The 564,364-nt window shown below is 42.4% G+C and overlaps 3 protein-coding genes across 4 annotated transcripts; 2 read left to right on the top strand and 1 right to left on the bottom strand.

Annotated features, from left to right (window-relative positions):
- Positions 1-113,699: 113,699 nt before the first annotated feature.
- Positions 113,700-400,122, top strand: COL16A1 (collagen type XVI alpha 1 chain). Its single transcript, XM_070949755.1, has 71 exons — positions 113,700-113,727; positions 130,000-130,114; positions 157,117-157,191; positions 161,268-161,385; positions 190,661-190,784; positions 193,145-193,420; positions 202,316-202,396; positions 204,376-204,510; positions 223,409-223,459; positions 233,707-233,742; positions 251,643-251,669; positions 252,746-252,808; positions 255,438-255,479; positions 255,585-255,629; positions 260,693-260,728; positions 261,443-261,505; positions 263,506-263,550; positions 263,687-263,782; positions 266,083-266,121; positions 266,256-266,300; positions 270,442-270,477; positions 271,525-271,635; positions 271,790-271,825; positions 306,736-306,771; positions 308,413-308,502; positions 309,759-309,803; positions 310,478-310,513; positions 311,692-311,745; positions 311,832-311,951; positions 314,484-314,519; positions 320,266-320,373; positions 321,287-321,406; positions 324,707-324,760; positions 325,107-325,148; positions 325,241-325,276; positions 326,496-326,549; positions 329,793-329,861; positions 331,221-331,274; positions 336,915-336,941; positions 337,160-337,222; positions 337,406-337,459; positions 337,591-337,644; positions 342,869-342,922; positions 343,231-343,266; positions 344,890-344,994; positions 347,880-347,915; positions 352,547-352,621; positions 352,709-352,753; positions 353,214-353,258; positions 356,984-357,037; positions 358,751-358,804; positions 360,412-360,465; positions 362,987-363,031; positions 364,127-364,180; positions 367,565-367,600; positions 370,085-370,147; positions 374,628-374,699; positions 377,460-377,513; positions 379,383-379,427; positions 380,491-380,535; positions 382,789-382,842; positions 385,259-385,312; positions 387,008-387,058; positions 388,747-388,836; positions 389,603-389,638; positions 391,591-391,635; positions 392,109-392,297; positions 393,391-393,457; positions 396,855-397,034; positions 397,530-397,607; positions 398,836-400,122. The coding sequence occupies exons 2-71, from the start codon at positions 130,027-130,029 to the stop codon at positions 399,036-399,038; spliced, it is 4,839 nt and encodes a 1,612-aa protein (XP_070805856.1). The 5' UTR covers positions 113,700-113,727; positions 130,000-130,026; the 3' UTR covers positions 399,039-400,122.
- A 17,618-nt stretch (positions 400,123-417,740) lies between these two features.
- PEF1 (penta-EF-hand domain containing 1) lies at positions 417,741-432,434 on the top strand. The gene is made up of 5 exons (XM_070949451.1): positions 417,741-417,788; positions 421,866-422,175; positions 424,515-424,670; positions 427,349-427,492; positions 430,972-432,434. Exons 1-5 carry the CDS (start codon positions 417,762-417,764, stop codon positions 431,199-431,201), a joined length of 867 nt encoding a protein of 288 aa, XP_070805552.1. The 5' UTR covers positions 417,741-417,761; the 3' UTR covers positions 431,202-432,434.
- A 41,844-nt stretch (positions 432,435-474,278) lies between these two features.
- Positions 474,279-530,055, bottom strand: TINAGL1 (tubulointerstitial nephritis antigen like 1). Of its 2 annotated transcripts, none has more exons than XM_070949729.1 (12): positions 530,022-530,055; positions 523,031-523,363; positions 519,045-519,108; positions 508,054-508,146; positions 507,047-507,161; positions 504,442-504,565; positions 501,378-501,528; positions 500,320-500,509; positions 492,453-492,498; positions 489,106-489,229; positions 481,053-481,098; positions 474,279-478,021 (listed from the first exon to the last, which is right to left on the bottom strand). In XM_070949729.1, exons 2-12 carry the CDS (start codon positions 523,329-523,331, stop codon positions 477,878-477,880), a joined length of 1,398 nt encoding a protein of 465 aa, XP_070805830.1. In that variant the 5' UTR covers positions 523,332-523,363; positions 530,022-530,055; the 3' UTR covers positions 474,279-477,877. The 2 variants fall into 2 exon arrangements, with proteins under 2 accessions (XP_070805830.1, XP_070805831.1); XM_070949730.1 differs by lacking the exon at positions 530,022-530,055 and adding an exon at positions 527,120-527,381.
- Between the last annotated feature and the right edge of the window lie 34,309 nt (positions 530,056-564,364).

The raw sequence follows: 564,364 nt of genomic DNA, 5'->3' as shown, positions 1-564,364 counted from the left end.
GAGCCGCATGTGGCTCTTTCATCCCTCTGCTGCAGCTCCCTGTCGCCAGTCGGCTCCACAATTGATAGGGCTTTCGGTTAGGACAGGTAGAGGAAAAAGGACGCCGTGCTAGGCGGAGACTTTATGGTGGGGGAACCAAACTTCCAGTTGGCTCCAGAATTGAATGGGCGTGGGGGTGGGGGTGGGGGGGCTTCCGGTTAGGACCTTTCTGGCTCTTTAAGCGTTTAAGGTTGCCAATCCCTGCTCTAGTAGAATGAAACCAATAAATTACTTAAAATTAACACAGGGATATAAGGCTTGCAACATTCTCAGGGTGTGAGAGACCACAAAGGCACGACTTGAAAGATTCATAGGCAAAGGCAAAGCTCTAATTTATTTTATTTATTTATTTATTTTATTTCAAATTTATATACCGCACCTTCTCCCAAGGGACTCAGGGCGGTGTACAGCCAGATAAAAACATACAATACAAACATTAAGAACAATTAAAAGAATATATATTAATTTGTTTAAAATGACAAACCAATTAAAAATTAAAAATTTTAAAATATGTTAAGCCAGCCCGGCTTGATGAAAAAAGAAAGTTTTAAGGGCACGGCGGAAGGCACCAAGGTCTTGGATTCTCTTTATCTCAGGGGGCAGCTGGTTCCATAGGGTAGGTGCCCCCACAGAGAAGGCCCTCCCCCTGGGGGTCATCAGCCTACATTGTTTGGCTGATGGCACCCCAAGGAGGCCCTCTCTGTGGGAGCACACGGGTCGATGGGAGGTTGTCAGTAGCAGCAGGCGGTCTCGAAGATAACTAGGTCCTATGCCATGGTGCACTTTAAAGGTGGTAACCAACACCTTGAAGCGCACCCGGAAGACCACTGGGAGCCAGTGCAGCTCGCGCAGGAGCGGTGTTATGTGGGAGCGACATGCAGCTCCCGTAATTACCTGCGCGGCCGCATTCTGGACTAGTTGGAGCCTCCGGGTGCTCTTCAAGGGGAGCCCCATGTAGAGAGCATTGCAGCGAGAGGTCCAGGCGAGAGGTGACGAGGGCATGAGTGACTGTGCACATGGAATCCTGATCAAGAAAGGGTCGCAACTGGTGAATCAGGCGAACCTGACAAAAGGTCCCCCTGGCTACAGCTGTCAGATGTTCCTCCAAGGACAGCTGCGTATCCAGGAGGACTCCCAGATTGCGCGCCCTCTCTGAGGGGGCCAAAGACTCGCCCCTAATAGTCAGCAATGGAGTCAGCTGACTATATCGGGATGCCGGGAACCACAGCCACTCAATCTTGGAAGGGTTGAGCCTGAGCCTGTTCCTCCCCATCCAGATCCGCACAGCCTCCAGGCACTGAGACATCACTTCAAGGGCATCGTTGGGGTGGCCTGGGGTGGAGATGTACAGCTGGGTGTCATCAGCGTACTGGTGGTACTTCACCCCAAAGCCATGGATGATCTCACCCAGCGGCTTCACATAAATGTTGAACAAAAGGGGCGAGAGGACCGACCCCTGAGGCACTCCACAAATGAGAGGCCTCGAGGTCGACCTCTGCCCCCCTGCCAACACAAACTGTGACCGGTCAGAGAGAAAGGAGGAGAACCACCGTAACACGGTGCCCCCCATCCCCAACTCTTCCAACCGGTGCAGCATGATACCATGGTCGATAGTATCAAAAGCCGCTGAGAGGTCTAACAGGGCTAGAACAGAGGAGCAACTCCTGTCCCGAGCCCTCCAGAGATCATCTACCAACACGACCAATGCCATTTCCGTGCTGTGCCCAGGCCTGAAACCCGACTGGAATGGATCTAGATAGGACGTTTCCTCCAGGAATTGTGGAAACTGTTGCGCGACCACACTCTCAACAACCTTCACCACGAAGCGAAGGTTGGAGACAGGACGGTAGTTGGCCAATACTGCTGGGTCCAGGGAGGGCTTCTCTAATTGTATTTTGGTCAATCTGTAAACTGCCTCCTTAGCCCCAGGTGCAGAAGGAAAAAAGACGGAGCCAACACATCTGTTCACAAGACCTCATGAGTCTTCATGGACATCAAACTAGATTATATACATTCTGAAGATATGTCACAACAACTTTAGGTATATAGTCTCCTGCAATTATATTTGATTAGGGATTCAATGAAAAGCAAGCATCTTGACCTAGTAAGGAGAAAATATAAAGCACACTAAATATGCAATCAAATGACAGCAAATACTAGAGGGATGTGGATCAAAAAGTCATGAAAGATATATGAGAGAATATTTTCTGATAGAGGCTCTGCTAATTAAGATTGTAAACAACTCTAAATAGGTAGAAAGTATAAAACGGTCTAATCTTCAAGCTGCAATTTCTACTTCTTCCCCAATTTCATTATATTTAAGGATGTTTTTAGATTAGAGTTCCTAGGTTTCGTTGGATACTTTGAACTTGCTTAGGTCAAAAATGGGCTTGTATTATGTTTGTGGCATCCTAGCTAAAATATGAATAGATAAACCAATGTTGTCTTTACCAGTAGATAAAGCTGCATGTGGTAGAACAGGAAGAACAGCTGGTGGAACTGGGAATGTTAGTCTACAATGAGAAGGACTAGGGATGAAATGATAGCAGTGTTCCAATATCTGAGGGGGCTGCCACAAAGAAGGGGGGTCAACCTATTCTCCAAAACACCTGAAGCAGGACATGAAACCATGGATGGAAACTAATCAAGGAGAAACCAACCTAGAACTAAAGAGAAATTTCTTGACAGTTAGAACCAATAATCACTGGAGTGACTTGCCTCCAGAATTTGTGGATTCTCCATCACTGGAGGCTTTAAAGAAGGGACTGGACAGCCATTTGTCTGGAATGGTATCAGGTTTCCTGCCTGAGCAGGGGGTTGGATCAGGAGACCTCCAAGGTCCCTTCCAATTCTGTTATTCTGTTAAATGATAACTGTGATGTGGCATGGATTTGATTGATCTAAATGTATCTCCACCATCTTATTCATAAGTATTATGGGAAAGCTCCATTTGACCAAAACACAATCAATGTTGGTAATCAGTATCAAAAAATCCAACTCTTCCATGTGGAATTCAGTGCCTTGTGCCTTTAAAAACCTATGAAGGGCCACCATTCTTGCTCTTCGGCCGACAATATTTATTCTGTAGCATGTGCTTCATATTTTGGGGTTAATAGTAATTCACAGAAAATCTCTCTATAGGGAACCACCCATCAGCACATATGGAACCAGTCATTGGTAGTCAGCCAGAGGAACTAGGAAGTGATGGAAAGGGTTTTTTGCTTTGGGTGTCTTTTATGAAAAAAGAAGGAGGAGGAGAAGAAAAATGCAGACAAGTGATAAATGTGGGAGGGGAAAAAAAAAGAAATGGCTAAAAAAGCCAAAACCACTGAATACTAAATGGGTTCCTACTTCAGTCGAAAACACACAGTTCTCTTCATGCTTCCCTCCGCAAGAGCAACAGCAGCAGCAATTCTTGAAAAAAAAAAGGAAGCCTTCTCTAACAGCTGGACCGGTCTGCTGCTCAGTATCATTTGATATAAATTGCGAAGGAGACCTCCTATGACGATCACAGTATTACAGTAGATTGTGACTTGGAATGCTAGAAGAAATGGATGGATGGATGTGGGGGTGAATGAGTGAATAAAAATATGTGTGTGTATACAAGGCTAACAAAAGGTGAAAGGACATAATTAAGAGTTGATGAAGAGAGAAAAAGGTGTAGGTTTAATTGTGAATAAAAGAGCTGAAATGTGTGAATAGAGTGAAGAATGAATGGATGCCAAATGAATGTAAACTGAAACAAAAAGTCAGTGACTAAGCTAAAAGAAATCCTTTCATTATATCAAGGGAATGAAAGAGGATTGAACTGCAAAATAAATATACATTTAGGGGTCTTTGGTGCTTTTTTTTTTTTAATTTGATTTATATGCCGCCCTTCTCCGAAGACTCAGGGCGGCTTACAATGCGTTAAGCAATAGCCTTCATACTTTTGTATATTTATACAAAGTCAGCTTATTGCCCCCACAAACTAGGTCCTCATTTAACCTACCTTAGAAAGGATGGAAGGCTGAGTCAACCTTGAGCCTGGTAAGATTCGAACCTGCAGAAATTGCAGGCAGCTGTGTTAATAACAGGGTGCATTAAACCACTGTGCTACCAAGGCTCTTTTGGTGCTTGGTTTTTTTTTTTTTTTTGTTTTTTTTTTGTAGATGTTTCATTATCCAAACTAGGTAACATCATCAGTGCATCAATGTTGGGTAATGAAATTTCTGCAAGTAAAAAAACCAAACTCAGAGAGCACCAAGGACCTCTCATTTCAACTCTGAGCTACATATATTCTCCTTTATTGGTAAACACTGTACGAGACGTAGTTGCATAGTGGTTAGAATGCAATATTGGAGGCTAATTCAACACACTGCCAGGAATTTCTCACTGGCTCAAGGTTGACTCAGCCTTCCATCCTTCCGATGTCGGTAAAATGAGGACTCAGATTGTTGGGGGCAATACGTTGACTCTGTAAACTGCTTGTAAAGCAATATGAAGTGGTATATAAGTCTAAGTTCTATTTCTCTGCCTCCCAAGTCCCAGCTGATCGGGAGGAAATGGGGATTTGGAGTAACCTTCCCCTGGATTGGGGTGGGAATGGAGATTTTACTGTATCCTTCCCCTGCCAGGCCCACCCAGCTATGCCAACCAAGCCATGCCACACCCACCAAGCCACACCCACAGAACCAGTAGTAAAAATTTTTGAAACCCACCACTGATTACTACCTGATATGTAAGGTAGACTGAATTGGTGGAGCAATAAGAGAAGATCAGGAAAGTCACGGTTGGAATGGAGTTAATGAGTTCCTCAATGGAGGAGAGGTGAGAAGTTTGAAAACTAGAGGTGATGTATGAACCAACGGATGGACACCTAGAATAAGGATGGTTTGCAAGGATAGAACTGTATGGAGAAATTCTGGGAGTTGGAGCCCACAAATATTAAAAATAGTCAAGTTTGAGAAACATTACCTTTTACACTGATTAACCACCCTTGTCGTTGCTGGCAGGGAAATTCTGGGAATTGACTCCCTTAAGGTAGTCAAGGTTGAGAAACATTGTCTTACACTGAAAGTACACTGAAAGTGTGTAAGTGTCAGTGTTCCAGAAAACCCCCCAACTCCAAATAAAAACTCTGAAGTAAGCATTTTTCAAAGTACTATTTACTAGAATAGGTAAACTGGCACATCTGGGAAAACCCAAATCTGAGAGGTCCGGGTTTTCCCTCAGTAAATCAAAACCTCAAAAACCATCCCCTCAGTCCTCAGTCGATCACATGCTCCAATCACCATCCGTCCCATCTCGAGACAGCACTCCAACCACACTTTCTCCAGATGTAGGATCAGCCTGACCTTGACCGACAGGAAGAATGCTATTATGTCTAAAGATAATCCCTCTACTAAATTCCCCCCTCCTACTTTCTCACACATGAGAAGGTGGCAGCATGGAAGCTTCCGGTCTAATATGGCTTCCAAAGTTGACAGCTGAGGCAAAGCAAATTGAGATCACCTTACTACACTCAGATTACTTTCTCCAACTTCAACTCCAGAAAAACAATCTTTTCTCCTCCAACCCTTCTTTTTCACTCTGGATCAAAAGACTTCTGAGCTTTCCTTGTTTTTGAGAGATTGAATCTGTTGTAGGGATTGAGCCAAGAAACAAGTCAGAGCTCAGGGGCAGCCATTCATCAATTGGGTGCAGCCAGGCACACACAGTGTACATTTTTTCATCTTTTTTGGAAGCAGGAACAGAAAACAGAAGCCTGGTTGGCCACAGTCTGTGTGAAAAAATAGAGGCCATCAATCTCATTCCAGAATTGTTCTGGAATTCTAACTCCTTTTTGATTCTACGCCAGTTAGACACCCAGATTTTGGAACAGCTGTGGATCACTTGATGCTGAACTTTCACCATTCCTCATTGGTACTTTTGAACAACATTTATTTGCTTTCTCTGGCTTTTTTCCCTGATTTCCTCCAGTTGTTTCATTTCCTCTGCAGAGTTGCTCAACTCCTTCTCCTTTAGAGTTTTCATTTGAACAGAGAGACATTCCAAAATGGATTCTGGAACTCAAATTGCGACAGATTGTTGTAAAATTACATTTGTATCTACAAAAAAAAAAAAAAAAAGGTCATTTCTTTCTGGGATAAGGATAACATGAAGACACCTAAAGGAGTCATAATCATAATCATAAGTTTATTTGTCAAGCATATATAAGATAACAGGTAAAAGTATAAACATAATTTGAATACATGAAAAGAGTAAGTGAAAAGGAATATTAGGACAGGGACGGTAGGCTCGCTGGTGTTCTTATGCATGCCCCTTACAGACCTCTTAGGAATGGGGTGAGGTCAACAGTAGACAGTCTAAGGTTAAAGTTTTGGGGGTTTAGGGAAGAAACCACAGAGTCAGGTAGTGCATTCCAGGTGTTGACAACTCTGTTACTGAAGTCATATTTTCTGCAATCGAGTTTGGAGCGGTTTACCTTGAGTTTGTATCTATTATTTGCTCGTGTATTGTTGGGTTGAAGTAGTCACTGACAGGAAGGACATTGTGGCAGATAATTTTATGTACTACGCTTAGGTCAGACAGAAGTCCACATAGTTCTAAGTTGTCTAAGCCCAAAATTTGGAGTCTGGTGGCATAAGGTATTTTATTGTGGTTAGAGGAATGGAGGACTCTTCTCGTAAAATATCTCTGGACTCTTTCAATTGTACTTATGTCCAATATGCAGTGCAGGTTCCAGACAGATGAGCTGTATTCAAGAATTGAATACAGTCCAGCAAATGGTTTGTATGCTCTAGTCTGTACATTATTTTTTAGGTGGGATGTCTTAGTTGAAAATTTTGAGGTGTTGTAACCCACTCCCTCAACCCCCATAGCTAAGAGGTCAGGGAGAGTTTCCTCATAGACACAAAATTGTGTTTCCTTAGTGAAAATAATTTTTTTCCTGAAGTGAACAACTCCTCCTCCTCCCTCTCTTCCCTCCCCTCTCCTCCTCTTGTGATACGATTATAGTGACAAAACCAGAGCTTCCAATCTAATAAGCCAAATAAAGCCAAATAAACTAAAGAACTGGTGCCTATACTGAACAATGGATCATTGCAGCATTTAACTTTACCTAGCTGTCAATATTTTATGTAGAAAAGTCTCCAAGTTGATTGCAGCTCCTGGTGACTTCATGGACTCCATGATGCAATTTTCTTGACTGCAAGATAAAATCTGCTGGGATAATTTTTCAACTTCCAAATTTAGTCTCCTGTTGCAGTTATCTAGGTGACTAGTTCCACACTTCTTAAAGTTGCCCAGGTTGGGAATCCCTCATCTAGAAGTTTTCTTCTCCTCCAAGTACAAACTGGGACCATGCCTGTTTAGCATTTTTTGACATCATCCAAAGTCAGTGAGATGCTGCCAACTATCGGGGGTTCTCCATCAAAGGGATTTACTTAACAGTAACAGAGTTGGAAGGGACCTTGGAGGTAATCTAGTCCAACCACTTGCTCACGCAGGAGACCTATACTAGGGATTTGAACCACCGGCATTTCTGATCGACAAGCTCAGCGTCTTAGCCACTGAGCCACCTAGCCAGAGTCAATATGATCACTGACTAGAATTCTGTGAGCTAACAAATAATTAAAACAATCAAACAATTTCTATTTTGAATAAAAGAAAAACAATAGAAAACTACCATTAGTTCACTGAGGCAACTAGGGTCTGCCTCAATTGAATGACAAAGTAAACAAAATTTAGCTACATTCAGGGAAATGAAATCATGTTGTGATAAAAGAAACCATTCATAAATCAGAATTTTCTGAGTATTTTGCTAAATGGGGAGTTATTAAAAGAGAATTTGTACAATATATAGGTAGTTTTGACATGTCTCTTAAAAACCATTTGAAGTTATGATGGACTTCAAAAAAGCTACTTATGACTTGTGGTTGTAATTTGAGATTTGTTGATAATTTCCAGTGAGGGGTTTTGGGGTTTTTTTGCTTCAGAAGAATGGATTTGCTTAACAACCATGTGACTTGCTTAACAACCACTGTGACTCTCTTAATGACCATTGTAAAAACAATTGTAAAATTGTGTCTGGTCATGTTCTGGCTTAACTTTCAACTACACCAATTTATGACTCCGTTATGGTCATAAGTCAAGGACTACTGTAAAAGGATGTGAGCTATGAATTTAATAGGTCCTTCTCCACCATTAGCTCATAAGAGTCTCTCTTGATTCATGATGACCACATGGACATATCTGTGCAGTTATCTTGGCCACAATATCCTGACTTGGATATTTGCTGAACTTTCCAGTCTATCTTACCATTCTTGAATTTTTGGTGAACTCCTCCAAGTCCAGATATGACACAGTTAACTTTTTGAAATAACCTGCTGGTCATTGACTATGTTCTATTCATATATTTTTTTAAAAATAAAATCTGTTGCATGTTCTACATAAGTGAAAGCAAGTTAGTGAGAGGCACACTACAAATCAAAAGCCCAGGACACACAAACACTCTCACCCTTGAATTATGCCTAGTAGTATTTATTCTTCATGATTTTCTCTTAGAATTTTGTGACGTAATTCTCTGAACAGAATCGAATGCTCAACCGCTGGATTAAGGAGCAACAGTGTATAAAAAGTAATAAATAAAGTGTAAGACAGCAAAAAATATGGATCTTGGGCAAGAAATTCATATACAAGCTTCTATCAGGAAAAAAATTAGCACACAAAATTGAAATGGTTTTCCCCTCCCAAAGCATTTTTTTTTTTTTAAAATCCTACATTTGAAGCATGCCCAAAATAATGCATTCCCATACTTCATATTGCTTCATGGTGGTCTCTGCAAAAATTTTCAAGCAGGGTCACCACCAATACAACCTAAGGCCACCGTGAGAAGTTCAAACCCAGAAAAAGTCAATATCTAATTTCTGCAGCATATGAAAACTCATTGATCCATGCATTGGTTAGCATACTAGAGCCTTGGTAGTACAAGGGTTTAAGGCACCCTGTTATTAAGCTGCTTAAGACCAGCTGCCTGCAATTACTGCAGGGTTCGAATCTCTCCAAGGCTCAAGGTTGACTCAGCCTTCCATCCTTTCTAAGGTAGGTGAAATGAGGACCCGGATTGTGGGGGCAATAAGCTGACTTTGTATAAATATACAAAAGGATGAAGGCTATTGCTGAGCACATTGTAAGCCGCCCTGAGTCTTCGGAGAAGGGCGGCATATAAATCAAATTAAAAATAAAATAAAATAAATAAAAATAAAAAATAGTGAGCGGGATAGGGTGGCCACCATTTTTTCTGGCAAAGCTTGACAGAGTCAGGAAGATAGACAGAACTCAAATTAAACTGAGCAGCCACTGCTAAGTGGTGGGGCAAAGGTGGAAAAAAAATTAAACCAGGTTTAGGACAGCTTGACACTTACGAATACGAGTTAGATTTCTGTTCCTAAGAAATGCAAACTATTCAATCAAGTCCTATACTCATGTGCGTGCATACGCAGGAAGACACAGGTGTGTTTTTTTCATTATGCAAGTTGCATTGTTGGCATCTGCGCACTTCATATGCAGACATTTTCCTAGGCAGTGGCTTAATTGACACACACACACACACACACACACTAATCCATGCCATGCCTTTTGTGGCTTTTAATTATAACAGGCAGAGGCAGGACTGAAAATGTCTTGGCCTGGAAGCCATTCCTTCAGCAATTGTGAAGTGTATGTGTGTGTGAGAGAGAGGGAGGGAGGGAGGGAAGGAGAAAGAGAGGGAGAGGTAAACATTTTAATGAAAGGACAAGACAGAAGTTCAGCCCCTTTATTTGTAAAATGAATGATTTTCAGGGACGTGAAATATTTCTTGAAACAAACACTGTAGTTTAATAGAGGCGATGGGGGGAGGGGAGAGATTAACAGAGATGGATGGATGGACAGAAATTTTATTTGTTATTTATTTATATGCCGCCCACCTCACTATCAAGCAATGATAATGGCTGGCTGGAGAAGAGAGATAGATAGATATAAATAGAAAGGCAGATGAGAGATGAGAGAGAGGGAGGGAAGGAGAGGGGAGGGAGAGAAAGAGAGAGGGAGAGGGAAAGGGAGAGAGAGAGAGAGAGGGAGAGGAATGATAGATTTTAATTTGAAAATTCACACAAATCCATCTTTCTAGATATGACAATTTGAATCTGAAATGGATAGATTAGCTCATCTCTAGTTTGCAGTTTTATCTGTCAAATGTTCAGCTGTCATTCAGCTGAATGACATTCAAAGATTCACCTGTTTGGATGAATCTCAAAAGGGACATTTTCCCAGGTATCCCATAAATGGGTGTGAGAATCCACATAAATACCTTCTTTGTTATTGTCCACATTAGTGTTCTTGACTTCTACTATTGTATTTCAATGCTTTCCTTTTTAAAAAAATCTGTAACAAAATCCCCTACTGATATATCATTAGCTACTTTTTCTAATACATGGAGATTTTCTAGGCAAGTTGCTTGAATCTTGTTTTCAGTATCAGTGTCATCAATACCATTTTCTTAAAATCAGGCATTCCCCCAGGGCAGCCTTTTGAAACATTTTTCTAGATGTGTATTTTTCTCATTTGAATTTCTCCAGTGAATTTTTATAGATTGCAAATATTTTTCCATTAATGGATATGGCCAGAATATATATTTTCTACTCTGTGTTGCAAGTATATTCTCATTTTCAGAAGTCTTTTTGAAAAATATTATTTTATGCAATGGAGTCCATGTTGGCAGATTGTACCCAGTGGCTCCTGTAAAATCCTATATTTGAATTCCTAATCCTACGGAAAGACAACATCAGAATCTGTCCTGTTACCAAAAGCAAACTAACCTGCCTTGGATCCACTATTTCACCCTGGTTTCATGACAAGCTTTCAAATCATTGCCTTGCAGCTCAAAAACTGCTGGAATTTCCCATCGTGCCTTTCGCCTTCTGTCATTTAAATTTCCATGATATCCTTCAACTAGAATCTTGGTATTTTGGGCATTTGTAAAAACTGAACAACCTCAGCAGCCAACTCTTGCTCCAAGAGGTCCCCTCAAAATTGATCACCCTGAATTTATTATTTGCTCAGAAAAGCACCCAGAATAGCATTGTCTTCTCCTGTCAGGCTGGCCTATTAAAATGCATATTTTACCTCTCTAGGTGTGATTTAACCACCTTAAATTACTATAATCTAAAATCATACCTGGGTTTAAGTATCATAACAAAGTTATGAATAAGGCAGAGTATTTGAAAGACTCTTCCTCCATTGTCTCTTCCTGCCTGTAATGGCAAAGCAGAAGATAATAGAATAGAATAGAATAGAATAGAATAGAATAGAATAGAATAGAATAGAATGGAATGGAATGGAATGGAATGGAATGGAATGGAATGGAAGGGAAGGGAAGGGAAGGGAAGGGAAGGGAAGGGAAGGGAACGGAAGGAAACGGAACAGAACAGAACAGAACAGAACAGAACAGAACAGAATAGAATTTTTTATGGGCCAAGTGTGATTGGCCACACAAGGAATTTGTCCTGGTGCATATACCCTCGGTGTACATAAAAGAAAATAGACATTCGTCAAGAATCATAAGATACATGACATGAAAGAAGATTTGGAATTAAAAGATATTTGGAGAATTTATAACCCAAAAGAATTGGACTATACTTTTTTCTCTGATAGACATAGATCTTTTTCCAGGATTGTTTTTATCTTGTTATCAGATGATTTACTTGTTAAAACAAAAAGAACAAAGATATTTCCAAGAAATTTAACCGATCATAGTTCTGTATGGATAGAAATTGAGATGGGAAGGACTGAGAGAAGGTCATGGAGACTAAATGAAAATTTGTTTAGATATGAAAAAAATATAACAGAACTTAAAAAACAGATGAAAGAATTTTTTGAGATGAACTTGAATAAGGGTACCCCAATTGAAATTGTATGGGATGCGAGTAAAGCGTATATGAGAGGGGTACTCATCTATATGAATTCTAAACACAAACAGAATCGACAAAAGAAAAGATCCGAATTGGAAGTAGAAATAAAGAATAAGGAACAGCTACTCATTAAAAACCCAACAGATGAAAGAATATCTGGTGCCATAAAACTTTTGAAAGATCAATTTCAAATGCTCTTGGCGGAGCAAGCTGCAACAAATTTACAATATGCGAAACATAATACGTTTTGTAATGCTAATAAACCGGGAAGATGGTTGGCCTACACTTTAAGAAAGAAGCAGAGCTTGCGGACTATTGAGAGTATTGATATTGGAGGGAAAGAAATTTCTCAACAAAAATTGATTAAAGAAGTTTTTGTAGACTATTATACTAAATTATATGCTAAAGATGATATACAGAATGGACTTATAGAAAAATATCTAGAAGAGAAAAGAGTTTCAAAAATTACTAGCCAACAAAAAGAAAGATTGAACTATCCTATAACTGTTGAGGAAATAATCGCAGCAATTAAACAACTGAAAACAGCTAAAGCTCCTGGAACAGATGGATTGACTGCAGTATATTATAAAACTTTACAAGCAGAAATGGTGGAACAACTTAGAGATTTATTTTGCAATATACAACAAGGGGGTAAAATACCCCCATCATGGAAATCAGCATATATCACTTTGATACCAAAAGAACAAGTAGGTCCTAAAAAACCGGAAAATTATAGACCAATATCTCTTTTAAATAATGACTATAAAATTTATGCAAAAGTATTAGCCAACAGACTGATGCCAGTAATCCAAGAGGTGATTCACGATGACCAAGCGGGATTTATAGAAGGCAGATACATGAAGGATAATGTAAGGCAAGTTATAGACTTATTGGAATATCTTGAGAAGAATAAACAGATCTCTGCAGTGCTGGTTTTTTTGGATGCGGAGAAGGCCTTTGATAGAGTGGACTGGAATTTTCTACTAAAGACTTTAAGAAAAATGGGATTTGGAGACCAATTTATACAGGCGGTCTCAGCAATTTACCAAGAACAAAAGGCACAGATTATTATTAATGGAAGTTTGACATCAGAGTTTAATATTGAAAAAGGGACCAGACAAGGCTGTCCGTTATCCCCATTGTTATTTATTTTAGCATTAGAAGTCTTGTTGAACACAATACGGGATTCGAATAACTTGAAAGGTATAGTGATAAGGCAAGAGGATTACAGAATAAGGGCATTTGCAGATGATCTGGTTGTTACCCTAACACAGCCGATGGAATCAATAATCCAGATGAAAGACATTATACAAGATTATGGTATAGTATCAGGTTTTAGATTGAATCAGAAAAAAACTAAGATGATAGTTAAAAATATGACACAAGATCGACGACATGAACTTCAAAATAAGGCAGGTTTTGAGATTGTACCAAAGATTAAATATCTAGGAGTTCAGGTTGCAGAATCAAATATTAAATTGTTTCAAAATAACTATGAAGTACTGTGGCGAGTTGTACAGAAAGATATGGAGATGTGGAAAAAACTGCAGCTGTCTTTACTTGGGAGAATAGCAGCAGTTAAGATGAACGTTTTGCCAAGATTTCTTTTTTTGTTTCAAATGATTCCGGTGCTTAAAAGTGATAAACAATTGAAAGCTTGGCAAACTGGAGTGAATAAGTTTGTTTGGAACGAGAAAAAACCGAGAGTGAAATTGAAAATTATGCAAGATGTTCCAGAAAGGGGAGGTCTTAAACTTCCAAACCTACAGTTATATTATGAAGCAGCAGCTTTAACCTCAGCAAGTGACTGGTTTGGAAGGAAAAAGACTGGAATACTGAATATAGAAAGTTTTGACCTTGAATTTGGATGGCATGCTTATTTATTCTATGACAACAAAGTGGATAAAGTATTCAAAAGCCATATACTTAGAGATTCTTTGATGAGAGTTTGGAAGAAGCACCGATTCAAATGGGATTATAAAATACCGCTATGGCTGGATCTTGGTCATATTATGTGGAATATAAATATAATGTCACTCGGGGGGGTTTTATACAAAGAGGTTCTTTTTACAGATGCGGGCAGATGGCAGCTGAAGACTTTACAGACACTGTTGGACGAAGGGATTAATTTAACTTGGTTTCAATATAATCAACTACAATTGAGATGGAAAGAGGACCAAAAAATTGGTATTATGTTGCATGAAGAAGAGCTGGTTAGACATATAAAAGAGAAAGGTCCAATGCATATTAAAAGACTTTATAATGTTTTGTTAGAAAGGGACTCAGAAACTGAACTAGTTAAAGACTGTATGATTAAGTGGGCACAAAATTTTGAAGAACCAGTGATGTTGGAAACATGGGAGAAAATTTGGGTTCAGAATGTTAAATTTACACAGTCGCAGAATTTGAGGGAAAATTTTTACAAAATGTTTTATAGATGGCATTTAGATCCTAAGAAATTGTCGTGTATGTACCCTAATGTTCAGCCAAAATGTTGGAGGTGTGATTGTACAGATGCTACATATTATCATATTTGGTGGACCTGTAAGAAAGTTAAGGCTTTTTGGATAAAAATCTGGTGGGTCATGCAGAATGTTTTGAAGAAAAAAATTCAATTTTCTCCACAATTGTTTCTTTTGGGTATAGTTAAGGGTTTTACAGTGGATGAAACAAAATTGATTTTGTATATGATTACAGCAGCGAGATTGTTGATAGGTAAATATTGGAAAAATGAAGCTTTGCCTACTGTTCAAGAATGGACTTTGAAGATGGCCAGTTTTGCTGAGATGGCGAAGATTTCAGCATATTTAAAAGACCGCTCGCAAGAGACTTATGAATGTGAATGGAAAAAGTGGATAGATTATGTGCAGAACAAATATCAAACTAGGAAGTATCAAATAGCTTTTCACTGAAAGTAGTATTATATTAAGATAGTATTATATTATATTATATTATATTAAGATAGAAATATTTGAACTATCTGAAGATGAAAAATGATATGGGGGTTGGGGGGGGGGTTTAGAGTTCAAGGCTTTTTTTATATAAAGGGGATAATGATGGGGTACATTCTATGGAAGTCCGGGGGGGAGGGGAGGGTTAGGGGGGGCTAGGGAGGGGGGGTTTGGGGAGGTTGGGGTGGGTTAGGGGGGTGAAAATGGGGTGAAAATGTAATGGTAAAACTTTTACAATAAAAAAAAAAAAGAATCATAAGATACAACACTTAATGATAGTCATAGGGTACAAATAAGCAATCAAATCATACTAGGAAACAGTCAATATAAATCGTAAGGATACCAGCAACAAGATTACAGTCATACAATCATAAGTGGGAGGAGATGGGTGATAGGGACGATGAGATTATTAATAGTAATGCAGACTTAATAACTAGTTTGACAGTGTTGAGGGAATTATTTGTTTAGCAGAGTGATGGCGTTTCGGAAAAAACAGTCCTTGTGTCTAGTTGTTCTGGTGTGCAGTGCTCTTTAGCGTTGTTTTGAGGGTGGGAGTTGAAACCGTTTATGTCCAGGATGCGAGGGGTCTGTAGATATTTCCACAGCCCTCTTTTTGACTTGTGCAGTATACAGGTCCTCAATGGAAGGCAGGTGGTAGCCATTGTTTTTTCTGCAGTTCTAATGATCCTCTGAAGTCTGTATCTGTCTTGTTGGGTTGCGGAACCAAACCAGACAGTTATAGAGGTGCAGATGACAGACTCAATAATTCCTCTGTAGAACCGGATCAGCAGCTCCTTAGGCAGATCATTATTATTATAAGGAATTAGTGATATATTTTGACTTTTCCTTCATATTAAGAAAAGTCTAGAAGTTTAGACTGCATTGTGAGCTACCCTGCTTGTTTTTCTCTCTTGCTTACTGAACAAAGGAGAAGGGGGGGGTTGTCTTTATATACTGTAGCTTCAAAGCTGCGAAAATCTTAGACTTTTGATTCCAATCCTGGAGTTATGTGCCAGCCAGTCAGTTTCATGACCCTAAAAGCGAGAAGTCATGGAGCCAGGTTTTCATAAAAGCCTTGAGGTTGTGTTGTTTGTTGGGAGCTTCTGTACGGAACCTAGCATTAGGTACTGTGGAAATTGGCTGCCCGGGGGGTATCTCTGCTATTTTATTAAGGAGCTTCTGACAGCCTGTACAAGATTTGGGTATTATCTTGCTTGGGTATGTATGCTTTTTATGTTATGCTTTTGACTCTGCTTGAGCTAATAATAAAGCTTAAAATCCCTTTATTTGTGCTTATTGTCCCTGGATCCAAAAGAACCAATTTCTTGAGCATCTGATCACTGTTCTGACACTTGGCAAAACACTGTCTATTTAGGCCTGGCAGGAGGGGCATCTTCCAGATTCCATCTATTAAGGAGTGGCACCTGGTGGACCCAGGAAGTGGGCCTCTTCTGTGTTGCTTGCCCTCTGGAAATCCATTCCCCCTGGGATTAGGTTGACCCTGATTCCTCTGGTCTTTCAGAAGGCCATTAGGACTTCTGACTGTTCTTCCGTGGCAGTGGGGACATTAGGTGAGTCTGTGAGCTACTGTTGTTAGCGTTGATGGTCTTGGCCTCCATGTTCTATTCATTTTTATTTTTGCTGCCACTGTTATATTATTGATGAATGGCCCAGTGGCCTAGTGCTGAAGACACTCACCCACCCCTTGGAAGGTTCAAGAGTTCAATTCTAGGTAGCAGCAGATGTTTCTCTCCCAGGGTGCAAAGAAAACCTATCTGCCGCGAAATCCATGTGGCGTCAGGCAGTGGATCCAGCCAGTAATTGTTCAGCTTCATCCAGTCACCCTGACTCTACCCAAAAGAAAGAGATTACAGGGTTGTAAAAAAGGAAGATTTGTTGTATATTATTGATGCCTTCATCTCTGGTCACTACCCAGAGTCACTTGTATAAGATGATAGACACACAAATGAATGAATGAATGAATGAATGAATGAATGAATACATAAGGTTTGTTTTAACCCTAAATTGTAAAGAATTTAGCTACAATTTACAATATACAATGGTTGGGTTTATTTGATACTATGTTCAGGCTACATGGAACAGCAGAAGTGATCAAATATGATGGTGTATAATTAAAGAATTAATCAGGCACATGGAAAACAGTGGAAGGGGAGGGGAGGGAAGGAGGGAGGGAGGGAGGGAGGGAGGGAAGAAGGAAGGAAGGAAGGAAGGAAGGAAGGAAGGAAGGAAGGAAGGAAGGAAGGAAGGAAGGAAGGAAGGAAGGAAGGAAAAAGATTATCCCCCTTCTTCTATCACAGAGAACAAAGTTCTCTTAAATTTTTCCTAGGCCAGATTAGGGAAGATTAATGGATATGTTCAGATTTTATCAGTTTTTCCCCATGGCATTAAGTGGTTTGAAAATAATTTGCTGCTCTGGGGAATGGATTGGGAGGGGGAAAACAGCTGAATGGCTATATTCCAGCCCCATTCTGCATTCAATTGAGTGTATCTTTCTCTTTCTCCCTTGCCTTTTGCTTCCTTTCTTTCCTCAGCTATTTGCAAAGCTTCCTCAGACAGCCATTTTGCTTTCTTGCATTTCTTTTTCTTTGGGATGGTTTTAGTTGCTACCTCTTGTACAATGTGGCAAACCTCCATCCATAGTTCTTCAGACACTATCAGATCTAATTCCTTAAATCTATTTGTTACCTCTACTGTATATTCATCAGGGATATAATTTAGTTCATACATGAGTGGCCTAGTGCTTTTCCCTACTTTCTTCAATTTAAGCCTAAATTTTGCAACGAGAAGCTCATGATCTGAGCCACAGTCAGCTCCTGGTCTTGTTTTTACTGACAGTATAGAGCTTCTCCATCTTTGGCTGCCAAGCACATAATCTGATTTCTGTTTTGACCATCTGGTGATGTCCATGTGTAGAGTCATCTCTTGGGTTGTTGGAAAAGAGTGTTTGCTATGACCATCGTATTCTCTTGACAAAATTCTATCAGCCTTGCCCTGCTTCATTTTGTACTCCAAAGCCAAACTTGCCTGCTATTCCGGTTATCTTTTGGCTTCCTACTTTAGCATTCCAATCCCCCATGATGATAAGGACATCATTTTTTGGTGTTAGTTCTATAAGGTGCTGTAGGGCTTCATAGAACTGGTCAATTTCAGCCTCTTCAGCACCAGTGGTTGGGGCATAGACTTGGACTACTGTGATATTGAATGGTTTGCCTTGGATTCGAACTGAGATAACTCTGTCATTTTGGGGATTGTATCACAGAAGGATTCTTGCCCGCAGTAGTATACCTGATGGTCATCTGAGTTAAATTCACCCATTCCTGTCCATTTTAGTTCGCTGATTCCTAAGATGTCAATGTTCAGTCTTGTCATCTCTTGTTTGACCATGTCCAGCTTGCCTTGATTCATGGGTCTTACATTCCAGGTTCCTATGGAGAAAAAAATCTTTACAGCATCGGGCTTTCCTTTCACCACCAGATGCATCCACAACTGAGAGTCCTTTTGGCTTTGGCCCAGTTGCTTCACTCGTTCTGGGACTACTAGTACTAGCCCTCTGCTCTTCCCCAGTAGCATGTTGGACACCTTCTGATCTGAGGGGCTCATCTCTCAGTGTCATATCTTTTTTCCTTTTGGTACTGTCCATGGGGTTTTCATGGCAAAGATACTGGAGTGGGTTGCCATTTCCTTCTCCAGTGGATCACGTTTTGTCAGAGCTCTCTGCTATGACCTGTCCATCTTGGGTGGCCCTGCACAGCATAGCTCATAGCTTCCTTGAGCTACGCAAGCCCCTTCACCACGACAAGGCAGTAATCCATGAAGGGGCTTGACATACATGCACAGATCTAAAGTATGGTTTTGCCTTAAGCACTCTACAGCCCTGTTTGAAAATAATTTTGTGCAAATGTTTTTACCAATGCTCAGAAACAGATGTTTCTCTCAATCAAACCCCATGAACAACAAATATTGATAAAAACTGTATGGGAAAGAAAAAGCAAACAAATTTGTTGCAACGTTGATGTACATAGGAACAGAAATGTAACGAAGAGTCAGGTACATAGCAAAAAGAGTGCAACTAAAACCTGGCTTGGGAGATGCTCTCCCAATCTGTACATGCTCCAGTTCCAGAATTAATTTTAGAAGCTCTATCTGGAGAGCAATTAGAAGAAGTGAGACACTGGAAAGAGCAAACACTCAGAATAACGCTTAAAAAAATGGAACAGGAAACATCTTTTCATCCCTAAGTGCACCGTTTTATGATGTTTAATTCCTAAAGGAGTTAGGGCAATTAAAACAAGAGCATTTAAAGTTAACAATAGCCTTCAATTCACCTCAAATTAATGGTACAATAAGAAAGAGCGGATTACACGGAACTACTTAAAAGCTGATAGAAATAGACAAATTGTCAGATTGAATTTTGCTCATTTCCTCATTTTTGCTACCTTACGTTTGTTCTGTTCTTCTTTGATAACATGCTTGCTGCTGCAAACATCTCACACATCTGGATGGCACCAGGTTGGGAATGCAGACACTCCCGATTTGGTGTGTGGAAATTAGATAAGCTTACATAAAATGATAAATTATACAGAATTAGAGCTGGGCACTTCTGATTTAATTTGCGTAATGAGAATTTGCTGCAGTAATGTTTTGTTTTTTTTCCAAAGGTGAAAAGAAAAAACAGAAGTCACATTTTTTAATTAACTTCTACTTTTCTTTCTCTAATTGCTTTTTGCAATTTTTCCTTCATCTTCTTTCTATCTTTTCTTTATATATTTAATATCATTCTCTATATAAACATCTTCCATAAAAAGTATGTATATTGAAAACTAAAAAATAAAGATGAAGAGAATTTCATGAAAATGTCCAAGGTAGTATGGTTTAAGATGTTTGTGTGTGAATATCCGGAATTGCACCAAAAAAAGTCCAGAATCCAAAATTCATCTCAGCAGTAGTACCCTGGAGAGGCTGTGTTGTCATCTAAGAATGAGGAAGGGATTTACTGACTCCATATTTGTTTATTAGAGAAATTGGAGTGGCGCAGTGGCCTAGAGGTGAAGATGCTTGCCTCCCACTTGGAAGGTTGAGAGTTCAATCCTAGACAGTGCCAGATGTTTCTCTATCAGGGCGCTAAGAGAAATTATATACTATGAACTCTGTGTGACGTCAGGAAGGGCATCCGACCAGTAAATGCTGAGCTCCACTCAGTTGCCCCAACTCCTGAAACAAGGGATTACAGTGTCATAAAAAGAAGGTTTATTAGAGAAATCAAAGGAATGCATCATTTCTGGAGAAATTGTCTGTAAAAATGTGGGCATTGGAAACACTGGGGTATGGGGGTGCATACTTTAGGGCAATGTGCACACAAGCACACCCACACAGAGAGAAACACATAGAGAGAGCAGTGGTGAAATCCATTTTTTTTTACTACCGGTTCTGTGGGCGTGGCTTGGTGGGCATGGTGTTGCTTGGTGGGCATGGCAGGGGAAGGATACTGCAAAATCTCCATTCCCACCTCGCTCCAGGGGAAGGATACTGCAAAATCCCTATTCCCTCCCTACTCCTGGGGCAAGGATATTGCAAAATCTCCATTCCTTCCCCACTCTGGGGCCAGCCAAAGGTGGCATTTGCCGGTTCTCCGAACTACTCAAAATTTCCGCTACCGGTTCTCCAGAACCTGTCAGAACCTGCTGGATTTCACTCCTGAGAGAGAGGAATGTTCCAGTGATATGAAAAAGCAAAAAACCCATGACTTAACTTTTTGAAAAATAGCAAAATGGAAGAAAGCAGAATTGGTCAAGTCATTCTTCTCCATTTCTGAGAATATCGATGTGATAGCAGAAGGAATTTAAAAGGGCCTCATTGTATCTTGGGCTAGTGCTTTGCAATGGTCCAAAATGGCACTGGGTTATGCTCTATCATCGAGGAAAATAAGTAAATAACCCAGAATAATTTTTGCACTTACCCCGGAATCAATTACCCCGGAGAAGATTCTGCCTTAGTTAGTGGATATGCAGCACCACTTTTATTAATGTTTTATTAATATTTCAAGATTGGGCTGGGAGTCCAAGCCACTTTCTGTAATAACGTTTTAGAATGTATTTGCCATACATCACCGCCTGACTGCTCCTTGGCAGACTGGCTTTGCTTATGGCTAATCAGCTATTGACAAGGTTTTAACAATTTATGGAGAGTTGTGTGGGCTTAATAAAGAAGTTCAGTTCTGGACAAATGGCTACCCTTTGCCCTTGCCCCCAAACCCTGGCATGCCCAGACTTGATGTGTATGCAGGGGAATTCAGTAGAAGCCTTGATCTCCAGATCTCTTCCAATCTCCTGGAATGCAGAGTTATTGGTGTTTTCTACATCTAATTGCTTTCAAATCCTGCTTTTCTTCAAGCTGCATTTCTAGGTCTCAAAAGAAACTCTGACCTAATCCAGGGACAAGGTACATTTGAGAACTAGATGATTACCTTGCAAGTCAACATATTCTTGTTCACATAGACTAGACTAGACTAGACTAGACTAGACTAGACTAGACTAGACTAGAATAGAATAGAATAGAATAGAATAGAATAGAATAGAATAGAATAGAATAGAATAGAATAGAATTCTTCATTGGCCAAGTGTGATTGGACACACAAGGAATTTGTCTTTGGTGCATATGCTTTCAGTGTACATAAAAAGACAAGATACATTCGTCAAGAATCATAAGGTACAACACTTAATGATAGTCATAGGGAAACAGTCAATATAAATCTTAAGGATACATCACATCAACTTGGAGGTATAGACAAGATACCTCCCTACACACACACACTAAGAACACCTAAGTAACAAGAGAAACATAAAAGTTAAAAATCAGTAAAAAAAAAAAAAAAGATAATTTCATGGATGGAAATCCTAGAGGGGAAAAAACAGTTCAGGATCCATGGAAACTCTGAAAAATGAGATGATAATAAAGGCCCAAACAAAAATAATAACACAGAGAAAGAAAAACAAGAGACGCTAAATGAGACCAGCATGGTCGCACAAAGAGCTCTCTGACAAATGGAGAGACAAAAAGGACAAGTATTAAAAATGGAAAGAAGGACATATCACCAAAGCATAATACCAGGAAATAGCCCAAATCTGCAAGGAGTCAGGGAGGCTAAGGCTCAGAATGAATTAAGATTTGCAACAAATGCCAGAAATAACAAACAAGCAAAAATAAATAAATAAAAAATAAAAGTAAAAATAAAAGTAACATGAGAAACATAAAAGTTACAAATCAGATGCAATCTGGTAGCAGCTTTGGATTAAGGAATTTTATTTAAAGGCATTAGCTTTTTTTGAACTGCAGCTCACTTGATCTGATGCGTGGGTTGGCTAAAATTAAAATAGAATTCAAAAAGAGGACAAGGCAAGGGAGATGGGAAAGAAAGGTATAAATGCAGGTTACATGTAAAATAGATTACAAGTTCCTCAGCAGTTAACAATGATATTTAAAAAACCCTCTATCTGTGTAAAGGCCTTCTGTGACAGCCTAAAACCGTGATGGTGAACCTATGGCATGCGTGCCACAGGTGGCACGTGGAGCCATATCTGTGGGCACACGAGCGTTGCCCTAGCACAGCTCCAGCAAACATACGCGCGCTGGCCATCTGATTTTTGGGCCTTCTGGGCCCACCAGAAGTTGGGAAACAGGCTGTTTCTGGCCTCCGGGGGCCTCCGGGGGGGTGGGGAAGGCCATTTTTGCCCCCCAGGTTCCTAGAAAGCCTTTGGAGCCTGGGGAGAGCGAAAAACGGGCCTTCCAGTCCCACTGGAAGTGGAGAAATGGGTTGTTTCCGGCCTCCGGAGGACCAGAAGTCCGTTTTCACCCTCCCCAGGCTTCAAGAAAGTCTCTGGAGCTTGGGGAGGGCAAAAAATGGCCCTACAGGGCCTACTGGGCCAAAAGTGGGGGGAGTGCGGGGAGGTCATGCATGGGGGGGGGGGAGCGGAGCATATTGAATTATGGGTGTGGGCACGCACATACATGACACTCCCCCACACAACCCCCGATTTTGGCATGCAATGGCAAAAAGGTTAGCCATCACTATCCTAAAACATGTTGATGTATGTACGTGACTTCTGCAGTCTCTTGTTCTATGACACCAGTTTAGTTCCAGTGTTCTAAGATGGAAACTTGAAATCTGCAGTTGAGACTCTTGGGAGTTTAAAATGCTCCCTTACTTTTTTTGACCTTGTTTTTTGAAGTCCTGCTGCCCAATTTAAATCCTTTAATTCTTCTCCAGAAAGTGTGGCCTGTTTGTTTAACAAACAGGGATATTGATGGCAGGTGATGGCCCTTTGGAGAATGAGCATGTGATTTTGGAGTGCCATAGAGTAACACAGCTCTCCTTCTACAATGTCTACAGAAAAGTAAGTTGAAAGCAGAGGGGAGAGGTTAATAAGAAGTATGCCAACAAGCAGGGAGGAGAAGATCAAGAATGAATGGATGGCAACTGAATACAGGTCAAATACAACAGTAGGTGACCAGCAGGAAAGAAATAGGTTAAGACAGTTCAGTCATATAGAAATAATGGAGAGGATTAAACCCCACAAAAATATAGAAAGGGAAAGGGAATGTGTTGAAGGGAAAGGAAAGTTTGAGAAAGTCATGATGGGAAGTGGCTAATGAAATCTTCAGAAAGGGAGAAGCTAAGAAGTTTAAAGGATGAAATAGAAGATTTGAAGCATGACTGGGCAAGGTAGAAGCTAGAATGGAAAGTTAGAAAGCCAAAGGGATGTATAGCGAATGGTATGAGTGTAAACTATCTTTAGCTGGGTTTTTTTTTCCCCTTTTCTATTTTTTATCTCATGACTTTAACTTCCTTAGCTTTCTCTTTCATTTGCTGGACTCTCCACAACCCTTATGTCCCAAGGATATCACAGGATCAGGGGTGAAATGCTCCTGGTTTGGCCCGGTTCGGCTGAATTGGTAGTGATGACGGCCAGTGGTTCGGAGAACCGGTAGCGATGGCAGCTCGAGGCTCCACCCACCTGTCCAGTCGTCGTTACTTCCTGGTTTTAACCAGGAAGTAACCTGTTTTTTACCCTCTGTGCATGCACAGAAGGGTTTGCGCATGTGCAGAGGGTCGGCACACAGCACGTGCACTTCTGAACTGGTAGGGAAGATAAGTAGATTTCACCCCTGCCTGTGATGGCATAGAGGTGGTACAATTAAGGCTTAAGGGAAGGTGGGCTGGTTAGAAGGTGTCAGTCCCCAGTGTATCAACAGGTATTAATGGGGGGGTTTGTAGGATGTGGACAAAAATGTCAAGGATGGTGGCCACAACAATCCAATCAATGCTCTGCCTATTTTTCATGTGTGTCAGATATGCCTCATGGACCTCCTTGGTTGTTGAAATGATGTCAGCGATGGGCTGGCATCACAATGTTCCATTTTAATCTTCTCAACTAAATTCACCTTGTTTGTGAGTATAGAGCACTTTGCCTAATTATGGCATAACTGTCAAGTATTTGCAAGCCATTGACACATATATCATACAGACACTAGTGGAGGCAGGAAGTGCCCCCACCCCTATGTGGAGAGGAGGGGCTTACACTGAGTATAAAACCCCCTCTAACCTTTCCACCATGCTCTCTTTTACGTTTGTTCTCCATGAGACATGATCGTTGATAGGGGTAGTCACACACGCTGTGTGCCCCCTACCCTAATGGATATTAAGACAGCCTTTGTATATAGTTAATATGTTTTGTTATATGAATAAATACATTTATCACATTTATTCATGCATCTGCCTTTGGACTCTTCTATGCTCCTGGGTGTTTTCTACGATCCCAATTTCCACAGAATGGTAGCAGAGGGAATGGTAGCAGAACTCCATTCCAGGAGCTGTTGAAAAGGCGAGATGCCCTCCAAAATAACCTGTGAGAGAAGCTCCCCTGTTGTGACCAGAGGCCTTCAACGGAGGAGAACTTCACAGCAGCCCCAGACTGAATCAACGATGGAAAACATTGAAGGGGGTTTCCATCCAGCTACACCCTGGCAGCCAGAGGCCACCCAGATGCAGCAAGAGATCCCAGGGGCCGAGCCAAGCGATGCTGGAGAAGGCTTCTTCAGCACTGACGAAGAGGGGGCAGAAGGACCAGATGAAAGCCTGGACAGGCAAGTGGCTGAGATGTCAGAAGAGGAGTGCAGAGCAGCGCTCGCCTGCCTCCTGAAGACAAGGGCAGCAGCCAGAAAGAGGCCTGAGGAGGCAGCACCAGAGATGCCTGCCATCCCGGTAAGGACTCCCCTGCCTGATCTCTCCAAGATGGCGCCTGCCGCCAGAGAGACTGCCCCCCCACCCAGTTTCCCGCCAAACAAAATGGCCGCAAGGCCACTTCCGGAGGCAACTTCCTCCAAGATGGCTGCTCCCCTGGGCACTTTGCCAGAACCACGAGCCAGGCCCTCCCCAGCTCCACAGCCCAGGCCTACAACGCCAGCCAGTCAGTTCAGCCTTCCAGCGGCCCAGAGGACCACTCCGAGCCCACAAGGCCCTTGCCAGGCCCCGCCTGCCATGGCAAACATCAAAGAGGCCATAGAGGCCCTGGTCGCTGCCCTGCAACTAATGGAGCAACCACCCACTGGCCCCCCCGAGGCCCCAGACCCAGCTGCCCACTCAAGGAGGGCCCCAAACCCAACCTCCCACCCCCGGAGGAACCCAGATGGACCTGCAGCCTCCCACCCCCCACTGCAGAGGCGCTCACCATTCACTGAATGCTCCAGGGAGGCCCAGGCTGAGGCCTCCACACCTTTCCGGCCCTGCTGGGATGACCCGGAGCTGCAATCCTGCTCCTCTGATGGAGAAGAGGAGATCCAGAGACATTTCCAGGCCTACCCAGCCCATGGACCTCATCTGATGGGCCTCCAGTCTCCAGGGGGATCTCCAGGCCTTCTTCCCACTCCTCCAAGGCTTCCCCACCACATCGCTGATGTCCGGGCCTATTCTGAGGCTCCAGCCAGACCTGACTTCAGAGCTCAGAGAGGGAGATCGGAGCTCCAACAAGAAAAGGCTTTGGAGCATGCTCCATTTCCTGCACGTGCCCAGTTGCTTCAAACTACAGAAGGACTACAAAAAGGAGCCAGACCTAAGCAATCGATCCCAGGCTTAGGGATCCCAATGCCATTCACATCAGGATCTTTTCAGCCATTTGAACAACTCCCCATGCAGTTTAATGGCAATAATTTTGTAACTTTGCCAAATAATTTTGAAAAATTACATTTAAGTGGTCAGAATTTTAAAAAATGGTGTAAAGAGATTCAGATAATTCTCTTAAGAGAAAATACTCTGGACATGATCAAAAGACCACCCCCTTTACCTTGGAGCCCTGAAATTGAGTTCCTGCATAAAAGAGCTTACACAACCCTGTTAAGTTCTATAGACACAGCTCTGTATGCCAGTCTTTCAGATGGCCTCACAGCTCAGGAAGTTTGGACTGCCCTATATAATTTGTTCCATAGTGACAATATGGCTGCAACCAGCAGATTGTCAAGAATGTTCCACAACTATAAACTCAGACCTGGTGTCAAAATGGGGGAACATTTGGCAACGCTTAAAGCCATGAGGGATGAGCTTATACAGAGGGGGGAGCCTGTTTCTGAATCCACTTTAATTAGTGTGATGTTGAACTCCCTAGACAAATCCTGGAGTCCCTTTATTATTTCTCTAGAAGGGGTTTCTAGGGAACAAAGAAATATAGAATACTTTTCTGGCCGCTTTATTGAGGAAGATTTAAGACGCAGAGATGAGGAACAACAAGAAATGAAGGAGGCATATCACAGGCCTAGGCCTCAGAGGAGGCGCCAGGACACAAGTGAAAGGATTAATACCCTTCCCACCTGCTTTGACTGTGGCATACAAGGTCACTTTAAAAGGGAGTGCCCTCGCTCTAGGGCCAACACGGCTGGACTTAAGCACAGTAAAAATAAAAGAGGCCGTGGAAGAGGGGGAGGTGGTCATAAAGGATACCAATTCTGTAGTGTCACTAGTGACAATCACACCTCCCAGGTAAAGGATGCTGAGGGGCTGTGGCTTCTTGATTCAGGTGCATCAACGCATATAGCCAACACGAAGCAACGATTTAAGGTTTTACACCCACTCAAATCCTCAGTAAAAGTTGCCACTGGGGACAAGGCAGAGGTAACTGGGGAAGGCGTGATCAATGTGCCTGGTATAGGAGATGTCACAGAGGCACTGTATGTTCCCTCAATCAAGAACAACCTTTTAAGCATCTTAAAATTGACTGAGGATAAAAATGTAAAACTGGTTTTTGAGAAGGGTGGAGGTTATGTTTCCGAAAATGGGAGTGTTGTTGGCGATATTGTAAAAATCAACAATTTGCCTTATTTTTCCCCAAAAGCACAGGTCAAAAGGCACAAGAAACCTAACAAGAGGGCTCAGGGAGCTAACGCCCAGATAGAGCAGAAAGCTTCTGTGCCAGCCCCCAGGTTGTCCAAACTCAAGGACCCTGGACCTAAAACCAATGAAGCTTTTAAACCAGCTCCTAGGACATCCAAAGCCATTAAGGCTGAGCCCATTAAGGTCACAACTCCTCAGCCAATCCTGAGGAACTCTAAGGTGACCATTAATCCAGTGCCTACTCTCATTACTGAACAGACCAAGGCTTGTAATGGTAAGATACATAAGGTTGACAAAGTATGTATGGGTAAACCTTTACATTTGGATTGTGCTCATATATTACACCGCAGGCTAGGCCATGCCAGCTTCCCGGTTATTAAGAAAATGCAAGATTTTTCTGATGGGCTTAAGATAAAGAATTGTAATACCTATTTGGAATGTGCCATCTGTAAAGCAGCAAAATCTAAAACTGCTGCTATACCTAAGGTCTCTTCCCGTCGTGCAAGGTACCCTTATCAGCTGGTACACATGGATTTGGTTGGTCCTTTTAGACCCTCCCTTGGTAGGGGGCGTTATTTTTTAACAGTAGTAGATGATTACTCTCGTTATGGCCATGTATTTATTTTAAAGGACAAAACTGAAGTCTTTACCAACTTCAAATATCTTTACAACCAGATCCAAACGCAACACAAGGTGTGCATCGCTCAGGTGCAGAGTGATAGGGGGACTGAGTTTACATCCAAGATTTTTGAAAAGTGGATGAAGGAGAGAGGCATCCTCCATTTTAAATCATCCCCTCGAACTCCGTCCGAGAATGGTATTTCAGAAAGGAGAAATGGAGTGCTGCAGAATGTCATGAACTGCCTACTTGCAGATGCTGACATGAGCCAAGGTTTTTGGGCAGAAGCGGTCAAAATGGCTAATTATCTAGTCAACAGGACGTGGAGTAGTGCCATTAACCAAACCCCATACTTCCTGGTCCATGGAAGGAAACCTAGCCTCTCACACCTGAGAATTTTTTGGTTCCTATGCCTGGGTCCATATTCCCAAGCACCTCAGAAGAAAGGGGGGCAAGGCATCAAGGAGGCTCAGATTTATAGGTTATGCAACCGGCAGCAAGGCCTCTAGGTTTGTAGACAAAAATAACCTTGTCATTGTCTCTAGATCAGCTTCCTTTGAGGAGGGGTCAAATTGGTCAAAAATTCATTCCAATGAACCCGGTTATTCCCCTATTAGAAGCGACACTGAACAAGCAGCACCACCTGAAGAGGATGAACCAACAAACTCCAAACAACTGACCAGCGAAGATCCGGATGGTGATGAATCCCTACCTGACTCTGACGATTCAGACAAGGAATCTCTGGGTGACTTCACACCTCCTGCCTCACCTAAACGACCATATCTTCGCAGCGCCTGGGACAGAGGCCCGCCCCATTTTGATTGGAAAGATACTTCCGGCAGCTCCAATTCTGACACTGATGCTCCGGATGACAATGATGATGGTGAGTGGCAATTTCCCAGACGGTCAAAACGCTCCAATAAAGGGGTGCCACCCAAAAGGTTGGACATTGGCTGTGTTGCCTCGGTCAACAGCGTTACCATGGCCCCTAAAACGTACTCAGATGTCCTTCAGCTTCCCGAGGAAGAACAGCGCAGGTGGAGGGTGGCAATGGAGCGGGAAATGGACAGTCTCAAAAAATTGAAAGTCTTCATCCCCATGGAAGTCCCCAAAAAGAGGAAAGCAATTGGCACCCGTTGGGTCTACAAGGTCAAGCCAATGCCCAACAACAAACTCCTCTATAAGGCCCGGCTGGTAGCACAAGGCTACGCACAGCGCTACTTGCAGGACTTTGATGAAACATACTCCCCCACCGTGAGAGCGGAAAGTGTGAGGGCTGCTTTGGTCACCGCAGCAGCACATGGGAAACACATTTTTCAATTTGATGTGCAAACTGCTTATTTACACGCACATCTAAAACAAGAAATTTACGTCAGAGGTGCCCCTGGATTTCAACGGCAGGAAGGCCACACCTGGCTTCTGAAGAAAAGTTTATATGGCCTCAAGCAATCAGGCAGACTGTGGTACAAATGCCTGACTAAAACTCTCAAATCACTGGGTTTCCATCCATCTCCAGCTGATAAATGTACCTTCACAAGGGATACCAAAGGGGGGCTGGAGAAAGTCCTAGTGTATGTCGATGATCTTTTATATATAGGGCCTGACAAGGGGGGAAGTATTATATTTGCCAGGACCCTACAAAAAAAGTTCACTCTAAAGTCTTTAGGATATGTGGACAAGTACCTAGGCGTACAAATCATCACTACACCAAAAGGTTTTGCTCTCTCACAAAAGGAAAAGATAGAGGAACTCTTGGTGAAATGTAAAATGGAAGATAGCAAGCCAACGGCTATCCCAATGCAGACCGACTATTATGGATTGGCACACAAGGATAGCCCAGAGTTCCAGAATAATACTCTATTTAGGTCAGTGATTGGCTCATTACTATATATAAGTAACTGGAGCCGTCCAGATATTGCCCTGGCCATAAACCTGCTATCTAGACAAGTGGAACATCCTACCCAGTTCCACTGGTTAGCCATTAAAAAGCTATTAAGGTATCTCAAGACCACAGCAGATTACGTGCTTCGCTTGGAACCTGAGAATAGAGACAAGGCCCAATTAAAATGCTTCGCAGATGCGGACTGGGCCGGAGATACCAAGACACGTAGGAGTACTTCAGGCTTCTTGGTACTATTAAATGAGGCACCCATCCATTGGCATGTGGGGCAACAGAAATTTGTTTCGTGCTCCACCGCTGAGGCCGAATATGCATGCTTATCAGAGGCAGGGAACGATCTGATATGGTTTGATGCCTTAATTTCTAGCATCTGGACACCACCGACTTTGCCCATCCAAATTATAGAAGACAACACCGGGGCCATAGGCATTGCCAAAGCCTATGCGGTGGGAAAAAGGTCCAGACATATCGATATCCGCTATCAAAATGTTAGGCAACTAGTAGAGATGGGATTTATATCTTTATCACATTGTCAGACCAAATATCAAACAGCTGATATTTTCACAAAACCTCTACCAGCAGATAGGCACAAAGATCTGTGTAAAAAGTTATGTCTCACAGGGTAAAATCTGTTGTGCATTGCATTTGTGTGTTTGCATGTCATTGGCTCGCAAGGAGGGGAACTGTCAAGTATTTGCAAGCCATTGACACATATATCATACAGACACTAGTGGAGGCAGGAAGTGCCCCCACCCCTATGTGGAGAGGAGGGGCTTACACTGAGTATAAAACCCCCTCTAACCTTTCCACCATGCTCTCTTTTACGTTTGTTCTCCATGAGACATGATCGTTGATAGGGGTAGTCACACACGCTGTGTGCCCCCTACCCTAATGGATATTAAGACAGCCTTTGTATATAGTTAATATGTTTTGTTATATGAATAAATACATTTATCACATTTATTCATGCATCTGCCTTTGGACTCTTCTATGCTCCTGGGTGTTTTCTACGATCCCAATTTCCACAATTGCTGTTCTTTCAACAGCCCTCTAAATTATGCTGAGAACCTTAAGCTCGTCTTACAGGATGGAATGTCCATGGAGATTCCCAGTCATCCAGGTCAGTGGTGAAATCCAATTTTTTTTACTACAGGTTCTGTGGGCATGGCTTGGTGGGCGTGGCTTGGTGGGCATGGCAGGGGAAGGATACTGCAAAATCTCCATTCCCATCCCACTCTAGGGCCAGCCAGAGGTGGTATTTGCCAATTCTCCGAACTACTACCGGTTCTCCGAACTGCTCAAAATTTCTGCTACTGGTTCTCCAGAACCTGTCAGAACCTGCTGGATTTCATTCCTGATCCAGGTTATGATTTCTCAAAGGTGCTTTTTCAAGAGGTTTCATTTACGGGACCGCCTACTACCACAAACAGCCTCCCACCGGCCGGTACGCTCTCACCTGGAGGAGCCGTCAGCCAAACAATGTTGACTGGCGGCCCCTAGTGGGAGGGCCTTCTCTGTGGGGGCACCTACTATCTGGAACAAGCTCCCCCCGGAGATACGGAGGATCCCGGATCTGCGCACTTTCCGCCGTGCTTTGAAGACACTCCTGTTCCAGCAGGCCGGCCTGGCCTAATTTTCTCCCTTTCTTTTAAATTTTTAAATTGAAATTTTAATTTGTTTTAAATTATTGGGAATTTTAATTGTCTCGGGAAAAAATTATTTAATTTGGTTTTAATTATGTTTTTTAACTTTTGTATTCATGTGTTTTATTTTGTGCCTGTTCGCCGCCCTGAGTCCTTCGGGAGTAGGGCGGTATATAAATTTAATAAAATGAAAATGAAAATGAAAGAGGCAACTGGACTTTCTTTGTTTTTCTTGAAGAACTTTCACTTCTCATCCAAGAAGCTTCTTCAGTTCTTCAAAAGCTTCTTGGGTGAGAAGCAAAATGTCTTCAAGGAAAAACAAAAATAGTCCCCGTTGCCTCTTGCAAAAGCATTTTTGGGGTCTACAGGATGGAAATGAGCCTGAGACAGAACTGGTTGCCTAAAACAACCTTGTGATTTTCTGGTAGTATCCAGGTTAGCATCAGGCATAGGATGCCTTTCAAAAGGTGGGGTGGAGGCTTCAGGCTTTGATCATAGAGTGGCCCTGCCATCTGGTCTTTTTTTCATCACTTCCCTCCACCCCTTTACAGGTATAGCTTTGAGGGATTTCATGGTAAAAACTAAATCAGTAAGAATGCTTGCAAATCAGACAGATTTCCATTCGGATTTTTGATTCAGTTCAGATTTGCAGTCTAATTCAACGTGAACTTTCCATTCCAGTGGGACCCCTGTATACAATTATTCAATAGCATCAATGGTGGGTTTCAAATTTTTTTACTACCGGTTCTGTGGGTGTAGCTTGGTGGGCATGGCAGAGGAAGGATACTGTAAAATCTCCATTACTTCCCCACTCCAGGGGAAGGTTACTGCAAAATCCCCATTTCCTCCCAGTCAGCTGGGACTCAGGAGGCAGAAATGGGGGCAGGGCCAGTCAGAATTTTTACTACCGGTTCTCCAAACTACTCAAAATTTCCACTACCGGTTCTCCAGAACTGGTCAGAACCTGCTGAAACCCAACTCTGAATAGCATCAATTTTATTTGGACATAGATAAAAAGGTAAAGGTTCCCCTTGCACATATGTGCTAGTCGTTCCTGACTCTAGGGGACCGTGCTCATCTCCATTTCAAAGCCGAAGAGCCAGCGCTGTCCGAAGACGTCTCCATGGTCATGTGGCCAGCATGACTCAATGCCAAAGGCACACGGAATGCTGTTACCTTCCCACGAAAGGTGGTCCCTATTTTTCTACTTGCATTTTTTACATGCTTTCGAACTGCTAGGTTGGCAGAAGCTGGAACAAGTAACAGGAGCTCACCCCATTACGCGGCACTAGGGATTCGAACCGCTGAACTGCCGACCTTTCTATCAACAAGCCACTGAGCCACCACCATGTCTCTTCTTTGGACATAGATATCCAACTGAAAAAAAGATTCTGACTACATAAAGAAGTTGTCCTGCTTTGCACACCTTTCTGGCTTCCTGCCTTTCATAACAGAGGAAGTGAATCTTTAGTGCCAGGGCGTTTCATGCCAGAGTAAAAGTTGCAATTTCCCACTTTTCCTCCCTATCCGTGGGTTTAACCTGGTCGCCAAAAACTGAGCTAGATCCATCCTGACTAACTCTCTTTTTTCACTAGCTTTCCATTCTCTGCCTTGCAGCTCTTTGATTCAGCGACAAACATACAAAAATCATCAGACACAATATCCTCTCTTAGATCGGGACATGAAATAAAATAAACTGGTAAGAGATCTGAGTACTGTCTGATGGCATGCCAGTTCTTTATATTGTATGGGATCGATGCAGAAAACTCAATCAAGTTTTGTCATTTGAACATATTGCTTTCTATCTGGTTCATTTCCAGGCTGGGGGGTGGTGGGGTGATGGTTGCTGATTGGAAATAACACATCCCCTCAGGCTACGTGTATCAGTCAGAGAGTTCCGAGTTGGTGTGCAGTCTCTCTGTTTCAAGAGAATATGGGAGAAGGAGAAAGGCAAAGAGAATATAGGAAGATATCTGGCTGATTTCTTTTATTTTTTATTTTTGTCAAGCATGTATTTTATGACAGATACAAGTGTAAACATAATTATAAATACATGAAAAAGGATACGAATAAAAGAAAACATTAGGACAGGGACGGTAGACACACTGGTGCGCTTATGCCCCCACCCCTTACAGACCTCTTAGGAATGGGGTGAGGTCTACAGTAGACAGTCTAAGGTTAAAGTTTTGGGGATTTGGGCAAGAAATCACAGAGTCAGGTAGTGCATTCCAGGTGTTGACAACTCTGTTACTGAAGTCGTATTTTCTGCGGTCTAGTTTGGATCAGTTTACCATGAGTTTTTATCTATTGTGTGCTCTTGTATTGTTTTGGTTGAAGCTGAAGTATTCATTGGCTGGTAGGACATTGTAGCAGATGATTTTATGTACTATGCTTAGGTCAGACCGAAGACGGCAAAGTTCTAAGTTGTCTAAGCCCAAAAGTTCGAGTCTGGTGGCATAAGGTATTTTGTTGCGAGCAGAGGAGTGGAGGACTCTTCTTGTGAAATATCTCTGGACTTGTTCGATTGTATTCATGTCTGATATGCAGTGCGGGTTCCAGACTGATGAGCTGTATTCAAGAATTGGTCTGGCAAAAATTTTGCATGCCTAGTTTGCAGTTCAATATTACCGGAGAAGAAGCTACGCAAGATTAGGTTAACAACTCTTAATGCCTTTTTGGCAATGCTGTTACAGTGAGCTCTAGCACTTAGATCATTTGAGATGAGTACACCAAGGTCCTTGACAGAGTAAGGGTTGTCTGTTATGTTGTATCTGTCCAGCTTGTATTTTGTGTTCTGACTTTTTTTGCCAATGTGTAAGGCAGAGCATTTGTTGGTTGAGATTTGAGATTTTGATGGATGGGATGCCATCAGGGGTATCTTCAGGACACAGGTTGAATGAATGGTTGATTTACAACCATTTATTTAGCGACCATTCAAATTTACAGTGGCACTGAAAAAAGTGACTTACAGCTGATACTCACACTTACAACCATTACAACATCCTCCCAGTCATATGATCAAGATTCAGATCCTTGGTAATTGGCTTGTACCATATTCAAGATGATTGCCACATCACAGGGTCTCGTGGTCACCATTCATGACCTTCCCAACCAGCTTCTAGCAAGTCAATGGGGGAAGTTGGATTTGCTTAAGGACCATGTGATTCACTTAACAGAATGATTCACTTAACAACCATGGCCAAAAAGGTCATTAATGAAGCTATTGCTATAAATGCATTGTAAGCCGCCCTGAGTCTTCGGAGAAGGGCAGCATATAAATTGAACTAATAAATAAATAAATAAATCCTTGACCCAGTTGAGGTTGTAAGTCATCTACCTGAATGGTCAACACCCAAGATGGAAGCTGCGGTGGTGCAGTGGCTAGAATGCAGTACTGCAGGCTACTTTTGCTGCCTGCTGGCTGCCTGCAATTTGACAGTTCGAATCTCACCGGCTCAAGGCTGACTCAGCCTTCCATCTTTCCGAGGTCAGTAAAATGAGGAACTAGATTGTTGGGGGCAATCTGTTGACTCTGTAAACCACTTAGAGAGGGCTGTAAAGCACTGTGAAGTGGCATATAAGTCTAAGGGCTATCGCTAATGCTGAGTCAGGAGGGTGCAATCAAAGCTACATCCATTTTTAGGTGCTTAGACCAGAAGTGGGGAACTATGGTCCATTTATGACATGTGGGCTTCAATTCCCAGAATTCCTGAGCCAGCCATTCCAGGCACAGGAATTCTGGGAGCTGAAATCCATAAGTCATAAAGAGATCATAGTTCCCCACCCCTGGTTTAGACAGATAGCTGGCATCTTAACTTTGTGGACCACACCTGCAAACTGCATCCATTTCCATGAGCTTCTCTAACAGAATTAAGGTTCCTTATATTCAAGGAGACTTTCTTACTTGTAAGAAAGTACCTATCAGACTGCAATTGTAAATCTTTTTGGCTTCTCAAGACGTTCTTAACTGAACATCTAAAACCACAATAGAAAAGCTGTCTAAATAGATCAAGAAGAATGGGCATCTAAAGAGGCAGCACCAGCAACTGAAAACTGGCTGAAGCTCCTATTCAGCTGCATTTCTTACCTTGTAATAAAACAAACTGGTAGAGGAAGTTCTTGACTTATAACCACAATTGGGATCAGAGTTTGCACTGCTGGCCGAAGTGGTTGTTAAATCAGGTCCAATTTTACAACCTTTATTTGCCACTATTGTTAAGCAAATGACTGCAGTTGTTCAGTGAATCACACAGTTGTTAAGCAAATCCAGCTTCCCTTTTTGACTTTGCTTGTTAGAAGCCATCTGGGAAGGTTGCAAAGGGTAATACCCTTGACCCATTGTCAAGGGGCCAAATTTTGACTTATGTGGCTGCGGTGATGTTGCAATGACGTAAGTCCAAGGACTGATTGTAAGTCAATATTTCCAGGGCTGCTGTAATTGAATGCTTACTAAACAAATGGTTGTTAGGCCAAGGACTACCTGTGAGCTCAACACCGAAATGTTTGTTGTTTTAAAAGAAGAAAGGAAAATAATGTCAGTGGAGGCTTGTTTACTTCAGCTGTCATGTTTGGTGAGAAAAACTGCCGGAAGAAAGCGACTAGAGGGAAATTCTTCCCTTGTGTGCAAGATGGCTCTAATCCAGATCAGGGCTCCGGGCACTGATTTCAGACCCAAGGAAAACAAGAATGGCAGCTCCGTGTTCATTAATCATGGTTGTATGAATCTAGATCTAGATTGGAACATCTGATAGTTGCCCTCTTTGAAAGCCTGCCTGGATTCTGTGCACAAGATGGAGCTGCCACATTGCTTCCATTAGAATCTGCACATCCACAGTAATTGTGAGATCTCTGAATTGTTCCTTTATGAGACTGAGACAGGCTGAGCTCCAGTAGAACCTCAGAACTTCTGCACCTCTTAATAAAATCACCTTTTAGGGCCTATAAATGTTGGACTCCAGGAGATGTTTTTCATGCTCTTAAAAGAGAGCTGGATCCAAAGCCTTTAATAGCTTGATGTTTGATTGAAAAAGATGGTGCTGTCTCCTTCACTCTCAGAGCTGAGCATCAGCTTGACTTAAAATTTCAAAATGCTTTGATGTTTTACAGATACAAGCACCTGCCAATCTGTAGGGTGCCGAGAGAGAGAGGAAGAGGGGGAGAGAGAGAGGGAGGGAGATATGGAGGGAAGGAGGGAGGGAGAGAGGGGGGAGAGAAAGGGGGGAGAAAAGAGAGTGGGAGAGAGAAAAAGAGGGAGGGAGAGAGAGACGGAGAGAGGGGGGAGAGAGAGAGGGAGAGAGAGGGAGGGAGGGAGAGAGGGAGGAAGGGAGAGGGGGAGAAAAGAGGGGGAGAAAAGAGCCTTGATAGTACAGTGGTCTACGCACCCTGTTATTAACACAGCTGCCTGCAATTTCTGCTGGTTCGAATCTCTCCAAGGCTCAAGGTTGACTCAGCCTTCCATCCTTTCTAAGGTAGGTGAAATGAGGACCCAGTTTGTGGGGGCATAAGCTGACTTTGTATAAATATACAAAAGTATGAAGGCTATTGCTTAACGCATTGTAAGCCGCCCTGAGTCTCTGGAGAACGGCGGCATATAAATCAAATTAAAAAAAAAAGAGAGAAAGATTGAGAGAGAGAGGGAGGGAGAGAGAGGAATGGAGAGAGAGGAGAGAGGGAGGAAGGGAAAGGGAGAGAGGGGAGAGAGAGAGTGGGAGAGGGAGGGTGGGCGATAGAGAGAGGGAGGAAGGGAGAGAGGGAGAGAGAGGGGGAGAAAAGAGGGGGGAGTAAAGAGAGAGGGGGAGAGAGGGAGAGGGCGAGGGTGAGAGGGAGGGAGGGCGAGAGAGAGAGAGATGGAGATGGAGAGAGAGCGGGAGGGCGAGAGAGAGGAAGGGAGAGAGAGAGGGGAGGGAGAGAAAGAGGGAGAGAGAGGGAGAGAGAGGGAGAGAGGGGAGAGAGGGAGAGAGAGAGGGAGGGAGGGAGGGCGAGAGAGAGATGGAGATGGAGAGAGAGGGGAAGGGAGGGAGGGAGAGAGAGAGAAAGAGGGAGAGAGAGGGAGAGAGGGAGAGGGAAGGAGGGGGAGAGAGAGGGAGAGAGGGGGGAGAGAGAATATGAATATGGGGTTGTGGGTAGGGGATGGGTGACGAAATCTAATTTTATTTTTACTGTGGCTTCCTGGTTTGCGATAGGAGCTCTGCACATTTAGGTCAAAAGCTCCCATTTGTCTCCTTTCCAATCACAATGTAATTGATCAGGACAGCAGCCCTCAATTTTCTGGAAAGCTTTTCCACTAAAGATGGACACTGTATTTACCCTGGATGCTTAACTCAGCCACTGGCTTGAAGTGGGTTCAAGCCTAGTGGCCTCATTCCTATAACACGCTAAACTTGTTTAGTATTGAGGATAGTGAAGGGGAGTAGGCAAGGGGGCTTATTAAGATTTATGTCAGACTTAATGTGTTGCACTGGTGAGATCACACTTCGAATATTGCACCCAATTCTGGTCACCATGATAGTAAAGGGAAGCTAGAAAGAGTGCAGAGAGTAACAACAAAGATATAAAGGGTCAGGAGGCTAAACTGTAGGATGAACAATTGAGGGAACTATTCAGGGGTGAAATCCAGCAGGTTCTGACAGGTTCTGGAGAACCAGTAGCAGAAATTTTGAGTAGTTTGGAGAACCGGCCAATACCACCTCTGGCTGGCCCCAGAGTGGGGAGGGAATGGGGATTTTGCAGTATGCTTCCCCTGCCACGCCCACCATGCCACACCAAGCCCACCAAGCCACGCCCACAGAACCACTAGTAAAAAAAATTGGATTTCACCACTGGAACTACTTATGTCTAGTCCAGGGGTGGGCAACTGTGGCCCTTTTACAACCTGTGGACTTCAACTCCCAGAATTCCTGAGACAGCCAAGCTGGCTCAGGAATTCTGGGAGTTGAAGTCCACATGTCGTCAAGGGGCCATATTTGCCCATTCCTGGTCTAGTCTAACAAAGAGAGTGACTGGGGGTGATATGATAGCAATCTTCCAGTACTTGAAGGGCTCTCACCGAGAAGAAGGAGTGGATCTATTCTCCAAAGCACCCAAGGGCAGGATAAGAAGTAATGGATGGAAATGTGTCAGAGATCAAGGCTAGAACTAAGGAGGACTTTCCTGATGGTAAGAACAATTCATCAGTGGAACAGCTTGCCTCCAGAAATTGTGGGTGCTCCAACACTGGAAATTTTTAAGAGGATGTTGGATAACCATTTGTCTGAAGTGGCGTAGGGTTTCCTGCCTAAACAGGGGGTTGGACCAGAAGACCTCCAAGGTCCCTTCCAACTCTGTTATTCTGTTCTGTTCTGTTCTGTTCTGTTCTGTTCTGTTCTGTTCTGTTCTGTTCTGTTCTGTTCTAGTCTAAATACCTTATTCACTCACCTGTGCAGAATGGCTTCATCGGAACTCCATCCTGGAGAAATCTGGAGGTTTTCAAGAAGGGCTTGGGCAGTCATTTGCCTATAAAGGCATAGGGTGGAGCAGTGGATTGGATTAGAAGACCTCCAAAATCCCTTCCAACTCTGTTACTGTTAATATGTTCTATTTTGTTCATATTTCTCTGCAAACTCAGAAAATGGACTAATTTGGGCTAGGTTACATATTTTGCATGGTTTAATGATCTTTCTCGCTCTTTTCTCTCTAACCAGTGTCTACAATGGCCACATTCTTTCCCCTCCCTCTCCACTGCTATCTTTTCAGTCCTGATTCCCTCTCCCCCCTCCCTCCTTCACATCCCCCACTATTAAAAAAAAATCAACAAGTCCCTGCTGCCCCCTTGTGGCTCTAGGTAGCAATACCAGGAGAAGAACCAGAACTCAAGATTCCCCCTGGTGGGTTTTCACTTTGTCCTTTGCAACCTTGTCTTGACTCAGCTCAACCCAGGCACTGTTGCAACAAACTGTGACTTCCAGTTACATTGCTCAAATGTATGGGGCAAATAATCTCCCTCAAGTGTAAAAAAGAAAAAAAAATGAAACCAAAAGGAAAAGATTTAAGTCAGGGCTTACGTCCAAATTGCTTGGTATGTTTATGAGTGAGTGCATGAATGAAACGGGAGAATGGAGTGTCAGACAACCAGAATAAAGGGTTTTCAGGATTCTATGTGAGATGCAAATCTGGCTCACTTAAGGAATTCAGCCATGATAGTTTAATGTGTGGATTGCTGTCTTCCAGTGCTGTCATCTGCACCTCTATAACTGTTTGGTTTGGTTCTGGAACCCAACAGGACAGACACAGATGTCAGAGGATGATTAGAACTGCAGAAAAAACAATGGCTACCACCTGCCTTCCATTGAGGACCTGTATACTGCACGAGTCAAAAAGAGGGCTGTGAAAATATTTACAGACCCCTCGCATCCTGGACATAAACTGTTTCAACTCCTACCCTCAAAACGACACTATAGAGCACTGCACATCAGAACAACTAGACACAAGAACAGTTTTTTCCCCGAATGCCATCACTCTGCTAAACAAATAATTCCCTCAACACTGTCAAACTATTCATTAAGTCTGCATTACTATTACTATTAGTCTTCTCATCGTCCCTATCACCAATCTCCTTCCACTTATGACTGTATGACTGTAACTTTGTTGCTTGTATCCTTACGATTTATATTGACTGTTTCCTTGTATGATTTGATTGCTTATTTGTACCCTATGACATGTTGTACCTTATGATTCTTGATGAACGTATCTTTTCTTTTATGTACACTGAGAGCGTATGCACCAAGACAAATTCCTTGTGTGTCCAATCACACTTGGCCAATAAAGATTTCTATTCTATTCTATTCTATTCTATTCTATTCTATTCTATTCTATTCTATTCTATTCTATTCTATTCTAGAAGGTCTGTCACAAAGAAGTGAGGGTTGACTTACTCTCCAAAGCTCCTGAGGGTAGGTCAAGAAGCAATGGGTGGACGCTCATCAGAGGGAGATTTAACCTGGAACAATTATTATTGGAACAGCTTGCCTCCCAAAATTGTGGGCCGTCCATTGCTGGTGGTTTTCAAGAAAATATTGGACAACTATTTGTCCAGGAAGGTGTAAGGTCTCCTACCTTGAGTAAGGGGTTGGACTAGAAGATCTCCAAGTTCCCTTTCGGCCCTATTATTCTATTATTCTAAATTAATATCTGTCAGATGTTAATGTTTGACTCTATATACTTCTCCAGTTGTGCTGTGAAATGTGCTCTACTTGGAAGAGCAAAAAAGGGGCCCTGGGGTACATATGTAGCCCAGGTTTCATCCTGGTATGCATCATCCATAATCCTGGTCTGCACTTCAGCATTTTGTATGAACCCAGCCAGCTGCATTTTATTCAATAAACTGCATTTCAGCAAGTGATGACTTAGCTTTAAAGTGATGTGTGAACCACATTGCCTTGTTCTACACCAATCTTTGGATACTGTCAATGAGACCCTGGGCATGTGATTGAAATCTAGACGTTATCAACAAGGATAGAGGAGGACAACAGAGTGGGGCACAAAATGATTGGCTAATGACCCTTAATGGTCAGTTAATATCTTTTTTATGGGCATTGACTTTCAAAACTCATTTCCTAATGCACAGATCGTGCCTAGAAAAGAACAGCCATCTTCCCTGAGCTGATGTCTTACCCTCCCCCAAAACCATTTAAGACCAGGCATTGGATCTAAATGTGACAGACTGGAATTTTAGTACTTTTGGCACATTAGAGAGAATGATAAGGAGACAGAGAGGCAGAAAGAGAATCAAAAGGCATCTGGGAGTATAGTATTTCTTTCCAGCTGGCCAATTTGAGGCAAAAAGATGTGTAAGAAATCAATTTGGTTCATTTTTTCAAATATAGGCATTTACTTTAAATCTCAAATACCTTTATTAATGAAAGAAAGGATTTGAGATGGATTTTTTTTTTTAAAAAAAGGGAGGGAGGGGAAGGAAGGAAGGAGAAGGGGAAGGAGAGAGGAAGGAAGGGGAGGGAGGGGAAGGAGGAAAAGGGAGGGAGGAAAGAAAAGGGGAGGGAGGGCAGGGAGGGAGGGGAAGGAAGGAAAGAGAAGGAAGGAGGGAGGGAGGGAGGGAAGGAAGGAAGGGGAGGAAGGGGCAGGGAGAGAGGGGAAGGAAGGAAAGAGAAGGGAGGAAGAAAGGAATAAATATACAAAAGGATGAAGGCTATTGCTTAGCATATTGTAAGCCACCCTGAGTCTCCGGAGAAGGGCGGCATATAAATCAAATTAAAAAAAAAAGGAGGGAAGGAAGGAGAAGGAGGGAGGAAGGAGAGAAGGAAGGAGAAGGGGAGGGAGGAAGAGGAAGGAGGGGAGGGAGGGGAGGGAGGGAGGAGAAGGAGGAGGAGAAGGGAGGGAGAGGGTGGAGGGAGGAAGGGAAAGGAAGGAAGGAAGGAAGGAAGGAAGGAAGGAAGGAAGGAAGGAAGGAAGGAAGGAAGGAAGGAAGAAAAAAAACTGTAAGATTTGCCCATTCCTATATGGAAAGGCTATTTAAATCCATGCTTGCTTGTTTATTTAAATTTTTGTAAGCACAACACATGTCAATCATCTTAAGTAATCTCTTCTGCAGAAGGAAAGCAGATTCTGGGCATCCAGCTCTGGAAAACTCAAAGGGGTGAGTCAGAGTACAAATCCAGTAGCAGAATTTCACTAGTGGGTTTTGCACAGAGGCAGGGAACAGGGTGTTTAGAAAGAATCCCTGCCTATTTCAGCCTATGTGGCTGCTCCAGCGATGCCTTTCGAAAGCAGGCGAATTGTATTTGCCTGTGGTGTTACAGATGGTGCATGAAGACATTGCGAATGCTTTCTGGATAGGTGTCCAATTCTGGCATGCATGCAGCAGTCCAAAAGAATCTGCAGTGGCAAACACAAGAGGAATGCACACATAATCACAGAGACACGTGTTGAAATGGCTTCCCCCCCCCCATTCTTTTCATAGAGCCACTTGATGTCTGGAAAGGTTAGCAATTTTTATCAAGTGGCATGCCAAAATCAATTAATTATTATTTTTTTTAAAAAAAAGGAACAGAACAGAACTGAGCAAGGATCTATTTTAAATCTCCTGTAGTCATGAAATCTCACAATTGGTTGGCCCACTCACTCCAAAATCATGCTTGACCTCTTAAAACAGTGTTTCTCAACCTTGGTAGCTTGAAGATGGGTGGATTTCAACTCCCAGAATCCCCCAGCCAGCGCTGCTGGCTGGGGGATTCTGCGAGTTGAAGTCCACCCATCTTCAAGCTACCAAGGTTGAGAAACACTGTCTTAAAACCATGACAAAATATTTTGTGAGCGAACGCTATCATTTTCCAAGCTTCAGTGATTTCCCAAGAGTTTGTTTGTTATTGTAATTTTAAAAAGCCTATTAACCCCTTCTTTTTATTTAGCCATTGCTGGGATGGGGGGGGGAAGAGTATGTTGCCACGTGGCTGACAAAAGAGATGTAATTTAAATGAGACCATTTAGCTTATTTCTCAACTTTTCTCAGGAACGCATCTAAAATTAGTTGGTGTTTTTTTAAGTGTCAACCACTGTGAATCATTTAATTTTCTTGGTATATAAATGAAATTAGTTAAAGAATAAATGCTGTTGATTTTTCTCCTGGGAAATGGAGGTGCGTTACTGGATTTGTTTATTTTTTTTCCTGAAGAAATTGCAGCCAAAGAGATCTGGAAAAGCTATTTTGATAGTGGAATAGCAAGAATTAGCAAAAGTGAAATTCCATCTGGGTCTTATATTTGTTACAGTTGTAGCCAAAGGTGCACCTATCAGCTAAATTGCATCTCAAAAGATTTAGTCAAACCTATATAGAAAAATCTAGTCTATAGAGAATCTGTGTATATAAGTACAATGACAATAAACTGAAGTTCAGCAGTAATTTGGCACCAGATAAAGGATCAAAGAAGGGATGCGGTGGCTCAGTCGCTAAGACGCTGAGCTTGTCGATCGAAAGGTCGGCAGTTCAGCGGTTCGAATTCCTAGTGCCACAAAATGGTGAGTTCCCGTTACTTGTCCCAGCTTCTGCCAACCTTGTAAAAAATGCGAGTAGAAAAATAGGGTCCACCTTTGGTGGGAAGGTAACAGCATTCCATGCACCTTTGGCATCTAATCATGCCAGCCACATGACCATGGAGATGTCTTTGGACAACGCTGGCTCTTCGGCTTTGAAACGGAGATGAGCACCACCCCCTAGAGCAGGGGTGAAATGCTCCCGGTTTGGACCGAATTGCCCAATCCGGTAGCAATGGCGGCGGGTGGTTCCGAGAACTGGTAGCATAAATCCCTGCGCCCCCCCCCCATGCCCAGCTGAGCCGCACGATCATCAGAGGCTTTTTTTTTTTACTTTTAAAAGAATTTTTTCTACAACCTCTTCCGACGAAAAAATGCTTTTAAAAATAAAAAAAAAAGGCTCTGATGATCGCGTGGCTCAGCTGGGATCATCAGAGGCTTTTCAAAGCATTTATTTCTGCAACCTCTTGGCCAAAGAGGTGGTAAAAAAAAAATGCTTTGAAAAGTCTCTGACGATCTCAGCTGAGTTGCCTGATCAGCAGAGAGGCATTTTTTAAAAAGCCTCTCTGACCATCCCAGCTGAGTTGCCTGATCGGCAGAGGCTTTTCAAAGCATTAGAAAAAATGCTTTGAAAAGTTAAAAAAAAAAAAAAGTTGGCCACGCCCACCCAGTCACATTACCCCACCACCACCAAGCCACGGCCACAGAACGGTAGTAACAAATTTTACATTTCACCCCTGCCCTAGAGTCGGGAATGACTAGCGCATATGTGCGAGGGGAACCTTTACCTTTGCCTTAAAGGGTCAAAGGAACTCGGGTTGACTTGGTTTGTTTGTGGCAACAAGAGGATTCTAAGCTGATGACATATTTAACTCCGACCCTCCGAACTCTGCCTGCTCTTCTCCTACAGTACCTTGAGTCAAAATGCTTTCTTTGTTCTGTGACTAAAACTGTGACTTTAATCACTGGCACCGAATAACTCTCTTTCTGATCACGCTGATGACACACAGCCAAATTGCTCATATCTTGATTGGCACCAATTCTTTTGGCAGGAAAAAGGGATACACGTTTGAGATGATTTGCAAATATGCAATTTCTAGGAGCCAGAATTCTAATTCAGTCCTTAATTTGGGTTGTGCTCCCAAAAGGGAAAAAAAAACCTAAACAGGATATTGGTACTTAGTAAAGATGATGAAGAACATTGAAGAGAAATGATGCACTTCATTTATCATCCTCATCTTCATTCTAGCAGCCATTCTGGTTGGAGAACACTGATAAGGTTGCATGAGAGCCACGCAGATGGAAAAACAAGGTTTCCACAGTATTTTTTTTTTTTAAGGGAAAAAAAGGTGGGGAGTTTAATTTTGCCTGATGAGGCGAAAACTTTTTCCATGGATATTCCTATTTTTCTGCCATCTTCTTATTTTTGCTGGGCCTCATTTTTTGGGAGGGATGGGTCACGTGAAATTTGTATTTCATAGGAAGGGACCCCCAAAACCTGAAAAACTGCAGTTGTCAGAAGCTGAAAAGTTTAACAGCTAAATACAACTTCCTTTTTAAAAAGTATTCTCTTTGTCCCCTTTCTTTTACTACGAATAGTCCAGCTGAATCTGAAGTGAAAAACTGCCTCACTTTTAATTAAAATGAATCGCTCATTAAAGAACAGATGCTGGCCTAGATGAAACAAGTAACGGAACAAGTATCTTATTGGCCTTCAGATGTTTTCAGTCAACGTTCCTCTCGTCACTGGCCATTGGCTTTGCTGGGTGGAGATGGAGAGGGGTGTTGTTGATCAGGCACTGGAAAAGTTCCTGGTGGAGAAACAGTTGGACACATTCTTACTACATGCCATTTTTTTATTATTATTATAGTTCTCCTATGAGGATCAGATTCAGTGGTGAAATCCAATTTTTTTTACTGCCAGTTGTATGGGTGTGGCATAGTGGGCATGGTGTGGCTTGGTGGGTGTCAGAGGTGGGTTTCAACAGGTTCTGACCAGTTCTGGAGAACCGGTAGTGGAAATTTTGAGTAGTTCGGAGAACTGGTAGTAAAAATTCTGACTGGCCCCGCTCCCCTCTATTCTCTGCCTCCCAAGTCCCAGCTGATCAGGAGGGAATGGGGATTTTGCAGTATCCTTCCCCTGCCACGCCCACCAAGCCACACCCACAGAACCGGTAGTAAAAAAAATTGAAACCCACCACTGGTGGGTGTGGCTTGGTGGGCGTGGCAGGGGAAGGATACTGCAAAATCCCCATTCCCTCCCCACTCCAGGGAAAGGATATTGCAAAATCTCCATTCCTACCCCACTCCTGGGGGAAGGAAATTGCAAAATCTCCATTCCCGCCCCACTTGGGGGCCAGCCAGAGGTGTTATTTGTCAGTTCTCAGAACTAGTCAAAATTTCCACTACCGGTTCTCCAGAACCTGTCAAAACCTGCTGGATTTTACCCCTGATCAGATTCACAGATAGAAACAAGCTGTTGTATATAATAAATGGAAAATGAGTATTTTCAACAATAGTTTTGGGTGCCCAGAAGTATGTCATGCATTGTCCTCTGAGCTTTGGTTATTCTGAACCTTAGTTGTTAGTGCAGTATTATGTATAAATTATATGTGTGAGTGTATGGCTTTTGGTATTGTTCTTTTTTTGTGAACCACTATAAACATGCAATTAGATACTAGTCTGGTTCATGCCAAATAGACCTTAGTGGATCATGAATGGTGCTGCTGAGATAAGGAGGTTTAAGACAGTGTATAAACAGGGAAATGGAGTCAGCCCATGAATCTGAACAGGAATAGTTCAAAATCTGTTCAGAGTTAAACGAATTCTCTCCAATAAACCATGTTGATTAATTAAATCTTCCTCCATCTGCAGTGGAGATTTGCCATAGGAAGAAGGGCAGACAAGGGAACAGACCTGACCCTATCAGAGATGGCCCCAATTTGATTGTACCATCACATTTTTTCCCCCATGCCATTGGAGAAAAGGATTTTAAAAACAAGGGAATGGACAGGAAGTTAAATCTTCCCAGCTGGTATGGCAGATGGACAATTGATCCAGGCACTCTACCTTTGACCTAGCATATGGAAATGAGGGAGTAGGCCACGGGAGAAGAATTAATAGATTGGTCATGTTGTGTGAACAGGGTCATTCTTTTTCAAGTTGGACCAGATATCAATATATCATTATTTCAGGTAATTTCCTAATTGCAAACACAAGTTAAAATTACTTGTTTAGCCAGAAATAATTCTAAACGCTGAAAAGGAACGTGAAACATTCAGGCTTCTGGTTATGGGTGGTTTGAACTAATACTAATTTTGTATTAAATAGCCTCTCTCAAACTTTACATTGGGTTTAGCTGTAAATTTCAGCTCTCCAGACATTTGACATTCAGAATTTACTCGGAGCAACAAAAGAACTTGGGGTCTGTAGAGATTCTCAGTCATCCACTCAGTCATGGTTGTCCCAAAGGTGCTTTTTTTCAGAACCCAACTAAACTTTCATAGAATAGAATAGAATAGAATAGAATAGAATAGAATAGAATAGAATAGAATAGAATAGAATAGAATAGAATAATTCTTTATTGGCCAAGTGTGATTGGACACACAAGGAATTTGTCTTTGGTGCATACGCTCTCAGTGTACATAAAAAGAAAAGATACGTTCGTCAAGAATCATAAAGTACAACTCTTAACTTTCTAAACTTTCTTGTTTTTTCCTCGAAGACATTTCACTTCTCATCCAAGAAGCTTCTTCAGCTCTGACAGCAATTTTTCCTCTGGAAAATCCATTCCTACTCCCACATCATTTCAAGGATGCTCATTCCATTCAAAGGGTATTCATCACAGCTGTCTGCAAGGAATATAAATCTTTCCATTCCCCACTATCCTGTCAGAGCCGAAGAAGCTTCTTGGATGAGAAGCGAAATATCTTCAAAAACAACAACAACAACAAGAAAGTCCAGTTGCCTCCTGAAAAAAGCATCTTTGGGACAACCATGACCTGGATGACTGAGAATCTCTACAGACTTTTAGCTATACAATTTGGGATGAACACCCTTGGAATGGTATGGGAGTAGGAAGAGATTTCCAGAGAGAAAAATTGCAGACTACAGGAACCCTTTGCACTACTCAGGTGACCCTGAGGACACAGGTAAACCTCCAAGTGCTTCAATGACCTTCTAAAAGGATGCAAATAATAAAGTTATTATTATTATTATTATTATTATTATTATTATTATTATTATTATTATTATTATTAATAATAATAATTATTATTATTATTAATAATTATTATTATTATTTTATTTCTATACTGCCCTTCTCCTGAACGACTCAGGGTGGTGTACAGCCTGATTAAAAGCACAAAGACAAACAAAATTTAAAAATAATGAAAATTATTAAATAATTGGCTCAATTATAAAACCCCCAAGAGGTCGGACCCCACGGAGGTCGGAGATCTTACGTATTTCCGGGGGCAGTTCGTTCCACAGGGCAGGGGCTCCCACAGAGAAGGCCCTCCCCCTGGGTGTCGCTAGCCGACATAATTTGGCCGATGGCACCCTGAGGAGACCCTCTCTGTGGGAGCGGACTGGCCGGTGGGAGGTTACTGGTGGCAGAAGACGGTCTCGAAGGTACCCAGGTCCAATGCCATGGAGCGCTTTAAAGGTGGTAACCAACACCTTGAATCCCACCTGGAAGACCACTGGGAATGGAAAGATTTATATTCCTTGCAGACAGCTGTGATGAATACCCTTTGAATGGAATGAGCATCCTTGAAATGATGTGGGAGTAGGAATGGATTTTTCAGAGAAAAAATTGCTGTCAGAGCTGAAGAAGCTTCTTGGATGAGAAGTGAAATGTCTTCAAGGAAAAACAAGAAAGTTTAGAAAGTTAAGAGTTGTACTTTATGATTCTTGACGAACGTATCTTTTCTTTTTATGTACACTGAGAACATATGCACCAAAGACAAATTCCTTGTGTGTCCAATCACACTTGGCCAATAAAAAATTCTATTCTATTCTATTATTCTATTCTATTCTATTCTATTCTATTCTATTCTATTCTATTCTATTCTATTCTATTCTATTCTATGAAAGTTTAGTTGGGTTCTGAAAAAAAGCAGGAGGGGTGTCATGTGGGCACAAATGACCAGCTGTCTGCAAGGATTATAAATCCTTCCATTCCCCACTATCCTGTCAGAGCTGAAGAAGCTTCTTGGATGAGAAGCAAAACGTCTTCAAAGAAAAAACAAGAAAGTCCAGTTGCCTCCTGAAAAAAAGCACCTTTGGGAAAAGAACTTGGGCTAAATTAGTCTAGCTACTTACAAAAATAAAGCTAGTACGTACATTTTCATTCACATACATTTGTATATACATAGAAAATGTATCCCTAGAGATTGTCAATCGTCCAGGTCTTAGTTGTCCCAAAGGTGTGTTTTCCCCAAAGGCAACTGGATTTTCTTGGTTTTTTGTTTGAAAACATTTCACTTCTCATCCAAGAAGCTTCTTCTGTTCTTGGATGAGAAGTGAAACAATTTTAAATAAAAAAAAACCAAGAAAGCCGACTTTCATTTTGGAAAAAGTATCTTTGGGACATAGAAAATGGACAACTGTTTGACCAGGATGGTATAAGGCAGAGGTGGTAACTTTATGATTTGTGATCTTCATCTCCCAGAATTCCACCTGGCTGGCTACGGAATTCTGGGAGTTGAAGTCCATAAGTCTTAAAGTTGCTAAAGTTGGATACCCCTGGTATAAGATCTCTTGCTCTGAGCAGGGAGTTGGACTAGAAGACCTCTGAGATCCCTTCCAGCCTATGCTGTACATACTATGTATTTGCTGCAGTGTGTGTAATTCAGACTTCCAATATACCCGTAGGTCAGTGGTGGGATTCAAAATTTCTGACTACCAGTTCTGTGGGTGTGGCTTGGTGGGCGTGGCAGGGGAAGGTTACTGCAAAATCCCCTTTTCCTCCCGATCAGCTGGGACTTGGGAGGCAGAGAACAGATGGGAGCGGGGCCAGTCAGAGGTGGTATTTACCAGTTCTCTGAACTACTTAAAATTTCTGCTACCGGTTCTTCAGAACTGGTCAGAATCTGCTGAAACCCACCTCTGTGGTAGGTCCAGGGTTCAAATCTAACCTTTTCTGCCTTGCTTTCAAATTCAATAACTATTTGGCAATTCTCTTCATGGCATTGGAAGGCACTTGATCTATGATGACACAGGAGTTCTCTCTAGTTTGGTAACCAGTGGTTCCTCCCTTACCAGCCTGATTTCTTACAGTTTTCAGCCTACACCATAGCTGATCTGGGTAATGTACCATAACTAAGAGAAGGTACTGTATCTTGAATTCTTTTCCCGTATTAGGATCTGTGTGTTTGTGCAATTTTTGAGGCTTAAGAAGGTAAACAACTTTTGCTCTTCCAAGTACTCACTTTTTAACATCTCCTCATGATAACAACTAGAACGGGGCAAAAATGGTGTCAAACTCAAGGCCCGAGGACTGGATCTGAACTACAGGATGCTTAAATCTGGCCCATGGGGCTGCCCTGGAAAAAGTAAAGGACTGGCCCGCAGTGCTGCTGCCAGTGAAAATGGAGCCTGGGGAGGCCGCAAGAGCAAGGAAGGAAAAATAAGGATAGAGGGGAAGGAAGAAGAAGAGAAGAGAAGAGAAGAGAAGAGAAGAGAAGAGAAGAGAAGAGAAGAGAAGAGAAGAGAAAGGAAGGAGAGAGGGAAGGGAAGGGAGGGAGGGAAGAAGGAAGGCAGGAAGGAAGGAAGGAAGGAAGGAAGGAAGGAAGGAAGGAAGGAAGGAAGGAAGGAAGGAGAGAGGGGGTGGAAGATCTGAGGGAAGTCCTACCTTAGCACTTGGCCATCAAAGGTGCCCCCAACACGAGTGATGTCGAGCTGGCTACATCCACCCCAGCCACACCCACCCCGGCCCCCCAAACACAACCCTGATGCGACCCTCAATGAAAATTGAGTTTGGCACCCCTGATCTTAGGCCTTGAGATTTAATATTGAAAAGAGGGAAACTGGTCTAATTTTTTTTCTGCTGCCTTCACATTGTTGTAATAGGGAACATGGATCAGTGGTAGGATTCAATTTTTTTTACTACCGGTTCTGTGGGCTTGGCTTGATGGGCGTGGCTTGGTGGGCATGGCAGGGAAAGGTTATTGCAAAATCCCCATTTCCTCCTGATCAGCTGGGACTCGGGAGGCAGAGAATAGATGGGGGCGGTGCCAGTCAGAGGTAGCATTTACCGGTTTTCCGAACTACTCAAAATTTCCACTACTGGTTCTCCAGAACTGGTCAGAACCTGCTAAATGCCACCTCTGACATGGATCAGTTCCTTTTCGCAGTGGAGACTGTGATGGAATATAGTCTAGATTCTCAGGATGGGGGGGCTGCGTTTCAGAGGGCAAAGAGTCAGCGAAGCTTGGGTTGTTCGGTTGGGAGGAAGAGATCCTCCTTAGCAATTCTCAGAGTGTATCTGTAGAGTTGCAAATAAATTCTTTTAGTTTGGCAAGATTTCTGTCTCTAGGTGAGGAACAATAAAGGAAGTGGCTCAGAAGTAACTCCATGCGTCTTTCTTGGTCTTTGGGGCTTGAATGGAGACACGCAACCTGAGGGACACTGCACTGAGGAATGCCCAGGAATAATGGCTGATACTTCATGCTCAGTCATACATCTATAGAACACATTAAACCTATTGAAGCTTTATATTACAAGTTCCTGGCTCAAAAATGGTGGGAAACTATAATTCATCAATGCCCACTCAGGGGCAACCAAAACAACCAGTGGGTGGGTACAGAGGCTTTGGCAATGGGCTGTGAGCCGTCCAGCCCTACCATAAATCCCATTTCAGAACACTAAAGACTGGATTTGCTCATTGCACTAAGCCAAAACCAAACAATTCATTTTGGCTTAATTGCTAAGCAACCTAGCTCCTGAGGGGCCAATATCTCTTTACTGCAGAGACTTCTTCACGTCTGCATTGTTGACCCACTATGGAAAAATAGGAACTTGCCATTCCCTGCAAGCCAAAGAGAGTCTAAAGAGATAACATATTGTTGTGTGGCATTACAAGGATTTGTTTATGGAGACATGAACTTTTAGTACCATGAGTGGGAACTGAACGTCTTAGAGGTGAAAGAATCAGATTTCACCCAAATCTGTGCTTTGAGTTGTTCGTTTTTCATTATATGTATTTTACTATAAATGGATAGTCTTTTTTAGATCCTTCCTTTTAAATAAACGGAAGTACATTTATAAATGAACCAGTACAGGAAGTCCTCAACTTATAACCATAATTTGGCAGTTCGAATCACACCAGGCTCAAGGTTGACTCAGCCTTCCATCCTTCCAAGGTCGGTAAAATGAGGACCCGGATTGTTGGGGGCAAGAGGCTGACTCTGTAAACTGCTTAGAGAGGGCTGTGAAGCACTGTGAAGCGGTATATAAGTCTAAGTGCTAGTGCTATTCCTTCCTTCCTTCCTTCCTTCCTTCCTTCCTTCCTTCCTCTCTTAATTATCTTTCTCATTCTCCTTCCTGGTGGCGCAGTGGTTAGAATGCAGTATTGCAGGTTAAGTCTGCCCGCTGCCAGCAGTTCGATTCTGACCGGCTCAAGGTTGACTCAGCCTTCCATCCTTCCGAGGTCGGTAAAATGAGGACCCGGATTGTTGGGGGCAAAATGCTGACTCTGTAAACCATTTAGATAGGGCTGTGAAGCACTGTGAAGCGGTATATAAGTCTAAGTGCTAGTGCTATAACTGAGATTGGCTTTATGGTTGTAAATCAAGCCAGTCATTCAGCAGGTCATCATGTGACCAGCCCAATTTTATGACATTTTTTGGGAGCAGTTGTTAAGCAAACATGGTGGTCTTAAAGATGGTGTAGCAGTCATTCAGTAGACATGGTGGTCATTAAATGAATCAGTTGTTTGCGATGGACTTTTTTTTTTTTTTTTACAGGAAGCCAGAAGTAAACATTGGTTTCTGGCAAATGATGTAAATTGTTTTGTTTTTTTTGTTTTTGTTTTTTTTAAATTTTGATTTATATGCCACCCTTCTCTGGAGACTCAGGGCGGCTTACAATGCGCTAAGCAATAGCCTTCATTCTTTTGTATATTTATACAAAGTCAGCTTATTCCCCCCACAATCTGGGTCCTCAATTTACCTACCTTAGAAAGGATGGAAGCCTTGAGCCTTGGCGAGATTCGAACCTGCAGTAATTGCAGGCAGCTGTTCTTTATAACAGGGTGCTTTAGACCACTGTACTACCAAGGCTCTTGGTATCAAATTGTGGTCACATGACGAAGGGATGCTATAAGACAGAAGTAAATATGGGTTGATTGCTGAGCATCCAGAATGTGATCACATGAGCACAGGGCAGGGGTGGGTTCTAAATTTTTTTACTACTGGTTCTGTGGGCATGGCTTATTTTGTGGGCGTGGCTTGATGGTCATGTGACAATTCTTTAGGATTTAGCAGAGGTACTGGTCTACCAGGCTTTTAGCTGCTTGCAGAGCTGTACCGGTCTACTCATTTGTTTTTGGAGGCACTGGTCTACCCATTTATTTTTGCAGGCACTGGTGTACCCATTTATTTTTGCAGGCACTGGTCTACCCATTTATTTTTGCAGGCACTGGTCTATTCATTTGTTTTTGGAGGCACTGGTCTACCCATGTATTTTTGCAGGCACTGATCTACTCATTTATTTTTGGAGGCACTGGTCTACTCATTTGTTTTCTTTTAACACTGATCAGCTGTAGGGCAGCCCTTTGAAGCCCCATGGCAAGAGTTTAAACAGTTTTTTCCCCTCTAGCCAATCAGCTGGGATTCAGGAGGCAGCAATAGATTGGGGGTGGGGCCAAATAAAAGGTAAGAATAACGCGGGGGGTGGGGGAGCGGGGGGGAAGAACCGGTTTGGTGACATCATATCGTCACCGCTACCGGCTCGGCAGAACCGGGCGGAACCAGGAGGAACCCACCACTGGCACAGGGGGACAGACAATCCAGCTCATAAGTACTTTTTGGGGGGTCCATTCTAACTTCAAATGATTGTTACCAACTGGTTGTTAAATGAGGCTGACTTGTATCTCATTGATCAGATCTGTTTGACTTCTTCTTCTATATTGGACTTCAACTCCTATGAGCCCAGGAACCATGCAGAGATTTCAGTTGGAGCCGGTGACCTTAGACACACCCATCCATGGTGACTCTGAGAATTGAACTGGGCATCTGGTCAGAGTCTTCTCCTTCCGTTCCAGATCTGCATTTGATCCAAGATCCCTCCAAAACAGCATTTACAGGCTGAACAGAAAAGGATCAGGCAGCGTGAAGAAGGGCAAAGGAAGCTGCCTGGAGATGTTCATAGAGGCATCTGTTAGCAATTAGCATTTTGAATGCTTTACAAAGATGCCATATGTGGTGAGTGGATGGAGCCAGGGAGGGGGGGGACATTGAAGAGGCAAGGGGGAAAGAAAGAAGGATCCAGTGACTTATAACAAATTCTGCCCCCAGTTTTTGGAGAGATGGATGGAACATTAAATATAACCTCTGAAAGAGGGAATGTGGTAGCGTTGGAGGCATTTTTTTTTTTTAGAACCTTTCCAAATTAGCTTTTAAGCAAGAACCTTTTGGCTGATGTTCTCCTGCCTGTTTATAAGGAGTCCTTCAAGATTGAGATCCAAAAAAAAAAAAAAAAGCAGGATTGTTTTTTCCATGTTCAGGTATAACTTCCTCCCCAAGGATCTCCCCCTTATATTTGTCTAGGAAAAGCTTCCAGATCAAGTCAGCTTTGGTTCTTGTGAGGTGTTCTTTCCCAGCTTACAACTGGTTTGCAATCTACCTCTCGTCCCACATGTTCTTATATGAGGAAGAAGAAATTATTTGGCTTGCTTTTGAAGGCAAATATAACCCTCCCTTGGAGCTAATCCATGAACCCAAAGTCCGAATTTTGTATGAAATTTGCGTTTTCTCAAATGCTGCATTTTCCCAATTTTAAGAAGTATATTAGAGGAAAGATTTAGGCAACAGCACACATTATCCTGGAAAAAGGAAAAAGAAGCAGAGAAGGGAGATTAAAAGAACCTCAAGTTGAATTTCCTGGTGGCTCCAATGACAAAACCATGCAATTTTCTTGGCAGGAACATGGAAATAGCGTGCTATTGTCTTTCTTCTAGATAGTTTTAAAAAAAAAAATCTTAATGTAGCCTGCAGCTCCGCTATGCTGTTCTTATACTAGAATATAAACTGGGGAAAGTTGTTTAAAACATAGGATAAAGTCACACATGCAAATGTATAAAATGGGAGAAATACATGTGAAGAGATGCATTTAAATTTTAGTGCATTTTTTTAAAAAAGGCACATTTGAGAATCTGGGGGAAAAAATAGAAATAAGGAATGGAAAACACTGAAACTGCAGTATTTGTCCACTCCTAAGCTACTCCACTCCCTCCCTTAAGCTTGGTCACATAAACTTGACCCCCAATTGTCAGACTGTCACCCGGGGCAGGCAAATAAATCCCTTCCACATTTGACCCAGCCACAAAGAATTAAGGGCAAGACTTAGTTACTTTAATGCAGAGACCAAAAAAAAAATTCAATTGACGAAAATGATCAGGCTAGAATCTAGAATAGAACAGAGCTAGAAAATACCTTGGAGGTCTTCTAGTCCAGCCCCCTGTTCAAGCAGGAGGACCTATACCATCTCAGACAAGCCCAGTCTCTTCGTAAAAACCCCCAGTGATGGAGCACCCACCATTTCTGGAGGCAAGCTGTTCCACTGGTTAATTGTCCTCACTGTTAGGGAGTTTCTCCTTAATTCCAGGTTGCTTCTCTCTTTTAATTCTCCCCTTGAAGAACACTCAGAGGCTCCAACTGGTCCAGAATGAGGCTGCGCAGGTGGTTATGGGCGCAACTCATTGTGCCCATGTGAGACCCCTCCTGCGCAAGCTGCACTGGCTCCCAGTGGTCTTCCGGGTGCGATTCAAGGTGTTGGTCACCACCTTTAAAGCGCTCCATGGCATTGGACCCGGGTACCTTTGAGACCGTCTTCTGCCACCAATAGCCTCCCACCGGCCAATCCGCTCCCACAGAGAGGGTCTCCTCAGGGTGCCATCGGCCAAGTTATGTCAGCTGGAGACACCCAGGGGGAGGGCCTTCTCTGTGGGAGCCCCAGCCCTGTGGAATGAACTGCGCCCGGAAATACGTAAGATTTCTGATCTCCGTGTATTTCGCTGTGCCCTCAAGACCCTGCTGTTCCGCCAAGCCAGGCTATCAATGTAATGATTTTTAAATTGGGTTTTAAATTTTGGGGGTTTTAAATCTGAGCCAAAATTATTTAATAATTTTAATTATTTTTAAATTGATGTCTGTCTTTGTGCTTTTAATAGGCTGTACACTGCCCTGAGTTCTTCGGGAGAAGGGCGGTATAGAAATAAAATTATTTTTTATTTATTTATTTAATTAATTAATTAGTTTCCAATCATTGTTTCTTGTCCTGCCCTCCGCTGCTTTGGAGAATAATTCGAACCCTCTTCTTTGTGGCAGCCCCTGAAATACTGGAACACTGCTATCATGTCACTCCTAATTCTTCTTTTCCTTAGACTAGCCAGACCCAAAACTTTGCAGCCGGTCTTCCTATGGTTTAGTCTCCAGGCCTTTGATCATCTTAGTTGCTCTTCTCTGAACTTTTTCCAGTCTCAACATCTTTTTTTGTAGCATGGTGACCAAAATTGGTTGCAGTATTCCAGGTGTGGTCTTACTAGGGTTTTGTAAACTCATTTTGTAGACTCTGTAGAATCAAGTCCTGTCTGAGGCCCAGGTTAAAATTCCATGTTGATTTCTCCCACCATTACATAACATAGGTAGTCCTCGACTTATAACAGTTTGTTTAGTGATCATTCAAAGTTACAATGGCACTGAAAAGGTGACTGGTTCAGTCAACTGGTTCATACTTATGACGGTTGCTGTGTCCCAAGGTCATGTGATCAACTTTTGACAAGCAAATCAATGGGGATTCCCTTAACAACTTAACAATTTATCAACAGCAGTGATTCACTTAACAACTATGGCAAGAAAGGTCATAAAATGGGGGCAAAACTCACTTAACAAATGTTTCATTTAACAACAGAAATCTTCGGCTCAATTGTGGTCGTAAGTCAAGGACTACCTGTAATGGGCTTCTTGGTTTTCATCTCTCAATCTTGGATGTGGAAAGCATCTGCCGAGTGTTTGGTTAATGGCCCTGCCTGGTATCAGGTCCCATAGAAAGCTATTGGGATGCTGCCATTCCATTGGGAGGGTGGAGACTTGAGGGGGAATTTTTTGTGTGCTTTCACTTGCTTTGTATGGGACCTTAAGGGAAATAGGGAGGGGGACAGAATGTGCCTTAGGTCATCCTAGGGAGGAGGAATGGAATGGAGTTGGAGCCATCTGTGCTATCTTGGTGATGGAGAAAAGTTTAAACAAATTAACAGGGTTGGAAGGGACCTTATAGGTTATCTAGTCCAACCCCCTGCTCAAGCAGAGAGCTACACCATTTCTGACAAATGGCAGTCCAATCTTTTCTTGAAAGTGATGAAGCTCCCACAACTTTTTCCCACAAAAGAGCCTTGATAGTACAGGGGTTTAGTGCACCCTGTTATTAACACAGCTGCCTGCAATTTCTGCTGGTTCGAATCTCTCCAAGGCTCAAGGTTGACTCAGCCTTCCATCCTTTCTAAGGTAGGTGAAATGAGGACCCAGTTTGTGGGGGCAATAAGCTGACTTTGTATAAAATATACAAAAGAATGAAGGCTATTGCTTAACGCACTGTAAGCCGCCCTGAGTCTCCGGAGAAGGGCGGCATATAAATCAAATTAAAAAAAAAAAAAACAAACTGTTGAAGGCAACTTCTGTTCCATGGATTGATTGTTCTCACTGTCAGAAAGTGCCTCCTTATTTCCAGGTTGAATCTCTCCTTGGTCAGTTTCCATCCATTATTCCTTGTCTGGCCTTCAGGTGCTTTGGAAAACAGCTTGACCCCCTCCTCACTCTGGCTGCCCCTCCAATATTGGAAGACAGCTATCATGTCTCCCCTGGTCCTTCTCTTCACTAGACTAGCCATGCCCAGTTCCTGTAACTGTTCTTCATATGTTTTAGTCTCCAGTCCCCTAATCATCCTGGTTGCTCTCCTCTGCACTTTTTCTAGAGTCTCAACATCTTTTTTATAGTGTGGTGACCAAAGTGAAACTGAAGCAGCTGGGAGAATGACAGATATCACTTTCTGTGCCTGAGGTTCTCAAAACATCTTCGCTACTTGGGATTGGCTCGATGTTGGACTGGACATTGGATAGGGCTTTGCTTGCAGTAGTTTAATTTGCATTTTGAGCAGGAAACCTCAGATCCTGCCTAGATCTCCTTTGCTATCCCTGTCTTTCAATAAAAGTTCCTTTTGAAATGCTAAATGCTTCAAGAATTCTGCTTTCTTGAGAAGACCAGCAAGGTGGGACCTTACACCTGATCTCAAGTCAGTTTGAGGATGAGGGTGAGATTAATGTTTTTATGATTTGTATATTTGGTTTTTATTTTTGTAAGTTGTCTAGAGTCACTGAGAGGGACTCTAGGCTCACACCAGCCAATCATTATAGAATAGAATAGAATTCTTTATTGGCCAAGTGTGATTGGACACACAAGAAATTTGTCTTGGTTAAGGTGACCAGATTTTAACATTGGTAAAGAGGGACATTGTGGGCGTGGTTATTTTGTGGGCATGGCTAGCTGGTCATGTGACTGGGTGGGCGTGGCTAGCTGGTCATGTGACCGGGTGGCCATGGCTATGTGTATAGGGTAAGGTGAACAGATTTTAACATTGGTAAGAGGGACACCATTGTGGGCGTGGCTTATTGTGTGGGCGTGGCTTGGAGGCCATGTGACTGGGTGGGCGTGGCTAGCTGGTCATGTAACCGGGTGGCCATGGCTATGTGTATAGGGACTACTCAGAGGGCTGGAAAGTCATTTCTGACAGGTCCTCACACTTTTGACTGGTCCTCACACTTATGACCATCCTCACATTTATGCCCGTGCAGCATTCTTAACAACCATGTCACTCATTTCACAACCGCTTCTCTTCACCATGGTGACAAGATAGGGCAAAAAACGTAAAATGTGAGGACAGTCGTAAGTTCGAGGACTGGTCAAAAGTGTGAGGACCAGTCAAAAATAACTTTTTCAGCCCTCTGAGTAGTCCATATGCACAAAAGGACTAACCAGAGGGCTGAAAAAAGTCATTTCTGACAGGTCCTCGCACTTTTGACTGGTCCTCACACTTATGACCATCCTCATATTTATGCCCATGCAGCATTCTTAACAACCATGTCACTCATTTCACAACTGCTTCTCTTCACCATGATGACAAGATAGGGCAAAAATGTAAAATGTGAGGACAGTCGTAAGTTCGAGGACTGGTCAAAAGTGCGAGGACCAGTCAAAAATAACTTTTTCAGCCCTCTGAGTAGTCCATATGCACAAAAGGACTAACCAGAGGGCTGAAAAAAGTCATTTCTGACAGGTCCTTGCACTTTTGACTGGTCCTCACACTTATGACCATCCTCACATTTATGCCCGTGCAGCATTCTTAACAACCATGTCACCCATTTCACAACTGCTTCTCTTCACCATGGTGATAAGATAGGGAAAAAAACGTAAAATGTGAAGACAGTCGTAAGTTCGAGGACTGGTCAAAAGTGCGAGGACCAGTCAAAAACAACTTTTTCAGCCCTCTGAGTAGTCCATATGCACAAAAGGACTAACCAGAGGGCTGAAAAAAGTCATTTCTGACAGGTCCTCGCACTTTTGACTGGTCCTCACACTTATGACCATCCTCACATTTATGCCCGTGCAGCATTCTTAACAACCACGTCACTCATTTCACAACTGCTTCTCTTCACCATGATGACAAGATAGGGCAAAAATGTAAAATGTGAGGACAGTCGTAAGTTCGAGGACTGGTCAAAAGTGCGAGGACCAGTCAAAAATAACTTTTTCAGCCCTCTGAGTAGTCCATATGCATAAAAGGATACAGTAATTGAGAGGGATGAAGGAAGGGAAGGGAAATTAGAGTAGGAGTGACGGTTAAGAGAGGGAGGAAGAGAGGAGGAGAAGGAGAAAGGAAGAGGAAGTAGGGAGGAGAAGAAGTGGGGGGGAAGAGAAAGTAAGAAGGAAAGAAAAGAGAGGTGGTAGGTTTGAGGAGAAAGATTGCTGTACAATAAAAAAGATGAAAGGGAAGAAAGCCAACCCCAAACAAATATAAAGATATTAAGATAAAGAATGAATTGTTAAACTTTAAAGAATAAAAGAGAACAAATATGAATAAATAGCAATAATTAGAAACACACATACATACAATGTATTTTCTTTGAACAGAATATTTGGCTGGTTCACAAATTTAAACAGTGTTTAGTCATTTCAATTAAATTTACAATTTCTATATTTCCTTTTTGCCATATTTATTCCTCATCTATTTTTTAAAAAAAACAATATTACCCTTCATCCTCATCTCTAATCTTAATCAAATTCAATTTTTCCCTTCTATTCTATTTTATACCCCTTCCCATTGTCATCTATTTTTATATCCATCCTCACATTGGTTAATTATGTAATTATGTAATACAGTTGTTTAATACAAATTCAACATTTTAATATAAATCAATTAGTTATATAACTATCTTTTTTGTATATTAATCAATATGAACATGAATATTCCAATTATTTCCATGCAATCCAATTTCTTACAAATCAATTAATTATACTTACCAATAATAATAAACCAAATAATTTCCCCCATATATTCCTCCAAACCACAACTTAACCATTTCTGCTTTCAACACAGTATACAATTAATAATATCTCAATTATTACAATTCCCTAGTTAAAAAGAGCTTTTTTTTCTTTTGTGTTTTAAAATCTTGAACTCTCCTCTTTTGCCCTAAATAATTTTCCATTGTTTGCACCTACCTTTTTTGGTGAGGAAAAGGAAAATAAATCTGCTGCCTAATTTTCCAACGTTGCAAGCAAACCGCAAAGCCAACAGCCTGTTTTACTTTCATTTTCGTTTTGAGCTTGGTTTGCACAAAGAGGAAAAAAAAACTGAGCAATTTAGCAAGAGCAGAGCCCTGTGCAAATCAGCTGAGAGGGGGAAGCCGAGCTAATTAACGTAGGGCAGCCCTTTGAAGCCCCGCGGCAAGAGTTTAAAGAGTTTTTTTTCCCTCTAGCCATCAGCGGGGATTCAGGAGGCAGCCGGGAACCAGGAGGCAGAATGAAAAATCGGGACTTTTTTAAAACGCCGCGGGACGCGGGACAAATTGCTCAAAAGCGGGACTGTCCCGCCAAAAGCGGGACATCTGGTCACCTTAGTCTTGGTGCATACACTCTCAGTGTACATAAAAGAAAAGATAATTTCATCAAGAATCATAAGGTACAACATTTAATGATAGTCACAGGGAAACAGTCAATATAAATCTTAAGGATACCAGCAACAAGGTTACAGTCATACAGTCATAAGTGGGAGGAGATGGGTGGTGGGAACGATGAGAATATTAATAGTAGTGCAGACTTAGTGAATAGTTTGACAGTGTTGAGGGAATTATTTGTTTAGCAAAGTGATGGTGTTTGGGAAAAAACTGTTCTTGTGTCTAGTTGTTCTGGTGTGCAGTTCTCTATAGCGTCGTTTTGAGGGTAGGAGTTGAAATAGTTTATGTCCGGCAAATACCACCTCTGGCTGGCCCCAGGAGTGGGGAGGGAATGGAGATTTTGCAGTATCCTTCCCCTGCCACGCCCACAGAACTAGTAGTAAAAAAAAATGGATTTCACCACTGCCGTATTCTGTACATTCTTAATGGCTCCAAGGCTCAGTCATATGCCCAGGCAGACTGCCAAGTTAACAAGCAAACATGTGGGAGGATGAGATAAGGCCTGCCACCTAAAGTGGCATTTTGTGTAGGTGGTACATTCTGGCCCACCGATATGGAGTGGGTGAGAAATGCATTGAAATGACAGAGAACTTGCTTTTATTCCAGGACAGATTATAGCATATTTATTTAGCGTATGGCAAGATTGCAGGATAGGTCTGATAGTTGACACATATATTGGTGTATTTGTGTGTGTATAAATATGTGTTGGTATTTATAGGCATGGTAATTGTTTTGAGAACAGAAGAGGAGGTCAGCAATTAACTCTGGTTAAGTTGCATATCCAGAAGGCAGCAAAAGAGAAAAGAATTGGCCTTCTCAGGTAGAGGAACAAGAAACAAACAGAGGGATTAATTCAATTTTATCCCAAGGCTCCATTAACAGAAACTTCCAAGTTTGAAAGTACAGATCGCCTGCCATCTCTTTTTACAGCCTGATAAATTAACAGTAACAGAGTTGGAAGGGACCACTGGAGGTCATCTAGTCCAACCCCCTGCTCACACAGGAAACCTATAGAGGTTTCTTTCTGAGTTCTTACCTCTGACCATTGTGCAGCTGTGGACTCCCCTACTCTTCTCTGACCATTCCCTAAGCAGCACTTTTCCCCCAATCCCCCATCTCCCAAGGCCATTACCACATACTATTATAAAAGAGAAAGAGTTTACAATGGAAAGAGAAGAGCCTCTTGACTTCAGCATTCTTGTATCTCAGATTAGGAACAGATTTCTCCAGGATGGAGTTCCAATGAAGCCATTCTGCACAGGTGAGTGAATAAGGTATTTAGAACAGAACAGAACAGAACAGAACAGAACAGAACAGAACAGAACAGAACAGAACAGAACAGAACAGAACAGAACAGAACAGAACAGAATAACAGAGTTGGAAGGGACCTTGGAGGTCTTCTAGTCCAACCCCCTGCCCAGGCAGGAAACCTTACACCACTTCAGACAAATGGTTATCCATCCAACATCTTCTTAAAAACTTCCAGTGTTGGAGCATTCACAACTTCTGGAGGCAAGTTGTTCCACTGATTAATTGTTCTCAGGAAATTTCTCCTTAGTTCTAAATTGCTTCTCTCCTTGATTAATTTCCATCAGTTGCTTCTTGTCCTGCCCTCAGGTGCTTTGGAGAATAGCTTGACTCCCTCTTCTTTGTGGCAATCCCTGAGATATTGGAAGATTGCTGTCATGTCTCCCCTAGTCCTTCTTTTCTTTAAACTAGATATACCCAATTCCTGCAACCGTTCTTCTTATGTTTTAGCCTCCAGTCCCTAATCATCTTTGTTGCTCTTCTCTGCACTCTTTCTAGAGTCTCCACATCTTTTTTACATCGTGGCAACCAAAACTGGATGCAATATTCCAAGTATGGCCTTACCAAGGCATCATAAAGTGGTCTTAACACTTCACATGATCTTAATTCTATCCCTTTGTTTATGCAGCCCAGAACTGTGTTGGGAGTTCTGGGAGTTGAAGTCCACCCATCTTCAAGCTACCAAGGTTGAGAAAGGTTGTCTGCTCTAGTGTCTTTGAACTTGTCTTGGTAGGATGCTCACAGTTTTCCAATTGAACCTCTGTTTACTTCTGTCCATATGTTGTGCAATTAAGGAGTTTCCATCATGTCTTCAGATTGCTAGTTGGTGTTCCTGGATGCGTTCTGCTAGTCTTTCGCCTCTTTGTCCTACATAGTGGCTGTTAGTCCTTATACTGTACATTGTAGATGACTCTTGGATTTTTTTTCTGGGGCTGCTGGTGTCCCATTTGTCTTGCTTTGATCCAATATATGACAAGGTTTCTGGATGACTCTTTAGTTTCTCCAGTGGCCAAAGTTTGTAGGAGATGTCCAAACTAAACCTTGGTCTGACATCCTTCAGAAGTGATATTTAAAGTGATATTTTAGAAGAATCCCCAGCTTTACTTTGGTTTGACTTTAGGAACTGAAACCAGGAGACATAATTGGTTCACTATACTGAAATTACAAAATTTTCCAGCCTGAAAACTTGCCTTGATACAATCCAAATCTCTGTGTCAGACATTAGTTCAGAGTCACAGCCATTTTCATGGTCATTGTGGATAGAAACCTTTCTTTATACAAAAGCAATAGATAACAAATGTCAGTTTAAGAACTGCCAGTTCTTAAAACTCTGGTTGGTATTTTTTCATCTCCCAAGATTTCCAAGAAGAAAAATTAAACATTGTTGTGAGAAAGCAGAATCTTTTCTAAATTCTATCAAAGATTAATCTAGAAACTCCAAACACAACAGTTCTATCCTTCTTTTCCCACCAAGTTCTTTTTTTAAAAAAAGTTTTTATTTTTTTCCCCTTTACAACAAACATTTCATCTTTCATTAGTCAGTATGTCATCTGAGTACAATTTTTTTTGTGTCATAATAATTATAGCTTACCATCTAATTCTTTATATGCATCTATTCTTATTTTGAGATTACAAATTAACATATCTCCTAATATAACATATAACATGTCTGCCAGCATGGGTAGGATGGGCCAATCCCAGTAGACATAGTAGCCCTAAGATGACACAGTAAGACCCAAATTGAATCCAGATCTTTATTTCCTTATGCCTAATAGACAGAATCTTACCAGACTACAGCTATAACCTTCTAACCTAATAAGTATACTCTGAGAAATTGTAAAATGTGGCTACCCTGAACCTTTTCCGCTCCTCCTAGAGAGGCTCTGGAGGCTTGGGACAGCAAAAAAAGTCACTTCCTGTCCAACTGGAAGTTGGGAAATGGGCCATTTCAGGCCTCCGGAGGGCCTCCGAGGGAGTGGGAAAGGCTGTTTTCGCCCTCCCCAGATGCACAGAGAGGATCTGGAGCCAGGTGAGAAAGAAAAACGGGCCTACTGGGCCATCGCGTGCCAGGAGCGGTGGCAGGGAGAGGGGGGGTTGCACACACATGTGTAGGGCAGGGCGCATAGAATTATGGGTGTGGGCACGCACGTGCGCGAACCTACCCATCCCCCTTCCTGACACACGATGGCAAAAAGGTTAGCCATCACTGTTGTAGAACATCTAGTGGCCAGAACCTTGATTCCACAGCTGCTTCTTTTGTGGCAGCCCCCCTGCTCCCTCCCTCTCTTTTGCAATCATTTTATATACCTATTTGGGGAGCGGAAATTGTGCCTATAAATCCATCAGTAGAACATGATGAACCCGAGTGACTGCAGACTTCAGAATCAGCCAATTCACAGCATTTGCTACACAGAGGCCCAAGGCACCAGTACAGAAAAACACAGGGTCCATTTATTCTTTACAAATAGAGGTGTAGCAATTTCGAGAGAGACGTAACTACTATATTTGTACTGTAGAAAAGTAGAAACAATTGCATTCTCTTCTTCATTCCTCTTTCTGTCTTTCAATGTACATTGGTATGTTTGTTTCCTTTCTTTAGCTTTTTATATACAGTTTTGGTTGCATTGTTTTCACAGGTTCTGTTCCAGGGGTGAAATCTACTTACCTTCCCTACCGGATCGGAAATGCACGCGCCAAGCACACCACATGCATGCGTGGACCCTCTATGCATGCGCAAACCCTTCTGCGCCTGCACAGAGGGTAAAAAACAGGTTATTTCCTGGTTAAAACCAGGAAGTAACGACAACCGGGCGGGTGTGTGGAGCCTCACGCTGCCGTTGCTACCAGTTCTCCGAACCATCCGCCGCTATTGCTACCGATTCGGTTGAACCGGTCCAGTAACATTTCACTCCTGTTCTATTCTCATTCGAGTTTGTACTTTTACGAAAATGGATTGGACCACAGGTAGCCCTTAATTTACAGCCGTAACTGAACCCCGAATTCCTGTTGCTAAATGAGACAGAATTCTGCCCCATTTTACGATCATTCTTGCCACCATTGTTAAATGAATCACTGCAGTTGTTAAGTTAGTCATATGGTTGTTTAGTGAATATGGCTTCCCTGTTGACTTCGCTTGTCAGAATGTCACAAAAAGGGGATCGTGTGACCCCAGGAAACTGCAACCATCGTAAATATGAGTCATTTACTACCTCTCAGAATTTTGATCACATGACCATGGGGATGCTGAAAGGCCCTAAGTGTGAAAAATGGTCATAAATCACTTTTTTCAAGTGCCTTCAAACAGTCATTAAGTGAACTGCTCCTATATATGGACTAGCTGAATTTGTTTATGTATGTCCCACTTTTCTTATTTTTATAAATAACTCAAGATAGTAGACCTACCTAATACTCCTTTCTCTATTTTTCCCACAACAGCCACCATGTGAAGTGGATTGGGCTGAGGAAGAGTGACTGGACAAAAGTCACCCAGCCAGTTTTCATACCTAAGGCAGGACTAGAACTCACCATCTCCTAGTGCAGTGTTTCTCAAACTTGGTAGCTTGAAGATGGGTGGACTTCAACTCCCAGAATCCCCCAGCCAGCTGCTGGGGCCCAAAGTCACCCAGCTGACTGTCAAGCCTGAAGTCAGATTAGAATTCACAGTTACTACCCCAATTTCTAGCCTTGTGTCTTAACGACTAGACTAAACTTATTGTTTTCTTCTTGCTTCCCCCCTCCCCTTTAGTACATTTGCTTTTTTCCTTTAGCTTTTTATATACTGTTTTGATTATATTGTTTTCACAAGTTCTGTTTTGTTTTTATTCTCACTTGTAATTTCAAGAAAACTAATTAGATTATTATTTACAAAAGAGAGAGAGATGTGAGAATTGCAAGCGGGTAGTTTGCAGTGCATAATATCCAGAGCTTTGAAAAGAATTTAATAATGGTTGAGAAGAGATTGCAATCCAAACATACAGAAGACATTGAATGTGACAGGAGGATTTTGTATGATTTCTTTGTTCAGTTTTTAAAAAAGAATTTGCACAGATTCACCACTCCTTGACAATGCCATCCACAGGAGAGTCAAAACAGGCAACATGGATTTGATTTCTTAATAGCAGCTGCCCTACCGATTTTATGCATGCACACATGCACGCATGGAGGGAGGGGGGAGGGAGGGAGGGGGGAGAGAGAGAGAAAGAGAGAGAGAGAAATCCCTGAGAAAGAGTATTTTCAGCGGATCTCACCCTGACATACATACAGTACATCCATCCATCTGTTGTGGCCCCGCCCTCTGAGCCTATCTCATCGGAGGAAGAAAGCTCCGAACATGAGGTAGAGGAGTCAGCCAGGCCTCCCTCTCCAGGCCCCTCCCCTCTGGCACTGTCTCAGGTGCAGGCCGAGGGAGAGGAGATTAGCCAGGAGCCAGGTGTCTCAGATGAGAGCGAAGGAGAACCATCATTCCTGGACACACGCCAACGAAGGCATGATAAACGGTTGCAGCAGTTAAGGAGGCGTGCTAGGGATTAGAACTGAGTCACTGGACCACACCCCAGAGACTATATAAGAGAGGGTGGTGGCTGGTAAAACCCCGTGACGAACAAAAACGAACTTTGGCTAGTCACTTGAACAACGTCTGAAGCTGCCGAAAGGGATATTGTTTTTGCTGGACTATTTGCAATGCGTGTGTAATTTATGTTATCTGTTGCAGTAAAAGCTCTTGGCAGACGGTGATTATATTGCTGCCAAGTTTGAGATAACGACCTGTGTGCGTGCCAAGTACTTTCTTAACCCTCGGCTGGCTGTGTTTGTGTGTGTGTGTGGACGGGGACAGATCACCATCCATCTATCTATCTATCTATCTATCTATCTATCTATCTATCTATCTATCTATCAGCTAGTACAAGGAAACAAGAAACAAGTATAGACATAGACATGGACACATAAAAAGAATTTGGCACAAATAAAAGGATATAAACAGGCAAAACATAGCCATAAACACATAGAATGATGACATATAAATGGGGACAGTAGTACAGGTATGGTAGGCATGCTGGTACGCTTATGCATGCCCCCTTTATGGACCCCTTAAGAAACCTGAAAGGTCCATGGTAGACAGTTTAAGGTAAAAGGTATGGGAATTAGAGAGACTAACAACAGGAACAGGTAGAGTGTTCCAGTTTACTACTCTATTGCAGAAGTCATATTTCCTACAATCAAGATTAGAGTGATTTACATTGAGTTTGAATCTATTGATTCAACATTCCCACCAACATGGACAAGGCAAGCCACCAGTATAGGTCCGTCTTGTGCGCCAGTTGCGCCCGTTCCTAGACCGGGATGCCCTCGCCATGGTCACTCACGCCCTTGTTACCTCTAGGTTGGACTACTGTAACACCCTCTACATGGGGCTGCCCTTGGGATGTGTCTGGAGGCTTCAGCTAGTCCAAAATGCAGCTGCGTGGGTAGTTATGGGGGAGTCTAGATACTCCCGTGTAACACCTCTCCTGCGTGAGCTGCACTGGCTACCGGTGGCACTCCGGATACGTTTCAAGGTGCTGGTGCTCACCTATAAAGCCCTTCATGGCTTAGGCCCGGGGTACTTGCAGGACCATCTCCAGCCGTTCTCCCATCATCCTGTGCGCTCTCACAGAGTCGGCCTCCTCAGGGTGCCGTCGGCTAAACAATGTCGGCTGACGACCCCCAGGGGGAGGGCGTTCTCTGTGGGAGCCCCGACCCTCTGGAATGGATTGCCCACTGAGCTCAGGACAGCCCCCGACCTCCTTTCCTTCCGTCGCGAGCTGAAGACGTGGCTCTTCCGCCAATTAAACTGATCCGTTTGGGGGTACACTGGTGTAATTTTAAATCGTTTTTTAATTGGGTTACTGATTTTAATTTGGTATTGTATTGTGATTTGTATTGAAGTTGTCATTTTGTAAGCCGCCTTGAGTCCCTAGGGAGAAAGGCGGCATATAAATCGCAATAAATAAATAAATAAATGAATGAATAAATAAATAAATAAATAAATAAATAAATAAATAAATAAATAAATAAATAAATAAATATGAAAAGAGAGCAAACCCCATTCCCTTCTAGTATTGATGATGATGTTACCTAGTTGTGTAATGAAACTTATGCACGCCCCGTTAGGGACCTATTAAGAAAGTTTGAAAGTTTGAAAGTTTATTAGATTTCTATACCACCCTTCTCCCAGGGGACTCAGGGCGGTGTACAGCCATATTAAAACACATAAATTTATAAAATTTAAAACCAATTAAAATCAAATATATAAAATTTGGCCCTCAAATTAAAACACACATACGCCCATTTAAAATTCATATTAGGCCAGTCCGGCTTGCTGAAACAGAAGGGTCTTAAGGGCGTGGTGAAAAGTACGCAGGTCGGGGCTAAGACAAAGCTCTAGGGGCAGCTCATTCCAAAGGGCTGGTGCCCCCACAGAGAAGGCTCTCCCCCTGGGTGTTGCCAGTCGACATTGTTTGGCCGACGACACCCTGAGGAGCCCCTCTCTGTGGGAGCGTATTGGCCGGTGGGAGGTTGTTGATGGCAGAAGGCGGTCTCGTATGTACCCCGGTCCTAAGCCATGGAACGCTTTAAAGAAACATGAAAGGTCTTCTTTTTCCCCCCCAATTTTGTGCGTATGCTATATGGGCAGCTGTTATAAAGTATAAGATCAAATATTTTATTTCCTTGGTATATTTTTCCGTAAATATCCCTAATAAGAATGTCTCTGGTTTTCCGGGATCAGGTAGAGTGTTCCAGACATTTACTACTCTATTGCAGAAGTCATCTTTCCTACAATCAAGATTAGAACGAATTACATTGAGTTTGTATTTATTGATAGCCCTTGTGTTATTATGGTTGAAATTAAAGTATTTACAGGTAGGACTTTTTGGTAAATAATCTTATGAACTAAGCTTAGGTTGGAATGTAGAGGGCGCAGTTCGAGGCTATCCAGATCTAAAATTTCAAGCCTGGTGGTATAGGGAATTTTATTTCGAGCAGAAGATTTGAGTACTCTTCTAGTAAAATATCTCCAATAAACCTTGGTTCTTAACACCAACTAAAATTTTGATAGGAACTTGCTAACATTTGCATTAAGTGGACTGTGCTCGTGATCTAAACTCTGGGGTGGTAAAGAAAAAGAAACTGATATGGTGGTCCATCCGGAGAGCTTTAGCAGGCTGATATGTCATTTGCAACTTTCCAAATCAGATCACTGGTTCTAGGTGATTCATCAAATCCAATGCATGGGATCTATTCAATAATGTATGTACCAGGTTAGGTTTTGGATGCGCACATGTGTATTTTAGTAACCAAATCAAAGGGAATCAAATCACTCCAACTGAGATGACTCAATCTAACTTGAACTGGAGCACTAAATTATATCGATCTGGCTCAGCAAATCAAAAATTGCACCAACATCTGGGAATGGAACTCTCTGATTTTAATTTTGTTTTGGCACCAAATTAGATTTGCTACAGCTACTTTTTCCTTAGCTTTACCACCATCAGACAAATATTTGTTACTCTCTATGTCCTAGGAATAGCAGGATCTATTGAATTTGTCCAGTTCAATTCATGAGAATCAGGAGCCTTTTTTTAGAATACAGTAGTTCTCCAAAATGTGTGGGCATTTTCATAAACAGGAAGAATAAATGTTAAACAAAACTTTATCATAGAGGTATTTAGTTTTAGAACTCTTATTCCAAGCAGCTGGTTCTCTCCTCTTTAGTATTTAGGCAAATACAGGTAGTCCTCAACTTACAACAATTCATTTAGTGACCGTTCCAAGTTACAAGTGACTTATGATTGTTTTCACACAACCATTGGCAGCATCCCCATGGACCCATGATCAAAATTCAAATGCTTGGCAACTGACTCATATTTATGATGGTTGGAGTTTTCCTGGGGTCACGTGATGAGCTTTTGTGACCTTCTGATAGGCAAACTCAATGGGGAATCTGGATTTACTCAACAACCGTGTTACTAACTTAACAAATGGAATGATTTACTTAACAACTCTGGCAAGTAAAGTCGTAAAATGGGGCCAAACTCACTTAACTCACTACTATTAATCTTCTCATCGTTCCCATCACTCATCTCCTTCCACTAATGACTGTATGGCTGTAACTTTGTTGCTGGTATCCTTACGATTTATATTGACTGTTTCCTAGTATGATTTGATTGCTTATTTGTTCCCTATGACTATCATTAAGTGTTTGCACCTTATGATTCTTGACGAATGTATCTTTTCTTTAATGCACACTGAGAGCATATGCACCAAGACAAATTCCTTGTGTGTCCAATCACACTTGGCCAATAAAAAATTCTATTCTGTTCTGTTCTGTTCTGTTCTGTTCTGTTCTGTTCTGTTCTGTTCTGTTCTGTTCTATTCCGTTCCGTTCTGTTCTGTTCCACTCCATTCCATTCCATTCCATTCCATTCCATTCCATTCCACTCCACTCCACTCCACTCTACTCTACTCTATTCTATTATTAACAAATGTCTCTCTCAACAACAGAAATTTTGGGCTCCATTGTGATTGTAACTCGAGGACTACCGGTATAGATTGTCATCTCTTAGGATCGCTTCAATTGGCAGAGGATACGAATTGATTGCCTCAGATGCCTCTTCCTGTTCTGTAAGTTTAAATATAGACCCAAAACAGAAAACCAGGTAGATCAGACTAAGAAACAGACACCATGTAGACCTCAAGCTACTTTTATTATAACAGGTATAGTGGTCAACCTATTCTCCAAAGCACCTGAAGGCAGGACAAGAAGCAATGGATGAAAACTAATCAAGGAGAGAATCAATCTAGAACTATGGAGAAATTTCCTGATAGTGAGAACAATTAATCAGTGGAACAACTTGCCTCCAGAAGTTGTGAATGCTCCATCACTGGAAGTTTTGAAGAAGATGTTGGATAGCCATTTGTCTGAAATGTTATAGGGTTTCCTGCTTGAGCAGGGGGTTGGATTAGGAGACTCCAAGGTCCCCTCCAACTCTTTTGTTCTGTTATTTTGTTAAGTCTGAATGAGTTATCTGTCATCCCTTTTTTTATTTCCACAAAAATTGGGGAGGGCTATCAGAGTAGCATTTGCTTTCTTGGCCTGGGCTCAGATTTTCTTTCTTTCTTTTTTTTTTTTTATTGTAAAAGTTTTACCATTACATTTTCACCCCATTTTCACCCCCCTAACCCACCCCAAGCTCCCCAAACCCCCCCTCCCTAACCCCCCCTAACCCTCCCCTCCCCCCCGGACTTCCATAGAATGTACCCCATCATTATCCCCTTTATATAAAAAAAACCTTGAACTCTAAACCCCCCCAACCCCCATATCATTTTTCATCTTCACATAGTTCAAATATTTCTATCTTAGTATAATATAATATAATACTATCTTAATATAATACTACTTTCAGTGAAAAGCTATTTGATACTTCCTAGTTTGATATTTGTTCTGCACATAATCTATCCACTTTTTCCATTCACATTCATAAGTCTCTTGCGAGCGGTCTTTTAAATATGCTGAAATCTTCGCCATCTCAGCGAAACTGGCCATCTTCAAAGTCCATTCTTGAACAGTAGGCAAAGCTTCATTTTTCCAATATTTACCTATCAACAATCTCGCTGCTGTAATCATATACAAAATCAACTTTGTTTCGTCCACTGTAAAACCCTTAACTATACCCAAAAGAAACAATTGTGGAGAAAATTGAATTTTTTTCTTCAAAACATTCTGCATGACTCACCAAATTTTTATCCAAAAAGCCTTAACTTTCTTACAGGTCCACCAAATATGATAATATGTAGCATCTGTACAATCACACCTCCAACATTTTGGCTGAACATTAGGGTACATACACGACAATTTCTTAGGATCTAAATGCCATCTATAAAACATTTTGTAAAAATTTTCCCTCAAATTCTGCGACTGTGTAAATTTAACATTCTGAACCCAAATTTTTTCCCATGTTTCCAACATCACTGGTTCTTCAAAATTTTGTGCCCACTTAATCATACAGTCTTTGACTAGTTCAGTTTCTGAGTCCCTTTCTAACAAAACATTATAAAGTCTTTTAATATGCATTGGACCTTTCTCTTTTATATGTCTAACCAGCTCTTCCTCATGCAACATAATACCAATTTTTTGATCCTCTTTCCATCTCAATTGTAGTTGATTATATTGAAACCAAGTTAAATTAATCCCTTCGTCCAACAGTGTCTGTAAAGTCTTCAACTGCCATCTGCCCGCATCTGTAAAAAGAACCTCTTTGTATAAAACCCCCCCGAGTGACATTATATTTATATTCCACATAATATGACCAAGATCCAGCCATAGCGGTATTTTATAATCCCATTTGAATCGGTGCTTCTTCCAAACTCTCATCAAAGAATCTCTAAGTGTATGGCTTTTGAATACTTTATCCACTTTGTTGTCGTAGAATAAATAAGCATGCCATCCAAATTCAAGGTCAAAACTTTCTATATTCAATATTCCAGTCTTTTTCCTTCCAAACCAATCACTTGCTGAGGTTAAAGCTGCTGCTTCATAATATAACTGTAGGTTTGGAAGTTTAAGACCTCCCCTTTCTGGGACATCTTGCATAATTTTCAATTTCACTCTCGGTTTTTTCTCGTTCCAGACAAACTTATTCACTCCAGTTTGCCAAACTTTCAATTGTTTATCACTTTTAAGCACCGGAATCATTTGAAACAAAAAAAGAAATCTTGGCAAAACGTTCATCTTAACTGCTGCTATTCTCCCAAGTAAAGACAGCTGCAGTTTTTTCCACATCTCCATATCTTTCTGTACAACTCGCCACAGTACTTCATAGTTATTTTGAAACAATTTAATATTTGATTCTGCAACCTGAACTCCTAGATATTTTACCTTTGGTACAATCTCAAAACCTGCCCTCCTTTCAAGCTCGTATTTACGATCTTGTGTCATATTTTTAACTATCATCTTAGTTTTTTTCTGATTCAATCTAAAACCTGATACTATACCATAATCTTGTATAATGTCTTTCATCTGGATTATTGATTCCATTGGCTGTGTTAGGGTAACAACCAGATCATCTGCAAATGCCCTTATTCTGTAATCCTCTTGCCTTATCACTATACCTTTCAAGTTATTCGAATCCCGTATTGTGTTCAACAAGACTTCTAGTGTTAAAATAAATAACAATGGGGATAACGGACAGCCTTGTCTGGTCCCTTTTTCAATATTAAACTCTGATGTCAAACTTCCATTAATAATAATCTGTGCCTTTTGTTCTTGGTAAATTGCTGAGACCGCCTGTATAAATTGGTCTCCAAATCCCATTTTTCTTAAAGTCTTTAGTAGAAAATTCCAGTCCACTCTATCAAAGGCCTTCTCCGCATCCAAAAAAACCAGCACTGCAGAGATCTGTTTATTCTTCTCAAGATATTCCAATAAATCTATAACTTGCCTTACATTATCCTTCATGTATCTGCCTTCTATAAATCCCGCTTGGTCATCGTGAATCACCTCTTGGATTACTGGCATCAGTCTGTTGGCTAATACTTTTGCATAAATTTTATAGTCATTATTTAAAAGAGATATTGGTCTATAATTTTCCGGTTTTTTAGGACCTACTTGTTCTTTTGGTATCAAAGTGATATATGCTGATTTCCATGATGGGGGTATTTTACCCCCTTGTTGTATATTGCAAAATAAATCTCTAAGTTGTTCCACCATTTCTGCTTGTAAAGTTTTATAATACACTGCAGTCAATCCATCTGTTCCAGGAGCTTTAGCTGTTTTCAGTTGTTTAATTGCTGCGATTATTTCCTCAACAGTTATAGGATAGTTCAATCTTTCTTTTTGTTGGCTAGTAATTTTTGAAACTCTTTTCTCTTCTAGATATTTTTCTATAAGTCCATTCTGTATATCATCTTTAGCATATAATTTAGTATAATAGTCTACAAAAACTTCTTTAATCAATTTTTGTTGAGAAATTTCTTTCCCTCCAATATCAATACTCTCAATAGTCCGCAAGCTCTGCTTCTTCCTTAAAGTGTAGGCCAACCATCTTCCCGGTTTATTAGCATTACAAAACGTATTATGTTTCGCATATTGTAAATTTGTTGCAGCTTGCTCCGCCAAGAGCATTTGAAATTGATCTTTCAAAAGTTTTATAGCACCAGATATTCTTTCATCTGTTGGGTTTTTAATGAGTAGCTGTTCCTTATTCTTTATTTCTACTTCCAATTCGGATCTTTTCTTTTGTCGATTCTGTTTGTGTTTAAAGTTCATATAAATGAGTACCCCTCTCATATACGCTTTACTCGCATCCCATACAATTTCAATTGGGGTGCCCTTATTCAAGTTCATCTCAAAAAATTCTTTCATCTGTTTTTTAAGTTCTGTTATATTTTTTTCATATCTAAACAAATTTTCATTTAATCTCCATGACCTTCTCTCAGTCTTTCCCATCTCAATTTCTATCCATACAGAACTATGATCGGTTAAAGTTCTTGGAAATATCTTTGTTCTTTTTGTTTTAACAAGTAAATCGTCTGATAACAAGATAAAATCAATCCTGGAAAAAGATCTATGTCTATCAGAGAAAAAAGTATAGTCCAATTCTTTTGGGTTATAAATTCTCCAAATATCTTTTAATTCCAAATCTTCTTTCATATCAAAAAAAGTCTGTGGTAGTCTGATCCTTACTTTCGCCAAACTCTTTTTATCTAGTTTAGAATCGATTACTCCATTCCAGTCTCCCATTATTAAAATAGATCTGTAATCCCATTGCAATATTTTATTATGTAAAGTCTTATAAAAATGATCCTGTTGTTGGTTCGGAGCATAAATTCCAATCAAAAGAATTTGACCGCTTGCCGTATGCAATTCAATTGCGATAAACCTACCACCTTCATCTGCTTCTATAATTTTAGCAGACAATCTTTTATTTACATAAATAACCACACCGTTCTTTTTTTCCGAAGTTGAAGCTATAAAATGTGTTCCTAATTTAGAGTTTATCAAGTATTTATGATCTTGAGTTCGAATATGAGTTTCTTGTAGACAAATTATGTCATTATTAAATTGTCTCAGATATGTAAATAACTTCTGCCTTTTTTGTGGTGAATTTAATCCGTTAACATTCCAAGATAAAAGCCTAATTGTCATCTTGACCTTTCTGAAGCGATGAGCTGCCTTGCCTCGCTTCTTCTGAGGTCTTCGGCCTCGCTCCCCCCATGGCTTCACTTTGTGTGGTGCTTTTAGCTCCCCTTTTATGTTGACTTTCTTGTTGTTGTTTTTCTTTTATTTGCTTAGAAATTGCACGAGTTATGCGCTGGTCCTTAACTTCAGGGATCCGAGCTAGATCCAAAGCGGCATCTCTTGTTGACAAAATTGGTGAAGATTCTAACAGGGATTCCTCCATAAAACCTCCTCCTCCAACAGCTCCCTGCATTTCCACTAATTCCATCTGCTTGGACTGTTGTTCCCTCTCATGCTGAGGTTGCTTTTCCTTGTCACTTTTTGTCTCCAACATTGTAGATGTACGTGGGGATGACACAGCTCGTTAACACTGGAATGGCGCCATTTTTTCAAGCCGTTTCCGCTCGCTCTAACTTTTCCCAAATCAGAAGTTCAAAAGCAAAGAAATACTTGCAGTTTCTTGGTTTAGGGGTTGAGGTTGTATTATAGCAAAATTATTTTTTAAATGTTTGCTGCAGCCGGCTTGCTCTGACAGGCAGAGTCGTCCCACGCCGTCCGGAGTCTCCGCAAGTTAAAAGGGAGCCGCGCCCGTTTCCTCCCCAGTAGCAGACTTCTGGGGGTTCACGGGGGCTCAACCTGCCTCTTGCTTCCCTCTTCTCCTCAAATCCTCAGGATTTTGGAGTTTTCAAGCCGCTCCCCTCACTCGGAGCAGCTCTACAGGTGGCGGGGCTGGCGGTCCTTCAGAAGCGACCGTCTTCGCCGGTGGCAGACAAACCCGGAAGTGCGCTCAGATTTTCTTTCAATCTGATCATTGCTTTGGCAGTGGATCAGGGGTGGGTTCTAAATTTTTTTACTACCGGTTCTGTGGGTGTGGCTTATTTTGTGGGCGTGGCTTGATGGGCATGTGACAATTATTTAGGATTTAGCAGAGGTACTGGTCTACCAGGCTTTTAGTTGCTTGCAGAGCTGTACCGATCTACCTATTTATTTTTGCAGGCACTGATCTACTCATGTATTTTTTCAGGCACTGATCTACTCATGTATTTTTGCAGGCACTGGTCTACTCATTTGTTTTCTTTTAACATTGCTCAGCTGTAGGCGGCCCTTTGAAGCCCCACGGCAAGAGTTTAAACAGTTTTTTTTCCCTCTAGCCGATCAGCTGGGACCCAGGAGGCAGCAATAGATTGGGGGTGGGGCCAAATAAAAGATAAGAATAACGCGGAGGGTGGGGGGAGCGGGGAGGGCAGAACCAGTTTGGTGACATCATATCGTCACCGCTACCGGCTCAGCGGAACCGGGCAGAACCGGGAGGAACCCACCACTGCAGTGGATCTTCCCTCTGGCCTTCAAGGCCACTATTTTTATCCGCTACATCCCCAATGAAAAGGAGAGCTGGTCACCCTGGCCAGGAATCCATGTTTGACACATTATACCTGTGATGGCGAACCGATGGCACACATGCCAGAACTGGCATGCAGCGCCCTGTTTGATGTCATGCGAGCTGTAACCCCAGTTCAGCTCTGCTATGCATGCGTGCGCGCCTCCCGCCGGCCAGCTGGTCTTTGCGTCTCTGCCAGGCATGCTCAGGGGGTGGGGGGCATGCAGGGGGCAGGGCGGGGGTGGGGGGCAGGGCACGCATACAGGGGGTGGGGTGCATGCAGGGAGCCACACACGCATGCGCGGGGGTCATACGCATATTTCATTTTGGGTGTGTGCTTTGGGCACTCTGTCCGGAAAAGGTTAGCCGTAATACCATTAGGAGAACCCACCATCCATAAATGTCCATAGAGGGAAACTAATATCATATGCATCATTTCTTCATACAAAGAGCCTAATTATGTCACTTTTGTGTTAACTTGAAGAGACACATGACATCATTTTGACATTGTAAATTCTGGCTAAAGCAGGGGTGTCAAACTCATGGCTCACGGGCCGATGCGTCATGCGCTGGCCACGCCCACCCCCAGTTTAGCGAAGGGAAAAAAATCACGATACGTCACATGACGACAACATGACGACGTGGGTTTGACACCCCTGGGCTAAAACATATGCCACCAGCATCTGATCAGAATCCTTTCCTAGTTCATTCCGTCCCTCTTTTTTGTGTACGATTCCAGCTACTCATTGTAGGTTGCAATTGAATCACTACAACCAGGTGTACAGGTTGATCTGATTAATATTCTCATTAAATGCTGAAGGTGGCTTGTCCCTGTCCTTTAATCTGATTGTTTTGTCGTTTCCTCAGCTGACAGGAAGCACAGCACAGATATAACAGAGACACACTCCACTTCATCAGTTGCCTTCTGGAAATATGGATCAAGCACAAACTGGCTTATGTAGAATAAAAGGGAAGTATGGCTTCCTGATATTGCAACCCAAAATAGAATTTGCTTTTTTGCAGCCAGATGCTCCTGGCTGAGGTTCAGTTTCTGGCTCAGGGGCCTAGATGTTTTCCACCTTTCCTGCTGCCAAGCCAGCTATCCCACCCCCCAAATTATGCATCATTGCTCTGGATGATTTTGACTGGAATAGAAAAAACTGACATTTTGTTGTGTTGGTTTTCATCTTACTGGCTTCAGCCCAGTTTTCTAACCTGTCAAGATATTTTAAAATTTTGATGTTATCCTCTCTGATGTCAGCCACCCCTTGTAGCTTTTTAAGTCTGATACACTATCTTCACCTCTCTGGTTCATTAGGAGCTAGTACAATATTTTGGATTTGAAGGCAAAAAGCTGATCTGCAGCCCATGGAGTTGCTCAAGTTACACTCTCTGCAACTCCTTAAATTACCTGTACTTATTCTTGGCATTGTGCAGTTGTCCTCTGTACTGCAATACAACCCTGGGAAATTCTGTATTTGGTTAAGCTTGTCCACATGCATTCTGAAGCACCTTTCCTCTTCAAAATTCAACTGCTGTCCACCCTTATAATTTATATATTGTTCAGACATGAACTACCCAAGACTCCAATCAGAATCCTGTGGCCTTTCGGTTGAGATATATCTCATAAGGTAAAGGTAAAGGTTCCCCTCACACATATGTGCTAGTTGTTCCCAACTCTAGGGGGCGGTGCTCATCTCCATTTCAAAGCCGAAGAGCCAGCACTGTCCGAAGACGTCTCTGTGGTCATGTGGCCAGCATGACTAAACTCCAAGGGCTCAAGAAACTCTGTTCCCTTCCCACCAAAGGTGGTCCCTATTTTTCTACTTGCATTTTTTACATGCTTTCGAACTGCTAGGTTGGCAGAAGCTGGGACAAGTAACGGGAACTCACGCCGTTATGCGGCACTAGGGATTTGAACCGCTGAACTACCGACCTTTCGATCGACAAGTTCAGCATCTTAGCCACTGAGCCACCGTGTCCCAAACCTATCTCATACTTAATACTATCTCATACCTAATGCAAAACACTGAGAATTCATCTCACAGCCCCATTGTCCTTCTCTCACCTTGCCTTAGTCTTCACTGGATTTTGTTTGGAAACTTTGCACAGTATATAAGAAGTAAATTGAACTTTCTCCCATTGTTACCGGCCTTTTAATTAAAAATAATTTCCATTTTCTCTGAGGGGAAGAAGGAGGATTGACGCTATTCAACATGGTCTACCTCCTTCCCTATGCATCTAAGATGAAAAATGAAGACTAGTCAAAAGGTCAGTGCTTGGCTCATGCATTAAATATTATTCCATCAGATGAAATCAGCAGTGAGATAGATGGAGCTTTGGGGGGATATCATATTTAGTTGCAAAAATTCAAGTAACCACCAGAAGGCAGCAAAGATAAGTTATTTTGCTGCCATCTGGTGGTTATCTGGATATCTATAGCCCCAGGTACCATAATCCTAGTCTGATTTCCAGAACACAACTGTTCTTCCTTCCTAAAAATACTCTTTTATTAGACAGAAATTATTTATGAAGTTCCATGTTCAGTGCAGGCTCTGCGGAAAATCTGCACTGACTGCCACGTAAGATAAGAAATGGCCTTATGTTTTCACTCCCTCCCATCCATCTTCTTCCTTTCCAGCTGCTCCTCCTCACCGATCTTTGCTTGTGGGTTCTCCCCACCAGTAACTAATTATTTGTAACTGAAGCAGCTCTTTTGGGATTCTTCCAAGGGGCACCAGATGGAACATTAACCCTCAAAACAGCCCTGGCAAACACACACACCCTCCAACAAATCGACTTTTTACTAGAGTGGGAAGAGGGAAGGCAGAAAAGGAACAACAGAGATAAATGAGACCACATAAATTGCTTTTAAGTGACACTCAGGCTCCAAGATGAGGAGACTAGAAAAATTCAATGACTGCATCTTTTAAAGAGTCAACTTTCCTGCTTCCTTCTTAAAGGTAAAGGTTCCCCTTGCACATATGTGCTAGTCGTTCCCGACTCTAGAGGGTGGTGCTCATCTCTGTTTCAAAGCCGAAGAGCCAGCGCTGTCCGAAGACGTCTCTGTGGTCATGTGGCCGGCATGACTAAACGCCAAAGGCGCACAGAACGCTGTTCCCTTCCCACCAAAGGTGGACCCTATTTTTCTATTTGCACTTTTTACCTGCTTTCGAACTGCTAGGTTGGCAGAAGCTGGGACAAGTCACGGGAGCTCACCCCATTACGCAGCACTCAGGATTCGAACCGCTGAACTGCTGACCTTTTGATCGACAAGCTCAGCGTCTTAGCCACTGAGCCACCGCTTAACTAACAAATCTTACTCTGCAAGACTGCATTGAAAGACTGAAACTGTCCCACCCCTTCGCTCAGCTTTTGGTTATTTTTATCTCGGTTGTTCCAAACGTCTGGGGTTTCCTTAATCTTGGCTGGCCTAAAAGATTACATGAAGATGAATGTTTTCACTTTGGCGATGGAAGATCTTTCAGTGTTTTGTCAAAACGGGATTTGAATTGAATTAGGCCAGCAGCCAAAGAGTTGATTCCCGTTTCTCATCTGCATAACCTAGGACACGGGTGGGCAACTGTGGCTCTTTTACAACCTATGGACTTCAACTCCCAGAATTCCTGAGACAGCCAAGCTGTCTCAGGAATTCTGGGAGTTGAAGTCCACAGGTTGTAAAAGAGCCACAATTGCCCACCCCTGACCTAGGACATGTCATACACACAACACACAAAAGCAGTGCAATCCACCTTCTTGGACATTTTCTAATTGCATCAGCCTCTGGACAAGGCACTGAATGTTCATGTAGATTTCCCTGTTGGTTTATGACTGTTTTTGCCAATTTTGACCAGTGGTGGGTTGCTCTCGGTTCTGTCCGGTTCTATAGAACCGGTAGTAAAACTGGCGGAAGGCTCCACCTACCTGCCACGACGTCATCATGGGTGATCTGAGCAGACATAGGAGCTTCCCGTTGTGAACTGGTAGTAAAGGTAAGTAGAACCCACCCCTGATTTTGACCCTTGGATGGGAGGAGACAATTGATATGGACCATCTATAGGCAGTCCTTGACTTATGACCACAATTGGTACAGGAAAACTCATTGTGAAGCAGTATGGTCATTAAGTGAGACATCAGGCCATTGCACCCAATTTTACAACCTTTTTTTCCCTGTGGTTCTTAAGTGAAAGATCACATGACCATGGCTTGTGACTTTTCCTGTCAGCTTCCCCATTGAAGTTGCTTGTCAGAAGCCAGGCGTCAAACTTCCAAAACACAATCACAAGACTGCTGAGATCCTGTGGTGGTCATGAGTGTGAGGACTGGTTATAAGTTATAACTTATATATATATAAGTTATATATATATCCCTCTCTCTCCCTCCCTCTCTCTCTCCCTCTGTCTCCCTCTCTCTCTGTCTCTCTCTGGCTCCCTCTTCCTCTCTCTCCCTCTCTCTTTCTCCCTCTTTCTCTCTCCCCCTCTCTCCCCCTCCCTCCCTCTCTCTCTCCCTCTCTCTCACTCCCTCTTCCTCCCTCTCCCTCTCTCTTTCCCTCTCTCCCTCTCTCTCTCCCTCTCCCTCTTTCTCTCTCCCCCTCCCTCCCCTCCCTCCCTCTCTCTCTTGCTCCCTCTTCCTCTCTCTCGCTCCCTCTTCCTCTCTTTCTCCCTCTTTCTCTCTCCCCCCCTCTCCCTCTCCCTCCCTCTCTCTCTCCCTCTCTCTCCCTCTCTCTCGCTCCCTCTTCCTCCCTTTCCCTCTCTCTTTCTTCCTCTTTCTCTCTCCCCCTCTCTCCCTCTCCCTCCCTCTCTCTCTCCCTCTCGCTCCCTCTCTCTCCCTCCCTCTTCCTCCCTCTCCCTCTCTCTTTCCCTCTCTCTCCCTCTCCCTCTCCCTCTCTCTTTCTCCCTCTTTCTCTCTCCCCCTCCCTCCCCTCCCTCCCTCTCTCTCTTGCTCCCTCTTCCTCCCTCTCCCTCTCTCTTTCTCCCTCTCTCTCTCCCTCCCTCCCTCTCCCTCCCTCTCCCTCCCTCCCTCTCCCTTTCTCTTTCTCCCTCCCTCTCTCCCTCCCTCTCTCTCTCTCTCTCTCTCTCTCTTGAAAACAAAAATTAAAACTAAATGGCTAGATTGCAGCATCCAGAAAATAAGCCTTTGGTGTTTAGTCATGCCGGCCACATGACCACAGAGACGACTTTGGACAGCGCTGGCTCTTCGGCTTTGAAATGGAGATGAGCCCCCCTAGAGTCGGGATCGACTAGCACATATGTGTGAAGTGAACCTTTACCTTTACCTTATAGAAAGAAAGACCAGGTGAGAAATGAGTAGAAAAGCAGTTACTGTTACCTATACTTGCCTGTACTGGCAAGCAAAAGAGCATAAAAAGGACATGTACAGGACTTTATGACAAGGTCACCTCAGAAACAACAGGCAGCTGAGTCATGGTGTGGAAAGAACTGGAAGATCTGTAGAAGAAGCTGAGAAGCTGTTTGGAGCTCTGTTTCTCAAGGTGTGAAATGGGGCAGGAGAAGAGGAGAAAAGTGGCTAAAAGATTCAGTGTGTGAAGCTAACAAAAACCAACCATCTACAGAAAGTATGAGCAGAGAACATTAGAGTAAGTGGTAGTTCATCATGGACTTCCTGTAAGTACTTTTTGATAAGCGGTTTTTGAGGATAATGAAAGAAAAAGTTTGGCAAGCTAGAGCATAGGAGTAGATCTAAGGTGCATTAAAGGCTTAAAATAGCAAAATGACTAAACTGTTAAATAAATACAATCCTACATGGCTTTATAACAGTCTACTTGGGATATTAAGATGCTAATTTAATATTAAGACAGTTAAGTAATAACCCTAAATAGGTATCGTGAAAGATGAAGGCGGACAAAAATAGTTAGAATTCTGCCAACATTGCCTTAAGGGTGGGAAGCTGAATTTTACAGGGATTACACAATTCCTGAGCATATGCAGTTGTCACTGTGTAAAATTACACGATGCTCATAAAGGTTGGAGTCGACAACTCTGCTGAAAGGGCTACAATCCCTCCTAACAGCAGGGTGGGGAATTGCCTCAATTCGTCAGCAGGTTAGAGAAAGAGGTAAAATTACCTGCAATTACTGCAAGTTCAAATCTCACCAGGCTCAAGGTTGACTCAGCCTTCCATCCTTCCAAGGTAAAATGAGGACCCGGATTGTGGGGGCAATAAGCTGACTTTGTATAAAAAGAACACTGCTTAGGGGAGCCCGAAAGCCCTACTAAGCAGGTATATACAAAAGTATGAAGGCTGTTGCCTAACGCATTGTAAGCCACCCTGAGTCTCCAGAGAAGGGCAGCATATAAATTGAACCAATAAATAAATAAATAAAATGGAGCCAAAGGTAACTTTTATGAGCACTATGTATCAGTGGTGAAATCCAATTTTTTTTTTACTACCAGTTCTGTGGGCGTAGCTTGGTGGGCGTGGTGTGGTGTGGTGTGGCTTGGTGGGCATGGCTTGGTGGGTGTGGCAGGAGGATATTGCAAAATCTCCATTCCCACCCCACTCTGGCGCCAGCCAGAGGTGGAACTTGCAGGTTCTCCAAACAACTCAAAATTTCCGCTACCGGTTCTCCGAACTACTCAAAATTTCCGCTACTGGTCTCCAGAACCTGCTGGATTTCACCCCTGCTATGTATAGATGTTGCTTTAGAGGTTACGCAAACTACAAGAATTTGCAAATTTGTTCATGTAGTCCTCGACTTACGACTGTAATGGAGCTTGCCCATTACAGTTGTAAATGACAACAGACCTTAAGTGGGTCATTCATGCTACCAAGCTAATTTTATGAACTTTTTTTTGCAGTGGTCATTAACCAAATCATCACAGTCGTTAAATAAATTCACAGTCATTAAATGAGCACAATGGTTGTTAAGCAAATGCATGGTTTGCAACGGGGCGTAACTCTGGTTTTCAGCAAAAAAATATTGTAAATCACAGTCAAATGACTGTGGGATGCTACAAACCCCCGTAAATTTAGTCCACTTGCCGATCACCCAGAATGTCATGTGACTGTGGGGGAGGAGTAACCATCAAAACTTTGGAACCAGGACATAAGTGTATTTTGGAGGATCTGTTGTAAGTGGTCATAATTTGGGGACTACCTGTATAACTCAGAATGGAACAAGAATAAGATGTTTCTTGTTCAAAGAGAGAACCCAAAGGAGCTTTTTCAAATGGCAACTGGGCTTCTTGGTTTTTCTTTGAAGATGTTTTGCTTCTCATCCAAGACACTTCTTCAGCTTCTTGGATGAGAAGCAAAACGCCTTCAAAGAAAAACTAGAAAATCCAGTTGTCTCTTGAAAAAGCACCTTTGGGACAGCTATGACCTGGATGACTGAGAATCTCCATAGACGTTCAAAGGGAGAACGTCACATTTAAACCTGATTTCACTAAAGTCTTTATTTTGTGTGCGTCTAAAGCCAGCTAAAGACCTAGAACAGCCAAGGGTAGTGAATTTGGGGGACAGAATGAAAACCCAGCCTTTCATTTTTCTGTGTGTGGCCATTCCTTGTAAGGCCGCCTGGTATCAAAGGAATCCTGGCTTCTGGTTTGAAGATGTTGTACTGCAACTAGATCCACATCAAAAGCAGTGAGGCCATTATCTTAATCAGATGCTGAAATCTGTCTCACAGATTCACAAAAGCCCCCTTCCCGTGTTTTGTTTTATTTTTTAAAGGAGCTTCTATGTGTCTACCATGATTTCCTTGCAATTTTGTTTGATGCTGTTCTTCAGATGGGACAGGGGACAAGTGCTGTTTCCTGGAACACACCTTCCCCTCTTCCTGGAGTCCTTCTGGCTGCCCATACTTCTCCGACTGAAGAAGCTCACAGAGCAAGTCCAGCCTGATATTAGCATTTTGGGTTTATTGGAAGTACGACAGAGGTGGGTTTCAGCAGGTTCTGGAGAACCAGTAGCAGAAATTTTGAGTAGTTCAGAGAAACGATAGTAAAAATTCTGACTGGCCCCACCCCCATCTACTCTCTGTCTCCCAAGTCCCAGCTGATCAGGAGGAAATGGGGATTTTACAGTAACCTTCCCCTGGATTGGGGAGGGAATGGAGATTTTGCAGCGTCCTTCCCCTGAAGTGGGGTGGGAATGGAGATTTTACAGGATCCTTCTCCTGCCACACCCACCAAGCCATGCCATGCCCACCAAGCCACACCCACAGAACCGGTAGTAAAAATTTTTGAAACCCACCACTGAAGTACGAGAAACCATGAGAGCTGCAGGGGAGAAAGACAGGATCATCTCACATAGTTTTTCACACCAAAGATGTTTCCGTAGAACAGGGGTCGGCAATCTTAAACACTCAAAGAGCCACAAAGGTCCTAACCGGAAGCCCCCCATTCAATTTTGGAGCCGACCGGAAGTCCAGTTCCCCCACCATAGAGTCTTCTCCTAGGACGGCGTCCTTTTTCCTCTACCTGTCCTAACCAAAGGCCCTATCAATTGTGGAGCCGACTGACGACAGGGAGCCACAGCAGAAGGATGAAAGAGCCACATGCGGCTCCAGAGCCACAGGTTACTGACCCCTGCCCTAGAATCAAATGAGTCTGTGTCACACATTTATTTTGAAGGTTGTGGCAACCTGTTGATGGTTAGTAGTGATCTGGCAGCCTTTTGCTGCCATATTTCAAATGTAGCAATGTAAATTTGGGGGAAAATCAAACTAAACCAAACCAAACTGGATCTAAATTTTGGATGGAAAATCACCAGCAGTTCCTGGGTTAGGGTTAGATCAGGGTTTCTCAACCTCAGCAATTTTAAGACCTGTGGACTTCAACTCCTAGAATTTCCTCAAATAAAGGGGAATTCTGGGAGTTGAAGCAGGGATGAAATCCAGCAGGTTCTGATAGGTTCTGGAGAACTGGTAGCGGAAATTTTCAGGAGAACTGGCAAATACCACCTCTGGCTGGCCCCCAAGTGGGGTGAGAATGGAGATTTTGCAGTATCCTTCCCCCAAGAATGGGGAGGGAATGGTAATTTTGCAGTATCCTTTCCCTGCCACGCCCACCAAGCCACCCCTCACCTACCAAGCCACGTCCACAGAACCGGTAGTAAAAAAATTTGAATTTCACCACTGAGTTGAAGTCCATGTGTGCTAAAGTTGAGGTTGAGAAACACTGGGCTAGATTGAGAAATTGAAAACAACATCCTAGATGAAAGTGTAGGAAGTTAGCATCCACCCCTCTCCTAGGAAAATGAGATATTTTAGGAAATATTAAAATAGGGCAGAATATTTCCCCTAAAAGGGAGGCAGAAACTCAGCCCCCCCACCTTTGTCAATGGGCCATTAAGGCCTGGGCCAGTCTATTCTACATAACAAAGGTCTACCTCCTTCAGGCAGAGTCATAGTAGGAATCGCCCAAAGCCCTTTCATTACATTATCACCCAGCAAGAGTCAACCAAGCCTGGGACTCAAAAGACAACCTACAAAGTTACCTCTGCATGGCCCCATGGGAGTCTGACAACCAACCAGAACACAAGCTCAAATTCAAAGCCCAACAGAGGGCAGAAAACCCAGGCACTCTCAGCATGTCTGCCAGGGGTGGGTTCTAAAATTTTTACTACCAGTTTTGTGGGTGTGGCTTATTTTGTGGGCATGGTTTGATGGTCATGTGACAAGCAATTCTTTAGGATTTAGCAGAGGTACTGGTCTACCAGGCTTTTAACTGCTTGCAGAGCCATACTGGTCTACCCATTTGTTTTTGGAGCACACTGGTCTACCACCACACTGCCTTTTACTGCTGATTAGCTGTACGGCGGCCCTTTGAAGTGCCACGGCAAGAGTTTAAACAGTTTTTTGCCGCTCTGCCACCACCGAAAGCATCAAAACCGCTTTCAGGCAGCTTGGCCTCAATTGCCAATCTACCACCACCAAGCGGTTTACAAGGAGTGGATCAGTTCTAGCCAATTAGTTGGGAGGCTTCTTGGCTTCTCAATTTAAAGCTACGGTGTCTTGGTTTTTTTTCCTCTTCTTTGTCAAGTGAGCCCTGATTTTTTCCTTCTAGCTGATCAGCTGGGACTCAGGAGGCAGTGAATAGATTGGGGGTGGGGCCAGGCAAAGGTGGTATTTACCGGTTCTCCAAACTACTCAAAATTTCCACTACCGGTTTGCAAGAACCGGGGAGAACCGGTAGCAACCCACCACTGATCCCTGCCCTTTTTTGCCCAGGATCTCAAGCCATGTGATCCTGTTCATCAATAAACCTTCTTTCCAAGCAAACTTCCATGAATCCAGTGTCTTTTTCCCCACTTGGAACTGAACCCAGATGGACATTTCTTCCAACAAAAGCAAAGCACTCCCATTTTGTTGACAACAAATGTGTATGAACATGTGCTTCAAGCCACCAGGTTCAGCTAAGTTTGACTTCTGCCTCTTATTCATTTATTTTGCAAAATTTATAGACTAACTTCCCCCTCCCAAATAATATCCAGGAACGTCACCTTAAAAACCATTTCCTGGCATCGTAAATACTATAAAACACATAAAAAATAGTAACCGCCAGCAAAAAAAAAAAAAAAAAACCACCAACATAAATATATATTTTCCAAAAATTGCTCAAATAGGTAAATGGGACTGGGGGGTGGGGGAAATCAAAGGCAGGGAAGAAATGCCTGTGGACTGGGTGAAGAAAAATATTCTTTGGCAGAGAGATCTATGCAAAATCTCAGTACCCCCATCTGTCTGCTTCAACAACAACAGTGTTTTACAGCTGCTATTTTGTCTCTAAAATAAGTTATGATGCAGCGGTGGTGGGGAGTGGAATTTGCCCAATAAAGAAAGAATTACTGAAACAAAGTGATAGTTCATAGCCAGCAGTTTTTATTACCTCCTAATTATAACCATGTAGGCAGCTATGGAATAAATTCCTGGTGGCCAAGTCTTTGGGGTTTGTCAGGAAACAAATATCCATGATTTGAACAGAGCGCTAGTAACTATTTTGCTGTAAAATCATTTGGGCCACTGGAGACACGTTTTTCTTTGTGTGTGGAGGGGTAAACCTCAGGTGTTAATTAGCTGCCTGCTTATTGAGACATATCTGTGCATATTTGTTAATGAAACAGTAACTAAGAGCAACAGAATCCCAGAAAATACATTCGTCACCATTAAGGGATGATGTTGCTGCAGAAATGTACCACCATTTAAAACATGCAAAGAGGCACCATTTAAACATGAAGTAATTTAAGGGCTTCCGGTAGATTGTCTTAGGCTTCCGAAAAGGGTTTTTCCCTTTAGGCCACACTAGTGAGGCTGCAGGTGAAATACAACATACAGTTCTAGTCACCACAAAAGGGGGAAAAAAGATGTTATACATGAAAAAGCAAGAATGCAGAGAAGAGCCATAAAGATGATGACAGATCTGGAGACTAAAATGTACGATGAACTGTTTAAGGGAACTAGGTATGTTTAGCTTATCAAAGAGAAGGATTAGGAATGACATGATAACTGTCTTCCAGTACTTGAGGGACTGACACAGAGAAGAAGGGATTGACTTATTCTCCAAAGGTCCTGAGAGTAGGACAAGAAGTAATGGGTGGAAGCTTGTTAAAGACACATCCAACCTAGAAGTAAGGAGAAAATTCCTGACTGTGAGAACAGTTAATGAAATAACTTGCCTCCTAGAGTGGTGGGTGCTCCATCACTGGAAGTTTTCAAAAATAGACCAGACAAGCATTCAACCAGGTTGATATAAGGTCTCCTGCCTTGAGCTGGAGGTTGGACTAGAAGACCTCCGAGATCCCTTCCAGCCTTCTGATCCTATTTTCTATGTTGGGATAAGGTATTGTTACCCTTTTAAAGTTGTCCAAATCTTGCAATACAAAGTATTATTTCCCTTCTCTCCTTTTAGTCTTCAGAAAAATTAGGGAGGGTCCTTTCTGAAATGCTTCCAATGTTTTTCCCCACATGTAGATTGAACTGTTGCTAATCAGATGATTGCCTAGGCTGCCGGTATTTTCCCTATCTCTCTCAAGGTCATTCCTACATATCATCACAGGGACCTTCAGCAATCCTCCATGAAAGTTTCATGAATTCCTTCAAGGACTTTGTTACAAAGCTGAGATGGAGAAAGTTCCAAGCTGTTCCAGGTTCCAAGACCATCACAAGAAATTCTCTAGGAGATGCTTGTATAGGGACCTGAACCAGCAGTAGGAGCTTTAAGGAGACACTGCCAAATGCAATTAATGCCTGCAAGGAAGTCTTCTTTGAGAACTATACATCTACTCACGAATAAAATAAATCCTTATACATAAGTTTGACTAGATGAGTCCCAAAGACCATTGTTGAGTTTGGGAATAAATACTGTATGTTCACTGGCCACAGTTAGAGCAAGCTCTGGATTTTTCCGGTGTTCATTTCTGAGGCTAGATTTCTACTGGATTGACCTTGAATTTATATTCTGCTTGATGGTTGCATTGAAAACCTTGTTTTAATTCTTTGAGTGACCTGGATCTCAATGTCTAGCTGTGACTGTGAGCTTTGTGGTGGTTTGTTGGCGCCTTGACTTCTGGTTTGTTGACTGAGGGTTCTTGCTAATAGTCTATATTGTATAAACAAATGGATTCTGCAATGGCTGAACTAATATTTAGGTCTTTAATAGGCAGCATTTTGCAAAATGACGGTGGGAAGCAAAGCAAAGCTTTCACATTGTTGCAGAAAGAACAGGCATAGTACCAGTAATGGTGCTAAATGTGCATTTCTGCTGTTAAAAAATGTTGGAGAACTCTGGAGAAATTTGATTGTGGTGAAGTTTAGAGCAGTGTTTTTCAACCTCAGCAATACTGCTTGGACAATATTGGGAGTTGAAGTCCACCCATTTTAAAGTTGTTGGGTTTGAGAAATACTGGTTTAGAGAGCTGAAAGGAGATGTCTAAAACAGTATTTGCCCTTTTTGTGCAGAGGACAGGGGTTTTCTCATTAACTGTTTCTCCAGAGAATATGGGTAGGGACTGAAATCTTGTTTCTCCAGTCCCCCACTGTGGAATCCATGTGAATGAATAAACATCAGATAACTTAGTGTTTTTCTATTTTGCCCAAGTCAGCTCAGCATTGGAACAAGAGTTGTGTATACGAGAGAGGGACAATGTGTATTTCTACCCAATCTGAAATGTAGCCTGAATTTTAATTTGCATATCTGTCAAGGAAGATCAGCACATCTTCTGATCTGAGCTAGAAGATCCTTTCCACTTCCTCAAGAGTCAGCTATCTAAATATATAATTATTTATTAAACTTTGATTTGGAAGAGGAAATCGTAAAGGGGCCAATGATAGCATGGGCTAAAAATGTGGGACATAATATTGAGTTAGAAGGTTGGGAAAAAATTTGGAAGAAAAATTATACATTAACAAAATCCACCGCATATAAAGAAAATCAGTATAAAATGTTCTATCGGTGGCATTTAGCCCCAACGAGACTTACATGTACCTCAATCTATTTTATTTTATTTTATTTTTATTTATTTATTTTATTTATTTCTTCAAGCATGTATTTTATGACAGATACAAGTGTAAACATAATTATAAATACAATTAAAAGGATACGAATAAAAGAAAACATTAGGACAGGGACAGTAGGCACGCTGGTGCGCTAAATAAATCCTAACTGCTGGAAATGTAAAAAAAAGCACAAAAAAGTACCCTTTTTCATGTATGGTGGCTTTGCCCTGAAATAAAAAAATACTGGTTTAAGATACAAAAATGATTATTGAAATAGTTATGAAATTACGCATTGTCAAATAGAATTGAAGCCTGAACTGTTTCTTCTGGGGATCATTAAAGGAAAATATCTTAAAAAGATTAAATATTTGATCATTCATATTACTACAGCAGTGAGAATTGTACTCGCACAAGCCTGGAAAATGTCCATCACACCGACAGATTGTGTAATAATCCGGAAAATTTTTGAGTGTGCAGAAATGGACAAACTAGAATTAAACTAGAATTAAATAATAAGGAAGACTCGGAATATTACTCAACTTGGGAAAATTGGTATCAATGGATAGAAAATAAAAACAGGAAATGTATAGATTAAAATAAGACATACAGTGTGTTTACATATATTTGATCAGGAAGTAATATCTGAGAATATATGAATAGAATTAAGATTTGTTTACTGTTAGAACGATGTTGAATTGTTACATCTATCATGGACGTATTTTCGTTACAGATGTATTTGTATTTTAATATTTTAAATTTTAATAAAGATTTTTTGAAAATTAAAAACAAAAAGAGTCAGCAGCTCAAACTTATCCCAGATCACACCACTAGATCAGGACTCAGGTTCTTCGGCCTGCCCTGCCCAATCAGAGTCCAAATCAGAGCAGTTCTTTTTTTTTTTAATTTTTATTGAAATTTATTATAATACAATTCAATACAATCAGTCAGACAGTGTCTATTTTTCAGGTTAGATTGATTCTTCTTTTACTTTTCATCATAATATAATGTCGTTTACCTATGCATCTTAAGATTTATATTAACTTTTATCTATTCTTTATTCTATTATCAATCCACCTGTACCAATCATCCCACACCGTATAATATTCGGAGTCCTCTTTCTCATTTAATTCTAACGTTAATTTGTTCATTTCGGCACATTCTAGAACCTTCTGAATTATATGTTCCTCTGGTGGTGTGTCCTTTCCTTTCCAATATTGCGCGTAAGCTATTCTTGCTGCAGTGAGTATATGTATGATTAGATATCTCCCCCCCCCCGATATTTTGTCTTTAGTATTCCCAGGAGAAATGTTTCAGTTCTAATTGACTTTATGGCTCCAGATAGCCTGAATAATTTTCACATTGGCCCAGGATGCTCTTCTCTACTCGTTAGGGACCAGGCCACTAACGGATGTAATAAAGGTGGAGAAATATTGATATTTTTCCACCCTTACCACCACAAAATCATCCCTAACATCGGTTCTTACCTGTGTCCCAGCAAACTGGATTTGAGTCTTCCTCCAACAGTGTTCCAGGTGCCTCTTCTGACACTTCGTCTCCATATGGAAGAAGGAATATAGATAGCCAATCGAGTCTTCATCATCTCCAAGAATAGTAGGACTGCAAAATATATTGACTTTGATCTTGCAGACCTGCTGGCAGGCATAGTAGTGAGGAAAAGCAGGCTGAACGCTAGCAGGGGTGAAGTCTGGTTGCTATTCATCTTCTCTTGAAGGAAGACCATCACATGGCCTCGTGGCCATTCCAGGAAGTTATTTAAAGAAACTGTCTCTGGAGAACAGTCTTGTGCTGTTCCAAGCACGTGGGAGATATTTACTATTCAAAGAAAGAACAAAGTCCAAAATGTCTTTAAAAAAAACATATCAATTTTCCCTAAATAATCCAGTTAATCATTCTATGGAATTTTTAGAAGTATTTGCTTAGATTATGAAATATGGGGATGGAGTGGAAACTTGGACTAAAACTTCTCTCTAGTATTTGGCCACCTAAAGTCCCCCTTTGAGGGTTATAACCTGCATAGCCATTAAATCAGTATTTCTCAATTTCAGCAAACTTAAGATGCGTGGACTTCATGAATGCACTACCAGACTCTGTGGTTTCATCCCCAAACCCCCAAAACTTTAACCTAAAACTGTCTACTGTTGACTTCACCCCATTCCTAAGAGGTCTGTAAGGGGCTTGCATAAGTGCACCAGCGTGCTTACTGTCCCTGTCCTAATGTTCCCTTTAATTGTATTCATTTTATGTATTCAATTCATGCTTATACTTATATTATCTAATATGTACTCAACAAAATAAATAAAATAAATAAATAAAGATTCCCAGAATTTTCCAGACATTCGTGCTGGCTGGGGGATTCTGGGAATTGAAGTCCATCTTAAGTAGCTGAGCTTGAAAAAACACTTCATTCATTATAATTTGGGCACTTGGTAACCAGCATGTATTTATGACAGCAACTTGAGGTCATGTAATCATCATTTGCGACCTTCCTAGCCATGTTCTAAGAAGCAAAATCAATGGGGGAAGCTAGATTTGCTTAACGACCACATGATAACTGCAGTGATCCACTTAAGAACTGTGGCAAATAATAAGTAGTACTTATTATTTTACTTAATAAATAGTAAACTTTGAAGATGATAGCACAAATGTTATACCCAGATGATACATGGATTGATTAAAAAATGAACAGGAATACTAGAGGAATAATAGTAAAGTAAAAAAATGAAATTGGAAATGAAGACGTTATACTGAATACCATCTCAGATTGAATTAAAAAAGGAAACAACAAAGGAATGGAAAAGAGGGGAGGAGTAGAGAGGGGAAAGAAAGGGAGTTGGGAGGTGAGAAGAAGAGAAAAAAAGAATGGGAAAAGGAGAGGAAGAAGGAAGGGGAAAGAAGAGTAGGAGAGAGGGTAAGAAGGGGAGGAAGAAGAGAGGAGAGGGGAAAGAAGAAAGGAAGTAGGAAAGAAGGAGAAAGAAGGGAAGGGAAAAAGGAAAGGTTGTAGTAAAACAAAAGAAGGAAATGGTAAAAAAACAGACCCGAACAAATAATTAATTAATTACCTAATGGAAGTTAAAGAAGAAGATGAACGAACAATATATAAGGATGGATAAAAGACTACATTTAAACATGTTGATGAAAAATAAAAATAAAAAACTTTTTTCAAAAAAAAACCCAACTGTGGCAAAAAAAGGTCATAAACCTAGGTGAAATTCAGTTAGCAACTGCCTTGCTCACCATTGGAATTTTTGGTTACAATTGTGTCATACTTCAAGGGCTACCTGTAGATCCCTAGATAAACTTAATATCCCAAATATGCAACCAGCATAAAGTGGACAAGCTTCTGGAAGGCAAGGCCCATCACCTACTACACGTAGTCCTTGACTTACGACCACAATTGAGCCCAAAATTTCTGTTGCTAAATGAAACATTTGTTCAGTGAATTTTGTCCCATTATACAGCCTTTATTGCGCAGTTAAGTGAATCGCTGCAGTTGTTACTAACATGGCTGTTAAGTGAATCTGACTTCCCCGTTGACTTTGCTTGTCAGAAAGTCACAAAAGGTGAATACATGACCAGTGGTGGGTTTCCAAAATTTTTACTACCGGTTCTGTGGGTGTGGCTTGGTGGGCGTGACTTGGTGGGCATGGCAGGGGAAGGTTACTGCAAAATCCCCATTTCCTCCCAATCAGCTGGGACTTGGGAGGCAGAGAATAGATGGGGGCCGGGCTGGTCAGAATTTTTACTACCGGTTCTCCGAACTACTCAAAATTTCCACTACCGGTTCTCCAGAACTGGTCAGAACCTGCTGAAACCCACCTCTGCACATGACTCCAGGACACTGCAACTGTCATAAATATGGGTCCGTTGCCAAGCGACTGAATGTTGATCTTGTGACCATGGGGATGCTGCAACGGTCGTTAAGTGGGATAAATGGTGAGAAGTCACTTTTTTCAGTGTTGCTGTAACTTTGGTCACTCTCAGTGAACTGTTGTAAGTCAAGGACTACCTGTGGAAAGTCTACTAGTAGACTTTCTGGAAATTTTGAGAGAAATTCTCGTCCTCCTTTGCATTGTTTGCTGCTTTTAAAGCATTTAACTCTTGGGAAATGGGTGGTGTTTTTTTTTTTTTTTTGGCCTCTCTTTGGCATCCTGAGCTATCAGAAATGCATCTTGGTCTAAGATCTAACAATGGGGATAGTGTCTCCTCTTGGCTGCAGCTTCGGGCTTCCATAGCTCTTAGCTCACCCGACGATGTGCGAGCCAGAGCTGCATCTCGCTCTTTTCCCCTTAACCGTGTTGGCTGGGTAAACCAACAGGAAAAACACAAACGTACACACACATTAATGACAGCTATTTTAGTCTCAAAACGTAGGCTGAAATTGGCTGCTCCAGAAGCCCCTGGCAAAATTTTCTGGAGGTTTTTATTCTCCTTCTCCTCCCCCTCCCTCCCTCCCTTCCCTCTCTCTCTCTCTCTCTCTCTCTTTCATTTTCCTGCATTTCAAGCTAGCAGCCTCTGCCCTTTCAAAAATCTGGTAATGGGCACTTTAGTGCTCCTTTATCACTGATGAAGGCCAGCAGAGACACAGGACACATTTTAGAAGCCTTCTAAGATGAGATGTGCAGGATTACACCAAAGGCTTAATCCTCACGGGAAGCAGGATATTTATTTATTGGTTCGATTTATATGCCGCCCTTCTCCGGAGACTCAGGGTGGCTTACAATGTGTTAAGCAATAGCCTTCATACTTTTGTATATACTGTACCTGCTTAGTAGGGCTTTCAGCCCCCCCCCAAGCGGTGTTCTTTTTTATACAAAGTCAGTTTATTGCCCCCACAAACCGGATCCTCATTTTACCTATCTCGAAAGGATGGAAGGCTGAGTTAACCTTGAGCCTGGTGAGATTTGAACTTGCAGTAATTGCAGGCAGATGGTGTTACTTAACAGTGCTTTAGTCTGCTGCACTACCAAGGCTCTTTCTAATAAGTCTCCCCTCACCCAGTTTTGTGTTTCTAAGCAAGGGCGCTTTAGGTCTGCCTCTGATTCCAGAAGCTGAATCAGTCCTCTGAAAAATGTCCTGCCTCCAACTGTCTCCAATTTCCATTTCTTAAAACTATTTGATTTGGCAGCCATTGGTGCATCTTTGGGTAGCGCATGCCAACGGCTGCTGGCCTGTGGATGAAGCCTCTCTTCCTAGATCTTCTGCAGTTTTTGATAAAATAAAAATTTGGTCCAATCGGAGCCACGTTTTCCAAAGGACACAGGGCAATTGCTTGAAGCAGAGGTGAAGTTTATATTTGAGAGCAGACAAGACAGAGAGTCTTTTATAGAGAGCTTTTGCTATTGTTCTTAGAAAGTATGAAAAGTCAGCCTGTCTTCTAGGGATTACTGGGAAGCAGAGCAGATTCCTTTAAAGAGGAAAAGATAGCTTGGCTCCCGGGAAGGTTTAGCAATCTTGATTTTTTTTGTCTGTGTGTGACAAGATTGTGATTTCAGGGTGAAGGTAGTGGTGAAATCCAAATTTTTTTTACTACCGGTTCTGTGGGCATGGCTTGGTGGGTGTGGTGTGGCTTGGTGGGCATGGCTTGGTGCGCATGGCAAGGGAAGGATACTGCAAAATCTCCATTTCCCACCCCACTACTGGGGGAAGGATATTGCAAAATCTCCATTCCCACCCTACTCTGGGACCAGCCAGAGGTGGCATTTGCCGGTTCTCCAAACTGCTCAAAATTTCCACTAACGGTTCTCCAGAACCTGCCAGAACCTGCTGGAATTCACCCCTGGGTGAGAGGTTTGTGTGAGGCGAATCTATTATTGAAATGAGGGACCAATAATATCTAGAGGGAATTTCCTTATTTAATTTACTAGCGTTTGGCAATTCCACTTAGGTAAATACAGGTAGTCCTCAGACTTACAACAGTTCATTTAGCAATCTTTCAAAATTACAATGGCACTGAAAAAAAGTGACTTATTACCATTTTTCACACTTATAAACCAGTGGTGGGTTGCCTCTGGTTCGGACCGGTTCGCAAGAACCTGTAGTAAAACTGGCAGGAGGCCTCGCCCACCGCCCCGGATGTCATCATCGGTGATTTGCGCATGCGCAGAAGCGCGTGCGATCCCATTGCGAGCCGGTAGTAAAGGTAAGTAGACCATTGCAGCATCGCAATGTTGAGATGGTCATGTGATTATAATTTGGACTTTTCACAATTGACTCATATTTATGACGGTTGCCATGTCCTGTGAACACCTTTTGAGACCTTGTTACCAGCAAAGTCAATGGGGAAGCCAGATTCCCTTAACAATCATGTTACTCAGCAATTGCAGTGATGACTGTGGCAAATAAGGTTATAAAACGGGGCAAAATTCACTTAGCAAATGCTTTGTTTAGCAACAGAAATTTTGGGCTTAATTGTAGTCATACGTCGAGGAGTGTCTGTAGTATCAGCTAAAAAGCAAAATGAAGATGATGTGTGGGTGTGAGTATTCTTCTCACACTTTCCACCTGGATGACCCCAGGTTCCAGAATAGAGGATGGAAAGAATTCCACTGCGAGTAATTTGCACAATCCAGTTTTCCTCAGACTTCATAGTGGAGTGTTTATTAGCATAAGACTGAGTCTGGTTACATAGCAGGACAAGAAGCAACAGATGGAAACTAGTCAAGGAGAGAAGCAACCTAGAACTGAGAAGAAATTTCCTGACAGAACAATTCATCAGTGGAATGACTTGCCTCCAGAAGTTCAACACTCGATGTTTTTATGAAGAGTTTGGACAACCATTTGTCTGAAATGCTATAGAGTTTCCTGCCTTGAGCAGGGAGGTGGTTGGACTAGAAGACCTCCAAGGTCCTTTCCAACTCTGTTATTCTATTCTGTTCTGTTCTGTTCCGTTCCGTTCCGTTCCGTTCCGTTCCATTCCATTCCATTCCATTCCATCCTTCTATATAATTCTAATTCTAATTCTATTCCATTCTTCTATTTAATTCTAATTCTAATTCTAATTCTAATTCTATTCTATTCTATTCTATTCTATTCTATTCTATTCTATTCTATTCTATTCTATTCTATTCTATCCTATTCCTATTCCTATTCCTATTCCTATTCCTATTCCTATTCCTATTCCTATTCCTATTCCTATTCTTGCATTACAACACATAATGGACCCCTGCCCATTTCGATCCTAAGACATGATGGTCATAAATTGGGCCACCCACATGACCAGCCTGATTTATGATCTTTTTTGTGACAGTCGTTAAATAAATTCCACAGTCATAAAGTGAATGTCACAATTGCTAAGTGAACGCCACAGTCGTTATGGTTCACTATAGGTCAAAAAAAACCCAAAACAGAAGTATATACAAGTTTTCAGCAAAATCATTATAAAACGTGGTCACATGACTGTGAGGTGCTGCAAACAGCCATAAATGAAGGCAGGTTGCCAAGCGTCCAAATTACAGTCACATGACTGTGAGGGAAGGGCAGCCGTGGGAATTTTGAATCCAGTTTGCAATTTTGTGGGGGGTCTGTTATAACTTCAAATGGTCTGCCCCAGTGGTGGGTTCCTCCTGGTTCATCCCGGTTCGGCCGATCCAGTAGCGGAGACGATATGACATCACCGAACCAGTTTTCTTTGTCCAGGAGGTGGGCCCTCCAGCCCGCCCCCGTGTTATTCCTACCTTTTATTTCTTCTTTTTTAGCCCAGCTGATAGGTGTGGCAGAGTGGATTGCCGTACCTCAGCTGGGCTAATTCCTAACGCACTTGCGCAGTGCAAGGTTGGCGATTGCGCGCAATTGCACGTGAAGTGCATGCATGAAGAGAACTGGTAGTAAAGCCAGTTAGAACCCACCACTGGTCTGCCCATATTTTTCTTTCTTTAGTGAAAATTCCAGGAAACCTATAGCAACAACCACAAAGAATGAAAAAGGTGCTCACTAAAAGTTGCTCGCAAAGAATGGAAGCTGAATTTAAAGGAAGAACTGTATTTTGCGACCTTCATTTGTACGAAATTTGTATTTTAAAATACATGTGAAAAATATGTCTTCAAGAGAGAAAAGATGGATAATTTGCCCAAAGGGATTTATGAAAAATTAAAATCTACGCAAGTTATTACATAAATTAAGGGGAAATGCGTAAAAAGCTTTCTATTTTATAAGAGGTTGGTGATGGCAGATCGTTACAAAACTGTATTTGTTCTTTTTTTATTCCTAGAAAAGAATTATTGGAATATTGGAATACTGCCTACTAATATGGACAGTTAAGCAGACTAGGTTTTTAGAGCTTTGTGTGTAGTTACTCAAGAAAATGTTTCTCTGTCCGTTTCTTCTTGCCATACATAATTTTATACATACAGTATTTCTACTTAGCATTTAGCCATTCCTTACAGAGAATCAGTCCAACCCACTGGATAATCTTGCTCGTGAAGAAGTGAAAAAATAATAATAGTAATGCTAAATTTAACAAAGGGAACAGTAGGTTTACATAGTGTCCAAAGCAATCCTGTAGATTTTTGCCTGGCATCAAATAGCATTTAATCCAAGCCACATGGTTCATAATCCATTGCTTGGCATTGCAAAATTAGATTAAAATTAAAGTGTTGGCCTAGAAATCAGGAGAGCCTGTGAGTGCTGGTCCTGCCTTAGGCATGAAAAACTGACTGGTGACTTTGGGCCAGCCTGTCTCTCTCAGCCAAACCCACCTCACAAGGTTATTCTTGTGGAGACAACAGAAGGAGGAGGAGGAAGGTGTATTAGGTATGTTTCAGTGGTGGGTTGCCCCCGGTTCAGACCGGTTCGCAAGAACCGGTAGTAAAACTGGTGGGAGACCCTGCCCACCACCTTGGATGTTGTCATCAGTGATCTGCGCATGCACAGAAGCAAGGCGTGAGTGAGTGAAGTGAATTCCCGTTGCAAACCTGTAGTAAAGGTAAGTAGAGCCCACCCCTGGTATGTTTGCCACCTTGAATTGTATATCAAATTGAAGGACAAGGTAAAACTCTAGAAAAACAGCTAAGCCATTATGGCTTAACTAACAAACCATAGTTAAAAATAATAACCTGGTAATAAAATAATTCTGGGTCAAGCTGGGCTTTCACTGAGAAAATGGTAAGATATTTCAAAACTATGGTCAGAAATAAGAAAAGAACTAGGTGTGTGTGTGTGTGTGTGTGTGTGTGTGTGTGTGTGTGTATGTGTGTGTGAAATCTGTAGCCTTAGTCTTTCCTTGCTGATAGAGCTGCTCAGGACTGGCTTACCAAGCCTGGAAGCTATGGGTAACACCCTCTGTCCCAAAAAGGTGGAGTAGGACTTTATACTGCAAGTTGATCAGTGCTTCTTGCTTACAGTCACTATTTACAAGACATGATTAATCATTTATGCAGGCAAGTTTTGTAGTGACCATTCTTAGGCTGTGTCAGAGATGCTAAAAATTTGCTCCTAATCATCTATTTTCCCTCCACTGATGAGATTTAGATTGGTTTCCAGGTAAATGTTGAATCCTAAATCATAGAACCGAGTTCATGGACTGATTTTTGTGTGACAGTCTTTTCTAGAAAATGATTTCACACCTCAGTTGTAAGCAAGCTGTGGCTGCCAAGTAGCCCATAATTGCAGTTCAGTCTAAGAATATCAGTCGTGCTTGTGTGGAGACCTGGATGGTCTGTATTAAAAGTGCATGCCTAAACCAAATGCATAGATAGAGAAGAGGTGGTACCTGGCTCAATAGTAGTAACTGCGAGAGGGATCTTGGAGTCTCAGTGGACAATCAATTAAATATTAGCCAGCAGTGTACAGAAACTGCCAAAAAATGCCAACTCAGTCCTAGGCTCCATTAACAGAGAAATTACGTGAAGCGTTAGGACCTCTTTATAATGCCTTGGTAAGGCCATGCTTGGAATATTGCATCCCATTTTGGTCACCATATTATAAAAAAGTGGTTGTGATCAGGGGTGGGTTCTAAATTTTTTACTACTGGTTCTGTGGGTGTGGCTTATTTTGTGGGCGTGGCTTGATGGTCATGTGACAATTATTTAGGATTTAGCACAGGTACTGGTCTACTAGGCTTTTAACTGCTTGCAGAGCTGTACCAATCTACCCACTTATTTTTAGCAGGCACTGGTCTACCGATTTATTTTTGCAGGCACTGATCTACTCATGTATTTTTGCAGGCACTGGTCTACTCATTTGTTTTTTTTTTAACACTGATCAGCTATAGGACGGCCCTTTGAAGCCCCGCGGCAAGAGTTTAAACAGATTTTTTCCCTCTAGCCGTCAGCTGGGACTCAGGAGGCAGCAATAGATTGGGGGTGGGGCCAAATAAAAGGTAAGAATAACGCAGGTGGGGGTGGGGGTGCAGGGGTGGCAGAACCGGTTCGGTGACATCATATCATCACTGCTACCGGCTCGGGAGAACCGGGCCGAACCAGAAGGAACCCACCACTGGTTGAGACTCTGGAAAGAGTGCAGAAAAGAGCAACAAAGATGATTAGGGGACTGGAGGCTAAAACATATGAAGAACGGTTGCAGAATTTTTTTTTTTATTATTTGATTTATATGCCGCCCTTCTCCGAAGACTCAGGGTGGCTTACAATGTGCTCAGCAATAGCCTTCATCCTTTTGTATATTTATACAAAGTCAGCTTATTGCCCCCACAAACTGGGTCCTCATTTCACCTACCTTAGAAAGATGGAAGGCTGAGTCAACCTTGAGCCTTGGCGAGATTCGAACCCTGCAGTAATTGCAGGCAGCTGGTCTTAATAAGCTTAATAACAGGGTGCCTTAAACCCCTGTACTACCAAGGCTCTATTGGTCATATCTTGTCTAAATTGGTCATATCTTGTCTAGTGAAAAGAAGGATTGGAGTGAATGATAGTGGTGCTGTAATATCTGAGGGCCTGCCACAAAGAAGAAGGAGTCAACCTATTCTCCAAAACACCTTAAGGCAGAACAAGAAGCAATGGATGGAAACTAATCAAGGAGAAAACCAACCTAGAATTAAGGAGAAATTTCCTGACAAATAGAATAAATAATCAATGGAACAACTTGCATCCAGAAGTTGTGGGTGATCCAACACTGGAAGTTTTCAAGAAGAGATTGAACCATTTGTTTGAAATGGATAGGGTCTCCTGCTTGAGCAAGGGGTTGGACTAGAACACCTCCAAGGTCCCTTCCAACTCTCTTAGTCTGTTCTTTGTGATCATGTTTTTTGGCTTCAGGTATTGTAATTTTTTTTAATGGAAATCCTGAACTTTCATCTGTCTCTAAGTCACACTTTCTGGAAAGGTTGACCTTTGGCTGGATCTAGAAGAAATCTTTGTAAATAAGTTAAACGAACATTTCTCATTGAAATCACTAGGTAGAGTGAATAAATACCTTGGTGTACAAATTAACAAAACTAAAAGGGGATTCAAACTTACTCAGAAAGATAAAATCATTGAACTCCTAAACAAATGTAACTTAAATAATGCCAAAACATGTGACACACCTATGCAAACTGATTTTCTTAGAAACACTGATGAATCTTCCCCTGAGTTTAAAGACAACACATTTTACAGATCAGTTATAGGTTCACTCCTTTATATATCTAATTGGACTAGGCCAGATATTGCATTACCCCTCAATTTATTGTCAAGATATGTTAGCAAACCAACCTTGTATCATTGGGAAGCTGTCAAAAGAATTTTAAGATATCTGAAAAGTACATTAGATTTTTGTTTAATATTGGAACCAAATAATGACAAAGAACCAAAAATTACTTGTTATGCTGATGCAGATTGGGCTGGTGATACATCATGTAGAAAGAGTACCTCTGGTTATGTTTTTCTATTGAACGATTGTCCAGTTTACTGGTATACTGGTAAACAAGAACTGGTAGCCACTTCTACCACAGAAGCGGAATATGTTTGCTTGTCTAAAGCTGCAAATAACCTTGTATGGTTCAATGATTTGATCACAGATGTTTGGAAGAAACCTACTTTACCATTTATTATGCATGAAGACAATAAAGCGGCCATTGAAATATCTAGATCCGATGCAATTGGACAAAGGTCCAGGCATATTGATATAAAATTTCCCTGCTCTCTTTATGCTTTCCAATATATAAAATATCATCCACATAAATTAATACAAATTCAATATGATCATTACTCTTTTTTACAAAGAAACAGTTATCAGCAGTGGTGGCGTTGAAATCCATGGTCTTAAGTACTTTTACCAAACAATCGTACCATCTTTTGCCAGATTGCTTCAATCCGTACAGACTCTTATTTAATAACCAAATTTCCACAAAAGAGCAGCTGAAATTAGGAGTTGAAGACTTAAATTAAGGAGATCAACTGAAGTCAAGAAGGCATCAGGCCATGTTGAAGTGAAAAAGAGATGTTGAAAAGTAAAAAAACAACAAAAAAAAAAACTTGCACAGGAGTGAAGTAGAATTGGAAAAAGAGTTTTCAATTCCAAATACAGGGATATGAGGAAGCCAAAATAGTATGATAAAAAACAGATTGATGATGAGTTCTTCATGCTGAGGGCATCTTGGCCAGGAATGTTTGTTACCAGGACTTCTGCAGTCACTTCTTTCCAGCTCGTTCTCTTTCCAAGAATTGTGTTAAAGTTTGCACTCTGCAAGCTATAGCAATTTTTTTTTTCACCCAGCCTCCAGAGTCAGAGGAAACCCAGAATTGTTCTCCAGATCAGGTTCAGGCTGGACAGAAGTGGAAAGTTCCTTCTCCAAAGGTACAGAATAGGTGGTATCTGGCTCAATAGTAGTAACTTGAGAAGGATCTTGGAGTCACAGTTGACAATATCTTAAAAATGAACCAGCAGTGTGTTGCAGCTGCCAAAAAAAGCCAACATAGTCCTAGGCTGCATCAACAGAGGGATAAAATCAAGATCACGTGAAGTGTTAATACCACTTTATAATGCCTTCGTAAGGCCACACTTGGAATACTGCATTCAATTTTGGTCACCATGGTATAAAAAGATGTTGAGAATCTAGAAAGAGTGCAGAGAAGAGATACAAAGAAGATTAGGGGACCCATGGCTAAAACACCAAGGACAGTTGCAGGAATTGGGTATGTCTAGTCTTATGAAAAGAAGGACCAGGGGAGAAATGATAGCAGTGTTCCAATAACTCAAGGGCTGCCACAAAGAAGAAAGGATCAACCTATTTTCCAAAGCACCTGAGGGCAGGACAAGAAGCAGTGGATGGAAATTAATCAAGAAGACAAGCAACCTAAAACCAAGGAGAAAATTCCTACCGTGTTTCCCCGAAAATAAGACCCTGTCTTATATTTTTTTGAACCCCAAAATAAGAGCTCGGCCTTATTTTTGGGGAGGTCTTATTATATTGGGGCACGTGGAGGAAGCCAGAGGAAATGATGCGGACCGGCTGCACATGTGTTTAAATATTTTCAGGGGGGCCTTATTTTAGCGCATGCACTCAAAAGCCCAATTGGGCTTATTATCAGGGGATGTCTTATTTTTGAAGAAACAGGGTAACACTGAGAACAATTAATCAGTGAAACAGCCTGCCTCTGGAATGAATGTGTGCTCTATTGCTGGAGGTTTTTAAAAAAACGATTGGACAGCCATTTACCTGAAATGGGATAGGATCTGCTGCTGGAGCTTTCCAACTTGAGTGTTATTCTGTTATTCTTCTGACCAGCAATCGCCTGACCAAACGATGGTACCTGCCAAGCTGGCAAATTTTCCTGGGAAAAGGACTGTTGAAAGGATCTGTGGGTGACAAATATTTACCAATTTGAAGCTGTCTTTCTCAGTCTAAGTCATATTAAATGCCTGGTTTAATTTGATATGTAGTTATTGAAGGTAGCTTTCTAGGTTTCAGACAGGGGTTTATCTAGGCCTAACTGGTGACCAAGAAAACCTCTTTGACCAGGGAAAGTGGCATGCAGCATGATGCAATAAATCAGAAATAACCAACAGGCAAAATTCTGAACACAAAACCTAATTCCATCATACAAGAACACTTTACCTGAAAAGAAGCCAATTGCTGAGCTTCTGGGCTCATGTTTAAAATGCCTATTGGAAGTTGGCTAACCTCAGAATATTTGTATTCATTGAGAATGAAAGCTCAAAATTCTCCTAAATCATATTTTTGGACTGTATCTCTTGTATGAGATTCCTTAGACAGTCAATGTCAACGGCTCTTGAAGTGGAGCTTCTAAGGAGCCGAGGAAAGTATTTATGATAACTTCACAACAACATCAGATTGGGTTAAGGGAGAGTGATAGGTACAGTACAGGTACTTGACTTACAGCCACTCATTTAGTGACCATCCAAAATTATGACAACACTGAAAAAAGTAATTTACAACTCACATTTACAGCTGTCACAGCATCCTCATGGTCACGTGACCAATATTTGAGAGCTTAGCAACTGACATGTATTTACGACAGTTGCAGCATCCTTCGGTCACATGATTGCCACAAGAGCCGCCGTGGTGCAGTGGTTAGAATGCAGTTATTGCAGGCTACTTCTGCTGATTGCCGGCTGCCAGCAGTTCACAGTTCGATTCTCACCAGCTTAAGCTTGACTCAGCCTTCCATCCTTCTGAGGTTGGTATAATGAGGACCCAGATTGTTGGGGGCAATACGCTGGCTCTGTAAACTGCTTAGAGTGGTCTGTAAAGCACTGTAAAGCAGTATATAAGTCTAAATGCTATTGCAATTTTCCCAGCCAGCTTTCAACAAGCAAAGTCAGGGGGGGGGCTGGATTCATTTAATGACTGCTTCATTTAACAACTACAGTGATTCCCTTAACAACCATGACAAAAAGTTGTAAATTTCCATGTGACTGCCTGGCTTAGCAATGGAAATCCTGGTCCCAACTATGGCTGTAAGTGGAGGACTATCTTTAGTGTGTGACTGTCTGAAGATTTGAACATAGAAGTGTACAACTTTACTGCAAGGAATAATGGATGGAAACGGAACAAGGAGAGATTCAACCTGGAAATAAGGAGAAATTTTCTGACAGCGAGAGCAATCAACCCATGGAACAGAAGTTCCCTTCAGAAGTTGTGGGAGCTTCATCACTGGAGGCTTTCAAGAAGAGACTGGACTACCATCTGCCAGAAATGGTGTAGGGCAGTGGTGGGATTCAAGTAATTTAACAACCAGTTCTCTGCCCTAATGATTTCTTCCAACAACCAGTTCGCCAAACTGCTCAGAAAGTTAACAACCAGTTCTCCCAAAGGGTGCGAACTGGCTGAATCCCACCACTGGTGTAGGGTCTCCTTCCTTGGGGTGGGGTGGGGGTTTGGATTAGATGATCTACAAGGTCCCTTCCAACTCTGTTAATTTATTTTGTTTGAAATATGCTTTACATCAGGGGTCTCCAACCTTGGCAACTTTAAGACTTGTCGACTTCAACTCCCAGAGTTCCTCAGCTGAGGAACTCTGGGAGTTGAAGTCGACAAGTCTTAAAGTTGCCAAGGTTGGAGACCCCTGCTTTACATTACAGTAGATTCTTTAAGAAATAATGCAACAGTCAACAATTAGATCTTTTGGAGTGAAAGTGGAAAAGGATATGCGTGTGTTTTAAATGAGAAACTGAGATGGGCCGAGGCCCCCATTCTGAACAGCAACTAAGCATCTTGTATTAAGTTGTCTTTACGGCCTGCCTCTCTCCTCCCCCTTCGTAAAGTTTTCCATGAAGAACAAATGTAAAGCTTTAGGTATTTTAGAACCCACAAATGAGCAGGGCTTATTGATGTGTCTCAGAAAGCAAACCACAGCCTCAAGTCTGGATGGGAAAACTGTACAGCGAGGCGCTTGGGGTTGGAAACCAAGTGCCTTTCCGAACAGAGTTCCTGCAGAGCAAGGCCGTTTCTCCTTCTCTGCCTATTCTTCACTGGGGGAAGGGGAGGGGGGGACACTGGGACAGGCTGTCGGTGCCCTAATTCCCATCTAAAGAACTGGGCCTCTTGTCATCTCCTGACAAGGCAACCATGGCTGCGTTTAGACTCCAGTGCCATTAGCTGCATTGATCTTTTTCCTGGGACTGAACAGCCCAAGTGGATGATTAACCAAATGAACACACTTGAAAATATCATTTTTTCTACAGTAGTTGATAGGTTATTTAAAACATTGTAAAGCTCGGCGTCTGCAGCTTGTGAAAAGGAGGTCCTTAGGATGCCCAGCCACATATTCACCTGCCTGCTGGTTGGGAATCAGTGTTTCCCTGCGCAGCTTTTCATAGAGGATTTACATAGTTTGCAGAATAAGCCACCTCTGAGATAGTTTCAAGGTGACTAATGAGCAGGCAGCTGGGTGTAGCGGTTAAAGCAACTAGAGTAGAAACCAGGAATTCCCAGGAAATGGGAATTCCTTAGGCCTGGAAATTAGCCGTTTTCTGGTGGTGTCAAGTAAAAACAAAAAATCTGACACAGTGAGCAGATCAGGGAAATATTTGTTATTGCTATTTGCAGATTTACAAGGATCTCACCAGACTTAGTGCACTCTCTTGAGATAAAACAGATAAGCACTCCAGGGATTTCGAGTGTGAGGGCTGTATCATGTCTCCATCACTTCCTCCCTTTCAAGGATTCCAAGCTAGGCAGCCTCTTAACTCTTCCCCTTAGTTCAACTGCAGTTTTTTACCCGAATGCCATCACTCTGCTGAACAAATAATTCCCTCAACACTGTCAAACTATTCACTAAGTCTGCATTACTATTACTATTCTATTCTCATCGTTCCCACCACCCATCTCCTCCCACTTATGACTGTATGACTGTAACTTTGTTGCTGGTATCCTTAAGATTTATATTGACTGTTTCCTAATAGGATTTGATTGCTTATTTGTTCCCTGTGACTATCATTAAGTGTTGTACCTTATGATTCTTGATGAACCTATCTTTTCTTTTATGTACTCCGAGAGCGTATGCACCAAGACAAATTCCTTGTGTGTCCAATCACACTTGGCCAATAAAGAATTCTATTCTATTCTATTCTATTCTATTCTATTCTATTCTATTCTATTCTATTCTATTCTATTCTATTCTATTCTATTCTATTCCATTCCATTCCATTCCATTCCATTCCATTCCATTCCATTCCATCCCATCCCATCCCATCCCATCCCATCCCATTCCATTCTATTTCATCACAGGTAGCCCTATGTGGATGACCAAACCCTCCTGGGCAGAGTGGTTCAGAGCTTTATCTATGCAGCAGGGGTGGGTTCTACTTACCTTTACTACCGGTTTGTAACAGGGCCACAACTCGCTTTTCTGCACAGAAGCTTCTGTGCATGTGCAGAAGCATTCTGATGACGTCGGGGTCGGTGGGTGGAGCCTCCCGCTGGTTCTATAGAACCGGTGCGAATCGGGGGCAACCCACCACTGCTATGCAGTTGCTGTGAGGAGTAAGATGGATAAACCTGCTCAGATTTGTGCTGGCTTGGACTCTGGCCTAGGAGCAGATTCTGTGAAGGTAACTGGGACTGCCTTGATTATCACCTTCTGAGCATAATTGAGCTTCACAATTATGGTTGTAAGCCATGACAGTTGTAAAGTGGGTTATCAAATGACCAGTCCCGATTTTACAGTCTGTTTTGCAGCAATTGTTACCCTGTTTCCCCAAAAATAAGACATCCTCTGATAATAAGCCCAATCGGGCTTTTGAGCGCATGTACTAAAATAAGCCCTCCCGGAACATATTTAAACGCAGAGCTGGAAATCAGGTAAGATTGCAAGAGGAGCCCCATCTTGCTCCATGTGCCCCAAAATAATAAGACCTCCCCAAAAATAAGGCCAAGCGCTTATTTCGGGGTTCAAAAAAAATATGAGACAGGATCTTATTTTCGGGAAAACATGGTATGCAAACATGATAGTTGTAAAGCAAACTTTGTGGTTGTTAAGCAAAGCTATTGTTCACTATGGGGCAAGTAAATGTCTGTTTCCAGAAAACAACACTGTAAATCATGGTCAAATGATCATAGAGTGCTGCAAACGCCTGTAAATGTCACAACTACTGAACCTGGTCATCAGTAGCTTTTCAGAGGTCTGTCGTAACTTTGAACAATCGCTAAGCAACCAGTTGTAAATCAAGGACTACCTGTATTTTGGAAATATTCTTTTTCATTCCCAGAATCGGAAAAATCCATCATCCCCTTTCTCTGTAGGGGCTGCCATAATCTGGTGCAGGATCACACCTTTCCATCCAGGTGGGGAGTTCTGAGATTTCATTTTTCGGCCTAACAGTAATGTCACCATTGTAAAAGATAGTCCACAAGTAGGTTTTCCTAGGAGTAATCTCAGCCCCTTTTCACCATGCCCTGCTCCTTTGTTAGCATCAGCAAAAACCCATCCTTGCAGAAGAAAAGTTCATCATTTGTGGGAAGGAGTCCAAAGTGTGTCATGTGTTGTTCTTTACCCTTCTACTCAATTTTACTGTTTGGCCATTGTTCCAATTCACAGATTAGTTATATTTCACCAAGAATATCACAACTGGGATGATTCTACAAATATTGCTGTACATTTAACTGAAAGGTGATGATGTTAGCAATCCAAGCTAGCATAATTTTCACATAAAAGTGGGGAAATAATAACAGCTCACCTGGAAAAGCAAAAGTCGGTGCCCTGTGGAGATACCAGCTTACCCCATTTCATGGTCCAGTTTGCAGTTTGGTTGGGGGGCGGGGGTGTTTGGTGCGAAGGACCTGTCCCACCAGCAGATTTCTGACCTTCATCCTTTCATTTTTAAGCCCGTGACAATAATGCCTTCCCCAAATTAGATGCCTACAGCTCTATCATCTCTATCATGCATGTTTTATAATAGCTCCATCATCTCTAACTAGCATCCCCCAAAGCCATAGTGGCAGTGAATGATGAATGTTGCCGTTTGTCACATTGGAAAAGTGCCAGGCTGACCAAGACTGTGTTACTTCATAACATATTAGTACTTTATGGAGTTGGGAGGGAAGGGGGAATAATACAATGATAACAAAATATACCACAGAGACTTTCTTCCTAGCTATCATGTCCTTCAAGTTTTGTCATGCTCAATCCAAGTCATTTTTTTTTTTTTGTTCTCATCTGTAATATTTTGATTTTAATCCGGATTGTTTAAAACAACATGGAGGATTGGGGTTTTTTTGGCAGGGTGAGAGACTAAAGCTTGAAAATCAGATGTCACATTTATTTCAGTCTTGTGACATGTGATGCTTCTGTCAAGGGACATCATTGTTGGGTGGAGTTAGGGTATCAATTGGCCTTAATCCAGCCTTGTCTGCTTCTCACCTGGATGATTTTTAGTGAAATGATTTAGTAAAGTTTTGTCTGTTGAACAAACAAAAGAATTTTTCCTTCTCTCTCCTTCTGCCTTGTTCTTCTGTTTCTTCCTGATGAAATTTGGATAGAAATGAGACTTTTCAATCTTGTATATTTCTTAATAAATCTCATTTTTTCCTTCAAACACAGTTGGGCTAAAATTATATTTTCATCCAAGACAATTATATCTTGAATATTTTTAACAGAAGATTCTGTTAATTTAATTATCAGGTTTTTTTTTCAGCACTCCTACTGAATTCAAATATATGGGCTAAACCCGTCCCCTGAAAAGGCAAATCAAGGGGATGTTTTTTGCCCTTTGTTTTGCTCCTGACCCTCAAATTGATCAATTACTCTTACAGGAGTGTTAGTTTAACCTTAAATGAAACACAGTAGGGAAAATGACATATCAAAGATGATAAAACAGCCAAGACGTAGACAAGGGATGAAATCTTCCTCTCCCTGATCCCTAGAAATAGAACTTTCCAGTCAAAACAGTCCTTATTAAACCAATTGTCTAAATTTGGAGTCAAGGAGTTCCTTGTATTCACATGAATGTAGAAAAAATAGGCTTCGGGGGAAACCAGCTTTCTAGTTTTGGCCTTTTCTTTCATGTTGATGATTCCTTAGCCAAGAAAAAAATTATTCCAGTATGGCAAAAAATCATTACTTTTTAAAACTTTCATAGAGTCCAAGTTCCAGTCAGCTGAATGTTAAGTCTGGACTCTAGAGAGTAATATCAACACATGTGCAAATTATATGTGTTCCGTTGGGCACTGCTGGGCTTCAGGCTTAGTGACCATGATTTAGACAAAAGGTTTCCTGATGTTTCACTAGCAATGGTGGCTTCAGAGGCAAGGTGGTCTGTTCAGGCAAAGAGCAGGGACTGACTGGGTTCCAGCCCAGGACTAAAGACTGCCAGATAAAGCAGGGATTGCCTAGTCTGTCTTTAGCCTATCCCTAGCTTTATAACCTGTCTAGACCAGGAGTCGGCAACCTTAAACACTCCAAGAGCCATTTGGACCCATTTCCCACAGAAAAGAAAACACCGGGAGCCACAAAACCCTTCCTGTGCCTGACTATTTCTTGAGCGGCCACAAAACTAGCAAATGTAGTTGAATTAAACATTCTGTTTTCTTCTGAAACTTTTCTTTTCTTGGATTTATCCATGGTTGGCCTACCAGGGGTTGAAAAGCTCAATAAATTGCATGCCGGCGGGTGTCACACATTGGTGGTTGTGATGCATATTTTGAGTGACAGGGAGCCACAGCAGAGGGATGAAAGAGCCACATGCAGCTCCAGAGCCACAGGTTGCTGACCCCTAGTCTAGACCATGGTCAATGAACCCTGAAGCTCAACGCAGGCCAACAGATATTGGCCATGAAAGCTGACATCAGTATATATGTATTCTCTTCTTTAATGTGTGATTCTAGTTTGCCTCCTTACAACAGGAATGATTGAATTGGTGGTCTCGTTGTAGATAAAATGTTGGGCAGAATTAGTGATGCCCAATTCAAATCCCTGCTTGTGTGACCTTGCTCAATCATTCTCTCTGCAGAGTCCTTGCTGCTCTCGTTTGCTTGCAGATGTTTCATTACCTAACTAGGTAACGTCAGAGCTCAGTGCTCGCAAATGGGTAAATGAGCACCGAAGATTCCACAGTTCAACCTTGAGTTGCATATATCCTCTTCCATTGGCGTTCTGGGTTAAGATTTAGGAAACCTTGCATTAGTGTCAGGTGTGAAACACCAGGTCCGCATGTGAAGGTTCAATTTAACTAATTTACTGCTAAAAATATATGCATCAGGAATCTTAACTAACAGTTAGCACCTGGTTAGAGTTAGATAAGGATCAATGGCAATTAAGATTCGTTTGTGACTATGTAATGATTCCACACTGATCCCTCTTTTCACACCTCCTCCTGGTTCTGCCTAGTCTTTCCTCTACAACTAGTCCTCCACTCTTACTTCCCCACATACCTGTTGTTTCAGTTAGGATGCAAAAAAACAAGGATTCTTTGGGTTGCATTTGCCTGAATTGCTTGTACAAATTAACACCAAGACAATAGCAAAAGTCCTTGGTTGTCATTTGGTTCTGGCACATGGCCAGTCCTTTGCAGCCATGCCAATTTCCTTGAGGGAAGAATGCAATTTCAACAAGAATCACAATGAAAGAAAGCTGCATCTCCTTTCTTTAGGCAGGGTCCCTTAGGAGTTTTGCATCTGAGTTTCCAAGTTTGGGGCTGTGGTTTTTTTTTGTTTTTGTTTTTGTTTCTAGGTGTCCTCTTTGGTCTTTCCCTACACATTTCTGGCACGTTTCTATGCTTAAGATTGGCAGGGCTGTTGCACGATGAGCTTTACAGGATAGTCTCTGCTTCTGTTTTTTTCCCCCTCCTCCAGGGCTACATGTGATGTTACAGACAGCTGAAACACATCTGTAGGGGTTCCCAGCAAGGCGGGATGTGGGGAAGGGGGAAGAGACACTCTGGCATTATGTAATTCTCCAGTGGAATCCCTTCTCAGCTGTGAACTCATTGGGTGGTCACTGGTAGTTGGCTGGCTGCAATTCATCAAGAGTCAATTTGTCTGTGAACTTGTGGCCCATTGCTCCATTCATTAATAGGAACAGGACTAAATTAAGCTCTGATCCATTTCCCACGTTGAGCCAGTTCTCGGCTCAGATACGTATCCTCAAAATCAATCACCATTAAGCAAAATGCATGACTTCAGGTGTATTTTGCATGAAGTATCTTCATTAGAAGGTGGAGACACAAGGTTAGGCACTACAACCATTTGCACATACAATGCTCCATCACGTCTATGGAGATTCTCAATCATCCAGTCATGGTTGTCCCAAGGGGGCTTTTCAAAAGGCAACTGGAATTTGCTAGCTTTTTTCCTTTTGCTTCTCATCCAAGAAGCTTCTGAACTTCTTCAGAACTGAAGAAGCTTCTTGGATGAGAAGCAAATCTTTTTCAAGGAAAAAAATCAAAGAAGTCCAGTTGAACATATTCAATTAATTTCTATGAGTTATAACAATAATAAGAAAGGTGTAGCCTCTCATTTCCAGACATTTTTTTCCTCCATTGTCTTTTATTTATTGAAGTCAATGGCCTGGTCAGCAGGATCTTAAGGAGAAATAATTGGGGTTAAATTTCATTTGACTAGTTTTCTTTTTACCACTAATGAATTGTTTGGGTCACAGAGATTGAGACAAACGTCTTCATTCCTGCCATCCCATCACCCCTTCTTGTTTGTTTTGCCTGCCAAATTTCTTGCTTCCATATCTGGTCTTCCCACAAAAGGACTGAGAAGTGATGACGGGAAGACCACTTATTCTCAAGACCCCCAGAGAACAACGACCAAATTAAGGAGAGCCCACAAGGCAAGATGGACCAATGGCTCCACTCAACAGGAGGAGACTTTCTGGACCCCTGTGATAACGAGAGTTGGACACATTGCGCAGGCTTGGCTCCTCTTTGTGGCAACTTCTGCGCCCGGCCAAATCTCATTAGGATGCATCGAACCTTCCGAAGGTTGAGAAACAGACTGAACTAGACATAGCAAAAAGTCGGGGAAGATCTGGCAGAGGTTCCCTTGCCTCTGGGCCTTTGTTCCCACCCCAGCTGGGCTTGATTAAGTTCTCTTGGCATTCCGGCACGTTTGTGAGCTGCTCGTTCCAGCTCGGGGGCCTGGCGCAACGGCAGCCCTTCATCACTGAGTCAGCCTGGAGTTGCAAGGGTGGGTGGGTGGGAATCTCTACTTTTCCACCTCTGGAGAGAAGAGCCCAGAGAGGGAAGGGGTGAAGGATCCGAAAGTCACTGTGAGCTGAGTTCTCCGGGAGGTATCTCCAATTCTAAGTTTGCTTTGCAAGAGAGATCGGAAGCAGCTTTTTTCTGTCTCTCCCAATTCCCTGCTTGCGGCTTCTTGGAAGATCAGAAAGAAAGAAAAGAAAGGGGGAGTTCTAAAGAACGTGAAAGTTGGAGCTGACAGTTGCCAGATCCAACAGTGACGTAAGCTGCAAGCTCAACTCGCTCGCTTGCTTGCTGGGGACAAAGTTTCTCTCACTCATCTTAGAAACATGGCCAGCTGTGTGTAGCACCTCCAGCAGGTAAGAGAAATGGCTCTCTCCCAGCATGGTTTGCAGTTAGCTTTCTAACGACTGTATTCTGGGCAGCAGGAAGTTTCCCTCTGCTTTGATCCTTGTGAAGTAGCAAGCGGGGGTTGCTAGAAGGCCCCTTTGGAGGGGCAGATTAGCAGCCCAGCAAAACAGATGAGCTCAGAAGTTGCAACTTTTCTTTCTTGATGTGCGTCTTGGACACTGGGTTATTAAGCTGCTCAAAAATCTTCCCTGCCTGGGAAATGGTTGACACACAGTTCTGCTTAAGGTTGGGACTGTGTGATGTGTGTATGTGTTGAGAGAGAGTGAGGGGTGGGGATTGTATTTAGTAGAGACACACAAGGGAGTCCAGGAAGATGTGGAAGAGAAAAGTCAAGCACTGCATCTTGGACTATTTCACAAATACTTCCAGATGTGTTTTACGCACAGTCTTATCTAAAGAGATTAACCGAGCAACTCTGCAAGAGAAATGAAATTTTTCAACCAGATGTTCTAGTAGTTGCATCATTCTAGAAATGTCCCTCTCGAAAGGGTCTGAAGAGGAAAAAAAATGTATATTTTGCAGGATGTAGACTTTACTACATGCTTTCATTGCACAGATTTCCAAGGACATTGTGGCAAAAGGTTTGTGGGACTCAGTTTAGGACTTTCTTTGTTGCCAAAGCTCATGTCTTTTCTTTTTCTTGGTCACTCTAATCCTCTGAAGTTTCTAGCCATAAGTCAAGCACGGCTTTTTTTTTAAAAAAAAAAAGGCTAAAACCATCTGGACGAGGCCTCCTACTGTAGTTTATGACTTGGCTAAGTTACTCAAGTTATTAGAGATGATCTTTCCTGTAGAAGTTAAGATCTACAAGCTATGGAATCATTTCGACCTGACATTTTAGACTTTGAGAGATTGTTACTCAAATTATTTCAAGTGCTGAATTATCCAGATGGTTCATAAATGGCTGGATAAACGCATGAGGGCAGGAGAACCTCACAACTTCTCATCTTACATTCATGCCACACAATAAGTATCTGTTTCTCCTCTAATAAGAGTCAGCAAAGCCCTTGTGGTCCTGAGATTGGAGCTGCATTGTGGAGTTCTTTTCTTTCCGTTTGGGCTCTAAGGGTTGCCACCACTATTTTAGTCTACTCTTTCCATCAGTATAGATAGCTCAAACCTAAATGTTTCTCCTCCTTCTTGGTGTAGCAAACCAGATCAATGCTAGCTCTTCCATCACTCTCAAGATATGTTGGGATACGGCTCCCCTCGTCTTCTCCCAACAAGGAGATGCCTGCTCAGTCTACTCTACACCAGTTCCAAGAGTAGATGGGACCACTTAATGAGGGAACAAGGAGGGAAAGAATAAGTGCAAGTGTCCTGGACTCCTTGCTTATCTGGAAACATGAACAAAATTTGTGTGACAGTGGAGAAAATTAGTCCACATCCCATTTGACTCCAAGACTGTTGGGACAACCATCTCATGATCTCATCAGAAGGATAGGAGTTGGAATTTTCCAGCCCAGTTTGCTTCCCACCCCCTCTTCTTAATGTATTGATTATGTCAAGTGTCAGTGCACCTATATTTCCCATCCGAAAATCACTTAGAATTTCTATTACTGTAATTCAAGTTTGAAACTGAATTTCACTGGTATAACCCTGGGGTGGGACCGTGTGAGGCACTAACCCTGATATTCCTGGACCAAGGAATATATGGAGGGTTTTCATTCTGTATAGGCTGTTCCTGCCTGATCCTATGTCTTTACAATTCATCCTCAGCATTCAACCATTTGTTTAGCGACCGTTTTAAGTTACATCGGTGCTAAAAAAAAAAAGTGACTAACAACCAGTCCTTGCATTTCAGTGTCCTAAGGTAACATGATCAAAATTCAGGCCTTTGGCAACTGGCAAGTAGTTAGGATAGTTGCAGCATCTCGGGAGGGAGTGCGGTGGCTCATATGGTTAAGACACTGGGTTGCCAATTTGCAAGCCTGCATTTGAAGCCTGAGTGCTGCTGTTGTGTCAGAGTGAGCTCCCATTCCTTGCTCCAGCTCCTGCCCACCTAGCAGTTTTTTTTTTTTTTAATTTGATTTATATGCCGCCCTTCTCTGAAGACTCAGGGCGGCTTACAATGTGCTCAGCAATAGCCTTCATCCTTTTGTATATTTATACAAAGTCAGCTTATTGCCCCCACAAACTGGGTCCTCATTTCACCTACCTTAGAAAGGATGGAAGGCTGAGTCAACCTTGAGCCTTGGCGAGATTCGAACCTGCAGTAATTGCAGGCAGCTGGTCTTAAGCAGCTTAATAACAGGGTGCCTTAAACCCTTGTACTACCAAGGCTCTTGTTTGAAAGCATGCAAACACAAGTGGATAAATAGGTACCACTTTGGCGGGCTCACTAACAGGGACATGAAAGGAGCCCCCAACTGAGCATTCCCTGAGCAATAAATGATGTCACCGGCTAATCCTTTCACCATGGAAGTGCCTTGGTGCTTCAGACATGAAAATAGTACCAGTAGTAGTAGGAAGTAGTAGTAGTAGTAGCATCCTGGGATCATGTGATTGCCATTTGCAACTTTCCCAGCCAGCTTCTGATAAGCAATGGGGGAAGGTAGATTTGCTTAACGACCATGTGATTCATTTAGCAATTGCAGTGGATCATTTTATAACAGTGGCAAAAAGGATGTAAAATTGGAAGTGAATCAAGTAACAATTGCCTTGTTTAGCAATAGAAATTCTGGTTCTAATTGTGATTGTTAGGACTACTTGGGTCCTGTTGGACATAAAATCAGGATGGAAGGCTGAACCTGTTCATTTCAACTTTATACCATTTTCATTGGCTGCCAGGTTTCCTTACTGAATTGCAAATATAATAATAATAATAATAATAATAATAATAATAATAATAATAATAATAATAATAACAACAACAACAACAACAACAACAACAACAACAACAACTTTATTGTAATTGTACGTGTATACACAGTATATCCATACAAAGAAATTCACTTAACACCCAAAGACCAGGTCCAACACATATAACAATCCCCAAACACACTCCCACCCACCACAATTCCCCGCCCCTAAACCACCCAAACAGCCACACAACAGACCAAGTAATGCTGTCCAACAGCTCACTGATGGTGGCCCTTTAGTTCATTGTTGGGTGCAATTATAGCTCTGGGATAAAAACTATTCAGAAGACGTGTGGTCCGAGTTTTAATTGTTCTGTATCTTCTGCCAGAAGGCAACAGTCCGAAAAGATTGTAAGCAGGATGGGAAGAGTCTCTGAGAATGTTATGCAACTTTCTCAAACAGAGAGATTCGAAGATGTTGTCCAGGGCTGGTAGCTGGAGCCCAATGATATTCTGTGTAGTTTTAATGATTCTCTGTAGAGCTTTTTTGTCTGCTACAGAGCTGCTCCCATACCATGCAAGAATGCCGTATGTCAGGACACTCTCAATGGTGCTGCGATAGTAGGACAGAAGTAGATGCTGAGATAGAGTTATCTTCCTGAGCATTCTCAGGAAGTACAGCCTATTCTGTGCCTTCTTCACAAGCATGTTAGCATTCATAGTCCATGAGAGGTCTTTCAAGATATCCTCTAATACAGTGTTTCTCAACCTTGGAAGCTTGAAGATGGGTGGACTTCAACTCCCAGAATCCTGGGGGATTCTGGGAGTTGAAGTCCACCCATCTTCAAGCTACCAAGGTTGAGAAACACTGCTCTAATATAGGCATGAAAAGTGGTGTGCATTTTTGTATCCATTACATGAATCACGTTTTTGTTCTCTTTTCTAACAGAGACACTTTTTGCATATACAGGTAGTCCTCGACTTACAACAGTTCATTTAATGACCGTTTGAAGTTACAATGGCACTGAAAAAAGTGACTTATGACCATTTTTCACACTTACATCTATTGCATCATCCCCATGATCTCGTGATTTACATTCATATGCTTGACAACTGATTCCCATTTATGACCGTTGCAGTGTCCTGGAGTTATGTGATTCCCTTTTGTGACGTTCTGACAAGCAAAGTCAATGGGGAAACCAGGTTCACTTAAATTGGGGTTACTAATTTAAGAATTGCAGGGATTCACTTAACAAATGTGGCGAGAAAAGTCGTAAAATGGGGCAAATTCACCTAACCAATTTCTTACTTAACAACATAAATTTTGGGCTCAATTGTGGTTGTAAGTTGAGAACAACCTATAATAGGATGTTATTTTATGAATCCTTTTTAATAAAATGTACTTTGGGGTTCCTAGATAGTTCTTGCACATGTGAACTCAGCAAGTTTATCTAGAAAGTGAAGTTAGTTCATTTCTCCAGGAACTGAATCCCAATTCGTAGAACAGTGGAATAAGAAGGGGCCACCAAGATCTTCTAATCTAACACTCAGCAATGTATGGTTAAATCGATTAAACCAGTATTTCTTAACCTTGGCAATTTTACAATGTGTGGACTTCAACTCCTAGAATTATTCTGGAATCTGAAGTTCACATGTCTTAAACTCGCTGAAGTTGATAAACACCAATTTAAGCCATCCATTAAAGGTGGATGACCAGCCTTTCTTTAAAAAGAATAGAAATTAAAAGCCACAGACCAGGGGTGAAATGTAAAATTTGTTACTACCGGTTCTGTGGGCATGGCTTGGGGGGGGGGGGGGGGAAGGATAATGTGACTGGATGGGTGTGGCCAACTTTTTTTTTTTTTAACTTTTCAAAGCATTTTTTCTAATGCTTTGAAAAGCCTCTGCCGATCAGGCAACTCAGCTGGGATCATCAGAGAAGCTTTTTAAAAAATGCTTTTAAAAGCTTCTCTGTTGATCAGGCAACTCAGCTGGGATTGTCAGAGACTTTTCAAAGCATTATTTTTACCACCTCTTCGGTTGCAGAAAAAAATGCTTTGAAAAACCTCTGATGATCCCAGCTGAGCCACGCAATCATCAGAGGCTTTTTTTTACTTTTAAAAGCATTTTTTCGTTGGAAGAGGTTGTAGAAAAAATGCTTTTAAAAGTTAAAAAAAAAGCCTCTGATGATCGTGCAGCTCAGCTGGGCATGTGGGGGGGGAGGGGCTGCAGGGATTTTTGCTACCGGTTCTCCGAACCACCCGCCTCCATCACTACCGGATCGGGCGATCCAGTCCAAACCGGGAGCATTTCACCCCTGCCACAGACCCCCTTAAATTGATTGTTCTTGCAGCTTTTATTTCTATATATATATATATATATATATATATATATATATATATATATATATATTAATGTGCTTTTATTTAAGATGCATAAGGTTCCCTGTACTCCCCTCGTTTTAGAACGGCAATATAGAACACAATTTTAAGTAAATAATTTGTCTTTGTTGAATATTTTACATGAGCCAGTTCTTCAAGTCTGTTGAAATGTTTGCTTCTAGTTGATTTTGACATGGGAATAATTTCTTCTGTCTTACCCAGAACGGAGTGTCTTTTTCAGAGATCAAGTTGTTCTTGTTAGTAGGAAAGCATGGAGGAGTTTTTCTTGGTTCTAACACCTCTTGAAAATATTATTAGCAGGTAGCAAAACATGTCTGGCTTTGAAGAAGTGTATCAAGATCCAGAAAATCAAGGCATTTTTGCCAGAAATCAGCACAAGTCTAAATTAGAGTTGCTGCTGAATTTGCTGCAAGAAAATTTAAGATAAATGTTTTCATTTCCAACAAAGTGTGTGCTGTCCAGCAGGAATTTTGATAATAGTCAAAAGAAAAGCCAAACATTTTCAAAAGGGGTTCCATTCATTTTCAAAACCAAATTTGACCAAAGTAAGACTAAACCAAACTGAAAATGTAAATAATTTTTTTGAAATAAAAATTTCCCCAAATTACAAAGGAATGTTACATTTAAAAGCATTCACAAATGTCTCTTGTTGCTCATTATAAGAAGGACAGACAGAGCCTAGTGGTGGGATTAAAGAGGAATCAGTCTGGAATCATTATGTTGCCACAAGAAGTCTAAGTCCAACCCCTCTTGAATTCCATTAATTCTTATCTAGCGCCAATTTAGTGCTGACTGTTAAATTAACTAGATTCTTGTGTATAGGCATGACCAGTAAATCACCTTAATTGGAACTTATAATGTGGTCCTGATTTTTTCGTGCCTGAGATTTGTTTACAGAATGTGGTCAAAAATATTGTGGTGTGCATCACAGAAAAAAAATAAAATAACAGAATAATAGAATAACAAGAGTTGGAAGGAACCTTGGAGGTCTTCTAATCCAATCCTTTGCTCAGGCAGGAGATCATTTCTGACAAGTGGTTGCCCAATCTGTTCTTGAAAGCCTCCAGTGATGGAGCACCCACAACTTCTGAAGGCAAGCTGGTCCACGGGTTGATTGTTCTCACCGTCAACCTTAGTTCTAAGTTGGCGCTCTCCTTGATTAGCTTCCATCCGTTGTTTCTTGTCCTGCCTTCAGGGGGTTTGGAGAATAGGTTGACGTTGCCCCCTCCCCTCTTTGTGGCAGCCCACAAATATTGGAAGGCGGCTATCATGTCACCCCAGTCCTTCTTTTCATTAGACTAGACATACCCAAAATTCCTGCAACCATTTTATGTTTTAGCCTCAAACAATTTCATGTTTTAGCCTCCAGTCCCCTAATCATCTTTGTTGCCCTTCTCTTCACTTGCCCTGTGATAGTTGCCATCTTGACCTTTTAAGCTACAGTCCATGGACGCTAGTTGCTATGTATGTAGCAATAGATGCAGGAGTATGAAGGAGGGAGTAGAGTTTGGTGAAAGACACCAAAGGAACATTAAACAGCACTGGTGAGGCAGGTAAAAGAGAAAGGGATAACTTGAACAGAGATGAACAATTCCTTCAACTCAGCTGAAGGAGTGGCAGCTCTGGGGAAATTGATGCCTTTTTTTATTTTATTTTTTTGTTTTTTGTAAAAACAGCAACATACCCTAAATTTTTTTTAAAAAAGCCCCTAATTCTGGACCCTGTGATATTGCAATGTTGCCTTCCAGAAGGCTGAAAATAGTTTTTTGAAAACCGGGTGTGAAAATTTAAAAATTGATGATCAGCTGTGTCGCGCGATCGTGGGAATCTTTTTTAAAAACTTTTTTAAAGGATTTTTTTACTACCGGTTCAGGCGAAGAGGTAGTAAAAAATTGCTTAAAAAAAAAAAGGTTCTGATGATCGTGTGACACAGCTGTGATCGTCGGAACCTCTTGTTTTTACTTTTTAAAGCATTTTTACTATCGGTTCGCCTGAACTGGTAGTTTTTATCACTATCGGTTCGCCCCAAACCGGAGCAAAATGGTAGCATTTCACCCCTGAGCTGCCTCCTCTTTTCATGGCCCACACCTAGATCTTTGCCTCATAGGCAGGAATCAGAGCATCCCCACAGAAGGGGTTCAAAATAGTTATGGTGGCCCCCTGTGACTACAGGACTGAAGCTCTGTCACTTTTCAATGTGCAGCTTGCCTTGAAAAACAATGGAGCTTCACTCACATGGTCACAATTACCATCTTAACTTTTTGATTTTTGATTTATTTATTTTATTTTGTCGAGTACACATTAGATAATATATATATAAGTATAAGCATGAATTGAATACATAAAATGAATACAATTAAAGGGAACATTAGGACAGGGACGGTAGGCATGCTGATGCTCTTATGCACGCCCCTTACAGACCTCTTAGGAATGGGGTGAGGTCAACAGTAGACAGTCTAAGGTTAAAGTTTTGGGGGTTTGGGGAAGAAACCACAGAGTCAGGTAGTGCATTCCAGGCATTGACCACTCTGTTGCTGAAGTCGTATTTTCTGCAATTGAATTCCTCCCCATGGACACTTCTGGTAGAAAGACAGCCCATTGGACAGCTGTTCTTTACAGTATCATGAACGATCCAGGGAAAATATGAGAGGGTTGTGATTTCACAAACAATGCAGAGGACTGAGAAAGGGAGCGGGGCTCTGCAGGAGAAGGTGGAATGAATGGGAGGAGTTGGCCGTGGCTGCTCTTCTCCCAAGAAGATAAGAAATCAAACACATGAACAGGACAAAAGCAGAAACTGTTCCCAGCACAGGAAATGTTATGAAAGGGGAAAAAAAATGAAAGTGGGAATGACTAAATTCATCCTAGGATGGATGAAACACCCTTTAGGAATGTTGTTGCTAACTTCTCCTGTTGCCATTCTGATAACTTCACAACATTCAAAGGCTTCAAAGACTTTCAGTAACACAACCATCCTTCTGGGATGGTTGAAGACTCTATTAGGTCTAGTTCTTGGTGCATGATGCAGGTAATCTTTGACTTACGACCACCATTGAGCCCATAATTTCTGTTGCTAAGTGAGACAGTGAATTTTGCCACATTTTACGACCTTTCTTGCCACAGTTGTTATGTGAGTCACTGCAGTTGTGAAGTTAGTAAATACGGTTGTTAAGTGAATCTGGCTTCCCCATTGACTTTGCTTATCAGAAGGCAGCAAAAGGGGATCCCATGACCCTGGGATGCTGCAACCGTCATAAATATGAACCAGTTGTCAAACATCTGAATTTTGACCATGGGGATGCTGCGGGGGTCGTAAGTGTGAAAAATGGTCATAAATCACTTTTACAGTTTGAACGGTCACTAAATGAACTGTTGTAAGTTGGGGACTGCTTTCTTTAACGCTCTTGATGTTGAAGCAAATGTTGCACTAAATCAATCATATTTCGTGTAAGTGGAAGTGAAGTGAAAAAGCCAGTAGGGTGTAATGGTTCAGAGGTCAAATCTGAGGCGACTTGGGCTAACCCAGGGGTCAGCAACCTGCGGCTCTGGAGCCGCATGTGGCTCTTTCATCCCTCTGCTGCGGCTCCCTGACACTCAAAATATGCGTCACAACCACCAATGTGCGACACCCTCCGGCATGCAATTTATGGAGCTTTTCAATCCCCGGTAGAGGCCAACCATGGATAAATCCAAGAAAAGAAAAGTTTCAGAAGAAAACAGAACATTTAATTCAACTACATATGCTAGTTTTGTGGCCGCTCACGAAATAGCCAGGCACAGGAAGGGTTTTGTGGCTCCCGGTGTTTTCTTTTCTGTGGGAAATGGGTCCAAATGGCTCTTGGAGGGTTTAAGGTTGCAGACCCCTGGGCTAGTCAGTATCTATCAGACCAATGAATGGTTGTTGTAGGAAAACCTGAGGAAAACATGCCATACAGCAAATTCTTGTTTAGTGACCACAATAGGAATCAGCAACTTGAGTGAAGCAGTTTCTAAATGAAACTGACTGAACCTATGCTCTGATCTCAGCTTTCCTTTGCTTTACAGACCCACAAAGGTCATAAATGGAAATACAGGTCACAAATTACTTTTTCATCTTCATTGCAACAGTGCACTGTTGCTGAATAAGGTAGTCACTAAACAAGGACCACCTCTATGTGCTACCTAGAGCTCTGAAAAGTAAGTGGGATATAAATCTAACTCTGCATGGTAGCCATACAGAAATATTTAAGCTGTTACTGCTTCTCAGAGAGCTAGGAATTAACTCTGATACCTTTATTGCAATATATTTAAAGATATGGCAGTAAATCCTCAAATCTGTCTTGGGTTCCTCCCTTGTCTCTGTTTTACTAGGATTGCATGAATTGGATCCATGTTGATTCCACTGCTTGGAACCATTCAGAAAAAAATCTTCAGCCAAGCTCAGTCTCCAGCTGCAAGCCTTTGGACTTAGACTTATTTGGCCCAATAAAATACAGATGCATGAAAGTACCCAAACTGATATAAATCAATTCAGAGACTTAAGCAGGCCTGCCCTGATCCTCCTGTAGATTGTACCACCTTATTCCCTTGCAATCGGAGATTCCTGCATCTCTGTGTCTATCTCTAGAGATTAAGAACTTTTATATAAAAATGGGGTTTCTAAGTACTCCTTAATAAAATACACTCAAATACAACCTTGCATCCAGCTAACTGAAAATATCCTCCATAAAAACTGAGCAAATCTATTTTGAAAAAAGCATCTGCAGGATGATGTCATAAAAATGATGTTTGTGTCTCTCAGCAATCCAGGGCGAGGGATAAAAACAATGCCAATTACATAAACTAGCAAACTTGATATTCCATAGATCCTAACCCCATCATCACATTCCACTTCTAATACATTTCTGTTGCATTTCCTACTCGCTGACACATACTTTTTGGAGGGGAACAACTGCACCTCGATTCTTTATGAGCTGTGTTCATACAACTTGGTCAGGTTGATTGGGCAATTCCCATTGTCTCGGTATCCATGATCCCGCCAGAGATTAGCCAGAATGAGTGAAGTTAAAATTAGCCAAGTTTAGCAGGCTTAGCAAGGTTTTAAGCGGCCTAGTTAAATTTAAATTTAAAGTGAGGACAATTCATCAATGGAATGGCTTCCCTCTGGAAGCTGTGAGTGCTCCATCACTGGAAGTTTTCGAGAAGGGATTGGACAGCCAGTTGTCCAGAACGGCATAGGATCTCCTGCTTGAGCGGGGGGTTGGACTAGAAGACTTCCAAAGTCCCATCCAGCCCTATGATTCTATGACCTACTTACTAAATCTATTGGGTGAACCTGTCCATTCCTTGTGAAACATCAACAGAGGCATAGATAGCTATCCCACATAGAAACATACACACATGCAGTCATAATATAGGCAGGGTTTGGTCTCTACCTTGCTATCTCTCTCTCTCTCTCTCTCTCTCTCTCTCTCTATCTATCTATCTATCTCTATCTCTATCTCTATCTCTCATTATCTATCTGTATCTCTCTCTCTCACACACACACATACACACAGAAACACAGACACACACACAATAGAAAGGGTTTGATCTCTAACTATTTTTATCTCTATCTCTCATTATCTCTCTATCTTTCTATCTAGCTCTCTATCTCTATGTCTCTCTCTCTCTCTCTCTCTCTCACACACACACACACACACACACACACACACACACACGCCAGGAGTGGGTTCCACTCAGTGGTGAAATCCAAATTTTTTGCTACCGGTTCTGTGGGCGTGGCTTGGTGGGCGTGGCAGGGGAAGGATACTGCAAAATCTCCATTCCCACCCCAGCCAGAGGGGGTATTTGCCAGTTCTCCAAACTACTCAAAATTTCCATTACCGGTTCTCCAGAACCTGTCAGAACCTGCTGGATTTCACCCCTGCTTCCACTTACCTTTACTACCGGTTTGCAGTGGGAGCGCATGCGCAGATCACCCCTGATGGCGTCATGGCGGGTGGGCAGAGCCTCCCACAGGTTTTACTACCGGTTCTATAGAACCGTACTGAACCGGGAGCAACCCACCACTGACACACACACATATAAACATACACACATGAACTCATAATATAGATAGGGTTTGATCTCTAACTATCTTACTATATCTCTCATTATCTCTATCTAACTATTTTTATATCTCTCTCATTCTCTCTCTCTCCCTCCCTCCCTCTCTCTCTCCCTCCCTCCCTCTCTCTCTCTTTCTCACATATAAACACACACACACATAATAGGCAGGGTTTGATTTCTGTGTTTTATGGTAGACAAATTTTCTACATAAATATAATTTCTCTCTTGCCTGCAAGGAGCAGCTTATCTGGTTATATCGAGTTTGTCAATCATCTGCTGATATTGAATGTGCGGCTGAGTTTCTCTTGCGAGAGAGATTTATTTCTCAGCCTGCAAGTTCTGATAGTGTGATAACAATTGTTCCAGAAATGAGATGGCATTTTAGATTGCCTGTTTCTTTGCTTTACTGTAATGCACTTTGTTTTAATTTGTTGCATCCATATACTTCAGCACTGTTGGTTTTATTGCGGTTTTATTTATGACTAAATGTAAAACAATAATAAAAATAATATCATTGATGACAATATGACTTTTTAATAGAAAATCTGAAGTGTGAAACTCATCCATAATGTGATGTCTTTAAGAAAGAGCATAATCCAAATAAGCATAGATAGCACTAGACAATGTGTTGGTTGCCAAAAGTTTGCCAAAGGAAGTGGTTCTTTATATAACTAGGAATAATATTCCGGCAATGTGTTAAATTCATCATATGAAAAATCTCTACGCGTTGAAAATGCCAAAGTGCTTCTGGATACCGTCAAAGAAAGTTAGAGCGGGTCAGACTACAGCTCATTTTGGACTATTTCCCTGATTCAAAGCAAATTTGAATCAACTGTGCTTCAAAAATATTGGAAATCAGTTTGAGATCACTTCCTCCAACTGCTAATTTGATATTTGAAACTCCATATCTGAACAAAAATGCAGCAAATCCTGAAGATTTCATTCAGTTTTGAAAAATAAAGAAGGAAGGAAAGAAAAAGAAGGAAGGGGGAGAAAGGGGGAGAGGGAGGGAGGGTGGGAGGAAGGAAGGGAGGGAGGGAGGGAGGGAGGGAGGGAGGAAGGAAGGAAGGTCGCAATTTTTCTTTTTGCAAATTTAAAATTGACCACTGTGCAAAACCCTTAGCTCCCTTTCTCCTCAAAGTTCACTCTACACATGCCACCAGAAAGATTGGCAAAAATGTTTAAAGATAAATCAGCTAAATGTTGGAAATGTCATCAGATACCGGGATCATATTATCATATGTGGTGGACATGTCCAGAAGCGAGAAACTATTGGGCAAAAATTAGAATATGGCTAGAGAAAATGACACAGCAACATATTGACTTAAAACCAGAATTGTTCCTGTTGGGTATTCTTTCAGAGAAGTACAGTAAAGAACACATATATTTGATAATACATGTAATAACGGCCTTGGGGTGCAGCGGACTAAAGTGCTGTTAAGTAGCCCTTAGCTGCCAGCTGCCTGCAATTACTGCGAGTTCAAATCTCACCAGGCTCAAGGTTGACTCAGCCTTCCATCCTTCCGAGGTAGGTAAAATGAGTACCCGGATTGTGGGGGCAATAAGCTGACTTTGTATAAAAAAGAACACCGCTAGGCGGGGCCCGAAAGCCCTACTAAACAGGTATATACAAAAGTATGAAGGCTATTGCTTAACGCATTGTAAGCCGCCCTGAGTCTCCAGAGAAGGGCGGCATATAAATCGAACTAATGAATAAATAAATAAATAAATAAATAAATAAATAAATAAATAAATATTTGCACAAAATTGGAAAGCAGAAAAATTCCTACAAAGGGAGAGGTAATTAAGAAAATATTGGAATGTGCAGAAATGAATAGGTTGACATTGGCAATTAAAGGGAAAGAAGAGTCAGAGTATTACAACATATGGGGAAAATTTTATCAATGGATAGAAAGTGAGTATAGACAATAAACATGGCAAAGATAAGAACTTTGGGATGAATAAGTTGTAGTATATTAAAATTAAATGAAAAAGGAAAGACAAATGTATGTATTAAGAAATGATGATAAATTATGAAGATGATGGCACAAAAATGTTATAAAATGTTATAAAAATGAGTGTAAGAAGAGATATAATTATAAAGCAAAAAAGAAATTTGAAATGAAGATATATGTGAATAGAAATCGGGGCTGCCCGAATACCATCTCGTGCTTAAGACTCTTCTATTTCATCAAGCCAGCCTGGCCTAAATCTTCCCCCTTTTACATGTGGAAATTTTAAATTTGTTTTAATTATAGGGTTATGGGTAAGGCGTTTTAAATTGGGGAGCCATTTTTGGATTTAATTTTCTTTTAATTGTATTTTAATGTTTATATTATGTGTTTTTTAATCTTGGCTGTTCACCGCCCCGAGTCCTTCGGGAGAGGGGGCGGTATAAAAATTTCATAAATAAATAAATAAATAAAAAATATCAGATTGAATTGAAAAAGGAAACAACACGGGAGTGGAAAAGGGGAGAGGAGTAGAGAGGGGGAAGGAGGGGAGTTGGGAGATGAGAAGAGAAGAGAAGAAAAGAAGAATGGGAAAAGGAGGGGAAGAAAGAAGGGGAAAAGAAGAGTGGGAGAAAGGGTAAGAAAGGGAGAAAGAAGAGAGGAGAGGGGAAAGAGGAGAGCAAATAGAAAAGGGAAGGAGAGGAGGAATGAGGAAAGTAGAAAGAGAGAGAAGAGGAGAGAGAAGGGAAGAAGAAAAGGAAAGGTTGTATTAAAATGAAGGAGATGGTAGAAGAGCAGACCCAAACAACTAATTAGCAAATGGAAGTTAAAGAATAAGATGAATGAATAATGATTAATGATGGACAAAAGACTGTACATTTAAATATGTTGATAAAAAATAAAAATAAAAAATTTTAATAAAAAAAGTTCACTCTGAAAACATCCAAATCTTTTCAATTTCAATTCAAATTCAATTTCAAGGAATTGATTTTCCTTAAATCAATTAATACCTATACATGCACATACATAAGCACACATACACATATATGATAAAAGTGAGTTGTTTTTCCTTGCATAGCAAATGGGGAAACCTAGGGAGAAGGGGATTCCCTGAAGTGAGATTACATAAAAGGGGCTCAATTTTGCAAAAAGGGGTGCAAACTAAATCATCACATATCCCATCACAGCAGGAGGAGCTTTTTAAGTCTCCAAGAAGGTGCTGCCAAATCGTTTCTTTAAACAACCCCATACATACATGCATATGTATAAACATTTCCATCTCATTATATCCTAGGTCGATGTAAACCTTTCTTTCAATTATTTTTCCTGTTCCAATAAACAATTTTACCACACCTGGGACCTTAGGAGAATTGATCCCAGATGTGCCTATGGGAGGGGGGGTGGGGAATGGGGGATGGGGAGATGTAAAAAAAAAGCCCCACCAAAATGACAGCCATAATCATGCGATCAAAGCCCCACACCCTTTTAACATGTGTTGTGTGTAAAAAAAAAAGGGAGGGGAAGAGCAGGTTCTGACAGGTTCTGGAGAACTGGTAGTGGAAATTTTGAACAGTTCGGAGAACCGGCAAATGGCACCTCTGTCTGGCCCCAGAGTGGGGTGGAAATGGAGATTTTGCAATATCCTTCCCCCAGGAGTGGGGAGGGAATGGGGATTTTGTAGTATTCTTCCCCTAGAGTAGGGTGGGAATGGAGATTTTGCAATATCCTTCCCCCAGGAGTGGGGAGGGATTGGGGATTTTGCAGTATCTGTCCCCTGGAGTGGGGAGGGAATGGAGATTTTGCAGCATCCTTCCCTTGCCACACTCACCAAGCCACATCATACCCACCAAGCCACGCCCACAGAACCGGTAGTAAAAAAAAATTTGAATTCCACCACTGGGGTAGGGGTTGATGTGCATGGCTATTGTGACATTTTTATTCCACCCTCACAATGTAGACGGTAAAAGGAATGGCTTTGAGGGACACCAGAACTACCGTGTTTCCCCAAAAATAAGACCCTGTCTTATATTTTTTTGAACCCTGAAATAAGCGCTTGGCCTTATTGCCAGATGCTCAAAAGCCCAATTAGGCTTATTATCAGGGGATGTCTTATTTTGGAGGAAACAGGGTATTACCAAGACAATGGTCAGATAAAGGAAATTTGAGTCTGGGCCAAAACTGTAACCTGAGAAAGCCTCTCAGACCTGACCCTCCCAACTTCTCATGAAGATAGGAAACACATCCAGACTTGCAAGACTCTCTTACTATAACCTTATAAGAAAGGATACATCACACTGGATTCCTACATGGCATTAGATTCTTAACCTTCATACTTTGGAGGGCACACACACGCACACAGAGTGAGAAGGCCGGTGCTCTGGATTGCCATAGCCTGTTAGTTGTTGTCTTCAGTTATTGTTTGGCTTGTATGATTTTTAGATTTTATTAACCCCATAAATTGATAAAACAATTCTTGTCTACTATCTGGAAGTTGAGTTATGGCAACTGGACTTATTTTCTAGTTGGTTTGAGATGTTCCACTGCTTATCCAAACAGCTTCTTCAGTCTGAAGCTTCTTCAGTCTGAGACCAAGTTGCTTAGGGGAAACTGAGTAAGCAGAGAGTCCTTGGAATGTGCCAACTCTTAACGTTAAGGGTATTCCTGCACCCATCTCAGGGTTTCTGTGCTGGGATCTCAATGAAGATTCTCACTCATCCAGGTACAATTGTCTGGAAATTGAGTCAGGGCGTTTCTGTTCAGTTAATTGTCTCTACTGTTCTGCCTTAAGAAAATTCCCTGGATTGATGCCTTGAATATCTGCTAAAGGTTGTTAGTCAATGTTGCTTACCTGGGTGGGGAAAGATCTGGGATAATTACATGCAAAAGGGGGATTATTGTTCTATTCATGAGATATCCTGATTCAGCTGTCCTGGTACATCGATCTTCTCAATGCAACAGAATCTCTGCTTCCTTAGGTACAAGATCACAGACTGTGACTCACAATGTGGAGGGCCCTGTTTTCCGCTTTGTACCTGCTGGGCGTTTTCCTTGAGAGCTGCAGAGGACGGAAGCTGCCAGCCTTTCAAGAAGGTAAGGGATTTACAATGGCAGTAGGGAGAGATCACGGACCTAGGGAGCCCATGTTTAACAGGCCAAAGATTGATTGCTCTGAGGGTGCTGTCCAGAGCAAATCAATGCTACTGTTGTGACCTAGGCCCAAGTAGTTATTACCAGGCACAATCAGTCCTAAACAAACATATTTTATTAGAATAGCTGAGAATTACTTCATTCTCAGCTTAGTCCAAATTAATTCTAAAACAAATCCTTCATAAACAGTCCTTCGGCCTTATCACAAACCTTTGTCTTTTCTTGACAAAACCCCACAACATCGACAAGAAACAAATGTAGCAACGTTGTTTTCCTACAAAGATCCCAAGAACTGTTGCTGCTCTTTTAAGCCTTATGGGAGGAGCCAATCATCTCCTGGCCTTACTCCCGAGTTGTCCCTTTTGCTTTAGCTGCTCTTGCCTTATGGCAGCTCTTAGCATGCGTGCACTAGGAGCAGGCTCCTCCTGTTCCTCTGCCTCTCTGCTGTCTGCTTCTGGAGGCTCCGGAGTCTGCGCATCGCTCCCAGATGGCCCTGGCCCCATCTCTGCCTCCGACGCAGAGCCCTCATCTGGGCCTTCTCCTGAGTCCAGGACTGGCCCATTGTCCTCCCCAGCCTCCTCACTGTCCGACTCCGCTGCCAGCTCTGCAGGCTGCTGGCGGACCACAACAGCTACTATTAATGAGTAAAATCAGTGTCAGTGCAGTTCAGATCCCTGATAAAGGCTGCTTTCTTGGCATTTGGTGGGTATTCGCCTTTGCACATCTTAAATGCAGCTTAAATTCAGATGGGTGTCTCTCTTATATTGCTGCAGGCCATTGTACCAGTTTATACATGAACATGCACACGTACACTTACAGGCAGATACAAAACTGAAGCCAGGAACTTCCTTGGAAAAATGTTTGGCTTTAAATGAATGAAAGCAGAGCTCTGCTATTTATTAAGATGCCAGCTGCACAAATGGAATGACGGGCAGCTGAAACATTTATCTAAACTCTCTGTATTTGCAAATTCCAAAATTGACTGGATGGGAATTTAGAAGGGAGAAAACTACAGGTAGTCCTTGACTTATGACCAATCATTTAATGACCATTCGGAATTAAAACAAATGTGCTCAGCAATGTGCTATTGCTGAGCACATTGTAAGCCGCCCTGAGTCTCCGGAGAAGGGCGGCATATAAATCAAATTAAACAAAAAACAAAAAAAACCAGCCTAGGCAGCCTTGGTTATACAGCCCATAAAGCACTTCCGGCTGTTGTAAAATGTGTTGCCCACTCCCTGTGGTCACAGGGCTGCATTTTGGGTGCTCAATAACCAGCTCACAATAACTTTTGGTTGCACCATAGTTGTCCCAGGCTGATAATTTGCAACATTTCTTGCTGGTTTCCTGTTTGGTTGTTTTTTGTTTTTTTGCCAATTTCTGGAAAAGCATTTGGGAGAATGAATTCAGACTTTTGGCAGCAGTCACTTTATGATGGCTATAAAAATGGTCATTAAAATCAGGTCCGGTCATGTAGGTGCCTTACTTATGAGCATCATGGGTTACATCTGCAATTCAGGTCCCAACTGTAGTCATAACTTGAGGGACTACCTGTAGGAGCCAGTTTCCTCTTGGCATCTCTGGGTCCAAATTCTGGACCTTCTGCCCTCTCTCATTAGCACCGGCTCTCTTTCTCCTCTCCTTTTGTTACAATAGCAGCATCTTTGCTGCTTTTTTGGGGGGGGGAGGAGCTTGTGGCTCTGGGCCCCAGTCCTTCCAAAGCTTCTGTCATTAAAAGAAGGTACCAGTAAAGGAATTCAGAATTTTGTGAAAGGGTGAGACAGACAGGTTTCCAAGATCCAGTTTAGATATCCTACAACAATAAAGTAACATTCATGGAATCCTTGCCATGACTATTTCTTAACTTTGTCAACTTTGAGAGGCTAATATTTTGCTCATTGGCACGATCAAGAATTATTGTGATGGTGTGGTTTCAATTAGGACCAGCAATAGACTCATTTTAGCAAGTACGATGAAGTGGAGTGGTCACTTAGCAGTGACTTATTTAATTGTCCTGATGCGGATATAGTCCAGAGTTGCAGGAAGAAGAGTGTAGGAGGAGAGTAGGCAGAGCTGGAGGGTGGAGTTAAGTACGTCATCAATTAATTAAGAACAATTAATCAGTGGAACAACTTGCCTGCAGAAGTTGTGAACTCTCCAACACTGGAAATTTTTAAGATGATGTTGGATAACTATTAATCTGAAGTGGTGTAGGGTTTTCTGCCTAAGCAGGGGTTGGACTAGAAGACCTCCAAGGTCCCTTCCAACTCTGCTATTCTATTCTATTCTATTCTATTCTATTCTATTCTATTCTATTCTAGTCCATTCCATTCCATTCCATTCCATTCCATTCCATTCCATTCCATTCCATTCCATTCCACTCCACTCCACTCCACTCCACTCTATTTGCATTGCCACAAGAGACCCAACCCCTCCTGAATGCCATTGACCCTTATCTGCCAGCAATTTAGTGTTGAACTTTATTTGTCCAGATTCTTGTGTATAGGCTTGAATAAATCTTCTATGCTACAACCTTATGAATGATCCTGATTCTTTATGCCTGACACAAGCGCTCCTTCCCAGGAGCAAAGAGACAAAGAAGTTTGGAAACTTTGATATGCAGGAAAAGGGCGAAGGTGAACCCCGGCCCTCCCCAGCAGTTTGCATGGTATATGTAGTAGTTGTACAGATAAGTACTTTAGTCTGGCAAGATTCTGTCTATAGGCAAGCAGAAATTAAAAAAAAAAACTAATTGGAAGTAACTCCTCATGTCATTGTTGCTTCCTTGGGCCTCAAACCTGCCCTTTAATGGTCTTGGGAAATCAAATCACACAGAAAGGGGGTCCACAAATCACCATAGCAGAAATCTGTTTAAAGAAAAGGAGCAGATGGGATCATGTACTTCAAGGACAGTTGCAGTAGGATTGACTACTTTTTTGGGTTCCACTAGGAATCCAGACTATAGAATAGATTGAAAGTAGAAAAAAATATTCTGGATTATGGCAGGGACAAACCTTTCCACTTGTTGCCCAAATTCCCTGCTGTAATTGTCTAGCAGTCAAGCTCAACTTGATGGAGACTAACGTTTTCTTAAAATCAAGGATTAAAAATGGTTTTCTTTCCTGCTCCCTCTAAAGAATGGGAATTGAGTTTCAGCCGCTTTGATTTTTTTTCCGAAGCATGTGGAATTGATGGACTAGGCCTAATTTAGGATAGAGCTCATCATGGCTTAATGACTGGATGCAATTATATAGAGCTCTTAGCACTCGTGGTGTTTTATAGAGTGCAAGCTGGTCATTGGCTATAAAATAAAAATACTGTTAAAAACTACAAATGGGAACAAGACGATCTTGCCCCAAGGAAGCACGGAATCTAAATGTGGACCCAATTGAAATAAGAAAGAAAGGGAGAGGAAGGTGCTGGAGGTCATTAAAGAAATATGTGAACCACGGAGCTCCATGCTCGAATCTACAAAGACAACCAAAGAGAAAATGCCACCGAGTATTTGAAAAGCACCTTTTCTTTACCACGGATAGTCAATCTTCTCAAATTGACCTTGGGGCCTAGATCTCCCTCTCTCTGCTCCTGTGCTCAGCTGACCAAAATGGAAAACCTGCAATGAATCATTCCAGCAAAAGAGAAATCCAGAGTTCCCATGAAGGTTGGTAGCCCAACCCTTGAACTGAACACTTCAACACTTGCGTGCCATGCATCTTCCAAAGAAGCTCAATTCCCCAAGAATATTCAGGCAATTTTCAAAGAGAACCCAAAGTAAATTGAAACCCAGCCTGGAATTAAGGAGAAATTATCTGATAGTAAGAACAATTAATCAGTGGACCGGCTTGCCTCCAAAAGTTGTGGGGAGGTTTTTAAGAAGAGATGGGACAACCATTTAAACCAAAGGGTAAATATCTCCTGCCAGGGGCATGGGGTTGGACTCAGTGGTGAAATCCAATTTTTTTTTTTTACTACCGGTTCTGTGGCATGGTTGTATAATATAAACCAGATGCAAACATGTGGATCACCCCAGAGCACTCAAGATTGTGTTATGAGGGAGCTGTGGCATAATAATGATTTTTCAGTGGTGTGACTCCAAACACCCCGCACTGCCACCCCCTATATTAAAATAAGGGCTCCTTTAAAACTTTATCAAACCCCAGATCTGCCCTGGAAATGAGCTGAATGTTTCAACTCCTGCCAGTTGGGTGACGTCGTTGCTGCAACCCTCAGAAGGAAAAAAAAATTAAGAACAAAACCCTCCAAACCACAAAATGATTCCCTGCCTCTGATGTAGACCTTGGCCAGCTGCTGAACTAATCTGTTGCCAGTTCTGATTGACAGGAAGAAGGCTCCTTGGAGCTGCTAGCTCAGCAGTCTTTCTCATTGACAGATAGCGGCCTGAACAGCTCCTGGCGGTTTGCTGCAGGCCACCGCGAGAGATGCTGGCAAACTGGCCAGGGGCTGCCGGCACCCCGCTTGGGCTCCAAAGTGTGGTGACCTCAGCTGTCAATTCCATCTGATCCTCAACTCCATTTCCTAACAAGGAGATGGTTCTATCAAGTCTAGAGCTGTCCCGTTATTGTTGGGAGGCCTCTGAGCGTGCAATTCTGCTCCTTCGGAATGGTACAGGGTCACATGGCAGGTGTTCATAACACAAGCAGTGAATTTGTGCTAGGGGCAATGTAAAAAAATCCAAAGGCTGTGGCAATATTAAAGAAGGATGATGTATCTTAACGGGGAAGGCTGCCTGCCTTGTGTTTTGCAACGAGAAAGGCTGAATTTGAGATTCAGACCTTGTAAATGTATAATGCAGTGTTTCTCAACCTTGGGGACTTTATGATGTGTGGACTTCAATTCCCAGAATTCCCCAGCCAGCATGAATATATATTAATATATTCATTTCATTTTCTTGTCCACAATGCTTAACAGGCTGGCAGTGGTTATTTACTACATTGCCTTTTGATCAGGGGTGAAATCCACTTACCTTCGCTACCAGTTCACAAATATGAGCACGCACACCGCCTCCATGCATGCACAGAGCCTTTTGCGCATGCACAGACGGTCAAAAACGGGACATGATGATGTCCGGGCGGGTGGGTGGAACCTCCCACTGCCGGTGCTACCAGTTTGCCCGAACCAGATAGAACTGGCTGAATTTCACCACTGCTTTTGATATCTCAGTTGAGTTTTCAGCCTTGCAATTCACTGGAAGCTACCCATCCAAGCATTGACCTGGCCTGACCCACTTAGCTTCCAAGCCCAAACTAGGTCAGAGAGATGTTCTCACCTGCAGCCACCAAAAAATAAACCCAGCAAATGAGTTCATGTACCAAGCTGATCTTCAGAAGCTAACCAACATTAATACTAAGGAGCCCTGGGTAGCGCAGCAGACTAAAGCACTGTTATTAACATCAGCTGCCTGCAATTACTACAAGTTCAAATCTCACCAGGCTCAAGGTTGACTCAGCCTTCCATCCTTTTTAAGGTGGGTAAAATGACGACCCAGATTGTGGGGGCAATAAACTGACTTTGTATAAATATACAAAAGGATGAAGGCTATTGCTTAACGCATTGTGAGCCTCCCTGAGTCTCCAGAGAAGGGTGGCATATAAATCAATTTTTTTAAAAAAATACTAGCCTAGTTTAGACATTAGTAAAAGCACCTGCCATGGTTTTACCTGTCACCCTGTGTAAATCCAGCTAGAGAGGGATACGTCAGTACAATACAAAAATAGATGCTATGTCTCTAAAAAGTGTGTAGGGAAGAGCAACCAAGATGATAAAAGGACTAGAGGCTAAATCATATGATGAATGATTGAGGGAGCCTATTGAGTCTAGCCTATTGAACAGAAGGATTAGAGATGACAAGTTAGTTGTCTTTAAGTACTTGAGGGGTTCTCACAGAGAAGAGAGGGTCAACTCATTCTTCAAAGCACCAGAGGGCAGGACAAGAAGTAATGGGTGGAAGCTTGTTAAGGACAAACCCAACCTAGAAGTAAGGAGAAATTTCCTGACTGTGAGAACAATTACGGTAATCAACGAAACCGCTTTCTTCCCAGAGTTGTAAGTGTTCCATCACTGGACACAGTTTTCAAAAATAGACAGGACAATCATTTGACCAAGATGTATCAAATTTCCTGCCTTGGACTAGAAGACCTCCAAGGTCTCTTCCAACCCTATGATTCCATGTTCTATATGTTTAGAAGACCCAATGTCTTCTACTCATACTACCTCCACCTCTTCTCTTTCTTTCCTTCTCTCTCTTCCTACATTTGAAATATTGAGCAAACTTTCATCATAACTTGAAGCTCCTCCAGAGTCACATGAAGTCATTTCAGGGAAAGTGCTAGTCTCCCAATTAATCAGCCCCTGAAGTGTGCTCAGAGTTCTAGGAATGCTCTTAATGTGCATAATGACCTTTGAAAACAATTTGCTCAGAGGCTCAGTGGGGGTGGGGTGGGGGTCTGGCCAGTCTCTCTATCGTTGTGGTTCCTTTTTGGTCTTCTGCCTGCCACCCAACACAATACCCAACGATGCCTTTGTCTGTATATGTCTTGGTGGAAGGCTCATAAACCATCTTCCTTTTCTTAAACTCTCAGAGCAGACAGGTAACAGAGGTTATCCCTATCAGGTCCACATTTTCGAGGTGTCACGTGCCTCCTGCTGGCCAAAATAAATAATAATGTCTTTCGAAGATCAGCTTCTCTTTTATACGCTCCAGACTCCTACTTTGGGGGGGGACACACCTCATCCCAACTGTGGTCAAATGTGTTGCCTCTTCCCAGGGTTAAGAAGTTAAGAAAAAGTGCGAGAAGAAGACAGTAGCAAGCCATTTCTATATTATTGACATGCCCATGAAGTACCAGAAACTGGGTTTGATTTAAGGAAGTCTATTTTAGACCAATTTGGTGGCAGAATCTTGCCTTCCCTCTCCCAGTTACAACTATTGAGTCAGATACTACCTATTCTGTACCCATGTGTTGTTGTTTTTTTCTTGCCTACAAGAAAATACAGAACCTTACTTTTCTCACCATTGAATTTTTAGATAAGGGACAGTCTGTTGAGATCCTTCTGTATCTTGAGCCTATCTTCTGGAGTGTTGGCTTTCAGATCTAATTATCAATAGTTCTCAAATACTCCTTGGCTTGGTAGCTTGGCATTTAGGGACATTGTGGGATAAAACACTGAAATTGTCAGGCCACACTTCTCACCTCCTCAGTTTGCAAATGTTTCATTGTATCCTAAAGGGTTTTCTGCATTGTAGTTCCACAGGAACACAGATGATTAGGGACTGGAGACTAAAACATATGAAGAATGGTTACAGGAACTGGGCATGGCCAGTCTAGTGAAGAGAAAGACTAGAGAAGACATGATAGCTGTCTTCCAATACTTGAGGGGTTGCCACAGAGAGGAGAGGGTCAAGCTGTTTTCCAAAGCACCTGAAGGCCAGACAAGAAATAATGGATGGAAACCAACCAGAGAGAGATTCAACCTAGAAACGAGGAGGAACTTTCCGACAGTGAGAACAATTAACCCATGGAACAGAAGTTGCCTTTGGAAGTTGTGGGAGCTTCATCCCTTGAGACTTTCAAGAAAAGATTGGACTGCCATTTGTCAGAAATGGTGTAGGATCTCCTGCTTGAGTGGGGGGTTGGACTAGATGACCTATAAGGTCCCTTCCAACTCTGTTAATCTGTCTGTCAAAGGTTTGGAAGTGTCAATTTTCCCAAAATGTCTGGGCAAATTCTCCACTGGGAGGGCACCTTAACAGAACCCTAATCTTAAGATCTTAATCTGCATTCTCCTGTGGTTATCCTCCATGCTACCATCACCACCACCACCCAAAAAAAACTTAACATCCTCTTCTGATCTCCTGCAGTTTTGCCCCCTGGCCTGAGCCAGACAGGCCCAGCAGAGCTGAGCTAGTATTAACAGGCCAGGCCCTCCGAAGGGGAGAGCAAGCAGAGATGAACTTGGAGGCAATCCGTTCTGCTTCCTTGCACATCGTTGCTCATTTGTGCATCTGTCTTTGCTCAGCAGCAGATGTACTTATTCCAAGCACATCCGTGGTTCCTGCAAGTCTTGAGATCGTCTCAATTGCTTCCCTGAGCTGGGGAGAATGGAACGGAGGACCTAATAGCTCCGCTTATAGCTTCAGATAGTGACTTTTGCTTTTATTTTGTTTTGCTTTGCCAGACTCTTTTAATTGGGTTGGCCATTTGCCACCTGGCCTCCCTCCCTCCCTCCTTACTGAATGTATCCAGATCTTTTCTCACATTCGTTCTTCCTGTCAGATCTGCAATACAATATCTGTACATTTCGTGGCAGCTCCATATTTTGCTGCTGAAAATCTGGCTGTGTTTTTGTGTGTGTGTGTGTCTAGGCCTTAAATCATAAAGGGATGCTTTATCTTCCCAATATTTATCCTGCCCTCCTCCATCTCACACAGTTTCCCATCCTCTCGCCTCCAAACGGTGAGAGTTATGAGCTAGAGTGCATCTATGCAACAACACACAAGCAAAATTGATAATACTGGAGCTGTGGGAGGAAGCAATGTCGGAAGGGGTGAAGCCCCAAGGAAAAAATGGCTAGCATCATTGACAAAGATCTCCTGTCTCCTGCTTCTCTATAAACTGAAGCTTTTAGGTTTTGTTTTGTTTTTAATGCAGACCAGTGTTTTTCACACTTGGCAATTTTCAGGTGGGTGGATTTCACATCCCCGCATGCTGGCCAGAGAATTCTGAGAGAAGATGTCCACCCATTTGAAAGTTGCCAAGTCTGGAAAAACGCTGATTTAGACTCTTTTCCTTTTCACTGGACTTTTTACTAGACTTTATTTCATTCTGATGAAAGAAAATCTGCGTTTTGGACATTTGATTTTGAGAAGGGGATTCTAGATAAATTTTCATGGATCAAATAGATCCACCAAATACGACCACAATTGAGCCCAACATTTCTGTTCCTACGTGAGACATTTGTAAGGTGAGTTTTGCCCCATTTTATGACCTTTCTTTCCACAGTTGTTAAGTGAATCGCTGCAGTTGATAAGTTAGTAACCCGGTTGTTAAGTGAATCTGGCTTCCCCATTGGCTTTGCTTGTCAGGAGGTGGCAAAAGGTGATCACATGACCCCCGGATGCAGCATTTGTCATAAATATCAGTCAGGTGCCAAGCATCTGAATTTCGATCACGCGACCATGGGGATGCTGCAACGGTCATTAAGTGTGAAAAATAGTTGTCAGTCACTTTTTTTCAGTGCTGTTGTAGTTTTGAACAGTCACTAAATGAACTGTTGTAAATTGAGGACTACCTGTACTTACCTGGCAGGGAAGATACTATGATCATGAAGGTGGTTTTCCCAGGTGAGGCTCATCCGTCACACTTCAGGGGTGCCGACCCCTGCAATTTTCTCAAATGCTCTAGGCATGGGTTTTAGTGCAGTTTTTAATAATACCTTAAGGTTGGTTCATTTTAATCTTTGTAACTATTTTTCACTTGTTTCTATAATTTGTAAGCTGCTCACCTTGTAGGGCAGTTGGTGGCATAGACATTTAATGCATGCGTGCGTGCGTACATACATACATACATGCAATGGAATCTTCTTGTACTGCTTTAACATCAAGGTAGCCAAGCAACATGTGTGAATGTCCTGTCTTTTACTACATCATGATCCGAGGGTCCCCAGCCCCCGGTCCCTGGACTGGCACCCGTCTACAGCATGCCAAAATCAGGCCACGCAAACAAGGAAAGCCCCATCTGTGGGATGCAGGCAGCATGTGAAATCACGCCCCTTGCGGTCCATGAAAAAGCCTCTCTCCATGAAACCAGCCCCTGATAGCCAAAAGGTGTGCAGGGGGAGGGGCACTGCCATGGTCCAGTGGTGAAATCCAAATTTGTTCACTACTGATTCTGTGGGCATGGCTTGGTGGGCGTGGCGTGGCTTGGTGGGCGTGAGAGGGGAAGAATACTGCAAAATCCCCATTTGCTCCGCACTCCAGGGGAAGGATACTGCAAAATCTCCATTCCCTCCCCATTCCTGGGGGAAGGATATTGCAAAATCCCCATTCCCTCCCCACTCCTGGGGGAAGGATATTGCAAAATCCCCATTCCCTCCCCACTCCTGGGGGAAGGGTATTGCAAAATCTCCATTCCCACCCCACTCTGGGGCCAGCCAGAGGTGTTATTTGCCGGTTCTCCAAACTACTCAAAATTTCCGCTACCGGTTCTCCAGAACCTGTCGGAACCTGCTGGATTTCTCTCCTGCCATGGTCTCTTAATTGGCCAGGGCCCTTCCATTCATTCCCCAAATAGGACAATGGGAGGGGGACTTCCTCTAAGATTCCCCAATCCATCACCACCAGCACCCCTCAGTGGCACTGCAACTGTCCTTGCTAAGCGGGATTCCTACGTTGGAGAAATTGTTGGAGAATTCCCCATCCTCTGAAAACAATGTGGAAAAAATTCAATCACCCCTTTTTCTCTGCCCGCAAAATTTGAAAGGCCAGTCGTGACTTGCTTCAATCTAAATGAATTATCCCCATTTAGATAAGAGGCAGGAGGAGGCATGCTAAAACAGGGACTGTGGGGTAGAGAAAACAGGTGTTATCTGGAGAGTTTGTGAAATTGCTGCAAAGGACCATCTGCCGTTGCATATTAAAAAGTCCATCTGGACCCTTTGCTGCACAGCAGAGATGGCCTTTTGAAGTTCTCCCCCAAATTTCCAGGCAGAGAAACGGAGTAGATAGTTGCTCTGAACTTCTCCAGGGGGAAAGAGATGTTCTTAACCTACTTTTCAAGGACACGACTCCCTGTGGAGTGTGGCACAAATACCACAAGAGGGATTTCCTCACAATATTATCCCTGGGGGCTTAATGGAAAAATGGACAGCCAAGGCAGCTGTGGAACATTTTGACGATTGCCTAGTGACAAAAGAGAACATTCAGATCTTCGCCTGGAATGCTTTAAATTAAATAGCTAGGTTACAACAATGTACTTAGTTTGGTTCTTGAATTAGCTCATTTCCTCTGCTCCTACGGCACACTGAACCGTAGATTAGACTGAATGGGCTTTTGATTCGAGCAGTCAAAGTTTAAACTAACTAAGAGTAAAGTCGCTACTTTCAGCCCTAACGGTTGAAAGAATAATGCAGAATTTAAAAAGGGGGTTCAAGCAGCTTCCCCAGATTTGAGGGAAAGGGAGAGACAGAGCAATAGCACCCTCCCTGCCTATTTGTCCTGCAAAGGATAGTTGCCCCCTTGGAGTGGACCAGATCAAACAACATTGTGATACATAATAACAGAATCTTGAAAGACTGTGGTTTACTTCAGAGGTGGGTTTCAGCAGGTTCGGACCAATTCTGGAGAACCGGTAGTGGAAATTTTGAGTAGTTCGGAGAACCGGTAGTAAAAATTCTGACTGGCCCCGCCCCCATCTATTCTCTGCCTCCCGACTTCCAGCTAATCGGGAAGAAATGGGGATTTTACAGTATCCTTCCCTTGCCATGCCCAAGCCACGCCCACCAAGCCACGCCCACAGAACTGGTAGTAAAAAATTTTGAAACCCACCACTGGTTTACTTCCCCTCCTTCTTATGCTCCAGTGAATCAGGTTTGTGTTTGCATGAGTCCATTCTGAATACAGGCAGTCCTCTACTTACGACCACAATTGTTGCCCAAAGTTTCTGTTGCTAAGTGAGACAGTTGTTAAGTGAATTTTGCCCCATTTTACGGCCTTTCTTGCCACAGTCGTTAAGTGAATCATTTCATTTATTAAAGTTAGTAAAACCGTTGTTAAGTGAATCTGACTTTGCTTGTCAGAAGGTCATAAAAAGTGATCATGTGATACCAGGACACTGCAACTATCGTAAATACTGCATTTTCTGGAAATGTAAAATCCACAGTGGAAGAAAACTTTTTCACATCTTGTGTCTTCTCAATAAATTTCCAAGTTTGTTCGAGGACACAGATGAAAGTTTTTTACTGTTAGAAATCTTGTCCAACTTTGTTCAATTTTGTGACTGAGTACTCTCACAGTCTGGTCAGACACAGAGACCACGTTTATCAGGACTCCAGTCAAGACCCGAAATTGATGGGTTGATAATGTCACATTCTGTAAAAGGCTAACTGAGCCCGCTACTCCCATTTCTGTTCCTTCTGAATTCTTCTTAGAGCGCTGTGCAGGATACTCATATTTCCAGAGATGAAGGTTGCCAGTTGCCAAGGGGTCAAATCAGGGGTGAAATGCTCCCAGTTTGGACCGGATCGCCTGATCCGGTAGTGATGGAGGCGGGTGGTTCAGAGAACCGGTAGCAAAAATCCCTGCCCCCCCCCCCATTGCCCAGCTGAGCTGCGCAATCATCAGAGGCTTTTTAAAAAAAATTTAAAAGCATTTTTTCTAAAACCTCTTTGGCTGAAAAAATGCTTTTAAAAGTAAAAAAAAAAAAGCTTCTGATGATTACACGGCTCAGCTGGGATCATCAGAGGCTTTAAAAAAAAAAAAAGCTTCTGTCGATCAGGCAACTCAGCTGGGATTGCCAGAAGCTTTTAAAAGCATTTTTGTTACAACATCTTCAGCTGAAGAGGTTGTAGAAAAAATGGTTTAAAAAGTAAAAAAAAAAAGTTGGCTACTCCCACTCAGTCATATTACCCCACACACACACCAAGCCACACCCACAGAACCAGTAGTAACAAATTTTACATTTACTGGTTCAAATTTTGATCATGTGACTATGGGGATGCTAAAGCAGTCATAAGTGAAAAAAATGGTCATAAGTCACGCTTTTCAGTGCCATTTAACTTTGAACGGTCACTAAATGAACTATTGTGAGTCAAGGACTAGCTGCTTTCCAGGAATTAAAGAATGGTCCAGCCCTCTTCGCTTATGTAAGGATTCTTGTCTATTTCCCTCAAGATCATCTCTCCGATTCTCTACAGCAGCATTAAATTTTTGCTTTCGAGACCCCTTTAACTTTGAAAAAAAAACAAAAACTTTTGTTGGTATGGGTTACATTGAATGCTTATTATTATGGTTCGTCGCACACTCTGCCAGAAGTTCAGGCTGGATTTGGCTTTTTTGTCCACCATCAAGTCCTTCCCAAGGACCTGGGATAGCCAGATGTGGATGTTTGACGGTGTTAGAGGTATTGTCGCAGGATGTAAGCTGTACCAAGTAAAGCTGCCTTTTGCAATTGACTTGATGATCATTTTGTCAATGCCGCTGATGTTCAAATGGTGCTCCAGTTGTTTTGGGATTGCACCCAAGGCACCTATTACTATTACTTTTGCTTTCTTTTGTCGTTCCGGTTGGAAGGTCCCTTCCCACTCTGTTATTTGGTATTCTTATTCCTCAAGGCTATTCTCATAGTCCATTATTCTTACCTTCTAAACTTATCTGATCACTACCACCTACAGTATCCTGGTGAGAAATTCCATTGGTTAATTAGACAGGACTTTCTATGTGTCTGAAACCTGGTCCTTGAGACTTTGGCGTCAAACATGGCTATAAAGTTTAGTTTAGTTTAGTTTAATGTGATTTATATGCCACCCTAACTCCAATGGACTCAGGGCGGCTCACAACAATAAAATGCACAATTGCACATTAAAACAATATAAAATTAAAAGTCCAAATTAAAACAATTTAAAATCAATTTAAAATCTATTAAGAAACCTCCCCCCATCAGTCCAGGCTACAAAATAACCAGGTCTTCAAATCACGGCGGAACGAGCGAAGGTCAGGGGCCATCCGGAGCTCCAAAGGAAGTTGGTTCCGAAGGGTGGGTGCGCCCACAGAGAAAGCACTCACCCTGGGGGTCGCCGGCCGACATTGTCTGGCCGACGGCACCCTGAGGAGGCCCTGTCTGTGGGAACACACCGGGTGATTGGAGATTGTTGCTGGCTGCAGGGAGTCCGACAAATATCCCAGGCCTAGGCTATGAAGGGCTTTATAGGTGATAACCTATAAAGTGGTGTAGTAGCTATCCCTGCCCTACCTGTTACTACAACTGATGTCCAAGGAGTCTGGTAATGTCTTTTCTGACTACTTCAGTTTATTAAAGCTTTTGTGAGCTACTACCCTTAATAGAATTAGGGATAAGGCTAGTTGGAAAAGGTGCTAGCAAACCCCTGATGTTTTAGCTGTCATGGACCAGGGGTGAAATTCAGCATATTCTGACAGGTTCTGGAGAACCGGTAGCGGAAATTTTGAGTAGTTCAAAGAACCGGCAAATACCACCTCTGGCTGGTCCCAGAGTGGGAAGGGAATGGGGATTTTGCAGTATCCTTCCCCTGGAATGGGGTGGAAATGGAGATTTTGCAGTATCCTTCCTCTGGAGTGTGGGGGTGAATGGGGATTTTGCAGTATCCTTCCCCTGCCATGCCCACAAAGCCACGCCCACAGAAACAGTAGTAAAAAAAAAATTGGATTTCACCACTGTCATGGACTAATAGGTCCCCTGTATTAGGACATAAGTTCTTGTGCTCCATTCAGTCCTCTGAAACTCTTCTTTGTTTGCTGGCAGACTATAAAACAGACATTCCATCCTTCATTGCTTACAGACCTGTTATTTTTTAATTGGCTAAAGATTGCTGTAAACAGCAGACGCCTCTTACTTGCTGCCCTGTTTGTGTTTTCTCCCCCTTAACTGCTTTGTGTTGCACCAGTGACTATTTTTAAAATAACAACAAGAAGAAAAAGAATAAGATCATCATCCTCAACAAGAGTCCAGGTGTTGCAATGCCTATGCTTGCTATAGGGAGAAAACACTGATGGACCGGGATCAAAGGAGCAAAGCAAAACTGCCCCTCCTCAATTTAATCAAGCATGAAAAGGGTCACTTTCCAAGACCTGACAGAGTTGGATATGTTTTGCTTTGTTGTTCTTTCAGCTACATCTTTATTGATTTTTATAATAAAGGTTTATTGTCCTTCCCTTTGCAGAGTCTTCTTTTTATTATTTACTTAAGAATCCATACCTTGGATGCAACAGATGAGAAAGTCAGTTATCTTTTGCTTGCATAAAATAAATGAGTGGAAATAAGTGAACATTGTGGAACAATTGTGTTGGTTATCTGTTCAGGTGTTCATGAAGGAAGTGTGGTAAAGGAGTTTTAGCGAGGAAGATATGACAGGGAGAAAGAAGCAAACATTGCCAGTCAGGCGAATCAATTGACATTTCGAAGCTCTGCTACAAATCTTCTCTTGTGACCTGATCACGTTACTTAAAATAATGTTTCTCAACCTTGGCAACTTTAAGACACCTTGTTCTGCCCCAGCTCCGGATTCCTGAGGATATTGACACACACGAACGGTCCTTACCAAATTTATTAAGTAGCAAGAATAAACCAAAGTCTGGCAAAGGTTGGCAACCAGCCCAGAAAACAAGATATGATAAACCAAAATACTCTGATAATAATACAAGTTATTTCCAGCAAGAACGCACTAGCTGAGTGTGACTTAAATAGGCTAAGGGAGTGGCCAATTATCCTCAAGCCCTACTCTCGAGTAGACCTCCTCCTCCTGAGTAGCCACTCCTGCCTTTTGGCAGCCCTGCGTGCTCAAGCATTGAGGAGAGGCTCCTCCACTTCGCTCTCTCCACTTGAAGGAGCCTCTGGAGGTTCTGAAGGCCCTGGCTGAGTCTCTGCCTCTGGCACCACATCCTCTTCAGCCTCCTCGCTGTCCAACGCGAGCGCCGGCTGTGCAGGCTGCTGGCTTGACACCACACCAGCCTCCTCATCATCGGGATCAACCATGATCTGCGCAGGCCGCTGCCGGGCCACAACACACCTGGACTTCAACTCCCAGAATCCCCCAGAATGGTACAGCTTACATGTTGGCTGCAGAATTTTAAGAGTTGAAGTCCACATGTATCTATACTGTGTCCCTTATTCAGATTATTTCTTGCTACTTTTCTGTGGTTGGGAGTTGCATTGAGGCTCTTCCTTATAATGATAACCCTCAGAACTCTGATCCGGCAAGATTTCCTCCATGGATCTCCTCGTCTTCCCTTCTGTTTCTAGGCTTTTTCTCCTCTATGTCCCAATCAGGATTTGGGTCAGAGAAGACAAGAGACAAGAGAAGTGACCCCAACTTTTTTCTCCTACTCTTCTCATACTTGTGGAGTTCCTTTTTAAAGTCCGGTCAAGAGATGTTATTGATCAGCGATGCTCACTGAAAATCATGCGCCTTTGCAGATGTTCCACATTACCATCACTGGAACCAGCCCTGCACAATAGCTTCCTATCTAGGCTTATTATATATCTAGCAATGTGTTTGCTTAATCATGAGCTGCTGGAAAATTCAAGGACGTCTTCCTAAAGACAAGAGACAAAAGGAAATAATTGCAATGAACTAGATGCTCCCAACCTTAAATTTTGCCTGTTGTTTTAAACCAGTCTCTGAATTTCAGGCATCACGCTTGCTGCCCTTCAGTTGTATGTAAGGCAGCAGTTGCTAGGGAGGAAGAAAAATCTGAAGAGAGCTGTATTCTTCCTGTCTAGTATGCAAACCTCCCAGATACATCTGGTAGGCCAGAATGCAGAAAACATTTTATTTGTTGAGAAATGATGCTCCTTTCCCATTCATCCTTGCTTTCAGAGTTACAGTCCCGCATTCTTACATTTCAATGCGGCTTTGTATTTTATAATGGAGAAAGCAGCTACCATATTTTTCAGAGTAGAAGACGCACCTTTTTCTCCCCTAAAAGGGGAGGAAATGTTGGTGCATCTTATACACCGAAAACAGGCATTTTTGGCCTCCCAAAGCCCTACCCTGCTCGTTCCATTTTTGTGAAAAACAGGCCCGTTTTTTACCAAAATGGGGGCATTTTTGCCCTCTCCCAGCCCCCGGGAGCACTCTGCAGGCCTCCCAAACCCTCTGTGTGCCTCATTTTTTGCAAAAACGGCTGAAAAATGGCCCATTTTTCACGCAGAGGGTTTGGGAGACCTGCAGAGTGTTCCTGAAGGCCAGGGAGGGCAAAAATGTTTTTTTTCTTACTTACCTCTTCAAAATCTTGGTGCGTCTTATACACCGGTGCGTCTTATAGTCTGAAAAATACGGTATGTCTTTTGTGATGTGATATTCCATCATTTTGTGTTTTTTTTTTTTCTCTGTCTACTTTAATTTACATCCCCTCCTCGCTCAGGACCCAAAACTGGCAGCATTTTGAATAGGCATGCATTAGTACCACAAGTTTGTCATTCTTCGTATTTCCCATAAAATTCTGGAACTTTATGGTTTTGCTGGACATGGAAATAGTCACCAAAGCAGCACGTGGATTCAGCTTGGTAGGAGATAAGATGGAAAAATTAAACAGGGGAGGAAGAGATGTCAGAAATTGCACCCCAGAAATAGCTATCCCAGAGATAAAAGCTACCCCATTAAAGCCAACTCCCATATGTCACTCTATGAAAGGGGCTCCCATTTTAATCCCTTTTAGTACAGCACATAACCCCTGCTTTAATAGAATAGGGACGCAAAATAAGATTGATGTAGTGGTTAAGTTGCTGGAGCAGAAACCAGGAAGTTGTGAGTTCTAGACCCACCTTAGACATGAAATCTGGCTGGGTGACTTTGGGCCAATTATCAAGAGGTGGTGAGTTCTAGTCCTTCCTTAGGCATGAAAGCCAGCTGGGGGACCTTGAGCCAGTCACTCACTCTCAGCCCAATCCATCTCACAGGGTGGTGGTTGTTGTGGGCTGTAGGAAGAAATATCCTCTGGGTTCAGCTCCAAGTGGGGAAAAAGACACTGGAAACATGGAGACTGCTTGGAAAGATGGTTTAATGGTGGACAGGATCACATGGTTTGAGTTCCTGAACAGAAAGGAGAGGAGATGCTGTGAGTCCCCGGGTTTTATGCCCTCTCTGGCTTTGAACTTCCTGGGGCCCCAAAAGAGTATCCTGATTGGTTGTCAGACTCCCAGGGGTGGGGGTCTTAGCTAGCTAGCCTTGCTGGCTGATGTAATCTTCCCAGGTGCCATGTGGTGAGTTTCTGTTGCTAGATGAGTCCTATTGTGTTGCAGATGATGGTCCATTGACAAAGATGGGAGGGAATTGAGTTTCTGCCCCTGGCCCATTGACAAAGGGTGTGGGGGACAAGAAGGTGGGAGCTGCTTCATTTTTAAAATATGCTTCTCCATTTCTCATCCACGGGAACATAATTTTCTGCCTTTTTAATATTTCCTAAAATATTTCATTCTTCTAGGAAAGGGGTGGGTGCTAACTTCCTACAGGGGAAAACAGGAGGAGGGAGGAGTATTAGGTAAGTGTTTGGGTTACTTATAAAATAATAAAGGCAAGATAAAAAAATCTACTAAATAAAATGAAGTGGTTGCTACAGAACAGCGTGTTCAGGTGACATCATAAAGTGGACAGCATTATATGCCAAACGGGGCAGAGTGCCACAGAACACTGACCTTAATTATCATTCCTGGCCCCAACACAGTTTCTCTTCTCATCTTTTTGGAAAAGTTCCAAAAAGTAAATGTACAGTAGTCCAAATGATGACAATAACCGTGCAAAGGATGGGGCTTTGATTGCATACTATGTGGACTTTTTTTGGAGCCCTCCTGATTTCCTGATCCTCCTCTATATATTTCTCCTGCTCAGAAATTCTTCCTGCTCTGAAATATTTTAAGGTTTTCTGGGAATTGCCGGAAACCTCATCTTAACACAACCCAAGACCTTTCTTTGTTCCTTGCAACAGCAATAACTTCAGGTCCTCCATGAGCAATGTGTTTACTCTGACAGTTTCTTGCATTGTTTTTTTTAATTTATTGAAAATGTGGTTATTTCCATGGGAACGTTGATGATCTCTAACAGCTTGCCTGTGTGTTTGTTTATTCATTTATTACGTTTTTGTCTTGTCTGGAGATGCATACATTTCTTCAACTATTTTGCATAAGGAGGAATCTTCAAATCCTTAGATGTTTGTTTCAGGCCAGCTTTTGATGGCAACATAATGCTCCTATCTGAAGCTGCTCAGTTTCTCCTGAAGTATACAAATAATTAACTGGTCTAGTCAAGAGAATCTCATAGCCTAGTGCAGGGGTCAGCAACCTGCAGCTCTGGAGCCACATGTGGCTCTTTCACCCCTCTGCTAAGGCTTCCTGTCACTCAAAATATGTGTCACAACCGCCAATGTGAGACACCCGCCGGCACATGATTTATTGAGCTTTTCAACCCTGGGTAGGCCAACCATGGTTAAATCCAAGAAAAGAAAACTTTCAGAAGAAAATAGAACGTTTAATTCAACTATGTATGCTAGTTTTGTGGCCACTCAAGAAATAGTCAGGCACAGGAAGGGTTTTGTGGCTCCTGGTGTTTTCTTTTCTGTGGGAAATGGGTCCAAATGGCTCTTTAAGGTTGCAGACACTTGGCCTAGTGCTTCTCAACCATGGCAATTTTAAGATGCATGGACTTCCACTCCCAGAATTCCCAGACCAGATGTTCAAAAGAAAAGGGGGAAAAAAAACCAGTTTATCAGCTGGGAAGTGATAACTTTTCCCAGTTAAGAAAAGAAAATGCAAACAAGAAAAGAAAATAAAGGCACTCAACCTATGGTTTGGTTCAGTCTTCTCCAACATAAAAAAGTATGGGTTCCTCCTGGAAACTGAAGAGTGGTATGAACAAGAAAGATTGAGGCTTGGGAGAAATGTATGCAGGGGAGAGCTGAATTGTGATTAAGTTTAAATCTCCTGGCCAGATTAATTGCATCCTAGAACACTGAAGGACTTTGTTTTGTTCAAATCTCTAGGACAGAGGTCTTCAAACTTGGCCGCTTTAAGACTTGTGGACTTCAACTCCCAGAATTCTCCAGCCAGCTATGCTGGCTGGAGAATTCTAGGAGTTGAAGTCCACAAGTCTTAAAGCGGCCAAGTTTGAAGACCTCTGCTCTAGAACAGTGTTTCTCAACCTTGGCAAGTTTAAGATATATGGACTTCAATTCCTAGATTTCCCCAGTCAAACATTGAAGTATACAATCCATTTACAAGATCCAAGTCTTCCTTACCTCCCCTTTTTAAAGAAAAATGAAAGTCATTTGCCCATCTCCATTTATCTGGCATCTTCTCTGGGACGTCTCAACCATAGTACCTGGAAGACTTTTCTCAACCTTGGCAATGTTAAGATGTGTGGACTTCAACTCCCCAATTGCCTGGGGAATTCTGGGAGTTGTCCACACATCTTAACACTGCCAAGGTTGAGCAACCCTGGGCTAGGCTAAGCTGACAACATCTCTGCCATGCCCCTCCTCAGCCTCATAATTGAAGCCTATTTGCTTTTTTTAATGGACTTGGCTGGAAGCGAAAGAGCTGGGGCTGCAGTCTTGGATGCCTCTAAAGGGCTCCCCGGGGACCATTTATCAGCAGCTGCAAGGTCCTTTGCAAAAATGTTCTGTGGCTGAACCATGATAGCAACTGGTCATAACTGGTAATTAGGAGGCACACTCTTGGGATCTTGTAGTCCACACATCCTTCCTTGGAGAAAACATCTATTTTTTTGTTTTGTTTTGTTTTCTTTTCTTTTAGAGCTTACAATGAGACACAGGAACATGAGCAAAGGCTTAATGATTCAAGCTGTATGTCATTTCCCCACCTCTCCCTCCCACTGAAAGACTTTATTTGAGAGAGATTTACAGTTAAAGCAGGAAATTGGGTTGTGTTCTGTGTCCCACAGCATCAACTTCGCTACCAAGTCATCATTAAGAACATTAGCAGTAGACCACGAGAACTCCATCAATAGTGGAGCTACCAGATCTGGCATGCAGCAAATGTTCCTTTTGCTGCATTTATTTTTCTAGCTCCTATATAGCAGTTCCAGTCAAGAGGCAAGCAAAAGAGAGCAAACCTAAGAAGCACAACAGTTTGTGAATAAAATATATATTTATGCTAAGGGCCTGTTGTTAAATCACAACTCTGCAAGGGATCCTGTGACATTCTGCACCCAAGCCTTGGATGGCATGCTATTTTATCAAGTTTAAGGGCAGTCACCAGGTTGATTCTTTTGGATCCAGACATAATCAACACTCTAGATAGTAAAAAGATTGTATGTGTAGTTGTTAGCTCAAGCAAACAGATTTAAAAGCAAAGATAAGCATACATACCAAGCAAGATGATACCCAAAGCTCTTACAAGTTGTCAGGAGCTCTTTAATAACAATAGCAGAAATGCCCCATTGGGTGGCCAATTTCCACAGTATCCAGCACTAGGGTCTATGCAGAAGCTCCCCAGAAACAACAATCATCGTGTTAGGAAATGAGTATTGTTGGGTTGGCAATATATAAACCATCAATATAGCTTTCAGACTGCTGTATTGCATCATACTGTGTCTTGATTGGTTAGCTCTGTAGCCAATCCCCTTAAGAGGGAGCTAGAAACATGGTTTGTTTCTCTTTGCTATCTGATATCTCTGTATGCTACTGTTTGCAAATTCGGAAGAACTGTTTACTGTGAATGACTACGACGACTGGTAAGAAGACTTTGTTATTGGATTATCCCTGGACTGTAATTTTGCTATCTCCTGCTTTATATGTGTATGACCTGGACTGTGCCTTACTATTTCCTGAAAGTAAACACAACTCAGTGTATCTGTGTGTTGACTGTGTTTATTCGTATATACTCTCAATCGCTTTCATGTGCACACCCTTGCTATTCAAGGGTTACTCTGCGAATTCCTTAACACACCGCAAAATTTGTATAAAAATCTGGTATCGTGACTTCATGGTCTTGCTATGGTCAGGAGACTGCAAGAGCTGATCTTGACTGGTGGCACATGACTCTGGAACGGGAATCAGACTTTCACAGAAGCAAAAGATTTGAAGCTACATAAAGATTCCCCTCTCCTTCTCCTTTATTCAATAAACAAGAGGGGGAGGGGAACCCCAAACAAACATATTAGTTCAGAATGAGCTTTCAACTTCTATAGATTTCGTAAAATGAAAGAGAAATCAAAATATGTCACTAAACCCCTCAAAATAACAATGGTATTCGGCATCACCATTTCACATGCTAAGAACCCAGAGCTGAAAAACATTCAGTTCAGCATTCCAAGTGTTGAAAGAAGAAGAAGCTCTTAATTTGCTGGTTTTGACATGAAATGCCTTTTTTGGTTTTGAGCAGAGAATAATAGAATAATCTTCTATTAATCTTCTCATCATTCCCACCACCCATCTCCTTCCACTTATGACTGTATGACTGTAACCTTGTTGCTGGTATCCTTACGATTTATATTGATATTGTTTCCTGATTGCTTATTTGTACCCTATGACTATCATTAAGTGTTGTACCTTATGATTCTTGATGAACGTATCTTTGCTTTTATGTACACTGAGAGCGTATGCACCAAGACAAATTCCTTGTGTGTCCAAACACACTTGGCCAATAAAAAAAATTCTATTCTATTCTATTCTATTGGCCAAGTGTGATTGGACACACAAGGAATTTTTCTTGGTGCATACGCTCTTGGTATACATAAAAGAAAAAGATACATTCGTCAAGAATCATAAAGTACAACACTTAATGATAGTCATAGGGAAACAGTCAACAGTCAAACAGTCAACCCTAAGGAACATCAGCATTGCCCTTGGGCACATTGTTTGCTTCCGAGCTATTTTATTTATTTATTTATTAAATGTATATTGCCACCTATTTGCCCATGGTGACTCAAGGTGGCTTACTGAATATCTAGGTAGTCCTCAAGCTATGACCATTCATTTAATGACTGTTCAAACTTACAATGTCATTTCAAAAAGGGACTTACGATTAGCCCTTTTACTTATGACCATCATAGCATCCCCGTAGTCACATGATTAAAAGTTGGGTTCTTGGCAACTGGCCTATATTTACAGCAGGTCGCAGTGACCCAGAATCCCATGATCATCAGTTGCAACCGTCCTAGGGTTCCAACGAACACAATGTCAAGGCAGAAGCCAGGTTTGCTTAATGACCATTTGATTTGCTTAACAACTGAGGCAAAAATATTGTAAAATCAATCACGACTTACTTAACAAGTTCATCACTTAGAGATGGAAGCTCCGGTTCCAATTGTGGTCATAAATTGAAGATTATCTGTAGGGCAGAATTGTCTTGCCTCTTACAATAATTGTGAAGTTTTGGGTGCAAATTGTTCCACCTTTGTGATCCTCATAAGCATATTCACAAAGGAGATAGATGATAGTTGTCTCATTTGGAAACTGGTGAGGGACCAACCTAGATTTTAACAAAATTGCACCTGTAAGTAACTGCCACAGAGCTATGTTTCTGCCAAATGAAATATCCTCCATTCTGTATTTTGTTCTTTGCCATTTGTAGCATTTCAATACTTTGATAAAATCTGAGTCTGAAATAGCTTTCCGTAAAAATGCAGAGACAAATAAGTGGAGAGTCAGAACTTTGAAAGGGTAGCAGAAATTGCTAAAAGAAGAAAAGGGCTGATCTACTGTTGCATCCATCTTATACCCATTATGGTAGTTCTTATATTTATTCCTCCAGAGACAGAGGTGAAAAATAGGGATTTCAACCCAGGAGGAGGAGTATGTTCTGGCTGTTAATTACTGTATTTTTCGGAATGTAAGACACTCTGGACTATAAGACGCACCTTCCTTTTTTGATGAGGAAAACAAGAAAAAGAAATCTGCCTCTGCCTCTCAGCAATTTAGCCTCATTGCAGCAAGCAGCAGAGGTCCATGCAAAACAGCTACAGCTGAGAGCAAAACAGCTGAGAGTCGGGAGGCCGATCCAATCAACTTGTGCTAATTAGGCTGTGCTGAAGCTGAAACAAGCTGTTTCTTCTTGCTGCTTGCTGCAAGGAGGTAAATTACTGGGAGGCAGAGGCCAAAGGGTGAGGCCAGCGGGTGGGCAGGACTACATTCAGTGTATAAGACGCACCTAAATTTTCACCCCCTTTTAGGGGGAAAAAAGGTATGTCTTGTACTCTGAAAAATACGGTATATGTGTTTTAGCTGATCAAGTGAAAGCACATAGGCTCTCTCTGCACTGCTCAAGTTACCCGCTCAAACATTGGTGTCCAGTCAGCAGAATGAACCACTCTGTTAATGTGAGCAAGCTAATTGATTCTGTTTCCTTTGAAAGAAACTTTGCTGCTGAGATGTTATTATTCCCCATTCCACAGGCAAAAATACCAGTGAGTTGGGTTTTTGTGTCTTTTCAGCTCAGCATCTCCCAATGCTCACCTTGTTCTGATAACGCTATTTCACAAACATTGCTTAATCTGATTATTGATTTTAATCATTTTCTGGGTTTATCCAAAACAACATTATAACAACATTGTACAACTCTGGTCTAACTAAATACAGGTAGCCTTCAACTAGAGATGGGTTTCAGCAGGTTCTGACCAGTTGGAGAACTGGTAGTAGAAATTCTGAGTAGTTCAGAGAACCAGTAGTAAAAATTCTCACTGGCCCCGCCCCCATCTATTCTCTGCCTCCCAAGTCCCAGCTGATTGGGAGGAAATGGAGATTTTACAGTATCCTTCCCCTGCCAAGCCCACCAAGCCCCGCCCACAGAACCGGTAGTAAAAAAAATTGAAACCCACCACTGCCTTCAACTTATAACAAAGTGACTGGTCCAAGTTACATTGGACCCCCTCAAAACCTACTTACAAACCTGTTTTGGAATTCTGAAGTTACCTCCCCTGCCCCATGATCATCTGACTGTTTTTTTTGTTTTGTTTTTTTTTTGGTTTGATTTATATGCCGCCCTTCTCCAGAGACTCAGGGCGGCTTACAATGTGTTAAGCAATAGCCTTCATACTTTTGTATATTTTATACAAAGTCAGCTTATTGCCCCCACAATCTGGGTCCTCATTTCACCCACCTTTGAAAGGATGGAAGGCTGAGTCAACCTTGAGCCTGGTGAGATTTGAACATGCAGTAATTGCAGGCAGCTGATGTTAATAACAGTGCTTTAGTCTGCTGCGCCACCAGCACTTGGCAACTGACCCACCCATTGATGGTGGTTTTCAGCACTGACTGTAATACACAGTGGTTTTGGTGGAGAATAGCATTTACTTCTGGTTTCTAGCAAAACTGGTCCATAGCAAAACAATGAGTTTGTTTAGTGATTGTAGCAGTTGCTTAACAACCATGGGCAGTTGCTTTTTGACCATGGTGGTTGCATAACAACCATTGCAAAACAAGTTGTAAAAGTTACCCATTCTATGATTCCCATGACTTACGACTGTAACTGCCAGGCTCAATTTTTTTTTTTTAATTTGATTTATATGCCGCCCTTCTCCGAAGACTCAGGGCGGCTTACAATGTGCTCAGCAATAGCCTTCATCCTTTTGTATATTTATACAAAGTCAGCTTATTGCCCCCACAAACTGGGTCCTCATTTCACCTACCTTAGAAAGGATGGAAGGCTGCGTCAACCTTGAGCCTTGGCGAGATTCGAACCCTGCAGTAATTGCAGGCAGCTGGTCTTAATAAGCTTAATAACAGGGTGCCTTAAACCCCTGTACTACCAAGGCTCTTTTTGCAGAATTGCAGTCATAAATCAAGGATTACCTGTAAAGTAGATACATACACTGTATTATGTTAAGGTACAAAATAACTAACCAAGGCTAGTTCTAAACACCCAAGTTGTGCGAATGCAGCCATTAATTCTTTCCTGACATAGTCACAAGAACCTGTTGCTAAGGTGATGACTTAGGACAGTGGTGGGTTTCAAAACTTTTTACTACCGGTTCTGTGGCTGTGGCTTGGTGGGCATGCAGGGGAAGGTTACTGCAAAATCCCCATTTCCCCCAACTCAGCTGGGATTCGGGAGGCAGAGAATAGATGGGGACGGGGCCAATCAGAATTTTTACTACCAGTTCTCCAGACTACTCAAAATTTCTGCTACCGGTTCTCCAGAACTGGTCACAACTTGCTGAAACCCACCTCTGACTTACGAACAGGAAGACTGAGAGTCAAATCCATCTACAACCACATAAATTCACTGGGTGCCTTTGAACCGCCTCACAGCCCAGCCCACATCAAGTGGATTGTTGTGAAAAAAAAAAAGCAGAAGGAAGAAGCACTACATGGACTGCTCTGGGCCCCTGAATGAAAGCTTGGAGGGAAATCAAACAGATCAATGGAAGCCAGTCAATAAATACAAAGGCTTCGTGTGCCACGTTGCGTGAATCCTGGCTGAGGATTTCTGGGCACTGCAACATAGCTGGTAGCAACACTGTTTTGCAGTCTTTTGTTAGCATCCATGCTAACTTTTATCCATAGGTTGGCTAGTGAGGAGAAGAGGGTGGGAGGATAAGAGAGAAAGAGAGAGAGAGAGAGAGGGAGGGAGGGAGGGAGGGAGGGAGGGGGAGGGGGAGGGAGAGAGAGCGAGAGAGGGAGAGGGAGAGAGAGAGAGAGAGAGAGAAACTCCAACAGAAAACAAATGCCAGGCCTGGTGAATGTCTGTCCAGCGATGAGTCATTTTTCTATTTTAGAACAGCTATCTTATTATTTATTTCTATCATTTCCAAAACAAAATCACATGGAAAAATTCTGAGAATGGTCCTGGCAAGGCAGGCCTGGCCTCTGAGTTGGAGTTAACCTCTCTGCCAGGGAAAAATCCCAAAGTTGCTTGAGCAACGTCCCCCCCAGTTGCGTAGCTAAATCCTGTCTTCATTCCGTACTGAATCCTGTGTCTCTTTGTACAGTTGAAACCAAGAATGTACGATGATATCTGGGGGCTTAACTCACATGTTAATGAATGTCGATGCTCCATGGTGATTGTTAGAAAGTGTCTTATCATCCAATCATCCAATCATAGGGTGGAAGGGACCTTGGAGGTCTCCAACTCCATGCCCAAGGCAGGAGTCCTTACACCTCCCGAACAAGTGGTCAATTGGTTGTTTGGTCTATTTTTGAAAACTTCCAGTGATGGAGCCCCCATAACTCCAGGAGGCGAAGTTCCCTTGATTCATTGTTCTTATTAATCATTCTCTTACAGGGGAGAAGTGTCCGCTACTGAAGAAAGAAAGTCTCCGGCTGGACCACAGCAGTGATGAATTCGTAAATATAACTGGTAAGTGGGCAGTCCAGATTCTCCTCCTTCTCTTTCCTCTAGATTCATGGGATTGAGGTAGCCCTGCTTGCTTGACCTGCCCCACCCATTGAGGCCTAGCTATTGTGCAGCCCTCTTGAGATGAAAACTTATTAAGCTGTTGTGACCTAGGCTCACTTAGTCATTATAAGACACAATTAGTCCCAAACAAAACTATTTTATTGTAACAGATAGGAATTCATTCCCAGCTTAGTCCAAATTAATTCCAAAACTAGTCCTTCAGAAAAATTCCTTCGGGCTTATCACACACCTTTAACTTCTTTGGCACCCTGCCAATGGCCTTTCTTGGCAAAGCCCCACGAAGTTCAGAAATAAGAGACGCTGACTGGAAACAGATTTAGCAATGTTGCTTTCCTACAAAGAGCCCAAGAGCCTTTGCTGCTCTTTTAAGCCTTGTGGGAGGGGCCAATCATCTCCTGGCCTTACTCCTGAGTTGTCCCTTTTGCTTTAGCTGTTCTTGCCTTCTGGCAGCTCTGTGCATGTGTGCACTAGGAACAGGCTCCTCCTGTTCCTCTGCCTCTCTGCTGTCCGACTCTGGGGGCTCCGGAGTCCACACATCACTCCCAGATGGCTCTGGCCCCATCTCTGCCTCTGATGCAGAGCCCTCGTCCGGGCCTTCCCCTGACTCCAGGACTGGCCAATATTCCTCCCCAGCCTCCTCACTGTCCGACTCCGCTGCCAGCTCCGCAGGCTGCTGGCAAACCACAACACTAAGCATCCAAAGAGCGTTTTCTTGGCATTGTCTTCCCCAGGTGCATATGGGGTAGGGTGGGATGTTACAGGAGGTGAGGCAGCTGTGGGATCACTGCCCAGATATCATCAAAGCCTTTCTTTTACCTTGCAGCCTGATCTGTAAGCTTGAAATTCATCCAAGGAACACAACCTTAGTCTGCCATTTTGTGACAGCAACCTAGATTGTCATTTTGCCACTTTTCCCAGGGCTGAGAAATGGAAGACAAGTAGTAAGAATGTGGGTGCCATGAAATGGGCTTGTTTGGAGAACAGGTCTATTACGGTCCAAATGACCCTGTTTCCCCCACTATCAGGGAGTACTACGATGAAGTCCATAGTGATTTCCTCCCATGGATGGGAGGGATTCGCCACTTGTTGGAGTAGCCCTGGGGGCCTCCCTGGTGTCATTTTCATGGCTGCGCAGGTGGCACAGCTTCTGACATAGTCTTCAATGCCTTTTTTCATCCTTGGCCACCAGATTTCCTTCTTGCCAGGTGTAGGGTCTTTAGATAGCTGAAGTGCCCCGCCTGCATGGAATCATGGCTCCTTTGGAGTACTTGGAGGTGCAGGCTGTTGGGGACGTAAGGTTTGGATCCTTTCCATGCTAGCCCATCTCTGAGGGTTAGGACCCCTGAGTTGTCTTTGTGCCAGAGATCGTTAGGCAGTTCGTTTTTTAACTTTTGTGTTAGAGCTTCTCTGTCTCCAGCCCTCTGCCATTGCGCTTGCCTTTGGGTGGTGACTTGAGAAGCTGGCTGGGAGATGGGGAAGCATGGCGTGAACCACTTCCTCCCATTTGCTGTTGTACTGGGGCTTTTGTGATAATGCATCTTCTAATAGATTCTTTCCCCTAGGGATATAGTTCATCGTGAAGTTGAAATGATCGAAATATTGTGCCCACCACTTTCTTTGGGTGTATTACTTGGAACGCTGACATCAGGGGTGAAAGGTAGACCCTTTGCTTTAAAAACCACTGCCAGCAACCTGACCTGGAGCTCAGAGGGAAGGAGACACCTGCTTTTCCATAAGGGGTATTACCGTATTTTTTGGAGTATAAGATGCACTGGAGTATAAGACGCACCTTAGTTTTTGGGGAGGAAAGTAAGAAAAAAGCTGATTTGTGGGTGGATCAGCCTCCCAGAATACCCCCAATCAGCTGTTCCCAGAGGTGAATTTTAGCAACAGGTTCCTTGGTTGTGAGCATTGTGCCTTTCTTTTTTCTTTTTTACTTTTTTTTCTGCCTCTGAAACTGTTTTTAAAAAAAAAAACCTTTTTTTTCTGCCTCTGAAACAGCTTCAGAAAAAAAGCCTCTGAAGCTCTGTTTGGGGGCTTCTTTTCTGAAGCTTCGTTTCTGAAGCTTTTTTCAGCCTCTGAAACCTCCGTTTGAGAAGTTGGACGGGGCTACATTTGGAGTATAAGACGCACCCAGATTTTCACCCTCTTTTTTTGGGGGAAAAAGGTGTGTCTTATACTCCAAAAAATATGGTATGTTAAGGCAGTGTTTGTCAATCCTCACAACTTTAACTTCAACTCCCAGAATTCCCCAGCCAGCAGGCTGAGCTGAGGTCTAACTATTTTAACTATGTTGCTTGGGAATATTCTGGGAGTTAAAGCCCACATATGTGAAAGTTGCTAAGGTTGAGAAACACTGCCTTAACTTAACACACTTTATGGAGATGTTGCTACAAAAGACAACCCTGCTAGACACAGGGGCACGTTAGCAAGCCAAAGTTGGTGCTGCAGGAGTTATGGGCAAGTTTAATTTCAGGTGTCTCCTTCTCTCTGTTGCTAAGGCTGAGAAACCCTCTTTTAAGGGATGTTTGTGATATGTTCCAAAAGATACTCCCAGCATCCTTTGCATTGGCACAGACAAAAGAGATGATGTGTTGAAATGGGGACAATAATTGAACATTTCGAATTTATTCCCCAATGTTTTTTTTTTCTGGAATGAGATCAGACAGAAAATGTTTTGATCTTAATGTACCAAAGGATAAAGCTAAATACCTCCCATCCCTACTATAACGATATTATGTACCTGCATTTTTACAATTCCCAATTCTTTTTATCCAGTCTTTGTGCCTTTGCCTAGAAGGGGATTTATGTTTAGGCCCCCTGTCCTGGGTGCTGTTGATGGGAAGATTTAATCATATCCACTATCAAAAGCATTCATTCAGATGTTTGGACACTGAAGGGGAAACAGCTGATTACGGACTCCTGAAGTGCCCTGTCTATCGTTCCCTGAGGACTGAGCTAATCTCATCACATATTGTTTGGAGAGCTTCCAACAGGCAATTGTACACTTCCTACGAGATGATCCGTACTGTAAAATCCCCTGAAAAGTCACCAAATAGTGTGTAATAGCAAGAGTTGCTAGATGAGATGGATCAAAATGTAATTTAAGTTTTGGATACGAATGGGGTATATCTGTGTGTCTGTGAAATGCTTTGTATTTTAACTGTGACTTTGGGACTATGACCTTAAACAAACAGACACTTAAATGATGGGTGGAAATAGACTCTGAAGCCTCAACATTTTGAAGTCCTTATTTTCCTGAAGGAAAAATGCTATGCCTTTTCTTAGTTTATACTGATTAAAGGAGTAGCCAATCTCAACAAGGACTAGAGATGCACCACACTCAAAGATGGACTTTCAGACATTCTGACTGAAACATATTTTTATCTATAAAAGACCCACATCTACCCTTTCTAATGCCCTAGGGCTTATTATCACCCTGTATTTTATATGTTCAGAGATTAGTCTTTATTATTCTGCAGGGTGAATAAGGAAGATATTATGAACCAATAGAGAAAGTTCAAAAGATAGATGGTGAAATTAGACTTCCCAACCTGGTGTTTCCCCTTCCCTGCATTGCATTAAGCTAAAGGTAAAGGTAAAGGTTCCCCTTGCACATATGTGCTAGTCGTTCCCGACTCTAGGGGGCAGTGCTCATCTCCGTTTCAAATCCGAAGAGCCAGCACTGTCCGAAGACGTCTCCGTGGTCATGTGGCCGGCATGACTAAACACCAAAGGCGCACGGAACACTGTTACCTTCCCACCAAAGGTGGTCCCTATTTTTCTACTTGCATTTTTTTACCTGCTTTCAAACTGCTAGGTTGGCAGAAGCTGGGACAAGTAACAGGAGCTCACCCTGTTACGCGGCACTAGGGATTCAAACCACTGAACTGGCGACCTTTCTGATCTACAAACTCAGCATTTTAGCCACTGAGCCACTGCGTCCCTTATGCATTGCATTATAACACCCCAAATTCGCAATAGACTCTCAGTTTATCTTCTTCTCTTTTTTCCAGGATTTAATCTAATCAAGAGGTTTGGTCTTCTGAAGACCTCATCGGTTAAGAAAATACGCAATCCCAAAGGTCCGATGATCCTCCGATTAGGCAACAGTTCCTTGGTTCATTCGGCGAAGTGAGTGTTCTCTGCTCTTGACTCTAAAAACTGCTACATGACTGTTGCTTATGGATAACCTGTTTTCTGTGCAAATTTATGCCATGCATCAATATCAGTTCTAATTCTTTGTTCCGACTGTCTGCTGGAGGAATTTGTTTTGAGGTGATAATATAGCAGTAAAACCTGTCTGCTGGGCCAGCGGCTGAGAAACTGACTAGATCCTAGCTCAGTGGTGGGATTCAAAAATTTTTACTACCGCTTCTGTGGGAGTTGTTTGGTGGGCGTGGCAGGGGAAGGATACTATAAAATATCCATTCCCACCCCACTCCAGGGGAAGGATACTGCAAAATCCCCATTTCCTCCCGATCAGCTGGGACTCGGGAGGCAGAGAATAGATGGGGGCAGGGCCAGCCAGAGGTGGTATTTACTGGTTCTCTGAACTACTCAAAATTTCTGCTACCGGTTCTCCAGAACTGGTCAGAACCTGCTGAAACCCACCTCTGTCTTAGCTGGTTTAGAAGCCTTCTTTCTCCTCATTTATCAATGGGAGCTGAAGGTCTATGAGGAAGGTGGACAAAAACAGCTGTAACCAACTGCGACGACCAGGATTTTCAGACATGATTGTTAAGGCAGATATAGATAGTCCTCAACTTAGAACCATTCATTTAGCGACCTTTCCAGTTTACAACGATGCTGATCTGGTCTGTATGCTTGCAACTGGCATAGCATCCCCATGCTCAGGTGATCAGAATTTGTTTATGATGGTTGCAGCATCCCCAGGTCATGGGATCACCATTTGCGACCTTCCCAGCTGGTTTCTGACAACAAATTTCAATGGAGGAAGCTAGATTTGTTTAATGACTGCATGATTCACTTAACAACTGCAGTTGTTTCACTTAACAACCATGGCAAAAAAGGTCATAAAGTCAGGCATGACACATTTAACAATATTCTTACTTAGCAACGGAAGTTCCAGTTGTGGCCCCAAGTTGAGGATTATTTATTTATTTATTTTATTATTCATATTTCTATGCCACCAACTCTCCGAGGATTCTGGGTGGCTTACACCAAAGACAGTATACTAAATAGCATATTGCCCCCAACAATCTGGGTCTTCATTTTACCCACCTCGGAAGGATGGAAGGCTGAGTCAACCTTGAGCCGGTGAGATTTGATCCACTGATCTGCTGAACTAGCAGTCAGCTGAAGTAGCTGCAGTACTGCACTCTAACCACTGTGCCACCTCGGCTCTTGCCGTGTTTCCCTGAAAATAAGACCCTGTCTTATATTTTTTTGAACCCCGAAATAAGTGCTTGGCCTTATTTTTGGGGATGTCTTATTATTTTGGGGCGTGTGGAACAAGATGGGGCTCCTCTTGGCATCTTACCTGATTTCCAGCTCTGTCTCCCTAACCCTAACCAGACCGGCTGCGCATGCATTGAAATATTTTCAGGGAGGGCTTATCTTCAGGAGGAGGCTTATTTTAGCACATGCGCTCAAAAGCCCAATGGGGCTTATTATCAGGGGAGGTCTTATTTTAGGGGAAACAGGGTACTTGTATTTAGGAAACAGTAGTGTGGGAAAGAAAGTACCTGGGAGTACAGGTGGGTATCAGTGGCCAATCTTGCTTCTGAAATGCCATCCACAACCCAGGGGGGGAAAGGATCCTCAGAGCTGCTGGATCCTCAGTTCTGGTGATTTAACTTCAGCTGAATCTCTCAATCCTGGAAAGTCAATCACTGCCCAAAAGCAACAGAGTCTTTGAGCCTTTTCCAGGCCCTTCGGCAATTCCTCCTGCTTGGCGGGTGTTTTCTTGCTCCAGCAAAACTTGGCATCCAGCCGGACAGGATTAGACTGATGGGCTGCAAATGCTGAAGCTGTTTACTAGCTGGTTTGGCCTGCCCTTTCCTGGGGCCTGGACAGAAAAGCCAGACGCAAGGTGGGTGGGGTGGTGGTGGTGGAAGGTCATTCAGATGTTCCCTCTTCTTCTGCTTATACACAGAAAGCAGCTTAGTTTCAAGCACAGCAGCCAAAATCTCACAAGATTACTCGTAACCTTGTGAGTCTTTGCTCCAAGTCTCTTATGCACTGGCTTGAGAGTTTAAGTGAAAATTGTGAAAACTCCAGAGGCTTCCATAGGTTTTTCATGCTTACCATCTCCCAAAGATGCTTTTCCAAAACGCAACTGGACTTTGTTTTTTTTTTTCTTCCTTGAAAATGTTTCACTTCTCATCCAAGAAGTTTCTTCAGTTCATGAAAATGCCTACATTTCCTTTCATATTCTTCAAATGACTTAAATTGGGGTGTCTATGGATGCTACCTAGTGATGTTGGGGAGACTGTTTTGTGGGAGGAGTCATCGCAGAGGGTACACTCGCCTTTTTAAGGAGGGATATCTGAGACCCTCCAGGCACTGATGGATAACATCTTCTTTCCAGTAATCATGCTTGTTTGGACCATTGGGATACAAAGTCCAGCAATGCAGCATCTGGAAGGTCCCAGACCCTCATTATTGTAATCTCTCCCTCCAGCCCCCTTCAGGACACTCCTGCTCAGGGGTCAAATCCAGCAGGTTCTGACAGGTTCTGGAGAACCGGTAGCGGAAATTTTGAGCAGTTCAGAGAACCAGCAAATACCACCTCTGGCTGGCCCCAGAGTGGGGTGGGAATGGAGATTTTGCAGTATCCTTCCCCTGCTATGCCCACCAAGCCACGCCCACAGAACCGGTAATAAAAAAAAATGGATTTCACCATTGCTCCTGCTACATCCCCCACCATTGCATCCAAGGCCTGTTTCCCTCTCAGTTCAGAACACAGGCAGTGCAGAAATGAACCTGTTGCAATATTTTTCAGGGTCAGACTCAATAAATTTAGTAAGAGTTAAAGGTTTAAATATATCTCCTTTTATTTACAATAGGCATTCTATATTCACTGAATATTCATAGGTAGAAGCAAGTAAATGGGGGCAAACAGCTCCTTATATATACAATGGGTGGAGCTAAATGTGGGAGTGGTGAATCATGAATACATTAAGAAGTGAAGAATAAGTTAACCCCTGATACCCCGTTCATATATTATTTACACATTATAGAATAAGGCATTTACATCTGACAAATCCCCCTCTAAATGCCGATTCGTTACACAACACCAATTACATTCAGATTCAGGACAGTACAAAACATACAATTTAGAAGTTAAGTATTTATGCTGCTTGGCAGGTAAAGGCTTTGTCAATATGTCAGCTAATTGTTCTGAAGTTTCACAATGCACAGCTTTAATAAATCCATCCTGAGATAATTGTCTCACATGTTTAAATTTTATATCTATGTGTCTGGACCTTTGTCCAATGGCGTCAGATCTGGATATTTCAATAGCTGCTTTATTATCTTCATGCATAATAAAAGGTAAAACAGGTTTTTTCCAAACATCTAAAATCAAATCATTAAACCATACAAGGTTATTTGCAGCTTTAGATAAACAAACATATTCTGCTTCTGTCGTTGAAGTGGCCACTAATTCTTGTTTACCAGTGTACCAGTAAACTGGACAGTCATTTAAGAGGAATATATAGCCAGATGTACTTTTTCTGCATGATGTGTCTCCAGCCCAGTCTGCATCTGCATAACATGTAAGCTTTGGTTCTTTATTATCGTTAGGTTCCAACATTAAACAAAAGTCTAGTGTACTTTTCAGATATCTTAATATTCTTTTAACAGCTTCCCAGTGGTACATTGTTGGCTTGCTGACATGTCTGGATAATAAATTGAGGGGTAAAGCGATATCTGGTCTTGTCCAATTAGATATATAAAGAAGTGAACCTATGACTGATCTATAAAATGTGTTATCTTTGAATTCAGGGGATGATTCATCAGTATTTCTTAGAAAGTCAGTTTGCATAGGAGTATCACAAGGTTTGGCATTACTTAGATTGCATTTATTTAAAAGCTCTATGATCTTATCTCTCTGAGTAAGTTTGAATCCTCTTTTTGTTTTATTAATTTGAACACCAAGATATTTGTTTACTTTGCCTAAAGATTTCAATGAGAAATGTTCATTTAGCTTAGTTACAAAGGTTTCTCTTCTCTCTTTATGTTTTCCTATGTATAAAATGTCATCCACATAGATCAATACAAATTCCATGTAATCATCACCCTTTTTAACGAAAAAACAGTTATCAGCAGTGGTGGCATTGAAGTCCATGGTTTTAAGTACTTTTACTAAGCAATCATACCATCGTTTACCAGATTGTTTTAACCCGTATAAACTCTTGTTTAACAACCAAGTCTCATTTCTGTTTGTGTATTGACTGTGGGGTGCTCTTACATATATTTCCTTATCTAGTTTTGCGTGTAGGTACGCTGTCTGTATGTCATATTGGAATACATCGAGATTAAGTGCTGATGCTACCACTAGAGCTGTTTTGACACTCTCGGTTCTTACTGTGGGGGAATACGTGTCAGTGTAATCCTCCGGATATTTCTGTGCATAACCTTGTGCAACTAGTCTAGCTTTGTATAGGGTATTGCCTCCCTCTAAGTTCTTAATTTTATATATCCACCTGGTACCAATAATTGTTTTATCCTTTGGTGCGATTGCAGGTGTAAATACATTTAGTCCTTGTAAGCTTTCCATTTCTTTTTTCATTGCTAATTCCCATTTTTCTTTTTCTTCACGAGGGAGTTTTAACACTTCCTCATATGTATTAGGTGTCTTTGGCTCATCATCCATATGCATTATATAGTCTTTATATTTATTTGGCATCTGATTTCTGGTGTTTCTAATTGTTTTTTCAGGTTTACTATTGTTATCATGCAAATATCTTGCTTCCTTTTTAGTTAGTGTGTCTGTCTTTATTTTGTGTTGGCTATTTGTCCATGTTTTGGTTTTGTTTTTATATTTGTTGATGTTTTGCTTTTCTATGGTCCCTTTCTCTTGAGATTTTGTATCTTTGTTGTCACTTGGAAATATTTCATTAAGATGTATTTTAGACCAGTTGGCCTGTTCATGGAATACAGCTGTTCTGGAGACTATAAATTTGTTATTACTATCAATGAATCTGTACCCTTTAGTACCTGTCTCATATCCCATAAATCTGAGTCTTCTGGACACGTTTTCTCCCTTTCTTCTCAGTTGCTTAGGTATGTGTACGTCTGCAGTGACCCCAAATATGTGCATGTGTGCCAATTTTGGTTTTCTATTATACATTACTTCATATGGTGTTTTATTTACAATGCTGGACCAGGTTCTATTCTGTGTGTAATTGGAATAATGTAAGGCTTCTGACCAGAATTGTTTGCTTAAGCCAGCATCTTCCAATGTGCATCTAATCATGGTTTGTAATGTTGAGTTCTTCCTCTCTACAATCCCGTTCTGGAACGCAGAAAATGGACTAGACGTGTAATGTAACATTCCTCTGTCCTTTAACCATTGGGAGAATTCTTTAGACATGAATTCACATCCCCTATCTGTCATAATTTGTTTTATTCTGATATTGTGTTGTGTTTCTATGCGTTTATAAAATTCTTTAAATTTTTGGAAGGTTTCGTCTTTGTGTTTTAATGTATAGACAAATCCATAATGGCTATAATCGTCTACTATGGTTAAGAAGTAACGTTTTCTATAAGTGATTGATGGAGTTAGTGGACCAACTAAGTCCATGTGTACTAAATCAAAAATTTGGTTGTTGATCTGGTGGATTTTCTTGGTCTGGGGCTAGTCTTTAGTTTTGTAGATTTACATACTGAGCATTCCAAATAGTTTTCACAATTTTTTATTTTGACACCTTCTGCGTGTTCAGTCATTTTTTGTACTACAGGAAAACTGGCATGTCCTAACTTCCTATGTAAGATGTGAGCACACTCATCATGAATTGGCTTACCTATTTTTGGTTTTTTTTCATTGTGTACATCTTTGTGATCATGAGATATTTTACATTCATCATTGTCACTGTTGCTAATGTTTTCATCATCTACTTCAATACAATCTTCCATATTTGAATCAATGTTGTGTAACCATTTTTCCTTTGTTATCAGATAAGGTAGGCCTCCTTTAATTATTACAGTGCCTATATCTATTTTATTTTTCTCTAAAGTCGCCTTTCCTTTAGAAAAAACTATGTTAATATCAGAATCTCTACTTAGTTTTATGGCACTTAGTATGTTATGAGGTATTTCAGGTATTAGCAATACCCCCTCTATTTTTCCTAGACCTGGCAGTATTACATTCCCTCTGCCTAATACTTGAACCTTTTCTTGGTTAGCTACCTTTATTACAAATTTATCTTCTACAAATGAAGACAATATATCTTTGTTATTAGTGGTGTGATTAGTTGCTCCAGAATCAATAAGCCAATTACTATTTTCATTCTGCTGTGTGTTAGTGTTGTCTTGTTTATTTAATCCATTCAATGAACCAGATTTTCTATCCTTTGAATTATCTCTGCCCCCTCTATTGTCTTTGTAATTTGGTGGGCTTCTGTATCTATGTCTATCCATGGAAGACTGTCTATAATTGTATTTGTTTCTATATTCTGACCTATGTCTTTCTTTTGAAATTTTGGGGCAATCCCTTCTATTGTGTTCCCTGGATCCACAGTTATGACATTTAAATGTTTCATTATATTTTTCTTGGAAAGCTACTTTCCTATATGTTTTGTGTTCTATGTGATTGTTAGAACGATTCCTTCTTGAATTGTCTTCTGCTATTAATTTATTGGATAGACTTTCTATGGATAAGTATCCTAGATTGATTGTGTCTAAATGTGACATATAATTGTCCCATGATGGATCAAGTGAGTTGATAATAACACTTTTCATTGTTTGATCTGAAATCACCTCCCCCCTTAAATGCAGCTCAGCTCTTATTTTGTTTAAAGATATTAAATGCTCACTTATGGAAACCTCTGGTTTTATCCTAGATGAAAAGAAATCTTTAGACATCCTTGTGGTGGTAGCTACACTGTCACTGTAAAACAAATTGAACATGCATTGAATAATTTCTGACACAGTCATATTTTGCTTAATGCTATGATACATTGCAGGAGACACGCTAGATATTAATAAGAAAAATGCTCTATGGTGTAAGCAGTCTATTTTTAGAGTCCAAGGTCTTTTTGGGGGACTAGTGATAAAAAACAGTAAGTTTTCCTTCATAAAGACAACCTGGAGCTGCTGATACCATTCTTGCAAATTAATGCCATCTACCCTTAGCTTTGGGAAGTCACTGGGTAAATTTCCGACATTATTAGGTCCATTACTTACAACCTGAGGTAGTCCGTGGTCTCGCAAATGCAGAAAGTTACAAAACGGCGTGGGGATGCTCGCAACGAGCCTGCACGGTCTCCTCGCCAGTTCATGTCTTCCCGGACCGTCTGCGTAGTCTTGCGCATGCGCGTTGTTCATTTCTTCCACGGAGTCGTCGTGAGAGGTTCTCCTCGTTGCGGCTCGCTCGTTCTGCTCCTCCTCAGACGAATTGGTCTCTGGCTCGATTTTGGGAGTCTTGACGATGGCGGCTGCTCTTCTTCTTCTTTTGACGGCGTTGGTGCTTGCTTCGGTCTGTGGCGTGGGGCGGTATCGGCAGGGCTCTCTGGGTTCGGGCGTCGTCGCTCTCGTAGTCAGAATGGGAGCGGGCAGGTCTTGAGGCATTGGCTTGACCGCTCGCTTCTTCGTCAGTTTTTTTGTTATTTTTAGTTTTGGTCCAAAGGCAGCAAAAAGCGTTTTCATTGCTGATTTTATTTGATTGTTTGTTGAATCCTCTTCACTTTCCGATTCTGATTCTTCAGAGGTGTTAGAGTCTTCTTTTTCATTTTCGTTGTCTGATGTTTTTTGCGCCAGAAATTTTGAATTGAGCTTTCTGATTGGCTCTGCTTCGCTCACCCTGGAGGTCTGTTGAAACCAAGATGGCTGCCATTCAAAATTTCGCGCGGGATCACCGGTTTTCTTCTTCACAACAATATTTTCTGTAGTCATATCACTCACTATTTTGGTGTCTTTTGATTTTTCATTAGTGATGTGCTTCTCTCTCGCTGCTCCGCTGTTCTTCAGCATATCTTGGAGGTTCGCGATGAGGCTTTCATCATTCTTCTGGCTTTTCAATAGTTTTAATATTTCTGACCTGAGTTCGTTATTCTCTATTTCGATTTCCTCCTCATCATCATTTTCATCTATTATTTCTTCGTCTTCAGTGGTGTATTCTTCAGATTCTCTCGAAATCGCATTTGTGGATTCGTTGATTATTTCTTGTTCTGTTTCTATTTCTTTGCTGTATGCCCTGGTGTTGGGCCTATCTTTCTTAGACATTTTTCATTTTTATTGAGTCAATTAACCATCCTCTGCTACCAGCTTGTTGCAATATTTTTCAGGGTCAGACTCAATAAATTTAGTAAGAGTTAAAGGTTTAAATATATCTCCTTTTATTTACAATAGGCATTCTATATTCACTGAATATTCATAGGTAGAAGCAAGTAAATGGGGGCAAACAGCTCCTTATATATACAATGGGTGGAGCTAAATGTGGGAGTGGTGAATCATGAATACATTAAGAAGTGAAGAATAAGTTAACCCCTGATACCCCGTTCATATATTATTTACACATTATAGAATAAGGCATTTACATCTGACAGAACCAGTTTGCACTGAGATGCTGGCGGTGACACCAGCATCCAAGAGAACTATTTTGAGATCATGAATCAATGTTTGCTTGGTGCTCAGCTGCAGGCTGGGAACTCTCTGATCAGGGCAAGAATCCAGGATAAAACATCCCAGACAGAGTGCTGTCCAGCCTTTGTTTAAATACGTCCATGGAGATTTGCTTATTGTCTCCCTTGGCAACAGGGTCAACTGCTCCACCATTCCTTCAACTCCTCCACCATTCCTCCACCATTCCTTCCTACCTTCCACCATTAGGAAGTTTTGCCTAATAGTCAACAGGAAGTGACCATCCTATAATTTAGAATAATAGAATCATAGGATTGGAAGAGGCTTTAGAAATATTCTAGTTCAACCTCCAACTCAAGGCAGGAGTCCTTATACCACCCCGGACAAATGGATGTCCAATCTTTTCTTGAAAACCATGAGTGATGGAGTACCCACAATCTCAGGAGGCAAGCTGTTCCATTTCTTAATTGTTCTCACTGTCAGGAAATTCCTCTTTTCCAAGTTGGATCTCCCTCTGATTAGCTTCCACCCATTGCTTCTTGTCCTGGCCTCAGGTGCTTTAGAGAATAAATTGACTCCTTCTTCCCTGTGACAGCCCTTCAAGTACTGGAAAAATAACTCCCTGATTCTCCATGTCTGTTATTTGGGATAAAAGAGCTTGACCTTCTTCTGGCTGACCCCCCCTCCCCATGAGTTATTTGAAATATGTCCCCTCTATTACTGTATTTTTTTCCCTCATTGCTATATATACACTTCTCTCTCAAGCTCTCCTCCCAAGACTTTATTTCTCAGTCTTGTCATCAACTTTGTTGACTTTCTCTGTCTCTCATCCAGCTTTTCTGACTCTTTCTTCAAATGTGTCCAGAATCGGACATAGTACTTGAGGTGGAATTTGACCAACACAAAATAAAATGGAATTATTACTTCCCCAAAACTTGAAACTGAACTTCTGTTGATGTAGCCTGAAACTGATTGGCCCCATCACACTGCTAGGTCATATTCAGTTTATAATCATTAATACATTTCTGAAAAATATTTCTACTCAGCCGGATATTCCAATACTATGTCTTTTCTTCCCTCCTGTGTGGAAAAGCATTTGTTTTGGACAAATTCTATTACACTAAGTCTATTTCTCTAACTTCCCAAGATCATCTTGAATTTCATCTGACTCCTGTTCTACTCAATTTTTGGTCATTGGGGGTTGACTAAGCATTCCCTTCATCTCTGAAAAGTTGAAGAGTGTGAAATTCAGGCCTGAACTTTGTGGCACTTTAATCCATGCTTCATTTCAGTTTGATGAGGAAGCATTAATGAGGGACCATTTTGAATACAATTTTTAAGTTGCCTGTGTATCCACTGTCAAGCCATCCAGCCCATGCTTAACAAGCTTGCTAATCAGAATTTCACAGAGAACAATGTCAAATGCTTTGCTGAAATAAAGACATATTATTTCACAACGTGGTGCGGAAATTATCCATTTCAAAAGAGGGAGAAGGTTAGCCTGGTGAGGCTCGTTCTGGAGACAGTAATGCTGACTGCTAATCATGGTGGCATTATTCCTAAAATGAGCATTGATTAATTGCTTTGTCACTTTCTCTCGAAACTTCACAGGTATTGAAGTCACGTTGGCTGGTCTGTGGTTCCTGGCTTTTCCTTTCCACTTTTTCACATGCCCATCTCCACTCATCTGGCATCTATTCTCCAGGATATCTCAACCATTGTACCTACAGCAGTGTTTTTCAATCTTGGCACTTTAAGGTATTTGGACTTCAACTCCCAGAATTCTGGGAGTTGCTGGCTGAGGACTTCTGGGAGTAGAAGTCCAAACACCTTAAAGTTGCCAAAGGCAAGAAACAGTGACCTCAACATTTGAACAAAGCATTAGCAAAGTCCTTAAGTGTTCTGGGTTGCAAGTTGTCTGTCCAAGAGATTTAAACTCATTCAGAATTCAGATATCTCCTGCACACATTTTTCCTAAATTTCAATCTTCCTTGTTCATACTACTCTTCAATTTCCAGTTGGAATTCATCCTTTTTTTTTTGTTGGAGAAGACTGAACCAAACTATGTTGAGTCCTCCTAGCTTTGCTTTCTTGTCATCATTGTCCTTTCTTGACTGGGAAGTTGATAGACTGGTTCTTTTCTTTTTCTTTTAAACATCTCAAGAAGAAATCCTTCACCTCATTCTGAACATTGAGTCTTCCATTCCATTTATTATTTTCTTTCTATTTTCTTTTTTAACATTCTGATTTAATGTTTTTAACCTTCTTTCTAATACATGTTCATTTTTAAAATTTTTCTACATGTTCATTTTTTTAAATTTTAGATGTTCACCAAATTTACCTATATCCACATTGCTTTAACAGATTAACAGAGTTGGAAGGGACCTTATAGGTCATCTAGTCCAACCCCCCCCCCAAACAGGAGACCCTACATCATTTCTGACAAATGGCAGTCCAATCTTTTCTTGAAAGCATCCAGTGATGAAGCTCCCACAACTTCTGAAGGCAACTTCTGTGCCATTGGTTGATTGTTCTCACTGTCAGAAAGTTTCTCCTCATTTCCAGGTTGAATCTCTCCTTGGTTAGTTTCCATCCATTATTCCTTGTCTGGCCTTCAGGTACTTTGGAAAACAGCTTGACCCCCTCCTCTCTGTGGCAGCCCCTCAAGTATTGAAAGACAGCTATCATGTCTTCCCTGGTCCTTCTCTTCACTAGACTAGCCGTGCCCAGTTCATGTAACTGTTCTTCATATGTTTTAGTCTCCAGTCCCCTAATCATTTTGGTTGCTCTCCTCTGCACTTTTTCTAGAGTCTCAACATCTTTTTTATAGTGTGGTGACCAAAACTGGATGCAGTACTCTAGGTGTGGTCTTCCTAGGGCTTTATAGAGTGGTATTAGGACCTCCCTTGATCTTGATTGTATCCCTCTGTTAATGCAATTTAGGATTGTGTTGGCTTTTTTAGCTGCCGCTGCACACAGCTGACTCATATTTAGCTGATTGTCCACTAAGACTCCACGATTCCTCTCACAGTCACTGCTATTAAGCCTGGTTCCCCCCAGTGTACATGTGTGCTTTTGGGTTTTCTTACCTAAGTGTAAGACTTTACTTTTCTCTACATTGAATTTCATTATTTTTTGTCATCATTGCAAATAGTATTTCTCAACCTTGGCAGCTTTAAGCCATGTGGACTTCAACTCCCAGAATTCCCCAGCCAACCTTGCTGCCAATTCTGATTGCAGCTGTTCTACTCTCAGTATCTTTTTAAAAAGAATTTCCATCTATCAGAATTTTTCTTTCTCATTAGCTTCTCTTACAATGGAATTCTTCTTATCACTGTGCTGAATTGCTTAAAATCCGGCTATTTGGACTGCAGGGTTCAGCTACTATCAATCAAAGTACTGGAAACAGCACAATCGTCATTGCAGTTTGACTTTAATTTATTCTGTGGCTATCTGCAAAAAGCTGTGTATTCCTCGCTTGATGAAGCTGCAGTTAATCCTTGGACCTTGGCATCTTTGCAAGACTGATTGCTTAGGATTACAGTACATCATGTTTTGCATCCTCCATCACCATCCTGGATCCTGTCCTGGTTATCTCAGAATAAAACTGGAAAAGTCTGATGTAGATGAATCAGTGGCAATATCATGGCTTGTGCTTCTCTTCCTCTCTCCTTTATCTTCATGTGAATTAGAGGGGACCTGTTTTACAAATTTTCATACATCTTTACTTCTGTATGAGTTTAATCCATATTTGTTTAATCCATGCCTTGTTAATGGATCTTATTTCTCCATCTTCTAAATTCACTACAAAGATATAAGTGTCTGCCAGAGACACAAAAGAGGAAGAGAGCATTGTTCTTACTGGAACACAAGCCAGACCTCCTTTGTACACCTGTGATGATGTTTCACATATATGTAAAAGAAGCAGAATTTTCAGCACAGTGGGACAAAACTGTTTTTACCATTTTTGACAAATACATTGCATCTTGTAGAGACCTCTAATTGCATTTGTTTTGGGAATGCTTCAGTGGTGGGTTCCTCCCGGTTCGGCCGGTTCAGCTGATCTGGTAGCAGTGACGATATGATGTCACCAAACCGGTTCTCTTTGTTCGGGAGCTGGGCCCTCCCACCACCACCACCACCACCCACCCCTGCATTATTCTTACCTTTTATTTGGCCCCACTCCCAATCTATTCGCTGCCTCCCGAGTCCCAGCTGATCAGCTAGAAGGAAAAAAACTGTTTAAACTCTTGCTGTGGGGCTTCAAAGAGCCCTCTACAGCTGATTAGTGTTAAAAGGCAGTGTGGTGGTAGTCCAGTGTGCTCGAAAAACAAATGGGTAGACCAGAATGCTCCCAAAACAAATGGGTAGACCGGTGCCTCCAAAAACAAATGAGTAGACCGATGCCTCCAAAAACAAATGAGTAGACCGATGCCTCCAAAAACAAATGGGTAGACCAGAACACTCCAAGAACAAATGGGTAGACCGGTACAGCTCTGCAAGCAGTTAAAAGCCTGGTAGACCAGTACCTCTGCTAAATCCTAAAGAATTGTCACATGACCATCAAACCATGCCCACAAAATAAGCCACGCCCACAGGACGGTAGTAAAAAAATTTAGAATCCACCCCTGGAGTGCTTGCTATCATTCCAATATCCTTCAGTATGTTGGATGATGGAAATGTTAATTCAACCCATCTAAAGCCAATGAGTTTTCAAACAGCTGTCTTTAATACAGAATAACAAATTGGGAAGGGACCTTGAAGGTCTTCTAGTCCAACCTCCTTCTCAAGCAGGAGACCCTTTACCATTATGGACAAATAACTGTCCATTCTCTTCTTAAACCCTCCAATGATGGAGCACTTACAACTTTTGGGGATATGCCATTCTCACTGGTTAATTGTTCTTACTGTCAGGAAGTTTTTCCTTAGTTCTAGGTTGCTTCTCTCCTTAGTTAGTTTCCATCTGTTGCTTCTTCTCCTGCCTTCAGTTGCTTTGGAGAATAGGTTGACCCCCTTTTTTTTTGTGGCAGCACTCATGTCACCTCTAGTCCTTCTCAGTTTAGTTGTTCCACTGATTAATTGGTTTTTACTTGGAGTTCGGGGGTTTTCTGGAACACTGACATTGTTCTCACTGTCAGGAAAGTCCTCCTTAGTTCTAGGTTAGATTTTGCCTTGATGTTTTTCCATCAGTTACTTCTTGTCCTGTGTTTGATGCATGGAGAGCAATCTGTGTTTCTGGTGATATGACATATCAGCTGCCTTCATTCAGGATTAACAGGTCAGCGTTGCAAACCATGCGGCTTCATTTGCCACAAAGTTAAGCCTGGTTGGTTAAAACTTCAGTTAGTTTCTTAGTGGCTTAATCTGTTGTGTTAATTCAGATCATATGGTCAGTTTATGGAACTGCTTATTGTGCAATTCTGGGGTATTGATTACTTCACCAATCAGATGAAGCATGTTGTATGACCTTAGACACTGATTCAGGCAGTCAGCTGAGCTTGGCTTCAGGACTTGACAGGATGCAAGGTCATGCAATGGAATGTAGTCCAGAGTTGCAGGAGGAAGGGGCTCTTTCCTAGAGGGCCCAGGGACAGTGGAGCTTGTGCAATGAGCAAGAAGAGAGCAAGGCTAGATACCCCTTAGCAATTCACAGAGTGTATCTATAGTTATGGCCGATAATTACTTTAGTCTGGCAAGATTCTGTTTGTAAGCACACAACAACAAAGGTACTACTCAGAAGTAGCTCCAAGTATTGCTCTTGATTCTTTGGACTTAACAAGTCATTCCTACTACCTATCTTGCTGCTTTTGGCTGCTTTGATGGGCAGTGACTCACTTAGTTTCAGTTGAAATCGGCCCTTCTGTTTTTATAGAATGGAATGGAATGGAATTCTTTATTGGCCAAGTGTGATTGGACACACAAGGAATTTGTCTTGGTGCATATGCTCTCAGAGTACATAAAAAGACAAGATACATTCATCAAGAATCATAAGGTACAACACTTAATGATAGTCATAGGGAACAAATAAGCAATCAAATCATACTAGGAAACAGTCAGTAGAAATCTTAAGGAGATTTCCAGCAACAAGGTTACAGTCATACAGTCATAAGTGGAAGGAGATGGGTGGTGGGAACGATGAGAAGATTAATAGTAGTGCAGACTTAGTAACTAGTTTGACAGTATTGAGGGAATTATTTGTTTAGCAGAGTGATGGCGTTCGGGAAAAACTGTCCTTGTGTCTAGTTGTTCTGGTGTGCAGTGCTCTATAGCGTCGTTTTGAGGGTAGGAGTTGAAACAGTTTATGTCCAGGATGAGAGGGGTCTGTAAATATTTTCATTTTATTATTATTATTGCATTTCCAAGCTATAAAATGTAGGATTTTCTTTCTTGCAAACTCATGCTCTCTATCATTGAGTAAGACACTATCTGCATCTACCATATATCACCATTCAAAATGCATTTCCAATGAAGTTGTGGACAGCACCATTGTAGCCTCAATATATCTTTCGTGCCTTGGGGACAGATGTTGTTCTAGGGGTCCTGCTAGCTGCTGACCTGTAATTAAAAAGGGTTTATTGGATATCTGGAACAATAGCTTGGAAAGTTCAGGTGCTTTTCTTGTTTTAGAAATGAAAAGCTGGCTCAAAAACCTTTGATTGCAACAACCTTTCCACCGGGAGCAAAATTTATATGCCGACATAAGGTGGCATATAAATACTTTAACAGGATCAGAATTATAAATATTGGTTTTGGACAGAAAAAGAGGAAACTGTAATCCCTGTTGCCATCTTGATTGGAAGACATTCAGAAACAAAGCAAAGAGACCTTCCCTTTACTTTATAAGTGGATCCTTGCCTGCTAAAAAAACGCAGCAACTTTTCTTTTTAAAAAACTTGGATCCCACTGCAAATTAACACCATCCTCTTTGAAGCTTTGTACAGAATCAGTCTAGATATGTAGGAATGAACAACATTTTGCACATGTCCAATGACCACATCACTTTTTATTATTCCACTACTTATTCCATCTGGATAATAGCCAATATTGAACTTGCATTTATTGGAAGTCTTCAGAATACAGTACATGGGTTAGCTTTGTAAATTTGAACTGTCTGTTGGTTGAGCTGTTAGTGTTTTGAGAGAGACCGAACCTGAGCAAATAGGCATTTGCTTAATGCAGTGTTTCTCAACTTAAAAATGTGTGGACGTCAACTCCCAGAAATCCCCAAGCAACTTTGAGATGTATGGATTTCAACTCCCGAAATTCCCAGTCAGCTTTAAAGTACGGAGACTTCAACTCCCAGAATTCCCCAGCCACATGCTGAGCTGAAACCCACACATTTCAAAGCTGGCTGGGGGATTCTGGGAGTTGAAATCCATACTCTTAAAGTTGATTGGGGAATTCTAGGAGTGGAAGTCCACATATCTTAAAGTTACTAAGGTTGAGAAACATTGTGGTAAGGGATGCTCATGATATGACCCAAAAGATACTCCAAGCACCTTTTTCAATAGCACAGACAAAGGGGCCAAGGGATGGGGACAATGATGGAGCGTTTAGGGCTTATCCTCCAATATCTTTTCTCTGTGGGACCTGGAAAGAGATCAGGCACAGCATTTGAGATTTTAATGTACCAAAGAACAACCCTCACCTCTAATAATGAGAGCATGCTCCTGTGTTTTTACCATACACACACACTGGCTAGGAAATTCTAGGAGTCAAATTCTATACACCTTACTGCTCCCAAGGTTGAGAAACGCTGGCTTAATGCATGTAGACTTTGTCAGCTCCATTGTTTTCCTTCCAATTCCGAGTGGGGGCCTGGGGGATGACATGGGGAGAAAGATTGAGGCAGAATCCCTGCTCAAATTAAGCTATGGGGCCAGTGGTGGGATTCAAATAATTTATCAAGCAGTTCTCTGCCCTAATGACTGGCTGGGTGGGTGTGGCCATGGTGGGCGTGGCCAGGGAGTGTGACAGGCAGCACTTGGCCTCATGCACCCCACTGGAAGCAAAAACGGGCCACAGTGGGGGGGGCACACTGCACCCCCCCGTGCCCCGTTTTGGGCCTAGTAGGCCTCCCTGCAGCCTCCTGGGAGCAAAAAAGGGGCACATGGAGACTTCTGGAAGGGGAGGGGAAGGGAGGGGAGGGGCCAGCCAGTAATTTAACAACCGGTTCGGCTGAAGTGGTGTGAACCGGTTGAATCCCACCACTGTATGGGGCTAATAGGAGGAGATCAGAAATATGAACACGAAGAACTCAATTTTTGTTTCCACTTTGTATTCCCCAAAATCTAAACATCCCTATCAAGTCCCTTAGAGTTTCCCTTTCTTTTGATTTCCTGGCCATTCTAAAATATGCTTATTTAATCGAGACCAGCGGCCCTTGGGAATTGGTAGGTGCACTTTTAGGCTTGGCTAATCTGGAGAATGCTTTTGCTCTGGCCAATCGATTCCTGTTTTGCTGGGGTGATTCATGAGCCCAGGAAACCAAAACAAGCACAAGTGGAAGGAAGACAGATGAGCCAGAGCAGATCTTTGAAAAGATAGCAATGAGATCAGTCTGCATCCAGATCCACAACAGTGCCCTAGGTGGAAGGGCCAAGAACTCTTTGTTCAGGTCTCCTTCATTAAGTGGCTAAGAAGGGGGTAAGTGGACAAGAGAAAAATATCCACCCACACACAGAGAGTAGCTGATGTGGAAACCATTTGAGCATGGATACCTTTTGCAAAGATTTATTGTTGTGTTTGTAGTCTGGGAAACACTTCTCCGAAGTTATTGCTGCAATCCAGCTGCAGAAAGAATCCTGGGCTTCCTTCTCCCGTGATGTGGGGAAACGCACGTGGGTGGCAAACACACAACTGGCCAAACCAAATGTGAGTCCAATTCCAAAGAGGGGACTCATTCTTCCAAGTGAGACTTGCAAAGCAGAAACCAGGTGGAAAGACCAAGTGGATCAGAGTTGGGTTTCAGCAGGTTCTGACCTGTTCTGGAGAACCGGTAGTGGACTTTTTTTTTTTTGGTAGTAAAGTTTTTTATTTTATTTTTAAACAGACAGACAAACATACAATACACCTTTTCTAGACAGAACATTGACCCAGTCATGAATTTGTACAAATTTGTGTCCATCTTTAAAACAATTTTGTACCTTCAATTTTTGGCATAACATTTATTTCTCCCTAATTTTAAAAAATCTGATGTTACCCTTCCTCTTAACTTAATTCAAATTTTTCTTTTTCCTTCCTAAATTTTGATCCCCTTAATTTGCATTGACACAACATAATATCATCTCCAATTATTTATCAAATATACCAAATAATAATGCCCACCAAGCCACGCCCACAGAACCAGTAGTAAAATTTTTTTGAAACCCACCACTGAATTGGATGTTTGGTGACTCTCTGCTAAAATTGCAGCCGCATCAGCCAACCTGGGTCGTTCAATAACCCTTCTTAACTCAGACAGTAAATTAACAGTCAGTAACAGCCTAATCAAGGATCCACCAAGGACACTCCCATTAACACTGACAGGGCAAGCCACCAGTATATATATATATATAAAAAAATCAAACCTCACTTCCTTCTAGCACTGATGCTGTTACCTAGTTGGGTAATGAAATGTCTGCAAGAAAACCAGAAAATGTCTGCAAGAAAACAATCAAGCTCAGAGCACACCAAGGACCTTTCTTAACTTTGATGCATTACAACTCCCATCATTCTCAGCCTGCTTAGCCAGAGGCTGAAACTAGCAGTCTGGGGAATTTGACTACACACACATCAGTGGTGGGTTTCAAAATTTTTTACTACCGGTTCTGTGGGTGTGGCTTGGTGGGCGTGGCAGGGGAAGGATACTGTAAAATCTCCATTCCCACCCTACTCTAGGGGAAGGATACTGCAAAATCCCCATTTCCTCCCAATCAGCTGGGACTTGGAGGCAGAGAATAATGGGGGCGGGGCCAGTCAGAATTTTTACTACCGGTTCTCTGAACTACTCAAAATTTCCACTACCAGTTCTCCAGAACTGGTCAGAACCTGCTGAAACCTACTTCTGACACACATCAAGGATTCCACATTCCACCCGGAGGGAATGCCTGAGCTTTTGCCTGTGTGATTTGTACATACAGGTAGTCCTTGACAAACAACCATTCATTTAATGACCATCCAAAGTTACAACCGCACTAAAATAGTCACTTTACAACCAGTCATTACACTTAGGACCTCTGCGGCATTCCCAAAATCACATGATCAAAATTTGGGCACTTGGCAATCACCGTCTATTTACTGTGGTTGCAGTGTCCTAGACCTGTGATGGCAAACCTATGGCACGGGTGCCACAGGTGGCACACAGAGCCATATCAGTGGGCACATGAACGTTGCTGTAGCTCAGCTCCAGCGCACATGCGTGCACCGGCCAGCTGATTTCTGGGCTTTCCGGTCCCACTGGAAGTTGGGAAATTGGCTGTTTCAATCCTCTGGAGGGCCTCGGGGGGGGGGGGTTGAGGAAGGCTGTTTTTGCCCTCCCCAGGCTTCTAGAAACCCTCTGGAGCCTGGGGTGGGGGAAAAACAGGCCTAGGAGACCCACTGTGCCATCATGTGCTAAAAGCAGGGGCTGGGCACATTGAATTATGGGTGTGGGCACGCAAATGGACAACCTCCACGTGCTCTCCCCACTTTTGGCACGTGACGGCAAAAAGGTTAGCCATCACTATCCTAGACATTGTGTTTTGTGACCTCCCAGGCAGCTTCTGACAAGCAAAGCCAATGGGGAAAGCTGCATTCACTTAATGAGCACATGGTTCGCTTAACAACTGCTGAGATTTGCTTAACGACTGTAGCAAAAAAGTCATAAAATACAGCACTGCTCACTTAACAACCACCTTGCTTAGCAATGGAATTTCTGGTTCCAATTGTGGTCGTAAGTTGAGGAAATACCCCTACTCTTTATTTTTTTGCCCCCCCCCTCCTCCTTCTCCTCCTCCTCGGTCACCATTTATATTCACAAGGTCTCTCCCAGCACACGGGGTTTATGAGTGCATCTTTCCCTAACAGGCGGAACTCCGGCAAGCTTTTTAAATGCAAATTCCCCCCAGCATCTGCTCTCTTTTTCAATGTGAGCGGTCGTGCTGGCTGCGTATAATTTTGCAGTTCTGCATCTTACTTCCCCAGATGGGGAGGATTTTTTTCCCACATGGATACTTGATAGGAGAAAGAAGGCTTTAGCGCCTGCTGCTCATCTATTTGCTAAGTCCGTGGAGGCAAGTTCCCGTCCAGTGGAATTTGCTGTGTAATTCTTGCATGTGGCACCCTCTGCCATTCCTGTGTGGCCGCAACTGAATAGTTCTGCGTCTGGCAAGTACCTGCTGTTCTCTCCCACCTTTTTTTTTTTTTTTCTCGCCCTCTTAGGCTGAAAGCAAAACAACCCTTTGGCGACTGGTTCAAATTCCCCATTCTTTTATTATCCCTCTGATTCACTGGACCTTGTTTTTTGTCATTCCTGCATTCCAATTTAACCAGGAGGACTTCTAAAATTAATTCCAGAAACTGGAGCATGTGCCATCTGACCTGGATTGCCATTGCTTCAGTTCATCACTGCCCACCCCACCCCCCTCCAAACCTCTCTTCCCTCTCTGTGTCGCTTGGTCCTTGGAGGAAGATGGATCGTGGAGAAAAGCAGCGAGCGGTTTGGTGATGGCTTTACCTTGGCTTTCTGTAGCCCTGTTATTCTCTGCAATTCATATCGCCTGAACGTCACATAAAAAGGCTTTGACAGAACAGTTTTTTCTACCTCCTCATCCCCTGAAGTGGCTTCTAGGACAGCTTGCAAACATCCGTCGTGAGGCCATTTGTGCACTCACAATCTGAGGCAGCAGGCATGAAAAGAGAAGGGTTTGGAAGGATTGGGTGGGTGGAGAGGAAGCAGGTTCAGGGCTAAATCTGTACCTGTGAAAGGGTACCTCTGAAGCTCTTTCTTGGCTTAAGTTGGGTAAGGTACCCAGTTGCCTATTAGGACCTCCTGGCAGAGGAGAGGCGCTGGTCCAGGAGTGGGTTCAGTGGTGGGTTGCCCCTGGTTCGGACCAGTTTGCAAGAACCGGTAGTAAAACTGGCAGGAGGCCCCGCCCACCACCCTGGATGTTGTCATCAGTGATCTGCTCCGCCCACCCACACCGACATCATCACTGACAATCTGCGCATGCACAGAAGGTTCTGTGCATGTGCGGAAGCGTGTGTGCGCGATCCCGTTGCGAACCAGTAGTAAAGATAAGTAGAATCTACCCCTGGGTGGGTTCTACTTACCTTTACTACTGGTTCACAATGGGAGTGTGTGCGCGTACTTCTACACATGCACAGAACCTTCTGCGCATATGCAGATCGTCAGTGATGATGTCGGTGTGGGTGGGCGGAGCCTCCCACTGCCATTACTACAGTTTGTAAGAACTGGACCGAACCGGGAGCAACCCACCACTGCACTGGTCCTATGATCAGAATGGAACCAGCAAATCTTGTCCTTTAGTTCTGTAATCTTGGATAATATCTTATCAGGAAATGAAGAAAAGGGAAAAAAGAAATGGAGCCTAATTGTGATGGGATGTAGTCTGGATTCCCAGGAAGGAGGGGCTGCATTCGAGAGGGCAAAAAGGCAATGAAGCTTAGATAGTTTGTCCAGGAGAAAGAGAGGTAAGAAGGCTCCTCCCTAGCGATTCTTAAAATACATCTCTGATAATGCCAATGATTGCTTTAGTTAGGTAAGGTTTCTGTCCATGGGTGAGGAATAATAAAGGAAGCTGCTCAGAAGGAATCCTGTATGTCTTTCTTAGTTCTTGGCACCTGACATTAATGGAAGTACCCACAATCATATCAAGATTGATAGTTTGCTGTGCTTTATTATGTGTAGGAGTCTAAACCTCTAACAAATTGAACCTACCTTGTGCTCATAGAAGATTAAGGGATTAAAAATAGAATCCTTGATGCATGGATTGTCCTTTGGAAGCTACAGATGGTCTTAAGTTGAGCTCAAACAACCAACTGACCTTCCATGCAGTTTTCTCAACCATAGTACAGAACTAGCTTCTCCCTGACTTCATCTTGGAAGGATTTTCATTCTAACTTACAACTTGGATATTTCCTACTTCTCTCCCGTGTCTACTGAGGAATTATTGCATCTGTCATCTGTACTTCTATAACTCTCTGGTTTGGTACAGACTCCAATGGATAGTTAAGACTGCAAAAAGAACAATTTCAACCATCCTGCCTTCTTCAGAAGACCTGTATATTGAGTGGGTCAGAAAGAGGGCTGAGAAAATACTTACAGACCCCTCACATCCTGGACATAAACATGTTTGAACTCATCCCCTCAGGATGCTGCTACAGGGCATTGCATGCTAAAACAATTAGAACCCATGGACAGTTTTTTCCTTCGTGCCATCAATCTGCTGAACACCTACCCTGTTTCCCCCAAAATAAGACATCCCCTGATAATAAGCCCAATCGGGCTTTTGAGCACATGGCAATAAGGCCAAGCACTTATTTCAGGGTTCAAAAAAATATAAGGCTGGGTCTTATTTTTGGGGAAACACGGTAATTCTCACAGTGCTGTCTAATATCTGTATATATTTACCCGTGTAGTATGGCCATATTTACCCTTCTTATTATCTTCTTTACTCTGCCTCCTCTTATTGGGATGATGATGATGATGATGATGATGATGATGATGATGATGATGATGATTCTGTTGCTTTGTATGTACATGGACAGCTATTGTACCAGAGACAAATTCCATGTGTGTATCTAATCATATTTAGCCAACCAAGTATTCCATTAATGTGACATAATCCCACTTAACTTTAGGATCAACTATGCTTGGCTAGGTGCTGACATCTTCTAAAATTGTAAAGTCTGAGTTGAACCTTTGTTAGAATAGCCAGGGAGTTTGCCACTGCCACCTTGCTCTATGTTATCTTGGCTATTTGGATTCCCAGTTGAATCTAACTGTGTTTCTTAACCTTGTCAGCTTGAAGATATGTGAACTTCAACTCACAAAATTTCCCAGCCCCGGAAGTCCACTCCACACATCTTCAAGTTGCCAAGATTGAGAAACACTGGTAATATTGGAATTCCATGGTGGTCAAATCCAGATAGGATTGGCTTGATGAGACTGTGTCTTCCCTGTCAAGGTCAGGTGGTGCTTGGGAATGTTTGTGGTGCAGAAGCTTGGAATAAATATCAGGTGCTGATTGTGTCCCAGGATGGATCATCGCTAATCGGCAATGTTGCAAGAGAAGGAAATGTTCCATGGAGGAAATTGATCCTTCTTCACTTTGGCTTCCAAATCTCCCAATTCTGTCTGGTTTTCGACGTATTTTGAATGTCTGGAGAAACAAACACAGATGTTAGTAGCTGCGGTAGCTGCTGGAGCAAAAAAACAATTGGATAGCTTTTTAGATTCTGAACTGCCATGACCTCATTATAATCATCTTTCAAAAATATTGTTTTTTAGATGGGAAGGGGGGGAAAGGGCTTCTAAATTGTTTTTGGTTACCAACCACAGAAGGGACTTTCATAATATCCTGGCATAACAACGCGGTGATGAGAAAGGAGTCTATTTCTCGCATTTATTTCTGAATGTGTCTTTCTACATATATCACTTTCCAGAGCTAACTCACATGAGGAATGAAAGCAAATACAAAATGCGGAATTATAATTCAATAGACATCAAAATCCAAACAGAAAGATAGACCTGAAGAGTGGAGAAAAACAAGGAAATCAGATATCCTGCCATTGCATGAGACTGGCCTGGGAAATGAGAAGACATCCTTGTCACCTTCTCAGATGTTGCTCCAGACCTCCTGAGAGCTTGGCTCTGACACCTTTCCAAGCTTAGAGAGAAAGAGAGAGAGAGAGAGAGAGAGAGAGAGAGAGAGAGAGAGAGAGGGGGGGGGGATTTGGTGTGGCAGAGTTGTCCACAGGCTGTCGTCAGAAAAGTCAGGAGAATAGCCAAGATGGAGCAATTGAAGATCTTTATGTGCATTGGTTGTGTGATGCACATAAAAAATGGGTGGAACCTTGATCACACTCTTGTGAGCATCATCTCAATTTTCCCGACCTCATCCACTGATGATATTTGTCCCAGGGCAGTTTAATGCACTTCCTTTATCCACCTCACATTTAGAGTGGATTCTTCTATTATCCTGGTAGTTGTTAAATAGAATTCCACTTCCTTTTCCTGATGTACTTATTGATGTACTTGTTAAATTTGCTTATTGCCCCTCTCAACTTTTCGCCTTTGGCTTTTCGGTTCTGTTGGCTCCTGGAACACATTGATCATGTTCAGTTGCAAAACTAACAGCATTTCCACCATGGACATAACTCACTTAGATTAAACCTTGGATGATAAGTAAAGGTTTTCCCATGTGATTCATACATCACTTTTGGTCGTTGCATAACTATGGAATTTTCAACATGTGCATGGCCTAGAAAAATAAAAGATAAAATGAAGCAGGACTCTTCTTCTGGGTCCCCACTCTGGACAATTCCATATTTAAGTATGAGCATTAGCCACACCATCTGCTAGTAGAGGTCAAAAGAAGCAAGATGGCAGATGTGCCTCATAATTCAAGTCTTGCCCTCTTGACATATGTACAAAGGGGGAAGGAAGACTTGCATCATAGCACCACATTTGCCAGATTGCATTTTTTGACCTTCTCTGTGGGCACCAGTGGCTATGGGTGTTAGTAAAGCCCCTTCCGAATGAATGAAATATCCCTGGAATTCAGGCTTAGAGGAAGACATGATTGGATGGCCAGATCAGAAGTACAGTAGTGGCCAAAATTGTGGAAACCTTTTGGGAAAAGTGTATTTTCTAAAACTAGTTAATAACACCACTTTTTTTGGGGGGGGGAGTAGTACCATAAAATTATATATCAATGGAAAGATAATTTAATCAAGAATGTAATGCAATACTTTCATGAAGGATTTGCTATTAGAATAGCAGTTACAGTATAAAGAAGAAAAGTGAAACACATAGAAAAAACAATATATACAAAAATTATCACCATAGAAAAAACAAGATATACAAAAACTATCACGTTGGTTGGGTAACTTTTAGCATGAATTATGGCTTTGCAACGTCTTCTCATGGAGTGAACCAAGTCTTTTAGTTCTGCAACTGTTATAATGTGAAACCAAGATTGAATGATGGCTTCTATTAACTGGGTTTTATTGCTGGGTTGCTTCTGACTAACAAGTTTCTTTAGTTGGCTCCATAGATTTGCAATTGGGTGAAGGTCTGGGCTATTCCCAGGCCATTCCAGCAGTGGAATAGGATTATCTAAAAAAAAAAAAGGGGGGGGTGTTATTAGCCATCAAACCTCAAAAATACACTTTTACCAAAAGGTTTCCACAATTTTGGCCACTATTGTATTTATTACAGGCCTGTGATGGAATGTAGTCTGGATTCCCAGGAGGGAGGGGCCACATTTCAGAGGAGCAAGAAGTTTGATTGGGCAAAAGAAGTTTAGGACAGCTCCTTTCTAGAAGCTCGCAGAATATATCTTTAATATGCAAGTAGTTGTATGTATGTATGTATGTATGTATGTATGTATGTATGTATATAAGTAAGTAAGTAAGTAAGTTGTATGTATGGGCAAGATGTCTGTCTATTGGTGAGGAACAATAAAAAAGAGACTGCTTAGAAGAAACTCAGCATGTCATTCCTGGATTTTGGAGCTTGACATGACTGGCTAATGAGATGGTACATGGTTGAATCAGCACCTATCTTTAAATACATTTGATCCATTTTATTTAAGGAAATTGGCATGTTATCTCAGGTGTCCCTTTTTTAAATCCTGAAGAAGAAGAAAGATGATTTGCCATTAAGCAATGAAAACCCAGTCTTGATTAAAAGAAGATCATTCCTATTAAATGTTGGATTTCTTCAGTTGCCAGAAGCAGAACAGTTATCAAAGAAATAAATGAGTGCAACCTTCATTCACAACCTTGACAGTTGAAAGGGCCTCCCAAAATAAACCTAGAGTGTTTCTGATTGATTTGACAACAATACTTTTTTTAATAAATTCCCCTCAAACAAGTGGACATCACAATAGACCAGTGTGCCTCTTTCCTTGCATCCAATATGGCTGATGTCCTTAAAATGGAAGATGTTTGTTTGGGGTTTGCTAGACAGAAGGTGACATTCAGTCAGGGGTGAGGGGAACGATGGCCCTTTTATGACTTGTGGACTTCAACTCCCAGAATTATCTAGGCTGGCTCAGGAATTCTGGGAGTTGAAGTTCACAAGTCATAAAAGGGCCATCGTTCCCCACCCCTAGGTTTAGTCATGGATAGAAGCAGAGAGACAAACTGCAATTTGTCACATGATCTTGGATTGTCCTTCTACTCATGCCTTCTCTCTGCTGTTTAGAAGACAGGAAAATTCCCTATTTGGAGAGACTATGTCCCTGTGACTCTGGACACACAGAAACAACATAGTATGCTTCTTTAGTATGAATTAGACATTCATACTAGCCTCATTTCACCAATACTATATAAATACTCAGGGTGCAACAAGTCAATTTTGTACCTCCCTGTTGCTTGCAGACACTAATCCTGCTATAACATACAATCATGCCAGGTTTTATGCAGCAGTGATTAAAATCTGCCAGATGATGACCTGTGCCTCAAACCAGCCTTAATGAGTATTTGACTTGCTTAGTTAAGAGTATTTTATATTCTGATAGATTTAGTTAGCCATGTATTAACTCTTATGGGGTCTTTTTATATTTAACAGAATAACAGAGTTGGAAGGGACCTTGGAGGTCTTCTAATCCAACCCTCCTGGATTAGCAGGAAACCCTATACCATTTCAGACAAATTACTGCCCAATCTTTTCTTAAAAACCTCCAGTGTTGGAGTCCCCATAATTTCTGAAGGCAAGCCATTCCACTGATTAATTGTTTTCACTGTCAGGAAATTTGTCCTTAGCTCTAGGTTGGATCTCTTCTTCATAAGTTTTCATCTGTTACTTCTTGTCCTGCCTTCAGAGGCTTCAGAAAATAGGTTGGCATCCTCTTCTTTGTGACAACCTCTTAAATATTGGAAGATTGCTAGCATGTCACCCTAGTCCTTCTCTTCATTAGCCATAGCAATAGCATTTAGACTTATATACCACTTCATAGTGTTTTACAGCCCTTTCTAAGTGGTTTATAGAGTCAGCATATTGTCCCCAACAATCTGGCTCCTCATTTTACTGACCTCGGAAGGATGGGAGGCTGAGTCAACCTTGAGCTGGTGAGGATCAAACTCCTGGCAGTGGGCTAAATTAGCCTGCAATACTGCATTCTAACCACTGCACCACCATGGCTCAGTTAGACTAGACATACCCAGTTCCTGCAACCGTTCTTTGTATGTTTCAGCCTCCAGTCCTCTCATCATCTTTTTTGCTCTTCTCTGCACTCTTTCTAGAGTCTCCACATCTTTTTTACATCGTGGCGACCAAAACTGGATGCAGTATTCCAAGTGTAATCTTACCAAAGAATTATTAAGCAGTACTACCACTTCACATGATCTGGATTCCATCTCTTTGTTGATGCAACCTAGGACTGTGTTTTGGGGCACCTGCAGCACACTGTTGGCTCATATTTAAGTGGTTGTCCACTAGGATTCCTAGATCCCTTTTATGGTTTACTGTTTGTTTGTTTGTTTGTTTGTTTGCTTGCTTGCTTGCTTGCTTGCTTGCTTACTTACTCACTCACTCATTCACTTACTTAATATTTTCACCCAGGGGTAAAATCCACTTATCTTTGCTACCAGTTCGCAAATGTGAGCGTGTACATCTCCTCCACGCATGCACAGAGCTTTCTGCACATGCGCAGAGGCCAAAAACAGGACGTGATGATGTCTGGGTGGGTGGGCAGGCGGAGCCTCCCACCGCTGGCGCTACCTGTTCGCCCGAGCTGGATAGAAGCGGCTGCATTTCACCACTGTTTTTATCCCATAATATAGCTTTTGTCTTTTTAATATATATTTATTAATTTTTTAAAAAGTTAAAAACCTTGTGCATTTTTAGTTTTTTATCATTTTTTATTTTATTTATCTTATTATTTTATAAATAATGCAATTTGGCAAACATAACTTAATGCTCCTTCCTCCTCCTAGTTCCCTTACAAAGACAGCCCTGTGACAAAGTCTGGGCAGAGAGAGAGAGTGAGTGACCCAACCACTTTTCATGCCTAAGGAGGAAATACAACTCAATGTCTCCTGGTGATGGCCGAAAGTCTGAGTTTTAGTCCCACTTTAGGCATAAAAGCCAGGTTGGTGGCTTTGGGTCAATCAATTTCTCTTAGCTGAACCCACCTGACAGGGTTGTTGTGGGGAAAATTGGAGGTGGGAGGAATATTAGATATGTTCGTCACTTTGACTTACTGGACTTCTAAAAATAATAAGGATGGAATACAAATAAATAAAATTTCAAAATGTGCACACATCCATCTGCAGGATTCTTCTCCCCTGATTCTTTTGTTTAAGTATGTTAGGCTATGAGGAAAGAGATCCCGATACTCCCATGTTACATCTCTCCTGCGCGACTTACATTGGTTGCCGGTTGCCCTCCAGGTGAGATTCAAGGTGCTGGTGATGACCTATAAAGCCCTACATGGCTTAGGCCCAGGATACTTGGCAGACTATCTGCAACCAGCAACAGCTTCCCATCGCCTGGTGCATTCCCAAAGGGAGGGCCTGCTCCGGGTACCGTCAGCTAGACAATGTCGGCTGGTGGCCCCAGCGGTAGAGCTTTCTCTGTGGGCGCACCCACCCTTTGGAATCAACTCCCTCTGTGGCACTGTGTCAGCCTCCGCTTTCACTGCTTCAGCTGCCATAAGAAACGGAGGGGGGGAACTAGTCAGGGGGGGCGAGGGGAGGGAAGAGCGCAGGAGGTGTCTTTCCAAGAAACGAAACTTATTCTCCAAAGGAGGCGTTAGACCAACCGTCACAAATTCCTGATGGATGATGTTGGCAGAGGCGATTCCACCTGACCTTTGGGAGACCTTTGGATTGGATGATGGATGATGAACACAGGGGGGGGGAATGCTATCTAGATGCTATTTCGCGCGTTTTGCTCACTTCCGGCTTTACCTGGGTTGCGATCATTTCATATTCAGTAAAAGTACTAATCTCTATAAAATATGGAGTTTGGGTCTTTCTTTCCTGGATTTTGAAGGAAGCATACCTGACATTCTGGCTGGCTCCTGACCTCCGCACCTTCCGCCGCAAATTAAAAACATGGCTGTTCGCGGTGCCTAGCCTGAACTGAGGGGGGTTTTGATTATTTTAATGGGTTTTAATATTTGTTTATGTCTGTATTTTATGTTTTTATTGGCTTGTTTTAATTGTTGTGAGCTGCCCTGAGTCCTATGGAGATAGGGCGGCATATAAGTTATATTAAATCAATCAATCAATCAATCAATCAATCAATCAATAAATCTTTTCTGAGACTCTGTAGAAAAATTTCTGGAGATATCAAAGGCTGATCTAATAGTTAGTGATTGGACTTGGTCAGCAACTCGGTTGTATCTTCTGAGTAACTCTTCTGATGAAATGTTCCAAAAGAGGAAGACTTGTCTACTCACATCTCTGTCCTTTTCTTTATTCCCAGACAGCTGTTCCCCCGGGGTTTGCCCGATGAATTCACTTTGATCATCACTCTACTCTTGAAGAAGCAGACTACCAAAGAGAACTGGTATCTCTTCCAGATCACTGACCCTCAGGGATACCCCCAGGTATAACCATCTAACTTGGTCTAGTCTTTCCATCGCCTCTCTGATCCATTGTTTTCCAGTTGTTTCCCCCTAGCTAACCTGTTAAACTTCCTTCCTTCCTTCCTTCCTTCCTTCCTTCCTTCCTTCCTTCCTTCCTTCCTTCCTTCCTTCCTTCCTTCCTTCCTTCCTTCCTTCCTTCCTTGAATTAGCCAAGGATTGATCTGCTTCGTCCCTTGCCCTTTCAGCTCTAATGGTGCCAATGGGATTGTGCTTGCATGTATAAACATATAGTTTATACATGCTTGAACTTGAGTTAATAATGTATGATTGTTGTGTTTATTCATTGTGCAATGGACCCAGAAAGAAAAGTTGTCACTGAGTGTGGTGACCCTGTTCACACTAATATAATGGCTGAGTTCCCACAAGGTGCTGAAACACAAATTGCAGAGTCCACCACAGCCTGTTCCATCAAAGCGAGAGATGGAACGATGTCCTGTCTTGACCTTCACAGGATGGAGAATTCACCAGTTATGTGATGCAGAAGGAATATTCTCGGTGTGGGGTGGAGAACTTAGCCCAGCTTGCTGTCTTCCAAATCAGTTAAGCATCAGGTAACCTTCAAATGTGTCAGGCATCAGTGTCCCAAAGGTGCTTTTTCAAGAGGCAACAGGAAAATCCAGTTGCCTCTTGAAAAAGCACATTTGGGACAACCATGACCTGGATGACCGAGAATCTCCGTAGACTGTCAGGCATCAAGTAACCTTTTCAGAATTTTACAAGGCAGGTTGAATACTAAGTTATGCATTAACATGCATTACATTAAGGAAAATGTGTATACGAAAGCATTATATAAAGGAAAAGAGCTGGTAAGCATGCATATATTAAAGAAAATTCACATAAATCAGTCATTTTTACATAGGTTAAAAAATGATGCAGAAACATAGAACAGTCATCTCTCCTTACCTGTTATTGCTATATATTTATGACCAGATATATAACATTTAGACAGATTAAACCAAGTTAATTTGCAAGAAAAGTGTTCAAAAAGGAACCTGATAAATTTCATCCAGGTAATATTGTCATCGGAACAAAACTCTCCCTGTTTTTCTAAGGATTTTTGTTATTAATTAAGATCTCATTTTAATTATAATTTAGGTTAAATTTCTTTTATAGCAAAATATCACTACAGGTAGTCCTTGGAGTTACAACTATAATGGGACCTGGCCATTACAGTTGTAAGTCGTAACTATTGTAAAACAAAAAAGTCATGTGACCGACATGATTTTATGATTTTTTTGTGATGATCGTTAAGCAAATGTAGTGGTCATATAATGATTGCCATGGTCATGGGCGTGGGTTTGCTGAAAGTGCCTGTTTTTAGCATAACAGTTGTAAAATATGACCACATGACCATGGGATGATGCAAATGGCTATAAATGCGGCCATGTTGCAGAATAGAATAGAATAGAATAGAATAGAATAGAATAGAATAGAATAGAATAGAATAGAATAGAATAGAATAGAGTAGAGTAGAGTAGGGTAGGGTAGGGTAGGGTAGGGTAGGGTAGGGTAGGGTAGGGTAGGGTAGGATAGGATAGGATAGGATAGGATGGAATAGGGTAGGGTAGGGTAGGGTAGGGTAGAATGGAATGGAATGGAATGGAATGGAATAGAAGGGACCTTGGAGGCCCCTGCTCAAGTAGCCAAAGGGGTGAGGTGGCAACCATTGGAACTTTGGATCAGGTCATCAGTCTTCTTTTTCAGCTAGGTGAAAAATTTGAACGGTCGTAAGTGATCGGTCAGAAGTCACTCTCACTGTCTCCTGGTTAAAATCCAGGCACCTGGGATGTATTTACAATGGCTGCAGCAAGGATGGTTCTCGCACTTACAACCATCTTAGCTTTATAGGATCAAAATTCAGCACTTGACATGTCATTACGATAGTTTCACCATCACATAATCAATCTTTTCAACCTTCACAGCTGGATTTGCTTAACAACTGCAGGTGATTCATTTAACAAACTTGGGGGGAAAAGTCATAAAAAGTGGGCACAACTCATTTAACAACCACCTTGTTTAGTAATGGAAAATCTGGTCCCAATGGTGATCATAAGCTGAAGATCACTTGCAAGTCTTCTGGATTTATCAGATCTCATAAAATTCTGTCCTTTTCTCTCCATTAAGAGGTCAGCCTTCCAGCTTCCTTTCTCCCCCTTCTCTCTCTCCCTCTCTCCCTCTCTCCCTCTCCCTCCCTCTCTCCCTCTCTCTCTCTCTCTCTCTCTCTCTCTCTCTCTCTCTCTTTCTCTCTCTCTCTCCCTCCCTCCCTCCCTCCCTCTCATCCTTCTATTCAGCACCCTCTCTTCTTCCTTTTATCTTTTCAGCTCTCCCTGGGGATCAACAGCAAAGAGCGGAGTCTGGAGTTCCAGGCCAAGGACCGTCACGGGGAAGCGATTGGCGTAGTCTTTGCTGGCAAAGGCATCACCTCCCTTTTTGACTTGAAGTGGCACAAAATGGCAGTCAGCATTCAAAGCCAGGTGATCTCGGTCCATGTCGACTGCAGTTACATCTCATCAAAGCCTCTGCAGCTGCGCCAGCGGTTGGTCAGCGAAGGCAACGCATTCGTGGGGCTGGAGGCAGTGCATGGGACTCCGGTGATGGTGAGTCACAGTGGCAGCAGTGATGGTGGTGGGCACATGTGAACATCCTGTGGCTAGGAGATACTGTACATCTCTAAGATGAGCTGACCATATTTTTTTCCAAACTGGGCAAGCTATTTTGCTTCCCCCTCCAAGAGAGAGGACAACTTGCAGTCACAAGGCTTCAATGTAGCTTCTCTGGTGCTAATGCTTAGCTGAAAAAAATTAAGCCAAAACAATTGAAGAGATTCAAATTGGTTTTCTTGATTTGCTAACAGAAATACAGTAATCATTAGGCTCCTAGCCAGCAAGAGCTAAGAGCCTGGATGCTAGAGTATTCAAGTCATATAAAGTGACAGAGTAATTGAATAATTAATTTACAACTACAGATAAAAGACACAGAGGCCTGAAAGAAGCTGGGGGCATCTAGTCTTATTTCTTGGCAGACCAATATTAGCTGTACAAAGACATAAACTCTATAGTTGTTGATACATTGCTTATACGGGTAGTCCTCAACTCACAATCATATGTTTAGCAGCCATATGTTCAGAGTTACAACGGCACTGGAAAAAAGTGACTTTTGATGGGTCCTCGCCGGTGGTGGGTTTCAAATTTTTTTTCTACCGGTTCTGTGGGTGTGGCTTGGTGGGCGTGGCATGGCTTGGTGGTCATGGCAGGGGAAGGATACTATAAAATCTCCATTCCCATCCCACTCCAGGGGAAGGATACTGCAAAATCCCCATTTCCTCCCGATCAGCTGGGACTTGGGAGGCAGAGAATAGATGGGGGCGGGGCCAGTCAGAATTTTCACTACCAGTTCTCTGAACTACTCAAAATTTCCACTACCGATTGTCCAGAACTGGTCAGCACCTGCTGAAACCCATCTCTGGTCCTTGCTCTTACAACTGTTGTAGCATCTCCAGTGGTGGGATTCAGCCAGTTCGCACCACTTCGGGAGAACCGGTTGTTAACTTTCTAAGCAGTTTGGCAAAGTGGTTGTTGGAAGAAATCATTAGGGCAGAGAACCGGTTGTTAAATTACTTGAATCCCACCACTGAGCATCTTCACAGTCACATGATCAAAATTTGGGTGCTTGGCATGTAAATTACGATGGTTTCAGCATCCTGGACCATTTGCAACCTTCCCAGCTGGCTTCTGGGAAGCTGATTTTGCTTAACAAGCGCATGATTCATTTAATAGCTGCTGTAAGTTGTTTAGCAATCATGGCAAAAAAAGTCATAAAATTGGGCACGATTCATTTAACAACCATCTTGCTTAGCAATGGAAATTCTGTTCTTAATTGTGGTTGTTTCCCCTTTGAAACAGTCATCAAAAATACCTGGAGACCCACAGATTTGCAAAATATTCCCATTTCCTTGAATGATTCTCCCCTTTTGTAAGTGAGGAAAAATCTTCAAAAACTTCTTGCGTCTTGCCATATAGCCCCAGAAAGTTTCAGGAGAGGTAGCATCTGCTGGAAACTGAAAAGTGTTTTCTTTAAGTTCTGGATTTGTATGGACATTTTCAAATCTGAGAAGGCAGCTCCAAATTTTCTCCAGTTTTGTTTGTTGTTGTTGTTTTTGTTTGTTCCTTTTTATGATGCATGAAATGTGGTGGCAACTTTTCTTGGGGCAGGATGAATTTCAAAAGGAATGTAGCTCTAGAGCAGTGTTTCTCAACTTGGAAGCTTGAAGATGGGTGGACTTCAACTCCCAGAATGGCGTTTGGGAAGAAACTGTTCTTGTGTCTAGTTGTTCTAGTGTGCAGTGCTCTATAGAGTCATTTAGAGGGTAGGAGTTGAAAAAGTTTATGTCCAGGATGCGAGGGGTCTGTAAATATTTTCACAGCCCTCTTTTTGACTCGTGCAGTATACAGGTCCTCAATGGAAGGCAGGTTGATAACAATTGTTTTTTCTGCAGTTCTGAAATTGACCAACTAAAGGAAGCTGCCCAGCATTTCAGTATTTTATCTGGAACATTAATCCATCTAGTCTAGCAACTAAGCAGGTGTCTTTTTGTCATGACTGATTTATTTTTACTTTACTATCATCTTAATTATGAGCCATTGAACTGGGCTTGATCGCTGGTGATTGTAAACGCCCAACATCTCAACTTGTCTCCAGTGACAACCAGTAAATTTGATCATTCCTGTCATTTTCTTTCTTCCATCCACCTAATCCTACCTCTTCATTATTTCCTTCACTCTCGCCAAGATATTTTTTTTTCCCTAGCTGGTTGTCTTCTTGCATCACATGCTCAAATATTTCTGCTTGTTGATCATCACTTTCCAGACACCATCAGTTTTACTGAGTCTGGAATTGATTGATTGATTCTTGCATTTTATGATACTTTTAATAATTGATTTCCTAATTCATAATTTGATGGTATTTAATATCATCATTTAATATACTGTCAATGCATTTCCCTTCTCATTCTTATGAGTGGTCTGTCTTCCTCAATTTTGGATCGTCCACCAGAGGCATGGGAGTTTGAGAGTTCTGTGCAGAAACTTAGCTGTTCCTAGCTAAGGTTTATTTTCCTAGCTTTTCTGGAAAAGACAGCTCTGATATTCTTCCTGGGATCTATTGGAGCCACTTTCCCATCTTAGGAATCACAGCCTCGAGTGGTCCTACTACAACTGAGACCTCTTTGGCCTTCACTTTCCACATCTTCTCCAGATCATTGTTCAGGCCTTGGTACTTCTCCAGATTCTCATACACCTTCTTCCTAATGTTGCTGTTTCTTGGCACATCCATCACCACCTCTATCTTCTGATCCTCTTCTGCTACCACAATATCTGGTTGATTGGCCAGTAGTTGCCTGTCCATTTGTTCTGCAACTCCCATAGGATCCTAGTCTTGTTAATTTCCATAATCTTTTGTGGAATGTCCCATCTGGGCTTGGGAGGCTCTACAGCAGGGTGTCAAACATGTGTCGTCATGGCAGCATCACATGACGTATCGGGACTTTTTTTCCCCTTTGCTAAACCAGGCGTGGGTGTGGCCAGTGCATGACGCATCCAGGAGTTTGACAACCTTGCTCTAGACCATTCGATAGATAGTCCTCAACTTACAGCCACAATTGAGGCCAAAATTTATGTTATGTGAGAAATTTGTGAAGTGAGCTGGCTCCACTTTATGACTTTTTCTCACCTCATTTGTTAAAGTGACTCACTGCAGTTCTTAAATTAGTAACATGGTTGTTAAGTGAATCTTGTTTCCCCATTGTCTTTGCTCATGAGAAGGTCGCAAAAGGAGATGACATGACTCTGGGACACTACAAGCATCATAAATGTGAGTCAGTTATCAATCATCTGAATGTAAATCACGTGACCCTGGGGATGCTGCAAAGGTCGTAAGTGTGACAAATGGTCATGTCACTTTTTTCAGTGCTGTTGTAACTTTGAAGGGTCACTAAATGAACTCTTGTAAATTGAGGACTACCTATATATGTACAATATGTACATGTACAGGACTACCTGTATATGCAGAAACCATGGACAAGTCCAAGACAGAATTAAGTGGAGGCAGAATCTTAAATGCTTTGAATGGTAGTAGTTAGACATCTATGAGAGCTAAATTTCATCAGGAATTGCCATCACATTTTGCTGAACATTTTAGAGAAATTTGGAGGTTTCTGTGCAGTGTGAGCTTCCCAAAGTACATACTAGCAATACTAATAAGGCCAAATATTAACAAAATTTAATCAATCCCGGGAATATATCTCAAAATCCCTATAATTTCTAATCCTTAAAGGTTTAAGTTCACACTATACTTTAACACACTATTAATATTAATAATACAATTAGATTACCTAATCCTAAACTTCCACCTACTAAATTTAGCTTATTTTTAATTCTAATAGATTCTATTATCTGTTAATATGTATGCTACTATTTTCCCTATTTGTATTTTCTATTTTTTCTTTTATTAATATATTTTATCATTATCTATCATCTCTTAACCTTTTTGGAGTGCCATCGTTTATTGAGTTTTTAATCACCCTTTTAGTTCTCTCTCTTGGAGTCTTATAACTCTTTTTGATATTTTTATATCTACTGAACATTCCCTTCAGGTTGCCCTTTGTCTCTTTTCTGCTGTATTATTCGAATACCCATCAATAAGACTTTCTTTCTTTTAAAGAGATTTTTCTTTTTTTTCCTCTGGTCTATTATTAGCTTTTAAGGAATTATCAATTGATTCCTACTTATTAATCCTTTATTATCTTTATCTTCTTGCATCTCGTTTTGGTTTTTTCCTTCCACTGCTTCTTCTAATTTCTCATCTATTTCCTGAATATCATGTTCATCTTTTTCCCCCAGTTGTTGAGTAGCTTCTACACTCATTTCTTTATCCCTTTGTCTCCTTATTGTTCTTTATATCTAAGCATCAAGTTTTTTTTCTCATTTGCCTCTATTTTCCCCTGTAGATCCATTTTGTGACAATTTAATAAAGATTACTTAGTGTACCTCTTTTGTTCCAAAGTTTCAATATTTAAAAACTCCTACATAATAAAATTCAATCAATCCCATAATTATACCTCCAAATCCCCTAAGTTTATCATCTTTAAAATTCTTTAGTACTTTACAGCCTTGTGATTTTCCAATTACATATCTTCCCAATCGTCCAAATTTTAAAACCTTATTTAGCTCTTCTTCTTTTCTCTTCTCTTCTATCACCTTTCTTCTTTTGCCTCGTAGAATGTTCTGTCAAGTAGCCTTAAAAATCCAAATCCAAATTAATCCACTAGGTTCCTCCAGTCTTTCAAATCCATAATCCAATAGCCAGTTTCAATAAAGATTAGTTATTTGCAATTTAATTCATATTAAAAGTCTTCAAGAGGTCCACAAAGGGCCTCTCCTTTCTTCACCACCCCTACAAGGTGGCTTTGACCCCGTAGGGTCTTCCGATAGCAATTACCAGCTGGATTTTGTGGGGCTCGGCGGAACTCGCTCTTTTCCAAGCCATTCTCGCCATGACATCAACCAGAAGTCCTTCTCTAAATCTTTTGAGGTTGTCCTAGAATCCTGCTTCAGCAGAAGTTTAGGTGAATCTATTTTGTTTCCTGAAGGAAAGCAAAGTATTTGAGGAATTTCAAGAAAAACTAAAACTGCTTAAATAATACTGATGAAATTCCTTCTAGGGCAATTCAAGCATTGCTAAAATGCACAAGACAGTAAAAATAATTGCAGGGAGTTGGTTCAAAGCTGCAGAAAAATTTAAAGAGTCAGGCAAGGGAATCTGCATAATTATAAAGAAAAAACAAATCCAATTGCGCTAACCGTGTGGTTCCAGGAAGCGATTGTGAAAGCATTTGAGCTGATCATCCAATGCATAATTAACGAGAAACTAAGCTATTTTGATGAGAGTGCATTCTGAGATAAATCAAGCAGCTTTCAGAAAGCTTGTACTAGGCCAGGTCTCTGACTTGGCACTATTGTATCACATCCTATTTCTGTAAGACCTTTCCAGCCCTGGACTAATGCTAATCTGGAAAACGGATGTATTGTGGTTAAGCATATTGTGTGGAAATAGCCTGACATTATTTACATGCAAAAATGTATGGATAGAGGTGATTGGGTCTCTGCATGTGTGCTTAGATTTTCGTATTGTTCATTTAGTTTAAATGGACTTGTCTACTTGGGCTACACCCATTTTAGGAGAGAACCAAGGGCAGCTCCTCAAGTCACCAACCTTTACACTAAACCCAAGAATGTTTGTGTAAGATGACCAGGCAGAGCTGTGAAGTGGAGTTAAATGTGTCATCAGTTTAGAATCCTTGCCGCCAGAGACCCAAGTCCAGCGCCTCTTGACTTCCATCGACCCTTATCTAGCACCAGTTTAGTGCTGACTGTTACTTAACCAGATCCTTACATGCAGATTTGAATAAATCATCCATGCTGCAATTGTAGAAATGATCCTGATTCTTTGCACCTAACATGATGACAGGGAACAACTCAGCCAGAGTTGAATTCTTTATTTGCTTACGTATGGCAGACCGAATCTTGCTAGACTAAACTTTTATTACTATTACTAAAGGCTATACCAGTGATGGCTAACCTTTTTGCCATTGCGTGCCAGAAGGGGGGGTCGTGGAGGGGTCGCACGTGTGCCTACACCCGTAATTCTATGTGCCCTGCCCCCACGGTGGGACCGGAAGTTGTTAAGCAAGCAGTTTTTGGCCTCCGGAGGACCTCCGGGGGGGGAGGCCGTTTTTGCCCTCCCCAGACTCCTAGAGAGGCCCTGGAGGCTGGGGACAGCAAAAACGGGCCTTCTGATCCTCCGGAAGTTGTTAAATGGCCTGTTTTTGGCCTCCAGAGGACCTCCAGGAGGGTGGGGAAGGCCGTTTTCACCCTCCCCAGACTCCTAGAAAGGCTCTGGAGCCAGGTGAGAAAGAAAAACAGGCCTCCCCCCCCCCCCCGGCCCTCTGGAGGCAGGAAACAGTGTGTTTCCCTACTTCTGGTGGGCCCAGAAGATTTGAAAATCAGCTGGCCGGTGCACGCATGCACGCTGCAGCGGAACTCGCATGCCCATTGATATGGCTATGCGTGACACACGCATGCCATCAGTTCGCCATCACAGGGCTATACCCTGGGAGATTCTAGACTAGAGAGTGGATTTTTAAAATCTCTTCTTCTGTTTCTGATCCATTTCTACACCTCTTGTCTCCTTCCTATCTCTGGACTGTGCTGCATCCTTCCTAAAAAACTACCATTTCACTGTAACCTATCCCCCACCCACTCATCCCCCCCCTCCCCTGTGGGCACCATCTCTCACATCAACATTAGGTACCTGTAGCTTATCCTAGGTGAACATGGAATTGCTAACACTATTTTAGCTTAACTTAGAATGTTGTTATAATCCAGCTAGTTTGGTTTAGTAGTTGAGACACCAGGCTAGAAAGTAGGTGAGTGTGAGTTCTATATAAAAATTTGCATCAGACTAATTAGCAGAAGATAAAAGTATACTTTGGCCTCCGGAGGACCTCCCGGGGGGGGAGGCTGTTTTTGCCCTCCCCAGACTCCTAGAGAGGCCCTAGCAGCGTAGCCTCAAAATTAATTGGGTGGATAATTAATTATTCTAATAATTAATTGAAACTCCTGCCTTGGACAGGGGGTTGGACTAAAAGACCTTCAAAGTCCCTTCCAGTCCTATGATTCTATTTATTTTTTTTAAATGGCTAATTACTGTATATGATAAATTGGTAACTCCAAAACATTTGAGGATAGTATTCGAAGGACATTTTCCTTGTCCCTTCATCCAAAAGGACCTAATCTTCATTTAAATATTGGTGAACAATATAATCCACTCTTACAAAGATTTCTCCTTCTAGGATTGTGTGCAGGGGTGAAATCCAGCAGGTTCTGAAAGGTTCTGACCAACCGGTAGTGGAAATTTTGAGTATTTCAGAGAACCAGCAAATACCACCTCTGGCTGGCCCAAGAGTGGAGTGGGAATAGAGATTTTGCAGTATCCTTCCCCCAGGAGTGGGGTGGGAATGGAGATTTTGCAGTATCCTTCCCCTGCCCACCAAGCCACACTATGCTCATCAAGCCACACCCACAGAACCGGTAGTAAAAAAATTTGGATTTCACCACTGATTGTATGATCATATCTTTAGCCAAGCCCCAAACAAACAATTATTGATATTTTAATAGATTCCAAATATTAGGTATACAGCCAAAAAGAACATACACAACCTTTCTGCAGCTTCTGTTAGGAGGGCTGATTAAAACCTGGGGTTGGCTCACCCATAATATTTATGGTGGTCAACTGGGCAGGAGGTCACAAATCCTGGATAGTGAACTCTGGAGTATGTTGGACAATTTCATGGTAATTTTCCCCCACCTGATGTCATTGCTACCTGTTGAGGGTGTAAGCGCAGCATCCTTTGCAGAATTCACAAGGCATCCTGTAGAAGAAGCCTACTACAAATGGTGGCTGAAGAACTATTATACAAACATTGTATAGGGAAGCAAGAATATGAAGAAATCTCTACCCTCAAGGAGATGCGTTGATTGTAGAAGGGAAATAGTTCAGTTGCTGGAATTCCTTCAGTCCCAACCTTTTCATCCCAGTAAATCTTGCTAAAGAGATTCAGTCGGATCATGCTGGGAAAAGACTTACTTTCAATTTTAGGCAGATCCTGAAGAGCCCAAAAGCAGCATGTAGTCCTGGCTTGTGGTGATGGATGGAAGAGAAGACAGCGATGGTGCCTACGATGCTGTCATTTTTGGCAGGCTGGTCCAGAAATCCCCTTGCCAGAACTTGTGCAGCTTATAATACGAGTGAAGTCATGGCGGGGGGGGGGGCTCATGACTCATAGGCTGCTGATCCGTATGAGACCACGCCTGATATCTAGGCAGCTTCCAAAGAGACGTGACTCAAGGGCTGAAAGAATTGAGAGATAAGAAACAACCAGGAGAAATTGGCCTGTTTTGTTTTTTCACTTTGGATCAGGGCCATGCTCCTTTCCCAGAGAGTCAAAAGGAAGGGATTTTGAAATCTAAGGGAACCGAGGGGCGGCAGGGGGGAAATGTACATATTTTTCATCAGGATCGGTGCTCTTCCTCTGATTCAAAATAGATGTCCAGCAAGCCTCCTGGAATCAATATTTCAAGATATCTGAGATTAGCTGATAGTCCTGAGATTGGAGCCGTTGGCCTGATGCCATGTCTGCAGCCCACAAAACCTAGGATTCAGGCTTAAGACTTTGCTCTCTATCCAAAACTTTGCAATTCTATCCAAAGACAGTGTGAAGTGCTGAGACATCTGTGGTGAAAAAGCCACTTGAGAAACTCAACATTTCTCACATACTCAGTGGTGAAAGGTGACTCGGGATTCTTCTCCAGGACCTGAAGGAGAAAATCTGGAATTTTTGATTTTGACCTAAAAGCATGCTTGTTTTTATTTCCTAGTTTGACATTCAGCAGCTGCACATCTACTGTGACCCAGCCATGGCAATGCATGAGGGATGTTGTGAGATCTCCGACAATGGGGTGAGTAATTGTTAAAGCTTTGCAAAAAAAAAAAAAAAATGACACTTTTAATTATGGATGACTTGGAAGGGTTGCGGAATGTCTTTTGGGAATGTTCTTGCCTCTTTCCATGTTACCCTAGAATCTTCAGATGCTTATCTGCAAACATAAATGGACAATCTTCCTAGAGTATTATGTCTGGATGTGCAAACATATCCACACCCACGCCCAAAAGTGTCTGAATGATTTGTCTAGGTTACACGTCTATTATTTACAGTATATTCCACGTCTATTATTTTTCAGAATAAAATAGCAGCATGCTATTTCATTCAACTATAAGGCATGGGGCTAGTTTTCCTGTAACTACTAGGTGCATGGGAGATCTGTCTTGATCTCTGGGCTTTCTACTGTAGAAGCTTCTAGTACAGAGTTTCTCAACCTCAATAGCTTGAAGATGGGTAGACTTCAACTCCCAGAATCCCCCAGCCAGTCCTCAATTTACGATCATAATTGAGCCCAAAATTTCTGTTGCTAAGAGAGACATTTGTTAAGTGAGTTTTGCCCCATTTTATGACCTTTCTTGCCACCGTTATTAAGTAAATCATTGCAGTTGCTAAGTTAGTAACAGGGTTGCTAAGTGAATCTGGCTTCCCCATTGATGTTGCTTGTCAAAAGGTTGCAAAAGGCGATCATATGACTCCAAGACACTGCAACCGTCATAAATATGAGTCAGTTGCCAACTGTCTAAATTTTGAATATGTGGCCATGGAGATGTTGCAATGGTCATATGAACAATGGTGTTGTGACTCCGGCTCCCGAGCCTGTCCTCACGGAGGAAGATGACTCTGAAAGTGATGGGGAGGAACTGACAAGGCCTCCCACTCCAGGACCCTCCTTTCTGGCAACACCTCAGGTTCCAGCTGAAGGCCAGGAGGAAAGCATGTCGGAGCACCCACTAATAGGGAGTGATGAAGATCAATCTTGGATTGATCCCAGGCAGCGTCGGAGGGAGAGGCGTGTGCAGCAAAGGAAGAGGTGGGGAAGGGCCAGAGATTGCTGAGTCACTGAGCCATGCCCCATTGGGGATAAAAGTGGGTGGGGTTGCTCTGCAGGCTCTGTGACAGACAAAAACTGCATATCGTGAGCTTCGGGTGGGATATCTTTCGGAATTAAAGCTTGGACTTTGTGAATGACTTCTGACTACTCTTTTGTGCCTTGTGAACTCTTGGTTGCCCCAGCAACAGACTACAGATATGCTGACTCCTGTTTCTAGAGGTGATAAGAAACTTGGCAGGCATTTGGAAAATAGCTGCCAGAGCTTTTATCTGCCAAAGGATTCAGGTCAGCTTGTAAAAATAAATTACTGGTAGACATCTTTTGCTCGTGTGTCTGCCTATGTGAGGTGGGGGGACAGAACAAATGGTCATAAATCACTTTTTTTTCAGTGCCATTGTAATTTCAAATGGTCACTAGATGTTGTAAGTCAAAGACTACCTATACAGCCAAGAATTTCAATTAAATGGGGATCTGACTTCATGGGCACACCATTGTATTCAATGTGGACTTTAACGTGGACCAATTTGTATTTTGAACTGCTGCCATTTTCAATGCTGCCATCTCTGGATATCTGCAAAACTGCTATTGGTCTTAGAGATGAATCAGAAGTAAGCACTGGTGAGTTTTGTCTATTAGTAGAAAATCAAGACAGTCATCACAATTCTACTCATCTTTATCCTTAAAATTTGTCATCGGTTTCTAACCCAGGACAGTAGCTGGGTTCATGGATCATATGGCTGCACCATAACAGGGTTTGTTTTCTCTTTGGTGGCTAAGAGTTATTAATAAACCAGACAACCAAGACAACTTCTTAAAAGTGTTGTGAATTAAAAATCCTGAATCCCAAAAATGTAGCCTCTCATTTCCAAACCCACTAAGAACATACCAACTTACAAATGCTTTCCGTCTCTGTATTATTTTGATTCTTGATTCCATTTCAACAGTGTTTTCCGGAAGCCTCCAAAACACGTCGGGATGTAGAAGTTATGGAGAACAATGAATTGATTGAGATCAATCCCCAAACAGAAGGCAAAGTTTACACACGCTGCTTCTGCCTAGAAGAACCTCAAAACAAGCAGGTTTGTCTTCACAAGCTGCTACTCTTCTAAGTGTTTTGATTTTTGTCTCTGGCCCACTTGGATGGGTGAACTGACTTTTATTCTTGGGTTTTATGCTTTTATGGATCCTTCTGTGCTGTGCCTCAAGGTAACAGTTATGAATATTATGAATTAAAATGGGCAAGAGAGCAAAAAACCATGGAAGCCCTTCACTTAAATCTTACCTCTGCCATGACACCAAGAGAGGTGATGATATAAACAGACTTATTTTACGTTGAAGACTACGACATAAAATGGGAGTGAGCGAAGTCATGCTCAAACTCCCACAATGCTGCTTAAGCATGTGACCCAAGGCCCTCCAGTTTTCTTTTAAATGAAACTTGCCATAACCTAACAAGAGATTCACTGTGAATGTGTCCTCAGCTTTCACGAAAAGTTGGCTGGTTTTGATTAGATGGATAAATAGATATAGTGATACCTCGGTACTGGTCATTGATTGATTCTGGGAGGCATGACGAGTACTAAAAACAATGAATGCCAAACAAACCACATGTCTTATCACATGACCCTTTGTTTTGGCTGGGAAGAACTTCTTGTCTGTCCCTTTTCTTATGTCAGTAACCTTCCCAACATGGTTGATTTCTTGTCTGTTTCGCTGTGGCTGTCTCCCTTTTCCTACTGCAGTGCAGTGAGTATCAAACAAACAATGAGTACCAGGGCAACATTTTTATATCAAAATGCATTGAGTACCAAATTCAACAAGTTTTGAAGCAGTGGAGTCAGGGGTGGGTTTCAGCAGGTTCTGACCAGTTCTGGAGAACCGGTAGCGGAAATTTTGAGTAGTTCAGAGAACCGGTAGTAAAAATGCTGACTGGCCCCACCCCCATCTATTCTCTGCCTCCCAGGTCCCAGCTGATTGGGAGGAAATGGGGATTTTGCAGTAACCTTCCCCTGGAGTGGGGAGGGAATGGAGGTTTTACAGTATCCTTCCCCTGCCACGCCCACCATGCCACGCCCACTAAGCAATGCCATGCCCACCAAGCCACGCCCACAGAACTGGTAGTAAAAAATGTTGAAACCGACCACTGAGTGGAGTACTGAGGTACTACTGTAAGTAGATTCCCACCACATGTGTGAAATGGCAGATATGGTGTTCACTAACCAGAAAGCTTCTGAGCCTGGCACAAAGTCCACAAACTGGGCTTCTGTAATAGTCATTGGGAATGACCTTGGAAGACAGGGAGGGAGAGAGAGAGACACACTCACAGACTGGAGAATATCTCCAAAATATATCTCAGCCCACAGAAGGAAGGAGGAGGTGTTTCAGAAGCGACCCTCCCTGGTTTTATGGAGGGTAAAAGGAAAGAAGGGAGAAAACGGTTAGATTATTGCAACACGCTCTACATGGGGCTACCCTTGAAAAGTGTTTGGAGACTACAGTTGGTCCAGAATGCAGCCGCATGAGCTGTCGTGGGTACACCTAAGTACACCCACATTACACCAATTCTCCGCGAGCTGCACTGGCTCCCTATTGGTCTCCAGTCACAATTTAAGGTGTTGGTTATTACCTTTAAAGTCCTACATGGCTCAGGGCCAGGTTATCTTCGAGACCTCCTTCTACCGCATAGCTCCCAGCAACTGGTAAGATCCCACAGAGTTGGTCTCCTCCAGGTCCCGTCAGCTAAACAATGCCAGCTGGCGGGCACACAGGGGAGGGCCTTCTCTGTGGCTGCCCCAGCTCTCTGGAACCAGTTACCTCCTGAGATCCGGACCATCCCCACCCTATTGGCCTTCCGAAAAGCGGTGAAGACCTGGCTTTTCCGGCAGGCCTGGGGCCGTTGATCTTGCTTTGCAATCTGACGAGATCCGGCCATGAATGGTGTGAATGGGTTTTAATGTCTTTAAGGTTTTTAATTTTTAAGTGTTTTTATAGTGATTTTTTGAGTGTATTGTGAGCCGCCCTGGGTCTTCGGAGAGGGGCAGCATATAAATTGAATAAAATAAATAAATAAAAACTTTCAGACATGCAAGAACTGTTAATGCAACTTTATAGTAAAAATAAAGCTGGCATTCTTTGTTGGGCTTCCTGTCTGGACTACCTCGCAGGTGAACAGCTCTGTTTGCTGGCTAGGGGAATTCTGGGAGTTGAAGTCCACATCTCTTCTGATTGGTTGAGGAAACGCTGCCCTGACAGCTGCTAGATAAAAAAAAAACCCATGTTGAGGTTCATTATTTGTTCTCGTGGAAATCCAGAGCCTTCGCTTTGTGCACCACAGAATGATTTTTTGGGATGTCTGCGCACAGAGAGCCAAGATGTCGCTTTGATTTATTTTGACAGTCATGAGGTTAAATCGGACCGAATTATATTGTATGGGAAACATTTGGTTATTTTGGCCTGACCAGCCCTGCTTTTCCATTCTCTAAATACTCAGCTTCTGTAGGATGATGGAAGCAGCGTTGGCACCCCTCTATGGAACTAAAGTGTCCCCTGTTGTTCCCAGCCTCATCTTCTCTGTGATTTTTATAATTAAACATGAAATATGTTCTATTTCCCTTTGAAGTCGCTTTCCATACATTTTGAAAAACCTGGGGGCATTGTAACAGTTCCACTATTGAAAGAGGGAAAGGCAGCAGGGCAATTTTGTGGCTGTTGGAGAGCTACAAAGGATAGGGTGCTGATGCGAGATAAACAAAGACAGATTGTGGGGTCCTTGGTGTTCTCTGAGCTTGGTTGTTTCCTTGTAGACGTTTCATTACCAAACTAGGTAGCATCATCATGAGCCCTGGTGGTGCTGTTGTGGTCCACCAGCAGCCTATGGAGCTGGTAGCGGAGTCGGACAATGAGGAGGCTGGGGAGCAGTGGTGGGTTCCTCTGGTTCGGCCGAGCCGGTAGCAGTGACGATATGAGGTCACCGAACCGGTTCTCCCCCCCGCCCTCCCACCCCCCCACCCCCCACGTTATTCTTACCTTTTATTTGGTCCCACCCCCAATCTATTGCTGCCTCCTGAGTCCCAGCTGATGACTAGAGGGAAAAAAACTGTTTATACTCTTGCCGAGGGGCTTCAAAGGGCCATCCTACAGCTGATCAGTGTTAAAAGCAAACAAATGAGTTGGGTCCTAAGTGCGAGGACTTGGTCATAAGTGCGAGGACCTTCCAGAAATAACTCTGACCAGCTAGCCACGCCCACCTAGTCACATGACCTCCAAGCCACACCCACAAAATAAGCCACGCCCACAGAACCGGTAGTAAAAAAAATTAGAACCCACCCCTGCTGGGGAGGAACATGGTTAGAATGCACTATTGCAGGCTTATTCTGCCCACAGTCTGGAGTTCGATCCAGTCTTCCAGATTGTTGATGCTGACATTGTAAACCACTCAGAGAGTGCTGAGAAAGCACTATAGGTAGTCTTCAACTTACGACCACAACTGGGCCCAAAATTTCTGACATTTGTTAAATGAGTTTTGCCCCATTTTATGACCTTTCTTGCCACAGTTGTTAAATGAATCACTGCAGTTGATAAGTTAGTAACCTAGCTGTTAAGTGAATCTGGCTTCCCCATTGACTTTGCTTGTTAGAAGGTTGCAAAAGGTGATCACATGACCTTGGGACACAACAACGGTCGTAAGTATGAAACAGTTGCCAAGCATCTGAATTTTGATCACATGATCATGGGGGTGCTTCAAAGATTGCAATTGTGAAAAACGGTCATAAGTCACTTTTCTTAGTGCTGTTGTAACTTTGAATGGTCACTAAATGAAGTGTTGTAAATCAAGGACTGCCTGCATAGGGGGTTATATAAGTGCTATTTGTATTGCCATCATTGGTGCTTGATAGTTCCTTGATTACTGTTGTTTAGTGTTAGCTTGTTTATCTGAATTGGCAGTTCCTTGACTGAAGTAATGAAATACCTTTAAACATACATCCAAGCTCAGGGAGCACCAAGGACCTCACAGTTCAACCTTGAGCTACAAGATCAAGTGAGGTACTAATACCCCTCTATAAAGCCCTAGTAAGACCACACCTAGAATACCACATCCAGTTTTGGTCACCACACTATAAAAAAGATGTTGAGACTCTAGAAAGAGTGCAGAGAAGAGCAACAAAGATGATGAGGGGACTGGAGGCTAAAAGATACGATAAATGGTTACACAAACTGGGCGTGGCTGGTCTAGCGAAGAGAAGGACCAGGGAAGACATGGTAGCAGTCTTCCAATATCTGAGGGGCTGCCACAGAGAGGAGGGGGTCAAGCTGTTTTCCAAAGCACCTGAAGGCCAGATAAGGAATAATGGATAGAAATTGAACAAGGAGAGATTCAACCTGAAATAAGGAGAAATTATCTGACAGTGAGAACAATCAACCCATGGAACAGAAATTGCCTTCGGAAGTTGTGAGAGCTTCATCAGTGGAAGCTTTCAAGAAGAGACTGGACTGCCATCTGTCAAAAATGGTGTAGGGTCTGCTTGGGGGGGTTGGACTAGATGACCTACAAGGTCCCTTCCAACTCTGTTAATCTGTTAAATATTATCTTCTAAAGTCAGGATTTCCTGGGTTCAGAGAAGTTCACAGGTTATGGTAAAAAAAAAAAAAGTCAAAATAGTGGCTCTGAGGCCATTGCATATTTTTAAAAAAACAGGCAACATTTTTACTGTATTCTTGTAGTTACATTTTCATCCACCCAAGGACCTAGGATAGGCAGGTGATGTTGTTTGAGGGTGCTAAAGGTATTGTCACTGAATGTAAGCTGTACCAAGTAAAACTGCCTTTTGCAATTGGCTGTTATTATTGTTATTGTTGTTTATAAATTTTATCTACAGTACTGTCAATCTCACTGATGTGAATCTGAGAAATTTACAAATGGTAAAAAAGATAAATATAAAACAATCTAAAATTAAACTGAAATTGAATTAAAAGGTTCAGTATAAATTTCAGATTGCTATGATTTCCCAGAGGGGTTAAATTCAGGCTTCAGCTGAAAGGAATTCAAGAGCTATCTAAATCCAACATTGATCTAAATCAGTGCCCAGTTACTGAAGGCAGGGGTTAACTTTACATCAAACAAATTGGACAATGTCCCTTTAATTACATCATCCCTGATTGGACAGGATCACTCCTATCACTAATTCATATCACTTTGGGGACAGGGGGAAAAAGGGTTCTTTTGTCCCCAGAGATGCAAGAACACTTACAGAGCCTTAACTACAAAATTATTTTATTATCACATCAGTACGTTTAGTTGACATGTTTCAGATGAGGAGGAGCCACAAAAGTTCATGTGATAATAAAAATAGTCTTTAAAGCAGTGTTTCTCAAGCTCAGCAACATTAAGATTTCATGCATTTCTGGATTTCATGCTGGTTGGGGAATTCTGGGAGTTGAAGAGCTCCTTTGAACTTGCAGCAAACTCCAGGACCTGAGCCCCACAACAGCTGCTGCTACATCCACTTTGGGATTAGAGAAAAGAAAGGGGGGGACATGATATCAGTCTTCCAGTATTTGAGGGGCTGCCCCAAAGAAGAGGGGGCCAAGCTATTCTCCAAAGCACCAGACAAGAAGCAACAGATGGCAACTAATCAAGAAAAGAAGCAACCTGGAATTAAGGAGAAAGTTCTTAACTATAAGGACAATTAACCAGTGGAACAGCTTGCCACCAGAGGTTATGGGTGCTCCTACACTGGAGTTTTTCAAGAAAAGACTGGACCTGTCTGAAATGGTATAGGGCCGTGATGGCGAACCTCTGGCACATGTGCCACAGGTGGCATGCAGAGCCATATCTGTGGGCACGCGAGCATTGCCCTAGCTCAGCTAGTGAGCATGTGCGTGCCAGCCAGCTGGTTTTCGGGCCTTCCGGTCCCACCAGAAGTCGGGAACGGGCCATTTCTAGCCCCGTGAGGGCCTCCAGAGGGGCAGGGAAGGCCATTTTCGTCCTCCCCAGGCTCCAAGAAAGCCTCTGGAGCCTGGGGAGGGTGAAAAACAGGCCTACCTGGCCCACCATACCATCGCGTGCCAAAAACAGGCGGAGCGGGGGGGTCATGAGTGCATGCATGTCAGGGCAGAGCACATTGAATTATGGGTGTGGCATGCACATGCATGATCCCCCCCACGCTCCCCAAGCTTTTGGCACGTGACGGCAAAAAGGTTAGCCATCACAGGTATAGGGTCTCCTATTTGAGCAGGGGGTTGGATTAGAAGACCTCCAAGGTGCCTTCCAGCTCTAGTCTGATTGGATTAGACATCTCAACCTCCAGCTGAGGTTGAGAAACCCTGCTTGAGAGTGATACAAAACTCTTGGTTGGTTTTGCGTTAAGAGACTCACATGGCCACCTCCTAGGAAAACAAGGGGAGTTATACTCTGGAGGTGTCCTGGCAAACACCCTAATAGAGAAACAATAAACATTTGCAGCAGGCCATTGCTTCATCAAAACAAGTTGTTTTGATTCAAAAATCTGAAACTGGTGTATATTTGGCATAAGTTTAACCCACTGCTGGGTACATTTTGACTTAATGGCTCTTTTGATAGAAATCTCATTTTTCAGCTCCCCCAACAGTTGGGTAAATAGGCTAATAGGGAGAAAGAGCAGGGTGGAATTAAATCACACTCAGCTGTGTGATTTTGTGGGGAGAACATTTGCGACCAATTTGGAGGTTTTATTTTTATGCTGTCAAATCTGACTGAGGAAAAAAATGTGCATTTTTTTTTTAAAGGGATGGAATGCAAGGAATTGGAAGCAGGGTAGAGCAAGGAATGTCAGCCCAGACCGAGCAGTCTGAGAACCTAATTCCACTAATATGACAGATGAAGGAAAGCTACCCAGTTGAAAGAACAGATTAAAAGCAGCAACGTAATATATGGATTTATTGCATTCGCAGCAGTTAATATCTCAGCATGCCATGCAGTTGGTGGAGGCAATGGGGTCATTTCGTGGCAACTTCACTTTCTGGCCAGCCTTTTTGGGAAGTCTACCTCCCATTTGTTGTTAGTTGCAAAGTTGTGTCCGACTCATCGCGACTCCATGGACAATGTTCCTCCAGGCCTTCTTGTCCTCTACCATCCTCTGGAGTCCATTTAAGCTCACGCCTACTGCTTCAGTGACTCCATCCAGCCACCTCCCATTAATGGGACTAAAAAGTATATAAAGCCTTTGGAAAGAAGACCTTGGGGTGGGGGTGGGGTGGAGAACAATGGAGGTTGCCATGTTAAATTTGGCTCTGTACAGGTAGCCCTCGACTTATGATCACACCTGAGCCCAACATTTTCTGTTACTAAATGAGACATTTGTTGTGTGAATTTTGTCCGATTTTGCGACCTTCTTGCTACAATTAAGTGAATTACTGCAGTTGCTAAATTAGTAGCAATAGCACTCAGACTAATATACCGCTTCACAGTGCTTTACAGTCCTCTCTAAGCGGCTTACAGAGTCAGCATTTTGCCTCCAACACTCTGGGTCCTCATTTGACCCACCTCAGAAGGATGGAAGGCTGAGTCAACCTTGACTCCCATCAGGATTGAACTCTGGATTGTACTATCACATGTGGTGGACATGTCCAGAAGTGAGAAATTATTGGGCAAAAATTCAAATTTGGTTAGAGAAAATGATACAGCAAAATATTGATCTTAAACCGGAGCTGTTCCTGTTGGATATCTTACCGGAGAAATTTAGTAAAGAAAATACATATTTGATTATACATGTAATAACGGCAGCAAGAATGGTATTTACACAAAATTGGAAAAGATTCCTACAAAGGGAGAGCTAATTAAGAAAATATTAGAATGTGCAGAAATGAGTAGATTAACATTAGCAATTAGGGGGAAGGAAGAATCGGATGGGGGCAATTTTATCAATGGATAGAGACTGAATATAGACAATAGGCAATGTAAAAATAAGAAACATGGGAAAATATGTTGTAATACATTAAATTTAAATGTAAGAAGAAAGATAAATATGTACTAAGAAAATGATAAATGTTGAATATGATGACACAAAAAAATTTGTACCCAGATATTACACTGATTAATGATCGGGGTGAAATCCAGCAGGTTCTGACAGGTTCTGGAGAACCGCTGGCGGAAATTTTGAGAAGTTTGGATAACCGGCAAATACCACCTCTGGCTGGCCCCAGAGTGGGATGGGAATGGAGATTTTGCAGTATCCTTCCCCTGGAGTGGGGTGGGAATGGAGATTTTGCAGTATCCTTCCCCTGCCATGCCCACCAAGCCACACTATGCCCACCAAGCCACGCCCACAGAACCGGTGGTAAAAAAAATTGGATTTAATGATGAATTGTTTGTTTAAAAATAAAAATAAAAAAACTTATTTAAAAAAAAAAAGGATTGAACTCCGGTCCATGGACAGAGTTTGCCTGCAATATTGCATTCTAACCACAGTGCCATCAGGCTTACCAAATTGACTTTGCAACCATCATAAATATGAACTAGTTGCTAAGTATCTGAATGTTGATGATGTGACTGTGGGGATGCTACAAACGTTCTAACTGTGAAAAATGGACATAAGTCACTTTTTTTCAGTGCTGTTGTAATGAATTGTGTAAGTCGAGGACTAGTTGTATGCAGAGCCCATGCTAAAGAATGTTTCACCCTTGTAAATGATATGGGGAATCTGTGCTTTCTACTCAAGGTTGAGCTGTTGAAAGAGAATGCCAAGATTTGCTTCAAAAGGTAGGGTTTGGCACCCCACTTCTGTTGACTAGCCTATTGACTTCAATGGGATACAGAATCAATGGAAGAAATAAAATGCCTATTGACTGGGAAGGTAGAAAGTCAGGACCTAAATTGGATAATCATCCTCAAATCTCAAGATTTGAAAATAACCTGTTGCAATGCTGAGCTCACTTCTGCTGCTGAGTGTCTTTCTAAGAGGGCCTTCAGGGAAGCAGCGTGCAACCATTTTCAATTTTGATTTGATCTTTGATGTTGAGTATTTTGACCCAGCAAAGAACTTTCAGAATTTTTATTTGGCCCAAACTCCCAAGCAAAGAATTCCATTACCAAAAATCTACTATTTTGCTTCCAGAGGCAAAAATGTGTATGGGCAGGATCCAGAGGATGCAAATGACAAAAGCAACCTGATGCCAAGGCAATGCAAGTTCTGCCACAGTTGTTCTTGAGTTGCGGCATCACACGTGTGTACAAAAAGGCAGAGCTTTTGGGGTTCTTGATGCTTTTCTGAGCTTCGTTGGTTTATTGCAGACATTTTATTACCAAACTCGATAATATCATCAGTGCTAGGAGGGAGTGGGGATTACTCTCTGTTTACATACAAGTGGCTTGGTTGTTGGTGGGAATGTTCTCGGTGGTTCTTGATTAGGCTGTTGGTTTTTGTTAGCTGTTGTCTGAGTTGGTAGCTCCTTGAATGGAGTATTGTTTATTTCTTGATTGTTGGTCTAATCTTGGTGTTTATCTGGGTATTGTTTGCTGGTGAGATGTTTCGGTCTTATTCTTTACTTTTTGGCTTTTTATTGTCTCTTTTGAATGGTGTATTGTTTATCTCTATGTGTCTGTTGATGGTTGATTTGTCTGAGTGTTCATCAGAGCTTGCATCATGGAGGTGTAACACTACTTTAACATTTTGAGAAATGCACTGAGCTCCGTGAATGTCTGAGGCTGGGGCCAGTAGGTGGTTTATGTGGTGCTTGTACTTGCTTTAGGCAGGTGTGCACACAACTGTAATTAGAGGAAACCAAGTCATTCCATTAAAGAGGCTAGTCACTGTTTGATAAAAATCTAGTGATGAAGGTGACAGTTTAGGCAGCGTAACTAGTATTATGAGATCAACCCAGGAGCAAAACACAGCACACAGAGCCTTTTAGATAAATAACAGTGGTTTTATCTACAGTTAAATATTTACAAACTTATACGTGGTTAAATACCCTTACAGCTATTGATACAACAAAGAGCAATGATACACACGACGAGAGAGAGAGAACAAGAAGTACAATGCACAAGGAGAAGGCTTGAGGAGAAGGGGAAACACCCTCTAATGGCTTCCCTTATATAGGCAGCTTCTGACCCAGTTTCTTAAAGTGGCAGTAACTCTGCTGCCTCACTCTATTGCATCAACTTCCTGCTGTCTCAGCTTACAGCTTCCCATCAGTTTACAGCTATTAACTCTTTACATCCTGACAGAAAGTCACGCGTACCTCTATCTGCAGGGATGTGAGATGAAGGCCAAGCCTCCTGAATTATTTCACACTGGCCAATTTTGGCTTGCTTTGAGGGCTGAACCAAAAAACTTGAGCACAAATGTCCTTTTGATTAGTGAGCAAGGGGACGTAAGGGGAGATTTCTTCAAATTTCTCCTGTGGGGGAAAATATCCTGAGACCATTTCTCAATGATAGGACTTTCCAGTTAGCAGGGAGGATGGGAGTTAGTCTTGGCCTCTATTTCATTTTTGTTTTGTTTTTTCATCCTTGCTGTGCATTTTTCCTCTTTCTCCATCAAGTTTTGAAACGTCTTATAAAAGCCCATTCGAAAATCTGTACGTGTTTTGTGTGCTCAGCTATTTTTGTGTACGTAGTTTTATATGTTCTTTTTCTAATATTATGCATCATTGAATAGTGTATTGTGGTTCAAGAAGTCACATTACCAAATTAAGGGGGGAAACTGTTGATTTGCAAGAAGCAGCTGAAGCAACTTCCTAACAAACTGCAAAGTGAATTAATTTTCTCTTTTACCTTTAAATGTTGTCTTTCATCTTTACAACTGCTGTCTTTATTCTAGAGTTTTATTAATGATTAAGAGCTAAAGGTGCAGTGTTGATTATTTGCTTGCTCATAACCACAATCCAATGCCATTTAAACTTGTCCGATTTCATTCCTTAAACAATCTCAAGATTTCAAGAGGGTTCTTCTTTAATAATCCATAGGTTGCCTAGTAATGCTGGATTGTTTGAAAAATTTTCAAGATTTGTTTGGTGAGTTTTTTTCAGGGGTGAAATCCAGCAGGTTCTGACAGGTTCTGGAGAACTGGTAGTGGAAATTTTGAGTAGTTCGGAGAACCGGCAAATACCACCTCTGGCTGGCCCCAGGAGTGGGGAGGGAATGGAGATTTTGCAATATCCTTCCCCTGGAGTGGGATGGGAATGGGGATTTTACAGTATCCTTTCCCTGGAGTGAGGAGGAAATGGTGATTTTCCCCTGCCACGCCCACCAAACCACACCCACAGAACCGGTAGTAAAAAAAATTGGATTTCACCACTGTTTTTTTTGCTCTTCTGTAGCCAAAAAAGCAAGACCTTTTCTTGGCTGTTCTCCATCACTCATGCATTAGAGCTGATATGAAAACATACTAAATCCACAGTGTGGCACAAAGGGCCTTTTAAAATCCTCCACCAAATTTTGGGATAGGGAAACCAGATGGGCTTCTAAATTTCTCTAAGAAAAAGAGAATAGTTCCATTAATCACACCAGGGAAAGATACCCACATGCATGCCCATGCACACACACCTAGTGGGATCAAGAATATCAGAATAGAAAAGTCTAGAGTTGAATATTTTTCCTTGCAATTTATTTGAAACAAGGGGAGCCAGATAGTCTGTAGCTTGTTGGAGAGAGCAGGGTACAAAGAAAGTGTGAGTGATTGGAAATAACATCAGAGTATCCATCCATCCATCCATCCATCCATCCATTCATCCATTAAAAGATCTCCAAAATTCTCTTTTGCCTTGTAAAAATTTTTAAAGCAAATTCTTTTTCAAAAATTAAATGTAAACAATAGTTTTCAATTGTTCCAATTTGATCAGTTAGGAAAGAAGGACTCCTGGCCCATGATTAGCCAAAAGTATAGTTTACTAAAGCCAAAGTGGTTACAGAAGAGGCAAAGCTAGATCTGAGATTCTTGCACGCAATCGGTCAATGTCCAATCAGGTGTTAACAAATTGTTTGGGAAATGATCTCTGTGTTTGTGGGCTCTCTGGCTCCACAGTCTTTTGGTGTAACCTTGAGACGGCTGGTGCTTCTCATAGGAAGGTATTGCTTGGTTTTGATTCCTCTGAATTCCCTCTCTGCGTCCCTACCCCCACTGCTCCTCCCCACATTACTGATGTCAGCTTGTCAGTTTGTGATACGTTAGCTTAGCAGAATGGCAGCTGTGAAAGTAGACCTTACCAGGAGTATCCATGGTAAGCAGGGAAGGTGGTATAAAATGATGTCAGGGCCATCCAAACATCAGATAGATATTGTTCCATAAAGCAGTTACCGTCACGGAGAAGGCCCAGTGGTGGGATTCAGCCAGTTCGCACTACTTCGGGAGAACCGGTTGTTAACTTTCTCAGCAGTTTGGCTGGTTGTTGGAAGAAATCATTAGGGCAGAGAACCAGTTGTTAAATTATTTGAATCCCACCACTGAGAAGGCCCCTATCCTGGATCCAACCCAGTGACCCTGTTTAACAGAGGGGTCCTGGAACAAAAATCTACTTTGTCAAATCTGGTGGTATGGGCAGAGATAGAGATAGGTGGTCCTGCAAATAACCTGGCCTTGAGGGCTTTCTAAGTGATGACCAATACTTTGAATTGCCTACTGGAAACCCCTGCAGCTTGCAAAGCAATGGTGTTACATAGATGTACTGTGTGCAGCCAAAACTGCATGTGCCATCATGTTCTTGACCAATTACAGCTTCTGAACAATCTTAAAGGGCTGCCCCATGTACAGTGTGTTGCAGTAGTCCAACTGTGAGTCAATTTAAATCACCCCTAAAGAAAAACAGATTTTGTTTTGGCAAAGGCAGAACTTTTGAGCTGCTTTAGCGACTCTGCTTTCTACTAAGCTTAACCCTCGCCCTCCTCCTTCTTAAGATACTCTCACTAAGGAGAGCAATGGCTTCATTCATTCACTGTCTGGGGCCAGAATCAAATCTGCCTCATTTTTTTCCCCCACAAATCCACAAACTTGAAGAGAAGCCGAAGAGCTAAAGGAGAGGAAATACATTTGTTAGGAAGGAATGGCAGACAAGCCAAAGAAAGAAAATGCATGTGATTGATGTGGTGTGTTGGAGACCCTGGGTAGCAAGAGCATCAAAGTGTGAACTGATGGATGGAGAGCAGGTGGACTGCCTGTTGTCTAAAGAGAATCATAAGTCAAGTCTGCTAACAAGCACCTCCCAGGGATGGCAAGACAGAGGCACTTGGCAAATTAAGGAAGTGTGTCTGTGAAAGAGAGAATAAAAACAGGGGAAGGGGGGTACTTTGCTAGAAGCTAGGATGAGCAAGCAATTGAGAAGTGGGCAGAGGTAACAATCTTTCGTGTAGAGCAGGGGTCTGCAACCTTAAACACTCAAAGAGCCATTTGGACCCGTTTCCCACAGAAAAGAAAACACCAGGAGCCACAAAACCCATCCCGTGCCTGACTATTTCTTGAGCGGCCACAAAACTAGCATATGTAGTTGAACTAAATGTTTTGTTTTCTTCTGAAACTTTTCTTTTCTTGGATTTATCCATGGTTGGGCTACCAGGGGTTGAAAAGCTCAAGAAATCGTGTGTCAGTGGGTGTCGCACATTGGCAGTTGTGACACATATTCTGAGTGACAGGGAGCTGTAGCAGAGGGGTGAAAGAGCCACATGCGGCTCCAGAGCTGCAGGTTGCTGACCCTTGGTGTAGAGCCAGCCTGATCAAGAGATTAAGGTTTTGGGCAGGTCCTGGGAGATCCTCAACCATGGAAGCTATGTATGTGGTTTTGAGCTGCTCGTTGTCTCCCTGCTTAGCCCAGAGTGTAGTTGTTTTGGGAGGAGGCAAAGAAGAGACAGGTCACAGGTGGGCTATGAGGAGCCCTGGTGGCACACTGGTTAGAGTGCAATATTGCAGGCAAACTCTGCCAACAGCCTGGAGTTGGATCCTGACAGAGCTCAAGGTTGACTCAGCGTTCCATCCTTCCGAGGTTAGTAAAATGAGGATCCAGATTGTTAGGGGCGAGATATGCTGACATTGCAAGCCATCCAGAGAGTGCTGTAAAGCACTGTGAAGTAGTATATAAATATACATGTTGTTGCTATTGCTATGCAGAGCTCTTTGGACCCTGGAAGAACAGTAAGAAAAAATAATAATAATAATAGTGAAATATTATTAGAAAGCTGCCATTCATACCCTTTATATTTGGCCCATGTTCTGAATAGTTTCTTCCCAAAGTCTGGGCTGGGGAAAACTCATAAAGCTATGGCCATAGGTCATCTGAAGGCAGCAAAGTTTTAGAAGGCACTTGCAACACTCACTTGGCTGACTTCGGTGTGATCTGCAGTATTTGCTCATGACAAATATCCATCTTAGTCCTTGGGTGCAAAGTACCTTGCATCTATCTGCAGGTTAGAGATCACAAGTGGGGTTTTCGGTTCATGAGCAGATTGGTAGTGAACTTGGAAGTCAATGGAGGCCTTTGTAGAAGTTTCTTCCTAGATTAATTATCCTTGAGGGATCCAAGCAGGTATTTCCAATTGACCTCTTCTCTACCTGCCAGGTAGTTTCCATCTCTGTTGGGTTTTTTTTCCCCCACAACATTGTAAAAATATAGTTGCAACTCTCAACATAAGTGTTTCTCAGCTTTGGCAATTTTGAAATGGGTTGACTTTGACTCCCAAAATTCCCCAGGGATTCTGGGAGTTGGAGTCTACCCATCTTAAAGTTCTAAGACTGAGAAATATTGAAGTATTTAGATTTCTCAGTAATCTCATTAAGCTCAGCCTGAGACGTGCAAGTTCAGTCTTCTAGTGTATTTTTAAAACTTTAAAAAAAAAAAAAAAAAAAAAACAGGAAAAATATTCCAAATATTCCTACGCATATTGTCTTCAAACATATGGAGACTTGTATGTATCTTTTCCTGTTTTATGTAATTGTGAACATGAATCGCTGAGAAACAGGTATTTTAAAGCAAATTATCCTGTTTCTGTTCCATTTCCAGATTGGTAAATTTCCCTGATGTAAGTTTCTTTAGAACAAACTTTTTCATTCTAAGCTCTTTTTTAATTGTAAGTACTGCTGGGTGCATGCAGCTTTCTAAAGGATGCTAAGGTACTTTGTGAGGTGATATGTGACATTTTGAAGGGCAGCTAAGCAAATTACCCTCCAAGCACAGGTAGTTCTCGAATTATGACCATAATCGGGGCCAGAATTTCCCCTTGAGAAGCAAGGTGAGCTGCATCCACTTTTATTATTGCTTTTCCTGCAGCATGGAGTTGTCAAATGAATCTGTCTTCCCCCGTTGACTTGCATCCCACTTGTGTCAGAAACACTGAGGTTGAAAGGATTAGCTGGTTGCATCACCATTGCCTGGGAGACACTCAGTTGGGGTCTCCTTTCATATTCCCGCCAGGAGCTGGAGCAAAGGACAGGAGCTCACTCCATCCTATATCAGCACCTGGGTCTCAAACATAGGCTTGCTTCTTATCAATCCAGTGTCCTAACCATATGAGTCACCGTGTTCCTTGGTCCCATTGACTTTGCTTGATGGAAGCCAGCTGGGAAAGTCACAAATAGCAATCACATGGCCCAGGGGCACTACAAATATTGTAAATACAAACTGGCTTCCAAGTGCCTGAATTGGGGTTACATGACCATGGGGATGCTGCAAGAATAGTGATATGACCAGTTATAAGGTCACTTTTTAAATGCCATTATAATTTTGAATGGTTGCTAAATAAATGGTTTTAAGTCGAGAACTATCTCTATATCAGATGCGTATTTCAATATATTGTACACAATCCCATGACCCCAGGATGCTGCAACCATTGTAAGTCCATGCCAGTTGCCTAGTGCCTGAATTTTCATCATGGGACCATGGGACTTTGTAACTGTTGTAAGTATGAAGATTGGAGGAAAGTCACTTTTTTCTTTTTTTTAATAAAAGTTTTTTATTTTTATTTTTCATCAACATATTTAAATGTACAGTCTTTTATCCATCATTAATCATTATTCATTTGTCTTATTCTTTAACTTCCATTTGCTAATTGTTTGTTCAGGTCTGCTCTTTTACCATTTCCTTCCTTTGTTTTAACACAACCTTTCTTTTTCCTCTTCCCTTCTCTCTCCTCTTCTGTCTCTTTCTACTTTCCTCATTCCTCCTCTCCTTCCCTTTTCTACTTCCTCTCCTCTTTCCCCTCTCTTCTCTTCTTCCTCCCTTTCTTACCCTCTCTCCTACTCTTCTTTCCCCTTCCTTCTTCCTTTCCTTTTCCCGTTCTTCTTTTCTTCTCTCTCCTTGCCTCCCAATTCCTTTCCTTCCCCCTCTCTACTCCTCTCCCCTTTTCCACTCCCTTGTTGTTCATAAAACATTTATAAATGTACAATCTCTTTAACTACTCTTATCACACATATTATCTTTGATTTTCATATTGGTTTATTCTTCATCCTAAAACTTTAAAATATATTCACAGTTGCTCTTCTACCATTCCATGTCTCCCTTCTTCCGCAACAACCATTCCTCTCCTCCTCCCCTCTTACCCTTCCCTCCCTTCTTCTATTCTTTTCAACTTTCTTCTTTCCTCCTCTCCTTCCCCTCCTCTCCTTCCCCTTCCTTTCCCCCACTCCCGAAAGTCACTTTTTTCAATGCCATTGTAACAGTTGCTTAAAGGTTGTAAGTCAAGGACTAGTGTATTACAAATAATGGGTCACCCAGTGTTTCTTGATAGTAAAGTGTGTTTGTCCTCCTTGGGGATGAGGGGTTCATGGCTCCAGTTCAGATGTTTCTCCTTTTTGGCTTATATGGGCCGGGGTTGATATGAAATGGCATACAGGATGTTGGAGAAGGGTGACCAATCATATTAGGGAAAATCTCTCTTGAATCAAGTTTGTTTTCCTGGTGACCTCCTGCACACATTTATGAAGGCAGGTGTTTGTTTGTTTGTTTGTTTGTTTGTTTGTTTGTTTGTTTGCAAGATTAGGAAAGTGTTCTCTCTTTTTTTTGAAAAAGTTTTTTTATTTTTATTTTTTTCTCATAAACATATCTTAAATGTACACTTTCTTATCTAACATACATATTTTCTTTTAACTTTCATACTAATACAATCTTCATCCTAAACAATTTAATTATATTCAGGGTTGCCCTTCTACCATTTCATCTCCCTTGTTTTACAACAATCCTTCTTCTCCCTCTCCTCTCTTTCCTTTCCCTCCCTTTTTCCATCTGCTCTTCTACTTTCTTCTTTCCTCCTCTCCTTTTCTCCTCTACTTCCCGTTCCTTTCCCCCACACCTCCCTTCTTCCTCCCTTCTAACCTTCTGTCCTACTCTTGTTTCCCCTCTCGTTCTTCCTCTCCTTTTCCCTTTCTTCTTTCCCTCTCTCTCCTTCCTCTCTTCTCTCTTCTCTCCTTCTCCATTCTCTTTTTTATCTCTTTTTGAAGGCTAGACTTCCTGGTCTACACAGCAGCCCTGAGATTCCTTCATGATGTCCCATTTAAGAAATAATTTGATCTGATTTGCTGAGCTTTCTCAAAACCAACAAAAGAGAGTGTAAGGAATCCAAAGGGCCACTCAAAGAGTTTTTCTTTCGGTCCAATGTCTTTGATCAAATATGTTGCTTTTGGCAGGGTGCTGTGACAACATCACACACTAAAATAATTTGCCAATTTACAGATCTGAAAATTCCTAAAAATGAGCAGTCTTGCATATTGAAAGGAAGGGACAAAAGCTTAGGTTTCAGAGAGAGAGAGAACAAGAGAGAGAAATATCATTATATTTGTTTCTTAAACTGACAAGAACAATGTTACTACAAAGAATACAAAAATAATTGCGCATCAGCACAGAACATTAACATTGTTAAAACATCTTGTCCAAGTTTCTTTCTCAGATAAAGAAAAAGAGAAACAAACAAGCAAGCGAAAGATTACTGCGAAGACAAAATAAGGCAGGAAATTGTTGTACCTAATGGAAAGTATGTGCATGACTCAACAGGCATGTTCTGCAAAAACCAAAGGAGATGTTTACTTTTTCAAGTTCAACAAAGATCAGCTGGCAATTAACCTGCCATCTGCTGTGACATATGCCAGAGAACCCAGGGGGGTTAAAAAAAAAGTCAATACTGCAGCCACAACCATATAATTGAAGCTCCACCCACTTTTTATGTTTATTGTAGGTGGGGCCTTGATTTGTGGCTGTGACAACCATGTTGATGTTTTGACACACTCCTGAGGACACTACCAACTTGCACCTTGAGGGGAAAAAATTCCAACTACTAAATTCAGAGAAACTCTTTGGTTTCATATTGTTCTAACTTGTCTGAATTGGATCCATCTATCCATCTATCTAATCATGTGAAGGAAAAAAGAAATCTGTCTGTCTGCCTGTCTGTCTGTCTGTCCGACCATCCATCCATCCATTTCTCTCTCTCCATCCATTTCATTTCTTTTCTCTCTCCATCCATCCATCCATCCATCCATCCATCCATCCATCCATCCATCTATCTATCTAATCTATCATCCATCCATCCATCCATCCATCCATCCATCCATCCATCTATCTAATCTATCATCCATCCATCCATCCATCCATCCATCCATCCATCCATCCATCCATCCATCCATCTATCTATCTATCTATCTATCCTATCATCCATCCATGCATCCATCTATCTATTTATCTACCTACCTTCTATCTATCTATCTATCTATCTATCTATCTATCTATCTATCTATCTATCTATCTCTATGCCAAACCACATTATTCAGTCTGCTTAATTGCTGGTTTAGCTGATGTTTGCTGTTCTGTTTCTTGACCTGGATACATGAGACCCAAATTCTTCTTCAAAAAAGCTTCCAATTTCTCCTTTGCTCCTTGTGGGGCTGAAATGGTTAAACTCATTAGGTTAAACTAATTTCATTGAATACTTGCTATTTTCTCTGGAAGAGAAACTGCCAGAAGCTATCGCAAAGAAAGACTTTATGACTTTTAGCCTGTAATATTGTTATTTCTCTCTTCTTTTCCTAGGAGGTGAGAGCCTCTGGGAAGGTTACTATGAAAGGAGATCAAGGAGAAAAGGTGAGCTATATAAGGAAGATTTAATGGAACCTCCAGTTGTCATATTAATTTTGTTTATTCATGTACTGCAGCTTCTATGCTGTTCCATTCAGACAGGACTCTACATTATTCGATATAAGAAAATTAAAATAATAATCAATACAACAAAAAGAAACAACAGCCCCAATGCCTGAGCAGCAACCATCAGCATACACAAATCAATATCAGGAGAGTTCTCCTCTTAACAAGTCTGCTTCCAAGTAGGGGAAGGTTTTTCAATCTAATTTTGGGGGAGGATCTGCCCAAGAAAAGTGGGTGGATGACTGAGAAGGCTTTTCACCACAGTCCCTGAAAAAGAATGGAAACAGACCGTCCTTCTCAATCTTACTGGGTGGACAGAAGCCACTGACAGAAGGTGGTTCTATAGTTATCCAGGTCCCCAAATCAAGTAGTAGTGCCTTTGAAAAGAGAGTTGATATTATCTGGTAGCTTAAAAAAGATCTCCAAGCAAGGATATGTCCTTCTTATTGAACAGAATGACAGAATAATAGAGTTGGAAGGGATCTTGGAGGTCTAGTTCAAACCCCCCCCCCTCTATAGCAGGAGACCTTACACTATTTTAGATTAACCTCCAGATGTTGTGAATGCTCCAACACTGAAAGTTCTAAAGAAGAGATAGGACAACTATTTGTCTGAAATGGTATAACATTTCCTGCCTGAGCAGGGGGTTGGACTAGAAGATCTCCAAGGTCCCTTATAACTCTCTTATTATTAAATGGTTGTCCGATCTCTTCTTAAAGACCTCCATTGATGGAGGACCCACAACTTCTGAAGGCAAGTCATTCCACTGGTTAATTGTTCTCACTGTCAGGAAATTTCTCCTTAGTTCCAGGTTGGTTCTCTCCTTGATTAGTTTCCATCCATTACTTCTTGTTCTGTCTTCAGGTATTTTGGAGAATAGGTTGACCCCCCTCTTTGTTGGAACACTGCTATCATGTCACCCCTGGTCTTTCTCATTCCAGCTATTTGCTTGTCCATATGGCAATAGAAACAGGGGCCCATCTCAGATGTACCTTCTATGCACCTGACTTTCTGCTTCCATCTGCATGACAGAATGAACTACCCAGCATTTTTTGTGAATATCTATATTTCAGAAAAGTATAAAATACAAAACACAAAGAAAAAAAATTAAAAAGAAAGAGGGAAGGGTGGAGAAAGAGCAAAATTGCAGAGTTGAAACTAAAAGGGGAAAAAAAAACTATAGAAAAAAATAATTCCCGACTTTCTAGATAAAACCTTAAAAATCAATGACACTTTGAACTAGAATAAACTAGAACAAACAGTACTTCTATCATCACAAACAAGTCTAATCGTCAAGACCTAAAGTTAAATTTTCATTGATTTCAGCTTAAAGGGGAAAATAAATAAATCCAAGAGTGGTTTCCAAATACAAACCAAGCTAGACAAAGTCTTTTCTTTAATCAAAGCAGTCAATTCTGACATCTCTGCCAATTCCATTAATTTCACCCTCCATTCTTATATTGTGTGAGTGTATGTGGGTCCTTCCATCTCTGCCTATACAGAAGCTTTGCTGCTCTGTCTTGTGAACATCTAAGGAGGGAGATAAGCCTTCTAATTGTCTCTGGTCAACTGGGCACAGAGGATGTTAACCCTTCCAAATCCATCCTGGCTTCTGAAATAGAGACAGAATCCTAGAAGGGCTCTGGAAGAAGGAGATGGCCTCATACAACTTTCTACATTCTTTCTGTTTGGTCCCCATGGCTTCCAAGGTGTTTTCACCCCATGTTTCTGTTGTGAAAAGAGAGAAACAGAGAGCATGATGTAGTGATGAAGATCCCATGTTCTGTTGTAACCAAGGCTTACTGAGTCCTTACAAGACATAATTAGTATCAAACAAACCTATTTTATTGTAACAGCTGAGAATTACGTTCATTCCCAGCCGAGTCCCAATTAGTTGCAAAACAAGTCTTTCGGAAGAAGTCCTTCAGGATAATCACCAACCTTTATCTTCTTTGACATCCTGCCAAAGGCCTTACTTACTTGGCAAAGCCCCACGAAGTTCAGAAACAAACAAGAGATGCCGACTGGAAACAGAGTTAGCAACATTGCTTTCCTGCAAAAGGCCCCAAGTGCATTTGTTTCTCTTTTAAGCCTTATGGGAGGGGCCAATCATCTCCTGGCCTTACTCCCGAGTCGTCCTTTTTGCTTTAGCTGCTCTTGCCTTTTGGCAGCTCTGTGCATGCGTGCACTAGGAACAGGCTCCTCCTGTTCCTCTGCCTTTCTGATATCCAACTCTGGAGGTTCTGCAGTCTGCGCATCACTCCCAGATGGCTCTGGCCCCATCTCTGCCTCCAATGCAGAGCCCTCACCCGGGCCTTCCCCAGACTCCAGGGCTGCCCATGGTCCTCCCCAGCCTCCTCCCTGTCTGACTCCACTGCCAGGTCCACAGGCTGCTGGCAGACCACAACATGTTCAATCCATCTTCAGTCAGAAGCTCCCTGAAAGAGTTTGGGTGAGTTCCTTTCTCTCAACCCAAGGTCCAGAGTGATTTAGTGGTGAAGGCACGAATGAGGAGACTGAGGTTCTACTCTTCTCTTAAGCTGATAAAAAAAATATTGCACATCTCTCTCTTCTTTAGGGACCGAATCTGGAAATGGAAGAAGTGTAGGTTCAGGAGAACTCAACATTTCCAGTTTCCTTCCATCCGCTCTGAGTCAGGTCCCAGCCTTTCCATCTGTGAAAAGCTTGGTGAGGAAAGGTCACCCACTTGGCTTTCCTATAGGAAGAACTGTCAGTAGAATTATCTCCACCCCATCCTAGCCTTAATTGCAAATAGAAGTGGTTGTTGATTATTGTTGAAAAGCCAGTAGTCATCAACCAGTGGGGTAGAGGTCTAATTTGGGGGGAGGGAAATGGTGCTCCAGAGAAAGGGCTGCATGACTGAGAAGTCTTGTCCCCACAGACCCTGAAGATGACATTCCTTAAGAGCATTGCAAGAGATTACCCTTCCCAACCTTATTGTGTTGCCAGTATGATTAGTATAATTACTAAGACTGTTTTTCCTATTACTAGAAGACTGAGCGGATTACAGTTAAATTAGGGACACTGAACCGTAGCTTAATAACCTGACTTCCAAATTACACTTACATTTATTTATTTATGGTCCCAGGCCAATAAAAATAATTGCTCTTTATTTCTGAAGTTTGATTCCAATTCTTCCCATATCCCAACACTGACATGGAGATAGCCACTTTGTACCAAGCAAATTGAAATTTTATCTTTGTCTCTTTCTCTCTCTCTCCATCCATCCATCCATCCGTCCATCCATCCATCCTATGTGAAGGAAAAGAGAAATTATCTATCTATCTATCTATCCATCCATCTATCTATCTATCATCCATCCATTCATCCATCTATCTATCCATCCATCCATCCACCCCTCTCTCTCTTTTGAAGGAAAAGATGACTATCTGTCTATGTCTCTCCATCTGCCTATCTATCTATCTATCTATCTATCTATCTATCTATCTATCTATCTATCTATCATCTACTCTATCTAGTTTTTAGCTCTGTTGTATACCACCCAGAGTCACGTATATGTGAGACAGGTGGCCATATAACTTGAGAAATAAAATAAATAAATAAAATGAGATTTGAATGTGTAAAATAACCCTACTTTGGAAAGCAGCTCAGTTTCTTGAGGAAAGTCAGTAATGGATGGTGGAGGGCTCTAAATATTGTAAAAAAAAGAAATTCAGTAAAATGTCCTTTTTGCCATCTCCGGCTACTTTCAACCGTGCACCAGGCCTGCAGGGGCCCCGCATCAAAAATCTCCTTGTTCCTCAATGGAAGCTTTTTTTGAAAGCTGTGCAGATGCTAATCCTTTCCTGGCCAGCTTTCAAGAAACAATTTCTTCATGGTTTTTTTTCTCTGTTCCATACATCAGTTCTCCCTATGCCTGAAAGGAAGCAAGCAGCACCTTCCCTGCCTTGCTGGGGCTCTTATGCACAGTTAGGAATGATCAATCTCATAAGTTTTAATGCACTATTCATGTGCAATTGCCTACTCTGAACAATATGGGGGTTGCAGCAGCTGCCAGGGTGGATATTGCTGATGGTTTGAACCTAGCTTTTCTGCCGAACCTACTTCATCTTGGGCCCTGCCTAGATATAGCCATACAATTCTCCGAAGCCACATTCCGTTAAGTGTATCACATTTCATCTCAAAGGGAGCTTTCTGTGCCCCAGAATTCTTCTCCTGCTCAGGCTAAAATTGGATTGCAAGAAGAATTTCCAGCTCTGTTTCCACTCTTAATTGTAATAAAGTCATATTGTTCTGTAATACCCAGTACGGTGACATTAGCTACTTTTTGCGTGACGTTTAAGTAGAAAACAAGAGCTATCAGAAAACATTACTACCTATCCATTCTACAGCGGCATCTAATTTGGAAGATTGCGAATTCTAGTTTCATTAAAATCCCTGGCCATTTTCTTTTACCACTTGGCTATTCTACAAAATGAATTCTCATTAAATGGGAACAGGCTGAATAAGATTATAACTGGGGGGGGGGGTTTCCAGGACTTCAGATTATAACTAGAACTCTGCTTTTGATTTTATGTTGTTTTATAAAATGAATTCGGATCGTTTCTGAGTTAATTCGACTAATGTTTTGGAAATTTCAGACCTACCAGAGTTACTTTCTTTTAAGAAAATAACAACCTTGTCTGGATGCCTTCAGCCTTAGGCCTTCTTGCCAGGGCTGGTAGAAGTTACAAATGGAAAATGCATCTGGAAACAGTTCCTATTGAAAATACAATTAGTCCTCTTTTAGAGACTATTCATAGCAGTGGTGAAATCTGAACCGGTTTACTACCGGTTTACTGGCCACGTTTGTGCACTGCTCGCCAAACACGTGCTGTGCCCACGCATGTGCAGTACACACCAAATGCGAGCTGCACACGCAGATGCGCAGTGCATGCCAAAAGGAAGCTTGGGAAGATAAGTAGAACAGCGCAGGGGGGTGATCAGCTGTGGCACGCGATCGTGGGAACCTTTTTAAAAACTTTTTAAAAACATTGTTTACTACCGGCTCGGGTAAATAGGTAGTAAAAAAAAATGCTTTTAAAAAGTAAAAAATAGGCTCCGACGATCATGCGGCACAGCTGTGATTGTTGGAGCCTTTTTTTTTTTACTTTTTAAAAGCATTTTTTACTACCTATTTGCCCAAACCGGTAGTAAAAAAATGCCTAAAAAGTATTTAAAAAGTTCCGACGATCATCTGAGCAATGCACGATCATCGGAACTTTTTTTTTTTTTTTTTTACTTTTTAAAGCATTTTTAACTACTGGTTCCAGAGAACCAATAGTAAAAAAAATGCTAAAAAAAAAAAAAAAAGTTCCGACGATCACGCATCACTCAGCTGAGTGATCGTCAGAACTTTTTTTTTACATTTTTTACTACCGGTTCAGGCGAACCGGCCCAAACCGGTAGCATTTCACCCCTGAGTCCTTCGGGGGAAGGGCAGTATATAAATCCAAATAAACCTTAAACCTGATTCACAGTTATAACAGTGATGAAAAAGTAACTTTGTGACCAATTCTCTCATTTGCAACCTTGTTAGGTCTGTAAAACAAAGGAAAGCTGAAATTAGATCGTAAGCACAATCGCGGTTTCATTTCGCAACCACTTTTTTTGACAAGTTGTGGTTGCTAAATGAGGACTACCTGTACAGATTAGAACTTGAGTTTGGTGTGCTTCCCGTTGGATGCATCGGAGTGCACAATCCAGTATATCTAAATCTATATTGAAATTTGCATCTAATATATACAGGTAGTCCTCTACTTACAACCATTTCTTTAGCAACCGTTCAAACTCACAACATCACTAAAAAAAAAGTGACATACAACCGATTGTTGCACTTACAACCATTACAGCATCCTGCAGTCATGTGATCAAAATTTGGATGCTTGTCAATCAGCATGTATTTATGATGGTTGAAGTCAGGGGTGGGTTCTACTTACCTTTACTACCGGTTCGCAACGGGATCGTGCATGTGCGATCGCTTCGCTCGTGCACACGCCTTGCTTCTGCACATGTGCAGAAGCCTCTGCCCATGTGCAGTTCACCGATGATGACATCCGGGGTGGTGGGCGGAGCCTCCCACCGGTTTTATTACCGGTTCTTGCGAACCACTCTGAACCGGGGGCAGCCCACCACTGGTTGAAGTGCCCCACCCAGTTTCCGATAATCAAATTCAGTGAGTAAAGCCTGATTTACTTAACAACCAGATAATACACTGAATAGCTGCAGTGATTCGCTTAACAACCATGACAAAAAGATCATAAAATTGGGTGTGGCTGACTTAACAACCTCCTTGTTAAAGCAACAAAATTTCTGATCCCAATTGTGGTGAGGACTAGCTAAAAGTGTAAGGACTGAAATGAATCTGTGGCCTTGCTGCCAGAGGATGGAAAAATAAAAGAAGAAATACAGAAGCAGCTATCCTCTGATAGGGACGTGATAGAGAGGTATTGCTTCTCCAGTGTCTGCCACATATGCTTTCTAGCAGCAAGTTGTGCCAATTGGCACTCTAAGCCAGGGGTCTCCAAACTTGGCCACTTTTGAGACTTGTGGACTTCAACTCCAAGAGCCTTGGTGGTGCAGCGGACTAAAGTGCTGTTAAGTAGCACTTAGCTGCCAGCTGCCTGCAATTACTGTGAGTTCAAATCTCACCAGGGTCAAGGTTGACTCAGCCTTCTATCCTTCCGAAGTAGGTAAAATGAGGACCCGGATTGTTGGGGCAATAAGCTGACTTTGTATAAAAAGAACACTGCTTAGGAGGGGCCGAAAGCCCTAATAAGCAGGTATATACAAAAGTATGAAGGCTATTGCTTAACGCATTGTAAGCCGCCCTGAGTCTCCGGAGAAGGGTGGCATATAAATTGAACCAATGAATGAATGAATGAATGAATGAATGAATGAATGAATGAATGAATGAATGAATAAATAAATAAATAAATAACTCTCAGAATTACTCAGACAGTCATGCAGAAGTCCACAAGACTTAAAATTCTTCTTAGGGCAGTAAACTTTTCCCTCTGAAGTTCTGGTTTTGGCTTCTAGGCAGCTTCCCCTCCCTTGGGGAAAATCTTCCACTTGACTGGTTTGTTGGGTGGAAACTGTGGCTAAACCACACCGCCTCGCTTCTCATATGTGCCTTTAGCTGCAACCAGAATTTGGCCAGGGAACAGAGCTGTTTCCTTACAGACAACCGAGTTATTGTCACGACATCTTTCACAGAGCCATCCTACTGAATCCCACTGAATCAGGTACCACTCCCAAGACAAGAGCCTTCAGGAACTTAGGAACAGGCTAAGTTGCCCGCATTTCATTTTATATCTAGGAAGGAGGGAGAGAGAAATGGGATTCAAAAATGGAACATTTCATAAAGTAATGTGTTTTATTTTTTATTATTATTTTGACCCAGGGGCTTCATTCACTGGACCATCTTGAAAAGTGCTCAAACAGCCCAAGGGCTGATTGCTTGGATTTTATTTTTATTCTTATTTTAGAACCCATTATAAGAATGCCCTTGTGGTTCATAGGTGGATGGCCAGTTAATAATTCCTCTACATTTGTATCCCTCTAGGAATGGATTATGCAATAGACATCTTTTTTAAAAAAAAATTGGGGAGGGGGCACAGTATTTTACCAGGGGAAACAGCTCCTTAGGCAAGATGACTTAGGTGAGTTGACAATGACTGAAGGTCTTCTAAAAGGCAAAATAAGTCTGCATGAGGAGGAGGGGGGGAGGGGGAGGAGGGGGGAGGAGGAGAAGGGAGGAGGGGGTGGAGGCGGGTTCCCATCACAGTAGCATTTTAGGACTTATATAAAAGACAATTTGCTCTAAAACGAAGGAATGGAATAGGAGGCTCAATAAATTGGGACATTGCCCCAAATAATCTAAGGCTTTAAATGCAGAGATTTATTTTTTAAAAAAGAAAAAAAGTGAGCAGTGCTGCTGGCCTGCATAGCCTCAAGTATGTCTCAAAGATGCTTTTTCAAAAGGCAAAGGGACTTTGTTTTTCCTTGAGGATGTTTTGCTTCTTCAAGAAGTTTCTTCAGTTCTGACTGAATGATGGAAGATGGAAGGATTGGTTTGAAAGAGGGGTCAAAGAGGCCATCTACGTTAAGAGTGAACATCTCTCTCTCAACAGAGGGGGATGGATACGACACCCCCTATCTCCTGTCTACAACACAGTCCTTTGAGCAGTTCCAAGAAGATTCCACACCCATTTGCACTATTAAGGTGATCCCGAGGACACAGATAAACCTCCAAGTGGCCTCAACAACTTTCATAAAGAGTGCTAATAACCAGATGACTGCAAGGAATATAAATCCTTCCATCTTCCACCATTCCACCATTCAGTCCGAACTAAAGAATCTTCTTAGATGAGAAGTGAAACAACTTCAAGGAAAAACAAAGTCCAGTTCCATTTGAAAAAGAACCTATGGGTCAATCATGACCTGGATTTATTTATTTTATTTGCTTTAATTTATATATATTTGCTTTAATTTATATGCCGCCCTTCTCCGGAGACTCAGGGCGGCTTACAATGCATTAAGCAATAGCCTTTATACTTTTGTATATTTATACAAAGTCAGCTTATTGCCCCCACAAACTGGGTCCTCATTTTACCTACCTTTTGAAAGGATGGAAGGCTGAGTCAACCTTGAGCCTGGTGAGATTTGAACTTGCAGTAATTGCAAGCAGCAGATGTTAATAACAGTGTGCTTTAGTCCACTGTACTACAGGCTCTGTAGGATGACTGAGAAACTCCATAGATGTATCCTCAAGTAGGCAAAAGTTTTGAGTAACCACCAAAGATCACTCAAAACCTTGAGGATATGCAGGCCAAGTAGCCCGCTTAATTTTTCTTCGGAGTCAATACAGGTCGTCCTTGACTGACAATCACAATTGACCCCAAAATTTTTGTTGCAAGTAAGATACCTGTTAAGTGAGTTTTGTCCCATTTTACAACCATTCTTGCCATAGTGGTTAACTGAATCACACTGTTGTGGTCTGCCAGCAGCCTGCAGAGCTGGCAGCGGAGTCAGACAGTGAGGAGGCTGGGAAGGAACATGGGCCAGTCCTGGAGTCTGGGGAAGGCTCGGATGAGGGCTCTGCGTCGGAGGCAGAGATGGGGCCAGGGCCATTGGGGAGTGATGCAGGGACTCCGGAGCCTCCAGAGTTGGACAGCAGAGAGGCAGAGGAACAGGAGTAGCCTATTCCTAGTGCGCACATGAGCAGAGCTGCTAGAAGGCAAGAACAGTTAAAACAAAAGGGATGACTGGGGAGTAAAGCCTGGAGATGATTGGCCCCTCCCATAAGGCTTAAAAGAGGATCAAAGGCACATGGGCCCTTTGCAGGAAAGCAACGTTGTTAATTCTGTTCCCAGTCAGCATCTCTGTTTGATTCTGGACTCCATGTGGCTTTGCAAAGTAGGTCTTTGGCAGCATATCAAGGGAGATAAAGGTTGGTGATTATCCCGAAAGACTTCTCCCGAAGGACTTTTTGCAACTAATTGGGACTCCGCTGTGAAAGAAAGTAATTCACAACTGTTGCAATAAAAGAGTTTTTTGGGACTTCTCATGTGTTTTATTGACTCAGGAAGCCTAGGTCACAACATACTGCACTTTTTACCTTAGTAAAACAGTTGTAAAGTGAATATTTACAATTGAGGGCAATTGAGAGAAAGATTGCGGGCAAAAGAAGAAGGGGATGGCAGAGAACGAGGTGGCTGGATGGAATCACTGAAGCAGTCAGTGTGAGTTTAAATGGACTCCAGAGGATGGTAAAGGACAGGAAGGCCTGGAGGAACGTTATCCATGGGATCGTGATGGGTTGGACACAACTTCGCAACTAACAGCAACAAAATGAATCTGGTTTCCCCATTCCACTTTGCTTGTCAGAAGATCACAAAAAGTGTTCATATGACCCTGAGACACAGCAACCATCATAAATATCAGCCAGTTGCTATGCGTGCAAATTTTGATTATGTGACCATGGAGATGCTGCAAGTGAAAAAAATGGTCATAAGTCTCTTTCTTCAGTTCTGTTGTAACTGAATAGTCATTAAACAAATGATTGTAAGTTGAGGAGTACCTATATAAGCTTTGAACGTTGCAGTAACTCCATCTGGTTCATTTCCTGTTTCATGATTGCTGCTTTTCTTTTTTTTTTACAGTGTCCTCCATGTGAGAAGGGGTCATCATATGCAAATGTAAGTAAGAGGCTGATGTTCCTGTCACTCTGAGATTCCAACGTACTTTCAATGAAGGGAAGTGATCTGTCCCTTGAATGTTAGCTTGAACTGGCACTCAACTGAACTTGTAATTTCAATAAGCAATGTTTGGCTTTTTAACTCCCAGTGGTCCTTCCCTTATAAACTATACTCAACTTATAACCTATCAAGCTCCAGCATTCTCAGTTAGCATTGTCGTTGTCCATGCTAGCTAGGAATTCTGAAAATTGGGACCTTAAAGCAGTGTTTCTCAATCTTGGCAATTTGAAGATGAGTGGACTTCAACTCTCAGAATTCCCCAGTCAGCAAGCTGGCTGAGGAATTCTGGGAGTTGAAGTCCACCCATTTTAAAGTTTAGAAACACTGTTGTAGAGAGTAGAGAAGCTGTGATCCTGAAGACTCACTTAGTGGAAATTCTTGATGGGACAAGACAAGAAGATAGGTGAGGAAACTGATAGATAACAGAATAACAAACTTGGAAGGGATCTTGGAGGTCTTCTAGTCAAACCCCCTGTTCAGTCAGGAGACACTACACTATCTGAGGCTAATTCAGACAAATGAATTAGAAGCAATCCTGGTTTTGTGACTGTGGCCTTCAGAATATTTTGAACAGCTGTTAATTGCCCCAATTGTCATGGCCTACAGAATTTGGGGACAGATGTGGATTACAATGCCAGAAATGAGACTATAAGAGTAAACAATAATAATGAAGATAGGGGAGAGTCAAGCATCTTGGGACATATATATATATTGTGCTTTCCCTTCATTATTGAATAACCATAGCTAATCTTCATGTGCTTGGAATGAAGACAGAAAAGGTTTCTGAGTCAGAAGCTTTTAATGTTGACAATTATTTTCTTCCTGGCAAGTCCACTGTAAGAGTGGACAACTTTGGGCTGCTCCAAATATTATTTTTGGACCACTGGGCCTGCAGAAGATGGCTTGGTAATGAAAAGGATATTCTTGGATTTCCATTTAACCCATGGTAGGGCTTGCACTACAAAATGTTAGTGCTCCTCCTCTCCAAAAAGCAAGATACCGGTTAATGGCCACTGTCTTTCAGCCCTTCTTCTTAGCAGCTGTTCCAAGGTCCTGTCATTGCTTGCAGTCCTTCAAGAAAGTCTTCTCCTGCTTAATGAGTATGCTTCAAGGTGGAGCTTAAAGCAAGACACAGGACCAAAAGAAGAATTGCAACTCTATAGAGCAGGGGTCTCCAACCTTGGCAACTTTAAGACTTGTGGACTTCAAGTCCACAAGTCTTAAAGTTGCCAAGGTTGGAGACCCTTGCTATAGAAAAAGCATCAGTGGTGGGTTCCTCCTGATTTGGCCCAGTTCCTCCGAGCCGGTAGCGGTGATGATATGACATCACCGAACTGGTTCTCTTTTTTCAGGAGCTGGGCCCTCCCGCCCCCCCACCCCGCGTTATTCTTACCTTTTATTTGGCCTTGCCCCCAATCTATTCGCTGCCTCCCGAGTCCCAGCTGATCGACTAGAAGGAAAAAAAACTTTTTAAACTCTTGCCGCGGGGCTTCAAAGGGCCGCCCTACAGCTGATCAGTGTTAAAAGGCAGTGTGGTGGTAGACCGCTGCCTCCAAAAACAAATGAGTAGACCGCTGCCTCCAAAAACAAATGAGTAGACCGCTGCCTCCAAAAACAAATGAGTAGACCAGTGCCTCCAAAAACAAATGAGTAGACCGGTGCCTCCAAAAACAAATGAGTAGACCGGTGCCTCCAAAAACAAATGAGTAGACCGCTGCCTCCAAAAACAAATGAGTAGACCGGTACATCTCTGCAAGCACTTAAAAGCCTGGTAGACCAGTACCTCTGCTAAATCCTAAATAATTGTCACATGACCATCAAGCCATGCCCACAAAATAAGCCACGCCCACAGAACCAGTAGTAAAAAAAATTAGAACCCACCCCTGGAAAGCTTGGAAAGCAAACCCAAGCTTTAAAATAACTTGGGTATTTTTGGCAGTGGGAGGGGAAAATGACCAATTACTAGTGCAATGCAATTCCAGAACAGATGTTCACTGACCATTAAGGGACATTAGCCAGTCATTCACATATTCACGGAGTCAAAGGGGGTCATTTATGCCATCCAGCAAAACCTACTGCTCCACACAGAAATCCAAATTAAAGGTTTTCCGACAGATGGCTGCCCAGCCTTAGCTTAAATACATTTTGTGAAAGAGTTCAATACTTCCCTTGGTGCTGAGTTCCAAATTGTTTTTACTGTTAGAAAGTTTTTTGCCTATTGCTGAATCAAAACCTTCACGACATAATTACTCCATGTCCTGCATTCTGACGTAGAACAACCTCGATGATTATTTTTGCCAGAGTTTCATAGAATCAAAGGACTTTGAAGGACTTCTAGTCCAATCCTCTGCCTAAGGCAGGAGACCTTATACCAGGGGTCCTCAAACTATGGCCCGTGGGCCACATATGGCCCACTGAAGCCATTAATTTGACCCGCATGGGACCATGAGGCTGCCCTACCCACAGTGGTGGGATTCAGCCGGTTCGCACCACTTCGGAAGAATCAGTTGTTAACTTTCTGAGCAGTTTGGCGAACTGGTTGTTGGAAGAAATCATTAGGGCAGAGAACCAGTTGTTAAATTATTTGAATCCCACCACTGCCTACCCACATCACCCCATCTACCCGCTGGCTCCCACCTGCCTTCTGGAGGCTGAGGAGGCCAAAAATGGGATACACGGAAGCCTTGTGATGCCAAAAACTGGCCCATTTTTGGCCTCCCCAGCTGAGAAAGAAAGAGGGAGAAACAGAAGTCCCTCACACACACCCCAAGATAGCCACATCCCTTCACTAACCACCTTTCCACCACCAGGAGCATAACAAATTAAAGTTTAATTTATGTGTATTGTTTAATGGACTGCTAAATTGGCCATGCCCACCCAGTCACATCCAAGTCACAACCACCCAGCCGGTCTGGTCCCCCAACAGTCTGAGGGACCGTGAATTGGCCCCCTGTTTAAAAAGTTTGAGGACCCCTGCCTTATACCATCCCAAACAAATGGTTGTCCAATCCTTTCTTGAAAGTCTCTAGCAATGGAGCACCCGCAATTCCAGGAGACAGGCTGTTCCATTGATTAATTGTTCTCATTGTCCAGGAAATTCTTCCTTCTTTGCAGATTGGACGGCTCTCTGATGAACTTCCCACCCATTGCTTCTTGTTCTGCCCTTAGGTGCATTGGAGAATAAGTCAACTCCCGCTTCCCTGTGACAGCCCTTCAAGTATTGGAAGACCTTTATCAGGTCTCCCCTCTTAGGCTAGATGTGCCCATTTCCCTTAGCTCAGAGGTCTTCAAACTTGGCAGCTTTAAGACTTGTGGACTTAAACTCCCAGAATTCTCCAGCCAGCATAGCCTTTTGAAGTTTGAAGACCTCTGCCTTATCTATTCATCATACGATTTAGCTTCCAGGCCCCTTATCATCTTTGTTGCTCTTCTCTGCACTCTTTCTAGGGCATCAGCATCTTTTCTGTATCACGATGATCAGAACTGGATGCAGAAATCCAAGGGTAGAGCCGTATAGAGCCGTACTATCACTCCTCATGGTTTTTAAGGGTTCTGTATATATCCTTCCATGATCTTCTCCTCTCATGTTTAAAAGAGATCTCTCTTCCCAGAGTTTATTTTCTAGTTCCCTGATCCTTCTTGTCCCCTGCATGATGGGTGACCTCAAGATGCTCAAGTTGTCATTTGTCCTCCTTATCCCCCAACGGACACTGATGCTTGGACATCCCTGCTTAAGAATGTATAAGCAGGGATGTCCATACATCCCCCAGTCTGAGTTGGATACCTAGGAAGATTGTACGGTGAATCATAAAGCTTTATAAGCAAATGGAAAACAATGCCAATCATCAGAAATCGGCGTAGAAAAATGTGTGCTTAACTTATGTTTTGATCTGATAACTTCCTTAGTAAAATGTAGGAATGCTTTAGACATAATATTTCTGTCAGTTTTGGAAGACAATTTTCTTTTTTGCTTCTTAACTGCCACATATTTTAGCTGGAGAAGTTGGGAGGGGGTTGTTGTTGGAGCGGTAGAAAGTTAGTCATAACAACATTCCGTCTTCAAGGACTTTTGCCTGCGTCTGATGGAGACTGCCAGAAGATTGTATCCAGTGGAGTGTGAAGAGTTGATTGGACAATGTGATGAACTTGTGGGTGTGGGGCAGGGCTGTGAACTGTTAGCTGGGTGGAGAAAACCTGGAAGCTTTCAGATTGGGATTTTCTCAGATGTGCCAACATGACATCTCTAATAAAATAGATGTTGTGGCCCGGCAGCGGCCTGCGTGGATCGTGGCTGATCCTGACGATGAGGAGGCTGGTGTGGGGTTGCGCCGGCAGCCGGCGCAGCCGGCACTCATGTCGGACAGCGAGGAGGCTGAAGAGGATGTGGTGCCAGAGGCAGAGACTCAGCCAGGGCCTTCAGAACCTCTAGAGGCTCCTTTAAGTGGAGAGAGTGAAGTGGAGGAGCCTCTCCTCAATGCTCGAGCATGCAGGGCTGCCAAAAGGCAGGAGTGGCTACTCAGGAGGAGGAGGTCTACTCAAGAGTAGGGCTTGAGGATAATTGGCCACTCCCTTAGCCTATTTAAGTCGCACACAGGTAGTGCGTTCTTGCTGGAAACAACTCGTATTTATAATCAGAGTATTTTGGTTTATCATATCTTGTTTTCTGGGCTGGTTGCCAACCTTTGCCAGTCTTGTTTATTCTTGCTACTTAATAAATTGGATAAGGACCGTTGGTGTGTGTCAATATCCTCGGAAATCCGGAGCTGGGGCAGAAGAATAGAACTTTGAGGCACCTCAGGCCTCAGAGCTTTATTTCGTTGGGGGTGATCCTTGGAACCCTGACATTTTCTTGATTTCAGCAAAGCATTTAACAATGTACCCTTTGATCATAGCTAAGTGGCATGACAAATAGATACATACCGGTAGTAGACTCAAAAGTTGCATCCTGGCTATCTTCTCATTCCTGCTTCCTCATCAAATTCAAGTGAGGTCCTGAAAGGAGTGCCACACTCTCTGGTTCTTTCATTTCTCTTTTGAGAGATAGGGGCATTGTACACCATCCTCCATCATCTCTCACCTTCCCCAGAATTCCTTAAAGATAATATATAAAGCTTTAATCAAACCATCAGGAAGTGCTTCCAATATTCTTGCATATACTTCACGTAATCCTGATGAATTGAATTTTCACTGTAAATAGGTATTATCCAACAATGATGCTCAAACATCAATCATTTCTCATGAGAATTTATCAGTCTCAGTCGTCAAACTTTTCCTTCACCCTGTTTTTTTACAATAGTTTTGTGAGGTACGTCCTTCCTTTTCAGAGATGGCATGGAGAAAACGTGGCTGTGTGGGTTGACAGTATGTTTCCGGCCCTAGTGTAAGCTCTTGGTGTAAGATTTGTGAGATTTTAGAGCCCTGGGACTCTTTTCTCATGTATCTGCCCAAAGTCTTTGTTCAACATTAGTGGTTCTTCCTCCAGATTTTCCATCTGCAGGGATGAAGGACCCTTTCCAAAGTGGGCATAGGGATTCAATCCATTGAAAGGCCCTTTCTCAATTCACTTTATCTGTGTAGTTACAAATTACATGCATAACTGTTGTCATTTGCACAGTAATTTTATTTATTAATCACCTATCCCCCTCACAGTAATGCCATAACTCAACTGATATCAGTTGCCCTGTCAGACACAATAAATCAGATGCAAGGCAGTTCAAATGACTATCGATTTGTTGCATGCTAATGCTCTCTACAAAAATCTGAATTACTAACAGTCAAGGTGAATTGGTGGTAGATAAGAGCCAACAGAATTCAAGGTGGGCTGGGCTTAGATCTCTTGTAAGTGAGAAGAGACTAGAGACTGATGACATACTTGACTGCTCCCTCAGGCTCTGCCTGATTATCTCTTACATATCCTTCTTTGTACCGAGGGATTTAGATGATGGTGGAACTAATTATGGTGGTGCAGTGATTAGAGTGCAGTACTGCAGGCTACTTCTGCTGACTGCCGGCTCACTGCAATTTGGCAGTTCAAATCTCACCAGGCTCAAGGTTGATTGAGCCTTCCGTCCTTCCGAGGTGGGTAAAATGAGGACCCAGAGTGTTGGGGGGCAGTACGCTGACTCTGTAAACTGCTTAGAGAGGGCTGTAAAGCACTGTAAAGCAGTATATGAGTCTAAGTGCTATTGCTATTGCTAATACAATGTTATTTTATTTATTTGTTAAATTTTTATGTTGCCCATCTGCCCTATAAAGTAACTCTGGGCAGCCCTTATCAAAGAGAATTGATGTCCGTTTAGTATTCGCTTAAGCTTTCGGCAGCTTTGCATCCAGTTTAATTTTAAGGGCCTAATTTTGTGCTAGGCTAGATAAATTTATCTTCCCTGGTCTATCAACTATTGCATATTTTGGAGGTGGTTGTTTGTTTACTCTAATGTTTTAGTAACCTTATAGTTTGCTCAAGAACTTTAGTGCTGGGCAGCTTAGACAAATTAAAAACACTGCAGCCCTTCTTTAAACAGTCTCCCTTCCCTAGTCAGGATTCTCAGTTGTAGCAAGAAGTGACTACAACTGAACGAGAAATGAGGTTGAGCAATCACATTACCTACTGGGAGTAATGGTGAAATCACCGGATTTCTCCATCCACAGACAGGGTGTCACAAGACCCAGCAATGTCTTTAGATCTTTTTTCTCTTTTGGCAGCTTGATGCTGCTGACTCAAAAGAATTAACAGCAGCTGCAGAACTGTAGCCCTCAATGGATCATTGATTCATCCATTGATTAAATTGTGCCTGCATCCCAGCCACGCATCTCTTTCCTGGAACGTAGATTTCTATCTTCTTCCTCCCTGAAAGTTGACTTGATTTCTAGCAATTTCTCACATTCATATGTTTGAGGACATGTGCTTTCCACAAATCACTGACCACATCCTCCCACCCTCACCATCTCTTCTGTTCTTCTCTGGCTTGCATCCATCAGAACATCTGGATGACTGAAGAAAACTCGGGTGGCTTCCAGATGTCAGCAAGCATTCCGACGGCAACCACTGAACAATGACAGGAGAAAGTGCAAGGGAGGTTGCAGGAGGACTCATCTTTGCATTGCGCACTTTCCTTCCACGTTTGGTGGCTGCCTAGTGGTTACACAGGCATTTGTGGAGGGGGAGTCCCAGTGACAAAGTGGTGACTTCATGGCTTTCTCAAAGACTTGGGATTATCTTGGTAGGCATGGTGACATGGACCTTCAACTTAAACTCGTAGGGAAAAGTTGTAATCTCATCACTTCCAACATATAGATATATATATATTGTCTGACTCAGAATATGCGTCCCTTTAGTTCAGCATTAGCCAGAGACTAATTTTGGCGCTCTCTGCATTCTGATAAGAAAGAGGCTTTTAGATAGGAGACATCAGGGGTTAAATCTGGAGTTTTCTGCCTGCTAGTGAGGGCTCTGTGGCAGAGCTATGGATTTTCTCAAGTTAGAAATTGAGAAGGAAATGTTTGGACCCAGGCCATTTACCTGATTCAAAATCTTATCTTCTATTAAAAGTATAGAAGAATCTGTGAATCTTATTCCTCTCATGTTTTTTCTAAATTAGAGGTTCAGATTGCAGGCTGAAATCAGGTGCAAAATATACACAAGACGTTTTGTGTGCTGGTTGTGAGATAAGCCCCAAAGATTTCTAGGCAATAGTTTAGATATTAGCTATAAATCTAGTCAATATTTTCCAATAGCTGCTGCTGGCCAACAAAAGAAGATAGAAGAGACAAAAAATTTGGATAACAACAATAACAACAGTAATAAAGCTTGGCACAGCTTACATTACCTTTAACACCATCAAGTTACAACATCTGGTCCTTGTGAGGGATTTGATAGGTGGTTAAAAAAAGCCATGCCCAATCTAAACATCTGGCTGACTGTGCCACCAGCCACAATAATATCATCTCCTAGTTGGTTATCCTGGTCTTATCCAATATTTTATAATCTTGGAAGCCACCTAGAGGCATTGGCATCAGGCAGTTTCTCTATTTGCTAAACAAACAACCGCAAAGCCGCATTTCTACCTACTGAACAGTTTTGCAGCCCCAAGCAAATGGGGACTTTAATAAGCCATTAGCAGGCTACCCCTGGCCAACTACATGAGCCTTCTGAACTGTGTCTCTCTGCTACATTGAAGTCAAATCTTCTGCCCCAAGTCTTCTCTCCTTTTGTACTGCATGCCAATTTCTTATTAACAGAGCAAAAATGAGAAAGTTGATTTGAATGTTTTTGATGATGGTTTTGAGTTTGGTTGCTGCTGCGCAGGCAGCCAAAAAGCTAGGAAGCAGCAAGAGGAGGAACGGTTCCATAAATCAACCCCCACCCCCCCATGATGGGAAAAAAAAGATTTTCTGCATGTGAGAATGTCTGGAAGAGATGGAGGCTATCGGTTGAGGTACTTTCTGCTGCTGTGCCAGAGACACCATGTTGTGGTCTGCCAACAGCCTGCAGAGCTGGCAGTGGAGTCAGACAGTGAGGAGGCTGGTGAGGACAAGGAGCCAGTCCTGGAGTCTGGGAAAGGCCCGGATGAGGGCTCTGCATCGGAGGCAGAGATGGAGCCAGGGCCATCTGGGAGTGATGCACGGACTCCAGAGCCTCCAGAGTCGTATATCAGAGAGGCAGAGGAACAGGAGGAGCCTGTTCCTAGTGCACGCATGCGAAGAGCTGCCAGAAGGCAAGAGCAGCTAAAGCAAAAGGGACGACTCGGAAGTAAGGCCAGGAGATGATTGCCCCCTCCCAGAAGGCTTAAAAGAGCAGCAATGGCTCTTGGGATCTTTGTAGGAAAGCAACATTGCTACATTTGTTTCTTGTCGGCATCTCTTGCTTCTGAATTTTTGCCAAGAAAAGCCTTTGGCAGGGTGCCAAAGAAGACAAAGGTTTGTGATAAGGCCGAAGGACTGTTTATGAAGAATTTGTTTTGGACTTAATTTGGACTAAGCTGAGAATAACATAATTCTCAGCTGTTCTAATAAAATATGTTTGTTTAGGACTGATTGTGCCTGGTAATAACTACTTGGGCCTAGGTCACAACACACCAGCCCTAAAATTGCTCCTCTGATTATGAAAGGAGAGAACATGGAAGGAGAGGAGCCATTTCCACCACAGCACCAGGTGCCTTGGAATAGGCTCTGTGGCTTTATCCTATATTGATCTCTTTCATTTATAGCAAAAAAGTAACCCAGGCTCATGATCAACCTGGCAACTTAATGTAGATTGGTTCGCGTTTCCCATAGCTAATTATGGTTGTGAAAGTTGGACCATGAAATAGCTAGACAGGAGGAAAATCGACTCACTCAAGCTGTGATGATGGAGAAGGCGCCTGTGCATTCCTCGGGCAGCAAAGTTGACACACAAACAAGTGCTGGAGGATATAAAACCAGACCTATTGCCCGAAGGCAAAATCACAAAATTCCACCTTACTTGTTTCGGTCATGTCATGCAAACATACACACTGGAAAAAGCAGTTATGCTCAGCATGGTCCATGGTGAAAGGAAACGAGGCTGCCAAAACACACCATCAAAGCCGACACCAGCCAGAAAGTAAAACAACTGAAATAAGCCACACAAGATCAGAAAATGTGGCGAGAGTTGGTCCATAGAATTGCTGAGAATTGGGCACGATTGAATGGATAAGATCATTTATTGATTTATTGATTTGTTTGATTTTTATTATAATTATCTCCCTCCATCCAAGGCAGGACTAGAATTCTTTGTTTCCTGGTGATTGACCCAAGCCAGCCATCCAGCTTTCATTCCTAAGGTAGGACTAGAACTCAGTCACCTCATTTCTAGTCCAGCACCTTAACCACTAGATAGTTCTCATCATCATGGTCCATACCCTCCTCCAACTGATGGAGAACAATTCAAACCAGTACCATCCTTTAAAAAAAGATGTTTAAGAGACAGAAGGATCAGAAATAAGAGTTGCTCATCTTTGTCTGCACTTGGAAACGAAGCAGGATCAGATCTTATTTACAAAGATGTGGAAAGTCAGAAAAATATTGACAGTGATAGTGGTAATCTCCTTCTCGCCCAGTTGCATCTATAAAATCAGCAGGAAATTATTGATGTCAGAAGAGACATTTGGTGAACTCAGAAGAGGTTTGGGATTATTAAAGATAGTAATGATAATTGTAGTGATTAGATAGTAATCTAATGGTATGTTGGAATGATCTTGGGAGATGGGAGGGGGAAGAGATGCTGCCTGGGGATATTTGATATCTTATCTGAATAGCCAGATAAGAGAAGGCATAGCCTGCAGCTGCATAATGGGTGGAGAAAGAAATTCAGGAGAAATACCCCCTTCCAAGTTCTTAGACTGTAAAGATGATGGTAGGAGGTTTGTATTTTAAGACTTGCAAGATTCTGTTAACGTGGCCTTACAGTAAGTAGAATTAACTCATCTGGTTGTGTTTCATGTCTAATTTACCTGGGAAGGCTGACATCATTCTCCACTCATTATGTAGCTGTGAGCTTTGCCCTCTTAACTGACCATTGCCTAAGCAGCATCTTCCCCCCCGCCTCCACCAATCTCCCAAGATCATTTCCACATATCATTGCATATTAGTAAAAATGCATTTCATTAAAGCAGGCAGAAGCAGCAGACGATGCATTCAATAACATGTTTTATTATTCATGAAGTCGGTGCCTGACATATTGTGATCCATCGGTGAAAGGCCAAGAGAAAAGGCAGTTAAACTGGCTGCCAGGGACAGGGAGTCCCATTGATTTAGAGGCAGCCTCTGATGAAAGCCCTTGCTCTTATTCCAATGAAACCAACTCTGCCATAATAGGACGTAGAGTAGTGCTTACCCATTAGAAATTAAGGTTTGAGCTAAAAATTAATAGTTAAGTGTTGTACCTTATGATGAACGTATCTTTTCTTTTATGTACACTGAGAGCATACAGTATGCACCAAAGACAAATTCCTTGTGTGTCCAATCACACTTGGCCAATAAAGAATTCTATTCTATTCTATTCTATTCTATTCTATTCTATTCTATTCTATTCTATTCTATTCTATTCTATTCTATTCTATTCTATTCTATTCTATTTGGGAAGAGGCAGTTCTGAAGGCATCGTAGACCCTAGTCTATTTGCGGCTAAGACCAGGGGTGAAATGCTCCCGGTTCAGACCGGATCGCCTGATCCGGTAGTGATGGCAGTGGGTGGTTCGGAGAACCAGTAGCAAAAATCCCTGCGTGCCCCCCCCCCAATGCCCAGCTGAGCCGCAGGATCATCAGAGGCTTTTTTTTTTTTTTTTACTTTTAAAAGCATTTTTTCTACAACCTCTTCCGAAGAAAAAATGCTTTTAAAAGTAAAAAAAAAAGCCTCTGATGATCGCATGGCTCAGCTGGGATCATCAGAGGCTTTTCAAAGCATTTTTTTCTACAACCTCTTGGCCGAAGAGGTGGTAAAAAAAATGCTTTGAAAAGTCTCTGATGATCCCAGCTGAGCTGATCGGCAGAGAGGTATTTTTAAAAAAGCCTCTCTAACGATCCCAGCTGAGTTTCCTGATCGGCAGAGGCTTTTCAAAGCATTAGAAAAAATGCTTTGAAAAGTTAAAAAAAAAAAAAAGTTGGCCACGCCCACCCAGTCACATTACCCACCACCACCACCAAGCCACACCCACAGAACTGTAGTAACAAATTTTACATTTCACCCCTGGCTAAGACCCTTAGGTGGGCCTCACCGCCATCTCTAAAAAACCCAGCAAAATAAACCAGATGGGGATCTGACAAGATAAGCACCTTTTTGCAAGACCTCTGGAAGTATGTTTGTATGTACGGTGCATGGCACATCCTGTGAAAGTCTCCCTCAATGCCCTATTGTGGGTCTAGGACAATTGCAGTGGCCAGGTTGCCACGACCATGGCCAATTCACCATGGCAAGATGGCCGCAGGGAGTTGGCCATGGCAAATTGTTCCATTCCGCCCCTTCTTTGCAAAGAACTGCTGATCTTATTAGATCTGCCAACTTACAGATAAATTTCAACTCAATTCCATAACTGAGAGCAGGATTTCTGTTGTTAAGTGAGTGGCACCCAATTTTATAACCTTTTTGCCACTCTTGTGATTGCACGATCATTGCAGTTGTTAAGTGACTCATGCAATCATGAAGTGAATCTGGCTTCTTCCATTGATTTTGCTTATCAGAAGACAGTCTGGAAAAGCAAACCTTTTCCTGAGATTTCTAGCTGACTCAGTGCAGCCAGCAAGCAGCATTTGCAAAAGTAGCTGCCTCAGGACCTGGTTTTCTTTGGGCAGTCAAAGGTTAGTCAATTTATTCTTTCTTTTTTTTTTGAGGGGTGGGGATGGGCAAAGAGAGGCCGAGGTATGCTACTATAGCTCTGCAAAATATTTGAGCCAACCTTTTGTCAGTATGGATGGATGGGCTGTGATTTCTTAGTGGAAACGATGAATTATCAACCCTTTGAGGTTGACCAGGTCTGAAAACAGAAACCACATGAATTACTGGAACTGGGCTTTACAGGTAGTCCTCGACTTACGACAACAATTGAGTCCAAATTTTTTTGTTGCTAAGTGAGATAAAATTTGAATTTTGAATAGAATAATAATAGAATAGAATAGAATAGAATAGAATAGAATAGAATAGAATAGAATAGAATAGAATAGAATAGAATAGAATAGAATTTTTATTGGCCAAGTGTGATTGGACACACAAGGAATTTGTCTTGGTGCATATTATAGTCATATAATGGTGCATCCATTATAGTCATAACTCAAGAACTATCTTGAGTTCTCCACTATAGTCTATGGGGATTCTCAATCATCCAGGTCATGGTTGTCCAAAAAGCCACTGAAGAAGCTGCTTGGATGAGAAGTGAAATGTTATCAAAGAAACCAAGGAAGTCCAATTGTCCTTTGAAAAAAAAACCACATTTTACTCTACTATAAGAATACATGCTAGACATAATTTTGTGATTATATCCAGAACATTCATGCTCGTGCAAATTAAGCTACATCTGATCCTAACTGCCAGATGCGTTGGTGAGACTCCCATCCAGTTCCATGCTGAGTGACACTTAATGCAGTTACTGCTCTCTGGGACCTACTGTCTATGCCTTCCCCACAATTAGACCCCAAAAGAGCCCTCAGTAACATTTGGCAGGGCCTTCTGCATTCATCTTCTCAGCAGCCAATTTTCCATGGGTGCCTTTTCAGCCTCAAAAGTACCAGATCACTTTCAGGTCTAAACTTCTCCTCTGTCTTGCTGATGGTTTAAATAAATAAATAACTTTATTGCCATTGTACGGGTATCCACAGTATACCCATACAACAAAATTCACTTAACACCCAAAGACCAGGTCCAACACACATAACAATCGCCAAACACACTCCCACCCGCCCCTAAACCACCCAAACATCCACACAACAGACCAAGTAATGCTGTCCAACAGCTCACTGATGGTGGCCCCTTAGTTCATTGTTGAGTGCAATTATAGCTCTGGGATAAAAACTATTTGCTTCCTGTTGTGACCAAGGCCCAAGTAGTGATTACCAAACACAATTCAGTCCTCAACAAACTTAATTTATTAAAACAGCTGAGAATTAATTCATTCTCAGCTTAGTCCAAAACTAAATTCTTAATAACCAGTCCATCGGCCTTATCACCAAACTTTGATGTCTTTGGCAACCTGCCAAAGGCTTTTCTTGGCAAAACCCCCACAAAGTTCAAGAGATGCTGACAAGAAGCATGGGAATCAACATTGCTTTTCTACAAAGAACCCAATGGCTCATTGCTGCTATTTGAAGCCTTCTCGGAGGGGCAAATCATCTTCTGGCCTTACTCTTGAGTTGTCCTTTTTTCTTTGCATGCGTGTACTAGGAACAGGCTTCCCCTGTTCCTCTGCCTCGCTGATGTCTGACTCTGGAGGCTCTGGAGGCAGCACATAACTCCCAGATGGCCCTGGCCCCATCTCTGCCTCTGACACAGAGCCCTCGTCCAGGCCTTCCCCTGACTCCAGGACTGGCCCATTATCCTCCCCAGCCTGTCTGACTCCGCTGCCAGGTCCACAGGCTGCTGGCAGACCACAACACTTCCCTAGAGGACTCTCTGGTTGCCAAGAGCACCTGACATGGGTTGTGAATCCTCCACCTCCCTGTAGGGCAACTGTCCTTCTCCCTTTTGATTTTTAGTCAAAAGGGGAAACTGCAGGAGGACCAGACAGACCAGACCAGGACCAGACCAGACCAGACAGTGTTGAAATGTCAGACTGAGTAATACTTGAATACCTATCCTTGAATACTGCTCACCTGCCTGGAACCCTCACTGTATTTCAGACATCAATACAATAGAGAGCGTTCAGAGATATTTTACTAGAAGAGTACTCAACTCCTCTGTTCGAAATAAAATTCCCTATCCCGCCAGGCTTGAAATTTTAGGTCTGGATAGCCTTGAGCTATGCCGTCTATGTTCCGACCTAATCTTAGTACACAAGATTATCTACCATAACGTCCTTCCTGTTAATGAGTACTTTAATTTCATCCATAATAACAAGAATCTATCAATAGATTCAAACTCAATGTAATTCGCTCTAATTTTGATTGTAGGAAATATGACTTCTGCAATAGAGTAGTAAATGTCTGGAACACTCTACCTGATCCTGTTGTTAGTTTCTCTAATCCCCATATCTTTTACCTTAAACTGTCTACCGTGAACCTTTCACATTTCTTAAGAGGTCCCTAAGGGGGCGTGCATAAGCGCACCAGGGTGCCTACCGTCCCTGTCCTACTGTCCCCATTTATATGTACACATTTTATCCATTTATGGCTATGTTTTGCTTATTTATATCCTTTTATTTGTGCCAAAAAATTTTCCATGTATCCATGTCTATGTCTATACTTGTTTCTTGTTTCCTTGTACATGTTGACAAATAATAAATAAATACAAGAGGTCAAGATGAACAACAAAGGGTTTCATCTTAAATCATCCCAACTGATACCTCTCTAAACTCTCCATCTAAGACACAAGGACCAACAGCTGACTTTGAGGTGCAGAGTATCCTCTGGGGGGCATGGATGCTAGAGCAGAGAATCAGACGTCTTCCTTCCCAGATTGTCTTGCTGGATTTGGCAGCAAAATTGAACGTCTGCATCCAGACAACTACTGTCCCCTTCCTGCAGGGTCAATGAACACATGAAGCTGCCAGAAGTTTCCTTTCTGCTAAATCAATCAACCAACCACAAATTTCCCAGAAATGAAATAAAAAGGGGTGGGGTTTTTTTTCCCCACTCTGACTTCCTCTGTTATCAACCCCCTGCAGTTTTTGGAATTAGCCTAAAAGAGAGACAGTTTACTATGGTGGCCAAGGCATCAGGCTAGAAACAGGGAGACCAGGACTTCTAGTCTGTCTTAGGCACAAAGGCAGCTGAGTGACCTTTGCCCAGTCACTCTTTCTTAGCCTTCAGAAGTAGCCTTCAATAACAAGCCATTTCTGAAAATCCTCATCAACAAAACCTGCAGGAACTTGTCCAGGCAATCTCTGAGAAGGAGACACAATTGAACAGGAAAAAAACTCTGCAAATGTTATTCAATTTTTATTTCCTATTTCCCAAAGGTCTCCTGTGAGTTCATATGAGCCAGTGGTGTGATGCAATTGCTAAAAAGGCAAATATGATTTGGGAGAGCATTCACAGAAGCATAGGGTCAAAGTTTTGGGGAGTAACCTTTCTCATCTACTCTATCCTGATCAGACTTCATTCAGAGTATTGTGCTCAGATCTAGGCACCATCATTCAAAAAGGAAAGCGACCAACTGGATCAAATTCAGAGAAAGGCACAGAAGGATGTGAAGGATCTGGAATCTAAACTCATGAGGAAGAGTTAAAGGACTTTCATCTGTTTAGCTCATAGAAGAGATGAACGACAGGAGATACAGTAGTGGGTTTCAAATTTCTGAAGGGTCATCACACAGAAAAAGGAGCAGATTGATAATCTGTTGCCCTAGAGAGCAAAACAAGGATTAAAATTACAAGGAAAGTGGTCCAGGCAAGAAATCTGGAGGAATATCTCACCGTATGAGCTATCAGTCTCTGAAATGGGCAGACCAAACAGACCTTCACAAGAGGTCTTCTTACAGAGGCTGGTCATCTGTTAAGCCCTGCACTATACCAGGGGATAGAGCAAAGAACCCTTCCCTTCCCTTCCCTTTCAAATCTGTGGTTCTTTGGAATCCATATAACAGAATAGCAGAGTTGAAAGGGACTTCAAAGGTCTTCTAATCCAATTCCTTGCTTAAGCAGGAGACCCCATACCATTACAGACAAATGGCTGTCCAATCTCTTCTTAAAAACTTCCAGTGATGAAGCTCCCATAACTTCTGGACGCAAGTCGTTCCACTGATCAATTGTTCTAACTGTCAGGAAATTTCTCCTTCGTTCTTTCTATGTTGGTTCTCACCTTGATACATTTTCATCTGTTACTTCCTTCCCTGCCTTCAAGTGCTTTGAAAATAGTTTGCCCCCCCCCCCCCGCCCTTCTTCTTTGTGGCAGGCTCTTAGATATTGGAAGACTCCTAGTCCTTCTCTTCATTTGACTACATATTCCCAGTTCCTGCAACCATTATATGTTGCCAGAGGTGGGTTTCAGCAGGTTTTGACCTGTTCTAGAGAACCGGTAGCGGAAAGTTTGAATAGTTCAGAGAACTGGTAGTAAAAATTCTGACTGGCCCCACCCCCATTTTAGGATCTTGCATATCTGATGACTTTTCTGTTTGTCACTCTTCACTCTCAAAGATTTAACCCCAGTGGTCATATCACTCCTGAAACCCAGCATGTAGAATTTACCCCCAGGTCTCTCTCCGTTGCCAGGATCTCAAGAAAGCATGAGATTCTCTTTTCTGTCTTAAAATTCTGAGAATCCCTTCGGGGAAGTAGCTCCTTTGCCCAACCATCTTTGATAGGGATAAATAAGGTGTTCCCAAACTCTTCAGTTCATTGACCCCTTCCATGAAGTTTCAGAGTGTTCATTGATTCCCCCAAACATACAGTATATGAAAATAATTTGATAAATGCTATTTTAATCACACCATGAATAACAACAGGTAATAGATACTAACAATGATTTCATAAGAATAGGTAATATTTAAAATGTGACAAATATAAGATTTAACATATTTCTTTTACTAAACGGTTGATATCATTCGTAGGAAGGATGAAGCTGATGAGTGTCAAACAGGCTGGTGATACCTCACTTGAGAATGGTGATTGTTTAATCCCATGTCACCTCACTTTTCCATATTCAATCTATTCCCATTGACCTCCAGCCTCCCCCAGCCATTTATTGACCCCTTTGATAGTCTCAAGGACTTTTGGGTGGCAATATTGATCATTTTGGGGGACCCTGGGATGAGCCAACCATATTCCTATCTCCTTCTCCTTAATGGACTTGCACTTTCATTTTGTAGTTTACCTTGCTTGACTCAGCCTTCCATCCTTCTGTAGTCAGTAAAATGAGGACCCAGATTGTTAGGGCCAATATGCTGATTCTGTAATCTGTTTAGAGAGGGCTGTAAAACAATGTGAAGTGATATATAAGTCTAAGTGCTATTGCTATTACCTCTGCTTTTCTTCCATCCTTCCCTTGGAGGAAACAAGAAGGAAGTCCTCTCCATCTTCTTAAAGCCAGCTCTTAGGTTTGAAGTTCCTCGCTAAGTTACGTGGTCCTTTACAAATCTCATATTTTATCTGTTGTAAATGCTTGTTTCTCCCACTCTGGCAGTTGGTTTGCTCCTGGGTGTCTCCATCAGATGCATTCATATTGCTTTTTTTCCTCCCCAGGCTACCTTGGGTCCTCCTGGTTTGAAGGTATGTCTCTCCTTTTTCTCAATCATCTCAGCTGCTTGAGGCACCTGAATCCCACCGTTCTCCTAGTTTCTTTTTCTGTCCCTTGCAAAAACCTGACCACCACCCCCAAAATTGATATTACTCGTGGTGGCATAGTGGTTAGAATGCAGCATTGCAGGCTAATTCTGTTGACTACAGCAGCTCGATCCTAACCAGCTCAAGGTTGACTCAGCCTTCCGTCAATCTGTGATCGGTAAAACGAGGACCCAGATTGTTGGGGGCAATATGCTGACTCTGTAATCTGCTTAGAGAGGGCTGTAAAGCACTATGAAGTGGTATACAGATCTAAGTGCTTTTGCTATTGCTATTTTCCATTTTCTTTTCTGATTATCTCTGATTAGATTTTTTTTTTTTTTTTTGCGAAATATATAACTTCCACTACATCAAACAGTTCCAGAATCTTTGCAGACTGGTTCCAAAATCAATAATGTTTCCCAAGAGTTTAAATAGATTAAAATGCTTTCTCTGGCTTTAATAAACCCATTGTATCACCATTATTGCTAATCTTGCAGATCTTACAGGCAGCCATACATAATTTAACGATACTTTAATTTTGTGTATTTACAGTAATTTCAAGAGAGGGGTAGATTGTGTGTCCTAGTCACTAATGCTATTTGATGTACCCATAAACATTGTTGCTGCCATTGTTAGAACATCTGCTAAGTGTGCAGTCAATTTTCAGAGCAACAACTCACACCAGCATGAGTCTCTGTATTGGATGAGTATTTCCTCCCGCCATTGTATCTCCTTCCTTCTCCACCATATCTGCCATATATTCTCCCTTATGCCAATCCCACTTCCATATTCAGGTAACAGGGAAAGGTGAAAAAGGAAGTGTGATCATATGACCACCAGGACATATTCAGACAATTGACCAAATGCATGCAGAGGTGATGGAATTGCCACTGCTCGGTGCTGAGACCAGTTCGAGGGAAGGTTTATTTGAGACAGTTTCAAAAGGGAATTCTACAGAGAGCTTTTCCTGATCCTGTTCTTCTGCTTGTCATTTTGTTAAGCTTTGCCTCTCTTCCCTGCAGGGTGGGAAAGGCGAACGGGGATCTCCAGGAATCTATGGATCCAAAGGAGAGAAAGGTGATCGTGTAAGTAGGCTCTTTCTTAAACTTCATGGGATACCTGTCCACTTTCAGGCTGCAATGTGCGAAAAGTAGGATCTGGGGATCGAAGCAGATTTTTCATTGATTTATTTTTTACATTTCTGAGCCACCCATCTCCCTCAAAGTGAGATGCTGACTTATAAGACTTGGAACATTCAACTACTGCAAGAAAGGGCTCAGGCTGGGAGAGGAATGAAAGCATCTCAAAAATTTAACTCATGATGACCAGAGGACTATTTCGGGATCAGTCTTGTCTGGAAGAAAGATGGCTGGCCTTTGAGTATCGTATTTTTAGAAAAAGAGGTTCAAACATCTCTCAGTGTCCCCACTTTAATGAATTCATTAACATTTATTTAAACAAACAAACAAACAAACAAACAAACAAACAAACAAACACCATATTTTTCGGAGTATTAAGACACACATTTTTCCCCCAAAAAAGAGGGTGAAAATCTGGGTGCATCTTATATTCCGAATGTAGCCCCGCCCAGCTTCTCAAATGGAGGTTTCAGAGGCTGAAAGAAGCATCAGAAACAAAGCTTCAGAAAAGAAGCCCCCAAACAGAACTTCAGAAAAGAAGCCCCCAAACAGAGCTTTAGAGGCCTTTTTTCTGAAGCTCTGTTTCGGAGGCTTTCAGAGGCAGGAAAAAAAGCAAAAAAAAAAAAAAAAAACCAAGGCACAGAGCTCACAACCAAGGAACCTGTTGCTAAAATTCACCTCTGGGAACAGCTGATTGGGGGTATTCCGGAAGGCCGAGCGACCTGCCAATCAGCTTTTTTCTTATTTTCCTCCCAAAAAACTAAGGTGCGTTTTATACTCTGAAAAATATGATAAACAAACAAACAAACAAACAAACAAATAAACAATCCACCTCACTGATACAGCAACTCTGAGTGGCTTAGAAATGATACAAATATAAAACATTAAAAAATCAAAAAAGAGTTGTATAAAAACTAAAATAAAGAGGGGCAGATGGCATGGGGTGAGCTCTTCTTATCCCACCAACCACATGCAGCAAAGGGGGGCCCTTAGGGGCCCCTCACCTAAACTAGGTTTTGAAGCCCTTCCCAAAGGCCAAGAGGGTGGAAGCAGCTCTCGCCTCCAGCAGTGGACTGTTTCACAGGACAGGGGCCATAGTAGGGGATAAAAGGTTTCTCTTTGACCCACCATCTGAAATTCCTTAGAATACAGGGTCTGCAGTAAGCCTCTTCTGTTGGTGCAAGTCGAGTGGGCTAATCCCACTGGGTTGAGGTGGCTCTACAAATATCCCAGATGTATGTCATAAAGGGCCTTAAAGGTAAGGATCAACACCTTGAACTGGACCTGGAAGCAAATTGGTAACCAGCACATTTTGTACAATTAATAAATGAGCTGTGGGCTCCTCGGTGCTCTCTGAGCCTGGTTGTTTCCTGGCAAATGTTTCATTTATCCAGCTAGGTAACTTCCTCAGTGCTAGATGTATTAGCTTATTTGTCTGAGTTGGTAGTTCCTTGATTGGAGTAGTGTTTACTTCTTCTTTAAAAAAAAAAGTGTTATTGTTTTATTACTACACATTATGACAAACACATAACATACAACATATAAATATATCCTCTTTTTAACAAGTGTTTCTTCGTGGTCTGCTTTCCACTGTGATTTTCCCCCCTCCCATGTCTCTCATATTGTTTCATTTTCTTCATTGTCCTCTTTTTGATTGATTACAATGTATTTTCTAATCCTAATAGCCTTAATTTTATACATTTCTATATATTTGTTTCAGATGCCTGAAAAACCCATTAATGCTTAACTTTTTCCCTCTTAAAACAATTAGCATATTGCATACATATTTTACATTTTATATTCTCCCCTATTTATGTTGTTCTTTATTTCTGCTCTCAAGCCATTCATACCAATTGTTCCAAATTATATAGTAATCTGTCTCTTCTTTTTCTTTAATTTCTTTTGTTAATTTGTCCATCTCAGCACATTCTAAAACTTTTTTTTATCACTTCTTCATCTGTTGGTGTTTCTTCCTGTTTCCATTTTTGTGCATATGTTATTCGAGCCGCTGTATTGTTTACTTCTTGATTGTAAGACGTGGCAATATTGGCAGCAAAAAAAAAAAAGTAATAAATAAGTAAATAAAATAAGATGTTGGTGCTAATCTCTGCTCATCTGGGTGTTGATTGCTGGTGAGGAGGTGCTTTGGTTGTTTTGTTTCCTGAGGTAACACCAAAAAACAGCTTAATCTAGCAACTACTACAATCAGGCTCACCAAAACTGACAGAGCACACCACTTGTGTATAAAATGAGAGCAAACCACACTCCCGTCTAGCATTGATGATATTACCTAATCAGGTAGTGAAAAGTCTGAAAGAAAACAACCAAGCTCATACAGTAGACCATCAAGGACCCCACAATTTATTCCTGAGCTACAAATATTCTCTTCCTTTAATAAATGAGCACTGGGCTTTTAGCTTATTTTGTTCCCAAGATTTTGTATATTAACTTCTTAACTTCTTGATCGTAAGTCTATTAAAGAATTTATCAGTGGATCTTTCTTCCTGGGTTGACTTGTGCTTTAAATGGCTTGACAATTGTCCTCTGATTGCTTTGTCTTCTGATCTCCCTTCAGGGTGCTGACTGTGTCCGGATCTCACCTGAGGCTCCATTACAGGTGAGGTCCCTCGTCTCTAAGGAGACTCATGAGAATTTGGCCTCTTCTGCTTTTCCATCTGTATCCTATGTTGCCATCCTAACCCTTCTTTGTTTGTTTTTGAAGTGTGCCGAAGGCCCAAAAGGGGAGAAGGGAGATACAGGAGGAAAGGTAGGCATGCCTTTATCAAAATGTGGGAAAAACAAAATGTGTTTTATTCTAGCCTCTCCCTGTTCTTTCTCTTCGCCTTGAACAGGCCTCCACTCTTCACGCAAATCCCTCTCCGCATTCCAACAGATTTGACTCAGGAAGGATTTGGTCAATATTAGCTTAAGATATTATGATTTATTTTTGAAACATGCTCTGCTTGTAAAGCAAGCAGGAGGAAAATATGAAGGAGAAAAAAACCCAAACATTTTTTTTGGGTGATGTTGGCCCAGACCAGGAGTCAGCAACCCATGGCTCTGGAGCCCCATGTGGCTCTTTCATCCCTCTGCTGTGGCTCCCTGTTGCTGGTCGGCTCCACAATTGATAGGACTTTCAGTTAGGACAGGCAGAGGAAATAGGATGTCATGCTAGGAGGAAACTCTATGGTGGGGGAACTGGACTTCCGGTCGGTTCCAGAATTGAACGGGGGCTTCCGGTTAGGACCTTTGTGGCTCTTTGAGTGTTTAAGGTTGCCGACCCCTGGCCCAGACATACCTGCAAAGATCAGCAGCTCTGAAAAACGGGCTGCAGAACATCAGTTGTGTGTAATATAATGTTCCTGGAAAGTAAAAATGGATTGTTTCAGTCCAAATGTAGCCCTGGCACAGGAGAAGAAGCCTTCGGATTGGGAAACTTGCCTTCTGGAGCTGCTTCCTCCTAGTTTCTTTGTGTCTTTTCTGTTTCCTGTTTTTTCCCACTTAACCTAACAGCATCCATGGCTGTGTTCACACAATATGCCTATCATGTAATCACTGAACAGTCTGGGTTGGCAGCCAGCTACCTTGCTATCCAAAAAAAACCCTGTTTTCATACAACACAGTAAGAGTCTCTCTCACACACACACATTGCACACTCAAAAGCAACCAAAGTTAATCAAGGTAGCTTGCAAAATGAATTACCCAGCTTTGTAACTGACTTCATGAAACTTGTGTGAACTTTTTGTGTGTTCTTTGCCTCTCTCACACACATACATTCTTGGGCAAGATCTCGGGAGCTTGTTTGTCTAGATGTCCTTTATTTAACTAAAAAGTATTATTTAAGAAGAATAACAGAGATAATGACCGGAGAAAGGAGAAACAATTTTGACCAGTGCTGTTGAACATAGGGCTATTGTAAAGGGAGACCCTTTGATCTGTCCCCAGTGGTCCAATCTGCTGAAAACCAAAACAACATTACTAACAATATTTAAAGTTTGCTCTATATCAGAGAGCCAACTATCAGACCATTGAGATAACCTAGATAAAAAGCACCAACCATGAATACTAACACTATCCTTATTGTAACGTTACATTACAGAGTCTTGCAAGTCTGAATGTACATCTCCCCTACCTTACTTTTATTTTCCACATAACTAGGGAGAGTCCCTTCTGAGACCTCATCCTTTGTTTATCACACTATTGTCTAAGCCCTATGGCACGTGTGCCACAGGTGGCACGTGGAGCCATATTGGTGGGCATGCGAGCATTGCCCTAGCTCAGCTGCAGTGCACATGCCCGTGCCGGCCAGCTGATTTTCGGGTTTTTCTGGGCCCACCGGAAGTCGGGAAACAAGTTGTTTCCAGCCTCCAGAGTAGTGGTGGGTTGCCCCCAGTTCGCACCGGTTCTATAGAACTGGTAGTAAAACTGGCGGGAGGCTCCACCCACCGAACCCAACATCAGCAAAACCCCACTGCAAACTGGTAGTAAAGGTAAGTAGAACCCACTCCTGCTCCGGAGGGCCTCCGGGGGGGGGAACACCCATTTTTTGCCCTCCCCAGGCTCCAGGGGCTTTCTAGGAGCCTGGAGAGGGTGAAAACAGCCTTCCCCACCCCCACCCCCACCCCCAGAGGCTGGAAGCAGCCCATTTGCCAACTTCCAGTGGGACCGGAAGGCCCTTTTTTCACTCTCCCCAGGCTTTCTACGAGCCTGGGGAGGGCGAAAACGGTCTTCCCCACCCCACCCTCCCAGAGGCCCTCCGGAGGCCAGAAACAGCCTGGGGCGCATTGAATTATGGGTTTGGGCATGCACACGTGTGACACCCCCCCAGCTCTCCATGCTTTTGGCACATGATGGCAAAAAGGTTAGCCATCACTTGTGTAAGCTGTGGCTCTTCCTCCCATCTCCCAAGGTCATGTCCACACACCACTACACCAACCTTGGATTAGATGAAGAAAATAAAACAGGACTGAACTAGGTTGAACTAGGTTGAGAGACCACAGTAAAAGCCACCATTAGAGACTGGACCTGAAGTCAGAAAGACATTGTGAAAGAAGATAGAGTCCATAAAATTAGCAGGGTCAACTCAGTTCAAAGGAAATTAAACTCGATCTATTTTGGGACTTGCCATCATTTTTGAGGGACAGAATCTTTTGTAGCATCTTTACTTGATATGTGTTTCTATCCAAGCATATGGAAGCATGTACAATATAGCAACATAATAAGGTTATGTCAAAGAATCAGCCCTGGCCAGGATAAATGCAATTTCAAATGACCACAACCACAAGGGTCTGCTGTGATTTCAATTGTTTAAGAATGGAGTGACAAGGCCAGGATTGAAAGAGTCACATCAAAGTTGTGTAAAGGAAGAATGAATCACATCAGGGGTGTGAGTGCATGTGAAAAGCCAAAGTGTCAGGTGCACCAACACAATCAAAGCCCCAATTGAATTTTTTATATGGACACATTAAAAAAGAGTGGGACTTCAATTGCAAAATTGAAGCTTGTCATCTTGATTTTGGTGACCTTCTCTCTCAGCTACCCCAGGTACCTCAGTCTAAACTTCTGCTGTTTATTGTCCTATAAACTGATGCAACTTTGATCTAGAAAAGTGGCAGAGGACTCAACCTTGCCATATTACCATCTCAGCAAAGAGGGAGTTTCTTTATTCCCCCATAGGGTAGGATCTGGACCAAGACCAGAACCATCAAAACCACAAGAAAGGTGTTTCAGAAGAATATTCCTTACAGTTTCAGCAATCAGCCAATAGAACAGGCTACTGCGTGATGTAGAAAGCTTTCTTTTCCTTACTGGGAAGTCTTCAAACTGTAAACACTTCAAGGAAGACCAGACTAGGAAACCGAAGTCATTCAGGCCAATACTGTTTTTATTATATAGCAACAGAATTTTATAGGGACGTCGTGGCTCAGTGGCTAAGACGCTGAGCTTGTCGATAGAAAGGTTGGCAGTTCAGCGATTCGAATCCCGAGTGCCGCGTAATGGGGTGAGCTCCCGTGACTTGTCCCAGCTTCTGCCAACCTAGCAGTTCGAAAGCATGTTAAAAATGCAAGTAGAAAAATAGGGACCCCCTTTGGTGGAAAGGGAACAGTGTTCCGCGCACCTTTGGTGTTGAGTCATGCCGCCCACATGACCATGGAGATGTCTTCGGACAGCACTGGCTCTTCAGCTTTGAAACGGAGATGAGCACCGCCCCCTAGAGTTGGGAACGACTAGCACATATGTGCGAAGGAAACCTTTACCTTTAACAGAATTTTGTAAGTGTGAATGCACTTCCCCACTCCCTCCCTTTAGTTTTGTGAGAACTAGGGAAGGTCTCCCTGAATTCAGATTGCTTTTAGCTGATCCCTGTCTTGGTTACTGCTCTTCCTCTTATCCCCCAAAGTCATTCCTTCTGCCTATTACATAAACAGATGCTGGATGGCTATCTGTCAGAGACTCTGTAGATTCTGCCACAAGCAGATTTGATGACCTCTCAGTTCTCTTCCAAGTCTAGGATTCTTTGCATTTTTAGAAAAAAAAACTTCACTTGGCAGGTTTCTTTGCATCTGAATCCAGGGGCCCTTTAGCCCTCTTGCTTCAACCTGGCTTCAGTAGGGCAGCGTCTGTCAAGTGCAATCTCAACAGTTTAGTCAGCTAGTAAACTTCCTGTGACCTTCCTAACCCTGGACAGAGCCTTCTGCCCATCTGCTTAACACTTCACCGTCTCCTCTGTGCGGTTTTGCAGAGATGCTGAGGTTTTCCCCTCCTCCCGGTAATTGGAACTAAGGCTAGGGAGACAGCTCATTGCACACAGCCAAAGTTTATATTGCAAATGATAAATATTTAGTTTCACTATTTTAGAGCCAGGCCTGTGAAGGCGTTACAGCTCTTCTCTGGGACTGGCCAAATGCCTCCTGCTTTATGTGCACAAAGACCAACCTAGAAATGTAACAAAATAAAGATTTTGGCTGGTTGTTACAAACTAATATTATTTAGTTTGACTTTCCCTTTCCTTCTGATCTGGCCGTCTTCTCCTCATTCCTTAGAGGTCCTGCACCAAACCAGAGTCCATCTTTAATGATGCAAGTAGTTTGCTTTAAATTGGAAAGATTTCTGTCTATGGGTGAGGAACAATAAAGGAAACTACTTAGAAGAAACTCAACGTATCTCTCTTGGTTTTTGGAACTTGATATGTTGTCACCATTTCCTTCAGAAGCCTCCTTAAACTTCATGCATTGGAAGAAGTGGTTAAGACTGAAACCGAGCTGTAGAGATGATATACAATCCAATGTCCCAATCATCGATGGTTCAACCCCCAGGCCACTAAGAAGAGAAATTGTATGCAGATCTACCAAGTAGAAAAACATTTATCAGGAATATAATGTTGACTGTTGGCCAGCTCTCAAAGCTTAGCACCTTCTATCATGCCCTTTTAACGGGTGTAATTTAGTTTCTGAAAACTCTACATATTTCATCCCATAGCTTCTCTGAACACATGAATACATTGGATATATGTGTTTTCCAAATAACACATTTGTAAATCCCCAAACCAGCATTCTTTTCCAATTTGGTGTCCTTTAATTATAGTGGATTTTGAATCCCAGATTGCAAGCCAACACTTCTGGATAATGGTTGTTTTAGGGATGTAAAATTAATTGTTTGTGATAGCTGGTTCTTAAGTTTCAGCATAGTTTAAACCAGCATGTTGGCTGGGAAATTCTATGAAGTGAGTTTAACACCGCCACACAGTTTAACACTGCCAAGGATGAGAAACACTGGTTTAGACTATAAATTTCTATATTGCTAATTAATGAATACTTTTTTTGTTTCCAGGGGCTTCAAGGATTGACTGGAGCTCATGGGCAGAAAGTAAGTTTTGGGGAGATTCAGTTCAGGGATTGAATTAGAAGGGGATTCAACTGAGCCAGGATTCAGAACAGTGGTGAATTTTTTTTACTACCGGTTCTGTGGGCGTGGCTTGGTGGGCATGGTAGAGGAAGGATACTGCAAAATCTCCATTCCCACCCCACTCCAGGGGAAGGATACTGCAAAATCTCTATTCCTACCCCACTCCAGGGGAAGGATACTGCAAAATCTCCATTCCCACCCCACTCTGGGGCCAGCCAGAGGTGGTGTTTGCCGATTCTCCAAACTACTCAAAATTTCCACTACTGGTTCTCCAGAACCTGTCAGAACCTGCTGGATTTCACCCCTGATTCAGAATCTGATTTGACATGATTCAAAACTGAATCAAGATAGACTTCCTAAATTGATGGGATATAATTGACAAATCCTAGCTTTGGAGAATGAAGGAGCAAGTTCATGGGAAGGTGATCCACCTAATTGTTTCCCTCACATTTCAAGCTAGGGAAATTATGATTTCCTTAACACATGATTATGGAAGTATGCTGTGATTAAGAATAGCAGCTCGCTGTTCTGTTAAGAAGCCCTAACACCAATTGGGAAAATAGCAGATCAATGAACTAGAATCAGTGATGAAATGATAGGTTGAGAAAACTTAAATTGCAACTGAAATACACTGGATTGCCGGCTAAATTCTACTAAATTGGTCATTTTCTGCAGGGCCAGAAGGGTGAGAAAGGTGACTTTGGACTTCACGGGAAACCAGGCGCCCCTGGGCGAGATGTAAGTTGCACAACAGGCATCTTTCTCTTCGATGTCATGTCTGCTGCTGCTTTCCCCTTGTTTCCTGTATTATTTATTTTTTATTTATTTATTTTTCTTATACTTATATGCCGCCCTTCTCCCAAAGGACTCACAGAAATTAAAAATGATGAAACAATAAAAATAGCTACTAAAATAATCAATTAAAATCTCCCAATTAAAAATCACCCATCAGATCAGCAAATTTGTTGGAAAAGCCATGTCTTCAGGTCACGGCGGAAAGAGCAGAGGTCGGGGGCCATCCAGAGCCCCGTGGGTAACCGATTCCAGAGGGTCGGTGTGCCCGCAGAGAACTCCCTCATCCTGGGCGCCACCAGCCGACATTGTCTGGCTGATGGCACCTGGAGGAAGGCAGTCCTATGTGAGTGCACAGGGCGGTGGGAGGCAGGCAGAAGGTGGCCCTGCAGGTACCCCGGGCCCATGCCATGTAGGGCTTTATAGGTAAGTACCAGCACCTTGAAGCAGATCCGAAGGACCACCAGCAACCAGTGCAGCTCGCGCAGGAGTGGTGTTACACGGAAGTAACGGGAAGCTCCCATAACAACCCACGCGGCCGCATTCTGGACCAGCTGGAGCCTCCAGGTACACCCCAGGGACAGCCCCATGTAGAGGGCATTGCAGTAGTCCAAACGAGAGATAACGAGAGCTTGGGTGACTGTACTAGACAATGCTCAAATGATGCCCAGAGAATTACATCAATATCCAAACACCATTTTTACTAGATCAGGAATTCATCTCTTTGTATTTTTGAGGAATGGGGTAGAGACAGGGTTTTTTTTTTTTAAAAAAATCAATATTTATATTTAATAACTGTTCAGCTATCTTGCTATCTGTACAAATAGAAAGGCATCAAGGTAGTTGCATTAGAGGTCAAACCATTGCATGACTTGAGAACAGTGGCCAAGCTGAACCATATTCCATTAATAGGTGAGAAATGTGTGCCAGGTTCAGCCAATCCAAAGGCTTAATAATTCCTGGCCAATAACAATCTCTGTTTGCTTCCTACTCTTTTCCTAACTAAAGGAAGATGTCTATGGAGATTCTCAGTCATCCAGGTCATGGTTGTCCCAAAGGTGCTTTTTTCAAGAGGCAATTGGACTTTCCTTTTTTTCTTTGAAGACATTTCACTTCTGATCCAAGAAGCTTCTTCAGAGCTGAAGAAGCTTCTTGGATGAGAAGCAAAACATCTTTAAAAAAAAAAACCTCCAGAAAGTCCAGCTGCTCTTGAAAAAGTACCTTTGGGACAACTAAAGGGAGAGTTGAGTATATTCAGGCTTAAGAAAATCTCTTCTTATCCTCAGCCTATAGCTCTGATGGTGAACCTATGGCATGCGTGCCAGAAGTGTGGCACACATGCCGTTGCCAGCTCCTCTTCTGGTTTCTGGAGTGTGCATGCGGGCCGGCCAGTTGGTCTTCGCGTGTTCCAGAGCGCTGGAAACTGAAGACCAGCTGGCTGGTGTGTATGTGAGCGCCGACCAGCTGGTCTTTGAGTTTCCGGCACTCTAGCATACATGCACATGCATGCACCCACATGTGCATGCATGCGCACCCACACATCATCTGGTTTGGGCACTCAGTGCCGAAAAGGTTCGCCATCACTGGCCTATAGAGTAACAGTAAAAAAATAACAAGAGTTGGAAGGTTCCTTGGAGGTCTTCTAGTTGAACCACCTATTTAAGAGGAGATCCTATACCATTTTAGACAAATGGTTGTCCAATCTCTTCTTAAAAACCTCCAGTGTTGGAGGACCCCAACTTCTGGAGGCAAGTTCTTCCACTGATTAATTGTTCTCACTGTCAGGAGACAGTGCTTCTCCTTAGTTCTAGGTTGCTTCTCTCCTTGATTACTTTCCATCTATTACTTTAGTTTCAAAGTCCATCTCTGAGGAAGCTGATCGTGAATTGCATGAAGTGTAAGGGAAGCTCCTCTTCTAACAAAGCCTGATTTTTGCTATTTTCTAGGGCCGACCTGGAGAGCTGTGTTTGGTAGGGCCTAAAGGCCAAAAGGTATTTATTAATTTATTCCATAAAATTTATATGCTACCCATCACACTGTTATGCATTGTGCTAGTTGAAGACAGAGATGGGGGGGGGCATTTTTCTGATAGATAAACATGACTAATGGCTGTGTTTTTAATCTTAGGGTGATCCAGGTTTTGTCGGCCCCGAAGGGCTTGCTGGAGAACCGGGACCTCCAGGGTTGCCAGGCCCATCTGGAATTGGCCTTCCAGGGAAACCAGTAAGGATTACTACTCTTCTTGGAAAATAAATCATCTTTAAAAGTGGAGTCTCCTTCTAATTAAGTTTGATCTCTGATAGTCTCATAGACATACCAGTGTACTTTTCTTGGGAACAGTAACTTGTCATTGCCTTCTTGTCTTTCCACATCACGGTCTAGTGTACAGACCTGATATTCCCATAAACCAATCTGGTGTAGTGGTTTAAGTGCTGGGCCAGAAACTAGGAGGTGGTGAGTTCTAGTCCCAATTTAGGCATGAAAGTCTACTGGGTGAATTTGAGCAGTTGCTCTCTCTCAGCCCACCCCACTTCATAGAGTTGTTGTTGTTGTGGGGAACATAGGAGGAGGAAGGAGTATTAGGAATATTCACTGCCTTGAATTATTTATAAAGTAATAGATGTGCGATAAAAACCAAATAAATAAATAAATAAATAAATAAATAAATAAATAAATAAATAAATAAATAAATAAATAAATAAATAAATAAATAAATAAATAAGGATATCCCATCTACAGTAAATACTAACCATGTTCAACCTTGTTCACCTTCTATACACAAACTAGGTCAGCCAGATACTGCCACCTGCTGATACTTTCCCTACTAGTACATTAAACCTGTAATTCAGAGACTTAAATTACTTAGGACTTGATGGGAACACCATGAAAAGGTGTTCTACTTTTACTGCTGGGCTTATTTTTCCAATTCAAGAAAATAGATGGAGGTTGAGGTAAAAGCAGATAAATTGCAGTAAGGGAGGTGAGGGCATTTAACCCTTCTCCACTTCATCATTCTTCTGGCCTAAATATCTCATTTCCCAAAACTGCTATTTCATCCTTTCAAAGGAGATATATGTTCCTGGAGACCAGATTTGGGTTGAGAAAATATAGGCCTAGATTAAATTCAAAGAACTTTGAATCCAACAAGAAGATTCCACTAATAAGTCTTTCCAATCATATCAAAATATTGCTTTAGCTCTGGTCAAATTTTTCAGTTTCTGTATAAGGTATATCAAGATTCATTTTGGGGCTCCTGCAGAGAGAATGACAAACCTGGCTAGAAGCTTGATGATGGTTGTGATGCCTGTGATGCTGAGGAGGAAGATTTTCTTGGAAGTGATAACCATAATGACTTGATGACTGTTTCTGACTGAGCTGGAGTGGCTGTCTAGTAACTACATCCATTCCGATCTTAGACTTTTCCCAATCTCTTACAGTGCTGCCCTCTTGGGAGACCTCCTTTTCTCTTAACGCTAACCTCCAACTGTCTGTTGGTGACAGATGGTTGAATAGAATAGAATAGAATAGAATAGAATAGAATAGAATAGAATAGAATAGAATAGAATAGAATAGAATAGAATAGAATAGAATAGAATTCTTTATTGGCCAACTGTGATTGGACACACAAGGAATTTGTCTTGGTGCATACGCTCTCGGAGTACATAAAAGAAAAGATACATTCGTCAAGAATCATAAGGTACAACACTTACAGTCATAGGGAAACAATATAAATCATAAGGATACCAGCAACAAGGTTACAGTCATACAGTCGTAAGTGGGAGGAGATGGGTGATAGGAACGATGAGAAGATTAATAGTAGTGCAGACTTAGTGAATAGTTTGACAGTGTTGAGGGAATTATTTGTTTAGCAGAGTGATGGCGTTTGGGAAAAAACTGTTCTTGTGTCTAGTTGTTCTGGTGTGCAGTGCTCTATAGCATCATTTTGAGGGTAGGAGTTGAAACAGTTTATGTCCAGGATGCGAGGGGTCTTGTTTACATTCTTTGCATTTGTGTTCTCTCTTCAGCTAATGGAGAAGGAATCTTCCAGCCCTTAATCCTGAAACTGATAGGGATGCTTTTGATAAAACTCCATCCTAACATAAAGTTGAAGGAGGTTGTAGGTTTCAAAAGTAGAGTCAGTTCATTGCCTTTTCCTGTGTGAATTGTATTGGCTGATGGATATATAGGACCTCATGTTCAATGTTTTTGCCCGGGGTGCATTTATTTTGAGTTCTGTTACAGTCTCAGTTACCTGTGATAGAGTTATGATTTCCCGGTGGTGGACAGTCATTCTAACAGCTGGGGACAGCTGTTTTATTACTAGGAAGAGGGTTGCTTCCTTCAGTCAATGCACTTTTTGTAGCATCTCTTTGAATGGTTTGCCACTATTCCAGAAGTTATCATACTGATAAAATACCTACAAGACATAAGTCTGGACTTTTTTTATCAGATTGTGCTTCCTGTCTTTTGTGCTTTTGGTGACTTATTTCTGAACAACTGTAACAATTTGGTTTTCATTTTAGGGTGATCCTGGTGGCCCCCCAGGTTTGCCAGGAGAAAAGGTATGTCATGAACTTTTAAGAGCTTTGTGACCTCCAGTGGTTCTAATCTTGAAATGAACATCATGTGTTTTGGTCTTAACAGTGTTACTACTGGGTTAAATTTCATTGCCATCAATCTTCTTCTCTATTTCCAGGGGAGTTCAGGATCTCCAGGGGACAGTGGATCTCCTGGGAAGCCAGTAAGTCCTTTCTTCAGCATACAAATCAATGAATCAAAGGCCACAACATCTAAGGAGGTTCTAGTTGTCATTTGACTTCCAAGCTCTTGATTGGGCTGTCTTAGCCAAGTCATGGGGCCACAGAGAGTTTCCTTGGGAAACTGGATGATCCACTGATGAGTTTATCTTAAAACAGGCATCTTAAAATGAGTTTATCTTAAATGGGTTTATTTTAAAATTGGCTGCTTCCCTCCTGTTGTGGTCATGGTCTTCCATGCCTTGAGATCCATTTCATCAAGCAGAATCAAGAGTTTTGTAGATGTAGGGAACTAGTTGAAAACAAGGCCTCCTGTCTTAAGGAAGTTTCATGATGGCTGATGATCTCCTCTATGCATTTTCAGCAATGCAATCCCCATTCTGTTGGCAGAATAAAGAAATATTCCCAGGTATTTTTTAACAGGAGACCTGTCAATCTTGTGGCCATCTATCCCCCAGGAGTGGCTTTTGGGCCTTTTGGCAAATGCTGTGATTTTGGTTTTCTGATAATTGAATACTATCTGATCTTATATGCGGTACTGGGCTAATGCTCTCAGTGTTCTTTAAGGCCAGTCAATGTTCTGGAAAGTAATGCTGCTTTGTCTACATAGAGTAGAGCAAAGATACGTCTCTCAGCAAGTTTAGAATTAATATAAAAAATTGTAGGGGGTTGGTGGGGGGAAATATGCAGCCTTGCTTGATGCCTGTCTCCATTTGAATGGCTACTTAAACAGAAGAAAGACAAAGAAATAAAACAATAAGGGGAAAAGAAAAAAACTAGAAAGAGAGTTGCTTTTATTTTGCTGTGATTTAAAAAGGAGAGAGATCTTTCTTTCTCTTGCTCTTTGTTTCTCCCTTTTTCCTTTCTCACTTTCTTTTCCATTCTTTGTTTCTCCCTCCCTGCCTCTTTTTCTTCCTTCCTTCCTTCCTTCCTTCCTTCCTTCCTTCCTTCCTTCCTTTCCTTCCTTCCTTCCTTTCCTACCTTTCTTCCTTCTTTCTTTCCTTTCCTCCCTCCATCCCCCTTCCTCCCTCCCTCTCTCCCTCCCCTGTTTCTTTTCTTTTCTCTTTTCTTTTCCTCCCCAGAGTATTATACACATATATAAATATATACACAATTTCCACAACAGTTTCAGTAACAGCTAACCATTTTTTTCTGCATCTGGAATTGTATTTCATCAGTATTTGCTTTCCCTTTTGGGAAAATGTGTGTCCCAAAGTCTCCAGTGTGGATTGAATGTGCAAATTTACATAGTGTATGCAATTTCCCTCCCTATATTTACTTCTGGCATATTTTCCCTATGAAGGAAAGGCATATAAATGCCAGTTGTGTCCTGTTGCTGTTCTGAGTATGTGTCGTCTAGCAGCTTATCCTTGGGAAGTAATCCGCTTCACATTCCATTGTGAACGTTGCAATCTGAGAAACTCTTGATTGGAATCCTTGTCAGCTCTCATTCCTTTTGTTTAGGGTTTAGGACAACAGATCTTGTGGAAAATTGGAAGCGTTTGCTACCCACTCCCCATCGGTTGCTTTTGTTAAATGTTGTTTTTATGTCTTTTGGGTGCATGTGTGTTCTAATGCCATGGAAGTGAATTTTTTGCCAAGGCTACTCTATGTCCCAGTTCATATGAAACTAAAATATATTGGCCCTACTAATACTTTGTGACTCTGGGTGATGAAGAGGCTATCAGGTTATTTAGGTAAAGGACTGACAGAAACTGAGAAAATCTTCTTCTGAAATTGCTTTCCAAAAACGAAGCTCACTGGACCTTTGGCTATCAGGCAAAGAAATCACAAACACTCTTATACACACATCATTCTGTTGTTGATTCTTACATGCCTAATTCTTACATCTGAGTATGTCATGGAGGATAATAATGTAATAAAAGTTTTCTGTAAGTTCTGAAATAAATCTTCTATATAGAATTAGGTGAATATCTGATACGTGTTTTGATGAGGCTGAAGGTGGAAAGGAAGGCAGGAAGGGAAGGATTATAAGGGGGAAAGATTCATTTCTTTCTCTTTCCTACATACTTTACTTAATTTCACCCCAAACATCTACTCAGAGTAGGTTGGCTTCCAAATAACTAGAGCTGCAATCTTCACTCCTATTTTGGGCTCTGGGCTCATGTTTCTTATAAAAATGAAACACTATTAATAGACATCCAGGGGTGGTTCTGCTGGGGGTTTGCAGGGGTTCAGGAGAACCTCTAGCTAAGATTCTGTGCAATTCGGAGAACCCTCAAATCCCACTCCTGGCTGGCCCCACCAACCCTGTCCCGCCCCTCCCAGGAGTCTCCACGTGGCCCGTTTTGGATGTAGGTAAGTGCAGGACACACACGGAGGCTTGGAGAAGGCAAAAAAACCAGGCCTACCAGAAGTTTGGGAAGGCCGGAACGGGCCCATTTCCAGCCTCCAGAGGGCGTCCAGAGCCTGAGGAGACCATTTTTGCCCTCCTGGAGGCTCAAGGAAAGCCTCCAGAGCCCAGGGAGGGCAAAAACACCCCCCCGCCACAGTGAGGTGCAGGAGGCTGACTGGGCCATGCCCACCATGGCCATGCCCACCCAGCAACTGGGCAGAGAACCCCTTGCTAAAGTTTTTGAAGCCCACCCCATAGACATCCCCTTAAAAGACAGTGGCACCTGGAGATAACTCAAGGAAGTAGTAACTATCCATCCTTACCTGTGACCTTTCTCATCAGAAAACATTCTTCTATATGTGTGGAACAGTCATGTTTTTGCCTCTTGGTGATAGTGAGACCAAAGTTGACCAGGATAGAAAAGGGTTGGTAGGCAGAGAGCACTAGATATTACTGGCATCCTTTACGGGAGCCTTTCCCAAAGTTGCTGTATATATCTCAATTTCATTTGGCTGGAATTTAGGAGTATCAATCCACCACATCTAAACGATGTTAAGGTTCTACACTTAGGCAAGAAAATGCACAGGTACAGTATATGTGGCACCTCGCTCAACAGTAGTAACTGTCAGAGGGATCGTGGAGTCCTAGTGGACAACCATTTAGATATGAGCCAGCCGTGTGCAGCAGCTGCCAAAAAAGCCAACACAGTTCTGGGCTGCATAAACAGAGGGATAGAATCAAGATCACGTGAAGTGTTAATACCACTTTATAAGGCCTTGGTAAGGCCACACTTGGAATACGGCATCCAGTTTTGGTCGCCATGAGGTAAAAACGATGTTGAGACTCTAGAAAGAGTGCAAAGAAAAGCAACAAAGATGATTAGGGGACTGGAGGCTAGAACATGCAAAGAACGGTTGCTGGAATTGGGTATGTCTAGTTTGATGAAAAGAAGGACTAGGGGTGACATGATAACAGTCTTCCAATATCTCAGGGGCTGCTACAGAGAAGAGAGAGTCAAACTATTCTCCAGAGCACCTGAGGGCAGGATAAGAAGCAATGGGTGGAAACTAATCAGGGAGAGAAGCAACCTAGAACTACAGAGAAATTTCCTGACAATTAGAACAATTAATAAGTAGAACAACTTGCCTCCAGAAGTTGTGAATGCTCCAACACTGGAAGTTTTTAAGAAGAGATTTGATAACTATTTGTCTGAAATGGTATAGGGTTTCCTGCCTAAGCAGGGGGTTGGACTAGAAGATCTCCAAGGTCCCTTCCAACTCTATTATTCTATTCTATTCTATTCTATTCTATTCTATTCTATTCTATTCTATTCTATTCTATTCTATTCTATTCTATTCTATTCTATTCTATTCTATTCTATTCTATTCTATTCTATTCTAAATATCCATGGAATAGATAAAATCTGCCCTCCAGTTCTTTGGAAGCAGCCCCAAAATTGTTTGAGCCATTCTGAGCTCAAATAAAAGACATAGAGACCAGCCGACCTATGCTCTAGGGAACAGGACAGATGCCAGAAGAGTATCTTACTCTGCCCCCAATCCTATTTTTCTCTCTGCATTCATTTTCTGTTGAGATAATGTTCCTCTGAACTTAACGGATCTGACCTTGTGGGTGAGGTGGTGGGACTTCAAGTAAATTCAGAAGTGCATTGTCACCATTTTCACACCTCTGTGCATATGAAGGATCATTAGGAGATGGTCTTGCTTGCGTTTCATTGGCAAAATTAAACCATTCCCCTTTCTCTCCAGGGCAAACCAGGGACCCCAGGCCTGAAAGGTGAAAAGGTAAGTATAAAGAAGCCAGGATCAAGACAGAGCTTCAGAGGGGAAATCAACGTTGTGAGTCTAATAGTTGTGAGACTAGTTGGGGACCTTTAAAAAATGGGTCTCTGAGAAAGAAGATGACAAACAAGGTAAACTTCCCTCAGAAAGTTTCTTTCCGAGGTTCTTAGGGAACTTCACCATTTGGAAAAACAGGCCCGTTTTTCTCTCTCCCCAGGCTCCAGAGCCTTTGTAGGAGTCTGGGGAGGACAAAAACGGTTTTCCTCACCCTCCAGAGGCCCTCCGGAGGCTGGAAACAGCCCGTTTGCCAACTTCCGGTGGGACCGGAAGGCCTGTCTTTTGCTGTCCCCAGGCTCCAGAGTCTTTCTAGGAGTCTGGGGAGGGCAAAAATGGCCTTCCCCACCCCCGCACCCCTGGAAGCGCTCTGGAGGCTGGGAATGGCCCGTTTGCCAACTTCCAGTCCCATGGCAAAAAGGTTAGCCATCACTGTTCTAGGCTGTTTTTCAATTTCTACTCTTCCAGGCCTGGAATTCTGTGGAAGCCATACAAGATTAGTCAGGTGTTTCACACTGCTGGAACATCCCAAAAAATATGATCAGTGAGGCTGAACCATCACATGGAACAGGCTCTTCCCTGGTATTAAATTGGTGCAGAGATGCACAATTATGTAGTTATGCATATGGACATTGGCACCTGCAGAAAAGGTAAAGGGATACGAACAATGAACCGCATATTATGACATCACAATGTAAAATCTATGCCTTTGGGTAGAAAATATACAATGAGCTGTGCTTGCGTGGTGACATTGTAACATGTGTTTGGGACCCCAACCTTGTTGGGGATGCATATGATTGCTGCAATGTTGTTTCCAACCATTTCCATTCATATTGCAAAGATAGGAATACAGAACATGCTAGGATGGATTATAGTTTTTTTTAGTACTTTTACTCTTTTGGGGGTGGGGGGGTGGGGTTTCCTTTGCCTAGTGTTGTTGGTTTCAGTTCCTTTGTATTCTTTTTCCTCATTGCATCTTTATGTTTTTTCCAACAGGGTGATCCATGTGAAGTTTGCCCCATTATTACTGATGAAAATCAAATCGGCATCCCTGGGCACCCAGGAGCCAAGGGGGAACCTGGACCACCTGGAAAACCCGGCAAATCAGTGAGTCCCCCTTCATATATTGCTTTGTTCTTTGAGGGCGTGGTGGGGAAGCCATCCAGATGCTCTTGGAAAAGGGGAATTTGCTGGGCTGATTAGCTAGTGGAAATGACTTCTGAAGCCTACCATGGATTCTTCTTTCTTTTCATTTTTGCAGGACAAACCTGGGCTTCCAGGAGTTAAAGGCAACAGGGTAAGTGTTGGATTCAGCTCCTGCGAGGAAAAGAGAAAAGGAAGAAGAGATTATAGGTGTAGTTCTATGATTTACACAGGGTCCTTAGTGATGCAGTGATTAGAATGCAGGGAAATTTTGCCCACAGCCTGGAGTTTGATCCTGACCGGCTCAACGTTGACTCAGCCTTCCATCCTTCCGAGGTCAGTAAAATCAGGATCCAGATTGTTGGGGACAATATGCTGACTCTAAACTTCTCAGAGAGTGCTGTAAAGAATAGAATAGAGTGGAATGGAATGGAATGGAATGGAATGGAATAGAATAGAATAGAATAGAATAGAATAGAATAGAATAGAATAGAATAGAATAGAATAGAATAGAATAGAATAGAATAGAATAGAATAGAATTTTTTATTGGCCAAGTGTGATTGGACACACAAGGAATTTGTCTCGGTGCATACGCTCTCAGTGTATATAAAAGAAAAGTTTTTTGAATTTAGTAGTTCCAGTTTTAAAAGTATGGTGTAGCTAATCTTAGGCTAGAGCAGATCAGACCCTTGACTCCAATTTAAGTTGGGAGATGGATTGAGTTATTGAACATTCAAAGGGGCATCAAATCCACCTTTTCAGTCCACAGCATAAAATGGAAGTCACATTCTTTTCTTTTTTTTAATTACAATGCACATTTTCAATTTAAAAATAATACATTAGGGGAACGTCTGCCTAAAATGCACCAGTAGGCCTTATGCTAGAGAAATGAATTGCATTTATCTTATCTAAGTAAAACGCTGTAATAGGTGGCAAAGTTCACTATCTCTGGGCTCGTCTTGGCATATGGAAGGTTGTGTACGGAATTTAAAAGGAGCAAAGAGTAACAAGCAGGAGTTGACAAATATAGCTAAATATATTTATGTATTTATGTGTGTGTCTTTGAAATGAAGAGAAAGGTAGAAATTAATAGTTCAGAAGAAAGGTGGGGGGGCTGATCTTGTGGTATATAAATGATGAATGAATGCAGGGAATTTACTGATGTACAATTTTAGCCTTTATGTTTAATTATGAATGGGAGGGCTAAAAGCATGTCGGTTGGTATGAATTAGTGGCATTTTGGTGATTATGGATGCATATGAAAGTAGAAATCGATAGACTGCTGATCAGCGCACGTTATGCTCCAGTGAATAGTAATAATGGAAGAATTGGAGATGACTTTTGGGGAAAAATTGTGCAACCTTCTGAATGTATATGACCCAGGACAGATAAATATTCATTTTAGCGACTTGCTTGGATGGCTGGAAATGAGATGAGAGAGAACAGAAAAAGGGATTGCGCCATTAGGAGACTCAATAAGGAAGGAGTAAGGTGAATGTTTGGTGAGCAGAGACATGGCTGTTGGCTTCAAAGACAGGATTTAAGCATAAATCTCCAAGCACACACTTGGCAAGGGAAGAAGTGTAAATCTAAAACAATGGCTGGTTTCATTTTTTTAATGGTTATCTGTTGATTAGATGGACAGAACGAAAAATAAGTGCTACAAAACCCAGAAGAAAGTAATATGCTGTGGCTTATTAATATTTACCTAGATCCAAACATTAAATCTTGATTGCAGAGAAAGATAATGATAATGTTCCCATTACTTAGCTAATGAATAATGAGCTAATGCGTGTTATCTACCCCAGATGGAAGCATCTGCAGGGAATAGCAGTAACTGTGAGAGGGATCTTGGAGTCCTAGTGGACAACCATTTAGATATGAGCCAGCCGTGTGCAGCAGCTGCCAAAAAAGCCAACACAGTTCTAGGCTGCATAAACAGAGGGATAGAATCAAGATCACGTGAAGTGTTAATACCACTTTATAAGGCCTTGGTAAGGCCACACTTGGAATAGTGCATTCAGTTTTGGTCGCCACAATGTAAAAAAGATGTGGGGACTCTAGAAAGAGTGCAGAGAAGAGCAACAAAGATGATGAGGGGACTAGAGGCTAAAACCTATGAAGAAGGGTTGCAGGAACAGGGTATGTCTAGTTTAATGAGAGAAGGACTAGGGGAGACATGACAGCAGTCTTCCAATATCTTAGGGGCTGCCACAAAGAAGAGGGAATCAAGCTCTTCTCCAAAGCACCTGAGGGTAGAACAAGAAGCAATGAGTGGAAACTAATCAAGGAGAGAAGCAACTTAGAACTAAGGAGAAATTTCCTGAGAACAATTAATAAGTGGAACAACTTGCCTGCAGAAGTTGTGAATGCTCCAACACTGGAAGTTTTTAAGAAGATGTTGGATGGATAACCATTTGTCTGAAGTGGTGTAGGGTTTCCTGCCTGGGCAGGGGTTGGATTAGAAGACCTCCAAGGTCCCTTCCAACTCTGTTATTCTATTCTATTCTATTCTATTCTATTCTATTCTATTCTATTCTATTCTATTCTATTCTATTCTATTCTATTCTATTCTATTCCATTCCATTCCATTCCATTCCATTCCATTCCATTCCATTCCATTCCATTCCATTCCATTCTATTCTATTCTATTCTATTCTATTCTATTCTATTCTATTCCATTAGAAGAATGGTGATATGTGGATGGGTGTCAAGATGACATTCAGAACCATGTAATTAAAGCCCCAGCTGGATGTCCCTGATCTCGGATTATAAACTAATGTGTATAGGAGATGACCAGGCTGAAGCTGAGGGAGGAGTCCAACATGTCATAAGTCATGAGTCCCTGTGCACCTGCAGAAGCTCTAAGTCCAGCCCAACTTGAATGTCTCTCTTATCTCCCGCTCATTTGCTTTGACCGTTAGTAGTTCAGATTCTTGTAGAGAGATTAAGCTTACAATAAATCTTTATATTCATTTGAACTGCCTGAATCTCCTGATTTCTCTGGCACTTGACAGTCTGGCTCTATAACAGAACAATGACCTGATTTTTTACTGCATGTCATACTTGGAAAACCAGTGATGAAATCCAATTTTTTTTACTACTAGTTCTGTGGGCATGGCTTGGTGGGCATGATGTGGCTTGGTGGGTGTGGCTTGGTGGATATTTCAGGGGAAGGATACTGCAAAATCCCCATCCCTCCCCACTCTTAGGGGAAGGATATTACAAAATCGCCAATCCATCCCCACTCTGGGACCAGCCAGAGGTGGTATTTGCCAGTTCTCCGAACTGCTCAAAATTTCCGCTACCGGTTCTCCATAACCTGTCAGAACCTGCTGGATTTCACCCCTGTGAAAAACCCATAGTTATTCCTATATTGAAGAATTTCACATTAATTAATTCAAAATCACATTCATATCTTTAAACCATATTAATTTCCCCAAAACCATGCTAAAAGAACTTAGGGCTATTAGACCAGACTAGAACAATAATATGGCAGAACCTGATCTTATCTATAAGTGTCCCCTCTGTTGTTTTATATTTCCTGTATTATTAACAGCCAATCCTTTTTAAATGTTTTCTGAGGTGTCGAATAAACATGAAAAAATATTTTGCTGGTCTAGTTCATTTCTGCAGCAGGAACTCACAGTGTCTTCTATTGCGGTCTCATGATGTCTCACTTAACGATTGCAGGTGTTTGATTTAATGTGGCAAAAAATAATAATAATTTGTTACTTTGTTGTTGTTGTTGTTAGTTGTGAAGTTGTGTCCGACCCATCGCGACCACATGGTTAACTTTCCTCCAGGCCTTCCTGTCCTCTGCCATCCCCCGGAGACCATTTAAGCTCACGCCAACTGCTTCAGTGACTCCATCCAGCCACCTCATTCTCTGTCGTCCCATTCTTCTTTTGCCCTCAATCACTCCCAGCATCAGGCTCTTCTCCAGGGAGTCCTTCCTTCTCATTAGGTGGCCAAAGTATTTGAGTTTCATCTTCAGGATCTGGCCTTCTAAAGAGCAATCAGGGTGGATCTCCTCTAGGACTGACCGGTTTTATCGCCTTGCAGTCCAAGGGACTTGCAGGAGTCTTCTCCAGCACCATAGTTCAAAGGCCTCAATTCTTTGGCGCTCAGCCTTTCTTATGGTCCAACTTTCACAGCCATACATTGCAACTGGGATCACCATAGCCTTGATTATACGCACTTTTGTTGTCAGGGTGATGTCTCTGCTTTTTAGGATGCTGTCTTGATTTGCCATAGCTTTCCTCCCAAGCGTCTTTTAATTTCTTGGCTACATCAGTGGTGGTCTTGGAGCCCAGGAAGATAAAATCATTCACTACCTCTATTTCTTCCCCATCTATTTGCCAGGAATTGAGAGGGCTGGGAGCAGTGGTGGGATTCAGCCAGTTCACACCACTTCGGGAGAACCAGTTGTTAGCTTTCTGAAAAGTTTGGTGAACTGGTTGTTGGAAGAAATCATTAGGGCAGAGAACCGTTAAATTATTGTTAAAGAATAAAGAACCGTTAAAGAATTGTTAAATTATTTGAATCCCACCACTGGATGGGAGCCATGATCTTAGTTTTCTTAATGTTGTATTAATGTTTACTTGTTACTTTTTTATTTAAAACATTTATACAGCCATCCATTTTACTCTGGGCGTCTCCCAACCAAAAGTTAAAACGACATAAAAACCGTCGATGAAGTATAAAACTAAACACATTAAAAACTACATGTCTCACTTAATGACTGCAGTGCATAATGATGAATTTTCTGATCCCTACTGTGGTTGTGAAGGCTACCTATAAGAATAAGGAGAGGTAAATGGCATATTCTTGACCATTTCCATGAAATATTTTGACAGGCGTGCAGAGTCTGTGAGAAATTCTCTTTCTGACTGCTTGGGCATTACTTATTAATTAAGATAACAGCTGCCTCGCCAGTTCACGAGGGAGCCCCATAGACCGAAAAGGCTCCTGACTTGGCAACCTGCATGATGGATTGGATTCTAAAGTGAAAGCAAGCCAATTGCTAGATTTGCTGGAAGTTTTTCCTGTCCCTTTTCAATAAATCCTGTTAAACTCGGGGAAAATCTACTTTCTGTTAGACAGGGTTGCCAAGAACTTCACAACAGATGAGGCAATAATTCCATGTGCAATATTTATGTTTTTATTTGTCAAATTTATGTAGCCACCCATCTCACAAGCAAGTGACAGCATACAACAAAGCAGAAAGACAGTAAAGTTGATAAATAGTAAAAATAGTATCATCATAATTGTGTTATCAAAGCATTTAAAAACAATAAAAGACAAAGCAGAAAAGGAAGAAATATTAGGTGAAGATACAGATGTTAGTAATAATTAATAATACCATCAGCACTGGCACGTTCCCCATCTCTCAATTGCAAAAGGTAGCTTTACTGGGAACAACTTGCAGCCTGCAATGATATCTATAACCCATCAAACATCCACATCTGCCTATCAGGTTCTTGGGAAGAATTTGATAGGCGGACAAAAATGCCAAATATAGTCTGAACATCTGGCTGACTATGCAACAAACAATAATTAATAATAATATAATAATTATATTAATATATTTCACCTCAATAACTCATCAATCCCTGGGGTACCCAGGCCTGATTCCAGACTTTGAGGGATTTTTTTGAAGGTCAAAAGTGATGATGCCAGCCTCACTGGGAGGGAAGGATCGCAATAGCACGTAGACTTAAGTACCACTTCACAGTGCTTTACAGCCCTCTCTAAGCAGTTTAGAGAGTCAGCCTATTGCCCCCCAACAATCTGGGTCCTCATTTTACTGACCTCAGAAGGATGGAAGGCTGAGTCAACCTTGAGCTGATGAGAATCGAACTGCCAAACTGCTGGCAGGCGGCAGTCAGCAAGAAGTAGCCTGCAGTACTGCATTCTAACCACTGCGCCACCATGGTTCTTATGTGATATTGCCATAAAGCAGGCACCACAGCAGAGAAGAACTTGGCAAATGTAAGTCCTTGGCCAACAGTGCCCACAATATACCCTCTCTGCTGGATTTGGTGGAAGTGGCAGATGTCATTGGAGAGAGATGATCCTTCAGATAATCTGATCCTATACCATGCAGGGCTTTTAAAGAGCAGTTTGGTCTAGTGCTTAAGGCACCAGGCTAGAAATCAGGAGATGGTGAGTTCTAGTTCTCCTTTAGGCATAAAAGCCAGTCACTCTCTCAGCCCAACTCATCACAAGGGGATTGTTGTGGGGAAAATAGAAAGTGGAAGGTGTGTTGAATATGTTCCCCACCTTGAGTTATTTGTAAAAATAATAAAAAGGCAGGATATAGATTGATAAAAGTAAAAACCAGCATCTTGAATTGGACCTGGAAGCAAACTGGTAACCAATACAGCTTGAGAAGCAGAGGTCTAACATGTTCTGCCAAAAACGCAAAACTGCCCTTGCCACTGAATTTAGCAATAGATGAGGCTCCAGATACTCTTCAAGGGCAGACCCATTTGTACATTACAGCAGTCCAACTGAAAGGTGAACAAGACATAGGTGATCATGAGTAGAATCTCTTGATTTAGGAAAAAACTCAACTGGTACACAATACGAAATTGTGGAAGGGTCCTCCTATTTATGACTGTCACCTGCTTTTTGAGCAGAAGTCATGAGTCCAGAAGGAGCCTAGATTACACACGGGTTCTATTTGGGTCAGTGTCAGCCCATCCAGCATCCAAGATGGCAGAGTTCTAGAACCAGTGAGCACCAAACCCAACACCACTCAGTCTTGCCAGGGTTCAAACCTATTGCTTCACATCCTGACCCCCACAGCTTCCAGGCACCTAGAGAAGATATTAGCAACATAACCAAAGAGAGAAGCAACTTGGAATTAAGGAGAAACTTCCTGACAGTGGAATAGCTTGCCTTCAGAAATTGTGGGTGCTCCATCACTGGAGGTTTTTAAGAAGATTCTAGACAGCCACTTATTTGAAATAGTAAAGGTTCTCCTGCTTGGGGGGGGGGGCTGGATTAGAAGACCACCAAGGTCCCTTCCAGCTTTATTCTATTCTATTCCCTCTCCCCCAGTAACCATCTATTGGAATCAACCCCAAAGAAACAAGATAAATCAGCACAACACCATGTTGACAGCATTAAATTTTTGGATGTGCAGCTAACAAGTAGGCTTGTTTGGTGGCTCAACAGCGAGACACTGGTGAAGCAGGCACAGCAGTGCCTGCATTTTGTGCATCACATGAGAAAACTTCATCATCCTCCCTCTGTCCTTATCACTTTCTATAAAGGGATGATCGAGAGCATCCTGTCATATTACATTACAGTCCAGTTTTGAAGCATTACCGCTTCAGACAGGAAGGCGGTGCAGAAAGTGGTGAGGATGGCAGAAAAGATTATTGGCAGTTCATTCCCTTCTATCCACGTTATAGCATATAAGTGTTGCTTGAGCAGGGTCCGCGGGATTGTCTGGGAGCTACACATCCTTTTCATGATCTATTTTCCTTGTTACCTTCTGGGAGGGAGCAGAATACCTCTAGGTTCAGCCACAGTTTTGTTCCATACAGTATCAACCTTGTAACTCTTGAGCTTCTTCTTTCCACTATGTATTAAGATAGACAGTGATTAATATATATATCTATATATAGTATATAAAAGCAAAAACCACTCACGCATTAATCACGAAATCTCCAGAACCGTAAAGCCTACAAACTTGAAATTTGCCACATATGTTCCTCTTGGCTTCTAGGTGCTCATTAAGAAAGGATTTTTCGAAATGACCATCAGAGCATTAGTATTTCTGATATTGTTATTAACATGCTCTGATGCTAAGGAGTTCTACTCCCCCTCCCCACCTGAAAAGAAAACTATTCCAAATGCAAAACACAAGCAGAGGAGAGGAGTTTCACTTTCAGTTTTACTTTCACAGCAGGAAGCAGCTTTAATACAGAACAGTTGAACGAAGCCACACCCAGCTTCCTTCCTGTCTCCTTCTTGCTCACACAGCAAATACTGTTTGAGTTTCCAAATACCCCTCAACTCTCTCACACACTGACAGGATGCTAGCCAGATGAATACTGATGGGTGCTGCGGGCTGGGACATTCTACTCCCCCTCCCACTCTGTTCCAACTGCCAGTTGCATTATATTAACACACTCTGATGCTACGGAGTTAAACGTTCTACATTAAGTTTCAGTGTCAATTTATCAAGCCCGAGCACATAGTTTCATAGTGAAGCACAGTCATCCAGCTAGTGTATTTATATGTTAGGGTGTAGGTATATATATATATGTATGTATATAGCATATCTATGTGTGTGTTAGGTACGTGTACACTTTGGAGAGCAGGCAACAGAATTTTATTTTTAATGTGTGCCAGTGTGCCCACAGAAAAAAAAATGATAATAAAGCCTATCTTATTTTATCCCCAACCTTCTGAGCCAATCTAGAAGGATATCTTGGTTAATGGTCTTGAAAGTCACTCACAGGTCAAGTGCAGTGTTGGGTTGCTCCCAATTCTGTCCAGTTCTTGAGAACCGGTTGTAAAAATGGTGGGAGGCTCCGCCCACCCGCCCTGATGTCACATTTGGTGATCTGCGCATGCACCAGTGGTGAGTTCCTCCCGGTTCGGCCCGGTTCCACCGAGCCAGTAGTGGTGACGATATGACGTCACCGAACCGGTTTTGCCCCCCCGGCCCCCCTGTTATTCTTACCTTTTATTTGGCCCCACCCCCAATCTATTGCTGCCTCCCGAGTCCCAGCTGATCAGCTAGAAGAAAAAAAACTGTTTAAACTCTTGCCGCGGGGCTTCAAAGGGTCGCCCTACAGCTGATCAGTGTTAGAAGGCAGTGTGGTGGTAGACCGGTGCCTCCAAAAACAAATGAGTAGACCAATGCCTCCAAAAATAAATGGGTAGACCAATGCCTCCAAAAATAAATGGGTAGACCGGTGCCTCCAAAAACAAATGAGTAGACCGATGCCTCTAAAAACAAATGAGTAGACCGGTGCCTCCAAAAACAAATGAATAGACCGATGCCTCCAAAAACAAATCAGTAGACCGATGCCTCCAAAAACAAATCAGTAGACCGGTAAAGCTCTGCAAGCAGTTAAAAGCCTGGTAGACCAGTACCTCTGCTAAATCCTAAAGAATTGTCACATGACCATCAAGCCACGCCCACAAAATAAGCCACGCCCACAGAACCGGTAGTAAAAAAATTTAGAACCCACCCCTGGCATGCACGTGTGCCCTCCCTGTATGAACCGGTAGTAAAGATAAGTAGAACTCACCCCTGGTCAAGTGGGACAAGGGTGACTGCACAAAACCCCTCCTCATCCATGCCAGTGATCATCCAGAAGGCATGACCCAATGGTGTTTCTGTCCACAGTATTCTCGGGGGGGGAGGGGGGTGTCTTAATAAAAACATGGTGATTTATTAAGTAAAATTTATTAAATTCGTTATATATTTTGCTGTCAGCACAGTAGAGTACAGGTAGTCCTTAACTTACAACAGTTGGTTTAGTGACCATTCGAAGCTACCATGTCATTTAAAAATTGATGTATGGCCTTTTTCCACACTTGCGACCATCCCCTTGGTCGCATGATTAAAATTCAGATATTTGGCAACTGACTCATATTTATGACGGAGGCAGTGTCCTGGGGTCATGTGATCCCGTTTTGGGACCTTCTGACAAGTAAAGCCAACAGGGAAGCCGGATTCATTTAACAACTGTGTGACTAACTTCACAACTGCAGTGATTCGCTTAACAAATGTGGCAAGGAAGGTTGCAAATGGGAGAAAATTCACTTAACAAATGTCTCACTTAGCAACAGAAATTTTGGGTTCGATTATGGTCATACTTCAGGGGTGAAATGCTCCCGGTTCAGACTGGATCGCCCGATCCGGTAGTGATGGAGGCGGGTGGTTCGGAGAACCAGTAGCAAAAATCCCTGTGCCCCCCACCCCACCCCCATGCCCAGCTGAGCCGCATGATCATCAGAGGCGCTTTTTTTTTACTTTTAAAAGCATTTTTTCTACAACCTCTTCCAATGAAAAAATGCTTTTAAAAGTAAAAAAAAAAAGCCTCTGATGATCATGCGGCTCAGCTGGGATCCTCAGAGGCTTTTCAAAGCATTTTTTTCTGCAACCTCTTGGCCGAAGAGGTGATAAAAAAATGCTTTGAAAAGTCTCTGACGATCCCAGCTGAGTTTCCTGATAGTCAGAGAGGTATTTTTAAAAAGCCTCTCTGACAATCCCTGCTGTGCCTGATCGGCAGAGGCTTTTCAGAACATTAGAAAAAATGCTTTGAAAAGTTAAAAAAAAAAAATTGGCGACGCCCACCCAGTCACATTACCCCCCCACCAAGCCACGCCCACAGAACCGGTAGTAACAAATTTTACATTTCACCCCTGTCATACTTCGAGGACTACCTCTACAATGTACAATGCCCACTATACAATGTATACATGTACTGCACTATCTTGCTGCCATTTGAGTCAAGAACCCAATTATTTAGCAGGTCTTTTTCTACATTCCTTTCTTACATTCTTTGCTTTATGTAATTCAATCAGTATTCTATATTAAGTCCATAAATTAAAATTAAGTTCCAATTTAGCCAACATGAAAGGTTTACAAAATTTGATATAGATTGTTTCTATATGTGATCAAGAGTTTCTTAACTTTGATCTCCAAATTTTCTTTTTTCTTTCTTTTTGCATGAAACATTTGCATTAATAAGTCCATAAATATATGCCTTAAAATATTTCAAATAACCATTACATTCTCAATTTAAAAAAAAAAACCTTCAAAATATTGCTTAATCTATTTTAGTAAAAAATATCTTTAATGATGAGGTTCTATCTAAAATGTTGCTGGAGGATGATCAGATATTTCTGTAAAAATAAATATTGCATTTATCCATCCAATTAGCTGAGGATCAAAATAGTAAAAATTAATCAGGTTGAGAACACATCAAATAGGGAATTTTAAAAAAAAAGAATAGTCTTGCTGTGAAGGATTTAAAATTTGCCATACTGTTACGAAATTAAACTCCAGCATATAAGATTTTTCATGAATAATTGGTAATTTTAGCAGAGCATGTGAGAAAGGATCTAAGGCTCATTAAAATATTTAGTCGTGATTATCTGATCTAAATATATATATATTTATTTCATATCAGAAGAACTGATATGAGCATGCGCAAGATGGCGGTTGCGTGGTGAAGCGCTGTGGTGAGATGGAGGACTTTTCGGGACCTTAGGGGGTACTACAGGGGAGCTCGACTATCAGCAACCCCTGGTTCAGCCAGATGGGTCTGGGGCGAGGGTTTTCAGACCTTCCTCGCCCCTGGACATTCCCGGAGTCGGAAGCGGCAAGGGAGAGTGGAAATTGTGCCGCTCCGATGCTACCGACGCTGCCGAGAGCTGCCGAGAGTTGCCGGGGGCCGAGAGCCAAGAGCGGAGGCCCTGCTGGAGGGGAGCGGAGAGCGGAGCCGAAAACTGAGATATGTTGGCTTATCGGGCTAGAACCGAGAGAGGAGAGCTGAGAATGGAAGCGCTGCTGGAGTGGAGAAGGTTGAGAAAAGAGAGCAGAGCAGCGCAGAGAGCGGAGATATGGTGGCTTATCATCGCGGTGGTGGGTTCAGTCAGTGGAGCTTGGGGTGAGGGTTTTTTAAGACCTCCCTCGCCCCTGGATAAGCCCAGAGGCATTGGCAGAGAAGATGAAGAGGAAGGAGGAAGAATGGCTTTGGGGCAGCGAGTGGTGGCAGTCCGTTGAATTTCCACCTAACCCACTCAGAAACTGAGAGGAGTATAAACGGGTCTTGGGATTGGAGAAGAGACACCCCTCCCTCGTAATATCCTGGCGGCTGCAGAGGACCTGGAGGCCTCCTGTGACATTTAATGGAGGCTGGGGTCTGGAAGAACTGAGGAAAATAGAGCTGGTGGGCAACAGAGGGTTTTTCCCTCGTATGGATACCAGCCCTTTTTCCCCTCTCCCTCCCGGGTACTGTGTCCGCCTAAATGGGCTCATTATTTGCCCTAACTGAGGGAGTTCAATCTCTCCCCCCCTTTTCTTCCCCTTTTCCCTTCTTCCCCCTCCCTTCTCCCCCCCCTTTTTTTCATTGGGACTTACTCGGATGTGATCTTGAGTATAAGACTATGCCAAGGATTTTCCATCTTTGCCCCTGAAGTGACTCACTGACTGACTGATAGACTGATAAACTCCTCCTCTAACCATGAGTCAGCCAATTGATGCAACTGTTGAGGGGTCCTCTATTACATCATGAGTCTCGTCTGTCGGAGAAGTTTTTTCAATCCATGGCCCCCTGGGGGCACTGCTGTGAGAGGGCGGACCGGAGGCCGTTCCCATTGGATGAGATAATCAGGACCCTCCTACTGTCGTGGGAGGACAGTAGAGATACCAATAGTACATCAATGAACAAATGGCTGTGCTACATCTTTTGTGAAGTCCCCTGTTGGAGCTCCGTGCCTCCATCGCTGCATTTTGGAGATGTACTATTGAGGGCCCACCTCAAGGACGGGTTTTGGGACCCAGAGAGGTGGCATGTGAAAACTAGGGGATTGAGGGGTTTTCTATTGAAATTTTTAGTCAAATTTTTAAGGGGTCCCAGGGAGGGGGAGTGTCAGATTGGAATTTGGGCTGTGGGTATGGGGGATAACCCACAAAGGGGAGGGTCGGGTCTGGCAGTGAAACGCGGCGTGGGGGTGGGGGACCGGGGTCGAGGGGGGGGTTAGAGCTTGTCCGGATAGTTTTCTGAACATCAGTACTGTAGGTCGGAGGGGTAGATATGGCGGGAGCAGGGGGCCATATCGTGTTAGCACTCACTGATGCTGTGCAATGCCAGGTCCATAGTAAACAAAGCCCCCCTCATTTGTGATCTTGTTCAGGAGGGGGGTGCGGACCTGGCAGGTGTTACGGAGACCTGGTTGGGCCAGGAGGGGGGGTTCCCCTCATTGAAATGTGCCCGCCAGGTTTCCAAGCATTCCATCAGCCAAGGTCACAGGGGAGGGGTGGGGGGTAGCGGTTATTATTAAAGAAGGTCTGAGACCGAGGGAGGCCACTGTTCCTCAGACGGCCGGCTGTGAATCCCTTTTTGTGAAATGGGGTAATGGGGTTCAGATGGGTTTGCTGATCACATACCTGGCTCCCTGCCACGTGGCAACAGCCCTGCCCGAGCTACTCAACATCATCGCCGCGGTGGCGGTTGATACCCCTAGGCTTATGGTCATGGGGGATTTCAACCTGCCGTCCGTGGGTGAGACGTCTGAGGTGGGCTCGGGAGTTCATGGCTTCCATGACAGCTATGGACCTGACCCAGTTAATTCATGGCCCTACCCACATGGAGGGAAACATGCTGGATCTGGTTTTTGTCTCTGGACAGTGGTTGAGGGATCTTGAGATAGGGGATATAGTTACTGAACCCTTGTCATGGTCAGATCACTCTCTCCTTTGTCTCGACCTTTGAATCGCTGCACGCCGCCGCAGGGAGGTGGAGCCAGTAAGATGGTTCTGCCCCAGGCACCTGATGGAACCTGACAAATTCCAGATAGAGCTTGGGCCATTTCCTGAGGCTCTGGCACACGCCTTGACTGGAGACCTAGTGGCCGCCTGGGATAGGGCGGCCGCTGGCGCTCTGGATCGGGTCGTGCCTTTGCGGCCTCTGACCCGGTGCCGATCTCAATTGGCTCCTTGGTTTACCGAGGGGCTGAGGGAGTTGAAGCGCTGGAAAAGACACCTAGAAAGTAGTTGGAGGGCCAGTCTTTCTGAATCTGACCGTTCACTAGTAAGATCCCATATTAGGAATTACCTAGTGGCGATAAAAGCAGCGAAATGTAGCTATTTTGCTGCTCTTATTGCGTCATCAGATAACCGCCCGGCCGCCCTCTTTAGGGTGACCCGCTCCCTGCTCCATCAGGAAGCGTGGGAGGACCCCTTGGAGGGTAGAGCCGAGGATTTTGTTCAGTACCTGTATGACAAAATCACTCAGATTCGGGAAGATTTGGACTCCGACTGGGTAGTCTCAGGGGGAGAGACTGGGGCAGGTCTTGAGAATGTTATCTGGGATGAGTTTGATCCTGTGACTCCTGAGGACATGGACAGGATTCTGGGCAGACTGAACGCGACCACTTGTTTATTGGACCCGTGTCCTTCCTAGTTAGTGCTGGCTTCCCGGGAAGTGACACGAGGCTGGCTCCAGGGGATTATAAATGCTTCCTTGGGTGAGGGTGACTTTCCCACCACCTTGAAAGAGGCAGTGGTGAGGCCTCTCCTCAAGAAGCCTTCCCTGGACCCGGAAATGTTGGTAAACTATCGTCCAGTCTCCAACCTTCACTTTGTGGCGAAGGTTGTTGAGAGTGTGGTTGCGCAACAGTTCCCCCAGCACCTGGATGAAACGTCGTATCTGGATCCGTTCCAGTCGGGCTTCAGGCCCGGGTACAACATGGAAACGGCATTGGTCGCGTTGGTTGATGATCTCTGGAGGGCTCGGGACAGGGGGTGCTCCTCTGTCCTGGTCCTGTTAGATCTCTCAGCGGCTTTTTATACCATCAACCATGGTATCATGCTGCACCGGTTGGAAGAGTTAGGGGTGGGAGGCACTGTGTTGCAGTGGTTCTCCTCCTTTCTCTCTGACCGGTCGCAGTCTGTGTTGACAGGGGGGCAGAGGTCGACCCCAAGGCCCCTCATATGTGGGGTGCCGCAAGGGTCGGTCCTCTCACCCCTCCTGTTCAACATTTATGTGAAGCCGCTGGGCAAGATCATCCGTGGTTTCGGGGTGAAGTACCACCAGTACGCTGATGACACCCAGCTGTACATCTCTACCCCAGACCACCCCAACGATGCCCTTGAAGTGATGTCCCGGTGCCTGGAGGCCGTGCGGATCTGGATGGGGAGGAATAGGCTCAGGCTCAACCCATCCAAGACCGAGTGGCTGTGGTTTCCGACGTCCCGATATAGTCAGTTGGTGCCATCACTGACTATTGGGGGCGAATCATTGGCCCCCACGGCGAGGGCGTGCAACTTGGGCGTCCTCCTGGATCGGGACTCCCTACACACAGTCACCCATGCCCTCGTCACTTCCCGTCTGGACTACTGCAATGCTCTCTATATGGGGCTCCCCTTGAGGAGCACCCGGAGGCTCCAACTGGCGCAGAGTGCGGTCGCGCGGGTGGTAATGGGAGCGACATGGTGTTCCTATGTAACACCCCTCCTGCGCGAGCTGCACTGGCTCCTGGTGGTCTTCCGGGTGCGCTTCAAGGTTTTGGTTACCACCTTTAAAGTGCTCCATGGCTCAGGACCTGGGTACTTGTGGGACCGCCTACTACCACCAATAGCCTCCCACCGGCCAGTACGCTCCCATAGAGAGGGGCTCCTCTGCGTGCTGTCGGCCAAACAATGCTGACTGGTGGCCCCCAGGGGGAGAGCCTTCTCTGTGGGGGCACCTACTATCTGGAACGAGCTCCCCCCGGAGATACGGAGGATCCCGGACCTGCGCACCTTCCGCCGCGCTTTAAAGACCTTTTTATTTCACCAGGTGGGCCTGGCCTAATTTTCTCCCTCTTTTATAAAAGATTTTTAATTTTTAATATTTTTTAGTATTTTATATATTCAAATTTTAAAATTGGTTTTAAATTGATTGGGGTTTTAATTTGTCTGGGCCAAAACTATTTAATTTGATTTTAATTCCACTTTTAAATTTTGTATGTATGTATTTTATTGTTTGGCTGTGCACTGCCCTGAGTCCTTCGGGAGTAGGGCGGTATAGAAATAAAATAAAATAAATAAATAAATATATTAAAAATACCTATGTACGACAATGGGTGGTCTTTAGTACTGCCATAATAATTAATTGATGCAGTGTGATTGATATAACTTTTGTCCATCAATATTTTTTTTAAAAAATCCTCCTTGTTTACTATAAAGCTTGAAGATTTAATAACCAACACTATGGCATTTCTGTCAGATTTTGAATTCCACTAATATATGATTGACAACTCTTTCTCTAGCTAAACAATTCCTCTTACATGGATGGATGCTTATTGACTTGCATATTAAGCTTATATGTTTAATGGAAACAATCTAATCAACCAACAAGCAGTGTGGCAGAAAATGGGAAGGCCAGGAAAAGACTGAGAGAGAAGTTAGGCCAGGAATCTGCAACTTTAAACACACAAAGAGCCATTTAGATCCGTTTCCCACAGAAAAAACAAACAGGGAGCCACAAAACACTTCCCGTGCCTGACTATTTCTTGAGCAGCCACAAAACTAGCATATGTAGTTGAATTAAAGATTCTGTTTTCTTCTGAAACTTTTCTTTTCTTGGATTTATCCATGGTTAGCTTACCGGGGGTTGAAAAGTTCAATAAATCGCATTCCAGCCGGTGTCGCACATTGGTGGTTGTGATGCATACCTTGAGTGACAGGGAGCCACAGCAGAGGAGTGAAAGAGCCACATGTGGCTCCAGAGCCGCACGTTGCTGACCCCTGGGTTAGGCAAGCATAAACCATTGAGACATAGAAGGTACAGCTAGTCCTCGACTTATGACCATAGTGGAGCCTGCCCATCATGCTTGTAAGTCATGACGGTTGTACGATTTTATTATCTTTTTTTGTAGGGGTTGTTAAGTGAACAAGATGGTTCTAAAGCAGCCACAGCAGTGAATGCCGCAATTGCTAAGTAAATCAATGGTTTACTATGGGCAGTTTTGCCAAACATTGGAAGTAAACTGTTAAGGTTATTGTTGTTGTGTTACCAACCAGCAGAGTAGATTGCACAGTGAAACGTTGCTGAGAGCAATGAATAAGAGATAAGCAAACTGGTTTATCAAAAGCTTACTTTATAGTAGAAAAACAGTCTCATAGTCTTTAAACAAATTCCAAGTCTTTGCCAGTAAATCAGTCCAGTAGTTACAGAATCTTCTTACCCAACAAACAGTAGTTGGTTAGAATAACAAACTCACTCTGGTTCACAAACCACGATGGTTGCAGATCCATCCAATGATAATTAGCAGATAACAACTCCTCTCAATGGTAGCTTATCATCAACAGCAGCATCATAGCAGCAACCTCTCAACAGCATATCATAGCAGCAACTGAACACGTTACAGAAGCTTTGCTTAAATATTCTCACAACCAGTAATTATGTAATTACAGCATGACTCGGCATTAAAAGCCACATAATACAGATTAAAGTTACAGTACACTTATATTGCCTGGACAACATAGTTAGGCTCAAACCATATCCTAACATTCTCCCCTTTGGACAGGTCAATATATACAGTTTAGATTCTTAATCCATAGCTTTCACAACAAGTTCTATGTTTTATAGCACCTTGTGCCTTGGTAAAATTATCAGCTATATTGTCTTCTGACATACAATATTCCAACTTAACCATGTTGCTTTGGATACACTGACGAACATTCAGATACCTAATGTCAGTATACTTAGTTCTAGTTTTAACTGCTAAATTTGTTGCCATTTTTATAGCAGCTTGGTTGTCCTCATGTATTACAATTGGATAATCCATATTCAAACCAATATCCATCATTAGTTGTTTATAATAAATCAGATCTGTACAAACTAGTGACAAACATGAGAATTCTGTCTCCATAGTCGAAAGACTAATATGTTTTTGACGAATTGATTTCCAGCCAATCAAACAATTGTCTAACATGATAGCTATACCCGATGTGGACTTTCTGGTGGTCACATCAGTAGCAAAACTGGCATCAGCATATGCACTCAATACTAAATCATTGTTAGGTTCTAAATACAATGCATAATGCATTGTCATTTTCAGATATCCTAATATACGCTTTGCAGCCTGCCAATGCCTATCAGTTGACTCTGCATTATATCTTGCTAATTGGTTTACTCCATATGAAATATCGGGTCTCGACCAATTGCTTATATAAGATAGACTACCTATAAGGGACTGGTAGCTCTCCTTACTAAATTTAGGACTTTGGATTTCTCCTTGTTGAAAATCCTGTGCCATAGGCGTTTTAGCTGGCTTACATAGCTCCATGCCATAACGTTTCAACATTTGGCTTATTTTGCTAGATTGAGATATTTTATAACCTCTAGCTGTTTGATTGATATCTAAACCCAAATAATGCCTAATATTTCCCAAATTTCTGATTTTAAATTTGGTTTCTAACTGTTTAACAATATCTATGGCTTCCTTATCAGTTTTAGTTATTATGGCTATATCATCTGTAAACAATAACAAAAATGATACTACACCATTAGTTTCTCTTTTAAAGAGACATTTATCCGCTACACCTTCATGAAAACCAATCCTATTTAGCTCTTTAACTATACATTGGTTCCACTCAAACCCTGATTGTCTCAAACCATAAAGGCTTTTATTTAACTTCCAACAATCAGTGTGGTTTTGTGTTTCAACTCCTAAAGGCTTCTTCATATAGATAGTGTGTCTTAATGGAGCATGCAAGTATGCTGTCTCTACGTCTATATGGTTAATAGTATATTTATGCTTAGCCGCCCACACTAGCATTGTTCTTAAAGTACTAGCTTGTAAACTAGGAGCAAAAACCTCATCAAAATCCTTTTCGGTCTGAGAAAAACCTTGAGCTACAAGGCGAGCTTTATGGGTTACTGTGCCATCTATACTATTCTTAATTTTGTAAACCCATCTACAACCTATTAATTTTTCACCAGGTGGCAATTTCACAGTTTCATAAACACCTAACTTGGTTAAAGAATTAATTTCCTTACTCATTGCCTCCTTCCAAGCATTCTGCTCCTTTTCAGGATAAAGCTTGATATCCTCATACCTTGAAGGCTCAATATTAACCTGGCAAACTACGGTTGCTTTATATCGATCAGGTGGATGCCTTTCCCTAGTTGATCTCCTAGGTAAAACAGGACTTACAGCAGATGATTCATCTGACTCCTCCCCTAAAACTGCATCCTCTAAACCTACTTCCTGTTCTTCCTCCTTGATAGAGAATTTTACATCAGCTAAATCCTCAGGAATATCATCAGGAATATGATGCTTTATACTAACAGTATTCTTATGTCTATAATCTGCGCGCTCTAGTTTATCCCATCCTTCATGTTCTAGAAATTTAGCATTTGCACTACAGTAAACACTAGTAGTTCCTTGTGCCCAAAATCTAAAAGATCTATGATTTGATTCATAGCCAACGAAAAACATTTTTCTGGCTCTCTGTTGATCCTTTCTCCTTAAACTAGATGGAATATGTACCCAAGCTGGGGTTCCAAATGTGTGTAAGTAACTAAGATTTGGTTTCCTCCCATGCCATAAGGTGAATGGTATTTCTCCTGTAGAGGAATGAACCACGTTGTTTAACACATGGTTAGCACACATAACAGCCTCACCCCATAAATTTTCAGGCAAACCAGAATCTGCCAACATTGTTCTAGTCATGGCTTGTAATGTCTGACCTCGTCTTTCAATAAACGAATTGTGCTGTGCTCTGTACGGAGCAGACCGTTTATGCTGGATCCCTTCATCCTGCAAAAACTTTTCTAATCTATGGTTGGTAAATTCTGTACCATTATCAGTAACTAAACATTTAACTTTAAATTTGTTTCCTTTCTACAAAACGTAGCCAGTTGTTAATATGCTGGAATGTTTCACATTTTGTTTTCATTAGATAACAGAATCCGTATCTTGAATAATGGTCTACTATGCTCAGAATATAGCAGGCACCTCCTATGCTAGGTTTCTTGGGTCCAATTAGGTCTATAAACACTACCTCTAATGGATTTTTAGTTTTAAAACCATTAACACGGTTTGTTGGTGTAACCCTACTTTTCTGCTGACTACAGGCATTGCAATTCAAATATTTACTACATGCTTGTAGTTTTATCCTTTCAGATAACTGAACTGTTTTCTTTAACGTCCTGAAATTTAAATGCCCAAGTCTCCTATGTAACAGATGAATACATTCATCATGTGGTTTAACATTCTTATAAACAGACTTAGACTTAGCCACCAATACTGGGTTATCCCTTAAAACAAATAAATCATTTTCTAAACTTGCAGTAACAATTTTGCCATCTTTCTCAATAAAGCATTTCTCATTTTTAAATGTTACTGTAAACCCAAATTGCAGTAATGATTTAACAGACAATAAATTGAATTTTAACCCAGGAATATATAACATAGGCAATGGTTCATTGCTAAATGACCAACGAGCAACACCCTCTCCAGCTACCTTAACCTTCCAGCCATTTGCTAGTTTAACATGCTGGTTACTCTTCTCCATTTTAACAAAAATATTTCTATTTCTAGAAATTGATTGAGAAGCACCACTGTCAACAACCCAACAATCCTGGTTAACATCAGTAGTTGCACTTGATATAGCTAAATTACAACCCTTCTTGGGTCTAGTATTGTTCCTAACAGGCATTTTCTTATTCTTACAATACTTAGCTATATGCCCTTTAGCCCCACAAGCAAACCAACGTTTTACAACATAGGCAGTTGAGTACATTTTTTCTTCTTCTTTTGGCTGTTGCAGTCTCAACTGATCCCTTTCTTGTCTTCTTTTGGATTCTTCCAATAACCTACCGGTTATGCCAGCCAATGTCAGTTCATCTCTGGACAAAACCTCTAACGAAGAAACATAGTCATCATAACTATCGTTCAATGAAGAAAGAATTATATAAACTTGTTGTAGTTCTGAGAAAATAAGTTCCTTTTCATGCAGCTCCTGGAAAATTCTGGTCATGGATTCCAAATGAGCCATCATATCTCCACCTTTAAGAAGATGTTGTTTAAATAATCTTCTTGTGAGATAAATATGAGCACCCACAGAGTCACGAACATATAGTCTCTTCAACTTGGTCCAACACCTAGCAGCAGACTCTTCGCCACGAATATGGACAAGCTGCTGGTCACCCAGTGTTAGTCCAATAATGCAAAGAGCTCGTTCATTGTCTCTGTTAAACTTGGCTAATTTCTTCTCATCTTCCTCATCAGCAGGATCCCATGCTGTTACATCCGGTGGATTATTTACTATATCCCACAGTCCTTCCCTATGCAGAAGTAGAGTACATTTTGCAGACCAGGATACATAGTTTGTTCCATCCAGCCGGGTTATCATGGAAAAATTTGCTGCTTGTTCAAGTGCCATCTTCACTTGGATTGTTTATCACAAACACAGTTTGTTCTATTCACATTAACTCTCAGTTTAGTTTTTAACAATCCTAGTTAGTTATGGTTGGCTCTGGGCACATAACCAATGTTAAGGTTATTGTTGTTGTGTTACCAACCAGCAGAGTAGATTGCACAGTGAAACGTTGCTGAGAGCAATGAATAAGAGATAAGCAAACTGGTTTATCAAAAGCTTACTTTATAGTAGAAAAACAGTCTCATAGTCTTTAAACAAATTCCAAGTCTTTGCCAGTAAATCAGTCCAGTAGTTACAGAATCTTCTTACCCAACAAACAGTAGTTGGTTAGAATAACAAACTCACTCTGGTTCACAAACCACGATGGTTGCAGATCCATCCAATGATAATTAGCAGATAACAACTCCTCTCAATGGTAGCTTATCATCAACAGCAGCATCATAGCAGCAACCTCTCAACAGCATATCATAGCAGCAACTGAACAGTTACAGAAGCTTTGCTTAAATATTCTCACAACCAGTAATTATGTAATTACAGCATGACTCGGCATTAAAAGCCACATAATACAGATTAAAGTTACAGTACACTTATATTGCCTGGACAACATAGTTAGGCTCAAACCATATCCTAACATAAACATTGGTGTGTGTGTGTGTGTGTGTTGCAAAACCATTGTACAATGCAGTCATATTACTGCAGGACACCGCAAACAGACATAAATCCAGCTTCCTGTTCTGCCCCAGCTACAGACCCCAAAGAACGCAGCACACACAAAGTCTGTACAAACATTAGTTTACTAAATTAAACAGGTTTTTTTTTCAAACAAAGGCTGTTAATTAACTTTCTTAACAGCCTACAAGAATCCAAAGAATAAATAATCTTAATCTTACTATGGTTGGCAGAAAGCCCAGAAGCAATTTGCAGAGAACTAAGATCAAGGCACGAAGGAGAGTGAATGAAGTTGTTCCCTGCAAATTACTTCAGTTGTCGTCCTTCCTTAAATAGGCTAAGGGAGTGGCCAATTAGCCCCAAGCCTTACTCTCGAGGAGACCTCCTCCTGAGGAGCCACTCCTGCCTTTTGGCAGCTCTGCGCACCCGTGCATCGAGAAGAGGCTCCTCCTCTTCGTCCTCTCCACTTAAGGGACCTTCTGGAGGTTCTGAGGGCCCTGGCTGAATCCCCGCCTCTGGCACCACATCTTCTCCAGCCTCCTCATTGTCTGACTCGAGTGCCAGCTGCACAGGCTGCTGGCGCAGCACCACACCAGTCTCCTCGCTGTCCGAATCAGCCACAAGCCGCACAGGCCGCGTACAGGCCACAACATGCAATTGCTGATCATCCAAAATTGGGTCATGTGATTGCAGGAGGTGGTCACCATTGGAAATCTGAATCCAGGTCCTAGGTAGCCCCCTGATAGGTCCATAATAACTTTGACCAATCACTAAGCAACCAGTCATAAGTCAAGGACTACCTGTAATGCATTGACAGCCTACCTTATAAACAACAACTCAGTCTCCAGATGGAAAGATACCTGGGGAAAAAATCATCGAAAGAGACTCTGCCTTAATGTCCTCACTTTAAATGTGGGATGGATTAGGAATAGGACTAAGACTCAACATGATTGGTGAGTTAGTTTCCTCCATAAATGGGGAAAGTTCTCCTCTTCAGAAAGCTCTCCTCTTTGTAGTGCTCTAAAGTAGGGGTCTCCAACCTTGGCAACTTTAAGACTTGTGGACTTGAGTTGAAGTCCACAAGTCTTAAAGTTGCCAAGGTTGGAGACCCCTGCTCTAAAGCAGACGGTATGGCATATCGTGGAAGAGAGTCCTCTGAGCACATGTCAGGGAGAGCCTAAAGACTTTTTGTATGCAACTCCATCTTATATTGACTGTATAAATAGTCTACCTTTGGATTTGTAAATAGACTAAACAGTTTCATGTTTGCCCATTGAGAATGTAATTGCGAAGGTAATTTTTGCCATACGCTAAATAAATAAACTGGCACCCTGCCAGTTTCCAGGGTGCTGTCTGCATAGTTCTTGTTTCCTCGAATTTGCCCAGCTGGATATTATTGCCTTTGCTTGATATTCATCTTGGAAACTGAAAAAGAAATTTCCAGCCTTCACTTTTTATGAGTTCATCAAGGTACGGTGTCTTCAAATTTGAAATGTTTCTTGGAACAGGGACCTGGAAGGGGTCTTCTCTTCCATCTCGGGAACTAGGTGGCTCAGTGGCTGAGACGCTGAGCTTGTCGATCAGAAAGGTCGGCAGTTCGGCGGGTCGAATCCCTAGTATAGGTCTCCTGCGTGAGCAGGGTGTTGGACTAGATGACCTCCAAGGTCCCTTCCAACTCTGTTTCTGTTACCCAAATGGTCCTGAAGATAATGAAGTCCTGCACTATGCAGGTCTTTAAAGCTGATAATTAGAAACTTAAATTGCATTCACAAGCAATGGGATGCAGATGGCCCTGGGTTTATGACCATTCATTTAGTTATAGCAGCACTGAATAAAGTGACTTTTTTGAAGTCCTCCCACTTATGACTGTTAAAACATTCCCATGGTTACATGATTGAGATTTGGGTGCTTGGCAACCATCATGCATTTGCAATGGTTGCACTGCCCTCAGTCACATGATCACTATTTGGGATGTTCCCAGCCATTGGGAACGGCACTATTTAACAATAAATGTTGGGGGTCCCTATTGTTATAATTCTAGGACTACTTGTAATCCATATGGTTCAGGGGTGGGTTCTAAATTTTTTTTACTACCGGTTCTGTGGGCGTGGGTTATTTTGTGGGCATGGCTTGATGGTCATGTGACAATTCTTTAGGATTTAGCAGAGGTACTGGTCTACCAGGCTTTTAACTGCTTACAGAGCTGTACCAGTTTATTCATTTATTTTTGCAGACACTGATCTACTCATTTATTTTTGCAGGCACCGGTCTACTCATTTGTTTTCTTTTAACACTGATCAGCTGTAGGGCGGCCCTTTGAAGCCCCATGGCAAGAGTTTAAACAGTTTTTTTCCCTCTAGCCAATCAGCTGGGACTCAGGAGGCAGCAATAGATTGGGGGTGGGGCCAAATAAAAGGTAAGAATAATGCAGGTGGGGTGGTGGGGCGGAAGGCCCAGAACCGGTTCGGTGACATCATATCGTCACTGCTACCGGCTCAGCGGAACCGGGAGGAACTGGGAGGAACCCACCACTGATATGGTTCTCAAAACAAGGGGCAGTATTTGTTTGAGTTTCTGGGCCAGCTGAAGCTTTCAGGTGAAAGGACCTGCTTAAATAGAGTAGTATTATAGTCAGTAGAAGCAAAACTGGTAGCTGTGATAATATGTTTTTGTGTCGATAACAATAACAATAATGACAACAACAACAACAACAACAACAACAACAACAACAATAATAATAATAATAATAATAATAATAATAATAATAATAATAACAACGCTGTACCAGGAGACACCAGAGTCGAAGAAAAAGAACCAGAAAAAAATCACAAAATATCACGACCTGGGCATCAAAACTACACAGTTATGGCTGAAGCATGTAACAGTGATACCCATTGACATTGGGGCACTTGGTACCATGTCCAAGAATTTTACAAAACGCATTAAGAAATTGCAGCTTCCTGCATTAACACCAGCGGAACTGCAAAAAAATGCACTACTTGGAACATTATTTTTTTTATTTTTATTTGATTTATAAGCCTCCCTTCTCCGGAGACTCAGGGCGGCTTACAATGCATTAAGCAATAGCCTTCATACTTTTGTATATTTATACAAATATATTTTAAGAAGGTACTTGGTTGATACCTAGGACACTGGCAGCAACCCGTATCAACCATTAGCACCAGTCAATCATATTTGTGACACGTTTTCAAATGTTCAGTTAACTGAGTTTCATGTTTAATGAATAAAAGAGATAGTAATAATAATAATAATAATAATATAGCAACGGTTTATACTTGGAACTGAAGACTTGATTTTGGTTGCTCGAGACCAAACTATTCAAGCTAATCAGAGGTGGGTTCTACTTACCTTTACTACTGGTTTGCAACGGGACCACACGCACAGTCTCACTTCGCCCACATGCGTGCGCATGCTTCTGCACATGCGCAGAAGCTTCCTGACGACATCTGGGTCAGTGGCAGAGCCTCCTGCCGGTTTTACTACCGGTTCTTGCAAACCGGTCCGAACCGGGGGCAACCCACTACTGAAGCTAATGCAATCAAGGCCAGAATGGAAAAATCATCAAATAATTCAAAGTGCAGATTGTAGAAAGAGGCAAAAGAAATAGCAGATCTTGTACTCAGCTCTTCACAAACTGATTATAAACAATGACATAGCACAGTTGCCAAAATGATTTATTGCGGCATAGGTAAAAATTATCATGTTTCAATAATGAAAAATTGTGGGAACCTAGAGTTGAAAAAAAATAGTTGAAAAATGAGCAGATTAAAATATTATGAGATTTCCCAATACAAACTGATCAAACAATCAATACATACCAGATCTAACCAGAAAAAGAAGAAAAGAAATAAAATGCAGATAATTGATGTGGCAACATCAGAATTTACTATATAGTAGAATAGAACGGAATAGAAGACAAAGAATTGGAGAAGATCACACAATTTTCAGATTTCAAGAGTTACACAGATTTTCAGATCTGAAAATCAAAGTTGAAAGATTATAGCCTAGATTATAGTCTAAATCAGTTGTGGTGGTCCCAGTTCTCATCAGCACACTGGGTGCCATACCAAAGGATCTTAGACAGCACTTAGAGTATCTGTACATTGAGAAAATTTCTATTTGTCAATTGCAAAAGGCCTCAGTGCTTGGACCGATACATACTACAATGATCTATTATGACATTCTAGGTTCTTGGGAAGAATTTAATGTGTATGAAGGCCAACTAGTAAATGACCCTAAAACCTTGTTATATAGTCTGCATTTCTGAACTATTTGTAGAGGCAGATCTGGAAAAAAATATTATCTTCCTTATATTCTATTCCAAAAATCCTGATAAATGTAGGATATCATCCTATTGTCATATGAAACATCTTAGCACAATAGTCCAAGGTTTCTCTACTGAACAGAAATAGAAACTCCATGCTAACCTGTTTCAATTTCTATTTAATATTATGGCTGCATTGAAAAGACTTTGTATATAAATGAAGAATATATTAGCCTGCATTACAATCTGCATTGTCAGGAATGTTTAAAATTGTACGATGTACAGCTTGTAAATGGTTCACTTCATCTTGAACCTGCTTATTTACTTTCAACACAGTTTTGACCTTTATGGCACATTGCTGATCAGAATTCTTAAGCTAATTTCTTCTTACGTGAATTAATCGCTAAGGCTTTGAACTCCTGCCGTTTTCCCATCTTAAAAAAAAAAAAAAAGCAAAGCTCTCTTTTATTTGTAAACGTCCTGTTTCACCTTACTTACTGTGCTTGTTATCTTTATAAATTTGGTTTTTCTAAAAGAAAAAAAATCTATAAATCATAAGAAAGGGCTTTTCTTGAGATAAGTATTATAAGCCACTCCTGTATTACTATCTCTGTTATGCTTTCCCTGCAGCTGATTAGGCAGTTACAATTTTATTTCATCAAGGCTGTGTGGCCTCTTTGCCCTATAACTATGTTTCTTAACCTTGGCAATTTCAAGATGTCTGGACTTCAGCTCCCAGAATCCCCCAGCCAAAAATACTCCTCTATGAACTGCAATGGTTATCAGTTGACTTCTGGGAGCAATTAAAGTTATTACCTAAAGGAATGGTGTAATCTGCATCTGGATTAGGATTGGGGGGGGAGAGATATTTGCAAGAGCACCGTGGTTTCCCAGGGAAGGGTCCATGACAAGACGTTGTGCAGTCCTGAACTGGATGGGGGAAGGAGGAAAAGGCTCTGTGTAAGCCACACCTTGGAATCTTCCAGGGCATCTCGATTAGGTTATGAGGTTGTAGCTTTAGTCTGGTGAGGTTTGCTTCATTAGATGTAAGGAAATAAGGAACTGTGTTAGGTCCGGACATGAAAAGAGAGACAGGATGATCGTAGTGAAGTAAAACGACCATTTATTTCAGGCAACAGGAACAACAACAAAAATAACCGAGAACTGAGAATTGCCTGAGGCTGCAGCTCCTTTTACAGGGAGCTGTCCAGCCTGTCAGCCACTAATGCTTGTTAATTTTCCCGCCAGGGAAAATGAACCAATGAGTGAAGGCTGAGGTAAGACTCACTCATGCTTGCATATTCAACACCCCTCCCAATGAATGAAAGCTGATGTAAGACTCACTCCTACTTGCATATTCAACAAACTGGACTCAATTAGAATCTTGTTGTGTCATCTTTGGGCTTAGGCCAGATAAAAAGCTTGATGCATGGTTATTGTCAGGCACAAAGAACTGGAATGACTCCATAAGCAGGTCAAAGTAGTTTCTTTAATGTTGTTCTCCACTTTACAAAAATCTTCTCTTGGGAACAGGCAGATGAAAACTTCAGAAGTCTGGCCCTCTGTTGTTTCTTCTCATAATGTGACTCTAGCCAGCCTCTTTACTCCCCCTCCTCTACACTAGCTGGAGATTTCAACACAATTATCCAAAGAACCACTTGTTTTTTGTAGCTTCTGCCCAGCCTGTCAAATCAGGCAGAGTTGGCATGCTCTTTGCCCTGTCACTTAAATTGTACATCTAGTGGCACCCCAGGAAGCATGCCTTTTCTGTTGCCCTCTGCAACAACCATCTTCCCTGAGATCTCCCCACTATCCATGTTCAAAACATGGATAGAAAATCTGTCTGATTCTCCAGCCTTTGGAGTTAGAATGAGTGGCAGGTCTTCTACGCCTTATTGCATTTCTCCTGCCAGTTGGGTGTTATTTGTTAGTTTTAATTGTACGGCATGATTATTTCAACTAGACACTGTCCAGACTTGTCACAGAACAGCCTTACACATTTCTGCAATAAATAAATAAAGGTCCGGAATAAATCCAGTTTTTGACTGCTCTTCAGTTTGAAGAAACTGTACTTGCTTGGATGGAGAGCAGTAAGGAGCAGTTTCTGCTTTCTCTCTAATTTTAACCTCAGTCTTGTCATTCATCAACCTACAGTTTAGTTTAAACAAAGGGAAACAAAGGGAGTTTTTGACTTAACAATTAATAGAACAATCAAAAGATGAGGAGAGAGACCATTTCCCTCAGTGAAGAACCAAGAGTGTGAAGTCAGCACATTGCCTTTCTCAGCTGGAAGGCAAAGAAATTAATATAAATCTAAAAGCATGATTGATTTGATGGTCCATGGTGAAGGACTGAGACAATTAGCTAAGCGATGCTTTCAATGCGAGGCAGATCATTTCTCAGCGAGAAAAAGTGGTTCTCGGGAAAAATTAAACATGGAAGGAAATTGAAGGAGGAGAAATAACAAGGGAGAAAAATAGAAATCAGGTATGCAAAAAAAAAAAAATAGATGCAAAGAAAGAAATTGTGGAAGCTGCACAAAACAAAATCAATTGCATTTCCGGATGCCACAGCAGGGTGTGGAATTACGGTAATGAGATATGTGAAAAAGAATAATGGCATGATGAAGGAAAACAGGTTGTGGATGGAAAAAAAATGCGTATAAGAGAATGATTGCTGCAAAATAGGAAGCCGAACGATGTTTAATAATGTGTATTGAAAGAGAAGAATTTGCAAAAATATAATCTGAAGAAGCAAGGGATGGTTAAGATTAAAAGAATACGAGAAAAACTCAGGGCGATTTTGATAGAAATACAATGCCTACTGTTTTGCAAGTAGGGAGAGAGGACGAAACAAGGAATCTCCTGCAGAGTGCATGGAATTAAAAATAAAAGTGATGAAATGAAATTCTCCTTCAAAAGCGAAATGAGAAAATGTTGGAAGGAATATTTTAGAGGGTAATAAATGGAAGAGGGGAACCGAAATAAATGCTGTTCAACTTTAGTATCTAAGGAACAAGTACTGAAAAAGGAAGACCTGCATGTTGTGCGGATGTTGAAAAAAGACTAAGGCTCAGGAGTATATGGAATTATTGGAGAACCACTAAAATTTAGTTGCTGTATGTTCTGTTTACTATATGTGTACAGAATCCATTTATATCTGATGATTGCAGCCGTACTGTCATTACTGCCTATACAAAGGAAAAGATTGCAAGGACGAATGTAAATATTACAGGGGAATAAAATTTATTAAGTGTGTCTGGGAAGCTGTTTGGTAGAATTTTAACTGGAAAAGTATCAAAAATGATAATTTGGAAAGTGTGCCATGGCTTTATGTTAAGCAGAGAGAGTACAGATCAGATTTTTACTCTTCAGAAGGTCCTTAAGAAGCATTTGAGAAAGAAAATGTCTTGGTTTAGAGAAGGCAGGTGAGAGTCGCTCGATAGTGAAATGGGTGGCATATAAATTTAAGAATAACTCTTCTTTTACAATCCTGTAATCCCTTAATTTGAGTTAAGGGATTAGAGTTGGGACAACTGGATGGAACTGAGCATTTACTGGCCAGGTGCCCTTCCTAAAACTACATGGCTTTCACAGCAGATATTTTTCCTTTGCGCCCAAGGAGAGAAATATCTGTTGTCACCTAGGATTGAACTTCAACTTTCTGAATGGGAGGCGAACATCTTCGCCACTAGGCCATTACTCTTTGAAAGCATGCAAATACGAGTAGATAAATAGGTTCCACTTTGGTGGGTAAGTAACAGCGTGGGCCTTCAGCAAATCAAAGAGAGAAGCAACCTGGAATTAAGGAGAAACTTCCTAACAGTGAAGACAATTAACCAGTGAAAGAGCTTGCTTCCAGAAATTGTGGGCACTCCATCACTGGAGGTTTTTAAGAAGAGACTAGAAACATTTCAGTCACTTATCTGAAATGGTATAGGTCTGTGATGGCGAACCTATGGCACACGTGCCAGAAGTGGCACGTACAGCATTGGTGAAATCCAAATTTTTTTACTACTGGTTCTGTGGGCTTGGCTTGGTAGGCGTGGCTTGGTGGATGTGACAGGGGAAGGATACTGCAAAATCCCCATTCCCTCCCCACTCCTGGGGGAAGGATATTGCAAAATCTCCATTCCCACCCCGCTCTGGGGACAGAAAGAAGTGGTATTTGCCAGTTCTCCGAACTACTCAAAATTTCTGCTACCAGTTCTCCAGAACCTGCCAGAACCTGCTGGATTTCACCCCTGACGCAGAGCCATCTCTCTGGGCATGCCAGCCATCGCCTGTCATTTTTTCGGGTTCTGGCACGAATATGTGCACTGGCCAGCTGGTCTTCGTGTGCGTGGGAGCACCGGAAACTAGAAGAGCAGCTCCTTGGTACACATGCCTGCGCCAGGAAGCTGAGCTTCTGGTTTACGGCGTGCGCATGCGTGCTAGATAGCTGATCTTTGCACGCATCTGTGCCAGAAACCGGGAGACCAGGTGACCAGCACGCATACAGATGCAGGAAACTGGAAGCTCAGCTTTCCAGTGCGCACATGCGCACTGGGGATCTGCCATTCTGGTTTCTGGCACTCCCCTGCACATGTGCACACCAGGGGTGAAATTCAGCAGGTTCTGACAGGTTCTGACGAACCGGTAGCAGAAATTTTGAGTAGTTTGGAGAACCAGCAAATACCACCTCTGGCTGGCCCCAGAGTGGGGTGGGAATGGAGATTTTGCAGTATCCTTTCCCTACCATGCCCACCAAGCCACGCCTACAAAGCCACACCGAGCCACGCCCACAGAACCGGTGAATTTCACCACTGGCGCATGCACTCTTGTTTCAGCACTCAGTGCCGAAAAGGTTCGCCAACACTGGTATAAGTTCTCCTCAGTGGTGGGATTCAAATAATTTAACAAGTGGTTCTCTGCCCTAATGACTGGCTGGATGGTCATGTGACTGGGTGGGCATGGCCAGCTTGATTGGTCTCACCTTTAGGAAATTTCTCCTGAGTCTAACTCACAATAAAATAGCACTGTTCCAATATTCAGAATATAACAGAACGGAATAGAATAGAATAACAGAGTTGGAAGGGACCCTGGAGGTCTTCTAGTCCAACCCCCTGTCCAAGCAGGAAACCCTACACCACTCCAGACAAATGGTTATCCAACATCTTCTTAAAAACTTCCAGTGTTGGAGCATTGACAACTTCTGGAGGCAAGTTGTTCCACTGATTAATTGTTCTGTCAGGAAATTTGAAGGCCTCCTACAAAAATGAGGGGGTCAATCTATTTTCCAAAGCACCAAAAGACACAACAAGAAACAATGGATGGAAATTAACCGAAGAGAGAAGAGACCTAGGACTAAGGAGAAATTTCCTAAGGGTGAGACCAATCAACCAATGGAATAGGTTGCCTTCAGAAGTTGTGGGTGCTCCACCACACACAGGCAACACAGTTACAAGATAATTTGAAATCTTCTAATCGTCTAATACTGTAAGCTAACTCTTAAATGCTGAAAATGCAGTATCAAAATACATAAACATAGAAACAGCATTGCAACCCTATTCCAAATTAATAAAATCAATTCTGCTAATTAGAAAGCGTATTTAAAAAGACATAAGAACACTGACAAGAAACTCCTGCTCTGTATTAACATTTTTAAAACTCCTTCCCTGGCCTAATCCTGTCAAGAACAAGGAGAGATTCAACCTAGAAATGAGGAGGAGCTTTCTGACAGTGAGAACAATCAACCCATGGAACAGAAATTGCCTTCAGAAGTTGTGGGTGCTTCCTCACTGGAAGCTTTCAAGAAGAGACTGGATTGCCATCTGTCAGAAATGGTGTAGGGTCTCCGGCTTGGCTGGAGGGTTGGACTAGATGACCTGCAAGGTCCCTTCCAACTTTGATAATCTGTATCATCTGTAAATTTCTATTGTTTCTGTGCTGACTGCATTCCTGCGGTTTTGTTATCACGACTAAGTATTCGCCTGTTAAATGGTTCTTGGCTGTCTGCCCAGAGCTATTAACTGAAGAGGGAGAGAAGAAAAAAAAAACCCTCTTTCAGTTTATTTCCCACCCTGAGTTTTAAAGAGACTAGAATTTTTCTGCGGAGGAATTGGCCATGTGATTATTTCTTCTTTTTCTTTTCCCTTCCTTTGATTAATTACAAACGAGCAGGAGCATCTAAGGTATGTGTGAGCTACTGGAATCATTAGGCACGCAGGCAGCCTTGACTATTCAGCCGGTTCGCAGAACTCCACAAGACTTAACAAACGGTTCTCCCGAATTGGTGCGAACCGGCTGAATCCCACCACTGGTTCTCCTGCTTGAGCAGGGGGCTGGACTAGAAGACCTCCAAGGTCCCTTCCCGCTCTATTCTATTCTAGCATGCTGGCCACACAACAATGGAAATGTCTTCAGACAACACTGTTCCCCTGGACAAGAAACGGAGATGAGCAGCAGCCCCTAGAGTCAGACATGACTGGACACAGGAAACTTTTCTCTTTTTACCTGTATGAGGATTAGAGATATGAATGTAGCTGATAATGTTCTTGGCTGAAAGCCCAAATGACATGCAGCAAATATTAGGTAGCAACAAAAAGCACTTTAAAAATGAGTGTTTCAAAGACCATCTTAGTTGCGTTTCACAGGGAAAATGGAGTAAGAATTATATATCATAGGGAATATCAAAGGAAAAAAAATATTGAAGATCGATTAACTGATGCACTTCAGTGAAATGCTTATTAAAGATAAGGAAGTTAAGATATCCAAATACTGGTAGAAAGTTGGTAGGTAATATGTTGTCATCAAAAGAAGCAAAAAAAAAAAAAAGGCCATATATTAGACCATGTTTCTGCCAGCTTAGATGCATGCATCTGTCAGAAGAAATATAAGGGTCTGCTGAATGCAGTGGGACAGCATGGTTAAGAAGTGTGCATGATGATAAAAGAAGAATAAAGAAGTAATGAATGTATATGCTGTGAATACAGAGATGTGTCACCTATATGGAAGAAGTACATTTCAGCGGCTTGGCTAAAGGCAGAAAATAAAGTGGTATCAAATTGCACAACAAGTATACAAAGGAAAAAGAATGGGTTGAGGGGGAAGAACAGGGAAACTGAGAAAGTCATGCTTGGATGGAGTTGATGAGATCTTCAGAAAGAGAAGTGAGAGCTTTAAAGAACAAAGGAAATGTAGAGAGCAGTGGATGGACATGAGAGAAATGAGTGTGCGGAATAGAACTGCGTGGACAGGTACGGCAAACGCATTTGTTTACTCCATGTTGATAACTGTGATTCCAGGTAGTTTACAATAAAATAAATAAAAAGCACACTATAGTAAACCACGCAGTAGTTGGGCATCATCCAAACTATGAACACAGGCAGGAGATGGGCTCTGCTACACACACAAACACACATGCACAACAGTGGTGGGTTTCAAAAAGTTTTACTTACCGGTTCTGTGGGTGTGGCTTGGTGGGCGTGGCAGGGGAAGGATACTGTAAAATCTCCATTCCCTCCCCAATCCGGTGGAAGGTTTCTGCAAAATCCCCATTTCCTCCCGATCAGCTGGGACTTGGGAGGCAGAGACTAGATGAGAGTGGGGCCAGTCAGAATTTTTACTACCGGTTCTCTGAACTATTCAAAATTTCCGCTACCGGTTCTCCAGAACTGGTCAGAACCTGCTGAAATCCACCTCTGATACACAAGCACATAGAGGGCCCCAAACTCAACATAAAACCAAGTTTTCAAAGTCTTTTTTTTAAAATTTGATTTATATGTCGCCCTTCTCCAGAGACTCAGGGCGGCTTACAATGCGTTAAGCAATAGCCTTCATACTTTTGTATATTTTATACAAAGTCAGCTTATTGCCCCCACAATCTGGGTCCTCAATTTACCTACCTTAGAAAGGATGGAAGGCTGAGTCAACCTTGAGCCTGGTGAGATTTGAACTTGCAGTAATTGCAGGCAGCTGATGTTAATAACAGTGCTTTAGTCTGCTGCGCTACCAGAGCTCCTGGTAGGCCTTATGGAAGGCTAGCAGGGATGGGGCCAACTTAATCTCTTAGTTATGTCCTTTTTTTCTCACCATCTCATTACTTATCCTGAAAAGGAGTTGTTTCTTTGCATGTAAAATAATTGTGAAACTTTTCTGTCTTGGGCAAAACTGCAGGCTGCAAATGTACAGCTTTGAGCGCTCTTCACCAAAATATACTCACATTCTTGTAAATTATTTTTTTTTTAAATGTGCAGTTCAGATTTGCAAACTGAGCTTAAGAAATTTGCAAAACCGAGGTGGAACAAAAAAAAAGACAGCACATTTTCCCAGTCATAATTTATGACTTCCTTTGGGCTCCTTCTGAGAACTCTTAGCTCAGTGTTTCTCAATCTTGGTAGCTTGAAGATGGGTGGACTTCAACTCCCAGAATCCCCCAGCCATCTTCAAGCTACCAAGGTTGAGAAACACTGCCTTAGCTGGAGAAAAGAGATTTCTGACTTTCTCAAACCAGCAGGACCAGCAGAGATAGAAGGGGCACAAAGGAAAGTAACCACAAGGGCCATTAAGCAGGCAAATCATTGCAGCCTGATTCCAGCACACTTCCAAAATTGGTTGAGTGTCTTTGCTTGGATACATTCAATTCCACTCATGCTGACTATGGTATGACAGACGTGAGTCACCTCTGAAGTTAAGCATTGAACCGGTTCTGGAATTTTTACTGACAAAATGCCCAATTGGGCACCAATCCATTTCAGCCCCCCATCTTCTAAGTCACCAGGTGGAAAAGGCTTGGAAGAGCTGCGACTGTGTACACAACAGCTGCTTGGAAGCACTTTCAGACTTGTGTCAACTGTATTTACTGTCTGGATTCCCAGATGCAGCAGCCTTGCCATGGTGAACTAGTCTCAGCTGGAGGCAAGGTTGTTCATTTTCTGCTCGGCTCCCAATTTCCATTTCTTGTTATTTATTTTATTTTTTTTTTTCCTTTTAGGGGGACCCTGGGATTAATGGCATTAAAGGAGAAAAGGTAATTGGCAATTTCTCTGGATAATCTTTTTCTTATCTCTCCTTGGGCCTATTTTCTCTTTAATTTTAGGTCTTTCCCCCCCCCCTGTTACTGATTTCCTGGCTTCAGATCCTATGATGCTCTCTCTGCCTTCTTCTCCTCTTGGTAAATTTCATCTCTTTTGCTGATTTTACTCACAAATCTGCTAAACACACTAAGCATGTGTAAAACAAATGATCATGATAGCTCTGAAACTGAGATTGATCTCTTTTCCCATTTACGGTATAGCAGTGGTGAAATCCAAATTTTTTTTACTACCGGTTCTGTGGGCATGGCTTGCTGAGCATGGCTTGCTGGGTGTGGTGTGGCTTGGTGGGTGTGGCTTGGTGGGCATGGCAGGGGAAGGATACTGTAAAATCCCCATTCCCTCCCTACTCCTGGGGGAAGGATATTGCAAAATCTTTATTTCCACCCCACTCTGGGTCTAGCCAGAGGTGGTATTTGCCGGTTCTCCAAACTGCTCAAAATTTCCACTACTGGTTCTCCAGAACCTGCTGGATTTCACCCCTGCTGTATAGTATACCCAAATAGACGACACTTGGAATACTACATCCAGTTTTGGTCACCATGATACAAAAAAGACGCTGAGACTCTTGAAAGAGTGCAAAGAATAGCAACAAAGATGATTAGGGAGCTGGAGGCTGAAACATATGATGAATGGTTGCAGGAACTGGGTATGTCTTGTCTAACAAAGAGAAGAACTAGGGGTGACACGATAGCCACCTTCCAATATTTGAGACGCTGTCACAAAAGAGAGGGAGACAACCTATTTTCCAAAGCACTTGTGACAGGACAAGAAGTCATGGATGGAGACTTATCAAAGAGAGATCTAGAACTATGGAGAAATTTCCTGACAATGGGAACAATTAATCAGTGGAACGTCTTGCCTTCAGAAGTTGTGGATGGTTTATCACTGGAGATTTTTAAGAGGATATTGGACATTCATCAGTGTGGTATAGGGCAGTGATGGCAAACCATTTTGCCGTCACGTGCCAAAAACAGGGGGAGTATGGGGGGGGTCACCCTCCCCAGGCTCCAGAGGCTTTCTTGGAGCCTGGGGAAGGCGAAAACAGCCTCCCCCTCCCCCCCAGAGGCCCTTCAGAGGCCGGAAACGAGTCGTTTCCTGGCTTCAAGTGGGACTGGAAGGCCTGTTTTTCACTCTCCCAAGGCTCCAGAAGCTTTCTTGGAGCCTGGGGAGGACGAAAACAGCCTTCTCCACCCTCCCAGAGGCCCATTTCCCGATTTCCGATGGGCACGGAAGGCCTGAAAATCAGCTGGCTCACATGCACATGCACGCTGGAGCTGAGCTAGGGCAACGCTCATGTGCCCACAGATATGGCTCCATGTGCCACCTGTGGCACACATGCCATAGGTTCGCCATCATGGCTATAGGGTCTCCTGCTTAGGCAGGAGGAAGACCTCCAAACTCAGTTATTTTGTATTCTTTATTTGTTAGATTGAGTCTGTTTACTAGACACTAACTCGGTCTGCTTCTGACCTCCTTTGACACCATTTCTGGCAGAAGCTTTACTGACTTAACAGCCAGCAGAATTGAACTGGTCCTATCTAAACCTTGGCTTTTTGCTCTCTCTCTCTCTTCAGGGTGAATCATGTTTGTCATGCATCGCCCTCATGTCTCAATTGCAAAATAGGTCTGAAGGAAGCAATTCATTTGGACTTCCTGGGCTTCCCGTAAGTATAAACCCCTGATTTTTTTTTTAATGACTTTATGCATCTAGCTGGTAGAGGGATGAAGAGCAATAAGAAGAGGGAAGGAGAGTTTCTGTCCTCATGGATATAATGTAATGCTCTGAACATTTTCTGTGAATAGGAAAGCTCATGATGTCCATATCATCTTTGGGATCTACTTTTTATTTATTGCCTCAGCTTTCTTCTGCAAAGTTGGCTGATGATATTTAAGGGCACAAAATACTGTACATGAATATCCAGATTTGGCTGATAGGCATGGGGTGGGTGGAAGCGGTTTGTTCAAGAAGGTTTAAGTGTTTTAAACTATTTAAATGGGCCATCCAATGAATTAAGTGATAGCTTCTAGGATCCAATCTGGGTTGGTCATCAAGACCAGAGGTTTAGTCTTCCGAGCTTTTGAACTCATGCTGGAGCCCATCCTCGGGGAACATCTATCTCACCCGAAGGTGTCATTCTAACTAAACCTCTAGTCCCAGTGACCCACCCAGATTGGATCCTGCAACATTATTCTGGGACCTGTATATTTGCCTTCATTGGTGACAGCATTGTATGAGCCATGGTGGCTCAGTGGTTAGAATGCAATATTACAGGCCAATTCTGCCAACTGCCAGCAGTTCGATCCGCTCAGGGTTGACTCAGCCTCCCATCCTTCCGAGGTCGGTAAAATCAGGACCCAGATTGTTGGGGGCAATAGGTTGACTCTGTAAACCGCTTAGCGAGTGCTGTAAAAGTGCACTATGAAGTGGTATATACCCTGTTTCCCCGAAAATAAGACATCCCCTGATTATAAGCCCAATTGGGTTTTTGAGCGTGTGCACTAAAATAAGCCTCCCCCCGAAAATAAGCCCTCCCCGAAAATATTTAAACGCAGAGCTGGAAATCAGGTAAGACTGCAAGAGGAGCCCCATTTGTTCCATGCGCCCCAAAATAATAAGACCTCCCTGAAAATAAGCTTATTTCGGGGTTCAAAAAAATATAAGACAGGGTCTTATTTTCGGGAAAACACGGTAAGTCAGAGTGCTATTGCTATTGCTATCTAGTTGATATTAGCTGATCTTGAAAAGCTAAATCAGATCAATCCTGGTTAATTAGGTGGATAGCTTAGACTTGCCAGGATTGTAGGCTAGAATGGAAAATGGAAAAAGTCACAAATACAGTGGCAAACCATTTCATTTAAGTCCCATATTCATAGTTTCCTCACTGAAGTTGGCCACTGTTCTTCCCACCCCACCCCACAGGGCACACCTGGCCCTCCTGGAATGGCTGGATTCAAAGGAGAAAAGGTAAAATATTCAGCATGTATAATTCAGTTTCAAGTGCTTGTTCATTCGGAGTTTAATAAAATTGTGAATGGAACCGTTGATGTGTGTATCTCTGTGTTTTCCATAAAATGTGTACACTGTTCTGTTTTTTCCTTCATTATCATCCCCATTTTTACTCGCTTGGATTATTTACTGAGTTATTTAAAGAACACATAAATCTACAGTCTTAAATTTAGGCTCATAAACTTGAATTATTATCTCCGTTTACAAGGTAGGGATTCCAGTGGCGTGTTCACCATGCATGAACATATAAGCTTCCTGTCTTGGAGGAGGCTACATATTTGCAGGTTTAACCTTACGATCTTCCATAGAAATCTGCAAAGTTTTCTGGGAATTTATGATCATCGTTTAGGCTGCTTAATGTCAACTTCATGACAGTTTTTTCAGATTCTTTATGTGAGCACCAAAATCAATTCAGGGTACCAACTTTGAGCTGCCAATAGGACTTAATACCATATTATTGTTTGCTTGGAATGAAGAAACGTTGCCACCCTGAGCTGTGGTTTATGCTTTGACTTATTCCTCCCCCTTTTTCCAGGTTAATCTTTTGATCAATAGGCTCCTTTTATCTCAAAAGTTTCATTAAGGACCATTTGCTTCTTTCAGTAACCCACCTGTGTTTGTCTATTCCCTAGGGAGATGCTGGACCTTTTGGACCTATGGGCAAACCTGTGAGTAGGACCACACAAGCAAGTTTTGTAATGATGCTGGGTTCTCTCCAGAATCACCTTCTGTGGTCTGAATCAGGGGTGAGATGCTCCCGGATCAGACCGGATCTCCTGATCCGGTAGCAATCTTGGCCGGTGGTTCGGCGGTCCGGTAGCGATGGCGAAGCAAAGCTCTGCCCACCCACCTGGGTGTCATTACTTCCTGGTTTTAACCAGGAAGTAATGTGTTTTTACCTTCTGCACATGCGCAGAAGGTCTGTGTGTGTATGTGATGCGCGCGCACGCTTCCGAACCCGTAAGGAAGGTAAGTAGATTTCCCCCCTGGTCTGAATAGTGTGAAGATGTTGTGAAAGCAAATGAAAGCCATATCAATTGTGAGAAACGAGACTAAATAAAATGCCACCATCTCTGAGTTCTCAAAAAACACAGTCTTTCAGACCACCTTCCAGATACTGGCCAGTTTGGTCTAGTTGTGAAGGCACCATGCTAGAAGGCAGGAGATGGTGAGCTCTAGTTCTAGACACACCTTAGGCATGAAAGCTGGGTGAATTTGGGCCAATCACCAAAAACCTGAGTCCTGGTTCTTCTTTAGGCATGATAGTTAAAAGATTGACTTTGGATCAATCACCAGGGGACAGGGAGTTCTAGTCTTGGCTTAGGTATGAAAGGCAGCTGATCTGGGTGACCTTGGGTCAATCCCCCTCTCTCAGCCCAACCCACCTCAAAATTTGTTGTTTTGGGGAAAATAGGAGGAGGAATAGATATGTTTGCCACCTTGAGTTATTTATAAAATAATAAAGGTGGAATAAAAATATCTAACAATAACAAAACTTAGTAACCAAGTAAAGGGGAATTCTTTTTATGTGGGTGTAGAAGGCAAGATAGTTGCAGCAAAGAATAGTCATTCTAAAATCTTATGAATGAATTGCATATATTTAGGTTCTCCGTGGGATTATTTTCCTCCTCAGAAATTCTGTTCCAGATGTTACAACACAGACATTCACACACAGGAGCTCGGAAGAGCTGTTCAATACATTCTAACACTGGACAATTAACTTTAACGATTGGTTTCATTATCTGTCTAAACTACGATGCCAACAAAGATTAAAAGAACCCTCTGGCTCCCCCCCCCCTTTTCCAATCCCTTCTTAATTGCATCTTAACTTGTTCTCTCTTTTCAGGGAATCCAGGGAAATAAAGGGGACACTGGAGGTCCAGGAGTCAAAGGCGAGAAGGTGAGCAACTTGATAGCAAGAGATGAAACGAGCATGACTTACCTGTTTCTGTAAGCATTTTCTCTTATCCCACCATCTTTTCTCAGGGAGAATCGTGCATGTCCTGCTCTTCTCTGGAAGGTGGACCGGTTACAGTGAGTGTTCCTGGACCCCAGGGTGAAAAGGGTGAACCGGGTCTCCCTGGGTTCGGACTTCCTGGGAAACAAGTGAGTGAACCGCTCATTGTATCTCATTTGGGGAGAGAGGAAAGGGGAGCTGTTCTCCTCATAGGACTTGCTGGAACATGGTCCCTAGATGTGGAAGGAAAGCGCCGTTTCTTGGTAGAGTGAAATTCATTCATTTATTTTGCAGTTGAGGTCCACAAATGGTGCAGCAGAGATGCAGACAGTGATATTTATTATCTATTTATCTATCTCACCAATCAATGAAAGAGGATTGTGTTTAAATTGAAGGGAGTTTTCTTTTGATTTTAATTCAATAGGATGAATACATAAACTTGCTCAAAATAAGAATTGGCTTACAAAAATGCTTTTCAAAAGGCAACTGGACTTTCTTGGTTTTTTTCCTTGAAAACATTTCACTTCTCATCCAAGAAGCTTCTTCAATTCAACTTTTCATGGAAAAAAACAAAAACAAGACAGTCCAGTTGCCTTTTGAAAAGCACCTTTAGGTCATCAACCATGACCTGGACGATTGAAAATCTCCATAGACAGTTGGCTTACAAAATCTCTTTCTGGATTTCAACCCGTCTGTCTCCTTTGGCCACCGTGACAGCCTGGAGTTCTGTCTGAGCTCAGTTTGTGGATCCCTTTGCTTCTTTACCCCAACATCACAAGAAAGCAAGTCCCAATTCCTTCCCCTTTCATTGGAGGGTCTTGGAGTACTTGTGCTTCCCGTTGCATGCCTTTTGCATCAGCCACTGTCTGGTGACTGTCCCTGTACATTGTCAGCCAGGTGTATCCATTGGTAGATTGTTAAAAAAAGAAGAAGAAGTAGGAACACTATGGTACCATTCAGGTGGACTAGAAGCGGAAACTGGCAGAACTGTTGCCAATTTCACTAGGAAGGGAGGGAGGGAGGGAGGGAGGGAGGGAGGGAGGGAGGGAGGGAGGGAAGGAAGGAAGGAAGGAAGGAAGGAAGGAAGGAAGGAAGGAGATTCAACATTCCCCCATTTATAAAAGAAAAAAGAACATATTTAATTCTTCTACCAATGAATTTCTTTAAAAAAAAAAAAAGATTCACCAGTGAAGGTCTCTTTTGAAAATGGTACAAAGTCAAGTCAAGACAAAAGAGCTTGGAAAGCAGTGATCAGTGATGGGGACAGGAGGATTCTGCCACAGTAGCCTACACAAAGAATTTGCTTACAAAGAATTCCCGCATAGCAGGCAAACACCACTTCAGCTGCCAACCTTACCAAGAAATCAACTCTGCAAGAAGGTTAAAACTACTTTAATTGAGAGGGGCAAAAAAAAAAACACTAAATTTTGCAAGTCTCCTTGGGTTGTCCTTCATGCTCTTTCTTATAGGTCAGTGAATTAGAGAGCATTCTGTCTGAGCCAGATTTAAAGATTTATCTGAACTCAGAAAATGTTTACCTCTTGCCAGTGAAGCTTGCATATCTCCATCAAGGCCATTTTCCTTACTTTCTATGAGCTGGCCCAACTTGGAGAATGCTAGGTTTGCAGCGCTGCTGGAAAAGATGAGTGGGTCATTTTGTTAGACTGAGGGGGAGGGGGAGGATAATATCTCTGTGTTTCTGCTTGTGCAAACTGCTTGTGCAAACGAGCCCAAAGAATATCAAAACATGGTGGGAAATCCCATTGGTGTAATTGACCAGTGTTATCACCCAGGTTTGGCCACCATTGGTTGACTATTAATGAAAAGAGTTTTTCCAGATCAGTCAGAAATGTGGAGCACATGAAACAGTATAGAATGATAGAATATTTGTAGCTCAGGATTGAACTATGGAGTTCTTGATGCTCTATGACCGTGATGGCGAACCTATGGCATGCGTGCCACAAGTGGCACATGGAGCCATATTGGTAGGCACGCGAGCGTTGCCCTAGCTCAGGTCCAGCACACATGCGCACACTGGCCAGCTGATTTTCAGGCCTTCTGGGCCCACCAGAAGTTGGGAAACAGACTGTTTCATGCTTCCGGAGGGCCTCCAGGGGGGGTGGGGAAGGCTGTTTTTGCCCTCCCCAGGCTCCTAGAAAGGCTCTGGAGCCTGGGAAGGGCGAAAAACGAGCCTACCGGGCCCATTGGGCCATCATGTGCCAAAAACAGGGGGAGTTCAGGGGGATGGGGTGCATTGAATTATGGGTGTGGGCATGCGCACGCATGGCTCCTTGCACTCCCCCCCCCGCTTTCGGCACGCGATGGCAAAAAGGTTAGCCGCCACTGCTCTATGAACTTGGCAGATATTTTTGCAGACATTTCATTACTCAACTAGGGAGAAGGGAGTGCTGATGCGGTTATCCAGTTGGATAATGAAAGATCTGCAAGAAAACCACTAAGTTTAGAGAGCATCAAAGACTCCACAGTACACCTTGCTGTGATTTGACAGCTGATGCCATTGTTCCATGCAGAACATGACTGCAGAAGATACTGCAAAGAGCTTCCTTATTAGATTGTCTGACAAACCACTGTAAAAGGAATTTCTGGCTGCCATAAGGTGATTGCAATCAATCAGTCTGGGTGGGAAACTATTCAGTTCATATTTGTTTTCTCTGCTTTAGGGAATAGCTGGAGAATCTGGACTAAAAGGGCAGAAGGTAAGGAAAAGCTTTGGTTTCTCAGCTCAAAAGTAAACAGGATGAGCTTCTGACTGTGGCCAGCAATATCATTTGTTTTCCAAAACACTGCTGTGTTGCAAAGCAAATGCATTCGTTTGCATTATTAAGGCTGGATCATAGCGAAAATGCATAAATGATATATTGACATGATCTAATTGTGGAAGAAATCTGCAATAATTTTGTAATGCAATCAAGTTATAAAAGCTAAAGAGAAAACGCTGGAAATATTCGCAGATATATTTCCTTTGTTTGCCTGCTTTATTATTCCGTTATTCAATCCATTTCTTAACAATCACCCAGATCTACAATATGATGTGAGTAGAAAATTGCTCCTTCAGCGGAATCTGTCTTATTATTCTGATTAAACCCTTTCTAAATAAGTTCTAGCAGAAAATGAGTCCATTCGTGCATTCCTTATTCACGAAAACAGATTATTTCCTGATCATTATAAGAATAATATTGTTCCACATGTATTGCATCTTTTAAAACTGAGCACTTGGAATGCTGCAGGGTAAGTGGAGATGGAGATGGGTCTGCCTTTATCTTATCACCAGCAGGGACCAATTCCCACCAGGTGTACCATGGCTACAACAGGAAGTTTGAAGGAGATGCAGTTGGACAGATTCACCTAGTTACACCAAACTACGGTTTTATTCATTCTGGTCTATTGAATATAGTACAATGGGCTGTGTGATGATGCGGGGCGTGGCACGAAAGCAACACAGCCAGAGAACAGGTCTAACTCCCCTTTATTGCTCCAACTTTGCCCCCAAACATCCCCACCTTTACTACAAGTCCTGGAGCAAAGCTCTCACACGCACCTTCAGCAGCCTCTGGCTGCAAGTAGTCCAGTAAGCAAGGTTAGCCAAACAGTAACCAGGGCCAGAAGTTCAGCGAAGCAGGCAAACCGGGCAAGCCCACAGCAATCTCCAGGCGTCGACAGGTGCACACAAGGCTCTACATATTCAATGCTTGTTCTTGACAGATGCCCCTTCCACCAGCACCTCCTTACATCTCAGTCCCCAGGTGTGCCTTGTGAAGAGAGGTGGGGCACTCTCCTCCCTCGTAGCTGGCTCAGTCTAGATTGGTCTTGCCTTCTCTCTTCTCTCCATGCTCTAGGATCAAGAGGCGGTGGTCCTTGCTCTTCGCCTGAGCTCTGTCTCTCCGGCTCCTCCCTGTCTGTAAGCCTTTCTCATCCTGAAAAACCTTGTCCAGACTGACTCTTCCCTTCTCCATTCCTCCAAGGCCAACGGAGCCACCCTCTTGATCTCTGTTGGCTCTTGTTCCAGCTCATCTTCCCCCACAAATTCAGACTCCAAGGGAGGCATGACAGGTTGATTCACACATCACACGAGGCCTAGAAACAGCAATTCACACACCCTTTCTGACTAGGTGGCTCAGTGACTAAGACACTGAGCTTGTTGATCAGAAAGGTAGTTCGACGGTTCGAATCCCTAGTACAGGTCTCCTGCGTGAGGAGGGGGTTGGACTAGATGACCTCCAAGGTCCCTTCCAACTCTCTTACTGTTACTTTTCTTATTCAAAAATCAGCAATCCTTGTGACACATTCACTTTATAGTGACCCTAATTGCGGGGGGCAGGGAATAAAGGACAAACCAGAAAAGGGGGCAAATCTGAAAGAGATTTATAAGGAGTATATACATATACGCATACCCTGTTTCCCTGAAAATAAGACATCCCCTGATAATATGCCCAATCGGGCTTTTGAGTGCATATACTAAATTAAGCCCTCCCCGAAAATATTTAAACACAGAGCTGGAAATCAGGTATGACGGCAAGAGGAGCCCCATCTTGCTCCACGCGCCCCAAAATAATAAGACCTTAAGACCTCCCTGAAAATAAGGCCAAGCGCTTACTTCAGGGTTCAAAAAAATATAAGACAGGGTCTTATTTTGGGGGAAACACGGTACATACATACATACATTTATTTGCCTTAGAAAAGAAAATTAAAGGGCCAAACCGAGAAAATATATAATTAAATGAAATAAATCTCAAGGACAGCTTTCTGAAATAAAGAACGGCCCTTTATAATAAAGGATGCATGGTCACTCTAATTTACCTATACAGGTAAATTATCTATACACCATTCATTTATTGACTGTTCAATAAATGTTACTGTGGTGCTGAAAAAGTGACTTACAACCAGTCCTCATAATTACAACCAGTGTTTCTCAACCTTGGTAGCTTGAAGATGGGTGGACTTCAATTCCCAGAAGCCAGCGCTGCTGGCTGGGGGCTTCTGGGAGTTGAAGTCCACCCATCTTCAAGCTACCAAGGTTGAGAAACACTGGTTACGACCATCACTGTGATTACATGATGAAAATTCAGGCAGTTGGCATTTACTTATGACAGTTGCAGGGTCCTGGTGTCACATGAGCATCATTTGTGACCTTCCCAGCTAACTGGGAGTAAAACATGGATTAGTTTAAGGACCATATAATTCAATTAATGACCACCACAGTGATTCACTTAACAAGTGTGTGGCATAAAAAATGGCAAAATCAGATGTGACTCATTTATCGGCCATTTTCCTTAACAACCTACATTCCGGCCCCAATTGTGGTTGTAAATTGAGGACCACCTGTATGGGTGCAAATGCATATATGTTACAGGTAGTCCTCCACTTACAACGGCTCGTTTAGTCACCGTTCAAAGTTACCACAGCACTGAAAAAAGTGACTTATGACCATTTTTCACACTTACGACCACTGCAGCATTCCCATGGTGACACGATTTATATTCGGATGCTTGGCAACTGATTCATGCTGATGTGGTCTAACGAACTGAATCAATGGGGAAGCCATATTCACTTAACAGTGTTATCAAATTAACAACTGCAGTGACTCACTTAACGAATGTGGCAAAAAAGAAGTTATAAAATGGGGCAAGACTCACTTAACACATTTCTCACTTAGCAACATAAAAGTTGGGCTTCATTGTGGTTGTAAATCGAGGACTAGCTGTAGTTGGGTGCAAATGCATGTAGGCCCATTAGGACAGAGCAAAATGAGGGTGGGGGAAGGATTTCTTGTGTCATTCAAGACCATAGATGAAACAATTTCAGCAAAAGAAGCTTGTTCTTCAGAAGTGAGGAATAATTTAATTCTGGAAATTCCTTTTTACGCAATTCTGAAAGGCACATAGGCCCCCGAGGCTCAAGAACTAGAACCTCAGTTGCCTAGCAACCCTTACAAAGCGGACCATCTTGGCCTGTGCACACCTTTCCTCTCACAGCCACCGTCACCTGAAAGCCTCTGAGTTGCTTGGCAACCTTGCACTGGGATCCCGAATATCCATAGCCACTTCCTGGAATTAGCATTAGGAATTAGAAATGTTTTGTAGAATTTAGGAGAAATGATATATACCAGTGATGGCTAACCTTTTTGCCATCGTATGCCAAAAGCGGGGGAGCGCATGGGGGGGGGGGTCACACACGCGCATGCTCACATCCATAATTTTATGCACGCCGCTCATGCGCAGGCAACTCCCTCACTCCCCCCGCTTTTGGCACGTGATGGCACAGTAGGCCCGGTAGACCTGTTTTTCACTCTCCCCAGGCTCCAGAGCCTTTCTAGGAGCCTGGGGAGAGCGAAAACGGTCTTCCCTCCCACCCCCAGAGGCCAGAAATGGCCCGTTTGCCGACTGGTGGGCCCAGAAGGCCTGAAAATCAGCGTGCCGGAGCTGAGCTTGCGTGCCCACCGATATGGCTCCGCGTGGCACGGTGCCATAAGTTCGCCATCACGGATATATACAATTGTGGTGAGAGAATGTGGCATTGTGTTAACTGACACCCAGCAGACACCTTGTAATTTTGCTGCTGTGGAGATTAAACAACAAAACAAAAAGAAGCATACCAGGCACCCACAATTATTATTATTATATACACAAAAAATGTGAAATCATAGCTGCCAGAGATCTTTATCTAGTGTTGGCCTTTGGACGCATCACATTCTTCCCAAGAACCTGGGATGTCATAGCAGCATAGTACAGGTAATCCTCATCTTACAACAATTCATTTAGTGGCCATCCAAAGTTACAACTGCACTGACAAAAAAGGACATGATTATTTTTCATACTTACGACTCACATTTATGACGGTTGCAGTGTCCTGGGGTCAAGTGATACCCTTTTGCGACCTTCTGACAAGCAAAGTGAATGGGGGAAACCAGATTCACTTAAATTAGTGTCACTAATTTAACAACTGCAGTGATTCACTTAACAACTGTGGCAAGAAAAGTTGTAAAATGGGACAAAACTGGCTTAACAAATTACTCACTTAGCAGCATCAATTTTGGGCTCAATTGTGGTCGTAAATTGAGGACTACCTGTATATGTATGCATCCAAGTAGTGTGGATCCTTTTGTTACTGACAGATGGAAAATTTGTCAATTCACAGATTTTCTAAGTGTTCCAAGATTTGTTGGTATGGCAGCCAGTGTGTCAGTACCCACTGGCTATCATGGCTGCTTTGTGCCATCTTTCAGTGTTCATTTCAGATCTTGATACTTCTGTGATCTTCTCCATTTCTTTTGTCTTCTATTCTGCTATATATCTGGGTGTGGCCACATCAAATATTCACACTTTCTTCTAATTATTAAGGCTTATCACATACTGTTTCAACTCCGATCCTCAAAACAATGCTATAGAGCACTGCACACCAGAAGAACTAGACACAAGAACAGTTTTTCCCTGAATGCCATCACTCTGCTAAACAAATAATTCCCTCAACACAGTCAAACTATTCACTAAGTCTGCATTATTATTAATCTTCTCATTGTTCCTATCACCCATTTCCTTCCACTTATGACTGTAACCTCGTTGCTGATATCCTTACGATTTTTATTGATATTGTGTCCTGATTGCTTATTTGTACCCTATGACTATCATTAAGTATTGTACCTTATGATTCTTGATGAACATATCTTTTCTTTTATGTACACTGAGAGCGTATGCACCAAGACAAATTCCTTGTGTATTCAATCACACTTGGCCAATAAAGAATTCCATTCCATTCTATAATCAGTCAGATATTTAGTCTGGATTTGGCATTTTGTCCATCTATCAAGTCCTTCTCAAGGACCTGGAATAGCCAAATGTTTTTGTCTTTCTAGATGTTGTTAGCCTATACTTCCAACATTCCTCACCATTGTAGTAAAATATTAGTCAGTGCACACGGTTCCTTCTCTTCTTTCCTTTAAAACAGCCCTGCAAAGTAATTGAACTGATTGATCTTATTTTGTAGCTAAGGGGAGACTCGTATCTGTTTTTCCCAAATCTAATTGGAAAATCTATTACTAATTACATTTGCTACACTGTTAGTGCCACTTCTATGGCCATGCTACAGAAGACCTGCTCTGGCCCTTGTAACACGTTGCTCTGGGTATAGTCTGCTGCCATATTGTACAGCATCGCAGACACAACATATATGGAAGCACGCACTTAGGGAGTTGTGCAATTGTAAGTATTACGTCTGAACTCACCTGAGTTCAGCCATACTGAACACCAAACTTCGATCTTGTAAATCCAGCATGTTTTGCTGTCTACAAAAGACCCACTTTGGTATAGAAGGATGAACTTTTGTCATATCTTAAACGTGTGTGTGTGTGCGCATAATTCTGTTTCTTCAGAGAGACTGAGGAATAAAAGAGAAGGTAATTCTCAAAAGTGGTTTCATCTCTCTCCTCCTGTTTTCGGTGCTTTCCAGGGTGATGCAGGAAATCCAGGTGATCCGGGCATACCTGGTGAAGCGGGTTTACATGGCCTTTCTGGTGAGCCTGGCATCAGAGGACCAGCAGGGATGAAAGGTGAAAAGGTGAGAGTCTGCTTTTTTGAAATACTCGTAAGAAAAATATGGAACTGCATCTACATGGAGGGAAGTATGCAGTGGAGTACCCCAGGAATATTGCATTCAGTTTTGGTCACCATGATGTAAAAAAGATGTTGAGACTCTAGAAAGAGTGCAGAGAAGAGCAACAAAGATGATTAGGGGACTGGAGGCTAAAACATATGAAGAACGGTTGCAGGAATTGGGACTGGCTAGTTTTATGAAAAGAAGGACTAGGGGAGACATGATAGCAATCTTCCAATATCTCAGGGGTTGCCACAGAGAAGAACAAGTCAAGTTATTCTCCAAAGCACCTGAAGGTAGAACAAGAAGCAATGGGTGGAAACTAATCAAGGAGAGAAGCAATTTAGAACTAAGGAGAAATTTCCTGACAGTTAAAACAATTAATAAGCGGAACCACTTGCCTCCAGAAGTTGTCAATGCTCCAACACTGGAAGTTTTTAAGAAGATGTTGGATAACCATTTGTCTGAAGTGGTGTAGCGTTTCCTGCCTGGGCAGGGGGTTGGATTAAAAGACCTCCAAGGTCCCTTCCAACTCTGTTAATTCTATCCTATTCTAAATAGCTTGAACACATACCAATACTCCATACCAACAATTAAGCTCAGCCCAACTAAGCTGTTTCTCATCCACCAAACATGCAGCTTTCTGCAAGTAGAAGGGGTAATTTTAACCTATTTGTAAATCTCTAGGAACACGAACAAGAATAGAGTTGGCAGGGGTGTCCATAGTTATGGTCAAGAGTCTCACATCTTCCTGTAGCTTTCTGTCACCAATGGCTGTGTGACATGTTGTATGGAGAAATAACATAATACTTGTATCAAACTTGTAACTGATCTATCACTGTGTGTTGTTTCTCACCTACCTTCTCTCATCCTACAGGGAGCTGCTTGTGAGTCATGTCCCATGATCAACCCAGAATATGGAGCAGTTGGTATCCCAGGCACACCTGGTCAAAAAGGGGATCCTGGTCTCCCAGGTGTGGGTCAGCCAGGCAAACCCGTAAGTAGCTTTCTAACCAATCCAACCAGTGATCAGTTTTGAGTTTATTTTCTTATTATTCATGTTTATCCTGCCTTTGTTATTGTTTATAAATAACTCAAGGTGACAAATACACCCAATACTCTTTCCTCCTCCTCCTCCTCCTATTTTCCCCATAACAGGTACATTGATTTTCATGCCTAAGGCAGGACTAGAACTCCCTGTCTCCTGGTTCCTAGCCTGGTGTCTTTGACACCAAACCAAATCAGGGCAAAATTTTAAATTGAGAACTTGGTCTGATATAGCCAAGACTCATTCCTGTTCCTTCCAGTTATTTGTATATAAAAAAAAAACATTTCAGCCTGCATCTTTAGCAACCCATGCCACTCTGTATTTCTGGGACTGAACTTGTTAGCTAGTCTGTTTGTTTGTTTGTTTTTTTGTTTGTTTGTTTGTTTATTTGTTTTTCATTCATTCATTTTATCAAGCAAATATAAGATAACAGGTAAAAGTATAAACATAATTTGAATACATGAAAAGAGTAAGTAAAAAGGAACATTAGGACAGGGACGGAAGGCATGCTGGTGCTCTTATACACGCCCCTTACAGACCTTACAGGAGTGGGGTGAAGTCAACAGTAGACAGTTTAAGGTTAAAGTTTTGGGGGTTTGGGGAAGAAACTACAGAGTCAGGTAGTGCATTCCAGGCATTGACCACTCTGTTACTGAAGTCCTATTTTCTGCAATCGAGTTTGGAGTGGTTTACCTTGAGTTTGTATCTATTGTTTGCTCGTGTATTGTTGTGGTTGAAGCTGAAGTAGTCATTGACAGATAGGACATTGTGGCAGATAATTTTATGTACTATGCTTAGGTCAGACTGAAGTCGGTGTAGTTCTAAGTTAATGGATTTTTAGAAATGCCTTGATGCTTTAGAATAACTTGCCAACTCATCCAGGGCTGGCCTCAGTTTTCCAGTAATTGAATTTCCTTCGGTGTCAGATTGCAGAGTCCCATGGTTCTCACTCCATGTGGCCTTGAGTAGGTTGTCTAGGGATTATGGGCTTTGTAATCAGGAAGGCATCAAATTGGGGAAGAGTAGCCTATCGCTCTCATGGATAATAGCTGTTGGCAGAATTCTTTTTCCCTGAATCTTTCTAATCCCTTAAAACAAGAGCCATCGCCAGAGCATGCAGAAATGACTTTCATCAGTTAATTACGTATTGCATGAAGATACATTTCCTCTCCGATTCCAATCAAGTTTATTTGAAGGCACCGTGTTAACTGCTGGTTTTTATTCCTTTAATTAACTGATTTGATTTACATATCAGAACACCTCCGTCAAGCAGCTTGTTTGAATAAAAGGTGACCATTGCGGAACAACAAATGTCAAATCATTAATGTTCCCAGACTTTGATTAACAAAAGAGAATCTATCTGCGTGAGATTTTTTTTTTATTAAGGCTACAAAATAAACCAAGCTGTAATCTTATTAAGTTGAGAATATATCTGATGGTTTGGAGGATAACTTAGAGTAATAGCATTTTAGTTATATTCTCACAAATGTTGCTCTTTAACCTTAATTTGAGAGAGATGCCCTTGCTCATGCTGGCAAAGTTGACCCCGTCTAATTTTCTGTGTGTTTTGTAATTTCATTCATGCACAGAAGCAGCCTAGAATTTCCCACTGGGATTCAGATTTCGGCTTGCTCAAAATCTCCCTGTTGATTTTGCTTTAAAAGACGAAACCTATTCTTACCCTTCAGATTGTGAAGTGAAGCTTAAAAGGGTGAAGAGAAATGAAAGTATTTGGGTCTATTTTAGCCTTGAGAAGATTATATTAGAGCAGTCTAAATACCTGAGGATATCGTACAAAGGAAGCTAAGACCATTCTTTCTCATCCCAGAGTGCAAGGCAAAGAATAATGGGTTTAAGTTGGGGAAAAGCAGGTAGTGAAATGTGGTGAAAAGTGGAACCAATTACTAAATGAGGTGAATTTCTCTGCACTAGATATGCTCATGCAGAGACTGAGGAGCCATCTGCTGATAATGCTTTAATTTGGCTTCTTACTTGAGGTGTAAGATTCATCTTGATTACCTGAATAACCCCTTCTGAAATTTAGAGGTGTAAAAGCTTAAGGCTTTATATAGCTATTCAGTGTAGTTCATCCTTTCCAATGTAAATACATTTTTTTTCCAGTTTTGCCAAATCAATCAATTTTCTCCCTCAGAATTATCTATCAACTGGATTCTAGTCAAGCAGGGATGGGGAACTTGCAACTACAGCTACAACTCCTGACAACCCTCATTATTAGCTAGGAATATGGGGATGTTGCAATCCAACATCTGGAGGGCTTCAGCTTTCCATCCCTTTGATAAAGCAATCTTGTCAGGCATCCAGATGTGTGGCGTCCTCTGCACTCTCTGAGCTTAGTTGCTTTTTTGTAGACATTTCATTACCATTCCCAGAAGGAAGAAATATCCTTCTGGGTTCAGCTCCAAGTGGGGAAAAAGACACTGGAAACATGGAGACTGCTTGGAAAGATGGTTAATGGTGGACAGGATTACATGGCTTGAGTTCCTGAACAGAAAAAGGGCCGAGATACAGCGAGTCCCCGGGTTTTATGCCCTCTCTGGCTTTGAACTTCCTGGGGCCCAAAAAGAGTATCCTGATTGGTTGTCAGACTCCCAGGGGGTGGGGGTCTTAGCTAGCCTTGCTGGCTGATGTAATCTTCCCAGGTGCCATGTGGTGAGTTTCTGTTGCTAGATGAGTCCTATTGTGTTGCAGATGATGGTCCATTGACAAAGACTGAATTTCTACCTCTGCCCCATTGACAAAGGGGGGGGGGAGGTTTAGAAGGTTAGGGTTAGGGTTAGTCTTTAAAACATGCTTCTCCATTTCTTATCCAGGGAAACATAATATTCTGCCTTTTTAATATTTCCTAAAATATTTCATTCTTCTAGGAAAGGGGTGGGTACTAACTTCCTACACTAGGTAACTTCATCATCACCATGGATGGACTTGCTTAGTTTGCTAATAAAATGGAAAACCACCCAACCTGAAGAACATCAAGGACCCCACAGTTCAACCCTGAAATACAAATCTTCTGTTCTATCAATACATACAGAAGTAATTGGCCATACAGGCTGGGGAATTATAGGAAGTGGTCCAGTACAACTGGAATAGGCTGTTCTCAAAGATGGAAGACATTTCTCTTGTGTTTTGTCCACAATGTCATTGAACTAGATACCTTCAGAGGGGAAGAGTTGAAAAGTTCTAAATGCGTTGGGTTCATTCTTCATTCTTTGCTCCTCCTCCAATTTTCAGGGGAAACCAGGACTTCCAGGTATCCAGGGGCCTCCTGGCCTGAAGGGGTTGCAGGTGAGTATCAATTAGGGTTGTATTCATTCAAAGACCCTTTCTCAGGCATCCATTTTTAGCTTTCCTGGGGTGGTAGAAGAGACTCACAGAAAAATGAGTGGCTATCGTTAAGTAGCTACCATAAGCTCCAGACCAATTTTAGGGAAAATAAATAAAGCTTATGGAGCAGGATGGAGGTAAGGGGTGATCAGATGTTCTCCATAGGATGGGTTAAGACACTGATTTGGGTTCCTTGGAGGAGGGGAGAGGAGGAGAAACATTAAGCTAATTCTTCTCAGGAGTTGTGGACTGAATGTTTTTCACTAAGAGTCGTGCTTCCACTGACATAACTTTTGCAACTTTTTAGGGGGAACCAGGTACCTCTGGCATAGGAATCCAAGGGCCAGAAGTGAGTAACTTCCTTTTTGATATGTGGTGCAAGTTACTTCAGCCATGCATTTCCATTAGCATCAACCCCAAATGTTTATCTGCTTTTTGCAGGGAGAACCTGGGCAGAAAGGTTTACCAGGAAATCCAGTAAGTATTAACCCATTGGGCACTTTACTACCCTGTTTGACCACACAGGGGTCACCTCAGTGGTGAAATCCATTTTTTTTTATTACCGGTTCTGTGGGCGTGGCTTAGTGGGCATGGCCTGACTTGGTGGGCGTAGCTTGGTGGGCGTGGCAGGGGAAGGATACTGTAAAATCTCCATTCGCACCCCACTCCAAGGGAGGGATTCTGCAAAATCCCCATTCCCTCCCCACTCCAGGGGAAGGATACTGCAAAATCCCCATTCCCTCCCCACTCTGGGGCCAGACAGAGGTTGTATTTGCCGGTTCTCTGAACTGCTGAAAATTTCCGCTACCGGTTCTCCAGAACCTGTCAAAACCTGCTGGATTTCACCTATGGATCACATTTTTCCAAAAGTCTCAACCCATCCAACCAGATCTAGCAGAATGGGCATGCTGCAGATCTCATCTGCTAAAGATTGTCGGCTGGCAGGGACTAGAATAGAATAGAAGCTTTTCCTGGAGTGGCCCCTGTCCTATAGAACAATCTCTCTTCAGAGATTAGAATGGCCCCGACCCTGTTAGCTTTTCATAAGACCCTAAAAACATGGCCATGCTCCCCAAACCAGGATCCTGAATACATTAAGGCCCCCCCTTTCCTGGCTATATTGCTAACTGGTCAAGTATCTCAGTAGTTGTGTATATTTATTCTGGATGTGTCTATTATTTTGGATGTGTCTATTTTTATTGTTTTAAAATATTTTTAATATTTTGATTGTTATACATTTTTTAAAATTTTGAGCCACCTGGAGTCATTGACTGAGATGGGCAGCTGTAGAAATCGGAGGAAGGGAAGGGAAGGGAAGGGAAGGGAAGGGAAGGGAAGGGAAGGAAGGAAGGAAGGAAGGAAGGAAGGAAGGAAGGAAGGAAGGAAGGAAAGAAATCCCTCACTGCATACCAGACATAGGATAACTGATCCGAAACATTTGGACAATTTTAGGGCAAAAAAATAAAGCTCATGGAATAGGTTGGGGGAAGGGTGGTGATCAGAGAGTCTCCATAGGATAGTTTAATCCAGGTGTTCATGGTTTTATTGCATGCTGGTTTTGCAGACTTTTGCGAATCCATATGGAGTTGGAGGCATGCAAATAATAAAATAAAATCTGGCACTAGCCTGGAAATTGCAGCACCTTTGCTTTTGCTATATAGTAATTGTTTCCCCCCTTTTTTTTTCTGATCTTCAGGGGCCTCCAGGACCTCGTGGTCCAGTAGGAAATGCTGGAATAAAAGGTGCAAAGGTGAGCATCTGCATGTGAAAAGGTGTCGTTTCCTATGGTTGGAGAAATAGTTGGAAAGAGTCGTGGTGGCGCAGTGGTTAGAATGCACTATTGCAGGCTAACTCTGCCAACTGCCAGCAGTTTGATTCTCATCAGCTCAAGGTTGACTCAGTCTTCCATCCTTCTGAGGTGGGTAAAATGAGGACCCAGATTGTTGGGGGCAAGAGGCTTCCTCTGTAAACCACTTAGAGAGGGCCGTAAAGCACTGTGAAGTGGTATATAACTCTAAGTGCTATTGCTATCTAGGAACTTCCGTGGGAGTGCTTAATCCATCTTTATGTTCTCATTCCTTTCTATATATCCTTGTGAAATGTATCTGACAAGCAGCTGGTGTCAGGCACAAGGAATCAGAATAACACCAGGAGCTGATAGAGAAGTTTCCACCACACCATCTTTCCTTTAGCTCTCAGAGCAGAGAGAGAGAAATGTTATATTCTGGCATGCTCCCATATATGAGGTTTAACACAACTCCCATCTACTCTCTATGGGGGAGGGGGATTTTATCCAGCATATTTTCTTCATGGTATTTTTAATGATATGGACCACATGTGCAATGGCATTACTGGCTTCATCCTTGTTGGCAATCATCAGGCGTGTGCAATCAGATGTTATTTTACAGGATTCAAACCAGCGGTGAAATCCACTTACCTTCACTATCGCTTCGGGAATGGGAGCGTGCGTGTGCCTCTTTTGCGCATGCACAGAGCCTTCTGTGCATAAGCAGAGGGTCAAAAATGGGACATAATGACGTCCCAGCGGGTGGGCGGAGTCTCCCGCCACCGGCGCTACCGATTCGCCCAAGCTGGATAGATCTGGCTGGTCAAACCCTCTTCTGGGCATTGAATTATCATGCACCATCGAACTTTAGATTAGTATAATAAAACACACTAGCTTTAGGAGTGACACAGGTCCTGACCCTCAGTGATGTTGCAGGAACAAAAGTATAGTATATGTCAGAATGAGATGAATCTGCTGTGGTCCGCCAGCAGCCGGCGGCCTGTGGTCAGACAGTGAGGAGGCTGGGGAGGACAATGGGCCAGTCCTGGAGTCAGGGGAAGGCCCGGACAAGGGCTCTGCATCAGAGGCAGAGATGGGGCCAGAGCCATCTGGGAGTGATGCGCAGACTGCAGAACCTCCAGAGTCGGATATCAGAGAGGCAGAGGAACAGGAGGAGCCTGTTCCTAGTGCACGTATGAGAAGAGCTGCCAGACGGCAAGAGCAGCTAAAGCAAAAAGGACGACTCAGGAGTAAGGCCAGAAGATGATTGGCCCCTCCCAGAAGGCTTAAAAGAGCAGTAATAAACCATTGCGTTCTTTGTAGAAAAACAACATTGATTCCCATGCTTCTTGTCAGCATCTCTTGAACTTTGTGGGGGGGGGGGGTTTGCCAAGAAAAGCCTTTGGCAGGTTGCCAAAGACATCAAAGGTTGGTGATAAGGCTGTAGGACTGGTTACGAAGAATTTGTTTTGGACTAAGCTGAGAATGAATTAATTCTCAGCTATTTTAATAAAATAAGTTTGTTCAGGACTGAATTGTGTTTGGTAATCAGTACGTGGGCCTCAGTCACAACAGAATCATCACTTCAGCTCTCGGAGAGAGAAACCCATGTTATGTTGGTGTTGAATCTGGCACTGAATGCAGGAGGAAGGGGCTGATTCCCAGGGAGCTAAAAGATAAATCAGCCTTGAGTGCTCGGTTTGCAGACAGAGGCCGAGAAAGGACCCTCTCTATAACCTTCACATGATTGACAGTTATGCAGAGTGTGCTTCAGTCTGGCAAGATTCTGTCTATGGACAAACAGCAATAAAGAAGCTACTCTGGGCAATTAATTGTGTAGTTTTTTTGTCCCATGCACCTGACAGTCAAGCCCCCACATACACAGTTCTGGCTACCCATGCCTGATGATATCCAAAGAGGATAATATCAGTAGCATGGTGCTTGCTGATGATCGGCATAACCATGCAATTGAAAGTTTGCCATTCAGGTGTTGTTGGAGCCCACTGTGTGGCCAGTGGCCAGCTCTGGGCTAATACGAGTTGTAATCCAGCTCCAACAGATGGCTACAGTTTGTCCTTGCTTCTTTCACCAAGACGTGTGACAATTAGCTTGGAATCATTTCAGTGCAAAACTCTTCTTTTTTTTTGCCCTTGCTTTTTCATGCCTGTGGTATTTTTTATCTCTGATGACAGAATGTAATAATACTGCAGTACATGATTACATCTTTTGTTTTCTGGTCACTGAATTTAAAATTGTTTTGCTTCATGTTGAGATCCCTTCTGAGAGATTGGCTGCCATGCTGCTAATAAAATCTAAATAAGAATCAATATGGAAGCTATGAGCTTCCCTGATTAATTATTTCTTCTCCATTCCCCATATTTGTTACCATAAATAAGTGTCTCAAATCAGCTGCAGGTTTGTGAGTATTCTGGGATACTTTGGGTAGAAAAGAGAGCCTTATTTGTACAGAATACCGCTATCAACTACAATTAAGGATGCATGCTGATTCAAATTGCATTATTTTATTTTTATTTTTATTTTTAAATTCGGGGGGGGGGGGACATTGCACCAGTTCAGATGATAACAGAGATGCCCCAGTTTTGGCAGCAGAGATAAATAATTGTGAAAGAAAGAAAATGAGTGTCATATGAACCGATATATTTTTAGCAGGAGATTAATTACAAAGCCAAGTTGGAGGCTTTAGTGTTTGGACTGGATTGAGCATGTCTGGAATCTATGCACAATACAGGTAGACTTCGATTTACCAGCACAATTGGGACCAGAATTTCTGTTGGTAAGCAAGGCAGCTGTTAAATGAATCACCGATTTTACAGATTTTTGCCACAGTTGTTAAGCGAATCACTGCAGTTGTTAAATGAGTCCTACTGTCATTAAGTGATTAGGGCTTCCCCCATTCTCACAAACTATCTGGGAAGATACCATAGAGAGATCACATGACTGCAGGGTACTGTGCCCATAATAAATACATACCAAATTTGCCAAACTCCCCAAATTTTGATGACTTGAATATTGGGGACGAGGCAACAGCTGTACGTGTGAATTGGAGGGAATGTAGGGGGTGAGGCAACAGCTGTATGTGTGAGGACTGGTTATAAGTCACTTCTTTCAGTGCCATTATAAATTCAAATTGTTGCTAAACAAATGATTGTAAGTCAAAGAGGACCTATATTTTTTTTTTCAATATAGGGATCATCAGGTGTTAAAGGTGCCATTGGTTCTCCTGGGCTCCCAGGTCCACCCGTTCCAGGCCCACAGGTAAGTATCAAGAATCTTTCCCTCTCCCTCATTTTCATCTTAGACCCTGGAAATTTTAAACTGGCTATTTTTTATTCTTGTTCACTTCCTCTAGTTGTAGTAACTCCTTTTGGAATCTTCCAATTCTTTTCCTGGGCTCTGTATCAGTGGTGAAATTCAAAATAAATTCCTACTGGTTCTGTGGGCATGGCTTGGTGGGTGTGGCTTGGTGGTCATGTGACTGGGTGGGCATGGCACACTTTACACAAAGTGTGTAAAGTGTACACAAAGTGTGTACACAAAGTGTGTAAAGTGTACACACTTTACACGAAAATAACACAAAAGCTACACAACTGACTCACGCACAATGCAAAAGCAGCTAGACTTCAACAAAATGGCCCCTGCAACAAGCAGGAACCTCACAGAGTCACAAAGAGTTCAAAAACAAACTATCACACTTTGCACAAAAATACCGGTCCGGGCAATAGGTACTAAAAAAAATGCTTTAAGAAATAAATAAAAAGTTTAGAGGATCTGGCTGCACAGATGATTGTCACAGCTGATTGTCAGAAACTTTTTTTTACTTTTTAAAGCATTTTTTTACTACCTATTGCCCGAACTGGTAGTAAAATGCTTAAAAAAAAGTTAAAAAAAAGTTCTGAGGATCAGCTGAACTTTTTTTTTTTTAGTTTTTAAAGCATTTTTTTACTACCGGTGCGGGCGAACCGCCCTGAACCGGTAGCATTTCACCCCTGCTCTGTATTTCTCAGAGCCTAAGCATGTAAATAGGAACAAGCTAGCAAGCATATGATGAGTATTTAAAGAGGAGTGATGAGGTCCAATAAGACCACCAAGGTTTCATGCTAGTAATTGGCATCTGCGAGCAGAGGAGGAGGGAAGAAAGGGCTGTCTTTCCATTAGAAGCTCGATGAATGGTTATAATGGTATGTGAGAATGGCCCTGGCAGAAAAATGGAAGAGATGCTGCCTAGGTAATGATCAGACAAGAGAGGAGACCACATTCACTCAATGGTCAAGGAAAGAAATTTAGGAAGGTACCACCCTCATAGATAGACCAGTTCAAAGTGATGGCAGGAGAAATATACTTTCAAACTTGCACGATTCTGTTAATGCATCTTTATAATAAAGTAAAATTAATTTAACTGGTTGTGTTTTCTGTAATCAGGAGGGCCGATTATGGTACAGTTTAAAAGGATCAGTTGTCCAAGCAGGGGAGGCAAATGAAAAAACAAATCAGGAGTCTTGGACTCTTGGCTCCCTATCTTCCTAGTATCCCATAATTGGCTGAGAGTGGCCAAAATGATGCTTTTGGAGCTGCCTCTCCAACAGCATCTTATCCCCTTATTATATTTCTTTGCAGGGTCCAGAAGGCCAACGGGGCCTCCCCGGAGTTCCTGGTTCCAATGGTTTAATGGTAGGTAAGCTGCAACTTGAGTTCCTTTGAGGGAACATTTGTACAAAACTTCCAAGATCTCTTCCAGTCATCTTCCTGCCCACCCTTTTGAATGACCTACAAACATCTCAAATCTCAAAGGACTAGCAAGAGATAATCCTTCTCCAAAACCCTGTTGGATTTCAGAATGGTGTCAGAAAACACTTTGGAAGAGGTTGGCCTCCTTGGAAAGCTTATAACTACTGAGGCACCATCTCTCTATCCCTTGCCAAACTCTGTGGCTCTTTGGAGCAAGCTCTGAAACAGAAGTACAGTATTTCTTGAAAAACAAAGAAAGAAAGAATCAGTTTCCTGGAATGTCACCAAATTCAGCCTTGACATAATCCAGGTGTGAACATTGGTGCAAACCACAGTGAACCGTTTTTTCCAGGCCATGAGGCACATGAACAGTGAGCCCAGGACTACACTTCCAAAATTAGTAAAGTCAAAGAGAGAGAGGAGCCAAACGGGTTTAATTTTACATGAATGTAAATCAGATCCTGTTGGATTAATTTAGTATAGCTTTTCTCTATTTATAGAATGGAATGGAATGGAATGGAATGGAATGGAATGGAATGGAATAGAATAGAATAGAATAGAATAGAATAGAATAGAATAGAATAGAATAGAATAGAATAGAATAGAATAGAATAGAATAGAGTAGAATTTTTTTATGGGCCAAGTGTGATTGGACACAAGGAATTTGTCTTGGTGCACACGTTCTCAGTGTACATAAAAGAAAAGATACATTTGTCAACAATCATAAGGTACAACACTTAATGACAGTCATAGGTACAAATAAGCAATCAGGAAACAATATCAATATAAATCGTAAGGATGCAAGCAACAAAGTTACAGCCATACAGTCATAAGTGGAAGGAGATGGGTGGTGGGAACGATGAGAAAATTAATAGTAGTGCAGACTTAGTAAATAGTTTGACAGTGTTGAGGGAATTATTTGTTTAGCAGAGTGATGGTGTTTGGGAAAAAACTGTCCTTGTGTCTAGTTGTTCTGGTGTGCAGTGCTCTATAGCGTCGTTTTGAGGGTAGGAGTTGAAACAGTTTATGTCCAGGATGGGGAGGGGTCTGTAAATATTTTCACAGCCCTCTTTTTGACTTGTGCAGTATACAGGTCCTCCATGGAAGGCAGGTTGGTAGCCATTGTTTTTTCTGCAGTTCTAATGATCCTCTGAAGTCTGTGTCTGTCTCGTTGGGTTGCAGAACCAAACCAGACAGTTATAGAGGTGCAGATGACAGACTCAATAATTCCTCTGTAGAATTATTGAATACTTTTCTCCTTCTGCCTCAGAAGCATCCCAAAGATGCTTTTTCCAACTCTCAAGAAAGTCTAGTTGCCTTTTGAAAAAACACCGTTAGATCAACTATGACCTGGATGACTGAGAATCTTCCTAGACATTCTTCTGCCCCATACAAGAATTTCTGCTTTCTAGCAACCTTTGGAGGGGCGGTAGAGACCCCACCCCAAGCTTTGGGGATCTGGACAGAGGGCACTTGGATGGCACATCCCTGGTGAAAACCTTGGATTTTCACTGCAAAATAAAGCTGACTTAACCATGGTTAGACTAGCCGGGTGTCAGAGAAAAAAATCAAGTGGAATGCAACATGCCTCCTCATTTGCAAAGCATAGGCAATTGTTCATGGTTATTGGAAAAGTGCAGCTCAAATGTTCGCCGCTGTTCTAATAGCAAGCTGTGTTTCAAAGGCCAGCATACAACATTGAAAAACAAATTGGATTTGGGCCTTTTTTTATTATTATTATTTAATAACTTCAGAATGTGATCAGCCACTGAGATAAAGAGTTATTAATTATACATTCTCTCTCACAAGGGGAGACTTTTGACTCTTCCAATCCAAAAACCATTATGTGGAGCCTTCAGAGACCTGTTCTTTGGTTATTAAGTAATTCCAATTGATTTTTGCATGTATCTCGCCTGTTTTTTTAATGCAGCGATGCTGTTCAGGGACTGGGTGGAATGTGGATCCGGAGGCACGTCTCTGCTGAAGCCAAGCTGGAGATGAGATTTTCTTTGCTTCTGTGAACTGCAAATGAAAATTGCAACCTGGGAAGGGTGTCTGCATGGTGCATCACACTTTTTTTTAAGGCAGAATGGAATTGTAGTGTCATGACTTGCCATCCTAATTTTTTGGCCACACCTCCAGATGCCCTTGTAACCCCATGAGATGGTGATAATCCAGCCCAAGATGGGTTATGCAACAGCCCACCAGCATGATCTCGTCTGTGGATAGATAAAGAGAAGGAAAAAGGACAGGGGAAAGATAAATACATTAAACCAGTGGTGAAATCTATTTTTTTTTTACTACCGGTTCTGTGGGCATGGCTTTGTGGGTGTGGCATGGCTTGGTGGGCGTGGCTTGATGGCAGGGAAAGGATACTGCAAAATCTCCATTCCCACCCTACTTCAGGGGAAGGATACTGCAAAATCCCCATTCCCTCCCCACTCCTGGGGGAAGGATAGTGCAAAATCTCCATTCCCACCCCACTCCTGGGGGAAGGATAGTGCAAAATCCCCATTCCCTCCCCACTCTGGGGCCAGCCAGAGGTGGTATTTGACGGTTCTCTGAACTACTCAAAATTTCCGCTACCGGTTCTCCAGAACCTGTCAGAACCTGCTGAATTTCACCCCTGCATTAAACTGTGTAAACATTATATCTCTAGACCGGTGTTTTTCAACTTTGGCAACTGTAAGATATGTGTCCCAAAGGTGCTTTTTCAACAGACAACTGGACTTTCTGGTTTTTTTACCTCGAAGATGTTTCACTTCTTATCCAAGAAGCTTCTTCAGCTCTTGGATGAGAAGCGAAACGCCTTCAAAGGAAAAACTAGAAAGTCCAGTGGTCTCTTGAAAAAGCACCTTCTGATGGATTTGTTAGCTCCTTGATTTTACCCAGGAACCAAATCCACGTTTAGATTTGGGAATAAAAATAAGGAAATCAACTAATCCATATGATGGGTGAAGCAAAACAAGTTTTAGACAATGAGGTAGGCTTGGAACTGGATATAGGAACTTGACTTATGACTAGTCAGTTATAAGTCATGACAGTTATGACAGACCCCAAAATAGGTTCAAAATTCTGATGACTGTCTTTTCAGTCACATGATCACTTTTTGGTATTTGACAACCAGACTACATTTGAGGCCATTTGCATCATCCCATAATGATGTGACCAAAATTTACTTGTAGTAATCGGTGTTTACTTGCAGGTCCTCAATGAAGGCAGGTTGGTAGCCATTGTTTTTTCTGCAGTTCTAATTATCCTCTGAAGTCTGTGTCTGTCTTGTTGGGTTGCAGAACCAAACCAGACAGTTATAGAGGTGCAGATGACAGACTCAATCATTCCTCTGTAGAACTGGATCGGCAGCTCCTTGGACAGTTTGAACAGCTAATCTAGATGTTCTTTAAAAAAAATTAGCACTACTGCTACTTGGTATTATTATTAAAGCGGCTTCTTTGAAATGGATGGCCAGATAAATTTGATTAATAAATACATAACAAATTAAAAAAAATGCCTTCTGTGCAGAATCCCAGGGGACATTCAGGAAACACTGACTTTTCTGAGGAAATCAAGCCAACCAAATTTCATAGGCATCGATTCAAAGAAGAAAAGTGTGAAAACAGCTTTTTGGTTTAAAGCATTTTTTACAAAAAATGGTTTGTTCGCAACGATTGGATCTAAAGTTTTAAAAGCCTGAAAATTTTGTAAAGGATGCATGATGCAGTCAATTTATTTTTAAAAGGAAAGAGATCTGCTATACTAGCAGATATTGTTAGGTTGTGAGGGTTGGGGAGTGCAAAAATCCTTTTGAGACTGTACTGTATAGGAACTAAGCTGAATGAAAAACAGAATAAGATTTTTCTGGGTTTTGCTCAGAACCCCTCCCCCCCCCACCCCAAAAAAGGACACCTATTAAAAATGTTTAGAGTGGGACAGACATTTGCTCCAAAAATGATACCTCAATATACCTCTTCTTCTTCCCCTCTAAGGAGTTTTGTTTTGGTGAACAAATTGGGAAGGAATGCATTAAAGTTTGCAAATCCATTGACTCTCTTTCTGAGTCCATCTGAATCAGATTTGGATTTGGTGTCCTTTTCTTGGCTTGGCTTGAAACACCTGAATAAAAGAGCCGCGGTGGCATAGTGGTTAGAATGCAGTACTTGCAGACTACTTCTGCTGACTGCCGGCTGCTTGCAATTTGGCAGTTCGAATCTCACCAGGCTCAAGGTTGACTCAGCCTTCCATCCTTCCAAGGTCAGTAAAATGAGGGCCCAGATTGTTGGGGGCAAAAGGCTGTCTCTGTAAACCGTTTAGAGGGGGCTGTAAAACATTGTGAAGCAGTATAGAAGTCTAAGTGCCCTCCCTCCCAGTGGTTAGAATGCAGTATTGTAGGCTAACTCTGCTCACTGCCAGGAGTTCAATCCTCACCGACTGGCTCAAGGTTGACTCAGCCTTCCATCCTTCCGAAGTGGGTAAAATGAGGAGCCAGATTGTTGGGGGCAATAGGCTGACTCTGTAAACCGCTTAGAGAGGGCTGTAAAAAGCACTGTGAAGCGGTATATAAATCTGAGTACTATTGCTATTTAAGAAAATATTTTTCAACCTCAGCAACTTTAAGACATGTAAACTTCAACTCCCAAAATTCCCTGGTCAGCATAGCTGGCTGGGAAATTCTGGGAGTTGAAGTCCACACATTTTAAAGTTTCCAAGAGACAAGGACTTAAGGTATGGTAAAATTGGGAGGGATACCAAAATTGTTACCAAAACAGATTTCATAGTACTCCCAAAGGTGTTTTGTTTTTCCTTGAAGGTGTTTCACTTCTCATCCAAGAACTGAAGAAGCTTCTCGGATGGGAAACAAAATGTCTTCAAGGAAAAACAAAATCCAACTGCCTTTCGAAAAAGCACCTTTGGGAAAACCATGACCTGGATGACTGACAATCTCCACAGAGATTTCATAGTAGAATTATGATCTGGGATATATTTATGGTTGGTTCGTTGTTCATTGTAATGGTGGCATGGTTTGGAGCAAAAGCTCTTGGGGTGGACAAGGCTGAAGTTGAGTCAGAACTAAAATGGTTTGAAGATAATCTCTCAGTCTTTCTGCCATCTTCCTTTCTTTTCCCTCTTTCCCTTTCCTTCAATCCCCTAAAACAGATGTCTGAAAGAGAGGCATCGTCTTGTCAGAAACTTGGAGTCACATACTTGCAGAGACATTTTCAAGTGAGGCACAGGGCAGGGAGTCTTCTAGGGCCCCCATTTCCATATTCCTGATGCAGAGGTTCTTCAGCCTAATTCCTAGTAACTCCAAAGAGTTTGAAAATCAAACTCTTGAATTGGACCTGGCTGGACTTGAAATCTGTCCCAGTGAATGGTAAACTAGTACATTTTTTGGCAGAACTGAGAATGTACCTTAAAAAAGGACTAGACAGGGGTCTTAGTAAGGATATGTCTGAGATGTGCTAGACTTTGCAAGATTGCAGGGTTGGTTCCAAGTCTCATCTGATAATGATCTAAGTGAGCCTCTTAATACTACAATCCACCCATGTTTGATTTTGATTTCTTTCCTTTTCCATTTTTGTCTAGGGTGAAAAAGGTGCCAAAGGCGAGAAGGTAGGTTAGTCTTCTCATCCTGCTACATTCCCATTTGGGAACATTTGCTTATTTTTAACCTCAATTTTGAGGGTCTTCAATGCCATCAATGTCTTATACAAACCCCTCACTTTGGTTTATGTATCAAGCCAAACCTTCAGCAGCAAAGGATGCCCTGTTCCCCACTCCTGTACCCACTAGGTATTTGAAGCCTGCATACCTGTTTTTTATCTTCCCAGGGAGATTCTGGTGAATGCACCTGCCAGCCTGGCCCTCGGATGGACACAAACCATGGACTTCCGGTAAGCGTCGCCCCACACTCCTGCTTCCCCACAGCCCTGGGGATTTGCTGCCAGGCTGGATGAGAGTTCAAGCCACCCGTACCCCATTCTTCGCTCAACTGCTCAACGCCTTTGTTGCTCCGGAAGCTGGAACCCATGTCCTGCTTGGCCTTTGCTAAATGCTCTCCCCTTTTGGACCCACAGGGCGCTCCGGGACTGTGGATCGGGAACCCCTGGCAGCCTCAGCCGGGCCCTCAGGTGTGTGTGTGGGTGTATGTGCATGCTTGCTCCTCTGTGCGTAGCAACTTTGGCTCCTCAATCCTGGGGAGAGTTCCATGTTCTCTGAAGAGCCTTTTCTATCACATTTTCTTTTAATTTGTGGCTTACAGGGACCTCCAGGTGCTCCAGGACCTCCAGGCCCACCGGGAGCCCCTGGAATTCAGGTAAGTGATCGGAGCCAGCTTTATTTTCTGACAAACAGGAACAAGGGTACAAATTATCATTATTATCACCTTTGGAACTGAGGAGGCCTTGTGAATATAGCATCACTACAGAGATCCTCCTTAAAGTGGTACACTCAGAAATCCCTCCCTGATGTTCTTGGCTGCACAAAATCCCAATCAGTAGCATTTTGAGCAGTAGTAGCTAAGTTCTAGCCCTCCAGATGTTCTTGGTCCACAACTTTCTTTATTCCTGGCCGTCAGCCATTTTAACTGCAACCAATGGGAGCTAGAGCACAACCACATCTGATGGACAATCATTTTCACCCAGTAGTGCTTTGAAGAGATAGTTGACATAGGAGATTTCTCATCAAGCCCCCAGCAGCAAGGTTCTCAGGATCAACTTTAACCAGATTGAAAAGAAAAGGGAATTGGTTTCAGAAATGTTAGCGGTTGGATACAGTTACTTTTTAACATCCAATTTCCTTTGCTAAATGTCCATTGACATAATGAGGAGGCTACCTGTTTTGCAGATAAAAGAAGATTGTGCAGGCATCTGTGCTAATAATATTTTGCAAATGACCAACCTATTTCCCAGGCTCTGAAAAACCCATTACAGTTCTGCTGCCGTGATTTTTTTTTTCCCTACAGGACACCCTTTCAGTTGAATGATTCATAACGGACAAGTGATGCTTTCCAGCAATCCCTTTAGTGGGACAGTATCACTGAGAGTGCTGTTCCTTTCTATTTTGCCTGTTCAGTTCAGGAATACTGATCTGAAGATAACTGAAGAGACCAGCACTTGTTTTCACCAAGAAACGGCAGAACGATTGACTAATGGTGTGGGAGGAAAGCAATAAGTGAACAAACAACAGATATGTGTTCATTTATAGTCCTTTGGGGTTCTCCTCATCTGCATGATAGCTACAAATCAAAACTTTAGAGGGATAGTCTCAAGATCACGTGAAGTGTTAGTACCTGCCTTGGTAAGACCACACTTGGAATACTGCACCCAATTCTGGTCACCACAATACAAAAAAGATGTTGAGACTCTAGAAAGAGTGCAGAGAAGGGCAACAAAGATGATTGTCCCAAAGGTGCATTTCGAGAGGCAACTGGATTTTCTGGTTTTTCTTTGAATGTTCTTGACTGTGACTTTTCTTTTCCAAAGAAAAACCAGAAAGTCCAGTTGCCTTTTGAAAAAGCACCTTTGGGACAACTATGACCTGGATGACTGAGAATTCTCCATAGACATTAAACAAAGTTGATTAGGGGTCTGGTGGAGAAAGCATATGATGAACGATTGGGGGAATTGGGTCTGACTAGTCTAACAAAGAGATGACTGAGATGATATGATAGCAGTCTTCTGATATTTGAAGGGTTGTCACAGAAGAGGGGGTTGACCTATTCTCCAAAGCACCTGAGGACAGGACAATAGATGAAAGCTTATCAAAGAGACATCCAGCCTAGAATTAAGGAGAAATTTCCTGACAGTGAGAATAATTAATCAGTGGAATTATTTGCCTCCAGAAGTTATGGAGTTTTTAAAAAGAGATTAGAAGAGTTTTTAACAAGAGATTAGACAGCCATGTTTTCTGGACTGGTATATGGTCTCCAGCTCAAAGAGGAGGTTAGATTAGAAGACCTCCAAGGTCCATTCCAACTCTGTTATTCTGTGTTCTCCCTCCCACTGTCCTTCCAGTACTCTGTTGCTGCTGTTTACTTCAAAGACAAGAACAACAATTTGTTCTTTCTGTCAGCCACAGTGAACGAAGCCATGGTGCAACACAGACAGAGTTGAGGAAAATCCCACCCCAAAAAAGAGAAATCCAGAAAGTAGCTTTTTGGCTCTCAAATAGTGGTTTGTGTAGACCACACTAATTTTCCATGCAAAGTCAGGCTGCCAGATGTTTTCAGCCAGGCTGGAAAATGCAAAATGGGAAGCTGAGGGTTGGCCAAATACAAAGAGGCAAAGGACAGAAACATTTCCCTCCTCTTGTGTAACCCTGTGCAGCATCATGTTAAATGTCAGTCAGTCTTTGGAAACAAAGTGAAATGTAATACGCCTTGGGAATATTATGTTCCCCTGGGAAATCACATGTTGGCTTTATTGGACTCAGGACAGGAAATCAGGAGAGGGTCTCCTTCTCCTTGGTGCAGGGGAGAAATGCTACCGGTTCGGAAGACTTGATGTTGCCTTCTACAAAACTCTAGACAACCACTAGAGGAAGGCTAAGAAATAAGGCAAATGCCACCCTTTGCTGCCACCTTGTGGTCTTCTAAAATTTTGCAGACCAGCTATGAGACCCCGTTCTTCCTTCTAAATGCACATTGGCTCAAGATATAAGAAAGTTTCCAAGATACAAGAAAGTTATGTCAATGTCTATCTAGATCCGTACCAGTCGGGCTTCAGACCGGGGTACAGCACGGAAACGGCATTGGTCGCATTGGTTGATGATTTCTGGAGGGCTCGGGACAGGGGTTGTTCTTCTGTCCTGGTCCTATTAGACCTCTCAGCGGCTTTTTATACCATTGACCATGGTATCATGCTGCACCGGTTGGAGGGGTTAGGAATGGGGGCACCGTGTTGCGGTGGTTCTCCTCCTTCCTCTCTGACCGCACGCAGTCTATGTTGGCAGGGGGACAGAGGTCGACCTTGAGGAGCCTTGTTTGTGGGGTGCCGCAAGGGTCGGTCCTCTCGCCCCTCCTGTTCAACATTTATGTGAAGCCGCTGAGTGAGATCATTTGTGGTTTTGGGGTGAAGTTCCATCAGTACGCTGATGATACTCAGCTGTACATCTCCACCCCGGACCACCCCAATGATGCCCTTGATGTGATGTCCCAGTGCCTGGAGGCCATGCGGATCTGGATGGGGAGAAACAGGCTCAGACTCAACCCCTCCAAGACCGAGTGGCTGTGGTTTCCGGCGTCCCAGTATAGCCAGCTGGTTCCATTGCTGACTATTGGGGGTAAGATCTTGGCCCCCTCAGAGAGGGCTCGCAACTTGGGTGTCCTCCTGGATGCATGACTATCTTTAGAAGATCATGTGATGGCTGTGGCCAGGGGGGCTTTTTATCAGGTTCGCCTGATTCACCAGTTGCGTCCCTTTCTGGACCGGGACGCCTTGCGCACGGTCACTCATGCCCTTGTCACTTCCCGTCTGGACTACTGTAATGCTCTCTACATGGGGCTCCCCTTGAAGAGCACTCAGAGGCTCCAACTGGTCCAGAATGCGGCCACGCGGGTGATTATGGGAGCGACTCGGTGCACCCATGTAACACCTCTCCTGTGCGAGCTGCACTGGCTCCCGGTGGTCTTCCGGGTGCGATTCAAGGTGCTGGTTACCATCTTTAAAGCGCTCCATGGCTTAGGACCTGGGTACTTACGAGATCGCCTTCTGCCACCGATAGTCTCCCACCAGCCAATACGCTCCCACAGAGAGGTACTCCTCAGGGTGCCGTCGGTCAAACAATGTCAACTGGCGACCCCCCCAGGAGGAGAGCCTTCTCTGTGGGGGCACCTGCCCTCTGGAATGAATTGCCCCCGGAGATACGTATGATCCCTGACCTATGTACCTTTCGCCATGCCCTTAAGACTTTACTGTTTCAACAGGCTGGGCTGGCTTAAATTTCATTTTTCATTTCATTTTATTAGATTTCTATAAATCTATTAGATTTCGTCCTGAGTCCCTCGGGAAAAGGGTGGTATAAAAATTTAAATAATAAATAAATAAAATGAATAAATTCATTTTCCAATACGGATTATGATTTTCCCTTATGAATGCTTCTCAATTCCTATCCAGGGCTAAAAGCGATCAAAACACCTTTTGCTTTAAGATGGTTCAGGGAATTCTAAACAAACATATTTAGAGATGATGTATTAAAAGGGGAAATAATATCTTTTCTGGATCTTATTTATTTATTTATTTATTTATATTTCTATGCTGCCCACTCTCCGAGGACTCTGGGCGGCTTACACCAAAGACAGTATACTAAATAGCATATTGCCCCCAACAATCTGGGTCCTCATTTTACCCACCTCGGAAGGAAGGCTGAGTCATCCTTGAGCCGGTGAGATTTGATCCACTGATCTGCTGAACTAGCAGTCAACTGAAGTAGCTGCAGTACTGCACTCTAACCACTGCGCCACCTCGGCTTGTGGCCGAGCCTTATTATAAGCTGGACAAGAAAGTCAGTGTAAGAAAGAGGAGCAGACAGTCAAAACTTAAAATAGTCTTTGCCATTTGGCACAACCGAATCATGGATGCACTTTTAAACCTGATGGATGGTGTCAGTAGACATTGATCAGACTCCCAACTCAATTAAAACAGTTCCTAAAGCTGATTAATAGAGTGTAATGAATAATATTTCTTCCCCTTTTTAAATGTCTCCCTGTTTCCCCTCCAAAGAGAAGACCCTGTCAAAGCCTAAAATGGATTCTTTATTTGAACAGGCAGATTTGATTTCAGTTTTAAGGCCAAGACATTTTTCATACATATTCCAAATATTTATTCTGTATCTGAGAAAACTGGGCGTCATAAATCATGAGGGATAATACAAGGAAAAGAAGAGAGGGGAGTGGAAAAAGGAGATAAAGAGAATCAAGAGTCCCTAGGATTTGACAAGGGTGAAGGGAGAAATTTCAGAATTGGCTGAAGGGGGACTTTTGGCTGTCCAGTTTGGGTTCTCATCAGTGGTGGGTTGCTCCCGGTTCGGGTGAGCCGGTAGTGGTGATGATGTGACGTCAGCAAACCGGTTCTCTATGACTGTGAGCTGGGCCCTTCCGCCCGCCCCTGCCTTTATTTGTCATTTTTTAGCCCAGCTGATAGGCACGGCAGAGTGGATTGCTGCGCCTCAGCTGGGCAGAAATCTAATGCGCTTGCACTGTGATCGCGCACAAAGCGTGTGCACAAAGAGAATCGGTGGTAACACCGGTTGGAACCCCACCACTGGTTCTCATCCAGAGGTAGAAGTTACAGAGACATGGGAGTTCACAACTACTCTCCAAAGATCCCTCTTCATCTACACCACCAGAGCGCTGTCTTTTCAGGAAAATGGCCGGGAAAATAGGTGAAGGATCTGGAAAAGCATGGAGGAGAATGTTTGGTGTTAGGTATTAGGTGAAGGGAGCACAGCACCTCGAAGCCCCATTGGGTGGCAACAGGATTCCTTTGGAAGACAGGAGTCAAGGGAAGACTCACATATTCAAAGTTTCTCCTTGCCTTTAGGGCATCCCAGGAATTAATGGCTCGCCGGGACTACTTGGGCCATCAAAGGAAACGGTAGGTACAGGACTGCAGCGTCCGCTATTCCCTGCGCTTGCTCAGGCCTGTGCTCACTGCTGTCCACTTTGTGCAGCTGCTGCCATCTTCCAAGTGTAGAAGAGCATCCAAAGCAAAGCAAAGGGAAAAAAAAAAAGCAGAGCAACATCAATGAAGAAGTGGTTAGGAACTCACACTGCTTATGGCAAGCAACCCTAGAAGCTCATAACTCTGTTGTGCTTTTCTTTCCCTGTAAAAGAAAACAAAACTACAACTACTTTTCTTTTCCATGCACCCTTTATTTCTCTTGCTTCGTCTCTCCATTGCAGGATCCACAATCAGCAGAGGCCCCTCGTATACAACAGGTAGGACAATCATCACCATCATCATAATGCTTCTTTTATGTAGTACAGGTGGTCCTTGACCTATAACTACTACAGTTGTTAGTCGCTGAGACCCAATTGCATGAGTTTTTCTATCATGGTCATGAAATGAACACTGTGGTTGTTAAGCGAATCCATTATACTCAATCGGCGCATTTTGCTGGAAACTAGAAGTAAAGATCAGCAAAAAGTGCCAAAAATCTTGGTCATGTCGCCATGGGACATTGCAAATGGCCATAAAGATGAGCCAGTTCCCAAGCACCCAAAAATGTGATTGTGTGACCATGGAGAGGTGGGGGTGGCCGTCGTAACTTCAAAATCAGGTCATAAATACCGTAACTCTTGGGGCCTGCATCATAACTTTGAAAGGTTGCTAGGCAATTGGTCATAAATCAAGCACAATTTAATACAATACAATACTGCAATGCAATACAAAATATAAATCCTGAATTTGTTCATTTGGAAATAGTTATTCTGCAAAGAAAACATTGGATTTTCTGAGAGGGTTCGGGATACCGATCATTAAATCTATATTACATTTTCCAACTATTCTAAACACTGACCCAGGTAACTAGGAGCAGAGAAGACAGTGGGAAATTGTTGATTTATCAAGGGTTCAGAGAAAATGGAATAGCATAGATGATAAACAGAGGACTGGAAACTAGATCTAACAGAGATATTGGGAGTTTTATTTGAGAAAAAAATGAATAAGCAGGAGAAATGATAATGCTCTGGGTTTCTTAATGTTGGCAACTTTAAAACAAGTGAACTTCAATTCCCAGAATTCCCCAGTCAACATGGCTGGCTGGGGAATTCTGGGAGTTGAAGTCCATATATGTTAAAGTTGCTAAGGTAGCACTCTTGCTCTGAAGCAAGGGTGGGTCCTACTTACCTTTACTCCCGGTTTGCAATGGGGCTGCTCGTGCGTGCATGCCCTCTTCTGTGCATGCACAGAAGCGTTCTGATGACATCGGGGTCAGTGGGCAGAGCCCACTTCCAGTTTTACTACTGGTTCTATGGAACTGATCCGAATCGGGGACAACCCACCACTATTCTGAAGCAAATCATAGGGAATTTTCACCAAAACTGTAAAGCTTCGTCCAAGTATCATAAAGTATTATAGATTACTATAAAGAGTATTATAAAGCTGATTTACATTAGAGAGATATGAACGGCTGAATGGTAGAAATTGATTGTGTGAAGGTGTGACCCATTCTCTATGATTTCAGAAGATTCCTGAATTTTTAGACTGCTAAAATAAATGTTGCCTTATCGGGGAGATGGGCACTATATAAATTAAATAAATAATCAAGCAAAATTCAGGTTTATGTGAAGAAATATTTCCAGGCACAAGAGCAGTTCAGTAGTAGAGTCAATTATCAAAGGAAGTTGTGACTGTCCTTCATTCAGCAGGTTCAAGCAGAGGTTGGATGGACTTCCTTCAGGGATACTTTAATTTAGATTTCTCCATGAAGCAGAAGGTTGGACTCAGTGGTCCTTCCAGAATTAGACTGTGCCTGATCGGGTTTATATCTTTAGTTGAGAAATATTCATATTGCAAGTGGTAAACCTTATCAGACTTATGTTTTTTCTCTTCTGTTATAGGAACATATATGTGGAGACTGCAGCTCCCAAAGCTCTAATGGGATAAAAGGAGAAAAGGGAGATCAGGGACAACCTGGAGCTCCAGGAATAGATAATTGTGCACAGGTGAGTTACCTGTGAGTCTCTTCAGCCACAAAGCAGAATGGGAGATCAGTAGGGTTGCAGCAGTAACGCCCACACTTTCAATCACTGCGTATGTGTGATGGAATCTCCAGCTAGACTCGAGAGAGGCATTAAGAGGAGGCCGAGCTTAGAATCCTTGCATTGCAGAAAGTGGCACAGGCCTGACCTTCCCCAAAATCCCTGAAGTCCAGGACTACCTGTAATGAATTTTCTTTATTTCTGGGATCCTAATACAGGTAGTCCATGACTTAACAACCGCAATTGAGCCCAAAATTTCTGCTGCTAAGCAAGACAGTTTTTAAGTGAGTTTTGCCCCATTTTACGTGAACCATTGCAGCTGTTAAGTTAGTAGTATGGTTGTTAAGTGAGTCTGGCTTCCCCATGTAATCGCCTTTTTGCAACCTTCTAACAAGCAAAGTCAGAGGGCTTCAAAAGGTGATTACAAGACCCCGGGACACTGCAGCCATCATAAATACATTCCAGTTGCCAAGTGTCCAAATTTTGATCATGTGTCCATGGGGATGCTGGAACAGTTGTGTAAAAAACAGTCGTAAGTCACTTTTCTAAGTGCCATTGTAACTTTGAACGGCAACTAAATGAATGTTTGTAAGTTGGGGACTATTTTTTCAGGCTTCTGGCACTTTCTGCCCAAACTCATTCACTGCCAAGAAGTCCCTCATATCACTATACCTAGAGGTGTATGTTGGTACCTATTTTTTCATACAAAAGAAAGTTTGGTATTGCTTGGGCAAGATTATAACAATCTTTTGAACTTTCCCCAAATCCATACTTTGGCCATAATATTCACATATGGGTTACTTAAAGAAATGCAGTCCTGATAATTGTATTATCAGGCTTCGATACTTATTTGGGTGAAAGAATGGATTGGCTTGAGAAACAAAAGAGTATTGACATTGAAGGGACATGATCTTGAACTAGGTTGGCATGACTTTTTATGGTATGGAAAAAACAAAATACATAGCTATTTCCAAAGACACTATGTTAGGAATGCACTATTATTAGTATGGGAGAAAATTAAAGAACAACATTATTTGAAAATACCGGTCTGGCTTTCAACAATGGAGGCACTGATTTATCCAAATGTTATTGATATAGAGAATGTTACCAGATACAAAGATATTTTAAATGAAAAACTAGAACTTAAAACTAAACAGGAATTGAGTGATCAAGGGATTTAGATACAGTAACATGGTGGTCATATGTGCAGAGACAATCTAGATATGAGAAGGATGCTAAAATGTATGGTTTAAATAAAGAATTAACAGAATTAGATCAGATATTAACAGGGACAGATGAAAAATTAATAAAGAAAATATATAGCTATTTGTTAAGTATTAAGATGGAAGATGAACAAGTGAAAGAGACAATGATAGTATGGGCTAAAAATTTTGGCCATTCAATTGAGTTAGATCAATGGCAGAAATTATGGGATAGAAATTATAAACTAACAATGTTACTGCATACAAAGAAAATCTTTATAAAATGTTTTATAGATGGCATTTTCCAGGTTAGCAAAGATGTTTAAAGATAATTCTGCAAAATGTTGGAAATGTTACCAGACACCTGGCTCATACTATCGTATGTGGTGGAATGTCAAAAAATGAAAAAAATATTGGACAAAAATACATACATGGCTGGAAAAAATGCTAAAACAACATATAGACTTGAAACCAGAGATATTTTTGTTGGGCATTTTACCAGACAAGTATAACAAAGGGAATGTATATCTGATTTTACATGTATTAATGGCAGCGAGAATAGTATTTGCACAACAATGGAAAAGTGAAGAGATCCCAACAGAGGAAGACGTGATTAGAAAAAATATTAGAATGCACAGAAATGGACAAGCTAACACTTACAATTAAGGAAAAGAAAGAAACTGAATATTTTTTGACTTGGGACTTATTTTATCAATGGCTAGCTGACAAAAACAGGAACTAGAAACGGAAATATATGAAAGGATCAGTGATACAAGGAAGACGTGTTAAATTGGTTAAACAAATAGTTTACTGTTATTAATATTAGCATAATTGATATTAATGCAATGAATATTGTTGTAAATACTTTGATTATTATTTCCAAAAATGATTTGTACTCAGACAACACACTGTTCAATTGAAGTTGGAATTTTTATATGCTATAAAATAAAATAAAAATTTATTACAAAAGAAAAAAGAAAAAAGAAATGCAGTCCATTACAACCCATCATAATCTTTTAGATCTCTTATCTCAGGGGGCATTGCCCAGTTGAAGTTGATTGACCTCAAGGTTTGGTTTGGTTAATATTTGACTTGGAGGGATGATGAAATTCTACACTGAATGATAGATTGTGAATTTTTAAAAAATCCAGTAAAAGAGGAATAAAACACTTCTTTTATCATTGCCAAATAAGCTATTAGATATATCCAGTAGTCATGAGAAGTTGAGTTCCATTTAAGGATGACTTGACTTGACTTAAGATGAGATTTCCAAACTAATTGAGGCATATTGGGGACATTGCATCTCCATCAGCTTCACTGACTTGAACAATTCCTTTGTGTGATTCCATAAATACATTCAGGTCTTATGTGCTGCCATATATCACAATGGGGAACAAGTCTAAGTGCAATGCCTGGCCCACAATTTATACCTTACCACGATCACAAGGGGTCCTGGAGCATGCTCATCAGTTGCCAATTGCTTTATTGGCATCCTGGAAAATATATCCGCTCAAAAGAAAACTTGAGTGGATTCTTCAATTGAACTAGTCCTGCACTGATCAAGCAAATTTAGTATCTGCAGAACTTTAGTGTGCCGTAAATTCTGGACCAGGAATTAAACTCATGATGCATCTCTTCTACTTTCAGTGCCACCCACCTGATTTCCCTGCAGAACAGCCCCAGGTGAGTAAATCTCTAGGCCAGATATTTATCCAGAAGGCAGCAAAGGAAAGAGAAAGACATAACAAATTAGTATCACTTCCTTTCTACCAAATAATATTAAAAAAACAAAAGCATACCTCTTTCTTTGGCAAATTGACTCAGAGCTGCTGTATTTGACCCAACTGGCACCAGCTGGAAACTCCTTAAATTAAAATAGCTTCATTACAACTGAGAGTGTCTGTACTCAGGAATCAATTCTCACCAAAATTATACCGGGAATTTGATCTTTCTAAAACAAGCTTTTTGTATGGGCCTTTGCGAAGCTGGTTTAAGTATTAGTTCTTCCGGAAAAACTGGACTGCTGTTTAAATAAACGTTCAATGATATATTTTTTTAAGGATATTGGCTATTCACATTTCTGAAGCTCTGTATTTTAGTTGTGACCTTAAGCTGGATAGTAGTGGGCTTGTAAGGATTGCCTCTTCCTCTAACTTAAGAAAGTGAAGACTTTTGAAACGGAATATTTCAAAAGGACCCTTTTATTAAGCAGTAGTGACAGCAATGGATTCAACGCAAGGTCTGAATACCCTTAGGCAAGACAAGTAGGATTAAAGCAGTAAAGATCCCTCCCTTTAACCAGAATGCAGATTTTAGCCAATACACAAGTGTGAAGATGTTTTCTTTACCAGCTTCCCTGAGAACCAGATAAGCATGCGTTCCCATTGCTATCCTCCGTTATCCTTTAAAGTGAAACAACCCACATGGCTGTCATAAACATTCCCCAAAGGTAAGGAAATCTTAGAGTGCTTCGGTGCCAGGATATAGGTTGTAAAATATCCGTTGACACAGGCAATGCTAATGAATCGAATCCAGGGTCCCCCCTTCTCCCAATTGAATGGCAGTATCACTTTTAGGAATCTGACAGAGATATTGTATTAATTCTTGATTCTGTTGATAAATTATTATTATTTACTTTCTCTAGCTATCAGTATATAAACACTACAACAACTATTACTTACTGGTAACACATAAAATAGTAGATATTGTAAGTTGCCAATCTTTTGGAATGAATGCCCAAAATAAATTTAATTACCACCATCATCATGAGTTGAGGGTCAGTAGATGGTTGGTTCACTGAAAGTGGTCTTCCCAACAGTACAGTTGTGCTTAACACCAAACACAGCCTTAATATTCTTCACCCAAGCCATTTCACTCTTTCTCTAAATTTACTCAGTGGCTATGTCCATTCATAGTCGGATTCCGAAAGATCTCCTGTTTTTTTTTATTTATTTATTTATTAATCAAATTTCTATACTGCCCTACTCCCGGAGGACTCAGGGAGGTGAACAGCCAAGATAAAATACAGATAATACAAATATTAAAAGTCCCTTAAAATTATTAAATATTTTGGCCGAAACACAGATTAAAACACCCAATTTATAAACTCAAACAAATTAAAAAATTTAAAAGAGGAGAGTTAGGCCAGGCCAGCCTGCTGAAATAAAAAAGTTTTGAGAGCATGACAAAACGTGCGCAGGTCCGGGATCCTCCGTATCTCCGGGGGGAACTCTTTCCAGATGGTAGGTGCCTCCACAGAGAAGGCTCTCCCCCTGGGGGCCGCCAGTCGACACTGTATGGAGAACTAGTGCAAGGAAAATGCCTCAGAGGGAGACCACAGCTGCCATATAAGGATATCTGCAAGAGGGACCTAAAGGCCCTGGGAATGGACATTAATGACTGGGAAACCTTGACCTTTGATCATTCAGCTTGGAGGCTAAAGACGCAGCATGGCCTTTTCCAATTCGAAGAGACACTCGTTCGACAGGCAGAGGCAAAGAGGCAGTCCTGGAACCAGCGAAATCTGGGGGCTGGGCATGGGACAGAATGTATCTGCCCTCAGTGTGGAAGGGATTGCCACTCTCGAATTGGCCTTTTTACTCACACTAGATGCTGTTTTAGGACCTCTTTCCAGAGCACGATACCATAGTCTTTTGAGACTGAAGGTTGCCAATGAATGATCTTCATTCAGCCCTCTTAACCACACCATTTCCAAACTTGGTTAACATGCTAAATTGGGTTGAATGAACACACATCATTTGAGTAATTTAAGGTTCAATAGCTTCTGTAAAACTTGGGTTAATCTAACAGAGAACATTGTGTTCAGGCAGCCATTGTTGGAGCACTGAAGCTAGGTGACAAGAACTAGGTTTGCTAGAAATGAGAGAAAATAGCTAGATAATGACTAAATCCAGAAAATATTTTTTGATGCCAGCTGCACCACGGAAAATGGGAAAAAGAAGGTTCACCCAACAGCCACAAAGATCCAAAATGGTGCTATTGTACCTGTGTTGCACAAGGATGGTGCAAATAATTGAGTGCAACAAAAGAAATGAATGCACTGTAAATAAGCACCATACCATGCCATCTAAGTATACTTAAAATCATATGAAAAGTCACAGTTTTTCTATAAAAGAATTAAAAAGATAAAACAGCTGTTCAAAAGGCTGATTTGTTTTGTTTAGTCTCAGTACTCAAGAACATTTGTGGACCAGGTGTCTCCAAAATTGGATTTGGTGGGTCTCTAAGTTCAGTCATTAATAAAAAATGCCAAATTGTTGTTACTGAGTTGATATTCTATGGTTGACTTCCCAATGAGTTTTTAAAAATTTCCAATCCAGCTGGAGCTGGTGGCAAAAGTGTCTGCAGTCCAAAAACCGTCAAGGCTACAACTGTATGATTAACTGCATGACACCCTGCTAGAGTCACAAAGAGCAGGCGGCAGTCAAGATAGGAGGACCTTTGCTCAGTTTTGTGTTGTGTGCCAGTTACACCCTTTCCTAGGCAAGGAGGCTCTCTGCTAGGTCACTCATCGCAGTGTTTTTTGCATGGGGCTACCCTTGAAAAGTATCCAGAAGCTTCAGCTGGTACAGAATGCAATGGCACGGAAAATCTCGGGCACCCAAAGAACAGCGCACATAACATCCCTACTGCACAAGCTGCATTGGACGCTGCTCTGCTTCTAGGTCCAATTCAAGGTGTTGGCGATTTAAAGCCCTACATGGCATGGGGCCAGGCTACCTACGGAACCATCTTCACCACCATCATATCATTCTATCCCACCCAGTCAGTAAAGAACATATCCTGTAGACCCCATCAGCCAAAAAAAATCTGACAGGTGGGGTCCAGAAAAAGAGCCTTCTATGCAGTGGTGGGATTCAAAAATTTTTATTACCGGTTCTGTGGCCATGGCTTGGCAGCCCTCGGTCTCCTGCACCCTCTGGGAGCAAAAATGAGCCATGGGGGGAGGGCATTTTGGGCCTAGGAGGCCTCTCTGCACTTACCTGGGAACCAAAATGGGGTGCGTGGGGACTCCTGGAAGGGGTGGGGCAGGAAGGGGCAGGGCCAATTAGCAATTTTACTACCAGTTCTCCCGAACTGGCCCGAACCGGCTGAATCCCATCACTGCTTCTATGCCATTGCCACCCCTCCTCCATGGAAAACTCCCCCTCACCGACCTCTTGAAAAAGTGTAAAAATATGGGTTTGCAACCTTGCTTGAACATGAGGAGCATGCAGCCTCGGGGCTGGTTAGTGCCCTGAAGCCATCCCCTCTTGCAATTACTGTTTTTATGCTTCTAATATTTCATTATACACCACCCAGAGTCTCTCTGAGAGAGAGATAGTGGTTCTTATATGACAGATATAATAGATGACAGACAGACTGCCCGACAGAGCCCTGCTCTTATTTAACATTTCCAATACGACTTCAGTGGTGCGATTGCAGCCACTATCTTTATTTTATTTATTTTACTATTACCACCATTGTTGTTGGCTGGTGATATTAGAGAAATATCATGAAATTGGGGTGGTGGGGGGGGGGAGCGTGGGGGGGATGAAATCTTTCTTTCTTTATGTGATTCAGTTAGGTAAGAGTTTTGAGTGTTACTGCAATCTAGGAGCTTGGCAAGCGCATTTAAAGGGGGGAAAATGGTTAGCTATCTAACAATCTCCTGGTGTGGCATATAGCCTGGCCTTCAGAATAGCTCTAAGCCTAGAAATATTGTGTCTGTACTCGACAAGGCATGTAAATACACAAAGCAGCCCTGACAAATTCACTCACTCCATTTACTGTGGGCCAAGGGACATGGAGAGTCCTCAACTGAATCCTGTTCACTCATGCAAATCAGTCAGGGGTTTTGGCATTTGGTTCCACCAAAGATTGGTCCCTAAAAAATTTCATTTGGCTCCTTCTTAAGTCATGGAATCTTATCCCTGGTAATCCCCAGTCTTAATCCATGGCTATCCAGCAGTCAATTAAATGAGATTTCTTGATGTTTGTTTGAAACAAGCTCAAATGGAGTTCCATAAGGTAGTGGTGTGGGTGGAAATCCAGATTTGGATGGAGGCAATTTACTTTAAGGGGGAGAGTACATCATTCTCAAGAATTATTAATCTTAAATAATATTTAAGTTTGGCCGTTTGGAAAGCTTTAGAATCAGCAGAAGCCCAGGAGGAGGGAGAAATCTGTCAGGAAATGGTGACCACTAGAATTATTATGGCAAAAAAAGAAGCTTCTATCCAGCAGAGTTCATTTTGGGTTTAGAAGTTCTTGGAGATCCTTAACCACTTGAGACATCTTGTCTTCTCTTCCAGCCTGATAACAATGATCCCAATTGTGCTGGAGGACATCCTGGAAGCCCTGGCTATCCTGGACAGAGGGGTGAGCAGGTAAAGCCACCTGGAGATATCAAGCAGCCAGGGTGCTATTGCTGATCCTTGAATTCAGAAATGAATTTTGTCTTGGCTTCTCCTTAGGGTCCACCAGGCTCACGAGGTTCTCCAGGCCCTCCTGGACCAACTGTGAGTATATCATTTGAGCCAACTGCTGCTTAGATCTTCTTCCTTAAGCCTTTACCCACTGCAGCATCATGTATTAGCATAATCTGATGCCTGTCTAAGAAACATGGAATATAAAGCCACTTAAGGCCAGCCTTCCTCCCAGTGGATGGTTCTACAACTGGACAGTGTTGGGTGGCTACCATCTTGCTCTTCACCAAGAGCCCAGCTAATTCTGGTCCCACAAATGTCCTGTTTACTCGCCCACACCCATACCCAGAAAGGGAGGGGTGGGCCACTGTTTGTTCTCTTGGCAGCTATTTGGAGCAGTAGAACTTGGAAATTTACTCTTGAATTAAGAAGAAATGCATAATATGTTGCGAAGGATTGGCCTTGTCTTCAACCAAAGCTCCCTTGATTGCCTGCTTTCCCTAGTCCAGCCAATGTGATGACTGAGTGATGACCACCCTGTTTCTTCCTGTAGGGCCCCCCAGGTTTTCCGGGAATGACTGGCCCACCTGGATTACCTGTAAGAACCGATAAAGCACGCGCTCTGTGCAGTCCTTTGTTGCTACTGTTTGTTTGGCTGCTCATCCTACTTCCTCCCTTCTTCTCCAGGTTCTGGGTCTAATGTATCAGCCAGCCTATTCTCCCATGTGCTGCCACCTGGTCTGTAGCTCTTCCTCAGCCCTCCTCCTGGCTCAGGGATGCTATCTAGAACTTTTCCTTCAATTAGAACTTTCCCTTCCAATGTTACCTGAGATCAATTGCGATAGAAAGCTGTCTAGTTCCCACAGGCACTTGATCTAGAGAATTCCCATTTCAGGGCAAGCTCTCAGTCAGGATCCTTCTTCCGCCTTCCCTCAGAAAAGTACACTAGAAGATTGCACAATCCCAACTTGTGGTGGGATATTCTGGGTTTGGGATTATTTATCAGGCAGTGAGAAGACTGATTACTTCTAGACAGCCGATATTTTTCCTCCAGAGATATTTCACGTAAAGTAGATTCCGACACACATTTTTTCCCTCAGGGCTTAGTTTATCAATCAAACCCTGGTCATGAATATTTACTGAGCTGAATCCCTTCAGAGGAAGCAGTTGGACCCAGGTTCAAATACATACCTGAGAAAGAATCTGTGGACTTGAGAGGAAGCTGTCACTTTCCTAAACTAAAGAGCCTCCCTTGTCATGTCTGTGAGTTGTGCTTCCAGCTCTTGAAGCATCATTGTACCCTCACCTGACCATCACCATCATTCATTAATTCTTTATTCTCATCTCACTAATGACACTGTAACTCCCAGTCTGTGTGATTAATCGCTCCGTGATGTGGCCCTGTCACTGTCTGGTGTCAAGAGTACGTCCAATAAAAGCCATCACCATGTAACCTCAACTAACTCCACCCTGCAATGGTTCATGAAAGCCTCCCACATTTGTGGGTGGTGTAATTAATAGAGATTCACTCTTGTATTATAGGTTGTGTAAGTCTTTCTCCACTTAGCAAGAAATTACAGTTGAGAGATGCTTGTGATGTGGGACTTCTGGATACGAAAGAGTCTCTGGAGACATCCCTGTTGACTGGATGAATGCACAAACTGGGTCCTACAAGCAACCAATGTCAGCTGGAAGCATTGTTTTCTCTCCCAGTCACCAGAATTTCTTAGGGGAGATGGCAAATTGGACTAGTATTTCCATTTAGTAGGAAAATTCAGAATCTCTTTGGGTCTATAGATGAAGAAGTAGAACTGAAGCCTCTCATGGCTAGATTTATTCAGAGCGCAAAAGGAAATGAATAAAATATTGGCCAAAATTCTTCCCTTGCCAATAGTTTAGCAAGAAAAGTATAAGTCATTTTTTTTCTAACTTTCTCCTGCAGGTAGAAAGACTTATTTTTCCTAATTTGACTATCTGCAAGTAAGAAAAAACAGTCTCAGCCTTTGTAATTGGCACATCAGAATAGGAAAATAGAAAAGACATTTGTAGGCAGCCTTTGTAAAAACAGTATTTCATAATTGCGGTGCAGAAAAAAGCCCACCTTAAGTTAGTAAAAAAGTGGTTGCCTCCTCCCCTTCAACTGCATTCTTCTGTTACACAATGAAAAACCATATTCTAGAAGCATTTTAGGAATATATTATTTGATGCCCTGATAAAACAAAAAACCCCATTCCTCCCAAATACAACCATTTTATCCTACAATGAACTTATGGCATGAATTACTTGCTGAATCTACTAGTGGATCCAGTCCCAGGGCTTTGGACCAAACTGAACGATATCCAGGATGATGAATCAATGTAAGAAAAAGGAGGGGAGAATTATCAAAATATAATTCTCTTCCAGATATGTCAATGGGGTCAAAAAAAAAAAAAGAAACTTCAGACCATAATTATGCAATCAAAGGTCCATATTTTTTTTTTACCTATGTTGTATAGTTGTGTCTTTTTGATCCATCCTGCTTCAGCCTTCTGCTCAAGAACATCTTGCATCATTTTTTGATGTTTCATTTTTTCTCTTAGATCAGTCTATTTTTCGAATAGACTGATCTATGTAATGTAGGATCAATCGAAACTTGATCCTACATTACAGTCTGTTTTATAGTTCTGTCCTCCTGGTGGAGCTTCATGTATAGTCCTCATGGTCCTGACATGATCACAGAGGAAGGAGCTGGCTGAAGGACAGGGCCTCGGAATGACAAAATTTATCCAGCATAAGAGGAAAAATTATTATATAGTGGAAGGACCAGATGGAAGTTAGTGAAGAAAATTAGTGATTGGGCACTTACAATGTTACAATGACAGAGAAAGAAAAAGAAAGAAAGAAAGAAAGAAAGAAAGAAAGAAAGAAAGAAAGAAAGAAAGAAAGAAAGAAAGAAAGAAAGAAAGAAAGAAAGAAAGAAAGATGATAGGTAGATAGATCATCTATCTAAATCAAAGACCAGCAAAATCTGTCTATCTTTGATGAGGGGGGGAGGGGAAGAGAGAGAGAGAGATTGATTGATTGATTGATTGATCTCTCTAACAGGATTGCAATCTAAGATGGAATCCATTATTTTCTGTGGAAACTAGTCACCAGTTCCCACTGAATTATGAATTATGGCTGAATTCTGACTTTAATTTGAAATTGTTGGCCAGAATCAGTAATGGAGGCTGAAGTGGAATCTAATCAGATTCAATGGTTCTTGTGTAAGTAGTAAAGAGAAGAAAACAGTGAATTAATTTGATAATGATTTCATCTTCTCTAGAGCTTCCAAGATGCCAATGAAGGAAACATGACAGCCAGATAATACCACTCACTTTGCCTCGGAATTTAGACGTATATACTAAAAATTTGCTGATTTTTTTTCTGCACCACATGCTGCCTTGAATATTCAGAGAAAGCTTTTCCTAGATCATAGAAAGAAATCCAAATAGAGTTAGTTCTTTTCATCTAGCAATGTTTCCAAAAGTGCTTTGTGGGGATTGGGATATGTCTCCATGGGACAATTAAGACCTTATACAGGTGGTCCTTGCTTACCGACTGTAATGCCCATTCAATATTACAGTGCTGTAAGAAATAGCTTTATGGCCAATCCTCACATTAATGACCATTGCAGCATCCTGCACTGACGGGATTGCCATTCGGAGGCTTCACAACCAGCTTGCGGTTAGCAGAGCTAATAGAGATGGTGAAAATAAAATTGTAAATGCAATCATGTGATGTTTTGCTTAGCGACTGCAGCGCTTAGGAATGGAGTCTCAATTTTGGTCACTAACCAAGGGCTACCTGTATCTGGAACAAAATATAAGTGTGTATATGTGTGTGTGTGAGAGAGAGAGAGAACATTTGCGAATATTCTGTCCTCTGCATATTTCCCAGATCATGATCCAAATCCATTTTGATTGTGCCTTGTCTCAATTAGCAATGTCATGTGTGTGCCCAGAACTGCTGCTGCAAACACTGCCCTTCTAAAACCTGGCTAATCGGATGTCTAACCCATCAAATCTGTGTGAATTCTATTGATCTGTAAGCCTAGAAAAAGCTATGGAAAACTGTGTTCCAGATGCTGATGGTAGCTTTCCAGGCACCAGTGGTTAATTAAGGAAGTGGTGACTACCTCAAGACTACTCGATACTTATGCTGTATTCCTATTTCTATAACTTATTCTCCATCTGTTCCCAGCCTGTTCCCAGGTACATAGCTAGAGAGGCCACCCTCGCAACTGTGGTTCAGTTAAATGGGGGAGGGCAGAAAACATGATCTTGTATTTTTTTCTTTCCAAAGGGACTCCAGGGTGAACGTGGGACAGCTGGATTCCCTGGATCCAAGGGAGAACCAGTGAGTGTTGGATCCAAACTGATAATTTCAGAGAAGCCTTGAGCTATGCATGGAGCTTGTTGATGGAGACCAGTTTTCTCCAGCGTGGCTCTCTAAAGATTGGTTGAGACTGCAACTTGTCTGCAAGGTGCTAGGTTGGAAAAAACAGGTCTGAACACCCTTCAATGGCATGGCTTAGAAGACGGATGACAAGCCTCATGGATGGGTGCAGTTGAGATTGATTGAGAACATTTTGGTGTGATCTTGAGTCCGAATGCCTCAAATAACAAGTTACAGATGATTTGAGGCAGGAGATGGAATGCCCCATCTTTTTTTTTTAAGCGGGTGATGGAAAATCTGAAAAGTGTTTCGCTTGTAATCAACCACAAACAAATGATATCAGATCTGGAAAATCTATAATTAGAAGTTGTGTCCACAAGCATCCAGCTGTTGTTGGGCCTCTTCTATCTCTGATTTAAGTGCATCCAATAGATTCTTCTAATTAGCAGTACCAAGTAAATGGAGAACTCTAGAAGCATTTATTTCCTCTGAAGATGCCCCGTGGAAGTGACAATATGCCGTTGGGTTCTTCAAAAGAGTCCCTCTCTGCCTACAGGGGGAAAAAGATCAAACAAGGATGCTAATGAATGGTGAAAGGGAGGACATTTAAATGGGTTGGTGAAGAACATCTCCTTGTCTTCTGAGCAGTGAGGGCATTGTAATTGGCCACATTCAAAATAGGAGTTATTTTGTAAAAACACTTGGTGCGTGCTATCAAAATGCCTAATTGTCCATGAAAAGTTAATAGTCCCAATTAAAAGTGTTGGTTTTAGCCTGCTTAACAATAGGAAGGCAAGACCAGGTAAGCCAGGAAAGGTCTAGAGAATGTCTTAGCATACTTAAGCTTATTACTGAATTAATCTGTTTAGAGTTTGCAGAGTAGGAACTATGAGCTGCGTGAAACCACCAACTGCCCCCAACTCCCCTGAAGTAAAAGCTTAATGTATTGCATCAAAATAGCCAGCAACTTTGTGACTGATTTAGTTCAGCCTGTCATCTGAACATACTGTAGTAGCTACACAGTGAACAGATCTAGAGAGGTTTCATGCATTCAAGGATCCCCTTTCCATTCTAATCTCTCTCTCTCCCCTCCCACCCACCTTCTCCCTTCCTCCCTCCCTCCCTCTCTCTCCCTCTCCCTCTCTCCTCCCACCCTCCCTCTCCCTCTTTCTCTCCCTGTCCCTCCCTCCCTCTCCCTCTCCCTCTTTCTCTCTCTCTCTCTCTCTCCCTCCCCTTAGTCTGATGTTTCTCAATCTTGGCCATTAACTGTGGCCACTAGTTTCTCTTCCAGGCTGGGGAATTCTGGGAGTTGAAGTCCATACATCGTAAAGTGGCCAAGGTTGAAAACCAATGCCTTAGTTCCATGATTGCAATTTTAATCTAAGACATTCTAGATTTAATCTGATCTAGATCTAAGAAATTCTAATCTAGTTGGAATCCTCACTTGACCTACAAGGTGGCAGTAAAAGAGAATGGCTGTCCCTTTATTATTCTGACTGAGGACTTGACAAGATGACCAAGAAGGGCCACCACTCCGTGTTCAAGGAACTTAAGCACAAGGACATGGATTCCGCTGCATATTGCAGAAGGGGGTTAAATGAGAAAAGGAAGACTTGCCTGCCATGTCCTCAATCCTAGCCTGCATTGAGATGTTTTCAATGTTCTTCTCTTCAGGGTCCTCCAGGTCAGCCTGGATATCCTGGATCAGTAGGACCCCCTGGACTCCCTGTGAGTATGACCTATCTTTGTATCCCTTCTTTCTCCTGAATCTCAAGGGGTGGGGGTGCCTTGTACTCCCTCTTCTAATTTCTCCCCACTGCCACAATCCTGTGATGACAGTTCAGCTAAACCGTAATGACCCTTTTGGCCCTCAGAAGGGTTTCAAAATCTGGTTCTGCTGGTTGGCTTAGGTGTTGATGGGCGCACTCCATGTTGAAGGTGGCTGGTGGACTGAAGAGGCCACCACCACCACACAGATCTTGCCTTGTGTTTCTCATCTTTGTATCTAGTGTTTTAAATATTCTTATAAATATTTTTATATTTATGGTTTTAATTGTAATCCGCCCAGAGTCATTTTGCAGAGTGAGATGGGCAGCATATAAATTAGATAGATTGGATAGATGGATAGATGGATAGATGGATAGATAGATAGACAGACAGACAGACAGACAGACAGACAGACAGACAGACAGACAGACAGACAAGAGATCATCCTGGGAGTTCCATGGCTGTCGATGGGCCTGGGCCTGAGTTTCCTAGCTCATGCCAAAGAGATGGGCTGAGTGGCTACAATAATGCCTTGTCTTTGGGACATAAGAAGGAACCCATTGCCACCCAAAAACCATTTTCTGAATCCCAAGAAAGACGTTGGGTGGTCATTAGTTACCCACAGTAGAGCAGAATTGCCTTGTAGAAGAAACAAATTCAAACCCAAAGTTTGCTCACATTTCTCTTCTTCTCATATGATTCTCTTTAGAATACAGTATATCCTCTTAAGGCCCTATTGGATTTTCACTGCATGTTTGGGAAAGTGTGAAATGTTCCAATTTTATCATATATGTTAATTTTTTAAATTAACATTTAATTTAAATGTTTATTTAAATTAACATTTCAACATTTGGAAATCTAAAATGTTGGTTTCAAAAGCCGAGTTTCTCAAACGTTTGACCTTTTATACGAAAAAAATATTTGCAGAACTTTTATTATTTTATTAGAAGAATGGAAGAAAGAGGGAATTCTTGTGTTTCTTGACAAGCTTTGGCTGTTATTAATTGTTAGTTTAGTGTAGTGGTAAAAGCACCAGGTTAGAAATCAAGAGACTGTGAGTTCTAGTCCCACCTTGGGCACAAAGCCAACTGGGTGACCTTGGGCCAATCATTTCCTCTTACTGGGGTGAAATGCTCCTGGATCAGACTGGATTGCCCAATCCGGCAGCGATTTTTCCCTGTGGTTTGGCAATTCGGTAGCGATCATCGCCTGGGTATCATTACTTCCTGGTTTTAACCAGGCAGTAATGTTTTTTTTTACCTTCTGCACATGCACAGAAGGTTTTGCGCATGCGCAGGTGTGCACACGCATGTGACATGCACACACGTGCACTTTCGAACCAGTAAGGAAGGCAACTAGATTTCACCCCTGCTTCTTACCCCTAGGAAACAGAGAATGGCAAACCAAATGGCAAATTACTTCTGAAAAACTTAAATCAAGGAAACTGCAGGGACATGTCCAGGGAGATTCTGAGAATTAGAAATGATTGAATGGAAGGTGGGGAAATTGCTCTTATAGTCCTGCTGACAATATTCCTTTTTCATGTTTATGTATTTGCTTGCCATTAGGGTGCCAAAGGGGAACGAGGCTATGTTGGACCCTCAGGCGAGAAAGGAGAATCGGTAAGTATCTGGAAGAGGGTTTAATCTTAAATGTCCTTTCCTGTAATTTTTTCAGAGCTCATCCTCAGAAATTGGGACGTTTGTGGCTGGGGAAGAAGATCCTTTCCCCCCCCCCTTATAACCCTCCTCCCATTTTTGCAAAGCTCTCTCCTATCTTTACAGCTGCAACTTTTATCCTCAAAGGCCTTTTAAAATATCATTGGTATACATTTCATTCCGTAGTAGCTGTATCTGCATTTTTAAAAAGTGTTTTAATTTATTGCTTTAACTGTTTAGCATTGCTGTAAATCAGCCTGAAAGTAGGAATACGAAAGGGCAAGAAATGCATTAAGATTCATATGAAGTTAGGTAAATCTAAAATACCTTGGTGAGGTAGGCTGCCGTACTTTAAGGGCATTGCTAAACAAAGGGGTAGCCCTGGTTTTAGTGGCACATTTCTCAACAATGACACCTTGAAGATGTGTGGATTTCAACTGGTTGGGAAATTCTGGGAGTTGAAGTCCACGTATCTTCAGGCCGCCAAGATTGAGAAACACCATTTTAGCTGAAGCAGATTTCCTAGTTATCCCAGAATATCATCGAGCTCCAGCTACCAGCCCTGGACGACATCTTCAAATCTCACTGTTTGAGGAAGTTGCATAATATTCCCAGAGATTCTTCCCATCCTGCTTACAATCTTTTTGGACTGTTGCCTTCTGGCAGACGATACAGAACAATTAAAACTCGGACCACACGTTTTCCGCATAGTTTTTATCCCAGAGCTATAATTGCACTCAACAATGAAATAAAGGGCCACCATCAGTGAGCTGTTGGACAGCATTACTTGGTCTGTTGTGTGGATGTTTGGGTGGTTTAGGGGTAGGGAATTGTGGTGGGTGGGAGTGTGTTTGGGGATTGTTATGTGTGTTGGACCTGGTCTTTGGGTGTTAAGGTGGATTTTGTTGTATGGGTATACTCTGTATACACGTACAATGACAATAAAGTTATTATCATTATTATCAAACAACATTCTGACCAAAAGCCTGCAATTCCATAAATTCTTGATGTATTCTCCTTTATCATTTCTGTGGATAAGGAATTTCATGACATGATAGCTGAATTCCAGTACTTGAGGGACTGTCACAGAGAAGAAGGAATTGACGTATTCTCCAAAGCAGGGGTCTCCAACCTTGGCAACTTTAAGACTTGTGGACTTCAAGTCCCAGAGTTCCTCAACCAGCAAAGCTGGCTGAAGAACTCTGGAAGTTGAAGTCCACAAGTCTTAAAGTTGCCAAGGTTGGAGACCCCTGCTCCAAAGCACCTGGAGGCAGGACAAAGAAGCAATGGGTGGAAGATCATTAAAGAGAGATCCAGTCTAGAACTACGGAGAAATTTTCTGACAGTGAGAACAATTAATCAGTGGAATAGCTTGCCTCCTAAAATTGTGGGTGCTCCATTGCTGAAAGTTTTCAAAGATAGACTGGACAACCATCTGTCTGGAGCAGTATAAGATCTCCTGCCATGAGCAGGGTGTCGGACTAGAAGACCTCCAATGTCCCTTCCAGCCCTATGATTCTATGGTAGTCACTCTCTCTGAATCTAACAAACCAGGAAAGTTAACCCCAAATTCAATCCAAAATAAGTTATGGAGAAGAACAAAGTTCACAGGCTGGCACCTTGCATGCCTATGTGTCCGCTTCCCAAAGAAAAGGAGAATAGTTCCTTCCAATTTACCCAGGAAAAGAAAAACAGATACATAAAGGAGCTAATTAACAGCATTTGCCACCCAGTCATTTCATCTGGACCACAATATGTGTGGGAAGAACTGAAAAGAAGGGAAGGTAGGGATTAGGTAGGACTAGATCACCAAGAATCAAAAGAGCTGAGATCCACCACGGGCTCATTCTCTACTGAAATAGACTGATGGGTTGAGAGACCCAAGGGCTAGTTGTCTGAAAGTATTCTAATTCCAAAGACCATCTTACTCAAATTGCTGTAGATTAACCTTTCCAAGCCTGACCCTTTTTAGGAGTGTTTCCCACCACATCCATCATCTCCTGCCAGCATGTAAGTCAGAGAAAAACAGACCTACAACAACTGACTATGGTTCTTCGGGGTTTTTTGTTTTTTTTAAGAACTTTCGAGGCTCCCCTGGCAGATTTTACAGATCAGTTTTGGAGCCTCTTGCATGTAAACAATTTTACGAGTATCTCAGTAAGGCATAACTATCTGTGGAATGTTCATTAATGATGACCCATAAATCCTATACCTACTCTCACAAATGATGTCAAGGCTCTCGTAATTTTTATTTATATATTAGATTAGATTTATTAAGTCTGCAATTTAGTAAATAAAAAAATAATAAACAGGTTTATGGAATTGTGTACTTGTTCTTTTTAAAACGGTCTTACTCTCTGAAGTCATTACTGTTAGATCAATGATTGCCAACTCAAGAGCATATCTCCTCCATTCCACCCTCCACTATGAGCATTCTCAATTTCTAGGAATGGCTACTGATGAAATGTCTCCTTTTGCTCTCCAGGGACCCCCTGGCATAGATGGACCTATAGGACCCATAGGACCCTCGGTAAGCTTACCAACTCACTTAATGTATGGCATGAAATGACTAATCAAATAGAGTAGAGTAGAGTAGAGTAGAGTAGAGTAGAGTAGAGTAGAATAGAATAGAATAGAATAGAATAGAATAGAATAGAATAGAATAGAATAGAATAGAATAGAATAGAATAGAATAGAATAGAATTTTATTGGCCAAGTGTGATTGGACACACAAGGAATTTGTCTTGGTGCATATGCTCTCAGAGTACATAAAAGAAAAGATAGGTTCATCAAGAATCATAAGGTACAACACTTAATGAAAGTCATACTCAATCAAATCATATTACGAAACAGTCAATATAAATCGTAAGGATACAAGCAACAAAGTTACAGTCATACAGTCAGAAGTGGGAGGAGATGGGTGATAGGAATGATGAGAAGATTAATAGTAGTGCAGCCTTAGTAAATAGTTTGACAGTGTTGAGGGAATTATTTGTTTGCTAATAATTGATGGAATCTTTGGTTGCAACCAAGGCATCTGGTTGGTGGAAATTCTGGGTGTTGTAGTGCAGGAGATCTTGAGGCCTTAGCTGCAGCGAGCCTTACCTTTGGTAGCAAATGGTTTGATGGGAAGTTATTTATGTTTTGCCAACAACAGGTTTGATAGGTCTTGCCTTGAGAGGTTTCCAATCTAAAAACAGGCAGCAGTCAGAAAGGAAGGGACGGTATCAAAGGTTGGGTATCAGAGGTTGAGTAAACAGGGTAAGCTTTTGTGATCTCCTTAGATATATATATGCTTGTTAGCATGTTTGAGAATGCAGGAAGGGAATATATTTTGTGTACTTTGTATGTGATCTGGGTCATAGTTCTCACTAAGGAAGTGACCCTGACTCTGGAGTTCATCACACCACGATGGTGGCGAGGGCTCTGATTATCTGAACAGTTCTCTGGATTCAAAACTGCTCTACAAATGGAGAAGGAGCATGTCAGGGACAAAGGTTTCAGCTTTCATTCATTCATCGTCTAAGCCTGCCAGACACTGGCTAACCAGCCCAGGGAGAACTTCAAGTCTCCAGTGCAACAACTCCAGGCAGAGAACACCAATGTTATTCTTTCATTGCATCAGGGTCCCAGAGGGGAACGGGGATTGCCAGGCAACTCAGGAGAAAAAGGAGACCAGGTAAGATATTCTGTGTTCCACTCTGGAAAAGTTTTTCAGTTTTATTTCTTATACACATAATAGAAAATGTACATTTTCTTATACATAATTAATCCTACATATACATGTTTTCCTTAAAGAAAGCATTCAAATAAGGCATTTTAATTACATTTGGAGTTGATCTTCTACCCTTTCTTCCATCATTTAGCCACAAATCTTCTTCTTCTCCTTTCTTTCCCTTCCCTCCCTCCTCTCCTCTCCTACTTTCTCTTCCCTCCTCTCCTACCTCATCCTACTTCCCCTTCCTTTCCCCCACTCCTCTCTTCTTTTCCCCCTACTCACCTTCTCTCCTACTCCTGTCCCCTACCCTTCCTTCCTCTCCTTTTCCCTTTCTTCCATTCCTCTCCCTCCCTCTCCTCTTCCTACCCTCTCCTCCTCTCTCCTTTCTATCTTCTTTGCTGTGGAATATTCTCCTTGTTTGGTATCCGAGCTACTCCTGTATTCTAATAGTATATACTTTCTTTCAATTTCTTTTCAGATTTATTCTGTCAGTATTATCATCATAATCGTACACTCATTCTTATTATCTTCTTTCTTTTCCCCCCTCCCATCCCCTTTTTTCATTTACTCTGGTGTCCTCTGGGTTTCTATTTCTTTTTTATGCTCTCCCTCGTTTAGGAGTGTTCCACTCTGGAAGTGGCCACCACATGGAGCAATGTGCCCACAGGCTACCCCAGGAGAGAGGGAGGGTGTGCCTGTGCCTCACTGCCTTGAGTGTTGTTTCCTCTAGCCCAGTGATGGTTAACCTTTTTGGTGCCGAATGCCCAAATCGCGCGCAGGCGTGTGTGAATGCACGCACATGTGCCCAAAACCCCTAAATGCAATGTGAGCGGCCCCCCACGCATGCACCCTACCCCATGCATATGCGTGTGTCCCCCATACACATGTGCCCCAGCCCCCTCCCCCACCCCATTTTGGCTTCCAGGTTGGTGCAAGAGGCTTGCGCCTAGAAAGCCTCCTGCACCAACCTGGAAGCCAAAATGGGGCTTGGGGGCACTGCGTGAGGTCCCCCCTTGCCCTATTTTGGGCCTGGAAAGTCTCCTGCACCAACCTGCACCCCCCCTGCATGCGCGACAGAGACCGAAAGACCAGCTGGTCAGCGGGAGGCGCACACGCATGCATGTTGGAGCTGGGCTGGGGCAACAGCTGGCGTGCCCTCAGAGAGGGTTCTGCATGCCACCTGTGGCACACGTGCCACAAGTTTGCCATCACAGCTCTAGCCTCTGCTAAAGGCTTGATCTGGAGTGCTAGCAGGACAGAGGTGGGTTTCAGCAGGTTCTGACCAATTCTGGAGAACCGGTAGCGGAAATTTTGAGTAGTTCGGAGAACCGGTAGTAAAAATTCTGACCAGCCCGGCCCCCATCTATTCTCTGCCTCCCAAGTCCCAGCTGATTGGGAGGAAATGGGGATTTTGCAGTAACCTTCCCCTGCCATGCCCACCAAGTCACGCCCACCAAGCCACACCCACAGAACCGGTAGTAAAAATTCTGACTGGCCCCGCCCCCATCTAGTCTCTGCCTCCCAAGTCCCAGCTGATCGGGAGGAAATGGGGATTTTGCAGTAACCTTCCCCTGGAGTGGGGAGGGAATGGAGATTTTACAGTAACCTTCCCCTGCCATGCCCACCAAGCCATGCCCACAGAACCAGTAGTAACAAATTTTACATTTCATCACTGACTCAGGGACACTGTCATAAATATGAGTCAGGCATCTGAGATATGATCACGTGACTTTGGGGATGCTGCAATGCTTATAAGGTGTGAAAAATGGTCATCAGCCCACTTTTTTCGGTGCCGTTGTAACTTGGAACAGTCACTCAAAGAATCATTGCAAGTCAAGGACTACCTGCACTTGTGGACACCTCTGAGTCTTAGTTTGCCTCATCTTCTTGCAAAGAAGCAACGATTCTGGATAACTAATGTAGAAGATAAAACCAAAAATATGTCTTTTTTTTAAAAAAAAATTATTTCTTATACAAATAATGTAAATGTACATTCTGTTATACGTAATTAATCATACCTATACATATTTTCTTAAAGAGAACATACAAATAAGACATTTTTATTGCATTCGGGGTTGCTCTTCTTTTCCCTCATTTCACAACAAACCTTCTCCTTCTTCTTCTTTTCCCTTCCCGCCCTCCTCTCCTACTTTCTTCCTCCTCCTCTCCTTCCTCTTTCCTACTTCCCCTTCTCTCCTTCTCTTCTACTTCTCTCCCCTGTCCTTTCTTCCCCTCCTTTCCCCTTTCTTCCCTTCCTCTCACTCAAGAAATATGTCTTGTGGTTCCCCTTGTGACATTCTCACAAAACCTCTTGGCAAAACTCACCACTCTAATGAGCTCCGTTGGCTGTTGATCTCTTGTACTACTTTGGATTGGGTACCATTTCTGCCTCAACCTTCTCCATCAAGCTTAGGGTCCTGACCCCCAAAACCTCCTGGGGCAGCATCCATCAACTGATCAACTAACCCACAGTAGTAAGGATTGGAATCTATGCTCGGTCAGTCCTGGTCCTTTCAGGGACCTCTCCTTTTGACCGGCATGGCTCTTATTTTTCATCAAAAGATGGGAAAACCTGATTTTTAAAAAGTGCCACTGGGGCACAGGAGCTCCTCTTTCCGTCATGTGCATCTTTCCAGTTTGGCAGCTTATATGCTTAAACCCATCCATCCAAGAACTGACCAGGCTCAAAAACTCCATAGAAGGTTTTTGTAACTTCAAATTCCTTGTCCTAAGCGCAGTGGTGAAATCCATTTTTTTTTTACTACTGGTTCTGTGGGCGTGGCTTGGTGGGCGTGGCAGGGGAAGGATACTGCAAAATCTCCATTCCCACCCCACTCTGGGGCCAGCCATAGGTGGTATTTGCCGGTTCTCTGAACTATTCAAAATTTCTGCTACCGATTCTCCGAACTGCTCAAAATTTCCGCTACCTGTTCTCCAGAACCTATCAGAACCTGCTGGATTTCACCACTGCCTAAGCATCACTGAGCAACATCCAAAAGTTTTCCTTGGTAACGGAGAGAGGAGGGGAGGGGAGGGGAGAGGAGGGAAGGGAAGGGAAGGGAAGGGGGAAGTAAGGAAGTCCTTTAAGAGTTTGATGCCATCTGAGTAAATAACACAGAAATACAGTAGTTATTTGTCCTTGCCTCCTTCTGAGAGCTTTTTTCCTCTTCCCAGTTTCCTCTTCCCATCTGCCCTGAGATTTCTCTGTGGTCTCCCATCCAAAATGCCAATCTGGTTTTACTCGCCTTAGCTTTTTCAGATCAGCACAGCTTGCATCAGGAGGGCTATTTGGCCTATTTATCTTGAGCATTGCTGGGTATTAACCTACATTTATTTTATTCACAGGGTTTTCAAGGCCAGCCCGGTTTTCCAGGGGCACCGGTAAGTTTGGTACATCCCAAAATATTTTGTCCTGGAGTGTCGGGTCTCCTTAGACAATCACACTTATAAAATGTCTGTGAGTTGAAACAGTGCATGGCCATAAGTAAAGAGTTACAGAGCCTCTTCCAATAGATCCCAATGACATTATTTAAGATTCTCTCTTTTTTTTAAAAAAAATATTGATTAAAAATATACAAACAAACATAAATACATTAAAACAACATACAAAACAAACAAACAACGATTCAGTCTTACAACTGACTCTTAAAGCTATCACATCGGTGGGTTATTTTTCTATTTTTCTCATCTTTCTCTATGCATATCTATATTTACATATTTACATATTTATATATAAAACATTATAGTTCGCTCTTTGTTTAGTTCTTTACATTTCCTATTTAGGTACTCAAGTTTTTTAAAAATTTACAAATGTTTTCCCATCCCACCTCCCCCTTCCCTCCCCAACCCTCCCCCCCCCCGACTTCCCAGAGCAAAATAAAGGGTATAGCATTTAACAATCATATACTAACATATGCTAACTATCTATAGACTCCTATCTCCCTCTTGTACTTTTAACTCCCCTTTTACATGACTAAATTTAAATACTTTCTAAAATCTCTTTATTATCAAAGTTATTTTTATGTTCCTATCTTTTCCTCCAGCCAGCTATACCATCTTTGCCACACTAAATAGTAATCAGTATCATCTTTCTCTTGTAGTTCCTTTGTAAGCCTATCCATTTCTGAGCATTCTGTAATTTTTGCGATTATTTTGTTTTCTGTCGGTAATTGCTCAGATTTCCAATTTTGGCCAAAGACCCCCCCCCCAAAAGAAATCTGTTTAAGAAGAAAAGCAATACTAATGTGAGAAAAAGAAATGTACTAATAGAAGAGAATATCTATAACACAGAGTTGAACTTTGAACTCCTTGGTGCTCTCTGGGCTTGGCTGTTTTCTTTCCTGACCCAACTAGGTAACATCATCAGAGCACTGACAATTTTTTAAAATCATTTGTCTGAAATGGGTATAGAGTTTTCTGCTCAAGCAGAGGGTTGGACTAGAAGACCTCCAAGGTCTTTTCCAACTCTGTTATTTTGTTATTCTGTGGGTAATGAAGCATCTTCAAGAAAACAACTAAGCTCAAAAAACAAATGTCCCATCCTTTCTCTGGCAGTACAGAAATGGAAAAGATAGACTAAAAAAAAACCTAACTTTCCACAAGCTTCCAATCACCTTTCTCCATTCTGATGCCATCCAGATATGGTTTGGACCAGACGGGATGGAAATTGGTAATCCAGCATAGCTGGAGGACATCAGCATGAGAAATTCTGCTTAAAGCGAACCAACTTCATCAGATCTTCACAGAACCACACAACTTTCTGCCCATGTTTTTTTTTTAATTTGATTTATATGCTGCCCTTCTCCAGAGATTCAGGGCGGCTTACAATGCGTTAAGCAATAGCCTTCATACTTTTGTATATTTTTACAAAGTCAGCTTATTGCCCCCACAAACTGGGTCCTCATTTTACCTACCTTAGAAAGGATGGAAGGCTCTGGAAGGAATGTTCTGACCGAGGCTTCCTTATCCCCCTTGGAATGCTGCCAGAGAACTAATTGCCAAACGCAGGGCAAGGCCAAACTTGGCACAGAGTCAAACAGAACTTTTCAAAGCTTGAAACAACTAAATGAACTAATTGCTTCCTACAAAAGCTCACGTCCCGTTTGCTCCTCTTTTATGTCTTATGGGAGGGGCCAATCATCTCCAAGCCTTACTCCCAAGTCGACCCTGTTTTCTTAATTGTTCTTGTCTTCTGGCAGCTCTGCGCATGCACATCCTGGGAACAGGCTCCCGCTGTTCTTCTTCCTCGCTGATGTCAGACTCTGGAGGCTCCGGAAACTCCGGAGGCAGCACATAACTATCAGATGGCCTTGGCCCCCTGTCTGCCTCTGATGCAGAGCCCTCGTCCAAGCTTTCCCCAGACCCCAGGACTGGCCCAAGTTCCTCCCCAACCTCCTCACTGTCTGACTCTGCTGCCAGCTCTGCTGGCCACAACAGCCCAGTTTTCTCACTTCCTGACTGCTACTTGGGGTGGAAAATCTCAGTTGAGGCCTCCCCTTGGCCCGGTAGGACAAACTATTGACTCATCTTCCATTCAGAGATCAGCATGGGCATCCTTTTCACCACAGTGCATAGCCTCACATCAAAATCTCATTACACCATGAAGCACCTGAACCGACTGAAATCTCAGAAGCTCCAAAGTCAGATAATGAGTAAAATTAGTGGGGAGTTTTGGTTTTTGCAGAGCTTCTGTCCCTTCTCTATGATAGGCTATAGTAATGTATAGTAGCCTAATTCAGGTAATTTAGACTTATTGCAGAATCGCTGCTTTGTCCTACTACAAGATTCCACATTAGACTGAATAGATCTTTTCTCACTAATGTAGCATATTTAGTGTTCTGAAGTCATTGCTGGTGTCATTTTTAGGGTCCTCCAGGTTTTCCAGGAAAAGCAGGGCCTCCTGGACCTCAAGGGCCCCCAGCTGAAAAGGTGAGTGACCAAAGTCAAATCTCGAGGGGAGGGAAGATAAACGAAGGCAGGACCCATTCTGCAAGAAGCAGGAAGGATGTAAACATTCCTGCCCACCCGATTTCAATGGGAGCAAAATTGCACCAGCCAATGAAACATCCTTTTTCTTGGCATTCTACTTCACACAAAGAAGCTGTTTGAGAAAGATGCATCAGGAAGATTACATATATTAAGGGATAGTGGAGCTGAAATGATACGGTAGTACTTCTGTATAAAAGCATGGCTGCAGTATGTTTCTAAAAATATATTAGGGAAAGTCGCATACAAAGCCATACACATAAGGTACAAGCAATTCTCTTACAATTCTCTTACAATTGATTTTCTTGGAGTTTGTTTGTTTTTTTCAGCTGTAAAAATATTGACAGAGGGAAAGAATGCATGGAAATCCGTGTGGTTAACCCAGGAGTCTGCAACCTTAAACACTCAAAGAGCCATTTGGACCCGTTTCCCACAGAAAAGAAAACACCGGGAGCCACAAAACCCATCCCGTGCCAGACTATTTCTTGAGCGGCCACAAAACTAGCCTATGTAGTTGAATTAAACATTCTGTTTTCTTCTGAAACTTTTCTTTTCTTGGATTTATCCATGGTTGGCCTACCGGGAGTTGAAAAGCTGAATAAATCGTGTGCTGGTGGGGTCACACTTTGGCGGTTGTGACGCATATTTTGAATGACAGTGAGCCGTAGCAGAGGGGTGAAAGAGCCACATGCAGCTCCAGAGCCACAGGTTGCTGACTCCTGGGTTAACCCAACTGTAGACTTAGTGCTGTTATAAACTGTTGGGAAAAAGGAATTCTCCTGGCTCCTGGGCTTGGAGAAGAGGGGTGGGTTATGGCTTCCAAACTGGAAGGACAACCCCAAGAGAAACAAAACATGAAGGTCAATTTCTCTGCTGGCTTTGAAATTTTATACCAATAGCCGAACTATTACGAAAGCAGCTACAGAAGCAGCATGGCTTCCTCCTTCCTCATTCATCCCTTCCTTCCTCCTTCTGCACTTATCTGCAGGCAAAATTGGGATAATGACAGCATTGGCTCTGTGTTTCCCTTCCCCTTCCTCTGTCTCTGCAAGAGCAGCACTCCAGATGAAGGTCCATGTGGGAAACCCTCTTTTGTTCATGAGATTCTCCTGGAGCTTATATATATTATATATTACATGTGCAGCAGCAGCTAAAAAAGCCAACACAATCCTAAATTGCATTAACAGAGGAATACAATCAAGATCAAGTGAGGTCCTAATATCACTCTATAAAGCCTTAGTAAGACCACACCTAGAATACTGCATCCAGTTTTGGTCACCACACTATAAAAAAGATGTTGAGACTCTAGAAAAAGTGCAGAGGAGAGCAACTAGGATGATTAGGGGATTGGAGACTAAAACATATGAAGAATGGTTACAAGAACTGGGCATGGCTAGTCTAGTGAAGAGAAGGACCAGGGAAGACATGATAGCTGTCTTTCAATACTTGAGGGGCTGCCACAGAGAGGAGGGGGTCAAGCTGTTTTCCAAAGCACTGAAGGCCAGACAAGGAATAATGGATGGAAACTGACCAAGGAGAGATTCAACCTAGAAATGAGGAGGAACTTTCTGACAGTGAGAACAATCAACCCATGGAACAGAAGTTGCCTTCGGAAGTTGTAGGAGCTTCATCACTTGAGACTTTCAAGAAAAGATTGGACTGCCATTTGTCAGAAATGATGTAGGATCTCCTGTTTGAGCAGGGGGTTGGACTAGATGACCTATAAGGTCCCTTCCAACTCTGTTAATCTGTTTATCTCCCCAAACTCTGCATCTAAAATGCTGCTCTTGCAGTCCTTTAATATTACCTAGAGCTGAACAGAAGAAGCAATGAAGAGATTTTGCCTCCACTAGTTCAGGTAATCCTCAATATGCAACCATTCAAAGTTTCAGTGGCACTGACTGAAAACAAGTGACTTATGACCAGTCTTCATACTTACAACCATCACAGCATCCCCATGGTCATTTGATTAAAATTCAGGTGCTTGGCCACTGATATGTATCTTATGAAGGTTGTAGTGTCCCAGGATTGTTTGATTTCCCCATTTGTGACTTTCCCATCTGGCGAAGTCAATGGGGAAAATCAGATTCCCTTAATGACTGGTTGATTCAGTTAGCTGCAGTGATTCTCTTAACAACCATGGCAAAAAAAAAAAGGTGTGATTTGCTTAATAACTACTTTGCTTAGGAGTGGAAATTCTGGTCCCAATTCTGGTCATAAGTCGAGGACTGCCTGTGCTGCCTTCCCACTAGGTACAGGAACCAAGAGACACAGCTGTGAGAGCAGTGGTGAAATCCAAATTTCTTTACTACCGGTTATGTGGGCGTGATGTGGCTTGGTGGGCGTGGCAGGGGACGGATACTGCAAAATCCCCATTCCCACCCCACTCCTGGGGGAAGGATATTGCAAAATCCCCATTCCCACCCCATTCTGGGGCCAGCCAGAGGTGGTATTTGCCGGTTCTCCCAACTACTCAAAATCAGAACCTGCTGGATTTCACCCCTGCATGAGAGATTTAAGGGCAGAAGAGTAAAAAGGCATGGATTGTCTCATCCACTCACATTCTCTATCTTTTATGCAAGCAGTTTGAGGGAAATGAAGGCTCTTTTCCCCCCAAAGCTACAAATTCACATATTACTACTTCAGCTTGCTGGCTCTCTGTCCAAGAAGACCATGGATGAAGGGGGAAGCAACCTCCAGAAGAGCAAGGAGGGGGGAGAACTGGGGTCTTTTGCTCCAAGGAGGAGGTTCCACAGGGATTCATAGCAGTAGACACATACTATTAAAGGCAGAGAGTTTTATCTTTTCATTACGGGTGATGGGAACTCTTTCTGCAGATAAAAGGCTGGATGGAGAAGGCATTGGCAGCATGGATCTGAAAAGAAGCTCCTTTGAGGATGCCAAGGGAAAAATAGCTGCTGGGTTGATTAGGAGAAGTGATGGGGGGGGGAGTGTCTGCCAATTGCTGGCTTTTACTGACATCTGCTGCTTTTTCTCAGGACTGCAGCCTGGAGATTTTGCTTGGCTCTTGGGAAATAGGAAGGGGTATTTTGAAGGGACGTGGTGGCTCAGTGGCTAAGACGCTGAACTTGTCGATCGAAAGATTGGCAGTTCAGCGGTTTGAATCCCGAGTGCCGCGTAACGGGGTGAGCTCCCGTTACTTGTCCCAGCTTCTGCCAACCTAGCAGTTCGAAAGCACGTAAAAAATGCAAGTAGAAAAATAGGGACCACCTTTGGTGGGAAGGTAACAGCGTTCCGTGCGCCTTTGGCATTGAGGCATGCCGGCCACATGACCACGGAGATGTCTTTGGACAGCGCTGGCTCCTCGGCTTTGAAACGGAGTTGAGCACCACCCCCTAGAGTCGGGAATGACTAGCACAGATGTGAAAGGGGAACCTTTACCTTTTAAACCTGGAGCCTAATTTAAGAAGGATTGTCTATGGAGATTTTCAATCATTCAGCTCATAGTTGTCCTCGAGGTGCTTTTTTTTTTTTCAAAAGGCAGCTGGATTTTCTTTGGGTTTTTTCCCCTTTGAAAACGTTTCCAATTCTCATCCAAGAAACTTTTTCAGTTCTGACTGAAGTTCTGTTAGAACTGAAAAAGCTTCTTGGATGAAAAGTGAAATGTTTTCAAGGGGGAAAAAAAACATAAGGAAGTCCAGCTGTCTTTTGAAAAAAGCCCCTTTGGGACTTTTTTGGATTGTACATTGTGGGGTTCAAATGGGACCCCTCACTCTGGAGGGCTAGCAAAACATAATTTTAACTTCTCCCCGAAGCAGAACAACTTTCTGTCACGCAGGGAGTGGGACATTTTCCAGTAAAGGAAGCCAACTTGTAAGCTGCCTAGAGGAGATGGGCAGCATAAAAATTTAATACAGGTAGTCCTCGACTTATGACCACAATTGAGCCCAACGTTTCTGTTGTTAAGTGAGACATTTGTTAAGTGAGTTTTGCCCCCATTTTATGACCTTTCTTGCCACAGCTGTTAAGTGAATCACTGAAGTTGTTAAGGTAGTAACCCGGCTGTTAAGTGAATCTGGCTTCCTCACTGACTTTACTTGTCAGAAGGTCGTAAAAGGAGATCCCATGACCTTGGGAGACTGCCATAGTCATAAGTATGAACCAGTGGCCGAGCATCTGAATTTTGATCATGTGATCATGGGGTTGCTACAAAGGTTGTAAGTATGAATAACGGTCACCAGTCACTTTTTTCAGTGCTGTTGAAAGTTTGAGTGGTCACTGTTGTAAGTCGAGGACTGCCTGTAAATATAATGGAAAGGAAGATGCATGGGAATCTAATTGCATTTCTCCCCAGCCCAGTCTCTGTCCCCTCCTTGGCTTCTCCTCCTTTGCTCTTCTTCCCCATGGCAACCAACAGCAGCTGAATCATTGAAAGGGGTTTTTTCTTCTCTACTTTCTGCAGGGCAGTGAAGGGATGCGTGGGGCTCCTGGCATGGCTGGTTCCCCCGGACCTCCCGGACAACCTGGACTACAAGTAAGTAGGCTGGAAACACAATGGTCTAAATCAGAGTTTCTCCACCTTTCCGGCTTTGCAGACACGCGGGGGGTGGAGGGTGTTGTGACCTAGACTCACATAGTCATTACAAGACATAATTAGTCCCAAACAAAACTATTTTATAGTAACAGCTGAGAATTACTTCCTTCCCAGCTTAGTCCAAATTAATTCCAAAACAAGTCCTTCAGAAAAAGTCCTTTGGGCTTATCACAAACCTTTATCTTCTTTGGCACCCTGCCAAAAGCCTTTCTTGGCAAAGCCCCACGAAGTTCAGAAACAAACAAGAGACACCGACTGTAAACAGATTTAGCAACGTTGCTTTCCTGCAAAGGGCCTGCGTGCCTTTGCTGCTCTTTTAAGCCTTATGGAAGGGGCCAATCATCTCCTGGCCTTACTCCTGAGTCATCCCTTTTCCTTTAGCTGCTCTTGCCTTCTGGCAGCTCTTTGCATGCGTGCACTAGGAACAGGCTCTTTCTGTTCCTCTGCCTTTCTGCTGTCTGACTCTGCGGCTCTGGAGTCCACGCATCACTCCCAGATGGCTCTGGCCCCATCTCTGCCTCTGACACAGAGCCCTCATCTGGGCCTTCCCCAGACTCCAGGATGGCCCATGGTCTTCCCCAGCCTCCTCACTGTCCGACTACGCTGCCAGCTCTGCAAGCTGCTGGTGGACCACAACAGAGGGGAAGGGAAAGGAGATGGTTCCATGTAAGCAGCTGGTAATCGTGCACACGCACTGGTCCATTTGTGTGAGCGGCATGCATGCGTGACCCCCAGTCGTGCTAGTGGAGCACGTATGCACGCGCTCCCCCACTGCATGCAAGTGGGGATGCGTATGCGCTCACCTGCCATTTCCGCGGCCCGGTTGCAAAGAGCTGACGGCCTATTAGTGGGCTGTGGCCCAGAGGTTGGGAACCCCTGGTCTAAATCACCCTATAATGAAGGTGAGAAGACAGTTGGTTTCAGCATGGTGTAAAAACATGGTGTGTTTTCCTGTTTCCTTCCCTAAGAAGTCCCTTTCATAAGCTGAAACCAGCTCAGCCCATCCTGCTCTTACACTACCAAATTTAACTCAAATTTTCTGTATCTCCTCATCGCCCATCCTAAAACAAGGAAACTGTTTTAGTTGGAATTTAAAAGATTTAAATGTTCGATCCAGTGGTGAAATGTAAAATTTGTTACTACCGGTTCTGTAGGCGTGACTTGGGGGGGGTAATGGACTGGGGGGTATGGCCAACTTTTTTTTTTTTTACTTTTAAAAGGCTCTGACGATCCCAGCTGAGTTGCCTGATCGTCAGAGGCTTTTTTTTTTCTTTTAAAAGCATTTTTTTTATTTTTGCTTTTAAAAGAAAAAAAAAGCCTCTGACGATCAGGCAACTCAGCTGGGATCGTCAGAGCCTTTTAAAAGCATTTTTTTCTACAACCTCGAAGGTTGCAGAAAAAATGCTTTTAAAAGGCTCTGACGATCCCAGCTGAGCCGCGCGATCATCAGAGGCTTGATTTTGTTACTTTTAAAAGCATTTTTTCTTCAGCTGAAGAAAAAATGCTTTTAAAACTTAAAAAAAAAAAAGCCTCTGATGATCGCACGGCTCAGCTGGGCATGGGGGGCGGGCAGGGATTTTTGCTACCGGTTTTCCGAACCACCCACCGTCATCGCTACCAGATCAGGCGATCCGGTCCAAACCGGGAGCATTTCACCCCTGCTTCCATCCCCTTGGGCACCTGGTATGGGCAAAGACTGGGAAATAAGGAGTAAGAAGAAGATGCTTTATTATTTTTATAACAAAAATTATGGTTGCTATCCTTCTGTAAAATATTTATTATGTGCGCCGTGTATTCAAGAAGTCCTGCTTCCTAAGTGGCTCAGTGGCTAAGACGTTGAGCTTGTCGATCAGAAACGTCGGCGGTTCGAATCCCTCCTATAGGTCTCCTGGGTGAGCAAGGGGTTGGACTAGATGACCTCTAAGATCCCTTCCAACTCTGTTACTGTTACTTCCCCAGATGTACTTGTATACCAAGAGCACGAGAGTCATAGAGGGATAATGGGACCTAAATGTCGGGAAGTTCTTGTTTCAAGATATCAATCCCCTTGCAAGATTGCCATAGATAAAGATTAGAAAGGAGTCTGTTAACCCCCTTTTTTTTTTTTCAAATGAACCAATTTTATGAGAAGGCTTAGAAAAGGGCACTTGTTTAAATTAGATCTCACTAAAAGCCATGGCTTACACAGCCATCCATTAGGTCCTTTAGCCGCGATCTGCACAAGCAGCAAATGACAGCGTAACAAACAGAACATTACGTAGATTTGCTTGACAATATTCACTTTCCATTTAGCTTCAGAGGCAGCAATTTTCAGATGTGGGTTTCCACTTCTAACTGTAGTGTGCTACTTCCCCCATTACGCAGCCTCCAATTTAGCATCAAGGATATTTTGCAAGTCTACATCCAAGCCTAATTTCTGATTCTGTAGGGCCATCAATTACAAACTATGCTTGATCATCATTCCAGATCATTACAGTGAGCCATCATCGTGTGGCTCATTTATTTTCATCTTAACAACTATGGTTAAAATGTTCTGGCTTAAAGAGATCCATCCATAATACAAACTTCAGCACATTAAGCTCTCTTAATACGTACAGTGCATTAAATAAACATAAAGCATTGACCGATGCACTTGGATTTTTTTTCTTTCTCTAGGCAGTTCAAAGAAAGAATGCCCATGTAATCTATGTTTATTTTTAGGGTCCACCTGGCCTGGAGGGACAAGATGGAAAAGATGGAAAACCAGGGTCCCGGGTAAGAATGTGTGTCCCAGTAGCAAATTACTATTTTCTTACAACATTCACACAAAAAAACCCCTAGTAATAGGTTTCATCCTACAGTCACTGTTTGGCTCTTTAGGTTTGAAAAGTGACCCATTAAGACAGTTTGGGTATCTGATGACCTTCAGCTTGAGAATACAAGTAGTCCTCCAGTTATAGCAGTTCGAAGTTACAACAGCACTGAAAAAAGTGACTTAGGACTGTTTTTCGCCTTACAACTATTGCAGTGTCCCCATAATCATGTGATCAAAATTCAGATGCTTGGCAACTGACTCACATTTATGACAATTTGTTCTGCCCCAGCTACGGACCCCAAAGAACGCAGCACACACAAACTCTATACAAAGCTTATTTTACTCAAATAACTTAGTCTTTATCAACCAATGGCTGTTAATAAACTGTCTTAACAGCCTACCAGAATTCTAAGATAAGGTAATCACAGTCTTACTAGAGTTGGCAGAAAGCCCAGAAGCAATTTTGCAGAGAATCCAGACACGAAGGAGTTTGAACTAAAGTTGTTCCCTACAGTTTGCTGCAAGCGGCGTTCCTCCTTAAATAGGCTAAGGGAGTGGCCAATTAGCCCCAAGCCTTACTCTCGAGGAGACCTCCTCCTGAGGAGCCACTCCTGCCTTTTGGCAGCTCTGCACGCCCGTGCATTGAGAAGAGGCTCCTCCTCTTCATCCTCTTCACTTAAAGGAGCTTCTGGAGGTTCTGAAGGCCCTGGCTGAATCCCCGCCTCTGGCACCACATCTTCTCCAGCCTCCTCATTGTCCAATTCGAGTGCCAGCTGCACAGGCTGCTGGCTCAGCATCACACCAGCCTCCTCGCTGTCAGAATCAGCTACAATCCGCACAGGCCGCTGACGGGCCACAACACAATTGCAATGTGTCAGGTGATCCCCTTTTGCGACCTTCTGACAAGCCAAGTCAATGGGGAAGCCAGTTTTCCTTAACAACCATGTTACTAATTTAACAACTGCAGTGATTCACTTAACAAATATGACAAGGTAACCAAAGAAAAAGGGACAATGAAGAAAAAGAAATAATAAGAGAGATACGGAGGGGGGAGGGGAGATACAAAGCGGAAAGAAGACCACCCAGAAACATTGTTTAAAAAAGAGGATATATTTATATGTTGTATGTTATGTGTTTGTCATATTGTGTTATAATAAAATATTTAAAAAAAATTAAAAAAAAAAACAAATGTGGCAAGGAAAGTCGTAAAACAAGGCAAAACTCACTTAACAAATTTCTTACTTAGCAACATAAATTTTGGTCTCGATTGTGGTCGTAAATCCAGGATGATCTGTAATAGCAAGGTGGCGGTTATATGCAGTGGTGGGATTCAAATAATTTAACAACCAGTTCTCTACCCTAATGACCAGCTGGATAGGCGTGGCTCGGTGGTCATGTGACTGTGTGGGTGTGGCCAATTCAACGTCACTCACGTCGATGGGCACTTCACCTTAGCTGTTACAATGTAATAAGGGTTAAGCAGAGAGGCAGTTTCTGTAAGCAGGGCAATAAAGATTAGGCTAGAAACAACACCAGAATGTTTCCTTCCTGTCTTCCTTACAGGATTAGCCCTGTAAAGTGGGAAAAAACAAAATAAGATTTCTTCCAACAACCGGTTCTCCGAACTGCTTAGAAAGTTAACAACTGGTTCTACCAAATAGGTGCGAACTGGCTGAATCCCATCACTGGTTATATGCCTCCTAGGAAAAGAGAGTGGACCATTTATATCTGGATGGGAAGTGGGGGCAGAAGACAGATTTAGTATGCTGAAGATTTGGCATGTTGCAGTTCTCTTTCTTTACGTAGCATTAACTCTTGGCTTCTTCTAGGGTGACTCAGGACCTCCAGGACCTCCAGGAATGATGGGACCACCAGTAAGTTGTTGGCTATCCAAGATTCTACTAGTCATCTACTAGTCATTGGGAAAGAGGGAAAGAAAGATTTCTTTCTTCCATTGATCACTTAGTTTCTCAGGAGATCTGATGGTGCCAATTTTTCATCAGCTAAATCAGGGGTGTCAAACTCGCCAGCTGCAGGCCATGGCCACCCCCACCCCCGTGGGTGAAAAGGCAAAGTGGGGGGGGGAAGTTGCAAAGTAGTCCGGAAGCTAAACTATTGGGTTAAAATTAAGACTTGGTTGGAGGAAATGATTCATCAACGTATCGAATTTAAACCAGAGCTGTCCCTATTGGGTATCCTACCTGAAAAAATTAGCAAGGAAAATGTTTATTTGATAATACCTGTAATAACAGCTGCAAGGATTGTCTATGCACAAAATTGGAAAGTGGAGAAAATATCTTTGGAAGAAGAAGTAATTAAAAAAATGTTAGATTGTGCAGAAATGAATAGATTAACTTTTATGATTAAGGATAGAGAAGACTCAGAATATTTTAAAATATGGAATGATTTTTTATTATTGGTTGGAGAAGAGATATAAATGATTAATTATATAAATATGTATCAATATGTGATGAGTAGAAATTAGTGATGAATTGATATTATGGACTGGATAAGGATCAAGATAGAAGAAATGACAACTATACAGAAGAAGAAAGAACTTTGGAAGATAACACCGAGATGTCACAGAGAGGAGAAAACTGATGTATTAAATGTTTGTTTGTTTAAAAAAAAAGTTTAAAAAAAGAAAAGAAAGAAAAGTTGCAATACATCACATGACAACAACATGACACCGTGAGTTTGACACCCCTGAGCTAGATGATGCCCTTTTAGCATCGTCTTGGCATGCAGATGTTTACCAACTGTTATCAACTGTAATGATTGTTGCCAGGTACTAAATCAAGCCAGGTTCTTTTGTGGGGAAGAAGAGTTCTGGTCCGTTGGCAGCCCTGAAGCTTCAGTGCTCAGGGCCTGCTGATTTTGATCTAGTAGCCAAGTTTATAGCCTCTCCATTATTGTTGTCTTTTTTCTTCTCTCTAGGGATTCAAAGGGAAAACAGGTCATCCTGGCCTGCCAGGACAGAAGGTTAGCCCTGCCATTGATTGCATGATCAAAATGTGATACATGTTCCTTCTCATTTATTCAACCTCATGTCAAATTGGTCAAATATATTGTGTAGGGGATGGATGGTTTTTCCTTGCCTGCAAATTGGAAAGGCCAAAGTAGAGTGAGTCTGAATGCTGAAAACTGCAATTCTCACTGATATAGACCATGAGCTCCTTAGGAACAAATATGCATTTGTTTGGTTAACCGTATTATAACCTATCACGACTCTTCTCAGTTTATGATAAACAACAATCAAGTTAACTAGAAATGTTAAAAAAACAACGCTCACCGTTAAACTCAACAACTTTTTTTTTTAAGTGCTTGGTCTTAAAAGCTTTTAAATAAGACTTGCCATACTTTTATTTTATTTATTTATTTGATTTGATTTTTATACCGCCCTTCTCCAGCAGGACTCAGGGCGGTGAACAGCCAAAGTAAAAACATAGCATACAAAATTTAAAACAATTTAAAAAGATATTAAATAGTTTCGGCCCACAATTTAAAAACACCCCAGTAAAATCAATTACGAATTAAAACCGAAAGATGGGATCAAGCCAGCCTGGCTAGATGAAATAAGTGAGTTTTAAGGGCCCGACGAAAAGTCCGGAGATCTGGGATCGTGCATATCTCTGAGGGTAGGTCGTTCCAAAGGGCGAATGCCGCGACAGAGAAGGCTCTCCCCCTGGGGGTCGCCAGCCAACATTGTCTGGCCGACGACACCCTGAGGAGGCCCTCTCTGTGCGAGCATACTGGCCGGTGGGAGGCTATTGGCAGCAGAAGGCGGTCTCGTAGATACTCAGGCCCTAAGCCATGGAGCGAATGCAACAGAAAATACATCCCCCAAAACTGGGTGACCACAAAGAAAAGTCTAGTAGACCCTGAATCATAGAGCAAGAGGAACTTTCTCAAGAAGCCTTGATACAAACCACAGACATCTTAGAATAGAATGGAATGGAATGTGGCAGCCCTGAAGATCCAAAGAAAAAGATGGCTTCCAGGGCTGACACCCTCTCTGTCAGAATCCCTGTCTTTTATGGTTGCATTACTGTATATATTCTATATGCAACCCATTATCTATGGAAGAGAAAATATTAGTGCATACATTTGGCTGCTCCTGAAGGTGAGAATCTAAGCTGAGCAATGCAGCAGTTTTAATAATTACGACAGAAAGGAGATTTATTTCAGGAAGAACATGATAGGGGTAGGCAAAGCCTAGTACCTAGCTAACTGCATCTTACCAGAAAGAGAATGAGAGAATGTGCATTCTTCCTTCTCTTATCTGGAAGAGAAGGAAGAGACAGAGATTTGAGATTAGCTGTCTCAGAGATCAGGAGCAGCAGAGTGTTAGACAATACATTATTAACTTTCTCTCTTTGCCCCACTGGCCTTTGTCCTTGTGGTCAGTTAGGTGACAAAGTGTTAAAGAGTCTGTACCACTGAAGTCACAGGTCCAACATTATTAACTGCAGACTGGTGTTCATGACCACTGTTATGCCAAGTGTCAGGGCAGTGCCCAGGTTGGTTCTTTTGCATTCAGAAATGAACAAACCAGTAAATAAAGGGATTTTAATACAATAGAATAGAATAGAATTCTTTATTGGCCAAATGTGATTCGATACACAAGGAATTTGTCTTGGTGCATACGCTCTCAGTGTACATAAAAGAAAAGATACATTCGTCAAGAATCATAAATACAACACTTAATGATAGTCATAGGATACAAGTAAGCAATCAAATCTATAAAGGCCCCTGTTTTGAGAAGCAATTCTTCCTAAGAGCAAACCGAACTTCAGTAAAAAGATCTTAAGTAGACTCTAGAGAGCCGCTGTCAATTAGGGCAGACCCATCTCTCCAATTTATCCCTCCAGGAACCCCCTGAATTCCCACTGAGAATGGCCTTTGAGAATTCTGGGGATCGAAACCCAAGATTGGAAACTTGAAGAATAGCGAAGGAGTTTCCCTTGGGCTGTGTGGACTGTTGATTTGATCTGGCTCTAGGCAACTTCACGCATCCCTTCAATCCCAAAGGTGTGATTGGCTGTGACAAAGTATTCAGAGATTTGGACCCATTGGGACAGTGAGGAGGACAGGCTGATCCTCTTGATCGTCTATCACTAAAGCTGGTTGAACAAGACGACCAGGGAGTTTACTGGAAAAAGATAGGCTTCGGTTGCTTTATATCTTCCATAATATAAGCATTCTATTTTAATCCATGTCTCCTTGATTTTTTAGGGTGATTGTGGGAAACCAGGACCTCCTGGAAATTCGGGCCGGACTGGAGCTGAGGTGAGTTATCAACATCCAGCCAAAAGTGAATTGCAATGTGAGGGATACACTCTTGAATTAATTCTGCACCTGCCTTTGCCTGGATGCAGCAGTGTATGTGGGGATGTCTATGAATCTATGGAAGTCACTATAGAAGAGTCTTCGTTCATTGTCATATCACGACTGACTAATGAAACTCAAGTTGAGAATGCAGAGTAGATGAAGGAGGGAGATATACAAAATTCTATGGATGGCTCAATTCATAATACTTTTGTTTGTGTCCCATGGGACAAAGAAAGTGAGATGTTGGGAGGAGAGCAAAATTAACCCACAAGATTAATTCCTCTACTAGTAATTTACCTTAGTTCACTTCAGTGGTGGGATTCAAAAATTTTTACTACCGGTTCTGTGGCCGTGGCTTGGTGGGCATGACATGGCTTGGTGGGCGTGGCTTGGTGGGTGTGGCAGGGGAAGGGTACTGTAAAATCTCCATTTCCTCCCCACTCCAGACGAAGGTTAATACAAAATCCCCATTTCCTCCTGATCAGCTGGGACTCAGAAGGCAGAGAATAGATGGGGGCAGGGCCAGTCGGAGGTGGTATTTACCAGTTCTCCAAACTACTCAAAATTTCTGTTACCGGTTCTCCAAAACTGGTCAGAACCTGCTGAATACAACCTCTTGTTCATTTGCACTTGTTAAGTGCAGGTGTGTATTTATGGAGTGAAAGAGAGGGAGGGAGAGAGAGAGGGGGGAGGGAGGGAGAGAGAGAGAGAGAGAGAGAGAGAGAGAGAGAGAGAGAGAGAGAGAGAGAGAGAGAGAGAGAGAGAAAGAAAGAAAGAAAGAAAGAAAGAAAGAAAGAAAGAAAGAAAGAAAGAAAGAAAGAAAGAAAGAAAGAAAGAAAGATGAGGGACTCTCATTCAACAGCAATCTTCACTACCAAACTTTCCTCCCAAACAACTTTGTGCCTTACAGATTATTATATTATGTTAGGTACAGAATAATTGCTATGCCAAGGGGAGAGAGCTTGCCGTGCAAACATATCCTTCATGGAAGTACAGGTAGTCCACAACTTATGACTATAATTGAACCCAGAATTATGGCCATAAGTCATTGCGATTGTTAAGCAGCTCACCATGTTACAAGACACAATTTTATGACTTTTTTGTAGTAGTTGTTAAGTGAGCACAGCAGTTATTAAGCATATTCGTTTTATCCAGTGGGCATGTTTTGCTGGAAACTGGAAATGAACACCAGCAATGGGCAAAAAAAAAAAAAAATGTCAAAAATTGTCATGGGAACCATAGGATGCTGTAAACAAAGGTGAGCTGGTTGCCAAGTGTGACCCATGGGGATGCTGCTGTCATGGATACATTCACCACCTTGAGTTATTTGCAAAAATAATAAAGGCGGGATACAAATAAATAATTTCCATTTCCTTCCAACTATGTTATCCTATCCTATCCTATCCCATCCCATCCAGTGGTGAAATCTAAAATTCGTTACTTCTGGTTCTGTGGGCGTGGCTTGGTGGTGATGGTGGGTAATGTGACTGGGTCGGTGTGGCCATTTTTTTTTTTTTACTTTTAAAACCATTTTTTCTACAACCTCTTCGGCGAAGAGGTTGTAAAAAAATGCTTTCATAAGGCTCTGACGATCCAAGCTGAGTTGCCTGATGGTCAGAGGCATTTAAAAGAAAAAAAGTCTCCGCTGATCAGGCAACTCAGCTGGGATCATCAGAGCCTTTTGAAAGCATTTTTTCTACAACCTCTGAAGAGGTTGTAGAAAAAATGCTTTTAAAAGCCTTTGATGATCCCAGCTGAGCCCTGTGATCATCAGAGACTTTTTTTTTTACTTTTAAAAGCATTTTTTCGGCCAAAGAGGCCGAAGGAAAAAAAGCCTGTGATGATTGTGCGACTCAGCTGGGCATGGGGGGGGGGCAGGGATTTTTGCTACCGGTTCTCCGAACCATCTGCCTCCATTGCTACTGGATCGGGCAATCCGGTCCGAACCAGGAGCATTTCACCCCTGATCCCAGCCCAGCCCAGCCCAGCCCAGCCCAGCCCAGCCCATCCCATCCCATCCCATCCCATCCCATCCCATCCTATCCTATCCTATCCTATCCTATCCTATGAATAATGGAGATGGTGATGAACTTCAAAATTGGGTCATAAGTAGCTTTGGGGGAGTCCACTATATTATCTAAGCAACCAGTCATAAATTGAGGACTGACTACCTGTATATGCAACCAGAGAATAGTAGACAAGGCAAAGTCCTGTGTATACTGTACATCCCAAGATATACATGTTTTGATGCTATAGCATTGATTAGCTTAGTCATAACTTGCCCAGAAGTCTCTGGAAATGCATTTATATAATTTGCTCCATGAATAGCCTAACACAGATGAGTATTTGCTCTAATGTTCTTTTCCTTCTCTAGGGAGAGCCAGGTCCCGTGGGACCTCAAGGTAGACCAGGCCCTCCTGGACATGTCGTAAGTCAAAATAGTCTTTCCTGAATTTTGTCTGAGCAGATTTATAGCTACGTTGCAAAGATGTCTATAAAGCTACCAAGTCAGGCTTCTGACCCACTGCTGAAAGCAGATACCACTTGGCATGAAAGCCAAAGTATAAATGCCAACTGTTACATTCTCCATTTGTATCATTTTGTTCTTTTCTAAATTCCCCTTTTTAAAAAAAAAAAAATAGCAAGTCAAAAACAAAAATAAAGCACCACTTTGGTTTTTATATCAGCCAAGCCAAACCAACGAACAAAAGCAAGTCCACCATACCTATTCCACAGAAATAATAGCGGTTCTGCAGATAGTCAGAATAAACTGTTCCAATGGCCAATCCCTCCTCAATCCAAGGATTAAAGATTGGTCACTCAGAAGCTGTATGGAAACTATTGAACTTCAGTTACTGCAAGGAACCTATAGATTTCAGTGCATTTTATTACCGAAGAGAGTCTAGCAGTTAAGGCACCAGACTAGAAATTAGAAGGCCATGAGTTCTAGTCCTGCTTTAGGCATGAAAGCCAGCTGAGTGATGTTGGGCCAATCACCAGGAAACTCTGTTTTAATCCTGCTTCAGGTATGAAAGCCAACTGGGTAACTTTGGGCTAATTACCTTCTCTCCGTCCAACTCATCTCACAGGGTTGTTGGTGGGGAGGGGGGGGAATGAGGATATGAGACATGTTCACTGTCTTGAGTTGTTTATAAAAATAATAAAGCAGGGATATAAATAGATTAAATGCCAAACCTTAATTCTATAACTCCCATCCACCCATAACTAGGCACCAACTGGGGCGAAGCATTTTAGAAATCCTTCCTTTTAATAAGAAAGAAAAACTTTAACATTGTGGGATCCTTGGTGCTCTCTTGAGTTTGGTTCAGTGGTGAAATCCAAATTTTTTTTACTACTGGTTCTGTGGGCGTGGCTTGGTGGGCGTAGCAGGGGAAGGATACTGCAAAATCTCCATTCCCACCCCACTCCAGGGGAAGGATACTGCAAAATCTCCATTCCCACCCCACTCCAGGGGAAGGATATTGCAAAATCTCCATTCCCTCCCCACTCCTGGGGCCAGCCAGAGGTGGTATTTGCCGGTTCTCCGAACTACTCAAAATTTCCGCTACCAGTTCTCCAGAACCTGTCAGAACCTGCTGGATTTCACCCCTGGTTTGGTTGTATTCTTGCAGACGTTTCCTTACCAAACTAGGTAACATTGTCAGATGCCTTTTGAGATCCAACTTAACTTACGAACAAGAAACATAACTACTCCAGATTCATCTCCCTTGGTCTCTATTCAGCAAGGCTTCTGACATGAATGAATGAATATTTCTGAGCTTTCTAAAATGCGCCCAAGAGAACTTTGTCAAGATTGCTGTTTTAGATGTCCATGGCTAACTCTCGAGTATGCTTTTCTGCTAATAATTCATTTTGGATTTATTTTTCATACATGAAAGGCAGAGTCAGTCTTACTGGGGAAATACTCAGTGGTGATAAGTATATTGCGTGTTTCTAAATTTCGGCAATTTTTAAGAGGTCTGGACTTCAACTCCCAGAATTCTTCATTCAGCATGGGAATTCTGGGAATTGAAGTCCAGACCTCTTAAAGTTACCAAGGTTGAGAAACAATGGGTTTGTCTATGTTCTTACATCCTTCTGCAATTTTTCTCCGTCTCTTCAGGGTCCACCTGGAAGCCCTGGCCAGCCTGGTCCTTCAGGGCTTGCTGGAGTTGTGAGTATCGTCTCTTCCCTTTTGGCATTCTTAGGCTCTGGTCCTCTTGAGTCTGATCCAACATGGATCCTCTTCAGTGGTGAAATCTGAACCGGTTTACTACCAGTTCGCTGGCAGCACATGCGCACTGCATGCCAAGCGCACACAGTACGCATGCATGCGCAGTGTGCACCAAATGGGTGCTGCGCATGCACACAAGTGCACTACGTGCCAAAAGGTGGCTTGGGAAGGTAAGTAGAACAGCGAGGTGGGGAATCAGCTGTGCTGCGCGATTTAGCGTCACTAGAAAGCAGGATTTCCTGCTTTTTTTAACTACCGGTTCAACCCAACTGGTAGCTTTTTAAACTACTGGTTCACCTGAACCTGTAGGTTTTTTTTACTACCGGTTTGCCCAAAACTGTACTTTTTATCACTACTGATTCGCCCGAACCAGAGCGAACCGGTAGCATTTCACCCCTGATCCTCTTCACTTCTGAATGAAGCCACAGTATAGGAAGCACTCATTCTTGAAGCTTAGAACTCTCTCTTTCCACTGGAACCCCTTTCCCATTTCTTTGTAAAGTTGGTGAATCCCTACCTCCAAAATCATTTCCAACCAAATAAGAAAATGATCTGATTGTCTCCAGGAAACATACACTGAATTGTCATTTGTTAAGATGCCATTTTGGAAGGTGACATATCATAGATTGGAACTAGACTGCAGAGGGTGCAGGTGCTCCCAAGAAACCCCCACCCCATCCTTCCCTAGCCAGATGTGTCCAGACATCTTGGATTGCAGTGCCCATCTTCTTAGCCCTCCCAATCCCAGGGGCCAAGGAGGATGCAATCCACTATATCTGCCATGTTGGGGGAAAAAAAAAACCTACCATCTAGCAAAGTAGAAATACTCTATGCTATTCAGTCAATGTTTTTTTTAGAACCTGGCTAAATATTTAACCATGATTTTTTTTCTGGATGTAAGGTGGGATTGGCTCCTCAAGACATGCAAAAGATCTTTATCTCTGTCCCCATTATCATTCACCTCTGCTTTCTTTCCAGTTAAGAAGAGAATGTGTGGAGAGAAACATGCCAAAAAGTTGCTTAGCACTGACCTATGTATACAAAAATAGCCACAACTACTAGAAAATAGAAATCAAAACAAGAAATAAGAATGTAAATTGAAATTTGATAAATTGGAACTAAGAGTATTGAATACTGGCAAGGATAAAATCTTGACGATGTTAATAAATAGGATGCAAATATATATAACAATTTAGTTTATAAGAACGCTCAACATGGTTATACAAGAATAAGAGAATGATTAGGAAGATTGAATTTAAAAGTAAAGATAATTGTTGATGCAGAAAGTTATAAAATATTATATAATGTTGTTATTTATGTTTTGTATTTTACCATTTGGTGTATGTGTATGTTCTCTTCTTTTTTCTTTTTCTTTTTTCATTTTTTGTCTTTTTCTATTATGTTTTTGGTTTTAAAAATGTAAGATATTCATTTAAACTATTTTTAAAAAACAAACAAAAATAGCCACAACTGGAAAGGGGACCTTGAGTTCTCCCACCAAAATGAACCTCAGAGCACATGCATTGGGAAGAACATTGTGTACCTGGTCATTTGGAGGAGTCACCACAAAACTTTGTGTTTCCTTGATTGTCTCCAACAGTTTCTGATGCCGTCTCTCCTTTTCCCAGGGTCAGAAGGGTGAACGGGGATCCACTGGAGAAAGAGGTCTCAGTGGGCTCCCAGGCCAGCCAGGAACACCGGGTCATCCAGGTCCACCGGTAAGTGTCTCTTGATGGAATCAACATGTTTCAGAATCAATCATGAAGAGCTTTGTTGTGGTCTGCCAGCAGCCTGCGGAACTGGCAACAGAGTCAGACAGTGAGGAGGCTGGGGAGGAACATGGGCGCGGACTCCGGATATCAGAGAGACAGAGGAACAGGAGGAGCCTATTCCTAGCACATGCATACGCAGAGCTGCCAGAAGGAAAGAACAGTTAAAACTAAAGGGACAATTCGGGAGTAAGGCCTGGAGATGATTGGCTCCTCCCATAAGGTTTAAAAGAGGAGCAAAGGCATGTGGGGCCTTTGCAGGAAAGCAACGTTGTTAATTCTGTTCCCAGTCAGCATCTCTGTTTGATTCTGGATTCCATGTGGCTTTGCCAAGTAGGTTCTTTGGCAGCATATCAAGGGAGATAAAGGTTGGTGATTATCCCGAAGGATTTCTCCCAAAGGATTTTTTGCAACTAATTGGGACTCAGCTGCGAATGAACGTAATTCACAACTGTTGCAATAAAAGAGATTTTTGGGACTACTCATAGTTTTAATGACTCAGGAAGCCTAGGTCACAACAAGCTTGTAGGAAAACCCTCTGGTTGAGAATGGATGGACGGGTGCATGGATGTTTTGTAATGCTTCCTAGTCTTAATTCTTTGTTCAATATTAGGCTGAAAGTGGTTCATAACAACATGAGAATTTGACTTTGGACCCATTAGTAGAGAAATGAAACTAAATCCTCTTTTCCCCTTGTTTTCTGTTTGGTTCCTAGGGTGAGCCAGGTTTGGATGGACTGGGAGGCAAAGAGGTATGGTGACTCTTACCTGTTATCACCTTCTTGAACGGAAGAGCCCTTCTTTACCCCCATTTCAGAACCAAAAATAGGAGTAACCCACTGTAACAATGGAAGGAAGCTACCTACATCACATTTCTTATGCCCAAAACAATGTTCACATTGTTTGATCACCCACAGGGACGATATGGACCAGGGACAGAAAAAAGAAATGGACTTGATGGGATGGTTTGCACTGGGGGGGAAAAACTGTAGCTCATTTTTTTTTCCCCCAAATTCCAAAACTCTTTAAGGCCATTTCAGTTAATAATCAGGATCCGGGGTGAAATGCTCCCAGTTCAGACCGGATCGCCCCATCTGGTAACGATGGCGGCAGGTGGTTCGGAGAACCGGTAGCAAAAATCCCTGCGCCCCCCCCCCCCCCCATGCCCAGCTGAGCCGCACGATCATCAGAGGCTTTTTTTTTTTTTTACTTTTAAAAGCATTTTTTCTACAACCGCTTCCGACAAAAAAAATGCTTTTAAAAGTTAAAAAAAAAAAGCCTCTGATGATCGCGCGGCTCAGCTGGGATCTTCAGAAGCTTTTCAAAGCATTTTTCTCTGCAACCTCGTGGCCGAAGAGGTGGTAAAAAAAAATGCTTTGAAAAGTCTCTGACGATCCCAGCTGAGTTTCCTGATCACAAGAGAGGCTTTTCAAAGCATTAGAAAAAATGCTCTGAAAAGTTTAAAAAAAAAAAAGGTGGTCACACCCACCCAGTCACATTACCCCACCACCACCAAGCCACACCCATAGAACTGGTAGTAACAGATTTTACATTTCACCCCTGATCAGGATGCATCTTGTCGTAGCAACGTTTGTGAAATAAACTGTGTATTCTGCCACAGGCAAGCCCTTTCTTGGAAAGCAGCCCTTGGCCCACCTTGCCTATATCTCCAACCATCGCATTCTCACACTACTTTCTCTGCTTCCTGGAAGCTGACTTCCAAATGCAGGGGGTTCTTAAATTACAACCATAATCAAGCCTGGAATTATGGTTGTAAGGCGTTGTGATTGTAAGTCGAAGCACCCATGCCACCGGAAATATTTTTCTGGCCATTTTTTTTTTTTTTTTTGCTGTGGTCATTAAGTAAAAAACATTCATTTGAAAGGGTGTTTTTAGTCAGAAACTGGCAAAAACATCATGAATTACGGTCACATGACTGATCACTACAATAAGATCTAAATCTGACCTATCTAATAGATTAACAGAGTTGGAAGGGATCTTGCAGGTCAACTAGTCCAACCCCCTGCCCAAGCAGGAGACCCTACATCTGCCTCTACCTAGGATTGAACTCACAATCTCCTGATTGTGAGGCAAGAGCTCCACCTCTAGGCCACAGCAGTCACATGGACACAGGGAATGGATGGGCACAGCCATTTAGGATGGCCAGGAGTGCTTTAAGAGACTGTAAAGTAGCCATTCCGTGCAGTGGTGGGTTTCAAAAAAATTTACTACCGGTTCTGTGGGTGTGGCTTGGTGGGCGTGGCTCGGTGGGCATGGCATGGGAAGGATACTGTAAAATCCCCATTCCCTCCCAATCAGATGGGACTCAGGAGGCAAAGAATAGATGGGGGCAGGGCCAGTCAGAATTTTTACTACCGGTTCTCCGAACTACTCAACATTTCCGCTACCAGTTCTCCAGAACTGGTCCGAACCTGCTGAAACCCACATCTGGTTCCATGGCCGTTGTACTTCAAACAATCATAAAACAGCCACTCTTTAAATGAGGACTACCTCCATTACACAATAATGGAGACAACTAACGGACAAGGAACACCTCCTGTAGAGGGCAGGTAAACAGCTTCAAGTTAAATGGTAGGACGAGGGCCATTTGATGGGACAAAATAGCCTTAAGCTAATGCTTTCTTCCACTCAAATGCATGATGGGTATTTATCACTATGCTGAAGACTTCTTGCTTTTCCACAGGGATCTCCTGGAAAACCAGGTCCTCCTGGTCCTTCTGGACAGAAAGTAAGTAGGATACTATTAGAAGTGAACATCAGCCTCTTCTCCTAGGACAGAGATGGCTAACCTTTTCTGGACCAAGTGCCCAAAGTGTGCACATGCGTGCAAATGTACACTTGAATGCACGTGTGTGCAAGCAAACCTCCAAAATGCAATGTGTGTGTGCCCCCCATATGCGCCCCACCCCGTGCATGTGTGCACACACCCCACATGCACCCTGCCCCACGCAAGTACATGAGACCCCCCACTTGTGTGTGCAGCCCCTCCATTTGCTAGTCCCCGCACCACTCATGTGCGGCAGAGACCTGAAGACCAGCTGGCGGGAGGCACGCATGCATGCGCAGCAAAGCTGAGCTGGGGCGCAACAGCTCGCATGCCTAGAGAGAGGGCACCGTGTGCCACCTCTGTCACACATGCCATAGGTTCTCCGTCACGGTCCTCAGACAACCTTTCATGGAAATTGTCCTTTCTTCTTTCAGGGGGACCATGGCATTCCAGGGCAGATGGGTCACCCTGGAGAGAAAGGCAGAGCGGGGATGCCAGGAGGCCCAGGAAAAAGTGGTGAAATGGGCCCCATGGGACCACGCGGGACCCCCGGGGAGAGAGGACATCCTGGCTCACCTGGCCCTGCTGGGAACCCTGGGAACCCAGGATTGCCGGGGACGACGGTAAGAACTGGGGCAAAGACAATGAGAGGCATGCAATGTAATGGGCAGCTGAACTATTAAGTCCTCTGTCATTCTGGTTCAGTCTAAAAGTACCGTATTTTTCAGAGTATAAGACGCACCTTAGTTTTTGGGGAGGAAAATAAGAAAAAAGCTGATTGGCAGGTGGATTGGCCTCCAGGAATACCCCCAATCAGCTGTTCCCAGAGGTGAAATTTAGCAACAGGTTCCTTGGTTGTGAAACTTCTGAAACTCTGTTTCAGAAAAAACTTTTGAGGCTCTGAAAGCCTCTGAAACAGCTTCAGAAAAGAAGCCTCTGAAGCTCTGTTTGGGGGCTTCTTTTCTGAAGCTTCGTTTCTGATGCTTTTTTCAGCCTCTGAAACCTCCGTTTGAGAAGCTGGGCGGGGCTGCATTCGGAGTGTAAGACGCACCCAGATTTTCACCCTCTTTTGGGGGGAAAAAGGTGCTTCTTATACTCCGAAAAATACAGTAGATGCAATTCGAAAGGACATCTGTCTTAGATGGGTTCTAGGATGTGCCACCAGTGGTTGACATTCACTTTCTTTCGAGATTTTCATACAACTTCACTGATGCACAAGGTGCCAAAACTTGCTTGGCTATGCCGTCATGGGCTCAACCTTGCCTCTTGGCTTCTCCTCCAATACAGAACTGCTGGGGAGACCCAGTGCACTTCAGAGCTTCTAAACTGCAAATGCAACCACTCCAAAACACAGAGCTGATGAATCCTTCCTGAAGTTAAGCAGGGGAGGGATTGCTTGTCCAGGATCCATGACTGAGGAGCCCCAGAGACTCCCACAAAGCATTGCTTCTCAAGGATGGGAGGAAGTTAAAGTAACAGCATGCTGGGAGATTGATTATTATGACCTTCAGCAGCCACTGCTTCAGCTAAGGAAGGAAGGAGTGTGGAAGGAAGAAGATGTTGTTGGCAGGGCTGGAAGATTTTCTGGAGATTGGGGGAATGGCTGCATGTGGGGTAAAGCTGAGCATGCGAAAGCGGTCAAATGGGACAGGTTAACATGCAAGATAAGGCAGAAATTGACTTCTGCTTTTCCCTCTTCCTTGTTTTTCTCACCAGGGAGATGCCATCAGCTATGACCAGATCAGGATGTTCATCAGAGAGGAGTTCCAAAAAATGTTTGATGGTGGGTGATGAGATTGAGGGCAGGGGGAAGTACAGGGTCTCTCTGTGCAGGTTGGAGACCCTAGAAAAGCAAGCAGAATTTGTTAGAGGGTCAGGAAATCAGTCAAGTTATGATACCAGATCTGGAAGCTGAGAGTATTTCCTACCCCAAACCCCATCATAGAGACGGTTGTTTTAATTTTGCTATTCATTCATTCATTCATTCATTCATTCATTCATTCATTCATTCATTCAATTCTATAACTGCCTATCTCAAATCAATGACTCTGGTAGCTTCCAATTCCAACCTATAAAAATTATTAAAACAATAAAAGCATTTTAAAAACAATAAAATATTGAAAATAAATATCTAAAAGGGTTAAATCATGGCAACTGGACCAAATATTTAACCTTTTTAGGTACTTTTGGCCTGGATGATCTTCATTTACATACTCAAAATAAATATATATAGTAGCCAAGATATTGAGTCAGTTATCAATAAAGCCAAATTATGAGGCTTTTAACAAATTCAGCATCCCAGACTAAAGGAACATAATCAGATTTTTAAAGCCTTATGAAAGGCCAATAGGGTTGAGGTCTCCAAGGGGAAGATATTCCACAGAGCAGGGACCACTGCAAGAAAAGGCCCGTCTTCATTCTTTGGCTGCCAGGATCTGCAACATGCCCAATCTGCTAGATCCAATTGGACAAGTAGAGACTCTTGGAAAAAGGCGATCCCTCAGGTAACCCAGTCCCAAGACATGTAGGACTTTAAAGGGGACGACCAACATCTTGAGTTGTACTGGGACTATGCCAGTAACCAATGCAGTTCGCATAGCGGCAATGTCAGATGTGCCATATATCCATCACCATTTACTATCCGCACAACCACATTCTCGTCAGTTGAAGCTTCTGAATGCTCTTCAGGGCAGCCTCATGTAGAGCACATTGGAGTAATAATAGAATAGAATAACAGAGTTGGAAGGGACCCTAGAGGTCTTCTAGTCCAACCCCCTGTCTAGGCAGGAAACCCTACACCACTTCAGACAAATGGTTATCCAACATCTTCTTAAAAACTTCCAGTGTTGGAGCATTGACAACTTCTGGAGGCAAGTTGTTCCACTGATGAATTGTTCTAACTGTCAGGAAATTTCTCCTTAGTTCTAAATTGCTTCTCTCCTTGATTAATTTCCACCCATTGCTTCTTGTTCTACCCTCAGGTGCTTTGGAAAGTAGTTTGACTCCCTCTTCTTTGAAGCAGCCCCTGAGATATTGGAAGACTGCTATCATCTCTCCCCTAGTCCTTTTTTTCATTAAACTAGACATACCCAGTTCCTGCAACCGTTCTTCATATGTTTTAGCCTCCAGTCCCCCCATCATCTTTGTTGCTCTTCTCTGCGCTCTTTCTAGAGTCTCCACATCTTTTTTACCCTGTGGCAACCAAAACTGGATGCAGTATTCCAAGTGTGGCCTTACCAAGGCCTTATAAAGTGGCATCAACACTTCACGTGATCTTGATTCTATCCCTCTGTTGATGCAGCCCAGAACTGTGTTGGCTTTTTTGGCAGCTGCTGCACACGGCTAGCTCATATCTAAATGGTTGTCCACTAGGACTCCAAGATCCCTCTCAGTTACTACTATTGAGCAAGGTACCACCTATACAGTACCTGTGCATTTTGTTTTTCTTGCCTAAATGTAGAACTTTACTTTTTTCACTGTTGAATTTCATTTTGCTAGATAGCGCCCAATGTTCAAGTCTGTCAAGATCCTTCTGTATCTTGAGCCTATCTTCTGGAGTGTTGGCTATTCCTGCCAGCTGTAATGCAATACATCTTTTCTGCCTTGGACATCCGGAGCAGATTTGGTCTTGCAAGCTTCTTTATCACAGCATCCAAGCAAGGAAAACCCAAGCAATTTGTTTGCATAAGCCCTACAGGGAAATTATGAATTTCCACCTATTTTAGAGCCTTCTTCTGTTCAGAATTCCTGCTACATGGGTCCCCTGAAATGGGTTAGGGTTAGGGTTAGAGTCAAAAGAGTCAAGAAAAAGACCACACCTGTGTAATCAAAACCTTGCTCTGTCTTACATTTTTCCTACCATTAAAAGGAAGTGAAACTTCGATCACATGTCCACAGCTATATCTTGACTTTCCTCATCACCTCCCTGCAGATCCCTCCTTACCACTCTACCTGATACAGTAAATCACTATTTTTTAAAAAAAACCAATAATATTCAATAGCCCATCTTTCTTTGGAGACTTGAGGATCTTTCTTTCTTTCTTTCTTTCTTTCTTTCTTTCTTTCTTTCTTTCTTTCTTTCTTTCTTTCTTTCTTTCTTTCCTTCCTTCCTTCCTTCCTTCCTTCCTTTCTTTCTTTCTTTCTTTCTTTTTTCTTTTAACTGTTCAAGAGAAGAAACTAAATGAAAGCTAAGAATAGCATGACCAGGGTCAGAATTCAGACTTATTATTCCTCAAGCTTCTATCTTTTTCACCACTATCCCAAACCCTCTTGAAAATAAAAATAAAGGAAGAGAGAAAATGCTGAGAAAAGCCCAATTCGGCAAGGCTGTTATAGGCTCCCATTCTGGTGTGGAATTGAGAATTTCTCTCCATAAGCCTGTTGTTTGTTATCCTATGACACAACTGCCCAGGAGAACGTATTTTAACTACAAGTGCCCCCAGGCCTTCCGTGAATTAAAATTAACCTCACTCCTGACCTGAGAGGGTAGTGGGTTCCATCATTTCTGCAAAACAGACCAGAAATTGACTAAAAGATGTTCCCAATAAACTCAAACCTTACAAGTTCAGATAATAAGACCAGAGACAATTAATGATAAACACAAGGCAAGATTGCAGAAACAGTCCTAATCAATAGTTTGAATAATTCCTGAAGGAGGTCAGCTATAAAAGTGTAAGTGTGTCCAAGGAAGGTTATGGAACTATTATTATGATTGGCTGCATAGTCAGCCAGACGTTTAGACCATTAAATATATTGTTGCAGGACATAAGATAATGATGATGATTTTTTTTTTAATTTTCTGGAACCAGAAAAATCCAAAAATTGCAATGGTATTTTTTGTTAATAATAATTTGTCTTGAATGTCTCTCAGGAAAAACACCCACAATTGCTTCTCATACGCAGCATGTAAATTTAAATGAAGTAAAAAAGTAAAATAAAATAAAATGCCACTTTTAAAATTAACAGAATAGCCAGATCAACTTTTCAATGAGTTTCTCGGGGAAAACACATCTGCTTCCAAAGATTCCTTTAAGGGTTTATCTTCACCCTGTTTCTATTCAACAGCTAACAGAGAAAGTCCTTGTCCCCCCAAAACAGGCTTCCCTATTTCCTCACCTCACCAGTTCCTCTCCGCCCCTTCAGCAGCAGAGCAAACAATGGCCCCCTTCTCTTTCCTGCAGAACGGATTCAGTACTACGCTTCCCGACTGTCCACGCCACACTTGGAAGTCCTTTCCCAGCCAGGGAGACCAGGATCACCTGGAAAAGATGGAACGCCGGGACGACCAGGTCCCCCTGGTTCTCCAGGACTGCCTGGACAAATTGGAAGGGAAGGCCGGCAAGGTGTGCCTGGGATGAGAGGTAAGCCTTGTTAACTCCTCCTTCTGATAAGAAGTAGACTTGGAGATGCACATCATAGACCGGCGTTTCTCCACCTTGGTGATTTTAAGATGGGTGGACTTCAACTCCCGGAATCCTTCAACTGGCATTAAAAGTTGTCAAACTTGGAGAATGTGAACCTTGGTTGAGTTTTGGATGGCTCTGCAAATGGTGTAAATTTAGGCAATGGGCAAAATCAGAAACCAGGTTAAGCAGGTGACAACTCAACCAGTAGATTCATGTCATTTAGATGACACGTCAGCAGGAGTCCCCAAATTTGGGGTGTGCCCGGGTTTTATAACTTTGTCCCAGAAGATTCCTGAAATGAGTACTTAATCCTAGTTGGGCAAGAATGTGATCATAGCTCTAAAGAAGTACAAACAAGACTCTTCGCAAGCTGTTTCAGAAGTAGCCTGATGTCACAAATGGATGGAGGCTTCCGGTCAATTCACTTTTGTGTTTTCTCCCTCGATGCAGGTGAGCCCGGAATCAAAGGAGAAAAAGGAGACAAAGGGACTGGAATCATGGGAGAGACTGGAGCACCAGGCCCTCCAGGTAAATTTGGCTTCCCTCTAAGTTAAACCTGCTTGCTTAAGTATGCTTGCTTTCATCAATCATTCGCTTTTATCCATCACCAAGACCCAAAGTATGCATAGAGTTTTTCTGCAGACCAGTGGTGCCATTCTTGGCCATTCAGAGTCTTACTATATGCATTAAGTTGCATCTTCATACAGAAAGCAGTTTCTTCTCGTTGGTGTTGTTGCTTCCTTTAGCAATTTTAAATCATGGTGGTATAGTTCCTTTCACAGTCATTCAAAAGGATGAGAAAATCCCTTTAGATCTACACAACTAGTGAAATGATGAACTTTGCTCTTACTAGAGATTGGAAAAAGAGGAGAGTCTCATAGCTTACTCCAACTCAATGAACCTAGAGCAGTGGTTCTCAACCTTCCTAATGCTGCGACCCTTTAATACAGTTCCTCATGTTGTGGTGACCCCCAACCATAAAATTATTCCTAAAACCATTGAAAAAATGTGTTTTCCGATGGTCTTAGGCGACCCCTGTGAAAGGGTCATTCGACCCCCAAAGGGGTCCCAACCCACAGGTTGAGAACCACTGACCTAGAGGGTCAAATTTTCTTCCAGAATCATTGAACTGTACTTCGATCAGTTCCATCTTTGTAGAGCAGAATGTGGAAATATTGTTCTGGTTAGCCAAAATAGAGGTTGTTCTTAAGTTTTTCTTGTAAGAACAAAGAGCTTGTTCTTAAGTAGTCTGTTCTTTAAATTCTCAAGAGTTGATTTGCAGAGCAAGATGGGCAGCGTATAAATTTAATAAATAAATAAATATGGAATGGAATAGGTGATTTCCTTAGTGTTGCTGGTACGACTACAAATCAAAATGTTCAGATAGTGTTGGACGTGACTGCTGAGGACCGAGGACTTCAACAGCAAGATCAACCTATTTGGCTCAACGTTGAGGTTTCTAATAGGTTAAAACCTACATCCCCAGGAAACTTTCTTCACAAAGAAACGAGACCTTCCCAGCACACCTTTCCCCAACCTGGAGATTTTTCAGGTGTGTGGACTTTACTTCCAGAATCTTTCAGAGTGGAGAATTTTGGGAGTTGAAGTCTGCCGATCTGAAGAGCATCTTCATGGGAAAGTTTTCTCCAACATTTCCTATCATTTCAGGAAAGGAAAAACACACCACATAATGTAGGCGTCTCAACAGTACTTGAAACTCACGCTTGTTTTCCTTGTTTTCCTTTCTTCTCTACAGGCATGCAGGGGCCTCCAGGTTATGGGAAAATGGGTCTTCCAGGGCCTATGGGGCAGCAAGGTATTCCAGGCATCCCGGGGCCACCAGGAATCACAGGCCCTCCTGGGAAAGTCGGTCACTGCAATCCTTCAGACTGTTTTGGCATGATGCCCATGGAACAGCCCATGTACCAGCCCAAAAACATGAAGGGGCCTATGGGCTAAAGCATCTTCTCCTTTCCCTCCCCACAAAGGACTCCATTTGGAATAGCCAAAGATCAAGTCTTCCATCATGACTAGCTGTGATGATGCTTTTATTGTTGTTAATATTTTGACTATATTTTTCTCCAGTGGAGTTCAACTTCTTATCATGATGGCATTTTGTTTTTGTTTTTTTTTTTTAAAAAAAAGAACTACCAGGATATCTGTGTCTGTCTGTGTGTGTGAGAGAGAGAGAGGGAGAAAAGATTTCTGTGTGTGAATGTCTCCATATTCTGACTGATTTTTACCCATGGTCAGCAAAAATGTATTCAAGACAAAACTTCAGTTTTCCTCAGCTGATGAGAAGATCCCGCTCATTATTTTCCCGCCTCATTAGATGTTATTATTTCCACAATGTAGACAGAATCTGTTGAAAAATTTAAGAAAATATGCAAAGGGGAGATGACAAAAGGGGAATGCTGTGGTTTAATTTCAACTTTGATTGGATTTTCCCTTTTAGCATGAGTTACAATGGATATCTGGAAGGCAAGAGATAAACAATTCTAAAATGCAATTGATAGAACAAAAATTGCCTCCGTATGGAATCACACCAGCAGAGTCATCGCAAATCAAGAAGTTGTCACCTATCACATCTAGAGAGCACACTCCGAGAAAGGCTGACCTACCTAGTATTTACACATCTCTTCTTGGAGCAAATTGCACAAGTAAATCCAGCAGAATTTACTTCTAGTAGATATACGTGAAACTGTGCAGGGAAAAAGTGTGACTTCATAGCTCAGACATTTCCCCCCTTAATTGAAATGAAAAAGTGGAAACAAAAATTAAAGTATTAAAAGTTCTGTTGTGTCTTTGGAGGGGAGGGAATTGAAAGAACTTCTGAAACTTAAAACAAGCTGTGTGGTATTTAGAATGTATGAATGGGAATATCATTTTACGGTGTAATTACTTTTCCAGATGTCCAACATTCTGTTTTCTTCCTGTTGTACGAAATGTGTGGGACCATGTACCTTCTGGAATTAATTAATTTTTCTTGAATGTTCCTGGTTTTGTTTGTTTTTTCCCCTTGTTTTTATATCAAATATATTGAGTTTCATCCAAACCAGACCTAAATCTAGTTGCTCATACATCTGGGCATCAGAACTGGGAGATCCTGGAGGATCAGGAGAAGATGAGACTGGGGTGGAGGGGGTCATTATCTGTGGCTAAGATGTAAATTGGGCTATTGTGGAAGGAATAGCTGTTGTGCCTTGCCTGCTGTCACCTTCACACAAATAATCTGAATTATTTTATTTGCAATGATATAAATTATGTAATTCACACGATTCGCACGATGATCTCATGATCCAAATGATATTATTATGGCTTGTAACCAGAGGTAGTATTCAGTTCTAACCAGTTCTGGAGAAATGGTAGTGGAAATTTTGAGTAGTTTGTAGAACTGGTAAATACCACCTCTGACTGGCCCTGTCCCCATCTACCCTGTTTTCCCCAAAATAAGACATCCCCTGATAATAAACCCAATTGGGCTTTTGAGCGCATGTCAATAAGGCCAAGCGCTTATTTCAGGGTTCAAAAAAATATAAGACAGGGTCTTATTTTTGGGGAAACATGATATTCTCTGCCTCCCGAATCCCAGCTGATTGGAAGAAATGGGGATTTTGTAGTAACCTTCCACTGGAGTGGGGTGGGAATGGAGATTTTACAGTATCCTTCAAAGCCACGCCCACCAAGCCATGCCCACCAAGCCATGCCACACACACCAAGCCACACCCACAGAACCAGTAGTGAAAATTTTTGAAACTCACCACTGCTTGTAACAGACACCTGAAACTTTTGTGGGGGGGACCTAATTTCTTTACTTAACCCCCCTCCCCAATCTTCCCCCAATGGATCCAAAAAGTCTTCCTTTAGATTTCAAATCACATCTATTCAGAAACTAGAACTGGCAGCAATATAACCGTTAAACCCCTTTATTAACTCTTTCCAGATCTACCCCACTACGAACACAGGGATTACGTGAATACACTTGTGTGTCTCTTACTTCCTTGACCCAAATGGGTCTCCCCTAGAGGAGAGTCTCTCTCTCTCTCTCACACACACACACACACACACACACACACACACACATCTGTTCTGCCCCAGCTACAGACCCCAAAGAACACAGCACACACAAAGTCTGTACAAAACTTAAATTTACTAAAAGAACTCAGTCTTTTCCAAACAAAGGCTGTTAATAAACTTTCTTAATAGCCTACAAGAAACCAAAGAAACCAAAGATAAAGTAATCACAATCTTACTAAGGTTGGCAGAAAGCCCAGAAGCAATTTGCAGAGAATCCAGACGCGAAGGAGAATGAACTAAAGTTGTTCCCTACAAATTGCTTCAGTCAGCATTCCTCCTTAAATAGGCTAAGGGAGTGGCCAATTAGCCCCAAGCCTTACCCTCGAGGAGACCTCCTCCTGAGGAGCCACTCCTGAGGAGCCACTCCGCCGGCGCATCGAGAAGAGGCTCTTCCTCTTCCTCCTCTTCACCCATGGGAGCTTCTGGAGGTTCTGAAGGCCCTGGTTGAATCCCCGCCTCTGGCACCACATCTTCTCCAGCCTCCTCAGTGTCCGATTCAAGCGCCAGCTGCATAGGCTGCTGGCGCAGCACCACACCAGCCTCCTCACTGTCAGAATCAGCTACAGTCCGCATAGGCCGCTGATGGGCCACAACAACATCTGGGCCATCAATCTCAAGAGTTAATCATCACCGCCCTAATTTTAATGTTTAAATAAATGATGCCTTGTTTCCTAATTGGTATTTGGCTCAAGTTCATTTCAAACCATTGATTTACAAGCCATCATTAGGTCATTCTGTGACAAAGCCCATTGAATGGACAGGTACAGCAGAAGCAAGAGAAATGAATTGTAATGTGGAATCCTCAGTGCTCCCTCAGGTTGGTTGTTTTCCTGCAGATGTTTCATTGCCCAAGTAGGTAACATCATCAGTGCACAGTAATTATTGTTGGTGACTATAGTCTTCTAAACATGTTTCCCCGAAAATAAGACCCTGTCTTATTGAACCCCAAAATAAGCGCGAGGTCTTATTATTTTGGGCCGCGTGGAGCAAGACAGGGCTCCTCTTGCCATCTTACCTGATTTCCAGCTTTGTCTCCCTAACCCTAACCAGAGGAAATGAGGGGACCGGCTACGCATGCATTTAAATATTTTGCTTTTTGCTTTTTAATTTATATTATTTATATTATATATATATATATATATATATATATATATATATATATATATACATATATACATATATATATATATATATATATATATATATATATATATATATATATATTATAATATATTATATTATATTATATTTATATTATTTTTGGGGAGGTCTTATTTTCAGGGGTGGGGTCTTATTTTAGCACATGCGCTCAACTGCCTGATTGGGCTTATTATCCAGGGAGGTCTTATTTTCGGGAAAACCAGAGGTGGGTTGCAGCAGGTTCTGACCAGTTCTGGAGAACCAAAATTTTGAATAGTTCAGAGAACCAGCAGTAAAAATTCTGACTGGCCCCGCCCCCATTATTCTCTGCCTCCAAGTCCCAGCCGATTGGGAGGAAATGGGGATTTTCAGTATCTTTCCCCTGGATTGGGGAGGGAATGGAGATTTTGCAGTATCCTTCCCCTGCCACGCCCACCAAGCCATGCCACACCCATCAAGCCACACCCACAGAACCGGTAGTAAAAAAAATTTGAAACCCACCACTGGGGGAAACAGGATATTAGAAACCTGTATGTTGACTAGCAATCCATTGGTTCATCATGGAGCGTTGGTCCTTTAGTTAAAAATAATGAATTCTGATCAGAAATAATTGCTGCAACAATAGGATCTTGCCTCAAGGTAAAGTGATTGTTGGTCTCCTTGTCATGCCGTAGACAGTATATTTGAATGATAAAACCCCAAGCCTGCTAGTCAAACACAGTATGAATTTCTTCCCCTTAGCTCCACATGGGGTCCATAGCAAGTTCATCCCACACTCCAACAACTACCATGATCCCCTGTGCTACTAAGTGGTGTCTTTGGCCCTACACAACAACACCAAGATCTCCTCTTTGTGAATGTCCATCTCTCTTCTCTACCTCATCCTGGGAAAGAAGCAAGGTGCTGCTCACCATTTTTCAAGGGCAGAAGATACCGTATTTTTCGGAGTATAAAATGCACTGGATTATAAAATGCACCTACCTTTTTTGGAAAACAAGAAAAAAAAAATCTGCCTCTGCCTCCCAGCAATTTTGCCTCATTGTAGCAAGCAGCAGAGGCCCACGTAAAACAGCTGAGAGCAAAACAGCTGAGAGTCGGGAGGCCGATCCAATCAACTTGTACTAATTAGGCTGTGCTGAAGCTGAAACAAGCTGTTTCTTCTTGCTGTTTGCTGCAAAGAGGTAACTGCTGGGAGGCAGAGGCCAAAGGGTGGGGGCCAGTGGGTGGATGGGGCTACATTCAGTGTATAAGGAGCACCTAAATTTTCACCCCCCTTTTAGTAGGGGAAAAGGTGCATTTTATACTCTGAAAAATACAGTAACTTCCTGAAGAACACGGTGACAGCTTCTTCTTCCATGACAAGGCTGCTGGCCTTGTTATGGGAGAAGACTACGTGGCTTCTTTCCTATCACAGATAAAGAAAGAGCAAGAATAAGATGATCCTGCTTCTATGTCAGATAAACACCACGGAACAATATCCAGCAGAGATTTTCAAGCATCAGAGAAAATATTTGTAGTTACTCCTTCAAAGGGCTATCAAGAGGCTGATCCATCAAGCCGGAAGTTCTCTTCAAAATGTGGCTTGCTACAAATTGATCCGAGAAACAAAAACCACACATAAATTCTTGATGGTCATATTTTAATAGTTGTCTCCGGACTGAAAGAAACGTATGATTTGAGAAGAACCAGAGACAGATTTATTTTTTTAAAGTGAATTGGCAATTTTGGGAACAATAATTCCATAGAAGTCACTAGCATTCTTCAGCTGTCTGCTCAGATTTTATGACTTTTTCTCCTATTTTTTTCCTCTTTCTTAATGGGACATATCCATTTATCTGGAACGGTCTAGAACAAAACCCTAATCATCCAGCAGTGTGGATACTCCATAGCACTTCATGTCCATAAGCCCAGAGGGAGAATGGCTTTAACAGTGACAATGGTGCTAGTTCCTCCACACTCCTTTTTCCACCACCATCACAGCTTTGCAAAAGTGTATTAACTCACATCAGAAACCTGCTATTTTCCCACTTCACCTTTTGCTATGGGCATCCTCTTTTCCACTGCAAATAAAGAGAGTATTTGTCCACATGTGTGCAGAGGACTATCCGCCTGTATCTGCTCTTAAAACGTTGCTCCTATAGATGTACCGAAGCAGATAACAATGTGAGGAGAGCAACGGGTTACATGAAGCAATTACCAACCTCTAGCAGATAACATCCAAATTATTATTTTCAGTAATTATTGTTCTGGGACTATTTCCTCACACGTTCCCTTGCCTGAGGTGTATGGCTCCAGTCAAAGATTTTGTTTCAAATTACAGCTTATTTCAACGTTGCAAAACACAAGAACACCAATACTGTGATAGGACATCTCGGCACAAAATACTTGCTAGTACTTTGGTTTGCATTCAGATGTATGAAATAGGAGCCTGGATAGCTCAGCAGACTAATGCATTGTAATTTAACTCCAGCTGTCTGCAATTAGTAGGCTATTGCTTAACGCATTGTAAGCCACCCTGAATCTCCAGAGAAGGGCGGCATATAAATCAAATTTAAAAAAAAAACCTTCCAGGTATATAAGTGGCAAAGTTTGGTGCAGTGATTAGAGTCACCAGGCTAAGAATGGGAAACCTTGAGTTCCAATCCTGCCTTGGCATGAAAGCTGGCTGGATAACTCGGTCCAGTTCCTCTTTTTTAGCCCTAGAAAAAAGAAAGGAAGAGCAAACCACTTCTGAAAAATTGTTGGCAATAAAACAGCCCTTCCTTCCTACTTTTTCTTTCCTTCCTTCCTTCCTTCCTTCCTTCCTTCCTTCCTTCCTTCCTTCCTTCTTTCCTTTCCTTTCCTTTCCTTTCCTTTCCTTTCCTTTCCTTTCCTTTCCTTTCCCTTCTAACTTTCATGTTTTCTTCCTTCCTTTTTCATTCTTGCTTTCATATTTCCTTTCTTTTCCTTTTTTATTCTCTTAGTATTCCTACCTTCCATTCCTTTCTTTCCTTTTCCTTTTCATTCTTATTTTTCCTTCCTTCATTTTCCTTTCCTTTTCTTCACTTTTCCTCCCTTCCCTTCCCTTTTGATTTTCTATTTCACATTTCCTCCCTTCCTTTCCCTTCCCTTCCTTCCCCTTCTAATTCTCTATTTCACTCCTTCCTTCCTTCCTTCCTTCCTTCCTTCCTTCCTTCCTTCCTTCCTTCCTTCCTTCCTTCCTTCCTTCCTCAGAGAAAACAATTAGAGCAAAACAATTTTCCAGCCCTTTCAATAATAAAATGAACTCTGAAACAGAAGCAGGAAATATTTGAAATACGCCTCTCTCTCAAGAGAAGTAAACTTTTGAGAAACCTCGTCCGTTTTGGCACAGTGCCTATCTGGACAAAGAGAAAGTGTGGCTTTCAACAGTAACATAGGGAACAGCAATGAAATATCGGGAAATTGTAGTTCCGGCATCAAGGAAGAATAGAGAAGAGGGGAAATATTGCAGGATGAAAATGATTTGTTTCGGGACACAACCTGTAACTATGGGAGCATCACAGGACCTCAACTGATGGCGTCGTTTTGTGTTTCAGTAAACGATGCTGTAAAAAGAGTTTGCTCATCCTCAAGGACCTTTTTGTCAGTAAAATTGTTTCTTCAAGTCAAATTGTTATGCACGGGTTTCGTCTCCCCTTTTTTTCTGCTCCGTCTTTTCAGCCTTACAGAATGACTTGCTTATAACGAGCGATGCTTCTGGCTCCTGCTTGTTGAATGAAATAACACCCTGTGCTACCCTGTTATTTATTCCCATTCTGCTAGATAGTAATTCAGACATAAAAATAATGCCTGTGTAGCCAACACGCCTTAAATGTGATCCCAGAAAGATTTGTGGTTCTGTTATTGCAATGACAGAAACTTTTTTTTTTCTTCTTCTTCTTCTTCTTAGCATTTTGCTACAGGTACCGGATCTGCTTTTCAGATCGACCAAATGCCATGACAGATAATCCTACTGAAATGCAAGGCCCCTGGAGACCTTTTTCCAATTGCATTAGGTTGAGCCCATTCTTGCTCCCCCTCCCCCAAAGCTGGCCTTTCAAACTTTGCAAAGGTTGCTTTTTGTAGCCATAACTGAATTGCTCTAAATTAAATGTATGATGAAACTCTCTCCTATGCCTCAAAGATCACAACAGGAGGCAGCACCTCCATGACCTTGGCTGATTTTGAAAAGAAGGGTTGAATTTAATTAGGATGGGAAACTGCTAAAAAAAATCCCAAGCTTACAGGTTAGATTGAAAGAGGGCAAAAGTCAGCCACTTCTTTATTGTTTCAAAAAAAAAAAATCTCCTCAAATCCTGCATTGATTCCAAAAATGGAGGTACAGGTACAGGTAGTCCTCGACTTATGACCATAAATGAGCTCAAAGTTTCCAAAGACAGTTGTTAAGAGAGTTTTGCCCTCATTTTATGACCTTTCTTTCTACAGTTAAGTGAATCACCATCGTTGTTAAGATAGTAACATGGTTTTAAAATGAATCTGGCTTCCCACATTGGCTTTGCTTGTCAGAAGGTCGCAAAAGGCTCTGCAACCACATGCCAGTTGCCATGGGCCCAAATTTTGATCGTGTGACCATAGAGATCCTGCGATTGTGTGAAAAACATTTTTCAGTGTCGTTGTAACTTTGAACAGTCACTAAACGTAGCGTTGTAAGTCGAGGACTACCTAAATTTCTCACTTAACGATAGTAATTGGGGCTGGGATTTCCATCACTAATAAATGTAGCCATAAAGCATCCACACAACTGTATCAGTGATGGGTTTCAGCAGGTTCTGATCAGTTCTGGAGAACCGGTAGTGGAAATTTTGAGTAGTTCGGAGAACTGGTAGTAAAAATTCTGACTGGCCCCGCCCCCATCTATTCTCTGCCTCCCGAGTCCCAGCTGATCAGGAGGAAAGGGGGATTTTGCAGTAACTTTCCCCCGGAGTGGGGTGGGAATGGAGATTTTACAGTATCCTTCTCCTGGAGTGGGGTGGGAATGGAGTTTTTACAGTATCCTTCCCCTGGAGTGGGGTGGGAATGGAGATTTTACAGTATCCTTCCCCTGCCACGCCCACCAAGCCACGCCCACCAAGCCACGCCCACAGAACCGATAGTAAAAAAATTTGAAACCCACCACTGAACTGCATCCTTTAGCAATGGCAATCCTGGCTGTCCTGGTTGCCATCCTTAAGCAAGGATCACATAGCCAGGCTCCTTGGGAGGGAAAAAAGGTGATGGGAATGTGAGTGAATTATCCAGGCAAACATGCAATCTCCCCCATCAGTTTCTGGGATGGAAAGTGGCAAATGGTACCGTAGACACACAACTGCAGGCTGCTACCACCATAGTGTGAGCCTGTTGCCAAGCATCCGGTTCACAATCACATAGAATCATGGAGTTCTAGGACTGGAAGGAACCTTGGATATCTTCTAGTCTAACCCCCTGCTCAAGCAAGAGACCCAGTACCAGGGCTGGGCAACTATGGCCCCTTTATGACCTGTGGACTTCAACTCCCAGAATTCCTGAACTTGCTGGCTCAGGAATTCTGGGAGTTGAAGTCCACAGGTCGTAAAGAATCCATAGTTGCCCACCTGTGCCCTATACCATTCCAGACACATGGCATTCAATCTCTTCTTGAAAACCTCCAGTATTGGAAGACCCACAATTTCTGGAGGCAAGTCGTTCCACTGATAGTTAATTGTTAATTAATTCTCACTTAATTCTATGTTGTTGCTTGTTAATTCTCGGTGGGGTCTCTTTTTCTATCCATTACTTCTTCTCCTGCCCTTAGGTGCTATAGAGAATAAATCCATCTCCTTCCCTGTGACAGCCCTTCAAGTATTGGAAGATGGCTATGAGGTCTCCCCCGAAGCCTTCTCTTCCCCTAGGCTAAACATGCCTAATTCCCTTAGCTGTTCATCATCGTACCATTTAATCTCCAGACCCCTTAACTTTGTTGTGCTTCTCTGCACTCTTTCTGGGGCCTCAGCACCTCACCCGATGGCTTATGGGGATGCTGTGATGGCCACAACCTTGAGAACCAGTTCTAAGTCCTCTTTGTTCACCATGATCATAACCCTGAATGGTTGCTTAATGAGTGGTCGTATCTCAAGGACTATCTGTAGTTCTCTCCTGAAACCTTGCTGGAGGCTCAAACATTCAAAGAATGGTTACAGGAATTGGGTATGTCTATTCTAAGGGGAAAAAAGGAATGGAATGGAATGGAATGGAATGGAATAGAATGGAATAGAATAGAATAGAATAGAATAGAATAGAATAGAATAGAATAGAATAGAACAGAACAGAACAGAACAGAACAGAACAGAACAGAACAGAATAGGGATGGGATGGGATGGGATGGGATGGGATGGGATGGGATGGGATGGGATGGGATGGGAATAGAATAGAAATAGAAATAGAATAGAATAGAATAGAATAGAATAGAATAGAATAGAATAGAATAGAATAGAATAGAATAGAATAGAATAGAATAGAATAGAAATGGAATTAGAATAGAAATAGGAATAGAATAGGAATAGAATAGGAATAGGAATAGGGATAGGGATAGGGATAGGGATAGAATAGAATAGAATAGAATAGAATAGAATAGAATAGAATAGAATAGAATAGAATAGAATAGAATAGAATAGAATAGAATAGAATAGAATAGAATAGGGGAGACATGATAGCAGTGTTGCAGTATTTCAGTGGCTTCTACAAAGGGTCAAATTATTTTCCAAAGCACCAAAAGGCAAGATGAGAAACAATGGTTGGAAACCAACCAAGGAGAGAAGCAATCTAGAACTAAGGAGAAATTTCCTAATGGTGAGAGATCTCAATCAATGGAACAAACAACTCACCTTTAGAAGTTGTGGCTACTCTTATCACTGGAGGTTTTCAAAGAGACCGGACAATCATTTATCTGAAATGATGAGAAATGGTCTCTTGCTCCAGCAGGAAGTTGGACTAGAAGACCTCCAAGGCCCTTTCCAACTCTATTATTCTATGTTTTACATTCACCTTCCCTGCAGATTTATTTAAAAATATAGGATGCGAGAAAGGCCGCTGAAAGCTAGAGAATATAATAGAGAGATCTGGGCACGCTGGTAAAGACATCTTACAACTAAATCACTGAAATTCATTCTCCTCTGGGGAAAAGAAATCAAATTCATTTTCATCAAATTGAATGGAAACGGGTAGGAATAAAATGCAGGATATTTACTCATCACGCTAATTCAGTTCCTAAACAAAACATGACAGGATTTTTGTTTGAAAATTTACTCAGTAATTTCCAATTTAGTTCTCACCCAACACTCTCCCAGGCAGTCCCTATATGTTCAGAACAAGCAGACGCACACAATTCAGATCAGCCAGCAAATACATAACTCTCTGTTTATTTCTTACACATCAGCCTTTGTTTATTCAAGCCTTAATCCTTTTATTTCCATAGCAGCAACAGAATAGAATGGAAAGAAGGATACCAGGTGATATGCTATTATATAGTATACTGTTGTGTATCATGAAGGAACCAATTTGGTGATAGTGATAATATATCCAATATTTTTTTTTCTTCTTAATTTTTGACGACTCATCCCACAAAAGCAAAACTGTGGTTACTTTGGGGCAGAGATTTACCATATACAGATCAGTGGTTGGTTGCTACCAGCTCGCCCCGGATCGGGCAAGCCGGTAGCGGTGGCGGTGAGAGGCTCCACCCACTCGCCTAGACCTCCCTGCACATGCGCAGAAGCTTCTGTGCATGCGTAGAAGCATCAAGAGCACGCGAGCGCACCCACGAGTGAACCGGTAGCGGCCAAAATTGAAACCCACTATTGATACAGATAGTTTTCAACTTACGAGTGGCTGTTTATTGACTGTACAAATTATGACTGATCTGAAAAAGGGGATTTGCAGCCCAGATTTGAAGTTCTGACAGTCATGCCCTCTATGATCACATGATTGAACTCAGCAGCATTTACAACCATTTTCACATGGCCTTTTACAATGGTTTTGCCAAAAACCGGCTCTTATTTCTAGGTTTTGGCAAAACTGCACCCATAGCGAACCATTGCTTCGCTTAATTACCATGGCATTTGCTTAATGACAATGGCACTTAAGCCATGTTCACTTAACAACTGCCGCAAAAATGGGTCATAAATTCAGGTCTCCTCACATGACTTCCTTTACAACAGTGGTAGTCAACCTGGTCCCTACTGCCCACTAGTGGGCATTCCAGCTTTCATGGTGGGCAGTAGGGGTTTTGTCCGATACTGAAGCACTTTCCTTTTTTTAAATTTAATTGACTTTTTAAAAAAATTTCATAGCATTATTTAAAAACATTTTCATTAGGTTTTCATAGAATTCCCCGTGACAATTTAAATTTCTGAAAATATACTATTTGTATCGCCCGCACATAGGTTTAGTTCACGTTACGTAAGTGAAACTATATGGCGCTATAGTGCGACCGCAAACAAAAGAGCCTCATCCCAGAATAGCTCGCCCATCTCCCCCCACACCACCCAGCTGTAACAGTCAAGCAGAGCTGGTAGCCAGCGCCCCCCCCCAAACCCAATCCACGATGCGCGAGAGGCATGCACAGATGACAATATATGGCGCAGGCTCTTTTGTTTGTAGTCGCACTGGTCAGTACGCAGTTAGATTTGTGAGAGTGAGCACGTACCTACAGTTTCAAACAAAATATTGTGAAATATTGTGAGCCTATGTCTCAAAAAAAGAAATACGCTTGTGGCTATTTGCCAGAGTATTTGAAGATGGGTTTCATAGACTCTGTTGTAAATAAACAACATCCAATGTGTTTATTGTGGCATAAAACATTATCCAATGAGGCAATGAAGCCAAGTCGATTGCGAGAACATCTTTCTACAAAGCATCCAAATGATAAGGACAAGCCCATTGAATATTTTCAGGAAATATATAAAAAATTTCAAAATCGTTCAACAATCGTTGCATCATTTAAGAAACAACATGCTGCGAACGAAGATGGATTAATTGCCGCTTATCGCATTTCACAATTAATTGCAAAAAGTGGTAAAAGCTATAATATTGGAGAAACTGTAATAATACCCTCTATAAAAGAATTTATCTCAACAGTAATGCATCAGGATATACCTGAAATTTTAAAAATGTTGCCCCTAAGCGATAGCACAGTAAAGCGACGAATTGAAGAAATGGCAGTTAATGCTGAAAAAAACCTTATAAGTATTCTCCAAAACTCTTCATTTTCCATGTAAATGGACGAGTCTACCATTGCAGATAATAATGCTTTATTGATGGCATATGTACGTTATTTTGACGACAATACATTATGAGAAGAAATACTATTCGCAATAAATCTCATTACAGATACAAGAGGATTATCTATATTTAATACTGTAAATCATACTTTACAAAAAATAATATTCCTTTGAATAATATTGTTGCATGCGCTACTGATGGAGCACCATCAATGGTAGGTCGCTATCGTGGATTTGTTGCTTATTTGAAGGAAGACGTGCCAAATGTTTTATGTATTCATTGTGTGGTGCACAGACAACATCTTGTAGGAAAACATCTAAGTACAAGTCTCCATTCATCATTAACTATAATAATTCAAGCCATAAACAAGATCAAATCCAATGCAAAAAATAATAGAATGTTTGAACAGTTTTGCCAGGACAATAATGAAGATTTTATTATGTTACTTTTGCACGCAGAAGTTCAGTGGCTATCAAAGGGTACATCTTTGGCTCGTTTTGTAGCATTATATGATAGTGTCATACAATTTTTTGAAAGTCATAATGAGACCAATCTGTGTCAACAGTTAAAAACAGTAAAGAATGATGCCTTTTATTTGGCAGATATTTTCAAGAGATTTAATGATGTCAATTTGCAGCTTCAAGGAGCTAATAAAACTCTTATAGGTTGCCAAAGTTTGTCATTATTTATTGACAAGCTTGAACTACTTCATTATAATCTATTGAAGAGAGAATTTCATCAGTTTCCTGAATTATCATCTATAAAAGATGATGTAACTCCAGGGGATATTGACAGATTCAGTAGCCACCTCAATGAACTTAAATTGGACATGGAAAAATGATTTGAAGATATTTTGAAATTAAAGGTGTATGACTGGATGAAAAATCCTTTTACCGCAAATATTGAAGAGGCTGATACAACTTGCCAAGAAGAACTGTTAGAAATTAGATATGATGAAGAAAGTAAACATAAATTCGATAGTGGTGGATATGAAAACCTATGGCAAAATAAAAAAAAATGCCTGTCTTATATCCAAATACTATCTTTTTCGGAGTATAAGACGCACCTTTTTACCCCCCAAAAGGGAGTGAAAATTTAGGTGTGTCTTACACACTGAATGTAGCCCTGCCCACCCACTGGCCCCCACCCTTTGGCCTGTGCCTCGCAGCAGTTACCTCCTTGCAAGCAAACAGCAAGAAAAAACAGCTCCTTTCAGCTTCAGCATAAGTTAATTAGCACAAGTAGATTAGATCGGCCTCCCGACTCTCAGCTGACTTGCTCTCAGCTGTTTTGCGCAGGGCTCTCCTGCTTGCTGCAAAAAGTGCTGGAGCAGATTTTTTTCCCCCTAGCTATGCTGAAAAACGAAATTGAAAGTAAAGCAGGCTCTTTGCTGCAACATGGCAAAATGAGGCAGAGAGAGATTTCTTTTTCTTTTTCCTCACCAAAAAAGGTAGGTGCAAACAATGGGAAATTTAGGGCAAAAGAGGAGAGTTCAAAATTTTAAAACACAAAAGAAAAAAGCTCTATTTAACTAGGGAATTGTAATAATTGACATACTATTAATTGTATATTGTGTTGAAAGCAGAAATGGTTAAGTTGTGGTTTGGAGGAATGTATGGGGAAAATTATTTGGTTTATTATTATTGGTAAATATAATTAATTGATTTGTAAGAAATTGGATTGCATGGAAATAATTGGAATATTCACGTTCATATTGATTAATATACAAAAAGATAGTTATATAACTAATTGATTTATATTAAAATGTTGAATTTGTATTAAACAATTGTAATATTAAATAATTAACCAATGTGAGGATGGATATAAAAATAGATGACAATGGGAAGGGGTATAATATAGAATAGAAGGGAAAAATTGAATTTGATTAAGATTAGAGATGAGAATGAAGGGTAATATTGGTTTTTTTCAAAAAATAGATGAGGAATAAATATGGCAAAAATGAAATATAGAAATTGTAAATTTAATTGAAATGACTAAACACTGTTTAAATTTGTGAACCAGCCAAATACTCTGTTCAAAGAAAATACATTGTATGTTTGTTATGTGTGTTTGTCTAAAAGATAAAAAAAAACTTTAAAAAAAGCCAATAACCAAAAAAGGTAGGTGCATCTTATACTCCGGTGCATCTTATACTCCAAAAAATACGGTATGTGGAAAATGATATTCAGTTTATTGATACCTTTCCCTACCTCGTATCTTGTGGAATCAGGCTTTAGTGCTAATCATATTATGACCAAAGAAAGAAACCGCCTGAATATTTCCGAAAGAGGAGACTTTCGTTTGTTCCTTACAAAAATTGAGCCAGATATCCAGTATTTAGTTTTGCAGCCTCAGCCTCAGGGATCTCATTAATAATTTAATTAATTAAATGTAATTTCATCAGTCTTCATGCTTCTATGTATGCAAAGTATAAATAAAAAGATAAATTTAACTACAGTAAGTTGTTTTATAAAGATTTATTCTGCCAAATTTAGCGAAAGTCTGACATAAAGTATTTGGTAAGTAATTATTATTATATGCTTTAACTTGCTGTAACTCTGCTTTATAAAATTTATAAAGTAAAGTTACTTCCCTACTTTATAAATCACCATTACTGTGGAACCGGTGGGCGGTTAGAAAATTTTACTACTAACAGAGATACAAAAGTAGGCGGTAGGTATAATAGGTTGACTACCACTGCTTTACAGCCATCATGACTTACGACCATAATTGCCAGGCTGAATTATGATTGTAGGCCAAGGACCACATTACCAAGATTCAGACAAGGGAACTGAACCGGCATCATGGAGCTGATTTTCAGCTCCTCTGCTTATCTTTGCTATGGCTGTTGCAACGTGCTATGTTTGTCCATGCCATCTTGCTCTCATCAAGAAGCTACCCATTGAGGATGACTCCTATAGAGCCCACAGGATGCCGCTCTTGTGATTCTGCTTAATTTCCCATGCAAACTATGTTCTGACTTAGGCTTCCTGACTCATTAAAACACATGAGTAGTCCCAAAAACCTCTTTTACTGCAACAGCTGTGAATTCTGTTCATTCACAGATGAGTCCCAATTATTTGTAAAGAGTCCTTCGGGATAATCATCCACCTTTATCTCCCTTGACCCTCTGCCAAAGACCTACTTGGCAAAGCCACATGGAGTCCAGAATCAAACAGAGCTTCAGGCTTTAAGCTGAACAGAATGAACAAAGGTTGTTTCCTGCAAAGGCCCACATGCCTTTGCTCCTCTTTTAAGTCTTATGGGAGGGGATAATCATCTCCAGGCCTTACTCCCGAGTCATCCCTTTTGTTTTAACTGTTCCTGCCTTCTGGCAGCTCTGCACATGCGCGCACTGGGAACAGGCTCCTCCTGTTCCTCTGCCTCTCTGATGTCTGACTCGGGGGGCTCCAGAGTCCCTGCATCACTCCCCAATGGCCCTGGCCCCATCTCTGCCTCATCTCTGACACAGAGCCCTCGTCCGAGCCTTCCCCAGATTCCAGGAATGGCCCATGTTCCTCCCCAGCCTCCTCACTGTCCGACTCTGCTGCCAGCTCCGCAGGCTGCTGGCAGACTACAACAACCAGCAATCTAAAGCCCCTCCAAATACTGTACACCCAACACAACTCGTTGTCTGCCCTTTCATAAGGAGAAGCTTCACCACTAGCAAGTCAACACACTCAGTGCTTTCCTCAAGGCTGAAAAACATATCTTAGGGCAATGTCAATGATGCTTTCAAGTCAGTTTTTGACTCCTGATGACCGCCTGGATTAATTCCTGAAGTTTTCTTGGTAAGGTTTTTCTGAAATGGTTAGGTATTGCCTTCTTCCTAGGGCTGAGAAGGGAGGGACTGGCTCAAGGTCACTCAGTGGGCTTTGTGGCTAAACCAGGACTAAAATTCATGATGTTTCCAGGCTGGTGCCTTCACCACTATACCAAACTGACTAATTGCACCCCAAATTTGGCCTAATTCCAAGTCTGTGAGCTTGGAAAGAAGAGATAGCCATGATCCCATAACAGCATACCTAGTTTTATTATTATTACAAATAACCCTCGATTTATGACCACAGTGCAGCCCAAAATTTATGTTGCTAATGGCGTTTTGCCCCATTTTACGACCTTTCCTGACACATTTTTTTAAAGTAAATCACTGCAGTTGTTAAGTTAGTAACATGATTCTAAAGTGAATCTGGCTTCCCCATTGACTTTGCTTGTCAGAAGGTTGCAAAAAGTGATCACATGACCCCAGGATACTACAACTGTCATAAATATGAATCAGTTGCCGAGCATCCCAATTTTGATCACGTGACCTTAGGGATGCTACGATGGTCATAAGTGTGAAAAATGGTCATAAATCGCTTTTTTCAGTGCCATTGTAACTTGGAATGGTCACGAACTGAACTATTATTAAGTCAAGGAGACCTGTATTACCATTATCATTATCATTTCCTATCTGATCAACACCCAACATTTTCTGGATGGATTACAGCTGTTATTTCTCAATCTCAGCAAGATACGTAGAGTTCATCTCCTACATTTCCCCAGCCAACTGGGATGGACTTTGATTCTGAGACTTGGTTGCTGAGGTTAAGAAATTCTGGCTTAGTCCTTCAAGGGCCTCAAGACCTAGTTGCTTTTTCTCTGAATTTGTACTCACTTTCCCCCCACAAAACAGTAGTAACTGTGAGAGGGATCTTGTTCTGTCCCCCTTCCTCACACAGGCAAACGTAATACCAAGCACGCCTGCCAATATTTTATTAGGTAAACAGATTAGAATTCTTGGCAGAGCAAGGTTTTGGCAGCAAACTGCCGAATGCCAGCCAAGACCATTTTCACTCCCATAAAGCAGAAGAGGACTTATCTTCAGTCCGTTCCAGGAGCAACAAATTATCCACGAGACAAGAGTTTAGTCAATGTTCAGTCCAAAATATATCCAAGCCGAATTTCAGAGATCACGATGTGACTTTCAGGGTTTAATTTTGTCCGTCACAAAGTCTGAAGAGCAATCCCACCCATTTTTATTCCTGGTGGGGCATGGCTCCGTGACTCAGCTCAATCTCTGGCCCTCCCACGCCTCTTCCGTTGCTGCACACGCTTCTCCCTGTGACCCTGCCTGGGATCAAGCCAGGATTCATCCTCCTCGCTCCCTATCAATGGGTGCTCCGATATGACTTCCTCCTGGCACATCCCAGGCTGTTCCTCCTGGCCTTCGGATGGAACCTGAGGCATTGCCAGAAAGGAGGGTCCTGGAGAGGGAGGCCTTGTCAGTTCCTCCCCATCACCTTCTGAGTCCTCTTCCTCTGTTAGGACAGGCTCGGGAGCAGGAGTCACAACAGATCTTGGAGTCCTAGTGGACAACCATTTAGATATGAGCCAGCCGTGTGCAGCAGCTGCCAAAAAAGCCAACACAGTTCTAGGCTGCATCAACAGAGGGAGAGAATCAAGATCACGTGAAGTGTTAATACCACTTTATAAGGCCTTGGTAAGGCCACACTTGGAATCCTGCATCCAGTTTTGGTCGCCAGGATGTAAAAAGGATGTTGAGGGGAAATATTTTATATCCTGCCTTTTTCATTTCCCCCCAAAATATTTCATTCTTCTAGGATTTGTGGGGGGAGGGAAGGGGGCGCGGAGGCTTCCCACAAAGCATTTGATCAACCCAGAACGTGAATAATTAAATATATTAAAGAGGGTAGATGCCACTCATCAGCACCTGATTGGAGCATAACTGGTGATTTTGGGATCAGCCTACTTTACAGGGCTGGTGTGAACGTGGGCTGAATAACAACACACACATTCAGCCAGGCTGCTGCTTTTGAGTTCTTAGATGCGAACCAGAACAGAAATAAAACCACATGAACTCTCTAACTGGATCTCTTAGGGCAGAGGTCTTCAAACTTGGCCGCTTTAAGACTGGTGGGCTTCCGGGAGTTGAAGTCCACCAGTCTTAAAGCGGCCAAGTTTGAAGACCTCTAGTTTAGCGGGGGAAAAAAGGATGAGGTAAAAAACAAAAGCCCTCACGTCTTGCCCTTTTATAGCGTTGACGCTCGCGAAGCCCCGCCCCGCCAGGGTGAGTGACAGCTGATCCGCCCACGTTCGTGCGCCACGCGAGGGTCCTCTCGTCCAATCAAACTAGAACCGGGGGGAGGGTGGAGGGGCGGGGAGAGAAAAAGGAAGGGCGTTCCCCGCGCGACGAAGAAGGAAGATTCCATGGCGGCCAGTTACCCGTATGGACAGGTGAGGCGGGTGGGTGCGCGCGCGCGCGAGCGAAAGGAAGGACGCGTCGAGCCCACACCCCGCCGCAGTGGCTGACGGGAGCGAGGGTTTGAGTGGGCTCTCTATTGGAAGGGGCTTGGAAGTTGCCTAGGCAACCTGAAAAGGGCGGGGGGGGAGACAGAGAGAGCAGAGAGGATGATAGGCACCGGCAAGGAAACGAATCACCGCTTTTCAGTGACGCGGTGACGTCACGGCCAGGCCAATGGAGTACTGTAGTGACGTCATTGGTGTGTGTGGGGGGGGGTGGTAGATGATTGGGGGGATGGAGGGGAAAAGGAAAGAAGCTCCCCAAAAACAAGGCTTTTCATTGGATGGGGAATTCTGGGAGTTGAAGTCCACTCTTGCTGGCTGGAGCATTCTGGGAATTGAAGTCCTCCATCTTAACAGTTGCTGAGGGGTGAGTGACACCTTCTTGGGAAGCCTGGTCAGTTAGTTAATGCCAGTGGTGAAATCCAAATTTCTTTTACTACCGGTTCTGTGGGCGTGGTGTGGCTTAGTGGGTGTGGCAGGGGAAAGGATACTTCAAAATCCCCATTCCCACTCCAGAGGGAAGGATACTGCAAAATCCCCATTACCACCCTACTGCAGGGGAAGGATATTGCAAAATCCCCATTCCCACCCCACTCCAGGGGGAAGGATACTGCAAAATCCCTATTCCCACCCCACTCCATGGGAAAGATACTGCAAAATCCCCATTCCCTCCCCATTCCAGGGGAAGGATACTGCAAAATCCCCATTACCACCCCACTCCAGGGGAAGGATATTGCAAAATCCCCATTCTCTCCCCACTCCAGAGGGAAGGATACTGCAAAATCCCCATTACCACCCTACTGCAAGGGAAAGATATTGCAAAATCCCCATTCCCACCCCACTCAAGGGAAGGATACTGCAAAATCCCCCTTCCCTCCCCACTCCAGGGGAAAGATACTGCAAAATCCCCATTCCCTCCCCACTCCCGGGGAAAGATACTGCAAAATCTCCATTCCCACCCCACTCCTGGGAGAAGGATACTGCAAAATCTCCATTCCCACCCCACCCTGGGACCAGCCAGAGGTGGTATTTGCCGGTTCTCCGAACTACTCAAAATTTCCGTTACCGGTTCTCAAGAACTTGTCAGAACCTGCTGGATTTCACCCCTGGTTAATCTCAAGATGTTGTGCAAGCACTGGATGTAGGTTGCTATTTCGGCAAGAATGGGAAACGGGTTGTGTGAGGACGGCCCTCGATGGCTCTTCTGCAAGATGACCAAACCTTTGCATGCTGCCTCTTCCTATCATTCTTGGATAGCTCACAAGAAACACAGTGAAGCGACTATGAAACGCTCATAAAATCAGACTTAAAATGGATAAAAACCAGGGATTTAACCACCTATAGCAGAGGACTTGTGGACTTTAACTCCCAGAATTCTCCAGCCTGCTATGCTATGCTGTGCTATGCTATGCTATGCTATGCTGGCTGGAGAATTCTGGGAGTTGAAGTCCACAAGTCTTAAACCTGCCAAGTTTGAGGATCCCTGACCTATAGGTTCTTCTGTCCTGAAAGCAAGATTGGTGACAACTTGCTGCCTCAGAAGCACATTTACTCTTAGTTGTGTTTTATTATTTTTCATTTTTACTTTGTGTTACTATATTAAAATTTTCAAAGGGGTTCAACACCACGGGTTGCTAATGCAAGTTGGGCAGCTATATAAATTGAATGGAATTGAATAAATAAAATACTTCAAAATAAATCCATAAAATACTTCAGCAATCTGACTCCTGCATAAGGACCCAGGGGAGGGCAGAGGCTGCATTTAAGATTTAAGAGAAGGGCTGTGACTGGCAGAGGTTTTCTTGCAGAGAAGGGAGAAGTGCATTCGTTAAAATCTTGTCTCTTACACAGCTGTGCCTAAGCCCTGTTCATTTACTTTGCAATGAATCAGAATTTTCAAAAAATTGTTATCTACCTATGGGGCTCAGAATAACAGAAGAACAGAGTTGGGAGAAGACCTCTAGTCCAACCCTCTGCTCAAGATTCATACCTTCCATTAAGCCAGGATTGCATGGCTTATTGCAATATGTGAATCCAGCCTGTTTTGACCCCCTCCTGTATCTGTTCTGATGATTTTGTCTTTCCTGATTAAATTCCATTCCAAGTATAACAAAATGGATTCAGATGTCTCCCTTGATTACCTGGACCTCGCGGCCAAATTATTAATTGAGTCATCCACTCTGCCAGGAAATTGACTTATCAGTGCATGACTGAAATCAGTCAGCAAGGTTTTCTGAGACACAGCCACAAAAGTGGCGGGAGGTTTTCTTGCACCATTTCTTTCTTGCACTATGTGGAGAAAAAGAGTTGCATTGGAGGTCAAAGGCACCTTTTTCACTTCACTCTGGTATTAGGATATTGGATTATTGAATATTGAGTTTTAAGACTTCATTATTGGCTTGTAATCAGGAAGGTAGAATCTTGTCTCCTCTTCCTCAATGAATAGAATAGAGTAGAAATAGAATGGAATGGAATGGAATGGAATGGAATTCTTTATTGGCCAAGTGTGATTGGACACACAAGGAATTTGTCTTGATGCATATGCTCTCAGTGTACATAAAAGAAATTTGTCAGTTCATTTGTCAAGAACCATAAAGTACAACACTTAATGATAGTCATATCATATACCTTTCTAAGGTAGGTAAATTGAGGACCCAGTTTGTGGGGGCAATAAGCTGACTTTGTAAAAATATACAAAAGTATGAAGGCTATTGCTTAACGCATTGTAAGCCGCCCTGAGTTTCCGGAGAAATCAAATTAAAAAAATAAAAATATAAAAATATAATAATAAAACAGTTAACCAAACAGTTGGTTTAGCCTTGGGGTTGATAAACTGCTAAAATAAACCTTCCTTCTTCTTCACAACACTTTAAACTCATGCCCTGACCTACTTTAGCATGTTGTGCTAAATGTTCTTTGTTGTTTAGTGAAGTTAAATACATGGTTGCTCAGAGTTGAAGCTCAATGCCAAGGAGATTTTAAATATACATTAGTGTACTTGACTTAAGAATCAAAATTATCGTAGACTATTTCCAAGACACAGTTACAAGAGTTACAAGGTGCAAAGTATTGTATTTGCACCTTGTATTTGCACCTTAAGATTTTGAGGATTTGCCATCTTATAGGCCTATTTCATTTCCTAAAAGACTATTAGCTCTACACTAAATTGTCAGCTAATCGATAAAATGATTATTGGCAAAATTATCCATATGGATCAATCTGGCTTTATCCCAAATTGAAATATATCTACCCCATCAGGAAACTATTAAATATTATACAACTTAATAAAATTAATAAGTCTTCCCTAGCCGCTTGTTCTTGAGATATATTTAAAGCTTTTTGATTCTCCTGAAATACAATTTTAAAAAAAGTATTAATTAAAATTAAACTTGGAGTCAGTATTTGTAAGATAATTAAAAATATTTATGGGCCAATTGGAAGTTCAGACAATCTAAGTTGCTGTCAAAAGAGTATCTTATCCCGATTTCTCAGCTTGGCAACCAGTTCAGAGATTGAACCTGACACCTTCAACAGGTGAAATACCTGTTTTATAGCTGCACTTGTATTTTTTTCTACCCCCAAAAAATAATTTCTCTTTTCTTCTGGAGTAAGAAGAGTTGAAGACTTCACCAACACTAAAAAGTGGTGATTCAGTTCTGTTTTACCCTGATAACTTGATGAGGAGTTGGCAGGGGGGTCAGGTGAGATCAAAGCAGCAAGAATGCCATTGTGTGAATGATGTGAATCATGTAAAGGGGTATATTTTCCACCGTGACTACTTATTTATTTATACCACCAATTTCTATGAATGGAGACCCAATCATTCACAGCTTAGGGTATACCTTTTGTAAGGAGGTAGAGTGGAACAAGAACCATTTCACAACCAAGGAAGTTATGAAGAAGGGGAAAGGACCATTTCGCAACAAGGGAGTGAGAAACCTAGGTCCTGTGCTGATTCATTGTCTGCTTTTTTACAGTTCTTTCCTTCCTTCTTTTGTTCCTTGATAGGGCTATCCTGGGACTGCAGGACAGGCTCCAGGAGCTCCTCAAGGCGGCTATCCTGGTGGACAGTATGGAAGTGGACTGCCTTCTGGGGGACAGTATGGAAGTGGACTGCCTTCTGGGGGACAGTATGGGGGCCCAGCACCTGGAGGCCCGTATGGATCACCCCCCAGTGGAGGACCATATGGATATCCTTCCTCCGGCCCTCCGGGTGGAATGTATGGGAGTGGCCCAGTCCCAGGAGGGTCATATGGACAGCCTGCTAATCCCTATGGTGCTCCCCAACCTGCGCCCTATGGAGCAGGTGGTCCTGGAGGTGAGTGGTAGGATGCTTGTTTCAGTTCAGTTGTCATTGTTGAACTAGGGTATCCTGGTTTATCTGGAATTGCTCTACTGGCCATCCTTTCCCCCCCCCATCGGTTGCAATATTGCCCCCCCCTTTTTTTTAGCAAGCAAACATTTCAAATCAAGTCTGTTATCAGGTTTCCTCTCTAAGAACCAGTTAATCGTGATGCTCAAATTTGCATTTTTCCACTGCAGTGTTTTTGCCACGCGTCTACGAAAAACTTACTACCAGATCTGGAATTTCAAGTTATAATGAGAAATGTGCGGCGTCGTTAGTTGGTTTGTTCTTACTTGGGAGCATTTCTCAACTGGTTTGTGGTGTGGATCAAGAGCTACAAATATGTAGACAGCCGAGAAACTTTTAGAAAACTGGAATTTCAATTCTCCCTGCACATATAAAACCACAAATCTCCGGTGTGACGGGTTGTGACCCAAGTAGCATTTTTTTTCTGGACTAGCGACATTTTGCAAGTGTTGGAATACAGTAGCGCCTACATTTTGCAGACCTTTCGAGTAAAACCATCTCCCAAAGGAGGCAAACTTGTCTGTAGCTCCAGGGCTCCCTCGGCTACACGTTAAGGAACAAGCTATGTGTCTCTGACATCTCTCGCTTTTATGGACTGGTTCCGCAGCTGCGGCAGTCGGTGCCTGTTTTTTATTGCAAAATTGGAGAAACCATCCGTAATTTGAATTATTCATCTCCATTTAGACCAGGGGTTCAGAAAGGTGTCCCTATTGCATTATTTAAGGTCCCAAGGTGAGAACTGAAAAGTCCCAAAGTTGCCTTCTGTTGTGGTCTGCCAGCAGCCTGCAGAGCTGGCAGCGGAGTTGGACAGTGAGGAGGCTGGGGAGGAACATGGGCCAGTCCTGGAGTCTGGGGAAGGCTCAGACGAGGGCTCTGCATCAGAGGCAGTGATGGGGCCATGGCCATCTGGGAGTGATGCACGGACTCCAGAGCCTCCAGAGTCAGACATCAGAGAGGCAGAGGAACAGGAGGAGCCTGTGCCTAGTTCACAGATGCGCAGAGCTGCCAGAAGGCATGAACAGTTAAAACAAAAGGGACGACTCTGGAGTAAGGCCTGGAGATGCTTGACCCCTTCCATAAGGCTTAAAAGAGGAGCAAAGGCACATGGGCCCTTTGCAGAAAAGCAACATTGTTAATTCTGTTCCCAGTCGGCATCTCTGTTTGATTCTGAACTCCATGTGGCTTTGCCAAGTAGGTCTTTGGCAGCATGTCAAGGAAGATAAAGGTTGGTGATTATCCCGAAGGACTTCTCCCGAAGGACTTTTTGCAACTAATTGGGACTCAGCTGTGAATGAACGTAATTCACAGTTGTTGCAATAAAAGAGGTTTTTGGGACTACTCGTGTGTTTTAATGACTCAGGAAGCTAGGTCACAACACCTTCCTGAGGAGATGGACATAAAATTTTGCTTCTATGCAGAATCCTCCTAAACGCAGCAGCATTTGCATCCTGCTGAAGCGACGTGCCTTCTCCATGTTAGCCTTGAGCATTACAAATCATTGGAAAATACTCATTTATTTCCCTTCTGTTTTTATAAGATTTTGCATCCCACTGCCCAAGTGAACTTTCTTTTCTAGGGCTCACATTTAACATATCCATCCTATCTTTTTTGGGGGGAAGTGGGGGGAGGTTGATTCAGCAAATAAGTAGAAGGTTTGAGTCTCACCTTCTCCATTTGTCAGAAGCTTGCTTGATGTTTCCTGTCAATGTTGGTGAATACTTGGGCATGCTCTAGTCCGGGTGTCAGCAACCTGCGACTCCAGAGCCATATGCGGCTCTTTGGGCCCTCTGCTGTGGCTCCCTGTTGGGTGATCCACCACTGGCTGTCCCCACCCCTCGCCCTCCCCTCCCAGTCACTCCTCACCTGGCCTGAGAAGGTAAGGGCAATGGCGGGGGATGGAGAAACAGCCAGAGTAGAGACAGAGAAAAGGGGGGAGAGAGAGAGTCATAGAGAGATACAGAGAGACGGGGGGAGAAAAGGGGGAGGGAGGGAGGGAGAGAGAAAGAGATGTCAAAAGGGTTTTGTGGTTTGTGTTTTTTAACAACCGCTTTTCTGCCCTAATGACTGGCTGGGTAGGCATAGCTAGGGGAGTCATGTGACTGGTGGAAGTGAGTGACGTTGAGTTGGCCACACACACCTAGGTTTTGTGGCTCCCGGTGTTTTCTTTTCTGTGGGAAATGGGTCCAAATGGCTCTTTGAGTGTTTAAGGTTGTAGACCCCTGGGCTAGTCAAAGGCTCTGCCGTTCTCTGTATATGTTCTTTACATCGTGTTCTTTCTCACACAGGGCATGTTCCCTCTGGTGTGGACCCAGAAGCTTTCTCTTGGTTCCAGAGTGTAGATGCCGACCACAGTGGATACATCACGACCAAGGAGCTCAAGCAGGCCCTTGTCAACTCCAATTGGTCTGCCTTCAGCGATGATACTTGCTTAATGATGATGAGTAAGTTCAGGGTAAAAGAATTTATAGTTAGCATGGGGAAAAGCATGTGGGGACCCTGTAATGCTGTCGATCTGATTCCCCATCAGAGTCTCTAGAGCAGTGTTTCTCAACCTTGGAAGCTTGAAGATGGGTGGACTTCAACTCCCAGAACCCCCCAGACAGCAATGCTGACTGGGGGATTCTGGGAGTTGAAGTCCACCCATCTTCAAGCTTCCAAGGTTGAGAAACACTGCTCTAGAGCTAATTCTCTACTAGGATGTGGCTGTCAGAAGATCCAGTACATCCACGCATGACAGGTTCAGAAAGATTCCACGCAATATTTTCATAAAAGTTGTTTGCATTTGAATGTGAACAAAATAGAATCTGTGGCTTCCCTTATATTTGCATTTTCTTGAGTCAATATGATATATTTTTATTTTGTACCCAGGCTAGGTTTTCCCACTAAATCATCATTTATTATGATCGAAGACCAGCATTAAGAGTGTGAGGTACAAAGAATATAAAAACAAAAGAAATTAAAAAAATTTAGGAGTAAAAACAATGTTTTTATTATTTTATTATTTATTTATATATATATATATATATATATATATATATATATATATATATATATATATGTAGAGAGAGAGAGAGAGAGAGAGAGAGAGAGAGAGAGAGAGAGAGAGAGACACACACACACACATATATATATATATATATATATATATATATATATATATATATATATATGTCTTTTTCTTTTTTCGTAGGCTTTTATGTGCATATTCTTTCTAGCCAGGTTCTAGATCCAACTTAGCTTACGTAGGTGGAACCTGGCTAGAAAGAATACTATATATATATAGTCTAAATACTGTAAAAAACATGGAAAACAAAATCCATTTAATACAAATCTAATTCAAACAGGGATGATATGCGAGAGCAGCAGGGAGGTATAAAATCATCCTGTGCGCCTTGGGTATTTATGCAGCAATGATGAAATGAGACTTAATACGAATGTCTCTATAATGTAGGCACTGGAGAAGTCTTTTCAAGATATCATTCTGAAGAAATTAAGCTGCTGATCAATCCCTATTTACTCATCCCACTTGGAATAGGAAGAGATAATTGAAGCCATCAAAATTGACCCCCCCCCCTCCTTTGGTGCACAAATGCAAATTAAAGCATTTCCAACCAGCAGCAGCCCAGCTTCTTGTCTGGACACATCCGAGAAAGGAGTTCTATGCTCCTGTAGGCCTTTACTCCCTTTGGCTGAACATTCTTACTCAGGTTCTGCAAGGTGGCTTTAAATTTAGCTCAAGGAAGAGCTTCATGCCATGGAGGCAACCCGATTCTCTTCGTTGAAGCAGCATCTCACCTTGCCTCAGAATTTTCCCTACATCCCTCACCTTTCTCACTTGTGAAATCTGGGAGAGTCTTTTGATCAGACTTAATTGCTGGAGGTAATTCTGGTTTGGGCAGGTGCTGCTGGAGAAGACTGCAGTGAGACCCCAGCCTTCTCCAGCAGAAGGAAACTTCTATAGATGGGCGGAATGTCCTTCCAGCTGTTGCAAGGGCCAGAGGCTGATAAGCAGCTGCAAAATAAAGCAGCATGATTGTTTCTCTCCACTTTTAGAAGGGGGTCACTTTGCTTCAATTTTTCATCAATGCAGACCCCCTCTTTGAAGATTTGCACGACTCTGGCTCTTACCATTAGGGCATTTCCTCCCCCCCCCCGCCCCCCTTAGCATTCAACTAGAAACCGCCTTCCTGTCATTTATAACCATTCTGTGTCTGCACACTGGGATGACGGAGAATAAGCCTTGTCCTTCATCTGAACATTTTCCCTTCAGGTGTTTGAAGACTGTTCTCTTATCCCTCTCCATCCAACTTTAGCCTAAGGCTAAAGTTTCCAGCTCCTTCAATTCTCTCCTCCTTTGGAAGATCTCAAAGCTGGAGATCCATGAAATAAGTAAAATAAACAAATGTTATAGGCTGCTTTGCATGTAATAGAAAAGAGAGCAGAATAATAATATAATGAAGTGACTCAAACATCATGAAATGCTAAAGATAATTATAAACATAATTGCGCTTGAATTTCATGGATTTTGATGCTTCCCTCCCTCAAAGGAGCTACTCCTTTCAACAGCGCATTTTTCTTTCCCCCTGCAAACAAGGGAGAACTGATAGTTTTCTCCATGATGTTCCATAGCTAGTCATTTGAAACCCAAATGGGGCTACAGGTCTGCATGCATATATCTCCTCCTCAATATCTAAACCAGTAAATTGGGCTAAAGGACAAACATAGCTTCCTAAAGATAGTTCACCATTGCCTTTGGCATGTTTCAGGGAGAATCATTTTCTCAATTTCAGCCAAGTCTTCTTTCTGCTGTCTTAACTGAAATACAGATGGCATTCTAAGGAACAGGATAAACTTAGAGACAGAAGATGTTCTTAAATAGGTTCAAATGGTATGCTAGTGATTTTTTAAAATATTTTTTCCCTTCCAGTTTTTCCTGGGTTGAATAGATGGCTCCAGATTTTGGAAGCTTGTAAAAACCTTCATACCATTTTTGAGACTGCTCAAAAGTGGTATGACGCTCTCATCTCTCTTTCAGCTTTTGGTTAGGGGAAAATAGTTATTATATAGGCAATGAAACATTACTATTCAATGCTCCGCTCTTGCCTTTCTGTCTCGGCAGACATGTTTGATAAAAGCAAATCTGGTCGGATTGACCTCTATGGGTTTTCGGCCCTGTGGCGTTTTATTCAACAGTGGAGGAATCTGTTCCAGCAGTTCGATCGGGACCATTCAGGAAACATTACTTATAATGAGATGCACCAAGGTGAGACATTGAGGTTGTGGGGTGGCAATCTTTGCCGTTGATTTTGACTTCACCCATTCAGAAATGAGATTGTCGGGTCCTTGGAGCTCTTTGAGCTTGGTTGTTTTCTTGCAGGTAACATTTGCACCATTCCCTTCTAACACTGAAGATGTTACCTAGTTGGGTAATGAAACACCTGCAACCAACCAACCTAGTTCAGAAAGCACTGAAGATTTCAGCACCAGATAAGCAGGGATTAACACCAGACAAACAATACTCTGATCAAAGAACTGCCAAGGAAAAAAAATTACACCCCACCAACATTATCAGGGCAAGCCACTGTATATAAACAGAGTGAAAACCCGCTCCCTTCTGGCATTGATGATGTTATCTAGTTGGAGAATTAAACGTCTGCAAGAAAACAACCAAGCTCAGAGAGCACCAAGGTCCCCACAGTTAAGCTCTGAGCTTCTTCTATTAGAAATGAGATTCCCTGTGGGTTGGATTTCTAAGAGTGGTTGGGGATGGCATTCCAAAGGCAGGTTCTATTTTTTCCCAGGATTCCTCAGCTTGAAATCTTCTCCAAGGCTGGATCTACCATTGGATCAGCCCAGTGTTCTGTAGCTGTTATTGGCCTGGATCAATCCCAAAAAAACTTTCCTCTGTAAAGATCCTATGGTTCAATTTTGGGCATTTAAAAATCTGTTGACAATCAGCAGGTTACCTGGCAATCAAAGTAATACTGAGCTGTTGAGCCAGTCGTTTAATGAAAAGAGAAGCTTCTTCTACCTCTCTGATTCAGTTGGTCAGAAAGCCATGCCCCTAAGGTGGATGTAGACAGTGAGGGCTGAGCTTGGAGACGGAGAAAGAACTGGACCAGAGGTGGGTTTCAACAGGTTCTGACCAATTCTGGAGAACCGGTAGTGGAAATTTTGAGTACTTCAGAGAACCGGTAGTAATTATTCTGACTGGCCCCACCCCCATCTATCCCCGGCCTCCCGAGTCCTAGCTGATCGGGAGGGAATGGGGATTTTGCAGTAACCTTCCCCTGGAGTGGGGAGGAAATGGAGATTTTATAGTATCCTTCCCCTGCCACGCCCACCAAGCCATGCCACGCCCACCAAGCCACACCCACAGAACCGGTAGTAAAAAAATTCGAAACCCATCACTGAACTGGACTAAAAGGACTGGCAGCTGTAAGTCCACTCTAAGGAGAAGATGGAAAAGGAAGCAAAAATTGTGGGGGAAAAAAAACCTTAGTTTCCAATAATTGTTAGGTAGTTCTTCCATGTTGGAATGCTTGGCTGATATAAAAATATCAGTCATGCCACTCTGTCACCAATTATTTGAGTCATCAGCATGGTGGATTTTCACTAGGGATTAAGTGTGAGTTATGTGAGAGTTAGTTCTCACTTTGTCAGAGGAATACTGATATCCAATCTATCCATTGCCAAGACAAGAGACACTTCATTTGTTTATTCATTTAATAAATGTATATAGCCTCCCATCTACTCAAGACCGCCCAGAAATAATGCATAATAAACTATAAAAAATCCAGTTCAAAAGAACCAGGCTCAAGGACTCTAAAAATTACATTATCAACGTACCAAACAGAACTTGCCAGAGCTTGATTAAAATCCCAGCCTCGGGGTCTAGGAGAAGACCCAGGTATGTCTTTCCTATCTTCTGAAAGGCTAATAGCAGGGGTGAAATCCAGCAGGTTCTGACAGGTTCTGGAGAACCGGTAGTGGAAATTTTGAGCAGTTTAGAGAACCGGCAAATACCACCTCTGGCTGGCCCCAGAGTGGGGTGGGAATGGAGATTTTGCAATATCCTTCTCCCAGGAGTGGGGAGGGAATGAGGATTTTGCAGTATCCTTCCCCTGGAGTGGGGTGGTAATGGAAATTTTGCGGTATCCTTCCCCTGCCACGCCCACCAAGCCACGCCCACAGAACCAGTAGTAAAGAAATTTGGATTTCACCGCTGGCTAATAGTGTTGGGATTGTCAGGATCTCAGTGGGGAGGTGCCATAACAGAGAAGCTATGCTTCCTGGAGCCTTACCAGAGACATTGCTTCATTGATACGACCTGGAGCATGCCCACTTTTGCCAGTTCTGGTGGGATGGACAGAAACCACTGTCTTAACTCGATTTCATTGAGGGCCACATCAGGGTTGTGTTTCGGGATGGGGGTGGGGTTTGTGGCCAGCTCGACATCACTCATGTCGGGGCGCCTGTGGCGGCCCGAACACTCTGCCAGCGAAAACGGGCTCCTGAGCTCCATTTTCGGCCGCGATGGCCTCCTGCAGCCCTCTGCCAGCAAAAACGGAGCTCCATTTTTGTTGTCAGAGGCACCGCAGGCCAGTCCTTTGCTGTTTCCAGGGAGGCTCCACGGGCCAGATCTAAGCACACGCACACACGGGCCTTGAGTTTGACACCACTGGCCTAGGCAATCTGACAGTGAAGCTTTCACTCTCCCCCAAAAGAAAGTTTGATCAGGGCCACTGCATAGTTCAGGCAGAAGAAAGAACTGCCAAAATATAAACATTGATTTCCCTGTAAATAGGGCTCATTTTGATTCATAGCAGTCACTAGAATTCTTCCTTAATGTCTTCTTAGCTTTTCTGCAATGGATTACTGATTAGAAGGGGAAAAAAATCTTAATGCTTGTGAGATTCCAATAGAGCAGAGCAGAGCAGAGCAGAGCAGAACAGAACAGAACAGAACAGAACAGAACAGAACAGAACAGAATAGAATAGAATAGAATAGAATTTTATTGGCCAAGTGTGATTGGACACACAAGGAATTTGTCTTTGGTGCATACGCTCTCAGTGAACATAAAAGAAAAGATACATTCGTCAAGAATCATAAGGTACAACACTTAATGATAGTCGTAGGGAAACAGTCAATATAAATCTTAAGGATACCAGCAACATGGTTACAGTCATGCAGTCATTAGTGGAAGGAGATGGGTGATAGGAATGATGAGAAGAGTAATAGTAATGCAGACTTAGTGAATAGTTTGACAGTGTTGAAGGAATTATTTGTTTAGCAGAGTGATAGCGTTCAGGGAAAAACTGTCCTTGTGTCTAGTTGTTCTGGTGTGCAGTGCTCTATAGCGTCATTTTGAGGGTAGGAGTTGAAACAGTTTATGTCCAGGATGCGAGGGGTCTGTAAATATTTTCCCAGCCCTCTTTTTGACTCGTGCAGTATACAGGTCCTCAATGGAAGACAGGTTGGTAGCCATTGTTTCTTCTGCAGTTCTTATTATCCTCTGAAGTCGTGTCTGTCTTGTTGGGTTGCAGAGCCAAACCAGACAGTTATAGAGGTGCAGATGACAGACTCAATAATTCCTCTGTAGAACTGGATCAGCAGCTCCTTGGGCAGTTTGAGCTTTCCGAGCTGGCGCAGAAAGAACATTCTTTGTTGTGCTTTTTTGATGACGTTTTTGATGTTAGATGTCCATCTAACTCTATCGCATTTATATTGCTTTCCTTTCAGCTCTTTGCCAAATGGGGTACAACTTGAGCCCCCAGTTTTCCCAGCTGCTGGTGTCCCGTTATTCACAGAAGGGCTGCACTCCTGGCATCCAATTGGACCGCTTCATTCACATCTGCACTCTCCTCCAAACCATGACTGAAGCCTTCCGGGAGAAAGATACTGGCATGACGGGCACTGCACGGATCAGCTACGAAGATTTCCTCATGATGTCTGCTACTCGCATGTTATGAAACCTTTCCTTCTGAGAAACAGAGGATGGGGCTAACACTGAGGACCCTGCGTTGGACTGTTGGCTTTCCAGCAAGACAGAGAAGGAAAGGCACAAGGTGTTCAGAAGGAAGGAAACGGAAACTGCCATCATTTATTTCTATGAAGCTGATGCCTCAGTTCTACAAGTGGACTCTTTTGACATTGTTCAGCAGATAGGTTTGATTGTTGTGGATTGTTGTTGCTTCATGTAACTCCTAAGGGAAGAAATTGCTCACTCTATTACTTTTCCCCAAAGAGGTCCTTCCAGATAACACTGGAATTTTAATTCCCAGAATCCTTCAGCCAGGTTGGTTGAAGATTCCGTTCGAATTGGAAGTCCAAAATAATCTGGAGGCACCAAGTCAGGAGAAACCAGCACCATGGCACCTGATACCCTCTTCCCTAGATTTTCTTCTTTGGCCCCAGGTATAAAATCATATAAATCTTCAATTTTTTATTTTTTATATTTAAATTTGATTTATATGCTGCCCTTCTCCGGAGACTCAGGGCGGCTTACAATGCGTTAAGCAATAGCCTTCATTCTTTTGTATATTTTATACAAAGTCAGCTTATTGCCCCCACAAATATTGCCCCCACAAACTGGGTCCTCATTTCACCTACCTTAGAAAGGATGGAAGGCTGAGTCAACCTTGAGCCTTGGAGAGATTCGAACCAGCAGAAATTGCAGGCAGCTGTGTTAATGACAGGGTGCACTAAACCACTGTACTATCAAGGCCCTTTAATTTAGGATTTTAGGATTTAGGATTATCTTCCGGCTTCAGAGCAAGTAGCCCAGCGTATCAAATAATATCTCTTTCTTCTGAATTTTCCACCTGCATGTTGCTATGAATTTACATGGGTCTACCTTGAGCAAAAAGTGCCCCGTAAGGACAGACTGAGGCTTCTCTCCCTGATGCCCATTTCAAGTCCCAGTTTGCCATTAGGAGGTAACCAGCATTCCACCCACCCATCCTGCCAACATTTCTTTTTTGAGTGGGACATTTCGTGTTCTCTGCATCTCCAGGTTATCACTCTTCGCTTCGAAACTACAGGTCCTCTTGCCAATCATTAACTTAGGTGCTTGTATTTTTTCTTGCCAACATTTTGCTTGTAACTTTTCATGGTGGCCCAAATCATGGTGAACGATGTGCCAGCTAGAGATTTATGATTTATACTTGAATGCAATGTACAATAAACAATCCCAAGCACTGTGATTCTTCTTCTCTTCCTCCTCCTTCAGTGTAATAAATCTCTAGAGTTACATAGGGACAGAATGACACAGCCTAATTTAAAACTCTATTAAAAAAAAAGCTGAGATACAGATGTGATAACTAAAACATGGTTAGAAGCTGGAGAATGAATAGAATTAGAATATAGAATAGAATAGAACAGAACAGAATAGAATAGAAATCTTTATTGGCCAAGTGTGATTGGACACACAAGGAATTTGTCTTGGTGCATATGCTCTCACTGTACATAAAAGAAAAGATACATTCGTCAAGAATCATAAGGTACAACACTTAATGATAGTCATAGGGTACAAATAAGCAATCAAATCATATTAGGAAACAGTCAATATAAATTGTAAGGATACCAGCAACAAAGTTACAGTCATGCAGTCATAAGTGGAAGGAGATGGGTGATAGGAATGATGAGAAGATTAATAGTAGTGCAGACTTAGTAAATAGTTTGACAGTGTTGAGGGAATTATTTGTTTAGCAGAGTGATGGTGTTTGGGAAAAAAACAGTCCTTGTGTCTAGTTGTTCTGGCGTGCAGTGCTTTATAGCGTCGATTTGAGGGTAGGAGTTGAAACAGTTTATGTCCAGGACGTGAGGGGGTCTGTAAATATTTTCACAGCCCTCTTTTTGACTCATGTAGTATACAGGTCCTCAATGGACCAAGTATCCCTTTGGTGGGAGGTCTAAAGTCTTAGCAGATCAATGGGAATAGAAATCCCGTATGGAGAACCATATCTACATCTCCTGTTAGAAACATACCATCAACTTTTATTTCTGGGGCTCGTAGTGGCAAGAGAGGAATTTGGAAGTATTCTCAGAATAGATCATAGACTGTTTTGAGTCAAGGGGCAACATATTAGTGTCCTTTCCATGCCTTTGTTCCCATAAGCAGTTGTCTATGTTTATTTATGTGCTTATGGCACTTTTACACCACCAGCTGGACACAGATTGATCACTTCTCATTTCACAAAGCTACACAAAATCATAAAAATGTTATAAAAGTAGTCTACTCTAGCCTGCATCCAGTGAACATCTTCCTTACTTCCCATAGTTCTCAAGAACACCTCAGCGGTTAACTGCCCTCTAAAATGCTGTCGGAGAGTACGGTTAAGTATCCAAGACCTAAATTGTTTTCTAACTCGCCCAGTTTGTAATCTTGAAAAGATTGGAGTAAATATTAAAACGGGGAAGAAGGGAAGACAGTATGTTTCTTCAGATATGTCCCAATTCAGGGCATACCTGAAGAAACATACTATCCTCCCCTCTTCCCTGCTTTAATATTTACTCCAACCTTTTCAAGATTACAAACTGGGTGGAATTGGGTCTACCTAAAGAAGGTTGTCCTTCAGATGCTAAGTCATAAAGACCTTTATTAGTTTAAAGCAGAGTTCTTCAAACTTGACGGCTTTAAGACTGGTGGACTTCAACTCCCAGAATTCTCCAGCCAGCTGGCTGGAGAATTCTGGGAGTTGAAGTCCACCAGTCTTAAAGCCGTCAAGTTTGAAGAACTCTGCTTTAAAGTAATACTTTAAACTGCACTGGGGAACCCTCTGGAAGAAAGTGTGGCACCAGTGGTGGGCTGCTGCCAGTTAAGCCATGCACATGCATGCAAGCTGCACGCTCACATTTTCAGTGCTGGGCGAACCAGTTCTTAATTCATGTGCCACCCACTTCCGTGTGGCACCCTCAATACCAGTGTTGTATAGCTCTGGCAGTTCTAAGACTACTACATTCTGCATCAATGGAAGTTTGACTTCGACAAGAAGTCAAAATGCCTCTCACTAACTTTTAAAAGATTTCCAATGTAGAACTGGTTCCACACTATACCAAACTTGTTTTTACTGGTGGTGTTGAATAAGGTTGAGTTGACAGCAAAATAGCCATGGTTTATGGTTGAATGAATTCAACATGCCATGAGGAAACCCAATTAATTATAGTTTACTGCAGAGTATGAACTTATCTTAAGGACCTCTAAGGATCTTTGAAGGGGCATCATTTTAAGGGGAAATTTCTTATTGATTCAGGAGAACATAGTATATTTTACCTGTCTCTAATTCTTGGATCTCTCAAGTTTCACATTCCAGGTTGATGCTGAGCATCCTGTATTCTCCAAGCAAGGACACACCATGGATTTTCTCCTCCCATTATTTGTGGGGAAACATTGCTTCATGCAAACATTTTCTTTAAAAAAAAACTGTTTTAGATGGATCTGCTGCCTTCTGGATGGAGAAATTCACTTCGAAGACAAAGCTCTTTCAGATTCTTATTGTTAAGGGGCAAGGAAGACTAGGGAAGAAAAAGAGTCCACCATGTAAATGATGGGATTCATTTTTAGCTTTGGAAGAAAATTGAACCACTAATTAGCCTCTTCGCTCTTCAGAAGCAGTTTTCTCATTAGACATGGGTTGTAATTCAAGCTTTTCAGTCAAGTGGTTGGCTTTCCTTGTAGTCTAAAAACATTCCTTTGCAACTGAGGAAATAATTCCCATTTGTGTATTTCCAAAAACTTGTGATGGTTTTAGGTGCTGACTCACTAACTCTGGGTTGTTGTTTCTTTTCACCACCACCAACATCATCCAAGAGGCAGCACATCAAATCAATCGGTCAACCAGATTTCCATTTTCTTTTTATCTTGATGCCAATTTTGAGAAGCAGACGAGGTCACATGGATCAGTGGAGGAACCAAATGGTGAACTTCAAACAAAGGCATTTCCCCAGATTTGAAACAATTGTGTCATTCTCCCCCATTAAAAGGCATAATTTAAGCTTTCGTCTGAAAAGACATGATTCCAAAGATTTGATTTTATGAATGAGGACGGGATGCTTATCAAGCTATATCATTGGACTGGTTTGATCACATGCTGTTCCGAGCCAGCCAATAAGGATAGAGTGGGGGTGGGATTCAAGAAAGCCAAGATGGCAGATATGATCCCAGTCGCCATCTTGACTTTCTTCACCCCTTTTCAGATACCTCTGCTGCCAGATTGTGACTTGTTGAAAAGAAGACTTTTAAAAATATTTGTCTCTGTATTTGAAATATTTATTCGCAACTGTAGGCTTTAGCAAAATACATTTAAAATTGCAGCAATTATATCAGTTCAATACATTCTCTCGAGTATTGACAGCACTATTTGTCAGACTGTGTTTTTGCATCTTCCTTGCAGCCATTGTAAGCAATGCAACATGTTTTATTACATGTTTATCTTCAATAGACCACAAAAAAGAAAAAATATTTTTTTTTCTCTCTCTAGTAAACTAGATTGATTCCGTTGGATTAACAAGGGCATCATGAATCTAGCACTTAATTCCTGATAAAGTTTGCAATATAATAAATCAGGCGTCAAATCTTCTACCTGTACATTATTACAAATGCAAGAACAGTGTGTGGTTACTTAATCCTTTCATATCTTCCATCCAAATAGGCAGTTGGCATTGTTAGGAAGTGAAGTTCTGTAAAGGTTTGTCTCAGGCAATGGGATTTAATCGACTCTAAATAGTAGGACATTCGCTGTCCTTCTTTAAAAAGAATTGATGCCACTTAACCAACCTGAGCTTATACACCCACTCTCTATCATGATTAAAATCTTTAAAAAAATAAATTCAGATCATCCTCATCTTATGAGAGCCAGTTGCCAAGCCACCAAATTTCGATCATGGCAATGCTGCAAAAGGCGTGTGAAAAATGGTCATAAATCACTTTTTAGTGCCCTTGTAACTTTGAAGTCATTACTTGTAGTCCCTCAATAGTGTATGATAATTTTTTTTTATATAAATACTTTATTGAGTTTTCCAAAACAAAAAGAAAATTTTACAATCTATCTCTCCTTTCGGAGGTACAGTGTTTTTATAATATAGTGAAACAAAAGTTAAAAAAATAGTTCATCGTTGACTATACATTATTCTATACAATATAACTATAATTCATGTGCCAGGTCAAATTCTAAAGTCATGTTTTCATCTTATTGTTCAACCAGTGATACCAAATACCCCATACATCATAATATTTTGAGTTGTCCTCATTTTTTAACTCACTTGTCAGTTTCGCCATTTCTGCGCACTCTAGGATCTTATTTATTAGAGTTTCTTCTGAGGGTATAAGTCTGTTTTTCCAGAATTTTGCGAAGGCTAATCTAGCCGCAGTTGTGATCTGGATTATCAGTTGGGTTTTATTATTGTTAAAGCCTTCTTCAGTTATGCCTAGGAGGAAAAGTTCTGGGGCTAGGACTACCTCCTGTCCCGTTATTTCACAGAGCCAGTGTCGGATTTTGGACCAGTACTTTTTAGTCTCTGGGCAAGTCCACCATAGGTGATAAAAGGTGCCGACCATTTGTCCACATTTCCAACATGTGGGAGAGAGATTTGGAAACATCTTGGCTAGCCTTGCTGGGGCTAGATACCACCTGTGTAACAATTTGTAATGATTTTCCCTAAACGTTGTCGATTTGGTTATTTTGTAGTTTCTATTCCAAGCTATCTCCCAATCATTAAAATTTAATCCAAGTCCTAGATTTTTTTCCCAGATGTTCAGTTGATTTTTTGCTATGGACTCTGCTTTATCTTCATCTAATAGAAAGTTATAAATTTTTGTTAACATTTTCTTATCTGTTCCCCAAATAATTTTGTCAAAGTTTCCGTGTTTCGCTGCTATACCGAATTTGTCTCTGTCTTTTTGGAATCTTGAGTTGATCTGAAAATAGTTCCACCAGTCCAAGTTAAAGCCCTGATCCCTCAATAGGTCCAGCGATTTAAGTTTCCCTTCTTCATCGAGGATGTCCTTGTATGTACCCCATTTATAATTATCTCTCCTGTTTGGAGCCGCCAACGCTTCCATAATGGAAAGCCAGTTGGGTACCTTGGTATAGATCCTCTGTCTAATTTGTCTAATAGTGTATGATAATTTATGTCACTCAGAAGTTCCTGATCTAGCGAAAATTGTGAGAGTAGTTTTAGACACAAATTGATATTTTTCCTTCCCATTTTGGTATGAGTTTGGCTTTTTGGTTTGTTTTTCATTTATTGTTACATAAATGTTTTGTTTGTTTTTCGTTTTGTAGGAAGTTAGACCCCACCCCTTTCCTAGAAGAATGAAATATTTTAGGAAATATTAAAAAGGCAGAATATTATGTTTCTCTGGTTGAGAAATGGAGAAGCATGTTTTAAAGACAAAGCAACTCCCACCTTCCTGCCTCCCCCCACTTTGTCAAGGGGCCAGAGGCAGAAACTCAATCTTTGACAATAGGACCCATCTGCAACACAATAGCAACAGAAACTAACACAATGGGACCCATCTAGGACAGAAACTCACCACATGGCACCTGGGAAGATTACATCAGCCAGCAAGGCTAGCTAAGATCCCCATCCCCTGGGAGTCTGACAACCAATCAGGATACTCTTTCGGGGCCCGAGGAAGTTCAAAGCCAGAGAGGGCATAAAACCCGGGGACTCGCTGTATCTCGGCCCTTTTTCTGTTCAGGAACTCAAGCCATGTAATCCTGTCCACCATTAAACCATCTTTCCAAGCAGTCTCCATGTTTCCAGTGTCTTTTTCCCCACTTGGACCTGAACCCAGAAGGATATTTCTTCCAACAGTTTATTGTTACACATATGGTACTTTGTAAACTTGGTTGAGCTACTTTTATTTAGAAAGTTGTATAAAAATAGATTAAATTATAGCCGCCTGAAGTGTTGTAAATCATGGTTTGTCATTCAGGTTCTTTGAACAAACTGAGATTTATTCAATAACCATGACATATTATGCTGTGTGGGCAGAATCTACGAGCTCCGAAGGAACCTACGGATGTCTTTATCTGAGGATAGCTTCATCATGTTTCTCATCATTTTAAGCATCAGGGTTAAATTTCTGATAAATAATGAGGTCAAGAATCTGTTTCGGCAGCAAAAGAAAGTACACATTGAAGTGGTTCGGGAATAACGAGAGGCACAACCAAGCAAGTGACAACAGCTCTTTAATATACAGTGAGACTTCAGCAAAAACTCAGAGGCTGCAGCCCTCCTTATATACAATCCAGGAGGGACTGTCAGCCAATCAGAAACGATAGCAGGTTTGAAACTCCCGCTCAAAAGTATCAATACATAACACCCCTCCCTTCCCAGAAGGCACTGACATTCAAAAATTTACATATGTACACACAAAATCTCGCAGGTGCCTAGGACGAGTTCTCGCTCTAGTTGACCTGCGCAGTTCAGTGTTTGGTGGGGCGTCGAGCTGGTCGGAGGGACTTTCTGTCTCTCCCGGCTCCGCCAATGGAACCTCCTGGATTTTGTCCGGGGCGTGGTTATCCCCGGCTGGGAGTGGCGACTCGCTGGGGCAGCGCTGGAACCAGGGCTTGTCAGCTAAGTATTCTCGCGAACCCGGGCTTGAGTTAGCTGTTTTGGGAAAGTTGTTATAGTTAGGTTCGGAGATGTCTAAATTGATGTTTGCTTCGCCGACTACCCTTTTTCTCAGTTGGTCTATGTGGCGCTTCCAGAGTCTGTCTACCCCTATGTCTACCGTATAAGATTTCGGGCCTGTTATGCCCACTATGGTTCCTGCAATCCATAGAGGTCCGCTGGCATAATTGCGAGCGAACACCGGGGACCCAACCTGAAACTGTCTTAGTCCGGAGGTTTCTCCCTTGAAATTTTCGTGCGAGTAGTTAGGGTGAAGCCTGTCTAGCATGCACCGAAGCTTCCTGCCCATGAGGAGCTCTGCTGGGCTTCTCCCCGTGGCTGTGCATGGTGTGGCATGCTGGACAGCTAAGAATTGGTCTATCCTGGCCTGCCAGTCCCCGTTATCTAGTCTGGATAGTGCCTCTTTGGCCGTCCTTACAAAACGTTCGGCCAATCCGTTAGAAGCCGGGTGGAACGGGGCCGATAGGGCATGGCGGATGCCCAGTCCGGCCAAGTAGCCCTCGAACAGGGTCGCTGTGAATTGAGGGCCGTTGTCAGATACTAAGGTATCTGGTAGGCCATGTGTAGCAAAAAGTTTGCGAAGGGCTTTAATGACTGCCTCAGCTGTGGTAGAGGGCATTAGGATTATTTCGAGCCATTTCAAAAAGGCATCAACTACGATTAAAAATGTTTGCCCATGGAAGGGGCCAGCGAAATCAATATGGATCCTCCCCCATGGCCCTTTTGGTTTCTCCCACTCTCGGATGGGCGCTACTGGGGGATCGGGGCGAGACTCCTGGCAGGGTCTGCACTTCCCCACCCACTCGGAGATAACTTGGTCCATGTTGGGCCACCAAACATAGCTGCGGGCTAAGATTTTCATTCTAACAATGCCCGGATGCCCTTCATGCAGCAACTCTAAGACCCTTGTTTGTAGTTTTGTTGGTACTACCACCCTGTCACCCCACAACAAACAACCACCTTGCGTAAACAGTTCATTTCGTTTGTTTACAAAACCATGGTAGTCCCCCCCGTCTACCTTGACCGTCCACCCTTTCAGCACCCACCCCATCACAGTGCAAATGATCGGGTCCCTGGCTGAGGCTTTTGCCACTTCGGCAGAGAAAATAGGTCCCAAAGTTACTGAGTCCAGTAGAAGGACAGAGGCCTCTGGTGTAGGATTGGTCAGTAAGTCAGGTAGGGGGCAGCGGCTGAGGGCATCCGCATGACCCAGGGTCCATCCAGGTCAATGTACAAGTTGGTATGAGTAGGCTGAGAGAAAAATAGCCCATCTAGTCAAACGTGGGGAAAGAGCAGCGGGGGTGGGCCTGTCGCCTGCCAAAAGTCCTAGCAAGGGCCGGTGGTCAGTCACAAGTTCGAATTGCCGGCCATAGAGGTACTCATGGAACTTTTTAACCCCCGCAATTGCAGCCAGAGCCTCTCTGTCCAACTGACTATAGTTCCGCTCTGCGCTTGACAGGGTGCGAGAGTAAAACGCAATGGGTGCCTCTAGGCCGTTCGGCAGTCTATGGCCTAGGAGGGCACCAACTCCTACGGGGGAGGCATCACAAACCAATACAAGCGGTAGCACTGCATTGTATTGGATTAGAAAACTATCTTCCGATAGAAGTTTCTTTACTGCCTCAAAAGCGGCTGCTTGTGGTTTCCCCCAGACCCATGGTACATTCTTCCCCAATAGTTTGTGTAGGGGATCTGCGACGGTAGCTTTGTCTTTCAGGAACATTGAGTAAAAATTGAGCAGTCCAAGGAAGGCTTGGAGCTCTGCTTTGGTCTTGGGGGCAGGTGCGCTCTTAATAGCTCTCACCTTGCTTTCGGTAGGGTGGATGCCTGTGCCGTCCACCCTGTACCCCAAAAATTCAACGGAGGGGACAGCAATCATACATTTATTCTTCTTTAATTTAAGTCCCGCTTCCCTAAATCTAAAAAGGACGTTCCTTACTCTGTCCCCTAGCTGACGTTCGTCCTGAGCGCTGACTAGAACGTCATCGAAATAGGGCACCACTCCGGGGAGCCCTTGCAGAAGGCGCTCCATGGTGCTTTGAAATAGGCCGGGTGCGACGTCACCCCAAACTGGAGCCTGGTGCATTTAAATGCACCCCTATGAGTTACAATCGTTTGCGCCTCTGCCGTGGCATCATCAACTGGTAATTGTTGATAGGCCTGAGCCAGGTTTAATTTGGCAAAAAATTTTCCGGGCCCCAGGAAGTGTAGTAGATGATGCACGATCGGCACCGGATAGGTGCTCGGCTGCAAAGCCTTGTTGATCGTGCACTTGTAGTCGGTGCAGATCCTAATTGAGCCATCAGACTTTACTGGGGTCACTATAGGGGTTTCCCACTTTGCATGGTCAACGGGAACCAACACCCCTTGTTTAATTAATTTGTCCAGTTCCGCATCGATCTTCGGTTTCAATGCGAAAGGCACCCGTCTGGCCTTGAGTCTTATTTGGGCTACGTTGGGGTCTAAATTAAGGGAGATAGGGGTCCCCACATACTTGCCCAACGTGTCCCCGAAAACGTCCTGGAACTCGGTCAGGAGACTGTCTTTTAACGATGACTTGAGCATCTGGTGGACGCCGGTGAAGTCCATGCCGAGGGCTCGGAACCACCCCATGCCGAGAAGGCTGGGAAGCTGCTTTGTGACGATGGTCAGTGGCAGGTCTCTTTCGTAGTCTCCGTAGGTGACTCGGAACGTGCCCACGCCTTCGAGGGGGACTTGGTTCCCCTGGTAGTCTAGGATGCGCAGTCTCTGTTTGGAGAGCTGGTCCTTCCGGAACGACGGCAGGAGGGTCTTTAGGGTCACCCATGACATTATGGAGAGAGCTGATCCGGTGTCGATCTCCATCGAGCATGGCTTGCCGTTGATTTCGACCACCGTGCTGACTTTGTCCTCGATTTCCACGCTGGCCTGGTCTATGTGAATGCTGAGGCCATCTCGAGGTTCAAATTCGCGCCGTTTTTTCACGCCGCCTTCTCTCGTTGGCTGTTTCTGGCGCGTTGATTCTGGTTGGCTGCGGCGCTCACGTGGTTGGTGTTTTCTGGGCAGAATGGCTCTACAGACTCGCGCCAAGTGCCCTTTTTTCTCGCAACGCCTGCAAATCGCCTCCCTGTATTTGCAGGACAGTCTATCATGGTGCCCTCCACAGCTGGGGCAGCTTTGCCGAGGGCTGCCTGTATCTTTTCTCTGGTGCTCCGTTCAGAAGACGTCCTCATCCGACTCGGACTCCGAGCTGGATCCGGCGTCTTCTCTGTGCACCGGGGCAGACTTGGGATTGTCTTTGCTGGTCAGCGGACGCTGCAGCGTTTCTGCGACTTTTGTGGAGGCTTCATGAGCCCTGGCCTCGTCTAGGGCTCCAGCAAGCGTCAAATCAGGCTTGGCGAGCAGGCGCCGTTGCAGCCTGATGTCCCGAACACCACAGATAAGTTGCTCAAGCAACGCATCGTCCAAGTCTCTATAGTCGCAATGGGTTGCGGCTTTTCTCAGGCTGGCCATGTATGCGCTGACCGGTTCTCCCTCTCGCTGAACGCGCTGTCTGAGTTGGTATCGTTGCACGAACTTGGAGGGCACGGGAGCATAGTGAGCCCGGAGCGTGGTCATCAGGGTGTCCCAGGAGACGGTCTGGACCGGCGTTGGCTCACACAGTGACTCTGCCATCTCGAACACGTCTGGTCCGCAGTGGCTTAGGAAGAGGGCTCTCTTCCGATTAGCGGAGAGCCCTTGCATGTCACTGGCTTCGAGCGAGCATTCGAACCTTGTTAGGTACGAGACCCATTTTTCGCAGGTCGGATCAAAAGGCTTGGGCGGAACGTAGGCAGACATGTTCGGTATGCCTCCTGTAATTCGCCTCATCGCCTAGCTGAAGCTCGTGGTCTCACTGGTTCGCTTCTTGTGACCTCAATCCCACCTTCGTCGCCAATGAAGTGGTTCGGGAATAACGAGAGGCACAACCAAGCAAGTGACAACAGCTCTTTAATATACAGTGAGACTTCAGCAAAAACTCAGAGGCGGCAGCCCTCCTTATATACAATCCAGGAGGGACTGTCAGCCAATCAGAAACGATAGCAGGTTTGAAACTCCCGCTCAAAAGTATCAATACATAACACACATGGAAACTGGTTGCTCTCAGAAATGAACTTCACCTTTGCTGCAATCAGTTACTCATGTTTTGTATTCCTTTTTTTGTCTGATGGATCAGATTCACACAAAAGCAAACCCCATTCTAAGTTCATGCAGTGTGTCAATACATCCTGGTTTGGGAAGAATGCTACTTTTAAAACTGTACTCCAGAAAGTCTGCAGGTGGTGGATGATGAGCTTCTTCAAGTGATGAGGATGGGCACCTTCTTCAGACATCAAATCCAGATAGATTAACAGAGTTGGAAGGGATCTTATAGGTCATCTAGTCGAAACCGCCCCCCCACTCAAGCAGGAAACCCTATACCATTTCTGAGTAATGGCAGTCCAATCTCTTCTTGAAAGTCTCAAGTGATGAAGCTCCCACAACTTCTGAAGGCAACTTCTGTTCCACTGGTTGATTGTTCTCACTGTCAGAAAGTTCCACCTCATTTCTAGGTTGAATCTCTCCTTGCTCAGTTTCCATTCCATTATTCCTTGTCTGGCCTTCAGATGCCTTGGAAAACAGCCCGACCCCCTCTTCTCTGTGGCAGCCCCTCAAGTATTGGAAGACAGCTATCATGTCTCCCCTGGTCCTTCTCTTCACTAGACTGGCCAGGCTCAGTTCCTGTAACCGTTCTTCATATGTTTTAGTCTCTAGTCCCCTAATCATCCTGGTTGCTCTCCTCTGCACTTCTTCTAGAGTCTCAACATCTTTTTTATAGTGTGGTGACCAAAACTGGATGCAGTACTCTAGGTGTGGTCTTCCTACGGCTTTATAGAGTGGCATTAGTATCTCCCTTGATCTTGATTGTATCCCTCTGTTAATCCACTCCTGGTTTGACATAATTGTGAAAGTAACATGGAGATCCCAGATAAGAGTCCATAGAAAATAGACTGGGAAGGTCTGTCAGTCTAATTCTTCGGCATTGAGGTGGGAGGGTTTGGTTTCAAATATAAGCAAAGAAATATTGGGAACAGATAAGGAGATGGTTACAGGAGATAACAGGAGAACAAATTGAATTAAAATCTGAATTATTTTTATTAGGAATAATTAATCAAAAGATAAAGAAGCAACTCCAACATATCATTTTACATATAGTAACAGCAGCACGAATTGTTTATGTCCAATGTTGGAAACTGGAAAATATACCAGCCGACGAGAGGATTATTCATAAGATATTAGAATGTGCCGAGATGTATAAGCTCACATTAGAAATAAAAGGCAAGGAAGAAACAGAATTTTACGAGGTTTGGGATAAGTGGTATAAGTGGTTAGAACAGAGAAACAAAAATGTATAGAAATAAATGTAGATAACTGTAAGAGACACGTGACACAGTACTTTAAAAAATGCTTATTGTTATGTAAATTGGAAAAATGGAAAATAATTTTTTTTAAAAAAAAGAGTCCATAGAAAATAGACTGGGAAGATCTGTCAGTCTAATTGAGGTGGGAAGGTTTGGTTTCAGACGTTGAGACCTTGAAATCCCATGTCTCTCCTTTTATTGAGACTGTCCACTTTTGCTTCTCTGATTCATTCTGCTTTGCTCTCCGACTGAGAAATCTGAAATGGATATTTTCCCAACTATATTCTTTTAGTCACCTCATCCACAAGACAAAATGCAATTTGGTTCTTGCTTTGTGGATATTTATTTATTTATATTTTTTATTTTTATTTATTTTATTTTATTTCATCAAGCATATATTTTATGACGGATACAAGTGTAAACATAATTATAAATGCATGAAAAGGATACGAATAAAAGAAAACATGAGGACAGGGATGGTAAGCACGCTGGTGCACTTATGCACGCCCCTTACAGACCTCTTAGGAATGGGGTGAGGTCAACAGTAGACAGTTTAAGGTTAAAGTTTTGGGGGTTTGAGGATGTAACAACAGAGTCAGATAGTGCATTCCAGGCATTAACATCTGTTACTGAAGTCATATTTTCTGCAGTCGAATTTAGATCGGTTTACCTTGAGTCTGTATCTATTGTGTGCTCGTATATTGTTGTGGTTGAAGCTGAAGTATTCATTGGCTGATATCATTGGCTGATTCATTTCCTGATTTTCAAGGTTTGGAAATACAACCTCATCCTCACCTGAACCCCATCTATTGTTGTTCATTATAGACCTAGCAAACTGGATGGACAAAAAAATATGGATTTTGTATAAACGGTTTCCTATGTCTGATTGGAATCAAGACCAGCAGTATTCATAATAACTATCTCAAGACTGTAAAGTAGAAATTACTGCTTACAATAGGGCTACAATACAACCTTCTCCTTAATACCAAGCTTACTCCTCTCCTCTCCAAACAATTACTTATTTTTTGTTTGTTCAGCTTCTTACCCCCGAGATGTATTTTGATATTACTTTTCAGAATATTAATGCAAAATACACCTCTCTTTCTCTCTCCATGCGTGTGTTTTAAACAGCTTATTTTGTTTTCAGTTAGGCACCAAAATGTCTTTGATTTAAATTATTATGACTAAATGGTCTGGAGACTTGAAACCAGCACTGTGGAATTTTAAAAGGAAATTCCAAAACAACTTGAACAGCTAAGGAGGAGCGAAAAGCAAATGAATAAAAAAAATGGAGTTAAAAATATCAGGACATACAGGACTCTCCAAAAATAGATACAATTTCCTCTTTGACATAGTCTCAAAACATCCCAGAGTTAAGATATTTCTCAACACTTTTTTAAAATATATATATATATAACACTGATTTATAATTGTAGCCAATGGAGTAAATCTGTACTCGGTTGTACTGAGAACAAAAGCTATTCAGAAGTAGGGAAATGCAGCATTCCCCCTTCACCTTAGGAAGCTAATTGTCACAGTGCGTTCTGTGAAGAAATTTAATTCAATAGTAGACCATAGACTTTGCATGCAAAACATCCCTCTGTCTGATTCTGGCAGGGCTGTTTTTAGCCTTAGCTTAGAAGCTGCCTTCTGAACAGGACATACTGAGAGGGATGGATCAGTGAATTAACCTTCGTAGAAGACAATCTTACCTGGTTTGTAAAAATAGCCACCATCCAGGGGTGAAATCCAGCAGGTTCTGACAGGTTCTGGAGAACCGGTAGTGGAAATTTTGAGTAGTTCGGCTGGTCCCAGAGTGGGGTGGGAATGGAGGTTTTGCAGTATCCTTCCCAGTGGTGAAATCTAATTTTTTTTTACTACCGGTTCTGTGTGTGTGGCTTGGTGGGTGTGGTGTAGCTTGGTGGGCATGGCTTGGTGGGCATAGCAGGGGAAGGATACTGCAAAATCTCCATTCCCACCTCACTCTGGGGCCAGCCAGAGGTGGTATTTGCTGGTTCTCTGAACTACTCAAAATTTCCGCTACCGGTTCTCCAGAACTTGTCAGAACCTGCTGGATTTCACCCCTGATCCTTCTCCTGCATGCCCACCAAGCCATGCTCACCAAGACACATCATGCTCACCAAGACACGCCCACAGAACCGGTAGTAAAAAAAACTGAATTTCACCACTGCCACCATCTATTTGGGAAGGGTCATTACTCTGCAAGAAACCGTGTGCATGCATACCAAGGGGCCATCATTCAAATCACGGTCGGGAAAGACTTCTGCTCAGAATAGACAGGGGGGAATGTGCAGCTTCAGCTTGGAGAGCTGGTTCATGGTTTAAGGAGCCCAGTGCTGGCTGGAGAATTCTGGGAGTTGAAGTTCAGTTCAGTGGTGAGAACAGTAAAGTCCTGCACCTCGAGAGGAAAAATCAAATGCATAGGTATAGAATAGGCAGTAACGTGGCTCAATGGTAGTAGCTGTGAGAGGGATCTAGGTGCCTTAGTGGACCACCATGAAAGTATGAGCCAGCAGTGAGCTGCAGCTGCCAAAAGAGCCAATGCAATCCTAAACTGCATAAAGAAAGAAAGAGCATCAAAACCATGAGAAGTGATGGTACCACTTTATTCTTCACTAGTGAAGCCACACTTGGGGTACTGCATCCATTTCTGGTCACCACGATACAAAAAAAGATGCTGAGACTCTAGAAAGAGTACAGAGAAGGTCAACTAAAATGATAAGGGGTCAGCAGGCTATATAACAAGGAACTGTTAAGGGAACTAGGTATGTCTAGCCGAATGAAGAGAAGAATTAAGGGTATTATAAGACCTTATAGTAAATGTGGGACTGCCACAGAGAGGAGGGGGTTGACCAGGGGTGAAACCCAGCAGGTTCTGACAGGTTCTGGAGAACTGGCAAATACCACCTCTGGCTGGGCCCAAAGTGGGGTGGGTATGGAGATTTTGCAGTATCCTTCCCCTGCCACGCCCACCAAGCCACGTTCACCACGCCACACCAAGCCCACCAAGCCATGCCCACAGAACCCATAGTAAAAAAAAAAATTGGATTTCACCACTGGGGTTGACTTATTCTCCAAAGCTCCTAAGGGTAGGACAAGAAGCAATGGATGGAAGCTCGTTAAAGAGAGATCCAACATGCAATTAGGAAGAAATTTTCTGACAGTGAACAGTTGTGGGTGATCTGTACTGAACGTTTTTAAGAAAAGATTGGACCAAGATGAGATAAGGTCTCCTGCCATGGGTAGTGGGTTGGACTAGAAGACCTTCCAAGGTACCTTCCAATCCTATGATTAGATTCTGTCCAATTGTACTAGTTGGGGAATTCTGGGAGTTGGAAGTCCACCCATCAGTCTGAGGTTGGGGGCATGGTGGTCGAGAGAGGGTCTTGGAAATTAAATATATGTTTTAGGCCAAGTCATACCATTGCTCCATACTGGTCAGCATTATTAACACATTATTAACAAGGAACCAGATGTCTTTCAGATATACTGGGGCTGCAATTCCCAGAAACCTTATGCTGCCTGGAAAAGTCTGGGGAATTGAAGTCCACACCTCTTGAAGTTGACAATATTGTGAAACGTGGATCAAAGCAATGGAATTTTGCCTTTGCATGGTGTCTGTAATCCATTGGTTTTCTTGGGATTGACCCAAGAAAGTCAGTCCAAATCCAAAGTGAGAACAGTCTGAGAAAGCATTAACTGCTCTAAACTCTAATGTACTTTGATTGTACTGTTTCATGTTGTATGCATGCCAACATCAGGCCCATTTTCACTCAACTAATTCGGCAGTGGAATGGGCTTAATTAAACGGTAGTGCAAACACAGCCATTGCACCTTAAGACACTCTGGTTAATGACTTCATGCAATATGTTGAAGACATTGAATGCAACAAGCCATGCCTTATACAGTGATGTCCTCTTTGTTCTGCAATTCTGATTGCCCAAAATGTCATCCCTGAGGATCGTGTTCTGCAACTTCCCCATCTCCCAGATTAAAGGGCACTTTGGTATACTACCCAGCTCTAGTTTCCAGCTGTTCGTGTACAGCACTGACTATAATCATGTCTTTGCTGCATCAGCTGCACTCGGTGATGTCCTTCTGGGCTTGTGGAACACATTACACCACTCAGCATGAGGTGAAATTCTGCTAAAGCTGCAGAAGTTTGTAGTAGGGGGGGTAGGGAGAATAGAATCCCATCCACTGTGGTGCATTATAGCTGAAATTCCTTTGCGGTGGCCACTGAAGAGCTGTCAGAAAAGGGGGATACAGAGCCAGTTGGTGAAAATGAAGCCTGGGATATCATAAAAATCAGAGAATCAGTGAACTACAGAGTGGAAGTGAACTCAAGGAACCTCCAGACCTGCTCTGTTTCAGCATCTTTAGAAGAGGTGGACTTCAACTCCCAGAATTCCACAGCCAGTGAGTAGAGTAGAGTAGAGTAGAGTAGAGTAGAGTAGAGTAGAATAGAATAGAATAGAATAGAATAGAATAGAATAGAATAGAATAGAATAGAATAGAATAGAATAGAATAGAATAGAATAGAATAGAATAGAAATCTTTATTGGCCAAGTGTGATTGGACACATAAGGAATTTGTCTTGGTGCAGACGCTCTCAGTGTACATAAAAGAGAAGATACATACATCAAGAATCATAAGGTGCAACACTTAATGATAGTCATAGGGAAACAGTCAATATAAATCTTAAGGATACCAGCAACAAGGTTACAGTCATACAGTCATAAGTGGGAGGAGATGGGTGATAGGAACAATGAGAAGATTAATAGTAATGCAGACTTAGTAACTAGTTTGACAGTGTTGAGGGAATTATTTATTTAGCAGAGTGATGGCGTTTGGGAAAAACTGTTCTTGTGTCTAGTTGTTCATTTGAGCTTGGTCTTTTGTGCTTTTAGTGAAATTGATTTGTTCTACAGTCCATTTGTTTGTTGCCCTGGCCATCCATGGTATTCTCAGAAGTCTTCTCCAAGATCGGTGTTCAAAACACTTTCTAATATGCTTCATCAAAGTCCAGTTTTCACTTCTATAGAAACAGAGAGAAACGTACCCTGCAAAGCAGGGGTGGGTTCTAAATTTTTTTACTACCGGTTCTGTGGGCGTGGCTTATTTTGTGGGTGTGGCTTGGAGGTCATGTGACTAGGTGGGCATGGCTAGCTGGTCAGAGTCATTTCTGGAAGATCCTCGCACTTACGACCAGTCCTCGCACTTATGACCCAACTCATTTGTTTGCTTTTAACACTGATCAGCTGTAGGACAGCCCTTTGAAGCCCCGCGGCAAGAGTTTAAACAGTTTTTTCCCCTCTAGTCATCAGCTGGGACTCAGGAGGCAACAATAGATTGGGGGTGGGACCAAATAAAAGGTAAGAATAACGTGGGGGGGTGGGGGGGGTGGGAGGGCGGGGGGAGAACCAGTTCGGTGACATCATATCGTCACCGCTACCGGCTCGGCCGAACCGGACCGAACCGGGAGGAACCCACCACTGCGGCAAAGTTCTGATCTTTGTACAAGGAATCCTCAGGTTTCAACCATAACTAAGTCAGGCAATTAAGGTCATAAGCTGGTCACTATGTAATTGGACTTAGTTTGACAACTTTTTTCATGGCAGTCACTAAGCAAATGCGATGGACATTAAGCAAACCTAATGATTTGCATGGGCTGGTTTTTTTCTGAAACAGGAAGTAAAGGCTGGCAAAACCATCATAAATCACAGCCTGGAGTATTTGCTAAAAACTGGAAAAATGAGAAAATACCAATGCAAGATGAAGTTATTAAGACAATCATGGAATGTGCTGAAATGAGCAAATTGACATTTGAAATTAGAGAACAAGAAGATAAACAATACTATAAAATATGGGATTTATTTTATCAATGGCTAGATAATAAAACATGGAAATGAAATAGGGCTGAGACTATTATAAGAACGATGGAAAGATGCAAAATATAATACAAAGTTACATGACTATAAATGTTACAATAAAAATACTTGAAAATATTTTTTATGGAAAGAGGGGAAAGCCAAAAGTTGAATGACTAATGAGGATTATATTATAAAGATACTTATTAGATTGGTAATATGGAAAATTAGATAATTAGTAGTAATGAATAAGGTGAGGAAGCAAAAAAGATTTGTAACCGACTGACACTGTTTGCAATTGTATGGATGATAGATTTATGTTTTATGTTTTGTTTTAAAAAAATAAAAAAAAATTCAAAAAATAAAATAAAATAGATCACAGCCTGGTGATCAAGACACTGCAAACAGTTGTAAATGTGGGCTGGTTGTCGAGTGCCCAAAATGTAGTTATGTGCCCAACAGGGGGGTGAGGTCAGAATTTTTCTGGGTCATAAGTAGCTTTTTGAGGGTCTGTCATAACTTTGAACAGTCGCTAGGCAGCTGTCATAAGTGAAGGACAACCGATAGGCATAGACATTAGAATATCTTTTTCAAGGCCTTCATTGTTGTGCTACCAAGTGCTCGTTTGTGGCGTAATTCTTGTCTGCCAGTTTCTTTGTTAGTGGTTGGTCCTAAAAGGCAGAAGCTCTTCCCCGCTTCAATATCATCATCATTATAAAGATATTTAAAGTTGGTTGTTAAACCCATTGCCATTAGCTTGGTACAAATGTTCCAAAGAGCTATAAATCAAAATATATGGCATAAGCTGTAGTAACCTTAGTAACAATAAAATGAAAAATCTCAACGACTTGCTCTGCCTACCGTCTATTAGAGATCTGGAAAAGGACCAGAAACTGTTGACAAAGATAAAAGATCTAATATAATGAGTTCTTCCTGAATCAAACAAGCAGACCATTAAATGTACCTGAGAGGACTGGAGTTTAACTAGAGGAGTTAAGTGGAAAAACAACAACATCCTAATGTTTTTCAGTGTGGAGGTCTGAAAAGGCACCAAGTGGAGAAAGATGGAGAACCTGCAGAATTCATGGACCTTAAATGAAGGAGGGAGGGTTATGGGAGCGACATGGCGCTCCCATGTAACACCTCTCCTGCGCGAGCTGCACTGGCTCCCAGTGGTCTTCCGGGTGCGCTTCAAGGTCTTGGTTACCACCTTTAGAGCGCTCCATGGCTTAGGACCTGGGTACTTACGAGACCGCCTTCTGACACCAGTAGCCTCTCAATGGCCAGTACGCTCCCATAGAGAGGGGCTCCTCAGGGTGCTGTCAGTCAAACAGAGCCTTCTCTGTGGGGGCACCTGCCATTTGGAACGAGCTCCCCCCGGAGATACGGAGGATCCCGGATTTATGCACTTTCGCCGTGCCCTCAAGACCTTTGTCAGCACTTCAACCTGCATTTACTCTAGTGCTGACATAAGAAGGAGAAGCGAAGGCGTCTGGAAAGGGACGGCTGACTTTTCACCTACTTATTTTCCCTGGAGATAATGTTTCCGAGGAGATGAGATGGGAGGGGGGAATTCCTTTGAGTTGGAGTAGATTAGGGGTAGAATGACTTGGAAGATGACCAATGAGTGCAGAGGAGTGGGGACTGGAAAGGGAGGGTGTTGGGGCTGGACGTCAGCATTGGCTTTGTATGGAGTCATGCTAGGATGTCGTGCTCAATAAAAAGGAGTTTTTTCTGCAAAGATTCTGTTTGAAATGGATTTTATTCGAGACAACCACGAAACTTGACAGCTTTTTATTTCAACAGGCTGGCCTGGCCTAACTTCCTTTTAATTGTTATTTTAAATTTGTTTTAAAACAATGGGGGTGTTTTAATTTGTTTGGGCCAAATTATTTAGTGTGTTTTTACATTGTTTTTTAAATTTTGTATTATGTGTGTTTTATCTTTTGGCTGTTCACTGCCCTGAGTCCTTTGGGAGTAGGGCGGTATATAAATCCAAAGTCAAGTCAAGTAAAGTAAAGAAAGAGAGCTCCTGGTGTTAAGAAAGGCAGCTTTAAAAATTATCAAGGAGGTAGAGACTTCAAGGAGCACCAAAGTCTCCACAAAAGGAAGCAGGAAATTATACCAACTGCCCACGTGGTCTGAATCTCAGGTAACATTTTCCTGGGTCTCACAAGGGACATCAGAGAACGAAGCACCTGACGTTTCCATGGAAGCCACGCTTTTTTCATCTTCAGATGTGTCACGCTGACAAGCTCGCAGCTTCCACGCAGAAGATATGGAAGAGCAGGTATCTTGGGCCAACAGTTAACTTGACCTGAGATGTCTCCCCTGCATTTGAGATGAGGTTAAGAGTGATCTGGAGAGATGAGAGACTCAGCAGCCTTCAAGCTGCCGAATGTTCTTTATATATCAAATGATGGTTAAAAGGCTTGCTGTCTATAAACTACTTCTAGCAGTCATTTGGATGTGCAGTGATTCATCTCTGAAATGGGAAATGTACTTCTGCTCCCTACACCCACACTAGGCTCAAAGTATTGTCTGTGCTTCAGGTCCAACAAGCTGCATGTCCCATTTTGTAGTTGGAAGACTGAACTTTTTTATTTATTTATTTAATGGACCAATTTTTCATTATCTCGTGGGTTTCAGACCGCATAAGATCAAGTTTCAAAGTTTTTCCATGAGTTGTCTTAGCAAAAGCAAATCATCTTAGCAAAAGTAAATTGATCTCTGCAGCTCTTAACATCAGCTAAAGCTGATCTTTTTGTCCTTCACTCCATTTAATCTTTTCCATGTGTTTGAGCAGAACTTCTGACTCCAGAGGTTTAAAACTCATTGGTGGAGACACTGTACATTCTACCGTTTCATTTCTTTTTTTTTTCCTTCTTTAACTAACATGTTCTGCTCTTCAAGCAAAAGGGTTTATGAACTCTCCGTAGCAATTTTCAGCACAGATAAACAACAGGAACAGTGGTGGGTTGTTCCCAGTTCTGTGTTCTGCCCCAGCTACAGACCCCAAAGAACGCAGCACACACAAACTCTATACAAAGCTTATTTTACTCAAATAACTCAGTCTTTTTCAAACAAAGGCTGTTAATAAACTTTCTTAACAGCCTACAAGAATTCTAAGATAAGGTAATCACAGTCTTGCTAGGGTTGGCAGAAAGCCCAGAAGCAATTTTGCAGAGAATCCAGACACGAAGGAGAGTGAACGAAGTTGTTCCCTGGAAATTACCTCAGTCGTCGTCCTTCCTTAAATAGGCTAAGGGAGTGGCCAATGAGTAGCCCCAAGCCTTACTCTCGAGGAGACCTCCTCCTGAGAAGCCACTCCTGCCTTTTGGCAACTCTGCACGCCCGTGCATCGAGAAGGGCTCCTCCTCTTCTTCCTCTTCACTTAAAGGAGCTTCTGGAGGTTCTGAAGGCCCTGGCTGAATCCCTGCCTCTGGCACCACATCTTCTCCAGTCTCCTCATTGTCCAATTTGAGCGCCAGCTGCACAGGCTGCTGGCACAGCACCACACCAGCCTCCTCGTTGTCAGAATCAGCTACAATCTGCACAGGCCGCTGATGGGCCACAACATTCTGTCCGGTTCTTGCAAATTGGTAATAAAAGCGGTGGGAGGCTCCACCCACCTGCCCGGACGTCATAATGAATGATCTGCACATGTGCAGAAGGGCGCATGCACACTCCCATTGCAAAGTAAAGTTAGTAAAGGTAAGTAGAACCCACCCCTGTACAGGAAAGAAAAAAAGGATGGGAGAGAGAGAGTGCGCAATCACAAATACTAGGCCTTAATGTTATAAAAGTATTCCTATCATCAGCTTGAATGGGCAGAGAATGGGAAGGAAAGGCATGATTTTCTTTTTCTTTTTTTTGAAAAGCTTTTTCAGTTTTATTTCTTATAAACATAATATAAAATGTACATTTTCTTATACATAATTAATCATACATATACATGTTTTCCTTAAAGAAAGCATTAAAATAAGGCATTTAATTACATTCAGAGTTGCTCTTCTACCCTTTCTTCCCTCATTTCGCAACAAACCTTCTTCTCGTCCTTTCCTTCCCTTCCCTCCCTCCCTCCCCTCCTCTCCTACTTCTCCTTCCTTTCCCCCCTCCTCTCTTCTTTTCCCCCTTCTCACCTTCTCTCCTACTCCTGTCCCCTAGAAAGGCATGATTTTCCAAACAGCCACTTAACCAACCCAGTTAAGTTACTTTACTACTAGAGATTCCAGGTTTAAAACCCTAATAATCATCTGGAGCAGTCTTATCTTAGCAGGTGTAAGGAATGTGGATTTCAACAACCAGAATTCCCCAGCCAATCATGCTGGCTGGGGTAAATCTTGGAATTGAAGTCCACACATCTTAAAGCAGAAAGAACAGTTGCAGGAACTGAGTATGTCTAATCTAATGAAGAGAAGAACTCGGGTGCAGGGGTGAAATGCTCCCGGTTCGGACCGGATCACCCGATCCGGTAACGATGGAGGCGGGTGGTTCGGAGAACCGGTAGCAAAAATCCCTGCCCCCCCATGCCCAGCTGAGCCGCACAATCATCAGAGGCTTTCTTTTTACTTTTAAAGTATTTTTTCTATAACTTCGGCTGAAAAAATGCTTTTAAAAGTTAAAAAAAAAGCCTCTGATGATCGTGCGGCTCGTCAAAGGCATTTAAAAGAAAAAAAGGGTTTTTTTTCTTTTAAATGCTCTGACGATCCCAGCTGAGTTCCCTGATCGGCAGAGGCTTTTTAAAAAAGCCTCTGCCAATCAGGGAACTCAGTTTGGATCGTCAGAGCCTTTTGAAAGCATTTTTTTTACAACGTCATAGCCGAAGAGGTTGTAGAAAAAAATGGTTTTATTATTATTATTATTATTATTATTATTATTATTATTATTATTATTATTTATTTATTTATTTATTTATTTATTTATTTAATTTGTATACCACCCTTCTCCAACAGGACTCAGGGTGGTGAACAGCCACGGTAAAAACACAACATATAAAATTTAAAAACAATTTAAAAAACATTAAATAATTTTGGCCATCAATTTAAAATAACCCAATTAAAACCAATTATAAATTTAAAACCGTAAGGATGGGGTCAAGCCAGCCCGGTTAGATGGAATAGATGTGTTTTCAGGGCTTTTAAAAGTAAAAAAAAAAAAAATGGCCATGCCCACATTACACCCCCCCACCAAGCCACACCCACAGAACCGGTAGTAACAAATTTTAGATTTCACCCCTGCTTGGGTGCCATGATAGCAGTCCTCCAATATTTGAGGGGCTGTCACAGAGAAAGAGGGGTCAACCTCCAAAGCACCTCAGGGCAAGACAAGAAGTAACAGATGGAAGCTTATCAAGAGGGTGATCCAAGCTAGAATTAAGGAGGAATTTGATGACAGTGATAACAATTGATCAGTGGAACAACTTATCTCCAGAAGTTGTGGGTGCTCCATCATTGGAGGCTTTTAAGAAGAGGCTGGACAGCCATTTGTCTGGAATGGTAGGGTCTCCTGCTTAGGCAGAGGATTGGACTAGAAGATCTCCAGGGTCCCTTCTGACTCTGTTCTTCTGTATTTGGGGGGATTCTGGGAATGGAAGTCCACACATCTTAAAAGTTTCTAAGATTAAGAAACACTGACCTAGAAGCATTTGTGCAGATGAAGGGAAAGAAACATTTGAGTTGAACCATAGATGGATGCATTTGCTTACAGTTTCCAGATGCTGTTGCCATTAAGATCATCTCAGATCCATTTGCATAATGATAAGCATATCATTCTATTATGATGACGTGTAAATAAAAAAACTGAGATGTAAAGACTAGTTAAAAGACCACTCATTGGAATGAGAAATAGAGTCATTGGAGGAACACCCAGGTATAATATTTAAGGCATCCAGAGTATTAATTTCTGGAACTTAGAAGACCTGCCAAGGATCCCAGGAGTCCTTGTCTTCAAACCCCTGAAGGCTGCAAAATGATGCTGAAAACCTGCCCTGTTAACTTATTAGCAAACTATTACAGGCTTTTGCAAGGGATCCATGAATGACCTTCATCCAGAGGTACTTCATCTTCATCAACACTCAATTTGTGTGGGAAACTTCCGGTTGACGTCGTGGCGCCCTCCACGACGTGGCAGGTCTCCACATTCACTGTGCTGACTTCTCCCTGTTTGTGGGGTCCGAGAGGAGCCAAAGCCACCCTGTAGGAGATGGTGAAGCAAAGAGGGGCACCCTGTGAGGTCGAGGAAAATCCCAGCTCTCCTGCTGACCTGGGGTTTCTTTTCCCTCTCAGCCACAGCAAGAAGAAAAGGCAGCTAAAGATAGCTGCTACAAAGCTGGGACAACCAATGAACATTAAGAATGGTGCTGAAGCAAAGTAGGTGAATAGTGAATAGTGACTGGAACTGGGGGAGAGGATTTCCTTTTGCTTTAAAATAAACCCCAAGAAACAATTTAGAACTATTTGCTCATAATTATCTGTTTAAGCAGCATCTGAGCATTCTGAGAAACTACCAGAAGCGAGGGACATGGAAGAGAAAAATAACAAACTTTGAAATGTACAGAAAATTGGACTCTCAAATTGGGAAGATGTGGTACTGGGAAGGCATTTTAAAATGCTGGAATCCTTTACTTAGAAAATTTATTATGCTTTTATAAATTGTTTTACAACTAAAAGATCGCTAGATTAGTGGCAATACTGAAATTTAAGGTGAGAATGCCACCTGCTGACGAAAGGAAAAATTACATGAAGGACTGTTAAAATAAGAATACTTTTAACTACCCTATGACTACTGGAGATCCAAATACGAAAATAAGGAAGTTTTCTTAACTAAAGGGACCCCTGAATGTTCTGCTAGGAAGATTGAACCTGTAAAGGGGATGTAAAGAGGCTCTGGATAACTTTTGGGATTATCTAAATGGAACTGACTGTTTATGTGTGGGATATAAAGAACTGGGACCAGTACACTCCCTGAAGAGCAACTTAAGGGCTGAATAAATAGTTCTTGGATTGTTGGACAAAAGTTGAATTTAAAAAAACAAAAACAAGATGCTTTATGAGGCAGAAATGGGTGGAATTTCAAAGGAGGTGGGGTTACTCTTCCAAAGCACAAAAGACACCATAGAGAAAGGATTTAAGGAAATTATGGAAAAAATGGAAAATACCATATGAGGGATGATGAGTAAAGAACAAGACCCCCAGGAAAGGGAGGAGTCAGCAGAAGAAACGAAGGAAGAAGACAAAGAGGAGATAACAATGGAAACAACAGTGATTGATGAATTAAATCAGAGGGAAAATGTATTAAGAGAGTTGGAAGAGGCAGGGGGTTGGACTAGAACACCTCCAAGGTCCCTTCCAACTCTGTTATTCTATTCTATTCTATTCTATTCTATTCTATTCTATTCTATTCTATTCTATTCTATTCTATTCTATTCTATTCTATTCTATTTCAAAGGGAGATAGGGGTCTGGGAAGAAATTTTGGGAACTAGGCAATGGAAGAGGATAGAGGTGGGAGAAATACCCAGATTAAACAGCCAAGAAGCAGATTCTGACAGAGATAGAGATCCAGGAGAGGAATTTGGGAGGCAAGTTTTTTAAAAAAGCATAGCAATTAAAGTATTGAAGCGGACAAGGGACGACGCATAGATGATTTTTCTTCTCTGTTGTTTTGATTTGCTATCCTTTTTCTCTCTCTTTATTTTCTTTTTTTTAGCTGGTGACATGATTAAAAGGTAGGATAGAAAGAAAATGTGTTTTTTTAGTAAAAGGTGATATCAGCGGTGAAATCCACCTACCTTCGCTACCGGTTCAGGAATGGGAGTGGGCGCGCAGAGGGTCAAAAATGGGACATAAGGACATCCCAGCAGGTGGGTGGAGCTTCCCGCTACCGGTTTGCATGAGCCAGATCAATCCGGCCAGATTTCACCGCTGGGTGATATGATTAAAAGTTAGAATAAGTGATAGAAATAAGAGAAGGGGGAATGTTAGTGTATCAGGGGTGAAATCTAAAATTTGTTACTACCGGTTCTGTGGGTATCCAGCTTTCCTTCTGTGCAGAAATAAAATATTGGATCCCAGGTTCCTCTATCAGCGCGATTATTGGCCCATCGTGCTGGGTAAAATGAACCAGTGTTGGGCTGGGCTAACTATGCATGCAGTTGATCTCTTTTAATAGGAGATGCTTAAGACATCATAAACGGGGTCACGCTCCCTCCAAGCTGGATGCTGTTATTGCTCATCAATTCCAATGGACACGTTAAAGAGCTGCCTTGCCATCACATTGGAATAAAGGCAGTGTTGTGACCTAGGCTTCCCGAGTCATTAAAACACACGAGTAGTCCCAAAAACCTCTTTTATTGCAACAGCTGTGAATTACGTTCATTCACAGCTGAATCCCAATTAGTTGCAAAAAGTCCTTTGGGAGAAGTCCTTCGGGATAATCACCAACCTTTATCTCCCTTGACACTCTGCCAAAGACCTACTTGGCAAAGCCCCACGGATTCCAGAATCAAACAGAGATGCCGACTGGGAACAGAATTAACAACATTGCTTTCCTGCAAAGGGCCCACATGCCTTTGCTCCTCTTTTAAGCCTGATTGGAGGGGAGGGCAATCATCTCCAGGCCTTACTCCAGAGTCGTCCCTTTACTTTTAACTGTTCTTTCCTTTTGGCAGCTCTGCGCATGCGCGCACTAGGAACAGGCTCCCCTGTTCCTCTGCCTCTCTGATATCTGACTCTGGAGGCTCCAGAGACAATGCACAACTCCCAGATGGCCCTGGCCCCATCTCTACCTCTGACGCACAGCCCCTCGTCTGGGCCTTCCCCAGACTCCAGGACTGGCCCATGTTCCTCCCCAGCCTCCTCACTGTCCAACTCTGCTGCCAGCTCCGCGGACTGCTGGCGGACTACAACAGGCAGCAGAAACCTGCTCAGGAGAATGCTGTGCGGAAAGGACTCAGCATATGAAAATTGCATTTTGCTTAGATAGCATTATCATCAAGCCCAACAGGACAGTTTTGAAACAGAACAGAGACTCATGGCGAGAGCACTATGGGCAGCCTCCTCAGAGGGCAGAGATTTCACAGATGAATGGCCTGGCTCTGTATCAATCCAGGACCTTTGCCCTTCCTCCCAGCAAAGCAAATAAAAGGCAGTTCAAGGCTCAAAGTCATGCAGAGCAGCAGCCTGCAGCCTTATAGGGAACTTTAATTGTGGAAGTAATTTATAGCACACTAAGACACCCCCCAGAATACAATTTGGGAGTTGCTGCTAGATGAGTTAACCCTTGAAATCTCCCCGGAGTCAATTCCTGGTTATGCAGTTTTCATGGCAACACTACGTAAGTGGCCTGACCTTCCTTCTGGAATGTCATTTTGACTTACCAGCCTAAACTCAACATATCCTAAACAAGATGGATAAAGAGAGAGAAAGGGAGAATGGATAAATAATAGATAGAGATGAATGAATAGTTGGATGTATGGACCAGGAGTGGGTTCTACTTACCTTTACTACTGGTTCGCATCGTGCCTGTGTGCTCTCTTCTGCGCATGCGCAGATCACCTTTGATGACGTCTGGGTCAGTGGGCGGAGCCTCCCATTGGTTTTACTACCAGTTCTTAAAAACCGGTCCAAACCGGGGGCAACTCACCAGTGGCATGGGCGATAGAGAGCTAACAGAGAGATTGATTAGATAGATGATAGATAGATAGATAGATAGATAGATAGATAGATAGATAGATGATAGATAGATAGATAGATAGATAGATAGATAGATAGATAGATAGACAGACAGATATCATGGATGCATAATAGATAAAAGAAAGAGATGAAAAATGATAGCTAGAGATGATAGATGAATGAATGGATGGATTGATAATGATAAAGAGAGATGAGAGAAAAAATAGAGAGAAGATGGTTGGGTAAATAGGTAGATCATAGGTAATAGATAATAGAGAGTTAATAGAGAGAGATAGTTATAGAGAGATTGATAAGGAGAAATGATGGATTGATGGAGAGAGAGAAAGAGAGAGAGAAAATGGACAGATATAGTACCTATGCATGCCATAAACAGAAAAACCTAAATGTAATTTTCAAAAAATAGAGAACTTGCAAGTTAGGGAAAAACAGCTTACAGCACAGAAAAATCTGTGTGCTGGTATAAATGCTTAGAGATTCCTTTTGTATTTATACCACGAATTAAGAATAAAAAGAAATAACTGTCACATCAGATTAATGCAGAATTTTCTCATCCATCTCTTTAGCTATGAATCATCTTCATCAACCCAGACATTATAGTCTGATCAAAGAAAAGCAAGCCAGATCATTTCAAAGACAGGATGCCTGTTTGAACTGCCTTTGGCTGGGTTAGATGTGGCCCTAAAATCAACCCTTTTCTATATGGTTTTTCCCTGAGTTCAAACACTTTCAATCCACACTAATACACTACAATACACTTTTGGCATCTTGGCATTTTCTCTTTTGGACCACAGACATCCTCTCCTCACATCACCTACAGAATATATTTTAATTTTCAATCCCCAATCCTGCTTCTCTTCTCCCAAAATACTCTCCAAATCTTGGCAGAAGCCCGTGAGAGACTTCAGTGTGTCTCCATCCCCACCTGCAGGACAGAAGCTGAACTGCATATCTGGGACCTCATCAGAAGGTGCTCTGATGTTCCATAACGAACAAAATACGATTTGTGGCCCTACAGGCTGTCAAAATAGTATAAATCCCTAGTAGGCAATTAAGGGCTGGGTGTAAATTTCAGTGACTGGTTTCTGTAAGCTCACACGAACCACTATTAAATTTATATTGAGGTGGCCAACTGAAGTTAGGCAGCAGGAAAGGGTGTTTCAGTGATAAGCAGTGATTTTAGTAATAAAAATGGACTTCAGCAATTTCAAGATTTCTTGGCATTTTGAAAGCTGTGTTGGATTTTGAAAAGTGTTCCCGTTGAAAAGTTGTGTTTTCTATTTCCTGCTTCCATGCAACCTTTCCCAGTTCTTCCCTTGGGTTCACACTATACATTTGTGCAGCAAAGTTGCAAACTTAATTTAACTTCAGTTTCTAGCTTTGTTGCTCAAACCAGGGGTGAAATCCAGCAGGTTCTGACAGGGTCTGGAGAATTGGTAGCAGAAATTTTGAGCAGTTTGGAGAACTGGCAAGTACCACCTCTGGCTGGCCCCAGAGTGGGGTGGGAATGGGGATTTTGCAGTATCCTTCCCCTGCCATGCCCACCAAGCCACAGCCACAGAACCGGTAGCAAAAATAAAATAAAATAAAAATGGATTTCACCACTGTCTCAAACTGTGGTGTGAACCAGACCTTGTGAGGGTGGGGGGATAGTTTATGATTCAGTGTATTGTGGAAAGCCAGAAAATATATTGCAGAGAGTGAAAAGTTGTGAGTTACAATGGGTAAACATCAGGTTCTAGATCTCAGAAGATGGGCCATTTGTCTATGTGCCTAGCTCACCCCCCGACATCTTTCTCTAAACCCAGCGAGAATTAGGGTGCCTTTCGAAGGAAATCTATAATTTTTCCTAATCTGGTGTGGTGTTTTTAGTGGTTTGCTCTGTTTTAATTGCTGATATAGTTAAAGAGCTGAGGTGGCGCAGTGGTTAGAGTGCAGGACTGCAGCTACTTCAACTGACTGCTAGTTCAGTAGGTCAGCAGATCAAATCTCACTGGCTCAAGGTTGACTCAGCCTTCCATCCTTCCGAGGTGGGTAAAATGAGGACCCAGATTGTTGGGGGCAATATGCTAATGCTAATGCAATATGCTATATGCTAACGTTGTAAACTTTGTAAACCACTTAGAGAGGGCTGTAAAGCACTATGAAGCAGTATAGAAGTCTAAATAATAATAATAATAATAATAATAATAATAATAATAATAATAATAATAACAACAACAACAACAACAACAACAACAACAACAACAACAACAACTGGAGAAATAACTAGAGAATGAAGAAATGATAAAGGCAGTAAAATCAGAAGAAGGCTACAAGTACTTGGGGATTTTAGAAGCCTCTGACTTAATGCATAATAAAGTCAAGGAATTAACTTCAGCCAAGTACATTCGACGAATTCGTAAGATATTAATGTCCAAATTGAATGGAGGAAACATCATAAAAGCCATAAATACCTGGGCTATACCTGTGATTAGATACTCTGCAGGAATAATTGACTGGACCCAGATGGAGTTAGACAATTTGGACAGAAAAACAAGGAAGCTTATGACAATGAATCATGCCTTGCACCCTAAAAGTGATGTTGACCGATTATATTTACCAAGAGCAGAGGGTGGTCGAGGACTGCTACAAGTAAAGCAGACTGTGGAAGAAGAAAAATGCAGCTTGAATGGTTACATCCAGAAAAGTGAAGAACCAATGATTAAGGAAGTAAATAAAGGAGGCCTTTTAAAGACAACTAAAACAAAAGCAGAATATAAGAAAGAAGTAATTGAGCAGCGAGCTGAAAATTGGAAACACAAAGCTCTGCATGGCCAATACTTGAAAAGTATTGAAGGCAAAGCTGACCAGAAACTAACTTGGAACTGGTTAAGATCAGGAGTACTGAAAAAAGAAACAGAAAGCTTTATTTTGGCAGCTCAAGAACAAGCCCTAGCCACAAACTGTATGAAGGCAAAAATTCAACATGTTACCACCAACAGCAAATGCTGCCTCTGCAATGAGAAAGATGAGACAGTCGACCACCTGATCAGTGGGTGCAGTAAAATTTCACAAACTGACTACCTACAACGCCATGACCGTGTTGCTAAAATCATTCACTGGAAATTGTGCCAGAAGTTTGGATTTGAGTACAGCAAAAACCACTGGGAACATCAGGTTGAGAAAGTTTTAGAGAATGAGAAACTCAAGATCTTGTGGGACTTTAGGATTCAGACTGACAGGCACTTGGTCCACAACACACCTGACATAACAATAGTTGAAAAGAAAAAAGTATGGTTCATTGACATTGCAATACCTGGTGATGCACGAATTGAAGATAAGCAGCAAGAAAAAAATCACAAAGTACCGGGACTTACAAATTGAAGTTGAGCGACTGTGGAAAAAGAAATCGTGTGTTGTCCCGATTGTAATTGGAGCCCTTGGAGCAATACCCAAAGGGCTACCCCGCTATTTAGAAATTCTAAATTTACCGGACTTGAACATTTTGACTCTACAAAAACCACCTTACTCGGAACAGCTTACATCCTCCGACGATACCTTAACAGTTCCTAGGTCCTTGGTTAGGACTCGAGCTGCTGAGCTATTAACCAGCCTCAAAGGCTGTGAATCTCACTAAAGATTAACCAATAAATAATAATAATAATAATAATAATAATAATAATAATAATAATAATAATAATAAAAAAAAATCGTGAGAGAGCCAGTTTGGTCTAGTGATTAAAGTGCTGGTCTAGAAACCAGAAGACTGTGAGTTCTAGTCCCGTTTTAGGCATGAAAGGTGACTTGGGTGATTTTGGGCCAATCACCAGGAGACGGTGAGTTCTAGTCCCAGTTTAGGCATGAAAGCCAGCTGGGTGATCTTGGAACCACTTTCCCTTTCTCAGATCAACCCACCTCACAAGGTTGTGGTTAAAGGGGAAATAGGAAGGAGTATTAGATATGCTCTTTGCCTTGGGTTGTTTATAAACAAAATTACGAAGAATATAAATAAAAAATTCAAAGTATCACAATTGATTAATTTCTAGAGGAAATCTAGAGCAAGCGTTTCTCAATCTCAGCCACATTAAGATGGGTGGACTTCTTTCTTTATTCTTTATTGGCCAAGTGTGATTGGACACACAAGGAATTTGTCTTTGGTACATAGGCTCTCAGTGTTCAACTCCCACAATTCCCTCAGCCAGCATGGGAGTTGTAGTCCGCCCGAGGTTGAGAAATACCGCTCTAAATGTGTTTAGCAGAGTAAATTACATATTCTCGGCAAAGAAAGACATTTCTATCAGTGTTTAAAATGCAAGGAGATTAAGTGACACATAGATATGCACACTGGGAAAATCTGGACTACACATCAATTACTGCAGACATTCAAATCCGTCCCGAAGGCAAACCCTCCTACTTATTCATGTGGATTCATACATTTATTTAGGATATATTTAATTGTCCTTTAACAAAAGCTCCCAGAGCAACATAACATAAAACGATAAAAGCAATAAAGAGCTAAATGGAAGGAAGCAGTCAGAAAAAGAAGTCAAGACAAAATCAAACCTGCAGGACAGAAAAACAAAGGGTTGGACATCTGCTGACCTTAAGGCCTACGATACTCAGGTAAACCGAGGACGTGGACAGGATCCTGGGGCGGCTGAACGCGACCACATGTTTATTGGACCCGTGTCCCTCCTGGTTGGTGCTGGCCTCCCAGGAGGTTACGCGAGGCTGGCTCCAGGGGATTATCAACGCTTCCTTGAGTGAGGGTGTCATCCACCTTGAAAGAAGCGGTGGTGAGGCCCCTCCTCAAGAAGCCTGCTCTGGATCCGGCTGTTTTGGCTAACTATCGTCCGGTCTCCAACCTTCCCTTCTTGGTGAAGGTTGTTGAGAGTGTGGTGACGCGACAGCTTCCTGGGTACCTGGATGAAGCTGTCTATCTGGATCCGCTCCAGTCCGGCTTCCAGCCTGGGTACAGCACGGAAACGGCATTGGTCACGTTGGTGGATGATCTCTGGAGGGCTCGGGATAGGGGTTGCTCCTCTATCCTGATCCTGTTAGATCTCTCAGCGGCTTTTGATACCATCGACCATGGTATCCTGCTGCACCGGTTGGAGGGGTTGGGAGTGGGGGGCACCGTGGTTCTCCTCCTATCTCTCTGACCAGTCACAGTCGGTGTTGGCAGGGGGGCAGAGGTCGACCCCGAGGTGCCTTGTTTGTGGGGTGCCTCAGGGGTCGGTCCTCTCACCCCTTCTGTTCAACATTTATGTGAAGCCGCTGGGTGAGATCATCCATGGCTTTGGGGTGGAGTTCCATCAGTATGCTGATGATTCGCAGCTGTACATCTCCACCCCAGGCCATCCCAACAATGCCCTTGAAGTGATGTCCCGGTGCCTGGAGGCTGTGCGGATCTGGATGGGGAGTAACAGGCTTCGACTCAACCCTTCCAAGACCAAGTGGCTGTGGCTTCCGGCGTCCCGATATACCCAGCTGGTGCCATCGCTGGCTATTGGGGGCGAATTATTGGCCCCCACGGATAGGGCTCACAACTTGGGCGTCCTCCTGGATGCACGGCTGTCTTTAGAAGAGCATATGACGGCCATGGCCAGGGGGGCTTTTTATCAGGTCTGCCTTATTCGCCAGTTGCGTCCCTTTCTGGATTGGGACTCCCTACACACAGTCACTCAGGCGCTCATCACTTCCCGCCTGGACTACTGCAATGCTCTCTACGTGGGGCTCCCCTTGAGGAGTACCCGGAGGCTCCAACTGGTGCAGAATGCGGCCATGCGGGGGATTATGGGAGCGAGGGGGTGCTCCCATGTGACACCTCTCCTGCGTGAGCTGCATTGGCTTCCAGTGGTCTTCCGGGTGCGCTTCAAGGTTTTGGTTACCACCTTTAAAGCGCTCCATGGCATAGGACCTGGGTATTTGTGGGACCGCCTTCTGCCGCCGATAGCCTCCCACCGACCAGTACGCTCCCACAGAGAGGGACTCCTCAGGGTCCCGTCAGCCAAGCAATGTCAGCTGGCAACCCCCAGGGGGAGGGCCTTCTCTGTGGCAGCTCCTGCCCTCTGGAACGATTTGTCCCTGGAGATAAGAAGGATATCGGATCTCCGGGTCTTTCGCCATGCCCTGAAAACTTTTCTTTTCCATCAAGCAGGGCTGGCGTGAACCCCCGCCCTTTTTTTTAGTTTTTTAGCTTTTAATCTGTCAATGGGTTTTAATTCGAATTGTTTTAAATTTGGGCCAAAGTATGTAATTCTTTTAATAATTTTAAATTTTGTATTGGTATGTGTTTTAGTTTTGGCTGTGCACTGCCCTGAGTCCACTAGGAGAAGGGTGGTATACAAATTGAATTAATTAATTAATTAATTAAATAAATAAATAAATAAATAAATAAATAAATAAATAAATAAATAAACCGATCGAAATGACACAACATCAGTGTGGGTGCCAGGTGGGCCTGGCTGAGAAGAGGCTGAATTTCTCCACCATCTTGACTCAGCCTTTCTATCTCTGGTCAATCGTTCAACAAGATTGTAGTGGGAAATGTTTTTTACATTTATGTTTTTGGTGTCAACTAGAAAGAGATGCATTATATTTTCCAACAAAGGATTTTTTTAAAAAAAAGTTCCACTGCAACAGACAAGATTTTAAAACTGCAAAAACCTACATTCTACTAAAAATGGTTCTTTCCAGGAACATGTGGCTGCAGTTCATAGCCAAAATGTTGCATCTTCTCCTGCCTTTGTGCCTATTTCACTGTGTATTTCAGACATCAATACATTAGAGAAGGTCCAGAGAAATTTTACTAGACGAGTACTCAAATCCTCTGCTCAAAATAAAATTCCCTATCCCACCAGGCTTTAAATTTTAGGCCTGGATAGCCCTGAACTACGTCGTCTACCTTCCGACCTAAGCTTAGTTCATAAGATTATTTACCAAAATGTCCTACCTGTTAATGAGTACTTTAACTTCAACCATAATAACACAAGGGCTATCAATAGATTCAAACTCAATGTAATTCGCTCTAATCTTGATTGTAGGATATATGATTTCTGCAATAGAGTAGTAAATGTCTGAAACACTCTACCTGATCTTGTTGTTAGTCTCGCTAATCCCCATACCTTTTACCTTAAACTGTCTACCGTGGACCTTTCATGTTTCTTAAGAGGTCCGTAAAGGGGGAGTGCATAAGCGCACCAGTGTGCCTACCATCCCTTTCCTACTGTCCCCATTTATATGTAATCATTTTATGTGTTTATGGCTATGTTTTGCCTATTTTATGTGATCTCATCTTGCTTGTGTAGGAAGTTAGCACCCACCCCTTTCCTAGAAGAATGAAATATTTTAGGAAATATTAAAAAGGTAGAATATTATGTTTCCCTGGATGAGAAATGGAGAAGCATGTTTTAAAGACGAAGCAGCTCCCACCTTCTTGCCCCCACCCTTTTGTCAATGGGCCAGAGGCAGAAACTCAATCTTTGTCAATGGACCATCATCTGCAACACAATAGGACTCATCTAGCAACAGAAACTCACCACATGGCACCTGGGAAGATTACATCAGCCAGCAAGGCCAGCTACCTAAGACCCCCACCCCTGGGAGTCTGACAACCAATCAGGATACTCTTTCGGGGGCCCAGGAAGTTCAAAGCCAGAGAGGGCATAAAATCCGGGGACTCGCTTTATCTCGACCCTTTTTTCTGTTCAGGAACTCAAACCATGTGATCCTGTCCACTATTAAACCATCTTTCCAAGCAGTCTCCATGTTTCCGGTGTCTTTTTCCCCACTTGGATCTGAACCCAGAAGGATAATTCTAACACTTGGAATGTTCTCCATCCAGCTCCATTTCCTTTGGATGCCGTTTGATTCTGGAAGAAATATTGGATTCTTTCTTTCATTAAGCGTTTTTTAGGAATGTATGGGGCTGCTGCTATCGATACCTTATTTGGCAAGGGTTGGCTAAGCTGAGAAGTTTTTTTTCCCTACCTGGTGTCAGAGTGAGAAATTTAGTTCCCCAAACTACCCCCTATCACCTGGAGAAAAAGCTCTCATTAAATTCAGAAGATGGCAAGGAATCTTTCTCTTTGTTTGCACACAATGAGCCAAATGTCCTGTATGATAAATGCGTTGCCCTAGTTTCTCCAGTGAGCCATATGCAAGTGAGCCACCGGGGGCAGCGTCTACCATGAGTTCAATTCAGTGTTCTATTTCCCCTATTCAGCCTGCAATATGCAAAGAGATCCACCACAAGGCAGAGCTCTCCAAATCTGGCAACTTTAAGACTTGTGGACTCTGACTCCACAAGACCTGTTGAATTCCACAAATCTTAAAAGTTGCAAAGTTTGGAGACTCCTGTTCTACAGCTTCAATATTTACCCTTTTATGGCTCTGAAGCCTGCAATACTCATGTAAGTCATCAGGGGGCAGTATCTCCTATATGATGAATATATTGCCTTTTTTCCTCATTGAGAAAGGCAAGTGAAACACCAGGGGGCACTATGTCCTATAGCAGTGATGGCTAACCTTTTTGCCATCGCGTGCCAGGAGCGGGGGGGAGGAGGGGGTCGCACCCATGCGTGGCCACACCCATAATTCTATGCGCCCCACCCCATGCATGTGTGTGCGACTGCCCTGCTCTCCCCCCCCGCTCCTGGCACGCGATGGCACGGTGGGCCCAGTAGGCCCGTTTCTCTCTCTCCCCCAGCCTCCAGAGCCTTTCTCATCTCAGAGAGTCCAGGCTTTTTAGGTTGTCTGAATTAAGTTTGATTGAAGCCTGGACTCTCTGAGATGATGTAATGAGGAAGTTTGTGCTGGGCCATTCCTCTTGTGTCTTAATGGCTTTCTTGGTTTGGATCTTGAGTGAGAACTGATCCTACTATTCTACCTACCCTGTTTTCCCCAAAATTAAACACCCCCTGATAATAAGCCCAATCGGGTTTTTGAGCGCATGGTAATAAGGCCAAGCACTTATTTCAGGGTTCAAAAAAATATAAGACAGGTCTTATTTTCAGGAAAACACAGTAATTCTGCCTTTGTTCAAAATATCCTGTCTTGAATGAATTACCAAATCCATATTTCTAAAAGCTGGCCTCAGTTTAGTACCTGCTTGGGGGGGCAGGGAATTGTCCTGCTCTGAGTTTCTGTTTCCTTTAAGATTTTCTATTTCTCTTTTAGGGGAAATATAATATTCAGCCCTTTTAAATGTTTCTCAAAGTATTCCATTCTTCTAGGAGAGGGGTGGGTGCTAACTTTCTATGGGAGTTTAGGCTATTAGAAAGGAACGCCAAAATTTTGGAAGAATCCGTTACAAAAACACCATTGAGTAAAACAGTAAGAACCGTAAGAGGTTTGAGAAATGCCATCAGAGACAGAAGGAGGAGGAGGAGGAGATGGTTTTGGAAATGCATTCAGAGGCAGTAATCTTAACAGTAACAGAGTTGGAAGGGACCTTGGAGGTCATCTAGTCCATCCCCCTGCTCACACAGGAGACCTGTACTAGGGATTCGAACCGCCAAACTGCCAACCTTTCTGATCGGCAAGCTTGGTGTCTTAGACACTGAGCCACCTAGTCTGCTTAGCCCAAACTGATCTGGCAGTTCTGTGGGACCACTTTTTTTTTCTGGTCCTTGGGGCTTGGTGCCTACTCTGCAGGAGACCAGAATCCTGGTTTCTGCAGCGACTTAAAAAAAAAAAAACAAGCTTGGTTTTCTGGTCAACTTAGAGAAGATAAACCTGAAATTGATCAGGCCAGCCCTGGTCCAATTCATGTCATTGAAAGTCTAATCAAGGGGTCTGTTGCACTGGTGGTCCACAAGAAAATTTTGGTGGTCCACAGAAAAATTATTTGCATTTTTTATATTGCACTAAATTAGGGGTCCTCAAACTACGGCCCTTGGGACAGATACATGCAATGAACGTTTGTGTTACTGCAGAGAGTCTCCCCCTTTGGGGTGTTTTTGTGTGGGTCGGAGGGGGAAAGAAACTTGGGATCTGCTTCAGCCTCCTGGTGCAGGGCTTTGGGCGAAGGCTGGAGGGAAGCGCCGCTGGAGGGCCTCGTTCCAGTGGGAACAAGTCACTTTTTTTTCAGTCCTGCTGTTACTTCAAATGGTTCCTAAACAAATGGTTGTAAGTCGAGGTTGTAAAGAAAGGGAAAATTGTTGTCCTTCTAACAAAAATATGGAACTTGTCTCTCAAATATGGCTCAGTGCCAGAGCGTGGGAATTCGGCCAACTTTTAAAAAGAGAACATTTTTTTTTAAAAGGGAGACAAGGAGAGATCCAGGAAATTACAGGCCAGTCATTTTAACATCAATTCCAGGAACATTAGGAGAAACAATACACTTAACAAAAATAACTCCTACAGAGGAAGAGTCCTTTCTGATGGACAACCAACCATCATGAACGCTGCAAGGATTGAGTCTGCCTCGCAATCAACGAGCACCAGAATAGAGACAACCCAGGGGTGAAATCCAGAAGGTTCTGACAGGTTCTGGAGAACCAGTAGCGAACAGTTTGAGCAGTTCGGCGAACCGGCAAATGCCACCTCTGTCTGGCTCCAGAGTGGTGTGGGAATGGAGATTTTGCAATATCCTTCCCCCTGGAGTGGGGAGGGATTGGGGAGGGAATGGGGATTTTGCAGTATCCTTCCCCTGGAGTGAGTGGGAATGGAGATTTTGCAGTATCCTTCCGTTGCCATGCCCACCAAGCCACTCCCACAGAACCGGTAGTAAAAAAAAATGGATTTCACCACTGAGGCAACCCTATTAATGTTGAATGGTTTCCCTTTCAAAGGACCTTTGACAGAGTTTGCCTGGAGTAAACTGAATTGCTCATAGATGGGAGTCCTCAACTTACAGCAGTTTGTTTAGTGTCCATTCAAAGTTACGTCACTGAAAAATGTGACTTATGATCATTGCAGTTTTCCCTATGGCAGGGGTCAGCAACCTGCAGAGCAACTCTGGAGCCGCATGTGGCTCTCTGGCCCCCTGCTGTGGCTCCCTGACACTCAAAATATGCATCACAACCGCCAATGTGTGACACCTGCCGGCACACAATTTATTGAGCTTTTCAACCCCCGGTAGGCCAACCATGGATAAATCCAAAAAAAAGAGATAAAAGTTTCAGAAGAAAACAGAACATTTAATTCAACTACATATGCTAGTTTTGTGGCTGCTGAAGAAATAGTCAGGCACGGGAAGGGTTTTGTGGCTCCCGGTGTTTTCTTTTCTGTGGGAAATGGCTCCAAGTGGCTCTTTGAGTGTTTAAGGTTGCAGACCCCTGGCCTATGGTCACCCAATCAAAATTCAGAGGTGTGGCACCTGACCCATACTTATGACGGTTACAGTGTCCTTGGGGGAGTGGTGACTTTCTGACAAAGTCAACGGGGAAGCCAAGATTCACTTAAGAAGCGTGTTACTAATGTAACAACTGCAGTGATTCCCTTGACAACCGTGACAAGAAAAGTCATTCAAATGGGGCAAATTTCACTTACACCAAATGTCCCACTTAACAACAGAAATTCTGGTCTCAGTTGTGGCCGTAAGCTGAGGACTACCTGCAAAAGAAACTGAATCTCCTGAAAGTTCCAGTGCTTCTTCATTTTTTGAGGAAATTTTATTTATTTATTTAAAACATCTATATAGCATTAGGTATAACATACATTATATATATAAAGTTTGCTATATGGTATTATGATATATTATGTATATGTATATTATGATAATGTAATGTTGCATTACATATAATGTTATAGCGATAGTGTTTGACTTACAACCATTTGTTTAGTGGCCACTGAAAGTTGAAATGGCACGGGAAACTGTGACTTACGACCAGTCCTCATAGAACCGTCACAGCATTCCCACCATCACATGGTCAAAATTTGGGCACTTGGTCCTGACAGGTGTGGCAGAGGCAGTTGTAGCCTCACATGAATGCTATTTGACACCTTCTCACCCGGTTTCTGTCCTGCAAAGTCATAGGAAAAAGCCAGGCCCACTTTTCAAGTGCAGTCATCCTCTTAACAACCAGGGAACTTGCTTAGCAACTGAAATTCTGCTCCCAATTGTGGTCCTAAGACACTGAGCTCGTCGATCGAAAGGTCGGCAGCTCAGCGGTTTGAATCTCTAGTGCCGCGTAATGGGGTGAGCTCCCATTAACTTGTCCCAACTTCTGCCAATCTAGCAGTTTGAAAGCATGTAAAAATGCAAGTAGAAAAATAGGGACCCCCTTTGGTGGGAAGGGAACAGCATTCTGTGCGCCTTTGGCGTTGAGTCTTGCTGGCCACATGACCACGGAGACGTCTTCAGACAGCGCTGGCTCTTCAGCTTTGAAACGGAGATTAGCACCACCCCGTAGAGTAGGGAATGACTAGCACATATGTGTGAGGGGAACTTTTACCTTTACTAAAGTTTAAAAGAACCAATGAGTTGTGTGAATGAAACTACTAGCTCTTCAACGAATCTGTTGTGTAGAAACATCATCCCAGTCTACTTGAAAGTTATAGCTTGTAGGGATGAAACTAGAGGATGAAAACTGTGCACCCCAGGTGAAGTTCCTGCCAGAAAATCAGAATAAATCCCCCTAGAGTTGGAAACGACTAGCATGTATGTGCGAGGGGAACCTTTACCTTTACCTTACCTGTGTTTGTGTGTGTGTGATAGTGATAGAGAGTGATGGAACAAACCGACTGTGACTCCTTGCCTATTTGTGTTGGCTTTGTGTGCCCTGATTAAGTGGTCAGCATTCAAAACAACGCTCAAGGACAAAACAGATCCTCCCTTGTAGCTTGAAAGAGCCAAACATAGTGGAGAGGAAGAAGGGGCCTCAGCACACACGTAGACACATGTGCACACACAAACATGCATGTTCTCACACACACACACATGCATGCACATACACACCTGGATGTGTATTTGCACACACACACACACAGATACACACTGTCCCTACAGCCAATGCTCTGGGTTGCCCTCTTTTTGGCGCTAAGGGCTGCAAAGGAGGATTTCCAAGGTGACAACATCCCAGCACAACAGGAAGCGAGACAAAGGCAGGAGTCCTTATCTCAGCTGCCCAGCTTCCCAGGCTTGGCCTTTCCATGCCTGAAAGCATTCCGATGGAGAGGAAGGGAGCCAAGTATGCAAGTCCCCCCCCTTTCCTAAATGAGGAGTTCAGCAGGGTTGCAGGGGCCAAAGAAGCTGCTTCTGAGCCTTTACTGGCGGTGATCCTTCCGATTTGGCTTCATTTTACGGTGCTTAACGTGCAACCCGTCATTTGGAGGTCTGCCTAAGACACCGGGATCTGCTCTAATTCAGATGTAACAGTGGCATTTTCAACTATTTCATTTGTACTTTTTTTTTTTTTGGCAACCCCAGCAATTTCAATCTGGATAATATCTGGATTTTCAGGCTTTCTTTCCCTTCGCAGCCAAAGAAAATGTACTCTTGCATTCCGCTGCTGATTTGCTATAAGGAGCCCTTATAGGGAAGGGAAGAGTGATGGGAAAACTAGAAACTTGGTATCCTTGTCACAAATTTATCGCGCTCCTGGGGGACAAGGAAAATATGAACAAAATGCCAATTTTCCTACAGCATAGCTCTGTTTTAAGTCTCCCACTTTCACTCCCTTCATACTTTTTATTTACAGCAGGGGGCAGCACTAAGTCAAAGCAGACTGAGCCCCAAGCAGGGAGAACAGCAAGGAATTGTACAAACTGTACAGAAATTCGAAAAGCGTCCTAAAAGGAGGCCGGGGCAAAGCATATCTGAATTACCAAGAAAGCTATATAGGTATTTCACCAGGAACCAGCCTACTTCATAGGGATCTCCCCCCCCCTCTTTTTATCATCTCTTATCTATCATCTACCATATCTTATTTATCTGTCATCTTTCTCCCTCATTCTCTCTCTCCCTCTCTCTCTCTCCTCTATCTTTCTATCTATCTATCTATCTATCTATCTATCTATCTATCTATCTATCTATCTATCTATCTATACTGTATCAATCATCTCTCTCTCTCTCATCTATATCTATCTATCTATCATCTATCTATCATCTATCTATCATCTATCTATCTATCTATCTATCTATCTATCTATCTATCTATCTATCTATCTTATCTTTATTATCTCTCTCCCTTTCTCTCTTCTAATATTTCTACTTCTGCTACCTAATGCTAATCTATATCCGTCACATTTTCAGGCTTCAATGCCTTTGTGAAAATTCAGTAGTTCTTCATGGAGAAAAGAAAAAAAAAACTCTCTACAAATAACTTTTGCAGTTCATCAACTACTAATTCTACAAGCTTTAAAAAATTTAGCCTAATCATCACATTTAATTCAGGAAGGGACCTAGATAAAACTTAGCTGAGAATCTAGGACAGGGCTGATAAACTAATCACACACAATTCCTGCCAGCATCTTCGATGCACTTTATTAACAAGAAACAAATAAACAAAAGCAAAATAATAAATACTGAAATTGAACTGCAGATGTTTCATGCTTAGTCAAGGTAGCAGTATTTTTCTTTTCCAGGAATAAAGATTTTTACCTGATAAGGGAATATATATATGACATTTACCACCTGGGGAATTATGTTGGAGTTTTCCTTATTCACTCAGGTGTCATCTTTGATTAGGGAACAGGAAATTTTGAGAAGTTAAGTGGGATTAAAGTCCTGGGAGACATGAGACTTCTAAAACATCCCAAAGGTGCAGACCTAGACTGGGAAGTTGAAAAGGAATCTGAAAAAGGTCAATTGTCAACTACTTCCATAACGTAGCCAAGGAAACTGCCCAGGTATAGTTTAAGGATCACATCAGTGGTGGGATTCTACCGGTTCTATCTGGTTCGGGAAAACCGGTAGCGGTGGTGGTAAGAGGCTCCATCCACCTGCCCGGACATCATCACAGACTCTCTGTGCATGCGCAGAGGTGGCGCGTGCTCACATTTGCCAACCGGTAGCGAAGGTAAGTGAATACCACTACTGGGTCACATCAGAGCTCAACTGAAAGGAGATTTTACCCTTTGGATACACATCTGAATCTTCACTTCTAGAGCACAGGCCCTAAGCAATGGATAGAATATACAGATAGGCTAGCATGGAGGGGGTTAGTCCTAGCCAAACTGAGTGGCTGCAAAACTTACCTAAAATGGAATTACGGCTGCCTGTGGATGGTGGTTGCATGTCTACAGCCCTGTTTCAATTCACCGGAAGGAAATTCATCTTTGTTTGGCCTGGATTGGCCAAATGAAGGCCAATTAGACCAAATAATAATATATATATTAAGTGTTTTTCTATCGAGAGCTCTTGTGGCTCAGAGGTTAATTCAACTACCTAACATGCAGGAAGCCCAAGTTCGAATCCAGGTAAGGGTATGGCTAGCTGATGAGAGCTGAATAGCTTGAAATAGGTCTACACTACTCTCCCTTTATTTCTTTATCAGCAAAATATAAATTTTATATATTTATATATTTAAATAGGCATAAAAACGCCCCGCATTGAGAAAGCTTACTAGGACAGGACAGATTCAAGCCCAGCCTGATAAAGCTAGCTTTCTATCCTGCTTTGCACAATTATGTTTCAGTGGATCTGTTACAAATCTAGCAGCTGCGTTTAGGGACCATGCTTCCTTGCATTGGTTTTCATTTGATTTTGTCCTTTGGAAGCTTAGCATACGGTACAAGTCCATCTTGTGGGCTTTCTACCAATTGTTCCAATCCATAAAATGGGTGTTTTCAGTAACCAAGTTGAAAGCATCAAGGGAAGTTCCTCTTCTTTCAAATGCAGGCAGCTAAGCAGCCCATTAGACCGGCTTCTAATTGCAGCCTGAAAGCTAACCTTGATTGGTCCCCGTCTCCCCCACCAGGACAACTAGGCCGAGATTCCCCTAATCTCTGCTTTGATCAGGTATTAGGAGAGGAAGCTCCATTTTCTCCCTTCATCCTCACATAAAAGAGTTTTCTGGCTCCTGCTAGCACAGGCACTTCTTCCAAAGCTCCCTGCCTCGGTCATGCGTGAACACGGGCCTTTTAATGTGCTTTTTTTTCCGCTTCTTTCACACAAATGGCAGCCGCTCGGTGTTTACACTGGCGCTTGCAAAGTTTGCAGAATGGGACAAAACCAACCTGCCTGGCTGGCTGAAGGCCTCCCCTTTCAGCAGCCTTAAGTTCTCAACAAAGGGCCGCTAAGCCAAGGGAGGCTTAGCAGCCAGAGACTCTCACGCCAGCACGGAAGGTGCAGAGACGGGCAGAGAAAAAGGAAAAGAAAAAGAGGAAAGGCAGCGGGGTAAACGGAGAGTGGCTTTAGGCAGGAGGATAAAAGTTTTCACGATGGGTCAGAGCCATGATGGTGCACCCGAGTCATTGGACTCAGCAAAAGTGGGCTTTCGGCTATGCGGCAGGGAAATGGGAAAAATAAAAATAAAAAATCCATGGGAGTTGAAACCAGGCAGAGGAGACAGGAGGAGGAGAATTTCCTCCTATTTTCCAGTTGAGATGGACCTAAAACAGGTGGCCTGGGGGCTGATTTGAGCTTTAGGCTTGGAAAGTCAACTGAAGGACTTTGGCAAAGCACCCAGCTGCTGAAGCTGTGGTGGAATTGCATTGTCTTTGGGGCAGCAATACCTCATGGTGGGCTGAACCAGGAAGCTTAAGAAACACAGGAAGTCCTCCTTCCATTGTCATGACACACAAGCAAAGCAACTTGACCTCATCCTGGTGCTCTCCAGAGATTTGTGCCTTGATGTCCATAGATGGCCATGTTAGAAATTGTGGGGCTCGGAAGCCCAACCTAGCTGAGAAGGACTGTTGGAGAAAGGCGGGTGTGGCCTAAAGGGTATCAGATACTTATTTCACTTTGATTACTTTGATTACTGCCTTGAGTAGGGGTTAAACTAGAAGACCTCTGAGGCAGTGGTGAAATCCAAATTTTTTTTACTACCAGTTCTGTAGGTGTGGCTTGGTGGGCATGGTGTGGCTTGGTGGACATGGTAAGGGAAGGATACTGCAAAATCTCCATTCCCACCCCACTCTGGAGCCACCCAAAGGTGGCATTTGCTGGTTCTCCGAACTACTCAAAATTTCCGCTACCAGTTCTCCAGAACCTGTCAGAACCTGCTGGATTTCACCCCTGCCCTGAGGTCTCTTCTAGTCCTGTCATTCTATGTTCTAAGATAGGATCGGCAAGAAACAACTTGTTCCATGTTGACAGAAAATCAAGGCTAAGCCAGCCTCCCCCAAGGCTAAGCCTGGCCTCTATCCAAATGGGTTGATTTCAGCCTATATAGCTATTCTTGAAACTTTAGGACATGTTGCAGACACATAAAATGAGGCAAGGTTTCTTTCATCTAATTCATCCGCCATTTTGGAGTCCATGGCCAGACATACCTGCTAGGACTAAAAAGCCACTCATCCGTAGATTTACTACCTGAGATGCTTGAAAATTTGGCCCAAGAGGATGACAACTCTTTATTTTACCATGGTTGCCTCTGGGGAAGGTCATGCTAGAGAGGTCATCACTTCCAAGAAGGTTCTGTAAAATAGATCACAGGAAAGACTTAAAAAAAAATATGTTGGTTGGTCTCCCAGTCAGCAGGTTTCTTCAGATTACCTGCAACTTTCCATCCTTGGTAGGGAATCCTGGCAAGGTTTGCTTCTGATATCTCCAGGTCCCTTTGGTTGTGGGTATGTGAGTTATACATAACAAAATGTCAGATTGGATATCTTCTCTTGGTCCTTTGCAAGAAACTGTTTAGCACTTTGGTAGCCATTTCAGAAGTTCTCAGGTTTTTCCTCCCCACCATCTGAGGAAGGATCCTCCAAAGACTTCCCAGGTCCAAAATCCACATGATGGTTCTAGGCTTCCCCCAGAACAGAGACAAAGTCTTTGGAGGCCAAACCCATAGTAGTTGTGTCCTGTGACTGTTCTAGATACCAGATGCTTTGAGGAGAAGGAAACATAGGGCCAACAGAAGGAAAGAAATTCTTCCTGTTATCACAATGCAAGGTTGAAGGGTCCAATCTTCTCATTTCTTGTGGTGCATATCTTCCATTCCAACCCGGCCCCAGACGCCCACCACAAAGGATTCGATCTCACACTCATTGATTCCTCTGGCAATGCGGAAGTAGCCATGTTCACCCCACGCCTTGCCCCAGGAGTTGGCTGCAATCTGAAGACAGAGATAGAATAGGCAATGAAAGGGGTTTCCAACAGAAGAGCATTGGTGTTTGTCTAATACTGGAGTTTTACATTTGTATACTTTTTAAAATGCTTACAACAACCCTCAAGCACAGGTCAATAGGGAACCATTGATCAATAGTGAGAGCCAGTTTGATAACTAATAATCTGAATTGGTCTCTCCGCATGTCATCCTTAGTGAAGCATGTAAACCAGCATCTGCATTTCCTACGTTGGATGAGGAGAGCACATTTTTCTCCTCCTGTCCTGGCCACTTTCTACAGAGGCACAATTGAGAGCATTTTAACAAACTGCATCCCTATTTGGTCTGGTGGCTGCAGTGCCTCAGATAGAAAGTCCATACAGAGAGTGGTGAGGACAGTGGAGAAGATTATTGGAAGCTCGCTTCTCATTATTCAGGATACTGCTTATAAGCGCCATGTGCTTTGAGCTCAGAGCATTGTTAGAACCCCACACGCCCACTTCATGGTCTGTTTCTGTTTCTCCCCTCTTGCCATGTACATGTATACATCCGAACTAGACCGTATTGTTTCTCTATGTCATATAATATATGTGGGTATATGCATATTTATTTATTTAGTCATGTTTATGTGGTACAAGATTTTATTTTAATGTATGCCGATTAGTGTATATTCAAAGTGACAATAAAGTTAGTCTAAGTCTAGAGGTTAAGGAACCAAGGCCCACCTTAGCTACGGAGTTCAGTCGGGTGGGTTTGAGCCAGCCTCTCTATCTCAGCTCACCTCACCTCGCAGGGTTGTTGTTGTTGTGTGGAAAACCAGAGGAGAAAGGAATGTTGGATATGTTTGCCGCCTTGAGTTATTTGTAAAAATAAAGGCAGGCTATAAATAACATGAATGAATAAACCAGTGTAGCCCTGTGTCTATGAACGTGAATTTGGGCAACTCCAGGAGACGGGAGGACAGGGGAGCCTGACATGCTATGGTCCATGGGATCACAAAGAGTTGGACACGCCTTCCTGACTGAACAACAACAAGAATCATGACGAAGGCTCTGGATGTCATCTCAAATGGGGGGTCTTGAATTAAGAGGAGAAAGGAAGAAATGAATAATAGCATCGGTGTGATGATATCTTCATGCCATTACCTTGATTTGTGTAATTGCCTTGATTTGTAGACCCTGGGACCAATGGTGACATTTCATGATGATGTCGCTACACATCTGGATTGTTTAACAGTACTGTAATTTGTTACAGGCATTGTATTTATTTATTTATTTATTTATTTATTTATTTATTTATTTATTTCAATTGGTTACAGGCATTGTTTTGTGGGAGCTTCCTTATAGAGATTAAGTATCATATATCCTAGGTCAATGATGGCTAACCTTTTTGCCATCGCGTGCCAAAAGTGGGGGGAGTGCAGGGGGTTGCTCACGTGCGTACCCACACCTATAATTCTATGCACCCCACCCCCTGTGCATGCGTTTGCGACCCCCCGCGCTCCCCCCACTTTTGGTATGCGATGGAAAGGTAGGCCCATTTTTCGCTCTCCCCAGGCTCCAGAGCCTTTCTAGGAGGCTGGGGAGGGCAAAAATTGCCTTCCCAACTCCCCTGGAGGCTCTCCGGAGGCTGGAAACAGTCTTTTTCCTGACTTCCAGTGGGCCCAAAAGGCCCGAAAACCAGCTGGCCAGCGTGCGCATGCACACCAGAGCTGAGCTCACGTGCCCACCGATATGGCTCCGCATGCCACCTGTGGCACGCGTGCCATAGGTTCGCCATTATGGTCCTAGGTAATCCTCGATTTACAACTGTAATGGAGCCGCCCATCATGTTTGTAAGTGATTGTGATTGGGTCAGGTGACTGACTCAATTTTATGACCTTTTTTTGCAGCGGTCATTAACTAAATGTTGCAGTCATTAATCAAAGCAATGGCTTGCTATGGGCTGGTGTTGGCAAAACTGTTGTAAAATGTGGTCATATGACCACGGGATACTACAAGCAGCTGTAAATGCAGGAGGGATGCTGAGCACCCAAAATGCAGTCATGTGATTGTCTGTGGAGGGGGGCAGGCTGGACAGACCCAGATGTTGGAACTTCAGAACTGCCATAGGGAGGTCCATAATATCTTTGAACAGTCGCTAACTGACCAGTCGTAAGTTGAGGATAAGAATAAGTTCTGGTCACTAAAGGAATCCAGTTAGGATAATAGGCCAGATTTTTTCAGAAGTCTAGTAATTTCCAGATGTATGGCCCTCAACTCCCAGAATTTTTTTGCATTGGCTGACGATTCTGGGAGTTGAAGTCCACGTGGCTTAAAGTTACCAAGACTGAGAAACACTGGCCTAGATGGAAAACTCTGCCTGACCTGGTTAAGTGAACTGTATTGAATTGTGATATTGTGAACCAGGGGTGAAATGCTCTCGGTTCGGACCGGATCGCCCGATCCGGCAGCAATGGAGGCGGATAGTTCGGAGGACTGGTAGCAAAAATCCCTGTCCCCTCCCTCCATGCCCAGCTGAGCCATACAATCATCAGAGGCTTTTTTTTTTTACTTTTAAAAGTATTTTTTCTACAACCTCTTCCGCCGAAAAAATGCTTTTAAAAGTAAAAAAAAAAAAAAAGCCTCTGATGATTGTGCGGCTCAGCTGGGATAATCAAAGGCTTTTAAAAGAAAAAAAGCCTCTGCCGATCAGGCAACTCAGCTGGGATCGTCAGAGCCTTTTGAAAGCATTTTTTTACAACCTCTTTGCCGAAGAGGTTGTAGAAAAAATGCTTTTAAAAGTTAAAAAAATAATTGGCCATGCCCACCCAGTCACATTACCCACCACCACCACCAAGCCACGCCCACAGAACCGGTAGTAACAAATTTTAGATTTCACCACTGAATTGAAGCCCACGTGGCTTATAGTTACCAAGACTGAGAAACACTGAGGGTTTCTAGATGGAAACATCTGCCTGACCTGGTTAAGTGAACTGTGTTGAATTGTGATATTCTGAACTTATTGACAGAAGGAATACATCCTTGGTGATGGCACTCACCCAATATTTCCCTTTTGACCCATCCGGCTTCCGTTCTTCTCCCCATCTGTGGTTTAAAAGAAAAAGAGTTACATTAAAAAAATAATAGAATATGAATATGAAGAGATATGTATATTAGGGGATTTCAATGCAATAATGGACAATGAGTTGGACTATAAACCTACAAAATTAAATAGGAAGATAAGAAAAACATTGCCAAAAACTTTTTCCACAATGATAGATAAATGAAGTCTACAAGATGCTTGGAGGCGAAGCCATGCAAAAGAAAAGCAGTACACATTTTACTTAAATAGACATCTATCATGGTCAAGAATAGACATGATGCGGATGTCAACAGAATTAATAGCTAAAATACAAGAAATTGATATTGGAATAAATGTATGGGCAGACCACAATCCAATAATAATGACATGGAAAGGGAAAAAAGGAAAAATGAGATGAACAGCTAACACATCTGTAAGGTTGCAAGATGGAGAAGACAACCGTGGGAAAAGAGGAAGTAGGCAATCTAATCTTTTCAAGATGGATATTAGGATTTTTGAAAACTATACACGAAAGCACAGAAAAGAAACTGGAATGAACACGGAATAGAAAAATTAAAAAGAAATGCAGACTCAATGGGCAATATTGACAATGTGCCATCATCACTGCTTCAAATTTTAGCAGCTACGTGGATTTTCTTCATGACAATCTGTCCCTAATCTGGTCCTTCAGATCTTCCAACATTGTTCCCATCACCCCTATAACAAAGTCCATCCAATTTCCTGCCGATCATCAATTTTCTCCACTTTCCTTCTACCTTTCCCAGAATGACAAACTTCTCCAGAGAGCTAAAACTTTTCACATAATGTGTTCAAACAAGGAAAATTTGAGCCTGGACATTTGAGCCTCCAGTGAGAATTCTGGAATAATTTATGATCATAGCCCAACCATTTTACTGTGTCCCTTTAAAATGTAGTCATTTTCAACAAGTTTGGCTATATATAAATTCTACTAATAAACACAGGTAGTCTTTCGCTTAAGATGGATGGTTAAGAAATAGGAAAAATAAATACATAAATAAAATGATTGGTCACTTAGCAACCATTCCAGGTTCCGTCAGATCTACTTGAGGGATACTTACAACCCAGATTTGAAGTTGCAACAGTCAGCCGCCCCCCCCCCCCGTCATGTGATTGCACTTTGGGTGCCTTAGTAACCGGACTGCATTTATGGCCATTTGCAGCATCCCATGGTCACCGGGGTCACATTTTACAACTGTTTTACTGAAAACCAACATTTACTTCCAGTTTTCGGCCAAACTGTGCCCATAGCAAACCCTCGGCTTTCACTTAATGAGTGCAGCTGTTAGAGTTTGCAGCAATCCAACCAGCACACAAGTAAACAATTCAGCAGGATTCATTTATATAAGAAACTTCTTTATATACAATACCCATGCAGCAAAAGCCAGAACCAGAACTCAGAATCCAGAAGTACAGAATCAATATAATCATAGAAGCACTTGTATATATACAGATCAGTGAACCTAAGCCACGCCCAGGCTCCGAGCTGTCTGGGTCACCAAACAGTCCCCATTGGCTGACCTGTTACCATGTCTATTCCAATTCATAAACCCCTATACACTGACGCAGCCATTTGCTTAACAACCACAGCGATTCACTTCATGACCATCACAAAAAGATTATAAAATTGGGTGGGTCACATGACACACCTGCTTTACAACTGCCACGAGGTACAATCATGATGGGCAGGCTCCATTACGGTTGTAACTCAAGGACCACCTGTACACCCTGAATAAATAAGATTCCCACAGATAGACTCCTTCTCCACGATTCACCTTGACTTCCCGCTGTGCAAGTGGTCTGCTGCAAACCACAGTTGGTCAGGAACCTTTGGGGGAAATGCTCCTGGTTTGGACCGGATCGCCTGATCCGGTAGCGATGGCGGCAGCTGGTAGCAAAAATCCCTGCCCCCTCCCATGCCCAGCTGAGCCGCGCGATCATCAGAGGCTTTTTTTACTTTTAAAAGCATTTTTTCTACAACCTCTTCGGGTGAAGAGGTTGTAAAAAAAATGCTTTTAAAAGGTAAAAAAAGCCTCTGACGATCCCAGGTGAGCCGCACGATCGTTGCGCACCACAGCTGATCACCCCCCCCCTCGCACGCTGTTCTACTTACCACATGCCTTCTTTTGGCGTGCACTGTGCCTGCGCACCTCACATTTGGTGCGTGGTGCGCACTGCGCATGCATAGCCAGCGAAACGGTAGTAAACCAGTTCAGATTTCACCACTGGTCAGGAACCTTTGGGGGAAATGCACAATGCAGACACACACAATTTATTTCTTCTATTCAGAAATGAAGAGAAGCCGAAACGAAGACTTGGCACTCGATCGAGGGATTTCCCATTTCATTTCTGGCTGATAAGCTCAAGGAAGAGCCTGATTTTCCTTTAGCAATCAGCATGAGACAATAAGGTTAAATGGAAAATACAGCACAGACTTTTTGGCTGAGAGCCACAACTCGCTCTGTGCTTCAGTTTCTTCTTCATTCCAACAGAAAGGAGAGGAGCATAGCAGCATTTTGATATTCTTGATGAAATGAGTAACCGGGACAATCCTGTATTTGCTGCAGCTCAGAATTCAGGATAAAATGAAGCACATGGGCTGCCTGAAGCAAAGGTTTCCTCAGAGCAGTGGTGGGTTTCAAAATTTTTTACTACCGGTTCTGTGGGTGTGGCTTGGTGGGCGTGGCATGGCTTGGTGGGCATGGCAGGGGAAGGATACTGTAAAATCTCCATTCCCTCCCCAATCCAGGGGAAGGATACTGCAAAATCCCCATTTCCTCCCGATCAGCTGGGACTCTGGAGGCAGAGAATAGATGAGGGCGGGGCCAGTCAGAATTTTTACTACCGGTTCTCCAAACTACTCAAAATTTCCACTACCGGTTCTCCAGAACTGGTCAGAACCTGCTGAAACCCACCTCTGCCTCAGAGCACTACATTTCAAACATGACTGGGGAATTCTAGAACTTGAAGTCCACCATCTTCAAGTGGCCAAGTTTGGGAAACACTGTCCTGAACTCATCCAAGTAGCGTGGTGGTACAAGGGGCTCAGTTCTCCAGATTAGAATATAGAATCATAGAGCTGGAAGGGAGCTCAGAGGTCTTTTATTCCAATCCCCTGTTCAGTCAATTCCATCCCAGCCAAATGGTTCTCCAGTATATTTTTGAAAACTCCAGTGATGGAGCACCCTTAATTCTGGGAGTTAAGCTGTTCCATTGATTAATTGTTCTCCCAGTCAGGAAATTTCTTCTTACTTCAAAGTTGGACCTCTCTTTAACAAGCCTCCATCCATTAGGTAAAGGTAAAGGTTCCCCTCGCATATATGTCCTAGTCGTTCCCGACTCTAGGGGGCAGTGCTCATCTCCATTTCAAAGCTGAAGAGCCAGCGCTGTCCGAAGACGTCTCCATGGTCATGTGGCTGGCATGACTCAACACCAAAGGTGCACGGAACGCTGTTCCCTTCCCACCAAAGGTGGTCCCTATTTTTCTACTTGCATTTTTTACGTGCTTTCAAACTTCTAGGTTGGCAGAAACTGGGACAAGACACGGGAGCTCACCCCGTTACACGACACTAGGGATTTGAACCACTGAACTGACGACCTTCCGATTGACAAGCTCAGTGTCTTAACCACTGAGCCACTCCATCTATTACTTTTTTGTGCAAATGCTGAGTGTTTTCCTGGATGGGTTTTGTGATCACCAATGTGAGGACAATGCAGCTCTGTTTGGGAAATTCAGGGAACTGAAGACCACACATCTTAAAGTTGCCAAGTCTGGTGGGGGGGGGGAACCTCTGGCTTATCGCTTTGCAGCTTTCCTGATCTGCTGCAATCCAGTTCAAATTTTCCCTCAAGTGTTGCCCAAATGGTTCAGAAGCTGAGATGCAAAGATTGCCTTTAAAAGGCAACTGTGGTGTGTGTGTGTGTGTGTGTGTGTGTGTGTGTGTGTGTGTGTGTGTGTAGAAGGCATCACTGGAGGAAAGTTGGCTGACTTGTGAGGAATCCAGCTGCCAAGACTGTACTCCTGGCAGGGATCCAGAAGGTTTAATCATCTGCATTTCACAGCACAAAAGATTCGAAATATTTTCCACGACGCAGATAAAAACAGGCCAACTCTTTCATCCATACTCAGCACCAAAACAGAGATAAATACCAGCTTCGGACCATCCTGCCTGCTTCATTTTCATGACTGAGTTTGATCCAGTTCTAGACAGAGAAATTCTCATTTGTGTGGGTTTTTTCCCCTAATGCTCCTCGAAGAGCAATTTCTAGCAATTAATAATATTTATTCAGAAAATGACCAGCAAAATTTAAAAGAACCAACCAAACAAAATCAGAGTGAAGCAAATAAATATAATAAATCAGCAGCTAGCAAAGACCAGTTAAGTCTTGCTTTCATTGAGGCAATAGAACATTTAGCTACTCCACATGTAATCAATGGTTTTAGACCCTAAAGGAGAAAGTTCATCTAAAATTGATCTGGCCATCCAGGTTATTTATCTATTAAGGGTACAATGTAGATTGACCTAATGTCTCTGTAAAAAGTACAATGTTGTAATACGTGTGAGACGGTTTCAACCTTCTTGTCATCACAGGGGCTAATAGGGGCAGCCACAGGGATTGTACCGTATCTGTCTTGATGAAGTGCAGAGGGAAAAATGTTAAATCTAACTTTAAAGAATGCGATTGTCAGCTTAGGGAAGGTTAGATTTAGCAAGCAATTTTCTGGTCCCTGTGAGCTCCTGTTGATCATATTGAGGGAGCCTATTAACTTCAAATAAGGGACGTGGTGTGGCTCAGTGGCTAAGACACTGAGCTTGTCAATGGAAAGGTCGGCAGTTCAGCGGTTCGAATCCCTAGTGCCATGTAATAGCGTGAGCTCTCGTGACTTGCCCCAGCTTCTGCCAACATAGCAGTTTGAAAGTGCAAATAGAAAAATAGGGACCACCTTTGGTGGGAAGGTAAGAGTGTTCCATGCACCTTCGGCATTGAGTCATGCCGGATGTCTTCGGACAGCGCTGGCTCTTTGGCTTTGAAACGGAGATGAGCACTGCCCCCTAGAGTCAGGAACGACTAGCACATATGTGCGAGGGGAACCTTTACCTTTACCTTTATTAACTTCAATCTGAAATTCCACATCCCTTCTTCTTTAAATAATGAATGGCTTGGCTTGATTGTTTCCTAGTATGATTTGATTGCTTATTTGTACCCTATGACTGTCATTAAGTGTTGTACCTTATGATTCTTGATGAACGTATCTTTTCTTTTATGTACATTGAGAGCATATGCACCAAGACAAATTCCTTGTGTGTCCAATCACACTTGGACAATAAAGAATTATTAATAAAGAGCCCTTAAAACCTGCCTCTTTCTCCAAACTTACACCAAACCTATTTGGTGTAATGGTGAAGCTGATGGCCTAGAAACCAGGAGATGGTGAGTTCTAGCTAGTCCCAACTTAAATATGAAAGTTGGCTGGGTGACTTTGACCAATCACCAAGAAAGGTGGACTTTGGACCACTCACCAAAATGATGGTGAATTCTAGCCCCACCTTAGGTACAAAAATTGGCTGGAAGACTTTGGGCTAATGACCAGGAGATGGTGAGTTCCAGTTCCCCCTTAGTCATGAAAGCCAGCTGGGTATCTTTTGGCCAATCTCTCTCTCTGAGCCCAACCTACCTCACAGTGGGAAAAATAGGAGGAAGAAAGAATATTAGGTATATTTGCTGCAGAATGTTAAAAAATGATAAATAAATAAAATAGATGGCAGATTTTTGTAGAGTGATTGTGATAATTTTGTGCTATTTTTATATTTTATATTTTCTGTATTCTATGCTTTTACATTCATATTGTATGTTGTCCAAACTCAGGATGGAGTTGGGCAATCTATGAATTTAATAAATAAATAGTTAACTAACAAGCTAATTAACTAACTAGTCTGTTTTTAAACCATCCAAGTGAATAGTAATCATCATTCCATCTGGGGATAATACCTACCTTTTACAGATAAAATAATGCAAAGGTATTGCAAAGAAAGAACATAAATATGGACAATTTAAAAAATGAATATTTAAACAACAGTAGCGTAAAAGCTGTCCAAAAAAACTGCTTTAAAAAATCAATTTGAAATCACCTGTTATCAATCTGCTATCAGTAAATGGCAGATGCTAACAGCTGCAGGACTCTGCCTGGCAATTGTGTGGGTGACAGTAGCTATCTAAAATGAACAGGTTGAGATAAATTCATCATGGTGGCCAAGAACATAGAGAAGAGAGATAGAAATAAGTGACTTTCTTTTCAGCTGTCGTATAGAAGGGGCAATAAAGGAACACATCTCATAGGTTAGTGGTGTGTAGTGTGAGAGGAAGTTATTCATTTCGCCTGTCTAAAATCTTTTGCTCAGCATTACCAGCTGACTCTCAGTCTGGTTACAGAGAAAAAGCGATGAGAACTATGTTTTTACTCCATGCCATACATGACTTGATCAACTTCAATCTTTAGTTGACTTTTTCTAAGTGGGAGGATCTCAAACTTCCTAGCCTTTTCTTAACTGAAAATGTTCCAGTTGCCCTTTTCCAGCCTGTTATTGTCACTTTAGTGACAATGTACACTGTAGAATGTACAGAGTATCCTAACGTAGACATATAACAGATTTGTAGAAGACAGGGGCGTCCTCAAGGACAAGTATAAAAGTAAAAATTGTGGTTGTGATGGTGTGGTTGAAAATCTGCCTGTTTTTTTATAGCAATAGCACTTAGACTTATATACTGCTTCACAGTGCTTTGCAGCCCTTTCTAAGCAATTTACAGAGTCAGCCTATTGCCCCCAACAATCTGGGTCCTCATTTTGCCGACTTCGGAAGGATGGAAGACTAAGTCAACTTTCAGCTGATCAGGATCGAACTCCTGGCAATGAGCAGAGTCAGACAGCAATACTGCATTCTAACCACTGCACTCTCACAACTCTTTATAGGTGACACTAAGTGTGTATGAGACAGAGTATGTGTGTTTGCGTACATGCATTCTTATTAGTACTATCATTTTGCAAAATTTCTACCTGCATTTGGAGTTGCATTACCTTTTGTTTCCTCAATGAAAATGGGTTAGTATGAAGTTATAAATCACCTAGGACTGACACCTGGAAATTTTAACAAATACTAAGTAGTATACTGTTATAATGTATTAAAAATACCAATAGAGTTGAAACAGAGTTCTGGCTGGTTCTGAAAGACTGGATTGGGGTAGACAGAGAGCAGAATTTACTGCTCTAGAACAGGAAAATAATGAATTTCTAACACATTTCTTGGGCCAATAAATAATGGGTAAGATGATGAATTTGAGAAAAGCCAGATGTAAATAAAGCTACAAACCTCCAGAGAAGGCCCATAATTTCATATATGCAGGTAGACTCACTGGAGAAGAGCTTAATGCTGGGAACGATGGAGGGCAAAAGAAGAAGGGGACGGCAGAGAACGAGGTGGCTGGATGGAGTCACTGAAGCAGTCGGCGTGAGCTTCAATGGACTCCAGAGGATGGTAGAGGACAGGAAGGCCTGGAGGAACATTGTCCAGGGGTTGTGATGGGTTGGACATAACTTTGCAACTAACAACAACAAGCACTCAACTTACAATGGTAATAGAGCCTGCCCATATGACTGACCTGATTTTATGACTTTTTTTGTGATGGTCATTAAGCAAACACCGTGGTTGTTAATGCTATGGTCCTTAAGGAAACCCATTGTCGCTATGAGGCATTTTTGCTGAAAACTGGAAATAAATGCTGGATTTCAGCAAAAACATCATAAATCAAGTCAAAAACTAACTGTAGTTTTGAGTTTTCCTGACACTGTTATCTACTGCTGGAACCACAGTGCCAAAGCAAACACAACTTTGACATTTCTCATTAGACAATGTATTCACTCACAAAGGGACACCTTGGATTTGGGTTTCTCTTTGACTTCTAGTGATCTCACTCAGTAGTACTTACTCACTCACCCAGTAATTTTGACAGAATGGGTACCATGTCGACGGTACTGCTCTGGCTTCCCAGCTGCTACTGGAGTATGCTGATAAATCCCACTTTGATACACAAAGAAGTCTTCATGCACTTCCATTATGGCTGCAGAGGAATGGAAAGGAGGTAAATTATGGATCTAGGCTAGAAAAGGATCTGACATGAACACTCTATTCTTCATAACTCAAATACCAATATTTCTGGGCTCACCCACATTACAAAAGTTAGGGAACTGGGAAAACGTCTACAGCTCATCAAATTCTTCAACCAGTTTCTATACTTCTTGCACCAAAGAGGACGATGCATAGGGCCATGACATATGGAAGACTTTGTTGCTTGCATAGAAGGTGGAACCAGGAAGGACCTTGTTATGGTCAAGAAATTTGGCCTATTGGTGGCAGTTGTGCTCTCTTGCCTTCCCCCTCAAGGTACCCAAGCTTAATGACACTTGACCAGACAAAACATTTTGCACCCTTTGTTCATGCAGTTGTAGAAACCTGAAGAGCAGAGTTTAGCCCTCTCAAGATGAACCACCAACAAGCTTCTAAAGATCAGCCATAACTGCACCTTAGGGTATCTTCCATCCCGATTTCCAAGATGGCTGGTTTTCCCCAGTTCAAGGAGAGAGGCAATTTAGAACTAAGAAGAAATTTCCTGACAGTGAGAACAATTAATCAGTGGAACAACTTGCCTGCAGAAGTTCCAGTGTCCCAACACTGGAAATTTTTAAGAAGATGTTGGAAAACCATTTGTCTGAAGTGGTGTAGGGTTTCCTGCCTAGGCAGGGGGTTGGACTAGAAGACCTCCAAGGTCCTTCCAGCTCTGTTATTCTATTCTATTCAACTCATAAGAACCCAACCTTGGAAAGTTAAGGACGCCCACTTAAGGAAGTGGGACGGAGGGGGGGGGGCAGGAGGGTCACAGCAGGGGTGAAATCCAGTAGGTTCTGATAGGTTCTGGAGAACCGGTAGCGGAAACTTTGAGCAGTTTGGAGAACCGGCAAATACCACCTCTGGCTGGCCCCAGAGTGGGGTGGGAATGGAGATTTTGCAATATCCTTCCCCTAGGAGTGGGGAGGGAATGGAGATTTTGCAGTAACCTTCCCCTGCCATGCCCACCAAGCCTCATCATGCCCACCAAGCCACGCCCACAGAACCAGTAGTAAAAAAATTTGGATTTCACCACTGGGTCACAGGAATATTGTGGACTGTTCCAACCAAAAAGCATTAAAATAGCATGCAAGGAACAGCTTTGGGCATCCAGCAGGTTGGAAAGTTTGTTTCCTCAGCTTGCTTCTGAGTTGCCATAATGCCAGTGGTATTTAACCCTGAGAGGTTTTAGAAGCAAGCCTGGGCTGTTTCCTGATTCATTATTGGCCCAGATTACTATGGCTGCAAATGACGGTCCAGAGAGAGTGTTGCTCATTTTCCTTTTCCTGGTGACCTCCTGGGCAAGTCCACACAGGTTTTTAATAACATTATGGAAAAGTTTTCTTATTGCTTTCTTCCTGGAGTTTTTGTTCTTTTGGCTTCCTTGGTATTTCCTTGGTAGACAGCCCTGGTATTTTCCATTTCCCACTGAAATGGGAACCAGTTAAATCCTGGTTAATTTTGAGCCCAACCAAGCTTTGCTAGGCGCCACCACTTTCTTGCCCAGCCGGCCTTTGTTCACCCAGGTTTAGGCTTCAGCATGTTGTGGGAATCCAATGATAGTCAATTATCTGTGGCTAAGAATGGCTCCTTAAAAAAAACAGATCTCCTTTGACTCCTTCATTTATTTAATATTATGTTGTCTTTGGTTTTCTGTTATAGCCCAATTCAAGGATATTTCCTTTTGCCTTCTGGAGAACAGAAAAGTGGATTGTTGCTTTCTAAGCAGCTTAAGATTTGAGAGACTGTTGGGTAAATAGCTAGCTGCAAACTTCTCCATTATAGGTGAGCATAACTTCACCAAATCATAAGCAGGCTGTTACAAAGAAAATTAGAATGTCTGTATGGGAATAAATAAGTTAAATACAAAAAAAAATATTGCTGGAATTAGCTTTCTTAGATCGCAAGATCTAAAATGGACACCCAACATCAAAAACATCATCAAAAAAGCACAACAAAGAATGTTCTTTCTGTGCCAACTCAGGAAGCTCAAACTGCCCAAGGAGCTGCTGATCCAGTTCTACAGAGGAATTATTGAGTCTGTCATCTGCACCTCTATAACTGTCTGGTTTGGTTCTGCAACCCAACAAGACAGACACGGACTTCAGAGGATAATTAGAACTGCAGAAAAAACAATGGCTACCAACCTGCCTTCCATTGAGGATCTGCACCAGTCAAAAAGAGGGCTGTGAAAATATTTACAGACCCCTCAACTCCTGGACATAAACTGTTTCAACTCCTACCCTCAAAACAACACTATAGAGCACTGCACACCAGAACAACTGGACACATGATCAGTTTTCCCCCGAATACCATCACTCTGCTTAACAACTAATTCCCACAACACTGTCAAATTATTTACTAAGTCTGCATTACTATTAACCTTCTCATCGTTCCCACCACCCATCTCCTTCCATTTATGATTGTATGACTGTAACCTTGTTGTTAGTATCCTTACGATTTATATTGATATTGTTTCCTGATTGCTTATTTGTACTCTATGACTATCATTAAGTGTTGCACCTTATGATTCTTGATGAATGTATATTTTCTTTTATGTACTCTGAGAGCGTATGCACCAAGACAAATTCCTTGTGTGTCCAATCACACTTGGCCAATAAAGACATTCTATCTATTCTAGCTCTAGATTCTTTCCATGCATAATTCTCACGGAGTTCTCTTTAGTAAGATTTATTGACATGAAGTCAATAAGGTTACAAGAATTCCAGCCACTGGATTATTTCCAATTTAAAACCATTACGTCCCTGTGAATTTTAGGGCAGAGACAGTGGTGGGATTCAGCCAGTTTGCACCATTTCGGGAGAACCAGTTGTTAACTTCTGAGCAGTTTGGCAAACTGGTTGTTGGAAGAAATCATTAGGGCAGAGAACCGGTTGTTAAATTACTTGAATCCCATCACTGGGCAGAGACCTTCTGATTTTCTTTCTGGCAACCTTCCTATGTTCTCGTGAGAAAGAAGGTCTGCTCACTGACATTGGAGGAGCTTGCAACGGATTATTTACATAGCGATCTCTTGATTCTTAGTAGTCTTGAAATAAATCATTTCCAAAAAAAAAAAAAAAACCCAGATATTTTACTAATAAAGGGGCACTTTGCAGTACAAATCGTTTCTCCTTTGTGTGTCTTTCCACCCTGATGGGTATTTCAGAGAGCCTCACCTTGCACAGGTCCATTTTCCATTAACTCCTTCATGATCTCTTTCTCCTGCAAAGAAATGACAGATGTTAGATCAGTAGAGAATCAAAAGCAATTATTTACTTCTCATGGCTTCTCCTTAGACGAGGAGCTTATGTTCTGATCAATTTAAGGGCCAAGTTGATCCTATTAACATGTTTTTCTACTTTGGTGCTTTCCAGTGTCCATCATCATCCATGGTTGTTTTTTTTTTACCTTTCAAAGCATTTTTTTCTACAACCTCTCCCGATGAAAAAATGCTTTTAAAAGTAAAAAAAAAAAGCCTCTAATGATCACACGGCTCAGCTGGGATCGTCAGAGGCTTTTCAAAGCATTTTTTTCTGCAACCTCTTGGCCAAAGAGGTGGTAAAAAAAATGCTTTGAAAAGTCTCTGACGATTCCAGCTGAGTTGCCTGATCGGCAGAGGCTTTTCAAAGCATTAGAAAAAGTGCTTTGAAAAGTTAAAAAAAAAAAAAAGTTGGCCACGCCCACCCAGTCACATTACCCCACCACCACCAAGCCACACTCACAGAACCGGTAGTAACAAATTTTACATTTCACCCCTGATATTCTCCCAGTTTTAATGGAGTTAAGCCACTGACTACAGGTAATCCTTAACATACGACCATAAGAATGGTGGTGGAACAGTGGTTAGAATGCAATACTGAAGGCTACTTCTGCTGACTACCAGCTGCCAGCAGTTCTCAGTTCGATCCTGACATGGCTCAAGGTTGACTCAGCCTTCCATCCTTCCAAGGTCGATAAAATGAGGACCCAGATTGTTGGGGGCAATAGGCTGATTCTGTAAACTGCTTAGAGAGGGCTGTAAAGTATTGTGAAGTGGTATATAAGTCTAACTGCTATTGCTAAGTGCTATAGGTCACCCATGTGACCTACCCATTTTACTATCGTTTTTGAAGCAGTCGTTAAGCAAACACCATGGTTGTAAAGCAACTATTGCGCTTGTTAAGCAACAATTGCAGTTGTTAAGTAACTATTGTGTTTGTTAAGTGAACCAACTATTCACTATGGGCCAGTTTTGCTAAAAAAACAGAAATAAATGCTGTTGTTTTGGCAAAACCTTTAATTAGAGATGTTGTTTTATTGTCCTATTAATTTTTTCCTTCCCCAATAGCAAATTGTTGCTGTAAACTAGTTCACTTTTTTATTATTGTCAGATGTAAATGCCTTATTCTCTAATGTGTAAATAATGTATATATGGTACATCAGGGGTTAACTTATTACTTGAGCTTTAATGTATTCATATTTTACCACTCCCATTCCTGGCTCCGCCCCTTGTATATAAAAGGAGCCATCCTCCCCATTTTCCTTGCTTCTATCTTGAATATTCAGCGAATATAGAATGCCTATTATGATTAAAGAGAATTATATTTAAACCTATAACTTCTACTATCTTTATTGAGTCTGATCCTGAAAATATTGCAACAAGCTGGTAGCAGAGGATGGTTAATTGACTCAATAAGTAATTAAAAATGTCCAAGAAAGATAGGCCCAACACCAGGGCCTACAGCAAAGAAATAGAAACTGATCAAGAGATGATCAACGAATCCACTAATGCGATTTCGAGAGAATCCGAAGAATACACCACTGAAGAAGAAGAACTGATGAGTGAAAATAACGACCAGGAAGAAATCGAGATAGAAAATAACGAACTCAGGTCAGAAATATTAAAAATACTAAAAAGCCAAAAGAATGATGAAAGCCTCATCGCGGACCTCCAGGAGATGCTGAGGAACAGCGGAGCAGCGAGAGAGAAAAACGTCATTAAAGAAAAACCCAAAGATCAAAAAACTGTGAGTGAAATGACTACTGAGAAAATAGTTGTAAAAAAGAAAAGATGTGACCCCGCGCGAAATTTTGAACGGCAGCCATCTTGGTTTCAACGAACTTCAAAAGAGAGTGAAGCAGAGCCAATCAAAACGCTCAGTTCAAAATTTCTGGCGCGAAAAACACTATCAGACGAAGAAAGTGAAAAAGAAGTCTCAAACTCTTCAGATGAACCAAAATCAGAAAGTGAAGACGATTTAACAAAGTCTCAAGTAAAGTCAGCAATGAAAACGCTTTTTGCTGCTTTTGGGCCAAGATTGAAAATCTCCAAGACATCGACGAAGAAGCAAGAAATCAAACCGACAACTCAAGACCTGCACGCTCCCATCCTGACTTCGAAAACGACGACACCCGAGCCCAGAGAGCCATGCCGATTCCGCCCTACACCGCAGACAGAATCGAGTACCAGCACACACAAGAGAAAGAGAAGAACCGCCGCCATCACCAAAGCCCCAAAAACCGAGCCAGAGACCGACTCATCTGAAGAGGAGCGGATCGAGAGAGCTGAAATGGAGAGAACCTTCCACAACGGCGCCAAAGAAGAAATGAGCAACGCGCATGTGCAAAACTACGTAGACGGCCCCGAAAGACTTGAACTGGCCAGAGAACCGCGCAGACTCGTTACAAGCATCCCAATGCCGTTCTGTAATTTCCTGCACTTGAGAGACCACGGACTGCCTCAGGTTGTAAGTAATGGACAAAATAATGTGGGGAACTTACCCAGTGACTTCCCAAAACTTAGAGTTGATGGCATTAATTTACAAGAGTGGTACCAACAGCTTCAGGTTATTTTTATGAAAGAAAATTTACTATTCTTTATAACTAGTCCTCCAAGAAGACCTTGGACTTTAAAAATAGACTGTTTACATCATAGAGCATTTTTCATAATAATTTCTAGCGTGTCTCCTGCAATGTATCATAGCATCAAACCAAACCTAACTGTATCAGAAATAATTCAATGCATGTTTAATCTATTTCACAGCGATAGCGTAGCCACAACCACAAGAATGTCTAAGGATTTCTTTTCTTCTAGAGTGAAACCAGGGGTTTCTATAAGTGAACATTTGATAAATCTAAACAAAATAAGAGCTGAGCTGCAATTGAGGGGGGAAGTGATTTCAGATCAAACTATGAAAAGTGTTATTATCAATTCACTTGATCCATCATGGGATAGCTTTATGTCACACTTAGATACCATTAATTTGGGATATTTATCAATAGAAAGTCTATCTAACAAATTGATAGCAGAAGACAATTCAAGAAAAAATCGTTCCAGTAACCAAACAGAACACAAATCTTTTAGGAAAGTAGTCTTTCAAGATAAATATAATGAAGCCTTTAGATGCCACAATTGTGGATCCAGGGAACACAGTAGAAGAGACTGTCCCAAAGTCCCAAGGGAGAGACATAGGCCAGAATATAGGAGCAAATACAATTACAGACAATCTTCCACAGATAGACACAAATATAGAAGTCCACCAAACTACAGAGAAAGTAGAGGGGGTAGAGAAAATTCAAAAGAGAGAAAATCTGGGTCACTAAATGGGCTAAATAAACAAGACAGCACCAAAACACAACAAGATGAGAACAATAATTGGCTTATTGATTCTGGTGCAACAAATCACACCACTAATAACAAAAGTATATTATCTTCATTTACAGAAGATAAGTTTGTGATAAAGGTAGCTAATCAAGAAAAGGTTCAAGTATTAGGCAGAGGAAATGTGACCTTGCCTGGTTTAGGGAAAATAGAGGGGGTATTATTAATACCAGAAATACCTCACAACATACTAAGTGCTATAAAACTAAGCAGAGAATCTGACATCAATATAGTTTTCTCAAAGGGGAAAGCAACTATAGAAAAGAACAAAACAAATGTAGGCACTGTGATGATAAAAGGGGGTCTACCCTATCTGATAACCAAAGAAAGATGGTTACATAACATTGATTCAAATATGGAAGATTGTATTGAAGCAGATGATGAAAATGTCAGTAACAGTGACAATGATGAATGTAAATTAACTCATGATAACAAAAATACACACAATGAGAAGAAACCAAAAATAGGTAAACCAATTCATGATGAGTGTGCTCATATCTTACATAGGAAGTTAGGACATGCTAGCTTTCCTGTAGTACAAAAAATGACTGAACACGCAGAAGGTGTAAAAATAAAAAATTGTGAAAATTATTTAGAATGCTCAGTATGTAAATCCACCAAACTAAAAACCAGTCCTAGACCAAAAAAATCTAACAGATCAACTAACAATATTTTTGATTTGGTACATATGGACTTAGTTGGTCCATTAACTCCATCAATTACCTATAGGAAACGTTACTTCCTAACAATAGTGGATGATTACAGTCGCTATGGTTTTGTTTACACATTAAAGCACAAGGATGAAACTTTTCAGAAATTTAAGGAATTCTACAAACGCATAGAAACACAACATAATATCAGAATAAAACAAATTATGACAGATAGGGGATGTGAATTCATGTCTAAAGAATTCTCCCAATGGTTAAAGGATAGAGGGATGCTACATTTCACGTCCAATCCATTTTCTGCCTTTCAAAATGGGATTGCAGAGAGAAAGAACTCCACACTACAAACCATGATTAGATGCACATTAGAGGATGCTGGTTTAGGCAAACAATTTTGGTCAGAAGCCTTACATTATTCAAATTACACTCAAAATAGAACATGGTCCAGTATTGTGAATAAGACACCATATGAGGTGATGTACAATAGAAAACCTAAATTAGCACACATGCACATATTTGGAGTTACTGCAGACGTGCACATACCTAAACAATTGAGGAGAAAGGGAGAAAACGTATCCAGGAGATTAAGATTCATGGGATACGAAACTGGAACCAAAGGGTACAGATTCATCGATAATAATAACAAATTTATAGTATCCAGAACAGCTGTGTTTCATGAGCAGGCCAATTGGTCTAAGTTGCACCTTAATGAAATTTTTCCTAATAAAAGCAAAGATAATATATCTTGCGAGGAAGGAACAACAGAAAATCAAAATATTAACAAAAATAAGAACAAAACCAAAACTTGGACAAATAGTCAGCATAAAATAAAGACAGACACATTAACAAAAAAGGAAGCCAGATATTTGCATGACAACCATAGCAAACCTGAAAGAAATATTAGAAATAATAGAAACCAAATACCAAATAAATACAAAGATTATATTATGCATATGGATGGAGAACAAATAACACCTAATACATATGAGGAAGTATTGAAACTTCCCCGTAAAGAAAGAGAAAAATGGGAACTAGCTATGGAAAAAGAAATGAAAAGTTTACAAGGATTAAATGTATTCACACCTGCGATCGCACCTAAGGATAAAACAATTATAGGTACCAGGTGGATTTATAAAATTAAGAATTTAGAAGGAGGTAATACCTTATACAAGGCCAGACTAGTTGCACAAGGTTACGCACAAAAATATCCAGAAGACTATACTGACACATATTCACCCACAGTGAGAACAGAGAGTGTCAAAACAGCTCTTGTAGTAGCATCTGCACTCAATCTAGACGTGTTTCAATATGACATACAGACTGCATACTTACATGCAAAATTAGATAAGGAAATATATGTAAGAGCACCACACAGTCAATACACTAATAAGAACGAAATTTGGTTACTAAATAAGAGTCTGTACGGATTGAAGCAATCTGGCAAAAGATGGTACGATTGTTTGGTAAAAGTACTAAAGACCATGGATTTCAACGCCACCACTGCTGATAACTGTTTCTTTGTAAAAAAGAGTAATGATCATATTGAATTTGTATTAATTTATGTGGATGATATTTTATATATTGGAAAGCATAAAGAGAGCAGGGAAATCTTTGTAAATAAGTTAAACGAACACTTCTCATTGAAATCACTAGGTAAAGTGAATAAATACCTTGGTGTACAAATTAACAAAACAAAAAGGGGATTCAAACTTACTCAAAAAGATAAAATCATTGAACTCCTAAACAAATGTAACTTAAATAATGCCAAAACATGTGACACACCTATGCAAACTGATTTTCTTAGAAACAATGATGAATCTTCCCCTGAGTTTAAAGACAACACATTTTACAGATCAGTTATAGGTTCACTCCTTTATATATCTAATTGGACTAGGCCAGATATTGCATTACCTCTCAATTTATTGTCAAGATATGTTAGCAAACCAACCTTGTATCATTGGGAAGCTGTCAAAAGAATTTTAAGATATCTGAAAAGTACATTAGATTTTTGTTTAATATTGGAACCCAATAATGACAAAGAACCAAAAATTACTTGTTATGCTGATGCAGATTGGGCTGGTGATACATCATGCAGAAAGAGTACCTCTGGTTATGTTTTTCTATTGAACGATTGTCCAGTTTACTGGTATACTGGTAAACAAGAACTGGTAGCCACCTCTACCACAGAAGCAGAATATGTTTGCTTGTCTAAAGCTGCAAATAATCTTGTATGGTTCAATGATTTGATCACAGATGTTTGGAAGAAACCTACTTTACCATTTATTATGCATGAAGATAACAAAGCGGCCATTGAAATTTCTAGATCCGATGCAATTGGACAAAGGTCCAGGCATATTGATATAAAATTTAAGCACGTGAGACAACTATCTCAAGACGGATTCATCAAAGCAATACATTGTGATACTTCTGAACAATTAGCTGACATATTAACAAAACCCTTACCTTCTAAACAACACAAATATTTAACTTCTAAATTATATGTATTATATTGTCCTGAATCTGAATGTAACTGGTGTTGTATAACGAACCGGCATTTAGAGGGGGATTTGTCAGATGTAAATGCCTTATTCTCTAATGTGTAAATAATGTATATATGGTACATCAGGGGTTAACTTATTACTTGAGCTTTAATGTATTCATATTTTACCACTCCCATTCCTGGCTCCGCCCCTTGTATATAAAAGGAGCCATCCTCCCCATTTTCCTTGCTTCTATCTTGAATATTCAGCGAATATAGAATGCCTATTATGATTAAAGAGAATTATATTTAAACCTATAACTTCTACTATCTTTATTGAGTCTGATCCTGAAAATATTGCAACAATTATACCCTTTTTATTGTAAAGATTGATCAAAGACTATAATAAATTTGATTTGCTGACCACTCATCCAGAGGTGAAATCTACTTACCTTCCCTACCAGTTTGGAACTGCATGCGCCCCGCGGGCGCTAGCTTCACTCGCATGTGCATGTGCATCACATGTGCCCGCCGACGCTCTGCGCATGCGCAAACCCTTCTGTGCATGCGCAGAGGGTAAAAAACGGGTTACTTCCTGGTTAAAACTGACTGGGCGGGTGGGCAGCACCTTGAGCTGCCGTCACTACCGATTCTTCGAACCACCGAATCGGGCTGAACCGGGAGCATTTCACCCCTGCAGTGTTCTACTTAAATCAAATAACAATGCCTAGTCTTATTTCCATTTCCCATAGACCCTGACCCCTCCTCAGAGATTTTACCAGCATGCTAATAAGAATAAAAAGGAGCCTTGATGGCACAGCGGACTAAAGTGCTGTTAAAGTAGCACTTAGCTGCCAGCTGCCTGCAATTACTGCGCATTCAAATCTCACCAGGCTCAAGGTTAACTCAGCCTTCCATCCTTCCGAGGTAGGTAAAATGAGAACCCGATTTGTGGGGGTAATAAGCTGACTTTGTATAAAAAAGAACACCGCTTGGGGGGGGGGCGAAAGCCCTACTAAGCAGGTATATACAAAAGTATGAAGGCTATTGCTTAATGCATTGTAAGCCGCCCTGAGTCACCGGAGAAGGGCGGCATATAAATCGAAGAAAGAAAGAAAGAAAGGAAGGAAGGAAGGAAGGAAGGAAGGAAGGAAGGAAGGAAGAAAGAAAGAAAGAAAGAAAGAAAGAAAGAAAGAAAGAAAGAAAGAAAGAAAGAAAGAAAGAAAGAAAGAAAGAAAGAAAGAAAAGGCAGGACTTACATTTGAGGAGAGACGATATGCAGGTGTGGATTGGTAGATCTCATTGGAGTCAGTTTGTGAGTTGGGGCAACGTGCTGTGGCTTGCCTCTTCCCCCTGCCAGTGGACCGGGTGTGCATCATGCAAGGTGGACTAGCATGAGAGCTCTCCTTTTCCTGGCTGGTAAAGGGGTAGCATTCATCGGTCACCACCCTAGAAGGCCCAAGGGAGAAAAGAGAATAGTTTGGAGGTGTCTTGGAACTCAGGACTCATGACCAGGCTCACTTCCAAAGATCAAACTGTTTGTGAGCTAGCTTAGCAGTGCTTGAAGATCATGGTGATAAATAGCAACCTAGAAAAATGTGATCCAGACTGTTGACTAACACAAAGCCATTGAACCATAGAATCATATGCTGTCCACCCTCTACCCTATGTTCTCTAAACATCTTTCTCCTGAACTTCTGCAGGAAACTAAAGATTGCCATACAGAATACAGAACAACAGAGTTGGATTGAACATTGTAGGTCTTCTAGTCCAACCCCCTGCCCAAGGAGACCTTACACCATCCTGGAGAAATGACTGTCCAATCTTTTTTTTTTTTTTTTTTTTTGAAGCCCTCCAGTGATGGAGCATCCAAAACTCTGGGAGTTAAGTTTTCCATTGATTAATTGTTGTCACTGTCAGGAAATTTCTCCTTAGTTCCAGCCAGAGGTGGGCTTCAGCAGGTTCTGACCAGTTCTGGAGAACCGGTAGTGGAAATTCTGACTGGCCCCACCCCCATCTATTCGCTGCCTCCCGAGTCCCAGCTGATCGGGAGGAAATGGGGATTTTGCAGTATCCTTCCCCTGGAGTGAGGTGGGAATGGAGATTTCCCACCAAGCCATGCCAAGCCCACCAAGGCACACCCACAGAACCGGTAGTAAAACAATTTGAAACCCACCAATGGTTCCAGCCATAGTCTAGTCTAGTATGTTGTACTCTTGGAAATGAATGTCCCTTTCACTATTTCCATGCTGCTGGTCTCACATAAAAATCCGAATTGTCCCAAGCTCATTTGCAGAGAAGGACCATGGCCACTCACCCCCTCCTGCGCAGGAACCACCAGGCTCCATCCACACGGCCTCCATTGCAACCTTGTTGGTGGCGAGTGTTGCAAGACAGCAGGTTCTGGGGGGACAAGGCAGGTGTCATGTGTCCCATGGAGTGGATCGAGATCCGGTCAGAGGCCACCGCTGGAGAGAAAAAAGAAACTTGTGGTTAGAAACCTGTTGTGTTCCTTCCATCCAACTCTCCAGCTGCAGATCCAGGATTGAAGAACAGGAAAAGGGGAACTGAAGGTCAGTGAAGAGAGGGACAAAAACATTGAAGTGCAAGTCCATAAGCATGAGAAAAAGGAATCAGATCGTGCTTCAGAAGCACAAACACATCCATATGTATCTCTAGACCGGTGGTGAAATGTAAAATTTGTTTCTACCGGTTCTGTGGGCGTGGCTTGGGGGGGGTAATGTGACTGAGTGAGTGTGGCCAACTTTTTTTTTTTAACTTTTAAAAGCATTTTTTCTACAATCTCTTTCGAAGAGGATGCTTTTAAAAGCCTCTGATGATCCCAGCTGAGTTGCCTGATCATCAGAGGCTTTTTTTTTCTTTTAAAAACATTTTTTCTACAACCTCTTCAGCCTAAGAGGTTGTAAAAAAATGTTTTTCAAAGACTCTGATGATCAGGCAACTCAGCTGGGATCGTCAGAGGCTTTTAAAAGCATTTTTTTCAGCCTCTGATGATCGCGCGGCTCAGCTGGGCATGGAGGGTGGGGCAAGGATTTTTGCTACTGGTTCTCCGAACTACCCGCCGCCATCGCTAGTGGATCGGGCAATCAGGTCCGACCTGGAAGTATTTCACCCCTGCTCTAGACCTGCAAGTGCTTAAGAGATTTTCAGAAGCCAATCAAGGCTAAGTAGGAAGAAGAAATTCTCCTGGAAGTCAACAAGTCTTTGGAGTCAACAAGTCCAAAGAAACTGAGGGTCCTGCAATTTGATTCAGGTGCAGATGATATGGAGCTGTAAATGGACTGAGTATAGGTACTCATTGACTTACAGTCATAATTGGAACCAGAATTTCCACTGTTCAGCAAGTCAGTTGCTTAGCTGGTCAAATCCAATTTCATGACCATTTTTTTTGCCACATTGTTAAGTGAATCGCTGCAATTTTTAAGTGAAGCACAGGTTTGTTATGCGAATCTGGCTTCCCTCAATGACTTTGCTTGTCGGAAGCAAAGCCTCTGAAGCAGGGGTGGGTTCTAAATTTTTTTACTACCGGTTCTGTGGGTGTCGCTTATTTTGTGGGCGTGGCTTGATGGTCATGTGACAATTCTTTAGGACTTAGCAGAGGTACTGGTCTACCAGGCTTTTAACTGCTTGCAGAGCTGTACCGGTCTACTCATTTGTTTTTGGAGGCACCGGTCTACTCATTTGTTTTTGGAGGCACCGGTCTATCCATTTGTTTTTGGAGGCACCGGTCTACCCATTTGTTTTTGGAGGCACCGGTCTACTCATTTGTTTTTGGAGGCACCGGTCTACTCATTTGTTTTTGGAGGCACCGGTCTACTCATTTGTTTTTGGAGGCACCGGTCTACTCATTTGTTTTTGGAGGCACTGGTCTACCACCACACTGCCTTTTAACACTGATCAGCTGTAGGGCGGCCCTTTGAAGCCCCGCGGCAAGAGTTTAAACATTTTTTTTCCTTCTAGCTGATCAGCTGGGACTCGGGAGGCAGTGAATAGATTGGGGGTGGGGCCAAATAAAAGGTAAGAATAACATGGGGGGGCAGGGGGGGAGGGCCCAGCTCCCGAACAAAGAGAACCGGTTCGGTGACGTCATATCATCACCGCTACCGGCTCGGCCAAACCGGGCCAAACCAGGAGGAACCTACCACTGCTCTGAAGGTCACCAATCAAGATCACCTGACCCCAGAATGCTTCAATCATTGTAAATACATGCCAATTGCCTACCATCCCAATTTTGATCATGTGACCATGGGGTTACTGCGAGGATCATAGGTGCCAGGACCGGTTGTAAATCTCATTTTTCAATGTCGTTGGAACTTCAAATGGTCACTAAATGAATGGATTGTAAATCAAGGACTATCTCATAAATCTGTCTTTCAATGTGCTTAAGTAGGAAATGAGAACTGGCAACCTTTTGAAGGCCAAGGCCAGTCATTCATGCCTTAAGGAGCTACATGCCACCAAATGGGTGGGGGCCATATCACCTATGAAGTTGGAATAGGTTTGGAGGATGTATTTTTTTAAAAAAAAAATATTTTGAGAGCCCTCAAAGGGCATAAGAAGCTGTTGTGACCTAGGCTCACTTAGTCATTATAGGACACAATTAGTCTCAAACAAAACTATTTTATTATAACAGCTGAGAATTACTTCATTCCCAGCTTAGTCCAAAACAAGTCCTTCAGAAAAAGTCCTTCGGGTTTATCACAAGCCTTTATCTCCTTTGGCACCCTGCCAAAGGCCTTTCTTGGCAAAGCCCCACAAAGTTCAGAAACAAGAGATGCCGACTAGAAAACAGATTTAGCAACGTTGCTTTCCTACAAAGAGCCCAAGAGCCATTGCTGCTCTTTTAAGCCTTATGGGAGGGGCCAATCATCTCCTGGCCTTACTCCTGAGTCATCCCTTTTGCTTTAGCTGCTCTTGCCTTCTGGCAGCTCTGCGTATGCGTGCACTAGGAAGAGGCTCCTCCTGCTCCTCTGCCTCTCTGCTGTCCAACTCTGGAGGCTCCGGAGTCCGCACATCACTCCCAGATGGCCTGGCCCCATCTCTGCCTCTGACACAGAGCCCTCATCTGGGCCTTCTCCAGACTCCAGGACTGGCCCATGGTCCTCCCCAGCCTCCTCACTGTCCGACTCTGCTGCTAGCTCTGTGGGCTGCTGGTGGACCACAACAGAAGCAGACAATAGTTTGCACACCACAGTGGAGGACAACTTACCCTACTTACCCTGCACAGTCATTTGTCTAAATGGTATAAGGACTGCTATGTTGGGCAAGGGTTGGACTAGAAGACCTCTAAGGTTCCTTCTAGTCCTAGGATTCTATGATTCTATGCTCAGGCTGTTACATTTGCATCCAAGGGTTGCTACCTGCTGTGGAAAAGGCCCAGGATCCCGCACAGTTGCCTTGATCGAGAGGCTCATGGATCATCCCAGACCATTTATCGGCAGCATTGAAATGGGAAGGGAGCACTTCATTGATGGCCATGTTGATCTGCAGAAAACAAAGGAAAGCAGAAAAAGAATGAATCACTCAATAAAAACAATTTTCCCAGGAGTCGTAGGAAAAGTGTGATTGGGGGTGGGGGGGGGAAGGGCTATGAACATTCTGAGATCCCAACCAGATCCCCCACAGCAGGAACTGCTGTTCCATAAAACTTTCTGCAAAATGGTTGTTCTCCTTTATGGCAACTTGGAATGGAGACACTCAACCCTTGTCAATAACAGAGCAAGAGGAGCAGTGGTACAAGGAGGGTAAAAAGTTTAAGATGAGCAGCCACAACAGTATGATTGGAGCTCCACTTTTTTAGATATGTTGTGAAAGACACATACAAAGAAGAGGTTGAACTTACATTGCAGCGTCAAACCTACCATTTTTCTATTTTGAACCCTACCCCGCAGAGTATCTACTCCAATGTTTATCAACGTGGCAACTTTAAGCTGTGTGGACTTCAACTCCCAGAATTCCCCAACCGGCATACCAGTTCGGGAATTCTGGGAGTTGAAGTCCACACAGTTTAAGATTGCCAAGATTGAGAAATACCAGGGGTGAAATCCAGCAGGTTCTGACAGGTTCTGGAGAATCGGTAGCGGAAATTTTGAGTAGTTCGGAGAACTGGCAAATACCACCTCTGGCTGGCCCCAGAGTGCGGGGGGGGGAATGGAGATTTTGCAATATCCTTCCCCCAAGAGTGGGGAGGGAATGGGGATTTTGCAATATCCTTCCCCCTGGAGTGGGGTGGGAATGGAGATTTTGCAGTATCCTTCCCCTGCCACACCCACCAAACCACGCCACGCCCACCAAGCCACGCCCACAGAACCGGTAGTAAAAAAAATATTTGGATTTCACCACTGAGAAATACTGATCTATTCAATCAACAATATCCTTTTCTCTTGTCCATTTCTCAAAGTAACAACAATTTTCAGAATAGATTTAGGATTTAGCAGGAACTTGAGCAAGTTTTGCAATCCATTTACTGATGAATATGCAGGCTGCAAGAGGACAAGTGGTGGAGTCTACACACATTTCCATACCCCTAGGCAGCAGCAGGGTGGTATCAGATCCCCAAGGCTGTAGGCTTACAAAACATCTCAATGTTCAAAGCATTTTTCTCTTTCATGGGACAGATTCCAAAACATGATATTTTCGTTCCTGACCTTCTTGCCACTCCTGTTATTGATTCAAGAGATTACAACCAGCATTCCACGTTTTGTAGAGATGCCAAAGCTGAGGGGTGCGTTTGTATGTGTATGCGTGTGTCTTCCCTTCAATGTGTACATTGCAACAGTCTGGACATTCTACTGTGTCAAATGCCAGAAGTCAACATAATGGAACAGCACGCTTCCTAGTCCTTGGATATCACTGCTACAAGTGTGGCGTGAAATATTTACTATATTCCGCTTAGATTCGACTTTTCCTCCGAGGATTTTAAAACACTGAAGAGCTATCTTGGTACAACATAGCAAACTGAACCTGGATTTACTGAATGGACCCAGTTCCTTCAATTCCCACAAAAACCACAGCCATAAAGCATTTGCCCTTCAAGTGCTCTGTGAATCAAATGATGTCTGTCTCCTCTCCTTCTTGTTTTATTCAGGTAATTTCAAGACAGGTCCTAATACTTCCACACAATTCATTTACCAAGATTATTTAACTAACCAGTTTCTGGACTAATGTACTACACTGAATCTTTACATAACCAAAATCAAAGCAAACCCACACTGCACTCATAGGCCTCATAGACCATATCAACAATCTAAAAGATGGTAGACTAAGTTTGCAGCTTGGTTCTCATAACAAAGAGGATCTAATTATGAATTAATTCACTTTCTGGATTTGTGTAATACCCTAAACCACAAACTAACCAAACAAACACCCATCTACTCTTCCTTCCAAAAACCTTAACTAAAGTTTAAAAAGGGGGATGCGGTGGCTCAGGGGCTAAGATGCTGAGCTTGTCGATCGAAAGGTCGGCAGTTCAGTGGTTCGAATCCCTAGTGCAGCGTAATGAGGTGAGCTCCCGTTCCTTGCCCCAGCTTCTGCCAACCTAGCAGTTCGAAAGCATGTAAAAAATGCAAGTAGAAAAATAGGGACCCCCTTTGGTGGGAAGGGAACAGCGTTCAGTGCCCCTTTGGCGTTTAGTCATGCCAACCACATGACCACGGAGACGTCTTCGGACAGTGCTGGCTCTTTGGCTTTGAAATGGAGATGAGCACCGCCCCCTAGAGTCGGGAACAACTAGCAAATATGTGCAAGGGGAACCTTTACCTTTACTAAAGTTTAAAAGAACCAATGGGTTGTGTGAATGAAACTACTAGCTCTTCAAAGAATATGTTATGTAGAAACATCATCCCAGTCTACTTGAAGGTTATAGCTTGTAGGGATGAAACTAGAGGATGAAAACTGTGCACCCCAGTTGAAGTTCCTACCAGAAAATCAGAATAAATCTAACAAATAAATGAGAAAACCACTTACATGAAGCTCATTCATATTCATGACAGATGTGGGAGGCTTGATGGTGCCAAGTCGATACCGAATGCCCTCCTCCAGTGTCATCCCCCAGAACTGGCTGTAGTTGGAAGCTCTCCAGCTAAAGAAAGACAGAAGACAATCTGCTAAAAAGACAAAGCTTGTCTCTGCCAAGGAAGAATACTCAGAATGAGCCATGGTAACATTTCCATCTCAGGTTGTAACATCTGGAATCTGTTGTAAGATGAGTTTGGTTTCCTCTTTCCTGGTTGCTAATTAGCTCAGAATGAAAAGCAGAAGTCCTGCTCTTCCTGGAGCCTGAACTAGTGAATGGGTTAAGCATCTAAGGCAGGTGGTCCCGGACAGTGGTGGGTTGCTCCCTGTTCGGACCGGTTCGCAAGAACCGGTAGTAAAACTGGAGGGAGGCCCCACCCACTGCCCCGGATGTCGTCATCAGCGATCTGTGCATGCACAGAAGTAAGGCGCGCGTGCAAGCAAAGCTAACATACGTGCGCAATCCTGTTGCAAACCGGTAGTAAAGGCAAGTAGAACCCACTTCTGGTCCCAGACCTCTGGACCGCAGCCCACTAGTGGGCTGTGAGGAATTTGGAACTGGGTCACAGAAACAACAGGAGAGCACATACACATACACATTCATCCCCACTTGTGTGAGCAACGGGCAAGCACATGCATGCACACACCATTCGCATGAGTGGCAGGAGCATGTGTGTGCTGCTCATGCAAACGGAGCTGCCTGTGTGCATGTGTGCAAACGCAGACCCATCCCCTCTCCACAAAGCCGGAAAAGTTGGGGAACTCGGATCTAAGGCAGCTGGTTTGTTCCAACTGGTTCAGAAAACATGAGCCTTAATTCCCAGCGATGGTTTTACAAACACCCATGGTTTTTATTTATTTTATTTTGAACTGATTTTGAAAACAAAAGCATCTGGGACCCAAATTCTTCAGTTCAGCCCATGCTCCATCAATTCAAAGAATAGAATTTTTGTTCTTACCCATAATTCCCTCTGTTGATGGCATCGATCATGTCCCCATTGATAAGACAGACACGGTTTTCACACTCCCATTTGCCATGCCCATTGCAAGTACTGTGGAGAAAAGACGCAGAAAGGATCATTAAGGACTCAAAAGGAGACTGAGTTAATCCCAAACCCAAATCTGAGATCTGCAATTATAGGTAATCCTCAATGTATGACCAAAATTGGGACCAGAACTTCCATTGCTAAGCAAAACAGCTGTTAAATCAGTCATACCTCATATTATAATCTTTTCTTGCACGTTTATAAGCAAATCACTGCTGTTATTAAATGAATAATCTGTTGTTAGGCAAATCTGACTTTCCCTCATTGGCTTTGCTTGTCAGAAGTGGCTGGGAAGCTTACAAAGGATGATCAGGTGATGCTGCAACCATCATAAATATGTGCCAAGCGCCTGAATTTTGATCACATGACTGGGTGGAGTGATGAAGGTTGTAAGTGCAAGAACCCGTCGTAAATCACTTTTTCAGTGCCATTGTAATTTCAAACAGTTGCTAAATGAATGGTTGTAAATCGAGGATTCTCTGTATATTTAGATGACATGTTTTTGACCTGTTGTTGGTCTGGGAGTATCAAATAAGGCAATGCCTGGTGTTTCACGCAACTGTCAAGATAGGAGTAGAGCAGTCCAAGATGGGGGAAAGAGTGGGAAAAGAAGGAAAGGAAGATGAAGGGAAGTATTGTGGCCCGTAGGCAGCCTGTGCAGTTAGTAGCTGATTCTGACAGCGAGGAGGCTGGTGTGGTGCTGCGCCAGCAGCCTGTGCAGCTGGCACTCAAGTCGGACAATGAGGAGGCTGGAGAAGATGTGGTGCCAGAGGCAGGGATTCAGCCAGGGCATTCAGAACCTCCAGAAGCTCCCTTAAGTGAAGAGGATGAAGAGGAGGAGCCTCTTCTCGATGCACAGGCACACAGAGCTGCCAAAAGGCAGGAGTGGCTCCTCAGGAGGAGGTCTCCTCAAGAGTAAGGCTTGGGGCTAATTGGCCACTCCCTTAATCTATTTAAAGAGGAATGCCGACTGAAGCAATTTGCAGGGAACACTTCATTCACATACCTTCGTGTCTTGTCTTGCTTATCTTATCAGCTTCCTGCAAATTGCTTCTGGGCATTCTGCCAACCATAGTAAGCTTTCAGTTATTATTCTTTGAATTCTTGATGGCTGTTAATGCAATTAATTAACAGCTGTTGTTGTAAAAGACTGGTTTATTTAGTAAACTAAGGTTTGAACAGACTTTGTGTGTGCTGCGTTCTTTGGGGTCCGTAGCTGGGGCAGAACAGGAAGGGAAGGGAAGGGAAGGGAAGGGAAGGGAAGGGAAGGGAAGGGAAGGAAAGGAAAGGAAAGGAAAGGAAAGGAAAGGAAAGGAAAGGAAAGGAAAGGAAAGGAAAGGAAAGGAAAGGAAAGGAAAGGAAAGGGGGCAGGACTGATCGAGAGATAGCCAAAACTTTGTGCTAAACTACATGTTACACAGAACAGATTTTTACCTGATTTTTTCCATTGGCTGCATTCACACTCTTAATCTGATTAACCCATTCTCTGACTTTGCACATACTATATTGAGAAGGATTGGGGTAAAAATGTTTTTATCATAATGAACTGTTCAAGATTAAAACCAACCAACCAACCAACCTAATCTAGCATATTGTGCCAAGCAGCTGCATGGGTTGGCACCAATCTTCTTAAGGGGGTTGAGTGAAACCATACATCATACCACCAAAAAAAAAAAAATGGAAAAAAAGCAACTTTTGGACTACTTAAACAAGTGTTCATCAAAGATGGCAACTTTACGTGGACCTCAGTTCCCAGAACTCCCCAGCCAGCATGCTGAGGAACATTGATTTAAACCAATAATACAAAAGTAACAGCTCAGGGACCATGTGTGATCTGGCAAGTATCCAGAATGCCTCAACACTTTTAGACTTCAGCGATCCCTGTACCATTTAGTGAGGCCATCTAACAAAGATCAAATAATCTCCTGCTGTTTGTTTCCAGGAAACGGAACCAAGACGGATGAAGGAGGTGTGGGGAGTGCAAGGAGGGCTCAGCAATAATTAATTGTTTTGTTTTTTATCTTTGGTGGAGGAAATAAACTTTAAAAATAAATGGATATTTTTAAAAAGCTCTTTCCACTGGGATCTCAGCTCCACCACCTTTTCAAGGGCAGATCTTGACTTGCTGTGCAATAGGTAAAGCTACCAGCCTGGATGACATCTTCGAATCACGCTGTTTGAAGAAGTTGAAGAACATTCTCAGAGACTCTTCCCATCCTGCTTACAATCTTTTTGGACTGTTGCCTTCTGGCAGAAGATACAGAACAATTAAAACTCAGACCACATGTTTTCTGAATAGTATTTATCCCAGAGCTATAATTGCACTCAACAATGAACTCAAGGGCAACCATCAGTGAGCTGTTGGACAACATTACTTGTTCTGTTGTGTGGATGTTTGGGTGGTTTAAGGGTGGGAAATTTCTGGTGGGTGGGGTTGTGTTTGGGGATTGTTATGTGTGTTGGACCTGGTCTTTGGGTGTTAAGTGAATTTCATTGTATGGGTATACTGTGTATATACGTACAATGACAATAAAGTTGTTATTATTATTATTGGTTAATCTTTAGTGAGATTCACAGCCTTTGAGGCTGGTTAATAGCTCAGCAGCTCAAGCCTAACCAAAGACCTAGGAACTGTTAAGGTATCGTCGGAGGATGTAAGCTGTTCCGAGTAAGGTGGTTTTTTGTAGAGTCAAAATGTTCAAGTCCAGTAAATTTAGAATTTCTAAATAGAGGGGTAGCCCTTTGGGTATTGCTCCAAGGGCTCCAATTACAATCGGGACAACACACAATTTCTTTTTCCACAGTCGCTCAACTTCAGTTTGCAAGTCCCGGTACTTTGTGATTTTTTCTTGCTGCTTACTTCAATCCGTGCATCACCAGGTATTGCAATGTCAATGAACCATACTTTTTTCTTTTCAACTATTGTTATGTCAGGTGTGTTGTGGACCAAGTGCCTGTCAGTCTGAATCCTAAAGTCCCACAAGATCTTGAGTTTCTCATTCTCTAAAACTTTCTCAACCTGATGTTCCCAGTGTTTTTTGCTGTACTCAAATCCAAACTTCTGGCACAATTTCCAGTCATCTTAGCAATGCGGTCATGGCGTTGTAGGTAGTCAGTTTGTGAAATTTTGCTGCACCCATTGATCGGGTGGTTGACTGTCTTATCTTTCTCATTACAGAGGCGGCATTTGCTGTTGATGGTAACATGTTGAATTTTGCCTTCATGCAGTTTGTGGCTAGGACTTGTTCTTGAGCTGCCAAAATAAAGCTTTCTGTTTCTTTTTTCAGTACTCCTGTTGTTGTTGTTGTTGTTGTTGTTGTTGTTGTTGTTGTTGTTATTATTATTATAATTATTATTATGATAGTATACACAGCAAACGAGATGACCATGCTGGATTTCGTATCCCAAGTCACTAGTCGAACACTTCCCAAGCGTTTAGGACTGCGTGATGTATCGGCGGATTATGTGAGCAGATCCCAGTAAGGTGGCCTTCTGCAGCTGACCAATGGTGATCTTGTCAGCACCAATTGTTTTTAAGTGCTTGCCTAGGTCTTTAGGCACAGCATCCAGTGTGCCGAGTACCACTGGAACTACCTGCACTGGTTTATGCCAGAGTCTCTGCAGTTTGATTCTCAAGTCCTGATATCTGGTGACCTTTTCAAGTTGTTTCTCGTCGATTCTGCTGTCACCAGGTATGGCAATGTCTATTATTATTATTATTATTATTATTATTATTATTATTATTATTATTATTATTATTGCTATTATTTATGAATTGCCCTAAAAACTCATTTGTGTGTTTGTTTCTTGAGCGACTCTGTCCATGTGCTCCGTTGGCAAACCTACTGCAAAAAAGCTACTGGGTCTAGAACAGGAGTGCAAAGGTTTAACAGCAGGAGAAGTAAATGGGGTTTAAAAGGAAGACTGCATTCAGTCTTCAAGCTGCTGTTTCTTTTCAGGCCAATGTTCTGGGTCAGACAGGCATAAGGACACACGCAAGCTGCAACATTCCTCTTTACTCCTGTGTGTTTGATGTAAGTTACTAAAAAAGGAAAAAAATGACATCAGTCCTTTCCTGCCCATCAATAATCTTTGGAGAGAAGTGGAGACAGGGGCACCCCCTCCTTCCCACTTCTCCTTTATGCATTGCCCATTCAGTCTCCTTCATGTCAAGTACAATTCCTGCTGACATCATGGATGGAGTGAGGTGGTTTTCTTGGCAGCCACGCAGAGTAGGTCGGCCATGGCTTTCTCATAGGAAGCATTTTGACTTCCAGATTGCAGCCTTAATAATCCTTGAAAAGCTTCCATTCATCTTCTTCCTGGGTCTTTCAAACCTCCTTGGTTTTTAGGGATCTACCAAGCTCAACTAATTGGGCATCCACTAGACAAGTGTTTCTCAACCTTGGTAGCTTGAAGATGGGTGGACTTCAACTCCCAGAATCCCCCAGCCAGCAGCGCTGGCTGGGGGATTCTGGGTGTTGAAGTCCACCCATCTTCAAGCTGCCAAGGTTGAGAAACACTGCACTAGACCTTAGATACAGTGGTGAAATCCATTTTTTTTTTACTACCGGTTAGGTGGCTGAGTGGCTAAGACACTGAGCTTGTCGATCAGAAAGGTTGGCAGTTCGGCGGGTCAAATCCCTCGTATAGTTCTCCTGCATGAGCAGGGGTTGGATTAGATGACCTCCAAGGTCCCTTCCAACTCTGTTACCGTTACCTGTGGGCGTGGCTTGGTGGGCATGGCAAGGGAAGGATAATGCAAAATCCCCATTCCCACCCCATTCTGGGGCCAGCCAGAGGTGATATTTGCCGGTTCTCCGAACTGCTCAAAATTTCCGCTACCGGTTCTCCAGAACCTGTCAGAACCTGCTGGATTTCACCCCTGCTTAGATAGCACAATGGGATCTAGTCCATTTCATAATTCTTTCATCAGATTCGTCATGCCCAAGTTAAAATCGCCATGCTTGGTGTTCACATATGATGCTTTGGTGTACTTTCTCCCAGTAGCTTCCTAGCAGGAGTAAACCCAATAATTTCATTCTGACTTTGTATAAAAGCTGACTTTGTATAAAATATACAAAAGAATGAAGGCTATTGCTTAACGCACTGTAAGCCGCCCTGAGTCTCCGGAGAAGGGTGGCATATGAATCAAATTAAAAAAAAAAATTCTGTATTTATTTGTATCCCACCTTTATTATTTTGATAAATAACTCAAGGTGGCAAATATACCTAACAGCTTTTTTCCCACATCAACAAACCTGTGACATGAGTTGTGCTGCGAAAGAGTGACTGACTCAACTGGCTTTCATGCCTAAGGCAGAACTAGAACTCACAACTTCTTGGTGATTGGCCCAAAGTTATCCTACCAGCTTTCATGCCTAAGGCAGGGCTAGAACTCACGATCGCCTGGTTTCTAGCTTGCCGCCTTCACCACTAGACCAAATTAGCTCTCTTAGTATAAGTACTGAGCATGGCCTACAAGCTACAAAAGTCTGAATTAGATAAGCAGTCAGGGAACTAAGTGGATTTTTTGGGGAAAAAATAACTTTGTCAGACCAATTGCACCGTTAAGGCTGTGGCCTAACGTTCTGGAAAAACAGCTTTCCTGCAATTTCACTTCATTAAAACTAATTCTACTTACTTAACTTTATTATGGGTCACAGACACAGAGTACATAAAAGGAAATACAATATATAATACACAATATGGCATGCGTAACAGAAGGCTGGTAGTCATGCTTAGTCTGCTGTCAATAACACACAAATTCTACAGGCTGCAAATATAAACTTTGCAAATGAAGAGAGAACTTCAGATATTTTTACTCCCAAAGAAGCTGCACTTAGGCTTTTTCTGTCCAGCCTGGAAATAGGCTAGTCAGTGGTGAAATCCTGCCAGTTCTGTCCAGTTCGCGCGAACCGGTAGTGCCGGCGGCATGTGGTTTGATGAACTGGTAGTGGCGGTAGCACGAGGCTCCGCCCACCCGCCCGGACGTCATTACTTCCTGGCTTTAACCCTCTGCACATGTGCAAAGCCTTCTGTGCATGCGCAGAGGGTCAAAAATCAGACGTGACAATGGGGCAAGGGGAGCGAGTGCGCGCACGCAATGTGCACACTTCTGAACCAGTAGGGAAGGTAAGTAGATTTCACCCCGTGGCTAGTTCTACTGCATGAGAAGCAAGGAAGAAATCCTTGCTAACTCCTGTAATTGACTGGGGGGCAGGATATCTCCTCTCTCCTCAAACTTTCCCTTTTTTCCCTTTATTTATCTGCTTTTGTTCCCACACAAAATATCCTTGAATATTGCTAGGATCCTGTTTCAATTTGTTTAATGTGCCTTCAGGACTAGGCACTTCAGTGCCTAATCAGGGAACCTGAGGGTCAGTTTGCTATAGTGGTTAAGGCAGCAGGCTAAAAACTGGGAATTCTAGTCCTGCCTTGGGCACAAAGCCAACTGGGTAACCCTGGGCCAGTCCCTCCCTCTTGGCCCTAAGAAGAAGGCAATGGCAAGCCACTTCCAAAATCTTGCCAAGAAAACTGCAGGGAACCTCCCAAAACAAAGTGGATTTAGCAGCTTTCTGACCCCAACTACACAGACAGCAGCAGCTTTGCTTCCCAAGAAATCCCTATTATTTTTTATGGATGAACTAATTTCTAGTTTTGAAGCCTCATTAAGCTTAGTTTGGACTTACACAGTTTAAACCTAATAGAGCGGTGTTTCTCAACCTTGGAAGCTTGAAGATGGGTAGACTTCAACTCCCAGAATCCCCCAGCCAGCGCTGCTGGCTGGGGGATTCTGGGAGTTGAAGTCCACCCATCTTCAAGCTACCAAGGTTGAGAAACACTGTAATAGAGGAAGGTATTAGCTGTGGAGTAGAACTGGAAAAGAGAGCCAGTCTAGTGGTTAAGCACCGGAATAGAGACCAGGAGACCAGTGATGGGTCGCTCCTGGTTTGGTCTGGTTCTATAGAACCAGTAGTAAAACCAGTGGGAGGCTCCTCCCATCCGCCACGATGTCATCATGGGTGAACTGCGCATGAGCAGAAGCACACACGAGCAAGCAAAGCACACACGCGCACGCGGTCCCATTGTGAACCGGTAGTAAAGATAATTAGAACCCACCCCTGCAGGACACTGTGAGTTCTAGTCCTGCCTTAGCCATGAATGCCAGCTGGGTGGCCTCTGTCTCACTCTCTCACCCTAGGAAGAAGGCAATGGCAAACTACTTCCAAAATCTTTCCAAGAAAACTGCAGGGATCTGTCCAGGCAGTTGCCAGGAGTCAACACTGACTCAAAGGTGCATGTACACACACACACACTCATAGACGTTAAGATCTTGGTCTCTGGTTTTCAAAAGCTGGAGTTATCAGAAAAGTCTTGCTGAAACAAACTAAGATATCAACTTAGAAGTTCATTGCTGTTGAGGGTGCCTGTTGAGGATAGTAATATTGAGGAAAGGTGCCCCCAACCCAGAAATACCATTGAAACGTTAAAACCAGAGGTGGGTTTCAGCAGGTTCTGACCAATACTGGAGAACCGGTAGCAGAAATTTTGAGTAGTTCGGAGAACCTGCAAATACCATCTCTGGTTGGCCCCCCCACATCTATTCTCTGCCTCCTGAGTCCCAGCTGATCGGGAGGAAATGGGGATTTTGCAGTAACCTTCCCCTGCCATGCCCACCAAACCACGCCCACCAAGTCATGCCACGCCCACCAAGCCACGCCCACAGAACCGGTAGTAAAAAAATTTGAAACCCACCACTGGTTAAAACCTTTCATGGACCTTTGCCTTCATGAATTTAGCCCTGCCCCTCTTTGTTGTTGTTGTTAGTTGCGAAGTCGTGTCCGACCCATCCCGACCCCATGGACAATGTTCCTCCAGGCCTTCCTGTCCTCTATCATCCTTTGGAGTCCATTTAAACTCACGCCAACTGCTTCAGTGACTCCATCCAGCCACCTCGTTCTCTGTCGTCCCCTTCTTCTTTTGCCCTCAATCTTTCCCAGCATTAGGCTCTTCTCCAGTGAGTCCTTCCTCCTCATTAGGTGGCCAAAGTATTGTACTAGCCCCTCTTAAAGCCATTCAGGTTAAAGGCCATCACCAGGATATGCAGTAATGAGAGGTCCTTGGTGCTCTCTGAGCTTGTTTTCTTACAGATATTTCATTACCTAACTAGATAACATCATCAGTGCTACCAGTAACAGTGTTAGTTTGGGTAATGAAATGTCCTGCAAGGAAACATCCAAGCTCAGAAAGCACCAAGGACCTCTCACTTCAAGCTACAAATATTCTTCTTTATCAGTGCAGAAATGAATTTTACAGAATAATGGCATGGAAATTCTGACGTGATATTAAATATCATCCTCTACGTCTGGCTTCCCTTGAAAGGCGCTGTCCAAATTTGGCTTTGCTGGCTGGCTGGGAAAGGGAGTCATGGTCCAACACATCTGGCAGGGCCCAGGTTGGGGATGGTAACTGTGCAGGCTGCATCTGGGGGATGGAGCTGCATTTAAGCAGCTACCTTGGCCATGTGGAATACAACTCTCCCTTTCACAGAAGATTAAGAAACACTGATTAAAAACTTTTTGCCTCTTTGACAAGGAGCCCCAAGCAGTATTAGCTACCCTTCATGCAATGCTTGGCATTTTCATTTGGTCCAAAAATCCATACCCTCCCCCCTTCTTCCCTCCCCCTAACCCTCCAGTGACAGCAAATGTTTCTCCTTTTATGGACTGGGTTAGCGAAAAGCAGCTCATACGTTTTTCTGAGAGTTGGTGCTGAGAGAGGCCGGTTTCTGGAAGCATCCCAAGGTGGGAAGTCCTTTAAGGAAATGCCAGCTGGAAACCAGACTTTCTGAAGTCTGGTGCTTCTGAGGTCAAGAGAGACCCAGCTTGGCCAGTTGGTGGCTCCAGTTCTGGCTTGCAGATCAGAACTCTCCTGATTCGACACCTGCTTCTAAGAACAGCCCCAGATTCAGCAGGGAAGAAATTCTCTCCCATCATTTTGAAAGAATAATCCCACCTTTTCTGAACTGATTGTTGACAAAATTAAGATTGTTGTTTCCATTTCATCCACTTTAGCCTGTGGCTGTATTCATATAACTGCTCAGAGTCCCTTGGGAGTTGGGCAGCATAGAAATGCGACAAAATAAATAAATAAATAAATAAATAAATAAATAAATAAATAAATAAATAATAAACAAACAAACAAACAAACAAACAAACCCTCTGAACTGGGACAGTGAACAATCTAGCTGTGATTCAATTTCTGAAACCTAGTTGATTTTTACTTGGTTTTTTTTTTTTCTTTCCTCTAACGCAGCTGAGTGGTGGTGTGAATCCAGGCTGTTCCTTGGTTTAGGGCTCGGCATCTTGGCTAAACCCAGAAATCGGTTCCTCAAGGAACTGTATTGAGCAGTTTGTATGAAAGGCAGTCAGTGGAAATGAGACGGATGGCAGCTAAAGCTCCAGTTTCAAAGCTGTCATGCCCAGTTCTGTTCAGTGTATCTGTGTGGCTCGGAGTAGTCAGGAGCCCCGGGCACTTGGGAACGCACATAATTCAAATTCCTCTCCATTCCAAAGTTTCTCCCCTTTGCTCCCAACCATAAACAGACCCACAGGCCCTACTTGGAAGTACACCCCACCCTAGACCTTTAAGGCAGTCATTGGCCTTATGGCCTTCGTTCCTTTTATAGGACCTCTAAGCTCATTTCAGAGGGGGAAGGCATTGGAAACAAGGGTGGGGCAAGAGAGGGAGAATCGGGAGAATGGAAAGAATGGAAAAAGAGATGAGGAGATGTGCCTTGCCTTCATTTTGTCTTATTTTTTTAAATACCATGGAACTACAATACCCAGAGTCCCCACTCTTAAGTGTTGGCAGGGAATTCTCAGAGCACAACTTCCAGATCTATTATGTAGAGATCGGCAGTTTTGCAGCCCTTCAAACTCATGGGCATCGCTCTGATTTGGGGAGGACTGTCCCTTCTACACACAGTACTTGCCAGCTGTATTAAGTTACAGTTCTCGTTATTCTTCAGCCAACAGAATCACTGAGTGGGTGTTGTAGTCCAATACCTCTGGAAGGGATTCCGATTAAAAAAGGCTGCTTTGGACTGCACATTGACTCATTAACCCACAACAAGCCCAAGGTTAGAATCTGGTTTCCCCTGAACAGATGGTGGGTTGAGAAAAGTCCTTGAACAAACCAGGTTTGTTGCTTCTCTTCAACCCCCTATTTGACTGGGAGGTGGGAAGCTACCATATTACATTTCCCAGAGCATCCAGCATCACATAACTCCAAGGCATGATAGGAGATTAAAAATGGGAAGATTTCAATTAGGGGTGTCCAACCTTGGCAACTTTAAGACGTGGACTTCAGCTCCCAGAATTCTATACTGGCTGGGGAATTCTGGGACTTGAAGTCACAAATCTTAAACGTGCCAAGGTTGGACATGCCTGATTTAAATGAGGACTTTCTAACCACTTTGCCATTTTCTCTGGCCATCCAGTAACATGGCGGACCACGACCACCTCCAGAGCTGGCCCTGATCCAGAGTGTTTGAACTTTTAGCCACAAGGAGTCCCTTTCTATTTTTCCAAGGAAGTGCTGCAAAATTTCTTCCAATGTATTGTGGGATTCTGGTTCATTTTTTTGGCTCTTGTGGGAATACAGTTAGTCCTTGACTTGGTAACATTTGTTTAACAACCATCCAAAGTTACAATAGCACTGGAAAAAGGGACTTATAACCAATCCTCGTGCTTACAACCATCACAACATCCCTGCAATCACTCATCAAAATTCAGCACTTGGCAACCAATGTGTATTCACAACAGGTGTAGCATCCTGTCTGCCAGAGCAAAACTGAGAGAAGAAACAGACTGAGAGCCCAAACAAAACTAAAGTCTTACCATAGGTTGCAATTATCACGGTAAGTTGCTCCAGCATGGAACTTGATACCATTGCGAATGCAGTCTGGGGGGAAAAAAAAGATGCCAGAACAAAGAGAGTTAGTCTACAGAACTCTATATATTGTAAGATGGCGCAGCATTTAGACCAGAACTGTCCAACCTTGGCAACTTTAAGATTTATGGACTTCAACTCCCAGAATCCCCCAGCCGGCCATGCTGGCTAGGGTATTCTGGGGGTTGAAGCCAGTGGTGGGTTTCATTTTTTTTTACTACCGGTTCTGTGGGTGTGCCTTGGTGGGCGTGGCATGGCTTGGTGGGCATGGCAGGGGAAGGATATTGCAAAACCTCCATTCCCACCCCACTCCAGGGGAAGGATACTGTAAAATCTCCATTCCCTCTCCGATCCAGGTGAAGGATGCTTCAAAATCCCCATTTCCTCCTGATCAGCTGGGACTTGGGAGGCAGAGAATAGATGGGGGCAGGGCCAGTCAGAATTTTTACTACCTGTTCTCCAAACTACTCAAAATTTCTACTACCGGTTCTCCAGAACTGGTCAGAACCTGCTGAAACCCACCTCTGGTTGAAGTCCACAAGTCTTAAAAGTTGTCACGGCTGCAGACTCTGATTCAGATTAATTTTTTGAAGAGGCAGCAAAGTCCTTGTTCTGTTATTAGCCAAAATCATGGATATGTATGTATGTATGTATGTATGTATGTATGCCCATGGCATCACATGCATCATGTAATGGCACAAATGGCATGAATTGTGTGGTTGATATCAGTTGCAAGGCAAATTACACCTTCTGGATGACTTTTGCAATGGCATCACAATGCCAGTGAGGCCGCCAGTTTGTCCTAAATGCTTATGATACAATGGAAAACTTGGCTTATTATGGGGTGATCTTTCATTCAGGGGAACTAGAGGTTGAAGACTTTTCCCTTTGGCAGGCAATCTCTCCCCTCCTGCATCTGGAACACACTGTTCCTTAGAACAGTATTTGCGCAGGTGGTAGCCTCTGGGCTATCACTTCCAGGATTCCAAGCAACAGGCCCTGGACATTTCAGAGCAGTGCTCTCCAACCTTGGCAACTTTAAGACTTGTGGACTTCAACTCCCAGAGTTTTCTAATTTTGGCCTCCCACTCCCTTTTTCATCTGAACAATTACTTATAGTTTCAGGACCCCACTCCCTCATAAATATACATGGATCAGAAAAATGCCTGAGCTTTTTAACCTATCCAAAGAGTGGTGGGAAGCTTGTAAAAGTTAAACTGTATTTAAAACCCCACCATTATTCAACAAGGTTGGGTGGAAATGGATCCAAAGAGATCAAAGTTTGATTTGATCCAAGACTTCCACCCAGAAAAACATTTTGAACTTCAGGTCTTGAAAATGTAAAGGGTTGTACTGAGACCTCAGCTGCATGGAATAGGACATCTTTCAATCACAGAATGTTCAAATCCAATTTAATTTTTAATTCCCTGGCTTAACTTTTGGGAACTATTTCTCTACAGCTCTCAGAAGAGGCAGTGGTAGACCAGACAGGCATTTCCTTACCTGCAGGATTTTTTTGCCTAATAACTTATTATGGTTTGCCGCATAGTCAGTCAGATGTTTAGATTGGGTTACACTTTTTTGATCCACCTACTGAGTGCTTCCCAAAGACCTGGGTTAGACAGATGTTGTTTGATGGTGTTAAAAGGAGCAGTGGTAGGCTATTCTAAGTAAAGTTGCCATTTGCAATTGACCGATGGTGATTTTCTCAATGTTGATGGATTTCTAGAGATTCTCTATGGAGATTCTCAGTCCTCCAGGTCATGGTTGTCCCAAAGGTGTTTTTTCAAGAGGTGCCTGGACTTTGTTTTTCCTTGAAGACATTTTGCTTCCCATCTTGGATAAGAAGCAAAATGTCTTCAAGGAAAAACAAAATCCAGGCGCCTCTTGAAAAAGCATCTTTGGGACAACTTCTAGTGATGTTCCAGTTGTTTTGGGAGTTCACCCAAGACACCTGTTACTATTGATATTACCTTTGCTTTCTTTTGCCATGATCATTCTACTATTTGCAGATTTTTAGATTTTGTTACTTTCTCTATTCTTTCTCTTCTATTCTGCTATCTCTTAAAGCAGCATTTGGGTTAATATCCTGGGTTTAGAGAAAAGGCAGATTGCTGAGAGCATCACTTCCAGCCTCTTCATTAGGAATCCAGTAGAAAGAGAGCTATTGTACCAAAGCAAGAAAATCAGATTTTCCTTATTGGGGGCCAAGGAAGATGAAGGTTGCTGCAGAAGTGACTTGTATCCATGGTGGGACTGATTGTGGTTGTTGGAAAGGCTGTTTCATAAACCCAGGAATGACCTCTGAAATGTGGGTGGGTGGAAACCCATATGGATTTAGCAAGCAACAATACAACTATACATTCACACTGCTCAATTTTTGAACTTATTTATAAAGGTTTATAAATCCTAACGGTGAACACTCCTTAAACAAAAATGAGTGACTAGTTTGTAATATTATATATCAATTAAATAATAGTTGTGATGCCCCTCCCCTCCACAACATGTCAGTTTCTCTCATTGTCTTTTAACGAATGCATTATTTATTTTTAATCCTTAGTGAGCCACCAGAGTTGTTCACAAGTCTGTAGCTTTAAAAATTGAAATAATAAATAAATACAAAGCTATATTACTGTACTACTGTTGCAGAAAAGAACCTTATAAATCCTTTAAAAAAAGAAAAACAAAGTAAAAAGGGAAAAACAAAAAAAATATATAAAACAAAACTTCTTTTACAAAGTACATTCACATACACACAGAGAGGGCAAAAAAGTATATTGAATGGCAAATGTGGAATTCTTCGTGCTTTCCAAGTTTCTTCTTGGTAGACAATATCAAGAAGAAAACCACACTCCCATCCAATGCTGAAAGAGCAAATCTGTTACATATAAACAGACAGCAAACCTCACTCCCTTTCAGCACTGATGATATTACCTAGTTGGGTAATGAAACATCTGCAGGAAAACAACCAAGCTCAGAGAACACCATTGGCCCCACAGTTCATCCCAGAACTACAAATATTCTCTTTTATTGAATTGCAAGTATAAACAAACAAACGAACAACTAATGGCAAGTAACAGCCCAGGATAAGACTGGTGGTAAGAGAAGGTGTAAGACTATAAGATTTAAAGACCTTCTTTCCATTCTGATCAGTCCTGCATTCACCATTAGAATAAGGATGTGCTTAGGATACCAAGGGAAAGGGAAACCACAGAGTCCCCCCCCCCATCATGCCATCACTCTGCTAAATAAATAATTCCCTCAACACTGTCAAATTAGTTACTAAGTCTGCATTACTATTAATCTTCTCATCATTCCTATCACCCATCTCCTCCCACTTATGACTGTGTGACTGTAACCTTGTTGCTGGTATCCTTACGATTTATATTGTTTCCCTATGACTATCATTAAGTGTTGTACCTTATGATTCTTGACGAATGTATCTTTTCTTTTATGTACACATACAGCCTATGCACCAAGACGAATTCCTTGTGTGTCCAATCACACTTGGCCAATAAAGAATTCTATTCTATTCTATTCTATTCTATTCTATTCTATTCTATTCTATTCTATTCTATTCTATTCTATTCTATTCTATTCTATTCTATTCTATTCTATTCTATTCTCTATTCTTTATCCTAATTCTAATTCTAATTCCATTCCATTCCATTCCATTCCATTCCATTCCATTCTATTCTATCCTCTATTCTTAATTCCAATTCTAATTCTAATTCTAATTCTAATTCTATTCTAATTCTTTCACCGTTTTCAGCCCTGAAGGAATCTTAGCATCTTGTCACTTAACCAATGGAAGGGCCAAGGGGAACGGGCTTAGGGTATCCATCAGTTGGCCTTAATCCAGACCTTATTCTGATTCAGCAGGAAATTCCTGCAGTACCTTCAAATCAGGTGTAACTTCAGATCCACAGCTTACCTTTCTGCACTGGATATGGTGGTTCAATGCCCAAACAGTATTCCCAAAAGTCAGGGCAACAGTCAGAGATGGTTCGGTTGCAGAAGAGGTCACAGTAGCAAAGGGTATCAAAGTAGGGGATGGTGCAGGCGTCATCCCTCCCGTGACAACAAGCATCCTGCCGGCCACAGTACGAGCCTTCTGCATCCCGTATCCCCTGTTCATGCAATCCAGGTGCCAGTTCCCTCCGTGTACGATGCACCCGAGCAGGAAGAGTCTCACCCATCAACAGCAAGGTGCACAGAAGAATCCAGCTTTTCATGGTGTCTTCTGAGTTACTGAATCCCAGATGTTCTGGAGAGAGGAGACAAATAAATCTGGAATCACGTAGCACAACTTCTACCTAGCCCAGTCTGCTAAGAACAGACCCCCTTGGAAAGATATGAATTGCCCACAGGTGAACTGGAAAGCACTAGGAGAAGCATTGATTCTTTTGCAAGTATGTTTCCTAAACTGGATCATCAGGAAGCAGAGGGCAAATATTCTCCTAAGAAATTTTGCTAACTATAATCACATACAACCTGAGGTAAATCCTTCAAGATAGATCAGACCAGGAATTCAGTAACCTGCAGGTCAAATGTTTTTGTTGTAAAGCTATAGGAATAGAATCTTTTTGTCTGAATATGTTTCCCCCTCCCTCCCTTTATCTTTGGGAGAACTAGGAAGGGTCCTGTGTGAGATGCTTCCTCAAGTTACATTCCTGTTCAAACTCAAGTTCCTTTTATCTGGACAATGTCTTGGTAGCAATTTTTCCTCCTGTCCCTCAAGGCCATTTCCTCTTTCTTCTACTACTGGTTTTCACCTGGATTAGAAATTCCAGGACAATAGGGGAACCAACTACCTGGAAGGTAGGACTAGCCCATTCGTTCTGTATTACAGCCATCAAAACTACATGAAGGCATCCCTGTCAGGTGCAAGCAATCAGATCCATATATGAAGGGTTCAGGTTCATTGTATTCTACCTATAATACAAGAATTTCCCCAGGCTACTTGCCTTCTCTTGTGAATAAACAGATAAGGACCCATGGAATCTGCCTTCCATTGAGGACCTGTATACTGCACGAGTCAAAAAGAGGGCTGTGAAAATATTTACAGACCTCTCGTATCCTGGACATAAACTGTTTCAACTCCTACCCTCAAAACGATGCTATAGAGCACTGCACACCAGAACAACTAGACACAAGAACAGTTTTTTCCCAAATGCCATCACTCTGCTAAACAAATAATTCCCTCAACACTGTCAAACTATTCACTAAGTCTGCACTACTATTAATCTTTTCATCGTTCCCACCACCCATCTCCTCCCACTTATGACTATATGACTGTAACCTTGCTACTGGTATCCTTAAGATTTATATTGACTTTTTCCTAATATTTTTTTTTCATTTTTTCATTTTATTAGATTTCTATACCGCCCTACTCCCGAAGGACTCAGGGCAGTGCACAGCCAAACAATAAAAACACATACAATACAAAATTTAAAAAATAGAACAAAATCAAATTAAATAATTTTGGCCCTGACAAATTTAAAACCCCAAACTTTTAAAACCAATTTAAAATTGAATATATAAATACTAAAAGATATTTAAAATTTTAAAAATCTTTATAAAAGCGGGGGAAAATTAGGCCAGGCCGGCCTGGTGAAATAGTAAGGTCTTTAAGGCGCGGCGGAAGGTGCGCAGATCCGGGATCCTCCGTATCTCTGGGGGGAGCTCGTTCCAGATAGTAGGTGCCCCCACAGAGAAGGCTCTCCCCCTGGGGGCCACCAGTCGGCATTGTTTGGCTGACGGCACCCGGAGGAGCCCCTCTCTATGGGAGCGTACCGGCTGGTGGTAGGCCATTGGTGGTAGTAGGCGGTCCCGCAAGTAACTGGGTCCTAAGCTATGGAGCGCTTTAAAGGTGGTAACCAAAACCTTGAAGCGCACCCGGAAGACCACTGGGAGCCAGTGCAGCTCGTACAGGAGGGGTGTTACATGGGAACGGCATGTCGCTCCCATTACCACCCGTGCGGCCGCACTCTGCGCCAGTTGGAGCTTCCGGGTGCTCCTCAAGGGGAGCCCCATGTAGAGAGCGTTGCAGTAGTCCAGGCGGGAAGTGACGAGGGCATGAGTGATTGTGTGTAGAGAGTCCCGATCCAGAAAGGGACGCAACTGGCGAATCAGGCGAACCTGATGAAAAATCCTCCCGGTCACGGCCGTCAAGTGCTCTTCTAAAGACAGCCATGAATCCAGGAGGACGCCCAAGTTGCGAGCCCTCTCCGTGGGGGCCAATGATTTGCCCCCAATAGTCAGTGATGGCGTCAACTGACTATATCGGGACGTCGGAAACCACAGCCACTCAGTCTTGGATGGGTTGAGCCTGAGCCTGTTCCTCCCCATCCAGATCCATACGGCCTCCAGGCACCGGGACATCACTTCAACGGCATCGTTGGGGTGATCCGGGGTGGAGATGTACAGCTGGGTGTCGTCAGCGTACTGATGGTACTCCACCCCGAAACCACGGATGATCTCGCCCAGCGGCTTCACATAAATGTTGAACAGGAGAGGCGAGAGGACCGACCCTTGCGGCACCCCACATATGAAGGGCCTCGGGGTCGACCTCTGTCCCCCTGTCAACACAGACTGCGACCGGTCAGAGAGAAAGGAGGAGAACCACCGCAATACAGTGCCTCCCACCCCCAACTCTTCCAACCGGCGCAGCATGATACCATAGTCGATGGTATCAAAAGCCGCTGAGAGATCTAACAGGACCAGGACAGAGGAGCACCCCCTGTCCCGAGCCCTCCAGAGATCATCAACCAATGCGACCAATGCCGTTTCCGTGCTGTACCCGGGCCTGAAGCCCGACTGGAACGGATCCAGATACGTCGTTTCATCCAGGTGCTGGAGGAGCTGTTGCGCGACCACACTCTCAACAACCTTCGCAACAAAGCGAAGGTTGGAGACCGGACGATAATTTACCAACATTGCCGGGTCCAGGGAAGGCTTCTTGAGGAGAGGCCTCACCACCGCCTCTTTCAAGGTGGCGGGAAAGTCACCCTCACTCAGCGAAGCGTTTATAATCCCCTGGAGCCAGCCTCGTGTCACTTCCTGGGAAGCCAGTACTAACCAGGAAGGACACGGGTCCAATAAACAAGTGGTCGCGTTCAGTCTACCCAGAATCCTGTCCACGTCCTCAGGGGTCACAGGATCAAACTCATCCCAGATAACATTCTCAAGACCTGCCCCTGTCTCTCCCCCTGAGACTACCCAGTCGGAGTCCAAATCTTCCCGAATCTGAGTGATTTTGTCATACAGATACTGAACAAAATCCTTGGCTCTACCCTCCAAGGGGTCCTCCCGCGCTTCCTGGTGGAGCAGGGAGTGGGTCACCCTAAAGAGGGCGGCCGGGCGATTATCTGATGATGCAATAAGAGCAGCAAAATAACTACATTTCGCTGCTTTTATCGCCACTAAGTAATTTCTAATGTGGGATCTTACTAGTGTCCGGGTCAGATTCAGAAAGACTGGCCCTCCAACTATATGATTTGATTGCTTATTTGTTCCCTATGATTATCATTAAGTGTTGTACCTTATGATTCTTGACAAATGTATCTTTTCTTTTATGTACTCTGAGAGCGTATGCACCAAGACAAATTCCTTGTGTGTCTAATCACACTTGGCCAATAAAAAATTCTATTCTATTCTATTCTATTCTATTCTATTCTATTCTATTCTATTCTATTCTATTCTATTCTATTCTATTCTATTCTATTCTATTCTATTCTATTCCATTCCATTCCATTCCATTCCATTCCATTCCATTCTATTCTATTCTATGAGGGTGTCAAACCTTGGTCTCTTGCTGCTGTGCAACAACTCAAGACTAACTCCCTGCTTGATCCCTCCTCCTTGCCTGGCTGGGAGTTTCCCGACAGTCCAGGGAGTCACCAGGAGTTAAGGTCAAGAATACCTTTGCTTCTAACCAAATATTCTACAAGTCCCCCTTGGAGTCTCTTGTCCTGTCCTTTCTAGCACTTTAGCATGGGTAAGTTTTCGGTGAGTGTTTTACCTATAAAATTCCAAATCCGGCCTTAATCATTTCTGTTACATTGTCATGTCCATCGCTGGCCCCACCATGTCTCTTGAGCACTGGCTTCCTAACCAGCTCTTAGAAAGAAAGACTACATTCAGGACATTGTCCTGTTTACCCAGTCACCCAGAAAAGCAAGCAAAAAGTTTGAACTCTCAACCTGAAAGAGCTCACTTGAACTGGGAGGGGAGAAGATACTCAGAAGCTGGTATGTCACAGCAAGTTAATTCTATTACTCTTAGGCTCCTTCAGCTTCTCACTTTACCTTCACCAGTGGTGGGTTTCAAAATTTTTGTACTACCGGTTCTGTGGGCGTGACTTGGTGGGCGTGGCAGGGGAAGGATACTGTAAAATCTCCATTCCCACCCCACTCCAGGGGAAGGATACTGCAAAATCCCCATTTCCTCCCGGTCAGCTGGGTCTCGGGAGGCAGAGAATAGATGGGGGCGGGGCCAGTCAGAATTTTTACTACCGGTTCGCTGAGCTACTCAACATTTCTACCGGTTCTCCAGAACTGGTCAGAACCTGCTGAAACCCACCTCTGATGTGAACTAATCAAAAAGCAGAAAACTACAAACCTAGAACACCCAAATAAACCTGCTTGGGGGAAAGGTGTTCGTACAGAAGAAAATCTGGGCTTGAAGTCCTGCATCCCCTGTTTCAGAAGCCATGTGCCAGGTAGCCACTATCTCCACCCCTTTCCAAGGAAAGCCTCTCCTGCCCTTCCCCAACTTCCCCAAACCTTCCCCTCATAAGGAATGAAGACCTCCTGGATGATCTCAGCCTGTAGCAATGCAGTAGAGTCACCAATTCCAAAAGCAGAGGCAGCAGCGGTGGCCACCAACTCCGGAGGAAGGAGCTAAAGGTCAAAAGCCAAGGAAGGTATTTCCTCTGCCTTTCTCGTCCACCTTTCACTTGGTCTTCCGGGATGCAGGGGGAGTCCCACCGAGCTTCGAGTTTCATTTTGATTAACTTTGCTCCCTGACCTCTCTCAGCAAAGTCCAAGGCAACCGAAGGTTTGCTTTTATACACATGTGCCTTATCTGCCCCGACCAGCAGTGTGAACTGTGGGATCTCTGGCTTCAGAGGTATGTTCAAGCTCAGAAAGGATTTGTTTCTTTCTTTTGTTTCATTTCAGAAGCATTTTGACAGGGGCAGCAGGAATATGCAGCAATCTCTCAGAAGTCTAGACTGATCTACTAGAGACCTCCCAAGTCCCTCTGGTGACCCAAGGAAGGTTTATAGAGTTCTTAAAAGCTGCCCTGATGGCCATCTAGTCAACAGGTCTGTTTTGCTGCCCCACCCAGCTACACCGGATGAAGGAAATCTACGCCTGGCCGGCCACTCAAATGCAAACATCAGCTGCATGTTTTAAATTGAATACATGACAATCTGTCTAAGTGCTCAGAGTCCACCTCTACTTGAATGCTTAACTAATATGGATTTTTTTAAAAAAAAAAACCCAATTCTGAAGCTTTAGAATAGCACTGGGAAAATGGTTTATAAATGGGGAAATGCCCTTCTAAAATGCTTTGCATGCCACTTCTGTCACCTTGGGAGAAAGGTAAGCGTATTTTTTCCGAAATGATTCTCCTAACCTTTTGGTGTTTTTTTTTTAGATCTTAATGAGCTTCCTCTGACAGAAAGGGGATAAAAATCAAGGACATCATCATTTAGGGCTGATCGATCAATCCATTCTTTTGTTTCAGTACTCCTGAGTCTTAAAAAAATGCATGAGGTATTTTTATTCAATAAAGGAGAATATTTGTAGTAGCTCAAGGTTGAAATGAGGGGTCCTTGGTGCTCTCTGAGGTTGGCTGTTTTCTTGCAGATGTTACCCAAACTAGGTAACAACACTCACTGGTGATATTACCTAGTTTGGGTAATGAAACACCTGCAAGAAAACAGCCAAGCTCAGAGAGCACTAAGTACCCCTCATTTTAGAAATGCCTTTCTCCAATATTGTTACTGGCAAGTAGCATTGCATTCTTTCTTGCCTGTTCAGCATTTTAATCACCTGCTGTGCCCATTTAAGCCAGTTCCGCTTGATCAAACACCAGGGCTGGGTTCACACACTGCCCTTCACCTGCTTTCAGAATTAACCCATTTTCGGGAAGGAGAATCACCCAATGCACTATTCCTGAAACGATCCAAATTGCTTGGAGTTCACACAAGGCGCTCAGCTATCTCAAAAAACGAACCGTTCACATTCACCAAGCTTGGCATAGAGCAGAAAAAGCAAAGGCAATTTTGTTTTTTTTTAAAGTTAAGGTTAGGCGTGCTTGAGACTCCAGCCAAGAGACTACACCTTCACAAAGCTCCAGAAGGAACAGAGATTTCGGCTTTGAGGGGGTCCAAACCGGAAAACTTTGCAATGGAAAATCAGGAGTTTTTTTTCTTTTATTAAAAGGCACCAGCGCTCTGCTCACTTCATCAGATGCCTCTGTGAGGGGCAGCTCCTGAAAGTTTGTGCCATTTAATAAAATTTGTCTGCGGAAAACGGTGCTATTAGACATCCTCAGATTTTTCTTGCCAGGCAAATTAACACCGCTCTCCTTGCGAAGGAGTTCTCCTTTCAGATTCGGAAGTAGATAGGAAGATGCATACCCAAAGGACGACTTAGCATCTTCTGGAGGGGATGTCCTTCTTCACCTTTCAAAACGGGGAGCATCAGCGGACAGCTACTGCCCAAATCTCGGGAGCCCTGCTTTCCTCCCGGCTCCTGAGACTGCATTTCCCATCATCCCCACCCCCTCCCCGGGCCCTAACCTGCCTGTAAGCATCAGAGGAAAGCAAGGCGGAGAAGGCGAAAGAAGAGAAAGTGAAGTGGGAAGAAGGGGGGGGGGAGAGAGGGAATTTTGCCCCGCCAAAACGCTTGTACCTGGCGCGTCTCTGCGCAAACGAAGCGCTCGGTCTCTCCGTCTCTGCCTGAGCGCGCCGGGCCAAAGTCAGGCGTTGCAGGCGCGCGTCCCTTTCCCCTAGTCGTCCCGGCCCTCGCCCTTATATGGAGTCGGGGACTCCCAGCCCACCTCCCCTCCCTCGGGCCCTCCCTTCCTGCACACTTCGGAGCCCCGAGAGAGGGAGCCAGGTAGAGCCGGCTGGCTGGCTGGCTGGCTGGTGGGCAGACTGACTGGACTCGCTCCTGAGATCCAGTGGCAGAATTCGAGGCTCAATCCGAGCGCGGCTCGGTGCCAACCTCGCCCGCCGGCCTCGAAGCAGCCGCTCTCCAACTTCGGCTTCTCTTGGAAACCGCTGCAGCTGCGATAAGCTACTGAGGATGCGGTCAAAAAAGTCAGGATGGCGACCGCAGCGGTTTTTATACGCATCGCATATCTTGTGGGCATCCTACAATAGGAAGGGGCATCGCGTGAGCCTCCGCAATGGGTCGTTGTAGACCACTCTGGCGCATCCAAAGCAGCAGAGGGCAGGACAAGAAACAATGGTTGGAAAACTAATCAAGGAGAGAAGCAACCTGGAATTAAGGAGAAACTTCCTAACAGTGAGGACAATTGACCAGTGGAACAGCTCGCCTCCAGAAATCGTGGGCGCTCCATCACTGGAGGTTTTTAAGAAGAGATTGGACAGCCACTTGTCTGAGATTGTAGAGGTCCTCCTGCTTGAGCATGGGGCTGGACTAGAAGACCTCCAAGGTCCCTTCCATCTCTATTCTATTCTATTCATCTTTGGAGACCCACCTCTAATGAGCCCCACCCCCGGCTCATTTGATACCATCAATGGGCCAAACTGGTTTACCTCCCCAAGTCGGGTGATCCTGGAAGGAGAATGGGGTGGGAAGGAGAGACAAGGGAACCCTTCCAGGTGGTCAATGCCCAAAGCTTCATGGCACTGTGGGATGATGCTCAGGAACCCCTTAATTCAGTGGCATTAAGCACATAATGCATTTGCTTGCCATACCAGGCTTGACTGTGGCTAACATACAGAAGACTCCTTCCTCCTATTTTCTTCACAACAACAACCCTGTGAGATGACTTGGACCAGAGGTGGGTTTCAGCAGGTTCTGACTAGTTCTGGTGAACCAGTAGTGGAAATTTTGAGTAGTTCGGGGAACACGTAAATACCACCTCTTACTGGCCCCGCCCGCATCTATTCTCTGCCTCCCAAGTCCCAGCTGATCGGGAGGAAATGGAGATTTTGCAGTAGCCTTCCCCCAGGAGTGGGGACAGAATGGAGATTTTACAGTATCCTTCCCCTGCCACGCCCACCAAGCCATGCCATGCCATGCAACACCCACCAAGCCACGCCCACAGAACCGGTAGTAAAAAAATTTGAAACCCACCACTGGCTTGGACTGAGAATGACTGGCTCGAAATCACCTAGCTGACTTTATGCCTAAGGCGGAACTACAACTCACCATCTCCTGGCGATTGGGCCAAAGTCATCCAGCCAGTTTTCATAGCTAAGCAGAACTAGAACTCTCTGTTTTCTGGCTTCTAGCCTGATGTCTTAACCACTAGACCAGTGGTCCCCAACTGTTCCAGTGTGATGGACTGGTGGGGGTGAGGGGATGGTTCTGTGCAAGAAGCAGGCATGTGCGTTCATGTGCACAGGTCCATTTGCACAAGTGGAGCTGCACATGTGTGCTCGCCCACCGCTTGTGCGGACTCAGTTCCGAACGGGTCATGGCCCAGTAGTTGGCTGCAGCCCAGAGATTGTGGATCTCTGCACTAGACAAACATGAATATAGCCTGACTCAGAGTCAACTCTGACTCTGGACAGCTCACAATAATCAAAGTAAAGAAATGTATTTATGTAAGAAAATGTATATGGCCACCCAACTCACTCTCAGTGACTCCAGGCAGTTTACAACAATACATTGCAACAGAACTGGTAGAAGATGAAGAAGGCAATGAAGCAAAGGGTCCCACTCTCTCTCTTATACCAAAGCCTGGGTGAAAGGACTTCATGGCAGGGGTGAAATCCAGCAGGTTCTGACAGGTTCTGGAGAACTGGTAGTGGAAATTTTGAGCAGTTCGGAGAACCGTTAGTGGAAATTTTGAATAGTTCAGAGAACTGGCAAATACCATCTATGGCTGGCCCCAGGGTGGGGTGGGAATGGGGATTTTGCAGTATCCTTCCCCTGGAGTGGTGTGGGAATGGGGATTTTGCAGTATCCTTCCCCTGGAGTGGGGAGGGAATGGGGATTTTGCAGTATCCTTCCCCTGGAGTGGGGAGGGAATGGGGATTTTGCAGTATCCTTCCCCTAGAGTGGGGAGGGAATGGAGATTTTGCAGTATCCTTCCCCTGGAGTGGTGTGGGAATGGGGATTTTGCAGTATCCTTCCCCTGGAGTGGGAAGGGAATGGAGATTTTGCAGTATCCTTTTCCTGCCATGCCCACCAAGCCACGCCCACCAAGCAACACCATGCCCACCAAGTCACGCCCACAGAACTGGTAGTAAACAATTCTGGATTTCACCACTGCTTCATGGCACTGGGGTATGCAAGGGCTGCTGCAGAGAAGGCGCTCTTCTGGGATTCTGAGGAATTATATGGTTGAATTGAAGGATTAAGGAATACTCAAAGGAACCCAGAGCATGTAGTGGGAGACAGGCCATCTTGCAAGTAAAGCCGGGCCCCATGTTGTGTAGGGCAAGGGTCCCCAACCCCCGATCCATGGACTGGTACCAGTCCGTCGCCCATTGGGAACCAGGCTGTGCAACCAGCGGATGAGTGCGTGAAGCTTCATTTGGGCATGCACTGGAGCTAGTTGCGCATGTGAAATTATCTCCTTCCTCCTACCAAAGGTGCGGTGTTGCCCCTTGCTGCTGTCATCGCCACTGCTGCTACCTGTTCTGCCCCAGCTACGGACCCCAAAGAACGCAGAACACACGAAGTCTGTACAATCCTTAGTTTACTAAATTAAACAGATTTTTTTTCAAACAAAGGCTGTTAATTAACTTTCTTAACAGCCTACAAGAATCCAAAAAATAAATAATCGTAATCTTACTATGGTTGGCAGAAAGCCCAGAAGCAATTTGCAGAGAACTAAGATCAGGACACGAAGGAGAGTGAACGAAGTTGTTCCCTGCAAATTGCTTCAGTCGGCATTCCTCTTTAAATAGGCTAAGGGAGTGGCCAATTAGCCCCAAGCCTTACTCTCGAGGAGACCTCCTCCTGAGGAGCCACTCCTGTCTTTTGGCAGCTCTGTGTGCCCGTGCATCAAGAAGAGGCTCCTCCTCTTCCTCCTCTTCACTTAAGGGAATGGAGGTTCTGAAGGCCCTGGCTGAATCCCCACCTCTGGCACCACATCTTCTCCAGCCTCCTCATTGTCTGACTCGAGTGCCAGCTGCACAGGCTGCTGGCTCAGCACCACACCAGCCTCCTCGTTGTCGGAGTCAGCTACAATCCGCACAGGCCGCTGACGGGCCACAACACTACTGGTCCATGGAGCCAGAAAGGTTGGGGACCACTGCTGTAAGGCAGGTAGTCTTCGACTTACATCAGTTCATTTAGTGATGGTTCAAAATTACAATGGTGCTGAAAAAGATGAGTTTATGACCGTTTTTCACACTTAACGACCATCCCCTGCATCCCCATGGTCACGTGATCAAAATTAAGATGCTTGGCAACGTATGACAGTCGCAGTGTCCCAGGGTCACATGATCCCCTTTTGCGACCTTCTGAACAAGCGAAGTCCATGGGAAAGCTAGATTCACTAAACAACCGTGTTACTAGCTTCATGACTGCAGTAATTCGCTTAACAACAGTGGGAAGAAAGGTGGTAAAAATGGGGCAAAATTCACTTAACAACAGAAATGTTGGGCTCAATTCAGAGGTGGGTTTCAGCAGGTTCTGACCAGTTCTTGAGAACCGGTAGCCGAAATTTAAAGTAGTTCGGAGAACAGATAAATACCACCTCTGACTGGCCCCACCCCCATCTATTCTCTGCCTTCTGAGTCCCAGCTGATTGGGAGGAAATGGAGATTTTGCAGTAACCTTCCTCTGGAGTGGTGTGGGAATGGGGATTTTGCAGTATCCTTCCCCTGGAGCAGGGAGGGAATGGGGATTTTGCAGTAAACTTCCCCTGGAGTGGTGAGGGAATGGGGATTTTGCAGTATCCTTCCCCTGGAGTGGGGTGGGAATGGAGATTTTGCAGTATCCTTCCCCTGGAGTGGAGTGGGAATGGAGATTTTGCAGCATCCTTCCCCTGCCATGCCCACCAAGCCACACCCGCCAAGCCATGCCCACAGAACCGGTAGTAAAAAAATTTGAATCCCAGCACTGAAGTGAATTCTCAGGTGTAAAAGTGAAAAAATTGCAGGTGGGGTGCAGTCTGTAGGACGGTGTTCTCAAATTTAGCAATTTTAAGCTGCAACTCCCAGAATTCCCCAACCAGCCAGGCTGCAGAATTCTGAGAATTCTGGTTGAAGTCTATACAGCTTAAAATTGCTAAATGCATTGTAAGCCGCCCTGAGTCTCCGGAGAAGGGCGGCATATAAATCAAATAAATAAAAAAAAAAAGTTGAGAAACACAATAATAGAGTAATACAATCTACAGTGAAAGAAGACTCATCTTTATTTAGCACACACACACACACACACACACACACACACACACACACACACACACACACACGGGTGGTGGGGGCGGGGGTGTGGGAAGAGACTTTAATTTCAGCGGAAGGAACAGGATGAATTGAAGTTGCCCCTCACCTGTTGGGGGTGGGAATCACTCGATAATCCAATTCTGCTCAAATTTCCATTGCCAGGTTGCTGCCCTCCCTCCCAGCAGAATTCAGAGGCTTCAAAGCCAGATTTCTTCCCCAGAGTGAGTAAAGCTATTTTAGCAAAGGATAACTGGTGGGTTTCAAATTTTTTTACTACTGGTTCTGTTGGTATGGGCGTAGCATGGCTTGGTGGGCGTGGCAGGGGAAGGATACTGTAAAATCTCCATTCCCACCCCACTCCGGGGGAAGGATACTGTAAAAGCTCCATTCCCACCCCATTCCAGGGGAAGGATATTGCAAAATCCCCATTTCCTCCTGATCAGCTGGGACTTGGGAGGCAGAGAATAGACGGAGGCGGGGCCAGTCTGAATTTTTACTACCGGTTCTCCAAACTGCTCAAAATTTCTGCTACCGGTTCTCCAGAACTGGTCCGAAACCCACCTCTGCAAAGGATGTTTTGAAGGGAGGATTCCCCAGCCTGGTAGCCACACCCTCATTTTGCTGTAAAGTGTGCCACACCGCGTGCCATCTCAGACGACAGTCTGTGCTAAGGCAGAATGACATAATGCCTGGCGGTGTGAATGCAAGTGCAAACCCTGCGCACGGAAACTGGGGATTTGTGTGATTTAAAATTAAAATCTATAGGCAGGCTGCCAACAGTGACCTCAGGAAGTTGAAGGGGAGTCAGACAGGCTGGTGGCTGCTGGTTCAGGCTGGTTAGAATAGGAAAAGAAACGGGTGGATTTAGCTAAATTCAGAACTGGCCAGAGCTTGGCCTATTTTTTTTTAATAAGGTGACCAATAGTCCTCCTTTAGGGAGGACAATCCTTCTTTTGTAAGTTCTGTCCTCTCTCGAAAAGTATCCTCCTACATGTCCTCCTTTTCGATATTTGAAGACTAATCTGTAAATCTCTTCTTCCTGATTCATGAAGTATCTCTCATTTTTAGAGGGCGGTTGAGTAAGGTTGTCCGATCAATGCACATAGAAACTGTTATCCTCAGTTGTTTAGATAAATAGCCAGTAGTAGCAATACTACGGTGTTTTCCCCGAAAATAAGACCCTGTCTTATATTTTTTTGAACCCCAAAATAAGCGCTTGGCCTTATTTTTGGGGAGGTCTTATTATTTTGGGGCGCGTGGAGCAACATGGGGCTCCTCTTGCCATCTTACCTGATTTTTAGCACTGTGTTTAAATATTTTTGGGGAGGGCTTATTTTTGGGGAGAGGCTTATTTTAGCGCATGCGCTCAAAAGCCCAATTGGGCTTATTATCAGGGGAGGTCTTATTTTCGGGGAAACAGGGTAATTGGTGGGAATCTGGGTCCAAATGATCATGCATTATTCCATCAATTCAATAGTTCTTGTGAAGTGAATATCTTAGAGGAGCCCTTGTATACAAGAGAATTTAAGGATCCAAAATATAACTGGGCAGGTTTATCTACCAGATAGATCAGAGGTCTCCAACCTTGGCAACTTTAAGCCTGGCAGACTTCAACTCCCAGAATTCCCCAGTCTCCCCAGTTGGAGACCCCTGAGATAGATGACTGCTCCAGGGGTGGGTTCTAAATTTTTTTAGTACCGGTTCTGTGGGTGTGGCTTATTTTGTGGGCGTGGCTTGGTGGGGGGGTAATGTGACTGGGTGGGCATGGCCAACTTTTCTTTTTTTACTTTTAAAAGCATTTTTTTCTACAACCTTAAGAGGTTACAGAGAACAATGCTTTGAAAAGCCTCTGACGATCCCAGCTGAGCCGCAGGATCTTCAGAGGCTTTTTTTTTTACTTTTAAAAGCATTTTTTTGGCTGAAGAGGTTGTAGAAAAAATGCTTTTAAAAGTAAAAAAAAAAGCCTCTGATACATGTGTGAGGGGAACCTTACCTTACCTTAACCTAAATAAATTTGCAACACAAGTAACTCTCAATTTAAAACTGGTCACTTAGTGACCATTTGAAGTTGCTGTGAATACCCCCCCTCCCAACAAAGGGACTTACAAACCAGTTCCAAACTTCCAATGGCTGCCCCTTCCCTTCCATGGTCACGTGATTGCATGTCGGGCACTCGGCAACCGTACTGCATCTATGGTCGTTTGCAGCATCCCACAGTCACATGGCCACATTTTTTGACATTTTTGCTGAAAACCAGCATTTACTTCTGGTTTTCAGCAAAAAATGGCATATAGCAAACAATGGATCCAACATTATAAGGATGGTGTTTGCTTAATGACCGCCACAGAAAAAGATTCTGAAATTGGGTTGGTCGCCTGGGTGATCTGCTTTACAACTGTCATAACTTATGACTGTAATGGGCAGTTACAGTCTTACTATGGTCGTAAATCGGGTATGTCCTACTGTCCATCTGCCCGCCTCACTCTTTCCCAGGGTTGCCCAACCTTGGCAGCTTTAAGACTTGTGGACTTCAACTCCCAGAATTCCCAGCATGGCTGACTGGGGAATTCTGGGAACTGAAGTCCACATGTCTTAATGTTGCAAAGTTTGGACACTTCTGTTCTAGTCTCTTTGGAAGATAACAGTGGTTTCCTCTGCGTGGCCTAGGATAGACCTGCCAATGCCCCGTTGCACAATTCAAAATGTGAAGTTCTATTGCAGCAATGTTCTCATTGCACAACAGCACAACTGTCACTTTTGCATTACAAAGGATAAATTAAGGAGAACTGAAAGCCAGTTTTTGTAAAGAGCTGGGGGAACCGTCTTCTAAGAAAAGGACAAAGGAAGCCACCCGTTCTGAGTAAATCGTGATGGCCCAGCCTTACCCGGGCCGGTGAGCCTAGGAAAATGCAAAACGGCATCCCTGAGTCAACCCTTGAGGTCAAGTCCGAACAAATGTTACTGAAGCAAGACCTTCTATAGCATCACTTCCCTTCTTCTCTCTCGTTCTTGCCAGACAAAGAAAGAAAATGCAGAACAGAAAAGTCAGAAGTGGCTGAAAAATGCAGTCAGGTGAACCTTTGAAATTTTTCCACTGACTGAGTGTGCAACGTGCAATGTGCTGAATTTGCTTACTAAACTAACCCGCTTTCTGGGTTCCCCAATATGTAAGATGGTAAACTAATCAATCATGCTGGCTTCATGCCCTGAGACCACAATTGTTGTGGTCCGCCAAAGGTCTGAAGAGCTGGCAGCAGAGTCGGACAATGAGGAGGTTGGGGAGGAACATGGGCCAGTCCTGGAGTCTGGGGAAGCTCGGATAAGGGCTCTGCATCGAAGGCAGAGAAAGGGCATTTGGGAGGCCTCCGGACATGTGCTGCCTCCAGAGCCTCCAGAGTCGGATCTCAGCGAGGCAGAGGAACAGGGGGAGCCTGTTCCCAGTACGCGCATGCGCAGAGCTGCCAGAAGGCAAGAACAGTTAAAACAAAAGGGACGACTCGGGAGTAGGACTTGGAGATGATTGGCCCCTCCCATAAGACTTAAAAGTGGAGCAAAGACACATGGGCCTTTGCAGGAATCAACATTGTTAATTCTGTGCAAAGTTTAAAGCCTGAAGCTCTGTTTCATTCTGGACTCAGTGTGGCTTGGCCAATTAGGTCTTTGGCAGTGTGTCAAGGGAAATAAAGGTGGATGATTATCAGCTTTATCCCGAAGGACTTTTTACAACTATTTGGGACTCATCTGTGAATGAACAGAATTCACAGCTGTTAAAATAAAACAGGTTTTTGGGACTACTCGTGTGTTTTACTGACTCAGGAAGCCTAGGTCAGAACGACAATGACCCAAAACTGATAAAAATAAATGTTGTTTAAAATTCACACTAAACTATAATTTAAAAGAAAAAAAAATTATAAGATGATGTATCATTTGTATTAAACACTGGATAAGTTATCTAGAATGCATAAAGGTATTTCAAATGAATGTTGGAAATATAAATGCAAAGATGGGACCTTGTATCATTTATGGTGGGTATGTGATAAAGCATAGAAATATTGGAGTAGGATTCATATTTTAACACAGAAAATTCTTAAAGCGAAGATAAAGATGAAACCAGAAACTTTTCTTCTGGGTTTAATGGAAAAAAAACTTGGGGGAAAAAATTTGGAACTTTGATCTTATATATGTTGATGTCAGCAAGACTACAGTAGGCTGTAGTCTTGGAAGGAAGGACAGTTCGATTCCCACCATGGTCGAAAGGCTACAGAAGCTGATGCAGTTGGCAGAGATGGCTAAATTCACCGTTTTGATCAAAGAAAAGAATATAAGTACTTTTGTTGTCACATGGAGACCGTTTCTGGACTTTGTGTTTGAGGTGGAAAAAAATGAAACTTTGACTTTGGGTTTTACTGATTAGATAGATTTGTTGTTATAGAAATGATTAGTTTATACTATTATGGAAAAATAAAAAAGTTGAGGTTAGATGTGAATGCTTTATTCTACTGCAACAGTCGGAAGTCAACTTTTTTTTCTTTTCCCCTTCCCCTCCTCACTTTTCTTTCCCCTTCTCCCCCTCCCCACTGTGTCTTCCTATTTGCTTTTGTATTTTTTTTTTAATTTTATTCTATAATGTAATAAAATGTTGCAGGGACATGGTGGCTCAGTGGCTAAGATGCTGAGCTTGTCGATCGAAAGGTCAGCAGTTCAGCAGTTCGAATCCCTAGTGCCACGTAACGGGGTGAGCTCCTGTATCTTGTCCCAGCTTCTGCCAACCTAGCAGTTCGAAAGCACGTAAAAAATGCAAGTAGAAAAATAGGGACCACCTTTGGTGGGAAGGGAACAGTGTTCCGTGCGTCTTTGGTGTTGAGTCATGCCGGCCACATGACCACGGAGACGTCTTCAGACAGCGCTGGCTCTTTGGCTTTGAAACGGAGATGAGCACCGCCCCCTAGAGTCGGGAAAGACTAGCACAGATGTGCGAGGGGAACCTTTACCTTTATCTAATAAAATGTTATTTAAAAAATTTAAAAGAAGAAAATGGATGTGGTGACATGGCAAGGCACTCCCACCCCAATGTAAGTGCATAGGTCATCACAGTTTGCCCTCAATGTACATTTGGTCATCTGCTGTCCAGTTGTGCCCCATGTCCTCCAACACATCTTTCTCCTGGCCTTCTGCAGGAAACCAAGGATTGCCATAAGGTAAGGTAAAGGTAAAGGTTCCCTTCGCACATATGTGCTAGTCTTTCCCGACTTTCCCGCATCCCCTAAGGATTGCCATACAGAATAACAAAGTGGAAGGGACATTCAAAACAGAAGAGCCTATGCAATTCTAGACAAATGGCTGTCCAATCCAGTGATGGAGCACTCACAACTTCTGAAAGTAAATCATTCTACTGATTAATTGTTCTCACCATCAGGAAATTTCTTCTTGGTTCTAGGTTGGATCTCTTTTTAATGATCTTCTACCCATCACTTCTTGTCTTGGGGTGTTTTGGAAAATTGGTTGAACCCCTCTTTTTTGTGACAGCCCCTTAGATATTGGAAGATTGCTATCACATCACCCCTAGTCATTCCCAGTTCCTACAATCGTTCTTCATATGTTTTAACCTCCAGACTCTTAATTATCTTTCTTGCTTTTTGCAAGATTGTGTGAATTTATTCTCTATAGTGCCCAAGGGCAGAACTAGATGACGTCATCAGTGTTACAAGGAAATAACCAAACTCAGAAAGCTCCAAGGATCCCACAGAAGAAATCCAACATTTCCATTGACAAGTTAGGCTTCCATCCCTTGGCCGAGAGAGATTCCCCTTGGATGCGTACATTGCAAAGGGCAGTTAGTTGCACACATGAATTGTGAAAGGCACCAGCTCTCATCTTGACTGTCATTTTAACGGACCGTCATTATGGATCTCTTCCAAGCTTTATTCGCCTTCATCTTTTCATTTCTGTTTATTTAACCAGATACCCTCTTTGCTGGAGCCCTGTCTGCCTTTCACGCTACAGGGAAGATGCTTAACAAAACATTTTGAGAGCGCCTAAACGAAAGCTTCTAAAGCAGCAGAAAACTGGCTTTAGCTGCTTTCTCAGCAAGATGGCATGGCTGGTAGGTACCCTCCTTATTTTCTTTTCTTGCCAGGCAAAAAAACACATCCCTTCTTCATTGTTTTCACACCCGGCTCAATTTCCAATGGCCAATTTGCGTCAGACCAGAAGGTAGTATATATTGCATGATTTCCCAAAACTATTTATTGCTTGGTATTTTTATTTTATACTCATTTTCTTCAATTAAAAAAAAAATCCAGACATGTCCATGATTCCAAAAGAGTTTATTTACTGGGTAGTTTAGAAAGATAATCAGGCATTCTGTCATTGATGCACAGAGTTGCTTTTGAAATGTTGAAAAATTTCTCTAGCATGAAGCAGAGGTCTAATGCAGGATATCCGACCTGTGTACTCCCAGCTAACTAAGCTTCCTCTGATCTACCTGGCTCATTTGTTTAGAAGATGTTTTTAAAAGGAAAAAAAAGGTATTAAAACTTCAGCTTTCTAGCTCTATTTTTATTTACACAGATGTTCTCCAGAGGCCCCATGGACGTCTTAGGAAATGAAACAGCTGGATGGTGGGAGGCCAGAGCTTTTCTGGGGAGGGCAATCACTTGTCCTCAAAAGATGAGAACAAAATGGGGAAGGAGAAACCTCATAAGATGTTGCTAGATGGGGGAGCATCTACACCAGCTTGTCTTCTTGCCTTCTGCAGGTGTCTGTAGGCCCATTTTATTTATATTTATTTATTTATTTATTTATTTATTTATTTATTTATTTATTTATTTATTTATTTATTTATTTATTGTTTCGATTTATATGCTGCCCTTCTCCGGAGACTCAGGGCGGCTTACAATGCGTTAAGAGTTTTACTACTCTTTTAGAAATAGAGGAATCCTCGACTTACCTCCGTTTGTTTAGTGACCATTCAAAGTTAAAACAGCACTGATAAAAATGACTTATGACTGTTTTTCCAACTTCTGACCATTACACCATTCCAGTGGTGGGACTCAATTTTTTTTTACTGCCGGTTCTGTGGGCATGGCTTGGTGGGCATGGCAGGGGAAGGTTACTGTAAAATCTCCATTCCCTCCCCACTCCAGGGGAAGATTACTGCAAAATCCCCATTTCCTTCTGATCAGCTGGGACTCGGGAGGCAGAGAATAGATGTGGGCAGGACCAGTCAGAGGCAGTATTTACCGGTTCTCCGAATCACTCAAAATTTCCGCTACCGGTTCTCCAGAACTGGTCAGAACCTGCTGAAACCCACCTCTACACCATTCCCTGTGGTGACATGGTCAAAATTAAAACGCCTGGCTATTGGCATGTATTTATGACAGTTGTAATGTCCTGGGGTCATGTGATTACTTTTGGTGACCTTCTGACAAGCAAAGTCAATGGGGAAACCAGATTCACTTAACACAGTGATTCACTTAACAACTGTGGCAAGAAACATCGTAAAGCAGGGCAAAACTCACTTAACAACTGTCTTGCTTAGCAGTGAAAATTTTGGACTCAGTTGTGATCATAAGTCAAGGACTACCTGTAGAAGATTCCTTTCCGAGTGGTCCATTTTCAAAGAGCTCCAATACTTTATTCTTCAAATCTGCCTACAAGCAATTACTTGTTCCTATAATAGAATAATTCCTCACCCCCACTCTTCCCCCAGCTTTGAAATAATTTCAGCCATTGTTTCCTGAAAACAGGAAAGTGATACAGGAAGACCGTTCTTTTAACCCAGAAAGTGCTGATCCAAGTGAGGAATCTCTCAGAGTTTAACTGTGTCGGGACCAATTGGAAATCTCTGACAATGGACCAATTGGGGTGCGAGACTTGGACTGGGTTTCGCTCTTTGCTTTTGCTATCAAAGAATGCTTGATCTGAGAATTCCAGGAGAGTTAAATATTCACCAGGATGACGTTGTTAGAGCAAAAAATAAAAATAAAAATGTACAGAATGCCAGGAAATATGACTCATCGGTGAAGGGCACGTGCCTCTTAGGCATGCTTATCTGCAAGACCACGGAGGATGGGGTGGGGTGAAGAAACGGAGATACCAAAGAAGGGCCTTGGTTTCTTCCACTCATGTTCTCTGTGCCAAATCTGAGCCATGTGAATAATTAACTTCTGTAACTCAGTCATAATTTTTAGCTGTTGGTCTTGCGAAACCTTCTCAAGGCATCTTTCTAGTTGTTTAAAGAATGACGAGTCCAATCAAAAAAATCGCCTTCCTGGTGTTCAGCATTACTTTGATGCCTCATCTCTTCCATATTTACTCTGTTGAAGAAGCACTTTTTATATTCATTTTTGACCTATGAACACGTGGTAGCAGTGCTGAGCCCAGAGTTCCTGGAAAGCTTGAATAGTCAGCCACAGATTCACGTGAGCCATCTCAAACTATTTAAAAAGACAGTGTGGGACAATCCTGCCTTCCTATCACCCATATGTGAGCATCAAATATGGTATGAAAAGGGAGGGGTGTGATCTTTAAAAACTGAGCACATGTTGAAATTTGACACAGTTCAGAAAAATCTCTAAATGGGGTTCCCCATTTTTGGACACCTTCTAGCAGTGGTGGGTTGCTATCGGTTCTCCCCGGTTCTTGAGAACCAGTAGTGGAAATTTTGAGTAGTTCGGAGAACCGGTAAATACCACCTCTGCCTGGCCCCGCCCCCAATCTATTTGCTGCTCCTGAGTCCCAGCTGATGAGCTAGAAGGAAAAAATCAGGGCTCACTTGACAAAGAAGAGAGAGAAAAAAAAAACAAGACACCTTAGCTTTAAATTGGGAAGCCAAGAAGCCTCCCAACTGATTGGCTACAACCGATCCACTCCTTGTAAACCGCTCAGTGGTAGTAGATTGGCAACTGAGGCCAAGCTGCCTGAAAGTGGTTTCCGATGCTTTCGGAGGTGGCAGAGCGGCAAAAAACTGTTTTTGCCGCGGCACTTCAAAGGGCCACCCTATTGCTGATCAGCGGTAAAAGGCAGTGTGGTGGTAGACCAGTGCCCTCCAAAAATAAATAGGTAGACCAGAATGCTCCTCCGGTATGCTCCAAGAACAAATGGGTAGACCGGTACAGCTCTGCAAGCACTTAAAAGCCTGGTAGACCAGTACCTCTGCTAAATCCTAAAGAATTGTTTGTCACATGACCATCAAACCTTGCCCACAAAATAAGCCACACCCACAGAACCAGTAGTAAAAAAAATTAGAACCCACCCTTGCCTTCTAGGTGCAGTGATTTCAAGTTCTAGGGTATTTCCTGATGATCAAACTTTCTGTTGCCCACTTCTGATTTTAACTGAGGATGCAAATTGGGGCTGCTTTGATATAAAGGTTTCCCTGTCCAGTCATGTCCAATTCCAGGGCATTGTGCTCATCCCCATTTCTTTAGCCAAGGGAGCCAGTGTTGTCCAAATACATTTTTCTTGGTCATCTGACCAGCGTGACTATATGCCAAAGGCGCACAGAATACTGTAATCTTCCCACTGAAGTGATACCTATTCATCTACTCGCATTTTCATGTTTTCAAACTGCTAGGTGGAGAGGAGCTGGGGTGAGGACAGGAGCTCACCCCATTACGTGATGTTTGGATCTCGAACCCAGGCTATCAGTTTTCCAGCTGACAAGTTCAGTGTCTTAAACCACTATGCTGCTTTGATACCATGTTTCTGCAAAAAAAAAAAAGACCGGGCCTTATATTAATTTTTGCTCCAAAAGACACATTAGGTCTTATTTTCCAGTTAGGGCTTATTTGGGGGGAAATACAGTATTAAATGTGTCTGTCTGGGTGACAGTCTTAACTAGGGCTTATTTTGGGGGTAGAGCTTATATTATGAGCATCCTGAAAAATCAAGCTAGGGCTTTTATTTTCGGGTTGGGTGTCAGGCGGTCCTCCTTTCAGTACTCAAGAAAGAAAAACCCCGACTCCATTTTCATAGAGAAAGGTACTTTTACTGAGTATGAACTGAGTGCAACCAAAGAAAAGCAAGGTCTGAGGCAATAGGCGCGAAAATCACATATAGAAAACATCCTTAGAACCCTCCCCACAATTGTCCAGTGAGGATTATCCAATCCGCATCCCCCCTAGGGGCTATGTGGGGTGCAGCTTCCGATGGTGCCATCCTCCTGGTATGCCACGATGGTCGACCTTGAGTCAGTGGTGGGATTCAGCCGGTTCGCACCACTTCGGGAGAACCAGTTGTTAACTTTCTGAGCAGTTTGGTGAACTGGTTGTTGGAAGAAATCATTAGGGCAGAGAACCAGTTGTTAAATTATTTGAATCCCACCACTGCCTTGAGTGGTTATCAGTGTTCTTTCCAGCTGCATAGAAAACGCTGAAGAAAACTTTCTTCCCTCTTTTCCACCAGCTCACTTCCCCCCTTCCAGACATTCAAACAGCTCCCCCCTCCCCCCATTACAATGGCAGCCGAGCAATCAAGCAATAAAACAAGTGATGGCTGACATTGGGTCTTATTTTCAGGGAAACACGATATATATACGACTAAAACATTTGTGTTTGTTTGCAATCTCCAATTAGGTGAAATGGTGCATCATAGGGCAAACGTTTTTGAATCAATGTACTTCAAAGGGGCTAATTTAAAGAATGCGTCCAAAATCCAGCTTCTGTGGAATTGAAATTTGGCAACATTGTGGCCACTTCAGTGTTACCGCAGTCAGCCACAGTAACATGATCATCATTTCCAACACTACTTGCCAGCTTCCTACAAGGAAAGTCAATGGGGAAGCTGGCAGGAAGTCAGAAGATGTGCCTACTGTCATTGCTTTTTTGCCCATCTGTAAAATAAGGAAAGGTTTAAGTAAGGAAATATCTCTGAAATGCAATGGGTCACAGGTTATCTAGTTGCTTACAAATCTGTAAAACTCATGTAGAACCATCAGCCAATCAGCATTTGTCATTCCTGGTCAATACTAGTGCAGAAATAAGTGCTCAGCTGTTATCTAGGAACTGGTATTTTCTCCTTCCTTCTCAGTGTCACACAGAAAGCCTTCTAACTTAAAAATAATAATAAAATGGTCAATTACTAGTATTTCTCCTTGGCATAGCGGTGGCAACACTCATTATCTTGGTATGATGATTGTTTCTTGTGTAAGCATGCCTGGATCCCAGGAATGGGGAAGTGAGAGGCCCAGCGTCCCCTTCCATAGCAGCACAGACTCTATAGGATGATTTGGTCTAGTGAGAGACCCAGAGACAGCAGTTTGGTCTGGCGGTTAAGTCACCAGGCTAGAAAACAGGAGACTGTGAGTTCAAGTCCTGCCTTAGCCATGAAAGCCAGTTGGGTGACTCTGAGTCAGTCACTTTCTCTCAGCCCAACTCACCTCATCTTACAGGGTGATTGTTGTGGGGAAAATTAGAGAAGAAAGGGGTGCTGGATATGTTTGTCGCCTTATATTATTTGTAAAAATAATAAAGGTGGAATACAAACAAACAAACAAACAAACAAACAAATAAAATGCATTTCAAGCAGCAATATGTTCTAGTTCCTGCAGCTGAATTTCCTGCTGTTTTCCTCCTTTAATGATGTCCAACACAGGGCCCCCATGTTAGGAAAGAACTTACTCACAGCATGATGTGATCAACAGGGGGCTCACTCTATACCTTGTTGGTTCTCTAACAGTGTTTCTCAACCTTGACCTCTGTGCTGGCTGGGGAATTCTGGGAGTTGAAGTCCACACATCTTAAAGTGGCCAAGGTCACAACACTGATCTATACTAAGATCTGGAAATCCACCAGCAAGCCTGGCAATTGCGGAGAACTTTAGGAGTTGAAGTACACACATCTGGAGACTGAACAGATTGGGGAAAGCTACACTAAAACAATGGCACTTCACTTGGTACTTGACCTAGGTCTGATGGATTTTTGAAGACTGTAACTTTATTTATGTATTTATTTACTTACCAAATCCAGAGCAACTTAAAACAATGTCCTAAAATGCTGTACCATTTTACACAGTTACACAATACACAATACACAAGAACTATATCAGCAGTACATGTAATTATTAGATAATAATAAATTTCATCAAAATAAAGATGGCAAACTGTCATTCCTTAAGGACCTTCTTTCTGGAAGAGTCTGGTCTAAAAGCTTCTAGAGCCATGATGGCGAACCTATGGTACACATGCCACAGGTGACACACGGAGCCATATCGATGGGCACATCAGCTCAGCTCCGGCACACATGTGTGCACTGGCCAACTGATTTTCAGGCCTTCTGGGCTCACCGGAAGTAGGGAAACAGGCTGTTTCCTGCCTCTGGAGAGCCTGAGGGGGCTGGGGAAGGCCCATTTTTTGCTCTCCCCAAGCTCCAGAGCCTTTCTAGGAGAGGCTGGGGAGGGTGGAAATGGCTCATTTGCTGACTTCCGGTGGGATTGGAAGGCCTGTTTTTTGCTCTTCCCAGGCTCCAGAGCCTTTCTAGGAGCCTGGGGAGGGCAAAAACGGCCTTCCCCACCCCCACTTCCACCCCCAGAGGCCCTCAGGAGGCCAGAAATGGCCTGTTTGCCAACTTCCAGTGGGACCGTTTGCCAATGTCCGGTGGGACCCCCCTGTGCTCTCCCGTTTTTGGCAAAAAGGTTAGCCCCACTGTTCTAGAGGATCATCACAGAGGAGACCAGACTGATTCATCTCTAGAATTGGGTACCAACTCAAATACTCAGACCATTTTAGGTGGGTCAATTCCATTTGGAGTCAGTCATCCTACAAGGATCTGTTATGCCAGGTAGAGCTGGCTTTATAAATCAAAATCATTTGACTTGCACTTAGACATTTACTGGTAGCAAGTGCAAGTTCTGCAAGACAGGTATAGTGTGTTCATAACGATTAATAAGTGGGCCACCACATTTTGAACCAATTCAAATTGCAAGTACTGTAGTCTTCAAAAGCAAACCCGTGTAGAGTTCCCTGCAGTAGTTTAATAGCATGGGAACAAGGGCATAAGCCAGTGTAACCTGGTCCTAGAAAACCAGTCGGCTTCATTTTTTCAACATTGGCAAGTCAATCCTCAGAGTCTGGAACACCATTGTCCCAAACAGTTGAACCTTTGATGGTAAGAATGACTCTATAGAGCACTGGACACCAGGACAACTAGACACAAGAACAGTTGTCCCCCGAACGCCATCACTTTGCTAAACAAATAATTCCCTCAACACTGTTGAACTATTCACTAAGTCTGCACTACTATTAATCTTCTCATCATTCCCATCACCCATCTCCTTCCACTTATGACTGTATGACTGTAACTTTGTTGTTTGTATCCTTACGATTTATTTTGATTGTTTCCTGATTGCTTATTTGTACCCTACGACTATCATTAAGTTGTTCCTTATGATTCTTGATGAACGTATCTTTTCTTTTATGTACACTGAGAGCGTATGCACCAAGACAAATTCCTTGTGTGTCCAATCACACTTGGCCAATAAAAAATTCTATTCTATTCTATTCTATTCTAAAGAACCACTGAATGTTGGACTGGATTGAGAGAAAAGAGAATGACCAGGGAGACTTTATCTTGCCTGCATGACAATGGCTAAGGCTAATTCCAGGAAGAAATGTCCTTATTGAAAGAGGGGAGTTTTGCTTTTCCCCAGAGGCCCATGAGAAACACAAGAGGTAAAAGACTTCCCATCCGCTCTCTCTTGCCATCAAAAGTACATGAGCTGCGGATATGAGTCTCCAAGTGGTTGGACCTTCCTGAGAGACAAGCCAACACCCTTGTCTCCTTCCCAGGCGGTGGAATTGCTACTTCTACATTTTCCCATTTTTCCTGTGAAGAGAAAGGAACCTTGTGGATTAGAGTTCAATCAAAATAGCATAAACATTACTTACTGGCGATGACCTTTTTTAAGGACAAGGTCTCTGGAACGCTTGCAAGGACACTAAAGCAACAGCAGCAGGACAATTCTTCCAATGCCATTTTTAGGACCAGCTTTATATAACTGACTTCCAAGAGGAAGAAGTAATCATAACTATCCAACACTTGCATAGGTTAGGTGATAAAATGGAAAAAACAGTTCTAGGTCAAACATGTGCCCAGAATTAAACACGAGTCCAAGTTTTTCAGAGGTATGCACTGAAAGATTATATTTGTCCCACCAATGGTTGTCTGTGCACTTATTGCTATCACAAACTTTGCAGCACTATATTGTTAGGAAGGCACACACACACAACCAGAACACAATTTCTGAGTGCTAAAAACATGCAGAAAGGAAAGTGGCAGGGGGGGTGGAATAAAGGCTCAAGAATTGCATATTGATAATTGCATGTGGTCTTATCAGGCAATGCACTGCAAGAACCAAGCCTGGTCTTGGATGATAATCTAAAAGATGAGTGAAAGCATCTTGCAAAACTTACTGAATCATTACTTAAGAAGAGAGATGGAGCAGAAATGACTGTGCTTGGAAACGTCCCCCACTGTATTGATCATGCTTAGATTGAAAGGACTATGATTAGGATTCCATGAGTTGCAAATATAAGCTTTTCAACCCCTTTGTCCATCTTACATTGACCAACAGGAAATAGTACGTGACCAATTTCATCCTCAATGGAACTGATCAGATAATACATGGCCTATCCTATGAGGGTCAAACCCAGGGGTGAAATGCTCCCGGTTCGGACCGAATCGGCCGATCCAGTAGCGATGGAGGCGGGTGGTTCGGAGAACCGGTAGCAAAAATCCCTGTACCACCACCCCCCCCCATTGCCCAGCTGAGCCACGCAATCATCAGAGGCTTTTTTATTATTTTTAAAAGCATTTTTTCTACAACCTCTTTGGCCAAAAAAATGCTTTTAAAAGTAAAAAAAAAAAAAGCCTCTGATGATCACGCGGCTCAGCTGGGATCATCAGAGACTTTTTTTAAAAAAAGAAAGAAAGCCTCTGCCGATCAGGCAAGTCAGCTGGGATCATCAGAGGCTTTAAAAGCATTTTTTTTACAACCTTTACAAAGAAGAGGTTGTAGAAAAAATGGTTTTAAAAGTAAAAAAAAAAAAAAAGGTGGACATGCCCACTCAGTCATATTACCCCCCTCCCAGCCACGCCCACAGAACCAGTAGTAACAAATTTTACATTTCACCCCTGGTCAAACCCTCTACAGCAGGGGTGTCTGCTACAACTGGTGGCCTGTGGGCCAATGCATCACATGCAGGCCACGCCCACCCCAGCTCCGCAAAGGGGAAAAATGTCACGATACGTCATGTGATGCCACGAGTTTGACAATCGTGCTCTACAGGTATCATTGCACTTTAGATGACTATATACAATCATTTGCTTTAGAAATTATCCAGGACCTATGCTCATCTAGCTAGCTAGCTAGCTAGCTCTATCTATCTATCTATCTGTTGTCTATCATCTATCTATCCCTCTATCATCAACTGTCTGTTTGTCTGCCTCTCTCTCTCTCCATCCATCATCTAATCTAATCTAATCTAATCTAATCTAATCTAATCTAATCTAATCTAATCTAATCTAATCTAATCTAATCATCTATCATCTATCCATCCATCCATCATCTACTTATCACCCATCTCTCTCTACCTAGCTACCTAGATATCTCTGTCTATATATCATTTATGTATATATGTATGTATGTATGTGTGTGTGTGTGTGTGTGTGTCTATCTATCATCCATCCATCCATTCATCCATCCATCCATCTATCCATCATCTACTTATCCTCTCTCTCTCTCTCTCTCTCTCTCTCTCTCTCTCTCTCTCTCTCTCTCTCTCTCTCTCTCTCTCTCATCCCATCACTGAGAGCTTAAGATAAAATGGACCAATACCATTCTAATAGATGTTCCTTTTTGAAGATGTACAGTTATATTCCTGGTTTCTTTGTGAGAGGAACACCTCTTCAAAATCTGAACATCCCTGTGAGCTTGTGTGCAGTTATGAACAAACCTTCATATGTGTGAAGAATACAAAGTCTCAGTCCTACCTTTCTGCCTCCCTCTTCTCCCATCTCAGTAGCAGTGCACTGAAATGCATCATTAGATAGTTCTAATTGTTAGCAACAAAATTATTAATGTGACCCGTCATACCAAAATAATGAGATGGGTTACATGAAAGTAAAGTTTTGAAAACACAAGGATAAAACCAGGGAGTTCCATATCACTTGAATAATTCAGAGTCCAGAGAAGCAGAGGATGATGGAGGAAACTCCAATGGAAGGAAATCCAGAGCAGAAGATTTCTGCATTCACAGAAGACATAATTTGAATTTATTTATGATTGTAATCAATCATCAATATGTTCTCTCCCAAAGATCTTACCAGAAGCAAAGTTTCACAAATATCTGAGATCTAAGTCTTATATTATATTATTATTATTATTATTATTATTATTATTATTATTATTATTATTATTATTACCCCTTGAATGTTTCTCAACCTTGGCAACTTTAAGATGTGTGGACTTCAACTCCCAGAATACCTTAGCCAATATGCTGGGAATTCTGGGAATTAAAAATCCACACATCCCAAAGTTGTCAAGATTGAGAAACGCTGGCCTGCCGGAAACTCAGGTGAACTCTAGATGTTTGTTAGTTAGTTTGTTTGTTTATTTGTACAAGGAAACAAGTAACAGTATAGACATAGACATGGACACATGAAAAAAATTGGCACAAATAAAAGGATATAAATAGGCAAAACATAGCCATAAACACATAGAATGATTACATATCAATGGGAACAGTAGGACAGGGACGGTAGGCACGTTGGTGCGCTTATGCACACCCCCTTAGGGACCTTTTAAGCAGTGGTGGGTTTCAAATGTTTTTACTACCGGTTCTATGGGTGTAGCTTGGTGGGCATGGCATGGCTTGGTGGGCATGGCTTGATGGGCATGGCAGTAGAAGGATACCGTAATATCTCCATTCCCTCTCAAATCCAGGGGAAGGTTACTGCAAAATCCCCATTTCCTCCCAATCAGCTGTGACTTGGGAGGCAGAGAAGAGATGTGGGCAGGGCCAGTCAGAATTTTTACTACCGGTTCTCCAAACTACTCAAAATTTCCGCTACCGGTTTTCCAGAACTGGTCAGAACCCGCTGAAACTCACCTCTGCTCTTAAGGAACATGAAAGGTCCATGGTAGACAGTTTAAGGTAAAAGGTATGGTGTTTGGAGAGACTAACCACAGGATCAGGTAGAGTGTTCCAGACATTTACTACTCTATTGCAGAAGTCATATTTCCTACAATCAAGATTAGAGCATTTAGTTTGAATCTATTGGTAGCCCTTGTGTTATTATGGTTGAAATTAAAGTACTCATTTACAGGTAGGACTTTTGGGTAAATAATCTTATGAACTAAGCATAGGTTGGAACATAGAAGGAGTAATTCGAGGCTATCCAGACCTAAAATTTCAAGCCTGGTGGTATAGGGAATGTTCTTCAAATGAACCAGGGAACAGCGATTGAGCAATGTCAGTCCAGATATCAGAACCTTCTTCTTGATGTGGCTGCTGATCCACTGATATTCTTGGAGTGCGCTCAGGTTGTAAATCCTCAAGCAACTTTTGACACAGCTCCCCCTGGTAGAAGAATGAAAGTGCAAATAAATTCCACAGAGGTTAACAAAGGTGCTCCTTTGAAAATTCAGAAATATGTCGGTGGAAGATCCGCTCTGATCTACGAGCTGTCAAATGCTGGCCTGGGCATGCTAAATAAAATCCTTGCTTTATGCTTGTCCATTAATAATCTTTATTCTTTGAAGGGAACATTATTATTGTTGTTATTGTTCAAAACCTCAGCATTGGGGGCACATTTGGATAAATGTGTGACTGGCCCTCTATGAGGGAGATGGGCAGTTTCGGAATATGATAAATAAACAAACATACATCAATCAGCCCAGAACAAACAAATGGCATTTGCTTAATGACCACCGAGATCACTTTACAACTGTTGCATTTGCTTAATGACCACTGCAAACAAGTTCATAAAATCAGGTCAGTCACATGACCGATCCCATTTATAATGATCACGAGTTAAAACCGTGATGGGCAAATTCTGTTACTATCTGCAATGAGATAGAGGACATAAGTCAATTGCAACGAGAAATGCCAAAAAAAATGCCTATACTGATGCCGCAGCTTCTGAGTCCTCTTCAAATTAGGGGTTCTTGGTGCTTTCTGAGCTTGGCTGTTTTCTTTCAGACATTTCATTGCCCAAACTAGGTAACATAATCAGTTACCTAGTAAGGAGTGGGGTTTGTGAATTAAAGTGGAGCATCAAGAACCTCTCATTTCAACCCTGAGCTACAGTTGTTCTCTTTTATCAGCTCTTCAAATTATACAAATGTTGTGTCAAACTGAATAGGAAAAATCGTTTCCCCCTCCGTGGCATCTATCAACTGAAGATGGACCCGCTGACTGCCCCTCCCCCTCCTCCCAGAGAATTCATGTTCCCAAAGACGTCCCCAGATAGTTCAGGCATTCAGAGACTGAAGCTCTGAACTCTGTAAAACAACAGCCCTGTTCTTTTCCTGGCTAACCAGAGGAAACTCACGTCTGCCCAGAATGGTCACACAAAACCTACATTGTCCTGATGCACATTTTCTTGAGATGCTTCTGAAGTCAGAGCCTGTGGAATGAGTGGGTGAATGTGACAAATATGACTCTTGGGAAGGGGGGAAAAAAGAGATGTGCGAGAGCCTGAAGTTGGCACAGGGATGGTGTAATGGTATGTGAGAATGACCTTGGGAAACAAGGGGAGGGGATGCTGCCTAGGGAACTATTAAACAAGAGAAGCAGTAGCTCCCAGTGGCTAAAAGGCCAGAGGGAAAAACTAAGGAAGGATCTTTCCTAAAGGATCAAGCAGTTAAAAGTGCCGGTGGGAGTTTGTACCTTGTTGTGGTCCACCAGCAGCCTGCGGAGCTGGCAGCAGAGTCTGTTCTGCCCCAGCTCCGGATTTCCGAGGATATTGACACACACCAACAGTCCTTATCAAATTTATTAAGTAGCAAGAATAAACAAGACCGGCAAAGGTTGGCAACCAGCCCAGAAAACAAGATATGATAAACCAAAATATTCTGATAGTAAATACGAGTTGTTTCCAGCAAGAACGCACTAGCTGCATGCAACTTAAATAGGCTAAGGGAGTGACCAATTATCCTCAAGCCCTACTCTCGAGTAGACCTCCTCCTCCTGAGAAGCCACTCCTGCCTTTGGGCAGCCGTTCGTGCTCGAGCATTGAGGAGAGGCTCCTCCACTTCGCTCTCTCCACTTGAAGGAACATCTGGAGGTTCTGAAGGCCCTGGCTGAGTCTCTGCCTCTGGCACCACATCTTCTTCAGCCTCCTGGCTGTCCGATGCGAGCGCTGGCTGTGCAGCTGCTGGCGCAACACCACACCAGCCTCCTCTTCGTCAGGATCAGCCACGATCCGCGCAGGCCGCTGGCGGGCCACAACAGAGTCAGACAGTGAGGAGGCTGGGGAGAAACATGGGCCAGTCCTGGAGTCTGGGGAAGGCCCGGATGAGGGCTCTGCATCAGAGGCAGAGATGGAGCCAGAGCCATCTGGGAGTGATGCACAGACTCCGGAGCCCCCAGAGTCAGACATCAGAGAGGCAGAAGAACAGGAGAAGCCTGTTCCTAGTGCACGCATGTGAAGAGCTGCCAAAAGGGAAGAGCAGCTAAAGGAAAAGGGACGACTCGGGAGTAAGGCCAGGAGATGATTGGCCCCTCCCATAAGGCTTAAAGGAGGAGCAAAGGCACTTGGGCCTTTTGTAGGAAAGCAACGTTGCTAACTCTGTTTCCAGTCAGCATTTCTTGCTTGTTTCTGAACTCTGTGGGGCTTTGCCAAGTAAGGCCTTTGGCAAGGTGTCAAAGAAGATAAAGGTTGGTGATTATCCCAAAGGACTTCTTCCGAAGGATTTATTTTGCAACTAATTGGGACTCAGCTGGGAATGAACGTAATTTTCAGCTGTTAAAATAAAATAGGTTTTTTTTGGAACTAATTGTGTCTTGTGATGACTCAGTAAGCCTAGGTCACAACATATCTTCAGACATGCAAGGTTCTGTTAATGCAGCCTTACAATAAAGTAGGATTAGCTCATCTAGTCATGTTTCCTGTTTGGTTTATCCAGGAGAGCTGACATCAATCTTGCAAGTCTAAAAGTACAGACCTCCCACTGCCACTTTTAACCTTCTGATCCATCAGGACAGGTCCTTCCAAGAGTGTCTTCTGCTGACTGTTAAGCCACTGGAGTTCCTCCCCTTTTTTGACTGATTGTTTTGTCTGATTATGGATAAGACTAAAAAGTAAGCATAGTAGGGAGCCGGTTTGGTATAGTGGTGAAGTCACCAGCCTAGAAATCAGGAGACTGGGAGTTCTAGTCTTGATTTAGGCAAGAAGCCAAATGGGTGACTTTGGGCCAGTCCCTCTCTCTCAGCCCCGGGAAGAAGAAAACAAGGGTAATCCACTTTCCAAAATCTTGCCAAGAAAACTGCAGGGACTAGTCTAGCAGTCACCAGGAGTCAACACTGACTCAAAGGAATTAAAACAACAACAACAAAACAAGGAATACATAAACATAAAATTAATACAACAATAATATAAATAACAGTGACAATCACTAAGATTAGGTCTTATCATCAGTCATAGATGGGACAAATACTATAGAATGAATAAATAGAAGCACAACATTGGACAACGGAAGGATACATCAGAAGGAAAAGAAATAAAGGGAGACTAGTATAGATCTATTTCAAACTATTTAGCTCTCATCAGCTAGCCATGCCCTTACTTGGATTTGAACTTGAGCTGCCTGCATTTTAGGCAGTTGTATTAACCTCTGAGCCACAAGTTCTCCCTTCATCATCTTGAGCCAGGGGAGAGATTAGGTGTTTTTCTATCGAGATACCTGGTCCCTCCCACATGCTGGGGTAGACCAGGTGTCTCGATAGAAAAACACTATGTATGTATGTATGTATGTATGTATGTATGTATGTATGTATGTATGTATTCCACCCTGGCAACTTTAAGGTGCATGGACAACTCCCAGAATTTCCTAGCCAGCATGCATCTGAAAGTTGCCAAGGTTCAGAATTCCTGATATGCAGTAGACAGCCCCTCTTACTAATGTCTTTAGCCATCTATGAAATTGTTCTTATCTGCTTTTTTCTCCATTGATTTTTGTTCATGCTTGACCATTCATTGCCTTTTATCTAAACTGTAGGTCATTGCACAATTCTTTGCTCCCAATTAACTTCTTTTTTTTTTTAAAACAAACTTTATTCGTATTTAAAAAAAAGACATTTAAAACAATTATAAGAAAAACTGAACAAGTTTTTCTTAATCAAACACACAAATTACAAGTACATATACTATACATATATAGTGCTCAATTTCATCTATCAACTACTTTCTAATGTTATATATACATATATATATACGCACAATGACTATATTTCCTTCTATATCTCTCTGACAGTGCAGTTGTTTATTTACATTGATTTCTCCTAACTTTCATCTCTAAGCATTCCCTCTCTCTGACTTATCCACTGGTACCAGCTATTCCATATTTTAAAATATTTTGAATCTTCCTTATCCTGTAGTTTTAGGGTTAATTTATCCATCTCTGCGCATACATAGATTTTCTGTATTACTTCCTGATCAGTTGGCAAACGGTCTATTTTCCAGAGTTGTGCCAACGCTAATCTTGCCGCTGTTATAATGTGGAGTATTAGGTATTTTATGTCCTTCCTAATATTCTTATTGATCATGCCGAGTAAAAAGACTTCAGGTGTTAATTCAATTTCGTGATTTGTTATTTCTAATATCCATGTTTTTATTTTGTTCCAATATTTTTTGATTTTTGGACAAAGCCACCAAGCATGGTAAAAAGTTCCCTGCGCTTTTTTACATTTCCAGCAAGCCGGATTCACATTTGGATACATTTTTGCTAACCTTGCGGGTGGCAGATACCATCGGTACCACATTTTATAATGATTTTCTTTGTATGATACCGATTTTGTCATTCTATAATTATCTTCCCAAACTCTTTCCCAATCTTCTAATTGTATATTATGCCCTATGTTCCTCGCCCAGGCTATCATCTGCCCTTTGACCAACTCTTCTGCCAGATCGAATTCGAGTAAATATTTGTAGATTTTTGAAATTAACTTCCCTTCTTTTGATTCTAATAGTTTGTCTAATCGATTTTGTTTTAAATCTATTCCTTCTTCCTCTTGGTCTTTTCTGTATCTTACTTTTATTTGCGAGTAGGGCCACCAGTCTATTTCTATTCCTTGTTCTTTGAGCTCTTCCCTAGTTTTCAATTTCCCCTGAACATCTACTATTTCCCTATATCTTAGAATCTTTTGTTTTGGTAATATGTTGGGGTGAGTTATTGCTTCTATAGACGATAGCCAGCCAGGAATTTTCATGTAGTGTTTTTGTTTAATTTGTAGCCATGTGTTAATTAAGGATCTCCTAATTGTATGGTTATTAAAATGTTTATATATTTTATTTCCTGAACTCCATATAAAGGCGTGCCATCCCTTCATTAAATCATGCCCTTCTAAATTTAGCAATCTTTGATTATCTAAGGTTATCCAATCTTTAATCCATAATAAACTGGCAGCCTTGTAATATTTATCCCATGCCGGGAGTCCAAATCCACCTCTACTTTTATCATCTTGTAGTATATTCAATTTTATTCTTGATTTCTTCCCTTCCCACACAAATTTTTTAGTTATTTTATCCAAATTATCAAAGAATTTCTTATCTAATTTTATTGGAATTGTTTGGAATAAATAAAGGAGTCTTGGCAGTATGTTTGATTTTATTGCTGCTATTTTCCCCAATAAAGACAATTTTAGTTTCCCCCATTTTTCTAAATCTTCCTTTATTTTCTGGACTAAAGTATCATAATTGTCTTCTTTTATTGTTGTCGTTTTGGCCGTCAAATTTATCCCTAGGTATTTAATTTTTTTAACTGTCTGCAGACCGGATTCTTTTACTAATTTCTCTACTTGTTTTGTTGTCATGTTTTTTGTTATCATTTTTGTCTTTTCTTTATTAATTTTTAAACCTGCTACCTTTCCAAATTTTTCAATCTCTTTTATTAATTTTGGGGTTGTTTCTAATGGGTTTTCTACGAAAAAAACAAGGTCGTCTGCAAATGCTTGGACCTTGTAATCCTCTCTCTTGATCTTTAATCCTTGAATTTCTTTATTTGCTCTAATTCTGATTAATAAATTTTCCAATGTTAAAATAAATAGTAAAGGGGAAAGTGGACATCCCTGCCTTACTCCTTTATTTATTCCAAAGAATTTTGTTGGGTCACCATTCACCAAGACACATGCTTTCTGATTCTGATATATCGATGTTATCATTTTAGTGAATCTTTCTCCAAAATTCATACTTTTGATTTGTTGCTTCATAAATTGCCAGTTAACTTGGTCAAACGCTTTTTGTGCATCCAGAAAGATCAGTGCTACCTGTCTCTCTGGATGCACCTCATAATATTCTAGAACATCTAATGCTATTCTTAAATTGTTTTTTATCTGCCTTGTAGGCAGAAAACCATTTTGATCCTGGTGTATTTTATTTTGTAATATTATTTTCATCCTATTGGCAATTATGCTCATGAAAACTTTATAATCGGTATTCAACAAAGAAATCGGCCTATAATTTTTTATTAGTGTGGTATCTGTCCCCTCTTTGGATATTAAGGAAATGTATGCTTCTTTCCATGTGTTGGGTAGCTTTGCCTCCATTAGGGCCTCATTATATATTTCTAACAGTATTCCATTTAATGAATCTCCAAATGTCTTATAGAATTCTACTGGTAAACCGTCTGTCCCCGGGGTTTTATTATTTTTTTGCCTCTTCAGTGCCTCTTTTAGCTCCCCCATCGTAATCTCCTTATCTAATAATTCTCTTTCTTCCTCTGTTAGTATTTGCAATCCCTCCCCTTTTAAATAATATTCAATTTCCTCCTCTGTTACTATATCCTTTTCATACAGTTTTTGATAATATTGGACTATTATGTCCTTTTTTCCCTCTAGGGCCCATTGAATCCTTCCCTCATCATCTCGTAATTTCTGAATTGTTCTTTTTTCTCTTTCCTTCCTCAGCCTATATGCCAGCCATCTCCCTGGTTTGTTTGCATTTTCAAAATAATTTTGTCTTATATATTTCAATGCAGTTACATATTTCCCCTGCTCTAATATGTTTAGGTTATGTTTTGCTGTTAACCAATTTAACCTTATTTTTTCATCTCCTGGGTTTCTTTGCAATTTACATTCCCAATTTTGAATTTCTTCTAATAATTTGTTATATTCTTTCTCTCTCTCTTTTCTCCGTTTTACATTATATGATATCGTGAGGCCTCTTACATATGCTTTGGTTGTATCCCATAGGTTTTGTAGGGAAGTGTGTTGCTTTGTGTTTTCCTTATAAAACCATTCTAGCTCCTTTTCTATATAATTCTTATATTCTTTTTCTTGCAGTATCTGTGTGTTCATAGTCCATCTATTCTTCTTTCTCTGCTGACCTCTCCACTTCATCATTATCGGGTTGTGGTCAGCCCAATTATTTGGTAAAATATCTACTTCTTCTATCTCCATTATTAACATCTTAGTTACCCAAATCATATCCAACCTTGACCATGATTTATGCGGATTCGAATAATATGTATAATTTCTTACTTCGGGGTTAAGACATCTCCAGCTATCTACCATATCTAACTCTTCCACCATATCCATAAAGGTTTTAGGTAATACATTTTTTTTATTTTTGTTTTGCTGACCACATTCATAATCTTTTCTTGAATCTAAAATAGCATTAAAATCCCCAATCAGACAGACATTCTCCATTTTTTGTTCTATAATTTTCTCATGTACTTTTTTGTAGAATTCTAATTGTTGACTATTTGGGGCATATATTACTACCAATAATATCTTTTTAAGCTCAAGATTTAGCTCTACCATAACTATCCTACCTTCTGTATCCACATACCTCATATTACTGTCTATTCCTTCCTTAATATATACCACCACTCCTCTTTTTTTTTCCTCTGCCAATGAAACGTATTCTTTACCTAATTTTTTATATTGTATATATTTGATATCCTGTTTTCTTATATGTACCTCCTGGAGGCACACAATGTCTGATTTTTGTTTCAAAATTTTTTTGTAAATTTGGTGTCGTTTGGATGGTGAATTGAGTCCATTAACATTTACAGATAGTATTTTTAAAGTCCGTTCCATTTTTTTTTTTTAATTAACTTTCCTGTTGTTTCTTCTTTATTTCTTCCTGTTCCTTTTTTTTGCCTCTTGTCTGCACTCCTTCCTCTTCCTGGGTCTCTCCTTCATCTGCTTTCCCTCCTTGTTGTGGTGTTCTTTCCCGATCTCTCTTCTGTTTTCCTTTGATATATCGTCCTTCCTCTTCTTTATTACCATTTGTTACTTCAGCACCCATCATTTGGTCATATAATTCTTTTGCTTTGCTGTGCGAATCCACCTTGATTTTCTTTCCCTGCCACGTTACTAACATTCCTTCCGGGGTTATCCATTTGAATGATATATATCTTCTGTTTAGTAACGTGGCCAGGAACCAATAATCTCTTCGCAGATCTCGTATTCTTTTAGGTACTTGCTTTAGGGTGATTATTTCTTTATTTCTATAGTACATTGGTTCGTCCTTTGTTATCTTATATACAATATCCCTCACCTTCCTTCTTACAAATCTTATGTGTACCTCCCGAGGGAGTTTGTTTTGTCGGGCGTAGTTAGTGTGGACTCGGTAGACTTCATCTAGTTCATTAATTATCTCATCTTTTTCTCTCTGGAGTGCCTCTGCTATCATCTCAGCCATTACCATCGTCAAATCTTCCTCCCGGTCTTCCGCTACGTTCTGGAAACGCAAATAGAATGCTGCCTTCTCCATTTCTAATTGGGCCACAGTGTTCTCAAGTTCCTTATTTAATCCTGTCATTTTTGTATCTAATGCTTCTAATTTTTCTTCCGTCAATTCAGTTTTTTGTTCTATTTCTTTTATCCTTTGGTCATTTTTTTGAATGATTTCTTGTATTAAGTCCATTTTTCCATCAATCTTTTGAATGTCATTCTTGACTTCTCTCTTTACCTCATCCATGTCTTTTCTGGATTGTTCATGGTTTCTGGTCATACACTCTTGCATTTTGGCCATAGTTTCCTGAATTGTTATGAGCGTGGCCTGCATTGTTGGCATATTAGGTGTACTGGGTTGCTTCCGGCGGTGACGTAGAGTCGTGGCGGCACAGAAGAGAAGAGCTCTCTCTCTGTTGCCGATTTTCCGAGCTTTGGTGCCTGCTTTTGGCGGAGACCGGTCCCGAAGAGACCGGGAATAAAGAGGGGAAGCTTTGGGGGAGGCGAGGAGAGGTGCGATCTCCCGCCGTACCGTAAAGAGCCCTCAATCCAGGCTCGGGAAGAAGTCGGCTGACGCGGAGAGCACAGTCGGCCCAGAGACCCGAACGAGCCAATTGAGACCATCGGGAGCAAAGGAGGGAGTACAGTGCAGAACTGCTGAGGTCGAACAGAAACGGAACTAATTTGGATTACTAATTTCGGCGCAAAACCGAGGAGAAAATTTCTTTTCTTTCCGGAAGGACAGCGTGAAGAAGGAAGACCTCAAAGTGTAACCGGGCGGCAACTGAAAAGGCGAGCAAAAAGGAAGGGGCAAAATACGGAGCAGCGAAGAAAGCCTAAAAAACTTTAAAACAGACAAAACGAAGGTGAGGAGAAATAACTTAAATAGAGGAGATTAAAAGAAGAATGGACTCTCTTTTTTTTTACCCCCGTTTTTAGCTGCCTGAGCGGAAGGAGTGAGAAAGTCTTGGCAAAGTAAGGATTACATACAGTGACTGTGCAGAATAGAGGCCGCCATACTGTAACTGGAAAAGACTTCAAGAGTTGTAAAAGAACTTGTTTTTTCTTTTTTCTTTATTGAAAACATACCGAAGCCAACAAAAACATTGAAAGGCACTGCTCCAGCTTATCATTATTTTCTTTATTTAAGTATAGATGAATTGAATTAATATTAATGCTATTTATTGGAATTAATTAATTAAGAAATATAGAGTGTATTTAATCAATTTAGAAAATATTTATAATACATAGAGATTTAGAAGTACTATTATTAGAATATTATATTACGATTAATTAATTAATTATTATATATTAACCAGTATATATTATTAGAATATTTTCTGTTTGTGGATTTTATTGAATAACTAATTATTAGATATTAAGATACTAAGAATTGATCAATTGTATAGTCTTTAATTAGATAAGATATTTATTTATATATATATTTATACTTGTAGTTATATTTATATTCATATTCATATTTAGATTTATATCTATATTCTTATCACATTCTTAATTGAATTATATATAATTTTATATAGAGAGAATTAATTATTTAAAAGAATTTATTTATTTAAAGAAGGTTTATTGGATTGATTGATCTTTTATAAGGAGGGGGGAAAAAGAGAAAAGAAAATAAAGGAATTATAGAAATTATAGAAATTTGGATGGTGATTTGGGAGAAAGTTGATAAAATACTGGGAGAACAATACAAGATTTTGAAAGAAATGACTAGCACTACCACAACCACGTTGAAAACAGCTAAGAAGCCAACACCATTTTTAACAGGAACAGTGGCCTCCCCAGTGACGCTCCCAATTAACTTCTATAGAACTTCCATTTTCCCTTTCATGTTTGGTTTGGTTCCACTTTTGCTTTGGAACTTTTTCTTGTTCCTTTAAGCTGGGCCTATCTCTTTGATAAGTTGTCTTATCTTATTAAGTTTATGTCTGATTAGTTTTTGTTGCACTGAAATAGAAACGTCCCAATGCTGAATGAGCTTTCACTGATATAGAGTATAAAGGTGCTTTTTCAACTGAATGTTGCCTTTTGAAAAAGCACATTTGGGACAAACATAACCAGAATGACTGAGAATCTCCACAGACAAGGCAGAGTATAGATAATCCTCAATTTACAACCATTGTAGAAAAAGGGAGGAAGCCACACTTGGAATATTGAGTCCAGTTCTGATCACCATGATACAGAAAAAATGCTGAGACCCTAGAAAGAGTGGAGAAAAGAGCAACAAGGGTCTGGAGGCTAATTTGTACAATGAACGGTTAAGGGAACGAAGTATGTCTAGTCTAACAAACAGAAGGATTAGAATGTACACGATAGCTGTCTTCTAGTATTTGAGAGGCTGTCACAGAGAAGACGGGAGGTCAATCTATTCTCCAAAGCACTTGAGAGCAGGACAAGAAGAAATGGGTGGAAGATCATTAAAGAGAGATCCTAACTGGAACTATGGAGAAATTTCCTGACAGTGAGAGCAATTAATAAATGGACAGGTTGCTCTCCAAAGTTGTGGGTGCTCCTTCACTCCATCCTCCATTTGTCCAGGATAGTACATGGTCTCCTGTCTTGGGGCAGGGGCTTGGACTAGAAGACTTCCAAGATCCCTTCCAGTCCTATGATTCTGGGATTCATTGCAATGATTATGGAGATTATCTTGACTTCTTTGATCCCCTGTGGACACCCCCAAGGAATTCAGCTCAAATCGACATTGCAATATTCAGTCCCATCTTGAGGAAGACTGAATCAGGCATTGATATAATCAGCCCAAGCTCTGTATTTATAGATTGTAAATTGTAATTTGCTTTGCCTGGACATACCATGTTCATTATTTTATGATTTGTTATGTGGTGGTCTCTTCATTAGAATGAATAAATGGGACTTTAAAAATATTGCCAGTACTTTGGAATGTGGTAAATGGATCCTGAACAGAGGTGGGTTTCAGCAGGTTCTGACCAGTTCTGGAGAACCGGTAGTAAAAATTCTGACTGGCCCCGTCCCCATCTATTCTCTGCCTCCCAAGTCCCAGCTGATCGGGAGGAAATGGGGATTTTGCAGTAACCTTCCCCTGGATTGGGGAGGGGATAGAGATTTTACAGTATCCTTCCCCTGCCACACCCACCAAGCCACGCCCACAGAACCGGTAGTAAAAAATTTTGAAACCGACCACTGATCCTGTGCTGTAAACCACACTGATTGATGCAGAGAGGACATATTAGTTGGAAAGCATAGCTATCAAATGTTGTATCTGTAAATCAGTAGAATTTTAGCAAGCCTGGTGATATTTGCAGATTGCTTTCTTCTCAATTTCACTCTGTCTATTTTTAATACAGAGATGTTTTCTGTAGGAATTCCCGGAAGACGTTTGTTCCAGCATATCCTATATTTGCCAGCAAAATCGAAGTAAAAATGCATTATATGTCCATTCTTCATTTTAATGATGTTTATGCCTTTATTATTTTTTTATAATTCCACTAGTATTTTATCCTGCCTTTTCTTACAGGAATGTAAAGAAGAGAGACATGTCCACTCCACCCTTGTTTTACTCGACAACGTAACCCTGGCAGGTAGGTGGGTCCTTTTTCTTAGCTAATACAATCCTGGGTTGTATCAACAGAGGCATAGAATCAAGAACACGTGAAGTATTAGTACCACTTTATAAAACCCTATTAAGACTACACCTAGAATACTGCAACCAGTTTTGGTCACCATTTTACAAAAAAAGATGTTGAGACTTTGGAAAAAGTTCA

Source organism: Pituophis catenifer, unplaced genomic scaffold (assembly GCF_029215685.1).
Source record: "Pituophis catenifer annectens isolate HBS135680 unplaced genomic scaffold, rPitCat1.0.hap2 SCAF_9, whole genome shotgun sequence".
Classification (NCBI taxonomy): Eukaryota; Metazoa; Chordata; class Lepidosauria; order Squamata; family Colubridae; genus Pituophis; species Pituophis catenifer.
This window is presented reverse-complemented; position numbering and strand designations above follow the sequence as displayed.

Excerpts from the sequence above, each read along its gene's own strand:
- COL16A1 (XM_070949755.1), top strand. The coding sequence starts at position 130,027 with ATGTGGAGGGCCCTGTTTTCCGCTTTGTACCTGCTGGGCGTTTTCCTT. Across the intron at positions 255,630-260,692 it reads AGGGAGATACAGGAGGAAAG|GGGCTTCAAGGATTGACTGG; the intron begins GTAGGCATGCCT and ends TTTTGTTTCCAG. Across the intron at positions 311,952-314,483 it reads TCGGACTTCCTGGGAAACAA|GGAATAGCTGGAGAATCTGG; the intron begins GTGAGTGAACCG and ends TCTCTGCTTTAG.
- PEF1 (XM_070949451.1), top strand. The coding sequence starts at position 417,762 with ATGGCGGCCAGTTACCCGTATGGACAG. Across the intron at positions 417,789-421,865 it reads CCAGTTACCCGTATGGACAG|GGCTATCCTGGGACTGCAGG; the intron begins GTGAGGCGGGTG and ends GTTCCTTGATAG. Across the intron at positions 422,176-424,514 it reads TGGAGCAGGTGGTCCTGGAG|GGCATGTTCCCTCTGGTGTG; the intron begins GTGAGTGGTAGG and ends TTTCTCACACAG.
- TINAGL1 (XM_070949729.1), bottom strand. The coding sequence starts at position 523,331 with ATGAAAAGCTGGATTCTTCTGTGCACCTTGCTGTTGATGGGTGAGACT. Across the intron at positions 519,109-523,030 it reads ACCATATCCAGTGCAGAAAG|ACTGCATTCGCAATGGTATC; the intron begins GTAAGCTGTGGA and ends TTTTCCCCCCAG. Across the intron at positions 492,499-500,319 it reads CATATCGTCTCTCCTCAAAT|GAGAAAGAGATCATGAAGGA; the intron begins GTAAGTCCTGCC and ends ATTTCTTTGCAG.